This window comes from Stigmatopora argus, chromosome 9, assembly GCF_051989625.1.
Source record: "Stigmatopora argus isolate UIUO_Sarg chromosome 9, RoL_Sarg_1.0, whole genome shotgun sequence".
NCBI classification, from domain to species: Eukaryota; Metazoa; Chordata; class Actinopteri; order Syngnathiformes; family Syngnathidae; genus Stigmatopora; species Stigmatopora argus.
The window spans coordinates 12,682,261-13,258,976 of record NC_135395.1 but is presented as its reverse complement, the minus strand read 5'-3'; the positions used below and the strand labels follow the sequence as shown (position 1 = coordinate 13,258,976).

Here is a 576,716-nt window from a genome sequence, read left to right as displayed (position 1 = left end):
GCCTCAGAACAGTGGGATTTCAATGAAGAATTAGTTGCATGAAGCAAAGTGATCATGAGTATGTCACATCCCGTTGTATATTATTTTAAAAGAGAAATTCCATTGTGAACTGACCAGGCTATCTTATTATTGAAATATCTGAAAAAACAACTCATAAAAGGGTGAAAACATTTTTAGGTTTAAAGTGTTTCGTTAACATTGGGAAATTGAAATTCCGCTTCTGTTAAACACCCTAAAAGCAAACCACATGTATAATTTTCTGGAAATGCAATAATACAAAACCGAAAAAATCAAGTTTCAGGTAAAAACAAAACAAAACAATCTTCCTTTTTGAGGTCGTGACATTGTACTACTGAACATGGCTCCGTTTTTACATAAACCATATTCATTCTCACAAAGAAAAGTGAAACGTTCTTTAAACAAAACTAGATATAACAATAAAAACAATGCAAATTTCACTTCCAAATCCTTGCCTTTCCAGCCTACTATATAACAGAAGTCAACCTCTTTAGATTACAAACCATTACCCAAATATGAATTATTGTGTCATGTCCTGCTGACAATGATATAATGGCTGTTAGTAACAGCTAATAACTAAAGCTTGGGAGTGTGTACAGTCTGAAAAGCCAAGAGATATCTCATTCAGCACTTCGAGGGAAAAGGGCATTATGATATCATTAGTCATCATATGATTCTATGCAGATGTGGCTACGGATGATGAAAGCAGTTCTTGAAATCCTTAGACAGTCACCCCATGGCTCATACAATTGCATCATGAACTAAAACAACAGATTGCTGTAAATCAGACAGGTAAACCTGACCAGTTCCACCAAAACAGTGACATCATCCTCTCGCCACAGACGTTCTGTCAACCTTATGAGGTCTTGTTATGAATAGGGAGAAAAGAAATGATGGCGATAGAACTGCCCTGCCAGCCATTTCTACTAAATCTGCGGATACAAAGAGGGCAGGTGGCAAATCAGGTTTAACGTGACCCCTGTCAGCTTGGCTATGCGGCTTAATGAAACACAATCTATGTGTCAAAGGCTTAGATAAGTGATGTACAAAGTGGCATCAGATAAGAGAGCCTGCACCAGGATTTCAGTCAAAACCCCATTAGGATTACTCACTGGTGTCATGGATCCCTGCAAATGTTGGCTCGCCGGCAGCTCAGAGGACGCAGCGATTCAATCGATAGTTTTCTGCCATGTTCAGCTAAGCTATCAGGTTGGCTGCTTTGATTTTGCACATTAAACGTAAACACTTGTGCGAGCTAGGACGTAATGTTGTCTGTAAACGGATGACAGCTCCACGGTGCATCAAAAATCAAAGCGTGTTAATGCTAAAAATAAAAATAAATGCATTCCTCTGAGGGAAAGCTTCTTTGAAAGTCAAGTAAAATATTCATTTGAGTTGCCTTTGTTTGGCCTCCTCTGGAAGCAATGAGACGGACTAAAAATGAAAGCGCTCGTCTACTTGGAAGAGAACTTTTATGGGTATTCAATGGCAGAATATAATGATGACTTTGACACTGGAAAACATTCTAAAAGGAGACACGATCTGGTAAACCACTGAGGTTCCCTGCTGACAGACACTGGTTGGCCTCTCTTTTATAGCTACAGTACCCTGTAAAAGTAATTTTACCCAAATTAAATCATTAGCAACATCCTACAACATATCCTGCTAGGGACTGTTACAGATGCAAACCTGTTCTTGCCTAAACCAATAAAAACCCAACACACAAACCGCATTGCAATTTTCCATTAGATCCCATGCGCTCCTAAACATTAATTTGACTAAAAAGTGCTAGTAGCACCTGAACAACGTAATATAAGCAAATACGGGTGATTTTGCTAGTATAGTGTGGACCTATTTTTACTGGTTTGTTTTGATTGGCAATCAGAAAATTTGCCTGAATTTACATTTAACAAATGTATGAAGTGGACCCCTGAAATTCATTCAGTCCCCGTTCCCCTTATTCTCACAGGGGTTACAGGGGTGCTGGTGATCGGCCCCAAAGATTCTACTGGTGAAGCCACTTCATAAAATAAGTTGTTTTCATGCATGGTGGACTCGGTGATGGACACAGACACCTGTGCGACTGGCTCAGGTTCAGAATGCAGCTGTTCCCTCACTTGAGAAGTCAGTGTCTAAAGTTGCTTTGCTCAGGCCTTTGGTGGGTAGGAGGGGTCGACGGAAACACTATACCTCACCAGCAGTTTGTAAATATGGTGAAGGACAGTGGAAAACATATTCCTAAATGTAACTTGCACTTGTACAGTAGCTCCCAAAATGTAAGGAGCTGAAATAACGATGCAAACATGAGCCTCCATGTTCTAATTTAAGTCGGAACAGCCATATAACAAAGTATTGCCTTTATTTTTGAGTAGCTTTTTTGAAAGTAAAGACTTTCCAAGCAATTTACCTTTCAAAAGAGCACATCGTGTTTGCAAGGATATCGAATTCCAAAGCCTCAAAAGCCTTTTAATGAGTAAGGTCTTCAAAATACTTTTGAAGGCGATTCTGTGAATTAATCCTGCACGCAGAATTTGATTTGGAATGGGTAACTCAGCACCAGTCCACTTTTATTATTTCCAAAGCTATTTGGGGACTAAGAAACTGCTCGTCCTGACATCACTCACACGGCACAGCTAATATAATCCAGAAATAGTCCTCTAAGAAAAGAGAAACCAAACCTTTCGGTACGTGGTCACATCGTGCAATTTCGAAACACCTCGCATTAACTCACCTTCAAACTACAGTGGCCACAACACAAGAAATTTGCAGTCAAGTCAACGCAGGAAGCTTGCCCCCTGTGGGCAATCTATCAGTAGGTACTGAAATATTCATCCAGGCCTGTAACAAGGCTACCTTAACTCCAGTGTATAAGAGAGGCTTTAAGGGTAGTGATCCAAAAACAGATGGCTGACAAGTCAGACACTGATGCAAGCAGAAAGAATCTACACAACCAGCTGTGGTAGCAAGACATCGTAAATCTCCTCAGTTGCATATTGACATGACATCATCTGTAATTTCCTCCCTGCATTTGATTTCCGATGACGGGACATGTGTTCGCTGATAAAAAACAGATGGCCAGCAGGAGGAGATGCATCATTCTATCTAAATGTTTATATAGCTGCAATGGCTTAGGATCTGGGGCAGAAACGCCTGCGGAGTAGCCTCCCCCCCAACTGTGACTTAACTTTACCAGAAACTGCAATTTCATGTTATTCTTTCTTAATGCAATAAGTTAACGCAGCATTTGTTTTTTTACGGGAAGAGTTCCAGAAATCAATGAAATTATGGTCGTGACATGTTTTTGTACTGTACATTGACCAGACGTCAGATGGTTGATTTCAAAGAAGATCCATAGAAACTCAGTGGAAAATGATCACATCCAACCATGGCTAACAAAATTATTGAAGTTGAGCAAGATTGACTCACATGATTGTGTGCAGGAATTCCTGTGAATGCAGCTGCCTAGCAAAGTTAATTCCAAATACCTCAAGTCACCTGGAAATGCAGCACACACGGCTACCTTCCCAAATTTTGAAATGGTGCTTAACACAGCTTCAAAATAATTGTCAAATCTGCCTTTTTAATTAAAATTGCTACATTGAATTATCATCCGATTTACAGAATGGCCATCAAGTTTTTACTATATCAATTAAAACAATTTTATTTGTCTTTAAAAAATCTCTCACTATTTTTCTATTGGATTTAAAGTATACCAGTAGGAAAGAATTGAATTAGATTTAAACGTTTTAAAAACAAAATATTAAAAAAATATCAAGAATAATCCAATATTGGAATAATCAAATTGAAGGCTCAAGTAGTACACAATCAAGTTATCCGATTATTTTTTTAAATCAATAATCAAAGAAGCAGATTGTTATTGTAATAAATTACAGTAACTAATAATAATAAAAGACTCAATATGTGATTATTTGATTCCGAGATGATTTGAATCTTCCATTAATCAATTCTTCATTAGTTTGGACATATTTAACATGATATTTCTCTCACTAGGACTTCAATATTCATGGAAACTCATATAATAATAATGTACATTACTAATTTGTGAGGAACAGGGAAAATGTTTTTGAAAAGATTTTGCTGCATTGTTTATTAATCCAGAAGGAATCGGTCTAAATATTCCATTAAAACTACTCCTGGAACCTCATTTGAATTCAAACAAAATAATGCAGCTCAAAACAAAAGAAGTGCTAAGAAGAAATCAAACGAAGTTCACGCCTGTGACAAATCTACTGGGATATAACAGAAAGTTTTCAAAGAAGGGAGAAAAAAAACTGCTGGCTTTTCCTTTCTCCTTTGCTTGTTCTTTTCGCGGTACGGAGAAAAGCACAAGAACGCTGTGATGTTTTTTTTTCTTACTGTTTAAGGAATCAGTTCCCAAGTTGCAAAGTCCAGTGGAATGTCATTAATAAGAGCAAAATAAAAGGTCATGCGGCCGAGTATTTTTTTCTTTTTCCTGACACAGACTAATGTGTACCCTATTCCTTTCTATTTGGGTAATACCCCCTAAATATGTATGGTTTACTCATGTACCTAGTTTTTTTTAAACCTAATTTCAAAAGATATTAATAAGAATGTATTCTGAAGTAGCATTATTAATTTGACGCCTCCCTACAAATGATCTGAGTAAATATAACATTTACCACTTTTTAAAGGATTCTGAATCTTCTATACAAAAACACAAACAAAAGGTTTCAATTCCAGATTGTGGTTTAAATCCTAAACCACAATATAATCCATTCATCAATCATTAAGAAATAAAACGCTAGTTTAAATTTGAGTAATGAACTGCTGCTGTATGGAATGTTTCTTGCTATCTGGTTAAAAATGTCAGTCAGTATGGAAGATTTAATAGACGCAGAAAGGAGTTAGGGATTTTCTACTGGCATCCGCGTGGTGGATGCAAGAAAAATGTGAGGAATGCTGAGAAAGCATAGCTACCCCAACTCACAAGCAATAGGGGGAAGAAATGCAGAGGGTGCACACACTACTACAGCTCTCAAAAGCATAAAATAACAGCATACAATTCAAAACAATAGCCCTCATTTATATTATATATTACAGGGTAACAAAATAATATTCTTTCCTTGTCTTAGAAATTGCCTCCTCACCTTCACTGCAACAAAACAAAAACGTCAACCCATTGATCTGTGAGGAGCCGTCACGTGCAATTCTATTCAGCATTTTGCAGAACTTTCTGTTCAGTCATTCCATATGTTTTTCCATTGCATGATCTCTTTTAATTGCCACTCTGGCTATACAGATATTTGTCTCATCAGCAACCAGTCAGAGAAGACACCTACCGAAAACTCCAGGTCAGAAGAAGCCTTCCTAAGGCCACACTCACTCGCTGTGTGATTCACTGGCTTCGTTTTAATGACAGCGAAGAACAAACAGTGCCAGAGAGACAACGAGAAAAACCATGTCACAATTTTATGACTCCAGATCCAGAGGGCTCGGAAAACTACTGAAGCTAACAAAGAGATAATAACCATTGACTGCGGACATTCTTTTCTTTTTTTTATCTACAAGCCTGCAGGTAGATTGGTTTGGCCTTCAAGGACTGAAATTCCTTTAAGTTCACTGAATCTTTGTCTGGAGGAGGACACATGATCAAAATACTTTTTGGTTGTTCATTCATTTGGTGTGTTAGATAGAATCGTTCAATCTTGTCTTGAGTCTTTTGAGCGTGTTTATATCTTAATAATGATACACCATGATAGATATTTTCTTGAAGAATTAAACATTTATGACATTTTACATGGGAATTACCTTTCAACTGATCTGCCTCAAATGTCATGTAGTGCAACAACATAAAACTATCCAATGTAACCAGAAGCATATAGTATATTTCTGCTCAACATTTTTTATTTTTAAGAAACATGTATTTATTCATATTTTAACCATGTTGTACTATACTGAGGTTGGATGATGATTTATACTCCGAAATGAACGGTAATTATCTATTAATGCTTGTGAGTGGTTTTAACTTTTAGGACTATCTTAAGTTACCGCAACATATTAATAATTAATGAATTCATTCACTGCCATTTACAGTCATAGACACCAAATCAATTTCAACTGGGAAAGGTGATCAGGTTTAACTGAAGATCGCTGCCAGGCCCCCCCTCAAATTGGATTGGACGTCTTTCACTGTCAATGGCAGCCAATATATTGATTAAAATTATTACTAGAAGGAAGTCCAGTTGTCTGTTTTCTCTGTGGATTAAAAGCTGTATGAAAATAGTGACGATAAATGGGTATTACACCAATAGAAAGTTTGGGTTTGGCGATCTATATCGTCGAATCGCACAGCAATAGATTTTTTTTTTGGGTGGCAATGCAAATCAGATATGAGACTTGTACAGATGAGGTGAACGATGAGGTTACAGCTCAAAGGCATCCAAAACATTTTCAAAATAGTGTGACTCATGCAAAGTACATTGTGTGTGTGCGTGTTTGTCCCTTTACAAGCATATGGCTTTCTGACAACCACTAGGAAATTGGGAGTGCAAGCAAGCCGTTGTGCTCTTATAAGGCCTGGAAAGCAGCTGCCGTGCTCTACAATTGTAGGTTATAGGGTATTTGCAAGCCAGTCACTTAAAAGTTAGTGCCAGAGAAATGACAATATGTCCTTGAAGTAGAGCTGACTAAAAAAAGATTGCTTTTTGTCATCATAATGTCGATTCTTTTCACAATTTATTTTTACTTGTCTTTAGTCGTTGTAGTAGTTGAACATTTCATTCGCACACGTCGTCAATATTAATATAAGATAAGCAAACAATACTTTGTTGATATAACTTGCTTTTGGCAGTGTGTGTAGATTAGCTTGTTTTTGGCAATGTACAAAGCACCTATGTTAGCGTGTGTGAATATCTATTGCAAAGCAATGCCAATTTTTGGTTATGAAAGGAATGATGTCTTTCATTATGAACTTGGTTTAAGATAGCGGGGGTCCAAAAAATGAAATTTTAATGCACAGGCTGTGCAGTTTTCTTAGTGTAATAAATACTTGGAAAAACATTAAAATTGGACATTATTGATTAGCACAAAATATGATCAATAATAAATAAGCACAGTTATCAACAAGACCAACGTCATTTTTTTTCACTCGATCTCGCTCTTAAAATCACCTGCCCCACCTAGTGCCAACCGTAAATCATAAAATGGCAGGATTTTGCGATCAAAAACACAAAATAAAAAATGTTCATCATGTCTATACTTGCAATATTGCTTCCTCTACTGCTTTATTTAAAGAGGCAGAAAGAAAAGTGAAACATGATGAATGCTTCTTTTGTCAATATAAAAGCTGGCACACTGCCAAAATTCTAGTGTTAACAAGAACAGAGTAAACATTTAAAAAGATGAATTTAGTTTAGACCATACAGAATACACTTGAGGACATAATGTTGAATGTGTTTTAATTTATGACACTGTGTGGCCTGCTTCTGATTCAGTGGCAGGAAACTTTTTTTTTACTTTTTTCTTCCTCTCTTTTTTTCTTTGTCAAAAGGACACACTAACCAGCTCTTACTTAAATGTTAAATAACTAACTACAGCAGTAGTGCGGAAAATTGAGGCCATGTTACTTAAAAGAGTGCCAACTTCAACAACGATCAGAGTAGGCAGTATTATACGTTTTGTCTACTTGATACCCTACTTAGTTACTTGAAATTGTGAAAACAATTCCTGTATCAGCACAGTAATCCAGACGAAAACTCTTCCTTGAATGCCGCTTAACTAAGATTTTAGCACATTACAGTAGAAGTTGTTATCGTAATTCTAAAACCCCACATGAGACAGCAATAACAAAGCAAAATGTCAAATTGTGTTTTCATAGCTAGTAATAAATACTAAAAGTCTTACCCTGGACACAGTAAGGGGCATGCTGAAATCTTTGCCACCCTGCAGCCTGAAGCCCCATGGCGCTGGGCCGCTGAGGGTTACAGAGTACACGTTCATAGCCTTTAGGAAAGACAAGATGAAAATATTAATTCCTTGGAAAGAGCTACATTTTCACTTATGTCAGTGCATGCTCAAGATAAACTAACGTGAACTGTGAAGTCACAATTAATCCACAATAAATTTTACACAATTGACGACAGTCTTGCGAGTCAATTATTGCGGCTATTGCTATTTTCTATGTATATGCTATACAATATATATACATATAATAAAACATATGGGACGTGTTCTGGACAGAATTGTAATTCATGGATCATATAGTAGAATTCAATACAGTAAACTCAACTGTTAGCTTAAATATTACAATCTTAGAATCAGCATTTACTGGCTACCCCTTATGTCAGGATCTGATGTGGGCATTTATATTTCATATATCGAATGTAATATTACACATCGGTACCAGACACCCTGTCATCATAAATCTACTGCATAAGCAGAACAGCAGTGACATTTCACAATAAGCTCCAATTTCAACCGAACATGGGGAAGAGTAAAAACACTTCAGTGCAAGATAACCAATGTAATAATCCTTGTAATGATAAAACCACTGGCTTGCTTGCAAAATGAAAACTCCTCTTGACATTTTCAAATGGTTCACATAATCCGTCTGGGTCTTATTGGACATGGACAACTGTGTTCAAACTAGTTCCTGGCATAGACATATATGCTCCTAAATAACTAACACAATTTCCAACCCGCAACTCGAGAAGAGCGCCGTCACTTGCCGCGGAGTTACAGCTGTGCGACTGACTAATCTACGGCGTATCTGGACATGCTCTTGGTTACCGCGTTGAAACGGTATTACGAGACCTACCTGGTCCTGGAGGGCCGGCCTGTAGCCCGAAACTGGGAGAAAGTCACAAAAACTCGGCGAGCGAGCAAAGCGTAACTCTGGCTGGCAAAGCCTACCCCCTAAACTTTGTAGCTGCAACTCAGTCCTCAGAGTCTATATAAGGAATGTAAAACTACACCAAACTATTTCAGCCCAACACCCACATGAGTCACAGGGAGGCGGGAGGTGGGGTGTTGAGAGGACGACGTCAACTCCTAAGAGATGACTGCTAAGTTGAATTAAGTTCTTTTTTTTTTTTCTCTTTCCCTTTTTAACTGTCTTTGTGCTGTTGTAGCAGCCACGGGCCTCTAAGTAAAGAGAAGGCAAGGGAACATAACATTCCTTCTGGACGACATAAGGCAGAAGTGCGACCAAACCGGCAATTATGATATGAAATGAAATCAAGCCTTTAGAGCAACAGATGGACTCACTTGGAGAGGAATCATAATCTAAATCGCAGGGGGGGGAAATGAATATTTAACTGAAATCTTTTTGTCTATTTCTCCTAACACAAAAGTTAGCTGTCGGGAGAGGTATTATTTTGCTTTATTATAGTGATTGAAATTTGTACTGCAGCAGAAGTCATGATAGTGACAAAAAACCTAATAAATGCCACTTGAATTACTAAATGTCGTTTCTTACTTCAAGCCTTAAGAAAAACAAACAAATCCTGAATCATCAGGAGCTACATTAACACTTTATTTGCCCATATGCAACCATCCAATCCGTGGTTTGTGCCATCTGATTTTTTTTGTGTCACCGTTCCAACCTTAATTATAAACAAAGGCCCAAAAAGTGACAAGCATGCAAACAAAACCAATAAATACTTGACAACAATGCGCTGAGTAAAGTCACCCACATTCACAGATGTAGAAAAATGTCACAATGCAGCATACTATACAAAAGCATAATAAAGAACTCTTAATAAGATGTAGAACAGGTCTTTTATTGCTCACTTAATAATTCCCTGACACAGTCAAACAAATGTCTTAAAGTACCGACAGATTAACAAAAAAAACCACTGGTGAGTGAATCTATTGATTTAGATCTCATGTATACACTCATTCATGTTCAAAAGTGGAATCCTTTTGAATTTTAAAGCAGAAATTGCTGTAACCATTTAGCATAAATTGCAAATATAACATTATAGTTTAGTCTTACTGCCTCGAAAGTTTGACAATTTTCTCATCAACCCCCATTTTGTGTCAAGCAGTTGCCAGCTGACAGTCACTTGCCAACACTTGAAGGCTCAGGCTACAAACATAATCTCTTATTATGTAACGCCAAAAGTTGCAACAACGTTTATGGCAAGAACCACATCTTAATATTAATATTCTTGTCATCATAGTTACACAATGAATAAAGAAACATGCTTGCAACTAGCTTGTTTCATATCAAATTACGTAAGATACAAAAAAGTTTATGTTTTAGTCAGATCGCTTTTTTGGATTTTGCTGTTTATAATTTCAAGATATACATATTGAGCTTTGAATATAAATGATAAAGTAAATGTAAATACTGAAGATGATATTTAACCCAAATTAAGTTTTCTCACCTACTTTGTTCAATAATTAGCTGCTAATGTTGTCATTAGAAATCTAATCCATTTGAAATTGGAGGACTGGGAATAAATGATCATGTTTCAATGCCAATGACGGCGATAGACGTCCAATCCATTTTAACTGGGGGGGCTGGCAGGGAATGATTGTTGTCCAGCCCCACCCTGTTTGAATGTATGGGAAGTGTGTCATTGTCAATGGCAATTAAAAAAAAAAGTTGTCTCCGATTGCAAGACAAACTTATTTTGTGATACAATAGTACGTTTATACTTGATTAAGCACAAATACTGTAGCATCAACTTGAAGTAGTAGTTCTATTTGTATAATATCTCTAAAAGACTACTACTATTAGGGTCACTTTTACATTCCTCAATTACTTCATTTTTGCAGGATTAGGATTTAAGCCTATACATTTTTGGTCTTTTCTCCAAACTTTACAGGATTTTTCTGGTAAAGAAACAAATTGTAACTGGATATACAGATTTTTTTTAAAGTTTTTTTTTGTAGAATTAATACTTCATCTTCGAAAATTGCCAACCTTTTATTTAACCGTAATATTCGAATCGCTTCACCATTTCTAAGTCATTATTCACTCAAACGTAAAGAAAAATCATAAAACAATACTTTCCGAGTAGTTTTGTTTTAACTCATTTAAAGTTAGTCGCTTCACTAAAAGTCACCGATCTTTAATCCAAACCAAACCAAAACTAGAAGATTGAGACTCAAAGTCTTTTTCTAAAATTACACGACACAGGATAAAATAAATGAATAAATTGTACAAATTTACCTCGTGTTTTCAGCGTCTGTTTCCCAGCGGCAGGCGACCGGATATCGCCAGGAAAAGCTGCCCGAGTGTCGGACGAACTTCCTCTCGGCGGATGGGAAGGAGCCGCCGTGGAAGTCCCATTGGCAGCCAAGACGTATTTTAACTATCTAAAACAAAACGCCAAAGGTCACATGGCCGATTTCTGGTCGACTTTTTTTATGACCACTGATTAAATTCCAGCAGATAAGTAATCACTGTTTCAGAAGTGTTCAATGGCAGAGTTCTGAAAGAAACAGCGCCATCTTGTACCATCTGGTAGCATTCCAGTACTACATTCATCCTTTATTGTATTTATTTTCATTACAAAACTCGTGAGGGCAACAATAATAAGACTAATAATAATATAAATGGATGTTAAAAGTTGTCGCACTACATGCAATTGTACACAAGTTTAAGAGTCCTATATCAATGTTATAAAAGCATTTTAGAGAAAATAATGATTTGTGTATGAAATGGTTACGTTATGCTTTCATAGAATTGCACTCATGATTTGTATCGAAATAATTCAGCATAAAATCAATGTGTGCAATTATCGGTTATTGACATGTTGTCAACGTAATATAAAACGCAAAACCAAAAGGAGCTCTAAATTACGTGGAGAGCAAAACCTGCAATGACCACTAGATGACGCCAGACACAAAGCAAATGTACCCTGTGGTCACTGTGGGCCGGTTCCATCATCATCAATGACACGACCAAGTGGAGAAATCTTGAATTAACCAGGACTTGAACTCGGAACTGGTTTCATCCGATCAAAGCTTTTGTTACACGAGTCTGCTTTAACGTAATCTGCGCTGTTACGATTTCAACATCTTAAATCATTCCGGTGTTGAGCCTTTGGAAATTAATCAAGGCTTTGTGTGCATAAACTGCGCTTAGTTAAACTTGTCAACACTTTGCTGAAAGATGGCTGACAACGGAGCACACCCAACAGAAGAGGACCCGGCCGCCGCGTTCCTAGCCCAGCAGGAGAGTGAGATAGCGGGGATAGAGAACGACGACGAAGGCTTTGGGGCTTTGGATGACGCCGACAACCTAGAGCCCCGTGAGCTGCCAACTAATAACTACGGCAAGTTTCCAATAGCTGCGCCCATGGAAGCTAACTGTGCTAACATTAGCTGTGGGTGCCAACTCAGTAAAAGCTGTAGTTTGGATAATAATAATAATAAAAAACTTGATAAACTACTCGGTGAAGAAAAGTACTGATCACGTAAAGACTACCACGTGGATGAAAAGTGATTGATAATGCAGCGATTTATAATACTTTAGCTAGTTCCAACATATTAGCATAAATGCTATAAACCGATGATAACTTCACAGCTACACTTTGCAGGTTTTACACTCATGTATACATTGATATTTTACAATGCTACACTATTTTAAGAATATCAGATAAGCGAGAAATAGTGGTGAAGTACGTTAACTCTTCAACCCGGAAGTTGTTTTACAGCAGGCCAAACAGGTTCTGCAGCATTTTTGTTTGCCTTCTTCAAAACGTTTTAAGACAACCCATAGACTAACACTCACACTTAAAATTTGTATTTTAATATCTATGTTTTGTTTGTCTTATTACAATGATTTTAGACCCTTTTGGAGAGGAGCCTGTCACAATGAATGGGGATATGTTCCAGGTGAGCAGCATTTGAATGAATGAATACATGTCACCGTTAACTTTTTAAAAAAGAAAATAAAATACAGCAATATTATCTAGTTGTTATTCCGTTACCTGACAGATGTGTCTTTCTTTTGCCTTTATTGTTGTCAATTGTGGTTGTCACATTTGGGATGTCAGAAATCTTGGATCGGAATCTGGAAAAAAGACCGAGTTTTCAAAATTTATTTTATTTATAAGTCTAAACTCATTGGCTTCCATTGATAAACACCCAATCCTTTTTTTGGCCCACAGTCAGGTTAGGATTAGATGTATTGGGGTCCTTACATATGCATATATATTTAGTAGATATATTTACCTTATTGTAACTTTGCGGAGCATTGAGAAAATGTCGAGCAATAACCAAAGTCCAGAAAATCGCCAAAATAGTTCAAGTTATCACATCGCATGAGACACTATATACTTTTTTGCTGAGTTGAAATCACGACTGTGCTAATAAGCCCTTTATAGGGCTATAAAGTTGGGATATTTTGTTCACATTGGAAGAAGAAAAAAAAGATTTGGAAGTCCTTTTTATCCCTCCTTAATACAATACTTAACACTCAATCCAAAAACATGTGCTCTGCACATCCCTAATGTGCATATATACGCTCGGTGTCATGTTTTGACTACGTTTTTTAACATTACGCACATTTCCTGTCCTCGAAAAGGAGTCCAATGGCCCCACAGACAACTACGCTGCCATCGCACAGGTTGACGTTCAAAGGCAAGAGCCTGAAAGTCTTCGTAAGTGGAGAGAGGAACAGAAAGCTCGCCTCGAAGTTTTAGGTCTGTCGCTTCTGCTGCTTTGTCATATTCTTGGAATCTTTTGTGGCCTCTATTTAAATAGCATTGTTTTCAAACCCTTAACAAGACTCGGCATCCAAGGCGGCAGAGGCGGAGTGGCGAGAGAAGGCTAAAAAAGAGCTGGAAGACTGGCACGTGCACCAGAGCGAGCAGATGGAGAAGCACAAGGCCAACAATAGGTTAGTAGTTTGAAACATGTCCACCATTTGGCATGTAAACAGCCCATTTAGGCGCCAATGGTAAAAAAAATGACCATAACAAATCAAAGAAATATCTGTTCTGTTCTTTTCCCCCCCATTCAAATACATTATGTTGCATGGTTTCTATTGGCCCACTTGTCTTTTGAAAGTTAATCTGTCCTCCTTTTATACTTTTCTACAGACTCTGCCCAAGTCTGACACGGTATCACTTTGCACATGTGACCCCCCTCCCCACATTTTTCTTCTCACTAATCCATTCTGGGTTGTTTTGACCATCTTTTTGTGGTAGAAGTAGAAGAGTGTAATGTGTTTTGTTTGCCTGTTGTTGTTGACACTGATACTCTTTTCTTCCTGTCTCCTCTTTACTGCTCACTTGGCCTTGCCTGTCGACTAAGGATTGATGACAAGGCTTTCTACAAACAGCCCAACTCTGAACTAATAGGCTTTGTGTAGGTTTAGAAATCTTGTGCTTTTTAATATTAGTCACGCGCCTAACTTTTCCATCCCTACCCAACACTAAATTTCACCCGATGTAAAAATCCTGAAGTCTTATTCTGGTAGAATAATGCCCTTATGTAGACAAAATTCAATTTTTTCTTTCTGCTCGTGAATGTCAAGCTTTAAGGATGGCCTATTCTCAACCCCTTTCCGTTTACAGGGCGTCGGAGGAAGCCTTTCTGGCGGAGAGCGACGGTGACGGTCCCGCGTCGTCGTGGGAGCGCGTGGCTTATCTGTGCGACTTCAACCCCAAGACTAACAAGCAGGCCAAGGATGTGTCCCGAATGCGCTCCGTGCTCATCTCGCTCAAACAGACCCCTCTCGTCCGTTAGAGGAACTGGCTCGCACTAACTTTGCCTTTTCACTAAACGCACTCCACATCGGAAGAGTTTCTATCCAGTTTTCCAGAAAACTCCAATAACTTTTAGTTAGAACCCTCATGCACTTCCTGATCCCTATTTTAATAGAATCACAGTCTAGTGAGGATCCTGAAGGACTGTTCTGTTACAATTGTAGGTTTAAGTTTTATCATTTAAGAAAATATTGATAGTAAGGTAACCGTTTCTTACCCTTTTAAATTATTTGGCTCAATTATAATGCATGCCTTTGGCAAGATTTGAAATGCACTTTTTTTTTAATATACTTTTGTTATTCTGTAGTCACAGAATGTAACCACATATGCCTCTCAATAATAACCACACACTTTGGAATGTAGGCTGTATGCTAATTCCTTCCAACATTTAAAAAGATCCCTTAAACAATCTGAATTCACGGCTTGAATCACTCTTGTCCACATTTTCTAAGATGCAGTGTTTGGCATTCTTCACATGTTGCCTAATATTTGGATTTGATGAAAACTGAGGAAAATGTCAAAAGGGGAATTGCTCAATAAAAATAAGAGAACTCATTTGCACTTGTTTGTTTTTTAGTGCTGCTGCAAATGATGCAAGAAGCACTCTACATGCATCTGGAAAAGTATAAAATCCTAGATCAACTTGAAAAATGGAGCATTTCCACAGACGCATGTTGAATGATTTTACTAACATAGTACGCTAATTACATATAAACATGAGGCGGTTTATAGCACAGTACACACGAAAGCATATACTGTGTAAGCCACATTGGAAAGGAGAAAATCTGTTTCTCTAATGATAAATAAGGCTGTCCTCATGATTGAATCATTATATTATGTATACAAGTCTTTCTGTAAAGGCAATATTTGCCGTGTTTCTTTACTGTTTGGGTTTGAATGCGGCAGCAAAGACGCCGACAACAATGGCGACGACAGTGAAGCCTTGGGCGAAGATGCGGCCCCGCATCAACAACTGTGATTGCCGAGTTTTGCCCTGGTGAAACGCTCGGAGGCCATACATCAGCGCTCCTGCCGTACCCAAACAACCTGTACAAAAACATCAGTAAGTGACATTGGAATAACTCATTCCCATATGGGGGGTTTGTTACTTAATTAAATGGAATTTTGTTCAAAACATTAACAATCTGCAGATTGAAATAGAAGCATTAACTCTGTTAATAAATGGGAATCATTAACAATAAAGGCAGTGGCTCCTTAGCCGGTAACCGGTCAAATAGTCCCGGGGCTCCTTAGCCGGTAACCGGTCAAATAGTCCCGGGGCTATTTAGCCGGTAACCGGTCAAATAGCCTATATGGCCCCATATGGCTATTTAGCCGGTAAGAATTCTGTGTGGGGTAAATAGTAAGAAACTACTGCTACGGAGCCACTGCCTAAATAATAGATATATTATATATATAATAAATAAAATATAAATCCCTATTCACCTAATGTTAAAATCTATCAATTGGCAATAAGACATCAAATTTCAATAAGATTGGTTGAATGGTTTAGAAAAACCCCATATTCACTCAATGTTAAATAATAGGTTACCGGTTAAGGAGCCACTGCCAACAATAAAACATTAGCACACGTTAGAACAGGTTTCAAATGTTGCATTGACAGAACAGAACATTTTGTTCACTTTTACCAAGGATGACCACCAACCCCGTTATCCCCAATTTGTCAGATTTTGTATATGAATCTAAAGTAATAATATAGTGTATTTAAATTAAGATTAAATGGAACAACCTAAAGGGAAATCATTGGGATTGAACAGCGAGCGCATCTTCAGGCTTGTGTAACTCACCTATTGGGACGAACGGGTTGTCCTTGGTTTTCCGGATGAACTTTTCCTTAAAAGTTTCATCTTTGACCCTCGGTGAAGGGCTGAAACCTTCGATGACTGGAGGCTGGGAGAAGTCGAAAGGAATGCTTGTCCCTCCTGAGGTTGTTGGTGCCGGAGTTGGTTCGGCTACACTTGGCATTGCTGGCGCCGCCATGCCTTCTTATTTTCCGAGGGGAACCACAGACGTCACAAATATGGTAGATGGCTTGTGCGCGCTTAGAGCCAAACGGGACGAACGTCGTTACCCGTCGGCCATCTTAAGGACCACATTTCAGCCACATACATAACACCGTTTCATCGTAATTCTAACAATTACTTAAAAATGAGGAAACATTCAATATCCAGAATAAATACCAAGTTCATGACAACTATTTGATACAACCCATAGTATTTGGGGTCAGCCAGTAATGATTTCATGATGATAAATCACTAACCTTGAAGCACGCAGTTATCTGTTCAAAGATGGCCACACATGTTGACACCGCTCCTTTAACCAGACTTCCGTATCACGTTTCATAATAGAAGTCACCGATGCCGTATGCCGGGTTGCACGTAAAAATCGCTTTACTTTGAAAGTGAGAGGATTTGAGGATTTGTAGATTTGCATTCATTTTAGAAGTCCATTCATTTAGTGCTAGCAGCGAAAATGGACCACACCCCAAAATGGTTGCGGATCATACTCCATTCACACCCAATTTCTGGACAAAAAACACAATAGCATGTCCTCTCATGCAACCCCACAATCCGTGGTCGAAGTGTTTAAGAAATGATCTTGAAATGTTTAAATTGTACATGTGGAAAAAGTAACTCAATGCTGCATTTTGAACTCCCAAAAAGCTAAATGATACTTTTGCATGGCAGAAAAAGACCCAACATTTACATTTTTTAGCACACTTTAGTAGTGACGAAAAGTCAACCTCATGCAAATCAATAGTGAAATAGACAAGCATTAGGCTTTATTTTTTTCAAAGTCTATGATAACCTTTGATGGCAAGATCAACGTGGACCTCCCCAAAATGGTGGCCACAAGAACGTGGCAGAGCTATTCTTCCATTCCACACATGAAATAAAACAATACTAATGATAAACAACTGATTTCATTCCACTGTGGATCAGAATAGACTACACCAAAACCAGATATTTTTCAATCTTTTTATTGAATATTAAGGTAAATATTTCACATTAATACAGGCTACATAAAGTAGAGCCACTATACGACATGAAATTTACTCTCATTTTAACCCTTTTTTAGTATGTAAACAATTATACATGTATTTACCACTCTAAAAGGTTCTGATTTCTCTTTAGATAATCATCATCTAGTTCTGAGCCGATTTAAATAGCTACTTCTTGTTCAGCCCCTTGTAGCCAAAGAACGGTATGCGGGTTTAAGTCAAAATTGCTAACTATGCAGAGAACAGTCCCTGTTGAACAGGTGAACGAAACTTTTGTTTGAATCATCAGGACACTCCTCAATTTATCTCCTCTCTCATTTCAAATAGGCACGTCAAGAATGGGCTTGGGAGAACTTACAATTCTTCAACCTCTGCTCTGCACTCTCACTTCTTTATCAGTGTTGCGTCGATATCATGTCGTTTTTGTTTGTTCTTTGCCTTAATCGGTTGGGATCATCCATTGATTGGTACGCCTGTTTGTGTGTTGTTTCGGTTGCGGCGAGCGCCACCTAGTTGACGTGATTCAGGTGCACGTTGCTCACGTGTGGTGCCCAGGTACCTGGCCACATCTGGGGTTGGAAGGCAAAAGCTTAGTGGGTAAAACGCATGAAAGCACTCCACACACTTGCCAAATATGAGACAGTACCTGCTGTTGTGGGTCAGTATTATCTGCATTGTTTGGGACCACTTTTATGATGGGGCTCCACGCTGGGTCACCGGTATGCAAACCATTGTACATGGGTCCGCCGGGCCCCTCTGCCATTGTTGGATGAGGGGGCAGCATAGTTCCTCCATACATTGACATGGGCATTCCCTGGATACAGATAACAAAACAAAGTACTTTAACTATAGGAAAGGACGCCGTCGGTTGTCACGTCTGCTATAACACGACCATATCCGATCACTTGTTAATATGTCTGGAAAGTTACTTGTTCAGGATTCACTGGAGTTCATGTTTGCCATTCATTGTTACAACATGACAGTTGATATTTTAGAACAAGGTTATTGCTTTGTGTCGCCTACCTTTGGGAAGTCCAAGTATGTGCTGGGCATGTGCTGAGCCTGATGGAAATTATTAGCTGGGTTAGCAATACCCGTGTCATCTTGCTCCATGGGCTGGTGCTGAGAGAAGGCCGACTGCTCCGCCTGCAGCTGAGGATGCATCATGTGGTTGCTCATCAGTGGCTGGGACCAACCAGACATCCCCTCTGTAATAGGGCACAGTTTCAGCAAAAGCAGGCAAAAAAAATCTAAACTTTTGTACGGTTGAGTAAATAAAACAGCCTTTCTAACCTGAAGCGCTGCCAACGCCAAATGACCAAATCCCACCCTGTCCAACCGAGGCAGTGTAGCTGGTGGTGAGGAGTGGGGGGTTGACCGAGCCAGTCTGTCTGATCCTCGCCAGTCTTTCCGTGCCAATGGGTGGAGGAACCTTCCGATCTTGCTGTGAGGAAGCGCCTTGCTTGGGCTGGGGCGGAGGTGCCACCGCCGAAGTGGACAGGCTGGAGGTTGACACTGTCGACGGAGGTTGAACTTGAGACTCGCCTAATGGAGAATGAGGATTTATTGACGCATTTTGAGGGGTGTGGTGTCGTTAAGCCAAGTCTATACATTTCCCTGCTACACAAAGCTATTTCGTAACTCCTACCGGATGTAGATGCACTCCACGGGTGCGGGGAAAAGTGCTGCCTGCTGAATGAGGGAGTACCTACTCCCGTATGGCCGTGCAGATATACCGGACTCCCAGACATACTGGTGGCATAGCTGGTCAATGCTGTGGGGTGAAGATGGTAAACAATCTCTTAGAATGGATGGTATCATCATAAAATGCCAATTTGTTCATACCAATGGGGCTGTTGACCATCCTTTGAGAGGCAGAGCGGTAGCCTGGAGCTTTGGAGTTGTCTGGAGGAGGTGGTGGGATCATGCTCTCCATCTGCCCCACGTTGACAAAGGCCGGTGGGCCCGAGTACGATGGCTCTGGAGGCGAACGAGCGGGAAGATGGCAAGCACCCCAGACCTGATTGTTTCCCACCTGCGACGTGAGCAATGAGTGTCAATATAGAAGCACAACACAACGCCGTGTCCATATTTCACTACGGCAATCACACTTTGGCACAATGGTAAGAGCCACAGCTTTCGTAATAGCCTGCAGGGCCGCATAGGTTTCAAAAACATTATATAACATATTTGATGTACCTGGTTATTATTATCAAAGATGCTGCTGAAATTGAAGAGGCCTGCAGGACCAAAGTTGGGTGGCATTTGCTTGCCGGCGTTAGGTGCGTGCTGAATCTGTGAACCGTTCATCATGCCAAGATTGGCGGACACCTGAAGGGAGCTTTGGGCATGGCTTTGAGCCTGCGCGGTCAAACTTGTAGGCTGGGATGTCTGATTTTGGCTCTGTTTTACACTTTCTTGTTGGGGATTGAAGGGCACGAAGACTGACTGCGATTGTTGTTGCGTCTGCATCTGCTGTTGCTCAGGAAGGGAATAGTAAGGCCCCGGTGGCTGCATACGATGGGAAACTCTGGGCGCGGGCGCTGAGAAGTGTGGCAGCGTGTTGTTAGGGTGTGTGACGTTGTGCGAGAGGGAAGAAGGAGGAATTGAGGAGAGGTGGGAGTTGTTTTGGGAGTTCAGGAGCGCCGGGGGAGTCTCATTTGAAGAAACGGAGGAGGCTGGGGTAGGCAACTGCTGCCGTGGTTCCGGTTTGGGTGCCAAAGACAGAGCAGCTGCGGCAAAGCCTGCTGAAGCCATGCCGTCGCCGATAGACCCGGGCTGATTCTCGGCGTGATGCGGTTTCTCTTTTCCGGGCGTCATAGCGGCAACGAGCTCCGCTTTCACTTGCTGCAAGGAGGCCTGGGAGATGTTTCCCACCTGCTGCTGAGAAGTATTAACTGGAGCCGTAGAGGAACAGTGGTGCGCGGGAGACCCTGTGCCTCGTACCGTGTTGCTGCTGCTAGTCGCAGCGGCAGACGCCGAAGTGGCGGCGGCAGATTTGGACTCTGGGGCGAAGAGTTGCTTCCTGACCGAGGAAGGCGTGGGGATGCTGGCCTGGGGATTATACGGCGTAGCGTTGGGCGTGTGAGGCAAGGCCGGCGCAGCCGAAGAGGTGGGAGCACTCGTCGTGGTGGTGTTGGTAGTGGTGGTGATCGCAGAGCTGGCGGTGTTGCTGTGATCACTGGGAGTCGAGTTGGATCTGGCCGGGCCGGCCACACTGCCGCCGTTATGTTTGGGGGAACTGTTGGCGCTGCCGGGACTCACGGGTCGCACGGGGAAGGGACCCCAAGTGCTGGCGGCAGGAGAGAACGTACCACCGAATTGCGCCATGGGAAGCCGAGGGTGTCTGATCTGGTGCATGGTCTGAGCGGCCAGCAGGGCCAGCTGAGGGTGAGCGTAGGCGAGGGGCAATGACACCGGGAAAGGCTGTCTGACATTTGATGACGGCCCTTTCCCCATCTTTCCTACAGCCTGAGAGGAGGAGGATGATGCGGATGAAGAGGACTGGAACGACACGCCTGACGAAGTAACCAGTGAGCTGAGGGACTTTGATCCGGAATTCGAACCGCTGCCACCCCCTGAGCTGTTTCCATAGGAAGACGAGGATCCTTTGGAGCCCGGTACTCTGATGTGATTGCGAGGAATCAGATCCTCCAGCTCTTTGGCGGGGTCTTGGATTAGCGCATTGATCAACTGGACAGCGTAACGTGTGGACTCTGTCCCCCCCCTGCAACGACAAAGCGCACCTCAATTAGGCTACAAACTAACCTAATAAAACTGCATAAATAATTATCATTTAGTTAAAAAGGGACAGACAATGCCTAGTATAAATAAACTACCTACCTTATGGTGATCATTCTTTCACCGTTCTTGTCCTTCTGTTTGTCTACATCAATGTGGGCCCCGGTCACATCTTGAATGGCCGTGATGTTGCAACCCCCGCGACCCATGATACGTGACACAACAGAAGCTGGCACAGAAAGCTTTTTAGATCTGCAAAAGAAGTTAACAAAATACAGTAAACAAAATGAAGTAGGGGTAAACGGACAGAAAAATAAAAACAAACCTTCTGACAACTTCCTTCCAACCGTCTTCCCTCTTCTGGCCCCGCTTGGGGCTTGTAAGACTCAGCTTACTGATGGGTGAGGTAACAGGGAGAGATATGGTCTTGAACGGGGAAGGCATAGAGTTTGATGTGGAGTCATTCATGTCTGGAGCTCTGTGGAGGAATAAAGAATACAATCCATGTCAATTCAGACAACAACCATAATAACAAAAACACCTGATTTCCTACAGTGTTATATAAGCCTGCCAGGGCACCAGGCAAGAAATATGGAGAGGGAAAAAGCATACATATTCAACTCTATTTTAACCATGTCTGGTGATAAGGCTGAAATTGCGCAATACCTGTCCCACCTCTTTGCCACTGCAGTAAATTTACCTAGTTTAATTCTCCCAAAACATGGTGGATAACCGGTTGGCTTTTCACGTAGTTGCGAGAAAACCTTGCAAAAACTGTTGAATGATTTTCGACGTTCCAACAGATAGATGTAAACTTCAAATCAAGGTTCCTCAGGGCTCCTGTTGACTTACCTCTGTGTTGGTTTTGAGATGGAGACTGTGACCATCTTGCTCTCTGACGGAGGCTGTGGACAGTGTCTTTTTTCGGGGCCAACCACAACAGATTGGTTTTGGGGGGGCCCTGAGGGTGGGGCCGAGGAGGATGAAGAAGAAGAGGATGAGGAGGAAGTCGATGAAGTGAGGTCGGGAAGGTAGTTAAGCTCCTGACTCTTTCCGCCACTGCTGCTGCTTTCACTAGCACAGTCGGTGCTGTCCAGAGGGTCCGAGTCGCTGTTTCCCCCCGTCACTCCACCACCTCCACCTCGGGGCTCACCGTGGATTTTGTTCTTGTCAGCCTTGTGTTGTGCTAGTGCAACCTAGTAAGTGTCAGAAGGATTTGATGTGAAATTCAGGTCTGCCAAATGCAAAAAGGACTAACGACAAAACAGTTGCACACCTGGGGATCCTGTAATATTATAGGTTCATTGGGAGACTCCTTCGTCTTGTTCTTTTTGTTCTTGCGGTTGGTACTCATGGTCGTGGTTACACTTGCTCTCTTCTTACCAAATGCTGTGGTGAAAGTGGTTGAGGTGGCAGATATCCCAATGGTGGTCGTGGTAGTTGCACTGGGAGGCTCAATTGGAACCTCTGATTCTGAAAAAGGGGAAAAGTAGCACATATTAATTCAGGACTAACTTCCCTGTTATAAATTTTGTTTAATAGGATCTTATCTACAGCGAAATTCTTATAGTGCATGAACACTTGGGAAATATGAGTCATCATACACTTGCATTTGGCACTCGCCACACAAAACGAAAGTTGAAAGTGTTACTATTTGTAACATTAGACATTAAAAATCACCTTCAGCAGAATCCTCCTTCATTTCCTGCATATCCGATGAATCCTCCTTCACTTTTTGCCCTTCCTCCTCCTCCAGCTTCCTCTTCTGTTCCTCCTTCTTCTTCTTGCGCTTCTCCTTGCGCTTTTCTCGCTTGACAGCCAGAGCCTGCTTTTTGCTCTCCTCTCGGGACTGCAAAGAAGATCCATAAAATGGTGGTTGGCTAACACGGTAAAATTGCACGAGAACTACAACTGTGTGGGGCTACATGGCTGTCATTACCTTTTCCAGATCTAGTTCCTTAAGGAGAATGCTTGCGTTTTTGTTGGCTTCGGCTGCCTGTTGGTCTTTGGCTTTGACAATAGTCTCCATGCATTGGTGGCACTTCTTCAAAAGCTCCTGCAGAGAAATAAGTCTCTTTAAACTGAACTTTTCCTGCATTTTTTTCTGGCTAAGCCAAAGTAATGCTTTGATGTATCCTGTCAATTAAAATTAAGTAAATGCCTACCTTGTCTGCAATTGTGGCTATGTATCTCATGCACTCAATATCTGATGGGAACTGGTTGACTTCCTTGACAAGGTACTGGACAACTTTAACATGACCCTATAACATGTAGGTAAATAGATAAATTTCTTCTAAAGTTCAACGTCATTTAAAAAATGAAAAATCACTAATGGTGACACCACTGCACCTTGCGATAAGCAGCCATGAGGGGGGTAATCTTGCGGTTGTCAGCTGCATCCACATCAGCGCTTGCATGCACCAATAGCTGGACCACGTCAAAATGGCCGCCATTAGCTGCCAGCCAGAGAGGTGTATTTCCTTTCTTGTTACGTACATCAATATGGGCCCCTCTATATAATTGAGATGGAATTAAGAGTCACATAGATAGTTACAATTGCAGAATTGTATTAAAAGCTAAACTGACCAACTATGAAGAGAAGAAAAAGGTAACTAAAGGCCAATTATTCCATTAAGTTGCCAGAGACGTGGTCAGACATTTTATCAATGTGTGAATTTAATTGGTGTCTCAAAATAGCTGCATTTGGAATTAGTGCCATTTTTCAACCTTTTTCCTCCAGGATCAGAGGTCTAAAAATGTGATTTACAGCCATCAAATAGAAGAATTCCTACCTATTGATAAGCAGCTCACAAAACTTGTAATGCCCTTTGTCAGCAGCGATGGTGAGAGCAGTGTCTCTTGATGAGGGAACAGGTGGAGCGTTTACATCCGCACCTTTATCCAAGAGCACACGGCCCACCTCAGCATAGCCTCCTGAGGCTGCTTCCATCAGAGGAGTAAGCCCAGTCTGCATAAAGTGAGACATATGTTAACTTAGAAAAACTGGCATAAAAATAGTTGACAGTATTATTTAACCTACAGCAGACCGACACTGAAAGAAAAAACACACAAAAATAAAAACACCTTTGCACGATGTTCAACATTGGCCTTTCGGTCAAGCAGCAGGCTTACAACCTCAGCCCGCCCCTGGAAGCAGGCTAAGGTCAGAGCTGTGTTTCTGTTGGTCTCAATTTGGGCATTGATGTCTGAGCCCATATCTAGCAACAACTTGACTGCCGGAACATGACCATTCATTGCTGCCAGCATCAGAGGAGAGATTCCAAGTTTGCTGCCAGTCCTGGTTGACAGTTGAAACAAAAAATATATTCAAAAAAAGCCATCACCAAATTATGAGGTACAATATTATATACTATCATTGAGATTTCAGACCACAAAACGCAAATGAACAAGTGGGGGGGAAAACATCTTAAAATGGTCATCATGAACTCAGTGCAAAGTTGAGCGTATAATGAAACCATTAAAAGAAGTTGGGAACTTAAGGTAGATGCCCCTCACCGGGAGTTGATTTCAGCTCCAGCATTGAGAAGTATCTTGATGATGTTGACATAACCGCCAGACGCTGCAAGGCTTAAAGGTGTGTAATCGGAAACATTGCGGTGCTCTTTATTGGCTCCTCGTAGCAGTAGCAACTCAACAACCTGATTCAAAAAAATGAGAAAGACGAATTAGTATGATGAAAAGTGAAAGTTTGTTGAAGTAATTGTACCTCCTGTCGTCCCCCCGAGCAGGCTAAGGAGAGAGGTGTGTCTTTGGTTCTCTCAGATTGTGCCTCAATGTCACCCCCTTTGTCGAGAAGCACTTCCACAACACCGACATGACCAGCGGTGGCAGCCAGGATGAGAGGGGTAAAACCTAGACGGAAATAGAGACAATATAAAAATGTAAAGAAAATTCAACATGTTGAGAACAGCCTTCAAGCACAAAGACCCTTTCTTGTCATCCTAGTTTAATGAATCTCAATGCCTTCCATCTTTTAAGTGTCATCCTAAATCCTTTATATACTGAATGTAACTTAAACATTTGTTTTGATGTAATTTGCAGGGTCCACTGTACCTTTTTTATCACGGTGCTCAATGTTAGCTCCCCGTGCAATTAGGACAGACACCAACTCCTCGTGTCCTCCAGCACAGGCCAACGTCAGCGCGGTGTCATGGTTACTCTCCGTCTGCGGAGGGAAAACAATTTTCGTCATTTTTGAGCATTTTATGTGTGCATTGATAAAAAGTGTCTTACGTGTGCATCAATATCAACAGAGGGGTAGAGGGGTAGAACAGATGGTGGTGAGGAGACGTTGCCAGATGCTTGTGGAGGTGGTTGTGACAAGGGAGTAGGTGAGGTGGTTGTGTTCAGCATGGGCACGCGGCTGCTCACAGCTGAAATGCCAATAAAGACAAAGTTAGAAGCATTGAATTATGGGTATAACAGTGTTCCTCATTTTCACAGGTCATTTTGGTCAAGTCAGGCACCGACCTGCCATGATGTCATCCAGAGTATCCGTTAGCGTCTGTGCAGGTGTAGCAACCATGAGTCCGTCTGGGGATGCCTGAGGTAGCATTCCAGGCCCTAAGCCGGCCAACTGTTGACCTTGAACCTGCTGTTGTTGACCAAGCATCTGCTGTCCAACAAGCACCCTTTGAAGGTCGGGACTATTGCTCCCTGGGTAGTCTGCGGGGTTGTAGTCAGGCAAAGGCTGGACAGGGACGAAGGCAGCCTGGAGAGGCAGAGGTGGTGGCTGGGCCTGTGGTGTTAGGGGCAGTGGCGGCTGCTGTGGCCCATCTCTGCAGAGGATTGTTCCCACTTGAGGAAGCTTGGTGTAATCGTCCTCTTCTCCATCTCCCTCATCATCTGAACCTTCCTCTTCCTCCTCCTCTTCCTCATCTTCCTCGTCGTCATCATCATCGTCGTCGTCGTCATCTTCCTCGTCCTGACATAGGTATGGCAATTTATATATGGGAGAACAGGGTTTGTTGATGCAAGCAGTAGGCAGACCAACTATGGCTAGAACAAGTTGTTGACATTCGCTTCTGGATTAGATTTAAATTAAAAATTGATTGCCTTCTTTTCTGTTGAAACCATATTGTAAACATTATCATACATAATGTCAAAAAAACATTCAGTTATCTATCGTCCATTATTGTTAATGTTCCTCCCTTATTGGGAAAATAAAGAAAAAGTCCTGAAGTATGTCAAATGCAATTAAGCTTCCCTGTAATAAATGAATAATCTATGATTAGTTAATATTCTACGATATTCATTCAAGAGGAGAAAATTGTCACAACCAACGCCACTCCCAATGGTCTATCAGTTATAATTAAATATAGTGTTGAAAAAGTTGTATGATTTTTTTTTTTTTAAATTAACCTCTTCCTCATCTTCTCCGGGCAGTTCATCTTGCTCCCCGTCTTTGTTGGCCTCTTCATCTGTGTCAGAGCTGGAGCGTACAAGGGCAGCTGGCGAGAGAGGAAGAGATCCAGGAACAGAGGAGGTACCTCCAGGCCCTGGACCCGGGCCTTGACTCTGTCCGGCCTCCTGCTCTTCTTTTAAGCCCTTTGCCTCCATGTATTCTTTGGTGAACTGTTGCTGTGTTTTTAGCTGCAACTGGCGTTCTACCTTCTGCAGCTCCTTCAAGATTTTCTTTTTCTTCTGAACCTGAGAAGACAACAAACAGGTAAACCAAACATGCCAGGGTGCTGCTTTCACACAAAATTTAGATAAGAGAAGATCTAATAATTAGGACTGAAATACAGAGGGGATTGAGTCTAGACCTTGACTGTATGCATCTGGACAAAGGCATTACCTGCTCTTCTCGACTCTTCTTCAACTCCTCAATTTTGTCTTTGGTGAGTGGCTCCCCTTGGATAAGTTCTAGCGACTGAAGCTGTGCTTTTTCAATAGCGCTGATCCGCTGGCCTAGCTCATTCAGTTTTCCCTCAGTCTCCTCCACAATGCACTCCAGCGGCTGGCAAAGATGGAAGGGCGGCAGAGGCTCTGCTTCAGTCCCCCGGCCAACTGAGCTGGGGACACCAGGCTGTAGTGCTGCCTGTCTCTGCTTGGAGGCAGCTGAATGAGAACAGTACAGAGGAAAAAGTTATTTCAATTAGCACTAAACAGAATTACTTTTAAAAGTTAGATCTTGTATAGGCACACAATACCTTTGCTTGAGACAGGTGGGGGTGTTGTGAGGTTCGATGGGGCCCGGTCAGGCTCCTGAGGGGGAACCACCATAGCAAGAGCTTGGAATGGGACACGAGGAACCTGCAAGTACAGATTATAATTTTCCAAGAGAGAATTGGAAAAATGGAGAGCTATTACTTTGAGGGCGAATTAGAGTCGCCTACTCTGTTAGGATGTCCAATTACATTTGACCTCTTGAGAAAGTGAAGATTAGCGGTAATTCACATGGTGGAACCAATTTCCAATAACGAAATCAGATGGGGGCATCACTAATACCGAGGGTTTCCCCCAGTATGTTTATCTTTTTCCAGAGAAACCCTGTGTACTGTACATGCTTAATTAATACTGTTGCTCCATTTACCTGAGACGCATCTTGAGAGGGGGGAGTGAGTTGGGAGAGATCAGGGGCCGGAGCAGAAAGAATGTTGTTGGGATAGTCCAACAGGTAGGACACGACATTCGTGTGGCCACCCTTAGCAGCTTCAATCAACATGGTCGAACCATCCTATAGAGAGAAAAAATAAATAAAGACAATTTGTATTTGACGGAATAATCGTTAATACTCTTCTTTTGATGCATGAAAACACACATTCCTATAACACATACTTTGAGTCTGTGGGTAGGGTCCGCCCCATGAGCCAGCAACAACTCCACAACAGCCAAATGCCCTCCAGCACAGGCCAGAGACACCACTGTGTGATCATTATTGGCGGTAGTTCTATTCACATTAGCACCTGTAAATGGAAAGTTAAAACGGAAAAAAAATGTCGGTTGTATATTTCCTTGGTTTCTAAAAATCTAAGTTCATTCAAACCTAGTTTTGTCAACATTAAAAAATAAAACACCTTTGCTGATAAGGAACTGTACTGTGCAGAGATGCCCCGCTCTTGCTGCTTTCATCAAGGGTGTCCGTCCACCTTCAGACTCATGTTCCTGAAACGGAAATACAACAAATTACTATTATTTTTCTTTTCAAATTACCGTTAGAAATAATAAAGTTCCAACAGTTGTAACTATAAATACATGTTTTGGGGTAGAGTTAATTGAAACAAGCAGTTGTTTCAGGAAAAATGTAGTACCAGGTTAGCTCCAGCCTGCAGGAGAACGTCCGCAACATCCGTGTGACCATTTTCACACGCGTATGTCAGTGCTGTATCACCAGTTGCTGTGGTGGCATGAACGTTTGCCCCTGAATAGACGCAAATCACACACAATTTTTACGATCACAATAACAAAATGGTTCAAAGTGCTCCGATGGTCGTCTTGCTACTTTGCACGAACCTGCTGCCAGTAGATATTTGACCAACTCCAGATGGCCTTCCTGCGCTGCTTCCATGAGGGGAGTAGAGCAGCCCAACTCAATGTCAGCCCCCGCTTTGATGAGAAAGTCAGCCACTTCCAAGAAGCCCCCGCAGCATGCTAGAGTAAGCGCTGTCTCCTGAGTCTCTTCTGTCTGGGCGTTGATGTTAGCACCTGGAAAGAAAGAAAAAACATTAGCATGTATTTGTATTGCTAGATGAGGGTCTTTACGCCAAAGAAAATATTGGTACTATGGTATAACTTATGCTGAAATAATTTAGCACCTAAGGGCAAATCCTAGTACCTTGTGCAAGTAGAAGCGCTACCATCTCTTCATGGCCTTCTCTTGCAGCTTCCATTAATGGGGTGTAGCCCTCATCATTAACCTGGACATAAACAAGCCTCATCAGACATTAAGGTCCCACAAGTACATTGTAGTTTAACCAACTTATCGACATGTACTTAAGCATTGAATTGGTGGCTTTTAGCCTAAAATGATCTAAGTGCTGATTTACATATTGAAGCATAAACAATGAGATCCTTCTGTTCTCATTCAGGACACCAAAGTGCCACCAGGTCTTATTTTCTAAGGTGTGAAGAAACGAAAAATGATACATCTACAATTTATTACAAATGGAAAGACAATTGATATATTTTACGTGGGACATATTTTCAATTTTCAGAGATGTCTTTTACGCACCTCCTCCAAATTGGCTCCCCTCTCTATGAGCAAGGCTGCCAGTTCCACGTGTCCTCCGCAAGCTGCAAGGGTAAGTGGTGACTCAAAAGAATCTGCTGGCATGTTGACCTGCGCGCCGCTGTCCAACAGCAGCCGCGCCACCTCCACATGTCCATCCTGGGACAGCGAGACACACACAAAGAATGCAGAGATAAGCATCTGAATGAATATGTAACATCTGGAAGTGTAACTACCCCTGAAAGCAGAATACTGGCAGGGCAAGATGGCTCCTTTATTTCATTCCCATGCTATTTGTACATGAGAACAGCTCGGACACTTAAACGGCCCAAAGAAAGTAAAGATTGAGGTCAGATGCTCACCATGCAGGCCTCCATCAGTGCTGTGTGCATTTCATCAGTCTTATGCTCTTGGTCTGCGCCAGCCTCCAACAGAAAGCGCACCATATCCAAGTGACCTACATGGCGTTAAAGCGCTTGGTTAAACAGGTTTGAGTAACAGTTGTTAAAAATGCTAATGTAATCGATTTGGTTCCAACCTTTGTAGCAGGCAAGCGTGAGAGCACTCTCTTTAAACTCATTCGAATGGGTGTTAATGCCAGCGCCATACTCTAGGAGTACCCGGGCCACCTCGACATGGCCTGCACTGGCTGCCTCCATTAGAGGTGTGTGCCCGTTTTCATTGTGGTCCTCGATGTTAGCACCCTCTTTGAGTAGCACCTTCACCACATCCACAAAGCCGCCAGCACATGCGTACGTCAAAGCTGTGTTGCCTACGGGTACAAAAAGCAACAAAGCAGATTAAAACCAGGTAAGAACAAAGAAATCGCAAATGGTCACAATTATAAAGGCAGGTTTCACCTGTGGAGGATTGTGCGTTTACATCTGCTCCATGTACAAGGAGCAGCTTGACAATGTCCACATAACCCCCACTAGCTGCAGCCATAAGTGGCGATATATCCCCTTTTAAGCCTCGGTCCTCCACATTGGCGTGCATGGCCAACAAGACCTATATAGGAAAATACATGCGTTCCAACTGTCAATTCGCTGCTATTGAGACAGTCAAAACAAGCAAATAATCACTTTTTTTTTTTAACTATTTGAGGGCATGTGATATTATACATTTCAGATTCGAATTGACGTACCTGTGCAAGTTCATAATAGCCAGCCGAGCAAGCTAGACATAGGAGGCTCTCCCCTTCCTCCGTGTGTTCGTTGACACTTCGCCCCTCATCCAGCAGTTTGCGCACAGCGTTGACATCACCATCCGAGCACGCCTCCGCTAAACTACGGCTGAAAACAACCAGACTGCTGCAATTACCACAATGACAGGTGAACACACAATTACCTTAATTGTTATACAAGCCTAATTGAAATTGAATCAAAATGTCCTAACGCATAGGACGTTGATGACGAGACAATGCTGAGAAATGAGCTTGGATCAGGTTTCCACATACTTTCCATGACAATGACATTCGTAAACATGGGCGGTAATTTAAAAATACTTTAGTGTGTGGCGAAAGAACAAGTAAACAAGGATACGTGAGAAGCTAAAACTTTTATGGATCTGTCATCTGAGATGTTGAAAACAAAAAAAAATAATACTGATACATACTTGTCGGCTTGGCCAGCGTTAAGTGTGTTTTCGGCCCTCATACGCGTCAACGCAGCTGCAGCCTCATCCAGGGCACAACTCACAGATGACGTCAGTCGTCGCAGCACTTCGGGATCTGCAAAAGCTTTACCATCGGCAGTGGAAAGTTTACCGATACCTGGCAAAACACCATATGGCAGAGGGCAAGGCAAACCATAGGGGAGCACAACCAAACCAGATCCGATGAGGGTGCAAGTCCAGTCCAGCCAAACCAATCCAAGGTTAGTAGCAGCATACAGAAAGAGGGGGTGGGGGGGCACACAGAAACACACACAAGCATTTGTTAATTTGGCTCAACTTTTTTTTACTCCATTAATTTCAATAAACAGGGCTCTATATTCCCCTCAAATTTGGCACAGTTCAAGTATTTTTTCCAGCCAACTACAGCTGTGAGACTAGTAAATGTATACATATTTTTGCTATATTTGTTCAATCACAGACACCTTCACAGGACGACCTCTTCAGTCCCAGCCATTTTAATGGGTTTGGCTGACCTTTAAAAGCACACACAATCTTGTCTAATTATATCAACACATAATTAGCATTATAGACGACTCAGTCACGGGGCTCGTAAAATTAATTTCCCGCCTCAATGTTTATAGTTAAGGAGTGATTGTCATTTTTATTTGTCACGACACATACATTGCTACTGACGATAGAAAATACACTGCCATAACTAGAACTTTGTGTAAACTGCTTCAATACTATCTAAATTATTACATGGTGGGGCTGTCATTGGGTTCTTCTCACTTAAGTGAAAAATAGGAAGGATGGTGAGAAAACTAGAAACACACTAAAATAAATATTAATGCTTTCCTCCCATGCATTGGCAAATTCCGCTTGTTAACTTTGTATAAAATATATACTTATTTATTCACTCAAAAGGAGCAATTTTTATTTTAGAAAAAGTTCCACAATAAAACATTGAGGAAAAATAACGTTTCCGGGAGTAAATTGTTGGATTCTAAAAGAAAGTCATTTTGTGCAAATAAATGACTTCAGTGTTATTTTAATGTTGACTTAATATTTTACTTAGGAAAATAAAACCAGCATTTACTTTCATCAACGTCAATCAACAATTTGTAAATAGCTAACTAACAATAGATTTCAACACCAAAAGTCCATTCATTGGAAGTGTATTTGGGCTTGGCGTCTTTTTTAAATGTGCCGTTCATTTAGCCACAGCAACAATGACTGTTGCATTGCCAGGGCACTTCAAGCCAAGTTCTTGGCGTTAACGTAGATTTCAGTTCTCAAATGGTGATCAGTAATGTGGACTTGCATAATCCCCCGTGAAATATATGGGCACTATGGCAGCAGGTAGCGAAAATTTGAGAAAAACAAAACTGGATACAGTGGTCAGCATGAGGAAAAGAAAGCGCACAGCTTGAAGAAAAGTGAGTCATGTGCGCTGCATCTGTGAATTTGTCATGTCAAGAGAGCCAAAGAAGCGTGAATGGGGAAAGAGAAAGCATTTGGGAAAAGCCACTGTTGCTGATGACCTACATTTAGTCTGATAAAGGTTTGCAGACTTTTACACCTAGCAAAACCGGTTTTGTATCAAATTTACAGAAAATGTTGTAGTGCTCTCCATTCTGCAACTTGCCTAAACAGAAATGCCATTTCTGTTTTTTAGCTTGGTTTCCTCTTTCAGTTTCAGACAAAACATCAGTTGAAGAGTATTTTAGAATATCTACCACTATATTTATTTAAAAAAAATTCATTGATGTATACTGTACACCCCCCAAATAATCATCCTTCAATTTGAGTTATTGTTCTGTACCCATGGATTTAAAATCCCAGAAATTAAGTTCTATCCATGCTCAAAAAATACATCTGAACATCATGATTGGTAAAGATCTATATATTTTTGTATAATTTAATTAGATATTTCGCATTTCAGACTAAGTGTTGAAAAATATTTGAGAAGATGAACCCAAAACTAATGTTCATGCAAGCATACTACATGGTGCTGCAATAAAGAAAACATCTCGATCTTGCTCAATCAGTGTCGCCCCATATTCTCTTTCTTGCGACGTCAGTGTCGCATGATTCGCAACTCCTTGACCACCTGTAGTGATAACGATGCTTGTCAAAAATATAGGCGAGGCTTAGTTATTTGGAGAAAAAAGCTTGCATTAGAGTTGGAGCATTCACTGGAAATTCTATAGAAGCAGGCATCTATCAATGAGGCTATTTCTTCTTCCTAAACCAAATCTGGGCTGATTAGTGCGTGTGCCTTGCCAAAGTCATGCAGTAACATGCATCTGATTGTTGAGCATGGTAAAATAGTAGTGGAGGACATACAAGTGTTAAAAATGAGGAAATAGATTCAGAACTAGTTGGGAGTCAACCTTTAGTCATCGCAGGATTGATTGTATTGTCTGCAATTAAGATTTCGATCCAAAAACAACAAATCATCTCGCCCTAACACTGTCAATACTGATACATTCTCATATCTGTTCGGCAGGTTTCGCAATGAAGCGGTTTAACCGAAGGGCGCAGCAGAAAAGACCACTGAGTAAAACTGTCCTCAACAAATCCAACTGTAAGCACAAGTCCGAATACTTCCACAGAGATAGAGCAACGACATAATTGGAACAAGGAAGAAGCCATGTCCTAGCCAGTGAGAATTATCCAAACTGAGTGTGCTGAAAAACTGCCTGGGTTCCACATTCGGCCATGGTTAAAGAGTTTGCTGGTAAATATTTCACTGAGGGATTGTGGTGCAATGTTACCTGTAGATCCTCTTTACTTTCTTGCATTTTGGCATTTTGATTTTTTCACCATGCACCACAGGTCATGTTTGCATTCACCATGGATACCATTACCTCAAAATGGGGACAATATCCCACAATGCAACTCATTTTTAAACCATGTAATACAAAAAAACTGATGAGCAAACTCACTTTTTTTCTTTTCGTGTTTTCACTTATTTTTACTTTGTACAGAATTTAGTTTAAAATACAATGGCATAATACATTGGTACCACTAGTTATGAAATGATTCGGTAGTTTTGTAACTTAAATTTTTCATGAGCAGAGACGCATTTTACATATAGGCCAGTTTCCGCTCCAAGGCCCCCAATACTACCAACTAAGCCCCTCAAAAATTATCAGGGTATATCAATTCTATGTAAAATATGTTTTAGATTGTGCGTTTCATAGCTTGAATTTCATTCTTATCCAGAGACCAAATTTTGCCATTGAGGCGTTTCGTAACCTGGATATTTCATATGTAGAGAACTTTGTAAGTAGAGGTCGCACTGTGGTTTGGGATTTTGTACATTGACTAGTCTTCGGGTTGCAATATTTGGCACGAGCCCAATTCGATACACACTAGATCAGGGGTGGCCAAGTCCGGTCCTCGAGAGCCGTTATCCGCTCTGTTTTCCATATCTCCCTCCACCAACACACCTGAATCAAATCATCGGGATTGGTATTAAGCTTCTGGACAGCTTGCTGATGAGTTGATTATTTGATTCAGGTGTGTTGGTGGAGGGAGATATGGAAAACAGACCGGATTGTGGCTCTCGAGGACTGGAGTTGGCCACCCCTGCACTAGATCCAAGTGGGTATAACTCCTAATTACTTCACCATTCAATTACAATTTGATTCAGTTTGGAAGTTAAAAAATATATATATATGGTTCACTTTTGGCCTACTGCTTTCAACAGCACAAGTAGGCTTAAAAAGATAGTGTAACATATTTGCCATGGTATAAAACACTTATATATAACTACAATTATTTTAATTCTACTATAGGGGAAAATATTTTGCCCCGACTTGCACTGCACAAGGGGATCAGCTTAGCTACCAGGGCAGTTCCTATTATTTGAACCTGCATTGCATTTTTTTTTATTACGCTTAAGGTCAATAATAGCATGTGGTCTGTAACAATAGCAAACATTAAAAAGGATTTTAACACGCATTCAAAGTCCAGAAAGCCACAAATTTGACTTAACAGGAAAACACATTGAATAACAAAATTAAATTTGAAATTAAAAAAGGGGGAATTTCAAACTGTAGCTAATGGCTGTTAGAGTGTGAAAAACAACTTTGCCTCCAGTTCATTTCATGGTCAAGGATCAAATTAAAAACAGCTCTTTGTTTATCAAAATCAAATTAAAAACAGCTCTTTGTTTATCTAAATACCAGCTGTTATAATGTCACTAAGAATTTGCTCTCTTATGTTCTCAGTAAGATGCAAGTCTTATGTTAACCACTGCTTCTAAATTATATATAAAAGTAGGATACCATTACTACTTGAATAAAGTCCAAATATTTTAACAAACTCCTTATCCTCAACAAATTTAGATAAACTTTTTTTGTAACGAAGATTGACCTGTGTATAAAATCAAGAGTAACAATACAAATAAAATACCTTTGTAAGCCTTCCTTCCACTCATACTCTTTAAGACCCTTTTTTTAAAGTAACCTTTTTTTTTACTATTCGCACTCGGGCGCCATCAATAAAATAAATTTAAAAACCTCACAGTATGCAACCCACCATGTGCCGATGCCATTAACTTACAACAAATGCGTTGAAATTTATGCAGATGAAAGGACAACTTCATCGCTCTCCAATAATGGCTAATAAACCAAGAATAATCATTTTTTTCATTAAGTTCCAACAGATTAATCATGAGTGAAGTTCGGAAGCGCTAATCCAACACCAAGCACCACATTCAGTGATCAAACAATCATTGAAGGAAAAGCTGAGGAAGAACTGGACATAGCCCCGATGACGTCACCCATGACAGCTGCTGTTTTCCTTTTGTGAAGCCCATGTTTTGGATATTTGGGCGGTACGCATTTTCCAAGTCAGTCTATGGGCAGAAGCCCAAACTCACGGACTATAAACAAATTCCAGCAATTGCCAGAACACAGAATTTCAAATAGACTGCACCTTTTTAAAACAAACAGACCTACCGACTACTTTTGGACAAGCTGGACGTAACAATGTATAGGTAACAAACACGTGGCCTTTTGGAGCAAAATGTGACCTGTTGTGGACAGCCCCTTTCATGTAGCTACTACTCCAGCAATCAGAAACTCAAGAAAATCTAGTTTCCAAAGAAATACCCATTCTAAATATCAGGCCAATATCACAATCAAGTCTACTTCATTTACCTCAGGTATTGTTTCCGTGTCTGTTTAACCCTTAAAAGTCTGGACCTATTTTGTCAGATTGTACATGTGTTTGATGTTTCCTTTATCTTTCATAGAAGGACTCGTGTACAAAGGCCTAGTCTGGTCCCCCTTTTAAGGACAACCCACAAGACCAAACTACTACAACTTTATTCTGTTCTTGCGATACTTCCTTTTGAAAGCCAAACTACTACAACTTTATTCTGTTCTTGCTGTACTTCCTTTTGAAAGATGGGAGTTTGGACCTTGCCTACAATGTAGAAAACATTCATAACATAAAAAAACAGTTATATTTAAAAGAACTTAAGTTACAACATTCTCTGTAGTAATCAGTCTATGACAAATAGGCCTGAGAAAAGATTACCCAGTATTTGTTGCCACGGGTCCTCTGCATACGTTGTAGGCTCAAGTTCGTCGCGGGGTTAATCTGCCTCATAATGTTCATAGCCTAAATGAGGCCAGGGCACCCTGGTCCAATGGCTTACTCTATATACTACTGAACACCTCCAAATCACACTGAAATTTTGCCTTGAAATGACACTTGCAGAACCGGAAGAGGCTCTTTTTTTGCAGTTTTGCCCTGAGGTATTCTACAAACAAAGCCTGCTTGTTTAGATTCAAAATTAGATAGGAGGAAAAAAGGAAATCGTCCTTAAAATTAAGGGCAAAAGAGTTCGCTGTAGTACATTGGCAATCGGCCACTGGTGTTGCAGTTAATTTTCAAATGAACAAATATAAATGTAAGAATATAAGGTAAATATTATTATCGTACCTGCAGCTTCTAATAGTGCTTCAAGTCGGGCCTGTGTTTCTGGATCGACAGTCCTCAAATCGACTCCGTCTGTTGCACTAGACAAAAGTAACTCTGATGCTGTCTTCATAATGGGGTTATCCAGATCTTCCTGATCCAAAATGAATGACTCCACCTGAAAACCACAGAGAATAGGACAAAGGTCAATTATTGTCATACCGCAGAAAACCTTTGTAATAAAAATTACAGTGATGAGTGCGCATGAGGAAAACTATATGGTTACGTCACATTACATAACTTGACTATACAAAAATAAAGAGTGGGGTTGCTGCCCTTGTTTGTTTACAGCAATGGGAGGAAGGCGGGCACAAGGTTAGGAGAGTGGCAGCAGCAATGCACCCGAGAAATACAACACTTGGACACGTGGAGACTCATCTGAGAAGACTATTGCAGCTAACCATTAATACCACAGCTGTGTAGGCTTACGTGGTTTCTTTTTATTCAAACAATTAGTATTTGAACCTGAGAACATATCTAACAGAGGTCAGGTATCAAATTTCATTAGGTACAGAACAAAATACTTGTAATATCTGTTATATTATATTTATTAGACTTAACTATGCTGTATTTTGTGTTAACAAAATGGTGCAATCATTATTGCAATAAGCCCGTTGGATACCATTGCTGTCAATGACAGCCAATGAGCGAGGCTGCATTTACAACAATTCACCCTGCTGAATATAACAATAGGGGACAGTGTTTTTGGTTTCTTTCATAGGGGCATCCTATTGGCCTCGCAGCTTAGTGATTGATGTGAATCTATGAAAAATAGTTCCTTTTAGTTAGACTAAGCAACAATTAAAACTTTTTTTCCCATCAAATGGTCACATTCAACCCGTGCATGAGAAAAAGGTGGCATTACATTAAATGAATGCAAACGTAGCATTCGGCAACATGAAGGAAATCCACCACAGCCCAAAGAGCGCTACGCCTAGCAGGGGTTGTTGTTCTATGAGAGCTTTTATAACCAACAATGGACATCACTATTCATCACTATTGAACTACACTACCCAGAGTGTTGGTATCCAGAGAGCTGGAAAGGCCTGGAATGGCATCTGTTTAATCCCGGGGCTCAAATTTTAGCTACTGCCCACAGCAGTGAAGTCTCGACTGCTGTAAAACAACAAATTCTCCTCTTCAGGCTTACACACTAGTCTGGCTAACTGAAGGGACATCATTACCATCTATTCTTTTCTACACATTAAGTTTATTCTGCAATCTCTTTACCTATCAATATGGGACTCCATTTTTTTTTCATATTGGAATTTTAAGAGAAAATATGATGCCAGAAATTACTAATATTGAAATCAGATGACAAGTAGATGATAATAGTCCCCTGTGCACAATGTACTCACAACTTTGCGCAAATAAAGACCACTGAAGAGAACAGTGATTAAAAACTGCGAGTAGTCATTACAGACCTCCTGCTGACAGTATTTCGGAGGTAATAAAAAGGGATATTATATTAATGAATTGAATTCTAGTCATTGAAGATATCAGTCTTCACCAAGAAAATTTAGTGCGAAGGAAACCGATAGGCTTCAAATCAAATACTTACCACCTATCTTCTGACATATCAAATGACAATCTGAATAAGTATCAAACATAACCCACATAATACCTGGAATCATTTGGATAAAAGTCAAAGCCAAATTTCGACATTAGATGTTAAGACTTTGTGGTCCTGATTCAATGTAAGGTAAAATTGATAAGCCAGTGGGTTATTGGCAGGCGCTGAGAAAATGCAATCACACCTGTACTGCTGTGACTGCCAGCACATGGGAAGTTAGGTCGACTCTCTTACACATCAAGATTACGCTAGAGAAAACTTAGTTGACAAAATATTGACAACAATGTTACAACGGCGAGGGCGAAATATGGCATATGATGACATCAACAAGCGAAACCCGTTTCGCAGTTAAATCATTAAACGAATAATATAGTCCCTCGCAAAGTTAAACGCGGGACGAGCGGGCTTCTATTTAACAGAAATCCATGCTCATTCTAAAATACGTACTAATCAAATGACATTTTTTACAGACCTCGTGCATTTGTTGTAGTTGGAAAGCTATACGAGGAACTAATTTGTAAAGGGTATGTAGACGACAGCATCAAACGAGGCCGTCGTTGCGTCCACCCTGACTAGGCCGCAGTTAAAGCCTGCACCGTATAAATAAAACATTTGAGGCAACGAACACGACTAAATGTCAGCACATTGTCGAAGTTAACGGAATAAAACACTCACTTGGCACGTCAAGTGAAAAGACACGCGGTTTGGAAAAAGATCGGGTTTATTTTACGTCATTCTAGCGGCCTGCGACGATGTGGCTAGCAAGTGCAAGCTAACGTTAGCTCGCTAGTTCGCGCAGGAGGAATGTAGCCTTGCGTTCTGGCAAGGCTTAGCTAACTAGCTTAGCTCAGCTCAGCTACCTCGGAAACCTCGTCCTCGTCGCTGCCGGATCCCGGACCCGAAGAGATGACGGCCGCAGCCGCTAGTTTGAAATCCAGTCTTTCCGCGGAAGGCCCACCAGGCTCCCCGTATAAGCGTACTTTCTTTCCACCCACACCGATACCAATGCCCCCTAGCCCGACTCCTCCTGGTGTCGCTCCTACCCCCATCCCTGCCACTGGGGAGCGAGGAGTCACCGAGTCAATCTCGTCCTCGAAGCCGTCCGTCAGCATTGCCGTCCCGGCTACTGCATCCTGCATACTTATTTTCACGATACTTGGGTTAACGAGCTAGTTGTTGATTTAAGCGTCCGTCCAGGCTCTTCCTTTTAGGCTATTTGCGTTGTTTTACTACAGGGAATCCAGAAACTCTCCCGAAGCTATGGTTGAGGAGGTTCTCTTTCCCCCAGCCATTAACTTTCTAACAACCTAACACGATACGCACTGTTTCTGAGAAAGTCCGCCCATGGTCAGAATACTCGCAATTCCATTGGCTCGTTCTGAAAATTGGCGGCTTTTTATTCGCTCTGGCACACGCTTGTCAAACCAGCGACCCGAACGTCATGTTAGGTTTACCAATATCACGAGGCTGAATAACGAACGTCAAGAAATGACATGGAAGGCCAACTTAACTGGTAGCTAGCTGTACTAGTTCATATAAACTCTCAACGAGACGTTACATACATGTTAAAAACACTTGTGGGGCCACACTTATTACTCTCCTCATCAAGTTTATTCAGCTCGACGGAATGTCTAAATAAGCACACTGCAGAAATGGCTATACGTACAACTTCCATGTAAAATCGAAATTTACATTACTTAAGTAGTGACTCCCACTTAAAGAAACGGTACGATCACAATTCTATGTACAATCAACTTTTTAGCTATACAATACACACTAGGCCAGTTTCATATGTGCATTTGTCACAGAACAAATTCTTAAAAGTTGAAATATACATTTTAGTGTTGACTTATACCAAGCAAATTTCAATAGGAATTGTGCATTGTTTAGTAGGCAATAAAATCGCCTTTATTACCATAATCTAATATGTCATGTAAAAATAATAAGGAAAGATTTATCCACAAAATCTAAATCCTAATATGTATTTGAATGATCTTCTATCTCCTGGAATTGTTGTCCTCTCTCTCGTTGTGGGTGTGCCAGGACTTTGCCTAACTAACTTTTGCAAAGCGGCAAATTACACTAGTTTGGAACTTGTAGAATTTTAAAAAAATATATGACAATCACCTTGACACTTAAGTATAATTTAGATCTTCAACCACTCTACATGTAGAACATGCAAACTTTACATAGGAAATAGAGGTCTGGATTCAAAAGTCAAAGCCCAGAAATGTGAGGCAGAAGAACTATTTTTCACAATGTAGGAACTGGCTATTCAGGAAGAAAATCGACTTGCTGCAGATAATATTGCTTTTTTTTCCTTGCTCATTTAATGCATTTTTCTCTCCCAATAGTGGTTCCTTTTTCCTTTGATTATGGGTTTCCTAACTCCCCAAAAACTTTTTTTCAGTTTATTATCATCCAAGCCCCTTTTCATAGTCAGGACAAGGAGCAGTTTAATTATGACAAATTAACTTTTACATTGCATTTATATACAGTTGAGTCTCTGTAGTACCTGTCCACTCATCAAGTGTCAAATTAAGCAACCAAGTGCAACTTTTCTGACGATATTCTAACACGTGCCTGTGAATGTGCCTTTTTAAATTTCCAGCCTAGACTCAGCCTATTTCCCCCCAAACAAAGAAAAATGTGGGTGTGCAAGGTATTCAGTAATTATTTATCCTACTAAACTTTAATATCTACTCCAACTGGTAAATTATCAGCTATAATATTTTTTTCAAGTGAATGTAAGCTATATTCATTTTTCCAATTTCCTTAGATCTTCTAAAACAAGGAGTTAAAAAGTTAACAAATCAAAGAGAAACTTTGGATACAGTGACCAAAACACACCATTATGACAATGAAAACATAACATCTATTGTCATTGCAATTATCAAATAATCCTTCTTTTTGGTACATTTTGTAATTCTGCGATGTAATTGTGGTGATATGAAATGTAAACACTGGAATAAAAATGCAGCAATGGTCGGTAAAAGGTGTAATGTTTTACAAATGTCATTAATGTTCAAGTTTACCTTCAACATTTGTTCAGAAAACACACAAATGTATGGAACGTGCATCTAAGTAATGTGACATTGACTTTAATTACTTAAAGGTGTAATCTCCGTTGAAGAACGAGTAACTATCACACATCCTTCTCAGCTGAATAAAAATATTACTATTAAACTTAATGTAACTGCATTCAATTTATGTAGAAGCCATGAAAAACTAAATAATAAGAATGGCTGCGCATCATGACCCCATATACTGGTAAAAAGGACATCAGGAATAAATTATTCATTATATTTTAGGATAATTTTCGATTCAAAAAGTATTCTGATGAAAATTGATAGAGAAATGGGCAATTCATGATTTCTTTTAAGAGTGCTCGCATTGACTTCCATTGGAACATTGCCCCCACCAAGATGGCCGCTAATTTACGCACATTGCCCGTAGACGAACAGGCTGTAGGCCTACTCTTCAAAGAAGGCCTTCAGTCCGCCATTTTTAACTCGGGGAATTGCGTCATTTCTTTTGGGCGTGGACGCAGATTCAGGCGCCATGCAAGGTTGCCAGATTGCCTTTAAAGGCACTTTTAAGATTAAAAAAAATGTTTGAATTCTATTTGATCTCCTATGAGTTGAAAGCATACATACTATGTGTACATACCCGTTAATCAACGGATTGAAATGAGTTTAGCGCTCATTAACAGTGCTTTATCACGTATTTCGAGCCTCTTACTGAGGCGTGCGTTTTATGGTCCTGGAAAAGGGATAAGAGCTGCATCTGGCAACCATACTTTAGGTTTCTTTCAGCTACAGCGACCGGGCCTTGGTTTCTTGTCTCCTCGTCGCATTCTCTCTACGAATAAAAAAAGTAAGGAATACACTTGCGGTTTGATTACACTTTCCTCAATGTAAACTTGTCCCTTCTCCGTTTTGATGTTAGCTGCCAATAAGATCGGAAACCCATTTATTGATGTATTTAGCAAATGCTAACGAATTAGCCTAATGTGGCTCTTACATACGCAGGCCGCTTTTGTTCTAAAACAAGGCGGAGGCGATTACGCGCGTAAATCTGTAAAACCGGGCAAATTATCACTATCTATTCATGTTGTTGCCTCTTCTACGGTAAAAGTAAGCGTTTCAATTTATTAAGCAACATTATGTGAGACGAAGATATTCAATTTTGGCAATCTTTAGTTTTTTTAATCGTGTATTACGTGCTTTCTTACGTTCGATGGGTTTGCCTTTAGACTCTTAAATCGAATATTATCGTGCATTGCTATAAACTAGTCGTAGTCTTCATGGCGCAAACCACGTGCGTGCAATATTAAAAATTGAACTCCTCGTGCCTGTATGACGTTGCATTTTGGAATTGGTTTTAGGTATTAATATTTTTCATTTAACTCTTGTTACAGATATGTGTGATGAGGGTTTTGTTGTACGAATCAGGGGTCTCCCTTGGTCTTGCTCAGTGGATGAAGTACAAAGATTTTTCTCAGGTTGGTCTTTTTTTTCATTTTTTCTTCAAAGCCTGAATAAAAAGTTGAGTTCGACGTAGAGGGAGACTATTGATTTTTTGGTTATGTTTTAGATTGTAAAGTTCTAAGCGATGGAGATGGTGGCGGCATCCACTTCACCTCCACAAAAGAGGGGCGTCCCAGTGGAGAGGCCTTTGTTGAGCTGGAAGCAGAAGAAGACCTCAAACTAGCCTTGAAGAAGGACAGAGAAACTATGGGGCACAGATATGTTGAGGGTGAGCAGTAGGGACGAATACCATTTGGGATAATCGACTAATCATATTGATCATATTGCAATATGGTGGATGATACAACCATTGCAGTGTTTGGCCTAGGTACAAAAGTTGTCCTGGATTAAAGTAGGGAGACTTGACTCCATTTTGGTCCCTAAAATTAGGTCAAATATCTTAATTGGCTATAGTTTTTGAGGTAAGCGTATCAGGCCAAAAATGCTAAAGCTACACAAAGCACATTAGAATTTTTGCCAATGCCACTGAATTGTTTTATCGCAAAAGAATCACTGTTGTTTTGTGTTATAACAGTGTTTAAATCAAACAATGTGGAGATGGACTGGGTCATGAAGCACACAGGTCCAAACTGTCCCGAGACAGTAGGAGATGGGCTCGTGCGACTACGAGGCCTCCCCTTTGGCTGCAGCAAAGAGGAAATTGTCCAGTTTTTCTCAGGTAAGAAGTTATCTAAATTTATCACTCTAATTTGAACTATCTTCTAGTCTATACCTTTCCATTCTGAGTCTGATTAACAACTTTTCGACTTACATAGCCCCTGTTACACTTTAAGCAAACACATTAATCTTGCAATAGAATGCTTCCCTTTTTATTGTAAAAAATAGGCAACGATCAATGACGCCTGATGTCCTTTAAAAAATATTTTCCATTTTTGAAAGGAAATGTTGTGAGTTAAGACATTCGTAATAAAAATTATTTTCCATTTTGAAAGGACATTTTCTGAGGTAAGACATGACTTCTGTAACAAAAAATATTTTCCATTTTTGAAAGGAAATTTTCAGAGTTAAGACATGACTTTCATAATAATAGTCTCTATCACCTGTTTTTATGAACAAATTGTACACTATTAAAATGGAACAATTCCCAAATCGCCCTCTTAATTCAAATGGAAAAAAAAGAATACTAAATGTTTTACCTTCTGTTTGCTGTCTTAGCACCGTGATCTCGACCCCGTTTTCTTCTTTAAAATCCTACCAACACATTTGAAAATGTTTTAGTGGCACAGAAGGCGTCTTAAAGTAATTTAAATGTCACCCACCAGATTTTGCCATTGTCAACATGTACGTTTAACCTCAACACAATTGCCCTTCTGCATCTTTCTCCCCATTTTCTTTTAAACCTTAAAAAAAAAAAACACCCGTCATCTTGTGTTTAAAATTGCCACTGACTCAAACTTTGTGTGATGATGTTTAGTGTTCTTAAAGTTTTTTTTCTGTCTCTCTTAGAGGCATTTTTTTCCTGTGATCGGGCATGTGATTTAATATGTTCCCCGCTGGGGTTATCTGTCCTTGGGTTGAAGGGTTGGAAATCGTGCCAAATGGGATAACATTGCCGGTGGACATCCAGGGGAGGAGTACGGGGGAGGCCTTCGTGCAGTTTGCTTCACAGGATATAGCTGAAAAGGCTCTAAAGAAACACAAGGAAAGAATAGGGCACAGGTGGGGATGGTTGGTTGGCTGGCTGGCTGGAAACATTGCTTTTTTATATATATATGGTGTGCACTCTCAACATGAAATCACTTACTTGAATTTTATTTGATGATTTATTTCTTGTATCTGTACCACAAACACACTAATCTTTATTCCCCTAGGTCTGGGCGATATAATGAATTTTTTAATCACTCATATTTTTTTGAAGTTACAAATGATTTGTAAAAATAATTTGTCTCCCAGAATGAAATTGAGCTAACATCTAGTCGATAATTAAACGGGAATAGTTTTCTAGGGTAAGTTTTAACTTTGTGTTTGGGGGTTCACAGCACAAGTAGGGGAAAAAAAAAACGTTTTCCTTTTCACCCTTCATCATGCAAATGATAATTTTGTTCAAAAAAAAATAACACCATGAAAACCTTGCATCCGCACACGTAGACATAACATTTTGAGTCAAGCCGATAATCCTACCATTTGGTCGTCTCCCAAATTTTCCAAGGAAAAAAAAACAACAACAAAAAACCCACATTTTGATCCTTAGGCCATATCGCTCAGACCTAGATTCTATTATGCAACACAGTGACATTGTTCCACAGTAACAGTTGTCAATTGAAATTGAACACATGCACAAATTTAGCAGACATAAGTACCGGTTTACATTGGTAAGGATAATGCCTGGTGGTGCATCACAGGCCAACTGAGCTGAAGGACACGGAGCCCACCTTCACAGGTAACACTTACCGAACTTCAAAAAGCTCCACGACGGCTGTTGCGGCTTTTAATTTTAAAATCTAAATGTAGTCTCTTAACCATGAGAAAATTGAAATCAGGCACTATCCAATTTGGCAAGCTTTAATATAATTTTTTCTTTCAATTACATTTGGTGGATTAACACAAGTAGAAATAGTGCACTATTGTGACGGACTGATTTTACATAGACTCGGGTGTTTTTTATAATTTTTTTATCCCCCCGATCCGAATTGTAATCTCCCCATGCACGTAGGTACATTGAGATCTTCAAGAGTAGCCGGGCTGAAGTGCGAACGCATTACGAGCCCCAGCGGAAGCCCATGGGCATGCAGAGGCCCAGCCCTTACGACCGGCCCTCCGGGGGGCGCGGCGGCGGCGGTGGTGGCGGTGGAGGCGGCGGCTACAGCATGATGAACCGAGGGGGCTCGTACGAACGAATACGGCGCGGAGGCTACGGAGGAGGTGTGTCGAGCGGACGAAGAAGTGAAAACCGATTTGGTGATCGATTAATTGTTGCTGAATTCTCTCCATTCATGCCCACGAGGCGCTCAGGCGGCCGTGCGGCTCCAAACCATTCCTTCCTAAAAAACCCTGCTGGTTTTTCCATCGCGCAGGCGGTTCGGAGGGCCGGTACAACGACGGCGCCGGCTCGTCCTTCCAGAGCACGACGGGCCACTGCGTCCACATGAGGGGCCTCCCGTACAGAGCCACCGAATCGGACATTTACATTGTAAGGCGCAGTTGAAATGGAGAGGCTAATGTTTCGGTCTGTGTGGGCTTGTTTGTCACAGTTTTTAATCCTTTGTGAATGGTGGCCATTTGTTCACGACAAGGAAGCTAATTGTAGCGGTGACCGACTGTGATCTTCCCTACTGTGTTGAAAACCTAATTCCAAAGCGTCCTCTACTTTTGGCAGTTCTTCTCTCCGTTAAACCCAGTGCGGGTCCACATTGAGGTGGGTCCGGACGGCCGGGTAACCGGGGAAGCAGACGTGGAGTTCGCGACGCACGAGGATGCGGTGGCCGCCATGTCCAAGGACAAAGCTAACATGCGTGAGTTGGGAATCAGTTGTGGTCACGTGACGGGGAACTGTCTACTGTCTTCATGTTTTTTTCCCCTTTTGCTTCTTTTCAGAGCACCGCTACGTGGAGCTGTTTTTAAACTCAACAGCAGGTGGCAGTAATGGCGGCTACAGCAGCCAGATGATGGGGGGTGAGTACGGTTTACGGCAGACCACCAGAGGTGGGTAGTAGTGTGTTACTTTGTTACATATGCTTGAGTAACCTTTTGAGAAAAATTTACTTCTTAGAGTAGATCTACCAACTTTTACCTGATGAGATTTATGAAGAAATGCTACGCTTACTACTCTACACAAGTCGTTACATTTTGGCTCGTAATTTTTAATTTTTGCCAGACGCCCACAGTAAGTTTAGAAATTTTACCATTGTAAGATGTAAGGATAATCATGACTATTTTATCAATCAAGTGCAACAATGCAGTCACTTCTTTAAAGCGGCGTTTAAAAACAATCGGAGCACTTTGAGAGTTCAAATTTCAGCTTCTCCCCATTTTTATTTGGCACCGATAGACTACAGAAAACCGAAGATATGATGATTTAAATTTTAATGGTAGGACATTTTTGCTATTTTAAAGAGGACCCTTGTCTTTGGATGGGAGATGTTTCATTTCAGCATACTAAATTCTATATTTTTTTTGGCCTAATGGTCATGTGATAGGTTATACTAAAGTATGAAGACAACAGTTCACATTGATAATATTGGGGCAAAAATACGTTTAAGAAAACCTGAAATTGTAAGCAGTTGGTTGGGTGTGCTTTCCACCAAATACAACTTTTTTTACTTGCACTTGAGTAATATTTTTTTACCGCTAATCTTGACATTTTTGATTACACTATCATTTTGGCAGAACACACGCTTTGCTAATAAATACAGGGAATCTAATTTTGCATCCGCGTTTTATTTACTTTTGGTCTATCCCCAGGGAGTCAGTCGTCTTACAGCAGCAGCCAGATGAGTTCTGGCTATTCTAGCGGATACAGCAGCCAAGGAAACATGGGTGGCTACAGTGATTATAGTGAGTGCCATAGCGCCTGGCCTGAACGCCAATCTAAGTCTTGAAGAAGCGATTCACCCTGGAACTGCGAGGTCCTATAGTTTGTATTTTCTCTCTCTTGTTAGGTAACCAGGGTGGAATGGGAAGCAGTTACTATGGTGGAGGAGGTGGCAGCAGCAGAAGCTCCATGAATGGAATTGGAGGGGGTTGGGGAATGTAGATCTTTTTTCTCCCACCACTGCTTTTTTCCTTTTTGACTTGTTTTTTTTACTATTGTACCATTTTTGTTCAGTCAGGTTCAACTCAGTTTAGTAGTTTACTGCAAGAATCCATAACGTCCAGGTGTTGAACATGGTTCAGGTTAAGTGAAGTATTGATGATGGGTGAGGGTTGTTTTTTTTTCCGGGTGCATTTTCCTGAGATAGAAGAGGGATTTTTGTTGCTATCCAATTTCTCTGTCCTGTTGGTTTTTAGAACAAGGCAACTTAATTTTCCATTTTCCGGGATTGTCATTTTGTGTTCCCCGCACATTTCATAGATCAGAGTGCATGACCAGATATGTTTTAGACATTGTTTCTACTTAATAAAGCAGAAATGCTGCATTGTAATTTGCAGCATGTTTCAGATGTGACCGATTCAAAGACTTTCTCCATTGGAACCATCACTAGCGACTTAACTTGTCACCAACCGAGTTGCTATTTTATGTCTTCTGCCTCTAATGCTGTTTGTACTTTCTGTGAGTCAAGTTAATAAACTAGTTGGATTCTCATGGAAACTGCAATTTTTTTATTCATTCATTAAATACCAAGTTAAAAATGTCATACTCCGAGATAGAAAACATCTCTTGTGAGTGTACAATCCACTTGTTAATACATTCTAAAATAGTTTTTTTTTTATCACTACAATTTACAAAGGTGCAACACTGGACTGATAGAAACTTAAGCTCTTACTGTGATATTTCATTGAAGTGTGAATATAATCAAATTCTGTGGAGAGTGACCACCTCAAAATTAGAAATGCAAAGAACTATGGAACTGCCTCTGGACCAGACTAAACAGGCTATTTTGATTGAAAGTGGTGTGTATTTACATAGATTAGATCAAATGTAAACAACTGACCTTACATTTGAATGGAAAAATAACCCAAAACTAGTTCGCGTGTAAACATGGCAATCAATATTAATTCTTTAACAGCTATGCGCCAGGTTTGCGATGCATTAATGCGCCTCGGACGACACCAACTGACCTTCAAAAGCAGACGTGGCCAAACAGTACGGCGTGAGTTTGGGACGTCTGCTCGTCCGTGCTTTGTCAGGAAGTTTGGGGCGAACATCTTTGCGCCAACAAGGAGTGACACATATCACAAACCCTCACGGGACGAGGATACGAAGGTAAGGCGAGCTCGTTACTGGAGCAATTGCTGCAGTAAATATCCCCGCAGTTCCTGCAATGGTGCTGAAAATACGCAAATACTGCTTGTGAGTGCGAGATGTGGACCCGAAAGCAGAAATAAAAGGTACTTGCCTTTCTTCGGGAGATGGAGAACTCCTTTTCACATCGCTTGCACTGCGTGGCCTCGTCGTCTTTTAACCACGCGTGACCCTGCCAGGAAGAATGACTAGCCTTGGCACAATGCACGATCATGTAACACCACTTTGGGAGTTAGCGTTTTAGTTCATTTTTCCTACCTTCAGTGCTTTGTTCACCTCTTTAAAGTCCTCCATCTTGAGTTTGGACCTTGGGGAGATACGATGGTTTAAATTGTAGATGTCAGTGGCAACAAAAAGAGAATCAAGGGTCAAGTTGAAGAAGCACTGACTGGCTGAGATGGAGCCCCATCTCCTGCAAAGCCTGCTCCTGCTGTTCACACAACTCCTGCAGCTGCTGCTTCTCCTGCTTCAGGTCTCGGAGCTCCTGGAAATTACTTTTCTAGTTCATCCAAAAAGTTGCCATTTGAACTAACTGAACTATTTTTGGCTCATTTCACTTCTGAATTCCTGCCATAAAATGCTTTTCTAAACGTGACATTTTGACCGGTTTTATCTCGCTGTGAAATGTAATGATTACGCATTAACAATCCCAAGAAAAGCACCAATGGAGATAAAATTCCTGAATTACTGACGGCGTGCAGGCCTTGAAGTTGTTGCAGTTGCGTGCGAAGCTCAACGCTATTGTCCTGCTCTCTCTGGAGGGCTCTCTGAAGACTTTGTCGCTGCTCCCTCTCAAGCACGAGTTCCTTCTCAAAGCCGAGCCTCCCCACAGAGAAGACAATAAGTCAAAGGCCAACAATCGCAAACTACGCGAGGAAGTTGGAAGTACCTTTGTGCGTCCAGGTCGCTCAGTTGTTTTTCAAGCGAGTTTATTTTCCCCTCCAGCTCAGCCCTTAAATTTTTATCTGACTGGTTGCTCTTCTTACAATCCCGTTCTGAATCGTGAAGCCTGAAAAGCAAGTCAGTTAAGTAACATCAGTCAACATCGTCCATGTACAGTATTTCTGGACAATAAGTCGCTCCGGGTTGTCGCTATTTTGGCTAATACGCAGCCCACCGAAGATCCCGGTGGCTTAGTTTAGTTGTAGAGGTTTTCCATTGTCTATGTTGCTTTCGGTTGCTAGTTTTCAGTACACAAAAAAATACACTGTTAGCAACTACAATACCTTATTAAGCCTACCGGACTCGATACATGCAAAAATAAAAATAAACGTAGAATTTCTTTCATAAAACCGAACTGCTAAGGATCAATAATCCTTTGCAAAAATTATTAAACTGCTTAGGATATGTATAAATATAGTCCATACTGCAAGAGCTCTAAACTTTCTCAGCTGGTTGTGGCTAATGTTTATTCCATGGTTGGTGCATATATTTCAGAAGGTGTAGAATCCTGTATTTGAACATTATATAAATCACCCCCTGAGTATATAAGTCTTAGTCAAAGTAAGAAAAAAAGTGTGTAAAATACTGCAATCTCTGCACAAAAAGCGTACCTCAGCTCGAGATCAGCCATGGCTTTCACCATATCGTCTATTTTCTGCTCGAGCTGTTCCACCTCTGCCTGTTTTTTGGCCGTCTCTCGTTCAGAGTCCTGCGGAGTCCCAAAATCTGTCAAATTGTGTCACGCGTCTCAGCTGTAGTGGAAAGACGACCACTTACCTGTGCTTTGTGAAACATTTGAAGGTTCAGAGTTTTCACTTGGTCCAACTGGAGTCGCAAGGCTGCCAGCGAGTCCTGTTTCTCGTGAGAGTCCTTCTCCAGCAGGTTCATGGCCATCTCCATTTCCTGTTTCAGCACTGTCTGCAGCTCCAGCTCTCGCGCCAACTCCTGAAATGACCCAAAGTGAGATCTCAGACAAGCAGAAAAAAAAACACATTTTTGCTGAGTTGTCTCATATACTTCTTTTATAACATGCCAACATTTGAATAGCTGTAGAAACCGGGGACCCTGAAAGGATTAAATGTTTCTGCATCTGTAGTTCCGGGAGACTGACTATCGATACCTGACCTGGTGAATGCGTTTTTCCTCCTTGTATTGCTTCCACACAACATTATACATGTCATCCAGGCCTTGCCGGGTTTGCTTGTACGTCTCCAGCTCCGCCTGGCTGTCCTGAAGTGCAGCCTGGGTGTGCAAAATATCACTGTTTGGCACGCTTTTCATTCATTTCATTGTAGGAGCAGTCAATGAAAGCAATGCCATTCAGACCTCTTTCTTTTTCTGGCTGGAGAGCAAGATCTGCGCACTGTCCTCCCTCAGCTGTTCCTGTTCACCTCGCAGAGAGTTGATTCTGTCCGTAGCCGCCGCGAGCTAAAAAGAGAAATTGACGATCAGAAATGGTGGCCTGGGTTGTGATTTTCTGTCCTGGGGGTCCTTCCAGAATTGGAGGAGCTTTTACATCACCCTTTCAAGTTTTATTTTTACTAGAATAGCACTCTGAGACAGCAGACCTCCAACAAGTCAAAGCAAGAAGAATACCTGGAGTCTGGAGTACCTGCTAAAATTTCTTTTTTCTTCTTCTTCAGCAATCACAAAAATGTTTCAACATTGACAACACAATCAACTTCTGACCTCTTCGACGAGTTTGCTGTTGGTTTTCTCCAAACAGTCCATCTTCGCCTGAAGGTCCGTGACGGTTCCACTCAGGTGACGATTCAACTCCTCAATGTAATGCTTCTGATCCAAGATGGCGGTCATCTTAGCATCACTGACAAACATGAGAAGGTAATGAGAAAAAACGTGTGCTTTTGTCTTACATCAACGTCACTTCAGAGATTTTTTACTGACTCTTTGGGATTCTCAGTGCTGGTGGGGTCTTTGAGATAGAGGGAGAAGTCAATAACCCCTACCTAAAAGACACAGAAAAACAGCATGCATTGTCTGATTTAGTAATTAACCAGGGATGCGGTCTTGTTCTCCACCTGAGAATCCAGATCTTCGCCTTTAATGCACAGGTTTGCGTCGATTACATTGAGGCCAACCAGCAGCCCTCCCATTACTGCACCTTCCTCCTCCATCATGAGAGCTTCAGGCTCATAGAACTCACTAGAACACAATCGTGGATGTTTTTCAATATGACCGATTTATAACATAGACCTTTCAGACGTGGTAAACTGTAAAACTCACCTCAGGAGATCTTTACGGTCCAGCAAGACTTTCATGTAGTCCGCCATTGTCTTTTGCATGAGCGCTAAATGCAGCCATGCCCTTCCTCTCCCCAAACCAGTCCTACAAATAAATTAACGATGAATTTAATAATTTTCTATAACCCATTACAGGGCTCAGACAACCAATGGTGCGCACATTTTGCTCAGGCAAAAAATCATTTAGACTACATTCTTAAATGAAAGGGTCACCGTAATACACCAAACAATGGCACCGACTTTATAGTGGGTTTGCTTTTAAAGTTTAAAAAACAGATGTGCGTTTATTATGAAATAAGCCCTATTTACACTAGTTTTTTTTGCAAATAAAAGCAATATTTCAAATATTTCTGAGAAAGAAGCACGTTTCCATGGAAGGCCAATTTTTGAAAAATTCTCATCAATTCTTCCATCCCATGTGATTTTACTGAAGATAGGATCCTAAAACATTTTGCATGTGGAGTAACTCTCATGTGATTGGATTTCAAGTCCCGCGGTGTATAATTAAAAAAAATGTTTCCATCATATAAATATATAGTTTTTTTTACCGATATGGTATAGCCAATGACTTAAATGAGTGTTATATTAAGAATTAAAATGACAATTTAATTTAATTTTTGGGTATTGCTGCTTGACGTAAATGGCACTCTGAAAAACAGCATGTTTCTTAGTGATGAGAGATCATCATTAAGGTCGTACAAGAATTAGAATAAGGGGCCTATCTGAGATAGTCTGTAACAGAGATTCCTCCAGAAAAGTATACAAAAAGAAAAGTAAAAATCAGTAAGACCCTTTCATTTCCCCAAAGCATACTTGATTCCCGGCAGGTCTCTTGCGCTTGTCACAATGTTGGCAGATTCTGGACACAAGGTCTCAGTCAGCTCCAGAGGGCCCCAAATGGATTTATTCTGACCAATGAATGACTTCTTGGCTGAAAATAGTTTTGCAAAAGCCCACGCATAAACACACAGAATGCCTTTAGATTTGATGTTTTGCAGGTCGGTCACCTTTTAGCCCATGTTTGAGGCAGTGCTCCAGGACTAAGAAGAACTGCTGCAAAGGCGGGTAATCGGCATCCAAAGTCCTGCCCAAATTCAGCGAGGACTTGATTAAAACTTTGATGCTTAGCTTCAGCATGCTGAGAAGATTGGATCGTTCTATTTCCATGGGCTCTTTGGAGTGTGACACTGAATTTTCACAGAAAACACAAGCATGAAAATAAACCAGTAACACTTGCATTCAAAAACATAGACTAATGAATGACTAATGAATTTTTCAAGCATTTGTTCACTATCTTGGGTATACATATAATACGTCATTTGTTCTTATTACTGAGACAATTTAATGCACGTGTAAGAAAACTGTCTATGGCACAGATTTGCTTTATCAGCAACATCGTTATTAGTAGAATTATTATACATGACTTTATACAGGCAAACAAATGAATTTTATGCTTCTGGGATCATGTGGCTTTCCTCGAACTTGTATATGACTTTGGCTGACGTCTAACTAAAGTGTTCATCCGATATCCTTAAACTCCATTTAAAAATATATATTTTTTTTTTTACTCTTTTAAAAGCATGTGTGCTCTAGTAATGACGTTTTTACTATACTATGGATTTACTTGAAATAATACTATACTAGTATTATAGTATAATACTAGTAATATAATAGTATTAATAGTATAAAAGTAATATAATTATAGTATTATTACAAGTAAATCCATAGTATAGTAAAAACGTCATTACTAGAGCACACATGCTTTTAAAAGAGTTAAAAAAACAACAATATATATATTTAAATTGAGTTTAAGGATATCGGATGAACACTTTAGTTACACGTCAGCCAAAGTTATATATATACAAGTTCGAGGAAAGCCACATGATCCCAGAAGCATAAAATTCATTTGTTTGCCTGTATAAAGTCATGCGTTTGAAAGAAGACAGCCAAAAGTTAATTTGTCGAGGATGTCGGTAATCTATCACGCCTACCTGGAAGCTTCTTTCCCGTGCGGTTGATCTCGGTTTGGGGCTCCTTGTCATCCGTGAGGTTCTCAGCGGAGCTATGTGCGGAGTTCCTCCGGGTAGAAGCGTAGCTCACCCCGCTGCTGAGCGTCCCCGTGGCCTTCCGAGCCAGCGAAAGGAGAGATCCTGACCAGCTGCTCTCCGACGATGACCTCTCAGTCCGGCCGAGGGCATTGTTGTTGCAGGCGTTCTTGTCAGGCTCTTCGTTAGAAAGTTTGGAGACCTCTAACTCATGTTTTGTAGGGTCTTCAATTACAGCTGTGTTTACTTCCCCTAAGTCGTCGGCCATGTTTGCCCCCACTTTCGTGACAGCCACGTGACACGCGTCAGTCTCTTTATTTTGGTGGTTATTAAACCTCGTAAACTTTGAGTATCGCCACCTATAGACAGGAGATGGGAAATATATTCGCATTCAATAAAATAAAACTTCAACTGTAATATAATTTCAACCCATGCCCTAAATTTTAGTTAAACAAATTATAAAATACTAACACGAAAGGGAATAAAATTGTTCAATATATTTATTAGATTATATTTAAATCCGCGGTGTCAAACAAGGGCCCGCTTGCAAAGAATATATATTTTTTGTCACTGTAAACATGGTCAAACATAGTTACTGTGAAAACCAGTTTGGTAACTCCATGTGGCACTTCATAAATATCTAATAAAGTAAAGGACATAACTTTTTAACCCCCTGCCAAATTTCTCTTGGGCTGTGGAAAATTAGGAAAATATTATTGAATATTGCCCTTGAAAGAAGCTTAAACTCACCTTATATTCTGTTATACTTCTTAGTTATAACACTAGATGGATCTGTTTAATAAACTTCTATGATCCTGACAATAATTTAAAAGCAGGAAACTGTAGAATTTTAGTATTTTGTTTTATCTAACCCTTGTTAGAAAACTGCCCATATTTTTGTCAGGAGAAAAAAAGTAACTTTTGTCTTGTTTTGTTTTTAACTCAAGTTGAATGTTTTTATTGTTTGTTGTTATACCTACTTTGAGGCTTTGAAAAATACATCTTTATAATAGCTTTTGTGTAGAGGTATGGAGTTTGTATAATGCAGAGCTTGAGACGCTTTATAATGTTTTTACTCCCAGTTGTTTATGTTTCTGGAGGGTAAAACTGAAGACATAGTTGTGGTCTTATTTTGCTTGGGCTGTCTATTTCTGCCTGAGCCCCCCAAAACCCCCACCCTTACTTTTTCTGTGGTGAGAGATACAAATATCACTTTCAGAAAAGTCCCCACTATTAAAATCAAATCATGACTTTTTTTCCTATTCCAAATGATTAAAAAAAAAGAGTATAGGATCCATTGAAATTTTAAATTGTATTTTTGAATCTTCCCTTTGCTGTTTCCCTGTAGATGATCAAGAAGGATTTTTAAAACATTCCATGATTCAAAACTATGTCAGTGACATTCTTTGGATGTGTGGTGTCGTCCTGGAGGTCAGTAAATTGTGCAATTGTGGTATTTTTGTGTTTTAGCCATTCAGTTGTTAACCTACTTCCTCTGGGTTCTTGACCTGTCGCATAATCTTTTGGATGTCAATTGGCTGACTGAAAAACTTGATTTCACCAATAAAATGTCTTGCTAAATTTACAAATGATTTCCTTATCCAGGTCCTGAGCTAACGAAGCAGCCCCAAATGGTTATACTTCACCAACAGTATGATTTTTTTATATAGTCCAGCACCCACCGCCGACATTCATACACACGCAGCCTTCCTTCTAAACACTTTGTTTTCATTTACTAACAGAGTAAAAGTTTGTAAGTTTTTGTTTTAGTAAACCAAACCTGAAACATTCTTTTTTTGTTTGTTTGAGTAAAGTCTTCCAATGACTATCATCTAGTTTTGTTACTTATTTAAAGTTTGTCAACAATGATGTTAACATGCGCCAGAGATTTATGAATGTTATGAAAGCCCTGACACACGAAGGGAATGCAATGAACTATTTACACTGCGGTGTAAAAATATACTTCATCAGCTCAGTTACCGGAATACTTTATATACAATATGTTGTATATCATATCATGACCCAAAATTTCTTGGTTCATATCTACGAACTAAAAGTGTTTTTCCCCCAGCCGATGACAGCGATAGACATCAAATCCATTTTAACCAAGATGGCTGGCATAGGAAGATTATCTTTCAGTGCCTTTGACTGCCATAGATGTCCAATCCATTTTAAAGGCATAGCATCCCATAAAACTAAGCTTTCATTTCAAACTATTCCACAAAATCTAGGTTTTCATAAAGAGCAAAGCTTTCCACAATACTAGTGTCCTACAAGTGCAATCAGTGGATCGGCGTCAGGTGCTTCTTGCAGCCCAACCCCCGTTGCTTCAACTGAGTCCGACCGAGTCTGTGCTGGATGTTTCGGAACAAAATGCTGGCCCAACCCACAGCGGCCCTCGAGGACCCCTGTTGCAGACTCTCCAAGCCAGTCCAAGTCTTTTTCTGGACCTATTGTAAATGTTGGCCATCAAAATGCAGACTTTTGACCATTTTGACTCATTTAAGAGCAACTTTGTTGAATATTTCACCCATTTCATTATATGCAGCGGTGTATGATGACACTAAAGGCTTTTCATTTTATTTAAAGGCATAGCATCCCATAAAACTAAGCTTTCATTTCAAACTATTCCACAAAATCTAGGTTTTCATAAAGAGCAAAGCTTTCCACAATACTAGTGTCCTACAAGTGCAATCAGTGGATCGGCGTCAGGTGCTTCTTGCAGCCCAACCCCCGTTGCTGTGCTGGATGTTTCGGAACAAAATGCTGGCCCAACCCACAGCGGCCCTCGAGGACCCCTGTTGCAGACTCTCCAAGCCAGTCCAAGTCTTTTTCTGGACCTATTGTAAACGTTGGCCATCAAAATGCAGACTTTTGACCATTTTGACTCATTTAAGAGCACCTTTGTTGAATATTTCACCCATTTCATTATATGCAGCGGTGTATGATATGATGACACTAAAGGCTTTTCATTTGATTTAAAGGCATAGCATCCCATAAAACTAAGCTTTCATTTCAAACTATTCCACAAAATGTAGGTTTTCATAAAGAGCAAAGCTTTCCACAATACTAGTGTCCCACAAGTGCAATCAGTGGATTGGCGTCAGGTGCTTCTTGCAGCCCAACCCCCGTTGCTGTGCTGGATGTTTCGGAACAAAATGCTGGCCCAACCCACAGCGGCCCTCGAGGACCCCTGTTGCAGACTCTCCAAGCCAGTCCAAGTCTTTTTCTGGACCTATTGTAAACGTTGGCCATCAAAATGCAGACTTTTGACCATTTTGACTCATTTAAGAGCACCTTTGTTGAATATTTCACCCATTTCATTATATGCAGCGGTGTATGATATGATGACACTAAAGGCTTTTCATTTGATTTAAAGGCATAGCATCCCATAAAACTAAGCTTTCATTTCAAACTATTCCACAAAATGTAGGTTTTCATAAAGAGCAAAGCTTTCCACAATACTAGTGTCCCACAAGTGCAATCAGTGGATTGGCGTCAGGTGCTTCTTGCAGCCCAACCCCCGTTGCTGTGCTGGATGTTTCGGAACAAAATGCTGGCCCAACCCACAGCGGCCCTCGAGGACCCCTGTTGCAGACTCTCCAAGCCAGTCCAAGTCTTTTTCTGGACCTATTGTAAACGTTGGCCATCAAAATGCAGACTTTTGACCATTTTGACTCATTTAAGAGCACCTTTGTTGAATGATATTTCACCCATTTCATTATATGCAGCGGTGTATGATGACACTAAAGGCTTTTCATTTGATTTAAAGGCATAGCATCCCATAAAACTAAGCTTTCATTTCAAACTATTCCACAAAATGTAGGTTTTCATAAAGAGCAAAGCTTTCCACAATACTAGTGTCCTACAAGTGCAATCAGTGGATTGCCGTCAGGTGCTTCTTGCAGCCCAACCCCCGTTGCTTCAACTGAGTCCGAGTCTGTGCTGGATGTTTCGAAAAAAAAATGCTGGCCCAACCCACAGCGGCCCTCGAGGACCCCTGTTGCAGACTCTCCAAGCCAGTCCAAGTCTTTTTCTGGACCTATTGTAAACGTTGGCCATCAAAATGCAGACTTTTGACCATTTTGACTCATTTAAGAGCACCTTTGTTGAATATTTCACCCATTTCATTATATGCAGCGGTGTATGATATGATGACACTAAAGGCTTTTCATTTGATTTAAAGGCATAGCATCCCATAAAACTAAGCTTTCATTTCAAACTATTCCACAAAATGTAGGTTTTCATAAAGAGCAAGCTTTCCACAATACTAGTGTCCTACAAGTGCAATCAGTGGATTGCCGTCAGGTGCTTCTTGGAGCCCAACCCCCGTTGCTTCAACTGAGTCCGAGTCTGTGCTGGATGTTTCGAAAAAAAAATGCTGGCCCAACCCACAGCGGCCCTCGAGGACCCCTGTTGCAGACTCTCCAAGCCAGTCCAAGTCTTTTTCTGGACCTATTGTAAATGTTGGCCATCAAAATGCAGACTTTTGACCATTTTGACTCATTTAAGAGCACCTTTGTTGAATATTTCACCCATTTCATTATATGCAGCGGTGTATGATATGATGACACTAAAGGCTTTTCATTTGATTTAAAGGCATAGCATCCCATAAAACTAAGCTTTCATTTCAAACTATTCCACAAAATGTAGGTTTTCATAAAGAGCAAAGCTTTCCACAATACTAGTGTCCCACAAGTGCAATCAGTGGATTGGCGTCAGGTGCTTCTTGCAGCCCAACCCCCGTTGCTGTGCTGGATGTTTCGGAACAAAATGCTGGCCCAACCCACAGCGGCCCTCGAGGACCCCTGTTGCAGACTCTCCAAGCCAGTCCAAGTCTTTTTCTGGACCTATTGTAAATGTTGGCCATCAAAATGCAGACTTTTGACCATTTTGACTCATTTAAGAGCACCTTTGTTGAATGATATTTCACCCATTTCATTATATGCAGCGGTGTATGATGACACTAAAGGCTTTTCATTTGATTTAAAGGCATAGCATCCCATAAAACTAAGCTTTCATTTCAAACTATTCCACAAAATCTAGGTTTTCATAAAGAGCAAAGCTTTCCACAATACTAGTGTCCCACAAGTGCAATCAGTGGATTGGCGTCAGGTGCTTCTTGCAGCCCAACCCCCGTTGCTGTGCTGGATGTTTCGGAACAAAATGCTGGCCCAACCCACAGCGGCCCTCGAGGACCCCTGTTGCAGACTCTCCAAGCCAGTCCAAGTCTTTTTCTGGACCTATTGTAAATGTTGGCCATCAAAATGCAGACTTTTGACCATTTTGACTCATTTAAGAGCACCTTTGTTGAATGATATTTTACCCATTTCATTATATGCAGCGGTGTATGATGACACTAAAGGCTTTTCATTTGATTTAAAGGCATAGCATCCCATAAAACTAAGCTTTCATTTCAAACTATTCCACAAAATGTAGGTTTTCATAAAGAGCAAAGCTTTCCACAATACTAGTGTCCTACAAGTGCAATCAGTGGATCGGCGTCAGGTGCTTCTTGCAGCCCAACCCCCGTTGCTTCAACTGAGTCCGAGTCTGTGCTGGATGTTTCGAAAAAAAAATGCTGGCCCAACCCACAGCGGCCCTCGAGGACCCCTGTTGCAGACTCTCCAAGCCAGTCCAAGTCTTTTTCTGGACCTATTGTAAACGTTGGCCATCAAAATGCAGACTTTTGACCATTTTGACTCATTTAAGAGCACCTTTGTTGAATATTTCACCCATTTCATTATATGCAGCGGTGTATGATGACACTAAAGGCTTTTCATTTGATTTAAAGGCATAGCATCCCATAAAACTAAGCTTTCATTTCAAACTATTCCACAAAATGTAGGTTTTCATAAAGAGCAAAGCTTTCCACAATACTAGTGTCCCACAAGTGCAATCAGTGGCTTGGCGTCAGGTGCTTCTTGCAGCCCAACCCCCGTTGCTGTGCTGGATGTTTCGGAACAAAATGCTGGCCCAACCCACAGCGGCCCTCGAGGACCCCTGTTGCAGACTCTCCAAGCCAGTCCAAGTCTTTTTCTGGACCTATTGTAAATGTTGGCCATCAAAATGCAGACTTTTGACCATTTTGACTCATTTAAGAGCACCTTTGTTGAATGATATTTTACCCATTTCATTATATGCAGCGGTGTATGATGACACTAAAGGCTTTTGATTTGATGTAAAGGCATAGCATCCCATAAAACTAAGCTTTCATTTCAAACTATTCCACAAAATGTAGGTTTTCATAAAGAGCAAGCTTTCCACAATACTAGTGTCCTACAAGTGCAATCAGTGGATTGCCGTCAGGTGCTTCTCTTGCCCAACCCCCGTTGCTTCTACAAACCCTTTGCCCACCCCCCAGCTAATTGGTGACGGCGAGGAGGTGATCGTTACGATCCGTCCCAAAAAATGGCAAATGAAAAAGCACTATGTAAACGCTAAACGATTATCCCCCGACTTAAACCCAGCCGGGAAGAAAAATATCATGGAACATTTCAGGATGAATACTTTTAGAGTGACCTCTTCCAAAAAAAAAAAACAATTGCCTCCGCCAAGGACCTTTTTCAATTTAACTTTACGTGACAGATCTCCAATCCATACATATTGCGGACATACGGTTAAATAAATGGTCAGGGAAAAATGTATGATGACGCAGAAATTATTTTTTTTGCCTTGACGGAGACACTGGCGGCGATTGTTAAACAACTTTAAAAATGTTTCAAGGGAAAAAAAGCCTTACTATACAGTGTGCTTGTTTTCTGGGAGTTTCCACTGTTTGTAAATCCATCTGGCAGTTTTAGCCAGCGGCGATGACAGATTTTAGCTCCTGGATGCCACAAATTAGTCATAATGGTTGGACTCTAGTCATTTTCTCTTCCTAAAAATCCAAAAGTTAATATGTATTTGACTATTTGACTGCGGTTTCAAAGTAAACCATCACACACACACACATACACACACACACGCGCGCACAGACGCGCGCACAGACGCGCGCACAGACGCGCGCACAGACGCGCGCACAGACGCGCGCACAGACGCGCGCACAGACGCGCGCACAGACGCGCGCACAGACGCGCGCACAGACGCGCGCACAGACGCGCGCACAGACGCGCGCACAGACGCGCGCACAGACGCGCGCACAGACGCGCGCACAGACGCGCGCACAGACGCGCGCACAGACGCGCGCACAGACCCGCGCACACAGACGCGCGTGCGCACAGACACACGCGCGCACAGACACACGCGCGCACAGACACAGACACGCGCACAGACACAGATACGCGTGTAATGGTTTACTTTGAAACCACAGTCAAATAGTCAAGTACATATTGACTTTTGGCTTTTAAGGACGAGAATATATATATATATATATATATATATATATATATATATATATATATATATATATATATATATATATATATATATATATATATATATATATATATATATATATATATATATATATATATATAAATGGGTTCAATAAAACTGAATACAGCAGTTTCAAAATAAACCATTACACACACACACACATATATATATATATATATATATATATATATATATATATATATATATATATATATATATATATATATATATAGGGGTTCAATAAAACTGAATACAGCAGTTTCAAATTAAACCATTACACACACACACACACACACATATATATATATATATATATATATATATATATATATATATATATATATATATATATATATATATATATATATATATATATATATATATATATATATATATATATATATATATAATGGTTTATACTGTATTCAGTTTTATTGATTTGAGAATACACATCTCTTTGGTAGCTATACAAAATAGCTCTGGTCCATCTTATGGTGCCGATATAATTCCGTTTTTCAAAATAAATCATTCATTGATTCAATAGTTTTCCGCACCGCTTTACTTCGCAGGGGTTGCAGGGATGCTGGAGCCTATCACGGCCAACTATGGCTTGCCAGCCAATCACAGGGCACTGAGACGAAAACACGCTGATTAACTTCAAATGACTTCAGGTGGTGGGGCTAGGCACACTGTATCTCAGACCTATTGCACGCCAGTCAGGTATAACAATAATTATAACATTTATTTTAATGTCTTACGAGTTAGTTGCTTGTTATAATGAACAAGTGTGCGTTTATTTTGATGTCTTACGAGTTACTTACTTGTTATAGTGAACAAGTGTGCCTTTAGTTTGATCTGAAGATCGCCATGTTGAGCTCCGCTAAGCAAGCATGGGTTAAGGTTAAACCTCAAGCTTAAATTTTAATGTTATTTTGCTAAATTATGTATTGGGCAAGTATTCATAAGAACCGAGCGGTGTTCTTAACGCGGTGGTTATTGTTACGGGATTCCAACTGTCTTTTTTTGTGTGGAAATATCATGCTAATGAGCGATTAGCACGAGGCTAGCGCTAGCCGCGAATGGCTAATCGCTACGCTAGCAGGGAGTCCACGTAGTCGTAGTGCTTCTAACTGTACTTTATTGTGGATGCTAAATGAGCGTTAGTTAAGCTAATGTTCATACTCCTATGATTTTGTTTGTAAAAATACACTTGTTTGTCGGTGCGAATGGGCTCAAAGTTTTGGTTAATGATGTTAAATGCAATTGTGATTGATTGACACACATTGTATGGCATGCACTTGTTGTAGTGTATGTACACGATGGAATTAAGGCTATAAATGTTTGTTTAGAAAGCAGACTAAACTCTGTCCCTGTGTGGCTTTTTAAAGTTGACGGACATCTTCCTGGACAGCGGCTTGAGTTCTAAAAGGCCTGGGGCCACCTGGTCTGACTGCACCACGCCGGCCTGGCTCAGTACCTCCGGGACACTAAAGTGAAGTTCAACCTGGACGGCATGGATGGACGGACGGCATGGATGGACGGACGGCATGGACGGACGGACGGCATGGACGGACGGACGGCATGGACGGACGGACGGCATGGACGGACGGACGGCATGGACGGACGGCAGGGACGGACGGCATGGATGGACGGCACAGACGGACGGACGGCGGATTTATGGATACTTCTTCACAGTGGCGTTTTGGACACTTTTCTCCCCAGTGGAGTTTTGGACACTTTTTGGACACTTTTCTCCCCAGTGGAGTTTTGGACACTTTTTTTCTCCCCAGTGGAGTTTTGGACACTTTTTTTCTCCCCAGTGGAGTTTTGGACACTTTTTTCTCCCCAGTGGAGTTTTGGACACTTTTTTTCTCCCCAGTGGAGTTTTGGACACTTTTTTTCTCCCCAGTGGAGTTTTGGACACTTTTTTTCTCCCCAGTGGAGTTTCGGACACTTTTTTTCTCCCCAGTGGAGTTTCGGACACTTTTTTTCTCCCCAGTGGAGTTTCGGACACTTTTTTTCTCCCCAGTGGAGTTTCGGACACTTTTTTTCTCCCCAGTGGAGTTTCGGACACTTTTTTTCTCCCCAGTGGAGTTTTGGACACTTTTTTTCTCCCCAGTGGAGTTTTGGACACTTTTTTTCTCCCCAGTGGAGTTTTGGACACTTTTTTTCTCCCCAGTGGAGTTTTGGACACTTTTTTTCTCCCCAGTGGAGTTTTGGACACTTTTTTTCTCCCCAGTGGAGTTTTGGACACTTTTTGGACACTTTTCTCCCCGGTGGAGTTTTGGACACTTTTTGGACACTTTTCTCCCCGGTGGAGTTTTGGACACTTTTTTACCCGTGGACGTTTGGACACTTTTTTACCCGTGGATTTATGGACACTTTTTTACCCGTGGATTTATGGACACTTTTTTACCGGTGGACTTTTGGACACTTTTTTACCGGTGCAGGTAAGTATTTTGGTCTTTTGAGTTTTGATTTGTGGACACTTTTCTCCCTAGTGGAGTTTTGGACACTTTTTGGACACTTCTCCCCAGTGGAGTTTTGGACACTTTTTGGACACTTTTCTCCCCAGTGGAGTTTTGGACACTTTTTTTCTCCCCAGTGGAGTTTTGGACACTTTTTTTCTCCCCAGTGGAGTTTTGGACACTTTTTTTCTCCCCAGTGGAGTTTTGGACACTTTTTTTCTCCCCAGTGGAGTTTTGGACACTTTTTTTCTCCCCAGTGGAGTTTTGGACACTTTTCTCCCCGGTGGAGTTTTGGACACTTTTTTACCCGTGGACGTTTGGACACTTTTTTTACCCGTGGATTTATGGACACTTTTTTACCGGTGGACTTTTGGACACTTTTTTACCGGTGCAGGTAAGTATTTTGGTCTTTTGAGTTTTGATTTGTGGACACTTTTCTCCCTAGTGGAGTTTTGGACACTTTTTGGACACTTCTCCCCAGTGGAGTTTTGGACACTTTTTGGACACTTTTCTCCCCAGTGGAGTTTTGGACACTTTTTGGACACTTTTCTCCCCAGTGGAGTTTTGGACACTTTTTGGACACTTTTCTCCCCAGTGGAGTTTTGGACACTTTTTGGACACTTTTCTCCCCAGTGGAGTTTTGGACACTTTTTGGACACTTTTCTCCCCAGTGGAGTTTTGGACACTTTTTGGACACTTTTCTCCCCAGTGGAGTTTTGGACACTTTTTGGACACTTTTCTCCCCAGTGGAGTTTTGGACACTTTTTGGACACTTTTCTCCCCAGTGGAGTTTTGGACACTTTTTGGACACTTTTCTCCCCAGTGGAGTTTTGGACACTTTTTGGACACTTTTCTCCCCAGTGGAGTTTTGGACACTTTTCTCCCCAGTGGAGTTTTGGACACTTTTTTTTACCCATGGATTTATGGACACTTTTCTCCCCAGTGGAGGTTTGGACGCTTTTCTCCCTAGTGGAGTTTTGGACACTTTTCTCCCCTGCTGAGTTTTGGGGACGGACGGCAGGGACGGACGGCAGGGACGGACGGCAGGGACGGACGGCAGGGACGGGACGGACGGCAGGGACGGCACGGACGGCAGGGACGGCACGGACGGCAGGGACGGCACGGACGGCAGGGACGGCACGGACGGCAGGCACGGACGGACGGACGGCACGGACGGCAGGCACGGACGGACGGCACGGACGGACGGCACTGACGGACGGACGGCACGGACGGACAGAGGGATCAAGGTGAGTGCAAAATTCAGCACACCTTGCTAAAAAAATGTAATTAATTTATTGGAAAAATTTCAAAGACTTGAACCTTTTTTTCCCCCGTGGATTTTTGGGCATGAACGGACGGCAAAGATGGACGGCAAAGATGGACGGCAAGGACGGACGGCAGGGACGGACGGCAGGGACAGACGGAGGGATCAAGGTGAGTGCAAAATTCAGCACACCTTGCTAAAAAAATGTAATTAATTTATTGGAAAAATTTCAAAGACTTGAACCTTTTTTTCCCCCGTGGACTTTTGGGCATGAACGGACGGCAAAGATGGACGGCAAGGACGGACGGCAGGGACAGACGGAGGGATCAAGGTGAGTGCAAAATTCAGCACACCTTGCTAAAAAAATGTAATTAATTTATTGGAAAAATTTCAAAGACTTGAACCTTTTTTTCCCCCGTGGACTTTTGGGCATGAACGGACGCCAAAGATGGACGGCAAGGACGGACGGCAGGGACGGACGGACGGCAGGGACGGACGGCAGGGACGGACGGCAGGGACGGACGCCAGGGACGGACGGCAGGGACAGACGGAGGGATCAAGGTGAGTGCAAAATTCAACACACTTTGCCAAAAAAAAAATATTGGAAAATGTTCAAAGACTTGAACTTTTTTTCTCCTCTGCGGACTTTTGGGCATGGACGGACGGCAGGGACGGACGGCAGGGACAGACAGAGGGATCAAGGTGAGTGCAAAATTCAGCACACTTTGCAAAAAAAAAATCCTTAAATTATTGGAAATTTCCAAAAGCTATAACTTTTCCCCCCCCCTGCGGACTTTTGGGCGTGGACGGACGGCACGGACTGATGGACGACAGGGACAGAGACAACTGCGGTGAGTCGGCCACGCCCGCCGGCCCGTGCCGTCGTCCAATCGCAAGCCGAGCCCATTCCACCCGTGTTTGCTCTCTTTCAGCGTGCTTCACGGGTACGTGTAAACTAGGAGTCTTGAGGCCCTGTCGTTGGTGTTAGTGACTGGCGGCCATCTTACGACAGACACTCTGAATTGGCTCAATTCTTCAAACGTTTTGGTTGGAAGGAGGTAAGTGATCCAAGATGGCGGCGCGGGTGGATGCAGCTGGCTCTTGCTCTCCAGTTTGGTGTTTTGTTTCCTCAGTCTTGTCGTTGTTTGCTAACATCTGCCAAGCAAACCTTTTCTACAGTCGCCAGGATTTGGTTGCTCTCGGGAGGAGATGCCATAAATCCATCAGAGCAGATTGCCAACGAACCTGCCGCATGTCCCCGAGGACATCTCGAGACGACCAATTTCGTCATACGCTGCTGTGTATGATGACAATTAGGCTTTTGATGATTCGATGATGATGATCAAGCCCATGTCTGAACAGTTAGCAATCCCTCATTTTCTGTTGCTTTGGGAATATTTTTGCGCCACTTCCTCTTGATTTTGAGGGAATTGATCGCATCACTCGCATTACAAAAAAGATAGGGTTGTTGGAAAAAATATTATAGAAAATAATTCAAATTCACAAGATGGGGAAGACGTGCTGGCGGCTGTCATGGAGTTCCGTGCGCATCGGTCGCGCCATGCAGGCAAGCCCCGCCCCCCCAGGGATGGAATTTGGCCGTCCGTCCGCTTAATCGGGTCTTTGCTTTCAGCTGGACGAGAGCGGGAAGTCGGTCTTCACCGTTCTGTGGGGGGACGTGGCCGCTGAATTGAGGAAGGTGAAGAACTGCGTCATCTGTTACGGTGGGTAGCCACAAGAGATTTGGCCGGCTTTTGGTCGGGGGAAAAAAGGCTTTTATCTGTCCATCGTTAGGCTTTTTTTTCCCCTAAAAAATGACAATGTATACATAGTCATTTTTTGGGAAAAAAGGCTTACAATAGATGGTCGTTTTTTTTTTTTTTTTTAAAAGCCTTATACATTGTTTTTGTTTTAAAGCCTTACAAAAAAAGCCTTAAAAATGACCATGTATAGTAAAGCTTTATTCTTAAAAAAATATATAGTATATATAGTAAGGCTTTTTTTCCTAAAAAATAACATAATATAGTAAGGCTTTAAAAAAAAAAAAACGACATAGTATAGTAAGGCTTTTTTTTCTTAAAAAAACGACAAAGTATGGTAAGGCTTTTTTCCTTTAAAAACGACATAGTATAGTAAGGCTTTTTTTCCTAAAAAAGGACATAGCATAGTAAGGCGGTTTCCCCCTAAAAACGACATAGTATAGTAAGGCTTTTTTCTTTAAAAAAATGACATAGTATATAGTAAGGCTTTTTTTCTTAAGAAAAACGACAGTATAGTAAGGCTTTTTTTTTTAAATTAAAAAACGACATATTTTAGTAAGGCTTTAAAAAAAGACAGATAGTAAGGCTTTTTTTAAAATTAAAAAACGACAGATAGTAAGGCTTTTTTAAATTAAAAAACGACAGATACTAAGGCTTTTTAAATTAAAAAATGACAGATAGTAAGGCTTTTTTAAATTAAAAAACGACATAGTATAGTAAGGCTTTCTTTTAAAAACGACATAGTATAGTAAGGCTTTTTTTCTTAAAAAACAACATAGTATAGTAAGGCTTTTTTATTTAAAAAACGACAGTATAGTCAAGCTTTTTCTTAAAAAACGACATAGTATAGTAAGGCTTTTTTCTTAAAAAAAACAACATAGTATAGTAAGGCTATTTTTTCTTAAAAAACGACATAGTATAGTAAGGCTTTTTTTCTTAAAAAAACGACATAGTATAGTAAGGCTTTTTTTCTTAAAAAACGACATAGTATAGTAAGGCTTTTTTAATTAAAAAAACGACATAGTATAGTAAGGCTTTTTTTTCTTAAAAAACGACAGTATAGTAAGGCTTTTTTTCCTAAAAACGACATAGTATAGTAAGGCTTTTTTTCCTTAAAAAACGACAGTATAGTAAGGCTTTTTTTCCTAAAAACGACATAGTATAGTAAGGCTTTTTTTCCTTAAAAAACGACAGTATAGTAAGGCTTTTTTTCCTAAAAACGACATAGTATAGTAAGGCTTTTTTATTTTAAAAAAACGACATAGTATAGTAAGGCTTTTTTTCTTAAAAAACGACATAGTATAGTACGGCTTTTTTTCTTAAAAAACAACATTGTATAGTGAGTCTTATTTACTTAAAAAACGACAGTTTAGTAAGGCTTTTTTTCTTTAAAAAATGACAGAATAGTTAGGCTTTTTTAAAATTAAAAAACGACATATAGTAAGGCTTTTTTCTTGCAAAACGACATAGTATAGTAGGGCTTTTTTTCTTAAAAAACGACATAGTATAGTAAGGCTATTTTTCCCCCAAAAAACGACATAGGATAGTAGGCTTTTTTTCTTAAAAAAACAACAAAGTATAGTTAGGCTTTTTTCCCTAAAAAACGACATAGTATAGTAAGGCTTTTTTTTCTTAAAAAACGACATAGTATAGTAAGGCTTTTTTTTTCTTAAAAAACGACATAGTATAGTAAGGCTTTTTTTCTTAAAAAAACGACATAGCACAGTAAGGCTTTTTTCCCTAAAAAACGACATAATAATAATAATAATCGGACATAGGCCCTGTCGTCATTATCACAACACAAAAAGCCTACTTGTCATCATATAGTAAGCTTTTTTTTCTTAAAAAACGACATAATATAGTAAGGCTTTTCCCCCTAAAAAACGACATAGTATAGTAAGGCTTTTTTCCTAAAAAAGGACATAGCATAGTAAGGCGTTTTCCCCCTAAAAATGACATAGTATAGTAAGGCTTTTTTCTTTAAAAAAATGACATAGTATATAGTAAGGCTTTTTTTCTTAAGAAAAAAACGACAGTATAGTAAGGCTTTTTTTTTAAATTAAAAAACGACATATTTTAGTAAGGCTTTAAAAAAAGACAGATAGTAAGGCTTTTTTTAAATTAAAAAACGACAGATAGTAAGGCTTTTTTAAATTAAAAAACGACACAGTATAGTAAGGTTTTCCTAAAAAACGACATAGTATAGTAAGGTTTTTTTCCCTAAAAAACGACATAGTATAGTAAGGCTTTTTTTTTTTAAACTAAAAAATGACATAGTATATCGTAAGGCTTTTTTTTCTTAAAAAACAACATTGTATGGTAAGGCTTATTTACTTAAAAAACGACAGTTTAGTAAGGCTTTTTTTCTTTAAAAAATGACAGAATAGTTAGGCTTTTTAAAATTAAAAAACGACATAGTATAGTAAGGCTTTAAAAAAAAACGACAGCTAGTAAGGCTTTTTTAAAATTAAAAAACGACATAGTAAGACTTTTTTTTCCTTTAAAAACGACATAGTATAGTAAGGCTTTTTTCCCTAAAAAACAACATAGTATAGTAAGGCTTTTTTTCTTAAAAAACGACATAGTATAGTTAGGCTTTTTTCCCTGAAAAACGACATAGTATAGTAAGGCTTTTTTTTCCTTAAAAAACGACATAGTATAGTAAGGCGCTTTTTTCAAACCAAAAAACGACATAGTATAGTAAGGCTTTTTTCTTAAAAAATGACATAGTATAGTAAGGCTTTTTTTCTTAAAAAACGAAATAGTATAAATAGTAAGGCTCTTTTTCTCCTAAAAATGACATAGTATATTAAGGCTTTTTTTTCTCTCCTAAAAACGACATAGTATAGTAAGGCTATTTTTCATAAAAAATGACATAGTATAGTAAGGCTTTTTTTCTTAAAAAACGACATAATAATAATAATAATCGGACATAGGCCCTGTCGTCATTATCACAACACAAAAAGCCTACTTGTCATCATATAGTAAGCTTTTTTTTCTTAAAAAACGACATAATATAGTAAGGCTTTTCCCCCTAAAAAAACGACATAGTATAGTAAGGCTTTTTTCCCTAAAAAACGACATAGTATAGTAAGGCTTTTTCCCCTAAAAAACGACATAGTATAGTAAGGCTATTTTTCCTAAAAAATGACATAGTATAGTAAGGCTTTTTTTCTTAAAAAATGACATAGTATAGTAAGGCTTTTTCCCCTCAAAAACGACATAGTATAGTAAGGCTTTTTTTCTTAAAAAACGACAGGCATTTTTTCTTCAACGACATAGAAAAGTAAGCCTTTTTTTCTCCTAAAAAAACAACATAGTATAGTAAGGCTTTTTTTCTTAAAAAATGAAATAGTATAGTAAGGCTTTTTTTTTTTTTAAACGACATAGTATAGTAAGGCTTTTTTTCTTAAAAAACAACAGAATAGTAAGCCTTTTTTTTCCTAAAAAACAACATAGTATAGTAAGGCTTTTTTAAAAAATTAAAAAATGACATAGTATATCGTAAGGCTTTTTTTCTTACAAAACGACATAGTATAGTAAGGCTATTTTTCCCTAAAAAAACGACATAGTATAGTAAGGCTTTTTTTCTTAAAAAACGACATAGTATAGTAAGGCTTTTTTTTCTTAAAATACGACATAATATAGTAAGGTTTTTTTCTTCTTAAAAAACGACATAGTATAGTAAGGCTTTTTTTCTTAAAAAACGACATAATATAGTAAAGTTTTTTTTCTTCTTAAAAAACGACATAGTATAGTAAGGCTTTTTTTCCCTAAAAAAAACGACATAGTATAGTAAGGCTTTTAAAAAAAATGACATAGTATAGTAAGGCTTTTTTTCCTAAAAAACGACATAGTATAGTAAGGCTTTTTTTTTTTCTTAAAAAACGACATAGTATAGTAAGGCTTTTTTCCCTAAAAACGACATAGTATAGTAAGGCTTTTTTTCTTAAAAAACGACACAGTATAGTAAGGCTTTTTTCTTAAAAAAACGACATAGTATAGTAAGGCTTTTTTTCCTAAAAAACGACACAGTATAGTAAGGCTTTTTCCCTAAAAAACGACATAATATAGTAAGGTTTTTTTTTCTTAAAAAACGACATAGTATAGTAAGGCTTTTTTCCCCTAAAAAACGACATAGTATAGTAAGGCTTTTTTTCCTAAAAAAACGACATAGTATAGTAAGGCTTTGTTCCCCTAAAAACGACATAGTATAGTAAGGTTTTTTCCCTAAAAATGACATAATATAGTAAGGTTTTTTTTTTTCTTAAAAAATGACGTAGTATAGTAATGCTTTTTTCCCTAAAAAACAACATAGTATAGTAAGGCTTTTTCCCCCTAAAAAACGACAGTATAGGAAGGCTTTTTTTCCTAAAAAACGACATAGTATAGTAAGGGTTTTTTTCCCTAAAAAACGACATAGTATACAAAGGGTTTTTTCCCTAAAAAAACGACATAGTATAGTAAGGCTTTTTTTTTTCTTAAAAAACGACATAGTATAGTAAGGGTTTTTTTTCCTAAAAAACGACATAGTATACAAAGGGTTTTTTCCCTAAAAAAACGACATAGTATAGTAAGGCTTTTTTTTCCTTTAAAAACGACATAGTATACAAAGGGTTTTTTCCCTAAAAAACGACATAGTATAGTAAGGCTTTTTTTCCTAAAAAAACGACATGGTATAGTAAGCCTTTTTTTCCCTAAAAAAAAAAACAGCATAGTATAGTAAGGTTTTTTCCCTAAAAAACGACATAGTATAGTAAGGCTTTTTTTCTTTAAAAAAACAACATAGTATAGTAAGGCTTTTTTCCCTCAAAAACGACATAGGCTTTTTTTCCTAAAAAAACGACATAGTATAGTAAGGCTTTTTTCCCCCAAAAATGACATAGTATAGTAAGGCTATTTTCCCCAAAAAACGACATAGTATAGTAAGGCTTTTTTTTTCTAAAAAAACGACATAGTATAGAAAAGTTTTTTTCCCTAAAAAAACGACATAGTATAGTAAGGCTTTTTTCCCTAAAAAACGACATAATATAGTAAGGCTTTTTTTCCTAAAAAAACGACATAGTATAGTAAGGCTTTTTTTCCCTAAAAACGACATAGTATAGTAAGGTTTTTTCCCTAAAAATCACATAATATAGTAAGGGTTTTTTTTTCTTAAAAAATGACATAGTATAGTAATGCTTTTTTCCCTAAAAAACAACATAGTATAGCAAGGCTTTTTTTCCTAAAAAAACGACATAGTATAGTAAGGCTTTTTTTCTTAAAAAACGACATAGTATAGTAAGGCTTTTTTTTCTTAAAATACGATATAATATAGTAAGGTTTTTTTTCTTCTTAAAAAACGACATAGTATAGTAAGGCTTTTTTCCCTAAAAAAAACGACATAGTATAGTAAGGCTTTTTTCCTAAAAAACGACATAGTATAGTAAGGCTTTTTTCCTAAAAAACGACATAGTATAGTAAGCCTTTTTTTTCCTAAAAAACAACATAGTATAGTAAGGCTTTTTTTTTAAATTAAAAAACTACATAGTATATCTTAAGGCTTTTTTCCTTAAAAAACGAATGAGTATAGTAAGGCTTTTTTTCCTAAAAAAAAATGACATAGTATAGTAAGGCTTTTTTTCTTAAAAAACGACATAGTATAGTAAGGCTTTTTTTCCTAAAAAACGACATAGTATAGTAAGGCTTTTTTTTTCTTAAAAAACGACATAGTATAGTAAGGCTTTTTTCTTAAAAAAACGACATAGTATAGTAAGGCTTTTTTTCCTAAAAAACGACACAGTATAGTAAGGCTTTTTCCCTAAAAAACGACATAATATAGTAAGGTTTTTTTTTTCTTAAAAAACGACATAGTATAGTAAGGCTTTTTTCCCCTAAAAAACGACATAGTATAGTAAGGCTTTTTTCCCTAAAAACGACATAGTATAGTAAGGCTTTTTTTCTTAAAAAACGACACAGTATAGTAAGGCTTTTTTTCCTAAAAAACGACACAGTATAGTAAGGCTTTTTTTCTTAAAAAACGACATAGTATACTAAGGCTTTTTTTCCTAAAAAACGACATAGGCTTTTTTTTCTTAAAAAACAACATAGTATAGTAAGGCTTTTTTTCTTAAAAAACGACATAGTATAGTAAGGCTTTTTTTCTTAAAAAACGACATAGTATATTAAGGCTTTTTTTCCTAAAAAACGACATAGAATAGTAAGGCTTTTTTCCCTAAAAAAACGACATAGTATAGTAAGGCTTTTAAAAAAAATGACCATGTATCTAGTAAGCCTCATCTCATTTTCTGAACTGCTTTATCCTCATTAGGGTAGCGGGGGATGCTGGAGCCAATCCCATTTGTCTCCAGGCCAGAGGCGGGGGACATCCTGAATCGGTGGCCAGACGATCTTAGGGTACAAGGAGACGGACAACCACGCACTGTATAGTAAGTCTTTTTTCCTTAAAAACGACATGGTATAGTAAGGCTTTTTTTCCCTAAAAAACGACATAGTATAGTAAGGCTTTTTTTCCTAAAAAACGACATAGAATAGTAAGGGTTTTTTTCTCAAAAAACGACATAGTATACAAAGGGTTTTTTCCCTAAAAAACGACATAGTATAGTAAGGCTTTTTTTTCTTAAAAAACGACATAGTATACAAAGGGTCTTTTCCCTAAAAAACGACATAGTATAGTAAGCCTTTCCCCCCCCCCCAAAAAAACAGCATAGTATTGTAAGGTTTTTTCCCTAAAAAACGACATAGTATAGTAAGGCTTTTTTTCTTAAAAAAACGACATAGTATAGTAAGGCTTTTTTCCCCCAAAAACGACATAGTATAGTAAGGCTTTTTTTCCTAAAAAAACGACATAGTATAGTAAGGCTTTTTTTCCTAAAAAACGACATAGTATAGTAAGGCTATTTTCCCCCAAAAAACGACATAGTATAGTAAGGCTTTTTTTTCTCTAAAAAAACGACATAGTATAGTAAGGCTTTTTTCCCCCCCCCAAAAAAACAGCATAGTATAGTAAGGCTTTTTTCCCTAAAAAAACGACATAATATAGTAAGGCTTTTTTCCCTAAAAAACGACATAATATAGTAAGGCTTTTTTTCCTTAAAAAAACGACATAGTATAGTAAGGCTTTTTTTCCCTAAAAACGACATAGTATAGTAAGGCTTTTTCCCTAAAAATGACATAATATAGCAAGGCTTTTTTTTTTTCTTAAAAAATGACATAGTATAGTAATGCTTTTTTCCCTAAAAAACAACATAGTATAGTAAGGGTTTTTTTCCTAAAAAAATGACATAGTATAGTAAGGCTTTTTTTCTTAAACGACATAGTATAGTAAGGCTTTTTTTCCCTAAAAAACGACATAGTATAGTAAGGCTTTTTTCCCCAAAAAATGACATAGTATAGTAAGGCTATTTTCCCCCAAAAAACGACATAGTATAGTAAGGCTTTTTTTTCCTAAAAAAACGACATAGTATAGTAAGGCTTTTTTTCCCTAAAAACGACATAGTATAGTAAGGTTTTTTCCCTAAAAATGACATGGTATAGTAAGGCTTTTTTTCTTAAAAAAACGACATAGTATAGTAAGGCTTTTTTTCCTAAAAAAACGACATAGTATAGTAAGGCTTTTTTACCTAAAAAAGGACATAGTATAGTAAGGCTTTTTTCCCCAAAAAATGACATAGTATAGTAAGGCTATTTTCCCCAAAAACGACATAGTATAGTAAGGCTTTTTTCCCTAAAAAAATGACATAATATAGTAAGGCTTTTTTTCCTAAAAAAACGACATAGTATAGTAAGGCTTTTTTCCCTAAAAAAAAAACCAAAGTATAGTAAGGCTTTAAAAAAAAATGACCATGTATAGTAAGCCTCATCTCATTTTCTGAACTGCTTTATCCTCATTAGGGTAGCGGGGGATGCTGGAGCCAATCCCATTTGTCTCCAGGCCAGAGGCGGGGGACATCCTGACTCGGTGGCCAGACGATCTTAGGGTACAAGGAGACGGACAACCACGCACTGTATAGTAAGTCTTTTTTCCTTAAAAACGACATAGTATAGTAAGGCTTTTTTCCCCTAAAAAACGACATAGTATAGTAAGGCTTTTTTTCCTAAAAAACTACATAGTATAGTAAGGTTTTTTTTTTCTCAAAAAACGACATAGTATACAAAGGTTTTTTTCCCTAAAAACGACATAGTATAGTAAGGCTTTTTTTCCTAAAAAACGACATGGTATAGTAAGCCTTTTTTTCCAAAAAAAACCAGCATAGTATAGTAAGGTTTTTTCCCTAAAAAACGACATAGTATAGTAAGGCTTTTTTTCTTAAAAAAAACGACATAGTATAGTAAGGCTTTTTTCCCTCAAAAACGACATAGGCTTTTTTTCCTAAAAAAACGACATAGTATAGTAAGGCTTTTTTCCCCAAAAAATGACATAGTATAGTAAGGCTATTTTCCCCAAAAAACGACATAGTATAGTAAGGCTTTTTTTTCTAAAAAAACGACAGTATAGAAAGGGTTTTTTCCCTAAAAAACGACATAGTATAGTACGACTTTTTTCCCTAAAAAAAACGACATAATATAGTAAGGCTTTTTTTCCTAAAAAAACGACATAGTATAGTAAGGCTTTGTTCCCCTAAAAACGACATAGTATAGTAAGGTTTTTTCCCTAAAAATGACATAATATAGTAAGGTTTTTTTTTTTCTTAAACAATGACGTAGTATAGTAATGCTTTTTTCCCTAAAAAACAACATAGTATAGTAAGGCTTTTTTCCCCTAAAAAACGACATAGTATAGTAAGGCTTTTTTTCCTAAAAAACGACATAGTATAGTAAGGGTTTTTTTTCTCAAAAAACGACATAGTATACAAAGGGTTTTTTCCCTAAAAAACGACATAGTATAGTAAGGCTTTTTTTTTCTTAAAAAACGACATAGTATAGTAAGGCTTTTTTTTCCTTTAAAAACGACATAGTATACAAAGGGTTTTTTCCCTAAAAAACGACATAGTATAGTAAGGCTTTTTTTCCTAAAAAACGACATGGTATAGTAAGCCTTTTTTTCCTAAAAAAAAAAAACAGCATAGTATAGTAAGGTTTTTTCCCTAAAAAACGACATAGTATAGTAAGGCTTTTTTTCTTAAAAAAAACGACATAGTATAGTAAGGCTTTTTTCCCTCAAAAACGACAGGCTTTTTTTCCTAAAAAAACGACATAGTATAGTAAGGCTTTTTTCCCCCAAAAATGACATAGTATAGTAAGGCTATTTTCCCCAAAAAACGACATAGTATAGTAAGGCTTTTTTTTTCAAAAAAAACGACATAGTATAGAAAAGTTTTTTTCCCTAAAAAACGACATAGTATAGTAAGGCTTTTTTCCCTAAAAAACGACATAATATAGTAAGGCTTTTTTCCCCCCCCCCAAAAAACAGCATAGTATAGTAAGGCTTTTTTCCCTAAAAAAACGACATAATATAGTAAGGCTTTTTTCCCTAAAAAACGACATAATATAGTAAGGCTTTTTTTCCTAAAAAAACGACATAGTATAGTAAGGCTTTTTTTCCCTAAAAACGACATAGTATAGTAAGGCTTTTTCCCTAAAAATGACATAATATAGCAAGGCTTTTTTTTTTTCTTAAAAAATGACATAGTATAGTAATGCTTTTTTCCCTAAAAAACAACATAGTATAGTAAGGGTTTTTTTCCTAAAAAAATGACATAGTATAGTAAGGCTTTTTTTCTTAAACGACATAGTATAGTAAGGCTTTTTTTCCCTAAAAAACGACATAGTATAGTAAGGCTTTTTTCCCCAAAAAATGACATAGTATAGTAAGGCTATTTTCCCCCAAAAAACGACATAGTATAGTAAGGCTTTTTTTTCCTAAAAAAACGACATAGTATAGTAAGGCTTTTTTTCCCTAAAAACGACATAGTATAGTAAGGTTTTTTCCCTAAAAATGACATGGTATAGTAAGGCTTTTTTTCTTAAAAAAACGACATAGTATAGTAAGGCTTTTTTTCCTAAAAAAACGACATAGTATAGTAAGGCTTTTTTACCTAAAAAAGGACATAGTATAGTAAGGCTTTTTTCCCCAAAAAATGACATAGTATAGTAAGGCTATTTTCCCCAAAAACGACATAGTATAGTAAGGCTTTTTTCCCTAAAAAAATGACATAATATAGTAAGGCTTTTTTTCCTAAAAAAACGACATAGTATAGTAAGGCTTTTTTCCCTAAAAAAAAAACCAAAGTATAGTAAGGCTTTAAAAAAAAATGACCATGTATAGTAAGCCTCATCTCATTTTCTGAACTGCTTTATCCTCATTAGGGTAGCGGGGGATGCTGGAGCCAATCCCATTTGTCTCCAGGCCAGAGGCGGGGGACATCCTGACTCGGTGGCCAGACGATCTTAGGGTACAAGGAGACGGACAACCACGCACTGTATAGTAAGTCTTTTTTCCTTAAAAACGACATAGTATAGTAAGGCTTTTTTCCCCTAAAAAACGACATAGTATAGTAAGGCTTTTTTTCCTAAAAAACTACATAGTATAGTAAGGTTTTTTTTTTCTCAAAAAACGACATAGTATACAAAGGTTTTTTTCCCTAAAAACGACATAGTATAGTAAGGCTTTTTTTCCTAAAAAACGACATGGTATAGTAAGCCTTTTTTTCCAAAAAAAACCAGCATAGTATAGTAAGGTTTTTTCCCTAAAAAACGACATAGTATAGTAAGGCTTTTTTTCTTAAAAAAAACGACATAGTATAGTAAGGCTTTTTTCCCTCAAAAACGACATAGGCTTTTTTTCCTAAAAAAACGACATAGTATAGTAAGGCTTTTTTCCCCAAAAAATGACATAGTATAGTAAGGCTATTTTCCCCAAAAAACGACATAGTATAGTAAGGCTTTTTTTTCTAAAAAAACGACAGTATAGAAAGGGTTTTTTCCCTAAAAAACGACATAGTATAGTACGGCTTTTTTCCCTAAAAAAAACGACATAATATAGTAAGGCTTTTTTTCCTAAAAAAACGACATAGTATAGTAAGGCTTTGTTCCCCTAAAAACGACATAGTATAGTAAGGTTTTTTCCCTAAAAATGACATAATATAGTAAGGTTTTTTTTTTTCTTAAACAATGACGTAGTATAGTAATGCTTTTTTCCCTAAAAAACAACATAGTATAGTAAGGCTTTTTTCCCCTAAAAAACGACATAGTATAGTAAGGCTTTTTTTCCTAAAAAACGACATAGTATAGTAAGGGTTTTTTTTCTCAAAAAACGACATAGTATACAAAGGGTTTTTTCCCTAAAAAACGACATAGTATAGTAAGGCTTTTTTTTTCTTAAAAAACGACATAGTATAGTAAGGCTTTTTTTTCCTTTAAAAACGACATAGTATACAAAGGGTTTTTTCCCTAAAAAACGACATAGTATAGTAAGGCTTTTTTTCCTAAAAAACGACATGGTATAGTAAGCCTTTTTTTCCTAAAAAAAAAAAACAGCATAGTATAGTAAGGTTTTTTCCCTAAAAAACGACATAGTATAGTAAGGCTTTTTTTCTTAAAAAAAACGACATAGTATAGTAAGGCTTTTTTCCCTCAAAAACGACAGGCTTTTTTTCCTAAAAAAACGACATAGTATAGTAAGGCTTTTTTCCCCCAAAAATGACATAGTATAGTAAGGCTATTTTCCCCAAAAAACGACATAGTATAGTAAGGCTTTTTTTTTCAAAAAAAACGACATAGTATAGAAAAGTTTTTTTCCCTAAAAAACGACATAGTATAGTAAGGCTTTTTTCCCTAAAAAACGACATAATATAGTAAGGCTTTTTTCCCCCCCCCCAAAAAACAGCATAGTATAGTAAGGCTTTTTTCCCTAAAAAAACGACATAATATAGTAAGGCTTTTTTCCCTAAAAAACGACATAATATAGTAAGGCTTTTTTTCCTAAAAAAACGACATAGTATAGTAAGGCTTTTTTTCCCTAAAAACGACATAGTATAGTAAGGCTTTTTCCCTAAAAATGACATAATATAGCAAGGCTTTTTTTTTTCTTAAAAAATGACATAGTATAGTAATGCTTTTTTCCCTAAAAAACAACATAGTATAGTAAGGGTTTTTTTCCTAAAAAAATGACATAGTATAGTAAGGCTTTTTTTCTTAAACGACATAGTATAGTAAGGCTTTTTTTCCCTAAAAAACGACATAGTATAGTAAGGCTTTTTTCCCCAAAAAATGACATAGTATAGTAAGGCTATTTTCCCCCAAAAAACGACATAGTATAGTAAGGCTTTTTTTTCCTAAAAAAACGACATAGTATAGTAAGGCTTTTTTTCCCTAAAAACGACATAGTATAGTAAGGTTTTTTCCCTAAAAATGACATGGTATAGTAAGGCTTTTTTTCTTAAAAAAACGACATAGTATAGTAAGGCTTTTTTTCCTAAAAAAACGACATAGTATAGTAAGGCTTTTTTACCTAAAAAAGGACATAGTATAGTAAGGCTTTTTTCCCCAAAAAATGACATAGTATAGTAAGGCTATTTTCCCCAAAAACGACATAGTATAGTAAGGCTTTTTTCCCTAAAAAAATGACATAATATAGTAAGGCTTTTTTTCCTAAAAAAACGACATAGTATAGTAAGGCTTTTTTCCCTAAAAAAAAAACCAAAGTATAGTAAGGCTTTAAAAAAAAATGACCATGTATAGTAAGCCTCATCTCATTTTCTGAACTGCTTTATCCTCATTAGGGTAGCGGGGGATGCTGGAGCCAATCCCATTTGTCTCCAGGCCAGAGGCGGGGGACATCCTGACTCGGTGGCCAGACGATCTTAGGGTACAAGGAGACGGACAACCACGCACTGTATAGTAAGTCTTTTTTCCTTAAAAACGACATAGTATAGTAAGGCTTTTTTCCCCTAAAAAACGACATAGTATAGTAAGGCTTTTTTTCCTAAAAAACTACATAGTATAGTAAGGTTTTTTTTTTCTCAAAAAACGACATAGTATACAAAGGTTTTTTTCCCTAAAAACGACATAGTATAGTAAGGCTTTTTTTCCTAAAAAACGACATGGTATAGTAAGCCTTTTTTTCCTAAAAAAACCAGCATAGTATAGTAAGGTTTTTTCCCTAAAAAACGACATAGTATAGTAAGGCTTTTTTTCTTAAAAAAAACGACATAGTATAGTAAGGCTTTTTTCCCTCAAAAACGACATAGGCTTTTTTTCCTAAAAAAACGACATAGTATAGTAAGGCTTTTTTCCCCCAAAAATGACATAGTATAGTAAGGCTATTTTCCCCAAAAAACGACATAGTATAGTAAGGCTTTTTTTTCTAAAAAAACGACAGTATAGAAAGGGTTTTTTCCCTAAAAAACGACATAGTATAGTACGGCTTTTTTCCCTAAAAAAAACGACATAATATAGTAAGGCTTTTTTTCCTAAAAAAACGACATAGTATAGTAAGGCTTTGTTCCCCTAAAAACGACATAGTATAGTAAGGTTTTTTCCCTAAAAATGACATAATATAGTAAGGTTTTTTTTTTTCTTAAACAATGACGTAGTATAGTAATGCTTTTTTCCCTAAAAAACAACATAGTATAGTAAGGCTTTTTTCCCCTAAAAAACGACATAGTATAGTAAGGCTTTTTTTCCTAAAAAACGACATAGTATAGTAAGGGTTTTTTTTCTCAAAAAACGACATAGTATACAAAGGGTTTTTTCCCTAAAAAACGACATAGTATAGTAAGGCTTTTTTTTTCTTAAAAAACGACATAGTATAGTAAGGCTTTTTTTCCCTTTAAAAACGACATAGTATACAAAGGGTTTTTTCCCTAAAAAACGACATGGTATAGTAAGCCTTTTTTTCCTAAAAAAAAAAAACAGCATAGTATAGTAAGGTTTTTTCCCTAAAAAACGACATAGTATAGTAAGGCTTTTTTTCTTAAAAAAAACGACATAGTATAGTAAGGCTTTTTTCCCTCAAAAACGACAGGCTTTTTTTCCTAAAAAAACGACATAGTATAGTAAGGCTTTTTTCCCCCAAAAATGACATAGTATAGTAAGGCTATTTTCCCCAAAAAACGACATAGTATAGTAAGGCTTTTTTTTTCAAAAAAAACGACATAGTATAGAAAAGTTTTTTTCCCTAAAAAACGACATAGTATAGTAAGGCTTTTTTCCCTAAAAAACGACATAATATAGTAAGGCTTTTTTTCCTAAAAAAACGACATAGTATAGTAAGGCTTTTTTTCCCTAAAAACGACATAGTATAGTAAGGTTTTTTCCCTAAAAATGACATAGTATAATAAGGTTTTTTCCCTAAAAATGACATAATATAGTAAGGGTTTTTTTTTCTTAAAAAATGACATAGTATAGTAATGCTTTTTTCCCTAAAAAACAACATAGTATAGCAAGGCTTTTTTTCCTAAAAAAACGACATAGTATAGTAAGGCTTTTTTTTCTTAAAATACGACATAATATAGTAAGGTTTTTTTTCTTCTTAAAAAACGACATAGTATAGTAAGGCTTTTTTTCTTAAAAAACGACATAATATAGTAAGGTTTTTTTTCTTCTTAAAAAACGACATAGTATAGTAAGGCTTTTTTCCCTAAAAAAAACGACATAGTATAGTAAGGCTTTTAAAAAAAATGACCATGTATAGTAAGCCTCATCTCATTTTCTGAACTGCTTTATCCTCATTAGGGTAGCGGGGGATGCTGGAGCCAATCCCATTTGTCTCCACGCCAGAGGCGGGGGACATCCTGAATCGGTGGCCAGCCGATCTTAGGGTACAAGGAGATGGACAACCACACACACTGTATAGTAAGTCTTTTTTCCTTAAAAACAACATAGTATAGTAAGGCTTTTTTTCTTTAAAAAACAACATAGTATAGTAAGGCTTTTTTCTTCAAAAAACGACATAGTATAGTAAGGTTTTTTTTTCTCAATATACGACATAGTATCCAAAGGGTTTTTTCCCTAAAAAACGACATGGTATAGTAAGCCTTTTTTTCCTAAAAAAAAAAAAAAAAAACTGCATAGTATAGTAAGGTTTTTTTCCCTAAAAAACGACATAGTATAGTAAGGCTTTTTCCCCCTAAAAATGACATAGTATAGTAAGGTTTTTTTTTCTTAAAAAACGACATAGTATAGAAAGGATTTTTTCCCTAAAAAACGACATAGTATAGTAAGGCTTTTTTTCCTAAAAAAAAACGACATAGTATAGTAAGGCTTTTACTAAAAAACATCCTGAATCGGTGGCCAGACGATCTTAGGGTACAAGGAGACGGACAACCATGCACTGTATAGTAAGTCTTTTTTCCTTAAAAACGACATGGTATACTAAGGCTTTTTTCTTAAAAAACGACTTAGTATAGTAAGGCTTTTTTTTTTCTTAAAAAACGACATAGTATAGTAAGGCTTTTTTCGTAAAAAACGAGACACAATGTATAACAAAGCTTTATTCATTAAAAACGACATAGAATAATAAGCCTTTTTTCTCAAAAAAACGACCATGTATAGTAAAGCTTTATTTCTTAAAAAAAACGACATAGTATAGAAAGGCATATGTAAGCTACAGCATGGAGGAAATGTTTCCCGCAAGTTACCTAACGCCTTGCCTTGTTTGTTGACAGACTTGTACCGGCGCCCCACGGATTGCGCCTGCATCCAGGAGTCTCCGGCGCCCCAGTGAGCGGAGGCTGACACGGTCATGCAGTTGGGACAGATGCACATCGCCACCGCCTTCGTCATGCCAGGTAGAAAACCGTGTCGCGACCGTAAAGATATTAGCACCGTAGGACAAAAATGTTGTCTTAGGCAGTGTTGAGAAATAATTGTCTGTGTCATGACAGATGCATTGGACAACGTGGAAGAGGAGTGGGAGGAGAAGAACGGGTGCAGCCGACCGATCGACAAGTCAAGTCCTGCTTGCCTCACCCCGTGACAGCCGTGGGTTTGAGGTGTGTCCCCGTCATTCGGCATACGTGGAAGTGGACGAGGGCGACTGGCAGAACAACGCCACCATGCAGTTCTTCGACAGCCGGCGGTTGTGGTGGGAATGCCAACCAATAAAAGTTTGGGTGGCTTATTTGAAATTCTAGCTAATAGCCAGTGTCTTTTGTTTTTTTAGGCCAATTCTTTTAACTAATTTTTATGTAATGTTTAAATGGAAAATTTAATTTTTAAAGTTTTTCTTAGTAAAAGGAAATGAGTCTTTTGTCGCAGGCACCAAGAGTACGTCTGCGGGACGCGAACCGGCTTCCATTCGACGGTAGGCATATGCTCTACTGTGTGTGCTAAAGGGCCCTCCCACCTTCCCACTAAACTTCAACCGGCTGAGTATTTTCGGTAAGAGGGCGCTGGAGTGATTTTGGCTAAGTGTGTAAGCCGCCTCCCTACTCAGCATGGTCCTGTCCAATAAAAGTTTTCTTGTCTTTTGTTTTTGTAGGCCAATTCTTTTAACTAATTTTGATGCAATGTTTAAATGTAAAATTTAATTTTTGAAAGTTTATTTTAGTAAAAGGTAATTTGTCTTATGTCGCAGGTGTCTCTCCCCGCCGAAGGCGGGGAGAGGCACCAAGAGTACGTCTGCGGGACGCGAACCAGCTTCCACTCGGTGGTAGGCGCATACTCTACTGTGTGCGCCAAGGGGCCCACCCACACACCCACTAAACTTCGACCGGCTAAGTCTTTTCGGTGAGAGGGCGCTGGAGTGATTTTGGCTAAGTGTGTAAGCCGCCTCCCTACTCAGCATGGTCCTGTCCAATAAAAGTTTTCTTGTCTTTTGTTTTTGTAGGCCAATTCTTTTAACTAATTTTGATGCAATGTTTAAATGTAAAATGTAATTTTTGAAAGTTTATTTTAGTAAAAGGTAATTAGTCTTATGTCGCAGGTGTCTCTCCCCGCCGAAGGCGGGGAGAGGCACCAAGAATACGTCTGCGGGACGCGAACCAGCTTCCACTCGGTGGTAGGGGCATACTCTACTGTGCACATACTTACCCCGCGCGCTATTGGGCCCTCCCACCGTCCCACTAAACTTGGACCGGCTAAGTCTTTGCACTGAGGAGGCGCTCGACTCATTTAACTAAGTGTATAAGCCATCTCCTTAAAATGTACAGTCCTGCCCACTCGGTTTTTATTTGACTGGAAAAGTGACAAGTTGGAGGAGGTGGAGAATCCAACCCATTACCTGTTGTATGGTAAGTTGGTGCTCTGCTATTGATGCCAAGTATCCGTTTGAGCTGAAGCGTGAAAACATGAAGGATGTGGGATTCAATCCATGCAACTTTTTTTGTATGCCAAGTAGGCACTATACCTCATTTTTGGGTCAAAATGAAGAATGTGTGACTGTACTCAAGTCTCGTTTAATGGTCCAAAAGGTCTTACACTCTTGACAATTCTGGCATTTTAAAAGAAAGCTGAAATTCCTCCTGCGTCAGCCCCTTGGTGAAATCAACATCCGCAAGTGAGTCTAAGAAAAACAAAAGAAAAGAAATATTTTCTGCACAGCAACATGAATGTCTCTTTTAAACTTACTTTTTTTGTCTTCAGGTGTCCTCGCTCTCGCTTTCCTTTGGGAAACCTTTTCGTTGGAAGACTGTCCATCCCACAAGTCATCCATTTTTGCCGTTGTCACTCATCTGAAAAAATAAAAGTTGACAGCAAAGTATCTCTTGTTCTATTATGTGACCTTGACTTTGATTTATTAAAAAAAAATGTTTCATGCGAAAAACCATTTTGTAAGGGGATGTGGCTATGCACACGCACTAGGATCGCTGCAACAAGGCAAGACATCACCTACCGAGTCAATACAAAGGCGACCGGTCGAGGCGGCGCTTCATCCGCAAGCTGGTCCCAAAACTACTCCATCCTGTCAGAAAGATCATTTTTTAAAGAAAAAAGCCTTACTATATCGTCTTTTTTTTTAAAGAAAAAGCCTTACTATACTATGTCGTTTTTTAAGAAAAAAAGCCTTACTATGGTATATCGTTTTAAAAAAAAGCCTTACTATACTATGTCATTTTTTAAGAAAAAAAAAACCTTACTATATTATGTTGTTTTTTAGGGAAAAAGCCTTACTATACTATGTCGTTTTTTTTGGGAAAAAAGCCTTACTATACTATGTCGTTTTTTAGGAAAAAAAGCCTTACTATACTATGTCGTTTTTTAGGAAAAAAAGCCTTACTATACTATGTCGTTTTTTAGGGGAAAAAAGCCTTACTATACTATGTCGTTTTTTAGGAAAAAAAGCCTTACTAAACTATGTCGTTTTTTAAAAAAAAGCCTTACTATACTATGTCATTTTTTTAGGAAAAAAAAGCCTTACTATACTATGTTGTTGTTTTTTAATAGGAAAAATAGCCTTACTATACTATGTCGTTTTTTAAGAAAAAAAGCCTTACTATATTATGTCGTTTTTTTAGGGAAAAAGCCTTACTATACTATGTCGTTTTTTAGGAAAAAAAGCCTTACTATACTATGTCGTTTATTAGGGAAAAAGCCTTACTAAACTATGTCGTTTTTTAGGAAAAAAAGCCTTACTATACTATGTCGTTTTTAAAAAAATAAAGCCTTACTATACTATGTCATTTTTTTTAGGAAAAAAAAGCCTTACTATACTAAGTCGTTTTTTAGGAAAAAAGCCTTACTATACTAAGTCGTTTTTTAGGAAAAAAGACTTACTATACAGTGTCCATCTCCTTGTACCCTAAGATCGGCTGGCCACCGATTCAGGATGTCCGCCGCCTCTGGCCTGGAGACAGCTTGGATTGGCTCCAGCATCCCCCGCTAGCCTAATGAGGATAAAGCGGTTCAGAAAATGAGATGAGATGAGGCTTACTATACATGGTCATTTAAAAAAAAAAGCCTTACTATACATGGTCATTTTTTTTAAAGAAAAAGCCTTACTATACTATGTCGTTTTTTTTAGGAAAAATGCCTTACTATACTATGTCGTTTTTTAGGAAAAATAGCCTTACTATACTGTGTCGTTTTTTAAGAAAAAAAGCCTTACGATATACTATGTCGTTTTTTAATTTAAAAAAAAAAGCCTTACTATACTATGTCGTTTTTTAGGAAAAAAACCTTACTATACTATGTCGTTTTTTTAGAAAAAAAAAGCCTTACTATACTATGTCGTTATTTAGGGAAAAAAGACTTACTATACTATGTCGTTTTTTAGGAAAAAAAGCCTTAGTATACTATGACGTTTTTTAAGAAAAAAAGCCTTACTATACTATGTCGTTTTTAGGAAAAAAAGCCTTATATACTATGTCATTTTTTAAGAAAAAAGCCTTACTATACTGTGTCGTTTTTTAAGAAAAAAAGCCTTACTATACTATGTCGTTTTTAGGGAAAAAAGCCTTACTATACTATGTCGTTTTTTAGGGGAAAAAAGCCTTACTATACTATGTCGTTTTTTAAGAAAAAAAAACCTTACTATATTATGTCGTTTTTTAGGGGAAAAGCCTTACTATACTGTGTCGTTTTTTAAGAAAAAAAGCCTTACTATACCATGTCGTTTTTTAGGGGAAAAAAGCCTTACTATACTATGTCGTTTTTTAAGAAAAAAAAAAAGCCTTACTATACTATGTCGTTTTTTAGGAAAAAAAGCCTTACTATACTATGTCATTTTTTAAGAAAAAAAGCCTTACTATACTATGTCGTTTTTTAAGAAAAAAAGCCTTACTATACTATGTTATTTTTTTTAGGAAAAAAAGCCTTACTATACTGATTCGTTTTTTAAGGAAAAAAGCCTTACGATATACTATGTCGTTTTTTAATTAAAAAAAAAAAAGCCTTACTGTACTATGTTGTTTTTTAGGGAAAAAAAAGGCTTACTATACTATGTCGTTTTTTAGGAAAAAAGCCTTACTATACTATGTCGTTTTTTTAGGAAAAATAGCCTTACTATACTGTGTCGTTTTTTAAGAAAAAAAGCCTTACGATATACTATGTCGTTTAAAAAAAAAATAGCCTTACTATACTATTTCATTTTTTAAGAAAAAAAGCCTTACTATACTATGTTGTTTTTTTAGGAGAAAAAAAGGCTTACTTTTCTATGTCGTTTAAGAAAAAATGCCTGTCGTTTTTTAAGAAAAAAAGCCTTACTATACTATGTCGTTTTTGAGGGGAAAAAGCCTTACTATACTATGTCATTTTTTAGGAAAAATAGCCTTACTATACTATGTCGTTTTTTAGGGAAAAAAAGCCTTAATATACTATGTTGTCTTTTAAGAAAAAAAGCCTTACTATACTATGTCGTTTAAAAAAAAAAGCCTTACTATACTATGTTGTTTTTTAGGAGAAAAAAAGGCTTACTATACCATGTCGTTTAAGAAAAAAAGCCTTACTATACTATATCGTTTTTGAGGGGAAAAAGCCTTACTATACTATGTCGTTTTTTAGGGAAAAAAGCCTTACTATACTATGTCGTTTTTTAGGGGGAAAAGCCTTACTATATTATGTCGTTTTTTAAGAAAAAAAAGCTACTATATGATGACAAGTAGGCTTTTTGTGTTGTGATAATGACGACAGGGCCTATGTCCGATTATTATTATTATTATTATTATAATTATGTCGTTTTTTAAGAAAAAAAAGCCTTACTATACTGTCATTTTTTATAAAAAATAGCCTTACTATACTATGTCGTTTTTAGAAGAGAAAAAAAGCCTTACTATACTATGTCATTTTTAGGAGAAAAAGAGCCTTACTATTTATACTATTTCGTTTTTTAAGAAAAAAAGCCTTACTATACGATGTCGTTTTTTGGTTTGAAAAAAGCGCCTTACTATACTATGTTGTTTTTTAAGAAAAAAAAAGCCTTACTATACTATGTCGTTTTTTAGGGAAAAAAGCCTTACTATACTATGTCGTTTTTTAGGGAAAAAACCCTTTGTATACTATGTCGTTTTTAAAGAAAAAAAAGCCTTACTATACTATGTCGTTTTTTAGGGAAAAAACCCTTTGTATACTAGGTCGTTTTTTGAGAAAAAAAACCCTTACTATACTATGTCGTTTTTTTAGGAAAAAAAAAGCCTTACTATACTATGTCATTTTTTGGGGAAAAAAGCCTTACTATACTATGTCGTTTTTTAGGGAAAAAAAGCCTTACTATACTATGTCGTTTAAGAAAAAAAGCCTTACTATACTATGTCATTTTTTTAGGAAAAAAAGCCTTACTATACTATGTTGTTTTTTAGGGAAAAAAGCATTACTATACTATGTCATTTTTTAAGAAAAAAAAAAGCCTTACTATATTATGTCATTTTTAGGGAAAAAGCCTTACTATACTATGTCGTTTTTAGGGAAAAAAAGCCTTACTATACTATGTCGTTTTTTAGGAAAAAAAGCCTTACTATACTATGTCGTTTTTGGGGGAAAAAAGCCTTACTATACTATGTCGTTTTTTTAAGAAAAAAAGCCTTACTATACTATGTCGTTTTTTAGGGAAAAAAACCTTACAATACTATGCTGTTTTTGGGGGGGGGAGGCTTACTATACTATGTCGTTTTTTAGGGAAAATACCCTTTGTATACTATGTCGTTTTTTAAGAAAAAAAAGCCTTACTATACTATGTCGTTTTTTAGGGAAAAAACCCTTTGTATACTGTCGTTTTTTGAGAAAAAAACCCTTACTATTCTATGGCGTTTTTTAGGAAAAAAAGCCTTACTATACTATGTCGTTTTTTAGGGAAAAAAAGCCTTACTATCCCATGTCGTTTTTAAGGAAAAAAGACTTACTATACAGTGCGTGGTTGTCCGTCTCCTTGTACCCTAAGATCGTCTGGCCACCGATTCAGGATGTCCCCCGCCTCTGGCCTGGAGACAAATGGGATTGGCTCCAGCATCCCCCGCTACCCTAATGAGGATAAAGCAGTTCAGAAAATGAGATGAGGCTTACTATACATGGTCATTTTTTTTAAAAGCCTTACTATACTATGTCGTTTTTTAGGAAAAAAAGCCTTAGTATACCATGTCGTTTTTTAAGAAAAAAAGCCTTACTATACTATGTCGTTTTTTAAGAAAAAAAGCCTTACTATACTATGTCGTTTTTTAAAAAAAAAAAGCCTTACTATACTGTGTCGTTTTTTAAGAAAAAAAGCCTTACTATACTATGTCGTTTTTAGGGAAAAAGCCTTACTATACTATGTCGTTTTTTAGGGGAAAAAAGCATTACTATACTATGTCGTTTTTTAAGAAAAAGAAAACCTTACTATATTATGTCGTTTTTTAGGGAAAAAGCCTTACTATACTGTGTCGTTTTTTAGGAAAAAAAGCCTTACTATACTATGTCGTTTTTTAAGAAAAAAGCCTTACTATACTGTGTCGTTTTTAGTAAAAATAGCCTTACTATACTATGTTGTTTTTTAGGAAAAAAAAGGCTTACTATTCTGTTGTTTTTTAAGAAAAAAAGCCTTACTATACTATGTCGTTTAAAAAAAAATAGCCTTACTATACTATTTCATTTTTTAAGAAAAAAAGCCTTACTATACTATGTTGTTTTTTTAGGAGAAAAAAAGGCTTACTTTTCTATGTCGTTTAAGAAAAAATGCCTGTCGTTTTTTAAGAAAAAAAGCCTTACTATACTATGTCGTTTTTGAGGGGAAAAAGCCTTACTATACTATGTCATTTTTTTTTTAAAAAAAGCCTTACTATACTATGTCGTTTTTTAGGGAAAAAAGCCTTACTATACTATGTCGTTTTTTAGGGAAAAAACCCTTTGTATACTATGTCGTTTTTAAAGAAAAAAAAGCCTTACTATACTATGTCGTTTTTTAAGAAAAAAAAAAGCCTTACTATACTATGTCGTTTTTTAGGGAAAAAACCCTTTGTATACTATGCCGTTTTTTGAGGAAAAAAAACCCTTACTATACTATGTCGTTTTTTAGGAAAAAAAGCCTTACTATACTATGTCGTTTTTTAGGGGAAAAAAGCCTTACTATACTATGTCGTTTTTTTAGGAAAAAAAGCCTTACTATACTATGTTGTTTTTTAGGGAAAAAAGCATTACTATACTATGTCATTTTTTTAAGAAAAAAAAAACCCTTACTATATTATGTCATTTTTAGGGGAAAAACCTTACTATACTATGTCGTTTTTAGGAGAAAAAAAGCCTAACTATACTATGTCGTTTTTTTAGGAAAAAAAGCCTTACTATATTATGTCGTTTTTTTTTGGGGGAAAAAAGCCTTACTATACTATGTCGTTTTTTAGGGAAAAAACCCTTTCTATACTGTCTTATTTTTTTTTGAAAAAAAAGCCTTACTATACTATGTCGTTTTTTGGGGAAAATAGCCTTACTATACTATGTCATTTTTTGGGGAAAAAAGCCTTACTATACTATGTCGTTTTTTAGGGAAAAAACCCTTTCTATACTGTCTTTTTTTTTTTTTAAAAAAAAGCCTTACTATACTATGTCGTTTTTTGGGGAAAATAGCCTTACTATACTATGTCATTTTTTGGGGAAAAAAGCCTTACTATACTATGTCGTTTTTTTAGGAAAAAAAGCCTATGTCGTTTTTGAGGGAAAAAAGCCTTACTATACTATGTCGTTTTTTTTTAAGAAAAAAAGCCTTACTATACCATGTCGTTTTTTAGGAAAAAAAGCCTTACTATACTATGTCGTTTTTAGGGAAAAAAAACTTTGTATACTATGTCGTTTTTTGAGAAAAAAAACCTTACTATACTATGTCGGTTTTTAGGAAAAAAAGCCTTACTATACTATGTCGTTTTTTAGGGGGAAAAAGCCTTACTATACTATGTCGTTTTTTAGGAAAAGCCTTACTATACCATGTCGTTTTTAAGGAAAAAAGACTTACTATACAGTGCGTGGTTGTCCGTCTCCTTGTACCCTAAGATCGTCTGGCCACCGATTCAGGATGTCCCCCGCCGCTGGCCTGGAGACAAATGGGATTGGCTCCAGCATCCCCCGCTACCCTAATGAGGATAAAGCAGTTCAGAAAATGAGATGAGGCTTACTATACATGGTCATTTTTTTTAAAGCCTTACTATACTTTGTTTTTTTTTTTTAGGGAAAAAAGCCTTACTATACTATGTCGTTTTTTTAGGAAAAAAAGCCTTACTATATTATGTCATTTTTTTAGGGAAAAAAGCCTTACTATACTATGTCGTTTTTTAAGAAAAAAAAAAGCCTTACTATACTATGTCGTTTTTTAGGGAAAAAACCCTTTGTATACTATGCCGTTTTTTGAGGAAAAAAAACCCTTACTATACTATGTCGTTTTTTAGGAAAAAAAGCCTTACTATACTATGTCGTTTTTTAGGGGAAAAAAGCCTTACTATACTATGTCGTTTTTTTAGGAAAAAAAGCCTTACTATACTATGTTGTTTTTTAGGGAAAAAAGCATTACTATACTATGTCATTTTTTTAAGAAAAAAAAAACCCTTACTATATTATGTCATTTTTAGGGGAAAAACCTTACTATACTATGTCGTTTTTAGGAGAAAAAAAGCCTAACTATACTATGTCGTTTTTTTAGGAAAAAAAGCCTTACTATATTATGTCGTTTTTTTGGGGGGGAAAAAAGCCTTACTATACTATGTCGTTTTTTAGGGAAAAAACCCTTTCTATACTGTCTTTTTTTTTTTTGAAAAAAAAGCCTTACTATACTATGTCGTTTTTTGGGGAAAATAGCCTTACTATACTATGTCATTTTTTGGGGAAAAAAGCCTTACTATACTATGTCGTTTTTTAGGGAAAAAACCCTTTCTATACTGTCTTTTTTTTTTTTGAAAAAAAAGCCTTACTATACTATGTCGTTTTTTGGGGAAAATAGCCTTACTATACTATGTCATTTTTTGGGGAAAAAAGCCTTACTATACTATGTCGTTTTTTTAGGAAAAAAAGCCTATGTCGTTTTTGAGGGAAAAAAGCCTTACTATACTATGTCGTTTTTTTTAAAGAAAAAAAGCCTTACTATACCATGTCGTTTTTTAGGAAAAAAAGCCTTACTATACTATGTCGTTTTTAGGGAAAAAAAACTTTGTATACTATGTCGTTTTTTGAGAAAAAAAACCTTACTATACTATGTCGGTTTTTAGGAAAAAAAGCCTTACTATACTATGTCGTTTTTTAGGGGGAAAAAGCCTTACTATACTATGTCGTTTTTTAGGAAAAGCCTTACTATACCATGTCGTTTTTAAGGAAAAAAGACTTACTATACAGTGCGTGGTTGTCCGTCTCCTTGTACCCTAAGATCGTCTGGCCACCGATTCAGGATGTCCCCCGCCGCTGGCCTGGAGACAAATGGGATTGGCTCCAGCATCCCCCGCTACCCTAATGAGGATAAAGCAGTTCAGAAAATGAGATGAGGCTTACTATACATGGTCATTTTTTTTAAAGCCTTACTATACTTTGTTTTTTTTTTTTTAGGGAAAAAAGCCTTACTATACTATGTCGTTTTTTTAGGAAAAAAAGCCTTACTATATTATGTCATTTTTTTAGGGAAAAAAGCCTTACTATACTATGTCGTTTTTGGGGAAAATAGCCTTACTATACTATGTCCTTTTTTAGGTAAAAAAGCCTTACTATACTATGTCGTTTTTTTTTTAGGAAAAAAAGCCTTACTATACTATGTCGTTTTTTTAAGAAAAAAAGCCTTACTATACCATGTCATTTTTAGGGAAAAAACCTTACTATACTATGTCGTTTTTAGGGAAAAAAAGCCTTACTATACTATGTCGTTTTTTTAGGAAAAAAAAGCCTTACTATACTATGTCGTTTTTTTGGGGAAAATAGCCTTACTATACTATGTCATTTTTTGGGGAAAAAAGCCTTACTATACTATGTCGTTTTTTAGGGAAAAAAAGCCTTACTATACTATGTCGTTTAAGAAAAAAAGCCTTACTATACTATGTCGTTTAAGAAAAAAAGCCTTACTATAATATGTCATTTTTTTAGGAAAAAAAGCCTTACTATACTATGTTGTTTTTTAGGGAAAAAAGCATTACTATACTATGTCATTTTTTAAGAAAAAAAAAAGCCTTACTATATTATGTCATTTTTAGGGAAAAAGCCTTACTATACTATGTCGTTTTTAGGGAAAAAAAACCTTACTATACTATGTCGTTTTTTTAGGGAAAAAAAGCCTTACTATATTATGTCGTTTTTTTAGGGAAAAAAGCCTTACTATACTATGCTATTTTTTTGGGGGAAAAAAAGCCTTACTATACTATGTCGTTTTTTTAGAGAAAAAAAAAGCCTTACTATACTATGTCGTTTTTTGGGGGAAAATAGCCTTACTATACTATGTCGTTTTTTAGGAAAAAAAGCCTTACTATACTATGTCGTTTTTGGGGGAAAAAAGCCTTACTATACTATGTCGTTTTTTTAAGAAAAAAAGCCTTACTATACCATGTCATTTTTAGGGAAAAAACCTTACTATACTATGTCGTTTTTAGGGAAAAAAAGCCTTACTATACTATGTCGTTTTTTAGGGAAAAAAACCTTACAATACTATGCTGTTTTTTTTGGGGGGGAAAAAAAGCCTTACTATACTATGTCGTTTTTTAGGGAAAAAGACTTACTATACAGTGCGTGGTTGTCCGTCTCCTTGTACCCTAAGATCGTCTGGCCACCGATTCAGGATGTCCCCCGCCTCTGGCCTGGAGACAAATGGGATTGGCTCCAGCATCCCCCGCTACCCTAATGAGGATAAAGCAGTTCAGAAAATGAGATGAGGCTTACTATACATGGTCATTTTTTTTAAAAGCCTTACTATACTATGTCGTTTTTTTTTAGGGAAAAAAGCCTTACTATTCTATGTCGTTTTTTAGGAAAAAAAGCCTTACTATACTATGTCGTTTTTTAAGAAAAAAAGCCTTACTATACTATGTCGTTTAAGAAAAAAAGCCTTACTATACTATGTCGTTTTTTAAGAAAAAAAAGCCTTACTATACTATGTCGTTTTTTAGGAAAAAAAGCCTTACTATACTATGTCGTTTTTTAAGAAAAAAAGCCTTACTATACTATGTCGTTTTTTAGGAAAAAAAGCCTTACTATACTGTCGTTTTTTTAAAAAAAAGCCTTACTATACTGTGTCGTTTTTTAAGAAAAAAAAAACCTTACTATATTATGTCGTTTTTTAGGGAAAAAGCCTTACTATACTGTGTCGTTTTTTAGGAAAAAAAGCCTTACTATACTATGTCGTTTTTTTAAGAAAAAAGCCTTACTATACTGTGTCGTTTTTTAAGAAAAAAAGCCTTACTATACTATGTCGTTTTTAGGGAAAAAAGCCTTACTATACTATGTCGTTTTTTAGGGGAAAAACGCCTTACTATACTATGTCGTTTTTTAAGAAAAAAAAAAGCCTTACTATACTATGTCGTTTTTTAGGAAAAAAAGCCTTACTATACTATGTCGTTTTTTAGGAAAAAAGCCTTACTATACTATGTCGTTTTTTAGGAAAAAAGCCTTACTATACTATGTCGTTTTTTTAGTAAAAATAGCCTTACTATACTGTGTCGTTTTTTAAGAAAAAAAGCCTTACGATATACTATGTCGTTTTTTAATTTAAAAAAAAAAAGCCTTACTATACTATGTTGTTTTTTAGGAAAAAAAAGGCTTACTATTCTGTTGTTTTTTAAGAAAAAAAGCCTTACTATACTATGTCGTTTAAAAAAAATAGCCTTACTATACTATTTCATTTTTTAAGAAAAAAAGCCTTACTATACTATGTTGTTTTTTTAGGAGAAAAAAAGGCTTACTTTTCTATGTCGTTTAAGAAAAAATGCCTGTCGTTTTTTAAGAAAAAAAGCCTTACTATACTATGTCGTTTTTGAGGGGAAAAAGCCTTACTATACTATGTCATTTTTTAAGAAAAAAAGCCTTACTATACTATGTCATTTTTTAGGAAAAATAGCCTTACTATACTATGTCGTTTTTTAGGGGAAAAAAAGCCTTAATATACTATGTTGTCTTTTAAGAAAAAAAGCCTTACTATACTATGTCGTTTTAAAAAAAAAAGCCTTACTATACTATGTTGTTTTTTAGGAGAAAAAAAGGCTTACTATACCATGTCGTTTAAGAAAAAAAGCCTTACTATACTATGTCGTTTTTGAGGGGAAAAAGCCTTACTATACTATGTCGTTTTTTAGGGAAAAAAGCCTTACTATACTATGTCGTTTTTTTAGGGGGAAAAGCCTTACTATATTATGTCGTTTTTTAAGAAAAAAAAGCTTACTATATGATGACAAGTAGGCTTTTTGTGTTGTGATAATGATGACAGGGCCTATGTCCGATTATTATTATTATTATTATTATTATTATTATTATGTCGTTTTTTAAGAAAAAAAGCCTTACTATACTATGTCATTTTTTATGAAAAATAGCCTTACCATACTATGTCGTTTTTAGGAGAGAAAAAAAGCCTTACTATACTATGTCATTTTTAGGAGAAAAAGAGCCTTACTATTTATACTATTTCGTTTTTTAAGAAAAAAAGCCTTACTATACTATGTCGTTTTTTAGGAAAAAAAGCCTTACTATACTATGTCGTTTTTTAAAAAAAAAGCCTTACTATACTGTGTCGTTTTTTAAGAAAAAAAAAACCTTACTATATTATGTCGTTTTTTAGGGAAAAAAGCCTAACTATACTATGTCGTTTTTTTAAGAAAAAAAGCCTTACTATACTATGTTGTTTTTTAGGGAAAAAAAGCCTTACTATACTATGTCGTTTTGCAAGAAAAAAGCCTTACTATAATATGTCGTTTTTTAATTTTAAAAAAGCCTTACTAGCTGTCGTTTTTTTTTAAAACCTTACTATACTATGTCGTTTTTTAATTTTAAAAAGCCTAACTATTCTGTCATTTTTTAAAGAAAAAAAGCCTTACTAAACTGTCGTTTTTTAAGTAAATAAGACTCACTATACAATGTTGTTTTTTAAGAAAAAAAGCCGTACTATACTATGTCGTTTTTTAAGAAAAAAAGCCTTACTATACTATGTCGTTTTTTTAAAATAAAAAAGCCTTACTATACTATGTCGTTTTTAGGAAAAAAAGCCTTACTATACTGTCGTTTTTTAAGGAAAAAAAGCCTTACTATACTATGTCGTTTTTAGGAAAAAAAGCCTTACTATACTGTCGTTTTTTAAGGAAAAAAAGCCTTACTATACTATGTCGTTTTTAGGAAAAAAAGCCTTACTATACTGTCGTTTTTTAAGAAAAAAAAGCCTTACTATACTATGTCGTTTTTTTAATTAAAAAAGCCTTACTATACTATGTCGTTTTTTAAGAAAAAAAGCCTTACTATACTATGTCGTTTTTTTAAGAAAAAAAGCCTTACTATACTATGTCGTTTTTTAAGAAAAAATAGCCTTACTATACTATGTTGTTTTTTTTAAGAAAAAAGCCTTACTATACTATGTCGTTTTTTAAGAAAAAGCTTGACTATACTGTCGTTTTTTAAATAAAAAAGCCTTACTATACTATGTTGTTTTTTAAGAAAAAAAGCCTTACTATACTATGTCGTTTTTAAAAGAAAGCCTTACTATACTATGTCGTTTTTTAATTTAAAAAAGCCTTACTATCTGTCATTTTTTAATTTAAAAAGCCTTAGTATCTGTCGTTTTTTAATTTAAAAAAGCCTTACTATCTGTCGTTTTTTAATTTTAAAAAAAGCCTTACTATCTGTCTTTTTTTAAAGCCTTACTAAAATATGTCGTTTTTTAATTTAAAAAAAAAAGCCTTACTATACTGTCGTTTTTCTTAAGAAAAAAAGCCTTACTATATACTATGTCATTTTTTTAAAGAAAAAAGCCTTACTATACTATGTCGTTTTTAGGGGGAAACCGCCTTACTATGCTATGTCCTTTTTTAGGAAAAAAAGCCTTACTATACTATGTCGTTTTTAAAGGAAAAAAGCCTTACCATACTTTGTCGTTTTTTTAAGAAAAAAAAGCCTTACTATACTATGTCGTTTTTTTTTTTTTAAAGCCTTACTATATTATGTTATTTTTTAGGAAAAAAAGCCTTACTATATATACTATATATTTTTTTAAGAATAAAGCTTTACTATACATGGTCATTTTTAAGGCTTTTTTTGTAAGGCTTTAAAACAAAAACAATGTATAAGGCTTTTAAAAAAAAAAAAAAAAACGACCATCTATTGTAAGCCTTTTTTCCCAAAAAATGACTATGTATACATTGTCATTTTTTAGGGGAAAAAAAAGCCTAACGATGGACAGATAAAAGCCTTTTTTCCCCCGACCAAAAGCCGGCCAAATCTCTTGTGGCTACCCACCGTAACAGATGACGCAGTTCTTCACCTTCCTCAATTCAGCGGCCACGTCCCCCCACAGAACGGTGAAGACCGACTTCCCGCTCTCGTCCAGCTGAAAGCAAAGACCCGATTAAGCGGACGGACGGCCAAATTCCATCCCTGGGGGGGCGGGGCTTGCCTGCATGGCGCGACCGATGCGCACGGAACTCCATGACAGCCGCCAGCACGTCTTCCCCATCTTGTGAATTTGAATTATTTTCTATAATATTTTTTCCAACAACCCTATCTTTTTTGTAATGCGAGTGATGCGATCAATTCCCTCAAAATCAAGAGGAAGTGGCGCAAAAATATTCCCAAAGCAACAGAAAATGAGGGATTGCTAACTGTTCAGACATGGGCTTGATCATCATCATCGAATCATCAAAAGCCTAATTGTCATCATACACAGCAGCGTATGACGAAATTGGTCGTCTCGAGATGTCCTCGGGGACATGCGGCAGGTTCGTTGGCAATCTGCTCTGATGGATTTATGGCATCTCCTCCCGAGAGCAACCAAATCCTGGCGACTGTAGAAAAGGTTTGCTTGGCAGATGTTAGCAAACAACGACAAGACTGAGGAAACAAAACACCAAACTGGAGAGCAAGAGCCAGCTGCATCCACCCGCGCCGCCATCTTGGATCACTTACCTCCTTCCAACCAAAACGTTTGAAGAATTGAGCCAATTCAGAGTGTCTGTCGTAAGATGGCCGCCAGTCACTAACACCAACGACAGGGCCTCAAGACTCCTAGTTTACACGTACCCGTGAAGCACGCTGAAAGAGAGCAAACACGGGTGGAATGGGCTCGGCTTGCGATTGGACGACGGCACGGGCCGGCGGGCGTGGCCGACTCACCGCAGTTGTCTCTGTCCCTGTCGTCCATCAGTCCGTGCCGTCCGTCCACGCCCAAAAGTCCGCAGGGGGGGGAAAAGTTATAGCTTTTGGAAATTTCCAATAATTTAAGGATTTTTTTTTTGCAAAGTGTGCTGAATTTTGCACTCACCTTGATCCCTCTGTCTGTCCCTGCCGTCCGTCCCTGCCGTCCGTCCATGCCCAAAAGTCCGCAGAGGAGAAAAAAAGTTCAAGTCTTTGAACATTTTCCAATATTTTTTTTTTGGCAAAGTGTGTTGAATTTTGCACTCACCTTGATCCCTCCGTCTGTCCCTGCCGTCCGTCCCTGGCGTCCGTCCCTGCCGTCCGTCCCTGCCGTCCGTCCCTGCCGTCCGTCCGTCCCTGCCGTCCGTCCTTGCCGTCCATCTTTGGCGTCCGTTCATGCCCAAAAGTCCACGGGGGAAAAAAAGGTTCAAGTCTTTGAAATTTTTCCAATAAATTAATTACATTTTTTTAGCAAGGTGTGCTGAATTTTGCACTCACCTTGATCCCTCCGTCTGTCCCTGCCGTCCGTCCTTGCCGTCCATCTTTGCCGTCCGTTCATGCCCAAAAGTCCACGGGGGAAAAAAAGGTTCAAGTCTTTGAAATTTTTCCAATAAATTAATTACATTTTTTTAGCAAGGTGTGCTGAATTTTGCACTCACCTTGATCCCTCCGTCTGTCCCTGCCGTCCGTCCCTGCCGTCCGTCCTTGCCGTCCATCTTTGCCGTCCATCTTTGCCGTCCGTTCATGCCCAAAAATCCACGGGGGAAAAAAAGGTTCAAGTCTTTGAAATTTTTCCAATAAATTAATTACATTTTTTTAGCAAGGTGTGCTGAATTTTGCACTCACCTTGATCCCTCTGTCCGTCCGTGCCGTCCGTCCGTCAGTGCCGTCCGTCCGTGCCGTCCGTCCGTGCCTGCCGTCCGTGCCGTCCGTCCGTCCGTGCCTGCCGTCCGTGCCGTCCCTGCCGTCCGTGCCGTCCCTGCCGTCCGTGCCGTCCCTGCCGTCCGTGCCGTCCCTGCCGTCCGTCCCTGCCGTCCGTCCCTGCCGTCCGTCCCTGCCGTCCGTCCCTGCCGTCCGTCCCTGCCGTCCGTCCCTGCCGTCCGTCCCCAAAACTCAGCAGGGGAGAAAAGTGTCCAAAACTCCACTAGGGAGAAAAGCGTCCAAACCTCCACTGGGGAGAAAAGTGTCCATAAATCCATGGGTAAAAAAAAGTGTCCAAAACTCCACTGGGGAGAAAAGTGTCCAAAACTCCACTGGGGAGAAAAGTGTCCAAAAAGTGTCCAAAACTCCACTGGGGAGAAAAGTGTCCAAAAAGTGTCCAAAACTCCACTGGGGAGAAAAGTGTCCAAAAAGTGTCCAAAACTCCACTGGGGAGAAAAGTGTCCAAAAAGTGTCCAAAACTCCACTGGGGAGAAAAGTGTCCAAAAAGTGTCCAAAACTCCACTGGGGAGAAAAGTGTCCAAAAAGTGTCCAAAACTCCACTGGGGAGAAAAGTGTCCAAAAAGTGTCCAAAACTCCACTGGGGAGAAAAGTGTCCAAAAAGTGTCCAAAACTCCACTGGGGAGAAAAGTGTCCAAAAAGTGTCCAAAACTCCACTGGGGAGAAAAGTGTCCAAAAAGTGTCCAAAACTCCACTGGGGAGAAAAGTGTCCAAAAAGTGTCCAAAACTCCACTGGGGAGAAGTGTCCAAAAAGTGTCCAAAACTCCACTAGGGAGAAAAGTGTCCACAAATCAAAACTCAAAAGACCAAAATACTTACCTGCACCGGTAAAAAAGTGTCCAAAAGTCCACCGGTAAAAAAGTGTCCATAAATCCACGGGTAAAAAAAGTGTCCAAACGTCCACGGGTAAAAAAGTGTCCAAAACTCCACCGGGGAGAAAAGTGTCCAAAACTCCACTGGGGAGAAAAAAAGTGTCCAAAACTCCACTGGGGAGAAAAAAAGTGTCCAAAACTCCACTGGGGAGAAAAAAAGTGTCCAAAACTCCACTGGGGAGAAAAAAAGTGTCCAAAACTCCACTGGGGAGAAAAAAAGTGTCCAAAACTCCACTGGGGAGAAAAGTGTCCAAAAAGTGTCCAAAACTCCACTGGGGAGAAGTGTCCAAAAAGTGTCCAAAACTCCACTAGGGAGAAAAGTGTCCACAAATCAAAACTCAAAAGACCAAAATACTTACCTGCACCGGTAAAAAAGTGTCCAAAAGTCCACCGGTAAAAAAGTGTCCATAAATCCACGGGTAAAAAAGTGTCCATAAATCCACGGGTAAAAAAGTGTCCAAACGTCCACGGGTAAAAAAGTGTCCAAAACTCCACCGGGGAGAAAAGTGTCCAAAAAGTGTCCAAAACTCCACCGGGGAGAAAAGTGTCCAAAAAGTGTCCAAAACTCCACTGGGGAGAAAAAAAGTGTCCAAAACTCCACTGGGGAGAAAAAAAGTGTCCAAAACTCCACTGGGGAGAAAAAAAGTGTCCAAAACTCCACTGGGGAGAAAAAAAGTGTCCAAAACTCCACTGGGGAGAAAAAAAGTGTCCAAAACTCCACTGGGGAGAAAAAAAGGTGTCCAAAACTCCACTGGGGAGAAAAAAAGTGTCCAAAACTCCACTGGGGAGAAAAAAAGTGTCCAAAACTCCACTGGGGAGAAAAAAAGTGTCCAAAACTCCACTGGGGAGAAAAAAAGTGTCCAAAACTCCACTGGGGAGAAAAAAAGTGTCCAAAACTCCACTGGGGAGAAAAAAAAGTGTCCAAAACTCCACTGGGGAGAAAAGTGTCCAAAAAGTGTCCAAAACTCCACTGGGGAGAAAAGTGTCCAAAAAGTGTCCAAAACTCCACTGGGGAGAAAAGTGTCCAAAAAGTGTCCAAAACTCCACTGGGGAGAAAAGTGTCCAAAAAGTGTCCAAAACTCCACTGGGGAGAAGTGTCCAAAAAGTGTCCAAAACTCCACTAGGGAGAAAAGTGTCCACAAATCAAAACTCAAAAGACCAAAATACTTACCTGCACCGGTAAAAAAGTGTCCAAAAGTCCACCGGTAAAAAAGTGTCCATAAATCCACGGGTAAAAAAGTGTCCATAAATCCACGGGTAAAAAAGTGTCCAAACGTCCACGGGTAAAAAAGTGTCCAAAACTCCACCGGGGAGAAAAGTGTCCAAAAAGTGTCCAAAACTCCACTGGGGAGAAAAAAAGTGTCCAAAACTCCACTGGGGAGAAAAAAAGTGTCCAAAACTCCACTGGGGAGAAAAAAAGTGTCCAAAACTCCACTGGGGAGAAAAAAAGTGTCCAAAACTCCACTGGGGAGAAAAAAAAGTGTCCAAAACTCCACTGGGGAGAAAAAAAAGTGTCCAAAACTCCACTGGGGAGAAAAGTGTCCAAAAAGTGTCCAAAACTCCACTGGGGAGAAGTGTCCAAAAAGTGTCCAAAACTCCACTAGGGAGAAAAGTGTCCACAAATCAAAACTCAAAAGACCAAAATACTTACCTGCACCGGTAAAAAAGTGTCCAAAAGTCCACCGGTAAAAAAGTGTCCATAAATCCACGGGTAAAAAAGTGTCCAAACGTCCACGGGTAAAAAAGTGTCCAAAACTCCACCGGGGAGAAAAGTGTCCAAAAAGTGTCCAAAACTCCACTGGGGAGAAAAAAAGTGTCCAAAACTCCACTGGGGAGAAAAAAAGTGTCCAAAACTCCACTGGGGAGAAAAAAAGTGTCCAAAACTCCACTGGGGAGAAAAAAAGTGTCCAAAACTCCACTGGGGAGAAAAAAAGTGTCCAAAACTCCACTGGGGAGAAAAAAAGTGTCCGAAACTCCACTGGGGAGAAAAAAAGTGTCCGAAACTCCACTGGGGAGAAAAAAAGTGTCCGAAACTCCACTGGGGAGAAAAAAAGTGTCCGAAACTCCACTGGGGAGAAAAAAAGTGTCCGAAACTCCACTGGGGAGAAAAAAAGTGTCCAAAACTCCACTGGGGAGAAAAGAAGTGTCCAAAACTCCACTGGGGAGAAAAAAAGTGTCCAAAACTCCACTGGGGAGAAAAAAAGTGTCCAAAACTCCACTGGGGAGAAAAAAAAGTGTCCAAAACTCCACTGGGGAGAAAAAAAAGTGTCCAAAACTCCACTGGGGAGAAAAAAAGTGTCCAAAACTCCACTGGGGAGAAAAAAAGTGTCCAAAACTCCACTGGGGAGAAAAAAAGTGTCCAAAACTCCACTGGGGAGAAAAGTGTCCAAAAAGTGTCCAAAACTCCACTGGGGAGAAAAGTGTCCAAAACGCCACTGTGAAGAAGTATCCATAAATCCGCCGTCCGTCCGTCTGTGCCGTCCATCCATGCCGTCCGTCCCTGCCGTCCGTCCATGCCGTCCGTCCGTCCATGCCGTCCGTCCGTCCATGCCGTCCGTCCGTCCATGCCGTCCGTCCGTCCATGCCGTCCGTCCATCCATGCCGTCCGTCCATCCATGCCGTCCAGGTTGAACTTCACTTTAGTGTCCCGGAGGTACTGAGCCAGGCCGGCGTGGTGCAGTCAGACCAGGTGGCCCCAGGCCTTTTAGAACTCAAGCCGCTGTCCAGGAAGATGTCCGTCAACTTTAAAAAGCCACACAGGGACAGAGTTTAGTCTGCTTTCTAAACAAACATTTATAGCCTTAATTCCATCGTGTACATACACTACAACAAGTGCATGCCATACAATGTGTGTCAATCAATCACAATTGCATTTAACATCATTAACCAAAACTTTGAGCCCATTCGCACCGACAAACAAGTGTATTTTTACAAACAAAATCATAGGAGTATGAACATTAGCTTAACTAACGCTCATTTAGCATCCACAATAAAGTACAGTTAGAAGCACTACGACTACGTGGACTCCCTGCTAGCGTAGCGATTAGCCATTCGCGGCTAGCGCTAGCCTCGTGCTAATCGCTCATTAGCATGATATTTCCACACAAAAAAAGACAGTTGGAATCCCGTAACAATAACCACCGCGTTAAGAACACCGCTCGGTTCTTATGAATACTTGCCCAATACATAATTTAGCAAAATAACATTAAAATTTAAGCTTGAGGTTTAACCTTAACCCATGCTTGCTTAGCGGAGCTCAACATGGCGATCTTCAGATCAAACTAAAGGCACACTTGTTCACTATAACAAGTAAGTAACTCGTAAGACATCAAAATAAACGCACACTTGTTCATTATAACAAGCAACTAACTCGTAAGACATTAAAATAAATGTTATAATTATTGTTATACCTGACTGGCGTGCAATAGGTCTGAGATACAGTGTGCCTAGCCCCACCACCTGAAGTCATTTGAAGTTAATCAGCGTGTTTTCGTCTCAGTGCCCTGTGATTGGCTGGCAAGCCATAGTTGGCCGTGATAGGCTCCAGCATCCCTGCAACCCCTGCGAAGTAAAGCGGTGCGGAAAACTATTGAATCAATGAATGATTTATTTTGAAAAACGGAATTATATCGGCACCATAAGATGGACCAGAGCTATTTTGTATAGCTACCAAAGAGATGTGTATTCTCAAATCAATAAAACTGAATACAGTATAAACCATTATATATATATATATATATATATATATATATATATATATATATATATATATATATATATATATATGTGTGTGTGTGTGTGTGTGTGTAATGGTTTAATTTGAAACTGCTGTATTCAGTTTTATTGAACCCCTATATATATATATATATATATATATATATATATATATATATATATATATATATATATATATATATATGTGTGTGTGTGTGTAATGGTTTATTTTGAAACTGCTGTATTCAGTTTTATTGAACCCATTTATATATATATATATATATATATATATATATATATATATATATATATATATATATATATATATATATATATATATTCTCGTCCTTAAAAGCCAAAAGTCAATATGTACTTGACTATTTGACTGTGGTTTCAAAGTAAACCATTACACGCGTATCTGTGTCTGTGCGCGTGTCTGTGTCTGTGCGCGCGTGTGTCTGTGCGCGCGTGTGTCTGTGCGCACGCGCGTCTGTGTGCGCGGGTCTGTGCGCGCGTCTGTGCGCGCGTCTGTGCGCGCGTCTGTGCGCGCGTCTGTGCGCGCGTCTGTGCGCGCGTCTGTGCGCGCGTCTGTGCGCGCGTCTGTGCGCGCGTCTGTGCGCGCGTCTGTGCGCGCGTCTGTGCGCGCGTCTGTGCGCGCGTCTGTGCGCGCGTCTGTGCGCGCGTCTGTGCGCGCGTCTGTGCGCGCGTGTGTGTGTGTATGTGTGTGTGTGTGATGGTTTACTTTGAAACCGCAGTCAAATAGTCAAATACATATTAACTTTTGGATTTTTAGGAAGAGAAAATGACTAGAGTCCAACCATTATGACTAATTTGTGGCATCCAGGAGCTAAAATCTGTCATCGCCGCTGGCTAAAACTGCCAGATGGATTTACAAACAGTGGAAACTCCCAGAAAACAAGCACACTGTATAGTAAGGCTTTTTTTCCCTTGAAACATTTTTAAAGTTGTTTAACAATCGCCGCCAGTGTCTCCGTCAAGGCAAAAAAAATAATTTCTGCGTCATCATACATTTTTCCCTGACCATTTATTTAACCGTATGTCCGCAATATGTATGGATTGGAGATCTGTCACGTAAAGTTAAATTGAAAAAGGTCCTTGGCGGAGGCAATTGTTTTTTTTTTTTGGAAGAGGTCACTCTAAAAGTATTCATCCTGAAATGTTCCATGATATTTTTCTTCCCGGCTGGGTTTAAGTCGGGGGATAATCGTTTAGCGTTTACATAGTGCTTTTTCATTTGCCATTTTTTGGGACGGATCGTAACGATCACCTCCTCGCCGTCACCAATTAGCTGGGGGGTGGGCAAAGGGTTTGTAGAAGCAACGGGGGTTGGGCAAGAGAAGCACCTGACGGCAATCCACTGATTGCACTTGTAGGACACTAGTATTGTGGAAAGCTTGCTCTTTATGAAAACCTACATTTTGTGGAATAGTTTGAAATGAAAGCTTAGTTTTATGGGATGCTATGCCTTTACATCAAATCAAAAGCCTTTAGTGTCATCATACACCGCTGCATATAATGAAATGGGTAAAATATCATTCAACAAAGGTGCTCTTAAATGAGTCAAAATGGTCAAAAGTCTGCATTTTGATGGCCAACATTTACAATAGGTCCAGAAAAAGACTTGGACTGGCTTGGAGAGTCTGCAACAGGGGTCCTCGAGGGCCGCTGTGGGTTGGGCCAGCATTTTGTTCCGAAACATCCAGCACAGCAACGGGGGTTGGGCTGCAAGAAGCACCTGACGCCAAGCCACTGATTGCACTTGTGGGACACTAGTATTGTGGAAAGCTTTGCTCTTTATGAAAACCTACATTTTGTGGAATAGTTTGAAATGAAAGCTTAGTTTTATGGGATGCTATGCCTTTAAATCAAATGAAAAGCCTTTAGTGTCATCATACACCGCTGCATATAATGAAATGGGTGAAATATTCAACAAAGGTGCTCTTAAATGAGTCAAAATGGTCAAAAGTCTGCATTTTGATGGCCAACGTTTACAATAGGTCCAGAAAAAGACTTGGACTGGCTTGGAGAGTCTGCAACAGGGGTCCTCGAGGGCCGCTGTGGGTTGGGCCAGCATTTTTTTTTCGAAACATCCAGCACAGACTCGGACTCAGTTGAAGCAACGGGGGTTGGGCTGCAAGAAGCACCTGACGCCGATCCACTGATTGCACTTGTAGGACACTAGTATTGTGGAAAGCTTTGCTCTTTATGAAAACCTACATTTTGTGGAATAGTTTGAAATGAAAGCTTAGTTTTATGGGATGCTATGCCTTTAAATCAAATGAAAAGCCTTTAGTGTCATCATATCATACACCGCTGCATATAATGAAATGGGTGAAATATTCAACAAAGTTGCTCTTAAATGAGTCAAAATGGTCAAGTCTGCATTTTGATGGCCAACGTTTACAATAGGTCCAGAAAAAGACTTGGACTGGCTTGGAGAGTCTGCAACAGGGGTCCTCGAGGGCCGCTGTGGGTTGGGCCAGCATTTTTTTTTCGAAACATCCAGCACAGACTCGGACTCAGTTGAAGCAACGGGGGTTGGGCTGCAAGAAGCACCTGACGCCGATCCACTGATTGCACTTGTAGGACACTAGTATTGTGGAAAGCTTTGCTCTTTATGAAAACCTACATTTTGTGGAATAGTTTGAAATGAAAGCTTAGTTTTATGGGATGCTATGCCTTTAAATCAAATGAAAAGCCTTTAGTGTCATCATATCATACACCGCTGCATATAATGAAATGGGTGAAATATTCAACAAAGTTGCTCTTAAATGAGTCAAAATGGTCAAAAGTCTGCATTTTGATGGCCAACGTTTACAATAGGTCCAGAAAAAGACTTGGACTGGCTTGGAGAGTCTGCAACAGGGGTCCTCGAGGGCCGCTGTGGGTTGGGCCAGCATTTTTTTTTCGAAACATCCAGCACAGACTCGGTCGGACTCAGTTGAAGCAACGGGGGTTGGGCTGCAAGAAGCACCTGACGCCGATCCACTGATTGCACTTGTAGGACACTAGTATTGTGGAAAGCTTTGCTCTTTATGAAAACCTAGATTTTGTGGAATAGTTTGAAATGAAAGCTTAGTTTTATGGGATGCTATGCCTTTACATCAAATCAAAAGCCTTTAGTGTCATCATACACCGCTGCATATAATGAAATGGGTAAAATATCATTCAACAAAGGTGCTCTTAAATGAGTCAAAATGGTCAAAAGTCTGCATTTTGATGGCCAACATTTACAATAGGTCCAGAAAAAGACTTGGACTGGCTTGGAGAGTCTGCAACAGGGGTCCTCGAGGGCCGCTGTGGGTTGGGCCAGCATTTTGTTCCGAAACATCCAGCACAGCAACGGGGGTTGGGCTGCAAGAAGCACCTGACGGCAATCCACTGATTGCACTTGTAGGACACTAGTATTGTGGAAAGCTTGCTCTTTAGGAAAACCTACATTTTCTGGAATAGTTTGAAATGAAAGCCTAGTCTTATGGGATGCTACGCCTTTATATCAAATCAAATCAAATGTACGTATTTATCAAAAATACGACCAAGTAAGGCTTTTTTCTTTAAAAAAACAACAACAAATTATAGTAAGGCTTTTTTCTTAAAAAAACGACAGTACAGTAAGGCTTTTTTAAAATTAAAAAACGACATAGTATAGTCAGGCTTTTTTTCTAAAAATACGACCATGTATAGTAAGGCTTTTTCTCCTAAAAAACGACCATGTATAGTAAGGCTTTTTTCCTTAAAAAAACAACAACATAGTATAGTAAGGCTTTTTTTCAACAACAACAAAAAAACGAACGTGTATATATAGTAAGGCTTTTTTATTTAAAAAAATGACCATGTTTAGTAAGGCATTTTTACATGAAAAAATACCATGTACAGTCAGGGAATTTTTTACAGACAAAAACGACCATGATTACATCAAAATTAGTTAAAAGATTTGGCCTAAAAAAACAAAAGACAAGAAAACTTTTATTGGACAGGACCATGCTGCGTACGGAGGCGGCTTACATACTTAGCCAAAATCACTCCAGCGCCCTCTTACCGAAAAGACTTAGCCGGTCGAAGTTTAGTGGGTGTGTGGGTGGGCCCCTTGGCGCACACAGTAGAGTATGCGCCTACCACCTACGATCGTCACACTTTTTCTGTTACAAACTGACACCGGCCCCCCATCAGAGAAGGGAAAAGTTATGTGGCCCTCACAGGAAAAAGTTTGGGGACCCCTGATTTAGACAAATGGATTGGATGTCAATCACTGTCAATTTAGGCCAAATTTTCTTATTGGTATTGGGATATTCCATGAAAAAAATATCTAAATGAGAGTCTTATATAGTATATATTACAAAAAAATCACTAAAAACAATTACTAGTCATAAACCGAGGCCTATTTGCTCCATTGTTAGGTAGTACCATTATTCACCACAAGATAGGGCGCACGAGCAGTACACTCTTGCCTCACTATTGCTGCCTGTTCCCATTTTCCCCTGCATTTAGTGGGTATTACAAGTAGCGAATTGGCAAATAATTCCCATCTGTAAACTATTAGTCAGCGTTTACTACATTTATACTCTGTTGGCTTTATAATCTGTGAATCCCCAAAGCCACAGTGCTCTTGGAAACATTTGAACCGCATTCTAGACTGCTGTTTACTCAATATGTGATGGTAAAAACTTAACTGTTATTCCCAATAGATTTAATGGTTTTTTTCATGTATTTTGATGACTTTAGTTTCAATGTGGCATATTTTTGGAGGGATTTGCAGTGTGAATTGTGAAGAACCAACACGGTGTCTGCGCGTATATGTGTGGGCGGGGCCACAATGGCGAGTGGCCCTTAAATAAGCCGCAGCCTCACATTTGAAACGCTTTCCCTCCTCACTCCACACGCGCTCTTTGCGTCAAATCCCACCAACGCCTCCCAACCGGCGGAATAAATTGCCACAAGGATTATTTATTATTTGATTTTTTTTTAAACCATCATTTTTTTTTTACAAGTCTTGTCATCATGAGGATTTGGAGTGTTATGCTTTTGCTGCTTCACGCTCTTGGTAAGTTTAAATATTAAAGTTGTTTTTGTGATTTACGCGTCTATCTGGGTGACACCATATTAATAAAAAAAATCTATAAAATGACTTGTAAACCTGCTAACCTTTTTTTTCACGATGCCAGAACCTATGAGGCCGTCTCGCTATTTTAAAGCGTGCTTTTATGTAACTGGATCCATTTATTTTTAACTCATATTCTTGCTTGACATTACTGTCTGCTCACAAGTGCTCAATGTGAAGGACTGTGGGTAAACATTTCTTTGTAGACAATATACTGTTGCTTGTAAAATTGCTATTCTTTCACATGAGGGGATTATGTCAGAATAGGATAGGTGGCTTAGACATATGTCATAGGGAATGGAAATTCTGCTCCTTTGTGCCCTTTAGCAAGGCAGTGACTATGAGCCAACGCCCCCAGGATAGTAGTTGTACATCACTTTTTGGTGTCACGAACTAAAAAAAAAGATAGTTCTCTTAGCCCAACCCCCTTTTCAAGTCCTCTGGAGCATGTTTGAACTTGTCCGCTTTGGTCCGCCCACCTTGGCACACTTGTATCTTTGCCGTAACTCCAGTCAATACCCTTTCTAACGCTCTTGTTTCTTTTCTGATCAGTGGCGTCCAAACTGGCGTGCGGGGCGGCAGTGGATCGGTATGAAAGTGACAGGCAGCGGCACACGTCTGTCATCAACTTCCAGGACGTGAGCAAAGATGGAAGGCCGGAAGAGGAGAGCACCGTTACTCCATTGGAGGAGAACGAGGATGAGGAGTATGATGATGAATACAACGACGACGGAGATGAATATGAGGACAGCGCGTCAGGGGATTATGAAGTGGAAATGCCAAGAGGTGAGCTCTCCAGAGTCATCACAGACAATGATACTTTTATCAGATTGGTTAATTATTATTTATTTTTTTAGTTGCTCTGTCAACCAAACCCCGAGATCCAGCTGCCATCTTGGAGGGGGAAAACACTGAAGGACAGAGAAGGAAAGGAAAGGGACGGAAGAAGGCAAAAGGGAAAGGAAAAAAGAGGAATCCGTGCCTGAGAAAGTTTAAAGATTTTTGCATCCACGGCACCTGTCAATACCTGAGGAACATCCGACTTCCCTCTTGTGTGTGAGTACCACATCAACTGCTTGATCGTCTCTCAAAAACTTTTCCATAGGAATGATAGACATTTGGGGATAAACAATAATGGAAAGGAATTTATACAATCAAAGGATTGCATAAATTGGAGCAAAGGTTCCTATTAATTGATGGGAATGAAATCCAGAAGTCGTTGCAAGCATTTCCTGAATAGTTTGGGCACCCTTGTAAAAAATCTATTTGTTAAGAACCCTGACTCATGCCTTGACTTACAAGTTTTTCAAGGTATGAGCGTCATTTTTTTTACTTTTGAAGGAAATTGGGAGTTTTTGGAGTGAGGTTTGGATACGCAGCCAATTGAACGCAAGCTAACTTTAAATTAAACCCATATAATTTCCACATTATGACATTGAAGCCTCTCCCCGTCAAAATGAATGAAATGTCTGTTATCAGCCAATTAATTGATTCATGAAATAACAATAAGGCGCTTGCAACATGAGAAATTTTCATCCAATTCCTTAGTTTAAGTGTTCTACGTGGTAATTTGTTAACCTTACTGTGGTCAATGTAAAAGCAATCTCCTACAATCTCTTCTTGACATTTGCAGGTGCCACCCAAGTTACTCTGGGGAAAGGTGCGAATTCTTCACCCTGCCCGTGGAGAGGCCCCAAGAAGGCTACAACCGCACCACAGCTCTGGCCGTGGTCGCCGTGGTGCTCTCGTCCATCTGCCTCACCATCATCGGCCTTCTACTCATGCTCAGGTCAGTCCCACATACCAGACATGCACGCAGGTTCACATACTACATTCACACCTTAAAGTTTTGTAGGGAATCGTAAAGGTTGATATGGGTAATCGTTAGGCCTAAATAGCCTTAAAGCCCCGTTTTCTGATTGATTCCAGGTTTCACAAGCGGGGAGCGTATGATGTAGAGAATGAGGAGAAAGTCAAGTTAGGGTTAGCGTCCAACCACTGAAGAGATAAAGAAGGGTGAGTACAATTTAAGTTAAACTAGAAGGGGTGTAAATCACCAAATTCATTTTAAGTCCTTTGTTTGATATAATACAATATTACATACATACATAAATGTACAAATGAATCACAATTGCATTTGACCTCTAGTAATAAAAATGTAAAATAATTTCAAAGTAGTCAAAATGGCACATCTTAAAGATGATCAATATTCTGGGTTTTCATCGATTTGATTGGATTGTTGTTTAACCAATTGACGTATTGATCAAGACCAATATATGATTACACCCCCAACATTAGGTGTTTTTCTAGTTTCTGCAAAAAAAAATGTAGTTGCGATATGAAGAACCAGATACAATTATTCAGAGGGTAGTGGTAGTGTAGTGGTTGACATCAGTCATGTTCTTGTTGGTCTTTTGTAAATTTGGATAGCCTATATCTTGCAAGTGAACTGCGGCTTATATTTGGACTGTTTTTGGTGGGGTGTAATGGGTGCGGCTTATAGACGTGTGCTCTTTTGTCTGAACGGTAGTAAAAATTAGTTTTCCCGATAAATCGTACCTGTATAATGATGGATTTAGGTATGGTGGTGGGAAGTGTTATGCAAGTTACAAATTCTGAACGCAGATAGCGGCAATTTCGGACACAAACGGAAGTAGACTTACAAGTAAGAATGATAATAATCTCTATTGGATGATAACGTTAACAGTTTATGCCAGATTTTAGGTACGAGACAGTCACAAAAAGATTCAGAATGTAAACTTATTTTTGACAGTGTCGTAAAGATCAGGGCTAATATCGCACAACAACACAGGTTTCCTGCCATATTTTTGCACGAACTGAAATACTCATCTTATTGTTTGTTGTGCTTTCTCTCCTTTTAGGCAAAGGAGCGGCGATACTACCTCAAAATAGAAAGGGAAAAGAACCACGGAAGGAGGTCCTGAAGAAAATCAAAGAAACACAAGAGAATGAAGAAGGGAAAGTGGGGGTGTCTGCTTCGACCCTAGCTGGATGTTCATTTAAAAACAAAATGGACAGCTCGGCATATTCCTGCAGGCCTCAGGAGAAGGCAGCCACGTGTGAAAGTGGAATACTGGGCGGGCCGGATGATGGACTGAAATGGAAGTGTGGCAGGCACTTAAAAAATGACAAGAAGAAGAAGAAAAAGGAACATTTGCTGCTTCGTGGCAAGAAGTTTCAGACTGAACTGAATATGTTCGATAACACGAAAGAGAAATCTCAATCTGAAACTTTTGTCTAGAAAATAAAACGGGCAGCATTTTATATTTTCCCGCACAAGCGCATCATTTTGTTTTTTTCTGTACAGTAAACAGTTTATTTATACATTTTAATTTATTTATTTAAGCTAACTGTATTTATGTAGGTTTTAACCTTCTTCAACTGTTCAAAATGGATGTTACACTTGTTTTTGTATTCCTTATTGGACATTATTTATTAAGAAAAAAGTACAATGCCTGCAGATCCTGGAGACAAAAATTGTTTAAAAAAAGATTTGACACATTTTCATTGACTTTTGGCACTAATAACATTATCAGTAGCACTGTGATTTTTAAAAAAATGTCTTTTACTGATTAGTGTTATTTACAAACTGTTGTTTTCACTGAAAACAAACAATCTTAGCAGCAGTCGAAGGTGAAAAATGCATTATCTATGTCTGTGTTAACGGCCAAAATGGGAGTCCAATTGAACATTTAGGAAACTATTGAAAGAATTTTGGTCTAATTCTGTTGTTTTTGTTCTTGTCTTACCACCATTTAAAGAGAAACACTTACAGTTACTATCAAGCAATAAAATGTGAATTCAAGTGTTCCATGGTTTCAAAAACTACAGTTCTGAAGTGATTTTTTTTTAAAAATGTGATATGAATAAATAAAATATTTAAATTATTACCTCCTGTCTGTTGCATCTTCATTCACTTCTACATTTATTGAAACAATGGCGGTACTTTTGATTCAGGGTAAAGCTACAAAAATAGTAAACACAGAATCCATAGTTTTAAGTTTTCAAGTTGTGTGTTTACGTGCACGTGTTCTTTTGTTTTTTCAGTGGCATATCCCACAAAGTAAAATCACTTCACCGTATGGGATTCACTGAAATTGAACAACTGTGTTATTTTCAAGTTAAACTATTGGTTGCCGTTAATCGTAGTATACTAATTAAATATAATCTGAAAAATATGATTGCAGTAACTCATTTAGAAATGCCATATTGTTTATTCCACAAGATAAGCGATCAAAGACAAATTTAAACACCCAAAAGTAAGGAAAATATCTTCAAAAGATTGATTTTAGCGAATAAAGAAGTAAATGGCTAACTATTTTAATCAGCATCATTTTAATATCACTCACAACTCAAGAAGGATGATGTTTTTTTCTGTAAAAATGATGCATACTATGTATATTAAAACTATTTACAAGTTTACAAACATGTGAAATAAACCACCTTTAATGCCTGGTCTGTTTCCTTTAAATTTAGCTGATTTCAAAGCTAAAAAACATACTTGTAATCATTATTTTTCTTATCATTTATTAAACATTCCACACTGGGTTATACAACAGCTTTACCCAATTTACAAGTGTTACTGCTGTGTGAGAGTTTTTAATGCTGAGTCGACACAGAGGAACAAACTCCGGTGATGTTACACAATTAACATTGTGTAGCCTTAAAGTGAAATACTACAGACATCATCAGTATCATCGTGACGGACCAATGAGACACTTTACGACCTTGCGAGTGGAGGCGATAGACGTGCGGTATGATGTACAGCGGCACACTCATGACTCGACTCACACAGCCAAGCAAACAGATGTGTTCAAAGACGCACCAGCGACGAGAACATCTGAGACCTCGGCCACTCCTGAATGCCGCGGGGCTTCACGGGAACCACATGTGGTAAATGTAGCAGGATGCTACAACGCTGTCATACACACGGCTTTAATGAGGGTTAAGGACACCCGAAAACCCCTGCTGCGCTCAAAGGCAAGCCGAAATTGAGTCACCCCTTGAAGTCACTTCCTCTACGGAAGTTGTAACACGGCCTGTGTGTGTGTTGGCCTTCTGTGCATGTGAGAGTTAACCCCATTCCTACATGCAGAAACCCACAGCACTAACTCATAAAAATATAGAGAAATGTTTGAGGGTTTCATTTCCCTATTTATAATGTGTGTGTCATTCAAAAGAAATGTCCTATGTCCCAGAAGAGTTCAAATGCTTTGGGAGTGAGGAATTTGATTGCAAAAACTACCACGTGTCCAATTTTATGATATGATATCAATTGTTTGAGCATGGACATTACAACGGAATCAGTGAGGATTTGATTTCGATTGAATTTAAGAGCTTTCAATCCAATCCATTTCTCATCTCATTTTCTGAACTGCTTTATCCTCATTAGGGTTACAGGGGGTGTTGGTCCCTATCCCAGCTGACTGTGGGCCAGAAGCGGGGGACACCCTGAATCGGTGGCCAGCCAATCGCAGGGCACAAGGAGACGGACAACCATGCACACTCATGGCCATACCTAGGGGAAATTCAGTGTCCAATCAGCCTACCATGCATGTTTTTGGAATGTGGGAGGAAACCGGAGTGCCCGGAGGAAACCCACGCAGAGAACATGCAAACTCCACACAGGTGGACCGACCTGGATTTGAACCCAGGACCCAGAGCTGTGAGCCCGATGTGCTAGCCACTCGCTCCACCGGGCCGCCCAATCCATTATCTGCTCATTGAACACAATATGTTACATTTCACCAGATCAATATGAGTGTTTAGACATTTTTTTTCATTTCTGAGATTTAAACGAAAACCAACTCGCTAAGCCTTTGGTATTTTCAGGTACCATGAATGGCAATGTATTCACATTTGCCAGGGGATGGTCACTTACAGTAGTCAAGCCACATAATCCCGTCCCCTCAATGTCAAGTAGCAAAGACACAGAAATAGTAGCGTGTCGTCATGCTCACATAGCTGCTATTCCCAGGATGATGGACACCCAGAAGACAGAATGCTGAGGGAGTGGAACGTACCATTGAATTTAGGATGTTTAACTTAACAAGAGACACCATAAGATGCCCGTACCTGCCATACTACAGTCTAGCTAGCTAGCTTTCTCTATCAAAAGATTCAAAGTATTCTTGAGTTGTCACTGGTTGGACTGGATTCAATCCTAGTGAGGAGAGTGAGTTTGTTGTGGAAAGGTGCTTCCTGCCCTGTTGAGAAGCAACAATGGGTGCTTTCCCTGGAAGTGCGTACGCCGACACTTGGAAACACAATCATTTTCTTTACCGCACCTCTTCGAAGGGAACGGCAATGTTCTTTCATAATCGACACGTTTGAGTTTGCACTTCACAGCAAAGACGTGCTTTTGTATCCTTCCACAGCTGCTGCTGTCATAGAGAAGCAGCGATGTGAACCCAGGACTAACCCAGAGGTGGTGACAATCGTAGCACGACCAAAAAAGCTTGTGCATACAATAGATGAGCGTGTAGAGGCTGACAAAGTTGAAGAGGCGATAGGGTGAGACATATTCCTGAGGTGAAGAAATGCATATAAAAGCAGGGATAACTGTCAAGGAGGAAATTTGAGTTCCTCTTTAGTTCCTGCTTTGGGCTTTATTCCTGTCTTGCATACCCCATGCTCCATTTCCTCATCCTGTCTCCTTTTACTTCATCTTCCTGTATGGTTTGTCACGAACGGATGTATGCATTAAGTAATGAAAGCACGTGCTTAATGTGCTTTGAGGATATTTACAGACTAGGCAACATCCTCCACGTTTTACACGGTTTTCCGTGGCACCTGCGTCCGTACTATTACTGTATAATACAAGAGATGATGCAAAATTTAAAAACTTGTTTTTTTAAAAAAATCCTTTTGAGATTTAAAATTCCTCATTGTAACATTTGCATGAAAAAAAATCTACAGTCAAAACTGTTTAATAATATGACAAGCAAGGAATATAATCAAGACTGAATATTAGCAGAAGGCAATCTTACAGGAAATGTTTGCTGTAAAGATTTTTCTTAGTGAACTATAAGGAAATAAATGCATTCTTCCTCCGCCCAAGATGCACCCTCCCGACAATTTTTGATAATGACATGATTCATGGTCCCTGAATGAAGTCTCGTAGTATAATGATGATTGCGCGACAGTCATTCTGGACAAATTTACAACATCTCCATAAATGGGATCGTTTCTGAATCCATTGGACCTCATAAAACGCAACTAAACCTTACCATTGGCATTAGTATTTTTGGTACTCGGCCGTTTGGTCGCCGGACTTTTGGTCGCCGGACGTTTGGTCGCTCCGAAGGTATTGATAATTACCATTTAAAATTGTTGCTCAAATTCCCTAAATCCAAACTGCAAATTATTATTTAGTCATACTTAATGCCCTATTAATTATTAGGCTAAAGAAAGCTCAAAATTTCACTTTTATTGTGTTTTGTTGGAGAACTTGTTAAGACCCTGACTGACGTCCCTTCCTAAGGGGAAAACTCATGTACATACAAACTCTTATACACTCACACGTCCGCTCAGTAAAACTGCTCAGGGCCATTGTTGGCTTTTATTGATGCGTAGACCGTGTTGTTTTACCTTGTTTTGTCGCCGGACTTTTGGTCGCCGGACGTTTGGTCGCCGGTCTTTTGGTCGCCCATTGTTTGGGTCCGGGCGACCAAACGTCCGGCGACCAAAAGTCCGGCGACCAAAAGTCCACCGACCAAACGGCCAGTCACAAGTATTTTTGCATTGTGGGTGCAAGCCATTGTGCTTTATTCCACCCGTGATGTCAGCAGGGTTCTGACTGGGCAAAGAGATGCCAGCAGATTTCCCGCTGCTGATGTCACCCTGCCCGGCAGACACTTGTTATGTATGTATCACACTATTAAATTCTCACTGAGCTCTATTTAGGCCCACAGGAGGCTAACGATGGCATCGTATGACCTCCCGGGGAAGACGGCTTTGGTGCGAGAGCAACAAATACACACAAACATTATCGCACACACGCACACACACAAAGGCAGAGACAAACAGACAGGAAGGAAGGCTGACTGCACGCTTGACTCATCTGTTTTCTCTGCCTTTTACAGTAGGCCCTGCGGCTCAGTAAAGTCCGAAAACTCCTCCCACATCCGCCCTGTGTTTGTTTGTAGAAGCAGCGACCTATTGGCGGTTTTGATGGACCAAGTGGACGCGTGCTGGTCAGTTGAGATGGCTGCCACCGCAGCTTATTACAAAAGAGGATGTCAGAGCTGACAGTAGAAAGCTCTGGTTACCAAATGAGTGGGCCGCAAACATTCTTTTTCACTGTCTTTCCTCTGTGGTTGAATGCTGTGCATACCGAGAAGAAGAAAAAAAACAGCCCCACATTGCTGAATATCTTGAACTATGACTGTGACATAGGATACTGAAAGAGCTATTGGGAAAGAGTGGAGTAATTTCTCTCATGTAGAACGGTTGCGTCAGGAAGGGCATCCGGCGTAAAAAATGTGTGCCAAATGTAAAGGGCGACTCTACGGGGATAAGACGAAATTCCACCAGAACAACCCTTTTTTATGACCGTCTTTTTGTTTCAGTTCTACCATTTTTGGTTATGGGAAAAACAGCATTATGAAAACAGGAGATTCATTTTTGCATCATCCAAACGTGGATGGCCTCCATGCAAAAACTCAAATGAGCAGCAAATAGTTACTTTTTCATGATACATTAGTCCAGGTAACAAGCGCATTATTATAGATAGAAAAATATATCGCTTACATAAAAAAGGTAAAAATTCTAAATGTGAGATTTATAAATTACAATTGCGTGTAACTTTAAATTAAAGCGACAGACCATATCTAATGTTAATACACACTCACATACGCATTGATTTGAACCCAAGTGCATCTGATAATGCAAGTTAATAACGTCATGAGGAATTTGGTCTACTCATATTTGATGAAATATTTGCTCCTATATGAAAAAATGTTCAATATTAAATGTGTTCATATTTGCAAAATGCTGAAAACCTACTACATATAACACTCAGTAAATTACTGTTAACTCACTAACATTGACTGTGAATAATCACTGCCAAGCCTCCGAGTCATAAAAGATTGGACATTATTTGTTAGTGATGGCAAGGAATGAATGAAACACAAAAGTATGAGGCATGTTTGACCAAAAGCCAAAGAAAAGCCAACTTCCAAGAAGCTACTACAATACATTACTTATATTGGATATGAAAATAAAATGGCACACACTTTCCCTTTTATCCATAATATTTTCCACTCTTTTGGGAAAACTGTTCAAGAAGTTGGATGGAATTTTAGCCCAGTCATCAAAAACGGGATGTTCGAGGTTGCTGGATCTTACTTTATGCCTCGAGTAATTCTCGTGCTACAACAAAACTGTATTTTTTAAGATTATCACCGACACCAGTAGGTTAAAAACTACAGATTACTGATTTTATTTACTAGTTGTCAGTTTGGGTCATGAGGTTAAAGGTCAGAAGGTCAGAAGTCATGGTTGTGATCAAGATTGTTCAAAGGAATGGGTTTAATATAATCCAATTTTCAGGATATGTTTGTAATTTCAAACAGAGAATTTTGGCATAATGAAAGGTCACAGGGTTCTTAAAAGAAACTGACATGATTAGACAGATTATTCTATTTAAATCAAATTTGCAGGACTGGTGATAAGAAGAGAAAAGAAAAAGTCATGACATTTTGGAGAGAGTAGTGCCCATCTACCCTAAAAATTACTTAATTTGTATTTAGAATTTGACTTATTTTTCCTTTGAACGTTTTCAAAACACTGGTCTCATTTGATTAACTAAAGTGCATCAATACTTGATGCTGCCCATTACTGTTTTTTTTTCCTTTTTTTTTTTACACCATTCATTACTTCCACTTGAATGCAGTCAGCCCATTAAAAAGCCATTAGTTGTGGTAGTACCCTGTCAGAGGAAATCAAAGTGTATTTTTCCAAGGAAAGTTGGACATTTTTGCACACTGGGTGGTCTGAGGTAGAGGGTCTGGAGATCACCAGTCATTATGATTCATTACCTAAGAGTAAAATGTAGTCCTGACCAAAAAGTGGCTGACTTCTTAACCATAAGGCCGTTAATATTTATAGGCCGTGACCACTATGTCGACATCCCGCTGCTTAAAGCATAGCGTTAAGGAACCCCAAGACCGGGGCAACGTAGAGCACACCAAGAGATGAGCTTACTTCTTTTGAAGTCATCTCTCTTCATTTCTCTGACTGTCAACAAATTCACAGAAGATGACATCACACCAGTCTGCCCACAGCCTCTTGGTGGGGTCTCTGACCTCAGCGCTACTTTCCCCTTTTTTTGCTTCTCTAGCGAGAGTGGGAGCTGCCCAGAGAGTTGGAATGCCGAAGGGTAGCTCAGCAGCTGAACGAGAGCGCGGCAAGCTAAGCGAGGGGGATTTTCCCCCCTCCCCTCGGGATGAGATCATGGATGATGGCTTCTCAGAGCGAGAGGCAAAGCTCGTGGCAGCTAAGACGCGCCCCTGGCTTGCCTTCTGCTGCCTCATACACACAAATACACACTTGTCAGGAATGACATCTCGGTTACATCTCTGCCCATTACGCCAGCATGAGAATGGTTGGAGCATCTATTCAATGGATATCCAGCTCAATGGGACAGACAACACCTATGCCGTGTGCGTCCTGGTGGAAAGAATCTTGTTAAACTTTTGTGGGGCGCTTGTTTAAATTGTTGTCATTGAAACTCGTGCAATCACAGAGACTAAGACTTGTGGTGTCTTGTACCGCTTTCAATGTGGGTTTTTTTTCTGAACCGGTCATTCCTCTTCATTCAAAGGGGAGTGGAAAGTCGCGTTCTTCTCCTATTATCTTCATTTCACATTGTTTCTGGAGCACCTGCGATGGCCAACCGGCAGGCAGCCTGCCCCGTGTCACCCCCATGATGTAATAACTGGCCAGTTGGGCTGTACCTGGAAGGCATTTCGTTGTACTTGTAGAATGACAATAAATCTATCCATGTCCGTATTGACTAGCAAAAAAGGTAGCTAAGACTAGTTAATTACATATTTAGCCAGAGAATTAGATAGATCTGTCCTGGTGCATGTTTTTCTTTCATGTAAAAGCAGATCTTTTGCATAGGCTTTATGTTTCCTTGATAAAAATTCAAAATTTAAAATCATGGTCCCTTTTTAAAATGTGGTAATCTTGCGAGCATTTTATCAATGTTCAATCAGTGTTTTTTTTACTAGAGCTAGAATAGAATTTTACTGGTTATGATTAATAACCAGGTGGAGGAGCGGTTAGCACACTGGCCCCACAGTTCTGGGATCAAGGGTTCAATTCCAGATTGGTCCCCTTTGTGGCTTGTGTGGGTTTTCTCTGGGTACTCCAGTTTCCTCCCACATCGCAAAAACATGCAGGGTAGGCTGGTTGAAAACTCAAAATTTCCCCTAGGTATGAGTGAGTGTGAATGGTTGTCCACCTCCCCTGTGATTGGCTGCCCACCAATTCAGACATGAACAAGTTGTTTTGTATTTTTTTAAAGCCAGTTGCTGGTGATAACGCACAAATGAGCAACTAATCACTAATATTATAATAATGAGATCAAATGTGAGTGTTTACTTTCCTGTTTTTGCATACAATTAGTATTTGGGTGAATCAAGGATATTAAATAAATGCTCAAACTGCTTTCCATAGGCTACAGTAGATCTCTCCAATACACAGCGCTTTCGTCATCAACATACCATGCGGCAGCAGCAGGCAATTTAGCCGAAGGCAGTTCAGTCAAGCCCCACAGGGACGATTTAGCCCACTCAGCCAAGTGAAAAGCCCACTACCCCATTACCAGTTGAGAGATGGAAGCGATTAGTAGCGCTCTACAATTAGCATAGTCAGCACTCCCAGTTGATTCAATAGCAATATTGTCTCATCTCGAGGAGTGATATCAGATTCTTTGTTCCCGCACAGATTGGCTGTTGAGGCCCGCTGAGCGGCAACTGTCGAGACGGCAGGATGATGATGCTTATTATTGTGATTACTCAGCCTCTTTTCCTCCCGACGTGTGAGTCACGTAGACCGACGCTTTGTGGCTTGGTGCCCCGGTGTGAAAAATATCTCTCCTTCACTCTGTGCGTGGATTTCGGGAATGCCTCATAGCAGAGAGGCTTTGTCGGTGCACAATGGGGCCCTGCAGCTCAATGTTGCACATGCGTGTGGGTGCAGTTGTTGTTTTTAGGCTTTCTCTGATCTTCTCCCAGTGAGATGGATTGTAGGGGTTACTGTTTTACACTCCACCCATTTGCTGGACTCTCGGGGAATATGATAGTTGGTGTGAATATGAATGTTTAAGATAGACCGGCTGATTCTGCCCACTTTAAAGTGTGAAGAAAAGCAGACACATTTGTGGAAAAATTGTTGGTGTGTTTTTGATAAACCTTCTAAAACTGTGACGATTAGCACTTGCGAAGTAATCACATTTTTTTGTACTTCAACCTTTAGGAAGTTAAAGATCATAAAATGTGAAAAAAAAATGCCAAAAGAAGAGGAATTACTTAACATGTTTCTTTTCTTCAAATAATTATTACAACTCCAGAGCACCATCTTGATAATTTATGGGAAAGTTGCCCTGCCACTTGATTTATTGCACATAGCTGCTGAAATCTGAATTGGACAACTTTAAGACCTTAAGATGCAATAGTAAAATTTCTGAGTTGAGGGTTTATTTATAATTCATTTAGAATTTTTATTAAAGTTATCATTACTCTAATACGTATAGAGTGACTTTTTGGGGTGTCATGTATTCAACACCTTTTATTTTCCGACTGGTAATCAGATTAAAATTAACTCGTTTTCTGCCATTGACAACAACAGACGTGCAATTCATTGAAACTGAAAGGACTGGCTGAGAATGTCGGGTGTCGTCAATGGCTGCCTATAAATTCATATGTTAAGTCTATCTAAGTCACTGCGTGTCATGTTCTTTAGCGAAAATCTCTATAGTACTCGTTGACCATCCAATGGGAATGGCGTACTAGCGCCTCAAAATATTGTCTACTAACTCTTGCTCATGTATATTTTCTAACTGTAAATTCAAGTATCAAGGGGTTAATTTCTGGTCAGTCCACACACAAGCACACACACACACACAAAACCCAGCAGCTGTATAATCTTGCTTGGGTAACGGTAGCAAAGCAGTGAACGCCTCAAAGCTCAAGATGCTAGTGGTTAAAAAGAAGGGGGGAGCCAGGAAGTCACACAGAGGACCAGAAACAGGAAAAAGTAGAACTGGCCAATAAGCGCAAGCACCTGCTTGGCTACAGGCGCTTTTAAGCCAGATGCTTCTACTCCACCACCAGTGGACCATGTCTGAAAACCACCTGTTTTGGGCTGCTGAACGCACGGCTGTGGAACATCAGTGGAAGAAGCTAGTGATGGAAAGCAGACAGCGTCTCAACTAATTCATGAGTCATGTCAATGCTGAAAGAACCCTAAGTACCCAAATATAAATTTTTAATGGGTGATGGTTGAGCTATTACTTTTCTCCCAGCAGTTGGAGTACCTTGAGAACATCTCACTACCCTTCTGGCACAACAAATTCTTACTGAAGGACCAAAATTAATTGACGGCAGCCTGTGTAGTGTTCAACTGAAACGCCAATCGGTAAAACTGTTAACTAGGTGCAGCACTGTTGAGAGAATATTTTGTAGTGAATACTGCTTCTGGAATGCTGTCCTTTCTTCTCAACTAATTTGTTTTTTTTCTTCCTCAATCTTTGTGAATCTTTTTCAGGCACGCATGATCTGATGAGCTTCCCCCTCAAAAGGCTGTGTTTTCAAGACAATTGTGTGATTGTTTGAAGCTGCAGGTGCTTTGGCAATTGTGGGAGTTCCCTCGCGCTAATTACAGACTCCCAACTGACACGTTTATTGACAATTGTAAATTCCTAAGCTGCACTGTCATTCTGCTTCATACAATTTCTCATAAAAAAAGTTTGGGATATTCTACTCATTAACTTTTACATCCACATGGGTAATAATTCAAGTCAAAGGTTAGGACATTCCGAGATTTACAGAACGAGACACTGATTTCACCTGCAAGTTTGAATTCTAACTAAGATCCATCCAGGACCAGAAGCTACCCAGAGATGGAACTGAACTTCATAAAAACCGAAAAGGAAAGGAAATAAGCTATTCAACCAAGTGTAATTGACCACAACATCCTCCCATTGCGGTATCTTGCCGTTTCTGTGACAAATGGGCACACCTTCCCTCCACCTCCTCATCCAGCAACAAAGGCCTCATATCAAACAAATCCGCAGACCAGCAGGAAACGACGTCCCCACATTACAGCCTTTGTTCGGTAGGCTCGATTCATAGTGGATTTGAAACCCTGCTGAGTTTTGAACAATGTGTGGTGTCGAGAGAGAGAGAGAGAGAGAGAGTGGGCACTGGCAGCGATCCAGGGTTCAAATTCCTGCCACTCCTGTGTGTGAGTGAGTCTGCGAGACCTCATTATACTACCAATACCATAAAAGAAAAGCAGTGGTGCATCCGGTAAACTTCAGTAATAGAGGAGCATTCAATCAAAGGCAACTCTTTGGCATGCCAGTCTGTGCCAACCATTGCTATAGTGACCAAAAGTATTGCCATGTAGGGAAAACAACATCATAAAAGAAAATTGCTGTTGTGTTTCACAGTCATTATTGGACAGTATGGCTGTGTGGGTGGGAGTAATTGAAGGCAGATGTTTCACTCTTTGGATACTGAAAGAAATGTTTTGTGCGCCTTACAGTTGACAGTGAGGATGAGGTTACAAATTTCCTTGTCCGTGTTAGTCAGTCTTCCTTAAAGAGATCTCGCACATTATTTCCAATGGTGCCTTTCGCTGACATCTCGCTATAGGAGTCGTTTTCGGAGGTGGAAATTTCCTTTTGATGTAAATGTGCGAGTGGGTCATCGTGAACACTTATCTTTCTCAAGACAGCAAATATTTGTCAAAAATTAATGATTGATTTGGGAGTTCTGCAGTGAAGGCGTTGCCTCAGTGAGGACATTAAGCGCGGTTGAAACCAATTTGAGAGGGATTAAAATGACAGTTAAAGCTTTGATGCTGTTTTATAGTTCTGGATTTAAATAATACGACATGAATAAATATTATAATTACAGTGGATAGAAAAAGTCAACACCCATTTGTTCATGTAATTGTTTTTTTTACATTATTCATTAGTAATCCATAAAAAAATAAAATTGTGCAAAACATATAATAATGGCGTTTTTTTTTTTCATTTTTCTTTTCAAAGTTATGATCAACCAACAAAACAATGAAGAAATATGACAAAATTGTTTTTTGGGTAAATATGAAAGGTTTTTACATTTAAAAAAATATGTGAAACCGGGGTGGAATTTTTTTCTGCTATTAAATGAGGGATATTCTACAATTAATGGGCAGGTGACAATCCAAATTTTATCTTGCCCATTATCAACTGGGACACACTGTAATTCTGTGAGAACTGAATAAGTACAGTTGGTTTCAAACACTAATGGATGGAATTCTTTGTTAATTTGTTGGAGTGAATCATTTGTACTAATAATAGAACCAGGCACTTATTGCCAGTGCATAACTAACAATTCTGATTGCCATTTTTGTCTCGTCTATATTGCACCTTTCCGACACTCACTGTGCGACTTAATGTCCTCTTTCACATGCTTTTTCTTTCCTCTATTACTTTGTAAAAAAAAAGAAACTTGTGTCAAAACAATTGTTGCTATTTTTGTCATAGTCAAAAACCGCGTGGCTATTTCCATTCCCTTCTTCCTGGGTCAATCTGTAATCTAAACAAAACACACGGTTGTGTTTTGCTTGCTCACTTGTGCCAGTTGGTGATTGCGAGGGAAAGTGGGTGGAGCTTTAAAGGTTAGTGAAGGTACATCTTGTGTGTTTGGACGGGCGCTTCCTTCTAGCCGATTACTGCATAATCATAAGGAACACAAAAGAAAACTGCACCACACTGACGCATTGCTGACCTTAACAAGGATTGGCTCGAGTTGCATAAACACGATGATTGTTTTTGTCTTTTTCCTGGATTTTATCCTTTGCGAACGTAGGGTTTTCTTCCACGCGTCTGTCAATGGTTCTTCTTTTAGAACAGTGGGTGTTTGCCGCTTAAAGTAACAGCAAATGTTTGCTTAAAATATGACATTTTATAAGACCGCAAACTAAAAAAAAGGAAATGGTTGGCGACCAGCATGCAAAGACAAACTGCAGATTTCTGCAGATTCAACAGGTTTGTAAGACCTAAGTGACATAACCTGACATGAGATAGGCTTTAAGTCTTTAATATTACCAATTATTCCTTAAATTACACATTTTCTGCACCACATGCCACGGGGGGTGCTGGAGCCAATCCACCAGGAGAGAGACACCCTATGGCAAATTACTTGGCTTCAAAGTGAGTCATCCCATAGCTAAAAAAACTGCCTGCCACCATTTGCTAGATATGCTACCATTTGTGTAGCTTTTTGCTAATGCCTGCTCACACAATGTAAAATTTCAATATTTTACCACTTAAAAATAGGGCGATCTCTAAATGGGTGATGAATAAACTCTCACCTCAGAAACATTTCCTAAAGTGTTTTGCATCCTAAAATTGTTTGAGTGCACCTTATTAAAATCCATAATGATAAGGATTGGAAAAAAACACCAGTTGTCCAATTAAGCAGCTTTCTCATCAGGAGAAAAATTCAATGACTAACTCTACTCGGAATTTTTTACCTAGGTCTACAATGTCTTGTGTGTCTTGTGTACGTCTTGCTACTGCAACCAAGAAATTTCCCGAATACGGGATGGAATAAAGTTCTAACCTAACCTAATTCAAACACGGTTGCAGTTTTGGAAAGCTCATTAAAAGCACAATAAAGGCAGTAAAAAAATCATCTTTTAACCAGATTGTCTGATTTCTCACATTTTGTACCTGTGACATTATATCCCAATAACTTGTGCAGGAGTTGTTATTGTGTATCCTGACACAGTAATCTGACCACATGACACACTGGTTAAGTGCTTACCATAGTCAAATGACATAAGTATCTTTGCTGACAATGTGCTTTTAAGTCAACTCCGTCACGGGCTGACCAAGTTTATGATAAATCTTTCACCAAAAATCCTAGGCTTGCTTCATTGTGGTCGTGTTAACGTTTTTACCATCCTTTCTCACAAAAGACACCTGCTCAAAGTGCGGGCGCATTCATTTCAAAGTTTAACTTGATATTTTGAGCCGACCGCTCATTTATTGCCTTCTTTCCATTATCTGCAAGGACGGTGCGGGTGTTCCGTCTGCGGAGTGTCACCACTCCGCAACATTCCTTCCTTAGTTGGTTCCTCTGCCGTCTCCAAACAATACTGACAAGAGAAAAGGAAAGAGGGCCCAAAGTGGCACCAGTGACAAGAAGAGTGATGTCAAGTAAGGGTGGCCAAGTGAGATCACTGCTCGTGTGTTGCCACGGAAACTCTGGTGGCCTTGACACACAAGCGGCGAGATAATTTGAGGCTAAAAAACCCGTGTTTATATGCAGACTGAGCTAACGGCCAGAAGAATAGGCTTAACTCACGGGCCGCCCTCGATAAACACGGCAAAGCTGAAATAACAGCGTCTGAAGTAAGGAAGTGTGATTGTTGCGAGGATAAAAGTGGACCGAATGAGTGTGTATGTGGGTGTTTGGGCATATTTTAAAAGAAAAGTGAGCTTTACCCGTGACCTTCAAATGAATACAAGGAAAACTCAAGCAAGATCCGGCCACAATACACAGTCACACACAATAAGGGAGTTATTGGCATTGTGGTGGCACTATCCTATAATACCGCAGGGCACACTCAACCGATGCTTTGCTATTTCAGGTTTATTGCTTTATTGTTATTGTTCATAAAACACTTCTGGATTTTGGCAATCTTCTTTTTCCCCACTAAAATTTGTTGTTCTTACTGATAGCTTCCTAAAATTAAGTAGACTCTTGATATATTAGTTAGAGCGGTTAATGTTTTTGGTGACGCTATTAACAATTGCATACGTTTGAACACTTGATTCACAACCAAATTTTTGTCTTTAATGCAGACCGTTGAACTATTTCTCCGTGTTAATGATGACAGTGGCAATTTTTACACGTGTGGAAACATAAGGAGTGTCAAACAAAACTGTTTTATGGTTTCATTTTTCATTATGTATGCCAACTAGGACTGTGACAATGAATTGACTAAACAACAGCTAAACAATTCTGAAATAAAAAGACTCATATCATACAAAAATATTTAAATTAGTATTTAATTAGTTTTCCAAAATAATAAATATATATAAAGAAATAAAAACATTAATAATATACATATTAAAAGGGCAGGGAGAGGAAATATTTTTAAAGATGTTTTGCTTTTTTATTAAAAAAACAGTAACTATAAATACTATTGTTTTTTATTTCTGCTCTATTTGAAATATTCCAGTTACAAACTAAAAAGGGGAATACAGCAAATATTCTCATTTGAATTTAGCAAAACCAAAAAAAAAAGTAAATTGCTCCTAATATAACATACACCGAATTTTTCGGACATTATATGTATATAAAAAAAGTTATGCTTCTGACTGCTTGACCTTGATTTATACTTGTATTTCTAAACTCATTCGCTCCTTCGAGTGTAAAAACATTTTAAGGATCTAAGGAATTTCATGCTGTCATGGCACGATAAACCCATTTCACACACCTCCTGAAACCTACCTTGATAATGACATTGAAACTAATAAGTGACTTAAAAACGGAAGTTTATTTAAAAGCATTCTTTCGTTTAGTGCAAGTTTCACATTTTTATAAAAGGTGTGACAGCAAAACGGTGGAATGTGATGAATGGAGGTGTGGAGGGAGAAAAGAAAAGCAACACAAGCGGAAGTGTGTTAAGCGTAGCCCCAGGGCCACCTACGTCCACCTTTGTACAGATAAATCGAGATTTACCCAAGCCGACCTGACTCATAGTCACAGAACTCCTCCACGCCGTTGCAACGTGGCCTTGATTTATGCCTCGTGTCCATGGCCAAGCATGCAGCTGCTGTAACATGAGTCAATGTATGACCAAGCAGCACTCGGGTAACTTCAAAGCTCCCCTTTCAAACAAACATATCATATTTCTGCCCTTTTGAATGTTCAGATATTGTTGAATGGCTCGCGTTGAACATGAAACAAAGGGTGTCGATTTCATCTATCAATTGGTTTATATTTACTGCCATTGCCGTCTACCAAACTCAGACAGGAACATTTTAGTTTGAAGATGTGTCCACAAGCCTGGACTTGGATATTGAAGTGTTCTATTTTACGTAATTTAAGGGTGCTCACTTTTATTTTCTTCACTCTGGGCTCCACTTTGACAACAAGTCGCTTTCTCTTGAACTTCTTTTGTCCTCATGGTAACAGAATCTGTATCCCAATGACCTGTCACTCTGGGTGCGACAATATTGTACTCCACAGGACTTGAGTGGTCTCTTTTCCTGTGGTTGTTTTTTTTAAATGAAATGCCTCCTTTTACTGTGGTTAATTAATGTGGCTTGTGATCGTGCTTCCTTTCAACTGATGGATTCAATGTGTGTCTTTGCAGTTTCACACATTACTGTTTGAAGTGGAAAGTGCCCTACTAAACCTATTAGAGTTAAGTTTGTACTTGAGGGTGGAAAATCTCTCCCTCGCTCAAACACACATGCACGCACCCTCTCACACGTATTAGCCGACCATTCCTTGAAAAACGGAATCCCCCGTATTCAGAAACAAAAGAAATTCATTATCATGGATTTGATAAATAGTGTCCAATTTGTCGAACAATACTACTAATCTATCTCACATAGAGCGCCGCTGTCAACAAGAATCGAAAGTGAGATCGATTTATTTTAATGGTAAATGATGTCTTTATCTATGAATATGTTCTCATTAGACATTAGAGGGCACTCATGCTCTTATGACAGACCATTTCACTTTTAAAATACATATTTTTTGCCTACTGTAGTAATATAACAGGTCATAGTGTAATAATAACAATTCATATAGAATTAAGATTGAATTGAATGAATTCATTATTCCGAATTTTTGTGCCGAGAAGAATTATACAATTTTACCATTTACTAGGTCTATAATGTCCTTTCTTGTGTCTGTGTGAATTTCCCGAGTACTGGATGAATAAAAGTTCATCTAATCTAAGATACGTAGGGCATGTTAAACGTAAGTGTTATAAAGAGACAAAATAAAAATAATTTTGAAAAAAAAAGACAAAATTGCAATTTAAACATCTGCTAACCTACAGACTGCCATCCCAGATATGTTCAACTGCAAGGGGAGGCTAACCAGTTTTAAAATGGTGGATGACAGATTGATTACAGAAACGGTGCCCAATAGCAAAATGGCAACAATTCCTGTATTATACTAAGTTTACAAAAGCTGCATAGAAGTCTGGCTTCTTGCAGGGCTGCATATTGTGTCATCATTTATCATGAATAACGTTCACTTACAACCTCATAACAATGAGAGCAGAAGCTCACAAATGCGTCTTGAGGTAATACCATATTTTCAAGGCAGTACAGGATTCTTGTAAATACTTCCCAGTAGCGGCCAAGCATTATCGAAATATTTCCACGACACGTGCTTGTCTCGGGCCCCGCGCACGTATGTAAGTTATGTTTGGTATTTTAGCAACCTCATCGCAGAACCCGTTATAGGACACCAGATAAACTCGAACCAGACCTGTCAGTGGCTTGCAGACGAGTGATTCACAGCTGCGACATCGCACCTGAAAAGTGGCGTGATGAAATATGACGCTCAAGTCGTGTCTCATAATAATGAAGCAATGGGCATAAATGTTTTTTTTAAGGAAAGGCTAGCAGTGAGGAACGATTTCACATATTTTATTTTTGTTCAAAACACACTAAAATTCAAGTCTGATCACTTTATCTGACGGGTGAATCGAAAAAGCAGTTTATTTTAAAATGCATCTTAAAAAACAAAAGTGATTTATTTAGTATGATTATTAAGGTGAGGTCTTTCACTTATGTTAAACATGTGAAAAATCAGTTTGCATATAGTCTGTTTTACTCTACATTTGATTGATAATTATTTCCCTGCATATGTAGAATTTCTGATAGAAATAAAAGCTGTTTTTGGCTTTTGAAACGGATCAGGATGTCCTATGAACCAAATTGCTTCATTCAGACACACCTAGAGGAAGTGTATTATACATCTTTGTTAGCACCATTTGTACTCAATGGACACCTCATTAGGCACACTTGGAAATTACGCAACACAGTGTGAAAGTCTTATGACCTATTTTGGAATAACACAAAGGGTCCAGAAATATCAAAATGTTTTTTTTCTTGACAAATCTCATATGATATGTATATTGTTTATAGAAAAACATTGATGGTGATCTACCAGTGTATGATTTTATCTGTAGGAATTCTAGAAGTTGTGTTATATGATGGGTGTAAACTGAAAGATTGTATCTAGGTGAAATGTGAATCTGATAAAGCAAGATTATTCTAAGCTTCCTGCAAAAAACAGGAAGCTAGATTGCAAAAGTGAAAATGGTTAGTATTGTCTTAGGATGTTTCTTCATGACAATTTCACTGATTTCACATCGGTGTCATCATCTCCACTTAGCACATTCCTATAGCTAATTTTGTTCCCAAATTTGACACACTATTGAAAATGTAAGATAACTACAATTGCAACATACAGAATAGCATATGTTTTATTAAAGAAAAGTGATTTGACTAAATGATGTGAATAAATGTACTACTTACTCTACTTCAGTGAGAAAACCGAAACTGTTTCAAAAGTTACTTATGCAGTCATTTCTTGAGTATTTGTCAGTCTTTCATTTCAATTGTCTATTCAAACAGCCTACTGGGCGTGATGAAAAATGCAAATGTTATGATTGGCCTACGGAGCCGTTATGATTGAGCCCTACGAACTCTGCCCAACAACAAATGGCCGGGCAACCATGCTACGTGATCAACAAAAGAAAAAAAATGAGTCAAACAAATGTTAAAAAATAGCAGCTTGCTTGTTAGCATGTTTGGTAAGGTTTGATTTCTTTGTTCCTGTATGCTGCCACACACTTAAATGCACTACTGCGGCAATACTTAAGATGATGATTCATTTAAGACCATAAATTGCTCAGTGTAGTGAATGTCAGTGGATTGTGTTGTATGTGGTTTGTGATGTGTACTCTGCATCTTTCCCAAAAACAACAGTATAGGTTTACGTACTATAGAATAAATAGTTTTTTTTCCAAGCACAACCATTCATTTTCTCGATTTCTTATCCTGACAAGGGGTTGAGAGTCACTGAAGCCTATCCCACCCAACAATGGGCAATAGGTAGGAGACACCTTAAATTGGTTGCGAGCCAAAGAAGACACAACAAGACGAAAAACCAATTACGCTCATGCTCATGATGAACTCCTCAGCAATCTCTCCAGAAGCCTGATAACAATTCGGGTTATGTGTTTCAAGTGTGTTGTAGAAAAGAGATAGGGAAAACCGACAGGATAGGTACCCTCATGGACCAGATTTGGTCAGCCCTGATTTAGAGTGTTCACCCACTCCACCATGTATTTTTCTGGGATATGTTAGGGCACCGAAGAACCCAGAGAAAAGCCACGAGCACTGTGATTGTTACCATTATTGTTTTAAAGTTCCTCATCCAGCAGAGCATCTAATGCTTTTCCTATTATGCAGCCTACCTCAGTGGTTGGTGCTCCATGAATGTTCTTTTTCTATGAAAATTCCAGACAGAAATCAAACACACAGTGATGGACTCTTCATGGTTATAGTGTCATCCTGCAAGTCCAATTATGTTCTGGAAAAACACTACTATAAATCATGTTTGGCGCATATTCAATTGAGCCATTTACTGGGTGGGTCATTTAGGGCATCCTCTGAAGAGAGAATTCACTGATACACCCATGTGTCAGGGCCCTCTGATGTTTGACATGCAAAGCGTCGACCGGAGAACAGACTGTCCTCGTACTCTGTGGCGGCACCGCACATATTCCAGGCAGGGTGCAGTCCTTCCTTATTAGATGGGTCTTGTAACTAGAGCTTTCTTTCTTGCAGAATGGAAAAAGTCCCAACAATACGGCTCCGTTTGACTGCCTTTCCTGACCTGAACACAATGCTGCTTTTCAGCCACGGCGCAAGACACTCACTGTATGTCTATGTGAGTTTCTGCAGAATGGAAGGGGAATCCCTCAACAAACCCGGTTTGTTTTACAGACCAAGCAAATGAATGGCGCATTTTGAAATCCGAAACAAGCCTTTCATTTTCCATTCTTCTCAATGTGGTTTCACGCTCTTCTCAGCGACTTTCATATGGTGAACGCCTAACAAAGCAGTGTGTTTTGGAAGGCAGGGTTTTCAAATATGATGGGTTTAAATTCCCCATCTGTAAAGATTGAGTAGCATGAGGAAAAGCCCTACTTATTTCCCCGCCAAGGACCACACTTGCATGCAAGGGATTACGAAGACAGTTTCAGCTGCACAGCATGAATTATGTGAAAAATGCAGAGGACGCGTGGGAGACAGAATGCGCTGTTTGATGTGAAGGATGCTGGAAGCTAACCCGGGCAGAGCAGACAGACAGTCTGATGACTCTGCTGACACACACACACACACATATACACACATACACACACACGTACACTGATGGAGTAAGCAAGGAGAGAGTTATAGATTGCCTTAGCTCTTGTGCAAGATGGCCTAGACGTGATTTAGATTTTACGGTTTTGGCATTTCACATTATGGGACAGCGAGAGAAATGTCACTGGCTTTATGGGTGACATGACAACATTGAGCACTGTACAGCACCATTTGTGGAACACTGTCATGCAGACAGCATTTTACATACATTTGATAAAACATGATAACGACATACAGCCTTGTTTTGTTTGTCAATGTATGAGAATGAATTATGATGGGAAAATGTAAGACATAAGGGTGTGACCTGCTCTCGGACAATGTATGTGATGCATACTGTTGCAGAATGCTTGCATAATGTTAACAGTGGAATGTTTTACAAGCACTCTCATTAACACGAGTACTGGAAATAGGGATATTACGTGCATTTCTGAGAGACTACTAAGTGGATGTTTGCACATCATGTGGTTAAAAGTATTGGGATAACACTTTATCACACCTAAAATGTGTCATTGGCCTGAGCTGAACTGTTAATTGTGAATCTATCTTAAAGAAGTCAAAGCAGAAACTACTAACTAAGGATTTTTAGGACTAATTTAGGAATTGAGCTACTAGTAGTGTTTTTCTACCTACCGCTGGTCGGTGGAACCAGTGCTGGGCAACAGCATCTCTCTGTGGTTCTCTAACTGCAGTGTGGAGAAAGCCAGTCCAGAGGGTTATTAACACCACCTGTACAGTAAATGGCTGCTTTCCTCCAAGAAAAGTTTCTGCACCAGAGCTGTTCTTGTCCTGAATTCACAAAGAGAAATCATGTTATGTGTGGCACTAAAAATAAAGTTCAAATTTCTAAATTTGTTAGGATGTTAAAAAACATCGATTTCCCTTGAGATGAAGAATTAATTCTCATTTTAAACTGAAGAGCCAAGCACGTTACATGAGATTGAACGATAGATGGTGTTTTTCATGGGTATGAATAATCTTGCTCAATCATTCTTGTGAAACAATGTTCTTATCAAACCACAAAGAGAGGAGATGTGGAGAAGGTGTGGTAAGACCGCTGCATTGTCTGTACATGTTCAGGAACACATCCTATGAACTTGACATCAAACTGAGTGATTTTTTTCCCTCACGACTCAGGAATGCGTGCAAAGGAATCCCTCCCAGCTCCAAGTTTGTGGTACTTTTCCAAAGTGCAACCGCACTAGATGATAACAGATCTGACAACAGTACATCAGTTCGACTTGTTACAGTTCTAGGTGATAAAACACTGTTAGTTTCCATTCTGCGTGTCCTTCTCTCTATAGTTTGAACTCTTTAGCCTATGTCACCACACCAATGCGCATTGCAGATTACGGCTATCAACACAAGCACGATTTATAGCACATCGTGTATGGCGGCAACTGTATGTGTAGTCCTTGTGCTTAGCTCAGAGGTCACAACACGGCGCTGTGACTAGAGCAGCTGTGCTTCAACTTCATTTAAAAATGTTCTATTTAGTCAAGCACACCTAAAAATGTCCACACAGGTACGCGGTTTTCAGAATCTCAACGGATATTAAGTTGTTGTGTATAGGCACCGGGATCTAAAAGGTGAGATGGCTGGGAGGACGGGGGGTGTACGAGTTTACCGAGTGTGCGTATTCAGAGCATCCCCCCGACTCCCACTCGGGGTTCTATGTTTATAGCAGTCAGCTGCACCTCAGCAAACCCCCACCCCATGACAAGGATCTACAGACCATCATGACCTCACCATCCAAGAGGCTTGTGCATTTGCACAGTCGTGGTGGGTTGTGGGTAGCTGCTGGTGTTAATTTACAGGTTAACATGATGCCATTTAAGTGGTCTCATTACAGCACAGTCACACCCTGACATCAACATTGCACCCCCTACATTTCAGAGGGCACAGGCAGGTGAAAGGTATTATGGCATCTGAACACTGCACGCAATGACCTCTTCCCCGCACTGGCCCGATTTAATCAGTAGGTAGTCGGACTTGTGTGTGTGTGTATGGCAGCGTTATTAATACTCCAGAGGCAGTCAGGGGATTTGAAAGGCTTCTTGGGTTTCAGGGTTTCTAAGCTCACAGACAAATGTCCCTACATGGCAAGCTTCTTTGCCACTCCAAGGTGTTAACAACCTGTCCCCTGCAAAGAAGATATCCAACCATCAGAGTCCTTGGCCGGAACGGGGCGCTGTGAACGAACTATTTGTCGCCAGCCGGAGTGCTTGGAGAGCAAGTTGGACGCAAACTGAAGTTGTGCATGCCCAGCCAACTTTTGATCAAATCCCGAGAGAGAGCGGGAGAATCCGCTTCGGCGTGGATGGACGGCTACCTCAGCAATAAACATGGCAGTGAAGATCCAAACTTAAGGTCCACAGGGTAGAACAGTATGAGACTGTGGTTGAATTTAGTCCTTTGCTAAAAATGGGGATTAGCAAGAGACTGAATGTGCACCTAGACGCCTTTCCATAACGGACTCACAGTCTTCAATATGAATATGATGTCACTCATAAAGACACGCCAACAAAAGTGATGCACAAACACATACACAAAATAGTTTGCTTCAAAGTAGACTAATTAGTGTATGCTAATATGCTATCCAGTCAACATCGCATCGTATTTTTATGATAATTTGGACATGTATAAGAACACAAATAACATCAAAAGTCCGTTACTTAGTGTTTCGTAGATTTGGGATTAAACGATACATTGTGTTGAAAAAGTTTGTGTACAATTGTTTTCTTGCGTTGGATTTTTTTTCCTTATTCTTCACATTCTTCATCACTGAGTCTTACAAATACAATTGTGCTTTGAAATAGTACAAGTGGGCAAATTTAGGAGTTCCTTGCGATATGTGCCGTAACACAGTCAACGTTTTGTTTTGAGAACTAAGTTTAAATTGATACAGTAAATATATTTGGGGCGGTGAACTCTTGAAGATGGTCGATAGGTCTTCACAGTTGCTGCTGCAGAAATTACAAGTTATGCTATGCATTATAACAGAATTTTTTTGCCTTAAATCCCCTTATCTTAATGTTAACATGTATGACTGCATTTATACCCTACGATTGGCAGGCAACCAATTCAGGGTGTCCCTACAGGGCAGACTGCTTCTACTGGCTGGGTTAGGCTCCAGTTTTCCTTTTGATTGTATTGGAATTACCGATTGGCCCGCACAATAATTCTATCTGGTCATTATGCCAGTCTATAATGGCAACTTATACACTACTCTGTATTGCGTCGTCATCTTTATTGCCAGCCTTGCCTACCCGCAAACCCCAAAATGCAGGAAAGTTTCAACGCAGACAGTCTGACCTCTGTCTGTCTGCTTTAAATGCGTCCGTCATTGGCAGGCTGTGTGTCTACTTGTCTATTTGAAGTTGCAGGCAGTCCATCTAGTTTCTGTTTGACAGTTGATGTGTTATTTTGTATGCGTGCCTTGAGTGAGGTCATTCAGGTGCTGTGTGCCCGGGCAATGAGCCCAGGTGACACCATCTGATATTTTCTGTCACAGGACACCATGCAGTCAAGAATACAAACACATTTGCATGCAGGGTAAGTCCACTCTATGCATGTGCATTTTAGGTGCAAAACAGAAGGAATGCTAGTGACCCATGGCGTGTTTGCAAAGTGATTTAAATAGAGAAACCCTGCGATTGGACGTCAGTGAGTGATGGACCACACTTTCCTTTCCTCGCTTGACTGGTTGTCCAAGCGTTTGCACTGTGGTGATGGATGCCCAGCCCAGTGTAAATATAGCCTTGCTCCAGCTAGTTAACATCGCTGGCATGATACAGTCAGGCGGTCATAAGCTAAATATATAACCAAAATAGATACGTCCATATTGAATTTGCGTTTGTTGTTTCGGCAGGTTTTGGTGTAGATCCAATAGCGAATAAGAGACAGAGGGGCCTTCTGTGTGGTGGCAAATTCTTAATGTTTGCAAGATCACACACAATCTTTAGAAAGCCATGGAACAAAATCGTACACCTCTTGAACTGCCCAAACAGAGGCTGCCCAGAGCAGCGGTGGCTGTGGTGAAGAGTCATGGCCAAGGGTTTCCATACAAGTTTGATTTTGTGCACACATCCACCGTGGGAGATGTGGTTGCAGAAATAAAGCCCGGCAGTCTGCAGTGACGCAAGCAGACAGCTTGTGAGGTTCACGTGGAGGTTTTTATTCAGGTGCAATTATACTCCACGACCATGACTCCTCTTCAAATAGGGAAAAGAATGTCTGTGTATGTGAGCGGTATAGATGCTTTGGTTATATCTGGAAACATGCCATCCTTAACCACACGATTGCAACCGAGTCCTGAGCCGTACTACTAAATATTATACATAAAAACCTGATTGACTCATCAGCATGGTCTTTTATTTAGAAAAATGACATATAATATTTCAGGGAATTTTTGGCTATGCTATCTGCGGGAATATTCTAATGGACTACAACTGAGAAATAATGCGGAGTTGGAAAAAGACCAGTATTATTTAAAATGTTTGGTGGCTTATTATCAGTTTGCATGGGTGGACTGATGGGATGGAATTTGTTGCCTGAATTTTTCCATTCTTAACAACAATAGAGGCCTTCTTAAGGCACCCTCCCTCTACCCTTATGACTCAATCACATCTCAATCACAAAAACAAAAGTCCCGTTTCCCCCTTCTGTTGCTGTTTGGACTGATATCACACACAAGCACCTGAGGTGACAAATGAATAACAAAATAAAACACGCCAACGCCTAACATTTCACACAGTGATGATGAGAACATGGTTGGATCATCACAGATAACGCAGCTGCTAATCAACAATTAGATTTTTTGACCTAATGGAAAAGTGCGCCCACACAACCTGTTAGTCACATCAAAACAGGGGATATCCTCGAGAAGGTAGTTCCCTTTTAGATGAATACATTTAAAGACATAATTACCCTTATGCACAACAATGCTATGTACACGTGTATTTTTAAAGACATACAGACAACAGTTTCAATGATTGATTCAAATGTCAAATTTACCTATGCTTGTGATGCAAATGATCAAATTTCTCAGGATAATACCAGTTATTCAAGAAGCAAGTGCACTCCAATCACTTTATAATCAGCAAACAAAATATATAAACTCATGCAGGCAGCAGTGCATATACAACAATGCAAATGAATTGTGATGCATTGCTAATCCAGCAAAAACAAATATCACACTGATGTTGGAAGCAGTTTTTGCCTTAAAAAAAATCAATGTCAGGCACTAATCCTTTACGTGAGAGTTAATCGCAGCTTTAGGGTAAATACTGTTTTGCGATGAAAAAGTCACAACAGTTTAAGAAATGACTCACAACCAACTAACCACATATGATCAGACAACAGGGGACTGTGTGTTTCACGTAGTGTTGTCATGTTCTTCATGATATGAGTTCTTAATAACATACATATCACCAATGGCCTTGGGCTTGTTATGACGGTCTCAACCTTGTAATTTAGTTTAGCCTGTCCTTAAAGGTGCAATTACATACTATATGGTATACTTTTGAAATGATATTGGTTGGTGTTACCGGTTGCCAAGCAATTTAAAAATAAAGGCATTTATCCTATTGCTTCATTTTGTTTGCATAATAAACTGACTGGAAAAAAATGCAATAAAGTTAAATATTGAATTAACAGAAGATCATTTTCTCTTATTGACAACAAATAGTCATTCATTTTCTGTACCGCTTATCCTCACAAGGGTCACGGGGGTGCTGGAGCCTATCCCAGCTAACTATCCCTGAATTGGTGGCTAGCCAATTGCAGACTTTGATACCAATTAGATAAAATTTGGATTTGAATCAGACATATGGAGGACTGATGAAAAAAAAGTCAAAAGTATGTATATAATTGTTGGTATCGTTTAGCTTTCACTTGGATGTCATTGTTTGTTCATGACTAACCTTAAATAAACTTCTGTGCCACGCCTTCACAACGCCACTGTGAAATTACAGAGAAAATGAGAAGTGACAATAGAATTTGGGTTTGAATAGGGAAATGAAGCCATCTTTGCTTTCGAAACCTTCCTCTCTTTTCACTTTCCGTCATCTGACTTAGTATTTGGTAAGCCTACATGAGCCAAGTGATATTCACGTAAGATAATGGCAGGCTAGGTGGTTAACAAACTCTTTATAGTTGTATATTTGGAACAGAGTGATTCATCAGATTTGTTTTGGACTCAGCATATGTTACCCTTTTACATTTTAAACTTAGACTTTTCACAAGCTGGATGCAGGATGACAACCAGTCAACTTTACCCTACACAGAGGCTGGAATTTGGACAATTTTAAAAGAGCAACTAGAAGGATCCATATTTGTTCACCGGCTAAAAATAATTGATAAGATCAATTGGATACATTTCACTATAAAAAAATACCCCCCCCCAAAATCTAAATAGTATCATTCTGATTCATAACATTATACTAAGACATACTACACAATACAAATGTTCCCCCCCTTCTTTACGACCCAAGTGTTAACTTCAGGCCTTGACTCCTCACCATCCTGTATATTGTTACATTATATAGTCCCAAGTACCCAGTGACATGCCATGGATTGTTCAAGCTGTGTCGCTGCTTCCGCTCGGCTGCTTGATGATAGTGAAAAAGCATGTGGCCAAACAGGGCCTGCTAATATGATTACTTCCAAGAGAAAGTGCAGCTGGGTGATGTGATTGTGCGCTCATCATATTATTAAATGAGTGATGTCTGTGTGTGCAGGGCCACCCTTTTGTGCATGACTCATGACTTGTACCTCATGTCGGAAGAATTCAGTGACCGACAACGGACCTGGCCACTAAGTGAGACCAAAGGAGGTTGGTCACATGAATATGAGGCAGGTTGGACTTCATTATCTTGAAGCCCTGTCTGATTGAAAGTGTTGTTCCCATCAAGATGTAAGACAGGACTTATGATTTACTGTCTCCCTTGACGCCCATTCCTTCCATTCCTCATTGATCTGCCATTCACGTTGTGCCCCTGCGAGAAGCTCGGGTAAAGTGATCGGGCCATGACATCATCTTAAGCTAGCTCATTCTTCAGGGCTGGATAATGCATGCGGGTTAATGTCACGGGGCACGTGTGTAGAATATAAGTAACAATTTCCTTTCGAGACATTGCGGGGTTCCTTGAAGTCTAGACTTACGATTTCCAAGTCGACATTTGATTCCATTGTTCTTTTCCCAATTCCCAAATTATTCATACCCTGGCAGTATTTTGAGTTTAAGTGTATTTTTATTCAATTAATGAGTGTATTCTGGCTGAAAATGACATGCATGCTTTTTTTTGGTTTTCCTGGGTCAAAAGTTATCATTAATGATAATTTATATTAAAAAAATACAAATTCTAGTAAGTTATAGTAAAACATGTCAATACTTTTATGCTCAGAACATTTAAATCCAATTACCAAAGAAGTACAATTTTCTTTTTTTAATTTTCGAAGCACTGTTTTCATTGGGAAAATATGGAAGCCTATCCCAGCTGACTCCGGGCCAGAGGCAGGGGACACCCTGAATCGGTGGCGAGCCAATGGCAGGAAACGAGATTGCAAATGACAGCGATGGACATCCAGTGCTGGCATGTTCATTCGCCGCCAACCCGCCAAGGTGAAATTTACTGGACGTCGACTAGTTACAAACCAATTTACATTCACAGCAGCATGCAATGAGATTCAAACCCAGAATCTCCAAGTATGAGACAGGGATCCAAAGAACCAACAAGAGTTTTCTACAGATGAGTCATGTGATGCTGGGTTGCTTATGACCAAAGAGTAACTGTAAGAGGAGTTGAGGATGAGCTCATTTAGAAAGGAGATGACGTCCAATCAGCTGTGACACAAGGTAGTTACACCACCTGCCATATAGTCCTGCCCTAACGGTAAAGCCTACTTATTATTATGAGGCTATGCGGTTGCTAGGAAACTGAATGAATGAGCTTGCGGGTGTTCTCAAATTCACTGCAGCTCTTTCTCTTATCTTTTCTCTTCTTCAGTCACTTATTGTCTGTCTGCGGAAGCACATGCCTTATATGGGCATGCAGGTAAAACAAGCCTTCAGGTTGGTTGTCCTCAATCTGGCTCGTTTTGCGATCTTTTTGCTCAGAAAGCAGTCCGGAAGTCACAGAGAAGCGAACTTGACTTAAAAAATGAGATAATTTAAGTTTAAGTATTTTCTCGCATATAAGCCGCCTTTGTAACTCAATAAAATGATGAGCCTAATAATGTGCTTTTGATTCATACAGTATCTCAGAAATACCACATGCGATGATTTATCTTAAGATTTTCCCTTCAAAGTAACACATTTGTAGTACTTCCTATTAAAACATGAATATGGAGGTGAAAATTGTGAATAGGGGGCGGCTTATACGCAAGATTTTGTAAAATTCAACAATTTTAAGGGCGTCTTATATGCACAAAAAACACAGTAAGACTTGATAAGAACTAAGCGGATAAGCCAAAAGTCAACCTGGTGGACTATCCCAGCCAAAGACTAATCAAATAATAAAATACTCAACATGTACTTAAATAATTGATAAGGAATGCATTTGCTTGGATACTCCCTGTTATTGATGGATACAAAGCGTAACGTGCCAACTAAATGACAAGAAGCTGATGAACTTCACAGTCAACAATACAGTAATCAACAGTTGGGGTTTTACACATTTCTTTTGTCCTCCACTAAAAGCCGATCATTAAAAATGCAAGGAAACACATCTTACTACCGAAAGTATTTTCCATTTATCATCTTAAACCAGTTTATCTTACAGCCTGGCCCAAACCGCCTACCTGTTTCCACATTCCTGATAGCAGCGGAAAGGTTTTCCATTTGTCCTGTTGACTAAATTTCCAGAAGACTCCATTGAAACTAAAGAAAAACATAAGAAAAGAGGACGACAAACATTAGTCGGTCGGTCATACATGATATTAAAATGCTAATCAGTGTACCTAGTCGAGAACCACATTCGCAACTTTAATGTGTTGCTATACATGTGTATATGAATTTATATACTACTGATAAGCAATGATGAGGATGCTGAGGTGAACATCCAAGGCAAGGAAAAGGTGTGAGAGATGAGTTTGCCCTGGATGTGATTGATCGTGATGGCATGTCAGACATAGATAAGAGTAAGGTTTGATTAGGTGTGGTTCCTGTTATCAAAGGGGCACGATCAAAACGCTGCACTTCCATTGAACCTTAGCACCTTGAAGTGTGACACGTTGAATGAATATGTTTGTTGTAATGACATTCAACTCCAAGTCAATTAAACTCTTGTTTATAAAGAACACACCATGTTGCTATGTCATCAATGCATCATGGACGATAGTAAGGAACTGCTATAAAAATAATTATTTATGAAAATAAAAATGATCACTTTTGATTGACACATCAGAGAAACATTGAAGTTACATTTGTGTTGATAATGATTTGTTTGCTTTAATTTTTTTTTTTTAATTTTCATTCATTTGCCCTTATTTTACAAAATAATACTGTTTTTCTGGACCCTAATGAGGATAAAGCGGTTCAGAAAATGAAATTAAATGAATGAAATTTAACATAAAGGACAAAAATCTAAAAAAAATTTAAAAGCTCATTTGTATGATTCAATGCACTTATACACACACCATTACAATCTACAACCACAACAATAAACTCAACAGATTGGGCCCTCATATTTATTTGACTGTGGCGTCCTCTAGCAGTTACTCAGGCATAGTGACAATCAAGCAATGGCACTGCTAACTTTTAGTCACTTTTCATGGACATAGTTGACAAAACACAACTGGAACGTCAATAATTAACCTTAAATGTAGGAATTATATAGAATTAATAATGTAAGTACAGGGGGAATTTATTTCAATGGTTCACTTCAACACAATGATTTTAAAAATGATCTTAATGGTTATCACTTTACTAATGTACATAAAAGATTGAAAACATTTTTATGTAACAGAGACGTCAGGTATCTTCTTTCTGTTCTGAATGTGCAATTTTAATTTTTTGGTCGATTTTTAAATCTTGAAAAATGTCAAATAAATCTTTATCCCTAGGAGGTCTTGTTCAAAAACAAAGCTTGTAAGGTACAAGTACAAGTACATATATATATATATATATATATATATATATATATATATATATATATATATATATATATATATATATATATATATATATATATATATGTATTGGGCAGTATTACCATGGCATAGATAAATGAGAAAGAATGAGTAAAACAGTAGAGCATGTGACCTGTTTTATTGGCGTTGCCGTGAGAGAGATCATGCACACAATTCTTTTGTTAATTTTTGAAAAAATCCACTGACAAAGTAACTTGGGTTCTTTTACAACATTTTCAAGTTTCAAGAGAGAAGTTCTCTTGTGCACACACAACAGTTCCCTGTTTAGTTTGAGCTCTGAGAAAGATGAGTTTAGAGTGTCTTGTATAAAAAATGAGAAAGAAAATGTTGGAGGAGTGAAGTTATTTATTTCACCGAGAATCCCATTCACATTAGTTTTAAAAAAAGCATTATCTCACAAATGTTTTTGTTTTTTAGTCGCTGAAAGGAGAATAAGAGGCAGTGAATGAAAACTCAAATAACATTACAAGCTAACATTAGGCACCGACTCTATACAGTGTGTATTTAAAACTTGACGGGCTCCAGCAAGACGCCCATGTCTGCTATTTCAGGACCTTTTACCACCTGATGGGGGAAGGCCGGGTGGATGTTTATGGTAGTAGACTGGCGGAGTCTGATTGGAGCCGGTATTCATCCCTGTGGGAACGTAATACATACCATCCAGGTAGCTCTGGTCCATTGGTGGATGGTTTGGACCTTCTGGTTTGGGTCCCTGACCAGAGCAATTTCTGTAGCTGCCACTGGGGGCATTTGGGTGCATGGACGATGATGATAAAGCCTCAGGATATCGAGGTGGCTGATGTTGAGGCTGAGGATGAGCAGCGGGTGGGGGAGCGGTATAGGGCAAGTACTGAGGAGCTGGGCCATACATGTTGGGGTTGTGAAGGGACGTATATGGCGCTGCTGTTGGAGGATAAATGCCCGAGTGAGACATGCCTTGTTGGGGGATGAGAACTTCCACATACTGGCCAGTTTCTGGGTCAAACAACATCTTCCTCAAGGGTTGCATAGGGACTTCGATATAAAAATACTTCCCCGTTTCAGGATCAAGGAGGACTCGTCGAGGGGTTTGCCCATAACTGGTCTCGGAATACAGACTGGATGTGTCACCTCCGTACTCTGAGCCATACTGCCCACACAGGTATTGGGGATCCATGGGAGGGAGTCCAGGGGAATGCCTGTTGCCAGGATCACTGTAAGGAGCCCCTGGCATCCCAGACGACTGCTGTTGGGGGGATCTATGGTGAGGGAGCCGTCTGGGATCAATGGGCATGTGTGGAGGGCATGCCGGAGGCTGGTGGAGGGGCTGGAACATGGCGGTGGGCTGGTTTGGACCGACAGGACTTGACTTGGGTGATGAACTGGGCTGGAAGCTCAAAGGCTGAGGATCCGCTCTGCACTGGTGGGGACGCAGGAGAGGCTGGGGTGCTTGATATGGTATCATGTGACCTGGGGACTGTGGGGGTGCGGGCGGGGTAAGGTTGTGCGGGCTGCGGTGGTGATGGGGATGGTGAGGTGCAGGGAAAGCTGGCTGAGGTGGACAAGCAGCTGTACAAGAACAAGGAGGAGGAAATGAGTTCTGATAGCGATTTGGCCGTCTGTGGGTCAAATCTGGCATCAGGGGACTAAAACTCTCTCTTTCATCGTAGCTTGGAGGGTCATCGGAGGCGTAAGAATGGCCGTCGAAAGCCCTGTGAGCGCATTCACTGGACAATGGCCTGCAGTATTGCCGCTGTGTGTATTCGGGAGCTTGTGGTGTGGCGATAGCAGCAGGTGGTTTGGGATTGTTTGAAGATGTCACTACGGTTTCATGCGGGTTTGGCTCGGCAACAGAAGGTCGGACTTCTGTAGAAGATTCAGGCACCTGTATTGTTCCCGTGTCAGAATTAGGGTCTTCGGTGAAGGGAACACTTGGCACGGAGGCTGATGTTGCTGTTGTAGAATGTGCTAATCTCACAGGGGCTGTCCAAAAGTGCTGCTGCTGACCTTTGGAGGCCTCATTGCTGGATGATGACGATGCACCCGGATTTGCAACACTCTGCATTGTCGTAGATGTTATTTTGCTTGTGGGAGGTTTGAGGCTGGATACAGCTGAAACGGCTAGTTTTTTCGTTTGGTTAGATGTCGAGGAGGACTCGCTGGGGATCTTCCTGTAGATTGTGGGTGATGACACAACTATTGTTTGAGGTTTCTCCTCACTCTGAACTTTTCCATTTGTCATAGCAGGCACTTCATTTGTCTTTGCTCCTAAATCTGCAGGTTTGAATTTACAAGTTGGTTTTGGTGGTACGACTGGCTTTTCTAGGTTTTTAGCAATAGATTTGACTTTGATGGTTTGTGGACTTTTTGCGGCGCTATTTGGGGTTGTCCCTTGCTTTGGTGTCTCTTTCGAAAGGGACCTCACCTCAATTGGTTGAGGTCTGAATCGCCTTATTGCAGGTGATCTAGGGGGGAATGTTGAGTCCTGTCTTTTGATTGCTTCAAAGTCTTTGTGTTCGTTGTATTTGTTTAACGTTGAAAGTTGGTTTTCTTGATTTACCAGTGGGCTAGTTGTTCTTAGGTCAACGTGACCTCCTTGGTCCTCTCTGGCCTTTGAGGGCTTGTCGATATGGGAGGCAAGGCTAGGAACAGTAGATGAAGCAGATATTGTCTTTCCTTGATGAGGATCGCCTAAACTTTCTGAAGACGTTTGCAGCGGGATCTCCAAGCAGTTCACATGTTTTTGCGGGACCTCTTTTCCCCCAGTTGTATTCTGGCTGTTACCTACCACTGCCCCTATGTCAGCTTGGTAGCCTTTCTCCTTCAATAACATTGAAACTGAATGATTATTCTTGCTTGTGGTACTTCCAGTGGTTGTCATCTCATCAGGAGTTGATGTCTGATTATGGGTGGGAACTTCTTTTTGAGTAAGTGGTTCACAGGTCTTTGCCTGGCTAGAGCCATCTCTTATCAACACAACAGCAGTGGACACTTCTCTTTCCTTATGTGGCAGGCTGGAAATACTATCTGACATGGGAGGTTTTTTGTCAGATATCACCATGTCCTCACTGTCCAACATCAGCGATTCCGCCTCCATATTAAAACCAGGTTGGCCGTGTTTAGTAGGTACTCTACTAATTGGTGGGTCCTGGATCTCTGGCTGTAGGGGGCTCTTATCTTGCTCTCTGTTTATAGAGCTCGATGTTTTAGTGTCATGGTTCTCTGGGTCTTTAGGGTGTTGTAATTTATTTGTATTGTCTTTCCAGCAAACTGCCTTGCATTGTATTTGCATAGGATGCAGTTGAGAATGAGGCTTACCTTCACACTGCTGAAGTGAGGGTAACGTAGGCAATTTTTCATATTTCCCCTCCACTCCTCTTTCCTCTTCTCTCTTGGCCATATACTTAGTTGTTCTTTCCTCACATAACTCCACTGTCCTTCCTTCAGTCTTTCCTTTTACTTCCTCATCCATTCCATCCTTGTTTGTCTCATGTGGTTGTTCAATCCGTTCTTCAGTGATGTCTGAGGGTGATACACAGCTGGTTGCTTTGAAAGTCAGATTATATGTATTCTTCACAAGTCTTCTGACATCTCTAACTTTGTGGATAGGGCCTTTGACTTTACTATCTTCATTTTTAGCATCTTCAACCATTTTCAGATCTAAATTGCTCTCTTGGACGTTTTCTCTCTTCTGTCTGAAATGGATATCTGGTGAAGATATGTCTCGATTGTATTCGGCATCTGGTGTAAGGCAGACATTGAGAGATGCTTTCTTTTTCTTGATTACGTCAGGTATAGTTCCCTCTGTTTCCTGTATCATGCGGCAGCTCTTGTCACCCTGTTGCACTTGTTTATGGACCTCTGAGTTTTCACACTCTTGATGTTGGCCTGCCCTCCCGGGCTGCGCAGAAGGAGCTCCCGTGTTCCCGGGAAAAGCATTCGGTGAGTCGCCTCCTTCGCTTCTATGCAATATTTTACCATCATCTGTATATTGTATTCCGCCGCATGACTTTGAACTATCCACAGGCCCTCTATATTCAGATTTTATTTTAGATTGTAGTGAGGTTGTATCGCCTTCCTGAAAACCCCACTGTTGGCTGTCGGTGTGTGAAAAGTTAGAAATTCTGTTCTTGCTGTTTGAACTTGGTCGTTTGTTGGATTTCTCTTGATAGTTCTTTACTTGTCTGATGTCATCACCTATGTTGTCTTCTACTTGCGTAGCAAAACTTTTGCAGGGGTGATTATAGTCAGAATCTAGAGTGGAATTGAAGTTGTCACATTTTTGGAGCTCCTCAGTGGCTTCATCGCCCTCTGGCTCATCGTTTTTTTTCTCAGCATTTTGCATCTTCTTTGACAAAACACTCTTGATAAGGCAAGTGGCCATCTTTGTTTTAGAGCATGTTTCATCCAGAGAAATTGATTTTTGAAATTTGGATTTTCGTTCATTTTGTGCAGGATCAGGGCTGTGCTCAGAAGTGTAGCCTTCTTGGGTTCTTGCTGGTGTACTGTATTGTCTGAGCAATTTCTCTGTGGAAGGCCTTTCAAGTGAAGGGCTATTGTCCGTTGCAGGAAGGCCCGGGCTGTTATTTTCGCTGCTGTCATCCAAACTCTCCTTTCTTTTCAACTGGATCTGTCTCTTTGGCACTCCTCTTCTGATATTCCTTGTGTCTTCTCTTTCCACAGCCACATCGATGCACTCAAAGCGTTCAATCTCATAGGAGGGGACTGGATCAATTCCATCCGAATGGTGGAGAGATTGCTGCTGGAATGAAATGTCATCACTTTCCAGCCTTGTTGCAGAACCCCTGAAATCAGCGTAGGTTGGCCAAGCACCACTGATCCCAGCTGGGCTCTCCTGAGTGGATGTCTGAGATATGTTGGTCGATGATCGGTGGCTGGAGTTGTACATATCAAGGTAATCTACCTCAGGGCTGGACAGGCTACGAAAAGCCACATCTGTGAGCCACTTCACCTCATTGTCTGCCTCATCCAATTCACTTCCCATGCTAGAGCTTGAACTGCGGCCAGGCCCGTTTGTGACTGATCCAGAGTTGAACTTGTTCTGTGATGCAGGATTCCAAAGTCGCCTGGTTGGACCACGACTCTTTTCTTGATGAGAGGAAAGTTTATGTCGACTTTGCTGTTCGTGTAGCTGTCTGGTGGTAGGCAAACTCTCTGAATAGGTATGTAATGTTGGCAGTCTGTGACAGCTCTCTCTGTTTGTGGGGGCTGTACCGGGACTTGCAGGCCCTTTTCTATTCTTGGCATTGAATGACAGCTCAACCTGTTCCCCTCTGCAACTGACATCCCTTTGCCACTCCTCCCACATATTAATCTCTTGCCCCTCCCTGTGTTTTTCTCTATCCACCCCACATTGCCTTTCTCTCTTTCCCGCTTGCTGCATTTTCCGTTCCGTTTCTATTTCTTTTCCAAGTCCAACACTTTGAGGCAGATTATTGTTATCTAGTGGGGAAATATTGGGGGTTTCCCGATTCAACACAGTCTTTCGTGAATTGGTTTTCTGTGAAGAAGCTTCAAATTCAGGAGAGGTTCTGTTCTGCCAGTATCGGCGTGGTTTCTCAGGTGCTATAATATGTACAGGAGTAAATCTGGTTAATGGGGGAGAGGGAGTTTTCCTCCTGTTTACAGGGTTGGCCATGTGCTGCACAAACTTTGTTCTTTCGCCAACTCTTTGCCTTGAGTGATCAGAAGTAAAATGTGGCGTGATAGAATTGAGTGTGTGTTGATTTAGTCGTTTTTCTTCTCTCAGGAGAGATTTAGCCTTGTTAGAAATATGTTGAATCCGTCCCTTTTTATCAAACAGAAAACTGGGTGGAAATGACTTATTTTTAGTAACACCAGCAACGTCCTTCATTGGAACTCCGTCCTTTGAGTCTTGTTCATTGAATGCTTGGCCAAGCTTTTCCTCAGATAAGAAATGTGAATTCGATATTGGCGAATGAATCAGCGCATCGGGGGGAGGGCTTTTAGTGTCATTTGCTTTGTTTACCTTTTTTACATCAAATTCAGGTCTAACTGTTTGTGTTTCCAATTCTATATGTTGCCCAAGTACGGGGGTGGTAATTCCCTCGCATGTCTCCAAAGGAGGGGTAGGCTGTAAATAGTAGGTGTTGTACTCAGAACAGAGAGTTGATGGTGACCGTTGGTCATATCTGTTCACTGGAGAGGGTATAGTTGGTGAAGGATTGCTAATCCTGGGATCAGGTGATGAATCTAGACTTTGGTAGCCCAGGTTAGGTGAGGGAGTTGAATGCATTAGCAGAGGTGAAGATGTGCACAACCTTACTTCAGCCTGTTGCTCTGATTTTGAAAATCCCAATACAGGAGAACAGTCTGGGCTAGGGGAGGAGCTTTTTCTAGTAGGTGATGAAAGTGTTATGTCAGACTCAGGAGAGGAATGACAACGGAGCTCAGGAGAAAGGGAAGTATGGCCTCTCTCCGTTAGAACAGCAGAATAAGATATTCCGGAAATGTGAGGGGAGGAAGTTGCACTTCTGGACGGGGCAGACCCTAAAAGTGGAGTGTTTTCTGTTGTTTGCTTTTCAGAGATGTGGTCTCTCCTTTTCACCGGAGGCGAGGATTCTGTGATTCTGATCTCAGGTGAAGGACCTGTGTGCGTGCTCTCGATGGAAGAACAAGTGCTCCTAATTCCAGGAGATGGAGGTAAACTATAACTAATCACAGGGGAATAAGTATGGGGCTTGGCGATATATTCAGAAGATGCAGAATTGGGCCTGGAGATTGCAGGTGAGGAGGTTCTTGAACCACTCTTGCCGAGTGGAGATGGTGCACTCAATAAGTCAGTTGATGGAGGGTTGTGCTTTAATTCAGGCGCAGCACTGCTATCTACATAGGGGGTTAATGATTTAACAGGGGATGGAGTGTTATATCCTGGGGAAGCTTTTGAGATGACAGCCAACTCAGTACTTTTAAAGTCAACTTCTGTTGTGCTGAGATCTTCACTCAAATCAGAGCAATGGGAATACTGTTCTGTTTCGTAATCTGGCGTGGTGCCTCTACTCATAAGATCTGGCAAAGAGACTCTTCCTCTCAGCTCATAGAAAGGAGATGATAGTCGATTTTCAGGAAAATGGGGAGTATTATTTGGCTCAGAAGAGGGTAGTGCCTCAATTGATGGGGATTCTGTATATCCAGATGAAGGTGAATGAGGTGAAAGGTCAGCTCTGAAATCTAAATTTGAAGATTGAATAGATAAATCAGATGTTATGGAGCCAGGTGATATGCTGGTGTTTTTGTTCAGATGTGCGCTCCCTGGGTCAAGTTCTGTTTCTCTAAACTGACACTGGTTGTTGACTGATTCTGAGGACGAAGTGATGGAGTTCACAGGCTCACAGGAAGGACTTGGAGTTAGAGATTGATGTGACAAGCTTGATAAACTGTTATGCCTTCTGATTTTTAACCCATAAGTTTGTCTGACTTGTTCACTTTCTGGGTGAAGTAATGAGGGTGAACCACTCGTCTCAGAGGGATAACACAGTAATGAGGCTGTTTCCTGTGAACAGAGGCTAGAGGAGCTGTCACGTTCAGGAGAAGAGGTCCTCGGCCCAAAGTCAGTATTGTCAAATTCAGATGGACCACATGCTGTGTTTAGCTGAGGCACGTAGGGTTTACTTTTCAACTCAAAACTTGAGCGACTATCTTTAGAAATCTCTGAGCTCACTGTACTTTGCTCAGGCACACCGGACTCACCCTGCTGCACAGGGCTGTAAATCCTCTCTGTTTGGTCGGCAGTCTCCCCTTCTCCTTCAATGGAGCCTGGTGCTGTATGGTATGAGCCCGAAGAATCATTCAAATCATCCACCAAGGGTGATCCAACCGTTGTCCTCTCTACCTCGGTGTAGGAATGTACAAAGGATCCAACGGAAGGACTGCTTGGGGCCGACGATGACTCACAATCATCCCCAAATATGTCACACAAGCAGGTGGTCTCAGAGATGGCGCCACGTTGATTTGGAGAATTTGTGATATCAAATATTTCAACGTGGTTAGGGGTGCCGTCCCGATGGGGTAAGGAAAAGGATGTGTGGGGTGGACTGCGCAGCAAGGAATAGCGGTCCCCGTGAAGAGTCCACCTGTCCATCACTAGTCCATAAGCACCAAAATCTCAAAGTGCCATCCAGTCTGTCTTCTTTGTGCTTGTGGTTCACTTCCTAGACTGGAAAGGAGATAGGATTACCTATATGGTGCGCAAAGCTCACTCACTTTTTTATAAATATAGTTACTAAATATAAATATATCTATCGCAAAGAAGTAGAACGTTGATAATTTTGAATTTTTGGTTGAAAGTGGGCGTTGTCGGAAATTGTGGTTGCATTGCCGTAAGTATATTGTAGCTATAGTGTAATCATAACCAACTAGAATGTCTTTGAAATAGAAAGTATTATGGGAACAGTAACAAAAACATTTTACAAAGATACTATCTTATCTATTCTCATCTTTCACAAAAAAAAAGCTTAATCAATAGCATATTACCATGACAAAAAATGTGTACTGTACCTTGCCCCAAGATTAGTCTTTTCCAAAAAGTATCCAGTTCCTCTGTAGAACTGTAGAACAAAATCTGCCACTCAACCAGAGAAGTATTTCTTGGACGAGTACCACAAAATTCAGGGTGAAGTGAAGACGACCAGCTTTGTAAAACCCAAAAGCCTCACTGCTTCAAATCAACGTGGAGGCATAGATCAGGCTTAAATGAAAAAAATAAATAAATAAAAATAAATTTTATAAAAAGCAACAAGTTCCATCTCTTGCCAGTCTTCCCGTCTTCATTTCCGCCCCTCCCTTTGGAGTTGGCCTTGGTCAAAGTGCCTTCTGAGTCCACCCCGGCTCTTCACTTTTCTTCTTCGAGCTGTACTGTGTGGGTAGGCATTAGCTTTCTTGTGAATGCTGGGCCGGGTGGGTTATAGTTAGCAGCAGATGCTGATCCAGCCAGGACGGATGAGTGCGACTGGAATCTGACACTTAGGGTTAGCGCAGTCACAGGGCCCGTCCAAATATAGAACCATACTATCGGAGACTGATAGCCATTTCTTTAGCCATTGCTTTCCCAGACAAGACACGAAGGGGCATATTAATACAAAGCACATTGTACGAGCCATATCATTTAGCACAATGTTGAGTTTTCTCTTGAAGTTGACCTTGTATGTAAATTGGGAATGCATGTATATAGATATTCAAGATCTAGATGGGGGGGCAGGTTAAAGATGACTGCAGCCCATCTGACATTGACAGCTTTCTTTTGTACTCTATTGTTGCATTCGAGAAAAAAGTAATCATGCTCATCTCTTGATACCTTAATTTATAACTTTTGTACAGAAACTTTTGTACTTATTTTGGTACAAGGCTCACCATGAGAGACACAAAATGTTAGGCAGGATAAGTTTGACTCAACTCTATTTGAATGAAAAATACTTTGAAAAATAATTTGGTCATTCAACACATCCTAATGGAAAATATTTGACTGCAGCTAAATCCAAAGTTGCTCATAACAACAACAAACAAACATAATAAATGATCATGTGATTATGTGGGTCATTCTTTGCCCGGTCGCTCAGCCGTTGTGATAACCTAAAAACCTAAAACATTTAGATCATTGTTGTAGCTGCAAGACACAAATGACTTCTGAACTTGACATCAGATTTATTTTTAAAAGGCCAAAAATGTATACGAGCTTACAGTGGCTCATCATTTTTCCATGCCTTGCTTTTGGTGGTTCAACTCAGGTTACATTTACCACAGACATGAAAAACAGGACATGAACGTTGACTCTAGTTACATTTCAGAAACGTCAATGTTAAATAAAATAACAATTAAAACCTCTTGTGCAAAACAAAAAGCACACGTGGAGTCTCTGTGAACAAATACTAATACAACAAACACTTTTCTGAGAATTATGCATTTCATAGCCTACAACTAAGCATTTAATTTTTCCTCAAATCTATTATCTAGTTAATTTTCTATTGTCTCCCTGAAACAGTGTAGAATTTTGAGAATAGAATGGTTGAAGCAACCTTAATTGTATATATAATAGCAGGGTGTGTAACAATATACAGGTATAAACGGTCGCCATTTTCATCTCAGTAAATACTATGTATCAATCACGTGCACATATACACATTACACATACATGTACATGTACATACACATATATATACACACGGTTTTAAGTTTGATGTTTTTTAATGAGTAAACAAAAACAAATCATTTAGTACTCACCTCCGTTTTAAAACTTTTGATGTTTTTTAATGAGAAAACAAAAACAAATCATTTGGTACTCTCCCCCGTTTTAAAACGTTGTGGTTATCAAAGAATATTCAGTGGTTGCACATATACACATTACATATTTATACGATTGTTAGTTTGATATTTTTTATTGAGTAAACAAAAACAAATCATTTGGTACTCACCCCCGTTTTAAAACTTTGTGGGTATCAAAGAATGTTGATTCAAAGGGCTTCTAGCTTGGCACACACTTGTTTGGTTGTTCCAGGTTCAGCAAGATGTAAATTACATATAAAAGTCTACATGCAAACTACTTTTTTATTCATTTGTTTTTGTCTAAGAAAGCTACACGCTAGAACGTGACCCTGAGAAGTGGCAGGTGCCAAATCAATCGCAAATTGTTGTTTTATTTTGGAGTAATGATGCGACACCGGAACCGGAAATATCCGCATTCCAACTGCTATCAATCAACGTAGGCAGGCGACTGACGCTAATGTTTGCTAACTAATCGAGCTAGGGTAAGTGACTTTCATTGAAACTTGTAATAATCTAATGTCACGGCTACGGATTTTTGAAACGTTGTGTGAGGGAATAAAAAAACAGCACCCGATGCCTTGTAATTCTATCCAGAGACAATTTGGGCCTTGTCAAGTCTTAGCAGCCGGCTAACACAAATGAGGTGTTTTACGCTGTTTTGTGCACTTTTTTCCTGCGGAAATACCACCCATACTTTCGGGATGGCATCTGATGTCACGTGACGCTTGATCTATAACACAACATATTGTTAATATAGCTTGCGTTAACGGTTACCAGTACGCAAGCATTTAGAAAACAATAGGTCACACCGGGACGTGGTCCTTATAGCAACAGTGCAGAAGCATTTCAAGACAGACTGAATACACTTTTTTGACAATTTCATCGATTAGCTGATGATTAAATTAGGTTTCTCCTGTTGATAAACAAAAGGCCTCAACAAGTCTGTGGCTCAACACTGATAAGGCCTGACCGTAGACTTCTGTGTATGTACAGGGGAGAACGGGGATGGTTGTCACATGACTTGGTTCTCATTCTTACTATGATTCGACCCCCTCAAGGTTTTATTGAAGTGATCAGAATAGCATCACTTGAGAATTTTAGTGTCACATCTCTATGAAGAGACAGGTTTCTTTTTTAAAGGTGATTTGTAATTTTTTAAAAGGTATTCACTGTGCTTTTTATGGGCCTTTGCACAGTAGTCCTCCAGTCATGAAGTTGTCACCATTAAAAAGTATGAAGTCAAAGCTGCAGTTTTGATTCAGATTCTTTAAAATAGCCACTTGCTAGCTGCTAGCTTAGCTTTTTGCCATAAACAGCAGTTAAGGTTGGTTGTCACACGATCAACATTTCATTGGATTTTTATTGGCGCTGTAAATATCTCAGTAAACCACAACAGTATGTGTATGTATTTGTGGTTTTAATAATATAAATTAATAAAATGCAAATGAAAAGTAATGACACCCTGGCATCCTTAGCATATAAACAAACGTTCATTCACCCGTCCTAGTCAAAATGGCTTTGACGTCAAGCGCCGTCAATGGTAGCCAATTAATCCAATCAGCTCCATATTAGGGTTTAAATAAATGGGGCATGAAAGGTTTTCTTTACAAGATGGTCATCATTTTTGCAAACAAGTGACAACCAAACCCAGAATGGGGATTGTAAATAAACAACTCTAAGAAGGAAACAGATAAAACCAGTTTCCCCGATGGTTCTTCTTTTAGGTGGTGCAAACCATGGAACAGTGCGGGTGTGTCGAGCGAGAGCTGGAGAAAGTCCTCCATCGCTTCGTCATTTACGGCCACCAGTCCGAGGAGAGACTCAACGATCTTCTTGCCAGCGTCTGTGAGATGAGAGGACAAGTGCATCAGTTTGGTGAGCATAACCAAACTTACGCTGAATACACCATTGCATTTTTTCATCTAAATGTGAGCTATTTTTTCCCCTTTTGCTGGAGTCCAAGAGGGAGATATTGCCGTCATGTGTCAGACCATGTCGCAGTGTTGTAAGAACATCAAAGAGGAAGTGCAGATGCTGGCTTCACGACATAAGGACATTCACGGCAGTGTTTCCAAAGTGGGAAAAGCCATCGACAGGGTAAGCCACCGTGGTGAATTACCTTTGCTCCAGTACTTTACGTGCTATGTTTTTGCAGAACTTTGACGCAGAGATCAGTGCGGTGGTTGCAGAAACGGTGTGGGACACTCCAGAGAGGCAAAAACACTTGAGTGAAACCATAGTGGAGCACCTGTACAGACAAGGCATGCTGAGTGTAGCAGAAGATCTTTGTCAGGTCAAAAAAGTCACCCTCTACCGCTTTATTTTTATATTTATAACTTAAGTGCATTTTTTTGAATCCTCAGGAGTCGGGTGTAGTTATAGATATGAGCATGAAGCAGCCTTTCTTGGAGCTAAACAGGATCCTTGAAGCACTTAGGATGCAGAATCTGAGGCCAGCGCTTGAGTATGTTGAATGCTACAACAAAATCTAACCATTTTTTTTCATGGAAATAACGTAGTAGTGGGCTTTGCGCATTGTTGAACTTTTAATTGTGCACATCGGCAGGTGGGCAGTGACAAATCGCCAACGTCTCCTGGACCTCAACAGCAGTTTAGAGTTTAAATTGCACCGCTTGTACTTCATCAGCCTGCTAGGTGGCGGAATCGGCAACCAGATGGAGGCGCTTCAGTACGCTAGGCACTTCCAGCCGTTTGCCTCGCAGCACCAGAGAGGTAACAAGAAGCTTTTTTTTCCCCTGCCTAACTTTCACTTTCTGGCAGGAAACATTGTTGTTTGTAATGTTTAATAACCAACCTTAATGCAATTACAAATATTTTTTTCACAATGGAATCCTACTTGAGATGTTCTTAGTTTAAATGTTCAATATATATTATTTATTGTATGTTTGAATGATAGATGCCATTGTATAAAAATGTCCGGTTAAAAAAAAAATCATAGGACCAAGGAAAAAAATGTCAAAAGAATTTAGAATAAAAGATATGGTGTAAAAATAAAAAAATAATCATGATTCTTTTTTGGCTAGATTGCCCACCCCTGCTGTATAGTTTATTAAATATTATCAAAATGGCGTTATCCTACTTTCAATTCCCATATCATCAATGTTGTTTGTTTTTACATTGAAGTTCAGATTTTTATTTTATTTTTGACAAGACTGTTGTGGTTCAGACAAAAAAAGAAATGGGATGTATTTTCGCTGGTAAATTGTGATTTTGCATGCAGATATTCAAATCCTGATGGGCAGCCTGGTGTACCTGCGTCATGGGATTGAGAACTCTCCTTACCGTAGTTTGCTGGAAACCAATCAGTGGGCTGAGATTTGCAATATCTTCACCAGAGACGCCTGCGCTTTATTGGGTCTCTCTGTAGAGTCTCCTCTCAGTGTTAGGTGAGCGTTCTCTTCCCTTCAACCGTGCAGTATTTTTGTCAATTTTTATACTCTTTTACTCCCCCAGCTTTGCCTCGGGCTGCATGGCTCTGCCCGTGTTAATGAACATTAAGCAGGTGATCGAGCAAAGGCAATGTAACGGCGTCTGGACTCACAAGGACGAACTGCCGGTAAGTTTTAGTTCACTTCTGTTCTGAATTTAATGTTTTTATCACTTGTAGACGTCTGATACGTTTGAAGCGGGAGGTTGTTAGCGAACGAATATTCACAAATGTTCATCTACAGCAGAAATAAATAAATAAATATATATAGTTCAATTCATCACGTTGGATTATTTCTTTTAATATACGTTGTAAGCAGTTTTCAAAGGGATCGGTGGTCTATCACCAACGACGGCACTGACATACGATCGGTCATTCAAGGCCAGTCGCGCCATCAAAATAATTGTCAATCAACTTTGACAGTTTTTCTGTTCATTGCTCCTCTAACATAGATCGAAATCGACCTGGGCAAGAAGTGCTGGTACCATTCGGTGTTCGCCTGCCCCATCCTCCGACAGCAAACTTCGGAGAGCAACCCCCCCATGAAGCTCATCTGTGGCCATGTTATTTCCAGAGATGCTCTCAACAAGTTGACCAACGCTGGCAAGTAAGTGAAGATTTTGCAAACCCTAAGCCCCAACCCCCCCCTTTTGCAAACTGTACCCAAACTCCAAGTTTTGTTTCTTGACAGGTTAAAATGCCCGTATTGTCCCATGGAGCAGAATCCCTCACATGCCAAGCAGATCTACTTTTGATGGCTTTACCCTCGTCCGTTCCCCTTTTTTTCTCAGCCCGTGACTCGTTTTCGTAAGCGCGAAGATTCGATCAGGGTGCCCGCGGGACACTTTCCGAAACCCCCGATCGAATCCGAGGGCAACCTGCAGTGAAAGGAGTCGGCCGTACGTGAATGTCCTGACAAAAGAATCACCGCTAAGAATCCTTTAGTTTTATTCCCTTTTTTTCATTTTTGTTGTTGTTGTTATCAATGATTATTATTTATAGAGTGTCTTATTGGGGATTTTTGAGTTGACTTGTGAGAAATGACTGCTCATTATGTTTGTTTGTTTTTGCAATTTTGGGCCCAGCGCTTCAATGAAGCTTGTTTGAGTAACAAACGTCTGTCTCGAACAACATCTTTACGAACAAATGTACAGCAGAACTCAAAACGAGCTATTCGTTTCGGAGTCTTCAACTCAGACATCACTTTAGCCGGAGCGAGCGGCGCCCCCTTGTGTCACAGACTGCACCAGCAAGATTTTTTCCTCCCTTCCTCTCCTTCCATTTCAATATTTAAGGAATACACGCAACTGTGAAACGTGCGCTCTTTCCATTCATCGCAACAACCCGATGTTAAATAGACGTAGAAAAAGCCTCTGCTGCGTCTTGAGATGAAAAGGAAGTAGTCTGTTGTCATTTTTGAGAAATATATTTCATACCTGTCAACCTCTGCCGATAACTGCCCTTATAAATGATTATGATTCCCCTTACAAACCCCCCAAAAACCTTACAAACACCGTACGACTCGTCGTACGGTGTTTGTAAGGTTTTTGGGGGGTTTGTAAGGGGAATCATAATCATTTATAAGGGCAGTTATCGGCAGAGGTTGACAGGTATGATATTTCCTCAGGGCTCACGCTCACAATACTGCGCTCCAAAACGTATGGATGCATGTTCTTCTGGAAATGGTGACGTGAACCTCGCTTTTGGTGAGGCTCATGAGCTCTGCAAACGCTGCACCAGCAAGTCTCCCTCATGTTATTATATACATATATATATTCCGTGTTACATGATGTGTGTCTGGATTCTGGATTTTATTTAAAAGATGGATAAAAGAGATTTTGTTTGTGCGTGTGGGTGGGGTTTTAAGAGAATTTCTTTTCTGCTTTGTGGCTTGTCCCATCAGGGAAGTTCCTAGCACTCTCTCTGTCTATTTCCCGCTTTCCTGTATGTGATGCAATTTATTGTAAATATTTAACCTGACATGTTTCATATACTGGCAACAGAAATAAAAGTTTATACACCGGGCCACTTGGCGAGGGTTATTGTCATGTCAGTAGGAATTTCATGGTTATGTAATATTAGACATTTGAATCCATAAAATGTCAAGCAAATTATGAGGATACAAAATAAGTGGATTATTTTTTACTCCTTTTAAATCAACATTTCATCCAACGCCAAATAAATATTGTAATGTCTGAACGGGTGCCATTTAAGAGAATACAGTTCTTGTATTTTTTATATTCTGCCGCTAGGTTACACTGTTGCTCCCTTTATAATATTTTAGAAATACTACATTTTAGTCCCCAAAACTAAAAAGGTCACAACCTGTTATTGCTTGCTGTAATTTAAAATTTGAATGGTAATCACACAGATTTCAGAGAACTGTTATTTCTAGTCTTTGAAGTCCTCAATGTTTTTGACTGTCATTGAAAAGAATGAATAAACATTTTAATATAGTTCATCAATGTGACTGCATTCTCTCAACTTCAAATCTGGCTCAGCTATGATCACCGAAAACTGACGATGAATACAACATTTTTTTGAGTATATGATCACAGACTTAAGCAGTAATTGGTTAAAATCCAAAATGACCAGGATTTTGGAGAAATCCTGGAAATCTCTGTTACCATTTACTGGTAAATCCTCTCTTATACAGAAGTAACGGTATAATTTTACGCCACTGTGCTCAGAAGATCAACTCCAAATCTAAAAAGAAGCATTTTCCATATGAAATATTCGCCACGTTATGATGAGTGTTGCGGGCCTCCTACAGAGTAAAAATGGCTGCTTCTCTCATCCCACTCCAGCTCTCCTGAGCTCTGTAGTTATAATAAGCCCAGTTTATATAATGTGTTTAAATGTCGAGGTGGAGACCTGTTGAAACAGCTTCTGCTGTTCTCAGTACATTCTGCACTCGACATAATACCATGAAACAACCCCTACATTTTTTATGTCACCAAACATCTCAATGGGCATCCAAGACTAAACCACATTGGTTCCAAAAGCGTGTTGTATTCGCCCGTGTTTATCCTGACGTAAAGCGCTTGTTTCCAAGCTTTTATTGGCACGCTTAGGGCTACTTTTTAAACCCTTCAAGGGAGTGGCAGACGTCTGGACCCTCGGACGCAATCCAAGCATTTTTCTTCAATCCAGAAAAGCCTTTTAGTGGGATTAATACACCAAAATTCAGTGTTATTCAGATGGCGAAAAACTGGCCGTGGTTTTTCACTTTTAACTGCCAGATTATTATTATTGAAATGGTGGCAATTTTGTCAGTAAGAAGATACAAAAAGTGTGTCCGATTTTTTTTAGGCCCGAAAATATCCTTAAATATGGGCTGCATAAGAATCTTAAATCCAGCCTACATTCTCCTGCACTTCGCAGCTGTACCACTAGATGGAGCGAGCCAGTCAAACAGCTCAGGTTGCATATTCATATCAATGTAGGAATTTGTGGAGAGTTTCCGACAGTCAAATAGGATTGATCACCATCAATGGGATCCAAAGAGTTAATACTTACAAATAAATATGTTTTAATACCCCGATTGTCACTTTTCTGTGCTTTGTAAATTGTAAAAACAGCCCATATTGTTGCACTATGCTGTCTATCACCATTTAATGGCAGATAATAACAATACATCAAAATAAAAGCATTTAAAAACATGATTCATTTTTGTGCCACTCATTTTCACATATAATTTGTACTCTGAAAAATTAAAAGTATTAAAAAAATCAAAGAATGACAAAATGTCAAATCCAACCCAAGATATTAAGCTTTGTTGTTATAAATGAATGACTGTTTTAACGTGTTCATGGAAAGATATTCATGAAAAAGTGAAAATTATGACAAGCAACCCTGTTCTCCCCTTTGCAGATTTGGCTTGAAAGGGTAGATAAGACTCAGTTTGTGGAAAGGTCAACCAACAGCTGTCTTTTGAAAGTTTTTACGTGCCAAAAAAGAATATAATAATCTGTTTCATGCATTGGACTTTTGTTAAGGAGAGTACAATGAATCATATTATCAAGCTGGGTAGTATCAATTCATTAAAAAGATAAGGAAATAGTGTTTACAGCGAAGTGAAGGACCTTGCACTTATCTAAAAAAGATGTAGATATGGCAGAAAATCGAGGAATAAAAGATTTCTAACAAAGTCTGTGTACATACTGAGGCGGTTTGACACAAAAGAGCTCAATGTTGGCACCAACTATTAGTCCGTCCGTGTTGATACCAAAACTTTGCATGCAGCTTTTCTTCCAGAAACTGTGAAATGTTTTCAAGGCCTTATAAAATCCTTTCCTGATCCTTTGGTTTTTGACAAAATTTTTCACCACACTAAAACAACAACATCCGTCACAATTATCATTTATATACATATTCACATTAAGGATGACTTCTAATGATTAATGTGGAATGTGACAGTGTTTTTTTGTCCTTTCTACCAAATCTTAATAAAAAACAGAAAAAGGAGATTTTCATCTGACATTACTGTGCTTTCTAAAACTTCTAAAATTTCAAATCTAGCTGAAATTTTATGAGGCACACCCATAGAGCAATATTGAAGTGAACGTTTCTGAGGTGAGAGTTTATTGGTTGAACATTTATTACATATTGGAGCTCTGATTTTGTTTTGTAGTGGTGTTGATTCAACTGTGAATTAATGAGCCTCGATGGAGCTTTATACCTGATGCGTAGAACTTTGATTGTTGAGTACAATTTTAATCTTTCTACTTCATTCTCTTTTTTCTTCCCATCACCACATTCAAATTTCAGAAGAGTCGATCCTGTCTATCCACGGCAAAGACGGACCGTTCGCCTCTTCTTCTGCTTTGCTTTTCACCTCTCGTCCTTCTCTGTCCAAAGTGCCATCTCTGCTCTCTTCTCCTCGCCCTCGTCCAGCTCTCAACTGGTGCAGCTCCCTCTCCAGCTCCGTGTTGCGGTGGTACATCTCTAAATAGCTGGCCTGTAGCTCCTTCTGGTAGCGGATGACCTTGTCCTTCTCCGTCTGCCACGTCCGCCTCTCCTCCTCGAAAGCCGCGACCTGGGCTTCGCTCTGGCGTCGCTCCAGTAGTAGCTCGGCGCGCAGACGCTCCTCGTTCGGGCCCACACACCCTCCTAAGAGGATAAGATGGTCACACACGCTGATATAGTAGTGAGGTTATTCCAGAATTGGAGGACATTTTGGCTTTAGAACCCGTAAAAAATAAGACCGACTTGCTGGATTAAAGTGGAAAAAAATATTTCACTGAAAGTGAAGTTCCTTTCTTTTCTTAAAGAACATTTCCAACATGGTTTGTTTCTGCCATCTTTTAAAACCTTACAGAACTGGCTCATGGCCTCATCGTTAAAGGTGTTGGCAGCTCTAGGTGATACGGCTCAACAAAGACAGACTGTTCATTCCTTTTTAAGTATACATATTCTTAATAAGTGAAGTTGAGGCAAATAAAATTCTGTCAGCGAACCTCCACACAACCTAAAATGGTATTTTTTTTGACAGGATTGCCCCCTTTTATAGAAGGAGAATGTTTTGGGTTTGCAAACTTTCCCGTGCTTTGGCTCATTTATTCCACTTTCGACTTCTGGAACAAATCAATTCCAAATTTTCCCATCAAATATCGATTTGTTGGATGCCTAAATTGCTCGAAAACCAAAGTTTGCTTGATTCACAGCCCCCCAAAAATGAACTAATATATGCCTCAATTTAAGTGTGTTATTTTGATCCCAAAGCATTACCTGCTGCCCCAGTGGTCACGCCATCATCCCCTTTCCCGTGGTCGCTGGCGCTCTGAGAGGGTCTTCTGCGACGCTGAGGGCCGTGCTGGATGAGCTTCAACGCCTCCACCTGGCCTTCTCGGTTGCGTAGCTCCAAACGGGTCTCCCTGAGTTGAGTCTTCAACTGGAAGATCTCACTCAGCTTGAGGGTGACCTCAGCCTGAGAGTCTCGGAACTGCTGCTTAAGCAAGGAGATCTCGCCAGACTTTTGGCAAACCTTCCAGACAAAAAAAAGTATAAATCATGACAGACAACCCTGAAATACATCAAAGTGAGCGTAGAGCGAAGCCCACCTCCCACTGTGTCTCCTCCAGGGTTGGAGAATTTAGCTTCTCCCTACTTCTGCCCTCTTGGCTTGTTTTGAGAGCATCTAGCTCTTCTAATAGTCGCCCTTTCTCCTGTTGGGCCTTGAAGAGCTGCAGCTGAAAACTGCGCTGGGACCGCTGTGCATGCTGGGAAACCTGCCGCAACTTGGCAGCGTAGAGGTGCTTCAGCTCGTCCACTTCCTTCTCCCAAAGGCGTTGTTTGCCTTCAAAAACCTGCAGGCAAAAAATGTGCGCGGCTGAAGTTTCAAGGAAAACGGACGACCGGGATTCAAAAGAAGGAGGAGTTTCACCTGCGCGATGGCGCCCTCGCTCTCGTCCAGGTTTCTTCTCATCTGTTTCAGCTCGTGTTCTTTCTCCACCAGACGCTCCTCCAGATCGCGCACCTGGGGGGAGGTCACATCGACGTACTTTATGTGGAAGATATGTACAATAACAACAATCCATCAATTTTCTATAGAACCTGACTACATGAAGTCATTGGTGAACTATCTCAGCTTGTTTCTGAAACTATGACTAAACTCCCCCCTTAGAAACTTTCACTTCTAGCTTTATACATGCTAAATTGATGTTTTAGTGTGCTTCTATAAGCAGACTCATTATGATGTCTTTATTTGTAAGAATCTTTTATGCGGTCATTCACCATTTTCTCGTATTCCATGATCTTCGTTTGAATAATTTGAAGGGCAAAAATTTGATAACTTTACCAATTATGATCAGATTTCCCCAAAGGTAATCAATAATAAACATTCTGAATTTTGATTCTTTGCTATTCTTTAATTATTGCTCGTGCAAAAGCAGAATTTCAAATGTAATTACCACTTCTTCTACAGACATGGAGAGCGTCCAATCATAAGGAGGTGGCGCCTCCCCACCGTACGGTGCCAAACGGTTGAGGGTCGCCATGCTCCGACACGCCAATTCCCCTAAGGCTCTGCCTCCTGACCCACTAGCTTTGCCCTCCAAAGAGGGGCGGTCCAGTGAGCCTATAGTATTGATCTGACCCATGGATGCACTAGAAGAGTCCAGAAGTGAGTTCAAGCAGTGGTCAACAGAACATCTGACTTGCGGCGAGGAACTGACACCGACCTAATTTGAGCAAGGTTTGGGCGAAAAGGAGGGCAATATGGAGGCAGACTGCTCATGGAGTTATGACCCGAATCCGACAGGTTATCGTCCTCCTGGCTTGGCCTGCGCATGGAGGGATGACCCTACGAAGCAATCACAATGTGGTTTCAAAGCACTGCCAGAATGAGCTATTCGCAGAGGAGGACACCATACCTTGTTGTTACCGTTGGTTGACCCGCCATGTCGAGAGGGCGAAGATGAGGACGAGGAGCAGGAGACAGTTTTAGAGCTATGGGCAAAGGCTCGGTTCAAGCCATTGGATAGCCCATGGTCCAGGTCATCTGATTTAGAAGCTGGATACAAATTCTGCATGGAGCTGAAGCTTTTAGGGGTGGCAGGTTTGAAGGCGGATGATCGGAATGGGGTCTGTGGAAAAAGAATCATTCATAAATACATAAATTGTGTTCCTCATTTGTGTATTTTACAGTATCTCTGTCTATCATGCAGGTGCCCAGGGTTTGATTTCTCAGTGGGTAGGATCTATCTCCTTCTTGACAGCTGATCTGACCCATGGATGCACGAGAAGAGTCCAGAAGTGGGTTAAAGCAGCTGGTGTCGCCCAGACAGACGTCGGACCGCAGAGCAAGGTCCGATGTTGGGATGACTAAAAGCAGCAATTGACTTCACGATGTCGGAGCAAATTGTGCCTAACAAATCTAGTTCAGATGTCAAAAACGGAAATAAGCCTCCCCGTCGGGGAATCGAACCCCGGTCTTCCGCGTGACAGGCGGAGATACTGTCCACTATACTAACGAGGAAATGAGCTGATATCATCCAGACAGACGTGGGACCACAGAGCGAGGTCCGATGTTGGGTTGACTAAAAGCAGCAATTAACTTCACAATGTAGGAGCAAATTGTGCCTAATGAATCTAGTTCAGATGTCAAGAAGGGAAATGAGCCTCCCCGTCGGGGAATCGAACCCCGGTCTTCCGCGTGACAGGCGGAGATACTGTCCACTATACTAACGAGGAAATGAGCTGGTGTCATCCAGACAGACGTGGGACCACAGAGCGAGGTCCGATGTTGGGTTGACTAAAAGTAGCAATTGACGTCACAATGTAGGAGCAAATTGTGCCTAATGAATCTTGTTCAGATGTCAAGAAGGGAAATGAGCCTCCCCGTCGGGGAATCGAACCCCGGTCTTCCGCGTGACAGGCGGAGATACTGTCCACTATACTAACGAGGAAATGAGCTGGTGTCATCCAGACAGACGTGGGACCACAGAGCGAGGTCCGATGTTGGGTTGACTAAAAGTAGCAATTGACGTCACAATGTAGGAGCAAATTGTGCCTAATGAATCTAGTTCAGATGTCAAGAAGGGAAATGAGCCTCCCCGTCGGGGAATCGAACCCCGGTCTTCCGCGTGACAGGCGGAGATACTGTCCACTATACTAACGAGGAAATCAGCTGCTGGGTGATAGATCGACGCCCAGCATCACAGTGAGGTCCAATATCGGGTTGACTATAAGCCACAATTGACTGCACTATGTTGTTGCATATTGTGTCTGCCGAATCTACTACAGCAGGGGGATCAAATCCCGGTCTTCCACGGTTTGACTCCCTCATGGGCAGGTCCAATTCCCTTCTTGACAGCTGAACTAGATTTGGCAGGCACAAATTGCATCCCACCGTACACATTATCATGCCAAAAAAAGTTTGTCAACTTAGTGTTGCCCAAATGCATGTCATGTACCTTTTCATACTTTCCCCCGCTTGGAAGTGAGCTTTTCGTCAAATCAATTTCTGTGCCATCTTTGTGGAAGACCTTCGCATATAGGTTTTCTTCCTTCTGCCCACTTGCAGATGTGATGATGTCTTTCTTAGAGCCACTGCACTGGTTGGCTTTTGATTCTTTTCTGTTTGGCAATACAGTACACATGTCACATGAGAACAGCCTGAGAATGTGGCAAGGCGCCATCTTCTCCCTCGTGGCATCCGTCACTCACCTCGTAATGTTGAGGTAGTTGAGGAGCTCCCTCTGGGTGAAGCCTTTCTTCAAGAGACCATTGGACGGTTTGGGCCTTACCTGGGGAACAGCCTGGTTGACTTTAGGCAGAGACCCGTTGGGCCGCTCGACCAGACTGCCTACACTTCCCATTTTGCAGCGAGGTGAAAAAGATGGTGCCTGGAAAGCACTTTTGAAGTTTTTACTCGGGCGAGGAAGCGTCTGGACCGAGGCTGCCATTGGTTCCACAGCTCACAGTGGAGGAAAAGTACTCTGTAAAGAGAGTAAAACAAGGCACAAGGTCAATAAAACAAAAGATAGATTAGATAAAGGATGCTAAAAATTTTTTTACACCAACAATAGTAATCAGGCCTGGTAAAGGACAGACATTGACAGTATCTACAGGAATAAAATATTCCACTGTGTGGACAAAGTAATCAATCCAGAGGTTGCGCTGTGTTTTGGACCTTCAAAGCCCCATTTAATTACATAGCATGTTTATTTCCAAAAATGCATGGAGTATCTTCTCTATGGTTTCCTTTATAGAAATTTAGATTTCCTGACGTTAACCCACAGAATTGCCACATGCACAACAACCACAAGGACAACAAAAACTTCAGCTTTCAAGGAGGGTTTCTCGAGGGCAAACACCCTCCTAAAATAGCAGAAAGCGGTCTGACACTTGAGTGTGAAGAGAGGACATTTCAGATGCTCAGAGACACTCGTGTCAGTCAGATGCGCTGCGATAACGCACGGATGAAGGCAAATTCCAAAGATAGTTCCGAGAACACAAGTTTGGACTTGATGGATTTTGGATGAGCGGAAAGCTCACTCCCAGAAATGTTTCTCTTAAACTACAAGTCACTTAACACCTGTTAATCCTCTATCGATAGGCTTAATTGCATCGCGAGGTCCGTTTACTAAATCTAAACTCAACTATTAGTCATTTGTGATTCTCTATGTAAAATCTGTATAAGTATGACTGTAATATTTAACTACACTTTGAAAAACACTTACATTGAGTAATGGTGGGAAGATTTTGTCTCAGAAAGCGAAAGAAATTCAAGTTATGAAATGCAAAAGGTAAAAATAAATTATCACCGAAAATGGAAATACACGTCCCCTCTACTGTATTTTGAAATTTGAAATTTATTTTGAAAGAATAGCTCTCCCATTGGCTGGATTTATTACTCATATGTAATTAGTATGTGAGAGAAACATTGTTTTATTCTACAGAACAGTATAAAATACAATATTTTTTTCAGTTTTATAAGGAATCCTGCTGATCTTTTCTAGTCTAAAAGGTCTGTCTTTGCCTGGTTATAGCGTACTGATATGGCTTTATTTCCTCATGTACAAACACGACTGGTTGTCGCCAGGTCTTTAAAATATCCAGTGCCCCATTTTGTGTCTGGCGTCTCCACTCCGAGTACTCAATAGGCGCTTTTCTCTGCAGCGATGAACAAATACGACCCATTTGACCCCATTAGCGACTCAAGCTGACACCATCAATGAAGACAGTGTGAGCGAGAACACTTGCGCTTTAACGCCAGAACTCTTGACCACCACTGAGTCATGTTCCATGTCTCCCAAAAAGGCTGCCTGTCGCCTTTCTAGTTTTGCGATAGTGGAGCTCTTGTGCCAAGTTGCGACTTCTCTCTCCCTGGACGAGAACCACATCGGCTCTGTTTTGCCACAGGCCTCTCTCTACGCATTTCCACGTACGTGTGTAGCTTGTGTCATGTCGTATTTCACACATACGACATGACAGAGAAATTGCCCTTCCGTGGCCGAAAAGTATTTCACAGACCCTTTTCCTTCAAGTCTTTTAAAGAGTAGCCTAAGGGTTAACTAACAATTAGAGGTTGCCGCAATCTTCGTCAGTCCTGGCCCGCAGTTACATGTTTGCATGCAACATGGTTCTTAGCCCCACATACATGATCGCTCCCTTCCATGTAGGCCTGTGGTACACTTAAGTGCGCTGCTTGTTAAAATGTTGACAGTAAGACCGTTGTTTGATATTGTTGTTTTCATTTTTAACAACCTTGGTATTGAAATACTGGACTTCCTTATGTTGGAAAAAAATAATTGGGGTTTTTTGAATCTTCAGCAAGACAAGTTAATATCGTTTTTGACCCTTAAGATGAATTTTTTTTTTAATTTATCCTTATATTAGCCACACTTGATTATAAGGCAAATGGATATTCACCCCTGAAGACTACGGTTTTTGCATATTGATTTTTTTTACGCTCAAAACTTAAAGAAATACTCAGTGCTCGATGCCTTTTTTTGCTATTTCTTAAATAAAATTACAAAAACAAAAATCCAATGTTATTTTTTGTGAACTCTTTCAGGGCTACCAACTAAGGTAGATGTCCAATCATGTGGCTTGCTGAAATAAAACATTTTAAATGAGTTTATGTCAAGTAGATGCCCACTTAAAGAGGAAGGGTGGTTTTAACTCATCCACTTTAAATGGATTGGACGTGTGGCAACGTCAATGGCAGGCAATGAGGTGACAAGGAAGCAGTTTAAAAGCAAAATTAATGCATGACACAAAATTCCCATTGACCCATGGTCATTTAAAACCAAAAAAAAACTGAGTATCGATACTTTTGCAAACTAATACCATTTCTGGATGCAAGATTTAAGGATCGATCATTGATACTTTTGACAACGCTACTTAAGACTTACAGTTGCAATAAAGAAAATAAATCGTTCAAACCAGTGCAGAAAAGTAGTGACTTATAGTCTGAAAATTCCTTGAAATCAGCCTTTCCAGGTTAAATTATGAAACAATTGGCCAAATTGTGAAATCTCAATTCCTTCATTTCAAGTAAATCTCTAGTTGATATGATTCTTTAGAAAAGTGTACGGGGTGAAGAAAAAAACAACAGAAAGCGCAAAACAGACATAATCCTTTAAATATGGCTGTAATGTGAGATTTTGTCAGGCGCTCTTATCGAAGTGAGGTTAATCATGTATGTTTTTTTTAAAATACACGAAATTACATGTACATTTTGTATTAAAAACAATCCTTGGGACAGCACTGTTCGCACTGCACCTGTTTGAAAGCTGCGTCACCCAGTACTAGAAAGCAGGCTACTCACCAAAATGCAAGAAAATGTAGGAATTAAAAAGCTTAAAGGCCTAAGTATATTAGCCGAGTTATCCTCCTCTGATTATTCAGTAGTCTCCTTAGTCTGATTCTGACGTTAGCTGTCTAACCCCCAGCTAAAATGCCTTTCCCCTCCCAGTATCTGACGCCATAATGACCTGTGCTGACCGTGCAATATTAGTATTTACAATTCGGTCACCAGCTACCGTTACGTGGAGTTCTCCGGGGTACTGTTGGCTAAAATATTTATAGATATTGATCCGTGGCTGACTAAAGTTACGTAATACTTTTGCATGATGGTCCTGGGGGGAGAGTAGGCTGACATTAGAACTTTATTTAGATTAGTAGCGCTCTTATTTATGGAATATGCAATGGTGTCCACAACTTGTGGACTATGGAGCAATTTGAAGAAAATTCACTTTTGAGATGACCGTAGTGTGTTAGTTTGTGTGAGCGTATTGTACCCAGCACCCGTGTGGAGTAAAATGATCAGCCTAAGTGGGGAAAACAAAGCATTTCCTCATCCAACCACGTTGGGCGAGGGACAAGGTACAATCTGGACTGGTCAGGCCGGCATGCTAACAAATGAATCACTGTGATCACAAAATAAATGACTCTGTTTACTTTATATCAAAACAAATGTTGTATAATCCACAATTGCTACATCAATATTTTATTTGAATTAACTGGTACACTAACTATGGATGTTCTAAATCATATTATGGGTTTGTCTGCAGCCAATTTAGGGATAATGAAGTATTGAAAATATTAATGTCGATACTCAATATATGTTTCGGTAGCATTGAAATAATTACACACAAGTGAACCATTCAAATGACTGTCAACAACATACAGTTGATTCAAAAATATAAAATAAACACCCTTTAAAAAGATAACTAAATGGCATGGTCATGAATGAATGTGCAACAAAAAAAGTCAAATTTGTCGTTAGTTAGTTAGTTAGGTAGAAATCCTAGGTTTTGTTTCCAAGAGAACAGTGTGAACCGAGATTGCAGCAAAAGGAATGAAAGGCGCATTCTTACCATTTTTTCCTGGCTAATTATTAATACTCCTTTTCTACCACCCGAACTTTGCATTTCTAGTCAAAACAGAGAGTTTTGCCTTGTGCTGAATCAGTTAGGAACAGACAAAAAGGGTAAAACAAGAGAGTGGGAACCAATCTTGGGTAATAAGGTGCATGTGATTACTAGTCATTTTACCAGATAATCATAATGTTTGGGTGTTGACAACACACACACAAAAAAATGGGAGCGAGAGCTTCTTATTAAATTCATTACAATGTGGGAAGAGTTTTCCTTCTCTTTTGTGAAGCTTCTTTGTTTCTCCAAGCGGTTCATGTAGGAGTTAGTTACCCTTTGTAATTGCGGCATCATGAATCGTGTGCGCTTCCCAACCAGAACCAGGCCCACTCATTTTACAGTCACTGATGGTGAGTCAGTCACTACTTTAAAATGCGAAGCAATATTTTTGATATAATCAGCCTGCATACCACAAGCGCATGCTGATCATCACTTTTTTCAATAAAAAACAACAACAATATAGGAACAGGTTCCTCACTCTGTTTCTAATGACAACAGCAGTGATAATGTGAGTCATTATGGAAAAACACATTAACCCTTTATATGGCACTTGTTTAACTTAACGGCATTGAAAAATGAGCATTCACAGACAGTTCACCCAGTTTAAAATAATCACAAAGCTATTTGCAATGACTTCAATTGTAAAATAATTCATTCAAGGGCCACACAATGTATAACAAATTGTAATATTGTGGCAGGCATGACTCAAAATGTGACATCCACATGTGTTACACAAGAAATTGATAAGATTAAATTAGTTTTTAATTCACCCAAAAATTGTCATTTGCAAAAATAAATGGTTACAAAAAAAATAGGTCAATGAGCAAATATTATTTTGAAATGCACATAAAACAATTAAAATAGTGCATCTCCATTAACCCATGTCTTTATCCAAGCAAAATGTGGTTTTGCTTTGAGCATAATTAACATCACATGTTAATTAGATCAGTATGACATAATCGGCCTGCAAGAGACGACTTAAAAAGCCAAAGTTTACTCATTCTAATTTAATTGTACTACAAATACGCATTCTTTGTGGCAAATTAGGTACATCAGACTGTGACTTCTCACTGTGCTCATCTCACCGGCATGTCAAGTTTTTCCATTAGGTAAAGTAAAGGAAAATATTCAGACTTGTAGCTTTGAATCAAATAACAACAAGCAGAAAATGGACTATCACACAATACAAAAGATATGAAATGATTTTACCTGTATGTCCAATTGAATCTGGGGCTTAATCAATGTTCGGTTTGTCCTACTGATAACCAACTCTGGGAACTTCCTTCATGTTTGTCAGTCTGATGGGAAGGAAGGAAGGAAGGAGGGAACTGCATACAGTAGTCTAAACCACAGGTGTCAAATTCAAGTGCCATTTTGTATGGCCCTCAATAGTAATCCATGGTCTTTACATCCATTTTTCTTCCTAAAATAATATTTAAATATATTCAAATCGGAATCCAGGCATTTACTTGTATCTCCTTCATTTCCCTTAAATGCAAATTGGGAATGAACAACGAAAACAACAATGCGGAGAATATTTACTGTTCCCTTTTTTCCTGTCTTAAATCATTGGCTGCCTTTGACTTCGACAACAAACCAAAGTTGCTTTAAAAAAAACTAGCTGTTTTTAGATTTACCACACAGTAATTTGGTCACAGTACTCCTTAAAACACTGAAACTAATGAAGCAGTTCACCAAGATTTTTCGATTGCTGGCAGCCCCTCCCAGTCAAAATGGTTTGGGCGCCTGTAAAAGTGTCAAACACCATAGTCCACTATGGACTGTTATTCCCAAGCAAAATGCATTAGACCTCTATTTACCTGGCAATTGAAGTCATTGAGTTAATAAAAACAAAACATTTGGACAATTTTTACATCAGCAATGAGTCTAAACGATGAATCCACTATCAAAAAATGTTAATTTCACACAGATTCATGTGTTTTTGTTTTTTTACCTTAACACTAAATGAGCTCATAGCTTTTGTAAACTGGTACTTTCCAGTTCTCCAGCTGCCCATCTCTGTGTGCACTCACTTTAGGGGCTTGCGTGGTTGGACTTGTTCTGCCTGTTCTTCTGCAGACAAAAGGCATGCCTGCATGTGGATCCGCTTTGGAGGCGGACAGTCCAGAGCCAACATTGACAAACACACAGCCTCATTGGACTAACAAACCCAATGCAACATGTGTGTTTGCTCTCTAATGAAGGATCTGACTCAGACTGAAAGAGCGGCACAAGAGGTTTAGGGAGGAAAATACAAGTGCCGGACCCAACAATAGCCGATTGTCAGATGGGCTACCGGACGAGTTCTGCATCGTATCTGCTTACATGAATTATACCAGAGGGAAGAAAAGAGAGGACATTGTTCTCTAAATTAGCAATACCCTACTAATGCATTTCTTTGCTCTACATTGACTTCTTAAAGATGGCACCAATGGGTGGGCTTGCTGGAATCTTATTTAATAAAGCGCCACGCTACCACTGGCAGACGATAAAAGACATTCCTGGATTTGATAGTGTTGTTGTATAGTGCCTTGCAGGTTCAAAAAAAGCAAACGGAACATGAAAAGACCCCTGGAATGATAGGCTGAACCTCTATCATTAACGCTTAGCGCCACGGGCTCCCAAGATTTGCATCTATCGGACTGGCTTTCAAGAGAAACTAAAGAAGTTGGAGCCTGGTTACAGATTTTGTACTTGTGGACTTGTCAATTTGATGGTCGAACTGTCTGGACGAAACTCATTTCCTTTGCCCAAACCCCCCAGGACAATAACATTAAAGAAGGACGGGCTGTCTGGCATTTAGGAAATAACATTAGCCTCGGTCGGAAACAAACTGGAGTTAAGCTGTTGTGTCATTCCACAATCACAATAAGATAAAAATCGTATCTGGTCTTATTGACAAAAACAAGTAGTGTTATTTCAAATTGGATGTGGGTGAGATTGTGCAAATTGATTGCACAGTAGCACACTGGCAGCTGTTGTTGTTGTCAGGATGTTACAATTAAAATAACGTGACAATCCTAAAATAGACATAAAACAGCATATTCATATGCTATGCTGAAGTGCTTTTTGTGTAAAATGTTAGAAAAACTTTCATTTATGTCAATTTAAAAATGTGTGCTTGCACATGAAATCCGAATGCAATGTAAAAAATAAAAATAAAACTTAAATTTGTGGTAAAATTCTGATAGCTCGGCAATAAAACATGTACATTCAACATGTAATTAACATGACTAATCTTAAAGATAAATACCCTGACCTCAACCTGCAAGAACCTGCTGCAGGTTTGAGATAAAACCCCCCTGAAACCATTCCATGCAATTTGACGTCTTTGACCAAACATGTGCGCTAGTGTGTCACATTTATCCTTCTTCTATTTGTCTTCAAACAATACACTTGCTTACTATCGCCCCTAATGAGGCACGTGAATGCGGCCACACCTCTAACGAAGATAACGTGCATCAATAAGAACGTTGAAGACGATAAGCCTGAATTGAGCTAAACACACTGTGGTTTACTTTGCTTAATAACGCCATAGAAAATAAGACAATAGACCCTGCATAAGGCGCTGTCAGAGTTTGTTCAAGTTGCTGACATTTAGGGACAAAGGGCACAGTGAGGGGTCTGTCCGCCCTTCTGCACTTGCAGACCTGAAGGTCAGTGGGTCCTGCCTAGGCTCAAACACTTTTGTTCCAATTGTTTGCTTTGCTATGTCTTCATATCAGCCTCATGGTGCAACTAAATAGTTTTGGATGGATGGAAATGAACATTTAGGTCACCTCAGCATGCCAAACCCACAATAAGTGTCCAGCCAAGACACTCCCAAGTACTTTGCTGTCAAAAGCAACAAGTTAGTAGACTATAACATTGCAATTTATGCACACTTACCTGGTAAATCAAGGTGAAATCCCTGTAGTCGGAACTCTTCGCTCTGCACAAGAAGTTAGCTAAAGTGTCAACATCCTTCTTTAGCTATAAGGAACCTACTGCTATTTGAGGATAATGATTAACTTTGGTTCGTTCTACTAGTAAATGACACTGTCTGCAAATAAAAAAAAGAAGAAGTGACTGTCACAACTAAAACCGTCATTAACCAGACACTACGAAATTTGGTGAAGCACTCCCATTGTGTCTTTCTTTTGTTAAACCAGCAGGAAGTCCAAAAAGGACGAGTGTAGTCAAGGAGTGAAAAGCTTTACATTCAGAGACAGACCATGAGATGAGGATAAACTGAAGATTAAGGACTAATGTTGAGATTGAAGTGAAAGGAGCGGAAGAGCCAAGCAGAGAAAGGACCGGAAGGTGGGGATTGAATGACTGGACCAAAAGAAAGAAAAGGCTGATTAGTCTTTTTGATTTGCTGACTGGCTTAAGTGGGAAAATCTCTATGGCTCAACGCAGTCCCAGTAGACCATCTGCTGGACTGTAATTATGCATGAATGATCTGACGTGTGCACGCTTGCTACTTGGCAATTTCCAAAAATGAGTAAAACCTACATTAATTTAGCTACAATACGTCTGAGTATTCCGAAGCAAAATCAACAAGGTTTCATAGCCCCCCCCAAAGACACAAATGGTTAGTGGGCATGTAACAGTCGGCAGGATTGTGTTATATCAGCTGCTGGTGTTTAAAACAGCAACACGCGTGAGCCCCTGGGATGTTAAACAGTTGAATGAAAATGTCGCATCAGCTGTCTTGCAGAAAAAGGATGCACAAATACTCAGTTGTTGCACGGTGAGATAAGAATGCTGAAACTTTTAAGCATTTAAAGGGACAGGCAGCACCGAGTGGAAATGACCTTCATGTGAAAGACTAAGAATGTTCATCTTATTTCATTTCCCAGACGTCTTATAATGGAGAAAATAATGCTTTAACTCATTTCAAAACCGCCAATGAGTTGTAAACGAACGTATCTTGACGATACCATACAATGTCCCCCCCAAAAACATCTATTGTCAAGCTGATCGTCCATTTGCGTCAACCACCTCACTCAAAAGGCTCGTCCTGCTTCGCTTCAAGAGCCCTGCGGGTCAGAGGTCACCTGTGGCCTCTGGTTTCCACGACGACGGCCTGGCAGTCCCCAACATTCAGTTCCCCGCCCCAACTCCAACAGCAAGCAGTTATAAGTGACACAAAACTTCTGCGTCCCAAAATGGAAGAATCAAACATTCAAAGCTGTGGACAGCAAACTTTTTCACATAAATAAAATATTTTTTCATAAATAGGGGGCAATCAGAACAACAATTAAATATTCTTGCTTTTTCCTTTGGTGGTGCACTGAGATATTCTACATTTTAATATAAGAGCCATATAACCACAGCAGATGCTAATTAACCTTTGATAGAGCGAGTGACTAGTTTTGCTAATTAAAAAAATACACAATACTCAGGTTCATTTCTGCAGCTGTAAAGAAATAATCTAAAAATGAAAACAAAACAGAAAAAAACCCTCAAGAGTAGTTATTATTTTATACACATGTTAGTAATTGTAATTGTTCTGGAACTTAAAGGCTAGTGGCTGTTCAAAAATGAAATATATTTTATATTTCAATGGTATCAGTATGTGTCATTTTCTTTGTCATGTCTACAGTATGTTTAGTATTACAGTTTACTTCAAATAAATTGGAATAAACCCTCAACACTGGATTGCTTTTGAGGAATTTGCATCCCTACTATGTTTAGCCAATTAAATGTCTCCATTATTAACCGATTTTATTTCCATAAAATTGCCCACCCCTAATACACGTCCAATTCATTCCAAACGTGATGACTAACAACGAAGTCCATTGCAGCCAATGAGTTAAATAAGTAAGGCGACACACGATACATACACTTTTAACATCATTTTTTTTTTGTAAAATGTCTTACTCCATCACATAAACACACGTCCCACTGCGATATAACAAAGTCTAACGATGAACTTTATTGCTCACCTTATCCCGCATGCAGGACATGTTTTCTTCACCGTAGGTATCTTTTTGTTGATTAAAAAACACACTCAGAAAAGTAGGTTATTTCCCGAAGAAGAGTAATAATCTGTCTGCTCTGTGCTTGAATGAAGTCTGGAATGAAGAGTAGTGGCTTTCGTCTCAAACATTTGGACGAAGAAGAAACGTGAGAAAGTTGCAGTAACGTTGCTATTCAGAATCCTAGCGGAGGAAATGGCGCTACCTGGCGGCCAAACATAGCATTGTGTTCAAAGGTCCCATTGCACACAAACAGTTTACTAGTTTAAAGCTTTTGGGCGGAGAGAGCCATAAACATTTCACATTTCCAAATATTATTCCTTGAGACCCAATATTTGAAGATGTGTGAATATTTTTCAGTCATTTCACCACTTTTAAAGTAAAGAAATGTCTCTGAATTCTCTTGACAGCATTTTACACTGTTGCTAATTAATGTGTATTAATGAGAGTATGCATGCAGAAGAGTCTAATGAAAAACAGATTAAGATTTACCCATCAAAAGACCGAACTCAATAAAAATTGTTCTCTATTGTAATGTTTCTGCATATATAAAGTATGCCTTTCCTCTTATAGTAAACTAAATGCTTACAGATCTAGTAATAAAATAATAACAATAATTCAAAAATATAATAAAAATAATGTAAAAAGAGGATATTTATGTCTCAAAAGTAGTTTAATACATAAGGTTGAGACAATATTTTGCATGCATTTCTAAAAAAAACATGGATTCCCAATATTTTTGTTATGACTTTTTAGGACTAGAGTAACATATAAAAATGAAACTAAATGTCCTCTTTCTGATGAGAGGCAGTTCACGGTTTGGTGGGTTTTGCTTTGTGAAGTACTTTGACTGTGATGGACGCTGATTTGGATCCTTGGAGGTTCTCAGCAGTGCACGTGTAGACTCCTTGGTCCACGTCTCTCATCTCGTCCACCAGTAGAGTGGACTGAGTCTGTTGTCCTGTTGTGCTCCCGGTGACTGGATTGATGCTCTCCAGCGTGTACTGAGGCCTTCCTATCTGCTCCCAACACAGGCGAAATATTGTAAAATAGGATTCAATTTCATAGCAAAATTCTATTTTTCAATCCAATTTAATGACCTGCTGTCCAGGGTATTCCCATGTGATCTCTACAGCCACATTTCTTTCTCCCATCACTGTACAGATGACACGTAGATTTTCCCCAATAGCCAAAGAGCTCGAACTGGCCTGTATCACTGGAGTCGGGGGAGCCATGGGGTCTAAATCATAAATTCAGAAGGTATTTTAGAATGTGAATACACAGTTATTTTCTGCAAAAAAACAAAGTAATTTTAAAATTCAACAGTTGGTGGATAGCAACATGTTATCCTTCCCCTTAAATGTGAAATACTAACTATGTTGGGATTCTGGTGTACCCACAATTGACACATTGCCCAGGAAAAACGTCATTCTGTACGATTACATGCTGTAATTGTAGTATCATTCAGGGATATGGTGGCATTTTAAATGCATGTTATTTTTTTCCAGACACATTGGAGGACCTCTGGAAAGCTTACAAACCCTAATCCGCACGTCATCACTCCACGGAGAAATATAGAAGATGCTTATGCGTAACACTTTCAAAATATTTTCTGTAAATATGACTTTGCTGTTAAAGGGACGGAAAACACCTGGTTTAAAACAACTACTAAATGTGATAGATAGTTGCTCAAAGTATTTAAGTATGCAAACCGTGACTTCATTAGACATCTTAAGATGGAGAAAATAATGTTTAAACACAAAAACGATACTGTTTACATGCACGCAAATGAATGGACGATAGTAGATGGTGGGTGTATTGCTGGGAGACATAGTTGACATAAAAATGTATTTTTTAAATAGTTTTTACAGTTTGTGTTCTCATTTATTTACTTTTTTAGGTTTTAAAATGCACAAAATATGCTAAGTAGTACATAATTCATTATCTATTTATTTAGCATTTTTTTCCATTAAAAAGGGTACTGTAATTCTATTATTTTTAGAATTTCTATATTTATATCATTATTTGAATGTATTTAAAACAAGATGCATAAAAATTGTTTATCAAATTTTTGGTTCACACCAAATGATGTTGCGGGTCAATTTTTTTTAAGGAATTGACAATTGAAAGGAAATTAAATACTTACTGTGTGTGCAAAGAGACCAGAGTTTAGCTGTTGTTAAAATAGTGTTAGTAAAAATACTATTCTAATACCTGCTTCCTTCAAATATGAGATTTTTCCATCAGCATGACTCACAGTTGACATAAATGAGCATGTACTTGGTGGAACTCTGCCTCAGGCCCCCCAGGCTGGCCACACAGTACAAGGCACCGGCATGATAGGGCCGCGGCCGATGGATGGTGAAACCTTTCTTCACGTCAAATGAGATTTCCGTTCCATCCACTGCCAACTCCACGGGTGGGAACTCACGGTGCAGCGTCACGTTGGCTGCAGGTGACGTCACCTGGCATGGCAGGCGGGTCGGCCAGTTGGTTCGCAACTTGATTACCTCGTAGTAATCAGCCGATGGAACGAAAAGCTCTTGTGGGTCTATTTGAATCAGAAAATTAATCAGTATCACTGTGGCGGTGAAATGATCTCATGATATATTTTTTAGTGTTACCAGGGAAGAAAACAAAGACTTTAGCAGCTTTTTCATAGTTCTTTCTGCAGTCCGTGTCCTCGCAGAACACAGGGTAGCAGCTGTACTCCCCAGTGTCTGCACCTGTGGTATTGACTAATGTCAGAACTCCATATTTCTCATGCTGAACAAACCTGTGGAGGTCAAATAGAAAATGCATTGGCAAGCAGTACATGTCGTTCTAAAAACGCAGTGAACGTTGACTGACAAGTCAGATCACTCTACTTTAATCTACATCAGAGGACCCCATTACGTAGAACGCGATGTACCGGTAAATCGCCAAGGAACTATTGGTAGATCGCCAAGTACTATTGGTAGATCGCATGACAATAACATTTTGATTTTAGCTAGGCTCTTATGAATTTGGCACGACCGCAGTAAGTTGATAGAGTCTAATGCGGTACTCAGACGTTTGGTCGCCGGACTTTTGGTTGCCGGACTTTTGGTCGCCGGACGTTTGGTCACCCGGAAGGTTATTGATAATTACCATTTAAATCGTTGCTCAAATTCCCTAAATACAAACTGCGAATTATTGTTTAGTCATACTTAATGCCCTATTAATTATTAGGCTAAAGAAAAGCTCAAAATTTCCCAGACTTTTCTTGTTTTTTGTTGGATAACTTGTTAAGACCCTGACGGACGTAGCTTCTTAAAGGGACAACGCATGTACATACAAACTCTTATACACTCACACGTCGGCTCAGTGAAACTGCTCATGGCCATTGTTGGCTTTTATTAATGCGTAGACCGTGTTGTTTTACCTTGTTTTGTCGCCGGTCTTTTGGTCGTCGGTCTTTTGGTCGCCGGTCTTTTGGTCGCCCGTTGTAGCGGTCGGGGCGACCACAAGACCGCGACCAAAAGACCGGCGACCAAAAGACGGCGACCAAAAGACCGGTGACCAATCGACCGCACACATAATCCGAGGTATATCATAATTGCTGAGCTTTGTCAGTGGCCTGTAAAAAAATAGGTTAAATCCTTGAAAAGTAGATCTTGGAGCAAAAATGTTGGAACACCCCTGCAGTAAGTCACATTTGATACCTTTTCACAAATGTTAGAATATGTTAAAAGTGCAATCAGTGGATTGTAGTGAGGTGCTTTTCGTTTCAGCACAACCTCCATTGGTTAAAGTGTCTAACCAAAATAGATGATGAGAGGTTGGTTCATTGAAAAGTAGATTTTGGAGCAAAAAAAGTGTGAGGGCGCCTGACCTACATGATTGCAATTGCTCAAAGTGCATTGCAGAGGCTCACGTTCACACAGCAAACTGCTGCATTGATAGCGAATAGGCGGAGCTCAGATTCGACCCTCAGGTCACACGAGGAATGGCTCTATCGCACCACTCCACCCACGATTGATCAATTAAGCGTGGCGTCTACCTGAGTCGGCCATCGTCATCCTCCTCCAGGTACGACGGGACGCTCCACTGGACTGGTTTACCTCGGCACCTCAACTCTAGAGTGGCTCCAGCGTTCACACTTATTGACTCTCCCACTTTGATGAATTTACCTCTGTTTAGAACCTTAAGGGGTAGGATAGGTACCATAGTTACTCACTACAATAGAATAATTGGTGAAATCAAAATATGAAGTTCTACCTGTGTAAGCAAGATTTGACCCTGCGTTGGTGGGTTCACCATGGGTTTGGATTTTACAGTCATGACCCCTTTTTTTGCTACTTTGGCCAATGTGGTTTTTGCAGATTTGGATTTCTTCCTTGGACTCTTCCTCTGTTCTTGAGCTTCTTTATCGCAATGAGCTAGATAGCAATCAGAGCATATTATAAAGCGTAACAGTTTATAGGCACTCTGAGATAGCCAAGACTGTATTTAACATCATACGTGGAATCAGAAAATGGGAATGGGGTCATTGTTGTTCAAAATGACCTTTTCCCAGAATATGTTGACATAGTAAATCAGTATAGATTACACAAAATATATTGTACAACAGGTCACAGTGTCGGGGCATGACCGAGAAAACCCCCAATATTTTGTGGTGGCTTTGGATAAAATAAATGAACAGTCAACCTGACAAATTCATAATGGCACCATGCATTTGTTGACTGAACCTATCTGCCACAAGTTAAAAAAATCAACACTCAATAATACAGCACAATACATTAATATAAACGTTGCTAAGAAAATGTCCTTGGGGAAGCTTTCCCTTCCCCCGAGTGACATTCTATTCAAGCATTGTTGTTATGACAACAACAAAACAAATGGTTGCCTCAAGCTTTTTTTTTTACATTATGACTGACCAAATGAGTCACTTACCTAATTCGGAGATTACGATGCAAATAAGAAGAACACTCAGCACCAGCTTCCACTTTAGCCTATACAAGTTCATCCCGATCATGACGCTGAATTCAAAAATAAGAAGTTGTCGGGTTGTGAGTTCAAACGGCTTAGTGAAAAGAAGGCAGGAGTGAACACATTTTACAGGAGGAGGTGGGCAGAACTTTGAAAATCACACAAATTCCACCTCCTGAGATTGGCATTAGCACCCCAAATTCCTGCTGGCTGCCTCAATGGAGGCTTTCAAGCTTGTCTGGGCCAATGAGAGGGCAAAAGCAGAGGCATTTCCATGTCGAATCACTGTGCCTGTTTGCTTAGCTGCTCGAGTGGAAGTCTGTGAGGAACATGAAACAACAAGACAGTCCAAATGAGGTCTGGGGAAAGCCAATTAAAACCATTTGGAATTTGGTGCACTGAAAAAGTCATGCTTGCTGAGAACACTTAGTAAAGTTGGAACATTTAGCAACAATGCGGGTTTGTTTGAATATCTGACTTGCCCCCCAAAAATTGATATTCAGAGTTAAAGAAACAAATGCAGAACCGAAATACTGATAGTGATATATAGTTGAGATTTAAATCCTGAGAAAATGTACTGGCATCATAATTGTTGCAAAAGGCAATGTTTAACGCTGTTTGCATTATGGATTTGTCATGTGGTTTCAGAGTATACAACTATCATTTTTTTTTCTTGTTATAACATTCGTTAATCTTATTTCAAAAGTCTTATTGGTATGCAGGAAATCCGAGTGCGGGTGGACTACATTTCCCCCCCCCCTTTAATTCTTATTCCTAATGCTATATACTGCACAGAGGAGGGAAAAAACATTGTGAAAATCTCAATAACACTAGTTTCTCTTTAATCTCAAATATACATTTAAAATGTATCAATACAAAAATGTACACCTTTCATATTTACATTTAGATACAAGAAATGTAATGAAAAATGACGAGACCAAAATAAGGAATCACAACAAGCTCATGTCCACCGTATGATAAAAAGACGTGTGAAAAATGAGTATTCATGAATCAAAAATACAATTAATTACATTCAGTTTCCATAATATACAAATATTATGTAGTGATTTGCTTTGAACTACAGTTTATAAAGCACATGGAACAATTTTACAATCCGGAATAAATGGAAATATGGCAAGATTGAAATTGTGGAATGTAGACAGCAGAAAACCAAATTTGCATGGAACCTTTAAGTGCATGAATAGAGTCATCTTGAGATACTCAACACTGTAGGAAGGAATAAAAAAAATGTTTCACAGTAACATCTCTAATCATCTCTCCCCGTCCTGCTCCGGCTCAGAATTTGCACTCGTTAAAATGTTCCTTGTCGGTAATTTCGCAGATGCTTTCGATGCCTGACGGTTTGGTTTTGCGACGCTGGCTCTCAACGCTGTAATGCAGCCCGTAGCCAAAGTAGATGATCAGACCTGCAGAAATGAAATAATGCTTAATGTCTTGTCTGTGAATTGAGGAGAGAAAACACCTCTACGTTTTTCCATTGTACTACAATGGCTTCTTATGATGTTCTCACCTATTGCCATCCAGATGCCATAGCGTAACCACGTGGCGCCTTGCAACTGGAACATGAGGTAGACGTTTATAAGTGCGCTCACAATGGGCAGGAAGGGTATTAAGGGTACCTATTGAAGAAATGAATATCCATATAGTTATATGGCAATCTACTGCTTTGTTACTAAAATTCACTCACCATGAAGGATGCCCTGTCTGGGTTCTGTGGGTGCCTCCAGATGAGGCAAACCGCGAGAATCAGGATGATGGAGAAGATGCAGATGAGCATGATACTCCACGGCTCAGCGTTGGAAAGTGAATCCAGAGCCAGATTTAGGATGATGCACAGAGCAGTCACACATGCAACTGTTGCAAGATATGTAAAACACAATAAGGTAAACCGTAGCAGTGCAATGTTTGGGCGACGTTGAGAGTCAGTGAGCGTCTTCTTACCTGAGATTGTAATCAGAATAGTGACTCTTCTTGAGGTCTCGGAATTTGGAGATGCTGACGGCTTCATGAAGGAATGAAAGGAATTGGATTCCCTGATTTGTAACTCTCCGCCTTCTGACGGTGACACCTGATACCTAAAACGAGGGGCACGTGCACGATATGAAAGGATGTCGTTCAACAAGGTTGTTAATAAAAATACAATATTTCACCTCAGTATTAGGATGCATATGGCCACAAGTGTGTAGGCAAACAAAGTCCCGATAGACATCATCTCCACTAAGGCCTCTAGGTCAAACAGCACAGCCATGAAGGCTGAAAATGGGAGAAACACAGTGTATTTGTGACAGTGATATGTAATATGCAACTTAATGCTGTGTCTATCATCTTGTCAGTGTTATATTCATAAAATTGCAGTTTGAATAGAAAAGGAACAAGCATATCAGACAGTAAGGAAAAGTCACTTTTAAAATTGTTACCTGCCACACTTCCAGAAGTGATTGTTGCAATAGCGGGACTGCCCCTGGAGGAGACTTTGGTCAGGGGTTGGAAAAGAAGACCATCCCTTGCCATAGCGAACATTACCCTCGGCATGGGGAACATGGAGCCGAGCAGGCTGCGTGGGTCAATAATAATATTAAAAAATGGATAAGGCATGGACTGTAATGACAAGAAGAGTTTGGGCTCATACCTTGTGGACAAGGCACAAAGTGAACCCACAGCCACTACGTATTTGGCCGCATCCCAGCCAATGTATTGAAAGGCCACGGGTAGGGGGCTTTTTTTGTTAAGCAGGTAGTAGGGCATCATGAGGGTAAGTGCGGCAGAAACCGCAAAGTAGGCCAGGAAGCAGATTAGTAGAGAGGCCACAATTCCAATTGGAACAGACCTTTGAGGGTTCTTCACTTCCTCACCTAAGAGGAACACAAAAAATGTTTTCATTCACGCATTCTGCTTGATTCCATTGCTTAAAAGTTGCCTAAAAATGTTTAACTGGATACTTTTGAGCTTTTGGGAAATACTCTTTTCCCCTACATTTTTTTTGTCAATGGCTAAAAGATAAAGTGCGATGATAATCATCAAATAGGAAACGGAGGTTATCGTGTAAAGCTGCGGTCACCAAATCCGGTCCTCGAGGGCACCTATCCAGTCTGTTTTTCCATATCTCCCGTCTCCAATACAGCCTGAATCAAATATCCTGGATCGTTATCAGGCTTCTGGGCGGCTTGCTGATGTGTTTTCATTTGATTCAGGTGTGGTAGAAGAGCGAGATATGGAAAACAGACAGATAGGGTCCCTCGAGGACTGAAGTTAGTGACCCCTAGTGTAAAGTGTTTTGCGTTTCTGTCTTGGCCGTTCAGTACAATGCAGATAGATTGGCAAATCTTATAGAATTACAACTAAAAATCTATTGAGAAACTGTGTTTAATTTGTACTGCATGTGAAGAGCATACTGGTTTTATACAATTGCATTGTCTTCATTATTATTCAAGTTCTGTCGATACCCAATCAAAAATAAATAATCTTGAGACCTGAAAATTGTTCATATAAAGCAAGATGTAAACGATATACTTTGATTTGCTCTGTACTTTGTGCTTTTGCTTTGTTGTTCTGCGGCCTTTGCAACTGTACTGTCTAACTTATAACTATGCCTTTCCTGTATCTGCATCCTGTATCACCCTCTTGCTACCGTCACAATGAAATTTCCCGAATACGGGATGAATAAAGTTATCCAATCCAATCCAATCGAGCACAAGAACAAGCTACGTTGCATGTTTATCTGAAATGATTTCTAATCAAGCATGTACGATTAAAAAAATAATGAAAAAGAAACAATGACATTAGCAGGAGTAGCTTGAATGTTCCCTTCTTGATTGCTTTAGTGATATTATTTGTAATACAATGAATGAAAATGCATATATTAAGACATATTTGATGGATACCAGGGATTTTTAACAATCAGAGTATGGTCTTCTCACCTGTCGTTGCGATAGTGTCAAAACCCACAAAGGCGTAGAAGCATGTTGCCGCCCCCGCCAGGGTTCCGCTTATGCCGTAGGGGAAAAAGCCGCCGACCCCAAAGTTGCTTGTGATATTGGCATCGATGCTCAGGTTACTGAACAAAACAAAGGCGAGTTATCTCGCCGGCGGCTTTAACGTCCCGTAATCTTGAGTGCGATAACGCCTTATCTGTCACTAAGAGGATGCTGCATGCACCCAAACATAGACGCGGGTTGTAACTCATGGACTTTACTTGAGTTGTGCCGTGGCGTTGAGCAAATGGGCTTCACTGATTTGCCAGTTAGCGATATCGCCTTTGATGAAGCCGGAGATGGCGACAAAGACCAGAACCAGGATGTTGACCCCTGTGAAGACCTTGTTGATAGTGGTTGACTCTTTCACCCCAAATGAAAGCAAGCCTTCAAAGAAAAACACATGAGCTCAATTGAACTTGATATGCATTTTTGTATCGTCAAGGTGGTCTTACCAGAAAGGACCAAAATGAGAAAAGCAGCAAAGATATCTGGATAGGGTGCCAACCCAGGAAGGCCCATTGCTGCATTTTCCTCCAAGTATTTGGACATGACACCCCCGATGAGGTCATCAAACGTCCCACTCCATGCCAGGGCAACGCTGGACGTGCCTGAGTAGAAAGTGAATGAAAAATAATGTAATAAATCAAGTCACCATTTAACGCAGTCATAAAGTCAGGAAATAAACACGATGATATTTCCGATAAACTTTAGACTTTAGAGGTTTATGGTCTTATTTACATGGCAGTAAGACAAGATAATACCAATGTGAAATATCTTCTACAGCAGGTGGAAGGTCACATGATGTATCATGTGGATGGTTGATCATTTATGTTCATTGTCCTCTAAATATGTTACATAAGAACGTTTTTAAAAATTGGGGGGTGAATGAAAAACGTTCATTCATTTTCCGTGCCGCGGGGGTGCTGGAGCCCATCCCAGCCAACTATGAGCAGAAGGCTGGGGACAACAATTCACGCTCACACTCATACTTTGGAGCAATTTACAGTGTCCAACCAGCCGTGTGCGGTCGTTTGGTCAGCGGTCTTTTGGTCGCCGTCTTTTGGTCGCCGGTCTTTTGGTCGCCGGTCTTTTGGTCGCCTGGACCCAAACAACGGGCGGGCGACCAAAGGACCGGCGACAAAACAAGGTAAAACAACACGGTCTACGCATCAATAAAAGCCAACAATGGCCCTGAGCAGTTCCACTGAGCGGACGTGTGAGCGTATAAGAGTTTGTATGTACATGAGTTGTCCCTTTAAGAAGCTACGTCAGACAGGGTCTTAACAAGTTCTCCAACAAAACACAATAAAAGTACGGGAAATTTGGAGCTTTTCTTTAGCCTAATAATTAATAGGGCATTAAGTATGACTAAATAATAATTTGCAGTTTGTATTTAGGGAATTTTATCAACGATTTAAATGGTAATTATCAATAACCTTCCGGGCGACCAAACGACCGAGTACCCCAACCAGCATACCATGCATGTTTTTTTAGGATGTGGGAGGAAAACCGGAGTACCCAGGAGAAAACCCACGCAGGGAGAACACACGATCTCCACTCAGGGTGGTCGCAATCTGCCGAGGATTAAGAAGTAGCCTAAATAGTCGTTGATTAAAAGATGCACAAACTTGCCTATGACATAAGAAAGAAGGAGATTCCAGCCGGTAATAAAAGCCAACAGCTCCCCGACCGTCACGTAGCTGTAAAGGTACGCCGAGCCCGTTTTGGGAACTCTGGAACCAAACTCCGCATAACACAATCCGGCGAATATCGATGCCAGGGCAGCGATGAGGAAGGCGATGATGATGCTGGGCCCGGCAGACTCTCGGGCCACTTCTCCGGAGAGGACGTAGACGCCGGCCCCGAGGGTGCTGCCCACGCCGAGCGCCACCAGGTCCAGAGTGGTCAGGCATCGTTTAAAGGTCGACTCCTCCCCGTCGGGCTCCAGAGGTTTCCTCCGGGATAGGCTGGAGAAGAATAACTTGAGCCCGACGAAAGCCATGCTTTGGTCCGGAATTCAAAGATGAAGACACAGGTTAGAAATGTGGCTGGATGTCCTGGAAGAAGGGAACCGTATGGGAGTAACAAGAAGTAGTATAGTAAAGAGGACTTGAAAAGGGCGGGTCATTCAACGTCAATGAATAATTGCGAGGGCAGCCCTTAAGTAGGACTTACTCTCTTCATAATACGCCTTTTTAGCAACAGAAAACTAATTAAGAAATCCAGTAGGGAGGATTATTTAGTTATTCTCTATTCATGTAATAATATCCGAGAAAATATATAACAAAAGTAATGTACTACTAATGTAAAGCTATTTTATTGTGCACGTTCGGAGAATAGTTCACTTGTGATGATGGTGTTTGAATTAAGGTTGGGACTTGATTGACACATTTAATCTAATAAATTAAAGGCTTTGTTATTGGTGATGAATCTTTATTAATCACATTTAATTGTAAGGCATTATTTTTTTCCAAAAAGGACATTTTTGAATTTTAAAAGGAAGGTAATGATATACTCTGAGAAATTGCATTCCAATACAAAAGAGTAAAAAAATAAACAAATAAATAAAAACTTAACCCAGAGAAAAAAAACTGAGACATCTTAAGTTAACGTTCTGTTTTAGAAGATTTTTCATGTGCATCTATTTTTTCAGGTAGAATAACCACAACAAAAAATGCTCATTTAAGAGGCCTATAATACCAAGTAAAGTTTTTTTTAATTTTTATTTTTTTCAATATTAAGCGGCTCCTAACCACTTTTTCACCATAGTGAAAACATACTTTTCACTGAAACAGTATATTCCATCAACAATTATTTTACCACAAAGAATTCTCACCCCACTGCAGGATCATGAGGATCACAACGATAACACCAACCGGAGTCAGGACAATTTGTGTTTTAATTACAGCTATAAAAAAATCTAAACATATATACACAGTCATAAATAATGGGAGGTAGTCCTCTACACCTGCTAAAGTAAAACACTGCATTGCCTTTTTATTAACACATAACAATACTTTTTCATGTAAATTCAATCAAAAACAAAAAAAATACTCGTTTTAAAAACACTGAGTGAATATATAGTCATGAAAGTGGAACAAACTATACTTGTTGTTGTTAGTATTGCTGACGTCATCCAAAAATGGTCGTGACGTCACCCAATTGCTGAACCGGGTGCTTTTCACGTCCACTTTGACTCACGGGGGGATATTTAGCCCCCTTAATCCCTCCTGGCATCCACCTCGGCAGGTTAGAAGGAACTGCTGTGTACCTTTGACCAAACATAACACTTGGTCTCGCTATCTGCTGAGTTATCTTTTCCAACGTGGTGATAACAAGCTAATTAACAACAACTCACGTTTGTACATGTGACGTGTAACTTAGTCATCGCCATAATGAAATTAGTTTCATACTTACTGTAAGCCCTTTTTATCGTAAGTCAGTCCCTAATGACATTCACGTTGTAAAAAATCGCATGTTATTTTACTGTACCTTGTTAGATGTCCGTCCAACGACGAGAAAATATTTTTGACAGCGATTTGTAAGGGGGGCTACAGTAGCAAACGGGACCCTCCCACATGGAATTAGTTACAAAGTAGCCTTTCTTGCCCTCGTGTTTGGATCATAATGTGCTCATTATTGTAGACATAACTGTGAACCAAATTCCCAGACAGAATTTAACAAAAAAAATTCTACTGTATTGCATTTTTATTGTTTCATACTTTTTTCCCTAGTGGAAAATTCAGTCCTACGCAATGTTCTCATAGTGTACTGACTTTAATTATTTTTCAAAGAGCTCAACGTTGTGATTTGTTGTGAATTGTTGATCATAAAGTTTCTGTAACTAGTTGCTGTTGATTGTCTTGACGTCATTTCTATCTTGAAGGCGCAATCAGGACATGCAGTGCAAAGTTACCACACAAGAGGTCAATTAATTTCAGAGGGGTCACTATTCAAGACTTTGAATTATTGAATTCAATGACTAGTTTGGTAAAAAATATTGACAGTTAAGACCTTTAACATTTCATATATATATATATATATATATATATATATATATATATATATATATATATATATATATATATATATATATATGTATATATATATATGTATACATATATATTTCAGCAACAAGCTTATTTATTTATATATTTATTCATGTATTTATTTATTAACCCACTTATTACCTATCTATTTATGTCTAAAATGCCTTTCCTATTTCTGCATCCTCACCCCCTTGCTACTGTGACAACGAAATTTCCCGAATACGGGATGAATAAAGTTATCCAATCCAATATATATATATATATATATATATATATATATATATATACATATATATATATATATATATATATATATATATATATATATATATATACATATATATATATATATATATATATATATATATATATATATATATACATATATATATATATATATATATATATATATATATATAATATATACTATATATAGCATACGTACATGTGAATCGGTGGGCTTTAAAAAAAAAGAATCCTAACTGTATTTTATGATAGCAATTTTTCGCATTTATGAATACCTTTATAAGTAAATGTTTTAAAAAAATACTGAAAAAAACTCAACCAATACACATTGTTTCATAGCATCGAGATAATCTCTAAATTAGATAATTTTTTCCTAGTATTAAACCCACTGCCTGCCACTGACGTCGCTAGACGTCCAATCCATTTTGACAGGGTGGAGCGACTGAGCCAATGAATCCAATGAGTGCCTTGTAAGGGTTAATATTTTATATATTATTTAATATGTAATATTTTTTCAGATTAAACACAGAGGAATCATTAACTCGCTTCGACTAAAGATTTGCCATCCGTGAGTGAAAATGGGTGTAAAATTGGAGTAAAATGATGCGTGAAATTGTGCGTAATGCGCATGGGCGTCACATTCTGCAGTGTTCGTCACCGCACAGGGAGGACACGTAACGGTCCGCAAAGATCGAGCCATTCTGCACTCTTTTCGACCCAACCTCCGTCCTGAAAACGGTAGTAATCCCTTTTTTATTCAACTTTGCTTCTTTACGAGAACACATCAAGCGTGTTTTCAGACTTTTTGACGTCTTCTAAGGCAACACGACAGCTTGCGATTCAATCCAGTGTGAAAAGATTTGAAATAAGACTGTTTGGAGGTGATTTCAAAGTTTTCAAAGTACTTTATACTATGGAAGTGTCCAAAATTTGGGGTACAAGAAAGGGGCGTGGCCTCGCATGAACAGTAGAGGCCCAGACCCTGAGACTGCATTTTATTTCTATTTTTGGAAAGACAAAGTTGTGTCTTGAACAAGCAGTGGTGCTGCACATGAAAATGAATAGGGATCATTTATTTCAGATACAGTTTATTTTATTTGCATGTATTGATTCAAATCCAATAGTATTTACAGAGTAAATTGTCTTGTTTTACTCTGTTGAATATTTGGTTTCTTTTGTGAGTCAAATGAAGAGAAAATACATTTTTCAATGTTTCCTGTGTTTCATTAGAATTGGGAAGTAATCCTTAGAAGCAAAAGTGAGGCAATATGACTGAGTTTAGATTTCATCTTATAGGAAATGTTATTTAATGTCCTGATATAGAGACTTCACATTTTCAGTACAGTGGGAATGAATGACATTTTTCTAATGCACTTATACACTTCTCCAATGCTTTCCCAGTTGGATTCTGAACTTTGACCTCTTCACTGTGTAGTGCACATTAACGACCAGTTCAAAAATGGTAAGACAACTCTCATTTTTGTGAAAGTATGGCTTTCGTCTTGTATGAATGAAGGTAGAAATTAATAAAGGATCCAAAATTGTCTAGTGATGCAACAATATATTCATACGGCGATATGCCGCAATACTTTGTAACCCACTACAATATTGATATGCTTCTGCCAAGATATGTTTTAAAAAAATCTAGCACTGTTTAATAAAAAAACAAAAGGCTACTAGCAACAACAAAAAATCCACCGGAATATTGTCTATCGTATTTTAAACATTTTCTTGACATAAGACACACATTTCTTCACAAGGCTGTTGTAATAATATATAGTGTTTCTGTATTTATTGATAGGAATGTCACAGTGAAATATTTTCATAATCTGTGAGCCAGATTGTCTGCGACATTGCGAAAAAAATAAGATTGTTAATTTTCCCATTTAGAACGAGCTTGTTTTCTCTTTAACTGTTTATTGTCCAATATTATAGATTGATTTACTGGAGCATGTATTGAAAATTGTTGTATCACCATGTTAGGAGATAACCATTGTTGTGAGTCTTGTAGCACAACTCGTATTGTTTCAGGGGTTTCCCAGCCTTAATGCTTAGTGTGCTCTTCTTCAGACTCTCTTTATAAGAGGCCCACTTGGACACTTTTCTTAAAAGCTGGTTTGCTAAGGGGCTTGTTTGGTCGCTCTGTTGCTATGACAGTGAAAATGTCCATCTGTCGAGGGAGTGTACGCTGGAAAGTGCCGTTTGGCTTTCTGCCCTAAAACGGCATTGATCGGGATGGCAGCTGCTGCACTAAACGCTATTTCCCCACAGCTCACGATGACGTTGCATATTGCAGAATAGACATATAGTCACAAACGTAGTGGGTCAAAATCAAATCCACCGAGGACCGATTGGTCTCGACGGGGCGCGTTCCTAACTCATATGTTTATTCTTTACACGTAAGAAGGAGTCCTACAGTGGGGGCTGCTTTTTGTGTAACCTGACTCTTTGCTGCACACCAGTGGCCCATCCCCTTCGTCCTTGCCCTGTGTGAACGTGCAGATCCTTGCATGCAAATACATGGAAGTTTTTTGTGAACACGGGGGTCGGACAACTGCTTTTCGAGCTAATACAATTGAACACCAGTTTGACTTCAAGATTCTTCAAAAAATAAGCATTCGCTTTCTTTTTACTCCTATAAATATTCATCTCCGAATCCTCAAGTGTTAGTATTTTTGTTAAAGCTAGTACAGTACGGATTAATTTGCATTTAGTTATTTTCTATGGGAACATTTGATTTGAGATACGAGTAAATTGATGTACGAGCTCGGTCCAGGAACGCATTAAGCTCGTATCTCAAGGTACTGTATTGCCTCGTGATGGAAAAAGATGACTGTATCTGTTGTTTCATATTTTTATTTTATTAAAGATGAATAATAAAAGTGTCAAAGGAGGGTGTAAATTTATTCAAAGTAATTTGTTGTTCAGGTGTTCAGAGGCACAATAAAAGATGCTCCCAATTTTGACCCCAGCGCTGATGCTGAGTCGCTATTCAATGCAATGAAAGGAATGGGTGAGTATGGATGTGAAAAGTGAGCATGTTTTTAACACCTTTAAGGAATGAAGGACTCACATTTGTATGTGATGCCCCTCAGGCAGTGATAAAGAAGCCATCTTGGATCTGATCACTTCTCGTAGCAATGCTCAGAGGCAGGAAGTCATTGCGGCGTACAAGTGTACCTTTGGAAAGGTGTTTCATATAAATAGTAAATATAAATGCAAAAACAAATGTAACATGTCTAAATACAACCATTTTACCTTACAGGATCTCATTGATGATTTGAAATATGAGCTGACAGGTAAATTTGAGCGACTTATTGTGAGTCTAATGAGAACACCAGCCTACCATGATGCCAAAGAAGTAAAAGATGCACTCAAAGTAAGACACTTAGACAACCTTTACATGTGGAAAATTGAGTCGTATTTATATTAAACTGGTTGCTCTTATCATAAGGGAGCGGGAACCAATGAGAGGAGCTTGATTGAAATTCTGGTGTCAAGAAATAACCAACAAATTCATGACATGGTTCAAGCATACAAGGAAGGTGAGAATAGGGTTGTTGTTTTTTTGGGTCTATTTTGGGGGATCTTTTTCAACTTGACTCTGATGTGTTGACTGTTTCAAGCCTATGGCAGAAACATGGAGGATGATGTGATAAGTGACACCTCAGGTCACTTTAAGAAGATGCTCGTTGTTTTAATTCAGGTTAGGAAGCTGAAGTTTGGAGGTATCAGAGCAGTACGTTGTTGTGACTTCCTCAAGCCGTTGTTTTCCTGATTTCAGGGGACCAGAGATGAGTCGGGTGTTATAGATGGAGATCTGGTGGAACAAGATGCGCAAGTGAGAATCTCAACTACTAATTATTCCACTGTACTATTCGAAAAAGTACTATGAATTTAACTATCCTTTTATAAACATATGAATCAGTTAAAGGGGATGAGTGAATCTATTTTGATTGTATACAAATGCAATTGGCATATTACATACACCTCCAGCAGCAAATTTTCCATAAGAACGCTTTGGACACTCCTGCTTTACGCCTTTGAAACCTTTACAACTGTTTATGACTTTTGTAATCACATGTCCTTTTCGTCACCCTCTTGTTTCGACTTAAAGGATCTTTATGCCGCTGGAGAAGAGCAGTGGGGGACAGATGAGGCCAAATTCATCATGATATTGGGAAACCGCAGCGTGACCCACCTGCGAATGGGTAAGTGCACGCCAAGGGAATTATCGCAGACGTGTGGCATTTCAACGTTTTACCTCTGACCTGAGTGTGATTGGGATTTTAATGTCAAACTTATATTTCCCTGTATAAGATGTCAAGAAAACCTCTATTAGAATAACTTTTATATTTTTAATAATACTTCAAAATCTATATTTTCTGTCATTTTTCCTCATAATATATTTTTACTTTTCATTATTTTAATATTGTATATGAACATAAGTACTATGAACATACAGGAATATTACAATTCCACATGATAACGTTGATTATTTCTGTTGCATAATTAGACTACTACTATATTTATTACTTCCCAAAAACGATCATGTGACAATTTTCCAATGTTGTCTTTTTCATCTTATATTTAACTTTGAAAAATCAATTCTCAATATCTTTCTTGAATGTGTTTCTAATTTTTTGGCTATGTCTATACAATGAATCCAAATGTTTGTTTTAATATAATTACTTGGCAATTTTATTACTTTTGTGGGATAAATAAAATATCCATTTAATTATTTTGCAGTAAGCCTGGTGAAATGGGAATATGAAAGAATGCCAATTTAATGAAGAAATGATTGCCTATTTTTTCAAAGTTACACTATCTTCATTACCTTGTTTTTGTAGTTTTTGATGCATATGAGAAGATTGGAGAAAAATCCATAGAGCAAAGCATCAAGAACGAGCTATCTGGAGACTTTGAGAGATTAATGCTTGCTGTTGGTAAGTCTTTTACTTATGAACAATCATTAAATCTTGTTTTTTGGGGGGTCCTTGTTGTTGTGTTGAAAGTTGTTTAAAGGGAATGAGAGCACCAAGTACAAATGACGATTTCTACTCTAAGACACCTTGAATTTTCCCCCTGGCATGTATATTATTAGTACATGTCTTTGCCTTTAAGGTGCCAAAAATGTGACTAGAGGAAATATTCTTTGACTGTTAAAAATACCACAATAAAATAATCTGTTTTTTTTTAAATTAGATTCAATGTGATAATTCAAAATTCTGTGGTTCATTTGGTCAACGTAACTTGGACATAAGTTGTGTATTGGTAAATAATAGTATAATATGGTTCATATACAAAATGTTACTTACAAAATACATCAAATACTGTATTAATGTGTTTGATATTAAAAGACATTTTGGAAGTAACAACCTCTTTGTTTTTCTCGCAGTCCAGTGCATACGCAGTATTCCCATGTTTTTTGCCAAACGTCTTTACAAGTCCATGAAGGTGAATATCAAATTTCCAATGATTATGATTAAAACTAAGGTTTAATTCTACACAGTTTACCTAAAGGTTGCTCCTCGATAAATCTGTGCTTTATTTCCAGGGTCTCGGTACAGCTGACGACACACTGATAAGGATCATGATTTGTCGCTCCGAAATAGACATGTTGGACATTCGAGAGTGTTTCCGGCTCGGCTATGAGAAGTCGCTTTACAACATGATTAAGGTAGTGAAAAAGCTGGAAAAAACCATGTCTGGAAATGAGTATCGCCCTCATATGTGCTTGCTGACAACAGGATGACACATCAGGGGATTACAAGAGGACTCTGTTAAATCTATGTGGAGGTGATGATGAGTAAGTGAATGCACTACGTTGAATAAATTACACTAAGGGAAGACCGGACCAACCATCTTAAAGCTCCATTCTTTTGGATATAAGTGTTAAAATCTTTCCTAATGATTCGAGTAAGGTTCCGAAAGTGCAAATAATGAAATAATCATTGCAGTTTAGCTGGAGAGTTCTTCCCTGAAGCAGCTCAAATAGCCTACAAGATGTGGGAAATAAGTTCCATGACCAAAGTCAAGGTTTGGTTGGCCGTTTTATGTGCTGCAAGTGCAGTTATAATTGCATGGTTTTGGCTTGGCTGTGAAACGCAAGCCTTTGCAGTGATAACAAATTATTTTTTATTGCATGCCATGTGAAAAGATAGGCTGCGATGGTTAGCAAATTGCAGTATTTTGGCATTTGCTCCTGCTTTGCTCCCAAAAAAATTCACATTTGATTTTAACAAACCCTATTAAAGTTATTACTTATTTTCATTGTTTCATTTTAACCTCTAACTCAGATTTCACGCTTTCTTAAAAACATTAAACACCTGATACAGAATGGTAATTCAACTCAACCAATACCATAGAGTTGTTCATGTGATTGCCTTTTAAACACTTCGATCTTTGTCAAGACAAAATTCCACCTTATTGTGTTGCTAAAGCAAAATCTAATTTGTTCATTCCACTTTCAGCTGAGGCCAACAATTGTCCCCTCATCCAGTTTTGACCCTGCTGCTGATGCACAAGCACTAAGAAAGGCCATGAAAGGATTTGGTATGTCATCTTGTTTTTTTTTTACATTTGCATAATTACCAAATAATGACTGTAATGTCTTTACGTGCTACAGGAACAGACGAAGATGCAATTATTGAGATCATTGCACATCGAAGCAATGAACAGAGACAAGAGATCAGGCAGACCTTTAAATCACTTCTGGGGAGGGTAAGAAAAGATTCTTAATTGTTGGAAGTAGTTCCGTTTGAGTTAATTTTGCGCAAATTGGTTGCAGGATCTGATGAAGGATCTCAAGTCTGAATTGTCAAAGAACTTAGAGAGGCTGATTATTGGTCTCATGTTGACCCCAGCGGAGTTTGATGCCAAAATGATGAGAAAAGCCATTGAGGTAATGTTTACAGTTGATTCATTCACTATCATTGACAGCGACGTCAAATCTATTTGCACGGAATTTGTAAAACGGAATTTTGGAGTAATAAAGTCAACAAGATCAGAAACGGAATTTTGCGAGAAAGTCGTGGCATTTGTGGGCATGATGGAAAAGGTAAAAGAGAGCATAAATGTACACGGCAGTTGGGCAGCATTAGGATAAAAGTCAATCAAACTCTACTAAATGTGGTGATGCTTTTCTCATGTTTTGTTGGGGTTTTATGGCTGTCTGCGTGATTGTATGTGAGTTTCACCTGCTGTCCCTTGTGTGACCCAGGTGTTCATTATTGTCATCAACCCCTGCCTGCGTATTCAAATCCCGTGTTTGTGTGCGTCGGCATGGAAGTGTTTTCTGTTTCTTCGTTATGTTTGCCTCAGTTGCGGAGCAGAGTGGAACGCAGGAAGCGGGCAAACGAGAGGGAAGTGCTGGTGCACAACTTAAGGTTTTAATTGAAAATATAACTGTAAAATAACCATCCAAATAATAAAAATTGGGAAAAATTAACAAACCTAACTAGGGGGGTCGGAAACGGGGGAGACGCACAGTGAACATAACGAAGACAGTAATTTGGTGAAACTCTGTACTTCTGATTGGGACAGTCAGCAGAAAACTGCATACTATATATAGTATTAATCTTTCAAGTACTATCGAGTAACACACAGCCACACCAGGGGGCAGCACTTCCCAGAAAATCTGATTAGGATTGCTGTTTAACCATCAGTGCTGTCAAAAGTGGCATGCGTTTAACAATTAGGCATCAATACCATAATGCCTGAAGTTGGCTATTAAAAAATGAACGAGTGGCATTCCAACATTTTTTGGCTGCGGGTTACATGACCCCCAAAAATCCCACTTAGTTCACTTTACGTAAAACTCGATACTGTTATGATGCCTTCTTACTGGTACACTGTGGGGATTTCCGGTCTTTTCTGCAGGGCGCTGGCACAGACGAACATGCGCTGATTGAGATCCTGGTCACCAGGAGCAATGAAGAAATACAAGCCATGAACGCCGCCTACCAGGAAGGTGAGTTTATTTGCGGCAATGGCTTCACGGTGGGAATATTTCAATGTGACATATTTATAATTCTCACCTTAACTTCACAGCATATAAGAAATCACTAGAGTCAGCAATTGAATCTGACACATCAGGTCACTTTTGCTGCATCTTGGTTTCCCTTGTCCAGGTAGTATAACCCTTTTATGATACTAGATTATTAATTCGTACCCTGTCATTGACATGAGAGTTTGACACGTGCTCTAAACGCTCTGTTGTCCAGTGGCGGCCCAGGGGCCAAATGCTATAGTCCATGTACTATGATAAGTAGAGCTATACACATCATTTTCAGACAGGTAATGCAATCTGATTACTAGTTAGTTTGTGAATTAAAGGAATAGTACCATGACATCATGACCTACGTTTATCTCAGCAGGCCATCTCATAATACCAGAACATTCGTTTGAATTTCATCCATTAAACGTTGAGATAACAGGAAAAAATTGGTCACCCATCCTGATTGACAGGAAAATGTTCTCTTTGGAGAAGCAGAATGTGCCAAATGTGTGTTGCAAAACAAAATTCTGTGATTACATAATTTGTGCTTTCCTCCTGCTCAGGGTGCAAGAGAAGAAGGCCCTGCAGATTGTGAAAGAGCTAATACAGATGCTCAAGTGAGTAGATTTGTACATACATATTGGATCAAGACAAGGGATTTGTTCATTTACCATTTATTTGGCTTTGTTTCCTGTTAACAGGAGCTTGCTGATGCATGTAATGCTGATTCTGATGACAGGGTAATGAAGTTCATGAGTATTTTGTGCACCAGGAGCTTTCCTCATCTAAGGAAAGGTAAACCACACCCCCCTATTGACCGAATTTTAAAGACAATAAGTCACACTTTTTCTCCCAGTTTGGCAACCCTAAATTATCAAATGCGACTTGAATATCCGATAATCAGTGACGAATGAGTGCAAAGTGGCTCATATTTGGTCCTAAATTCCTGTTGCGCTATTCAGTTTTCCAGGAGTTTGTCAGATTCTCCAACAAGGACATCGAACAAATCATCAAAAAGGAAATGTCCGGAGATGTTAAAAATGCCTTTTATGCCCTAGGTAAATACAAGATTTGAAACAGAATCAAAAACTCAGGGTTTAGATCTTCATCCTAAATCTCGCTTTCTATTGTAGTCCGCAGTGTGAAGAACCAACCTTCTTATTTTGCAGACCGGTTGTACAAAGCCATGAAGGTACGTGAAATGGAAATTCCTTTTTTCATTCATTTTCTGAACCGCTTATCCTCACACGTATCGCGGGTGTGCTGGAGCCAAGCTGATCTTGAGGACCATGAGAGAGAGAGTTTAATATCTAAATATCTACTGTTGAAACCAGCTCTCAAAATTATATTCACCCGGGCGACCAAACGTCCGGCGACCAAACGTCCGGGCGACCAAACGTCCGGGCGACCAAACGTCTGGGCGACCAAACGTCCGGCGACCAAAAGTCCGGCGACCAAACGGCCGGTCACGGCGGTGGACACCCTGAATCGGTGGCCAGCCAATCACACTCATGCCTAGGGGTAATATAGAGTGTTCAACCAGCCTGCCCTGCATGTTTTGGGATGTGGGAGGAAGCTGGAGTGCCCGAAGAAAACCCACGCAAGCCTGGGGACATCATGTAAACTCCACACAGTGAGGACAGACCTCAGATCGAAACCTTGACACAAGAACTGTGAAGCCAACGCTAACCACTGGGTCCTGGGGCCGCCCTAGAACAACATTTTTTTGACATTATATTTAGTACTTGGTGTAGAAGGTTTGCAAATCTGTCCTCATGTCATCTTTTTTTCCACAGTAGGAGAAGCCAGTTATTTAGCCAGCCAATGAGTAGCGTGTGAAGAGTTCATGTCTGTTCTGTTGTGTTCTAACTGCTTGCATGCAGGGTCTCGGCACAGATGACAGAGCGTTGATCCGCATTATGGTGTCCCGGAGCGAAATCGATCTTTTCAACATTCGTAAAGAGTTCAAAGAAACTCAGGACTCGTCGCTGCATGAATTCATCAAGGTAGAGACGATGATCGTAAGTCTGCGTCGATGTGCACTAACGCTCCCATCTTGCTTTGTTTTGTCTCGGCCCGTTTGTTCCGTTGCATCGTGTAGGAGCATGTCGCACACGGTCGTCTTCAAGTGAGGCGAGGGGGCCGCGGTAATCTATAGCCTCTTTGTGGTGGGCTGTTGGTCTGTGGCTTTTGCACAGCTGTTTAGGAATTTCCCTTGTGTGCTCAACTTCCTTTCTATATCTGTTGCATGATTGGCTGACAGCTTGAGAGACAGGAAGTACCCAGGAACATTTCTATATTAACTTCCACATGAAATGACACTGACATATATTCAGATAAATACAGTAAGCACATTGCCTCATATTGGCTTTGCAAAAATATTTTCTATTTACGAAATGACTAGATGATGTGCAATGTATTCTGTAGTAGATAAAGTTCAAGTGTGAAGGACTACAACAATGGGTTTTTGAGAAAGTAGTACATTAATCTGTGTGGAAAAGGTAGTACATATTATTCAAATAAAATAGCAGCAATTCCCACTATTTGCAAAACTGAAATTGCAGTAATTAATTTAGATCAGGCCTCACTTTTACTATACACACCATAGCCGAAAATATTTTTGGGGCCTTTTTTAATCTGACAAGAGGAACAGGTAGTTTTTATACACACTGAATATTCCCTAATGTCTCATAGTAGCTGCTTTGTTTGGATAGGTAAATGAAGAATATTTTACTTTTTTATTTGAATTGTTTTAAATTATAAATCTACTGTATATATTAGTTTAACATGCACGTACAATCTTTTTCAATCTTTTTAACTCAATTTCTTGACTCTTTTCAGTGTGCATTGATTGTTGTCATTCATTTTTGCAAAAATTTAATGTTTTTTTTCGTCTGAAAATGGTCAGAATAACATGATACTAATATGAATATACTTTTATTGCTTTTAATGCTTGTTTTCTCTCCTCTCTTTTCATCAGGGTGACACTTCCGGAGATTATCGCAAAACCCTGCTGCTGCTATGTGGAGGGGAAGATTAAACATGGTACATTGCTGTGATAAATAGTAAAAAAAGGCCCACCACTGACTGTTTTTATCACAAAGTTATGCTGCAGTAATCCCTCAAATATCGCGGATAATGTAGACCAAACATGACCGCGATAATCGTAAAAAACGCAAAGTAGGATCGCCCCCTATTATTACTACCATACTATATTTGCAGGCTCACCTGTGCCCCCCAAAACACATTAAATCCATTGAATCAAACAACAGAATAAATCACTAAGTCACATCACATTACTGATGTTCCAGCGAGCTCGAATGTTTTTCAACTTTCCCTATCGTGTATTCCATTTTCATGACATCCTGTTATGAATAAAGAAGAAGTGTTCAAATTTGCATGTTATCAGATCGTTCATTTCATTCATTGTTTTGATTCTGGGACATTGCACAGAGCAGAATGTTATTTACCAGAAGGAAACGCCCTCTAAAATAATTGATCTTTTGGCTGCCAAATGTCTGAAGAGGACGCAGATCGCGAGTCAGAAAAAAACAACGCAACTTATCCATGACGGAAAATATTTTTAGAGGTAAACTATGCAAAGTATAATAATCTGCACCCAAGGTTTACTGAAACTACCTAGATTTTACTAATCGGCACCAAGAATATACAAATTTGTACCTAAAATTCAGTAGTAGTTCACGTGGGCCGGGCCATTTTAGACATAATATTTAGATTTTTTTTTTTTAATAAATGGATTAAAAGCCCTGAATATTCAGTTTTTTTATAGATCTAAAACAATGTTTATTTTAGCTTTTTTATATATTTTTAGATTTCGCACAAATGTTTTTTGAACTAAAAACACAGAAAAAAAAGATAAAAAAAATTACAATTATTGATTTAAAAGGGGGAAAATCAGGAAATTTAATATACATATATACTCTTCATTTTAATTTGATCCTAAAACAGAAAGTCACCACTGATTTACTTTCCCGGGCCACACAAAATGATGCGGCGGGCCAGATTTGGCCCCCGGGCCGCTACTTTGACACATGTGCTCTAATCTATCGTAATCTGTACCCAGAGATTACTAATTAAAAATAAGGGTCAATCTACTAAACTGTGTACATATTAATAAAATGTCCACTCCATTTAGTAAATAAACTGTATTGTGTTTAGTTATCCGGTACTCACTTATTACAAAAGTGGGGGTAGAGATTATTAAATGGATTCCCTGCATGTTGTTGGATTTTGACTCTTAAAGGCCCAAATAATGACATTGAAGCAAAACATTCTTATTTCAAGTTCACTGCACACAGTAAGCGAGTACAGCTGCTTTAGCCTGTCTTTGTCTTCAAAAGAGGAAAGAGAAAAAACAAGATGTGTGGAGAGGAAAACCCCTGCAGAAAGCCAAAATCCAAGACAACAAAAAAAAGACTGCGGCACTAAGGCTTAATGGCACGCCCCACCCTGTTAATACTCGGTTCAATCATCACTTATGTATGTGAGAAAATATAAAAGAGATGCATTGTGAGAAGAAATATTTCCAAAATTTGCCAATGAAAAAAAAAATCTCCCTTGCTTTTACAGCCGTGTTTACGGCCGCTTATTATTTTTTCAAATATTTGTTGAGTCATTCTGTGAAGGAAGAATATAAAGTTGAACTTACACCAGGTTGTATTCACGCTGAGCCTATAGTATCAGGCTGTTTGCCGTGGTTTTGGGAATTCCCCAAGTCTCACAGTGAAATTGCTTCCCCACTATTCACCAGTTTCCTTAAAAATTACGTGCCTTTCAGACACAGAAAAATGAGCGGGTGAGTTTTTATTTTTTTAATACTATGTGTTTAATATTTTTTAAATAAACTTTCTGCTTAATGATTAACATCTATGGTGCAATTATTGAGCAACACTGTGAATTTTTAACCTTTTGAATTTGATATAATAATAGCAAAATTCATAATACATATAATACAGTCAAATACATCATATAGATAAGTATTTTTTAGCAATTTATTTGAATATATTAATTCAAATGAATCTTTTGTAAATCATTCTGAAAATCATTCCAGATTACTCTAGCTGGATTTTAGTTGCTGTTGTTGTTATTTATTCATTAAGCTTCTCAGCTGCTTAACATGATGAGGGTTATTTTTAATCATTCATAATTTATTATAGTATATGTACTATAACTTTATACTATTCTCATTAGGCATTTGAGATTGTAGCATAATATTAAGTATTGATTCCAATCAAAAAATGAGGTCTACATCAAACACTGACAGACATAAATACATAAAAAAACAAATGCACAATTTAAATATATGTTGTGTCTGAATATGCCAGCTTTTTATAAGCCTATTAAAGTAGCTTTTGTTGAATTGATTTATAGTGAAACCTTTGTGCTTAATTAACTCAAAGCAATTATATTCACCTTCTGTTTACTTTTTGCTAGATTATTTAGTATTTATCTGAGATAACCCATTTATTGGGACCATAGAAGAATGCAAAAAAATCTGTAGAGAACATACAGTACTCAAAATGATGAAGCTGCCGGACTTCCTTGCCAAGTTAGAATGTCTGTGAGGTTACCTTAAAATAATCCTGCACATGTTAAACTATTTGTTCTGTTGTTGTAATGATGAAGAATTTGGGAATTAACCAAATATAAGAAGCCTAGGGGGTCTGATAATTCCCACAAGATGTCAGTGTTGTATTAAATTATCCATAATGTCATAGATGTAACATTACTAAAATTCCACATTATTTTAAAAAGCAAAGTGGAGTATAATAATTTGCATATGACACTGTTCAGAGGTTCAGATTGGGGGATTTGCATTAAACCTCATACAAGTGAATCTTGCCAATAGTTGTGGACATTACATTTATATATATAAAGTGTATGTAACATTTAACTGGATAATATAAAGTTTGATGACCCATTATATATATATATATATATATATATATATATATATATATATATATATATATATATATATATATATATGTATATATACATATATATATATATGTATATATACATATATATATGTATATATACATATATATATATGTATATATATATATATATATATATATATATATATATATATATATATAAATTGGTAGTCAACATAATAAGTATAGTAGTCACAAAATCATGCTAAAATTACATTATGGGTCATTTTTTCCATGTTATATATTAGATGTGCTCGTACTATGTTGTAAAACTTGTTGCAGTATCGAAGTAAAAAGTGAAGGGGACCGATATTCACACTCATTGGCTGCTCGGACTGTCACTCATTACTGCTCGCTGATTGGTCGCTTTGGTTGTCACTCATCGCTGTTTACATCAAGCGTCGGGTGGAATTTCCCGTGTTACGGCATAGCAGCAACCACTTCCGCAGTAGATGTCTGAGCACAGAGACAAGAGGCCGCTGCTAGCGGAAAGCCATTGTGTCAAAAAGGACGCCGCTTTTCTTGTTACTTTGTCAGGTATCTCCACGCTTTCTGCCTTACAGGACGCTTCGGTAAAAGTGTCTATGTTAGGCGCTTAAAAGGGAACGCGCTGCTTCCTGTCTCCCATTGTTATCTAGTTTTGGCTAGCCGACAGCTAACGAGGTGTTGCTAGTCATTTGCATGACAACAGCGAAAACTAATATTAGCCTGCTTTTACTAATCAAGGTAGCGATCATTTGGATAGTTTGTGTCCAGAATTTGAGAGATTTATATTGTATATTTTGGTGGGTTTTTTGGGGGGTTCAAAATCATTTGACATGATTGCTGTAGTTATGATCCCTCTTTGTGTTGGAAAAAAATGTTTTCATTGTGTGAATGCAAATGTATGTTTGTAATCCTCTAGTTGCAGAATTTTTTTCTTCTGTTTAAGCCCATAGCTTTATTTAGAACGCCCTATTTCATTGATGAAAATGTCTTTCTTTAACTCATTGGCTGCCCTTAAGGAAGGGCAGGAAAGACCAGGTTATGACTCGGAAATTTAGCTGAATGAAGCGAGTTAAATCCCCTATTTTTAGTTCAGTTGATGATAATAAATCACCAATCATGTGGTTTTATCACTCTGCTGTGAATTTGAATTAGTTTGTTATTAGATGTCCAATTCATTTTTACCTGGGAAGGCTGACAGGTATGAGCGTTCATTCATTTGGATGTCTTTCTCCATCAATAACATCCCGTCAGTAAATTAACAGACCTGACAACCATACTAGAATAAAATGAGTCTAATTCAGGCCAAATGAATAGAGATCTTTGTCCCACTTTACTATGTTTGCTCTCTAATCAGCATTGCTTTGCTCAAATCATTAATACTAAGTTCATTTTTTTTAGCTCTTCAGTTCTGAGGACCATGCTTAACGAGTGAGCAAAACAATGGAAGGAAAAGGCCCATATCGCATCTACGATCCGGGTGGGAGTGATGTCAAGACCAGGGATGAGGCGGTTGGAGGGAGCAGCTATCGACAGCTCCTGGAGGAAAACAGTATGCTGAGGGAGAGGATGAAAGGTCTTAAGAGCCTTGGTAAGCCCAAAATAGTACATCCAAACCTGATAGTTTATGTGGTTAGCAATCCGTTTAAATATGTTAGAATTATTGCTATAGCCAAATAAAACAAATAGGAGAGTGACAGACATGCACCGTCAAAGAAAAATGTAGTATATCCTGAACGTGGGTAAGATTTACTATCCATCCCGTGTCTATGACTCATTGAAGGAGTGTTACTTGTTCTTCAAAACATCATTTTGCATTCTTGGTGTGGCAACTAAGCCTGGGTAAAGTTGAACACCCTCGTCTTTGCAGGCAATTTGCTCGAGGAGTCTCAGTTAGAAGCGTCCAGGCTTCGTCAGCGAGTGGAGGAACTCGTGCGGGACAACGAGGCGCTCAAGTCCTCCAGCTTTGCGGCCAGTCTGTGCGCGGGCGGCGGTCACGGTCAGACCGAAACGCAGAGTAAGTTTCAATTTGTTAATGTTTTGGATGTTTGTGAAATGAGGGGAGGGGAGTGGAGTGGTGTCAACTGTGGCTTACTGTTTCACTTGAAGGTAAACCTTGTTTGCATTCCACGGCTGAGCCAAAAGAAGCGGATGCAAGCTGTTTAGCGAGGGCCATTCAGCCTAACAGACTTAATGTGAGTGTGAAGTTTGCCAAGATTACAACATTTCAAATAAGCGGAACTTTTATTGAGGGGCTCCTCCGTGTTTGCTGTTATTACCTAACTCGTAGGCTTTTTACAGGACGCCTTATTAGAGTTCGTCAATATGGACAGAAGGACGTCGGATGCCTTGACCGTACGTAGCCGTCTTATTTTGACGCAGACTTTTGCTTTCCGTTTTGGAAATAAAGCAGTAATAGTTGCCGAGGTTTTGCTGAGCTATCTAAATTGCATGCGTGTGTACACACCCATTTTCCCAAGAATTGAAATCTATCCTGGTGAACTAACAGCTGATTCAATACTGGTAGTTTTAGCCTGAGTCAACTAGGGGAAAGTCCAGGATTATTACTAACTGGAATCACATGATTGAGTCACATGCTGCATCCTATGGGACATAGTAATTTCATGCCTTGGTAGATATGACATAAATGGTATGATATTCAGAATTTTACACTAGCGCCTGTGACCTGTGTATTTCTGCTTGTTTTGGTACAGTAACCTTCTGTAATATCATTCCATTGACTTAAATTTGTTAGTCTTTTAAAATCATCAGAGGAGCTCAACTGGTTTGACTTGTAAAAAGTAGTAACTGTATGACTCCTTTTGTGTGGTTCCTTTTTGAAATGTACGTTATAGATACGGATTTACCTCGTGAGGAAATATTGACTAGTGAGCATGTGGGTGGGTGTATCTTCAGGCCCGGTCGGCTGTTGGAGTAATCCCCCTCCTGCCACAGGAGAATGTCGAGCTGGCAAGCCAGCTGAAGAAATTGGAGAGCTCCTTTAGTTTATTCGCGGAAGAGTCCAACCCTAACCAGCTGTTAGCTCACCTTGGTCGAATGGCTGTGGAGTTTCACCATCTTTCTTCTAAGGTGCAAAAGAATGAACAGAGGACGTCACTTCTGCAGGTAAATGAAAGGACAAAATGACTCATCTATTTTTATTTTTCAGGTTTTTTTCTGTTTGTATTTTTCATTTTTTACTTAGAGTTTTTTTATTGACAATTTTAATGCTTGATGGGGAACATCACACATGCTTTGGATGATTTTTATATTTTTTATTTTTATTTTGAAAAACTCATGTCCTGGTAACTTTTTAAAAAAAATTTATTTCATAGAATTTCAACAAATGCCATAAAAAGGGTTCAAGTTTAGGCAAAAATCCATATCTGAAAGTGTTATTTTTATTGTAAACTATTGACTGGTTCTAAAATAGATAACCTGGACGACAGCTGATGTTATAATGGCAAATTTCTTATTTCTTAAGTCGTATAGAAAAAAGAAAAATACGAGGTGTTGCCTGTTTTCAAAGGGTGTGGAGTAAAAACCAAACATCCAATTTAAAAAAAAAAAATGAGATGCAACGCCCGACAGAGGCTATTTTAAAGGTTTTTCTTTTTTTTTTTTAAATTGTGGTGAGCCTTTGTTATGCTGGAATGTTTTAACCAGGCTTACAGTTCTTAGTTTAATTTTGTCATTTGGTATTTAGCAATTTTGAACACGTATTGTAAATAATTTGTATTTGACACCACTTATTTTAACATGGCAACCAAGTCAATAAATCAAGCAGTGAATGGAAAAAAATATCTAAATTGTCATACTCGTATTAGTGGTTTTTTTCGTTTTGTTATTGCACAATGACATTTTCTATTGCTAGTTATGGTAAATGCGATTTAGAGGGGGAAAACTGAGTTTTGACATCAGATAAAAAAGCAAGTGCGTCTACATAATAGGCTCGCTCAGTGGTATTTCTTAATTTTGTTCATACAGACTTTCACTTCAAATGGAGCTAAGTGGAGTAGCATCTATTGACAATGTATTTAACCTACTTTTTCTTCGCAGAATCTGTGTGAGCAGCTCAGACAGGAGAACAATGAGCTTCGGAAAAAAATGGAAGAGGATCATCATATCAGGAATCGAGATTTAGAACAGCTGAGGTAATTAAAAAAAAAGTCAATCTGGCTGCACTTTTTGTTGATTTTACTGGTTGTAATTTTCTAACCAATATGTTTGAGCTATCTTTAATTTTAAATGGTAGTAGAAAGTACCAATTTGAAATTAAAAGGAAAACTTCAGCATGTCAAAAAACAACAAAGTACTCTTTATTTTTTCAGATCTTGTTTCAATTCATTTTGACTGGAAGTCTATATGAATTGGACGTCTAGCCAATATCTCAGTTTTTGCAACACTTCTGCTTTTCTTGTGCTTTGGGAAACTTTTGCACTTAACCTAACCCCAAACCTTGAACTATGATCAAACAAACGTGCTTTTTTGATTTAGAAAATTAAATGTACTGTTTTATCAGTGCTGAAATTCTAGTAGAAAACTATAGCATCACTGTGTTCTTGTTCATTGTAGGATTTTCCCAGACCTCTGGAATTGCTCTTTCTTGCCTGTTTTTCAGGTTTGTGTTTTACTTTGCTATTTTCAGGCAGGAAAATCAGAAACTCAAGGAGCTTGTGACGGGAGGAGGAGCAGCAGCAGTGGCATCAACAGCAGCAGCAGCAGCAGCATCTTCATCGTCGTCATCTACGGTGGCGTCGGACACTGAAGCTTCCGATACCAAAGAGGAGCCAATTAAAGAAGAATGTGACGTGGTGAGATCCAAGACGGAAGCCTCCACCCCTCAGAAGGTAAATCAAATGGAATGATGGCGGCGCTGTAATGCGTGAGGAAGAAAATCCACTATTGAATCAAAACCAAAAATAAAAAGGCTGTGGGATGTGCATCTGTTTAACATATTTTCCGCTCTATGAGTTACACTTATTTGTCTGAGCCCCCACTTATTCTCAGTTGCGATTTATATCATGGTAAAATATGAACCTTTAAAAAATGTCAAATGTTATTCACCACTGCTGGAGAATAACATTAGCACAATTTTCTAAACTCACAGATTCATTTGTTCCACTTGGTGTGAAACATGTCGGATTTTTCTGTGCGCCCCCAGAGTGGAAAAGCTGCTGAGAAAAGCCCAAGTAAACCTTGTGATGTTGAGGTTTATGAAAAGAAGATCAAGCTCCTAGAGAAACAAAGAAAAGATGTGGGTCTCTTCCTCTTTTGTCATTTTAGTTCTACTATTTAGTAGTGGGCTTTTTTTTTGCGGGGTATGCATTTTACTATTTACTCATTTGGTTTTGTGTCATGTGTCCCACAGGTACTGGAGGTGAATAAGCAGTGGGACGTTCAGTGGAATTCAATGAAGTCACAGTTTGAACAGAAGGTACAGTAATGACTAAGGCCATCACCCTCATTGTGAGTCACAGGAAAGATTTGCTCTCTAGTATATCACGTTTCAGTTCTACTACACACACACATACCTGTCAACCTCTGCCGATAAGTGCCCTTATAAATGATTATGATTCCCCTTACAAACCCCAAAAAGACCTTACAAACACCGTACGACTCGTACGGTGTTTGTAAGGTCTTTTTGGGGTTTGTAAGGGGAATCATAATCATTTATAAGGGCACTTATCGGCAGAGGTTGACAGGTATGCACACATCAATTGTAACATTCGCAAATTTTGCTGGGGTCAAAATGGTTTTGTAGCTTCACCCAGAGTAGAACACAACACATTGCATAACATGACTAAAATAGTGTGAATGCGTGAGAATAGTCCTGTTAACTAGAGTGATGCTTGTGTGTGACGTTTTAGTTTCCCCCTAATTGATGTAATCTAAATGGACCGGTTGTTATTGAAATACAATAAAAAGGATGTAGCTTTTAAATGACAGTATCGCAGCTGTCTGGTGTACGCTTGAGTGGAAAAGATATGCTCTTGCAATAGCCTAGCTATCTGTGCAGACTTACCACATATGCTGTCAGTGAGAATTCCCCCTAACCACTCTTGTATCTACTGACCTCCTGTTGTGGTGCAATCAAGGGGGGTGGGGGGGACATACATAGACCGATAGACGCATGTAGTCACATGCTGTATATCTCAAAACGAACTTGACGCTTCTTCGTGATGGGTACACCATGCTGCCTTCCATAAAACCACCAAAGTCGATCCATATCCATCTGCGTCATTAGGTTGGTTGACTGCTCCCCTCGACACGTTTGGTATTGTAATTTCATTTAAATAACAAATTTGCCCGACTACCATGTGTATATATATCTCTTGGATTTTAATTCTGATTACTTGGTAAAAGAAGATATTAAGAAAAAGAAAAGGAAATACGTGGATAAAAATAATGTAAATATTGTATTTTTTAGTTTTGATTTTTTTCAAACAAAACAAAAATGTAGAAGTAAATGATCAGATTTTCCTGGTCCACAGATCACTCTTCATAATCAAAATTAAATATTTCCAAACACCTGCTTTTGCTTTGGAAAATAATGAGTAATATGATAGTAACGTATACAATTCCTCTATCAGCCGTTTAGGTGACTGGCTCCAAAAACAATTGACTAGTCGCTCATCAAAATCATTTGTGGAAGCCCTACTTGACATTATATAGTTATCAATCCCCTCCCAGTAAATGTTTTTTAATTGGACTAAACAGATCACGGACCTCAGACAGAGGCTCGCCGATTCCCAGAAAACCGTGGCTGACCTGGAAGCCGAGCGAGAGCAGAGGCAGCGCGACTACGACAAGAAACTGCTGCTAGCAAAGTCCAAAATTGAAAATGTGCAGGTAAAACATAAAGTCAAAGAAAAATTCCGATGAAGGAAAAACATTATAATAATTTTTTTAATGGTCTGGCTGTGTTTTAGGGTGAAAAGGAGTGTCTCAACACGGAAGCAACCGAGTTGAAGCAGAAAGTCCACTACCTGCAGGACCAACTTTTACCCCTTAGCAAACAGCGAGAATACCAGGAAAAAGAAATCCAACGACTCAACAGGGTTTGTTATGGGGCATCTAAAGCTGTAAAACTTTTCATCCGACAACATTCTTTTTTTTAAAGAAGACTTTGTATGTTTGTAGGCTTTAGAAGAAGCCTTAAATTTGCACGCGCCTTCATCTTCCCAGCCGCCGCCTGGCCAAGATGTTGCCAATAACTTTAAAAAGCAGGAACTGCTCACCCAAATTGCTGTTCTAAAAGAACAGGTTGGACAAAACATGCTTTTAAACGTGGAATGTTCATGTTCATCTCCTCATTTGTTGTTGTTGGTCGTTTGTTTCTGGGAATCAGGTAAAAATCTTTGAAGAAGACTTCCGGAAAGAACGCAGTGACAGGGAGCGAATGAACGAGGAAAAAGAAGACCTGAGGCGGCAGGTGGAGCGACTGCAGATTCAAATTACTAACTTGACCAATCAGGTGATGGAGTTTTCTCGTGTTTTCTAGTGATTCTTAGCGTACATTCTTAAAATCTTTTTTTTTTTATTGAGAATTTCTCTCAATTATTTAGACCACATGTGTCAAAGTGGCGGCCCGGGGGCCAAATCTGGCCCGCCGCATCATTTTGTGTGGCCCGGGAAAGTAAATCATGAGTGCCGCCTTTCTGTTTTAGGATCAAATTAAAATGAAGAATATAGATGTATATTAAATGTCCTGATTTTTTTTTAAATCATTTTTTTCTGTTTTTAGTTCAAAAATCATTTTGTAAAATGTAAAAATAAATAAAAAAAGCTAAAATAAACATTGTTTTAGATATATAAAAAACTGAATATTCAGGGATTTTAATCCAGTTCTTTTAATCCATTTATTAAAAAAAATCTAAATAATATATCTAAAATGGTCCGGCCCACGTGAAATCAAGTTGACGTTAAAGCGGCCCGCGAACCAACCCGAGTCTGACACCCCTGATTTAGACCCAATAAAACGCTATTCACTAGCATAACACTGACACAACATATTGTGGCATTTAAATGCACTGCAATGATAAATTGACTTTTTTAATTATTATTTTTTTTAGAAAATTGTCATTTGATCGCCAAGTAGCTCTAATAATCACTCCTATTTTTTCAAAAGAACTTAATAGTCGCCTCATCTCTGAAGACAATTTTTTTTTCCATCTTCTGCCGACCCACAGCTGCATCAGGCACAGAACGAGTGTCAGCGTGAACACACCGAGAGATGCAAGCTAGAAAGACTGCAGATGCAGCACCACAAGCAGGTAACGTCTGGGATTGTGTGTGAGAAATTGTGCACGAGTCCTGAATGAAAGACCGGCTTTGATAGATGACAATTTAACCCCCACGCCCCCCCAAACATTTACCTGCATGATTTCATGGTAACCCTTACCAAATTGCGCCCTCTTGTGACCAGTGGACGTCACACTCAAATGTGCTGCCTGACTCCAATAGACGTTTGTCAGCGCATCCGGGGTTCCGATTTGGGCCACTCTCTAACCAGGCCGCCTCTATTTTGGCTCAGTTTAGCGTCCGTGCACCAATTGGGGATCACATGTGTACTTGTGATCCCTCATAGGGGCAGCAGCAGAAAAGACGTACCTCAGACCCCACGTCAGGCTCAGTGAACGGCCCGCTGAGCCCCCCCTACTGTGGTCCCTTTGTGCAGGTGGGACCGCCGGGCCTTGAGGGCTGGCCCGTAAACTTCCATCCCCGGATGCCCAATGCAGCAGGCGCAGCGGCTCCACCCCCCGTACGAGACTTCCAGCCTGTTAACCTGGTAAGGGTCCTCAAAGGCCCCTACGTCAGTCTCACTGACAGAATCAGGCTCTCTTTTCTACCGCTTTGCGCCTTTTCTGATGGGAGGAACACGTGAATGATGTCGTTAAGTTCCGTTTAATTAACACTTAGTGTTGAGACTCTTATGGACTTAGTTGAAATATGCAAACATTTCCAACTCCAGACTTGGTTTGAATTTTTTGTTGTTCTGTGTATGGTTTGAATGAGGACACTTTTTTTTTCTCTCTCCTCAGGGTTTTCAGTGGCAGTCTTCATCATTTCTACAACCCAGAACAGCCAGAGCGGTGGGCGAGAGTTCACGACCGGCTCCTGATAATGCAGGTAAGCTGTGGTGGCATTACAATGAAGTTTCCCTTGTCAACGTAACATTCTCTGGGCATTTAGTCAACCAGAAGAGTAGTGCTGTACAATTATGGGTGTTTTATGTAAATGGAAAGTTAACATTAACTTGATCAAATCAGTTCCTAAACTTGAGGAAAGACCTTTTACCTTTTAAGTTGCATGAACTTGATATGTTAAGTTGCGAGAACTTTATGTTCATGAATATGTATAGTTTCATTAATATGTACTGTCCCTTTATATAAAAAAAAAAACCCTCAAACATTGCATAGCTTCATATTTCCCTGACGTTGGCAAGTTAAGTTTTATTAAAAAAAATCAAATGATGAAAATGTTTCAATTTAACACAATTAAATAGCATTAGTATAGCTTTAGCACCAGTAGCGATGCTTTAATTTTTTTTTTTCCTACGGCGCCTCATGATGGTATATTTTTGGGTAAAAAAAGCAATGTGAGGCAAATTTATGTTTTTTTTTGTGTATATTTGTAGACCAGTCCACAGCAGCGGCAGCAGCGGGTGGAGGGGGTGCGACAGTAGCCGGAGGAGGAGCAACAGGGGGTGGTGGTGTTGGTGGTTTTGGAAAAAGGGAGCGACAGAATATAGATCCTGGAAAGCACTAAAGTTCCACCGCTTAATGGAAATTGGGTTGTAGCATGAAATCAGTTTTGTTTTGAAAAGGTGTGATCTATCATTTTCCTACTGAACTGTAGATATCCTATTGTAATGTTGTTTATACTTGCGTTTTATAAGGCTATTTGTGGAAGAATTGTCACTTCTGAATATAACTATTTCAATTTTTTTTTTTTCATGAAATAAAGTCTTTTGTTAATAGGTTGGACTACTTGACAACCCCCCCAAACCCCTAGAAAATCTGAACTTTTGCGTTCCAATCTGCAACAACTTGATTTAGCAACTTTGGTAGGGTTACAGTAAGCCATTCCCATTCCAACAATGGACGTAGGTAAATTCAGCCAGTGAATTTACAAAGTTAATGTTAATTGATTTCAGAAGACTTCAGAGTACGTTGATGTGATAGAAATGTCCCATGTGTAACTGGTCAAAACATTGTTGTTGCATACAAACATTTAGGGTGGGCGGGTGCAGGGGGATTTTTGACGTATCATACCAAAAACATATTTGTGATTGCTAATTTATTTATAACCTGCTGTTTTGATAGTTGCATTGCCTAAGTGTGGATCATTGTCTTTTAGTAATGCTGCTCAATGTTGTTAGTGTATTCTCAAGATATTGTAGCTATTGACATTCGTTTGTGTCGGACATCGTAAGCAACAACATAGGCAAGATTTTTCTTTTTCACCATGATAATGGACCTAATCTCATTAAACGCAGTACTTCAATGACTTTCTTTGATCACCAATGTCACTATGCCTTTTTATCATGCACATTTTAAGCCCGGAGCAGTACGGTAAACAGTTCCGCTATCTTTTTACAGCTGTTATTTTACTCCGGGCAACAGTCGTCAGGGCTGAGATGTCTTGTTTAATCTTTGACACCTGCCTCGTCGATCGACTAAGCCGTGACGCTTTGTGGTAGTCAGACGAAAGGGCTTCAAAATTTGCAGAATCAGATTATTTTTTAATGAAGCATCATATTACTGAGAACTGAATCTGATAGGTGGGATGAGAAGGGAAACGTACACTTTTGAAACGTTATTCTTTTGATTACTGGCGGTTGTATTTCTTGGTTTGCAGGCCTTTTTCTGTTTTGCTGTAGGCAAAAGCACATGTGAGATCTTTTGTATTGACTGGCTTAATAAATCTATTCTAAATGTTTATCTTGTGTGCTTTTATACAGAAGTTATTCTTCATTTTAATGTGTGATAGCAGTAGAAAGGAACTAAGGACTATGTGAGTGATTTGCATATTTGTGAGAGATTTTACAAACTGGTGTCACAATTCTCAAAGCAATTTAGGTTTTGTTAAACAAAAAAAAACACGTCATGCAAATACTATGGTAAGTAACAGCAACCGGACTGTGAACTGATGACCAATTTCAAGATAGTAACATGACATCATTGCCACATCCTTAACAAAAATCTGAATTCCAATAAAACGGCAAACAAGTGTGCATTTGTCATTGATTTATTTAAAGTAGTTGACTGAGGATGTAAATGCAAGCAGGTTTTGGTTTGCAAAGATAACATGATGCGAGATTACAGGACAGCTTGAATGCACTGAAAAGCTGTCTTGAATCTCAAGACTCCAAAGAGGCCTCACGGTATTCCCGTTTTCAAACCTCTTCTTCATTTAACATGCCACCTTTCTGAATTAAAACCTGCTTCATTTACAGCTCCAGAAAGTTGATTACCGGTGGAAACGATTACAACGATCTAGTTGAAAACGTCTTCCGTGTAACGTTGGAGCAAGTATTTTCGAAGATCAGCTCGCACCTTGGAAACATTGACAGACGGGTGCCATCTCATCACAGGTTTTCCATCTGAGCCCACTAGGAACTTCTCAAAGTTCCACTTGATGTCATTGACCTTCAGTGGTTCCCAGAATAGTCTGTTGTCGGGGTTGCCAAAGGTGTCTGAGACTGGGGGACAGGAACTCTAGAAAGAAAGCCGTATATATTTACAAAGGTGGTAGGAATCCCCAAACTTTCTGGGGTTGTCACACTTGCTATAACTGAACCAACAGAGGGCGATGTTGCTAATTACAACCGAGTTGCCCCAATAAGTAGAAAACAAACGTACATTACAATAGTGTCACAACACTTGATGAGGAAAAAAAAAAACAGTTGTTCAAACCAGATGACCTGCCATGAATTTTCATGTTTTGGTGCCATTGACGGCAAGAAACATCCAATTTCTTTCCATCTACTCAAAGGGAAGATATTCAGGAAATATTGAAAATTTGTGACAAACAACCCCGTTCTCGCCTAATAATTTGTATGGCGATCTGGCCGATGAGATTTTGCTGGTGAAATACTGGTCATTAACCAAGCTAGCAAAACCCACCTTGAGGAAGGTATAGACTTCTTGTTCATCTTTCCCGTTCACGTCACCCTTCTCAAACAGCATGAAGTTAGGAACAAAGTTATTGCCGGGTCTGACATGCCTGGAATGCAGATGGAGAAGCTTATCAGAGGCCAGTCTTTCCACACTTTAGAAGTTAGTCCTTGAAGGCTGGCCCGAATTGCATATTTGCTACTGTAGATTTTGTATCCTGTCTTTGATGATTAATGAGAAAGTGAGATGGGATTTTTCCAACCAAAGGCTATTAAAACAATGACTGATTTTTTCACTATCAGCCATTCATTGATTTAAAAAAAGGGGTAAAAACTGTGAATCTAGATTTTAAGGTTAATTTAACATAAAAAAGGAGTTACAAAAATCTGTAAATGTTCTGTTTTTTAATCATTTGTCTTTTTCAAACTATTCAGTTTTTATTTTTGTGAGAAACTTGAATGATTTACTTCCCCAAATGATGTGTTGGGCTTCACCTGGTCCACAGGCCTTGACTTTGACCTCTAAGGTTTAAAAGATGACCTATTTTAATATTTTAAACTCAGAAAAAATGACACCTTCAACATTAAAGAGTCTCTTATTAAGAGGTGGAAACTTAAGCAAAAAATGAAATTAATTTAAAATTCCCTACTTCAGAGCTGGCAGGATTTCATTTTTATTCCCGGGTTCTTGTTTCCCAAACTGATTGCACGGGAAGCCGAGAATAGTGAGACCGTAGATGTCCATCTCTTCTTGTAGTGCATTCAACTCTGTGTAAGACAAAGAAAAAAAAGCCAGCAACTCACTTGGATTCTTATTTGTTATTTTTGTGTAGTATATTGCGTTATTATGGATGATTATGTTGCGTTCACGTACCCTCGTACTGATAAGTGAAACGTCAGTACGTGGCCACGTTGATGAAGAGGACAGTTTTCCCCATAAATCGGCTAAAGTTAACGGCATGAGTGTCATTCAACGGGACCGCCTGGTATTTGTAGATGGTACCATCTGTGGGTGGCGTGCACCACTGTGGGTAACACATCAAATCATTGATTTTTACTTTACAGGGACTTTATTAAGGTAGGATGTACCTGAGTAAGCGGGACTCCGTCGGCGTTGGAAGGCAGCAGCGGGCCAAACAGCAGCAGAAGGAGCTGCAACGGAGACCAAATCTTCCACATCTTGTCCACTTGCTGCCGGATGAAATTTCCGCTGTTCCCTCAATGGAAATAAAGCCCTGGAGGAGGTGAGCCGAAAGCAGCTGTTGGCGAGGACGCCCTTTTATTGACGTCATTGACCACAAAGCGCTGTATAAATTTGATTAATTAATTTTGAAGATTTATCCAATTGTTTTATCTATTAATATTTGACTAGACTAAAGTGTATGGCGTTATATTGACGACTTATTTATTTATTACTTATGTATTGGTTATTTATTAATCATTATTATTTATGGATTATTTATCTGCTCGTTTGTTTGTTGTTGTCATTTGTGCACTTCCCTACTTATTTATGTTCTGACTACTTATTTATTGATTATTTATTTGTCTGTTTGTTTGTTGTTGTTGTTATTTGTGCACTTCGTGGTGAAGCTTTAAATGTCTTTATACTGTATATTGACGATAAAATTGTTCAATCAATGCAGTTCAATGTGAGAACACCATATGATACCAGGATATTCATCGGTGGTTTTAAAATTATTTTTTCATTGAATTTGTGCACAACTGCGTTAAAATTAACTTAACGAGGCTATTGATAACAAGTTTTTCTTTTTTAAATATTTCAAATAAAGCCAGGTTCGTGTTAATGTCAATGAAGAGTGTCACTTGTCGGCCATTTTGCGTCAGAAGCGTCCGATTAATATAACATTAATGGGTCTACTTTGAAATGAATATAAATTGCTCACTTTTAATTTTTCATTTTTAATACAAAACAAAACATTGTAAAGAAAAACATATTTTTTTTTTTCTCCATTCGCGAAGCAAAAGTGTTTTTTGTCGTGAGACGTCGATATGAACATGGATTCAGTTCCAATGGTCCCCACAAGAGGGCGACTTTAAATCCACTTCCAAATTAGTTGGCAGCCGGGCAGGCAAACCGCACAGCAGTCGTGGAAGTCTGACAGAGATGGCCTCCCTCCTCCAGCCAGACCGAGTCATCTATCTGGTTCGCGGGGAGAAAAAGATCCGGGCTCCTCTATCCCAGCTCTATTTCTGTCGGTACTGTAGCGAGCTGCGTTCATTGGAATGTGTGTCCCACGAGGTATGTTCTGTCCAGGTTTCTCCTAGTTTCAAGGCATTAGCTTTTCTTTCTCTAGCTTGCTAGCCTGTCAGAATTATAGGCGGGGTTAAGGGGAGTTGTCTCCTGCACAGAGTGGCTGTAGAACCTGTCACTCATTGAATCCTTTCGTTCGATTGGCTCTTTGTAAATACATTTATTTCCGGTTATGTTAGCATTTTCGTATATGGACGTTTAGGCTAACTACTCTTAGCATCTGCTAACTGTGATAATCGCCAATGGGGTTACCCGTAAATGTTTATAAAAGTTGCAAATCACGTGGGTTAATTCAGCGCACAACCTGATATTATTGACATTTAAGCAAAGTTTGATTTCATTTACAAGCATCGTACCCAGAAAGACTCAATTTAGCTTCTCTAAGTGACTTTTTCCTTGCCAGGGTTTATATTGTGATGATTTGGGAAGGGCTTCAATTAAAATATGTATTATTGCGAGCTGCCTGTCTTAACCAGACAATTGTAATCGTTCTTAAGCAATCTTGTTGATCAAAAAGTCTGACAATCTACCGAATAATTTAGTCTGTAAATGTTGTCAACAGACTGGACTAATAACCTGACTCTCATTTTAACCCATTTTGTTTCTTGATCAGGTGGACTCCCATTATTGTCCAAGCTGTCTAGAAAATATGCCTTCTGCCGAAGCCAAACTGAAAAAGAATAGGTGCGATAAAGAGAAGCTTTTCCATGTCTCGCACTGATCTTTAGTCAATAGTTATTCAATGACAACCCTCCCTTATTGTTATTGTAGGTGTGCCAACTGTTTCGACTGCCCATGCTGCATGCATACCTTGTCAACTCGGGCCACAAACATCCCGGCTCCTCTCCCCGATGATCCCACCAAGACTGCTATGAAAAAGGCGTACTATCTGGCCTGTGGCTTCTGCCGTTGGACCTCCAGGGATGTAGGAATGGCTGACAAATCAGTAGGTGGGTACCGATATGTAACACATCATAAATAAGACTGTGAATAACTTTAAAAATGATATAAAACATTTTTATCCCTTCCTTAACAGCTAGTGGTGGGTGGCAGGAACCTGAGAATTGTCATAATCAGCGGGTATGTTCCCCTTCCCTTCTTTGCATTGGCCTAGTTGGGCACATGATTTGATGTTCTGAATAGATGTGTGTGGTTGAGTCCTTGGAATAAACAGCAGTTCACATTGTATTTGTATTCATGGTTCAAGACAATCTGCTCTGGGGCACTGACTGAACTCAGATTAGTATTTTTTTATCCTCCCAGATTTAAATGTTCTTTATTTTTAAGTGTTTTCAACTTTTTAGTCTGGTCACAAGACCCAACATTTTTATTCAAAACAATACCTACATAGAGATACAGGCCCAAAAATAAAAGTGAGTGGAATAAGAGCTGACAGGCAAACAATTTTAATACCTGGCATTGTTGTGTCATCTGCAAATTTCAAGATGTTCTCAGAATCTCCTTTCCTTTCAGATCAACAAGCTGATGGAGTATTACCAACAACTGGCTCATAGAGAGAAGCAGGAGAGAGACCGAAAAAAACTGGCCAGGAGGCGACAGTGCATGCCTTTGGCTTTTTCGGTAAACATTTTCAAATCTATACTTCATGTAGTTGTATATGGAGTGACATCAAGTTTGGAACAATTTGCTAAATTCTTTGCATTACTCAAGTTAACTGTGGTGTAAATCAAAACTAAATATTAAAAAACCCCACTAGTGCTTAAAAAAATAGCCTGCTTTTGCACTTACAACAATTCTATTCGGTGTATTTCTGTTGCATGTCACCTAATGTTTGCTTAATCTCTTCATGCATCTTTATTCTCTCCTCTTTCTTTGCTAATGCACCCTGATATTTTGTTTTTGACCCCCAACCAGCAACATACTATTCACGTGGTGGTGAGTTGTATTTGCTTTTTTTGCAGTAATGTTGTTTTTGCCTCTCATGTGCTTACGTGTGACCTCACAGATCACATGAATGGCTAAGTGCTAAAATGCTATTCACACACTGAGCCTTTTTGTGCGAGTTAGCCGGAGAGAAGAGAGGCAGGCATCAGTGTGAGGTCAAAAATGCTGTATTAAAGTTTATAAAATCATTGTGAAACAGCAGAGTACGCGCTGTTCCCCCAAAAAGTCACAATTTGTCTTTATATTGAAAAATATATTACGTGCCACCCTCTGTTACTTACTTCTTTTTGTCGAACTTTACGTAAAATGCAGCGAAAAGGGATTGGACATTTTGTGCTCTCAATTTCATTGAAAGGTTAGCATTCACCGTCAGCTCTCCCGGATTTTTTTTCCTCCATAAATGAGTAATGAAAGGCATATCATAACTCAGGGTGCAGACATATTTGGTGGAGTTGGGACTGCCTTTATCAAAGAAAAATGCCACCCTTTGTGGCACTTTATTTATTTATTTTTTAATCAATTCTTTAAATATAAATTACTTAAGGAAATAATCCTATTACCTATTCTTCATATTTGAGTTAAATAGGTTAATCTGTTCTCAATATATCGCTAAATCTGTTTTATATTATAAGTTCATCCTGAAAGTTTAATCCTCCCTTTTATTTATTTATTCTTGAGATAACCTAAACACAGACCAACATAATAAAACTGAATACCTAGCCTTTCGTCTTTTGTAGATTTCACATACTGGCAGAGGATACTAAATTTAACTTAATCTTTTCTTTGCCTTATGTCATATTCATTGAAAACTAGGTTTTAGTTATTATTTTTAAATGAGCAAAAATAGTCTTAACTTTAAAGTTAAGCACGGGATCATGATTTGATTTTTTCGTTTATTTATCTTGTTAAAATCTAATCATTTTAGCGAGAATTTTTATTACTATATTAAAATAATCTTTTATGGGGGACAGCCTGTACAGTTAGAAGTATAAAGAAAGGTTTTTAATCAATGCTAACCTAATTGGGTACCAATTATGAAAATCTGACAAACGATAGTTGATTCTCTGCTGTATCCACAGAAAGGCTTTTCTTCCCTTCCCATGTAAATAAATGTTTTTTTTTGTCAGTTTTTTTTGTCCAAAGCAATTGGTACTGTCAACATCTTTCATTAAAATGAGCCAATAGGGGAAAAGTAGCTCTAGATTGAAAAGCACCTGCGTTGAATGCTTCAATTGTGTGATCCTGGTTTTACTTGGACGTGCAGGAAAAGTACGGCCTGGGAACACGACTGCAACGGCAGCGGTCTGGAGCGCCCATTTCCACTCTGGCTGGTCTTTCGTGAGTTGCATTTTCATTTGTGCATTTGAATGCTGCGACTCTTGATATATCCGTACTGACAGAATGACAGTTGTGATTGGTTGTCCTTTGGATTGCCTTCAAGCAACCCACAATGAGCGAACGGTCGTCAATAAGACAATATTTTGACAGAGTGCGATGATGGAAGGACGTTTATTCTTTGCAGCTTGAAAGAAGGGGAGGACCAGCGAGAGATCACCATCGAGCCCGCCCAGGCTGTTGATGAGGTGGAGCCCCTGCCCGAAGATTGCTACATCCGGCCCATCTGCTTGCCAGAGGGTAATATTTCTAGAGTTGTCCCAGATTCGATCATGTGATTGGAAATCGGCATGAGTTACAAGTTTACGTAACTCATTGGCTCAATCAGGCCTCTAGCATTTAAGGTTTAGGGGTGCTTCAGTTTTCGTTGCTCCCTCTACCCAGTGACCCGCCTGCGCCAGCGACTCCTGCAGCCCGACTTCCAGCCCGCGGGAGCCTCGCAGCTGCACCCGCGGCACAAACACCTCCTGATGAAGCGCTCGCTGCGCTGCAAGGTTGCTATGAAAAACTCATTAAATTATTTAGATGTCATTGGTTCTCAACGGTTGTCATTCTGGTTCATACAGGCTTTTAATAAGCACAGTTTGTGAGTGCATGTTTACATCCAAACTTTTTATTTTGGTGACAATTCTTATTTTGAGACCATTGAAAATGCAACAAAAAAAATGCAACCCGTATTCCTTTATATCCTTTTTATTTTGGTATGCAAAATGAGCTGTATGGCAGCAGATGTTCGTGGCTAATCAGGTTATGCAAAATGATTCAATGAAATATTTAAAAATTATAACACATAATACAACTGTTTGCCAAAAATAGAATTAAAATAGTTTAAAAAAAAGAATAATTTGCTATCTGTTGGGTGACGTGCCACTATAAATGATGAATCATCATGTCTATATATTTTCATTTTATGGATGAAGCATTTTCCCACTTTAGTTTAGAGTTTATAAGAAGGGTTGACTTTTATTTAATGCATATTTTCTTTCCTTCTCTTTATTTGGTGCCTTTAGAAATGCGAGCACAACCTGAGCAAGCCTGAATTCAACCCGACTTCCATCAAGTTTAAAATTCACCTGGTGGCTGTGTGAGTCTCATCCATACGATATGCAAAGATTAATAGAATTGACCCAGGCTGGTTTTGTTGTGTCTGTCCAAGAAATTGTATGCCTTCATTTCTATATATTTTTCATTTTCACATCAAATGAAACAGCTTTGCACTTAAAAAAGAATAAGTATTTTTTTTTTAACCATGAACAATAAAAAGTTTTTTTTCTCCTGCAGGAGTTACATCCCTGAAGTGCGAATTATGTCCATTCCAAATCTGCGCCACATGAAGGTCAGTTTTTTTCAAAGAGGGGGTTGGAAAGCAGAACAAGTGATTATTAAATGCATCGTTTTTACACACGTGCCTGCTCGCTGTTATTGCTATGCTTTTGTGGGTTTATCAGCAGTTTCTGATGGCATCAGTGAAGCTAATTGGCTTTTTGTTTTGTTTTGACTTGACAATTGACTTGGCTTTCTTGTCACTATATAGGAGAGCCAAGTGCTTCTGACCCTGACCAACCCAGTGGAGAATGTCACCCATGTGACACTGGTTTCTTGTGATGAAGAAGACCCCGATGACATTAACAGCACTGCAGAGGTATTACAGCCCAACCGTTCTTAGGACCTCTTTATCACACTTTTAGATGACATACACTGTATTTTCTGTCTCAACCGCAAAAACCAAAAACAAAAATAATTTTAAACCAGCAATCCGAGAAAGTTGATTCAATAATTGTCTTCTAAAAGCCAAATGGTCCAAACATGAAATGATCCAACAACAAATTAGTTGTTTGCTGTATCATTTTATTTTTTTCTCCTCATAATTTAGTGATTCTATCATTTTTCTCAGCCCTTCCGAATGCTACCATTGGGGGAAAAAATATTCCGCAGCTGAATTGAATGATTCACATCAGCAATTCTTTGGAAAACGATGCAGTAAAAGGCTATCAAGCCAATTAGCAAGGGTGGGGAAGAAGAATGGTTATTTGGCTTTTATCGTTACTTGGGGATCGCCTTTGTAGCTAATCCAAATATTATAGCTCATGGAAATGTTTCTCTTTGGGGATTTCTGATCTCAGCGGTGCGCTTTGTTTGCAATACGTGTGTGTAGTTGTCGTCTAACAGCTTTTAAAATTAGATGTTATTGCAGTTCACAGTCCCTTTGGTGTTCTTGCACAATATATAAGCTGTAACTTTCTTTAATAGCAGTGCAGAGGTGAGGAAAGTCAGTTATTCCCCCCGATGCAGTACAAGAGAGGTTGCCAAAATAAAAGATGGACACAAAGCGGTTACAAATTACATGGTTTATCTTCAATTTCAACTTCATTGGATTTAAAAAAAAAAAAAAAAGAAACTTTCGCTTGACATCTTTCCAATGGGTTATGTCCATCTGGACTTGGCGGTATTCATCTCACAGGGGAGTCAGTTCTAGGTTGAGCTCAATTTGTCAGCTGTCACAGAAACAGTGGATGCCATGGTGATCCCATCCGAGGACGCTCCACTGAGTCGCGCCTCCCCGGCGGCCATTAAGACGCACCCCCCGATAGCTTGTTTTTCTTGGCCTCTTTTGAAGATGATGTCACAGAACCTGACTAGGTAAATCAGAGCTCCTGGCCAAAACAAGAGTTTGACCCATTTCCAGTCGCATTGCGGCCAAAGTGAACGCGCGGTTGACTTGCTGCTTCGTTTGACATTCAAACACCTGCGGGGCCTCGTGTTCAAATGCTTACAGTGAGCGGCTCTTCCAAAAATATGCAGTCTGTTAGTTCGCTCATGACTCAGCGGGTGAAATGTTCATTTGACTCTCTTTTGCTGGGAGGCGATGCACCAACATCAGTCATGGTGTCAGGAACATGCAGACTGCAGGGTCTGCGATAGGAAGAGATGTTGTTTGACAGTTTTTAGAGATTCAGACTGGGCTGCATGAGTGATTAGCTTGTCTAATATTCATGAAGTAGTGTTCGAATCTCAGCTTTGGCAATTAAAAACAAATAAAAAAATATGCGTGTGTTTGTGTTGTAAACCTTGTTTGTGTATATATACCAAATTTTATATAATCACACCGAGTATAAGTTGCACAAGCTAAAGAATACACGATGAGCAAAAATACATATATGAGTTGCATTTTTTAGTAGGGCAATTTCTTATTTTATCATAAACCAGGATCAAATATGTTAAAATAGCATAACATAACAGTTTTCAGATAACTATAGCCTAAAAAAACCTGTTGCCTTTCCATGTGTTATTACATTGACTTTCAATGGGAAAGCAGCTAAACAATAAAAATAGTAGTAAGTTATGGGTCACTTTCTGCAAATTTGGAGAGCCTTTCTTCTAACTTGGGGCATTGCTGTATCACTTCCTGTTGATTTTGATCTTTGATGACATTTTGGCTGGTGAGAAAATGCCCTTTTTTAATTCGACTTGTACTCACTAAATGCGCTAATTAGTTTTCGAGTTGGGCGACACTATTGGACAACAAGGATAAAGATGAGTCTCAGTTGGCTTTGCCTAAAGAGACAAGGCTTGAGTGTTTGGATGGCATTTGTTTTAAAGGTCATCGTGCCCCGTAAGGAGCTGGTGCTTGCAGGGAAGGATGCCGCCGCCGAGTATGATGAATTGGCTGAACCCCAGGATTTCCAGGATGACCCCGAGTAAGTACCTCATTCACCATATTCCCACTGTGCTCCAACACTTCACCTCAGCTCATCTCTTCCCCCTGCCTCTAGTGTGGTCGCATTCAGGAAATCCAACAAGATTGGTTTCTTTATCAAAGTCATCCCCCGCAAAGAAGAAGACGCCGACGTCACCGTTACATTTAAGATGCGCCACGACTCCCGGGACCTCACCGCATCCATCAGACCGAGCGAGGAGGGGGGCGAGACCGCCGCCGAGCCCGTTTGGCTCACCCACCACGTGGAGCTTCGGCTGGGACCGCTCGTTCCCTGAACGCCCACGAACGGCGTTGGCTTCCAAACGTATCCTTTGAAACTATTTCTTCAACATTTTGCAGCCCCTCGGCTTGCAATTTGGCTTTTTTTTTGGCCTTTGTTGCTTCATCACCTGAAGTCTAGCTTACCTAACTCGGCAAGTACAAACAGATGAGAGCATTATTTCCTGCTTGACTTAAACCACGTCAGTATAATAAAAGACTAGCAGTCGACTGTACTTTCCTCGCCGACGCATTATTTTTCCCGCCTCGCTACCCTTCGAGCAATATATTTTGTATCTAGCAACCATTTGTCGCAAAGCCGTTTGCAGTTAGGATGAAAGGCATAAAACGGCAGCAGCGAGGACTTCACTTGAAACATAAAAGATAAGCCGATCATATCGAATCAGAACTGTCCATAAGCAACGGCGTTTCCAGCGCTTGTAGTTTCCCCTTGACGACGACATCGTTGCACTAACCCGCATGGATCATGTATAATAAATACTTACAACTGTCATTGCAAACATGCTGCCGTACTCGGCTTTGTTCTTTAGATGATGAAGAACTTAGCGTTGACACTACAAGATGCTCTGCATTTGACATAGAAATTGTCGTTTACTGTTCAATTTGCCGTCGTTGTGTTGTGAGCTGCTGTCACTTTTGATTCCACTTTGTAGCCTTGGTAAATAGGAGGCAAGACAAAAGGCAAGTCATCTGTAATGTCAAATAAAATATCACGGAACTAACTAATATTTTTGTGTGTTGAATAATAGACTGAATTTGAAAACATGTACATAAAAAGAACACTATTTTTGAGTGTTGAATTCGCCCCGATACATAGTATAGTAGTTGAGTGGAAAATAACAAGACGTGTGCAATTGGTGACCGAGGCTATTACTAAATGCTTTATATGGGTGTGTGGATCTAAAGTTACAAAGCCAGTGTCTTTCAAAGCTTTCCGTGTTTCTGGAGAAGAGATTGAACTAATTCTATTATTTTCTGAAATGCAGAAGACATCAAATTCCTAATTCCAGACATTTCGATATTTTTGCACAGTAATTGCTTCACAAGATAAATGTAAGACTATCAGGGATTTGGAAGTTCCATCCCAAGGATGAACCAGACCTAATCACTAACACTAATCACGCTTAACACTGTCAAGTTGATCAATTACGATAAAATAATTCAAATAGCATCAATAACAAATATTTTTAACCAATCCTTTATGTTTTGGAAATTTAAAAAGAGCATTTTATTAATGATAATTGCAGTTTTTTAAAAAACCTAATCCTGGAATTTAAAAAAAAATCCCTCCAATTAATTTAAACATGGCTATGAATGCATACCTGTCAACCTCTGCCGATAACTGCCCTTATAAATGATTATGATTCCCCTTACAAACCCCCCAAAAACCTTACAAACACCGTACGAGTCGTACGGTGTTTGTAAGGTTTTTGGGGGGTTTGTAAGGGGAATCATAATCATTTATAAGGGCAGTTATCGGCAGAGGTTGACAGGTATGTGAATGCTCATCTTTCAATGCCATTTCATTTTGGCTAATCACATTCACACGAGTAAGTGGAACTGCTCGATTGTCGTGACCCCCCACCCCCCCAAAAAAGTTTTGGGGGGGATTTACCACGAGGTGGCGCTAAAGGTCCATCGCTTACCCCTTTAAGAATCTGTCCTCCAGCAGATCTGCTTGAACGGTGCTCATGATGTTCCTCTGATGCACTGCTTCACTTAGAGGACAGCAGACTGCTACACTGTAATGTTTAACAAGAAGCCTAGCAAGACCAATGTTATCTGCAGATGAAATATGCTTGCCAACATTGGGGTTAGATGGAAAAAAGAATGCTATTTTACACATGGGACAGCTTATAGCCTATAAGGCGGTTCTGCTATTGGACCCTGGGTCCCCTCTGTAAACAGAACCCCTCCATCTGGGTAATAAAGCAATGACTTTCTTTTATCTTCAGCGGACATAGACAGCTTAGAAAGCACCCCTGAAAATGAGGTCATAAAATCGTCACTAAGTGAATCCTCCCCCTCACAGAAGCAACCCAGACCGCCATTAAAAGTCAAATTCTTGTGCTCTGCACTGATGGGTGCCTCATGGATGAAATGCCATATTTTTTGGACGGAAATTGGACGGCAGGGATTGCCAACTTTGCCCATTCAAATGAAGTTAAGCTTGTCTAAAAACCTGGATTTCACAATAGAGTTTGCAGAGAAAAATGTGTCAAACCAAAGCTATTTTGGGATGCAGTTTTCAGAACTTTATGTCAATATGCTACCTTTATTTTTAAGTTAAGTACTACAACATGAGCTAAAATGCGATATCGACACCACCATTTATTAGGAATTTCTCTCCCATTGTTACATTCTTTTGTACCTGTATTAGAAAAATACACATCTAGGAATGCCTTCGTGGTGATGTTATTATAGTTTTTTTTTGTCCTGCCTACTTAAAATCCAATGTGATTTGAATCCCCTGCCACTCACCAAACCAACACATAACTTTTCATTTCCTAATAGAAATAAAACCAACAAATGCGCTGAAGAAGCAGGTCTCATTAGAGGTTGACAATTTACATTGTTTTTGACCCATTAAAATCACAGAAAAGAGGAATTCTGTGGATGTTATTTTGAAACCAAATGAGCATTACTCCTTTTGTGCATATTTTTCTAAACACTGCAGCATATTTTAGTCCTTCTTAGAAGGTCCTGAAAGTGCCCCACTGCTTTTACATGAAAAAACATAAAAGACGTAATACATCTTAAGCACCGAATGAGTTAAAAAGCACTTTAGGGCAGCACTAAACTATACAATACCCTCATGTTAACAACTGTGTAAAAAACTTACTGCAAGCCTCTTGGGAAATTTCAAGTCAAGAGAATTTATGGTCAAATCGTAGTGGGCTGGGACATCAAAATGATACATCACTTTTACTGTAGTACATATTGTGTCAGATCACCTGTGTTTGTAACCAAGATGAGTAGTAGTATTTTAGAAAACAAACTGTAAAAAGTGCAGCTTAAAATGATCTGAAAATAATGAATAAAAGAATAATGTAATTCTCTAGTATTCAAAGTATTTCCCATCATTCACACAGGATGTATTTCACACTCATCCTGTTTACTTTGGGACTTACGGTAAACAACTCAGAATTATGATTTGGCGAGGATTAGTCATGAATATCCCAGCTGCATTATTACTCAGCTTATTTTATTTCACTTCTCGTTTTCACTTGTGCTTTTTCATCTTTGTGATTTTCTTTTTTTGCGTAATAGAGAATGAGCCAAACTCTGACAGATGTAAAATTCCTCACTGAATCACAAATGGGATTTCACCCAGGATCTTTCCATAATTACGTCACGGTCCAAACTGCCAGGAAGTCAACCACAGGAGAAGAGTGACACTGGCTGGAAAAAAAGGGGGGGGGGGGAAACCCACAGCCCAAAACAGGCCATTGAACACATTTGCTGCCATTGACGGCGCTACACGCCCAAATCCAGCGGAGGAACTAATGTGAAGATAATCTCGAGCCACCGAGTGGTGTAGTGTGGGAGGGCTAAAATAGCTCAACTTGCAGACTCCTTTATATAAGACACTATAAATGGTGTTCAAGATAACTCGAGGGGAGGTTTAGAATTTTGGCTGCTTAGTTGGAAGTCACTCTTTGAGTGCTATTCTGGTAATAATTGAGACCTAGCTTGCACATCTGTGGTGAAGATGGAAAAAGGCAAAGATTGGGAGTCGAGTTTCTCTTTTCTCTTACTGTTTTTGTTTCAATTATCTTAAATAAATAGAAGATGACGGTACACAATTCATAACAATTTGAAGTAAGAAGTAGGAATAAAACATGGAATGCAAAAAATAGTATTAAAGAGGAAAATTAGTTCTTCAAAAGTACTCCGGTGCTGAAAAGTAAACAATAAATTGCTACCTTATTAATCTAAAATGGGGATAACTACGGCGCATTAAGCTGGCGAGACGATAATAGGAGCGCCATTTAGGCCACGCTTTTTATTCCAAATGTAAATGACCTACATGACCCAAATGTAGAAATATATTTCCATTTATTTACGTACATTCACAATATATTATTTCATTGCTGTTACATTGTATCATTAGCTTTTAGTTATTACATTTTTTTAAAAAACAACTGTTCATACTGTGTTAGCATGTAATTGGATTAAAGTGTGCAGTCATTAAATGTGTCAGTAGAATGCAAAAAAAAAAAGAAAAATAAATCACAAAATGGAGCAAAAGAAGGAAATAACCCGAAGCTTTGCAGCACGGATTAATCACTGCCTCCATTTTGCTCCATAGACCATCATTTGCTTCATTAGTTAAATATACGCATATAAATATATTACTTGCTGTATGTGGCTCCATTTTTTTTTTACCTAGGTCTACAATGTCTTGTGTGTCTGTCTTGCTACTGCAACCAAGGAAATTTCCCGAATAGGGGATGAAATAAAATTCTAATCTAATCTAACCTAATTATTAACGAAGATACCCGTCCAGAGGGACGACATAGTCCCACTGCCAAGCTCATTTTCTCCATTTCCTTTTACTTTTACTCTCTCAAAGCATTCCCAAGGCTGGAGGTTGTCTGGAATGTTGACGTTGGACTCACAGTCATAAAAAGATCACAACCCGATGAGTCCTGGTCCGCCTCCGCTGACTACAAGACGCTGAGTGTACACCCGCTAGTGGTTTTTCATGTGCTATTTGCTCAATTGATCAGTGGGCGAATTACATGTGTCAGCAACTCTCGCCTTGAGGTCACTGCCTTGAGGAAATTGTGCATTCCTGCAATCATATCCTCAATCAAAAATAAAAAATACAAAGTGAAAATGAAATTAGGGATCGACGTGTTAGTCTGATTTCAAATTTCTGACCTCAGTATGTGATTCAGCGAGGTTGAGACTTTTAGTGAGTATGAGTCACATTTGCTAGCATTTATAGACTTGACATCAAATGAGTGGCACATAGAAAGCTCTTAAAAGCAACATGTTTACAGCGGTCACAGTTTAGTTCGACACAGAAAAAGACTTTTATGGTTATTGCCATAAAAAGGGTTCTGTTTAGAGTTTCTCAGGCTACGTTCACACGGATTACTTCTGTTTTTGTGAGGTTAAGTTATTTATTTATGTTGTTGTTGACTAGTATACTTGGTTATTTAGTACTTATGTATCATTATTTATTTATAGATTATTTATTGTCTCTGTTTGTTTGTTGTTGTTTGTGTAGCTCGTGGAGTAGCTTTAAATCTCATTATACTTGTATAAAATGACCATAAAAGCATTCAATTCAATGTTTTTTTTTAACCATATGTCACTAGTATTTGATTTGTTCAAGCATTTGAAACCTAAGCCTAACCCAATTAATCAACAGATCTCTCAGCCACTGCACCTGTCTTGTCCAGGTGTTCCTCATTAGCTTGTCAATTTGTTTGTATTCCATTTTCTGCTTCCTCAGGCACTACTTTATTGACTTCAATAGATTGGACTTCACTCAGCCGCAAACCGTCGTCCTTTTCTTTGCAAAATAACCCCAAAAATGTCCAAAAGACCGTTTTAATCCCATTTCTTTGTTGGCTAGAGTCAGTTTTCTGGGAGTGATTTAAGCGATTGCTGGCTTTTTCATTCATTGTGTTTCATTGCTGCGGCGACCTGCGTTTTTGTTGTTGTTTTTTTCCTATAAATTCAATCGTTCTATCTTAAAAATGGTTAGCGAGTGTTGTGTATAGAGGTTATTGCTCTGACAAGAAAAAAGCCGACCAAGCATCTGAGCTGAGTGGATTGAGCACAAAGAAGGAAGTGGACCAGCCGGTAAGTAGCCCATTCTGTTATTTTTAAACTTAACCTCATAGAGACCAGATTTTTTTGGGGCCATGCAAGCAACAATGTTGACATTTAGGATTCAAGTGTAGGCGACATGAACCGAACTATTTGATTTCCTGGTTTCAACTCTTCAAATGATTATTAATCCTTATATTTTTAAACTAATTAATGAAATCATAAATCAATAAACAGCTAATAAAAGTAAAAATAGCAACAACAAAAAAAATGAAAAAAATCCTAAATTTGGTAGCATTTAACCCATTGCCTGCCATTGACTACAATGACTGTGAATGCTAAAGTTTAACTACCCATGTTGTCATTAGACGTCAAATTCATTTGGACAAGGATGTACGACAGATTCTCCCAGTAAAAATGGATTGGATGTCCAGTACCTTCAATGGCAGCCATTGCATCCCCTATAACGGTTTAATTTGTTGTTTTTGATGATTCCTCATACCTTGTTTTGTCTTCTTGTATGTGTGTTTTGTTTGTTGTTGTTGTTGTTAACACGTTGTAAATCTTTCTGCCTCGCTTCTGTTACTTTCCTTCAATTGGTTCCACCTTGCCTCCACACAATCACAACACTGTAATAAAAGAAACGGTATTGTATTAGCACCAAATAAATGTCTTATTTATGCTCTGTCAGCGATTTTGGCCCCTGTAATTAAAGGTCATTTTCACTATGCGCTGCCTGTATTGAGTCACTCTTATCACACCTCGGCATGAAGTTCCCAGAAGGCTTTGGCTGTCCAAACGCTGACATAAAATTTGAGTCGGGAGACATTTGCTGTTGGAACGCCACCTATTTGCATCAGCATGCAGAGTGAAACCAGAGTTCCCTTGACATTAATAGGAAAGAGTCACGCATGTGCAGCTCAGACCAAAAGATTATTTATGCATGCCGAGCAAAGGACAGTCCTGCTAGATTAACAAACATCACCTACACGACAATTACAGGCTATGCACAATATTCTGCCACCGGGCAGCAATAAAGTAAGTTCCGTGAAAGAGGATTTCAATTAAGGCGTACATTGTTCTCGGTCCAAATGTTTCCCCGCGGGTGGCAGAGTTGGACGCCTCCTGGCCAGCGAGGTGCTGCTGGGTGCTGGCATCTCTAAAAGCGAAGACGTGGGCGCAAGCCAAGTCAGGGCCAACAGCCAAAGTAGCAGCGGAGGAGCCTCGTGGGACCTCCCGCCGCTGAGCAGAAATGCACTCCCACCCAAAGGGGTCAATGTTCATTTTACACACAGTATAACATTGTTAAACGTTGTACTGGAAATATTTTTTTTCAGGGCAGGCTAACGAGATTAGATGCAAATATAAGGCATGTTCAGTTTAAAAAAAGTTGATCTAGTTCATAACTATTAAGGTCATAACAGTCAAATGTTGTTATGTGGTTGACTGAGCTGTAAAGTTTTAGCGCTGTTGGATTCATGCCACTTTACTTGAATAAGGCTTTAAAAATATAGCTAATTTGTGTGTGCACGCCAAAAAAATTAAATTAGGGACTAAACAGTATAAATAATGTTGTTGGTTAATCTTCTATATTGTAAACCTGGGCTTTGGTAAATATATTAGGGATGAGTTCAATTTCATACATTGGGACTATATTCCCCCCCATTTTTAAATGATTTGGAGTGATTTTCCCTGATATAATCCTTGTTTTTGTCATCTAGAACAAACTCTACACTGTCAAAAAAGTTATTTTAGTCGGGCCAATCTAAAGATTTTAATTAGACATAACTGAAATTCTTGAGCACTCAATTAACATGAGTCATTTTATCAAGTTAATATACTTGATTAAATAAATTAAATTAACTTAACTTGTGTGATCAAGGTTGTGGGCAACAGCTTAACCCTGCCAGGGACATAAAATCAGGATCGTTCTCTTGTCATGTTTTGTAAAAAAAATACAGTTTTTGGCTCTGTTGTGTGTAGTGCAAACACTTGTCCATAATCAGAAATGGTGATGTCATCCTTATGCTGCGCTGTTATTGCCAGCTCACCTTTACATATGTAGATCATAAGGGCTGCTGTAACCTATTCCTTACATTAGGTATCAATCAAAACACTTTACGAAGTACATTCTTTTGGCCTTAGACACTCATGTTGGACTATATTGACTTTCATTTTGGGTGTGCCAGGCTTGGAGAGTCGATACGTGTCCCCGTCTCATCTGGAATTTGAACTTTCCATTGCTTTTACTTGCACAATGATTCATCTTGCACACGCGGCAGCCGCAGATGGAGCGATGCAAAGGTATAAAGATGTATCGACGGAATTAATGAGCGCAGCGGGTGTAAAATTGTGATGGAGCTCGCTCACTTATAAGTAGACGGTAGCAGTGGGAATTAGCGCTGGCATAGTTCAGAGGACCCTCAAGGAATGTAAAAAAATAAAAATAGAGACTGCAACATCGATGCAATGATCACTAACAACTTTACAAGTCACCTGAACAACTCTAAAACGGGATAAAAAAATCTCCCCTTTGCTAAATTTCACGACTACTCCGATATAAAACGACTTTTGCTTGCTCGGAATAAGGAATTATCCGGGCATCTGTTATTTATTGAGAGACTACCGCTGTTATTTCAGCACTTGTTGGCTGTTTACCCACACGGTGGAAACACTACGGGTGTGTTTACCTGTCAGGATGTCCTTAAACATCACACGTGTTTTGTCAGTGTCGGTGTTTGCTGTCGGGAAAAATCTGGATTGGCTGCACTTTCCTTCGAGTTAGTAAACACTGACGCTCCCTTTCATTTCCTGTTGATGTGGCTGGTAGATTTGGTTTCCTGCTTATGTTGGAAAGAAAGATGATCTCAGTGCCAATCCACTGAATGATTTGGGTTTTGCATTCAGTCTTTGTTATACATGTTTTTATTGGAGGCTTTGGAATACTTGAGCGTGTATTTTATAATACCGTAAACGCAGAAAACGCTGAACACTGTGCTAAATATCGCAAGAAATCAACTGATTTATTATTCGCAGTAAAGCGAAAACAATCCAACCTGCTGATGAGGAGTCAGACTGAATAACAAGTCTTCAAAGTGGCAATCTCAAAGCCTGGAAGCAATCTGAGGCATCTGGGACCCCTTCCCTCCGCAGCCCCCTCGATTAAGGCGAACAACCAATGGCAGTTAGTCATGAGGCAAATGTCTTCTCCTCGTGCCTGTAAACAATCATTTGTGTTGGTGTAAAATGTAGCGGTAATGATTGTGAGCAGGGCCAATTAGGTTCAAAAGGTTGTTAGCGCACACACTGGAGTGCACTCCTACGGGAATGGATGAGTTTGACCTCTGGGCACTTGACATTTTGTGACCTGCAGCGAGAGAAGCCCATTCCTAACAAAAAGTGTTAATGATGAAAGAGGGGCCATGGTGGTCTTCCTGCCCATAGTTCTATCATATTCGAACACCTCTGTTTTATAACCTCCACCAAGAAGGCTATTGTTGTCCTTCAACAAGGGAAATTGATTTGTTGTTGTTTTGGCGAACAAACCTGTAGAAATACACTTTATTCAAGGAACACCAGGGAAGGCAAATTTGTATTAGATTGGATATTTCTGACCAGGAAAAAGAATTGCAAAATCCAAAGAAGGAATATCGCTAGCAGAAGGGTATCAAAATAAGAGATGCAAGCTTCAAACACAAAGTTTCTTTTCAAATATTTAAGAAGAAATTCTAAAGATAGTAGTAATTTTAAACTGAATTCTTAAATAACATGGCCTACATGGCTTGGGCCTATCAAGCTTCTGAATAACAAATATTTTAACTTTTTTTTAAAACATTTTATAATTTTAATTTATAAGGCAAAAAAATAGTATTTATTACATTATTTAGTTTTTGAAAAAAATCTGCTTTAAATTTAAAAAATATGGTGATCTAATGAAATATCAAAGGCTAGAAAATTATATAGATTTGATCTCATCTCATTTTCTGAACCGCTTTATCCTCATTAGGGCCACGGGGGGTGCTGGAGCCTATCCCAGCTGACTCCAGGCAGGGGGCACCCTGAGTCGGTGGCCAGCCAATCACAGGGCACAAGGAGACGGACAACCATGCACACACACCCATACCTAGGGGCAATTTAGAGTGTCCAATTAGCCTACCATGCATGTTTTTGGATGGTGGGAGCAGACCGGAGTACCCGGACGGAACCCACTCAGGCCCGGGGAGAACATGCAAACTCCACACAGGTGGACGTGACCTGGGTTTGAACCCAGGACCCCAGAGCTATGAGGCCGACGTGCCAACCACTTGTCTATAGATTTTATTTTAGCAAAAAAAAACAGTGGATGGATGTGACTTCACAGGCCAACCAAATGATGTGGCGTGCCAAATCCGCCCCTTGGTCCTTAAGTTTTGACAACAGGGCTCAAGCTGTTTATTCTCACTGCTATCGAGCTTAGTGCATAAGGAGTCAACACGTGGGTGGGAGCCTTATACAACACAAACTGCTGTCCCTGGAGTAAAGCTTGCTCAACATTTTTAAAGGAATTCATCTGCTAAAAGGAACAACGTGAACTGTTATTATGGCTTTTCCCCCCACCCCTCCTCTCCTGAATTCATAAATATTTTCACGCAGAGGGTTATCATCACACGACCTCCCGCAAAGCCAAACAAAGAATTCCTACTCCTTCTGTGTCTCACAGCTTTCACTTGCACTTGCCGTCATAGCGTTCACCGACACGTTTCGTTCTGCTTTCTCCTTCCCTTTTTGTTGTAGTGGTTGTTATTTTGGTCTTCTCGATCCTGAGAGGAAAGGGAATTGCTTAACTGCACAGTTTGGTGTTTCAACCTCCAGCGTGAAAATTCACCTTCTACCGTCAGATGAGCCGTTGACTGCTGCGGGCATGTAGTACGCCACATAGCACTTTTAAGTGGGTCAGGTAACCGAAACCCCAGACAAGATGTTTTTAGCGCTTTAAGCATTTCTTGGGAGGCAGAAGGTCAAATGTTCCCTTTCATGGGGCCCCAGAAAAATCCTAGACACTTGAAGGGATGGTTTAACATTTGCTAGATTACCCTAGAAAAAACAAGAGAAGCCCTTTTGAAACTTTATCATATGCTTTATTTTTAACATGTAAGAAGAATAGAGTTGGCTGTAACAATTTTGACTTGAATATGTCCCACTATCATGAATTTTTACACACTAATTAAATCATAGAATCTCATCAGAGTATTCAAAAAGACAAAAATATCCATCCTATTAAAATTTTACACAAAAATAATTTATGCCAGGAATTGCTCTAAATGGTGCATTCCAGAATATTTCAGGATAATTAAAGGGTTCTTTCCTTCAAACCAGGTGCTTTCAAAGTGTTAGCTGGTAAAAGAATGTCAGGCACCTCCCCGACTTTAAATTATCACTAACTTATTTGCCATCCTTCCAAAGGTGGGCTAACTACACACACTTTAGAGTTTTAACATCAGTCATCTTTATTTTACAATATCCAAAGAGAAGCCTCATGATTTAAAAAGCTTTCAAACTCCATTAAAAAATGTCTCTCATTGTAAACGGACAACATCTTTCAGACTTTCAAACACAAATTCCAGGAAAACATCCGCTTGGAATATTTGAAAAATCTTTACCTCTTGTGACTTTCATTTCTCTAAAATTGTTTGAAAAGAATGACACATGGTTACTATTTTTTTTTCATAAGTGGAATAGAGATGGACTGCCCTTGATGGCACTTATGGAACAGAAGGAAGAGGAGGTGGAGGAAAGGGTGTTGTTAAGGTTAAACAAAGAAGCATCCTCCGGTAAATGCCAGCTTGCCCTTAAGTGTCCAGGACGTGACAACGGGAACGTGTCCAACACAATCCCGCATTGACACTGTCATTCATCTACAATATTCATATTTGCCCATTTGAACCCACGTGCCCTGTGGCTCGTCCACTCCGAATCAACACTGCATTTTTATCCGTCACCTCCCATAACAAATCGTATTAAATGTGTATCTTGGCTCCTGCAAATTGTATTAAGGACATACTAAATTAATTCTGTGGAGGATGTGGGTTTCACCTTCTGATGAATTTATGATGTGATGACCCGCTCTCATGATATGCCTTGATCAGTCGAAAAGATAATTGATATTCATAAATCATTGAGATGGCAGCAGAGAAAAATAAAGGAGTACAGAAACACATTAGGGAGGGAGATAAAAAGTCTTTCAAACTTTGGGAAAATTCCAGGTTTTGCAGTAAAAAAAACGGGCCTCATTTTATAATATGTTTGTCAAAATTAATTGAAAACACACTAAGAGCAGATCATAATAAGAACTGAAAAAACATTTTTTTCTTCCAGTCTGGAGTCGAATCCGGATAAAACTCTGCTGTTTCAGCGCAATAATAGTGAACAAAATTCTTTAAATTTGTAAAACGCCACAAAAATAATGATAGATAATTCTTTATTGATGTCCAGAGGGGAAATTCTGGTATTGCAACAGCACTAACATACAGTAATTCACGATCCAGGTGTAAAATAATTGCAACAGAAGGTCTTAACGTTGGTTGCCGATAGTTTATACTTTTCAAGGGGTTAATTTCAAAAGCGGGGCAATAATACATTAGACCACATGTGTCAAAGTGGCGGCCCGGGGGCCAAATCTGGCCCGCCGCATCATTTTGTGTGGCCCGGGAAAGTAAATCATCAGTGCCGACTTTCTGTTTTAGGATCAAATTAAAATGAAGAGTATAGATGTATATTACATTTCTTGATTTTCCCCCTTTTAAATCAATAATTGTAATTTTGTAATCAATTTTTTTCTGTGTTTTTAGTTCAAAAATCATTTTGTAAAATCTAAAAATATATATAAAACAGCTAAAATAAACATTGTTTTAGATCTATAAAAAACTGAATATGCAGGTCTCTTAATCCAGTTCTTTTAATCCATTTATTAAAACAAATCTAAATATTATATTGAAAACGGTCCGGCCCACGTGAAATCAAGTTGACGTTAAAGCGGCCCGCTTGGGTACCTGCTCTGTAAACAACAAGGAAGTAGTAGGCTCAGTTGTCCCCGAATTTGAAATGCACCATAGCAGTTATGAAAATACCCCAAAGCCACTTACAGGGTGTCTGAATGTTTTGTTTGTGTTACTTAGTTCGTGCTACACAGGAAGCAGACACATAGGATTCAGCAGGTTGTTGTGAAAAAGGCCATTGGACTAGAATCCATTGAAGTTGGTCTCCCTCTATGCCTACTTTCACATCACATCTGCAAAAGCTTAAAAATGTTGCATTGGGTCTGTCTGAAAGAAACAGAGCTGGCCTTGTTAGTCCTCAGATGGGACTTGACCTTAATGTTTTTTGAGACTCCGTCAGGGAGTGGCAGAGCAGAACAGAGTTGACTGCCCCCGACTGGATGCCCTCAGCAGAGCACTGGTCCGCAGAGACCGGAGACGGTTTTCCAACCCTCCGAGGGTTTTCTTTTCATTTGACGCCAATGGAAAGGAGATGATGATGTCTGTGAGGCGACAACACAACATTGAAAAGGAGATGCCGGTGGAATAACTAGTTTTGTTATTTCAGGTGGATTAATACTCCTCCCATTTGATAAGAGAAACGACAACGGGTGTACAGTATGTCACCAACGATATCGATACTGTGGGTAGAATACAATTTTTGTTAGGTTATTGATACATAGACTTAACAAATCCATTTCTGAAGCGTTAAATACAGTAATGCAATTTATGTTAATGACAAATCGTTACTGAAAGAATTTGTAAACTTAGACAAAACGCAATCGATGTTTTGCATTCCTATGGGTATATCGATTGGTTATGGAACTATCGACTCAATCAGACTTATGCATCGTTACAGCCATAAATTGCCCCCACCTCTATTTTGATCACTTTTTTACCTGAAAGATTTCAGAAATTTAAATAAAAATCCTTTTGACAAAATATGTTAATCGATGTTTGAATCCCAATCGATTTGAATAGTCACACGACCAATCGATTGATTGATAGATTGAACGAACAATTAGATTGCTGTAAGTTTACAGCCCTAAAAGAGCCCACCACCTCTATTTCAATCAGTCTTTTGCACCTATTTTTATTTGTCTTTGGTCTGTAAGCCTCCCACCCGACCACCATAGAGTATAATAATGGGCGCGTGTTTGGATTGGTGTAGCTGTGGGAAGCAGCGTATTGTCTGGACAGGATCTGGGCTGAGATCAGCAGATAGCTGGGATGGTGGGCTGAGGCAGTGGTCCGTGGTCCTCTTTGTTTTACTTGGACCTTTCAAACACTTAGCAAACCTCAGAAAAGTGTCAGACATTCAGGAAATAGGAACTTAGAAAAACAAGCAAGGAGGAAAGTTGGCCCTGTTCATGATAAAAATGTTACTATTGATTGTGTGTGTGCATGTTATCATTTCATTTCAAGCCTGCTGACATGAAATATTAGCACTTTTATATAACAATAAGCCATTTAATAATTTGATTTGTTTTAACAGCCTCATGGTTTGACACTGGCAATTTTTTATTTTCCACTATCTCCACATGCAAAGGCGATATTGTTTTTGTAACAGGATTAACAATCGGCATTGGATTTAATGGACCTTTGTGAATAGGTGGTGTAATAATAATAATAATGCAAAGCATGGACCTGTCACACGATGTGCATTGCAGAAAAAATGTGGATAGTAGAATTTTGTTATCTTTGTAACATTAGTGATGTATGTACTACATACTACACGTATTGGGAGATGGATTTTTCACAAAGAAATTGTGAGAAAATGCAGAGAAACTACTAAATCTTATTGAGGAAATGGCCACCCAAAAAAGAGAAGTGTAGGTCACACCGTGAGCTTTCCCACAGTCTTGTAATACTTATTAATACTTCAGCATGAGATGAGTACCATACCATCGTGTGCGGTCGATTGGTCGCCGGTCTTTTGGTCGCCGGTCTTTTGGTCGCGGTCTTTTGGTCGCCCGTTGTCGCGGTCCGGGCGACCAAAAGACCGCGACCAAAACAAAGTAAAACAACACGGTCTACGCATCAATAAAAGCCAACAATGGCCATGAGCAGTTTCACTGAGCCGACGTGTGAGTGTATAAGAGTTTGTATGTACATGAGTTGTCCCTTTAGGAAGGTACGTCAGTCAGGGTCTTAACAAGTTCTCCAACAAAAAACAATAAAAGTACGGGAAATTTGGAGCTTTTCTTTAGCCTAAGAATTACTAGGGCATTAAGTATGACTAAATAGTAATTCACAGTTTGTATTAAGGGAATTTCAGCAACGATTTAAATGGTAATTATCAATAACCGACCAAAAGACCGGGGACCAAACGACCTTGTACCAGTACCATAACATTTTTGATTGTGACATCATTACATTTCTAATGTATGTTGGTCAATCCAGTATTGTAGGACGTTTTGGCTTTAAAAGTCTTGAAAAGTAGCCCACCGGTGGAGTGGTCCTTTCCCCTGACTTTAGTGGGAGCAGCAAGGGATCGATTCCCGTTTCGGGGTGATTGTGAGTGCGAATGGTCATCTGTCTCGATGTGACATTTCGCAATTCTGGCAGCCAGTCTAGGTTGTAATCCACCTTTCGCTCAAAGTTAGCTTGGATAGTCTCCAGCACCCTAGCGGGGTTCATTTAACGAAGAGGATGCCGCAGACTAATTTAGCTTCATGAAAATGCAGAACCAATAGAACAGAAAACCCCGCCATAGTCTGATAAAAGTACTGCTATGTGATAATCTACGTATTGTTAAATTCTCTGAGGGGCACTGTCAATATGCAGAATTCAAATGAATGAATGTTTGCAAACAGAAATAAACAGGCACAGTACTTGAGGAAGTACTGCACAGCATTGTTTTCATGGATTGGTTATAGCCCAGATTGGAATTTCAGTTTGGGAATTGTTACATGGCCTGACATTCTGTTCAATGCAAATGTATACAAGGAAAAATGCCGTAAGGGGACAGAGAAGTGATTTATGCTTTCTGGCAAAAAAGATGACAATTAAGCTCCCGCGACAGTCTCAAATTACAACATGCCAATTTTGCTGTTGCAGGGGTGCCTGACCTGAAATAGCAGATGTGTCAGTGCCATGAATCTGTGATGATAAAATGTGGTCGCTCGCCAATTTGGAAGTGCCTGCGAAGACTGATACATTCCATGTGGTATTGCTCGCTTTTTCTAATCTCTTCTCAAAGCAACTTTTAAGACTCTTGATAGAAAGTCTGCAACTTGTGTGACTGCGCCAATATTTTTTTTTAAATGAATAAAATATGAATTTAATTGCCGGTTAGATTTATGAGACGTGCGTTTATTTATAAAGCAGAATTGCTAACCCAGGTGCTCTAATTCTGCACTGGCGATTATTAAATTATACTGGACGAGTGTTGTTCATTAAAAATTGTCAGATTCATTTTTTTTTAACCTCAACATCAAATATTAGTTAATTTTATTCTTTGTTCATTCATTTTCCTTAACGCTCATCTTCCCTATGGTCGCAGGGGGTGCTGGAGCCTATCCCAGACAACCTGAACTGGTGCTCAACCAATTGCAGGGCATTTTTACGTTGCATTTTATCTATTTACCTAATGGAAGAACTGTAAATGTTTTTAAATCATTTTGTTACGCTCTTAAAAAAACAACAACTGTACATAATTTCTTTTTTATACAGTTGTTTTTCCCTATGTATTTATTTTAAATATGAAAAAAGACCATTTCTGATTCAATGAAAGAACGAGAGGACATGAATTCTATCTTGCTGTAGTACATTATTAATTTACAGCCGAAACTGGCCCCCGAGCCTTGAGTTTGGCACTATTGTGCGAGAGAGACCTGCTTCGAGAGTGTTTCAAAGTGAATGTTTGAGATAGGTTTGCTTGCTCAGTGCGTGGCAACGGCATATTTTCCCCGCTGACCTCACCCGGACATTCCTGCTGAGGCCCATGCTTGACGGTAATAACACCCCACGCATCAGAGGGAACATGCCGAGTATTGATTTTTGGATCATCTTCCCCTTAAAGCAGAAAGAGAAACTGAGCAGCCAGCTAGGAGGATTATTATTTCCTCGGGGTTGAAGCCACGTGGTCCGACGGTCTGTGGGATTCAAGGCCTCTGAGGCTTTCCACACTGTGTCATTTCCTCTCTGGAATCCATAGATCAGGCAAATCACTTCCTATTGTCCTTGCCAAGCAGCCGCCCACTTGGCCTTTCTTTGTCCGTGTCTATTTCTGTGGCCTTATGCGGAGCCCTGCCCAATGCACTGTGAAAATGTTTGCTTTTCTTTTTCCTTTTAGTGTTTAAACCTGAAACACTTGGACTCATGATGACTGGCAATAAAATCTCTTGGTTCTCTGGTGAGGTTGACCATTTGTTAAGACCTGAGCCAAGTGGGATGGGGCGACGAGAAGTTTTCATTGCATAAATGAGGGCGATTTGTGAAAATGCTGCCTCGATTTGGCGCTATGATTGTGAGTGTGAATGGTCGTCTGTCTCTCTGTGTGCCCTGGAGCTAACTGGCGACCAGTCTAGGGTGTAGTTTGCCTTTTTCGCCCCGAGTCAGCTGCATACCTGTCAACCTCTGCCGATAACTGCCCTTATAAATGATTATGATTCCCCTTACAAACCCCCAAAAAACCTTGCAAACACCGTACGAGTCGTACGGTGTTTGTAAGGTTTTTTTGGGGTTTGTAAGGGGAATCATAATCATTTATAAGGGCAGTTATCGGCAGAGGTTGACAGGTATGCAGCTGGGATAGGCTCCGGCAACCCTTACGAGTTTGCGAGGTATGGAAGATAAATGAATGTTTGCCACTGGTACATTTATATGTCAAAATAGTCAAACATATTACCTATGTAGTGACTTTTTTTCCACCATTTTTTAAAAGTTTCTGATTATTTTATAATTATGTTGCTAATTCTCGTTTTTTTGTGAGACATTTAGAGATGTATTATTATACTACTATAATAATACGAGAAAAAAACAACACAATTATAAAATAATGAAACTTTAAAAGAATGGTAGAAAAAATCACTAGATAGGAAATATGTAGCATACATATTTGCTCGTAATATGTATGATAATTATTCATATTACGAGCAAATATGTATGCTCACTAGGATAAAGGAAGATAAATGAATATGGAAGATAAATGAATGTTTGCCACTGGCACATTTATATGTCAAAATAGTCAAACATATTTCCGATGTAGTGACTTTTTTTCTACCATTCTTTTAAAGTTTCAGATTATTTTATAATAATGTTGTTTTTTTGAGACATTTAGAGACTATTACGAGCAAATATGTATGCTCACACTAGGATAAAGAAAGATAAATGAATATGGAAGATGAATGAATATTTGCCACCGGTACATTTATGTCAAAATAGTCAAACATATTTCCTATGTAGCGACTTTTATTCTCCCATTCTTTTAAAGTTTCTGACTTTTTTTAGTATTATGTTGTTTTTTTATTCTTTTTTGTGAGACATTTGGAGACAATTACGAGCAAATATGCATGCTCACACTAGGATAAAGGATTTATAAAAATAAAGACGTTTTTAGTCTTAATTTGAGAGATTTTTTTTGTCTTCTTCTTCAAATTCCTCTCTTTCCTCAACAAATCTTGCACTGGCTACAAAACTGAACATTTCAACTATAAGAATCCAAGGTGGGATTTTCATTCTAACATCATCCGAAAACGCAGACGATGTCTGGGGAGGTCATCTTGCTTGCCAAAAAACAGACTGCTTGTTATGTTAATGAATAAAACACTTGAGTGTACTGGAAAATTCAACTGGGAGTGAATAAAAAGGAAATGAGTGATATCAACCGTGTTGTGATGATGAAAAAACATCATCTACATTTTCTCGGCAGGCGAGTTTTCCATGGGTCAGATATTCTTGAGGGCTTAATTCGGCCTTGGCAGCATAAAAAAAAGAAGAACAAAGAAAACTCCCAACCTACTCAAAGGCAGCCCCTGGACTTTCTTGTGGAAGTTTTAATGGGAGTCAGATGTGCATCTAATCAAAGAAAAATGGTGGGAATTGTTAAGGAGGCCAAGCAAAAAAGAAATGCAGGAAATGTGATAACCGTAACCAATGATGGTTTTTCAGAGTCAGTGAACCAACAAATACGTTGTTGGCTTCACGTTGTGAATTTCGATGCAGGTTGATTTTAAATTTATGACCATGTGTCCTGAGTAACAAGAAAATAGAGTGTTTGTCATACATCTTTTAGACGTCAAATGTTACAATATCTCCCATGTTTGCGGTACAAACAAAATAACAAAAAAATAACCCAAACTTTGGTCTATTTTTTTCTTATAAACTTCCCAAGCGGTGCTAGCAAATCAGTCCTGTTGGGTTAAGCCAGTTTCTTCTAAAATGCATACGTTTTCACAGTGCAAACATGCCTGCTAAGTTTAGTGAATATGACAAAGATCCTTAAATATTTATTCATTCATTTATTTATTAACCTGCGACATGCAGTAAAAATCTTAAAATAATTAAAGAGGTTGAGCACATGTTTTAATATACAAAATCACTATTTTAGCAATCTTTTGAGAAAAATTTAATTACAGTTCTTGAATTTTAAGAATGCAGTATAAAAGAGACACCAAAATACTGTTTTCTTGCATCCACTACTATTTACTGAAAATCATTTGAATCCCCACCTAACACTTAGTTTCTACTGCCATTGTTTGTAATACTGGCAGCATTTCATCAGCTAGTTGCTATTGTTTATTGTAAATGTCAGCGTGAAAGGTTGTTTGTCTGAATTTGCCCTTTAATAGGCTAGCGACCAGTCCAGATTGGCGTCAACGCTCAACTGTGATAAAGACACGCACTACATAAAATGGATGGATGGGCCCAAACTGTATGAATTATGTTTTGTCGACTCCACTGTTTGAGAAAGATCAATTTGACAGAGAAAAAAAATGGACACCTTTTTGGTATCTTAGTTATTCTAACTCTTCCCTGACTGTATGGTCGCCATTTCCAAAACACACCCAAAAAATGAGGACACTTTGTGGCATTTAAGGAGGAAGGAAAAATATCCAGCTAAATATAATATTCTACAAGATCATAATGGCATCATTGTATACAGTGATGTATTTTATTCATCAAAAGACACATTAAATATGATACACAATAACATGGTGGCGGCTTATGTGTATCAGAATTGGGAATTTTTTTGGGGAAGAATGCGTACAAAAGGGTTTTCACAGTGTTTTTATTTTGCCAATGCATCCCTCTTACAAAGTGAAGTAGCAAATAGCAGAACATTTATGGCTTTATAAGTGGAAACTAAATTTGCACAAAAATAAATAGCTGCAAAACCTTGAGGTAAACAAGAAAAAAATTGCTATGAAATGGGGAAATAAAACAAAATATTCAAAAGGCTCTGATGTAATGCAAAAGCTCTCTCTTTTGAAAATAGCAATTTATTGTATATTTACAAGAGTCTGAGCCAACAACTTCTGACGAATCTAAAGCGGTAAGCAGCCAACCGCTGGCATGCAAACACAAACCACAACAATTCAATTAAACTCATCAGTTCTCTGTATCTATGATCTGATTCCATCAACTGACGGCATATGATATCATGAAAAGTACGTAATGGTTTAACATTGCCTACTTTAAACTGTTTTTGATGCAGCTAGCACTCACGAACACACTGGAGTGTGTTGTGTTGAGGTGGAACTCAGAAAGGGTTGACTAACAAGTGGACAAGCCTGCACAGGACCCATGAGGCATTTAAATGGACCGTCTGGATGAGTGATCATCACATCTGACAGTGAGTATTGCTAATGCAAACATCTTGAACACTGCTAGCAAATTATATATTTGTCACATAATGTATTCAATGTGTTCATAGCAAAATAACCCACAAACAATTAAGCAATCTAATCAATTAGTGTTTTCCCATGACACTGTTTGCACACTAACACATAGGGTCCACTCGGGCATCTTGCCTATTTTGCATGTGAAAATAACCATAGTTGGTCAACAGAGCAAAAGTGGAAGTAATGATGCCATTTGTTTATAGTTGCCCACAAGGTGATCTCACGAAATCCTCAAGTCAACTTTCATCACTCTGTAGACTAAACAGACTGGTTTCGTGGCCAGCAAGCCTCTAATACAAAACCACATGCCACCACACGCAGTCACTGAAAACATACTAGAATGTTTATGGTATAGTATATCTCTATACAGCACTGTGTCTATACATTGAGGACACATACAGCCACACTTGAGAAATGCCTTTGCATACTGCGCTGTTCCTTTTTGGTTGACCTTCCAATCCCTATGCGGTGACGCTCACAGGCGCACAAACCGCACATCTCCGCCAGCTGTGATTTTACTTCCCCTTAAAAAAGTCACTGCGTCCATGTTGTGAAATGCTCTTGGAAAGAATGAAGGAAAACTATCCTCAACTTCCTTGCGATTCAGGGTTTCCCTCGCCCGGTTCCTGGAGTTAACTAGGATAGGCTCCTGCAACCCCGCGACCCTTGTGAGGATAATCGGTTCAAAAAATAAATGAAAGATATCCTCAACTTCAAGGATTAATGTACACTCTAAATCAACTATATTTTCTGAATGAACTGTTTTAGTGTATACATAAAGCAGATTTTTTTTAGGGTGGAATATTTGGGGGGATCTGATATTTAAAATATACTATGTACAGCAGAAAGAGCTACCCCATCGGAAAAAAAAGATACAAAATGGAAAAAGGGTTTGTCTTTCTAAAACCTTTGTCAATGTGAATTGCTGTGTGTTTCCCGACAGGGATGTTTTGATCAAAATGCGTAGTACTGACATGAACTCTAAAAAGTAGCGTGAACAGAACCATGTGCGCATCAGCGTCCGCATGCGTATGCTTAATGTGGTAAGAATAGAAGCGTGAAAAACTGCGTGACTTTCATGCACAAGATCTAAAACAGCGACTGTTGAAGAAAGCAACTGTATGAACTTTCACAGATGTCAGTGTTTGCTCACAGGCTGAGAAAATATTCAACCATTTTCATCACTTCACCCCTATGAACTTTAAAAGGCAACAGCAAATGATCCTCATGTACAAGATGGTTGCATAAAGTACTTAATTACACATAAATCACAAATAGAAAATGAGTCGAGCATAGGCGCATATGATAATTGGTAAGAATTATAACAATATACATTGCTAAAACTACAGTAATGTATGCATTGGATTTCATATGGACTTAGAAAATTTACTATTCTCTATCTACTACTAAGGAAATCATTTGGTAAACAAAAAATTCATATTTTTTTTCATGCCATATCTGTTAAAAAGACTGAAAATCCCAAATACGGGCAAAGTTGATGGGTATAGAATTATGGCATCAAGATCAAGATTTTTTTTCCATATCATTTAACAGCATTGCTAAAATGCCAGGCATTCACTTCTTGGAAAAACTTTTTTCTCCACTTACATATCAGAAAAATGAAATATATACTATGTTTTTTCAATTTGTTACACTCAATTCTTTCGGCTGGGATGCTTTCATTTTCACTCCCTGGAGGTGCAAACTCCAAGTGTTGCAAGTTTTTTGGCTCAAGATAATAATGACCAAGGACATCAAGAATAAGTAAGCATTGTGAACGCCCATTGAAGCCGGTTGCGTCTTTCTTTGGACAGTCACCGCTGTTTGGAATGCTTTTGTTTGACTGAAAGAGAAAGTACGGAAGACAGCTGCAGGCTACAGTTAAGCACAGTTCAGCATTTACATCAACTGTATTTTGCTCTCGTCTTTTCTGACATCCCAGCGCGCTGGTAAAAGATTGCGAGAAAGCTCGTAGGCGTCCTCAAAGGATCCTCTGTTGTCTGTTTTGGAAGCAAAGAAAGTTCCCCGCTGATGTCCATCGAGGTGGGTGGCTGCATGGTAATGGCAGCGGATTATAGGGTTTACTGAGAGCACGTAGGTTTTCCATAACAAATTATATCAGGTAGACAAGCATGTTTTCTTAATTGGCTCTTTTGCACAGCAGAAAGCCCTTTTGTACACACACGACTCCATATGCTAAGCAGATGCGATTCAACCCAACAGACAAAGATGGATAAACAACTCAGATGGCCTACGGTGTAACCTCTTAGTAATAACAAGCAAGTTTACTTTGAATTGGTGAGGACATTTCCCATGCATACTGTGTGAATATTCATTCCACATTGGCTCGTTACTAAGCGCCCGTCTGCTTTCATGCGCCGGCAGACGTGAGGAAAATGATGGCTATTTGTGGGCGAGGACGACCGTGTCCAAGCTGAAGCGTATCCTTCACACTCCCTGCTGAGGCTGTATGTCCGCTGTCAGTGACTGAATACACCTGAGGCTCATTGAACAACCACACACGTTGGGCTTATGTTATGGGCGTATAGTTACAACCTCCACTTTGGAGGGATAATGTCATGGAAAACATTGACATTTTTTAAGGTGAGTTTGAGATGAGGATGGATATTGAGTGGTGTAAAACTCACTCGGTGGTGAACATCAAGATTAAAACGTTGGGTAAAACTGTGTACTTTTTCGCCTTGTATTTTTCAGGTCCCCTGAAAGCGACGTAACCGTTAATAAGGCACTCATTTAACTCATCAGCTGTTATTGACAGCATTAGACGCCCAATTTGCTTAGACCAGAAGTGGATAGCAGTGAAAGTATGTATGATACAATAAGAAAATGGTCTTAATATCCATTTCTTTAATTGCATATATCCCTTGTTTCTGTGTATACTGGAGTTATTACTTTTTAGGTGAGATCTGACACCACTAATAGGAGAGAAAAAGATACATAAGGCAGAAGTTTTCTTACTATAACCATAACCAGGTGGAAAAAGAATTTTGCCCAGATTTATCACAACCTATCCTACATATTCTTTTTATATCCGCTGCAAATATGATTTGCCAATGCCTTGCACATTGACTGACCACAATGTGTGTTATGAGTAGATATGAACACAAGCAGTTTCCAGTCCACATAAAGGTCAGTGAACACAACACCAATTATGGGAGGCATACAATGATGTTCTGTGATTATTATTTTTATTTTTACATACTTAAAACACTTACGGTTCTTCTTAATGACGTTAACATTAAGCATTGTTGCGTAACGATGAAGCCCAATGTCACAACAGCTCACTTACACATTTTCAGGAACAGGCAGATAAAGTCTTTACTTGATTGTTAATTTCACACTTGATGGGTGACGCTTGATGGGAGCCACTCTGCAGAGTCAACTATTTGCATGCAAGCAATTAAAAAGTCCATTTTCCATTGTATGTCCCCTGTAAAAGTAAATGGAGCCTACTGAGAAGTGATAGCATATACAAAGCAGTTGGCAGTGGGAGTTGAGTCAGAACTTTGAATTTAGGATTCTTAACGGAAAGATATCTTCATTTTAGAGTCGAAATATATATAAAAATTAGTCACGAGGGACGACTGGATTGGGAAATTTATTTGTGTCATGCCTCTAGATAATTAAACTTTGTGGTTTTTGCTCCACCATAAAAACGCATCCAACCAAAACTTGCGTATTTTGATGGGAAAGCAACCAAAGGAACGTTGATTTTATGGTGTCCCTAAGAATGAAAAGAAGTAAAAAAAGAACATCTGTTTGCCATTTATCAACATGTCTGCAACAGTCGACACCTGGCCATTGTGTGTGTCTAGTCTAAAACGTCTATAGCTAGATACTGTCATGCCAGGGATTCTTACTTTCTTTACATCCTCAATGGAAGCACTCATTGGAAGGAGTCAGTTGCTTGAGGTTTGACCTGGAGGGAGATTGGGAATCTTGTCTACTGCCACAAAATTGCTGTTGTAAAGTCATAATTTAAAATCTACAAGTGATACAAGCAAATTTCACATTAGTTTTTATCCATGAAATGACGACATTAGGTTTTTGTGCAAGGATATTTGATGACAATTAGTATGCCAGTAAACTGACGTGGTCACTCGAAAATGTTGTGTACGCAGCTGGTGGATAGCTCAGAATGGTAATTTTAAAAACGGCCTTTCTTTCCTTATTTCCTAACCAGAGGCCATTGCTAACCATCCCCCCAAAAAACACTGTGACCCATCTTTTAGTCTCCGGTGACTCTCTTTAATGGCCACAAAGTGTCCTCTCTTGTATCTTGAGTCTTCTTCCACGTAATGTGATGCTCTGGAGGTCAGCGCAAGCTCATTACACCTGTCCCGTGATAGCGATAAGAGGTACACGCTGTGAAGACCCTTAATGCGAACAGCAGAAGTAACCTTTATCGCCACTTTGGCAAAACATCCATCTTTACCAAGGACAGTTTGGTTTTCTGGGAATCAACAGGAAAAAAACAACTTTAAATTACCGTAGCTGCATGCAAAGTCTACGTTATGTTAAATTTAACATTATGTTTATTTTAAAGTTGACAAAAATACAGTGCAAAATAATTCATACAGTGGTCGTATTTTGGCACAAATGTTTTAGATGAAACAGAGATTAAGGTGACATTAAAGTAGCAAACTAATGAGTAGAGACATTTACCAGCTTTTTTCCTTTTTGCAAAATTTCTATTGATTCATTTATGGCACTTTTTAACATATGCATCTCCAAAGTTCGGAATTATTATTCTTATTTTATGAGTTTATGATGAACTTTCTATTATGATTTATGCTGTTATCTCCGCCAGTAGGTAGAAGCTATCGAGCAAAAGTTATACACGATACTTGGTACGTCTGTCTGTTTGTGTTCAAGATAACTTTAAAAAAAGAATTAAAGGATAATTACCAGACTTTTAGGCTAAATTTGCAAGAGGAAACAAAAGAAGTGATGGAAATTTTGGGGTAACAAGGCCAAAGGTCACAGAGCCAAAATCTGAATTTGTCTCTGTTTATGTTCAAGATAACTCAAGAGCAAAAGAAGGGATTAGTATATTTAAATCTGCAGGATATGTGAAACAGAAGAAATTATTCAATTTTGGTGTCATGAGGTCTGAGGATACTGACGTCAGAAATGCAATGACTTGTTTCAAACTGAAATGGGGGTGCACACTCTACCAAATATGGTGATGCTTTGAATTTGGTCACTTAGGCGAAAGTCTGCTTTCGCAGGGTGCCCCTCGAGCCAAATACCAATGGGCTTTTTTTTCACCACGGCTCTTAAAAAACATTCTATTCAATGACCAAAAAAATGGATCTATGAGTCGAAACAACCAATTTATTTTGTTACTTATAGATCATTAGTGAAAACTTTTACACAAATTCCCTATGAAAGCTTGGCTTGTAGAAACAACTCTTTACTGTTACAACCTTGAACATCACTTTACAAGAATGTTTCTTTTCAGCTTGTACTTTTCTAAGCAAATCTTATTACTGTTATTCGTTCTCAGTTGAGACTGAACAGATCTCTCATGGCTTATTTTCTCTGAGAAATATAGAACGACAGGGCGTAACAAAGCTTATAGTGTCCTCTGGGAAAAAAAATGGAGCCTTCAGAATGGAAAATATCCAATGTAGATTCTTAATTCAGAGTAAAGCCTCAAAGGGGCCAGATGGCTGGGGGTATGAACGAATCAATTTAATTGCTTGCAGATGTAGTGCAAGTATATGGGTATTCGTACTTTTATGCATGCATATGTGTTGGGTAGATTTCAAGATGGGGGAGTGGATAGTATTTTGAGTGCAGTTACTGAATTATTGTGTCAAACGAAACTACAATCAAAGTGTTAACGGTTAAAAACCAGGTCAGCCTAGAGTACAACGCTGAAGTAAACATCCGAATAATGTCACTCACTCAGACACACGTACAATTAGAGCCTCTATTTTCCTGGCACGAGGGTGCTTCAGTCATTGACAAGTGGAGCAGACCATGCATTTATTTTACTTGCGGGATGAATGAAGTCCTTACATGGCTTGTTTTAAAGCTCTCTAACATGAGAACATTTTGATTTCATCTGCTGATAAAGTTTGGTTATGTCCCGCAGTTATAGACTTTCTTGACATTAGCCTCACTCGAGTTTGGACGATTTGTCCCCGCCTTGTTTCCACCCATCTGTTGGGAGGCCGAGCTACTCAGCAGAAAGGCATTTGCATTGGAATGGTCTGAACCAAACAGAAGCAGAAGGGACGTCACAAGCAATCATATGTGTGTTTGTTCATCAGACAACAGTTTTGATGGATAATAGTTCGATTACAGTTTGGGTCATTTTTATACGTGTATTGTATTACGTGTTGGCCTAATGAAGTATAAACGATTAGTGCTAAATGAACAGTGTTTCATAGTGTCACATGAAATAACAAGTGAATATCCCAGGGGAGACATAAAAGAAGCTGTGCTCATGTACTAGGTGTTGCTGCACTGTTCTAACATGGATACAATGAGTTGAAAAGCAACATCCGGCGATTGTTTGATTTGGCTGCCGGTGGAATGTGAACCCTGATGAGTGTGGTTTTCAACTGGATAACATCATGTCTTGAGTATTGCATTTTAATGTGAAGAGAAGCAAACTAGTTTGCAGTTGAGAAAACACTATTGACTGTCTCCTCACGACTCAATCCTGAAATCAATTTGGAGAGTAGAATGACTTCTGAAGTTAAACAGTCATACAATTTGTTCATGTTTGGCTCAATCTGTCTATGTTGACTTGTTTTGAGTTATCTTTTTATTTCATGCTGTCCTGTATTGGCTTGTCTCGTTTTTTTTTTTCTTCCTATAAGTGTGAGTTTCTGTTTTCACCTGTTCTTGTTAGTCCTGTCTTATCCGAGTGTTATCTCAGTTTGTCATCCTCCCTGATGGTTAGGTCAGAAACGATTGTTCAAACCTTGTGACTGTTAAAGCTGTATATTTACTAGAGTTTTCAATTTTACACCTTCATTTACTTTTGGATTTTTTAAATTTCTTCATATCAGAAGAGTATACATGAAAGAAGTATAAATTAAAAAGTACAACCTTGTATAAACCTTATTATTATGATTATTAGTTTTTCTTAATGACCTTAAAAGTCTTTTACCTAGAACAATCCTAGTGGATTGTGGTTTTGGGCCAGTAACACTGTGTTTGCATGTATGCTGGTCCAGCCAGAGTACACTTATGGGTGGGTCCATGGGTCCAATTCGGGCCTGCCATCTATTTCAAAACCATTCTTTGATACTGCCCAGTCTGTGGAAGCAATTTAGACCACAAAACTGTGCCGTCTGACTCTCCAGTATATTTTCCTCAGTCTATTAGATTCAGATGGGTAGTGGGACCAATAATGTACAAGGTGGCGCCTGGATGGCATCATTGTTTGTAAACGCCCTCAGTATGATTTAAAAAATCTGGCCAACATAAAAACCTGACATAAACATGAGCAAGTATGTTTTTTACCATTCTTCAAGTAAAAGCAACCCTGGCCAGAATGCTTCTGGGACAATTTTCTTGCGGCAAATTTGTAGTGACCGTCCTTCTTTACTACCGTCCAGATAGATTGTGGGCGTCATCGATGGCACAATAAAAGAGGGTCATAGTTCTATGTCAGCATTCTTAGTGCACTGCAAAATGTTTAACTCAATAAATAGAGCACTATAAAGGGAAGAGGTAGTGATTCAATATAACAGCATACTGTTAATTAAACACGTTGTGATGTTGAACACCGCTCGATGTACATTCATTCATTCATTATCTAAATCGCTTATCCTCACAAAGGTCGTGTAGGGTCCTGAATCCTATCCCAGTTAACTATAGACACCAAGCAGGGGACACCATGGTGACCAACCAATCCCAGGGCATAAAGAGACGGACTACCATTTACGCTCACACTCATACCTAGGGGCAATTTAGAATGTTCAACCAGCCTTCCAAGCATGTTTTTGGGATGTGGGAGGAAACCGGAGTACCCGGAAAAAAACCCACGCAAGCCTGGGGAGAACATGCAAACTCCACACAGTAAGACCCACCTGGGATTGAACCCTCGAGGCCAATGCTCTGACCACTCAACCACAATTCCATATTGTGACGCATCACTGGGTGTACCCTTTATGGATATAATCTGTTTTTACAACTTCATCAAAATAATCAGAGGCCGTTAACATCTGAAATTCAGATGTCTTTTCTGTTGAAAATAAACACAGGAAACAGTGAAACATGAGTGCGTCTTAACTGAATCAATTCCCAGAGGGCTGGTCATCAAGCCGATTGCAATCTGGTACCATCACTAATCATTGCCGAACATCACCCTACCAAATTGTCAAGCACGCAGAATTTTTTTGTGGTTTCCGTACGTTCAGACCAAAGCTCAGCCTTTGAACACTATATCCCATTACATCCACAGGGACATAACCGGGTTGACAGAGCAGGCCCCGCGTATGATTCCAATCAACGCAGGCCTGGGCCACGTAGGAAACTATCTAATAACTTCTGTCGGAGCGGTGTGGAAGGATCAGACTTGTGAGGCAATGCGAACCAGATCACTTCAGAAATTCCACGCTGTCCTTTTTTTTTTGCAAGAACTCCTCTCTCGAGTGCTATCATTTCCCCTTAACTCCCAGGTTTCACGCATACACACACACATGCACACACGAACACACACGTGTACTTCACCAGAAAAGTAAAGCGTTCTGCTTCTGTGAAGCAGAAGAAAGAAAAGAGAGAGAGAGAGGAAAAAAGCAGACGCCGCCACTAATGGCTGCTGCCAGACGCATAGAGTCTAACACATATAAACATGTCAGGAAAATCTGGGTCAAAATAGGCAGCTCACACAGGAAAGGTGATTGTCGGGGGAAAAAAATTACAAAAAAGTAGCTGTCCATATTCCAATATGCTGCTTTCTCTCATGAGGCACACTATATTCAGTGCAAAGCCTGAATCTGACTTGGAAAGGACCTTTGTTAAATAATAAATAAATTAGCCTCTCATCAACATCACCTTTTCGAAAATCGTACAAAATAATATATATAAAACAGAAGGTAGTAGGAGAACAATACTGTGCACTTAAACAGAAAATACATTTCATTTTTCTAACACCTGCTAGCTTTATGTTAATGTACAATGATAGACACCATAGCATGAAAAATAGCAATTATTCAAACAAAACCCTTGGATTTTTTTTTAATTTTCAGAATCCTTATACTATGATTTAAAAAAAAGGCACATTTTTTGGTCAGATTGCCTAGCACTAATTTAAATGTACAAGTATTTTTGTAAAAAACACAATTCATGCATCTTTTATATTATTATAGATTCAGCAGCAGTGCAATTGCAAGCTATAACTCGCTTGTTTGAATTGTATTTTTAGAGTTCATTAACGTTTGTGTATTGTGATAGATTCTGAACTGGTCACTAAACAATTTTAAGGCATTGCGCATAATTCATACTCAAAGTCTCTATTATGGAAACCAGGAGCCCTTAATTAATCTGGCATACATGGTTTTTGAATGTAGAAAGAAGTATGATTACACAGACAAACTACACCAAATTCAAAACTCACAACCGCAAGCCAAAATGTGGCTGTGCTTCTAGGTCAAAATGACAATAAGGTAAAGAGAAAATGAGGTGTGATGACTGTAATGTTAGCAAGGCTAGGAGATAAAAGAAATAGGCTTAGATGAAAACAGTGAGGATGAGTGAACACAGGAGGAAGCACCTTTTTACTGGAGCATAAGGAGAAGCAGCAGCAGATAATTTACTTGAAAGGCCTTGGGGTGATGGATTGTGTGAGCAGGTGAGCAATAGTGGAAGGGGGAAAATGTCCACATATAAAAAATTCACATAACACCTTTTCAAACAGAAATGATGAGACTATAAATTTTTGTTAAAAAATGCACATAATATCCCAATCATATCTCAAGGCTTCTGTTTTTCACCAGGCACTACGATGGTCCAATGGTTCACACAATTTTAACTATAAAACTTATATAGAAAAGGAAGAAAAACAACAGCATGAGCTGGATCTGCCAATGCCTTGATCGACGTGAACTCTAGAGTAAACATAAATCTCTTTTTTTCCACGTTTCCATTTGTACTTTTCAGGAAGTGATCCAATATTCTGTCAATTCTACATCTGAACTTTGCGCGACCTCTCATTTAATGGTTGATTGAACCAAAGCAAGATGAAATGCACTTTAAAATTCGCTAATCCGGCAGCTGGGAGGTGATTAAGATGTTTTTGTTAAAGCCTTAAATAAACATTTTCAACCCCCAGATTCGCCAGCCATTTGTCTGTCTGCTTCTATCATTAACTTAAATCCCGTATTTTATTTTCTTGTTTTTCTTAGGTGACTTTACATTAAATAGCACGGGGAATCACAACCTAAAACAATACACTTTAAAGTCAATTCAGCTGATAGCTCACTTGGAAGGTGATGCATATATTTTTATCCTTATTGTCAGCTAGATATCTATCACAACTGTTTTTTTTATTTGATGAGCTCAACCAAGGTTTATAACAAGGTCAATTGTGAGTGTGAGGACTGACCTGGGATCGAACCCTCGACCCCAGAACTGCGAGGCCGACGCACTAACCACTCGTCGGTGACTCCAAACATCTTTCGGTTATTGTTCAGATTTTTTGAGAATACAAACAAACAAGCTGCGTGCATGTATGTTGGCCATCAAGATGTCTGGATAGGATTATTCCTGTCACTGCCCTGTTTTTAGGTTAATGTTGACATATTAATCTAATCCGACTCCAAATTTCATGCACCATTTACCATCTACATTTTGATCATATGGCCCATGTACTGTGTTCTCCAGCCATATGTCCTTTTTTGGAAAAAATGAAGGTATTTATTAATGAATCTTTCTGCTGTTTTTGCCTATTTCTTTCATTGATAATTATGTATTGACAATTTGTGTTTTCATTTTTTCATTGCAATATTCTCAGTTTTTATTCGTAAAACACACGCTTCCTAATATTGCCTGTGCTGGTTGCCAAAATTTCTCTTGAAAGACGTGATTGCGACATTTTGCAAGAAACTAGTGATTCCATTGGATTCTGCGCTAACTCATTGACAAAAAAATCCTGCAGAAATAACACAATAAGTCAAGCGCCCACAAAACTTTGTCCCATGAGCCTCAAATGGCATCCAACCCGCAAGTTTGGAGACAGCCACTGTACAAAAATGTGAATCCAATCAATGAAGTCATTGGGTTAATATTCACATTAGCCATTTTGTTTTGCGGTTGTAATACCCCATCTGGATTTCTATTACTGTCCATGTATTGAAATAATGGATTAACCAAAAAGCCCCCTCCCTCCCACTTTGTTTACACTCATCATGCAATTTTACAAGTAGTAGTTCTGTTTCGGCCAACGACTACACTGTGCTTGGCGGGAAAGTAGGTGAAGAATTCCAACAGGGAAGGGGGGCCGGCAACTTTTCTCCGATTTGCCCGTGTTAAATATGAAAATATAATATAGCATAATGTCTTCAGTATGCAAGCTTGAAGGAAACCATATGAAAAAGAGCCCAGACAAAGAGCCCTCTGTGTTCCAGCTGACCCGCCACCCCACCCCATCCATCGTCTGTTTCATGAGGGGGAAGAAGGCGTGGAGGGGGGGTATGGGTGTGTGTGTGTGTGTGTGTGTGTGTGTGTGCAGAGCCCTATAGGAACTAAAAAGGGGGCAGTCCACTCTACTGCTGCCTCACACAGACCAACCTAGCAGAGCACAGGTGAGCTGTGGTGAGTAGAAGAGCACACGCCTCACAGCAAGGAATACCGCTGCTGTGGAGCTGGGGACTTGTCACTTTCAGCCTGTTCAATTTATCTTCACGGGGTAAGATGCTATCTTTGTTTAGAGAGAGCGGACAGGCGACTAATTGAAACAAAGGAGGGAAACTTTGGAGAGATGACAAACATCTGGGATAGTTGTTTTTCTCCTCATTGGGCTCCTGTAGGGCTCTTTGTCTCAGTACTGGGGCCCTGTGTTGTAGGGGGTCTTGTTATGTTTTAGTTGGGGGACATGCGGAAAATGCACTGACTCAAATCTTGCTATGTACACATTGATAAAACTGGTACATCACTGTTTTTTTTCTGTTTTCTCTAACTTCAAATTGATCTACATTCACGTCCTAAATAATGGTACAGTACTATGTAATATTCACAAGATAAATTCTCGTTATTGTAGTCAATAAAGACCGGCTAGGAGTAATGTATTTTAGTGTTTATAATTTCACAAATGTTGTCTGACACATGTTATGAAGAATTCCTGCAGTACTGTTAATACTTATTTTCAAAAATGCTTTGGTCCTTTAGTTCTAAGTTTTCAAGTCTTGGCACTGGAACACACACACACACACACTCACACACACACACACACACACACACACACACACACACACACACACACACACACACACACACACACACACACACACACACACACCTCCCTCAAGTGTTTATCTTTGCCTCTCGAACTTTCCCACCTGTGAATAGCAGAGAAGAATGTGTAGCACACCCGCTTCTCCTTGTTTGGTCCCCATTCTAAAACTTAAATCTTTAGAAAATTTGCATATGATCAATTGCCATGATTTTAATGGCATTCATGGGCATAAACCAGGAATGTCAGTTTTTAAGTGGAACCAAAATATAATTCGACTTGTTTCATCAGAACATTTCAAGAGAGGGTTTTTAATCAAAACTTCAAATGTTTAAGTGAAATAGGTTGACTTTTAGGTTCAAATTATGCTAACTTGTTATTCTTTCTTTTGTGTTCCTGCATGCAGTGTGCAGGGGAAAGATAGAGGACACACATGGCAGCACCTGAGGGTGTCAATTGTGTGCAGATGCCTCTTTATGGGCTTGTTAAGTGATACACCTTCAAGGCCTAGAGTAGTTCAGACTACACATATCAGATATCTAAATTGATGCACATCCCGCACAACATCAACTGCAGTGATAAAAGCATGTACCTGGTGAATCACCATTTTGCAATTCCATTCCCAGGCCACTGATGCATCCCGTATGATGTGTAGACGTTAGAAGACTGATTACCGTTTATATGGCTGCCTACAGGGGGATGCATCATTCACTGACAATGAACAGGGACCCTCAGATTACACACTAAAGTGGCCTCCCGGGGGCTCAGACTGTAAATGATATGCTTACCTCAAATCATGGAGGTCAATCTAGCTAGTGGTGGGCGAGCGGCACAGGTGGGCACAGTGGAGCACCTTTTGAAGTTCGAGATAATTGGTGGCGAGATGGAGGCAAAGGAAGGAAGATGACATCAGATGTCACATTTGAAACGGTCCAATCGGTGGGGTGTGCGTTTCTCAAGAAAGCTTTGAAGCAATGCCATACCTCGGCTATTAGGGATGTTAGATGGACATGAAAATGTTGGGTAATAACGGCAATCAAAGGAAAAAAAGAAGAAAAATAAAACAAACAAGAGTGACAATGTTAGACTTCAGATGATATTCAGATCTCTGACACATCTGTGAGTTTCAAAGAGCTGTTGTTAGACAGGCTAAACAGTACCAGCCTTCATCTGCTCTCACTCGCCTCATCACGCCACTCTGTGAAATTTTGGAGGGTTTTTTGTTGTTGCTGGGCACCATTTTGTTTTGACTGCCTTCAAGGTTATGACTCTGCTAACATATTCCTGAGAGACTCTCTTCAGTAATACACTGCTATCTTCAAGGTTTGTGGTGAATAGCTGCAAAAGTACAAAGCAATGCTGGAAAAGCACTTAGTCATAACAATTTTTTACCCAGATGTACTTTTGTCATCAAGGTGAGTCACAAGTAAAACAAAGATGTCTCAATATTTTCAATGAGGCTGATTAGGAAAATATTGGTTCGCATTTAAGACCCGACTAATATTGTAACATGATTTTTGGCGGTGGTCACTTCCTGTTGCTTTGGGTTCAATTTAGGTCACTTCCTGCTGATTGCAGTCACTTTTTGTTGATTTCTGGGTCACTGCCTGTTGATTTTGGTAAATTTTCATGAGAAACAAACTATCACTATGGCTCCCAAAAACACCCTCACATTGATATTGAAGAAATTTGTAGTGTTTTCTTAAAATATTTTCGAAATATCATTATAACCAATACTTTCGACTTATTATACTTTTAATTTTACAAGAAAATCTCATTTTCTTTTCAACACTTTTTCATTTCATCTTAACAAATCCATGAAAATTAATACTTTTTAAATACTCAGATTCAGAAACATACAGTAGCTTTAAAAATCATTCTTTGTCAAGCTTTAAAGAACATTTTTTAATCTTTTTAATGTTGTGCCATGGCCTTTTCTATATCTATAAAACATTTTTCTCTTGTTTTGCAGGTTACCCTGGACTGGTTTCCTGGAAGGATTAGATAAAAGTGCCCCAGACTCCTTTCAACAAGACTTTGTCTTAAGCCCAAAACAAGCTCCACCAAACTAAAACATTTGGAAACTGGCAGTAGAATACAAACAAACAAAGTGAGGACGGCTCCAAAGAGTTGCCAACCACAATGTAACTCAATTTAAGAGGATGGCTTCCATTATTGGTATTCAGTAATAGTAAAAAAACGACCAGTGATTACAATGTAATACACTGTGTTTGGTCGTGACATGCAAAGATTAACAAAGGACCCTTTTATATTAAAAAATGTTGAATGTAAAGCTTTTTTTTGGAATGACCTTGGCATAGAGGAATGCTATTCCTCACAAGCAGCAAACAACAGAGAGCTGCTATATTCCACAGCTCCTTTTTCATGTCACACTGGAGTTATGATCGGCAAGATAAAGAGCAGATATTTTCGCTGAAAGAAAAATAATCTGGGGGCTGGAGATTTGGATGGAGACAGGAATGTGTTGATGACCGAAAATAGCACCAGAGGAAGAGTAACGTCTGAGAAGACAAAAAGGAGTATAAGAAAAAAGGCTGGGCTCTTTCCCAAATTTTTATGACAAAATATCGCTTTTTTTCATGTGGCAGGAGGCCTTTGGGACTCATATTAGGGAACTTTGCCTAAGAACAAAAGGGAGGTCCATTTAGATAGGGATGTACTTGATGAAGACAAAAGCCAGAGAAAGCGAGTTTTTTTGGACATTTTTTTCAATTGGATTCCAAAAAATACTTGGAAGGATCGGTGTCGAAAGTGAAGACATGGTAGTTAGTCAAATGAGGAATTGAGCTACTCGCCTTGACAGTTTTTCCTCCCAAAAGGGAGCCTCGATCCAACTGGGACAATACAAAGTGCGGACCTTGCTTGGCTGCAGAAAAGGGATTTTAAGTTGGAGTTACAATGCAGATGGACAAGGGACAGGCGTCTTTGCGTAGAGGCGTGAGCTGGAGTCCAGGAGGATTGCTGAAACCTATCCAGGCAGCACAGGCCACCACTGTGGAGGAGTGCACAACACATGAAACCACTAGACTCAAGATGGAACAGATGACGGGCAAAACAAGTGAGTGTTTATCTGGCACATTGGTTTCCTAGATTGAGTAGCTCTTGCACGGGCAATGCGAGTCTCCTATGAAAACAGTGAGTACAAGAAGTGGTGCTAGAGCAGGGGTGTCAAACTCGTGTTTGACACGGGTCTCGTTGTAGTTTTGTTTTCACTTTGGAGGCCTGCCAACTAAAGATGCCATACTGAATCCACTAATCGACAATTTAATCATTTTACCAAATGAGTCGAATAAGTTGAAGTATTCTGATGGTTGATAAATCAGTTAGAGAATGTTGTTCATTCATTCATTAGCACTATCCTTGTCTTCAGCTAAAAATCGATCAAATTCTCTATTTTAAATTGGAAATATTGTCTTATTTTTATTATTAGATTTTTTAAAAAAATATAAAATTATAAAACTAGGAAATCAGCAAATATAGTAATCTATTTCTTGTTAAATTCCATTTCTAATTGCTTTTTTTTATTAAAAAGGGCAACAGTAAATATTTGTTTTATTTATTTATTCTGAAATGAAAAATTCTATTCCTTAACTTAGTTAAGACATTAGGTAAACATTCTGTGTTGTTTCTAGTCCTTGCTCTTTAATGAAAAACTTTTAGATATGTTGTTGAAATGTTTAATTTTACAAAAAAACATGAATGCACACCATGATTTATTTTCACAGGCCAAACAGAAAGGTGTGGTTGGGTGTAACTGTAAGTTTGACATCTGTATGCTGGAGTATGTGCCTTTAAATAGAAGTGATTACAGTGAGAGAGAGAGACAGAGCTGGGGTGGTGAAAAAGAGGGATAGATGGCAAACGTCAGAAAGAAAGAAAAACGTTCCGCCTTCTGTGTAACTGGAGATGGAAAAAATGGTTCAAAACATCTGTTTCCATGCAATCCAAATCCAGGCAGAGCCTGTCCGCAATGGAAATGTAATCAATAAAATCTACAAGCGAGTAACTGTCAGCCATGTCTGTTTAAACCACTTTAGCCCCATTTGAAAAATATGTAGCATTGTCCAAATAATCATAAAGGAAAACATTGGATCATAATTTGTCAAATACACTTAAAAGACACGTGATTAGCTACACTTGTGGCTAATCATTTCATCTCATTGAATCATGTTATTATTCACTCTCACTTCATCATCATACATTTGATCATTCTTGATCGTTTCCTTGTGGCATTGGATGGAAAAGTATTGAATGTATTTCCAATCCAGATGAAAATAGGAAATACTTCATTGTTTCTTCTCAAATACCCAGAAATACATATTTCCCAATTTTCTATTGGTGACATCTACTCTCTCACTAAGAGACATTCATTAATATCAGATGAATGATTCTACATGCATGCTAAACTATTTACTGGAATAAAAAATAAGCATAATTTTAATAATTGTTACCTTAAGTATTGCAATTCAATGATATCCAAATAGTGAATGGTTATCAAACAGCTTTGAAACTGGGAATTATGCTGCCTATTTTACGAAATACGTAATCTGCTGTGAATTTAGTTAATACCCTTCCTTCATACTCTCTAAAAGCTCAACATCATCTGTAAAATTGAAGAATTTCTCGTCTCCATTTGGAACAGTGACACAAACTATCTTATATTCTTTTACAAGTCAGCATTGCTTTTTGTTCCTTGTCTCCCATTATTAGGGAAAGTCATTACATCATGAAATATGGATGCGTCACACCTGCCAGAATCGACAACAAGGCTTGGTTGCAGTTAAAAATAATACCAAATATTTTCAAGGAAACCTCGAAAGTAGCATGCAAAAGTTTATTGCAGTAGCCCGAGTTGGCATGTTTAAATAAAATATATGATTAGCAGCCATTAAATTTCTCCATCCTATATTTTGTCCAGCAAGTGAATAACCCCTCACAAATCACAGAATGCAAGTCAGTGTAAAAACAGCTTTAAGTTGGCTATACCTCTGCACAAAACTTTGACACAGAAACATTATAATGTTAGTTTTAACCTAGGGCTGTTCCCTTATCCCCCGTGGGATCCACCTGGAGTTTAGGTCACATTCAGTCGGCTAAATCCCAGGACCTCTGTTAATCCTTGTTTTTCCATCCCGCTTCATACGCCAGCCACTGGGACCAGTGCTGTCATCCTGCTCAGCTCACAGCCAGTGCCTGATGAAAGATAACATCCGACAGAGTAATCTGACCTTTGATACACAAAATGGAGGGTTAGCCTCTGACTTAAAAAATCCCCCCCGCTGTGTGGGAGTTTTCTATTCCATTGCGGGAATGCTAAAAGGGACGGAACTGATAGCCGAGGGATGAGGTCGTAAAATTGGATGCAGTGAGAGAAAGTGGGTGTAGACAATGTGATATCATGGCTCGGGGCTCCAAGTTTTGTCTTTGCTTAAGGACAGGAAATTCCTATCCTTGCCCTTGCAGGTTGGAGTTTATGCCCAGAGGGTTCAAAGAGGCCAGGCACTCACGGAGAGTGCATAATAAACACATGCAGACAAGGAGGGTAGCAGGGGTCAGCCACTGGGGCTCTGTGGTCTCGGTGCACTAATCCATATGCACATAAACTGGAGTATATCCCTTTCCAATGACTCTAACAAGGGTCAGACATTTTTCGGCTGTCACTCGGCATTAGGTAAGCAGCTCAGTACTTGACACGTAATGGACGTATTCTACTAAACTGTCAAAACTAAAGTCAGAGTTCATAGCTTTTCTGCAGGAGCCACAAGCCACGCTGAGTTTTGTTCTTTTTGTTTTTTATTTGGAAAAGATATGAAATCATATTTGAAGTAGTGCAAAAGAGCTGCAGGCAGCCAGACAGGCGGCGCAAACTCCAGCTGCAAACACCCTCCCTCTCTGTGTGCTGCTGGACTTGCTAAGAAAAGGAAATTGAAGCTCGTGCCACAGTTCAGAGAGTGAAAGTTGCGTGTGAGGCCAGAAGAAAAAGTTCAGGGGAAAAACTTTGACGTACATATTTGGTGGAGCTCAGAAATTGACCGGAGAAGGAAAGGTAAGAAGAAAACTGCAGAAATTTAGAGAAAACTCATTTTCATTGATGTGTTCAGGTTCATGTGTTTTAATAATGGATAGTTTGTGAAATTTTCAGAAATTGCAATAATTGTGTACTGTAAAATTGTTTATTCTAAAATCTGTATGTTAACTACGAACAAAAAAAACGATCTTTTGGTTGCAAGGGAAGTTAGCATCTATTTTGAGAAGCTGTTAATTATGTGAATGTCATGAGCCTGAATTTCAACCTGTATGATACCAGATAACTAAACAGCCTCTCCAGAGAGGGAAAGTTAACGTTTCACTGTTCTGATTATTCCGCAGGCCTAGATATTTAAGGTTAATTGATAATTAAAGCCATTTTTTAGGGCACAGACTAAAAGAGAGGCTCAATAGAAGGAACTGGTTCTAAGTTCAAAACTTCAACTAAAATTTTACAAAAAAAAACATCTCTCCTCTAACTCTTAAGAATCAATTTCAGTTGCTAAAATTACATTCACATGGGGCCATTTACTATGACAGCTATTTTTGACAGGTTACAACAATAAGTAATTATTTTGAATGACACGTAATTATTTTAAATAATGTAGCTGTCTGGATAAATCAATGTCTTGAACAAAGAATGAGTCGTGGTTATTCCAGTTGTCATGGAAACCTCCTGAAGGGATGTAAAATTTTCTTCCCAGAAATACATGGAGATGAATAATGTATAACATGTGACCCGGATCAGTACTTAGTAAATCAATCTGAGATATTTTTGCCATTATACCATATAGGTTTTTTTAAATAATGTGCATCTTGCATGATAATTTCTTGAACCTTGTATCAATTTTCATGATTATATTTCAAAATGTGAATCTTTTCATTTATAGCACTTGACAGACAACAATTACCAGATGGCAAAACTGATGGAGGTTTTGACTTTTAGGTTTTCCAATAAGAAATCAAGCATCTTGGAAGTTTAAACCGGGGGTTTTTCTCCACAGTGGAAGAATGCTCAGGGAGGGACTTGACTAGATTGCAGAGGAAATAACTTTTGCTGCTTGGAATGGAACGCTCAAGCTCGGAAAACAAACCATCATTTTCAGCAGAGACTTTCTTAATACTACGATTTATAGGAATGTACTAGCCTTTTAAATTTTTGCCCTTAAAGGTAAAACAGAGGTTCAAAATCCATTGATCATACATTTGGTTCCCTTTTGTTTTTCAAAGCAATTCATTCAATGTCAGGGAGTGCCTTTGTTTACATTCTGACCTTTATTTTTTCTTTCATTTCATTTACCAGCATGCCCCTTCACATTTCCTTTCTTTTTGCAGATCTGACCAGGAGCGTCAGTTTATCTGAGAAGGAGCTAAAGGAGGCTCGTCTGAAAAGCCACATCATTGCTGCTCAGCTCACAGTGCCATCTAACTCCAGCTCCAGAGGGGTGCAACTTTTCAACCGTCGCAAGCAAAGAGTCAGCGCCTTTACACTGGAAAGCAGTGGAGTGGGGTCGAAGGAGGACATAACCGGGAATGTGAAACTCAATCTGTCCTGTAGCAAACTAACATGGGCAGAGAGAAGTCGTGAGGAAAAGGACAGTGACTTGAACTACAAGAATTGCACTACCAGCCCACTACTCGTGTCTACTGAGACTATACAAGCCAGAGGTGATAAGATGGAGGAACAAGGTGACCATTGTGGCAAAGATGTCCCTGAGCACAATGTTATGCAAGAAAGACATTTCCTCCCTGTAAAGGAAACAGATGAGCAGGAGGAGCCAGAAAGTGATGCAGTCCACGAACTTGAAGGTAAAGTCATGGATCCTCCACTTGAAAGAGACAACACTAATCCAATTCTAATGAGTCTTATGGAGAGTGAGGCATCAATGAATGAGGGATACACAGGTCACACAACCCCCCTTGAAAATCTTGCCAATGGCTGCCACAGACCTCCAATGATCGCGGTGTCTACATCGAAGCAGACCACCATCACAAACCGAACTGCCAGGCCTTTTTTCTCACCCCTGACAGTACAGTCTCAAGAAGCTTCCAGTTCCAAAATGGACAATGTCCCTACTAATTCTGCATTCAGTGCTCCCCAGCCAGTGGCAGTTTCGACTCCGCCTCCTCCAACATATCCCACACCTGCTCTACCAGCTTTTACAAACAAGCCACCAAAGACAGATGACTTCAGTCTACCTGCAACATCTCCCGTTTCCCTTCCGTCAGCGCCCACCGTCCCTAAATTTCAAAATGCTGCTCCACTCCAAGCCAATTATGGACCACCAGCAGCTCCAAAGCCTTGTACCTTTGTTACTCAGTCTGTTGTGGAAAGAAGGTTGACACCACCCATAAAGACAGAATTACTTGAGGATAGCGCTGCCAAGCGACCGGGTAAAAAGTCGATGTTCACTTTCAAAGAGAAGAAAGTTGTAGCTCCAAATCCCGAGCTGCTTTCTTTAGTGCAAGGGGTGGATGAAAGGAAGAAAATGAGGCAGAGATCGGTGCCTGAACCCACATCTGAAGAGGAGTTACTAGCTCTGGGTGCGGAGGCATCCAACTTCCTTTCCAATGAGGAAGACCGAGCTGAAGAAGCAAAAGCCCCAGAATGGACATCATGTCTTAAGAGCTCTAGAACCTCTACGAGGATAGAACATAGACCAGAACAGGCCCTCAACGATGCATCGGGAAAGGGCGCAGAGCTTTTCGCCAAGCGCAGATCCAGAATGGAGAAATACGTTGTAGAGAATCAGAATACAGGTCATCATATTCGAGCTCCTTCTCCAACAATGTCTTTGCCACCATCTTGGGTTTACCCATCAAACATGCCAGGCAGGGTCAAAGCTATGGCTAAAAACTCTGACATGTGTGCTCAACTTGCGCAAAACATGCAAGCCCAACAAACTGCCAAGCCGAAACCAAGACAAACGGCACCAGAGACTCCAGTTCAAGAGACACCAACTCTTGAGAATGGTTGCTCCAAGATAGAGATGGACCTGTCAAGACACCGACCTTACCAGCTTAACTCATCTCTCTTTATCCTGAAACCAGTCAAAGATCCATTGAGTACTCTACCCAAAGGAGCACCACATGCCAAGAACCACATGTCACCTCCGTCTTTTTTTCGACAGAACTCTTTACCTAAAAACACTGCCTTGCTCTTTCAAACCCAGCGTCAAATTCCTCAGATTCCGAACAGCTCCATCACAAAGGTAGAGTATCCACCAACTCCAGCATGTGGTGAACCGTCAACAGCTTTTTCTCCAGCCCGTGTGTCATCTCCCCGGCCCGGGGTTCAGGCACCGAGGCCAAGATTTTCTGCCAAGCAAGCAGGGATTGAAGCACAGGTGTGGAGGCCTTTCATCTTTTAAGAGGTTTTATGTAGTAACGCAATGATTGCCAAACTTCATATCTCAAAAATTTAAACCCTTCTGTTATCCCTGCACCTTTCTGTTTCATATTCCTGTCTTTTCTTTCTCTAAGACCTTCTTTGAAATGACTGAAGTACTCGCGTAATTTAGAATTCATCTGTCTATATTAAACTAGTTATTTACGAGAGAAGACAAAACTGTTAATTTAAATTTAAGTTGCCGATTTCTGTAGGTAATACAGGAGGTTTTAACCTGACACACGAGAAAAATGTGCGTTAGTGTCAGATGAATTTTCATGCCAGATGCTGCAAAGTACTTAAACGCAAAATGCCTCAGTGTTGAGTGTGTAAATAAAATGAATAACAACTTGGCTTCCCCTTCCACAGTCGTGTTTTAGTTATTTGGGGAAGAGAGTGATGCTGTTACAAAGTACTTTGACAGATGTGGCATCTGTTTTATGAGCCATACTTTGCAATTGAATGCTTCTCACTGACGTGAAAATGCAACCATAGAATTCTTTTTATGTCTTTACACGTATCTTAAGGGTAATTTGCCCTGCTCACCAGCATTTTTCTACTCGGAAATCTACTGCCTAATTGGATTCTTTGATGTTTGCCATCTGCAGACTTTCTAAATTTTCTTCCAAGATCTTCCTCTGTATTATTCTCAAAAAGCAATTCCAGAATTGTTTGTTTATAGGGAAAAAAAGTCATTGCTAATTCTGTCTAGAGTCGCATGTCTGTTTCACTTCAGATACCTTCATTCACGTTTTATTCTAATTGTGTTTTTGTGTTTTAGCTGAATCACTTCCTCTCTGATTAAAGCTTTCTGCATCCACTCATCTGTGACCTCCTTCTCCTTTTTCTAATTTCATATTATCACTCGTGCATTACTTTCACTTCTGATGTATAACTTTCTTTCCTTTCCTGCCACCACTGCAAATTCTTGATCTCACACAATACTAAATAACAAACAGCACCTCTAATAACCCTTAATTTCATAACATGAAGCATTACATTATATTTTGCTTTTAACTTGACTATCTGTTACACATTGTAAATATGAATCACTTATAGTCTTTACTGTTTATAAGGGGCTCAGAAATTCAAAGAAAAAACTGAACTTTTAATGATAATGAGTTAAACCACTCTTCATATTATGATAGCAATGAGATAGCATTTATTAACATGTTTTTTTGTGGGGCGGGGCTGGGGGTCCTTACATGTTGTCCAGCCAAGTAACCTTAAATCCCTGCAAAGGCCATTCATATTCAGAGTACTAACCTGAGAACAGCACATAAAACTAGGTCGACATGGGCTATTTGCCAGGGTAGTGCACAAACACATGCAGGGGATTAAAATTCATCGTCATAGTCTGACCTTAATGCCATTGCGATTCTAATGAATATTCTTCAGGCTGATTAGAATTCTTGAATTTGAAAAGACATTTTGATTTAAAGGTATCGCTTTCATAGGCAAGTAACAAAAAGTACAATCAATGAGAGTTAGGATGTGCTACTGCAATGTTAAACAGATGTTGTCTTGTATGAATTATTACACACTAAAAAGTATATTTGTCATGGTCCAACAGAAGCCTAAGGAGTCCTGTGCAGTTGAGCGCCCAAGTGAGGCTCGGCCTGGCCTTTTAAGGAAGTACAGCAGTCCGGACTGTCTTGCCAGTTCAACATGGACTTCCGGTCGTCATACAAATTACCCCTCGGCAACCGCCTCCAGCCGATCGGTCACATCACCCGTTTCTTTTTCAAGGGTTAGCAGATCGCAATCACCGATGGCTAACCAAAATATCCAGCTTTCCACAGTTCTATCAGATTCTATACCCAGGCCATCCCAGATCACTCCACCCAAATCTCCATGCTCCCCAAATTGGAGCTCAAGATGCCAATCACCAATGACAGCCCAAATTGCCCAATCATCGTCTAATTCCTCAGGTCATGACTTCAGACTCCAAACATTCAATTCCTCTCGTACGCTACCACGGAGCTCAAGATGCCAATCCCCAATGGTCAACCTGCCGTCTTCCAATTCTTCACAAATTTCATCCAAAACATTGACAAACACCTCCCCACTCTCTCCACCTCGGGGATCAAGAAGCCACTCTCCAATGGCGAGCACGAGTAACGAGAATTTTACCGTCTTCTCACGTTCGTCATCCAGACCCTCACAAACAACTACAACTGCACCTCATCGTTCTCCTCCTTGGAGTCCAAGGTGTCAATCCCCAATGGTAACTCAGACTGTTCACCCTTCCACTATCTTCTCTGCCAAACCTCCCAAAACACCAACAGCCGCTTCTCCTGTCTCGCCACCTTGGGGCTCACAATCCCAGTCTCCTGCACTTTGTCATTCTAGTTTGTCTTTCCCCTCTTCTCACCGTCGGTCTACATCCTCTGCCTCTTCTCCTGTCCCCCTGCCAAAGGACAGTCGCTGCATGTCCCCAATCAATAATAATTTTGACTCAAAGGCCAACCATCGGATGTTGGCAAAGAACATAATCAATGCAGCCAAACGCAAAAACAGTCCTTCTCCAGGTGCACTGAGCAGTCACAGTTTACCTATCTCACCGGTGGCATATTCCCACCATGGCTATGACTATAAACCATTCCAGTCGCCAACTGTCACCAGTCCTCCCCAAACCCCAACACAGCGGATTTGCTCTCCCGTGAGGATTTACAACGCACGTTCCCTGACTGACTCCGATGCATCCGTAGAGTCTGAAGACTCGGGCTTGCGTTCATCTGGAATGCACTCTTACAACAGCTATGCCCGTGGTTGGGGCGGCAGCCTGAGAGTGAAGAAAAGCACCATCTCTACTGACCTGTGAGGATGCAACATTTGGGCTGTCATTCGCCATGGAAACGGAGATCTTGAACTATCAAAAGTGTTGGTTGGCATTTCGTACCTTGTGTGATTTATGGTCTGACAAGAACAAGCTGCTTCCATTAAAACAATTGTGGTAGCTTGTGCGCTTCTGGCACTCTAAAAGGGCAAACTAACCAAAGATTTTCAACTTTTCTTTGAATGTTATCATTTACGATCTTTGGCTTTCAGAGCTGAATAGATATAACTAATAACTTTTGAATAAAGGTGCACCGATCGATCATCATTTTAATCATTTTTGGGGGAATGGCAATCAGTCGATCACTATAAACAGCTGATCGTGTTTGCCACAGTAGTCCGCTTGCATTTGATCACAGGCATTTGTGGTCATTAACGTGCACCGATAAGAACACTTGTTGGGTATTTTCATATTGTCGTTAAACCAACATATTTCTTACGATTTTAATGTCTGCCGCTTGTTGCTACGGTAATGTTGGAAGGAGTGAAGTTTGTATTGGCATTCCTTACAGACACTTGTGGTAGGTTATTGCTTTGTGGCCCCTAGATGGCATGGTTATTCTGTCCTTGGTCTATTACTGAATTCAGTCAGATACCTTTTTATTGAAAGATTATATTTGGCTTATTAGTATTAATATGCAAAAAAAAGAGGGAAGGAATAGATCGGATTAAGTTGAACGATTCTCTTTTCCAGAAAATAAATTGGTCAGTTTTCTTGAATAGTGTGGTTTTCTATTTGTAAAGCAAAACATTGCTGCAGTTTAATTTTTGGTTGTTTGAAAAGAGATTGTAACGTTTTTAACGGATCTTTTTTTATTTTTAAAGAGAATTACTGCAGTCTTGTTACCACACATAATCTTGACTGTTTTATGATAAAACACGATTGATTGGAATGTTTAAAGTGCATGGCATTGTTTATGAGAAGAAAAATCTACATTGGTAAAAAGTGAGATCGGCAGATCAGGCTTTGCAAAAATTGTAGCTCAGCGATCAGCCAGAAATTTCCGATCGGTGCACCCCTATTTTTGAATGTTATAATCATTGTTTAATGGTCTGAAGGCACACTTGTAACATTTTTTTTAAATTTTTTGATGATCACAGATTATTAATGCTTATAATTCTATGCAACACACAAATGGCTACAGTTTATCTGTGTCACAGATGACTATTTTAACTCATAGCAAATTACAATCAATAGTGCAATACTTCATGTAACATAGTGTATATAAGTTGCTTTATATATTGCATTTGCTGAAGTGAATGTAAACCTTTCATCCTGAGAGAGAAGGGAGAAGTGTGGCATGGCGCACATTTAATCAAATGTTTTAAATGATTCAGTTTAAAGTAACAATGAGCAGTTGACCAAATTTCCTGGATAAAGGACATAATTACGATTTTATTAATACATTTAATGGGATGAAAGAATTTCAGTGAATGTTCTGGACCTGTCTTTTTCTCCCATTGTCCTATATTGAGCAGAGTAATGCTCGCTGGACTATTTACCATATCAGAGAAATGCACGAATGTCACTGAACTTTCTATAAATGATGTAACATTTGGCACCAGCAAAAAGCAGCTGGTTGCACCAAAGAAGCGCACTCAACATAAATAAAATAGTTAAAGATTAGTTAATACAATTATATATTCATGTTCAGACCCCTTTGTTTGACTATTCATACTGTCAAAGAAAATTAGCAAGCAAATTTCTGACAAACCATATAGAATGCATTTTGTAACGTTGCCTTCTCAGTCATGAATTTGTGAAAAAGACTATTAAACTGTATTTTAAATGCAGAGTAAGTTCCAATTTGGCATTCTGAAAGTTGTTTTTCTAAGCCAACTCGATTTGCACTTTTTGAGTCATTCATTTAATTCAAAAAACAATAACAGCCAATTCAAGTCTTAAAATGTTGTTTTGTTCAAACCAGTTGAATTCCAAATGGACATATTTTTTGTAGCCTTCAAATGATCACTTTTGCTTTCAACCCTCAGCGTTTTTCCTATCTAAAAGCTATCTTTGCACCATTCATATGTCAGCAAACTTCTCAGATTCAACTCTTTAAAAAAGCTTGGGTCCTTGCTTGGTGTTGACCTTCAGCAGAATTAAATCTATCACCGTTAATAGATTGCTTTCAGCAGGACTTTGGATGGGCCAACATCTGCTGACACCTTCCATTTTGACTTATATAAACATTTTTAAGCACCCTGTGATTGTGCACATGCATTTTTATACAGCTAACATTCCATACTTGCATGATGTCTAGAAATCAATGAATAATAAAGTGGTGACACTTTGAAGCATTTTTTTCTCCCCTCAAGACTATATGGTTATACAATTTGCGAAAAATCCTAATGTCAATTATAATTTGAAGATTCTATTAATGACGCTAAAAAAGGTTCAAGAAATTGTTGCAGGTAAATTGATGCTGGCGGGTTTATCACTTTTACATTTATTCGAGTTTTGTGTCTTACTGCAGACTTCAGGTAGTTAATTAAATGTGACCCTGCCCATTACAAGGTATGCAGGATTTTAATAGCCCTTTAATTATTTTCTAATGAATCAGGTTGAAATAATTGGATACAGATGGAAACGTGCAATTCGCCACTAGCAGTTAGTCAAGTGGGAATATAACGTGCAAACGGGTACCCTACAAATTGACCTCACACAAACTGGCATCCATTTTGATTTTAAAGTTGTTTGTGTACAATGTGAAAGGTGCTGTACTAAAATGTCAGCCTCCAAGGCCCAAATTAATATTCATCTCAGGTTCTGAGACTGCCATCTGTAGGACTTTGAACAGAATTTCAAATGAATGGGAACGTTCTCAATCATCAACCCACCTCAAAACAAATGCATTTTTGCTCAATACAATTAGATCCAACATGGATAATTATATGAGTAACACTGTATTTTTAATAATTGGGTGTTGTTACATATATAATATTATAGTTGTTTTTGTAGTTGTAGTCTGAATTGGTGTTGAGCTGGACTGCATAACAGGCATATTGACATTACAGTAGCTGTTAAAATGTATTTTTTGACAGACACAGGAAAAATGTAGCTTGGTGCATTATTCACCCATCCATCAATTTTTGATTGCACTTAATTTTCTTCATTAAGGTAAAGATGGGGCCACTCCAGTGTGTTCTTTTGTCATTCATTTTCTGAACCGCTTTATCCTCATTAAGGTCGCTGGGGGTGCTGGAGCCTATCCCAGCTGACTCCGGGCCAGAGGGGGGGGGACACCCTGAATCGATGGACAGTGGATCACAGGGCACAACCATGCACACACACACAACTCTAGGGGTAATTTAGACTGTCCAACCAGCCTAGCATGCATGTTTTTGGAATGTGGAAGAAAACCGGAGTACCCGGAGGAAACCCACGCAGGCCCGGGCAGAACATGCAAACTCCACACAGGTGGACCGATCTGGATTTGAACACAGGACCCCAGAGCTGTCAGGGTGGCACACTGACCAGTCAATCCACCGGGCCGCCTTCAGTGCTTTTTGATTCCAAAAATGTCTCTATAGGACCCACAAATCTAGAAGTCGTCATGGTTGTTCCTCAGTCTTAGTAGAGTGAGAGCCTATTTGATACACCAGAGGCCACTCTTGAAGTTGTAAAGGTAAAACCCAAGTCTATGCTGTCATTTTAACTAACTAGGAATACCAAAGCATTAATTTGAATCAGATTACATAGTATTATATTTATAGTATAGTAATGACTGTATTATTTATATATCATTCACACTCAGGCCTATGACCAATTCAGAGTGTTCCACCAGCCTACTCTGCATGTTTTTGGAATGTGGGAAAAAATGGAGTCCCCGGAGAAAACCCACACAATCCTAAGGAGAACATGCAAACTCCACACAATGAGGAGCCACCTGAACAGTGAAGCCCACACGCTAACCACTCGCCCGCCGGGCCGCCATCCCTTTGTCCCCTAGTGCAAAAAAACTATTCTCACAAGAAATTACATAAATAAACAAAAATGAAAAGCTTGCCCTTATGCAATCTATAGACCTGTATGTTGTGTTTGTGTGCACGTCTGTACGTTGTTCGTCTCCCTTGCGATTGGCCAGCAAAATAGGGTGCAGGCATAAAATTGAAAACTGTAATTTTCTAGAATTAAATACCTAGAAATAGAGTGCTGACATTAAATCAAAAATTGTCAATTTATTTATTTTATTTTGTATTTTTATGTGTGAAATCCCGGGGCGACCCGGTGGATGAGTGGTTAGCGCGTCGGCCTCAAAGTGGTGGACCCGGGTTCAAATCCAGATTGGTCCACCTGTGTGGAGTTTGCATGTTCTCCCTGGGCCTGCGTGGGTTTCCTCCAGGTACTCCGGTTTCCTCCCACATTCCAAAAACATGCATGGTAGGCTGACTGGACACTCTAAATTGCCCCTAATTGGCTGGCCACCGATTCATGTCCCCCACCTCTGGCCTGAAGTCAGCTGGGGTAGGCTCCAGCACCCCCCGCGACCATAGTGAGGATAAAGGGGTTCAGAAAATGAGATGAGATGAAAGGGAAATTCCTTGAAGCCAATAAATGCTGCTGAAAATGGATAGTAGTATTACACGCATATTAAAAACGCAGCGAGTGCATTAACTTGTTATACTATATAGAACACATTAAAGTTGGGTTGCTTTCTTTTAATTACATTCCTGCCATGATAATTGCAATTTATGAAGGTGGCACGGGGGGCACTCGGTGTGAAACCATACGGCACAGTTCTGGATCTGTTTGGTTTACGTTTCTCTCTCCTTTTTTTAAACCTTATTCAAGCTTCGACGACATATGATGACGTATGGGTGTTGTCCCGTCCCATCGGGGCACGGTTTTTATTAAAACCCACGCCGTTGTGATCGTTGGAGGTTTTAAAGGTGATATACAAAAAACAAGTTTAGGGGTAAGAAAGAAAATTAGGTCGCTTCAATCGTATTTGTTTTTGTTGTTGTTTTTTTTTAATTAAGAACACGATGATCATGGAGAAAGTTGTGTGCTAACTAGCCCGGCAGGCTAAATGTTCTGTACCAAACGAGGAAGGCAAATGATGTTCGAAAGGGATGGTTTTGATCGGGACTAAACCTAGTTTACTTTTCTTATGGAGTTAGTTAACCGTCATCTTGAGCGTTTAACAACTGGGGCTTTGGTCGAGTTTATTTCAGGACGACCGAAGTAGTTATTTAGCTCGTTCGTTAGCCACGATCTCTGAAAGAATGAATCGAAAGCACCATCAATTTAAAGGAGCAGAAGTCAGCTGCTGTGTGAAATACTTTCTTTTCGGATTCAACGTAATATTCTGGGTAAGTCATCATTTTTATCCCAAAAACATCTATGTCATATTTGCCTTGTGTTGCTTATTGGCCACATTGAGTTGCTTCCTGTTTGAGATGAGCTTATGATTGTCTTTACTTTTGTGATGTTATTGTTTTGCAATGTGATTATAATCAAATTATAACCTCACGTGAGTAATCATGATTAAAATGTATTTTCGGTTCAAAATACATATTTCTATTTGTTTTTAAGGATAAAATTGTGCTAAATCCTCTTGAATATGTTATCTAATTTTCTCTGATTAAAATCGTTTTATTAATCATCATTTTTATATACATTATTATATGGCTAAATACAATTATGAATTGATAACATGTTCATAAAAAATAATTAAATTATTTAAAAAAGGAAAAAACTAACTTTAAGGATAAAATTGTGCTAGATCCTCTTGAATATATTATCTGATTTCTCTGATTAAAATCGTTTTATTAATCATCATTTTCATATACATTATTATATGACTAAATACAATTATGAATTGATAACATGTTCATAAAAAATAATTAAATTATTTTTAAAAGGAAAAAAACTAACTAAGGCAGAAAGAGATGATGCTCACCTATCAGTGCTATTAAGTTTTTTTTTTAAATTTAGGTAAGGCACAATTTTCAATCTGCCTTTTGGACTCATATGTTCATCTCTTCTTTAGGACCACCTTCTAGCAGAATAGTTTCCCTACTCATTCCTCTCTGCAGTCATCTGCGTGGGCTCCATCCAGTGTGACTAGTGTAGTAGTATGTCCATCTGACCCACAGGGTCTTCCCACACACATGCTTGGATACGTCCAGGCCCTCTTCCTTTAACATGCCCCTTTTACTCACTCCACCACTATAGAGGCTGGCCTGTGGGACAGCATTGTTTTCCCCTCTTCGACACCCATAAATGCACAAAGAGAGATGGTGAGAACAACAACTGTGGAGGATCGGTTGGCTGCCTTTCTCATGTGTTCTGTTAGTGTCTAGCTAATCAATCACATGCATTTGTCAACAAATGTGGGTATGGCAGTTCCAGTCAGATACTAGATCTGTTCTTCAAAAAAACCCCTCTTTATTTAACAAAACTTGAGTAATCAAGTGGGAAGCGATGAGTCAAATGTATAGTGACTCTTTAGCCAAACTAAAAGTCCTGATTCTCTACTTTTGTTTAAACAAGTCAAAGCTCACTTTTCCCCTCTGTTAGTAATCACCACAAGATGTTCTCTTGTGCAAAAGCTGTGAAACTGGACCTGTCGTACAAGCCAGTGCATTGTTGAATGGACAGAAACAGGGGTTACTATTCTCTTCAAATCAATCCATTTGTCTTTTCTGCTTTTCTCTTGTCAGTTTTGACAATGCCGTCTAAATTAAGACTAACATGCCCAAGAGTCTAAATATTGTGCTCAATAAACTCCTTTCTACTTGGATTCTTCTCGTTTCCATGCTTGGGCGGTGCTGACAGCCAGGCATTCTCTCGCCTCGAAACAAAAAAAAACACTGTCGTCTCTCAGAATAGACACCTTACTCATATCCGCATAATTAATCACATTTTCTGCTTGAGCTGATGAAATGTTTGGAAGTTCCGCGTTCTGTAATTAATAGTGTGTTAAGATCTAACCAGGTTGCTGAGTTGCTTGGATTGAGACTGTGTGTTATTAGCCAGCCTCAACTCTCAACACACATGCCTCTTTGGCAGTAAAACGCTTATTGAGTCAATTTGGATACTCTCATTGTTGGTGCTTCTCTCTTGATGATTATGCTAAGTAAAGAGGCCCACACTATACAAAAAGTTAGAGATAATCAGCTGATGAGTGGAATTTTTAGAGTTGAACTAAAACTGAACATGAAGAAATTGCTTTAAAATTTATGTAGTACATTTCCTGGTACACGGTCGATTGGTCGCCGGTCTTTTGGTTGCCGATCTTTTGGTTGCCGGTCTTTTGGTCGCCCGGAAGGTAAGTGATAATTACCATTTAAATCGTTGCTCAAATTCCCTAAATACAAACTGCGAATTACTATTTAGTCATACTTAATGCCCTAGTAATTATTAGGCTAAAGAAAAGCTCAAAATTTCCCGGTCTTTTATTGTTTTTTGTTGGAGAACTTGTTAAGACCCTGACTGACGTAGCTTCTTAAAGGGACAACGCATGTACATACAAACTCTTATACACTCACACGTCGGCTCAGTGAAACTGCTCAGGGCCATTGTTGGCTTTTATTGGTGCGTAGACCGTGTTGTTTTACCTTGTTTTGTCGCCGGTCTTTTGGTCGCCGGTCTTTTGGTCGCCGGTCTTTTGGTCGCCGGTCTTTTGGTCGTCGGTCTTTTGGTCGCCGGTCTTTTGGTCGCCGGTCTTTTGGTCGCCTGTTGTCGCAGTCGGGGCGACCAAAAGACCACGACCAAAAGACCGGCGACCAAAAGACGGCGACCAAAAGACGGCGACCAAAAGACCGGCGATCAATTGACCGCACACGCATTTCCTCATGCGATCACATTTAAACATCTTGAAGATATCTTCACATTTAGCGACTGGTGATTTTATGATCAAGATTGAAAATTGGAATTGGAAAAGATGGACATCAAGCCATTGCCTACGTGTTACAGACCCCCCCCCCCAACTCCCAAACATATTTTTCCTCTGCGTTTTTATGCATTTTTCTCTTTGGTTTTGTGTGATAACGCACGAGGCAGTGTGTGGGTGTATTTGCGGGGAGGTGGTCATTGAGCGGTGTCGGAAAGCCTGAGAGTCAACCGGTGCATTGCGCACTAGTGGGCGACACAGAATGTGCCACGCTTGGATACAATTCGTTTAATCTAATAAAGCTAAAGTCATGCTCCCAATATTGGAGATAGATGAGAGAGAAGACCAGAATGTCTAAATCTTCATTTATCATTATCTTCAGTTACAAAACAAAGTGCATCTCATGTCAAGTAGAGATTGCCCTCATCCAGTCAGCTTCACGGCATATTATTCATTCCCTCTCTTAATAACTATTCTAAATGCATTTTTTTTCTCGCTGATGTGTATATTATTTCTATTCGGCACATTTCTGGAGGTAAATTGCTTGAGCTCACAAGTTAGCCATCTTTGTTCTTTTCTGAAAATCCATTATAGAGAACCTTCAGGCTCAAAAAAGGCCTGTCCTGCAGTTTTTTTAATAGTTGCTAAAACATTGCAGAGATTTGAATGAAAACAATTCATTTTTTTAACAAAGGGGCATAGCTAAAAGATGAGAATGTTAAACAGTTCTTTGCATTTTGATAAATTCCCATTCAATTGTGATCAACCAATTAAAATATCGATTTAGATCGATGTTATCGTTTCTGGGTAGCTTGAACAACTCAGGTTGAAGCACACAAAAATGATTGAAACCTGGTAAAAGGTTATTTAACAGGTGATACATTTTTACATCAGATTTGATGGTAGGCTTATTTTTTTAACTATCTTTTACTTTGGGCTTTTGTGTGGAATAAAATAAGATATCTTAAAAAGAGCTTCCTTTCCTTCTCTTTTTTTCTAACTGGGAACCCCACATACATCCCTCACAGGAACAAGAAGCTAAAGCTGGAAAGATTTTTCCCTAATCCTCCGGATATCACAAACTCAGCCTCTTAAAAAGGCCTGGAGCCAATAATTCAATCAGCAAATGCAATGATTAAGTCTGTCCGCAGGACAGACTGTCAGAATGCAGTTCTCTTTGAAGTGTTGGAAAATCTGTTTTCTAGACACGGCTGGTATCTGGTTATAGATTGCAATTTTTTTTGGTGTAAGACGGTTATTTTAATTATTGATCTTGAAATTATGAAAAGTTGTTCTTGCTGGTCAACAGCATTTTTTATTGCACATATTTAGTAAACCATTCTTGTTTTCCACTGCATGTTGAAGATGACAACTCTAGTCTAATGGATAAATGACATTTCAAAATGGAAACAAAAGTCATCCAGGTAGTATTTTTCCCAAGAAGTGAAATGTTAAGTATAACTGTTTAAATTCTGAACTTTAGTTATGTGTTGGCATTTTTCTTCCATCAATCAATGAAATCAACTTGACCTTTGATTACATCTGATGGCCGCTGAAACCCAGTCACTTACTGTCCAATATGACATCTGCACGAGAAGCTCGTTATCTCTCTATCGATGGCAGGATGATAGATAGGGCTTTCCTTTGGAGAGTTTCATTGTACTCATTCTGTCTGACAAAGACCCTTTTTTCTTTGTGCTTTATTTAACAGCTACTGGGAGCTGCATTCCTTGCCATAGGCCTGTGGGCATGGGCGGAGAAGGTACATTTCAACACACACTTTGCTCTCTAACGTACTTTGCTTTTTCAAATATTTGAAGAGGAATATAACAAGTACAAGATAAGCCTCTGATCGCACTTGGACTACTTATTTATTGATTATTTATTTGTCTGTTGTCATATTTGTACACTACGTGGTGAAGCTTATACTTGTATAATGACAATAAAAAGCATTCAAGTACAACAGGGGGCTAGGGCCAAAGAAGGATTGCAAATATGAAACTTTTTAAAACTACCGTATTTTTCGGACTATAAGTTGCATGTGAGTAAAAGTTGCATTTTTGGAAGGGAGATTTTTTTAGAAACCAATAACACACATCACGTTTAAAGTAGCAACAGTAACATGCTGAACAACAGGCTAAATCAGATCACTATAGCCTGAAAAAAAAACATAACAGGCTGTTGGTGGTCATAGAAAGAGAAAAAAATCACAAGTTGTATTAGAGGCCCTGCCCAACTATGGAAAAAAAGTATGACTTATATTCTGGAGAATACGGTACCTTTCTGATTGACAGTTAACTGTTCCAATACCTGTTTAGTGCAGGGGGTTCTTAGCCACACTGCATTCAAAACACAATTTCATTTTAGCAGATAAACAGTAAATGAGCATGCCACCTACTGATTGGGCTTTATAGTCCTTTGGGGTATATGGGATCAGCATTCTTATGGAAAACTGCCATATGCTGTAGATAATAATGTATTTGTAACCATATTTGATCAGAGGGCATCTTCTATAATTAACCTGCAGTGGAGGTCAGTGGATCGGTTTTTGAAACATCTCCAAATCCCGTTAGCAACGAAAATGTTCATTAATTATCTTGAAATTAAACAACTCATTTCCCTAAATGCTGTCTTTGCGCAAGCACCTTCTAATTAGAATGGTGTGGTCATAAACTCTGCACTGCAAGTTGCGATAAACCGTAGTTCTTTTCTGCCGCAGCTAAATGTTTCAATACTAATTGTATATTAAGGAATAATTATAGCTGAACATTTTACCACATTTCAAACTCCATGTATAAACATTTTCTCTGTGATTTTGAGAGAATGTGTTGTGCTTTATCTGCTTTTGTTTTTCCAGAAAATGTTTCTCTGCTGATTCAATGTTATCTGTCCAGCTCATTCATTTTCAGTATAAAGATAATATTGTGGCTCTTTAGGCCTATCAACTTCCTGTATCCGGGATTTTACCACTGCAGGAATGTCAGTAGCAATTTAAATGCCTGGTTCGACATTACTCATTAGATTGACTGGCACATTGGTATGGGAGTTTCTGTAAGAGACTAACTAATGAAAAAAAAAATATAATATATATATTTTTTTCATAAAACAACCACCAGTGTATTTTTTTGTACAACGCTTCACAAGTCATCCGTTCAGTTTTAAATATTTCTCTTTGACATCTTACAGAAAAAATACAAGGACATTTGATGGAAATATGATTTTTACTGTTATCCTTTTGTCTCCTCCTCCCTCAGGGTGTGCTGTCCAATCTGTCATCCATCACAGATCTTGGAGGTTTTGACCCTGTTTGGCTCTTCATTGTTGTCGGTGGGGTCATGTTCGTCCTGGGTTTTGCTGGCTGCATTGGAGCGCTACGGGAGAACACGCTTCTGCTTAAATTTGTAAGCTGCCTCATGATTTTCAAATGCCACACACACACACACGCAGATGCACACAAATCCTACCACTTGAGACCTCTTTAAAAGAGCTGTACGTGTTAAGAGCATAGGCTGTCTTAGTCATAGGCTGTCTTAGTCATAGGCGTCGCTGTGACGCACTTGAAGTAAATAGAAGGAAAATGTGTAGTGTCGTCACCAAATATCAAAGAAACGTGGATCCAAGCTACTAAACACATCTATACCTCTTGGTGTGTGTGTGGCTACAAAAAGCTACATTTTTGGGATCTATTGCGGTTGAACCGAGAGGTGACAGTGACAAACCTGCTGCTTACAATTCTGAGTAGCTATTACGTCCAGCCAATTTCCATTAGCAGCAGTAAGTCAGGCGTCAGAGAGAAGAACTAATAGGCTTTTGCTACATTATTCATTACCCTGTCTTTTATCTGCATTTACTGAAAGGAAATGACTTTATGCTACCTTTGGGACTGCAGTTTTTGCGCAAAAAAATCGACATTAAGCCTTCAGTGACCCTTTCTCCATGGAGTTCCCGGAGAAATCCCACACAGGTTTAGGAAAAAACATGTAAACTCCACACAGTGAGAATCTGCTTGGGATCGAACCCTCAACCCCAGAACTGTGAGGCCCACCCATAATTGAACCCTCAATCAAAAATTGCGAATCAGTGAGCGGCTTGTACGCGAGAAATGGTAAAATTCAACAATTTTAAGGCAATTTTAGGGGTGCGTTTTATACAGCTTATATGCGAGTAAATACGATAGCTCAAAATTAGCATGTATGTAGACGCCATGTCTGATTTTTATTTTATTTTTTTAATTACCCACCCACAACAGTCACTTGCCTTACAGTGTTAATACGTAGTCATTTTTCATGAGTACTGAGTATTGCACGTGTGTGTGACCTTTTTTTTAGTTCTCTGTGTTCCTGGGATTGATCTTCTTCTTAGAGCTCGCTGCTGGAATCCTGGCCTTTGTTTTTAAGGATTGGATCAAAGACCAGCTCAACTTTTTCATTAACAACAATATCAAGGCTTACCGAGATGACATAGACTTGCAGAACCTCATTGACTTTGCCCAGGGATATGTAAGTGTGCCCATGATACCTTCAACTTGTATCCACACAAATGTCTTGTCTTTTTTGAATGGAGATATTCAGGGAATAGAGGGAACATACTGATATTAATGTCAACATTAAGATGGATTTGTTTATCCAATTATAATATTAGTTGGTAATTGCAAGCTAATTGTTTATTGTCCAAACATTGGCCTTCGATTCTACACAGAGCTGATTAGCCTCTTTGTTATCTGTTGCTGCTATATTGCCACTGTGAGCTGACATCTCACAGAGCTGAGCCAAGGCTGCCAAGAGCCTTTTCATGAAGAGATCAAAAAAAAAATCCATGCCAGTTGGTTGTTCACTAATTGCCAGTTATGTTTGTGCCTGCACTTCTTTTCATAGTGGTCTTGCTGCGGTGCTAACGATCCCAATGACTGGAACATGAACATGTACTTCAACTGTACTGACCAGAATCCCAGTAGGGAGCGCTGTGGAGTCCCCTTTTCTTGCTGTGTCAAGGACCCTGTGGTGGTGAGGCACTCAAACCGAATAGTACTATAAATGTAGTTCTCTGGACCCGCTGAAGTCAAACTCAAGTGGCCCTGCTGTTAACCTTCAATTTGGTCACATTTGGATTCAATTTTGATTAATAATAGAAATTCAATTAATCTGTTACATCATAAACATGATGAGTATAATCCAATTTGTAAAATGTAAATGGAAAGATCTTGTATGACACATTGCATGATCTCAAAAGTCAGGAGACATCTGGCCTTTAGAAGTCCACATTTTGTATGGTGCAACTTTTTTAGTATTTGACTTAAGAGAGCCTGCTGACTAATCCAATGAGTTTTGAAATCATGTAAAACTGAGCATTAGAATCTGACAATCATTACCTCTAGATTTCACTTCTTTTTTTTTCTTACTAGGGCGTCATCAACAGACAGTGTGGTTACGATGCTCGAAAAAATTTAACGGTAGGTACTGACTGACTGACATTTTTTTTTCTTTGTTGACTTCACACTGTGATCTGCAGTCTGATTGGATATAATCATTACAAAGTCTATTAGTAGTGCCCCCCCACCCCTAAATATGAATTGGAGGTTTAAATGTCAGTGTTAAATGTGTTCAAAGGGATACAAATGCCTACTGAATACAAATTCTTTACATTTACTGTTACACCACAAAGTAAAAACATTTGAAACCTCGTATTTTGGTGACATCATAAACCGAAAGACCCCCTGTAATTTATTTTTTGTCGACAACCAGACCATAGTGAGTGTGGGATTTGCTTCTGAATTCCACCCCATCAGTTAAGAATCACTGGTCTGAACAACATGCCATCAACTATTACAATTTTGTTCATATTAAGACTTTGGAGAAGTTAAGAAGAATTAATCTAATTCCATTAAGAATACTAAAGATTTATTGATCTGACAGTTGGCTGCTCAATCAGGAGAGATTTCATGAATTTGGGGATCAATATTTGGCCAGTCTCATTACACAGTTTTTCCCGCTGATCGTCTCTAAAGTCACGCAGCCACATTAAATGCCCACTAGCATTTGTTACCTGACATTCATGATCATTAATATGAGCATATGAGCCGCATGTTACATATATTCATTTAGTTAAGTTAGAGTTCATGTTTGGCTCACTTTCAAACTGCTCTAGCATTAATTGTATTTAGATGCAAAAGATAGAGACTTGGAGACCTGATATAATTTTGTACTTTTTTCCAGAAAATTATCAATATCCTTAATCCTGGATTATCTCTTTGTAAACCAAAAGACTGCTATCTTTTAATTTGGCGTAAAATAAATTAGAGTTTTGTAGACTGAAAAGATTAGAAGTTTATAACTTCTCAATTATTTTTAGAGAACTACCACATGTACAGTGAAGAAAAAAAATGTCTTGTTTCATAGGTCAATCAATTGCAATGTTAGAAGTGTATGCTTTTGTTCACGACAGAAATGGGGATCAACAAAAAATGAGATCCACAGGTCAGGCTTTCCAAAATCGGCCAGATAATTGTAATGCACCCCTAAAGAATAATATAGTTTGTTACAGATTCCTGAAAATAGGAACAATGTTTAATTCCCTTACTTCCCAGTGTCTAGAATGGATGTGTCAGATATGCACATCATTTAAATTGCACAGTTCTACTGGAGAGCACGTAGCTAGCTGCCTGTTTCTTCGGAGTGAATTTGCCTACAAGGTTGAACTGATTAAAATGACCTTAGCAGATGAGGGCAAAGAGGTAATCGGTTTAAGTTTGATTGGGATTTAAATGTGTAATTTCCTTTCAAAAATAAGATTTAACTGAGAAATTCCCCAAAACATTAGTAGGTTATTGTAACAGAGCTCTAGAATCTACTGAGTCAATTACCCAGGATCCTGTGCATGCTTCTTGCCTTAATAACAGATTGTTCCGTTAGCAGGTATAATTAGCCTCCTGTTATAGACTGGAATTGCGGCCTTACGCCAGTCTGTAATTGGCATTCGGTTGGGTTCTACCACCCGCTTCTCGTGTGTGTGTGTGTGTGCGTGGGGGTTGGGGGGGAGGGTTTGTGTCAGTTTCGACTGCATTTCGTCCGATTGCTTGTTGCTAGGCGCACGCACTACAGCACGGTGAATCGCTGGCTGCTGAGTAGTATGAACTGATTCTTCTAATGTTTGTTTACGCCCTGGCAAATAATATTCAGCCTTAGCTATCTGTTATGTGCAGCTTGTTTATGAAGTGATACAAAGAAGGCAGCCGCCCAACCAAGGTGGAAAATGAAATAGCCTCTGAGAAAATATAGCACCTGAACTACTTGCTACTTTTTTTTAATTGCGTGTGGCAGATTTCTCTTTATCCTCTGTTTAGTTGAAATCTCTATGCTCTTATTATAATTTGACTTTCATCGCAAGCATTAGAAGTCTAATGTGATGTTGGTCTATTTTTCTAATTGAGTGTACACAGCAATGAGTAAAGCACACAGTGGAGTAGTATCTGTCCGGGACAGGAAGCAGACTTTTCTGGTTTGCTGAGCTCTGACATTGCTGTCTGTGAAACTCCCCTGTTTTCTAGTGGAGCGATTGACTCAACCACACTTTCCTTGAATGGAGAAGTCAAAATGTTCTTTACCATGTTTGTTTTCTCTTCTTTTAGTCATAGGTCAAAGTTCAGGAGGTTGTTGTTCTCTTACACTAAAAGTCACTTCTCCTCTGCTTCCTAACTGGTATTTTGTTGTTTTGCCTTACTTTGGATAGATGCTGGATCAACATAAATCAATTTATACCAAAGGCTGTGTCGGACAGTTTGAAAAGTGGGTGCAGGACAACCTCAATATTGTTGCCGGCAGCTTTGTTGGAATTGCACTTTTGCAGGTAAATGTACATTTTTTTGTGGATTCTTCTATTTAAAACACCATAAGTAAACCAGGTACATTTGAGGGCTGTGATTTTCTGTCATCACTGCCACCTTGTGGATGGATGCGAACCGTCTCTCTAAGGACCGGACAGGAAAAGACAGAAGATAACCAATTTTTTACCCCGCCCGATTTGACCAAATTTTGTTCTCATTTCTTCTCCAGATTTTTGGTATCTGCCTTGCTCAAAACCTGGTCAATGACATCAAAGCTGTCAAAGCCAATTGGTGATTGGGGAGATGCCTTGAGAAGTCTTGTCCCTTTGAGCCATTGCAGGTCTCAAGGAATCCATCCTGTCTCACATGTGACGGCTCAGAGCTAAGTGGCACTTCATACACAAAATTGTTGCTCCTTTTTAAGTAGGTCATAAACTCCGAGATGGGAACATTTCCCAAAAAAATCTTGTTTTTTTCCTCCTCACCTGGGATTTTATGAAGATCCCGGATGAAGATCTTTTACATCTTTTTCCTTTTGTCTCCTTTTGTTAAAAAACATTTATTTAAAACACACTTTCTTGTTTGTCTTTGAAAAGTGGCTATAAGTTGCACAAAAATGCTTGTCACTTGGGAGATTAAAAGCCATGGAAAGTAATGTTACAGATGGAAGTAGGTACATTGAATTCTCAACCATCACCAAACGCAAGAATCACTGACTTTTTAAATGACCTTTTTTAGCTCTGGCTGGTCATGCCTGACACTTTTGATTTTTCAGGACATTTTAAGTCGGGGTGGAAATGTAAAAAAAAGCCATTAATTTCCAGTGATTGTCCTCACGTCTGCAACAAGCCCACAATACCTCAGGGCCTGTCTTAAAATTGTGTAGGCCTTGTTTGAAATATATTTCTCTTTCCGTCCATGACTGATGATGGATGTATTTTATGAAAAGAGACATCAATTTATGAACTGACCTTATGATGGGGGTGACCACGATAACCACCATCAACCTTGTTTTTCTCCCAGCATCCTTCAGGCACAGGGGATTGCTGCTTTGGGGCCTTTTACCACAGTTGTCTTATGCTTAAATTCTGTCTTCACTCATGTGTTTTAGCATTTATTTTCTTCTTGTACATAGAAATTTTATATCTTGGGTTTGTTTGACCAAACTCGTGGGAACTGGCTTTATTTTTATTCTGACTAACTATTGCCCATAAGTGAAGGTTTTAAGATCTTTAATATTTTCATAAGATAATTTAGCATTTGTAGAGAAGCAGAATGTGACTTTACCATCCCTTTCAATTTAGGAAATCATTTGTTTACAGGAAGAGGAAAAACATAGATGTAACAAGATACACCAGATTGCATCGATGATAAAGCAATGCAGTCATTTTTAGGATTTGTTTTCAAAATAGATCAATTATGATATAGTTCAACATTGTCATTGTAATATGAATGATGCATGAACATGAACTACATTTTTTTTTCCTAGTGAGATGTAGTTCTCTTTGGTCATTTAATCATGTTATTAGCCAGTGGCTAATGATTTATAAATATAAAATAAATATATAATGTTATAAGCATCCCAGAAAAAGAAAAGAAATATGAAAGCTGAGTTGCCTTAAAACAGCACAACATCTTTTTCTTTTTTTTTTTTTTCCCTCCTTTGTTTTTTTTCGGATATGAAATTTCACTCTGACGCCATGTGATCTTAAGCAATGTGTACACGTCAAAGGAGGCGCTTGCCTACAAGCCCTCGCTGCAAAGCCTGTCATCCAGATGTATTTTCTCACGTACTGTTTGAAAAACAACGCTCACAGCAAGTGGTTTTCAATCTAAATTCTTTAACTCACCATACTTTTTTTTCCAGCAGTAAAAACAACTATACGATTCTTATATGATATCAGTGGGTGAGCCTGAAAAAAACACCAATTTGCCTTCATACCTATCGTAGAATCATTTACAGCGTCAAACGTAGTTTATAGCTCAAATTATGTAGCATTTGCTTGATGAAAGTGTATTTGCTTTCAATATCGACAAAAAAACCACAACCCCAGTGCCAGCCTCTTGCATTTTACCTCTAAGTTGCCGTTTACACACAATGAAATACATACGAGAGTCGCTTTTTAAAGATTGCCTTTGAATGTGAGCGTTTACTCAGTGCTGGAAACACACTGTGCCCATGCCATGTTTCATTGTGGAAGAAATTGTTTGTGTCTGTACAAATGGAGAAACACTTGGGGAATGCTTACTTTTGATCATTATGGCAAATTTGGTTGGTGTAGCAGTAGGCCAATGAGCGACAGTGGTCTCTGCATGGACAATGGGTTTGTGAACCCTTTTCAGTTTTTTCTATTAATTTCAGGAAAATAAAAACAAGATCCTTGCATTTTTATTTTGTGTGTTTCAACAAAAATCAATGTTCATTCTATGTTTTATTATGACAGAAAGTCACAATTTGACCATGACCTATGTTTGCTTTCCTCAAGTCCTCTTTGCTGTTACTTAAGAGACGTTCTTCTGCTGCTGGCTTTTATTTGCTGCTATAGTTGGATCTTTTTTTACCCTTGTTGTATAGATAGGGCTATAATTTCCCAAACTTATATTGATTATGGTTATAAACGAGGATGTCGGTGGCAATTGCACATTGCATCATGTTACCATTGTTCGAAGGCTGAAAAATCGGCACACTAGTTACTGTAGTATTAGCAACATGGGGTGCAAATTTTGCAAATTCCAACTGCAGCAACAGAATAAAAAGCAGAAGAAAATTTTCTGTTCAGCAATTAAGAATTTGGCACGGTTTTTTGCTGACACACACAAACAAAAACGTAAAAGGGCCCGTTTTATGTTCCAGAAATTCCAGAAAACGGAAAAAAATAACTGCCCGAATGGTACAACAACTATAATGCCATACTGTATTGGATCACCAATGTTTGAATGCACAAAAATTGTTGGTGACTTCTTTTATATGCATTTTAACCTTTTAAAGCCCTAACCACTAATAGTTGTCAGCAAATCAAATTATTTAAACTTTGGGCCTTTAAGGGTCCCTTGGAACAAAGATTACAACATTTTCAATATAATTTTCAATGAATTTGTATCATATATATGATACATCACTTTTCATCAGGGAAAAATGTAAACTTCAAACTATGTTTTGCCATATGGGGCTAAAGTAGCAGGGGGAAGCATAGCTCTTTCTACTTTATTTTATTTGAATGGCCTTGCATGAACTTGCTTATCTATTTCCCAGCTTTCTCATGGGGCATGTAAAACATTTTTACCGAGAAGTACAGCCCTTTAATGTCATGTCTAAGTGGGAAACTGCATGGACCTAGTGCACGCTCCTTTCAACACAAGTTACTTTTATGCAGTACAAAGCACAAATGAGGAATGTGATTAGAAAGGAACCATCAGTGATTTTTTTTTTGGTTGGCATTAATTTATGTGTGTAAAATAACTTGAACATTCCATTTCTGCCGTTTCCTGGCATTGACATTCAAAGAAGTCATTGTCCTCCCACATGAGTCTCTCCAGGCAACGGGTTGTTCGAAACCAGATTGTCATCATCAGGAGTGATTTACCTCAGTAGGGATTGTCAAGGCTACATTCAATTGTTGTTAACAAAAAAAATCAGCATCAGTAATCAAGGGGATTATTTGAAATTCAGTCCACCTCACGATGTTATTTTTAAACAAGACAAGATGTATTTGACCAGAAATGTTGTTGCCTTTAAGAAACCACTGAATACGCTAAACAGCTTAGGTGATGGTTAGATAAAGAAATCCTGTCAATAAAATATGAAAAACGTGGGACGTGGTCTGTTACACTGTAAAATGTCTTGAAATGTGCTTCTTTCATATAATAAAGGATTTATATAATAAAATCTACCTTTTGTCGCTTTTAAATACACACATCCAGACATAAATTTGTGTGCTTTACTATTTCACTGGATTTGCACTGACTTTTTTTTCTCATTATCATTTCATTGCAGCTACATTTCGTACATTTGGAAAATCATGAGGCTCATCAGAAGGTTCAAGATGTGTTTTATGGCCTTGGTGACTTCGAGGGCAGTAAATTAGTATTGGCTGGCTAAGATGAAACCATCTTTGGGGGTCAGTAAGGCAAAAGTTCCGTGAGGACTTGGGGAGTGATTTCCAGATGGCTTTGAATAAATTCTGGTCCACCATTACCAAAAACACAGAACAAAACTACGTGGATGCTTCTGACCTCTATTTCGTCAGTTGGCAGAAAACGCTTGAAGGCCTCCCAAATTTTCCCATGAGGAAGCAGTGGATCAAGAAGGCGCAGCGGTGTCTTTACCTTCTAAGGAACATGCAGTGTGCCAGACTAGGGAGCTCTGCCTCTTGGAGCTTCTACAAATATGTGGTGAGGAAAGCCCTAAGCACCAATCTTCACAGAGTAGCACAGCAGGTGGTACACTGCAGAGAGAAATCGTTGCAGAGTGTTGTGAAGGGAGAAGAGGATTGTGGGGATGCATTGAGTTGCAGAAAGAGGTCTCTAGACATCGTTAAAACCCCCACCCTTTATTTGAACCTCTCCCCTAAGACAAAAGGCAATGCTGGATCCTATGTAGCAGCATAATGCTGAGTGCGTAACAGCCTATTTGCGGAAGCTGTTAAGACTATGTCAGTGCTCTGGTTCTGAGATCTCATTGATATGTCACTCATCCCTGCAAAATTATGATTAGATTTGCCTTGTGGGCAGAAGTTTTTCCTTTTCATAACCGGACTTTTTTTAATTTCTTTGATTAGATTTGTATACTTGTAATATAGTTTCACAATTCTAGATTATTTTTCCTCTCCTGTTTATGTGCATAATGTAGCAACATTTCTGAATGCTTTAAACCAGGGGTCTCAAACCGATTCCGCAATAGGCCGTTCCTGGTCTTTGTTTCAACCGATCCAGAGTCGACAGTTTAACCAATGATGGGTCTTCTAAAATAAGTAGCACCTGGATGCAATCAACTGATTACACTTGCAAAATGTGTGCTTGTTCGGTTTGAATTAAAACCTGCACCCCCTGCGGCCCTTTGAAGATCGGTTTGGGACCGCTGCTCTAAACGTTTCGATTTTTTAGGTATATACTGAAATGATTTATGACAATCAGGCCTATCATGATAGCCACTAATTTTTACATAAGATTGAATATTGAGAATGGTGTTAGTCTAAGGTGAGGTTCTTGTTTTTGCATTGATATATGATGTTAGTCTATAAATTGGTTTATAAATCATTGAAGCCCTGAGCAGATTGTCGTGAGTATATTTATTGAAATCATCTTATGACATTTTAACTCATCCAGTACAGGGTGACAAATGATGAACTAAATGCTTCCCAGTTTTGGATTTTTTTGTGTGAAAATGAAAGAAATCAAATTAGCAATGAAAAGTCAGCTATGGCAGCGAGCAGCAGAGTGCAATGCATGCCTGCCTTGGGTGACCTACAATTGAATGCTTTTGAAAAGTTGTGATCAAAGAAAACAGTCTAACGAATGCTTGAAAATGCTACTTGAAAATTCTCCTCAACGAAAAGTCTGTCCAGTTGAATTTAAATGGTTGTTGGTAAAAAAAAAAAAAACCAAAAGACAAGGCATCACTATAGTATGCGGTTTATGGTTTTACAGTAGCTCCAATGTTGTAGTTGTTTCCCCCTCATAATCATCTGTCATCCGCGATGCACTTGATAGTTTATAGAATTGGTGGAATGCTTGTAAGCATAAACCAGACTTTTATGGTTCCAAGGACAGTAGATTTCTTTCAGATTACACTACCACGTAGAATTTGATTTGTGTTTATTATCTCTTTGGATGTTATCTGTTTAATGAATTTGGCTTTGTTTGATGCATGCTCAAACAAACATTCAGGGCTCCTCAAAACCATCTAATTTAATCGTATTTACTGGCTATAGTATGATATCACTGCTGTTAGATTTCCCAATCCAATCAGGAGTCTAATCTTTTATCTGCCATATATATTTTGTTTTATTTCGGCCTAATGATCCTTTGCTGGTTTTCCTTACTGATTTACTCCAACAAACTAATCTTAAACATATTCAGAGTCTTAGTCTTTCATTTATTCATTCATTCATCTTCCATATCACAGGTCCTCGTAAGGGCTGCGGGGGTTGCTGGAGCCTTTGCCAGGAACCTTCGGGCGAAAGGTAGACTAGACTTTAGACTGGTCGCCATTCAGCCGTAGGGCCGTAGAGGCAGATGACCATTTGCATTCGCAATTATACCGCCAGCAGTGGGAATCAAGCCTGCACCTGCCTGCACCAAAGTCAGGTGAGTGAACCTTTACACCAGCAGGTTGATTCTTTGTTTTTAAATATAATTGTTGGGCTTTTCCTAATTAAAAGTCTTAGCCTTCTTTATATTTAGATTCTAGTGGAATCCAATTTGGATCTCTTGCCCTTTTTGGGTAAATAATGTTTGCATGATTTAATATCTTAACCTCCAATGTAAATAAATCACGCCCTCAGTCCTCATTATTGAAGATCATTTGAATTCGATTCATTTGTTAAGGTGATGATAAGAATTATGTCAGATCTGAAGAGCCACTTGGCAATGCTGCGCTAAGCGCTTGTGTAGCCGCTGCTTGTTTTCTCCAGCGTTACAGCCATTGAGTTCACTGTGACAACAATGTTGTAAATATGAGAGTTGGTGCAGCTGACAATTTTCATGAGAAGCGCTGCCAGCATAACACAGCAGGTCATGCGGCTATGTGCAAATCCCAATGGCGAAATCCAGTGCGCGACCTCTAGCTGACTAGCCAGTTCCAGTTGACTTTCGCCAACAATATAAGCTAAGGGCCTGGATATCTTCTCAGCTTTAGTTGTCAAACAAACGTGAACCCTAAGATCACATTACGATAAGCAATTTAACTGCTGCTTCAGATAGAAGAAGCAGAAGCAATCCTGCCCAACGGAGAGCGTTTAAGGTAAAGTGCAAATATTTATCTACCAAAAGCATTTAAGTGCTGTGTTCATGCCCACTGTTTATGTTCCACTGGGAGGCGACATAACTGCACTCTAAGTGAATACTGTAATACCGTACAACCGCATGCTGCATTGTCCTTCAGAAGATAAACAGATTGTTTTAAACATGTTTTCATGCTGGGAACAGTTTTCATTTACCTACGAATCGGTTAGCCCTAAAAAATGTAACTGAATATAGTTACAATTGTCGAGTACTAAACACAGAATACATGCTAGCATCATTTCTTCTTCTGTTGTACAACTGTAGTACTATTAACTGTGCATTTCTTTATCTTGTCATTTCTTTAGCTTTCTTTTTTAAGTTCTTTTTAGGTTCTCCATGGTGTTGTAAAGTAGACTTGATGCGACTTGTAGCCTTGTAGGAATGCTCGCACCCACAACTAATGAGGAAAGTCCCTGTGGGCTTCCACGAGGTAAAAGGCCCACTCTAGCCTCCAGATAAGGTCATTAGCAAAATGATTTCAATGATGCACACAAACTCGGCCAAGTGGTCACAGGCTCCCATTCACCAGCTGCTGATGTCACATTTGCTCATCTAACTTGGAGAAACAGGCATCACATGACTACAGTCATCTTGTCTGTCTCTTTATGTTCCTTCAAAGCATGCGCTCAGAGAAAAAAAATCCTTTCCATCCCTTTGGTTTTATGCTACTGTGAGAATCTTATTTTGTCTGTTAGAGGTCAAGTAATTGAGCTTTGAACCTTTCTAACAGTTAATCATATGTAAATACAGCAGGCCGCTAATGTCTAACTGCCCTGAAACAATTGTGATTCTAAGGGTGGGGGCCACTGGCCCCACTTCTAATTCGAGAGGCCCCTGAAATGCCCCTGTTCCCCCAACTTCTGGGGGCAGAGTGGCTCCATTGTGGTCATACTACTGAATGGGAGAAGTAGACATGCTGAGAATTTGGTTTAGTTACTTGAACATTTCCACAGCATTTTTCCCGTTCGGTTTCCATGCGTGTCAGTGGTGATTAGATAGGATGATCATATGCAAGAGTGGTTAGCACGTCGGCCTCACAGTTCTGGGGTTGAGTGTTGAGGGTTCGGTCCCTGGCGGGTCCTCACTGTGTGGAGTTTGCATGTTTTATTCATTTTCCATAATTTCCTGGTAGTAAAAAAGTCACATTACTCTGTCTTTCCTAGTTCAACCATAATCGTTGGATAATTGATACCGACAAAGACCAAGTGATGCCTGACTTGATTTAGTAGCTTAACTCCTAAGAGTTCTCATTGGTTGATGGCTTAATTTAATGAGTGGGCACAATAATATGGCAAAACTGTGATTGAATCAGAGCTCATTTTAATACATGGCAGCAAAAATTATGGCCCAAAGGGAACACACAGCACTGCTTTCAGTTTTCCAGAAACTCAAGTGGGGCGCCTTGGGGTTAAGATGAAGCAAGAAGCGGATTAGTATAGGTCGTAATTTACCAGACTGCCTCTCCTTTCTAGACACAATCAGAGCACAGCTAATTGTGTGTCAGCCATTTTAGCCCAATGTTTATCTTATTGCCCAGTGGGTCGTAGGAGGTGATGTATAAGCTTGTTGTGAACTTTGCAACCTTACAAATGATTTCTCCTACTTTAGGAGGAGACTTCTACAGTTGCACCAGGAATACTAAATGCTTCTCAGTATTTGATTAGGGAATAAAGTTATGGAAGAACATTATACTGTAACTGATCACACAATGTAAATCCCTCGAAGAAGCATATTATGGATGCGTGGTGCAGCATCTCAATGTTTTGATCCCCCCATCTTTAGTGTTTAATAACAGTTCATTTAGACAATCTTTCTTAGAATTTGAGACGATGAATTACATCGTCTGAACAAATGAATTCTCACCTAAAACTCCTCTCTGAGCTAGTATATCCCTTCAGTCAAAATAAGGCATTAACCTTAATGAAATGTATCGTAAACCTTGAGACTACATCCTTTAAATGCCTTTATAAAATTAGACAATTTTGCTCTCTAATCCAAGGTACAGGCTAAATGTGTGTTTAACTCCAACTATTTACCTTTCAATTGCTTGGAATGGGGGAAATGTAGACAGCGTATTTCACGCTGTGTCCACATTTCTAGGTGATTTTAAGACAGACAAAGATGTATTACATTGTTTTCCACAGAAACAGCAGCTCCCAGCTTTTTACTGTGCGTGCCATGCTGCCTCCTAAAGCACACAAATTTAGATGTCCTCTGCGGCTGCTTAAATCAGCCTTCATGTCCTCCAGTGCCAATAAATTAAACTGTAAAAGCTTTTTAAAGGCCCAGAAATGGTCTTAATGAACAGGTAATGATCACGTTACCAAGATATGTATCATGTCTACCGTGAAGGAATCAAGCACTGGCACCATGAAAACATCTGAATTTGAGCCTGTAAAATTCCTGACACGTTGCTTGCCAATGCATTTTATTGCATCAAATGGGGCCCCAAAAAAGTCATTCTTCATTTAAAAAGACGTGCTTAGTAATTAGGTAGAAACAAACAGAAAAACATGCGCATAAATATCAGCAGACACTCATTTACTCCCTGCAAGACACAATGCACCTCACTGATGGCCCAAAACATTTTAACATGTTTAGTTTCTTTCATTATTTTCTTTGGCTTAGTTATCCAGGGTGGACATATGTACAACCCTTTGAGCGAAGACAAGCAAGGTCACAAGTCAAGGCACGTAAGTAAAGCATTAAAGAGCATCGTGCTGTGGTTACAAAGAAAAGCTTCACATTAGGAGGCCTGACATCAATAAGAATCTGAATGTCCAATGATCATGTTTCTTATCTAATCTAAAAAACCTGAGCCATTTTAGGACATTTTCCAGAAGAGCTCTTTATTTAAACCAGGTGTGTCGAAACTGCCAGTTTTTATTGGCCCGCAGCAAATTATGAAAGTATCATTGTACAGAAAAAGCTCGAGTTCAGACTGTATTCTGTTGCACTTCTCAGCGTCAACACTACATAGAACTATTTACCTAAACAGTGGCTCTACATTAGCTAAAAGGTGAAATTCTTATATTTTGAAATCAATGTTGGAATTTGATGAATAAGCCCAGGAATAGCAGAGTGGCCTTCATATGTATGTATGTGTATATGTATGTATATACGTATATATATAATATATATATATATATACATGTGTGTATATATATATATATATATATATGTATATATGTATATATATACATATATGTGTATTTCAATTTATTTGGATCTGACAAATAGAGTTAAATCTTAAAAGTAATCATCTGCTCTAAAATGTGATTATGTAGAAGAATGCCGAACTATACATGTTTTATGCATTTTCTTTATATTCTCGTTACATAACTTCTAATGACATTTGTTTCACTCTTCCATGAGTACGTTTTCAGAAAGAACAAGTAAATACAATTAGAAATTTTACTACGTTATCTTAACCCGCATTACTATGCTCAGTCATAGTGGCTGTGATGTTTCTTTATTCATTTGCAAATAGCCTATACTATATTTTCTTTTTTTTTCTTTTAATAGTTAATGTATGTACAAACAATTTTACTCTACAGGAAGTGGAGTTTAAAAGTATGTAGCTTGACAAATCAATTGACAGATGTCTTCAATTCAGAGGACTAGTACAGAGGATTGCAAAGAAGCCGCAAGAACCAAGGCAAACTGAGTAAAACTAATCATGTTGTTTGGAACATAAACAGACAAATTTATGGAGCAATCGAATATAACAATTTAAATCAGTCACTCTGTATGAGATCAACTTTTATATTCCACAGATGTTTCCTCACAACAGGTTATTAAGATATTTAAATTCATTTGATGGTGTTTAAATACCATAGTATGTCGGTGTCCCTCTTTAGGTTATAACATTATATGTGTGAACTGAGATATTAGCACTTAAGACCTTTTTAGCCACAATGTCTGAATGAATCTAAAATAAATATAAATTTGCATATAGATGTAAATGCACTCAGTCCCGTGTAGGCCACATAGCACATGATGTCACAACATTAATCAGCTTCGGTTGTTTTACCAGAGTTAATACTCTCTTCCATTTTCTGGATCATAGGTTATCGCTCATTATACAGTACAGCGCTTTCCGCTCACCTAAGTGTTAAAAACCATTTTAATGTGCTTCCATACCATAGATTTAAATAGGGAATAAGAAAATGATGAGCAAGTCAAGGGATAATTTATTTCCAATTCAAGCAATCGCCTCACAAATATTTTCAGGACAGCGGGTCCACTGAGAATTTGACTACATTTACATTTAAAACAATGACCTGAGGCAAAAAGTTAGGACGTATATGAAAGTCTTTGTTGTTTTTCTCACGTACATGACACTTTCGTAACAAAGTGCACAGAAAATACTCAGCGCGTGCATTTTTGTCTATTAGGACCTGTTATGTGCCGCTCAACCTCATCGCTCACAGTCCATCCCCCAGAATATCTGAGCTGCCTCCCATCTTCCATAACTGAGAGATTCGTAGATCAAAAAGTGAAAAGATACAGTATTTGATCGCGACTCCATCTAACAGAGCTCTCTTATTCTTGGCTCTGTCCCCTTCTACCCAGATACTGATGACTTAAAAAGCCTTGTTTTCAATGGGTCGAAAGGGTTTTGAGGCAGTTTGTCCATGACAATGGAGTCAATTATGGTGCCTCAAAAACAAGTCCTTCTATTTTATTTTAATACTCACTTTCCAGCAAGCTATGGCATAGAAGATAACGCTGATAACAATAGACTGGTAAAACAGCTGTAGCAATTTTATTCAGAAAGAACGAATGAGTAGATGACAGTTCTCAAGTCAAATACTATTCTGAATACTTAGTAGTGCCAATATATTTGTTCCCAAAGTATTTAACTCGATTAAGATGGTCTAAAAACAGGCATGAAGCTCAATGGACTTCTACAGGGAAAAGCACCCTTGTTCTGTTTCTGACTAAACTAACGGTCCACATTCCACAGAAAAAAATCTGTAGGTTCCAAAACCTGTTATACCCGATATGGTTATAAGACAGCAAACTTTAGAAATTGTGAATAGTGATGTTTGCTTAAAATTAAGCTCGTAGGCTAAAATTATATATATTTTTTCAAGACAGGAGTTTTGTTTGGAAATCACCAGCATTGTAGTTAGGTTTCAACATAAATGGCCTTTTGAAGGTTTTAATTTCGCAATATATTGAACATTCCCATAGTCGCACCATTTCAGTATTCAGACAATTCATAATGAGCCGTTGACATTGCATATGTGTACACGTTTATCAGCTTGGCACCCAATTAAAGGACATGGTTAGTCATTATTAAAGTTAATGTTTCATCATATTTTAAAAATGCAAACATGTACTCCCATTAAATGCCTAACGCAGCTGAACTCACACACAAACCTTCACCAGCTGTTTATGAAATGGTGATAGAGTGAAGCAAAAGTTAAGGTTCCCACGCACTTGCTGTTTGCCATATTTAGTATTCAATCCCCATTGCTAAATTTATGTGCTTAGTTTCTGTGCACCTTCCAAACAGATCTGCCAAACGTTTGATCTACTCAGGCCTCTTTTGGCAACTTACATCTACGACTTCACATCAATGTTCCTTTGCAAATTCTAATCATAAACCATTACCTCTACTTACAGAAGTGGTAATTGATTAGCTAAATTTGAACGTGATGTTATTTCAGTACATTCACAAGACATACCTAAAACCATTTGATTTTTCATGCTTTTAAAGCTTAAGTTCATATATTTGGTACATTCTTTCGTTTTTGCCAAAATTGCTAATAACATGCACACTTCTGTGTAGAGTATTACATTAGCAAATCTGTTTCTTTTTTTATTGCTTACAAGGTTTTTAAGGAAGTAGTCTGCAGTCTATTAGTCGGATCAGTCAGTCGACAAGCAGTGCAAAATGTCTAGCATCCTTTTGTTGCTGAATTGGATTTTTCATTGCCCGGTGTTTTATAATTGAAAGAAAGTGGATAAAATTACCACAAAAACAATAAGGGAATTTGGAAAAACACATTTTAGCACTCATGACCTCAGCAAGACTACCACCCCAGTGTGACTGTGCTCGTGAAAACTAAAATATGTTTTGCCCCAGAAATGAATTGTCAAAGTCAATGGGCAGATTGTGTTTTTGTATTGCTGAAAAATGTTGTATTTCATTAAAATGAAAAGGCCACAGAAGATGGTTCCGGATGTAAAGAATCAACATGCTTCTCACATGGAGAACAGTTTATTTTTCAAACATTATGCTGAGAAAATCCCTGTTAAACTTTAAATTGAAAAAAAAAAACCCAATTTGCTCTCACTGACAAATACTTTAAACAGTCTTGCCTGAACTCACACCGACTTTATATTTTAGTAACTTCACTTGGGCAAGGTTCAGTATATCCAGAAAGGTTTAAAAACCACCCTGCTCTAAACTTCAAGCCTACCCACTTGAATAGGAGTGGTGTACAAAGGCTACCCCAAAAATATGTTCAGCTAAGTTGGACTTAAATGAATATGCAATTCTAAGTATGTTGAGTCTTGAATGTCAAACACTTCAGAGGAGCTTGCATCCGCTGTCATCACTCAATATGTCTTATTCGGTAGGAGAGTAAATGTGGGAGGATGTGCTGATTTTTGTGTCTAGGAGCCACGAAGAGGATATTATTGATCAATATTAAATGCCAATTGTTCCTCTCCCATCTCATACAAAGCCACTGAGATGAAGGGACAGGAATAACATTCATGATTGAGACACTGCATTTCTTAGTAATAGACATTTTTGTCTTCTTGGTAATGTTGCTTGCCGTATTCTCTGTGGTCATGGCATTGTTCTATTCTGTTGTAGATTTGATATTTTGGCAATATTTTATAACCTTCCTAAAGGTTCTTGGTTTAAAAATTTAACTTGTTGACCGTCATTGATGGCAATTGATGTCCAGTCCATTTGGACTAGGAGGATCAACAGTGATCACTGACAAAATAAATAATTAACACCCACTCTAGGCCTGATGGGAAATAAACTTGACTTTATTTAAATACTATTTAGTATTGTACTGTTATCAATGAATGCACAGTTCGAGATAAACAAGATAGAATTGTTTTTATAGCATTGGTTCAAGATGAATATGATCCTTTTTGTGGATGGGGGTGTGTATGTGTGTCATGTTTATCTGTAGAGCTAAATTGTCTTAGACTTTTTGCCCCATAGCTGTGTCACCTATGTCAGAATCAACCTTGTGGGTGAGATCAAGGGAGTTAAATAACCTTGGTTCACTTCTTTTTGAGTGCCCCTCTTATCTTACCACATCACAATCAAGCGTGCCATTATGTTTTAGTAGCATTTTTACAATTTCGACACGGTTTTGATCTTTCCGTGGTGTTCTTATAAAAGTCATACAGTTGTTTAGCTTTTGGAGTCTTAATTGAGTGCTTGTTTTGTGTGCACCCTTTGAGAAGTAAAACAAAATAGAAAATATCTCCCTTGAAAGTAATAAAGGTGAAGGAAAGGCACTTTATTAATACTTTGTTGTTATGCCTTTGGTTAGGATGACTGCCTCCAAACTTCTTACAGGAATGTACCGGATAAGATTCTTGTTCGTTTACTGTCTGTTTACATTTTAGAATGCTAGCATGATTTTTTTCACCCTTGGCAGATTTCCACTTCTTTTGGGAGACTTTCTCTGGGATTGAGATTCAAAACATTTAAATGGAGTATACCCTTCTCTGCTTCCTTAAAAATTAAATGTTGGAGCGTGTGTACTTGTATTTGCAAGTTATCATTGTCATTGACGAGATTTTCCTGACATTTTTCAGAATGTTTAATTTGATTTGAAGGAACAATCTTTAATGCTATTTGTCAATAATTGCTTCAAAACTGTTGGTCAATACACTATTTGTTTGTTCTTCTACAGCACGGGAGCTCAAAATATGCCCCACAGGACACAACCGCTCTGCCAACCTGCAATTCGTGGCCTCAAATTGTTGCAGAGCTTCCCAAGATTGGATGAGATCACTTCAACTTAATTCAGCCAACACTTTCATTGTGGACATAAACCTGTGGATGAATAGGTGAGTGTAAACAACGTTGTTGCTACTATTTGTATGTATACTGACTAATTCCCCCCCTAATATTTTAAGTAAATCCTCCAATTTGTCTATTTAGTATGTGCAGTGCAACATGTAGAAAAGCTCGAGTATTTGTTGAAGCATGTTCCATTTTGTGAAATAGTTCAGCCTGCTACCATATTCACTTTGGTTTGGTTCCAAGCAGTTTCCATGGCTTCTTTTGTCAATAAGATATATGCTTCTTGGAAGAAATGTTTGCCAGCCTTGTGATGCTTTCCATAGCCTTGGAAGAAATTGACAACTGTTTTCTTCAAATATTCGTAGAAAAGAATTAGATCCATACTTAAGCTCTTTGGACAAAAACTATTGCTCAACTACTCTTATCTCCTGATGTATGTTGCTGTCGTTAGTTCTCTGAAAAGCGGCTTTGAGGGGGCGCCAAGATGTACAAATGAGGAGACGTATATGATGGTGATGGCAATGTTGAGGAAAAACGATTTTTTTTTCCTTTTATACTTGGACAACAGATAATGTAACAATAAGCCACTCATCTCTAACTTCAACATGGAAGGGTTTAAAAAGTGGTTCTTCTAAAATATTCTAAACCCTTTATTTGTTTCCGCAGTTAAAAATATAGTTGTCTCCACCATAAAATAATGCTTTGGTAGAATTGTATGATGATAGCAAAACTTTTCATCTTGGTAATCACTATTTTTCCTGTTCTTGACCATAACATTTCCATGAAATGTTTCAAACTTGACACTTCCATGATCACCCAGAAGTTTTTCTGGATACCTGGAGTTTTTTGTATAACCCATTTAGAATACTGTTGGATCCCAGGATTGATTTAGTTCTTAAGATCTTTATGGACTGTACAGAATTTGCTAGGTAATTTTGTTCATCTTGGCTGCCTTGTCAGCCATCTGGTGAACAGGTGCTCCAATTGATGGGCATGTCTTGAGAAAGTGGTCGGCATAGTATATTATATGCCTCTGTTTGTCGAAATCGGTTCTTGGTCATTGCCTTGCTTGTTCATTTGTAATTACTTTAAAATGTGTTTTATTTTGGTTCTGCCAGTATTTCATGTGTCTGCTTGATGTCCTTTTGCAGTGCCTCAAGCCATTTTATTTCCATTTCTCTGGATTTCTGTTGCTGCAAAATATTATTTTATGCTCTCTTTGTGATCATATTCATTGAACTTAGTACTTTGAATTCTGCACTATAGAATGCACCCGACTAAAAGATGCTCAACTCGTATATTTCTTAAAATAAAAATTAAAACAAATTCAGACCTGATTAGAAGCCACATGTATAAAGGTTTTAAGGTGAGATATCTTCATAGAAATATATTTTACAGAGTAAGATTTAATTGACCACTAAGCCCTTTATTAAACTAAAATATACATATCCAAATGTTTGTTAAGCCAGCCAAATAGGATCACAAGCCCCTTTCAGACATATGAAGAATTCTAATAATGTACCGGTATTTACCCGGCACTCATGAGGTGTAAATGTAATTTGCCAGCTCAGCTGACACGGACATTAGCCGGAACTTTACTGACTCGCGACCGGTTTACAAGTCCAGTGCATTACCAGCTCACACTATGTCTGAATACAGCTGGCAATGCTTCGCTTCGCAGCGCAGCTGTTAATGACGTAGCTCTCACTTCACTTTAAACCCCAGTCAAAGTACAAAGAAGAGAAAAAAAATCCATTTTGCATTGACTTCTTAATTCTGAGCGGGCACAGTCCTCTTGAAAATTCCTATAATGCTTAATGAACTCTGGGCTAATGGCTCCACAGGGCTCTCCAAAAATAATATGTTCATTGTAGCAGCCTTTGAAAGTTCTGTTCTTTTTACATCTGTTAAACCACTAAAGGCTAGCCTTTATTTGTTATTCTCTAATGCAGGGGACAGAAGCCTACCACCTTTGCGTGGGATGGGCACCCTGTGGCCTGTGCATTGTGACACATCTAAAGACATTCTAAATTTATTTGCTATTCTGAACAATTACAAGTATGATCATATCAGACTTGTGGGTTAAATGTGCATTTGCACGATACAAACTTTTTTTCTCCATATTAATTGTATAAATGAATAGATCAACAGTAACTGCTTTCTGCATATTCTTGCTAATAATGACAGAATTTGAACGGATTATGCAAACTTGTTAAAGATTGCTGACAAAAGCAAATGGTGTAATTTCTTATGCAACACATGTGATCGACCTTTTGGCCAAACCACAGGTTGATTTTGTTCTCACCGCAATCTAACTCCAAGAACACTAACTTTGATAGTCTGAAGAAAAGCACTAAAAACATACTAAAATGCTGACAATTTACTCCAAATCGAGAAGTCAAAAAACATAACAAGGCTACAAACAAAAAAACGACAGACAACAGAAGTCAAAACTGGCTCCAGGCTCCGTCATTGCCACATCCAATAGGCATCAAGAGTAGCGGTGAAGTTTGAATCGTTCAGTCTTTTTGAGGGGGGCTGAGAAGGTCGGTGGCAGATCTGAATGGCTGGCGGGGCATCGTTTGGGGCTGGTATCAGTCTTGGATTGGGAAGACGTTGGATGAGATGGCAACGGCGATGTTTCCTGAAGTAGTTTCTTTGACAATAGTGTTACTGTTTGGAAATAATGACACAATAAACTCTTGTGTTGCCTTCCAGTAAATAACTGCAAAGGTCTTTAAATGCATCAGATTGCACGTCATTGTAGGATTGCTACAGCAAACTCGTGTGTATTAAAGAAACAAAACAATTCCCTTACCTAGAATTAAATTCTGAGCCTCATCTTTGACAAAATAACGGTTCAAACTGTTGTTTTGAGAGACAGTAACAGACAGGCAGGCAAGAAAGGGAAAGACATTTTATTTAATTGAATTGAATGCTTTTATTGTCATTATACACGTATAATGACATTTAAAGCTTCATTCGATATTCAGTGCACAAATAACAACAAACAAATAAATGATCAATAAATAATAATAAATAATAGATAAGTAGTCAACAACATAAATAATTGGGGAAGTGCACAAGTAACAGCAACATACAAATAAATAATAATAATAAATAATCAACAAATAAGTAGTTAGCAGTTTTTCATGCGACTGCTTGTTGCAGTGTGTCCTCAGGTTATGCTTTCAGCCAATGCAGCAATTAAAGAGAAGGATATTTTGTTGAGAAAGTGGAATTACATGTAACGGAAAAGTACAATTACAGGCAGACTGACCAAGTTCACTTCACAATTCTTGAGTTTTCTGTTTGAATCAGAGCATCAGGCCCTCTTCTGTCGGTTAGGGTCAAATAAAGAATTGTATCTGGCTTTAGTTGTAAAATGTGAATGAGGTTGTTGTGCTCCACATGCCCTTGGCCCTCAACGTGGTGTATTTTACATCAGTTCAAGTTTTGTTGTGATTGGCACTCACGTACAAAAACTCACATACTCCCAACATTATTATGGGTGGAAATATCTTGTCGACATTTTCACTTTACTAGAATTGTTGTATTTCAGCAACAGTGTAGGGCTTTCAAGCATAGATGGATTCAAGACTAAGCTAACTAGAATTTTTTGAAGGCTTCAGAAGCTGACTGGTGCAAAACCCAAGTGTGCTTCAGTATTTTCAAATCAGCAATTGACCGTAAATCACCAACACCAAGACTACCTATTTGTACGATGTTCTTGTTCTTAACTGCTGTGGTCCATAATGTTCCAATTCAATGTTATTTTAATCTCCCCAAAAAGCAATAGAATTGTTGTTTTACTCCATTCATTTCTCTACCGCTTATCCTCGCATGGCTTTCAGGGTGCTGGGGCCTATCCGAGCCAACTATGGGCAGTAGGCGGGGGACAACTATGAATTGGTTATGAATTAGTAGAGTTAGTCATGAGAGTCAGACTTGTCTTTGATAAAACACATGTTTAATCAGTTTTTATATCGTGCACAACAATGACCACTACATACTGTAACAGCAACATCATATTCTTAGAGAGTCATATATTTTTTCTAAGTGCAGAAAATGTTTCACCATGTGACTGTAACAACACACAATTGCTTCAGCTCAACAAGTCATTGGACATATCCACAATACAGTAACGTAATCCAACTTGAAAGCCAGATTGCATTGTAGAAAAGACAATTTCCACATAAAATGTGCATTTAACATGTAATATTTACCGTATTTACTCGCATATAAGCCGCAAAAAATGATGACTGAATCGAGTGTATAGCCAGTACAGGTGATGTGCACTTTGAAATTTTGATTTGAAAAAGCTTACATTGTCTCTCCTAATGAAAAAATGCAATGTCACTGTGATTACTAGATTTTACACAAAGTTGTTTACAAAGTTTTTCTCCCAAAACAAACCGACAAGTCCAAAAGCAGCAGCTCCAAACAAAATAAAAGTTTTATCTGCTGCCACCTCTTGAGACTTCAGTTAGTTCAAACTTTTATATTTTTAAAAGTGAATCTTGCAAATGCCTCATGGCTAGGTGAGAACATTTAAGGTGAGGTCAACGTAACATTTAAGTTTTCATTCTTTTTGTTTTCTTTTTTTCTTTACATTTCTTTTTCTCAAAATACATTGTGCAGATTACCCCAAGCATCCTCCATGTTCTTAAACAATTCTCATATTCAGGACCATTTCCTATTTAGCTTGGAGTCAAGACATGTGAGCACGAGCATAACTTGGTAGACCCTCAGGACCACAACCACAGAAAACACCAGACAAACATTGTGACCACACAGCAGCAATAACAAACACAAAAGAAATATTCTGCATGTTGTTGTGATGGGAATCGGCTTTGAACCTGCAATTAGTCCCCTGGGTGAACTATTAAATAATCATAATCTTGTGATTTATAATGAACCGTGACATTAAGTAATATGAAATTTAGTCTTGAATTGAAACTTTTAATAAATGTTCGCATAGACGTAAAAAAAAGTTACAATAATATAGTTGAATTAGAAAACCTTTTTAAAAAAAAAGTCATTTCTATATTTGATGAGGAATAACCCATGGATGGAAATTGGGTGCATACAAGAAAAATCAGAGCATGTAATGAGTTATAGAAATGAAAATAAATGCAGCACCCATCTCTCTCCTTTTGCACAAATTCCTGCATAATATCACATATGACAAAGTTTTACAAAATTAAAGTGACAAGTTCCTTTTTTGCTGTATTAAAAATTTACTGGTTAATTCCGTCGACTTTTAAATTATGCAATGATAAATTGTCTTATGTTTGAGTAGTTTCTATGCACATCACTTCATTGCAGCGATAGTTCATCTGAAATAGTTATAAGAATAAGCCTTATCAATAGTGAAACCAAGGTTTCATGCAGTGTTTGGCAATGATTTATAGTCTATGCACTGAGTAGTTGTTCTGCTGTTTTCTCAGTAGTACCACCAATATTCTTGTGAAAATCACTTTTTTTTCTCCAGTTGAGGACAAGTAGAATATTGTAATAATAAAGTCATGGGAACTCAAAAAAAATGCTTTTCAAAAATTTCCCGTTTTTGCATTAATCAACTAACATGCACATTTTAATTACTTTTTCTCATTCCACTTCTTAATTTATCTGCTATTCTGTGTGTTACTTGGAGGCAAATGTACCATCAGGTGTGCTGGCTGTGCTGGTTATGCTAGTGGCTGCGACAAGGTCACATTTTACAGTATTGCATATTATATTGAAAGATAACACTGTTACCATCCAATTAGCACTGCTTAGTGTTTAGGTTTGACCTTCTAGCGTAATTCTTGGAAAGCCAAGCTATGGTTACAATGGCTCTTTAAAAAAAAACACATTCTAAGGTGCTCACAAACACTACTCTGTTAAATCAATTTCACTGACCTTACCCTGATCTCAGTAATTATTAGCTCCAGCATTAAGCTTGTAGGGTATTTCATTCATATCTGCACTCCGATCTCTAGTATGCACAGGCATAGACAAAACAGTACTTTATTTTTCATATTGGTAAAGTTAACGTACATACTCCAAATGTACCAAGAGTTGCTGAGTAGGGACATAGATTTAGACAAGTGTTCCAATGTAAATTTTCTTTTCAAAGGCCTGAAATTCTAGACTTCCGATTTCTCTTGAATGTATGTATCTGCATTGACTTCCCATGGTACTTCCCATGTCCAGTAAGACATGTGGTTGGTGCACATGCAAAAAACCTCATCTTATATAATTTCTCTTAAAGTTTCATGATGTCACAATTACCGGAGTAACTATCTTGACAACTATAACTAAATAGATTCTGACAGCGGGTAGCTGCATTTATTTCGATTGTGACATCTCTGAACAGTCACACTACAGTGGTGCCTAAGCATCCCTTCTTCTATTGTTAGACTGCCTTGAAACCAGTGCTGACGTACAGGTGGCCGGGAAGCATCATGCATATTCACAAATGTCAAACACTTTATAAAAGAAAAAAAGAAAAACACATAATTCCTAACTGACACAATACAGATAACCACAACAGAAGCATACGACTATGGTAGGTAACCTTTGTAGATATCGCTTTGTGACCATCTTTGGCTCTAGGCCAGTAGAGATTGTCGTATGATGTTTGCCGCTAACATGAGCCAGCACAGAAAACATCTTGTCCATTTGAACAAAAATATACAAGTCCAAGTCCCTGTGCTGAAAATATTTTCACCTTTAAATAGTAGTACAACGATAATTAGGGTCATTAGCCACACTAGAACCCTCTGTTCTAACCACAGTCACCTTAGATGAGTGTTGGGTACTGTTTAGTATGCTCCTGCGACAAAGGCGTTCGCGGTAATTTTGGGCGAAGATGAGCAACATGAGAGGATTGATGCAGCTGTGTGAGTAGCTGAGACAGATACTGATGTTGTAGGCATAGATGAAAGCGATAGTTGGGGAGTTGTTGCTAAGGTTGATTACTTGAATGACATGGTAGGGCGACCAGCAGATGAGAAACAGAGCGATCACCATTAACACCATTTTGGTGGCCCTCTTGGCCCAAAGAGTCTGCTTACGTTTAACCCGACGGATGGAGCGGAACACATGGTAGAGCGTGAGCGAATACAATGTGCTAATGATAATGAGAGGGATGATGAAGCCCAAGATGGACTGGTAGAGGGTGTACCAGTACATGTCTTCGGGTCCATCCAGATACATCATGCAAACCTCCAAATGCTGTCTGCGTATAACTTTGGCATACATCATGACTGGCACGGTGAGGAGGAAGCTGCCAATCCACACCAGCATGTTGATGATGATAGTCCACTGGATGGTCCGCTTCTCTGAGGTTGGATGAACGATAGCAATGTACCTGAGGTGTAGAGATAATATTTTTAGAGTCAGACTGCAGTGCAGGTGATAAGAACATTGCTGGACGGACTTCCAATGAGCAACATTGCTTTGATCCCTGATAGATTGTGATAGAATTCCGACACTTAACTTGGCCACCGCAGGAATCCGTGTTGTTAAATCGGTGGCCACTGAATCCCAGGGCACAAGGAGACGGACAACCATTCACGCTCACATATACGTAGGGGTAATTTGTAGTGTTCAACCAGTCTACTCTGCAAATTTTTGGGATGTGGATCGAAAACAGAGTTCCTAGAGAAAATCCACGAAAGCCCAGGGAAAACATGCAAACTCCACACGGGGTTCGAACCTACAACCCTAGAACTGTAGGGCCGACGTGCTAACCACTCGTTCCCCGGGCCGCCTATGTTCATTCTTTTCCCCCCTTAATTTCAGAAAAAAATGGGAATAATTTCATTTTTCTTTCATGTGTTCTGTTACAAGAACGGGACATGAATCCTTTCATCATATCATATATCACATTTTGGGTCTTATAGGCCATAGAGGTTGTGGTCCTCAATAACTCTCTAAAGTTGATAACAAATAACATGCACAAAACTATGCTTATTCTTTCAAATAAAATATTTTTAACGAATAAAGCCATACTATATATTTAATTTTTACCTTTTGAAAAACTGTTTTTCAAAAATTTACGTGAATAAGACAATATTTACTGTTGCTGTTAAGAAAATGATAAAAATAAAATATACTAAGTTTGACAGTTTAAAAAATAAATGAATAATTTACTATGTCTTTGCCTGCTATTGACAAGAATAGGCATCAACTTTTTTAAACTACTTAAATTATTTAAGACTACGATCATTAAAATACTGGCTTTGGATGCTTATCTTTCAGTGCTGATCAATTTTCAGTAGGAGAGATTGGTGATAGCCCACTCAGTCAAAATGGATTGGACATCGAGCGCCGTCAATGGCAGCTAATGAGTTAAGTGAGTGCCGTATTAAAGGTTATGTAACTACATGTGAGTATGAACAGTGCACTTTGAAGACAATCATATTATTGCATTTGTCTAGAGGGCATTCCGATGAATTAATTCGTTACCAGGAAGCAGTATGTTCACTAGAAAATCTTTGTGGTTCCTGCATTACATTCTTAGTGTGATGGATGGAAATTGAGGGCAGACTTCTTATCACTAAATCAGCAGTTAATTTCTGATGTTGTTTGAATTACCAGTTGACATTATCTCAGAAACATGTCTGAGTTACACTGAAATGTTCAGTGTTTTTTTCCCAATAATTGAATTTCCTAAACTTTTTTTTAAAACCAAGATGCGGTTTGTAATCCGGATGAATCCTAGCTTTCAAACAGTGGCCAATAACAGAAAAAGAACATAATCAAGGATTGTTTACCTCACGTTCAGTCAGGGAGATTTAGTCAAAAGACCATCCCTAATCTAAATGGAAAAATGTCAAATCCTTCCTGGTGTGACTCTGACACTTCAGTTTAAGAAGTGAAAATGAACTTCAATCCAAATAATAGAAACAATCCAGTGCAACAAGTTAATTAAAGAACTAGCACAGAGCCAATTACTTGAGTAGCTCATGCTTCATGACGGCCAGGTTTTCTCCAGAAAAAAAAGTCTGCATTGCTTTTTTAAAATGCTGTGCAATACATGGGAATACAATACAATTATACATTCAATTGTTTAGAGATTATTGCATTGGATGCACTTTCGTTTTAAGAACCCAATAATCTTGATTATTATTTCTCAAAACCTGAAATTCTTCTTTTGGAGGGGCGCGACAGAAAATCATCGAGAAGCACTGGTGTAGAGGGACCCCATTTTCTCATTGTATGTGGCCCTCGTTAAAAAAAAAACGTGAATTAGGCTCCTGCAACCCTTTCAAGGATGCAGGGTTATAGAAAATGAATGAATTATTGTAAATTTTAATTTAACTTAAACTCTTGCCTGAATTTTTACCTCATGGCTTTTTGTTAAAGAGATGTTGAATCCATGTGAACTAGGGGAGGCTGACAGTGAATAAAAGTTTTTTTTTATTTGTTTATTTCCAGCTTAAAGAAAATGAACTTACCGATCAATACAGAGGACGGTGACAATGCCTACGGTGGTGAATTGGTTACTGACATCCACCACCACCACCGCCTTGCACATAAAGTTCCCGAAGACCCACTGCCTGTCTCTGACCAGCTGATGGATGTTGAAGGGCATGACCAAGAGGAAAAGCATATCTGCCAAAGCCAGGTTAAGCACATAGATGTCCGACACCATTTTCTTCTTGCACACGGCCACTGCGTAAATGACCAGCCCGTTGGCCAGAACTCCCACAGAGCACAGAATGCCATAAATTGATGGGAAAATGTGCATGAAAGTGGTGATGTCAATGTAGCTCAGGGCCGAAGTGGACCTGTTTCCACATGACGGGTCCGTAGAGTTGTTTGGGCAGGATATGTCCGTGTCGTTCATCTTTTTTCTGTGGAGGGATTCTCTGCTCCTGCGCTCCTGCGCTCTCCGCGAGCTGGTTCGGGTGCGCGCCGCGCGTCTTGCAGCCTCCAAACTCTTCCCGGCGACTTCTCCCTCGCTCAGGGCGGCGGACGCTGATGGAAAACAGGGACACGTTAATTCAACTAAACAATAGTGCCAGTCTCGGGGGTTACGTACGTCTTATCTCTGGGGCCCAACAGTGGAGTGATAAAAGAGCAAGAGGTGCGCGTGTTGGACTCAAAATGTGTGCGCCACGAGATCCCTCCCTTCCAGCATGACTGGCTGCTCTGCTGCGAATCAAACAAATCAAGAGTCACGCTGGACCTTTTATTCTACTCAAGTGCAACCCACTCTACAGTGCATCCTCTTTTTTAATTAAATTCTTGATAGGCGTTTCGAAGCGTCGTAAAGCCATGTATCATTATGGTATTGAGATCACGCGCACACACATCATGATATATATATATATATATATTAATATGTATATGAACATGTATATGCAAATATATATACTATTTATATGTATGTATATATACATAAATATATATATATATACACATATACATATACACATATATACATACATACATATATACATGTGTATATGTATGTATGTATTCGTATTATATGTTTATACTATATATATGTATATATGTATTATGTATATATTTATATATGTGTATATATATATATGTATATATGTGTGTGTATATATATATTATATATATATATATATATATATATATATATATATATATATATATATATATATATATATATATATATATATATATATATATATATATATATATTGCATTTACTCATGCTCTGTTGAGAGGTCATTTTGGTGTCCATCGACCAACTCGTCAAACATAAGAGAATCTTGAAACATGAGGCATTGTTGTCCACTGCGAGGCCGTCTAAGCTTTAGAATCTAAGGCACTCGGCCACATCTTCTTACAAGTACCGTATTTTCACGACTATAAGGCGCGCATAAAAGTCAAAAAATTTCTCCAAAATAGACAGGGCGCCGTATAATCCAGTGCGCTTTATATATGGACCAATACTAAAATTGTTATCACGATAAAATAAAATCAGTCGATAGGACAACTACGGAAACCAGCCCCCGACTCTACTATTTTCCCGTAGATAAAGTACTGCGCAGTGACTGCTGGGATATAGAGTTCTTAATACACCCAGTTCTTCAATACAGTTAGTATGATGGCGACCACACTAATTTGGTGCTGGCCGTCATTTCGGCTGTATTTACAAAATAAATCCTGCCGCTAAATGTTGGCGTCAACAGAGCATTCAAAGCTAGACTGTGAACTATGTATATATATTACATATAATAACTCGGAGCTTGCCGTCATTCCCGGAGGCTTAAGAACTACAACCGCGGGTGTTTTGGAAGACTCATTTGGGCAATTGTTTAATTCGGACACAGAAAATGAGGACTTTGATGGATTTGTGGGTGATGATGACGTGAGTAAATTGTAAAATGTCTAAATAAAGTACAACCGAACTCAGTTTTGCTTCCGTTGCCTTTTTAAAACATGTTTTTAGCGTGTGGGTGTAGAGCGTGCAAGAACTATATTTCCCAGCAGTCACTGCGCACCGGAACCCGGAAATAGGCTGCTTCCGGTACCCAGCGCTATTGCGTTTCGATGTTCATCCATATATAATCTATAATATATATGCGTCTAATGAAATGGTGCGTGCTTTGTGTGTCTAAAATACAGAAATAGCACTCGTTACTGACACTGCGGCGTAAAATACGATGCGCCAAATAGTCGTGAAAATACGGTATAAGTTTAAGCAAACATCGGGTCAAAGAAAAATGGAGGGTTGTTGTGAGACAGCCAATGAGAAACCAGTAGAGTGTAGCGATATTCTACACTGTGAATTTCTTAAATCGATGTGTTTACTTGCTCAAGATCGCTGTCTTGCAATACTCTCATTTTCCTATGTCTGCCAATACGCACTTAAAAAATTCCTGTTTTTCGGGGTCAGCCTATACTTATAATCATAACAAATAAAATGTTCTAGCACTCCAGCAACGCTTGTGAGGAAAGGTACTTTAGAAGATGAGTGAATGAATATTACAAATACATTAACAATAATTTTAAATGCAATTGCTAATATTTTCTTTTTTTTAATAACAAAAGTCTCTTTCCTTATGAAAGGTTAAAAGTCAAATTTTGATTAGGCTGAAGGTGCTTTAATGTCCAAAAACACTGATCAGTTCACACCAAAAATCTGCAACAGGTGTCTAATCATACATTCCATAAAATAAGAACCTCACTCCCAATATTTAAGCTGTTTTGACTTTCTCACACTGGCAGTTTGAACAAAGCGTTTAAAAAAATGCTGTTTTGGAATTTTTTTAAAAGTGTGATTAATCTAATTAAAATAAGATCATTTAATCATAATACGTTCATTGGCTGAGTGTCTGTGAAGACCTTCGGGATGATTTAGGGCTTTATAAATAAACTTGAATTAAATTTTGATTTCCTTTGACTTGACGTCATTTTCAAGTTGTATAAAGAGGTGTGCGGGACTCTGCCTGACATTGCCTATTCACAGTAAAGTCCTTTGTGCACGCAGGCTGTAAAACTAATTTTGTGTCTGGTCCTATTGTTCCAAGATGTGGGGTCGTATTGATTTGGTGATGAAAAAGGGTGTTTCAGAGGCAATTATTTACAGAATTGCTCCAAAACAGGCCAATATTGAAAATTATGTCTGTCTTTATTTATTTCAGTAAAAAAATACACAGAGTGAGTTTTTTCTTTGGAAAAAAGATGGACCATCTTCTGCATTATGTACATTAAGTCAGGCTTGGACAAGCCTTTTCTTCAGAGCGGTTTGCATTGCAGGCACTGTGATAATGCAATTCCTTCCAGTGCAGTTTGCGACTATTCTTATTGATTATTCCTACTTTTCTTGAGATCCTTAGAAAGCCCCTGCTAGATAATTTAAGGCTTATTTCTTACCTTACAGGGTCACACTACAAGAACTTGACTGAATTTCCAGACTGAGGACACATGATTTTGGGCCACTTGATGGTGTAGAGGTTCTTCTATATCGCGCCTCCTTGAAAGGGTTGCTGGAGCCTAACCCAGCTGACTTTGGGCGAAAGACAGACCACCTAAGACTGGTTGGCAGTCAGCCGTAGGGCACACAGAGAGACAAACGACCATCTGCACTCCCAATCATACCGTCACCAGCGGGAATCGAGCCCGTGCCTGCCTGCACTGAAGCCAAGCGAGTGAACCTCTCCAACAGGAGGTGACCAGGTATTCTGTCTCATTTGTTTATACTTTTCCATTGCAGGAGGAAAGTAGACTCTAAGTGATTGTACTATATGACAAACTGCGTTAAGTAGTTTTGGTTCTTTAATTCCTTTTTTTGTTTCGTGCAAGGCAAATTGGCATGGAATGCAAAGACAATATGTCTCAGTTGTAATGGATCAAATGATAAGTTAACTCAGTAAAATGCCCAAAATGTGTTACATTTAAATTACCTACATTTATTTTTTGTATATTAGCATAGTCAATGAACACAAAAAAATAACTGCATTTTTTTTTTTAACTAGGAAAACTTGAAACTTCAGAAGTGTATACAACAGATTCAGGGATGAGTGTAATAAAAAGCAGAGGGACTTTGCAGTAGTTACACCTACAGTAAACAGTAGAATTATGGACATGCAGTACATATGTTACTGTATAAATAACCAGGATTTTAGATCATCAGTAGGAAAATCACAATGGTCTAAAGTTAAACACAATGAATTGAATATTCAATTTCATCATCTATAATTCCAGTGCCATGTTGTTAAGTGAATTTCCACCCTGCATTCAAGCTGGTGACACATGTTCTCCTTTTTTATGTGTTTCTCTGGAGGTTACACTTACAGCCCTGGTAAATTTTTTTCAACACCTCAGCCAACAATGCATTGCTTAGTGATTTCGATGTAGGATATTCTAAAGGAAATTGCATAACATTTTGTTTTTTAAGAAATACTAGTGAAAAGGACGTTAAGAATCAAGGCCAAAGCCAACTGCTAATGTTGTGAGTCAATCACCCCAGGTCTCCCTTAATGTACAGAACAAAATCAATCTTGCATTGCACCTAAGTCACTATTATTTCAAGCCTGTCTACAGTTTTTGCTATCTGATATGTTCGCCTTTTTCTACATGCTATGTTTTCTTTTTTCTTCAAAGAGCACTAGCATATTTTTCTACCCATATTGTGATTTCTATGGGGTATATTACTTATGACAAAGACACATGAGAACAGTCAGTTTTTCCAGTGTTTAAAACAGTGTAATCGAGGGTAAGCGAGGCCCCTCGTTAAAAGATAAACACAGGCCTGGCAAGAATAATGAAGCAGGAGTCGTGGCAACAATCAACAATTTATTTTTATCCATGCAGATTTTTATTTTAACAATCGATTTCAAAAGGCAAACAGGTCATTAGAATTTCTTCAAAGGCCTAATGGTGGAATAGAACACAAATCAGAACATTTTGTGCTGTAATAAAAAGTGCAAACAAATTCTGAAAACACCTGCATGGAGAAACTCTATTAAAAATAATTTTGATGCTGCATTATTTATCGGTCATCCACGGCGGCTACGGTGGCATCCATTATCTTCATGAGAAATGACGGTACCTCGACCAATTACAGTCGTACTTGTATTCTCATTGCCCGCAAAGCAGAAGAGGCAGAGGAATACTTTAGCCTGCATATTCTGAAAAAAACATCCTACCAGTATTCATTGTACAAATCAGACAGTATTTTCGAGTTTCATGATAATAGGGACAAAGCACATCCCTTATAAGCTGCCTACTTTTGTTTCTGAATACGGGACGATTTTGTTTTTCAAGGAACAGTTAGCAACCCTACAGCTAAAACACATGCCCTATACTGCTGTTGACATACCAACTTAAGTTCATAGGTCCAAACGATTTTCAAACTTGGCATCATCACTGGAACCAACTGGTCCGCATTAACTTTACAAAACCACTTTATATTTTTGGATGAGTGATGCTGACAAATGGCCATAAAATAATCAAATTTGTTAAAAATATGATGGGCTCCGTATCGATTCCTAAAAGTCTTGTTTTTTGTTGTTCTGGCCTTGAAGTCATTGGACTAGACTCAAAGATTTTTTTCATAGACCACTTAAAATGAGCACTGATGTGCTATTCTTTAATATCAAGATAAGGTTAAACTGTTTGTTACATGGTCTTTAAGAAAAGTAATGTTGGAACAATGATCCATGGTCTGATGCAATGATATTGCATAATAAACTTGGCGACTAAGAGCACCTACGACTCTCCAGAGGAGGGTATCGTCATCCTCCATCAGACATTGTGGAGTTGAATTAATAGTTTCATGTCGAGTCATCAAACCTTTCCACCATTCTTGGGGAATATGCTATGAAAAATAAATTCCCAATTTAACATTGCTATGAGTGCCCTATGTATAATTATAACATGGTAGCAACCCCTGGGAAACATTTGTCCTTGCAAGACCTCCTAAAAAGATGTCAGAAAATGGCAAAGGGTTGTTTATTTAATTAATTTATTTATTTTATTTCTTCCCATGGGTACTATTGAATGAAACACACAGCGTAATCCCCTACCCAATGTAAATGTGGTTAAGCAAGCAAGCATTCAAAGTCCATTTTTTTGACCTAAGAAAAGTAATTACCAAGCAAAGAAAAACAGCTAACTCATGCACAGAACAATACAGCAGCCACAAGTGCAAGGCTAAATTTCCTTAAAAAGCTGCTGCTACCTATCTATTCAATTATTAAATGTTAAAACATTTTGTATATCTACTCTTGTGTAAATATAAGGATAATAACTGGGGTATTTATTTTCTCAAAATCATAATTAGCTGGAATTTGAAGTGATTCTGCCTATCATCAATATTTATTCTAATTCTTTAAGGGTGAATAGCTGTAGAATAACCTCATCACAAATATGTGATTTCATTTTCAACTTGTCTCTGACTAAACTTGAATCTAGGCATACTGGGCTGGGCTGATTATGCAACCACACAATCAGAAATCTGCTCTTTTCACAAGAGGAGGGAACATCAGTCTGCATTCTCCATGCTGCCCTGATATTTGTACATGCCCTGTGATATTTTACTTTTGAATATGAAATAAGGAATCTTCAGCATCATCATATGGAGAGTTCATGAAGCTTATTAATTGTGACGATTGCAGAGGGTCTCGATAGATTCCTTGATTAAAACTTGCAGAATTATACCCTTGGCTAGCTCGAATAGGCTCCAGTATCAGGATAAGCGGCATGGAAGAGGAATGAATGAATGTCCATGAATTATTCTTGGAAAGAAAAAAAACTGCAGCAGGTCGAATAGCTGTGTAATACTGTACACTAGAGGCCTCAAACTCATTTTGTTTAGCTGGCCACAATATGACAATTAGATCTTACATGCGCCGGACCAGTTCATTTTTTAGCCAAATAGGTTAACACACTGGCTTCCATCAGTTGTGGTAAACTTCCAATCCATCTGGACTGGGAGGGGTGAATAATCAAAAGGTCTAACGCTGTTGGTGAGGTGGTTGAGAAGAAGAAACACTATTAATTCTAAAAGTTTCAATTCAGCTTGCTAGATAACTTAAATTCTTCAGTTTTTGATCCTATTATTCATAGTATTCGTGGCTCATTTTATCGTGTTGTTGTTGTGAACTTGATTAACTGAGTTAAATTAAGTTGCATTTTAAGGTGTGTAGCCCATATACCTCGATGTCTGAATAAGAGCATAATGTTGGAGCATAATGTAGTATATTAACTTATAAATGGAAGCAATATAATTAAAATGTTGTATTTAAAATATTTTAACTGAAGTCCTATTTACTTAGCAAGTTGATATCAAAGTGTCGACTTGTTTTTATGAGTTTTCCATCCTATTTGTTTAATTGGAAAATTCAAGACAAGTTTCAAGTTGTTTATTTTATTAATTTCTTTATTTCTTTTTTTTAGTTCTGTGACACGACTTCAGTTAAGAAGATGGAAAGAATGAGGGTCTATAAAAAGGAGCCTGTATTAACCCTCTCAGGGACAGTGGTCACTAATAGTGGACAACAATTCAAAAGCTGATGCTTAAGGCATTTAATCCTTTTTCGGGTAAGTAACTATTTTGTATCATAAAAATAATATTACCAATTATCATTGTATTTATTTCTTAAATTGTCAATGATTATTGATAATATCTTTTTCATATAATTATAAACACTGATGGTGTAATGGTTCATTCGCCTGACTTCAGTGCGGGCAGAGTGGGATCGATTCCCACTCAGTGCCAGTATGACGATGAGTCCATATGGTTGTGTGTCTCTGAGTAAATCTGACTGGTGACCAGTTGAGGGTGTATTCTGCCTTTCGCCCAAAGTGAGCTGGGATAGCTTACAGTGCCTTGCGACCCTGCCAATTTTTTTTTAAATACATGTTTATATGAATACAATGTTAATAAAAGCTAAATTAATGATGTTTAGTGAATACAACAGAAATAGACTTTGGTTAAGTTCCCAAGAAACAACAGTAGAATTTTTTTCATCGTATATAACTCATTGCATGTCAGAGACATTCAATAAATTCAAACTAAAAGGAACGGGCTGGGCTGTAAATGCTCAAAAATGCTAAAACAAAACAAAACAAAACAAACCAGTCATAATTCTCGCATGAAAGAGTTCATCAGTCATTAATCTTCATGTTCTGATTGGCGTCTTGCTGAAAACAAAACACAAGAAGGAAAAGCATGGCGAATCTTTTTTGCTTCTCACGGGGAAGCTATAATTGCGAGCAATAGCCAACACATGACGGCAGTTCAAACTAAAACGGAATAGAAATGCACAAGCTCAGTGATCTTTCATATCAGAGGTTCCGTTCCACAGCACTGAAGTCAGTCAAGTGAATGAGCAGGATGAATTGATGGATAGATGGTTGGGTAGAGCGTTTGTCATGCAAAAGGCACACACACCGCTTTCCAAGTATGCAAAAATACAATGTACTTGTACCTCCGCCCTTTATAATAACGAGGCGACACACAAATGCGTACCCCTCAGCTCACTCAAGGCAGCATAAATATTTTCACATGCACTAGCTTCACATGACAAAACGATAAAAGTCTATTGCAACTAGTCAAGCGAATTCTGAATGAAGATTCAAGGCTATCTCAGCCTACAGATGTGTGGAATTTATATAGTACTGCATGCAATCTGTCAGCTGCTCATTAGGAATTCTGACTGCTTGCCCGCCGTGCAACACTTAAAATGATTTCTACAACAATGAACCGTGCCCATAAAATAGGAATATAATACAATTCATTTCTAGCAGGATGTAATTACTGATGACTCATATGATGATAGAAACTAATATGAAGGCAAAGTGAAACTAAGAGGATTCAAGTGCCTTTTTCCTTATATAAAAATAAGCAATTCATTCACCATTAATCTTATTTCTGGCTAATTTCCAGTATACTTACCTTGTATGCATATTTTCCAATTAGCGGTATATAGATGCAGTTGACGTTATATATTTTATTCATATCTTATTGAAACTCAGTTCCGTTACATATTAGTGTTAGTTTCAAATTATATTCGTGTTTTCTAATTTGCATTTGAAATAATGATTTGAGCTTCAAACCAGAGTTTGGGTTTCAAACTAGTTTTAGGGTATCAAAATATGGTTTTCAAATTGAACAACAAAGGCACAAATAAACACATAGAATTGTTTCACCTAATCGTAATTTACTTAATGACTAATAAACTAAATATTGTCCAAATAGTTATGCAATGTGATACATTTATGCTGCTTTCTATTTAACCAATTAAATAGAAGTTTATAATTTACATCACTCAAATATTTTATATAATTCTTTGTCTTACCTCTACATTTGATAATGATAGTCCCTGTCATGGAGTGGGTTCAGTTCTCACTTTTACATTGTTTGTGTGAATGGTAGCTCTATATTATGAACCATTGCAGTCAACTTGTCCAATTGCTGTATTGTGCTAATATTTGCCATAACTCTAATCTGTCAGCTGTGATTTGAGCACAGTGAAGTTATTGTAGATGTGAACTTCATTACCCAAGGACTGTAATTAACACAATATGGGAATTTGTTATGCTGGATTGCCGCGGGAAGAACAGAAGGTCATATGATTGTTTAAAAGTTCTGTGCAGAAGGCCAGCGAAATCTCAGTCTCATATAAATTGCCTTGAGAACCATAGAAGAATTCAAAGACATTTCTCCTTAATGTTCATATGATGACACCATTTACGGTATAATGTGAGGATCATCAACATAATCTGCCAATCAACACTGTGGTACATTCATTTGTAACTTTGAGTGAGCACGTGATGCATGCACTGTCACATGTTATGACTTGATGTCATTCCTCACAGATAAAGCCAGCATTGGGAATTTACACAGGTGCTCCCACACATCTATGACTAAGGTGCAGTGTCCTCAGCTGTCCACTATGTAGCAGATGGGAGGTGCAGCATGACTCGGCCTGTCTTGAGACCCGAGAGTCATTTATTTTTGGGCTGAATGTTATTTTTTGGTATTTAGAAATATCAAACAACTACTTCCATGACTTCTAGCATGCTAACACAAACAGCAACTTAGGGCGTATTCACACCAGGAAGGTCCATAGTTATTTCTGTGGTGCAGTTCCTTTTTGCATTGCAAGCTCACACATGTGCAAACATTGTTCAGTCATTGGACAAAACGGTCTGGCCGGGCTAACATGATAAAAGGATAACACGAAAGTCAACAACCACAGAGCTCCAGCTTGCAGCACTCGTGCTCATATTGGTATGGTTCATCCAAATATAAGCGTTGGCGGCAAATTAGGCACATAAGAAGGCTAATGTTAATTTTATGTGTAACGACCTAGAAGACATTCTGTTTCAAACCCCAACTAATTTTAGCTGACGTATTGTTAACCAACCAACATTTCCCATAATGCATGTCGGTACGGAAGCCAATGCAATCTACCAACTTTGCTTAGGTGTTTTTGCTCTTTTTTAACCTTTCTTGTGAGAGATTTGAGAATCAGACCTTTGCAGACAACTAAATGGTTTTAGCTTTAAGGTTCCATTCTGATTCTGGCCTTAATGAGCATTAAGATACATGATCTCATCAGTAGTCTTTAATATTTAAGTCTGTAATACTCTTCCACTTCAGAGTTGAGTTTGAGGGGGGAAACTAAATGATTGCTGTTATTGATTTGTTCCCAATTGATTTCTTGTACCCATATATTCACGGAGAAAAATACTCTAATCCAAGATTCTCTGTCAGAAGAGGTACTCACAATACTGCTACTACTACGTTTGAATATGGAATCCACAATAAGTGCAGGCATCTTTAAGTAAATATCGGTTCAAAGTCTAGTTGCTTATTTTCCCATGCAGATAGCAAAAAAGAACCCCAGTACATATTGATCTTGCCGCATCCAGGGGGTTATGAATTACGGCGCACAATTTCCACAGCTAGAGCTCTCACCTCACTGTTGTATCTCCTATGGTTTCTCTATCAGTATGCAGCACACGTGCCTTGAGGTTTGCAAATATCTCTGTGGCATGCCTAACATGCATGCATACCTCACACTTTTGTTGATGCACCCTTCATCTTATTTATGATTCATCCACAATCTTTGCAATCATCTGAAATATATATTTTTAACCACTAAAAGCACACTTAGAGTTGCAAGAGATGCCGATGCAGTTGGGCAAAGGAGATTATCCGATTAGTCTTTCAATGTACTGTGGTAAAACTACATGGCAGCTAACATCCCACGGGTGTGGAGAACGTATTCCACCTCCAGGCTTCCAAAACAAGCGTGCCTGTGTCGAACAAAATGCTTCTTTCTGCCTTTCTTCAAAGACCACATAAGTGCAAATTATCTTGAGTGTATTGACCTGTAGCAATAACTTTAAATATATTTTTTTATATAGTAAAATCTGGAGATCATGCTAATTAATAATAGATTTCCTACAGCACATGTCATGTTATGACAATATATAAATAAAATGCATTATTGTATGCGGAATTCAGATTTGGGTCACAAAGGCCAAAACGTGATGTCTGCATTTGTGGATCCCAAGTCTAAATTGTATTTATATTATTCTTTAGATTTATAATACTATTAAAACGTAAATAAAATGCTCCCTTTTAAGAGTTAAAATGCAAAACCAGCATTTTTTAACAGCAGTATTATTTAAGTATGAATAATGTATTGGAAAAATGTATACATTCATAGGAACAGTCTCTCTTTGTAAAAAAAGATGAAAACAAGGGTTAACATGAAAAATAGCATAAAATGTAATCCAAGCTAATGGAGAGTTATTCAGAAAGAAAAAAAACACAATCAAGGAGTGACATTTATCCAAATTTTGGGCCTGCATTTTTTTGGATCACCCTATTTAACTACATAACTTCTACACAACATCCATATGGATCTGAATGATGTCCCTATGAAATACTGTGAATCGATCTTAATGTAATTTCAAAGTCAATGTCTGCTCGGAGGTGAAGATGTAACACTATTTGCTTTCAAGCTCAAAAGGTTTCTTTTTCTTGCCTCTGGCACTGCAGTGGAACTTGTTTGGCTCTGACTCATCCACTTGTTATGCATGTATTTCCACCTGCTGGTCTAAACCTGATACTGCACGTTGCTCTTGCCCCTTGATTATCATATCTCGTGTACTGTCTGAATTACTGATAGAGAACGTGTGTAAAAATGCAACACGGTGGGCATATCTGTGTATGCCTGTGGTGTTTTTCGCTGTTGTGGGTGGTAAAAAAAACAAGCTGGATCAGGCCTCCACTGATTTGTGCCACTGATCTCAGATGCTGTTGCATGTAATTTGTCTGCTGTATCCTTTCTGCTGCAAATTTCCTCTCATGCTGGCTATTCTTGCTGAGCACTTTATATCATACACGTCATTGAAGCTTGCTTTGATGCTCACTTGTTGAGATTAAACGGATGCCTCCTTCCCTTGTTTATCAGAGCAGTGTTACTTTAGATGCGGTGGTAGCTGATGAATAATGGGCTCACCGGTTTTCATAACAATATGCTAAATGTGTGTTTTCAGATGCGCATTAAAATTGGCAGCAGATGTTTCCCCTCGATAAGATACACATTTCCACTGTCAACATGAACCGGGAATATTGTTTGTGTGATGCAAATGTCTTTGCTCATGAAGACAATGTCTGTAAAGGAAGCAATAGAAATCAATGTGGGGATTGAAGTTGTTGCCTTATTTTCTTTGGAGAGGAATGTATTGCTGATTGAATTCTCACAGGCATTCAGGAACAAGATTGCCTCTTCTCTTTATAGGCAGCCTCAGTTTGGATTGACTCGCCATCTCGTGATGTTGGTAAAAATAGCTGCATTTGCAACAGGCTGGATTTCATTCGGGAGGCCTGTGTTCCCATGTTCAGGCAAGTTTTGAGTAGTACCTACAATAGCAAAACAGCACACAGTGGGTGTTGCGATTTGCATTCACAAACAGTTGTCACCTGCCCATTCTGTTTTCATTTGACACGAAATGCCATGCATGGTGGCAATTCTCTTCTGTAATTTCCAGCAAGGAAACTCCTGAGCTGGCTGCAAAGCAATTGAAACTTTAAATAAGTGAAACACAAGATGAATTAATGAATATTCCAATGTGAATTTTTAGGTTGCGATAGCACTATGTTGATTCTATGTGTATTTTACGGCTTTCCTGCTTTTTAGCAGTAAAGTTGTTCAAACCCTTTTATGAATGTAACTTTTTAAACATATGAAAAAGAGAAAACACTAAAAACATCATTGACAAGGTATTGGATTCGGACCCAGGAGTGGCAGTTCCTCAGAATCAGGTAACTCAGAATTGAGTACAAAACTATGTGCTCGGGAAATGCAGACACAGAAACTGTCTGGCTAATAGTGAATTTGTAACATATCTCTGTAATGAGTTAAGAAAATCACAGGAATTGACTGGATCTGTTGCAATGTAGGGCAGACAACATTGGTGTCTTGAGGCAGAACAAGGGAGCTGGGATTAATTTCTCTTTCCTGAAGGCCTCTTTTTTTTCTTCCCTTGTTTCTTTCACTCTGCATGTTTACGTTCTGAGTTATGCGGAAAGACATATATCTCAGTCAGTGGAGCATTGTGATGAAAGCTTGGTGAAAGAGTCTCAACCATGACTACGGCCAGCATCCAATTGCAAAGTCATTAGTTTTCTCTTGCTTATAAATGAGAATTCTCTCCAGCTATTTTGCTTCATGGGTCTCAGTACAGCCTCAACCTTCCCTGTTAGCGTTGTCAGCTGAATTGGCCGGTGCTATTCATTTAGCGCAGTATTGGGAATTAGTGCTGTCCAAAAGCCTGCCGAGAAACAGAGCAGGCCTCCATCTCTCTGCACTGCCCCTCGAGATAAATTCTGCATTCAAATCCTATTTGTTCCATCCATTTTCAATTTGTGTCCCCATGCGACAATAATCAGTTAATCATTCATCTTGAAGCTACCTAGAGGTGGAGAATGAAGGAAAATAAAAAATCATCAATTTGTAAGGACACAACACTTGATCTACTAGAAATGTCTTGCGGCTTTTCCCGGGCATGATTTGTTTGGTGCATTTTCTTGATTGTGCCCTGCCGTTGGCTGCCAACCAAATCAGGGTGTCCCCGCCTAGTGCCCTTAGTTGGCTGGGATAGGCTTCAGCTACCATGTGGTCTTTGTGAGCATAAGCGGTACGGGAAATGAATGAATGAATGAATACATAAATACATTTTCTTAATTGTGGAAAGCCAGGAGATAACAGTCAACAATTCACGCTCCACTTGTAAAATTAACAGTAATGACTATGTAATCTGTCTTTAAATGGATTGGCCAAAAGGAAAGATTTTTTTTAAAGCATGCAAAAGTCGTATTACAGGACAGGCCTCGCTTAAAATACGAACCAAGGGGATGGAGAGTGGTTCAGAATGTTTATCCATCATCCTCATGGTTACACTGTGTTGATGGAGTTCAGGCAGCAGTCCAGGACGCACTTCTCCCTCTGCACCTGTTTGTCCAACCTCTTTTTGTCCCTGGCAGAAGGGCACTGCGACCACAGAGTCATAAAATATTCTTCAGGAGTGTCCCTACATCACCAAAAGTCCTCAGTCCTCTTAAAATAGAAATAGTTTGCTCTGACCTTTACCAAAGAGCATAGCTCTGCTGTCACTCCAGCCCATTTTTTTTTGTTCAGGCAGGCACATTGGTCAATTCAAACTGTCTCAGTATCTCCGGATGTTCAGCAGTTCATGTGGTGAGTGAATGCATCTGACAAAACTCACCCTAAAGCTATGTGAGAATTATTATCGAAAAGGGCCCATCTTAAGGTGAGCTGCAGCAGGGTCTAATGAACGATATCTACATAGGTGTAGGATATAAAATGTATAGTCGGGGGCTGAGTATGTTCGAATACACTTTTTTTTTTCTTCGAAAGAACCTCATTTACTCCTTCCTAAATGATGATGGACCTCCCATGAGAACATTATAATAGATTCCGATTGGTATTGTGCATTTAATGCTCAGAAATAATATATGAAGTGAATGAAAAAAATGGGTCAACTGTTTTTTTTTAACTTCTGGCAACTTTAAAGTGAAAAACATTTTTAGTCAAATATCACCACTGGCAATTTTTACCTTTCCTTAGTCAAGTTTGATATACTGCCATGTTTCAAAAAATAAAAAAAAACATCCCACACAGTCTGTGGTAATGGATTCACATTTATCATTCATGTATTGTAAGTAATGCATAATATGTCTACATGACATATTTTCCACCAATGAATAACAATCTGAGTATACAGAGAATTCCTTCAGTGAAACCTTTAACATAATACACTGTGAGGTGCTGATTAAACTCTGATCCAATGAAATTGAGAATAGAATATTCATTCATTTTCTGAAATGGTTATCCTCACAAGAGTCACGAGGGGTGCTGGAGCCTATCCCAGCTAACTATAAGCACCAGACGGTGCCCCCCAAAGCCGTGAGGCTGACGAGGTCAAAATGTCTAGTCAGCAAAGAAGCATGGCACTATACATAAATAATACAGAAAATGCATGTTTTTCACTGTTCTTCTCAGAATTGAGAATTGGGAGTATTATAACATGCCTGCGACATACGTAAGTCTTTTCACATTGTTTTTCTTTTATTTCTAATGTCACCTTATTGTCAAGAATCTAAGGTACTCAACATGATAGAGATGATTATACCACTTCCATCACTATCATGCAGAGACACAGTTGTATTTAGATTTTATGTGTCTATTTGTTTAACACAAATTGACCCTTCACTTTCTGGTTTGATGATATAGAAATTCTGATGTTGTATTTTTACATGTTTGAGTACGACGTGAAGTGTATTCAACTTTGGAGATTCTATTGTGCACATGTTGTTTTAACAATGATGTTCAACAATGGTCTTCCTTCCATTATCTGCATCGTTCCAACTCTTGTCCTCTGCTTCTTAGCATTTCTGACCATTCTGGCATTATTAATTTTGCATTTCATTGCGGCGTATAAGGTCAAGAAGAATGTACAGAATGCCTATCAATTATAAGGACTCTGTACTATCTGCATGTTTTCAAAGGTCCAAATGCATGTTTTGCATGTCTATCTCCCAATGGGACTCATTTTGTACATGCTGTATATTTGCCACAACCACAGTATTGCTTGTGTTTACATTTGATTCACAACTAATTAAGTTCGTAGGTTCACCTTAAAATAAGTGCTTAACAGTGTACATATCTATTCATCATTTCAACATTTATTTTGCATTATGCCTTGTTTCCACCTACGTTTTATTCTCCAAGTTAATAGCTTTACAAAACAATTAATAGATAATGACTTGAGTGGCAACACTCGAAAACCTTCACTCTCACTAACAGCTGTTAATCAACGGAACCACAAAGATTAGGAAAACAGACATTGCTAAATCAATTTCGATCGACAATAACCTATCCTAGTGCTCAACAGGAGGCACTGAGGCTCAAGCAAGTAATTCTGACTGAGAGAAAATTAGTAGGCCAACAGTATATACACCGCACACTATCCAATGTTTAAATGACTATAGATAAGCCTGTAGAAAAATAGAGCCATAAAGCTATTTAGGGTTTTTATGTGGATATACTGTTAAGCTAGTTACAACATTTAAATATCATGCATAATTAAACAAGCCATTAGATGCGTGGGAAGCTGTAAATCCAAATAATTCAATATGTCTTTAGAAAATATTACGCCGTGTGTGGTGGCCAAGAGCGCGTTTACAGATGTCTTCTAAGTTTGAACATCGCTCGTTAGTTCATCAAATCAAGCACCTTGGAAAAATGCCAGCATTACCATAATCCATAAAAATTTCCACCTACACAACGGACAGGCAAATGGCGGAATGATTAAGAGCGGGAACTGTCAAGACTTGACTGTCCGTCTATTTTTTGCATTAAGAGATTAGAACATGTCTCATCTTTTTACATGGAATGGCATCTACTGACACGTGAAGGGCTCTTATCGCGACAAATGATTTGACTCAGTCTGCAACCACATAAAACAACAAAACACTCGTGTATTTATTCATGTCATTTGTAGCAAAGCTGGTAATCTTTTTGAAATATGTCCGTTTCTTCAAACGTGCATACTGTTATGACGCTAATGTTCATCCCAAAATATTATGATTTTACTACATATATGTAAGATGTATTGGTGCTTGTGCATTTACAAGTGCTTTTAAGGGCTTTTGGACTTGTAATGTTCCAAAAGTGTCAACTTGTGACAGCCCACATTCCCCTTTATATAAAATGAGTGATTAGTGACCAATGAAGAATCCCCATAAAGCAATCGTGACAACAGCAGCGGTTAGTTAAACGTTGATTCATGATCTTGGCTGAAGTTTTCGTAGCTACGCCGAGCGTAGCAAGGTCAGAAGAATTTGGTTTATAGCCAATCACATAAAAACAATAATTATAATATTGTATAATCAGAATATTGTATAATTTTAATTATTATAAGCATCTGTCGAACTTTCCTGTTTGCCCTTTGTTTGAGTTTCTTAAGGTACATTACCTATTGAATATTAGGTTCATTGGCAAACATCGGATTTTAACAAATCACATAAATATGGGGGAAAAGGGCATTTTAAGGGATATTTATTGATTTGTTTTAAGATTTGGTCTCAGAAGTAGAGCAGTTACTCAAACGTGTCATGTTTCAGTATGTGAATTCTTTAAAATTTGTATAATTAGATCTAAAATTCTCAATTTTAGAATGATCCAATATACAAAGACATGCAAATGCTAAATATTTTAACCGCAAAGCAAGCAGTTATCTTGGGAATGGGAATACGTATTTTTATCAGCATAAGAACTGAATGATTTTAATACATGCTGGTGGTTTATTTAATTTACATATAAAGATATATTGGTTGGATAAGGTAAAGTGGGTTCAATTCATAGGACACATCTCATGTTCCAAACTCAATTTGCTCAATATGGAGGACATTAATGACTTCAATTTGCCTGCAATTATTTTTTGCAAAAGTCTGTGTCAAATTCTTCAAATGCAAGGAAGTATTAGATGATACTGTCCTATCTTCAAAGTCGGCATAGATAGCTTACTAATCAATTCTCTGTCAGCCCAGATGAGCGTGAACGTGGCAGGGGAGGCCGGCCCAGGCATCTGTCGGCATGAATTTTTCATAAAGAAGTCATCCTTGTGGGAACACCCTATTTCAAAAAATGTATGGAAACATTTACCATAATCAGTGAAATGAAGCATAGCCGCAAGAATAGAGTTGGAGGGGTGCATTTGTGGTCCGTTTATGAGAAAAGGGCAAATTAGAACCCTTTGACACGAAAAAACCATTGTCAAGTCAGAGGGTAATTGACTGCACTTTTCTGAGCCTAAATCTGCAGTATATATATATATATATATATATATATATATATATATATATATATATATATATATATATATATATATATATATATATATATATACACATCTTCTGTTCATATTTATTTTCCTCACAGATGAAAAAATATATCCCTCATTCTTAGTTATTTTCCTGATTATGTAAAAGATAGGCATAGAAATATTCTTTTAACTCTTTTATACTCATTGGAATGATGGCAACTCTTGGCAAAAAACCCATAAAAAACTGCAGTGCAATACTGCCTTTTTATTGTCACACTCATTTTACAGCCATTCCTGTCATTGACAAATTGTTGCGGCAGTAACCTGGAGATTAACCCCAGGATTATATTTTTCTGCCATCTACGTGAACTGGTTGTTTGAGGGTATGTCGGTTCTGTCCCTGGGAATTTATAGTGACATAGTGGAATGACTGTTTTCTTAAAATGAGGACAGTGTGCCTCCAAGTGGTGCAAAAATATGTTTTTAATGTCAAAAAGAAAATCTACATCAAATATATTCGAATCTCTAATATAATCGAACAATTTACTTGTGAAAAATCTCAGTCCAAAGACAAACTAATATGGTTTTGCACTTACAGTTGAGTATACTGGTAAAAGATGTCTGAGCAGTCACAAATTCTCACAAACAAAATGCTTATATAAGAAACTGGTGAATGGATTTTAGTCTAATACTGAATATATTTCCACGAGTAAAATGTTAGGACATTTTCATAATGGACGCAAGGGATTCTTTCAAAATATTGAAATAAAAATCCAGAAAAATGAAAAATGTAATACTTGTAGCAAGGTGCAAAAACCACGACTTCATTAGTCTAGTGAAAACTTCAATCTGTGGATATTATTGATGATAGAAAGTAACTACATAGCAACATTTACAAAAAGTCCAGTGACGTGTTATGAGTGTGATTCATGTGACTCTTATCATCTGTCTGCTGTGAATTTGAAGTAGTTTTCCATCATGAGACCTGGAAAAGCTGGCAGGGAATGAGCATTCATTCATGCCAACCCTCCAATTCAATGGAATGAACGTCTATGTAGCAGCAGTCTCAGTGGCAGCCAATGAGTTAAAGGTTCTAGTTTATTCATTTCACAAACTGCGGGAGTTGCAGTTATTAAAACCAGTAAGCAAACCAATCATTGGGGTTATCAGGTTTGCTCTTGTCATTAGCAAGGGGTGTGATTAAGAGGATGTTCACTTGGAATTACTGCTGCATGATATTAGTCAATAATGAGCGAGCGAGCTTCAGCATTTTTCATGAAAGTAAATGTGTTGTACACGGGCTGATAATTAAACTGACATCCTCGTACTATTCATCACTTTCGGATCACATAGGCTCAATAAAATCCTTGTGCAGTTTTCCTAAATGCGGATGAGAGCTAGTAATTTCCCCCCATTTGGAAGTCATATCTCTTGAGAAACCAAAATCCTAATCCATGCGCAATTTTTTTTTACTGTTTGTTATCCTGTGATGTAAATATTTTTCTCTGGGACTACTGATTAAATGTGGCAGTAGCATAGTACCTGTCAACTTGTACGTTTTTCCCATATTTTATACGTCTTTTGATTATTTCAAATGGTGTATGCCGTATAACAACTTTTGTACAAGATTTTTTAAGTACATTTTTGTAAAATCGATCTCGTTTTACTCATTTCGGCTCTAATCCGGATCGTCTCGGTCGCATCCCCATTTCACCCGCCCGCCTTTTCACTATATAAGCATAGCAACGTCAGAAACCCGTCCACTTTTGAAGAAAAGTTTCGACTTTAAAGTGGGCCCTATGTGAGTAAATATGTGCCGACTTGTATTTGTACGTTTTTTTTATCGCTTAACAAAGGGAATTGCAATCATTTATAAGGGGAGCAATTGGCCGAGGTTGACAGGTATGCAGTAAGTAGTAAACTCACATATAATGTGGCAAAGTACATTTTATACAATGACTACAACGATAAACAGTGTGAAATTAATATCTCTCAGCATAAATTGGGATTATACGAGTTAAAATGGTCTAAAGTGAGCATTCAAATTGTACAAAAGTCAAATAACTGGCATTTTTATATATCTCTTTTTCCAAACTGCACCAACCTATGTCCTGTCGAATACAACTATTCATATTAAATAGAATTCTATTTTTGAAGCACCCAGGCATACGCACATTTGGCATACTTGGTTCGTGCACATTAGAGTGACTAAAACTGTGACTCATTTATAGCCTCACGTTTAATTTGTGGCTTCCTCCACATAGTTCACATTCCTTTTAGCCCGAATCCCACTTGGAAAGCAAGAAATTAGGACATTAGCTCCTAGGAGAGTTTTGTAATAAAACAAGGTCAGTTGAAGATTTGCTGGTGATTGCAATTTAGTGAATAAGTACTGAGATTTTGTACCAGTTTCAGTTTGCATGCTAGTAAAATATATTTAGAAACATAATGATGCACAACCTTCTCAGGTTACTGTTAAATTTGTTATTTTCACAGTGCAAAAATGACCACAGTGAAACATGAATGGCACTCTTGAGTTTGGGTTTGAAACCTTTTCAGTGTGAGGCAGACATTCTCACCACAAAACTGCTTCAGATTTTCTCAAATTGAATTCTTCTGTAAATAGTACTTATATAAAAGTGTAGGCCAGATTTCAAAAAATACAAAAGGGATGCAGCACTCCGAGACTGGAATTGAAGCCAACAGGTAGAGATAACGGACCGTCAATCATGCTAGCTATTAAAACCGTGGCCTTCATCATTGCGCAGTGAAACATTAATACTGTGCTGTCAACGTATCTGATCTGCTTCCTAGGACAATTTTTTGACTGTTTCGTGTCACTTTACCACCGTAAGAAAGCCTCTGAAAATGAAGAACAATTATTGTTCCTCTAAGTTTATTGATTTCCCTTTCAACCTTTCAGGTATTGCTTTTGACTGACATCTAAATTGCACCATGCACAACACTCATAGATGTCTGAGATGTGATCCGGAAAGAGACTGATGACATCATCAAGCCACTTAATAAACAGCTGTGAATGTGGACATAACGAAAATCATCATGAAGAAAACCTTCCCGCGGTGAGTCATTTCTATTTGTTGACGGGTCTGTAATTTTGTTGGCAGCTGTAATGTTGTGTATTGTCTTTGTCTGCATAACACAAAGTGATGACTCTACGCTGCAAATGTTAATTATAAACTCATCACGTGCCCAAGATGACATCTGATTAGACATTATGTTGCAACGATGAAATATGAATGCAAATAATCGCTGTGGGTCACTAATGGCGTACTGGATTTATTAGCATGATTTTTGTACAGGCAGCTTGATTTGTGGTCTGTATCCAAAATACAGAATACTTTATTTATATTCCCAAATATCGGAAAAAAATTTGTTCTCTCCTCAGGCAATATTCTTATTGATAACATTTTTTGTCACTGTTTTACACATACTTATTCACAATTCACACCCCAACTAAATTATCTTTCTATGTAAAAAAATAAATAATACTATTCAGTGATACCAAAAGAGCGAGTCATTGTCAAACTGCCATAAACTGAAGAACTATGCTTCTTATTTTATGGAATGATTTGCTGTGAATTTTGTTTCTATCTTTAAGGACAACTAATTTAATATAGGCTGGCATTTAGTCGACATCAATGGGGTCTATTTATAAGTCCAGAAAATGAATGTAACTGCTCTACTGGAGCAGATAAAGGAATGAATCTCACAAATAATTTATGAGAGGATATGAATCCATAAAATTAAGTCCTTCCTTGGATCTGGAAAGTAATGAAATGATTTAAACTTAACCTCTCTACAAAAATTAAGATGTCTTCCATAGTTGGAACAGTGACACAAACATTCTCACAGTCTGTAATTTAGCAGGATTGCTTTTTTGAATCTTTTTCCCCCTAATTTCTTCCTTGTCATTTGTGAGGGAAGTACTTGCATTTTGAAATATGGATGTGTCACATGGGCCAAGACTCCTTCATTGACCTTTGGTTTCATTTGAAGAAAAGGACCAAATCTTTGTGGAGACTCCATTGTGGCATGCACAAGTTTAATGCTGTAACCATAACTAGTTGTATGCAATGCCTGAAGTTTTGCCCCAAAAGCAAATATGGCATTATAGTATAGTAGTTTAAAACAAAATATAATGACTGTCAAAATACAAATGACAGAACACAAATTGTAATTGGAATGTGTATTGTATGTGTTTTGGAACTTTCCTTAGTGCTGCATTTTTTTTAGTAAATTGTCTGTCAGTGGTCCAAACTTGTTGCTCATTGGTCAATGAAGGGTCAGGTTTGCAAATTGTACATTCAAATAATAGATTTTTGCTGTGTAAAAGCTCCAAGTGGACACTGCATTCTCATACTCCATCGTCTCTATTCTGCTTCCCTTTGGGATGCAGGCCCACGGCTTTAATCTCTTTGTCCCCTAAAACACACACACACACACACACACACACATACACACTGGGAAGTAAATACAGTTTTGCAACCAGTGTCGCAGTAAAAACAACATTTCCAACCCAAGTCCCAAGACGACACCGTTTAAGCATTGACTATTTAAAGAGGCTACTTTAACATACAGTAGACTCTATGGTTTGGGTACCAATGTGTATGGGCATACGGTACAGTACTTTTTAAATTTGTACCACATTCAATTTTGTTTTTCTAGGCATGCTTATGTGTTGTTGTTTTTTTTTTAAATTAATTGGGATTCAAAGTTGCGGCATGGCGGCTTGAGTGGTTGGCACGTCAGCCTCACAATTCTGATTTCAAATCCAGGTCGGTCCACCTGTGTGGAGTTTGCATGTTCTCCCCGGGCCTGCGTGGGTTTTCTCCAGGTACTCCGGTTTCCTCCCACATATCAAAGACATGCATGGTAAGCTGATTGGATGCTCTAAATTGCCCCTAGGTATGGGTCTGAGTCTGAATGGTTGTCTGTCTGCTTGTGCCCTGCCTCTGGCCCGAAGTCAGCTGGGATAGGCTCCAGCCACCCCCCGTGATCCTTGTGAGGATAATGAATGAATGAATGATTCAAAGTTCAAAGTAGTAGGTGTTATGTTCAGCTTTGCTGTCTGTTGCAGTGCGAGACCTGCTTGTGTTTGATTTTGGGACCCGACTGTCATCCTGTGCAACCTCAACTTTTTGAGCAAGCACTGCAAGATATAATGATGCATAAAAAAGACAACACTGTTTACCCTTGTTTCTGCTGTTTTCACGTCTTTGTGAGACACGTGTTCTCAGCTTCTGAAAGAGGATTTTCCTGAAGCTACTATGAAAATTTGCTTTTCAAAACTGCTACTCAGTTCAAATGAAATCAAATAAAAATGTACATAAATATGTACTTTATTAACCTCAAGATTGAGACAATCACCACCTGATGTTATCAATAATAAAAAAACACACACACACAACTATTCAGCATTTTGGAATTGTTTTGATCTCCCACATCTCGCGCTCATTTGCATGTGCTCAATTATACATGCAGTGTGTGACAAACATGTGCACGTCCTCCTAATTAGAAGGAATTATTTATATCATGCTGTGCTCTCCAACATTTGTTGAATCCAGCAGGTACAAAAAAGGAAGTTCAAGGACACCTCAACTTGTCTGGCAGCTAGCCGTTACTTGGGGCAACATTCATCATTTAAGCATACAATTACACCTGGTCTAATCTCTTGTCATTATAGTCCAATCACTGGATCTTAATGTCACCATGTATTTGGCCCGTTATCAATTTTGCACACATGGTGAGTCATTGTTATGTCCCAGTTTGCAAATAATTACATATTTTAATGAATGATGAACACTGGGGAAAATAATGAATAATTTCATGAATCCATAAACACAAATATTTATACTGTATATTGATTTTATGGACGGGCCAGTGGGGAGTGCTTAGTGTATCGGCCTCATGGTTATGGGCTCGAGGGTTCGATCCCAGGTGGGTCCTCACTGCGTGGAGTTTCTGTTCTCCCCGGGCTGGCGTGGGTTTTCTCAGGTTACTACGATCTTCTCCCACGTCCCAAAATCGTGCATGCTAGGCTAGCTGCTTGAACACTATAAATTGCCCTTAGGTACGAATGTGTGCTTTAATGGTTGTGCCCTGCGATTGGTTGGCCATTAATCCAGGGTGTCCCCTGCCTGGTGCCTATAGTTGGGATAAGCTCCAGCACCCCTCATGACCCTTCTGAAGATAAGTGGTTAGTTTCAACAACAATTGAATGAATTGTTTTCATTCAATCTGACATAATGATTCAAATTAAAATGCAAAACTTTCTTATAGAAGCCACTGGACTACTTGATGAAAATGAAAATAAGGACATTCTGGCTCAAACAATATTCAGGGAATACATTTTAAATGACAGAATCAAACCTCGGAGATTCAATACTCCACTGCTGGAGTTTCTTAAGTGAGAATTACAGGAGATGAAAACAAAAAGGCTGTTCAGCTTGTATTGCTTTGCACAACACATTTGCGTTTTGGCCCCTACTTTGATTGCAAATTGCTGTGCCCGCTCCTTGTTAAGCAATTTTCTGTCTGTCCATATATATGTGATTGAATTGGCGGAATATGCACTACGATAAAAAAGGTGCCAAAACAAAACAGTTTGTGTTTGTGTGTTTGTGTGAGGGGGAGTCATACAGCCTATTTGAGATAGTCTATTTAAAAGTTTCACACTTCATCCATCCACTACAATGCATTCTAGAACACGTTTTTATCTCATGTCCCAGCACTCGCGGTCACATTTGAAACCAAGTGTCTGCATGTGAACTTTTAACTTAATTGAATTTATAAAACTGAAAAAGAAATAATTGTTTTTAATATTTTGAGACTATCAAGACAGTAAACCGAGATGCTGCACAAACCCTATGTTAAATTAAAAATATGAGTAGGGCTAATTCAGTGTGCCCCCCCGCCTCATGCCCATCGGTGGCTCGGATGGGCTCCAGCACCACCCGTGAACCTTGTGAGAAAAATGAATCCATGAGTGAGTAGATTTTTTTAAAGTGATAATTGCACTTTTCAACAGTTTTTATTATTGTCTAATTTTTCTTGGGGGAGAATTTGTATGAAAAAAACAATGAATGAATGAGTGGGCCCATTTTGTTGAGTGAAAGTAGATTTAAAAAAAAAAGTTTTAATTGTACTTGTCAACATTTTTTCTATTATTGTCTCATTTCTTTTTTCAGTTGTTTCAACGTTTTGAACTTGTGTCTGTTTCAGCGTCAACAAATGAACGGAATTGTTGGTTAGTCTGCCGAGAATTGTGGAATCAGTCCTGAATCCATTTATGGACAACGACGCTCCAGCCACGCCCGAAACAAGTCGTCATTTGCGGGCGTGTTTCAGGCTCCCTGCCCGTTTGCCAGGAAGTTCAGGAACTCGGTCACCGCCCAATAACCCCCCCTCCTTCTCGACTATTGTTGAGAAATAACTCTGACACAGCGAAACCGTCGTTATCGAAACTTTCAAGGTAACATTCTGCCTGATCTCTTTGAACTCTTTTAAGTGACCAAAGAAATTTCGAATCGAGATACTTGAAAGAGTGAAAAAGTCTCGCGATCGCCGTGAAAAGGGAGGAAAACTTTAGAAGCGAAGCGTTGTCATTCCTCCATCTTGAAACTTTCCGAGCGAATTGTTATTAGGGAGTTAAATTGCCTCTGAAGTTCCTTTGGTGGTCATCGCGTTTGAGGATCAAACACTGGAATGTGAGTTTTTTTAATTCGATTTAAATGATCCCTAACTTTGCCATTGTTTAACAAACAGTGTACGGAGTAGTTGTGTGGCGTTTGTTTGTCTACTAGCATTAGCTTTAGCAAAGTGACGCCTTGGACGGCTAAATACATTTGCAGGTAAGCTGAATGAGCATATATATATGGCAGATTTAAACTTTTTGACATCTCAAACTACGATCTCGATCGTTTTTGTGTCAAGCCTAGCGATTGCATTTGTTTGTTAACTTTGATTTTTCAAAGGCCACAGTTTCAGTTTAAGCCTAGTGTTTGTTAGCTGACTAGTTTGACCCACCTTGCTATGTTCACTAAATGTAAAAACTTCTTTTTTGTCGATCTTTAGTTTGGCGGTAACATTGCTGGTTGCCGCATTTGGATGTGTTGGATTGTTTATTTGTAAGGTGTTTGATCCACCTGAACGTCTAATTACCATTAGTCGGAAGTAGAAATATGTCAAGTATTTCTCTGCTATATGACAGTGATGGGCAAATAGGGTGGACGTCTAACTCAGTCAATGAAAGCCAATGACTTAAATGCTGTAACACTGTAGGTAGCAAACTAATTTAATAGCTCCTGCAGGAGTTTTGTTTGCAAAATGTGATTTTATTTGCCTGAAAAAGCTCTAAGATCACTTTGACATGTAAAAATATGTATCTATTTGGAATTATACTTGATGGGGGCGAGCAATGTCACTTATTTTCCAATAAATAAAAACAGATGACCCAAGATATGGTTGGTACCCCATAAATCAGAAAAAATGTCCTAATTATTCGGATATTCACATAAAATATTCAATGTTTATTGCAACCTCATTAAACATTTTCCAATAATCACCCCTATGAAACAGCAGTCATTAATCAAACTTTTATTACCCAATGATATCAACTGAGACCTTGCATTAATGTTAAAAGTCCCCTTGAATCATCAGGTTACAGGAACCCTAAAAGTGCAGGTGTGATTGCACATCAATTCAGTCGCAGTCATTAGAATAGGAAAAAGGACATTTTCATAGATGAGTATGTAAGACCTTTGCAATCTTAAATTTTGTTAACCTTCATCCCCTTCCAAAATAATAACCCGCATGACTCTCTCACCCCCTCATGTTTAATTATTTGTTCTTTGATTAAATGTATTTTGGTTTCCATCGTAGACTTGCAGACATGACGAGCATCAACACACCCAACATTAGTTTCAAATGGGACCCAAAGAGTCTGGAGATCAGGACTCTTGCAGTGGAGAGGCTGCTGGAGCCCTTGGTCACGCAGGTAATAACAGCATATGTTTGCTTCTTGTTGTTTATCATTCAAAGGAAAAAGTCAAGTGGTTAAATATTCTGAATGAATTTCTAAATTCGTATACCGGACTGCAATATTCTCATAGGAGACATGCATTCCTCTGCCCTTCAGAATAAAAAGTTTTCGTTTTTCAAAACGTGTCTACCTCTAACATAGTGATCATTATAGCCCAGAGAGTTGTCAATTAGTCCTTAAAGGTGCTGAAGTGGGTGCAGTTTTTTGCCCACCTTTTCACCAATCCACTATCCTACAAAATTAATCTGTGGATTGCAGCCAGATGCTGGTTTTTCAGAAAAAAAACCTAATTGGTGAATCTGTCTGTGCTGTATCAGTTATAACACAAACCAGGGTCCACCGTGACCTTTTCTGGAATAATTGCACGGTTCACAAAAATTGCACTTGGATACTAACCAACCATTCTTTTTGGCACACAGTTGTTCGAACAATTACAAACTAATCTGGCCTGAAAAAATCCAAGGTGTTGCTTTGCCTTCTACCTTACTACCTTTGTGGTCCTGCTGCCGCCGTATACAAATAGAGTGGTCAATGCTAATGACTTGAGATTAACCCCTAGTTCACATATTTTTGTGTCATCATATATTATGAGTTTTCATGCATGACTTATTGTTTTCTCACCATAGGTCACAACTCTGGTCAACTCAAGTAACAAAGGCCCTTCTAACAAGAAGAAGGGACGTTCAAAGAAGGCACATGTCCTGGCAGCTTCAGTGGAGACTGCCACTCAGAACTTTCTGGATAAAGGAGAGAAGATTGCAAAGGAGAGTCAGTTTCTTAAGGATGAACTGACTGCTGCAGTAGAGGATGTACGCAAACAAGGTATGTTGGAAATATTTTTGGACAGTTTATTCTCTTGTCAAGTTTACTTTCAGCTGTATATTCAATCAATCATAAACCGTACCTTCATAAAGACTAATAAACTGCCAGGGGCTTTTGCTAATAGGGTTGTTGAGAATTTACGCACTTAACATTCAGGAACTTTTGTGAAAAAGAGGATATGAATCAATTTTGCAGGAATCCGGCGGTTACTACGTCAATAGTGTTTTAGTTGGGCAGGGATATTTTTTTCTGTGGCAACTGTGGTTTATGTGCAGATGTTTCGCAATCCTGTAGTATGAACTTTGAGATTGAAATCACATCACCCAAGTTTTCTTTACTGTTTGTTAGTCAGAGTGAAGAAAGGCGGACACTACCTCATTTGACACTTTTTTTTTTGTTTTGCACAATTTGATAGGAGTTTGATGTTGCTCTTGAATTTATTTGATTTGAATGGCTCCATTTTATGAATGAGAGCTGTATGGTGAAACGTGACTTAAATAACTTCATTACAAGTAGCAGTTTGGCTGATAAATAATTCTCAAGGATACATAATCTTTTACCCTCTGCAAGAAGGGCAAATCATTGTCACTCATTGTCAGTTAGGAAGTGTGTAGGCATCAACGTCTAGCTCTTACTGTCTTATTTTTTTGTCACATTAAACAAAAAAAACAATGCTACCTATTAGTCAGATGCCCACTGGACCTATCTGCTAAGCGAAATAAAATTGGACACCCATTTGCTGAAAAGAGAGCTCGCAGTGCACATAATTTTTAGTGAGTTTTCTGCCTCACGAGGCTTTGAGAAGAATATCTAACGTTATTTTTCAACTCATGCAAAGCTTATCATACGCGCACCACTTTCTCTTCTGTGCCTCGAGGAGAAATTCAGGGAGCCACTAATAAGCTAAAACATGCAACAGCATGTTATCTTTTCTGTTTAGAATGCAACGGATAATGAAAATGAGCAAATCTTATTGGTGATGTTTTTTTTGGGGTGATTTAAATTTTGCCTTTTTATGCCGGATTTCTTTTTCAGTTGTGTACTTACTACAAATTTTGAATTATCTTAAGTGAACGAGACAGTCTTGTTATAAAACGTTCCAGTTAGTTCCAATTTATGTGAGCATGTGCTCTGGTAATGGGTTAGCTATTTTTGCATATTGTGACTTGAATACAACAGTTAATCTCCATTGGAGGTGACAGTTGTGTTATTGTCTTTGTTCCCTCCAGATGCCCAGCAAGTTAAATGTGCCCCTGTTTTAGCAATGCTCTCAATACTTTGGAAGTCGCTGACATGTGGTTAGTTAGCCTGTGTGACACCCACTTTGCAGTGTTGTTACTGTAGTTGGAGTTAGCTGTCACGGGGCTGGAATGTGAACGCTGCGCTTGTGCCTTGTGCAGGTTGTCAGCTAGGCTATGCTGCTCAGTGGAGCGTGACTGGACTGATAATGTAACCATTGAAAAGCCAACATCCCCTCCATCCCCTGGATTCATGTAACCTTTTCCACCCAGCTGTGACCTGCCAGCTGTTAGAATGAGCTGAAACTTTGATGACTTCATCAAGAAATGCTGCACACATGTTAGATGCGTGTCTCTCAAGGTCTATTTGTTGTATTCCTGGTATTTCAAGTTTAAATGGGAATTTATTTCATCTACTAGATTTACCCTAATTTCTGGACCATGAGATCTGCTCTGTAGTTGAATTGTCAGCCGAATTATGTTTTTATTTCATCCAAAACCTTATTGTTTATAGTGTTAAAAAAATAAAAGCTCCTATTCCCCCATAGTGTTTTGTACCAAATAATAACCACACCTAATACTTAAAGAACTAAACTAAAGCATAATTTTAGTGTCTTGTTATATCCTAATTCACACACAAAAGCCTTAGCCACATTTGTAGACAAAAAGAAAAAAAAACAGTCATATGTAGCAAAATATTTAGCATCATGTTAGAAATTATGGTGACTTGTATTGAGTTTTTTCCCCCTATCTCATTTCTTGTCTAGTGTGGTCAAGACTTTATTAAAATTGCTTTAATTTTTTTAGTTTCACCTCCAAAAGGCACTCCAATCAAAATATTTCTGTATATGAAAAATACTTTTGAATTTGCATCTTTCTCTATGAATGTAATCTATTGACAGATGAACTGGTGTTCATAATGTGAGCAGACAAAGTCAATATGTGCTCAGTCAACCGTATAGGCCAAAGTAGGACAAGTTGTGGTGCTGGGCAAACAAGATTGAAAGCCTTTTGTTGGGCTTTTTAAACATTACCAAAAATATTCCAAGACATAACCTCTCTCCATGTTGTCCATTTTATTCAAACACATGATAATAAGATGCAAAATGGGATGATACATACAATGTCAAAAGGATAAGAGAAACGTGTCTCTCTAACCTTGCATGTAAAATGTTGATGCACAGATTTTTTTTAAAAACAAATTTACTTGACGATGTAGGCTTTCTGGTGGTGTAGAGGTTCACTCACCTGATTTTGGTGCGGGCAGGCGCGGGCTCAATTCCTGCTGGTGGCGGTATAATTGGGAGTGCGGATGGTCGTTTGTCTCTCTGTGTCCCCTGCGACTGACTGGCGACCAGTCTGTGGTGTAGTGTGCCTTTCGCCCGACGACAGCTGGTTAGGCTCCAGCAACCCCCGCGGCCCTTTTGAGGATGGGTGGTATGGAAGATAAATGAATCAAGGAATTCTATTACCGCCTCAATAATGTGTGGTGATCTATAAATGTCATGCATACGGTTTCCAATTTCCAAGGCAACTTTAGTTGAAATATTACAAAAGTAGACTCACATTTCTATTTCATTTTCAGGTGATTCAATGAGGCAAGCTTCTGGAGAATTTGCTGAAGATCCCTGCTCTTCTGTAAAGAGGGGAAATATGGTTCGAGCTGCGAGAGCTCTCCTGTCGGCAGTCACTCATCTCTTGGTTCTGGCTGACATGTCGGATGTCTACAAGCTTTTGGTCCAGCTTAAACTGGTGAGAGAGACTCTTTTGTTTTCTGTTTTGCGTTTGACAAGTAATGAACCATTGAAGGTGTAAGGGCAGGTGCATCGGCCACCCAAATATATGCGAACAAGCTCCCTATTAATTCTAAAAACAGCTTATTGACATAGTAAAAATACAGTAAGAAAAGTTTCTCTTTTTAAAACGTCATTATTGTTAATCTCAGGTGGAGGACAGCCTTGTGAAAGTGCGTAATGCAGGGACAGAACAGGAGTTGGGGATCCAGTACAAGGCCTTGAAGCCAGAGGTGGACAAGCTGAATATCATGGCAGCCAAAAGACAACAGGTACAGTACAGTTGGAAATGTATAGTTTATCTCTCTTTTTTTTTTTCTTGAAATTGGGTCTCATAAATTCACTTAGGAGTTAAAGGATTCCCAGCACAAGGACCAAATGGCTGCTGCTCGCGGTGTTCTTCAGAAGAACATTCCCATGCTGTACACGGCATCTCGTGCATGCCTGCAGCACCCCGACGTGGCTGCCTACAAGGCCAATCGTGACCTCATCTACAAGCAGCTGCAGCATGCAGTTTCGGGCATCTCCAATGCCGCTCAGGCCACTGCCACCGAAGACTCTGCTCTCAATCAGCCGGCTGGTGGTGGAGAGCTAGCATATGCCCTCAACAATTTTGATGTAAGTACAAGTGATTATAGAATGATTGTCTATTACTTTATGATGTTTACGGAGAGGAAAATGCTTAAAATATAAAATCCCATGGGTTGCTTGTTAAAATATTCAGAACAGCCGACGGTCTTTTACCTAAAGCAATCTATTGGCTAATCTTCAGGAATGCAATTTAACTTGTCATTTACATGCACTTTTAAGCTCCTTTCTGCAATTAAAGACTGTCTTTTATCAAGTAAATAAATATACAACTGGACATGAGTGTGGAGCTGAAGTTTGTCAATACCATAAACATTGACAGCAGACATAATATAAAAAAACTGGGTGAAAAAATTTATTGCTCGCTGTCAAATTATAGGGACCAAATGCCAGCTTTTAGGGCAGTTTGTAGCTCTGAATATTTTTAATTGATAGTGTGTTTGTAAACTTGTGTGTGTGTGTATACATACAGAGTAAGACAAGTTAGTCTGGGCCCCATGTTTTAGTGGCCAGGATTAGAATTCAGTTTCATATCTTGTTTCTCGCTCTGTGATTTGTTAAATGATTGTTATGGATGTGCAGGGTAAAATTAATAGATGAGTCATCACAACCTTTGCAAGCATTGCAACCCCATTTTTTTCCTCTGTTGTCCTGGCAATATTGAAGCTAAGACAGAGGAGGTCGCATTGGATGGAATGCATGGGGTTTGATGTGACTGTTATTGTGGGTGACTAATGAAGTACAATTGTGACAGCTTAATAAGGCGCAATGGCATTTTTTTCATGCTTTTTGTTTCCCCTCAGAAACAAATCATTGTGGACCCCCTGGCATTTAGTGAGGAACGCTTTCGGCCATCCTTGGAAGAACGTCTTGAAAGCATCATTAGTGGTGCTGCCCTCATGGCTGACTCCTCCTGCACAAGGGATGACCGCAGAGAGCGAATTGTGGCTGAATGCAATTCAGTGCGCCAAGCTCTTCAGGATCTGCTATCTGAGTACATGGGCAATGTAAGTGCACTTTTTTCACCTATTTATTAAAAAAAAATTGGGTTCTAAAATTATCAATACACTGCCAGCATTATTAACTTTGTCATTTGGTGTAATGACGATGTTTTTTTTTTTTGTTCAAATTTAAAATCTGCAGGGTTTGATCATTGGTTTCAATAATTCTTGAAAGGTATAGCTCTTGTAAAACTGGCAGATCTGAAGTAATCGTTTTCCTGTTGAAAAGCAATTGGCCATTCATCTACCTACCTACGTACTTTGCGATTCGTACCAAACCACTCAACTTAACTCAGAAGCAACGATCATGCAATACATTTGGGTTTTAAGTGCACTAGAATCGGCAGCTGGGCCCCTCCTAGTCCCCACTTGGTGCCCTAACCCTTTAACTGGTATGAGAAACTTTACAAGCAGGCACTTTGCCATCCATAATCGAATGAAGTGAATAGAAGTATCTCTATTTGAACGCCTGGTTTCCGCTGCAATAATGTGCAGTTCAATTTAGCATGCCACATATCACTTTTTCCCCATGACTGGTGGCTGGAGGTACTCTTTAACATGAGGCCCCGCTAGATCCATCAGGAATCATTTCACAGCTGAAAGAAGTCTCTTTGCTTTATGGATCCATGAAGCAAATACTGTTTGGTGTGAAATGGTGCCTTTAAATGGTGTCACCCCTGGTTTTTTTATTTAATAAATGTTCGTGTCAGCACACATTGGAACATAGATGACATGTGGGCAAGAGTGTGAAAAATGTCCAGTTGTGATGTATTGGACAACTTACACACAGTATTTTTTCCCCATGCTTATTTTTCTTCATTTTCCTAACCGAGAAATTGTGGTTTATAACTTGCATTTGGCTACTAATAGGTTCTGATCCGTCCTAGTTGGCCTTCTTTAGGTGGCAGAATCTCATGGTCATGGCACCTGATTTTAGGGTACACTCCTCAGGATGTGTCTAGCTATTCTGTCCCAAATTTCTTCATTTGTGTTGGTTTCAGAGAAGAACGTTTCTTTATGGTATGTGATGTATCCAACATGGCCACAAATGGAGAGAGGTGATGTTGTCTCTTGAAGTGCCACTTAACTATGACCTCAATTGTGACAATGTCATACCAATTTGGAAGGGAATATGTGGAGTGTACACACTTCTGCCACTTTATTTTAAGTAAAATATGCATCTCTAGCTCTGTATGTTGGGATTTTGCGAGAGTGAGGGCTGGTTAAAAACCTATCAGTTACAGAAAGGGTACAGTATGTTAAAATGGATCAGAGAATACATCAGATAAACTTGCCATTGCTTGTGGTGTCATTCAAGTGTCTATATTGGGGCCCACATTTTCTATATGCTTAATGCATTTATTAATTCCTTTCCACTCCTAAAATTTATACTCTGCAAATGACATATATAAAAATCTAACTTTCAACAGGAGTATTAGTTATAGTGAGCTTTTATGCTTGTTGAGTATGTTCTTAATACTTGCATGCAACTACCCGTGTCTTTTGTTGAAACATAGTGTAAAATAGAATTGCAGTATTTGAAATTTATTACAAACCCATTACATTCATAATTACAGTAATTTTAATATTTTAGGAAATGACGCACCAATAGTTAAAAAAAATGTCCTCTTTCCTTAAACAGCTAATGGGGTCATATATCTTAATCAGATGATAAATATATGAACACTAAATTGCCCCTAGGTATGAGTGTGAGCATTAATGATTGTCTGCCTCATGGTGCCCTGCGATTGGCTGGCCACCAATTCAGGGTGTCCCCCGCATGGTGCCCGAAGTCAGCTATGATAGGCTCCAACACTCCGCGCAACCCTCGTGAGGATAAGCGGTTCAGAAAATGAATGACTGAATTTCCTGTAAAAACCTGTCCATTATATCTCCCTTCAGTCCACTGTATATATTTTTCAGTTTTTAAAATGACTGTCTTTCTTTGGATAATAGCTAAATGAACTTAAAATTTGAGCATTCATCAAGTACACTGTTAGTTTATTCATTTAAAAAAATCCTGTATTCTTGAAGGATACCTTTTTTAATGATTGGCACATCCTATGCACTATACAGATATGAAATTTTACATTTACAATAAAAAAAAGAGATGCAAAGCATTCATTTTGCACAAAGATACTGGGAATGAGAGGATGGGATGTCTTTGCTCGTTTTTTTTTCCGTTTATTTTTTTCTGGCAGAATAGGGAGCTAGAGGATGACAACGAAACAAAAACAATTTACAAAGAGCCAAAGTGCAGAGGATGCATATTTCTACAAATGTTGTGGCTTTTGGTACAACCATAGCTTTTAACAGTGAGTTGATCAAACCTTATTGGAATGCCTAAATATCCTCGCTTTTTGTTGTACCTTAAATGAATTTCTGTCTCCTGGATGGCACTTTCAAACATGCAAGACGGGTAAAAGATTTTTTGTAATACCAGTGCGTAGCTGAAAGAAAAGCAGAAACAACAGGACCTGCTTAATTTTGGAACTCATTTCTCCATTGCACTTGAATAAAACAATTTTTGGTGTATAAAAACACTCAAAATTTATCGTCAACATCTCATGACAATATGCTTTCACACTGACACAAACATGTATTTGGATATGAAACCAAAATTTAGTTGGCACAGAGCCGAAAATGCTACCACTGGGTTTCTCTGGTCTAACTTGGGTAAAGTGAACCATTGATCTGTCAGTGGTGTTGAAACATTTTCCCAAGTTTAAACAGGAAAGCCAATTGTAAAATTTTCAATGAAAAACCAAGTATGTTGACATTTAGTATTCAATGTTTATTTAAAGATCAGAAATGTTCACATTAGTTAAATTAAACAAATACTCAAGAGTTTTTACCTTTCATGCTCAGCATGATACCTTCTGTGACGCCCGCCATCACCCTGCCCCCCACAACCAAAGTGAGCACAAAGTGCAGAGCTGCGGCAGCAGCCTTAGTCTGATGCTAATGCACATCCTCTCCCTCCTGCATACAAATGTCTCCTGACCCAAGCTTTCTGTTTGCTTATCACTTGATCTCCGTTTGTTTTCAGGGTATTGACCACAGATTTAGACTGAAAACACAGTAACTGTCATTGTGTAGATGTGTGTACATTGGTTATCTCTGAATAGAAAGTTTTTTTTTGTTTTTTTTTTAATCAAAAGAATCTCATTCGTTTGTGTCATAGGCATGGAGTCTAATACGAACTTATTTGTGTCTGAACAAGCCAAATGTTGCTGGATCACTGGGGTGGATAACAGAATATTTGATTCTTTTGCCTTGCCCTAATTGGTTTAATCTTGGGGCTGTCAGTCCTGATTAGTGTGTTAGCAGTTAGGCGCCTCGGGAACTGAGAAAGGTTTGATATTCACAATAAAATAGTCCCTCATCTGCTATGTGCGCTATTTAGTAAGTAGCCTATCCTTGACTCCATCGACCAATGCAACAACAAGATAGCATTTTCAAGATTGCATCAGCAACCATTGTCAGAATCAAATGAAATAATTTAATTGTATTCTTACATTGACAGCATTAACTTTTTGTGTTGATATATAGCTCTACTTAGAGGTGTACTTCAGCGTTTCTACAAACATGAAACGCTTAGAAATGGGCTAATCTTTTGAATAGATTCCCCTCTGGATTTTTTTTACATGTCTTTTATCCCCGAATATACATTTATCCAATTTATTGTTTTAAATGAGTGTTGACTGCCTTGTTCATAGTGCCTGTGGGATGGTTAAGAACTCATTTGGAATTCCCTTAAATGAAGGACACAATGTTTCCACTTGATGTAGTTTGCAAAGGGTCATTTGACTGTTTGCTTTGTGCTGAGAAAAATTGACAAGGTGGAGACAGATCTCACATTTGACGTGTTTGGTTAAAATGATTGCCCCTGCCTTGTACAACTTCCATTCATAGAAAAATAAATGTATGCCTATGTTCTACGTCACCCTAATACTCTCATATGTCATTGGATCAATAAGCAGTTGTCATATATATATATTTTAAATCCCAGAAAGTAGAAATTCCTTTTTAATTATTATTTTTTTAAACATGATCTGGAAAACGAATTCAAAAAGCAAACCCTGTTTCATCAAATGGTCAGATGGCAAAATGTACGCCATAGAAATAAATTAGTTTACACTTCACACTCTTTGTAAGGCAGTTGCTGACACTTGCACTGCCCATATCCGTTAATGATCACAAGTGCGCCTTCTTCATGGCTGGGCTCGTACTCATTATAGGGCACCTGTGTAGCTAAATCTGCCATAGGCTGCCGCTGCTGGGTCCTCATCTGTCTGCGGTTCTGAATAGCGGAACAGTGGCGTATTCGGCGCAGGGTCGGAGGGCAGCACTTCCGTGAGATATATACAACAAAAATGATGAAAAAGAATGAAAACAGAAGAGCCATAGTCCCCATAATAACCCTATGAGTCATTACAGTGTTGTCCATGATAGAGAAGTCATCTGTCACTGCTGCCTCTTCCATTGCAGTGGTGGGTGGTTGAAATATGATAGGTGTTTGTGTTGTGGTTATTGTGGTTGTTAGTGTGGTAAAGCTCCCAAAATCCTCTGCGTAGTCCTGTGTCGGGGTTGGCTGCATAATTCCAAAAAAAAAGCTTGTCATCTCTGCAGCTGTGGTAGCGTCTGTGGTTGTGTAAGTGGTCTGTACAACTGGTGCTGAGAAATTCTGGCAAAGTTGGAAGCCATATACGGCATCAAGAATTTCTTCACCTTGGGCATATTCAGGGCTATGGCAGAGAATCGAATGTTCCCACCTTCCCTTGAAGCTGCTTAGCCAAGTGGCTAGAGAGCAAATCCTTTTGGTACATTCCCAGAGGTTACTAGACAATCCAATAGTACTTAGAGATTGCCACATATCCATGACTTGGACATCCAGGCTACTTAACTTGTTGTTATCCAACAATAATATTTTCAGGTTTGGCAGCGTTTGAAAGACGTCCGGTGTCAAGACACGTATTTCATTTCCAGTAAGGTCCAGCTTCTCTAAAGTAGTCCAGGTCCACTCCATGCCACAAGTTATGTTGTTGATCTTATTCCACTGCAGATAGAGAAATTGAAGACCAACAAGGCGTGGGAAATGGGCCAGGTTGATCTTTGTTAACTGATTGTGCTCCAAATGGAGCTCTTTGAGTTTAATGAGCCCGGCAAAACCATTTCGTGCTAGACTCCGGAGACGGTTACTGCTCAGGCCAAGGTATTCCAGGCTCCGACAGTCCCAGAATGCACGGACAGGTGTTGTACGAAGTAAATTGGACCGTAGGTGGAGTATTTGGAGCTTTCTTAATCCATGGAACAGTTCTGGTTCCAGTGCTGTCATCTGATTGAAAGACAGGTCCAAAATTTGCAGATTGATGAGGTGAATGAAGGTTGTATTTGGCAACTTGGTGATACGATTGGAGCTCAGATTGAGGTCCTTCAACTTGTAGAGCCCTTGGAAGGCATCTTCTTGAACTGTTGTGATCTGGTTGTGGTCTAGATGTAACCAGGTGAGCTGACTAAAGCCGTAGAATTGATCAGGGCTCAGTTCAGTGATGCTGTTGTGCCGTAAAGAAAGCCCCAGGGCACCTTTGTCCACACCATCTGGAGGTGCCTGTAGTCCTTGGGTGTCGCAGTAGAACTGCAGGTCCTCACAGCGGCATTTTTGAGGGCAGGTTGTACATGATGCAGAGGGCAGCAGGCACACAAGGAGCATGCTGATCATATACAGACACAGAGCCGTCGGTGCAGGACCCACCAATGGCCACCTTGAATGAAAACCTGAATAGATAGATTTGAAGATAAGAAAATGAGCATCGTGCATAGGGGGGGGGGGGGGGGGGGGGGTGGGGGGGTTGGGGTAATTTGACTTAATGCAGAGAATTCAGCAGTTTGTTTCCATTACCGTTCTGAAAACCCATTTCAACTTTTTTTGGGTCACAATTTTTTTGCTAAACTTTTTGCAGCATTCTTTGATTTTACCATAGGGATTTGACCATTATGATTTTATGATGATTGAAAAACTAAGAATCATTTATATATTTAGATTTTTAGGTACATCATAGGTAACATAGCTGTATAAATATGCTACCACCCTAGTTATCCCTTAATGCAGATATTATGTTTGAGAGGCTGTTGTTACCCTGTTTTTCATCAATCAATAAATCGATGCATTTAGAATCATCTGGTACAATCAAGTAAAATACAATACCTCTGTAACATCTAATAAATGAATCACTCCCCAATATTTATTTGCATGACAAATTTTGTCAAAAGACCAACCTTTCTTCATGAAAGCAGCACATCCCTTGGTGCAGTTCTATTAGAAGGTTGTTCCAACCAATACGTTGATGACTGTGTGCGCGTTTGTCGGTGGATACGGAAAGAGTGCAAGGATTGTGCTGAAGATATGTCAGTTTTTGGATAGTTTACCTTTGTCTTCCCTGTTCTTATGAAGAGCTTTTATATAAAAAGAGGCAAACTTACCCATTCTTTTGCGCACATCGGAATCCGCATTCAACTGTCCTTCTCTGCCGCAGACTTTGTGAGCATTCTCATGGAAGAAAAATCCAAAGGGAATGAACCTTTTTGGAAAAGCACAAAATGAACCAGTCTCTTTTGAAATGAAGCAATACTGATCCCACGAAAAGGAGAGAAAATATAAATTTCCATGTCCCAAGATGTTTATTCCAGTTTTTCTTTGCTGTCCCATAAAATCCAATATAGCTTCTAATTGACTTCTTTCCAACAATTCCTTTCTATAGCTCATATACATATGTATATATTTACATATGTATATATTTTTTCAAGTTGAGCAGTCCCTGTGATTCCAGAAAAGGTTTTCCCTTTTAGTCCTTTACCCTTTCTTCAGCCTTTTAATCAAAGATCAAGCCTTTTCCCATTCATGACTTAAGTCTGCAACCCTTAACTTGTTGATGGCATCCAAAGATTTTGCTCCTGACGCCGCCAAAGTCCCAACATTGCATCCGCAGAGCTGTGAGCAGAGCTCTCATCTGCTTGCTGAGACGCAAGGAGAGAGGGGAAAAAATCGCCGAGCAGGGATCCGGGGATATTATTCTGTGCTTTCTGTTGCAGCCACTCACTGCTACAGAGTGGTGGCAGCCTGGCGTCGACCATCACTACTCGTTCTCTCTCTCTTTTTCTCTCCCACTCGCACAGCTACTCTCTCTTTTGATTGCGCTTGCGTTCGCTCTCTCACTGGCTCAGTCACTTGCTCCCTGCCTCATACCACTGCTTGAGTGCCTTCAGTTCTCCCTTCCACTCCTTCAGCCTCCCACTGACTTGTCATGAACAGAATATTGATCTTTTGAATGTGTGATGACCTGCTATTCAAACGACTCACACCTGAAAAATTCTCATGTTTGTTACTTATGAACACCGTTTGGACACTCGTGATAAATCTCAATATTTTCTCTTATAAATCATTGGTTGTATGTATCCTTCATGTCAGTTGAATATGTCTAATAGTAGCTAAACAGCAAAATTTGATATGTGAAAAAAGTTGACTGGAGTTACGGCACGTGTGCAATATTTTGACAAAACCAGCAGGTTTTTTGCTTTTAATACCTAGTCATTTAAAAAAAAAAATGCTAGGCTAGTTAAACCCAGGCCCTTATCTATACGTAAGTGAAGCCAATCATGAGAGAGGGTGTTTAGGATGGCCATTTGCAGAACTCTGTTCTATTTAAGGCAGAAATGAAGGATGGTGAAAACAGTCATAGATCAGATCCAGTCATGGTGTTGCTTCAGTTGGTATCATCATGCATCGTTTAATTGTTCAGTGCACTTTGGGCAAGGAGATGCTATATGGGAGAATGGTGTGGAAGAGGCCTTTTCTGCAAGCATACCACAAACAGTTGCTTGAGGTATGCTAAAGCACATTAGGACAAGCTAGCTTCATTTTGGAATCCGTCACGGTGTTCTTATGAAACTAAAGTGGAGTTATTTGGACATAGGTGGTATACGTTAAGGATGAAGAATACAGCAATCCCAGAGACAAACAACTTTCTTTCCACAGTAAAATGTTGTGGTTACATCATTTGGGGCTGTGTTGCCAAAACTCGTGCTGACAATCTTGTTAAAGTTAAAGGTTGTTTTGATTCCTGTCGGTATCATTAGATTTTTGAACAATGTTCAACAATCAGTGATAAAGTTAAGGTTGCACCAGACAAGACAACAACCCTAAACACTGTTTCAAACAGCTGATCCATGCAATCATTAATTTCTAAAGGAAAATATTAAATTATCAAGCTTTTCATACCACTCATTTTTCTTTTAAACACGCACAGCTAGAAAAATAATGTATTAGGTTTGAATGTAACTAGAGGAGGGCATCATTCGATATATTGACAGAATAATCTTCATTATGCATAAAATCATTCCAATACACAAACGCAGTGTAGTGAAGCATGTGTTGTTAGGTTCTAATTCAACAACATGCCCAGTCTTAAACAACCCAAACATTAGTACTTAATTTAAGACATTGAATATAGCACTGTTTAGAACTTAATTTTCCAACATTTTTTTAAAGAACTGTACTACTCTATCATTATGATTTAGATTTAACAAATATAGAAAATATTCTTAAAATGTACCTTCATTTTTGTCATTTAAATCTCATTCCAAATGCCACATTCTCTTGAGTGTCTGATTGGAGGCCTAGGCAAAGAACAATATTGCCTGGAATAAGTACTGGGTTTCTCTAAAGGTTTAATTTAATCCTTCCCTACAAAATACAATAACAATAAACACATTGCATCATATAAACAAACTCCTTTTCAACGTGATGAGCGAGTTTACTAACCCTGGCATGTGTAGAGCGTGAAATTAGCAAATTAATAGACTTGCTTTCTTTACTACAGTGTACAAAACAAAGCTATTGAATGGTAAGCAGAATACTTTTGATCCTATTGGTAATATACAGCAACTCCTGTCCAATATTGTTCTTCAGCTACTTAAAAAAATCGTCTGGAAATAAAACGAATCAAGCTATAAATAATTTTCTCCCAGTTGGCAGCTATGCTTAGATTAGCAGGCTGCAGTTTTTGCCTATTCAGTTAAATGTCTAATTTACAACTCACTGACTATGGGGGTGTTTGTCTTCGACCAGCATGTAACACACATACCTTCTGAATTATTGTCAAAGCCCTAATCACCAACTGTGATGCCTTTTGAAATGGCAGTATTTGGGTTACTCAATATTAGTAGGGTATATTCCCTGTATAATACTTTTCATGTAATCTAATAGTTTCCCATCTACTGTGCCACGGCCGAATGGTGTGCCGTGAGCAATGGTCGGTCGGATGTGCCGTGGGAAATTGCAAGTCATACAATGTAATATTCAGATATTCAGAGATAAAAATTAATATGAATATATTGAGATTAAAACAGAAATATGGTTAAAATCAAAATATGATGAACGTTAAACTATAGATTATACTATAACAAGATTCAAACTGAGTCATTTTGTTGCTTATTTTTTTCTAACATGAACCGGAAGTTGTTTGGTTTCTAGGGCATCGAGTTTTGGTGACGTAAAGTCCGTGTGAGCACTACATTTTTTGCGTAATATTTGGAGAAGAGTCATAAAATTATGCGATTTAAAAACATGACTTGACTTATTTTTGCATCGCTTGAACTGGGAGTTGTTCAGGGTCTGCAGACATCATGTTTTGGTGACATTAGGTCATTATGAAAAATTTCATTTTGGAATAATTTTGGAGGTTTATGTGATTCCTGCTGATAAAACTTTGATGAGAATGACTATTGTTAATATAGGCGACATTGTTTTAAACTAAAAGATTTTCAGATGGTGGTGTTCCTTGACATTTTTTCTTATGCAAAAAGTGTCACAGCTCAAAAAAGGTTGGGAAATGCGGATCTAATCAATGAAAATAGGGATGTTTTTAAATCCCTCCTAAAATATTTGAAAACACAAACGGTGTCACAAAGAAACTGCCTCCATAATGAGCACCTGAAGTGTTTTCAAGCTCTCTGGTGTGGAAATGAAATATAGGCTAAGCTTGAATAGAATTGCAGGAATAGGGTCAGTGAAGACTAAAGCCCCTACCACTGAACTGCATCCAACTGGGTTTTTAAGGAGGGGGGTCTCTTGATTAATGGTACAGGAGATTGTTAGTCTCCTCGTGCTCCCCGCTGGGGTGTCCAGATGGTGTCAGATGCCACTCCTACCATTTGCCTTCCCACTTTAGTTGCCACCCCTACTGTCATCAATGCATATATCAATAATGCATCACCAATTCAAAGTTTCAAAACTATGTATGCCATTGTCTTTGTAGTTGAAAAGAATAATAATCAGTACCAGAAAAGAAGCAATATTTTTTCCTGTTGCCCTTTGTGTCCATCTAATTTCCCTGTAACGTTACTACTGCTCCTCTGCCTAGCGTTTGCAATTTTGGGAGCCAACCAGTGTGCGGCTGTGTAAGAAAGTTTTAGTTCTGGTACCTTCCACTTGAACAGTTTGGCGAATGAGGCGGAACATCTCCGTACTCTCTGGGGAACAGTGGTTAGGGTTTGAGGACTGCTTGCCACTTAGCTTGGACCTCTGCCAAAAAACAGATGAAATGTTTCGGTACATAATTTAAATGCTTCTATTAAGTTGTAGGTTGAAAAATATAGTCCGGAAAAAATTGGGACTATGATGATAAGTTGACTTACCAATTTTTTTCTGACTCATTTAAGCATTTACCAACACAATTCTAGGGTCATTTTCCCTCTTGAAATAAGTTATTTATTGGCTTCAAAATGTCACACCACAAATAGGTCTGTAATAAAATGTTAATAGTTGACAAATAACTGATTACTTTTGTGAATCGTCGACTTATGGGAACCAAGACACTGGATCTTGCATGAGATTTGTTTGGAGTGTATTAAATAGCACTGTGTAAAAATTAATTTAGCATCAGGGGACTCGTCATGGCAACAATTGGCTAAAATTCAGTACGTGGTTTACACTACCTCGTACTAGTAGTCAGCTGGGATAAGCTTCAATGCCCCTTTGACTCTCGCAGGGATAATGGTGGATGAATGAAACTTAAATTGGGTAGTTATTTGCAGATTGGCAATTATCTCACAAAACCTTTTGTTTGCATTTTTTTAAACAGGCTGGGAGAAAAGACAGGAGTGATGCTCTGAACACAGCCATTGACAGGATGACAAAGAAAACCAGGGACCTCCGCAGACAGGTATTTCCCCCCTTGTTTTTAAACTGCATTATATAAGAACCTGCAGTTTTTTTTTTACATCAATGAATATGTGACATGCTTTGAAAACAAAACTTTTTTAATCTTCTGTTTCTTACCCTTTAGCTACGCAAAGCTGTTATGGACCATGTGTCTGACTCATTTTTGGAAACCAATGTACCCCTCCTGGTTTTGATTGAGGCGGCAAAAAATGGCAACGAGAAAGAAGTAAAGGAATATGCACAGGTCTTCCGTGAGCATGCCAACAAGCTTATTGAGGTGAAGTACAATGTTGACTCTTCTTTATAAAACACCCTTAACAGCTTTGGTGTTCATCCTCTGCTTTCCAGTTTGTTACTCGGACACTGTTAATTTAAAGTTTAGTGTGTTTATTTTTTTTCTACTGGCGTTAACCAGCATTTGACAATGTTCCTAAATAGTTTGAGGTTCCACGTGGATAATGACAGAGTTAGGGTTATCACATACAGCAGGCCAATCCTTGGCAAGCAAATATTTGACATTTTTCATTCAATATCTTTGGAGGAGCAACAAGCCAGTGTCAGCACTAGCTCATCATTAGTGTACTTGACTCGATTCCTCAAGGCACATGTCCTAGCATCAAATGCTGACATTTGAAACAGGACAGATCTCCGTGGGCAGTCAACCACAAGTTTACTGCATTGACTCGTCCACTGAGAACAGAGCAGCATAAGCTTTGCCAAAAAATTGCTGGTGAGTTGAACTAAATGGTTCACCACATCAGAGACGGAACCTTTTAAATTCTAGTTGCTTGAAACACCTTTGACTGAAAGTGTCTTGTATTAATTTTCTGGGAAGAGCTGCTCAAGATTTATATACTATGAACAGTGATTTCATTGTTAAAACATGACAGATGTTATTTAGCGAATGCATTACAAGCAATTTCCAATGTTTTGTAGAAATATTAATTTCTCTTTAGATGGTCAGAATATGATTTAATAGGTTTCTGGCCAAATTCTGAAATCAGTGAGATGGAAATGTAATGTCAAAGGAAATGACTGTTCTTGGTTGGTCATTTCAGTTACGGTAATTTTGTTTTCATGCCATTGATTGGTAATTTTATCCACAAGTGTATGAAATAAGTATATTTGAAAGTGCTTCACAACAAAAGTTGTTTAATCTGTGCTCTTAAAACCGTCCTCTAACAAAACAGAATCAGTGTTCCACTATTTTGGTCACATGATATGAGCTAAAGAGTTGGTAGCCTACAGGCAAACGGTCCATTAGTTCATACACATTGTTTAAAACCTGACATTAGGACTGACCCACATTTATCTTTAGATACCATCTAAACTAATCCCACTACCTTCTTTCATGTCTCTTTTAGTAGGTGGGCAGAGTGAATATTTAAAACTATACACAGAGGATCCAGATTTTGCACTTTTCCCCATCATCCGCTAATAAATGTATGAGTTGTATTAGATTACATTTAAGCACATTGTTGCCTGTATAATCCAATTTTTGCGCAGTTCCTCTCATCACAGACATTCTCTTTATGCATTGTTGTCCTCATATCCAACAGTTGCTGACCTACATTTTTTGGAGAAGCGCAATTTCTCGGGAAGCTGTGAATATTATCTGAAAAATTGGGATGTTTCCATTTTTAGATGTCTTTTCTCATTTCTTTCTTGTGTTTTTTTAGGTGGCCAACTTGGCGTGTTCGATCTCCAACAATGAGGAGGGAGTCAAGTTAGTGCGGATGGCAGCATCGCAATTGGAAACCCTTTGTCCTCAGGTACTACTGCTTTTAACACTAGCTTCTATTAAGATCACCTAATTGTAAAGCACAACCAGACATAAAAATGAAAACACTTACTATGGTGGGATTAATAAAATGGAAAAAAATATATAATTTCTTGTCCTGATACAAAATACTTCTCCAGCTAGGTTTGATTTCAATGTAGAAAACAATCACTAGACTTTTTTGCAGGCTTTTTTCATCAGTTCATTCAGAAATTGTTTCCTGAAAAGGTTTATCTTCAGAGTGCAGTTTCAACACTGGAGTTGTAGATTAGGGTATTATTAATTGCCCAATTAGGCCAAACAATCTAATGACGTAAACATGTCTGTTGTGATTTGACGATTATAGGTGATTAATGCAGCCTTGGCCCTAGCTGCAAAGCCCAACAGTAAGGTGGCACAAGACAATATGGATTTATTCAAGGACCAATGGGAGAAGCAGGTTAGAGTCCTTACGGATGCGGTTGATGACATCACATCCATTGATGACTTCCTTTGTGTCTCAGGTAAGTCGTACTTGGGAGATCCCCATACCAAAATGAATATTCAAATCATAGTTTCATTTAGGAAAATCTTACTGGAAATACTGTTGTCTTGTTCCCCAGAGAATCACATCTTGGAGGATGTGAATAAGTGTGTTATCGCTCTGCAAGAAAAAGATGTGGATGGTTTAGATCGCACTGCTGGGGCTATTCGAGGCCGTGCTGCTCGAGTAGTCCATGTGGTCACTTCTGAAATGGATAATTATGAACCTGGAATCTACACAGAGAAGGTGTTAGAGGCCACCAAGCTTCTGACTGACACAGGTGCGACTCAGATACAACAACAACATTTAGTGCTGTGTTTAATTGTTTAGATGTACGAAGGAATATTATTCATGATAGATTGATGTTAAATTACCCCTGGTTCGCTGTTGAATTAGTTGTAGCATTAATATAAACACGCATTATATTTCAAACATCATGAAAAAATTCGATTTTTTAAAATACTCTGCAGTGGCAACCTCTGATGGGATTATGCTAAAGCTAAAAGTTGAATAAAAGTAACAAGTAAATTGCTAACGAAAAATTTAAACGGTTTCTTTCAAATGAACTCTTTTTATATTGACCATGCAGTAACAAAGGCATATTACCACTTACAACATTGAAGGAGAAATGAAACAGACCAAAAAGCTAATTAACAACTTTTGTATTTGTGACCTTGTTTTTGTTCTTGGTGTATTTTTTATTTGTCAATGCATACACTGTGGTTGCATTGGCTTAAGCGCTCTGTGGATTCTTCAAAGAAATCTTCGTTAATATTGTATTTTCCACCTTTCATCTCTCCCACCTTCAGTGATGCCACGGTTCACAGAGCAAATTGAGTCTGCAGTTGAGGCCTTGAGCGCAAACCCCACGCAGCCAGTTGATGAGAATGAGTTCATAGATGCTTCTCGTCTTGTATATGATGGCATACGAGACATTCGCAAGGCTGTCCTCATGATTAGGGTAAGGTTGTACACATCTTTTCCTTCTCTCAGGGAATTTATAATATATGTTTTGCAAATGATGAAATGTTATTTCAGAATGACAATGTTATATTCCAATACAGTAATACCTTGAGATACGAGCTTAATGTGTGATCGACATTGTATGTCAATTTTTCCCCTAAAAATTAATCTGTTCCCACCCTCTGAAAAACACACACAAATAGGATATTACAATGGAAAAACATTTTTGTTTGTTCTAATTCACCACATACTCACAAACTAACAAATAGCCAGACGTTATGATCAATTCTAAAATGTGGCATTCAGTACAGACAGATGGTAGTTTTAATTATCGAACCAGCCATGACTCGCTTTGAAGGGTTTCGCTGGTGTCTTTTTCAGATGCTTGCTTTGCTTTCACGTCCATGTAGATTCCGTAGATTTTCGGTCACGCTATCTACAGTAAAAAATGCAACCGGTACGGCTCGGTGCCTGTAGATATCTTTACGCGAGGGAGGTGCGGCGAGAAGAACAAAGCAGTACTGTTCTCATAAGCTGCCTATCGCATACTTGGCCACCAGGTCGACCTCATCGGGAACCATCTGGTATGCTCGTATCTTAAATTTGTCTCGTATCTCAAGGCAAAAATTTGCTCTGAATTTTCCTTGTATCTCAAATTGCTCATATGTTGAGACACGTATATCAAGGTATTACTGTAGTCATTTCTATAAATCAATTGAATGAAAAGCAACTTTTTTCAGTGGTTTCATTTTCTAACCGAATGTGCAAGAAGAATTCAAGACGGTCAACCTTTTTCAATCTTTAAGATGAGCTCCCTCCATCTTGTAATGTTACTGCTAGCCTTTAAGAGCTTTTAATGGTCAATTGTCTCAGGGACGTGTTTTTCTTTTGTCGTATTTTTTTTCTTTGAAGACATCCACGTTATACAAATAGAAGTGCAGTGAATTTACAGGCAACGTAAACGCCACCGTATTATAGCACTACTATAGAAAAGGGTGTATAACAGCTATTTTGTGCTGTTTGAAAGGAACCTGGCCAGGCAAAGCAATAATACATGGTAAAGAAAACATTGTTTTGTTATACAGATAGATGTACTAGAATTGTGACTGTCTCGTGTGGACTGAAGCAGTCTGAAGCAATAACAGAAAAGTGGCGTTCTTTTGTTACTCTTTAGGGAAGCCAATTTCCCTACTCTGTAGGGAAATTGCATAGATATGGAGACATTCTATGCATGCCCAGAATGTAGGTGGCACCACCACTAAAACTTAATTTCTGACTAGAATGCTTAGGCCTCAGATTTTATCGTTTTCATCCTTCGAAATGCTGTGTCAATCTAAACTATACAGGTATCTGGAAAATACGTTTTGCTTTTGCTAAGTTAGATTTCTCAAAAAGCCACTTTTTGGACTGAGTACTTCAAACACCTCAAAATTATCCATAAAAAAATACAATCTGGAAAAAAACACTTAAGTACCTGACATTTGTTTTCCACCTGAGAAATTGCTCAGACTATACCAACAAATGTCCTTCTACTTTCCAAAATTGGTGGTCAGACTGTATTTGTCAAGCTGGACTGAACACCCCAACAGCGACATCAGAAAATATGCCCCCCCAAACATGAGCGTATCATGAGAGCGGCTGATAGTTAGAAACAGGTTTTTCCACTTTTCTCAAAAGTCTCAAGAAGAGCCAGCGAAAAACTGCTCTGTCCAACATGATAGTTTAGCAGGAAAGTTAAGAAAATGGCACATCATAGATTTTATCCCTTGTTGAAAAAAAGAGAAAAATAGAAAACCCTTTTTTAAGTGCACTATGGTACTGAGATTGCTTAAAAAGGGGGCCCTTTTGCTGCCAAACATGAGCTACCATTTGTGAGCCTCCCACATTCATCTGTTGCTCAGGCCATGGCAGGTGATATCTACGCCCCACTGAACAGCATAGTCTAGCTTGAAAGAGATGCTTGTGAGTCAGTACAGCTTTGTACCTGAAAACATATTCATATTCTTTGCACAGGAATATCACTACATTCAATAAAACAAGGGACTCACTTATTTTTAGATGGAACTACTCAAAAGCAGTTAACTATGAAGTTAAATCCCCCTAGGTAAACCCAGCCTTGCAATCAGCTTTTTTGGACCAACTTTTAATAATATAGCTTCCCAAAAGTGCATGAGTAATGAAGTTATACTGCGTTTGAATGTTTGCTTATAAACAAAAGCATATGGTTGGGTTTATATTAAAAGATTGAAGTGGATTAAATTTGAAGTGGCAACACAACCCACACCTCTTTCTCTTTTCCAATAATTCCAGATGGGACTTTGAACTATTTTTCCTCTATTGTTCTTCCTATTTCTTCCATTTTCTCTGTTAGCATGTCTTTTTAGCAGTACATGGACTTTTCTTAATATACAAACTTATCAGAAGATGACCTCATGTCAGTGTTTCTCGTAGATGGGTGGAATTCATGTTTTGGGTAACTTCTCACATCTACATTCCCATTTTTTTATCTAGACTCCAGAAGAATTGGATGACTCTGACTTTGAAACCGAAGACTTCGATGTTCGCAGCAGGACCAGCGTGCAGACAGAAGATGACCAGTTGATTGCTGGACAGAGTGCAAGGGTAAGTGTCAGGATTCTGCTTGTAGGAGCCAATGCAGACAAACCAAACAACATTACAAAATTATACAGTGTCATATCTTTATGTAGAATGGTGTCAAGATGCAGAAAATCAGCATTGTTGATACAGCAGTGGCTTATGCAACTTTTCTTCACTAAGCCTATACTTTGACATACTTTTAACTCAGTGGCGGGCTGTGCATTTCACACCTAGGCCTTCAGTAGTGCTACATCTAAATCAGTGGTTCTTAGCCTGGGTTCGATCGAACCTTAGGGGTTCGGTGGGTTGGTATCAGAGAGGGTGGAGCCTCTGACGCGGAGGTCAAGACACATCGAATCATCATGTCTATACACAATAACATGCCCCGCTTGAACATCACTGGCTGCGGATGATCACGTGACATTGCTTGGCCAATTAGCGCTGCAAGGAATTTATAAGAATCAATAAGTTGTTTCCTATTGGCATCGAAGCTAATGCTTAAAGTGAAGTCTGTTCTGTCGTATTTCTGGCACAAGTTTTTATTCGATTTAGGGCTTAAAATGTCTGCTTTGTATAACTTTCAGCACCCCAGGTTGTTTAATTAAATAATACCATTCAAGGATAAAGATTATATTCAATGGAACAATAAATAAGATGAATCTTAAAATATTTTATTTAATGTACTTTAACATAATTTTAGGGTATCAAGTATCTTCCCTTTCTGACCTCTAAATTTCATTTATGGTAGCTCTAATTTTCTGTTTGGTAGCTGTCCTTCAATTATACACACTATTGGTCGATTGGAAACATTTGTGCATGGTATCAAATAGTGTTAAATAAATCTCCATGTATTGATCTTGTGTTGCTTGAGGCAGAGTTAAAATGTTTACCCGCAAATGCTGAATATTATTGATGTGGATTAATGGCTTCTTTTTTTTAAACTTGTTCTTGTATATTTTACACTATCTAAAATGTGATAGGTAATAAAGTAAGAGAAAACAATCATAGTGAACTGTCTCGATACACCGATTTTAGCCTCTTATCTCCTGTAGCACCATGCTGGTGATTTCTATAAACTGTAAGAAGGCAGCCACAGTCTGCAATTTTGACCTGTTATCCTTCAATTATTCCTTGCTTTAGGCTATTATGGCTCAGTTGCCACAGGAACAGAAGGCAAAGATAGCAGAGCAAGTTGCCAGTTTCCAGGAAGAGAAGAGCAAGCTAGATGCCGAGGTATCCAAATGGGATGACAGCGGCAACGACATCATTGTTCTGGCCAAGCAAATGTGCATGATCATGATGGAAATGACAGACTTCACCAGGTGAGTTGGACTGTGATTTCTCCAAAACAAATTTAAAAGTGCTATTTTGTGAGATGGACTCATTTGCTGACCTGTAAATGTGGTCAATAAGTGCTTGACTTAGCTGAAATGTTGGTCTTTAAAAACTCTGTGCTGGCGTAACATCACAAGCAATAGATATTCACTTCATTATATGAACTTCAAATCTGTGGAAAACATTGATTTTATTGGACAGAGCCAATCCATGCGTATGAACATGGATGGAAAAAATGACGTCTAGTTGTGCTTGGAAAAACAAAGTATCAAAGGAGAACAAAGATGAAATGAACTCTCATTGCACAAAGACTTACATGAAAGATTGTGTGATTGAATATATATGTTCATATTAATCTTTCACGCTTTCATGGTATAGCAGCAGACAGAAGGTCAGTAGCTAGCTAATTTCACTTTGGCCAAATTATTGCCCCTATAACCTTGAGCTGGCACAATGCCTTGCCAAGGTTAATGCTCTGTGAGATAATTGATCTCGACCTCTCATGACAAATCTGTAGAGTGAGAGTGATTCTTGTTGACTTCCTCCATTGCTTATGGCTCTCTGTTGGCCCTTATGAATAAGGCATTTTGTGGCTTGGAGACATGCAATATATTTGGGGGCCACCTGATATAGAGTTTCAGCTGTCTTGATCAGCTTTCCTCTATTGTCTTCCTGTCACAAAGGCTTCTTACTTATCCCCGTAATCCTCAACTTTAGTGAAGTTCCCTTTTAAAAAAATAGGGTTTAGCTGTTTACGCTTAAGTTCCTGCTCAAATCAGACTTTTTTTTATTAGTATTTTGACTTATTTTAGAGCAGCCCATTGAAGAGTACGCAATATAAACTTGACACAAAAATCTGTCTTGGATTTTGTTTTGTTTTTAAACTCCAGTGAGTTGTTTTGACTTGAATTTATGCCTCTTCAACTTTTTCTCTGAATCCCATGTTGGAACAGTGTGGGAAAATAACATTGTTCAGTGCTAGACTAGATCAAGGTGCCCAGTTGATGGAATGTAGGGTCAATAAGTGTTACAAATCTATTATACTGTTGTGCATTGAGGTAGATAAGGTTATTTAATTGTTTTTCATTACACCAGTGAATATTAATTAGTTATTTTTTAATTTTTTTGTTGTTGCTGGCCCTGATAACACTTGGATTAGTTTAAATCTGTGGTGTTGAACATGCTTTAAAAATCACCTTTATTAAATAAATTAATACTATAACAATACAACATATCAGAAACTGATCTTTAACTTGTTGTCTCCAGGGGCAAAGGGCCATTGAAGAATACATCTGATGTCATCAGTGCTGCCAAGAAAATTGCAGAGGCCGGATCCAGAATGGACAAGCTGGGTCGCACCATCGCTGACAATGTGAGTTTCTATTTACCAAAAATCCACAGGCCTTCGTGCATCACTTTAACGGTCCCACTCTTTTAAATTACTTTAGGAAAATGATTATTGCAATGAATGTTTGAACTTTTCTCTTTTTTTCCTCATCTGTTATTCATGGTATGATATCATACATACTCTTACTAGTACTGACCTCTAATTCCTTTTTCTTGGGCCTTTCGCCTTCCTACTCCCCAACTCAATTCCATCATCTCTCATCATTTATTCCTGACCTGTGAGATGATGGCTTTCAACATAGGGAAACATGCATTCAATTATCTATGGCTTCATATTTCACTTAAACACTCGCGTTGTACTACTCCTGAGGGAGACACTATACATGATTTATCCCACAACATATGCATGTTCCCGGTCCTGTCTTCAGCAAAATCTCCATTTTTTTTTTCTGCAATAGATTCATTTACTTTAGCAACGAGACTAGTCACTGCCATTTCTGTGAAATTTTGTTTAAAAATAAAATAATAATACAGATGAAGCAAAGAATTGATGACTACATTTCGTAGTGGACTGTACTCATCTCGATGTGGCCATTCCAACCAGTCTCAATTCATTTTTGGGAAGTCTTGTCATAGTGCTATTCATTGTATAATCACAGTATTGATGTGGCTACTTGTCAGATTGAGTTCCACTGAGACTGCCTGAGTGGTTAAGATGGACCCACTGGGTTTCCAGTGTCTTTTTTTTCAGGAGCATGTGGCCACTTAGAATGGACGAGAGTAGCGAGAAAGGCCACCATGGAATTTCAGTTTAGTCAGTCTTGAAAGTGTTGACTTGTTTGCACTACTGAAATCAGAATGGTGGAAAAGTTCAATTTTAAAATTTAACTTCTTCATCAGGGAATTCTAGACCATTAGGGGTTCTTATGCATCTGTTGCCCTATATAAAATGTTACTATTTTAAAATATTGGTTTTGAGGAACATTTTCTTTAGTTGTCAATTTATTTGCCTTTGAGAGGCACAACACAAAATGTTTGCTAAAATACAACCTTATGTATAACATCATTTTATATTAAAAAGACTTATCTAAAACTAAGCCAGGTACATTATTTCTTAGTACCTTTTAAAACATTGTCAAATAAACATTCCCTCATAGTGCCTTAAATCTGTATTTGAGGTCTACATCGATCGTAATTTCACCCTTCCTAGTATGTGACTTAGTTTTATTTGAACAGTTTCAATTTGAAAGAGCTTCATCTGCTGTGTGTTCTTTTTATGCATCACTGCCACAGTTAGGAGACGCATATTCACTTATATAAAAACCTTATAGTCCCCAAAGAAAACAGATGGGCAAGTGTGCAGGTGTGCCCTTATCTGTGTGTCTCACGTGTTTGACTAAGGTGGCTTGTTTAGTCTCTGTGACCCGCAATTTATGTTACTTTTCATTTGTGATTAGAATATTTAGTGTGATGGCAATCTATTTTTTTCTGCTCAGTTTGATTAAATGCATCCAATCATTGTAAGTGTGACGTAGACCTATATAGCACAACCCTATCATATTTAGGCAAAGATTGTAAGAAAGAGATGCAAAATATGAAAGTAAAGAGAATGGACAGTGCAGTGGATTCCTTTGTAGGAATGAACATTTCTCCTGAGGGACGAGTCTATTAAGTGTGTGTTGCCCTTTTAATTAGCAGTATAATTGCCAGGTGGCACTTCCTAAAGTGAATGCATTTACTCACGCAGTATATGTATATTTAGGATATTTCCCCAATAATGAATGGGGATGCTTCAGGTCTTCTTAATAGCAAAAAGGGTGCCATGTACAATGTCTGAATTGTCCAGCAGCAATAGTTAAGCAAGCGAGTAACCACTAAGACACATACAAAGTGACAGCAGAGCTAAGGCAATGCTGGGCCTGCTCATTAACCTAGGCATATTAATCGCATGCACTCTGTGCTTCTGGCATTGAGAGCCTTGAGATTTTATTCATATAAAACATCAGCAGATGGTCCCAGATTGATAGCACAGTATCACACCACTCATTCTCCATCATGAGACTTTGTTGTGCTACATTTCTCCAATCATGCAATTATGGTCAAGTTTTTGTGTTTGGGAGAAACAAAAGCCTTAAATGGAGCCCAATTAAAGTGAATAGAAGTGAGACATACTGATGATTGGATTCAGGTCAGTGCCGTCTGTAGGGTCAGCACTGCAGTTTATTAAGAATTTATGACCCTCCTATGCAGGGCATCTTAGAATTCCATCAGTCTATTGGTAAACAATAATGCTGTCTAATTGAGATGTACTTATAACTAGTTTTCTGCCACTATATGTATGCTGTAAATGTCTGTTTACCACTTAAACATGTATATACATTTGTGGTAAGTGAATGCAAACAAGCCTTATCCTCATGATGTATGCTGACAGACATAGTGTACTTTTCCAATTTGCATTCGATCAGTGGAGATTTATAGTCATCCACAGCCTATGTTTCTGGACACAGTCTAATCCTGGCTCTGGCTTGCGATGCTTAACAGCAGACAGGGTTATAAATTACCTACTGCATTGGAGAAGTAAAATCACCCAATGAGCCCATAAATTCTCAGCTCAGCAGTTCAAGGGTCATCTTTCAGTCAGTTGGCATTTAGTTCTACTAAAAGCTCACCGTATTTGTTGTTTGAGACGTTCATCAATGTACAATTGATTGTTTTGAAAGGTGTTGGCCCATACTAATACAGTCTTGGAAGTTTTATGCTAGGGGGATAAAGTCCTAACAGGCACCAAAGCTCCTGATATGGTGGGTAATTCATTGATCTCCCTGCAAAGCAACTTCATCTGGAGTTGTATGTACCATGTACTAATTATGTTAGGAATAGACTATTTAAATGAGAAAATTATTGTATATCTAATCGGTGGATATTTTTATTTAATTTTAGTTTTTGGGTTTCAAAGGCATCAACATTATTGTGCATGTGAGCATAATATTGCTTTTCACTTAATCTTAGGAGATAATAAATAATTTCTCCCACTATGGCCACCAGCAGACATATAACTATAGACGGCACTTGTCCATCATTGTTGGTGTCTCTTTCACACAAATCAGACCCAATTGACAAATAATTGAAAAACACCTGCTCTGAACCAATGTTTTTGAGCTGAATCAAACGGAGGCAAAATGTCATAAGTTCCACTTTTTAAAAAAATGATAGGTCTAATAGAATAAACGATAATAATGTTATGTTAATGCCATAGCTTTAACGCATATCTGACCGAAAACACCTTTGCTTTACTTCCCTGTAACGCTCAACAACAGGTTTTTGGCTGTGGGTCATTAGAATGCTGCTGTGTCAGTAAATATTGGAAATTGGCATTTCCTCTGGGTGAAGCGTTCTTAAAGGTCAGCAGCGCTGCCTCTCTGTGTCGTATAATTCAGCAAAACTGCGTGGCATTACCAATGATTGGACCTGACCTTCCTGATCATCACTTATATTATTGGCATTATCCCAGTATGTGGCTCAGTTTTACTTCAGTTTTTTTTTGTTTATTTAGTTGATTTTTTTTAGTCATTTAGATTTTCTGTGTTAACATAACCGTGTGAAATAATTTTGACAATAGTGTTGCGCTTATTGATACACAGTTATATTGTTTTGTTAGGCTGAATTGAATTTAGTCTACTTAAATTGTATAGGGAATGTTGTCAGAATGCAAAACCGGCACAGGTAAGCACACCAACCTTTTATTTAAATTATCCAAACAATCTTAGGGGATCTTGTCGCTTCTGCGCAACTTCTCAATGTGCTTGTCACAGCGAGGGAAGTCTCGCAGAGTGAAGCCAGCAGCTGAGCCGAGCCGAGCCTGAGCACAAGTGATGCTTTCACAGCGCTCTGCTCTGAGCCGCCTGGATTCTTCCCCAAGCCCTTATTAGCATGGCTGCTGCATTCAGCCTCATTGCAGGTCTTGTCGAGTGAATGTGGGTATGTTTGCACGCACGCACACATGCGAGCATACTATACGCAGTATTCGTGCAAGCTGGACTTGAATCCTTCCCGTTTCCTTTCTCTCCAGTTGGATATTGCTCTTATTTACTCCTCCGTACAATTTCCCCTCTGGCTCACTCTTTATTCTCGTGCGTTCTTTGCTTGTTTTCAGTTATTTTTGTTTTTTGGTTCCACCCTGCTTTTTAACCATTTTGTTCATTCTACCATCTATGTATTAGTCCTCATCTGTAAAATGATCGTTCCCTGCAGCTCTTGTTTGCTTCATCTTCTTTTATGGTCTTCTTTAATGGAACTGTAACTCTTACATATTCCTCCCCTCAGCCCATATTTCTACTAATCAGAAAGAGGGGTTGATGATGAAAGATATTTAGCCGATTTCATTCATACTGTCACAGGGCATCAGGAGAGTGCTCTAAGGGCCTTCAAAGGAATATACTGTTGGCTTCAGATGTTTAAATATGATCCTTGAAGAAATATTCATAATTCCAATGACAGGTGCTTGATAATATCATCTTTTGTCGTTTTTACCAATGGTTTTTTTTCAACAAACTGTTTGTAAAATGCAGACTTGGTGTACTTGCTGACTTAAAACCTTTAATACAAGGCATCGTATGTAGTTTGGAGTTATAATGGAGGTGATGCACTACTTGAAAAGATGTACACAGTCTTATATTTTGATGGTGTGATATATGTATTAGCTCCAGAATTGCTACAAACATCCGGGTAAGAGCAGCACCATTACCAGAATCATTGATTTTAATTAACAATTTGTAATTACACTGTGTGTACTTAGATTTGCCTCGCTTAATCTTCAAAATTACAGAGACTTTAATACGATCAACCAGGTGTTCTCCTGGGTCTCTGGGGACATGCTTGGCCGTTTTGCGTAATTATATCTTCGTTTGTCTTATATATGGTATTCTAAAATTTTCATTATTATTCTCAAGTCAGAGAACTCTCTTTAATTTGTCATCATAAAACAGTCAGCCGCGAACAGAAAAGTAACCACAGAAGCTCCAAATTAAGCAAGCGAAGCTTTTTAACTGACTACCTTGTAGGTTAATTTAACTTTGATTCATTGTATATTATTTACATAACACATTCAGGTGTTATTTATAATAGCCGCCACACCACTAATGCCAATGAGTGTTAATGTACGTCAAGATGTACTTTAAATACATGCATTAGTTAAGTTTGACAGCACACTGCCGTGTTAACTGAGTTATCACCTAGACTTAAAACGACACAAATATAATTGCCTTGATAAATGTATTCAAAAGAATGAATGTTCCTTTTGTTGTCTCTTAACAGAGATAAATCTTAAATTGTAAGAGCGTAAAAATTCACTTGAGACGATGTTTGTTTATACCACCTACATTGAAATGATAAAATGTGCACTCTATTATTCAAGCCACCTATGAAAAAATGAATCATTCGTGTGGGTGTTTTGAATTTATCATTTTGGCTTTAAGCGTGTTACCAAAGCCGATGTCAACCCTACCTGTCCCACAGCTGCCAAGTCATCGTGATAGTGCAGGATTCGTGTGTCTGTAGAAAATCATGTTAAGCTTAAAGTGCAAGTAAATGGCCTAAGTGACAAATTTGATTGATTGCAACCACCCACAAGCTGTTAAAATACTAGCAAATATGGTCCATTTTGATACAAATGTATATACCAGATTTGTGAACATGTTATCTTTATTTTTCGCAGTGCCCGGACTCGACCTGCAAGCAGGACCTCCTTGCCTATCTGCAGCGTATCGCCTTGTATTGCCACCAGCTCAACATTTGCAGCAAAGTCAAGGCTGAGGTTCAAAATCTGGGAGGCGAGCTGGTTGTCTCAGGGGTAAGTTCACCATCATTTTAATCACGGACACCAGGGAGCCATTTATAATTTATTTTCTTCAATGTGCTCAGCCACCGAAATAACGAAAGACCGACCCATGGAGCTGTTAAAAAGGTTGTTAACAAATATTAGAAATAAGTTTAACTGTTAGTTGAAATGTTTTGACGACTGCTGAGAGGAGGGAGATGTTGAGTGTCGAAATTTCAAATGTAGCCGAATGAGCCGAAAAATCCAACTCATTCAGCAAAAGAGATTCTCAAATACCAAGAGTCTCATATGCTAGTATGGCAAACAGCAGGTTGATAGAGCATTGTCTGGCAGGATTCACTTTCAAAAAGGGACACTTCATTCCAGCTGTGTGGACTTTTCTTTCCACATGAATTGGGCTTGCATAATATTAGGAATCCACTTGAGAAATGCCATTAGATCGTTGGTCATAATCGGTCACAGCATCCCTTGTGGACTGCTGTACAGCAACACATTTAGGTGACGGGTGAATAGTTGGGGATATTTTCGCAAGCTGCTCCATTAAAGGAAATTGACGCAAATTCCCAAGACGTACTGCTTTGCTAGAAATATATAGAGTACTAGAAGAAGCCTTAATATACTGTCGTTTTTAATTTAAAAAGCCTTACTATACTATGTCATTTTTAAAGAAAAAAGCCTTACTATTCTATGCCTTTTTTAAAGAAAAAAGCCTTACTATACTATGTAGTTTTTAAAGAAAAAAAGCCTTACTATACTTTCGTTTTTTTCAGAAAAAAAGCCTTACTACACTGTCATTTTTTAAGAAAAAAAAACCTAACTATACTATGTCATTTTTTAAGAAAAAAGCCTTACTATACTAAGTTGTTTTTTAAGAAAAAAAAGCCTTACTATACTATGTCGTTTAAGAAAAAAAGAATTACTATACTTTGTCGTTTTTTAAGAAAAAAAAGCCTTACTATACTATGTCGTTTTTTAAGAAAAAAAGCCTTACTATACTATGTCGTTTTTTAAGAAAAAAAGCCTTACTATACTATGTCGTTTTTTAAGAAAAAAAGCCTTACTATACTATGTCGTTTTTTAAAGAAAAAAAGCCTTACTATACTATGTCGTTTTTTATAAGAAAAAAAGCCTTAATATACTATGTCGTTTTTTAATTTAAAAAGCCTTACTATACCAAGTCATTTTTTAAGAAAAAAGCCTTACTATACTATGTCGCTTTTTAAGAAAAAAAAGCCTTACTATACTATGTCGTTTAAGAAAAAAAGAATTACTATACTTTGTCGTTTTTTAAGAAAAAAAAGCCTTACTATACTATGTCGTTTTTTAAGAAAAAAAGCCTTACTATACTATGTCGTTTAAGAAAAAAAGCCTTACTATACTATGTCGTTTTTTATAAGAAAAAAAGCCTTAATATACTATGTCGTTTTTTAATTTAAAAAGCCTTACTATACTATGTCATTTTTAAGAAAAAAGCCTTACTATACTATGTCGTTTTTTAAGAAAAAAAGCCTTACTATACTATGTCGTTTTTTAAGAAAAAAAGCCTTACTATACTATGTCGTTTAAGAAAAAAAGCCTTACTATACTATGTCGTTTTTTAAAGAAAAAAAGCCTTACTATACTGTCGTTTTTTTAAGAAAAAAAGCCTTACTATACTATGTCGTTTTTTATAAGAAAAAAAGCCTTAATATACTATGTCTTTTTTAATTTAAAAAGCCTTACTATACTATGTAATTTTTTAAGAAAAAAGCCTTACTATACTATGTCGCTTTTTAAGAAAAAAAAGCCTTACTATACTGTCGTTTAAGAAAAAAAGAATTACTATACTTTGTCGTTTTTTAAGAAAAAAAAGCCTTACTATACTATGTCGTTTTTTAAGAAAAAAAGCCTTACTATACTATGTCGTTTTTTAAGAAAAAAAGCCTTACTATACTATGTCATTTTTTAAAGAAAAAAAGCCTTACTATACTATGTCGTTTTTTATAAGAAAAAAAGCCTTAATATACTATGTCGTTTTTTAATTTAAAAAGCCTTTCTATACTATGTCATTTTTTAAGAAAAAAGCCTTACTATACTATGTCGCTTTTTAAGAAAAAAAAGCCTTACTATACTATGTCGTTTAAGAAAAAAATAATTACTATACTTTGTCGTTTTTTAAGAAAAAAAGCCTTACTATAGTATGTCGTTTTTTAAGAAAAAAAAGCCTTACTATACTATGTTGTTTTTTATGAAAAAAAGCCTTACTATACTATGTCGTTTAAGAAAAAAAAGCCTTACTATACTATGTCGTTTTTTAAGAAAAAAAAGCCTTACTATACTATGTCGTTTTTTAAGAAAAAAAAGCCTTACTATACTATGTCTTTTTTTTAAGAAAAAAAGCCTTACTATACTATGTCGTTTTTTTAAGAAAAAAAAGCCTTACTATACTATGTCGTTTTTTATAAGAAAAAAAGCCTTAATATACTATGTCGTTTTTTAATTTAAAAAGCCTTACTATACTATGTCATTTTTAAGAAAAAAGCCTTACTATACTATGTCGTTTAAGAAAAAAAGCCTTACTATACTATGTCGTTTAAGAAAAAAAGCCTTACTATACTATGTCGTTTTTTAAGATAAAAAAGCCTTACTATACTGTCGTTTTTTAAGAAAAAAAAGCCTTACTATACTATGTCGTTTTTTAAGAAAAAAAGCCTTACTATACTATGTCGTTTAAGAAAAAAAGCCTTACTATACTATGTCGTTTTTTAAGAAAAAAAAGCCTTACTATACTATGTCGTTTTTTAAGAAAAAAAAAGCCTTACTATACTATGTCGTTTTTTAAGAAAAAAAAACCTTACTATACTATGTCGTTTTTTAAGAAAAAAAGCCTTACTATACTATGTCGTTTTTTAAGAAAAAAAGCCTTACTATACGATGTTGTTTTTTAAGAAAAAAAGCCTTACTATACTATGTCGTTTAAGAAAAAAAGCCTTACTATACTATGTCGTTTTTTAAGAAAAAAAGGCCTTACTATACTATGTCACTTTTTTAAGAAAAAAGCCTTACTATACTATGTCGTTTTTTAAGAAAAAAAGCCTTACTATACTATGTCGTTTTTTATAAGAAAAAAAGCCTTACTATACTATGTCGTTTAAGAAAAAAAGCCTTACTATACTATGTCGTTTTTTAAGAAAAAAAAGCCTTACTATACTATGTCGTTTTTTTTAAGAAAAAAAGCCTTACTATACTATGTCGTTTTTTTAAGAAAAAAAGCCTTACTATACTATGTCGTTTTTTATAAGAAAAAAAGCCTTAATATATTATGTCGTTTTTTAATTTAAAAAGCCTTACTATACTATGTCATTTTTTAAGAAAAAAGCCTTACTATACTATGTCGTTTTTTAATTTAAAAAGCCTTACTATACTATGTCATTTTTTAAGAAAAAAGCCTTACTATACTATGTCGCTTTTTAAGAAAAAAAAGCCTTACTATACTATGTCGTTTTTTAAGAAAAAAAGCCTTACTATATTATGTCGTTTAAGAAAAAAAGCCTTACTATACTATGTCGTTTTTTAAGAAAAAAAAGCCTTACTATACTATGTCGTTTTTTAAGAAAAAAAGCCTTACTATACTATGTCGTTTTTTAAGAAAAAAAGCCTTACTATACTATGTTGTTTTTTAAGAAAAAAAAAGCCTTACTATACTATGTCGTTTTTTAAGCAAAAAGCTTTAATATACTATGTCGTTTTTTAATTAAAAAAGCCTTACTATACTATGTCGTTTTTTAAGAAAAAAGCCTTACTATACTATGTCGTTTTTGAAGAAAAAAAGCCTTACTATACTATGTCGTTTTTTAAGAAAAAAAGCCTTAATATACCATGTCGTTTTTTAAGAGAAAAGCCTTAATATACTATGTCATTTTTTAAGAAAAAAGCCTTACTATACTATGTCGCTTTTTAAGAAAAAAAGCCTTACTATACTATGTCATTTTTAAGAAAAAAAGCCTAACTATACTATGTCGTTTAAGAAAAAAAGCCTTACTATACTATGTCGTTTAAGAAAAAAAGCCTTACTATACTATGTCGTTTTTTAAGAAAAAAAGCCTTACTATACTATGTCGTTTTTTTAAGAAAAAAAGCCTTACTATACTATGTCGTTTTTTAAGAAAAAAAGCCTTACTCTACTATGTCGTTTAAGAAAAAAAGCCTTACTATACTATGTCGTTTTTTAAGAAAAAAAGCCTTACTATACTATGTCGTTTTTTTAAGAAAAAAAGCCTTACTATACTATGTCGTTTTTTATAAGAAAAAAAGCCTTACTATACTATGTCGTTTTTTAAGAAAAAAAAGCCTTACTATACTATGTCGTTTTTTAAGAAAAAAAGCCTTACTATACTATGTCGTTTTTTAAGAAAAAAAGGCCTTACTATACTATGTCACTTTTTTAAGAAAAAAGCCTTACTATACTATGTCGTTTTTTAAGAAAAAAAGCCTTACTATACTATGTCGTTTTTTTTGAAAAAAAAGCCTTACTATACTATGTCGTTTTTTTATAAGAAAAAAAGCCTTACTATACTATGTCGTTTAAGAAAAAAAGCCTTACTATACTATGTCGTTTAAGAAAAAAAGCCTTACTATACTATGTCGTTTTTTAAGAAAAAAAAGCCTTACTATACTATGTCGTTTTTTAAGAAAAAAAGCCTTACTATACTATGTCGTTTTTTTAAGAAAAAAAGCCTTACTATACTATGTCGTTTTTTATAAGAAAAAAAGCCTTAATATACTATGTCGTTTTTTAATTTAAAAAGCCTTACTATACTATGTCATTTTTTAAGAAAAAAGCCTTACTATACTATGTCGTTTTTTAATTTAAAAAGCCTTACTATACTATGTCATTTTTTAAGAAAAAAGCCTTACTATACTATGTCGCTTTTTAAGAAAAAAAAGCCTTACTATACTATGTCGTTTTTTCAGAAAAAAAGCCTTACTATACTATGTCGTTTTTTAAGAAAATAAGACTTACTATACTATGTTGTTTTTTAAGAAAAAAAGGCCTTACTATACTATGTCGTTTTTTAAGCAAAAAGCTTTAAAATACTATGTCGTTTTTTAATTAAAAAAGCCTTACTATACTATGTCGTTTTTTAAGAAAAAAGCCTTACTATACTATGTCGTTTTTGAAGAAAAAAAGCCTTACTATACTATGTCGTCTTTTAAGAAAAAAAGCCTTAATATACCATGTCGTTTTTTAAGAAAAAAGCCTTAATATACTATGTCATTTTTTAAGAAAAAAGCCTTACTATACTATGTCGTTTTTTATAAGAAAAAAAGCCTTAATATACTATGTCGTTTTTTAAGAAAAAAAGCCTTACTATACTATGTCGTTTTTTAAGAAAAAAAGCCTTACTATACTATGTCGTTTTTTAAGAAAAAAAAGCCTTACTATACTATGTCGTTTAAGAAAAAAAGCCTTACTATACTATGTCATTTTTTAAGAAAAAGCCTTACTATACTATGTATTTTTTTTAAGAAAAAAGCCTTACTATACTATGTCGTTTAAGAAAAAAAGCCTTACTATACTGTCGTTTTTTAAGAAAAAAAGCCTTACTATACTATGTCGCTTTTTAAGAAAAAAAAGCCTTACTATACTATGTCGTTTAAGAAAAAAAGAATTACTATACTTTGTCGTTTTTTAAGAAAAAAAAGCCTTACTATACTATGTCGTTTTTAAGAAAAAAAAGCCTTACTATACTATGTCGTTTTTTATGAAAAAAAGCCTTACTATACTATGTCGTTTAAGAAAAAAAGCCTTACTATACTATGTCGTTTTTTATAAGAAAAAAAGCCTTAATATACTATGTCGTTTTTTAATTTAAAAAGCCTTACTATACTATGTCATTTTTTAAGAAAAAAGCCTTACTATACTATGTCGTTTTTTAAGAAAAAAAGCCTTACTATACTATGTCGTTTTTTAAGAAAAAAAAGCCTTACTATACTATGTCGTTTTTTGAGAAAAAAAGCCTTACTATACTATGTCGTTTTTTTAAGAAAAAAAGCCTTACTATACTATGTCGTTTTTTTAAGAAAAAAAGCCTTACTATACTATGTCGTTTTTTATAAGAAAAAAAGCCTTAATATACTATGTCGTTTTTTAATTTAAAAAGCCTTACTATACTATGTCATTTTTTAAGAAAAAAGCCTTACTATACTATGTCGCTTTTTAAGAAAAAAAAGCCTTACTATACTATGTCGTTTTTTAATTTAAAAAGCCTTACTATACTATGTCATTTTTTAAGAAAAAAGCCTTACTATACTATGTCGTTTAAGAAAAAAAGCCTTACTATACTATGTCGTTTAAGAAAAAAAGCCTTACTATACTATGTCGTTTAAGAAAAAAAGCCTTACTTTACTAAGTCGTTTAAGAAAAAAAGCCTTACTATACTATGTCGTTTTTTAAGAAAAAAAAAGCCTTACTATACTATGTCGTTTAAGAAAAAAAAGCCTTACTATACTATGTCGTTTTTTAAGAAAAAAAGCCTTACTATACTATGTCGTTTAAGAAAAAAAGCCTTACTATACTATGTCGTTTTTTAAGAAAAAAAAGCCTTACTATACTATGTCGTTTTTTAAGAAAAAAAGCCTTACTATACTATGTCGTTTAAGAAAAAAAGCCTTACTATACTATGTCGTTTTTTAAGGAAAAAAAAGCCTTACTATACTATGTCGTTTTTTAAGAAAAAAAGCCTTACTATACTATGTCGTTTAAGAAAAAAAGCCTTACTATATTATGTCGTTTTTTAAGAAAAAAAAGCCTTACTATACTATGTCGTTTTTTAAGAAAAAAAAGCCTTACTATACTATGTCGCTTTTTTAAGAAAAAAAGCCTTACTAAACTATGTCGTTTTTTAAGAAAAAAAGCCTTACTATACTATGTCGTTTTTTAAGAAAAAAAAGCCTTACTATACTATGTCGCTTTTTTAAGAAAAAAAGCCTTACTATACTATGTCGTTTAAGAAAAAAAGCCTTAATATACTATGTCGTTTTTTAATTTAAAAAGCCTTACTATACTATGTCGTTTTTTAATTTAAAAAGCCTTACTATACTATGTCATTTTTTAAGAAAAAAGCCTTACTATACTATGTCGCTTTTTAAGAAAAAAAAGCCTTACTATACTATGTCGTTTTTTAAGAAAAAAAGCCTTACTATACTATGTCGTTTAAGAAAAAAAGCCTTACTATACTATGTCGTTTTTTAAGAAAAAAAGCCTTACTATACTATGTCGTTTTTTTAAGAAAAAAAGCCTTACTATACTATGTCGTTTTTTATAAGAAAAAAAGCCTTACTATACTATGTCGTTTTTTAAGAAAAAAAAGCCTTACTATACTATGTCGTTTTTTAAGAAAAAAAGCCTTACTATACTATGTCGTTTTTTAAGAAAAAAAGGCCTTACTATACTATGTCACTTTTTTAAGAAAAAAGCCTTACTATACTATGTCGTTTTTTAAGAAAAAAAGCCTTACTATACTATGTCGTTTTTTTTGAAAAAAAAGCCTTACTATACTATGTCGTTTTTTTATAAGAAAAAAAGCCTTACTATACTATGTCGTTTAAGAAAAAAAGCCTTACTATACTATGTCGTTTAAGAAAAAAAGCCTTACTATACTATGTCGTTTTTTAAGAAAAAAAAGCCTTACTATACTATGTCGTTTTTTAAGAAAAAAAGCCTTACTATACTATGTCGTTTTTTTAAGAAAAAAAGCCTTACTATACTATGTCGTTTTTTATAAGAAAAAAAGCCTTAATATACTATGTCGTTTTTTAATTTAAAAAGCCTTACTATACTATGTCATTTTTTAAGAAAAAAGCCTTACTATACTATGTCGTTTTTTAATTTAAAAAGCCTTACTATACTATGTCATTTTTTAAGAAAAAAGCCTTACTATACTATGTCGCTTTTTAAGAAAAAAAAGCCTTACTATACTATGTCGTTTTTTCAGAAAAAAAGCCTTACTATACTATGTCGTTTTTTAAGAAAATAAGACTTACTATACTATGTTGTTTTTTAAGAAAAAAAGGCCTTACTATACTATGTCGTTTTTTAAGCAAAAAGCTTTAAAATACTATGTCGTTTTTTAATTAAAAAAGCCTTACTATACTATGTCGTTTTTTAAGAAAAAAGCCTTACTATACTATGTCGTTTTTGAAGAAAAAAAGCCTTACTATACTATGTCGTCTTTTAAGAAAAAAAGCCTTAATATACCATGTCGTTTTTTAAGAAAAAAGCCTTAATATACTATGTCATTTTTTAAGAAAAAAGCCTTACTATACTATGTCGTTTTTTATAAGAAAAAAAGCCTTAATATACTATGTCGTTTTTTAAGAAAAAAAGCCTTACTATACTATGTCGTTTTTTAAGAAAAAAAGCCTTACTATACTATGTCGTTTTTTAAGAAAAAAAAGCCTTACTATACTATGTCGTTTAAGAAAAAAAGCCTTACTATACTATGTCATTTTTTAAGAAAAAGCCTTACTATACTATGTATTTTTTTTAAGAAAAAAGCCTTACTATACTATGTCGTTTAAGAAAAAAAGCCTTACTATACTGTCGTTTTTTAAGAAAAAAAGCCTTACTATACTATGTCGCTTTTTAAGAAAAAAAAGCCTTACTATACTATGTCGTTTAAGAAAAAAAGAATTACTATACTTTGTCGTTTTTTAAGAAAAAAAAGCCTTACTATACTATGTCGTTTTTAAGAAAAAAAAGCCTTACTATACTATGTCGTTTTTTATGAAAAAAAGCCTTACTATACTATGTCGTTTAAGAAAAAAAGCCTTACTATACTATGTCGTTTTTTATAAGAAAAAAAGCCTTAATATACTATGTCGTTTTTTAATTTAAAAAGCCTTACTATACTATGTCATTTTTTAAGAAAAAAGCCTTACTATACTATGTCGTTTTTTAAGAAAAAAAGCCTTACTATACTATGTCGTTTTTTAAGAAAAAAAAAGCCTTACTATACTATGTCGTTTTTTGAGAAAAAAAGCCTTACTATACTATGTCGTTTTTTTAAGAAAAAAAGCCTTACTATACTATGTCGTTTTTTTAAGAAAAAAAGCCTTACTATACTATGTCGTTTTTTATAAGAAAAAAAGCCTTAATATACTATGTCGTTTTTTAATTTAAAAAGCCTTACTATACTATGTCATTTTTTAAGAAAAAAGCCTTACTATACTATGTCGCTTTTTAAGAAAAAAAAGCCTTACTATACTATGTCGTTTTTTAATTTAAAAAGCCTTACTATACTATGTCATTTTTTAAGAAAAAAGCCTTACTATACTATGTCGTTTAAGAAAAAAAGCCTTACTATACTATGTCGTTTAAGAAAAAAAGCCTTACTATACTATGTCGTTTAAGAAAAAAAGCCTTACTTTACTAAGTCGTTTAAGAAAAAAAGCCTTACTATACTATGTCGTTTTTTAAGAAAAAAAAGCCTTACTATACTATGTCGTTTAAGAAAAAAAAGCCTTACTATACTATGTCGTTTTTTAAGAAAAAAAGCCTTACTATACTATGTCGTTTAAGAAAAAAAGCCTTACTATACTATGTCGTTTTTTAAGAAAAAAAAGCCTTACTATACTATGTCGTTTTTTAAGAAAAAAAGCCTTACTATACTATGTCGTTTAAGAAAAAAAGCCTTACTATACTATGTCGTTTTTTAAGGAAAAAAAAGCCTTACTATACTATGTCGTTTTTTAAGAAAAAAAGCCTTACTATACTATGTCGTTTAAGAAAAAAAGCCTTACTATATTATGTCGTTTTTTAAGAAAAAAAAGCCTTACTATACTATGTCGTTTTTTAAGAAAAAAAAGCCTTACTATACTATGTCGCTTTTTTAAGAAAAAAAGCCTTACTAAACTATGTCGTTTTTTAAGAAAAAAAGCCTTACTATACTATGTCGTTTTTTAAGAAAAAAAAGCCTTACTATACTATGTCGCTTTTTTAAGAAAAAAAGCCTTACTATACTATGTCGTTTAAGAAAAAAAGCCTTAATATACTATGTCGTTTTTTAATTTAAAAAGCCTTACTATACTATGTCGTTTTTTAATTTAAAAAGCCTTACTATACTATGTCATTTTTTAAGAAAAAAGCCTTACTATACTATGTCGCTTTTTAAGAAAAAAAAGCCTTACTATACTATGTCGTTTTTTAAGAAAAAAAGCCTTACTATACTATGTCGTTTAAGAAAAAAAGCCTTACCATACTATGTCGTTTTTTAAGGAAAAAAAGCCTTACTATACTATGTCGTTTTTTTAAGAAAAAAAGCCTTACTATACTATGTCGTTTTTTATAAGAAAAAAAGCCTTAATATACTATGTCGTTTTTTAATTTAAAAAGCCTTACTATACTATGTCGTTTTTTAATTTAAAAAGCCTTACTATACTATGTCATTTTTTAAGAAAAAAGCCTTACTATACTATGTCGCTTTTTAAGAAAAAAAAGCCTTACTATACTGTCGTTTAAGAAAAAAAGAATTACTATACTTTGTCGTTTTTTAAGAAAAAAAAGCCTTACTATACTATGTCGTTTTTTAAGAAAAAAAAGCCTTACTATACTATGTCGTTTTTTAAGAAAAAAAGCCTTACTATACTATGTCGTTTTTTAAGAAAAAAAGCCTTACTATACTATGTCGTTTTTTAAGAAAAAAAAGCCTTACTATACTATGTCGTTTTTTAAGAAAAAAAAGCCTTACTATACTATGTCGTTTTTTAAGAAAAAAAGCCTTACTTTACTATGTCGTTTTTTAAGAAAAAAAGCCTTACTATACTATGTCGTTTAAGAAAAAAAGCCTTACTATACTATGTCGTTTTTTAAGAAAAAAAGCCTTACTATACTATGTCGTTTTTTAAGAAAAAAAGCCTTACTATACTATGTCGTTTAAGAAAAAAAGCCTTACTATATTATGTCGTTTAAGAAAAAAAGCCTTACTATACTATGTCGTTTAAGAAAAAAAGCCTTACTATACTATGTCGTTTTTTACGAAAAAAAAGCCTTACTATACTATGTCGTTTTTTAAGAAAAAAAAGCCTTACTATACTATGTCGTTTTTTAAGAAAAAAAAGCCTTACTATACTATGTCGTTTTTTATGAAAAAAAGCCTTACTATACTATGTCGTTTAAGAAAAAAAGCCTTACTATACTATGTCGTTTTTTATAAGAAAAAAAGCCTTAATATACTATGTCGTTTTTTAATTTAAAAAGCCTTACTATACTATGTCATTTTTTAAGAAAAAAGCCTTACTATACTATGTCGTTTTTTAAGAAAAAAAGCCTTACTATACTATGTCGTTTAAGAAAAAAAGCCTTACTATACTATGTCGTTTTTTAAGAAAAAAAGCCTTACTATACTATGTCGTTTTTTTAAAGAAAAAAAGCCTTACTATACTATGTCGTTTTTTTAAGAAAAAAAGCCTTACTATACTATGTCGTTTAAGAAAAAAAGCCTTACTATACTATGTCGTTTTTTAAGAAAAAAAGCCTTACTATACTATGTCGTTTAAGAAAAAAAGCCTTACTATACTATGTCGTTTTTTAAGAAAAAAAGCCTTGCTATACTATGTCGTTTAAGAAAAAAAGCCTTACTATACTATGTCGTTTTTTAAGAAAAAAAAAGCCTTACTATACTATGTCGTTTTTTAAGAAAAAAAGCCTTACTATACTATGTCGTTTTTTAAGAAAAAAAGCCTTACTATACTATGTCGTTTTTTTAAGAAAAAAAGCCTTACTATACTATGTCGTTTTTTATAAGAAAAAAAGCCTTACTATACTATGTCGTTTAAGAAAAAAAGCCTTACTATACTATGTCGTTTTTTAAGAAAAAAAGCCTTACTATACTATGTCGTTTTTTAAAGAAAAAAAGCCTAACTATACTATGTCGTTTTTTATAAGAAAAAAAGCCTTACTAAACTATATCGTTTTTTAAGAAAAAAAGCCTTACTATACTATGTCGTTTTTATAAGAAAAAAAGCCTTACTATATTATGTCGTTTTTTTAAGAAAAAAAGCCTTACTATACTATGTTGTTTTTTATAAGAAAAAAAGCCTTACTATACTATGTCGTTTTTTATAAGAAAAAAAGCCTTAAGATACTATGTCGTTTTTTAATTTAAAAAGCCTTACTATACTGTCGTTTAAGAAAAAAAGAATTACTATACTTTGTCGTTTTTTAAGAAAAAAAAGCCTTACTATACTATGTCGTTTTTTAATTTAAAAAGCCTTACTATACTATGTCATTTTTTAAGAAAAAAGCCTTACTATACTATGTCGCTTTTTAAGAAAAAAAAGCCTTACTATACTATGTCGTTTTTTAAGAAAAAAAGCCTTACTATACTATGTCGTTTTTTAAGAAAATAAGACTTACTATACTATGTTGTTTTTTAAGAAAAAAAGGCCTTACTATACTATGTCGTTTTTTAAGCAAAAAGCTTTAAAATACTATGTCGTTTTTTAATTAAAAAAGCCTTACTATACTATGTCGTTTTTTAAGAAAAAAGCCTTACTATACTATGTCGTTTTTGAAGAAAAAAAGCCTTACTATACTATGTCGTTTTTTAAGAAAAAAAGCCTTAATATACCATGTCGTTTTTTAAGAAAAAAGCCTTAATATACTATGTCATTTTTTAAGAAAAAAGCCTTACTATACTATGTCGCTTTTTAAGAAAAAAAGCCTTACTATACTATGTCGTTTTTTATAAGAAAAAAAGCCTTAATATACTATGTCGTTTTTTAATTTAAAAAGCCTTACTATACTATGTCGTTTTTTAAGAAAAAAAGCCTTACTATACTATGTCGTTTTTTAAGAAAAAAAAGCCTTACTATACTATGTCGTTTAAGAAAAAAAGCCTTACTATACTATGTCATTTTTTAAGAAAAAAGCCTTACTATACTATGTATTTTTTTAAGAAAAAAGCCTTACTATACTATGTCGTTTAAAAAAAAAAGCCTTACTATACTGTCGTTTTTTAAGAAAAAAAGCCTTACTATACTATGTCGCTTTTTAAGAAAAAAAAGCCTTACTATACTATGTCGTTTAAGAAAAAAAGAATTACTATACTTTGTCGTTTTTTAAGAAAAAAAAGCCTTACTATACTATGTCGTTTTTAAGAAAAAAAGCCTTACTATACTATGTCGTTTTTTATGAAAAAAAGCCTTACTATACTATGTCGTTTAAGAAAAAAAAGCCTTACTATACTATGTCGTTTTTTATAAGAAAAAAAGCCTTAATATACTATGTCGTTTTTTAATTTAAAAAGCCTTACTATACTATGTCATTTTTTAAGAAAAAAGCCTTACTATACTATGTCGTTTTTTAAGAAAAAAAAGCCTTACTATACTATGTCGTTTTTTGAGAAAAAAAGCCTTACTATACTATGTCGTTTTTTTAAGAAAAAAAGCCTTACTATACTATGTCGTTTTTTTAAGAAAAAAAGCCTTACTATACTATGTCGTTTTTTATAAGAAAAAAAGCCTTAATATACTATGTCGTTTTTTAATTTAAAAAGCCTTACTATACTGTCATTTTTTAAGAAAAAAGCCTTACTATACTATGTCGCTTTTTAAGAAAAAAAAGTCTTACTATACTATGTCGTTTTTTAATTTAAAAAGCCTTACTATACTATGTCATTTTTTAAGAAAAAAGCCTTACTATACTATGTCGTTTAAGAAAAAAAGCCTTACTATACTATGTCGTTTAAGAAAAAAAGCCTTACTATACTATGTCGTTTAAGAAAAAAAGCCTTACTTTACTAAGTCGTTTCAGAAAAAAAGCCTTACTATACTATGTCGTTTTTAAAAAAAAAAAAGCCTTACTATACTATGTCGTTTAAGAAAAAAAAGCCTTACTATACTATGTCGTTTTTTAAGAAAAAAAGCCTTACTATACTATGTTGTTTAAGAAAAAAAGCCTTACTATACTATGTCGTTTTTTAAGAAAAAAAAGCCTTACTATACTATGTCGTTTTTTAAGAAAAAAAGCCTTACTATACTATGTCGTTTAAGAAAAAAAGCCTTACTATACTATGTCGTTTTTTAAGAAAAAAAAAAGCCTTACTATACTATGTCGTTTTTTAAGAAAAAAAGCCTTACTATACTATGTCGTTTTTTTAAGAAAAAAAGCCTTACTATACTATGTCGTTTTTTAAGAAAAAAAAAGCCTTACTATACTATGTCGCTTTTTTAAGAAAAAAAGCCTTACTATACTATGTCGTTTAAGAAAAAAAGCCTTAATATACTATGTCGTTTTTTAATTTAAAAAGCCTTACTATACTATGTCGTTTTTTAATTTAAAAAGCCTTACTATACTATGTCATTTTTTAAGAAAAAAGCCTTACTATACTATGTCGCTTTTTAAGAAAAAAAAGCCTTACTATACTATGTCGTTTTTTAAGAAAAAAAGCCTTACTATACTATGTCGTTTAAGAAAAAAAGCCTTACCATACTATGTCGTTTTTTAAGGAAAAAAAGCCTTACTATACTATGTCGTTTTTTTAAGAAAAAAAGCCTTACTATACTATGTCGTTTTTTATAAGAAAAAAAGCCTTAATATACTATGTCGTTTTTTAATTTAAAAAGCCTTACTATACTATGTCGTTTAAGAAAAAAAGCCTTACTATACTATGTCATTTTTTAAGAAAAAAGCCTTACTATACTATGTATTTTTTTAAGAAAAAAGCCTTACTATACTATGTCGTTTTTTAAGAAAAAAAAAGCCTTACTATACTATGTCGTTTTTTGAGAAAAAAAGCCTTACTATACTATGTCGTTTTTTTAAGAAAAAAAGCCTTACTATACTATGTCGTTTTTTTAAGAAAAAAAGCCTTACTATACTATGTCGTTTTTTATAAGAAAAAAGGCCTTAATATACTATGTCGTTTTTTAATTTAAAAAGCCTTACTATACTATGTCATTTTTTAAGAAAAAAGCCTTACTATACTATGTCGCTTTTTAAGAAAAAAAAAGCCTTACTATACTGTCGTTTAAGAAAAAAAGCCTTACTATACTATGTCGTTTTTTAAGAAAAAAAGCCTTACTATACTATGTCGTTTTTTTAAGAAAAAAAGCCTTACTATACTATGTCGTTTTTTTAAGAAAAAAAGCCTTACTATACTATGTCGTTTTTTATAAGAAAAAAGGCCTTAATATACTATGTCGTTTTTTAATTTAAAAAGCCTTACTATACTATGTCATTTTTTAAGAAAAAAGCCTTACTATACTATGTCGCTTTTTAAGAAAAAAAAAGCCTTACTATACTGTCGTTTAAGAAAAAAAGCCTTACTATACTATGTCGTTTTTTAAGAAAAAAAGCCTTACTATACTATGTCGTTTTTTAAGAAAAAAAGCCTTACTATACTATGTCGTTTAAGAAAAAAAGCCTTACTATACTATGTCGTTTAAGAAAAAAAGCCTTACTATACTATGTCGTTTTTTACGAAAAAAAAGCCTTACTATACTATGTCATTTTTTAAGAAAAAAGCCTTACTATACTATGTCGTTTTTTAAGAAAAAAAGCCTTACTATACTATGTCGTTTAAGGAAAAAAAGCCTTACTATACTATGTCGTTTTTTAAGAAAAAAAGCCTTGCTATACTGTCGTTTTTTTAAAGAAAAAAAGCCTTACTATACTATGTCGTTTTTTATAGGAAAAAAAGCCTTACTATACTATGTCGTTTAAGAAAAAAAGCCTTACTATACTATGTCGTTTTTTAAGAAAAAAAGCCTTACTATACTATGTCGTTTAAGAAAAAAAGCCTTACTATACTATGTCGTTTTTTAAGAAAAAAAGCCTTGCTATACTATGTCGTTTAAGAAAAAAAGCCTTACTATACTATGTCGTTTTTTAAGAAAAAAAAAAGCCTTACTATACTATGTCGTTTTTTAAGAAAAAAAGCCTTACTATACTATGTCGTTTTTTAAGAAAAAAAGCCTTACTATACTATGTCGTTTTTTTAAGAAAAAAAGCCTTACTATACTATGTCGTTTTTTATAAGAAAAAAAGCCTTACTATACTATGTCGTTTAAGAAAAAAAGCCTTACTATACTATGTCGTTTTTTAAGAAAAAAAGCCTTACTATACTGTCGTTTTTTAAAGAAAAAAAGCCTAACTATACTATGTCGTTTTTTATAAGAAAAAAAGCCTCACTAAACTATGTCGTTTTTTAAGAAAAAAAGCCTTACTATACTGTCGTTTTTTAAGAAAAAAAGCCTTACTATACTATGTCGTTTTTATAAGAAAAAAAGCCTTACTATATTATGTCGTTTTTTTAAGAAAAAAAGCCTTACTATACTATGTTGTTTTTTATAAGAAAAAAAGCCTTACTATACTATGTCGTTTTTTATAAGAAAAAAAGCCTTAAGATACTATGTCGTTTTTTAATTTAAAAAGCCTTACTATACTGTCGTTTAAGAAAAAAAGAATTAATATACTTTGTCGTTTTTTAAGAAAAAAAAGCCTTACTATACTATGTCGTTTTTTAAGAAAAAAAGCCTTACTATACTATGTCGTTTTTTTAAGAAAAAAAGCCTTACTATACTATGTCGTTTTTTATAAGAAAAAAAGCCTTACTATACTATGTCGTTTAAGAAAAAAAGCCTTACTATACTATGTCGTTTTTTAAGAAAAAAAGCCTTACTATACTATGTCGTTTAAGAAAAAAAGCCTTACTATACTATGTCGTTTTTTAAGAAAAAAAAGCCTTACTATACTATGTCGTTTTTTAAGAAAAAAAGCCTTACTATACTATGTCGTTTAAGAAAAAAAGCCTTACTATACTATGTCGTTTTTTAAGAAAAAAAAGCCTTACTATACTATGTCGTTTTTTAAGAAAAAAAGCCTTACTATACTATGTCGTTTTTTTAAGAAAAAAAGCCTTACTATACTATGTCGTTTTTTAAGAAAAAAAAGCCTTACTATACTATGTCGTTTTTTTAAGAAAAAAAGCCTTACTATACTATGTCGTTTAAGAAAAAAAGCCTTACTATACTATGTCGTTTAAGAAAAAAAGCCTTACTATACTATGTCATTTTTTAAGAAAAAAGCCTTACTATACTATGTCGTTTTTTAAGAAAAAAAGCCTTACTATACTATGTCGTTTTTTTAAGAAAAAAAGCCTTACTATACTATGCCGTTTTTTTAAGAAAAAAAGCCTTACTATACTATGTCATTTTTTAAGAAAAAAGCCTTACTATACTATGTCGCTTTTTAAGAAAAAAAAGCCTTACTATACTATGTCGTTTAAGAAAAAAAGAATTACTATATTTTGTCGTTTATTAAGAAAAAAAAGCATTACTATACTATGTCGTTTTTTAAGAAAAAAAAGCCTTACTATACTATGTCGTTTTTTATAAGAAAAAAAGCCTTAATATACTGTCGTTTTTTAATTTAAAAAGCCTTACTATACTATGTCATTTTTTAAGAAAAAAGCCTTACTATACTATGTCGTTTTTTAAGAAAAAAAGCCTTACTATACTATGTCGTTTAAGAAAAAAAGCCTTACTATACTATGTCGTTTTTTAAGAAAAAAAGCCTTACTATACTATGTCGTTTTTTAAGAAAAAAAAGCCTTACTATACTATGTCGTTTTTTAAGAAAAAAAGCCTTACTATACTATGTCGTTTTTTTAAGAAAAAAAGCCTTACTATACTATGTCGTTTTTTATAAGAAAAAAAGCCTTACTATACTATGTCGTTTAAGAAAAAAAGCCTTACTATACTATGTCGTTTTTTAAGAAAAAAAGCCTTACTATACTATGTCGTTTTTTAAGAAAAAAAAGCCTTACTATACTATGTCGTTTTTTAAGAAAAAAAGCCTTACTATACTATGTCGTTTTTTTAAGAAAAAAAGCCTTACTATACTATGTCGTTTTTTAAGAAAAAAAAGCCTTACTATACTATGTCGTTTTTTTAAGAAAAAAAGCCTTACTATACTATGTCGTTTAAGAAAAAAAGTCTTAATATACTATGTCGTTTTTTAATTTAAAAAGCCTTACTATACTATGTCATTTTTTAAGAAAAAAGCCTTACTATACTATGTCGTTTTTTAAGAAAAAAAGCCTTACTATACTATGTCGTTTTTTTAAGAAAAAAAGCCTTACTATACTATGCCGTTTTTTAAGAAAAAAAGCCTTACTATACTATGTCGTTTAAGAAAAAAAGAATTACTATATTTTGTCGTTTATTAAGAAAAAAAAGCATTACTATACTATGTCGTTTTTTAAGAAAAAAAAGCCTTACTATACTATGTCGTTTTTTAAGAAAAAAAGCCTTACTATACTATGTCCTGTAAGAAAAAAAGCCTTACTATACTATGTTGTTTTTTAAGAAAAAAAGCCTTACTATACTATGTTGTTTTTTAAGAAAAAAAAGCCTTACTATACTATGTCGTTTTTTAAGAAAAAAAGCCTTACTATACTATGTCGTTTTTTTAAGAAAAAAAGCCTTACTATACTATGTCGTTTTTTATAAGAAAAAAAGCCTTAATATACTATGTCTTTTTTTAATTTAAAAAGCCTTACTATACTATGTCATTTTTTAAGAAAAAAGCCTTACTATACTATGTCGCTTTTTAAGAAAAAAAAGCCTTACTATACTGTCACATTAAATCACTAAGTTTGCAATAAATTCAATACAGTTATACTTTGCAATACGAGCTTATTGGGTTCTTTGACTGATCTCGTATGTCGATTAACTCTCATCTCAAATCAACATTTCCCAGAGAAATGTACTAAATACAAGTTAATCTGTTCCCACCCTCCGAAAAAACACCAAAAACAGGATATTTCAATGGAAAAACATTTTATTGGTTGTAATTCACCATCTAACGGAGGAACAAATAACTGTTGGTTATGATGTTTAATAAATAAATGAGGCATTTTATACAACGTGGAATTTGCAGATGGCTGGAGGATTGATGGACGGACAGACAGACAAACTCAGAGACAGGGACACAGACAGACGGACAGACGGACAGAGACAGACGGACAGAGACAGACGGACAGAGACAGGCAGACAGAGACTGACGGCTATAGAGACACTGACTGACTGACTGACCGACTGACACACTGACCGACTGACACACTGACCGACCGACTGACACACTGACCGACCGACTGACACACTGACCGACCGACTGACACACTGACCGACCGACTGACACACTGACCGACCGACTGACACACTGACCGACTGACTTACACACTGACTGACACACTGACTGACTGACTGACACACTGACCGACTGACTGACACACTGACCGACTGACTGACACACTGACCGACCGACTGACACACTGACCGACCGACTGACACACTGACCGACCGACCGACTGACACACTGACCGACCGACCGACTGACACACTGACCGACCGACCGACTGACACACTGACCGACCGACCGACCGACACACTGACCGACCGACCGACCGACACACTGAACGACTGACTGACTGACACACTGACTGACTGACACACTGACTGACTGACACACTGACTGACTGACACACTGACTGACTGACACACTGACTGACTGACTGACACACTGACTGACTGACTGACACACTGACTGACACACTGACTGACTGACTGACACACTGACTGACACACTGACTGACTGACTGACACACTGACTGACTGACTGACACACTGACTGACTGACTGACTGACACACTGACTGACTGACTGACACACTGACTGACTGACTGACACACTGACTGACTGACTGACACACTGACTGACTGACTGACACACTGACTGACACACTGACTGACTGACTGACACACTGACTGACTGACTGACACACTGACTGACTGACTGACACACTGACTGACTGACTGACTGACACACTGACTGACTGACTGACTGACACACTGACTGACTGACTGACTGACTGACTGACACACTGACACACTGACTGACTGACTGACTGACTGACACACTGACTGACTGACTGACTGACACACTGACTGACTGACTGACTGACACACTGACTGACCGACACACTGACTGACTGACTGACACACTGACTGACTGACACACTGACTGACCGACACACTGACTGACCGACACACTGACTGACTGACTGACACACACACTGACACACTGACTGACTGACTGACACACTGACACACTGACACACTGACTGACTGACTGACACACACACTGACTGACTGACACACTGACACACTGACTGACTGACACACTGACTGACACACACACTGACTGACACACACACACTGACTGACACACTGACTGACTGACAGACTGACAGTCTGACAGACTGACAGTCTGTCAGTCAGTCAGTCAGTGTGTCAGTCAGTCAGTGTGTCAGTCAGTGTGTCAGTCAGTCAGTGTGTCAGTCAGTCAGTGTGTCAGTCAGTCAGTGTGTCAGTCAGTCAGTGTGTCAGTCAGTCAGTGTGTCAGTCAGTCAGTGTGTCAGTCAGTCAGTCAGTGTGTCAGTCAGTCAGTCAGTGTGTCAGTCAGTCAGTCAGTGTGTCAGTCAGTCAGTCAGTGTGTCAGTCAGTCAGTCAGTGTGTCAGTCAGTCAGTCAGTGTGTCAGTCAGTCAGTCAGTGTGTCAGTCAGTCAGTCAGTGTGTCAGTCAGTCAGTCAGTGTGTCAGTCAGTCAGTCAGTGTGTCAGTCAGTCAGTCAGTGTGTCAGTCAGTCAGTCAGTGTGTCAGTCAGTCAGTCAGTGTGTCAGTCAGTCAGTCAGTGTGTCAGTCAGTCAGTCAGTGTGTCAGTCAGTCAGTCAGTGTGTCAGTCAGTCAGTCAGTGTGTCAGTCAGTCAGTCAGTGTGTCAGTCAGTCAGTCAGTGTGTCAGTCAGTCAGTCAGTGTGTCAGTCAGTCAGTCAGTGTGTCAGTCAGTCAGTCAGTGTGTCAGTGTGTCAGTCAGTCAGTCAGTCAGTGTGTCAGTGTGTCAGTCAGTCAGTGTGTCAGTGTGTCAGTCAGTCAGTGTGTCAGTGTGTCAGTCAGTCAGTGTGTCAGTCAGTCAGTCAGTGTGTCAGTCAGTCAGTCAGTGTGTCAGTCAGTCAGTCAGTGTGTCAGTCAGTCAGTCAGTGTGTCAGTCAGTCAGTCAGTGTGTCAGTCAGTCAGTCAGTGTGTCAGTCAGTCAGTCAGTGTGTCAGTCAGTCAGTCAGTGTGTCAGTCAGTCAGTCAGTGTGTCAGTCAGTCAGTCAGTGTGTCAGTCAGTCAGTCAGTGTGTCAGTCAGTCAGTGTGTCAGTCAGTCAGTCAGTGTGTCAGTCAGTCAGTCAGTGTGTCAGTCAGTCAGTGTGTCAGTCAGTCAGTGTGTGTGTCAGTCAGTCAGTCAGTCAGTGTGTCAGTGTGTCAGTGTGTCAGTGTGTCAGTCAGTCAGTCAGTGTGTCAGTGTGTGTGTCAGTCAGTCAGTCAGTGTGTCGGTCAGTCAGTGTGTCGGTCAGTCAGTGTGTCAGTCAGTCAGTCAGTGTGTCGGTCAGTCAGTGTGTCAGTCAGTCAGTCAGTGTGTCAGTCAGTCAGTCAGTCAGTGTGTCAGTCAGTCAGTCAGTCAGTCAGTGTGTCAGTCAGTCAGTCAGTGTGTCAGTCAGTCAGTCAGTCAGTGTGTCAGTCAGTCAGTCAGTGTGTCAGTCTGTCAGTCTGTCAGTCAGTCAGTGTGTCAGTCTGTCAGTGTGTCAGTCTGTCAGTCAGTCTGTCAGTCAGTCAGTGTGTCAGTCAGTGTGTCAGTCAGTGTGTCAGTCAGTCAGTCAGTGTGTCGGTCAGTCAGTGTGTCGGTCAGTCAGTGTGTCAGTCAGTCAGTCAGTGTGTCGGTCAGTCAGTGTGTCAGTCAGTCAGTCAGTGTGTCAGTCAGTCAGTCAGTCAGTGTGTCAGTCAGTCAGTCAGTCAGTCAGTGTGTCAGTCAGTCAGTCAGTCAGTGTGTCAGTCAGTCAGTCAGTGTGTCAGTCTGTCAGTCTGTCAGTCTGTCAGTGTGTCAGTCTGTCAGTCAGTCTGTCAGTCAGTCAGTGTGTCAGTCAGTGTGTCAGTCAGTGTGTCAGTCAGTCTGACTGACTGACTGACTGACTGACTGACTGACTGACTCACTGACTGACTCACTGACTGACTCACTGACTGACTCACTGACTGACTCACTGACTGACACACTGACTGACACACTCACTGACACACTCACTGACTCACTGACTGACACACTGACTGACACACACACTCACACACTCACACACTCACACACTCTCACACACTCTCACACACACTCTCACACACACTCTCACACACACTCTCACACACACTCTCACACACACTCTCACACACACTCTCACACACACTCTCACACACACTCTCACACACACTCTCACACACACTCTCACACACACTCTCACACACACTCTCACACACACTCTCACACACACTCTCACACACTCTCACACACTCTCACACACTCTCACACACTCTCACACACTCTCACACACTCTCACACACTCTCACACACTCTCACACACTCTCACACACTCTCACACACACTCACACACACTCACACACACTCACACACTCTCACACACTCTCACACACTCTCACACACTCTCACACACTCTCACACACTCTCACACACACTCACACACACTCACACACTCTCACACACTCTCACACACACTCACACACACTCACACACACTCACACACACTCACACACACTCACACACACTCACACACACTCACACACACTCACACACACTCACACACACTCACACACACTCACACACACTCACACACACTCACACACACTCACACACACTCACACTCACACACTCACACACTCAGATGCAGAGACAGAGATGGACACAGGGACGGACGGAATGAAGGACACAGAGACGGACAGACAGACATAGAGACAGACAGATACAGGTGAACAGAGACAGATGGACAGACAGACAGAGACAGACACAATGTTACTGCTATCTCAAATTCTTCGTATGTCAAGGTATTACTGTACATGGGTCCTGGGTTCAAATCCAGGTCACGTTCCCGTGTGGAGTTTGCACGTTCGCCACGGACCAGCGTGGGTCTCCTCCCGGTACTCCAGTTTCCACCCACATTCCAAAAACATGCATGGTAGGTTGATTGGACACTCTAAATTGCTCCTAGGTATGGGTGCGTGTAGGGTTGTCCGTCTCTTTGTGCCCTGCGATCGACTGTCCACCGTCTCTGGCCTGGAGATAGTTGGATTGCTCCCAGCACTCCCTGTGACCCTAATGAGGATAAAGCGGTTCAGAAAATGACATGAGATATTTCTGAGAATAGTGCTTTTAAACAACAATCCAGTGAAGAGGTGGTGCTTTTAAATCATTGTGGAGAAAAACTCTAGCGGCACCGCATTTGCTTGTCTGGATTTAAACCAAATTTATCTTTGTTAAATTGTCTTTGCTCTGTCTTAACTAATAAACTAGCAAACGGCTTTGTATGACAGAAAAAACGAGATACTGCCCACATGCTTCCCCAATTTTCAAGATGAGCAATGTTTACAGGGTTATTAAAGCATTAATTAGCCACTTGCCAGTCAACCTGACTCTAATAGCAAGCCTTTATGCAAGAAATAATGAATCCTTTTCTCCTTTCAGCCAATGTGAAAGAAGACAGTGCTTTCACACTTAGCATAAGTGTCACCAAGGTCTCTGAGGCTTTTAAATTGTTGGGATTAAATTAGTCTGACCTTTTTCCTCTATCCTCCAATTCCCTGCATATGTTTATATGTTAAAATGTGAAAAGGTTGTTGATTGGAGGCTCTAAACATTGAAGCCTTTGCTTTTCTCCTTTGACCAGCCTCACCTTTTTTTTTTAAAACTCACCTCGCTTTGTCTTTCTTGTGTGATTTAGTTGGACAGCGCCATGTCCCTCATTCAAGCGGCGAAGAATCTGATGAACACCGTGGTGTCCACCGTGAAGGCGTCATACGTGGCTTCCACCAAGTACCAGAAGAACAAAGGTATGGAGGCCCTCAACATGCCTGCTATCTCCTGGAGGATGAAGGCACCTGAGAAGAAGCCTCTGGTGAAGAGAGAGAAACAGGATGACGGCCAAACAAATCGGGTCAAAAGATCCTCTCACAAGAAGCACATCAACCCAGTGCAGGCCCTCAGCGAGTTTAAAGCAATGGATAGTATCTAGATTGGCCCTAATTTGATTTTTTTTTTGTAGAGATCAAGCTTGCCATTTTATCGAAAAGATCTTTTTTTTTTTAAATGAGTGTATGTGTCTGCACATCTCAATTCCATACCACTGCTGTATTCTTGTGTGGAAAATAGTAAAGGGATCAAATTAGACAGACATTTTTCTTTTCATTTCCTTCCTTTTTTTAATGTATGTTATCTAATTCCACAATACTATTACTATTGAGGTTATATTACCATATTGCTTTTTGGGGTAGGGTATTTTTCCATTATTGGAGGCTAATGGTTTTATCACAAATGTTCAACTATGCAATCTGATGACTGCCTTATTTCAATTTAAGCAATAATTATCTAACACGAAGGGCTAATGTGACGTTTGAAATTATCACGGCCCAAACTGTAACGAACCAAAGTTTGTGCAATTTTCGTTGTAACCGTTTAAACATATTCTCGATTTTGAGACTAATTGATGAAGTCTTATAAAACCTGCAGTAGACTAAACAATCAGTTGCTTGTTCTTCCTTTTCTGTCAATAAGACCAACCCTCCACTGACCAAGAATGGGCCCAAATTGCTGTATCAATACCCATCTTCTCATTTTGAGAGGAAGGCATTGAATGAAAGAGTGAGATTTCCTTTATATGGTTTGTTTGTCCAGACTTGAGGCTTCTGATTTATCTGAAGAAACTCAACATGTCAAAGCTTTAAATTTGTCCCTTGATCAAAGTGCTTTTTTTTGACAATGTCAATTGTGATGCTTTGTCAAAAATTTCTACTTTAGTTTCCCACTCAAATTCTATTTTATTTGTTTGGCATCAGCGAACTAATCCCAGGTGGCCGTGTGTGCTTACTTTAAACATTTTGTTACGCACAGTCAATCATCTCAGTTTTTTCCCCTCTAAACCTTGGTTTTTTTGTCTTGCTGTATTTCAGTTTTGAATAGATACACGTAAACAACTTTGCTGTGGATTTGTTTTTTATAGCTCAAATATAATCGTATATGGTATTGAATCTGTGACTGCTCTATTTTGAACAACTGAATAAAGTTATTTCTCCTGTATTAATTCTCAGCGTTTAAGTGATTACTTGGTTCTACTGTTGTAGAAATTTGAGTTCAATTCACTTTAGCAACGCCCGATGAGGCAAACAACCATTCACGTTCATACCTAGGGCCAATTTAGAGTGTCTAACTAGCCTGTTTTTGGAACGTGGGAGGGAACCAGTGTACCTGGACATGCAAACTCCACACACGATGACTGACCTGGATTTGAACTGAAGACTCCAGAACTGCGAGGCCGACACGCTAACCACTGAGTCGCCGGGCCACTTCATTCCACCATGACTCCTGAAAACAAAAGCAGGATTCACTTTCAAGTCAAAGGGACACTTCATTCCAGCTGTGTGGACTTTTCTTTCCACATGAATTGGGGTTGCATAATATTAGGAATCCAATTGAGAAATGCCATTAGATCGTTGGTCATAATCGGTCACAGCATCCCTTGTGGACTGCTGTACAGCAACACATTTAGGTGACGGGTGAATAGTTGGGGATATTTTCGCAAGCTGCTCCATTAAAGGAAATTGACGCAAATTCCCAAGACGTACTGCTTTGCTAGAAATATATAGAGTACTAGAAGAAGCCTTAATATACTGTCGTTTTTAATTTAAAAAGCCTTACTATACTATGCCGTTTTTTAAGAAAAAAAAGCCTTACTATACTATGTCGTTTTTTTAAGAAAAAAAGCCTTACTATACTATGTCGTTTTTTAAGAAAAAAAGCCTTACTATACTATGTCGTTTTTTAAGAAAAAAAGCCTTACTATACTATGTCGTTTTTTAAGAAAAAAAAGCCTTACTATACTATGTCGATTTTTAAGAAAAAAAAGCCTTACTATACCATGTCGTTTTTTATGAAAAAAAGCCTTACTATACTATGTCGTTTAAGAAAAAAAGCCTTACTATACTATGTCGTTTTTTATAAGAAAAAAAGCCTTAATATACAATGTCGTTTTTTAATTGAAAAAGCCTTACTATACTATGTCATTTTTTAAGAAAAAAGCCTTACTATACTATGTCGTTTTTTAAGAAAAAAAGCCTTACTATACTATGTCGTTTAAGAAAAAAAGCCTAACTATACTATGTCGTTTTTTAAGAAAAAAAAAGCCGTACTATACTATGTCGTTTTTTAATTTAAAAAGCCTTACTATACTATGTCGTTTTTTAAAGAAAAAAAGCCTTACTATACTATGTCGTTTTTTATAAGAAAAAAAGCCTTAATATACTATGTCGTTTTTTAATTTAAAAAGCCTTACTATACTATGTCGTTTAAGAAAAAAAGCCTTACTATACTATGTCGTTTTTTTAAGAAAAAAAGCCTTACTATACTATGTCGTTTTTTATAAGAAAAAAAGCCTTAATATACTGTCGTTTTTTAATTTAAAAAGCCTTACTATACTATGTCGTTTTTTAAAGAAAAAAAGCCTTACTATACTATGTCGTTTTTTATAAGAAAAAAAGCCTTAATATACTATGTCGTTTTTTAATTTAAAAAGCCTTACTATACTATGTCGTTTTTTAAGAAAAAAAAGCCTTACTATACTATGTCGTTTTTTATGAAAAAAAGCCTTACTATACTATGTTGTTTAAGAAAAAAAGCCTTACTATACTATGTCGTTTTTTATAAGAAAAAAAGCCTTAATATACTATGTCGTTTTTTAATTTAAAAAGCCTTACTATACTATGTCGTTTTTTAAGAAAAAAAGCCTTACTATACTATGTCGTTTTTTAAGGAAAAAAAAGCCTTACTATACTATGTCGTTTTTTAAGAAAAAAAGCCTTACTATACTATACTATGTCGTTTTTTTAAGAAAAAAAGCCTTACTATACTATGTCGTTTTTTATAAGAAAAAAAGCCTTAATATACTATGTCGTTTTTTATAAGAAAAAAAGCCTTACTATACTATGTCGTTTTTTAAGAAAAAAAAGCCTTACTATACTATGTCGTTTTTTAAGAAAAAAAGCCTTACTATACTATGTCGTTTTTTAAGGAAAAAAAAGCCTTACTATACTATGTCGTTTTTTAAGAAAAAAAGCCTTACTATACTATACTATGTCGTTTTTTTAAGAAAAAAAGCCTTACTATACTATGTCGTTTTTTATAAGAAAAAAAGCCTTAATATACTATGTCGTTTTTTAATTTAAAAAGCCTTACTATACTATGTCGTTTTTTAAAGAAAAAAAGCCTTACTATACTATGTCGTTTTTTATAAGAAAAAAAGCCTTAATATACTATGTCGTTTTTTAATTTAAAAAGCCTTACTATACTATGTCGTTTTTTAAGAAAAAAAGCCTTACTATACTATGTCGTTTAAGAAAAAAAGCCTTACTATACTATGTCGTTTTTTAAGAAAAAAAAGCCTTACTATACTATGTCGTTTTTTAAGAAAAAAAAGCCTTACTATACTATGTCGTTTTTTAAAGAAAAAAAGCCTTACTATACTATGTCGTTTTTTATAAGAAAAAAAGCCTTAATATACTATGTCGTTTTTTAATTTAAAAAGCCTTACTATACTATGTCATTTTTTAAGAAAAAAGCCTTACTATACTATGTCGTTTTTTAAGAAAAAAAAGCCTTACTATACTATGTCGTTTTTTAAGAAAAAAAAGCCTTACTATACTATGTCGTTTTTTAAGAAAAAAAGCCTTACTATACTATGTCGTTTTTTAAGAAAAAAAAGCCTTACTATACTATGTCGTTTTTTAAGAAAAAAAAGCCTTACTATACTATGTCGTTTTTTTAAGAAAAAAAGCCTTAATATACTATGTCGTTTTTTTAATTTAAAAAGCCTGACTATACTATGTCATTTTTTAAGAAAAAAGCCTTACTATACTATGTCGCTTTTTAAGAAAAAAAAGCCTTACTATACTATGTCGTTTTTTAAGAAAAAAAGCCTTCTTACTATACTATGTCATTTTTTAAGAAAAAAAGCCTTACTATACTATGTCGTTTTTTAAAGAAAAAAAGCCTTAATATACTATGTCGTTTTTTAATTTAAAAAGCCTTACTATACTATGTCATTTTTTAAGAAAAAAGCCTTACTATACTATGTCGTTTTTTAAGAAAAAAAAAGCCTTACTATACTATGTCGTTTTTTAAGAAAAAAAAAGCCTTACTATACTATGTCAATTTTTAAGAAAAAAAGCCTTACTATACTATGTCGTTTTTTAAGAAAAAAAAGCCTTACTATACTATGTCGTTTTTTAAGAAAAAAAAGCCTTACTATACTATGTCGTTTTTTTAAGAAAAAAAGCCTTAATATACTATGTCGTTTTTTTAATTTAAAAAGCCTGACTATACTATGTCATTTTTTAAGAAAAAAGCCTTACTATACTATGTCGCTTTTTAAGAAAAAAAAGCCTTACTATACTATGTCGTTTAAGAAAAAAAGCCTTACTATACTATGTCGTTTTTTAAGAAAAAAAGCCTTACTATACTATGTCGTTTTTTAAAGAAAAAAAGCCTTAATATACTATGTCGTTTTTTAATTTAAAAAGCCTTACTATACTATGTCGTTTTTTAAGAAAAAAAAGCCATACTATACTATGTCGTTTAAGAAAAAAAGCCTTACTATACTATGTCGTTTTTTATAAGAAAAAAAGCCTTAATATACTATGTCGTTTTTTAATTTAAAAAGCCTTACTATACTATGTCATTTTTTAAGAAAAAAGCCTTACTATACTATGTCGTTTAAGAAAAAAAGCCTTACTATACTATGTCGTTTTTTAAGAAAAAAAAAGCCTTACTATACTATGTCGTTTTTTAAGAAAAAAAGCCTTACTATACTATGTCGTTTTTTTAAGAAAAAAAGCCTTACTATACTATGTCGTTTTTTATAAGAAAAAAAGCCTTAATATACTATGTCGTTTTTTAATTTAAAAAGCCTTACTATACTATGTCGTTTTTTAAGAAAAAAAAGCCTTACTATACTATGTCGTTTTTTAAGAAAAAAAAGCCTTACTATACTATGTCGTTTTTTTTAAGAAAAAAAGCCTTAATATACTATGTCGTTTTTTAATTTAAAAAGCCTTACTATACTATGTCGTTTTTTAAGAAAAAAAAGCCTTACTATACTATGTCGTTTTTTATGAAAAAAAGCCTTACTATACTATGTCGTTTAAGAAAAAAAGCCTTACTATACTATGTCGTTTTTTATAAGAAAAAAAGCCTTAATATACTATGTCGTTTTTTAATTTAAAAAGCCTTACTATACTATGTCATTTTTTAAGAAAAAAGCCTTACTATACTATGTCGTTTTTTAAGAAAAAAAGCCTTACTATACTATGTCGTTTTTTAAGGAAAAAAAAGCCTTACTATACTATGTCGTTTTTTAAGAAAAAAAGCCTTACTATACTATACTATGTCGTTTTTTTAAGAAAAAAAGCCTTACTATACTATGTCGTTTTTTATAAGAAAAAAAGCCTTAATATACTATGTCGTTTTTTAATTTAAAAAGCCTTACTATACTATGTCGTTTTTTAAAGAAAAAAAGCCTTACTATACTATGTCGTTTTTTATAAGAAAAAAAGCCTTAATATACTATGTCGTTTTTTAATTTAAAAAGCCTTACTATACTATGTCGTTTTTTAAGAAAAAAAGCCTTACTATACTATGTCGTTTAAGAAAAAAAGCCTTACTATACTATGTCGTTTTTTAAGAAAAAAAAGCCTTACTATACTATGTCGTTTTTTAAGAAAAAAAAGCCTTACTATACTATGTCGTTTTTTAAAGAAAAAAAGCCTTACTATACTATGTCGTTTTTTATAAGAAAAAAAGCCTTAATATACTATGTCGTTTTTTAATTTAAAAAGCCTTACTATACTATGTCATTTTTTAAGAAAAAAGCCTTACTATACTATGTCGTTTTTTAAGAAAAAAAAAGCCTTACTATACTATGTCGTTTTTTAAGAAAAAAAAAGCCTTACTATACTATGTCGTTTTTTAAGAAAAAAAGCCTTACTATACTATGTCGTTTTTTAAGAAAAAAAAGCCTTACTATACTATGTCGTTTTTTAAGAAAAAAAAGCCTTACTATACTATGTCGTTTTTTTAAGAAAAAAAGCCTTAATATACTATGTCGTTTTTTTAATTTAAAAAGCCTGACTATACTATGTCATTTTTTAAGAAAAAAGCCTTACTATACTATGTCGCTTTTTAAGAAAAAAAAGCCTTACTATACTATGTCGTTTTTTAAGAAAAAAAGCCTTCTTACTATACTATGTCATTTTTTAAGAAAAAAGCCTTACTATACTATGTCGTTTAAGAAAAAAAGCCTTACTATACTATGTCGTTTTTTAAGAAAAAAAGCCTTACTATACTATGTCGTTTTTTAAAGAAAAAAAGCCTTAATATACTATGTCGTTTTTTAATTTAAAAAGCCTTACTATACTATGTCGTTTTTTAAGAAAAAAAAGCCATACTATACTATGTCGTTTAAGAAAAAAAGCCTTACTATACTATGTCGTTTTTTATAAGAAAAAAAGCCTTAATATACTATGTCGTTTTTTAATTTAAAAAGCCTTACTATACTATGTCATTTTTTAAGAAAAAAGCCTTACTATACTATGTCGTTTAAGAAAAAAAGCCTTACTATACTATGTCGTTTTTTAAGAAAAAAAAAGCCTTACTATACTATGTCGTTTTTTAAGAAAAAAAGCCTTACTATACTATGTCGTTTTTTTAAGAAAAAAAGCCTTACTATACTATGTCGTTTTTTATAAGAAAAAAAGCCTTAATATACTATGTCGTTTTTTAATTTAAAAAGCCTTACTATACTATGTCGTTTTTTAAGAAAAAAAAGCCTTACTATACTATGTCGTTTTTTAAGAAAAAAAAGCCTTACTATACTATGTCGTTTTTTTTAAGAAAAAAAGCCTTAATATACTATGTCGTTTTTTAATTTAAAAAGCCTTACTATACTATGTCGTTTTTTAAGAAAAAAAAGCCTTACTATACTCTGTCGTTTTTTATGAAAAAAAGCCTTACTATACTATGTCGTTTAAGAAAAAAAGCCTTACTATACTATGTCGTTTTTTAAGAAAAAAAGCCTTACTATACTATACTATGTCGTTTTTTTAAGAAAAAAAGCCTTACTATACTATGTCGTTTTTTATAAGAAAAAAAGCCTTAATATACTATGTCGTTTTTTAATTTAAAAAGCCTTACTATACTATGTCGTTTTTTAAAGAAAAAAAGCCTTACTATACTATGTCGTTTTTTATAAGAAAAAAAGCCTTAATATACTATGTCGTTTTTTAATTTAAAAAGCCTTACTATACTATGTCGTTTTTTAAGAAAAAAAGCCTTACTATACTATGTCGTTTAAGAAAAAAAGCCTTACTATACTATGTCGTTTTTTAAGAAAAAAAAGCCTTACTATACTATGTCGTTTTTTAAGAAAAAAAAGCCTTACTATACTATGTCGTTTTTTAAGAAAAAAAGCCTTACTATACTATGTCGTTTTTTAAAGAAAAAAAGCCTTACTATGCTATGTCGTTTTTTATAAGAAAAAAAGCCTTAATATACTATGTCGTTTTTTAATTTAAAAAGCCTTACTATACTATGTCATTTTTTAAGAAAAAAGCCTTACTATACTATGTCGTTTTTTAAGAAAAAAAGCCTTACTATACTATGTCGTTTTTTAAGAAAAAAAAAGCCTTACTATACTATGTCGTTTTTTAAGAAAAAAAGCCTTACTATACTATGTCGTTTTTTAAGAAAAAAAAGCCTTACTATACTATGTCGTTTTTTTAAGAAAAAAAGCCTTAATATACTATGTCGTTTTTTAATTTAAAAAGCCTGACTATACTATGTCATTTTTTAAGAAAAAAGCCTTACTATACTATGTCGCTTTTTAAGAAAAAAAAGCCTTACTATACTATGTCGTTTTTTAAGAAAAAAAGCCTTACTATACTATGTCGTTTTTTAAGAAAAAAAGCCTTACTATACTATGTCGTTTTTTAAGAAAAAAAAGCCTTACTATACTATGTCGTTTTTTAAGAAAAAAAGCCTTCTTACTATACTATGTCATTTTTTAAGAAAAAAGCCTTACTATACTATGTCGTTTTTTAAGAAAAAAAGCCTTACTATACTATGTCGTTTTTTAAGAAAAAAAGCCTTACTATACTATGTCGTTTTTTAAGAAAAAAAGCCTTACTATACTATGTCGTTTTTTAAAGAAAAAAAGCCTTAATATACTATGTCGTTTTTTAATTTAAAAAGCCTTACTATACTATGTCGTTTTTTAAGAAAAAAAAGCCTTACTATACTATGTCGTTTAAGAAAAAAAGCCTTACTATACTATGTCGTTTTTTAAGAAAAAAAAAGCCTTACTATACTATGTCGTTTTTTAAGAAAAAAAGCCTTACTATACTATGTCGTTTTTTAAAGAAAAAAAGCCTTACTATACTATGTCGTTTTTTATAAGAAAAAAAGCCTTACTATACTATGTCGTTTTTTATAAGAAAAAAAGCCTTAATATACTATGTCGTTTTTTAATTTAAAAAGCCTTACTATACTATGTCGTTTTTTAAGAAAAAAAAGCCTTACTATACTATGTCGTTTTTTTTAAGAAAAAAAGCCTTACTATACTATGTCGTTTTTTTAAGAAAAAAAGCCTTACTATACTATGCCGTTTTTTAAAGAAAAAAAGCCTTACTATACTATGTCGTTTAAGAAAAAAAGCCTTACTATACTATGTCATTTTTTAAGAAAAAAGCCTTACTATACTATAATTTTTTAAGAAAAAAGCCTTACTATACTATGTCGTTTAAGAAAAAAAGCCTTACTATACTATGTCGTTTTTTAAGAAAAAAAGCCTTACTATACTATGTCGTTTTTTTAAGAAAAAAAGCCTTACTATACTATGTCGTTTTTTATAAGAAAAAAAGCCTTACTATACTATGTCGTTTAAGAAAAAAAGCCTTACTATACTATGTCGTTTTTTAAGAAAAAAAAGCCTTACTATACTATGTCGTTTTTTTAAGAAAAAAAGCCTTACTATACTGTCGTTTTTTTAAGAAAAAAAGCCTTACTATACTATGTCGTTTTTTATAAGGAAAAAAAGCCTTAATATACTATGTCGTTTTTTAATTTAAAAAGCCTTACTATACTATGTCATTTTTAAGAAAAAAGCCTTAATATACTATTTTGTTTTTTAAGAAAAAAAGCCTTACTATACTATGTCGTTTTTTAAGAAAAAAAAGCCTTACTATACTATTTTGTTTTTTAAGAAAAAAAGCCTTACTATACTATGTCGTTTTTTTAAGAAAAAAAGCCTTACTATACTATGCCGTTTTTTTAAGAAAAAAAGCCTTACTATACTATGTCGTTTAAGAAAAAAAGCCTTACTATACTATGTCATTTTTTAAGAAAAAAGCCTTACTATACTATGTAATTTTTTAAGAAAAAAGCCTTACTATACTATGTCGTTTAAGAAAAAATGCCTTACTATACTATGTCGTTTTTTAAGAAAAAAAGCCTTACTATACTATGTCGTTTTTTAAAGAAAAAAAGCCTTAATATACTATGTCGTTTTTTAATTTAAAAAGCCTTACTATACTATGTCGTTTTTTAAGAAAAAAAAAGCCTTACTATACTATGTCGTTTTTTAAGAAAAAAAAGCCTTACTATACTATGTCGTTTTTTATGAAAAAAAGCCTTACTATACTATGTCGTTTAAGAAAAAAAGCCTTACTATACTATGTCGTTTTTTATAAGAAAAAAAGCCTTACTATACTATGTCGTTTTTTAAGAAAAAAAGCCTTACTATACTATGTCGTTTTTTAAGAAAAAAAAAGCCTTACTATACTATGTCGTTTTTTAAGAAAAAAAGCCTTACTATACTATACTATGTCGTTTTTTTAAGAAAAAAAGCCTTACTATACTATGTCGTTTTTTATAAGAAAAAAAGCCTTAATATACTATGTCGTTTTTTAATTTAAAAAGCCTTACTATACTATGTCGTTTTTTAAAGAAAAAAAGCCTTACTATACTATGTCGTTTTTTATAAGAAAAAAAGCCTTACTATACTATGTCGTTTTTTAAGAAAAAAAGCCTTACTATACTATGTCGTTTTTTAAGAAAAAAAGCCTTACTATACTATGTCGTTTTTTAAGAAAAAAAAGCCTTACTATACTATGTCGTTTTTTAAGAAAAAAAAGCCTTACTATACTATGTCGTTTTTTAATTTAAAAAGCCTTACTATACTATGTCGTTTTTTAAGAAAAAAAGCCTTACTATACTATGTCGTTTAAGAAAAAAAAGCCTTACTATACTTTGTCGTTTTTTAAGAAAAAAAAGCCTTACTATACTATGTTGTTTTTTTAAGAAAAAAAGCCTTACTATACTATGTCGTTTTTTATAAGAAAAAAAGCCTTAATATACTATGTCGTTTTTTAATTTAAAAAGCCTGACTATACTATGTCATTTTTTAAGAAAAAAGCCTTACTATACTATGTCGCTTTTTAAGAAAAAAAAGCCTTACTATACTATGTCGTTTTTTAAGAAAAAAAGCCTTCTTACTATACTATGTCATTTTTTAAGAAAAAAGCCTTACTATACTATGTAATTTTTTAAGAAAAAAGCCTTACTATACTATGTCGTTTAAGAAAAAAAGCCTTACTATACTATGTCGTTTTTTAAGAAAAAAAGCCTTACTATACTATGTCGTTTTTTAAAGAAAAAAAGCCTTAATATACTATGTCGTTTTTTAATTTAAAAAGCCTTACTATACTATGTCGTTTTTTAAGAAAAAAAAGCCTTACTATACTATGTCGTTTTTTATGAAAAAAAGCCTTACTATACTATGTCGTTTAAGAAAAAAAGCCTTACTATACTATGTCGTTTAAGAAAAAAAGCCTTACTATACTATGTCGTTTTTTATAAGAAAAAAAGCCTTAATATACTATGTCGTTTTTTAATTTAAAAAGCCTTACTATACTTTGTCATTTTTTAAGAAAAAAGCCTTACTATACTATGTCGTTTAAGAAAAAAAGCCTTACTATACTATGTCGTTTTTTAAGAAAAAAAAAGCCTTACTATACTATGTCGTTTTTTAAGAAAAAAAGCCTTACTATACTATGTCGTTTTTTTAAGAAAAAAAGCCTTACTATACTATGTCGTTTTTTAAGAAAAAAAAGCCTTACTATACTATGTCGTTTTTTTAAGAAAAAAAGCCTTACTATACTGTCGTTTTTTTAAGAAAAAAAGCCTTACTATACTATGTCGTTTTTTATAAGGAAAAAAAGCCTTAATATACTATGTCGTTTTTTAATTTAAAAAGCCTTACTATACTATGTCATTTTTAAGAAAAAAGCCTTAATATACTATTTTGTTTTTTAAGAAAAAAAGCCTTACTATACTATGTCGTTTTTTAAGAAAAAAAAGCCTTACTATACTATTTTGTTTTTTAAGAAAAAAAGCCTTACTATACTATGTCGTTTTTTTAAGAAAAAAAGCCTTACTATACTATGCCGTTTTTTTAAGAAAAAAAGCCTTACTATACTATGTCGTTTAAGAAAAAAAGCCTTACTATACTATGTCATTTTTTAAGAAAAAAGCCTTACTATACTATGTAATTTTTTAAGAAAAAAGCCTTACTATACTATGTCGTTTAAGAAAAAATGCCTTACTATACTATGTCGTTTTTTAAGAAAAAAAGCCTTACTATACTATGTCGTTTTTTAAAGAAAAAAAGCCTTAATATACTATGTCGTTTTTTAATTTAAAAAGCCTTACTATACTATGTCGTTTTTTAAGAAAAAAAAAGCCTTACTATACTATGTCGTTTTTTAAGAAAAAAAAGCCTTACTATACTATGTCGTTTTTTATGAAAAAAAGCCTTACTATACTATGTCGTTTAAGAAAAAAAGCCTTACTATACTATGTCGTTTTTTATAAGAAAAAAAGCCTTACTATACTATGTCGTTTTTTAAGAAAAAAAGCCTTACTATACTATGTCGTTTTTTAAGAAAAAAAAAGCCTTACTATACTATGTCGTTTTTTAAGAAAAAAAGCCTTACTATACTATACTATGTCGTTTTTTTAAGAAAAAAAGCCTTACTATACTATGTCGTTTTTTATAAGAAAAAAAGCCTTAATATACTATGTCGTTTTTTAATTTAAAAAGCCTTACTATACTATGTCGTTTTTTAAAGAAAAAAAGCCTTACTATACTATGTCGTTTTTTATAAGAAAAAAAGCCTTACTATACTATGTCGTTTTTTAAGAAAAAAAGCCTTACTATACTATGTCGTTTTTTAAGAAAAAAAGCCTTACTATACTATGTCGTTTTTTAAGAAAAAAAAGCCTTACTATACTATGTCGTTTTTTAAGAAAAAAAAGCCTTACTATACTATGTCGTTTTTTAATTTAAAAAGCCTTACTATACTATGTCGTTTTTTAAGAAAAAAAGCCTTACTATACTATGTCGTTTAAGAAAAAAAGCCTTACTATACTTTGTCGTTTTTTAAGAAAAAAAAGCCTTACTATACTATGTTGTTTTTTTAAGAAAAAAAGCCTTACTATACTATGTCGTTTTTTATAAGAAAAAAAGCCTTAATATACTATGTCGTTTTTTAATTTAAAAAGCCTGACTATACTATGTCATTTTTTAAGAAAAAAGCCTTACTATACTATGTCGCTTTTTAAGAAAAAAAAGCCTTACTATACTATGTCGTTTTTTAAGAAAAAAAGCCTTCTTACTATACTATGTCATTTTTTAAGAAAAAAGCCTTACTATACTATGTAATTTTTTAAGAAAAAAGCCTTACTATACTATGTCGTTTAAGAAAAAAAGCCTTACTATACTATGTCGTTTTTTAAGAAAAAAAAGCCTTACTATACTATGTCGTTTTTTAATTTAAAAAGCCTTACTATACTATGTCGTTTTTTAAGAAAAAAAGCCTTACTATACTATGTCGTTTAAGAAAAAAAGCCTTACTATACTTTGTCGTTTTTTAAGAAAAAAAAGCCTTACTATACTATGTTGTTTTTTTAAGAAAAAAAGCCTTACTATACTATGTCGTTTTTTATAAGAAAAAAAGCCTTAATATACTATGTCGTTTTTTAATTTAAAAAGCCTGACTATACTATGTCATTTTTTAAGAAAAAAGCCTTACTATACTATGTCGCTTTTTAAGAAAAAAAAGCCTTACTATACTATGTCGTTTTTTAAGAAAAAAAGCCTTCTTACTATACTATGTCATTTTTTAAGAAAAAAGCCTTACTATACTATGTAATTTTTTAAGAAAAAAGCCTTACTATACTATGTCGTTTAAGAAAAAAAGCCTTACTATACTATGTCGTTTTTTAAGAAAAAAAGCCTTACTATACTATGTCGTTTTTTAAAAAAAAAGCCTTAATATACTATGTCGTTTTTTAATTTAAAAAGCCTTACTATACTATGTCGTTTTTTAAGAAAAAAAAGCCTTACTATACTATGTCGTTTTTTATGAAAAAAAGCCTTACTATACTATGTCGTTTAAGAAAAAAAGCCTTACTATACTATGTCGTTTAAGAAAAAAAGCCTTACTATACTATGTCGTTTTTTATAAGAAAAAAAGCCTTAATATACTATGTCGTTTTTTAATTTAAAAAGCCTTACTATACTTTGTCATTTTTTAAGAAAAAAGCCTTACTATACTATGTCGTTTAAGAAAAAAAGCCTTACTATACTATGTCGTTTTTTAAGAAAAAAAAAGCCTTACTATACTATGTCGTTTTTTAAGAAAAAAAGCCTTACTATACTATGTCGTTTTTTTAAGAAAAAAAGCCTTACTATACTATGTCGTTTTTTAAGAAAAAAAAGCCTTACTATACTATGTCGTTTTTTTAAGAAAAAAAGCCTTACTATACTGTCGTTTTTTTAAGAAAAAAAGCCTTACTATACTATGTCGTTTTTTATAAGGAAAAAAAGCCTTAATATACTATGTCGTTTTTTAATTTAAAAAGCCTTACTATACTATGTCATTTTTAAGAAAAAAGCCTTAATATACTATTTTGTTTTTTAAGAAAAAAAGCCTTACTATACTATGTCGTTTTTTAAGAAAAAAAAGCCTTACTATACTATTTTGTTTTTTAAGAAAAAAAGCCTTACTATACTATGTCGTTTTTTTAAGAAAAAAAGCCTTACTATACTATGCCGTTTTTTTAAGAAAAAAAGCCTTACTATACTATGTCGTTTAAGAAAAAAAGCCTTACTATACTATGTCATTTTTTAAGAAAAAAGCCTTACTATACTATGTAATTTTTTAAGAAAAAAGCCTTACTATACTATGTCGTTTAAGAAAAAATGCCTTACTATACTATGTCGTTTTTTAAGAAAAAAAGCCTTACTATACTATGTCGTTTTTTAAAGAAAAAAAGCCTTAATATACTATGTCGTTTTTTAATTTAAAAAGCCTTACTATACTATGTCGTTTTTTAAGAAAAAAAAAGCCTTACTATACTATGTCGTTTTTTAAGAAAAAAAAGCCTTACTATACTATGTCGTTTTTTATGAAAAAAAGCCTTACTATACTATGTCGTTTAAGAAAAAAAGCCTTACTATACTATGTCGTTTTTTATAAGAAAAAAAGCCTTACTATACTATGTCGTTTTTTAAGAAAAAAAGCCTTACTATACTATGTCGTTTTTTAAGAAAAAAAAAGCCTTACTATACTATGTCGTTTTTTAAGAAAAAAAGCCTTACTATACTATACTATGTCGTTTTTTTAAGAAAAAAAGCCTTACTATACTATGTCGTTTTTTATAAGAAAAAAAGCCTTAATATACTATGTCGTTTTTTAATTTAAAAAGCCTTACTATACTATGTCGTTTTTTAAAGAAAAAAAGCCTTACTATACTATGTCGTTTTTTATAAGAAAAAAAGCCTTACTATACTATGTCGTTTTTTAAGAAAAAAAGCCTTACTATACTATGTCGTTTTTTAAGAAAAAAAGCCTTACTATACTATGTCGTTTTTTAAGAAAAAAAAGCCTTACTATACTATGTCGTTTTTTAAGAAAAAAAAGCCTTACTATACTATGTCGTTTTTTAATTTAAAAAGCCTTACTATACTATGTCGTTTTTTAAGAAAAAAAGCCTTACTATACTATGTCGTTTAAGAAAAAAAGCCTTACTATACTTTGTCGTTTTTTAAGAAAAAAAAGCCTTACTATACTATGTTGTTTTTTTAAGAAAAAAAGCCTTACTATACTATGTCGTTTTTTATAAGAAAAAAAGCCTTAATATACTATGTCGTTTTTTAATTTAAAAAGCCTGACTATACTATGTCATTTTTTAAGAAAAAAGCCTTACTATACTATGTCGCTTTTTAAGAAAAAAAAGCCTTACTATACTATGTCGTTTTTTAAGAAAAAAAGCCTTCTTACTATACTATGTCATTTTTTAAGAAAAAAGCCTTACTATACTATGTAATTTTTTAAGAAAAAAGCCTTACTATACTATGTCGTTTAAGAAAAAAAGCCTTACTATACTATGTCGTTTTTTAAGAAAAAAAGCCTTACTATACTATGTCGTTTTTTAAAGAAAAAAAGCCTTAATATACTATGTCGTTTTTTAATTTAAAAAGCCTTACTATACTATGTCGTTTTTTAAGAAAAAAAAGCCTTACTATACTATGTCGTTTTTTATGAAAAAAAGCCTTACTATACTATGTCGTTTAAGAAAAAAAGCCTTACTATACTATGTCGTTTAAGAAAAAAAGCCTTACTATACTATGTCGTTTTTTATAAGAAAAAAAGCCTTAATATACTATGTCGTTTTTTAATTTAAAAAGCCTTACTATACTTTGTCATTTTTTAAGAAAAAAGCCTTACTATACTATGTCGTTTAAGAAAAAAAGCCTTACTATACTATGTCGTTTTTTAAGAAAAAAAAAGCCTTACTATACTATGTCGTTTTTTAAGAAAAAAAGCCTTACTATACTATGTCGTTTTTTTAAGAAAAAAAGCCTTACTATACTATGTCGTTTTTTATAAGAAAAAAAGCCTTAATATACTATGTCGTTTTTTAATTTAAAAAGCCTTACTATACTATGTCGTTTTTTAAGAAAAAAAAGCCTTACTATACTATGTCGTTTTTTTTAAGAAAAAAAGCCTTACTATACTATGTCGTTTAAGAAAAAAAGCCTTACTATACTATGTCATTTTTTAAGAAAAAAGCCTTACTATACTATAATTTTTTAAGAAAAAAGCCTTACTATACTATGTCGTTTAAGAAAAAAAGCCTTACTATACTATGTTGTTTTTTAAGAAAAAAAGCCTTACTATACTATGTCGTTTTTTTAAGAAAAAAAGCCTTACTATACTATGTCGTTTTTTATAAGAAAAAAAGCCTTACTATACTATGTCGTTTTTTAATTTAAAAAGCCTTACTATACTATGTCATTTTTTAAGAAAAAAGCCTTACTATACTATGTCGTTTTTTAAGAAAAAAAAGCCTTACTATACTATGTCGTTTTTTAAGAAAAAAAAGCCTTACTATACTATGTCGTTTTTAAAAAAAAAAGCCTTACTATACTATGTCGTTTTTTAAGAAAAAAAGCCTTACTATACTATGTCGTTTTTTAAGAAAAAAAGCCTTACTATACTATGTCGTTTAAGAAAAAAAGCCTTACTATACTATGTCGTTTTTTAAGAAAAAAAAGCCTTACTATACTATGTCGTTTTTTAAGAAAAAAAGCCTTACTATACTATGTCGTTTAAGAAAAAAAGCCTTACTATACTATGTCGTTTAAGAAAAAAAGCCTTACTATACTATGTCGTTTAAGAAAAAAGCCTTACTATACTATGTCGTTTTTTTAAGAAAAAAAGCCTTACTATACTATGTCGTTTAAGAAAAAAAAGCCTTAATATACTATGTCGTTTTTTAATTTAAAAAGCCTTACTATACTATGTCATTTTTTAAGAAAAAAGCCTTACTATACTATGTCGCTTTTTAAGAAAAAAAAGCCTTACTATACTATGTCGTTTAAGAAAAAAAGAATTACTATACTTTGTCGTTTTTTAAGAAAAAAAAGCCTTACTATACTATGTCGTTTTTTAAGAAAAAAAGCCTTACTATACTATGTCGTTTTTTAAGAAAAAAAAGCCTTACTATACTATGTCGTTTTTTAAGAAAAAAAGCCTTACTATACTATGTCGTTTTTTAAGAAAAAAAAGCCTTACTATACTATGTCGTTTTTTAAGAAAAAAAAAAGCCTTACTATTCTATGTCGTTTTTTAAGAAAAAAAGCCTTACTATACCATGTCGTTTTTTTAAGAAAAAAAGCCTTACTATACTATGTCATTTTTTATAAGAAAAAAAGCCTTACTATACTATGTCGTTTTTTTAAGAAAAAAAGCCTTACTATACTATGTCGTTTTTATAAGAAAAAAAGCCTTAATATACTATGTCGTTTTTAATTTAAAAAGCCTTACTATACTATGTCGTTTTTTATAAGAAAAAAAGCCTTAATATACTATGTCGTTTTTTAATTTAAAAAGCCTTACTATACTATGTCGTTTTTTAAGAAAAAAAAAGCCTTACTATTCTATGTCGTTTTTTAAGAAAAAATGCCTTACTATACCATGTCGTTTTTTTAAGAAAAAAAGCCTTACTATACTATGTCATTTTTTATAAGAAAAAAAGCCTTACTATACTATGTCGTTTAAGAAAAAAAGCCTTACTATACTATGTCGTTTTTTAAGAAAAAAAAGCCTTACTATACAATGTCGTTTTTTAAGAAAAAAAGCCTTACTATACTATGTGTTTTTTAAGAAAAAAAGCCTTACTATACTATGTGTTTTTTTAAGAAAAAAAGCCTTACTCTACATGGTTGTTTTTCAAGAAAAAAGCCTTAAAATACATGGTCTTTTTTTTATTAAAAAAGCCTTACTATACATGGTCATTTTTGGGGAAAAAGCCTTACATACAAGGTCATTTTTGGGGAAAAAGCCTTACTATACATGGTCATTTTTGGGGAAAAAGCCTTACTATACATGGTCTTTTTGGGAAAAAAAGCCTTACTATACTATGTCATTTTTCAAGAAAATAAGCCTTACTATACATGGTTATTTTTGGGAAAAAAAGCCTTATTATAAATGGTCCTTTTTTGGAAAAAAAGCCTTACTATACTATGTCGTTTTTTAAGAAAAAAAAGCCTTACTATACTATGTCGTTTTTTAAGAAAAAAAAGCCTTACTATACTATGTCGTTTTTTAAGAAAAAAAGCCTTACTATACTATGTCGTTTAAGAAAAAAAGCCTTACTATACTATGTCGTTTTTTAAGAAAAAAAAGCCTTACTATACTATGTCGTTTTTTAAGAAAAAAAGCCTTACTATACTATGTCGTTTTTTAAAGAAAAAAAGCCTTACTATACTATGTCGTTTAAGAAAAAAAGCCTTACTATACTATGTCGTTTTTTAAGAAAAAAAAGCCTTACTATACTATGTTGTTTTTTTAAAAAAAAAGCCTTACTATACTATGTCGTTTTTTATAAGAAAAAAAGCCTTAATATACTATGTCGTTTTTTAATTTAAAAAGCCTGACTATACTATGTCATTTTTTAAGAAAAAAGCCTTACTATACTATGTCGTTTTTTAAGAAAAAAAAGCCTTACTATACTATGTCGTTTTTTATAAAAAAAGCCTTACTATACTGTCGTTTTTTTAAGAAAAAAAGCCTTACTATACTATGTCGTTTTTTATAAGGAAAAAAAGCCTTAATATACTATGTCGTTTTTTAATTTAAAAAGCCTTACTATACTATGTCATTTTTAAGAAAAAAGCCTTAATATACTATTTTGTTTTTTAAGAAAAAAAGCCTTACTATACTATGTCGTTTTTTAAGAAAAAAAAGCCTTACTATACTATTTTGTTTTTTAAGAAAAAAAGCCTTACTATACTATGTCGTTTTTTTAAGAAAAAAAGCCTTACTATACTATGCCGTTTTTTTAAGAAAAAAAGCCTTACTATACTATGTCGTTTAAGAAAAAAAGCCTTACTATACTATGTCATTTTTTAAGAAAAAAGCCTTACTATACTATGTAATTTTTTAAGAAAAAAGCCTTACTATACTATGTCGTTTAAGAAAAAATGCCTTACTATACTATGTCGTTTTTTAAGAAAAAAAGCCTTACTATACTATGTCGTTTTTTAAAGAAAAAAAGCCTTACTATACCATGTCGTTTTTTTAAGAAAAAAAGCCTTACTATACTATGTCATTTTTTATAAGAAAAAAAGCCTTACTATACTATGTCGTTTAAGAAAAAAAGCCTTACTATACTATGTCGTTTTTTAAGAAAAAAAAGCCTTACTATACAATGTCGTTTTTTAAGAAAAAAAGCCTTACTATACTATGTGTTTTTTAAGAAAAAAAGCCTTACTATACTATGTGTTTTTTTAAGAAAAAAAGCCTTACTCTACATGGTTGTTTTTCAAGAAAAAAGCCTTAAAATACATGGTCTTTTTTTTATTAAAAAAGCCTTACTATACATGGTCATTTTTGGGGAAAAAGCCTTACATACAAGGTCATTTTTGGGGAAAAAGCCTTACTATACATGGTCATTTTTGGGGAAAAAGCCTTACTATACATGGTCTTTTTGGGAAAAAAAGCCTTACTATACTATGTCATTTTTCAAGAAAATAAGCCTTACTATACATGGTTATTTTTGGGAAAAAAAGCCTTATTATAAATGGTCCTTTTTTGGAAAAAAAGCCTTACTATACTATGTCGTTTTTTAAGAAAAAAAAGCCTTACTATACTATGTCGTTTTTTAAGAAAAAAAAGCCTTACTATACTATGTCGTTTTTTAAGAAAAAAAGCCTTACTATACTATGTCGTTTAAGAAAAAAAGCCTTACTATACTATGTCGTTTTTTAAGAAAAAAAAGCCTTACTATACTATGTCGTTTTTTAAGAAAAAAAGCCTTACTATACTATGTCGTTTTTTAAAGAAAAAAAGCCTTACTATACTATGTCGTTTAAGAAAAAAAGCCTTACTATACTATGTCGTTTTTTAAGAAAAAAAAGCCTTACTATACTATGTTGTTTTTTTAAAAAAAAAGCCTTACTATACTATGTCGTTTTTTATAAGAAAAAAAGCCTTAATATACTATGTCGTTTTTTAATTTAAAAAGCCTGACTATACTATGTCATTTTTTAAGAAAAAAGCCTTACTATACTATGTCGTTTTTTAAGAAAAAAAAGCCTTACTATACTATGTCGTTTTTTATAAAAAAAGCCTTACTATACTGTCGTTTTTTTAAGAAAAAAAGCCTTACTATACTATGTCGTTTTTTATAAGGAAAAAAAGCCTTAATATACTATGTCGTTTTTTAATTTAAAAAGCCTTACTATACTATGTCATTTTTAAGAAAAAAGCCTTAATATACTATTTTGTTTTTTAAGAAAAAAAGCCTTACTATACTATGTCGTTTTTTAAGAAAAAAAAGCCTTACTATACTATTTTGTTTTTTAAGAAAAAAAGCCTTACTATACTATGTCGTTTTTTTAAGAAAAAAAGCCTTACTATACTATGCCGTTTTTTTAAGAAAAAAAGCCTTACTATACTATGTCGTTTAAGAAAAAAAGCCTTACTATACTATGTCATTTTTTAAGAAAAAAGCCTTACTATACTATGTAATTTTTTAAGAAAAAAGCCTTACTATACTATGTCGTTTAAGAAAAAATGCCTTACTATACTATGTCGTTTTTTAAGAAAAAAAGCCTTACTATACTATGTCGTTTTTTAAAGAAAAAAAGCCTTAATATACTATGTCGTTTTTTAATTTAAAAAGCCTTACTATACTATGTCGTTTTTTAAGAAAAAAAAAGCCTTACTATACTATGTCGTTTTTTAAGAAAAAAAAGCCTTACTATACTATGTCGTTTTTTATGAAAAAAAGCCTTACTATACTATGTCGTTTAAGAAAAAAAGCCTTACTATACTATGTCGTTTTTTATAAGAAAAAAAGCCTTACTATACTATGTCGTTTTTTAAGAAAAAAAGCCTTACTATACTATGTCGTTTTTTAAGAAAAAAAAAGCCTTACTATACTATGTCGTTTTTTAAGAAAAAAAGCCTTACTATACTATACTATGTCGTTTTTTTAAGAAAAAAAGCCTTACTATACTATGTCGTTTTTTATAAGAAAAAAAGCCTTAATATACTATGTCGTTTTTTAATTTAAAAAGCCTTACTATACTATGTCGTTTTTTAAAGAAAAAAAGCCTTACTATACTATGTCGTTTTTTATAAGAAAAAAAGCCTTACTATACTATGTCGTTTTTTAAGAAAAAAAGCCTTACTATACTATGTCGTTTTTTAAGAAAAAAAGCCTTACTATACTATGTCGTTTTTTAAGAAAAAAAAGCCTTACTATACTATGTCGTTTTTTAAGAAAAAAAAGCCTTACTATACTATGTCGTTTTTTAATTTAAAAAGCCTTACTATACTATGTCGTTTTTTAAGAAAAAAAGCCTTACTATACTATGTCGTTTAAGAAAAAAAGCCTTACTATACTTTGTCGTTTTTTAAGAAAAAAAAGCCTTACTATACTATGTTGTTTTTTTAAGAAAAAAAGCCTTACTATACTATGTCGTTTTTTATAAGAAAAAAAGCCTTAATATACTATGTCGTTTTTTAATTTAAAAAGCCTGACTATACTATGTCATTTTTTAAGAAAAAAGCCTTACTATACTATGTCGCTTTTTAAGAAAAAAAAGCCTTACTATACTATGTCGTTTTTTAAGAAAAAAAGCCTTCTTACTATACTATGTCATTTTTTAAGAAAAAAGCCTTACTATACTATGTAATTTTTTAAGAAAAAAGCCTTACTATACTATGTCGTTTAAGAAAAAAAGCCTTACTATACTATGTCGTTTTTTAAGAAAAAAAGCCTTACTATACTATGTCGTTTTTTAAAGAAAAAAAGCCTTAATATACTATGTCGTTTTTTAATTTAAAAAGCCTTACTATACTATGTCGTTTTTTAAGAAAAAAAAGCCTTACTATACTATGTCGTTTTTTATGAAAAAAAGCCTTACTATACTATGTCGTTTAAGAAAAAAAGCCTTACTATACTATGTCGTTTAAGAAAAAAAGCCTTACTATACTATGTCGTTTTTTATAAGAAAAAAAGCCTTAATATACTATGTCGTTTTTTAATTTAAAAAGCCTTACTATACTTTGTCATTTTTTAAGAAAAAAGCCTTACTATACTATGTCGTTTAAGAAAAAAAGCCTTACTATACTATGTCGTTTTTTAAGAAAAAAAAGCCTTACTATACTATGTCGTTTTTTAAGAAAAAAAGCCTTACTATACTATGTCGTTTTTTTAAGAAAAAAAGCCTTACTATACTATGTCGTTTTTTATAAGAAAAAAAGCCTTAATATACTATGTCGTTTTTTAATTTAAAAAGCCTTACTATACTATGTCGTTTTTTAAGAAAAAAAAGCCTTACTATACTATGTCGTTTTTTTTAAGAAAAAAAGCCTTACTATACTATGTCGTTTAAGAAAAAAAGCCTTACTATACTATGTCATTTTTTAAGAAAAAAGCCTTACTATACTATAATTTTTTAAGAAAAAAGCCTTACTATACTATGTCGTTTAAGAAAAAAAGCCTTACTATACTATGTTGTTTTTTAAGAAAAAAAGCCTTACTATACTATGTCGTTTTTTTAAGAAAAAAAGCCTTACTATACTATGTCGTTTTTTATAAGAAAAAAAGCCTTACTATACTATGTCGTTTTTTAATTTAAAAAGCCTTACTATACTATGTCATTTTTTAAGAAAAAAGCCTTACTATACTATGTCGTTTTTTAAGAAAAAAAAGCCTTACTATACTATGTCGTTTTTTAAGAAAAAAAAGCCTTACTATACTATGTCGTTTTTAAAAAAAAAAGCCTTACTATACTATGTCGTTTTTTAAGAAAAAAAGCCTTACTATACTATGTCGTTTTTTAAGAAAAAAAGCCTTACTATACTATGTCGTTTAAGAAAAAAAGCCTTACTATACTATGTCGTTTTTTAAGAAAAAAAAGCCTTACTATACTATGTCGTTTTTTAAGAAAAAAAGCCTTACTATACTATGTCGTTTAAGAAAAAAAGCCTTACTATACTATGTCGTTTAAGAAAAAAAGCCTTACTATACTATGTCGTTTAAGAAAAAAGCCTTACTATACTATGTCGTTTTTTTAAGAAAAAAAGCCTTACTATACTATGTCGTTTAAGAAAAAAAAGCCTTAATATACTATGTCGTTTTTTAATTTAAAAAGCCTTACTATACTATGTCATTTTTTAAGAAAAAAGCCTTACTATACTATGTCGCTTTTTAAGAAAAAAAAGCCTTACTATACTATGTCGTTTAAGAAAAAAAGAATTACTATACTTTGTCGTTTTTTAAGAAAAAAAAGCCTTACTATACTATGTCGTTTTTTAAGAAAAAAAGCCTTACTATACTATGTCGTTTTTTAAGAAAAAAAAGCCTTACTATACTATGTCGTTTTTTAAGAAAAAAAGCCTTACTATACTATGTCGTTTTTTAAGAAAAAAAAGCCTTACTATACTATGTCGTTTTTTAAGAAAAAAAAAGCCTTACTATTCTATGTCGTTTTTTAAGAAAAAAAGCCTTACTATACCATGTCGTTTTTTTAAGAAAAAAAGCCTTACTATACTATGTCATTTTTTATAAGAAAAAAAGCCTTACTATACTATGTCGTTTTTTTAAGAAAAAAAGCCTTACTATACTATGTCGTTTTTATAAGAAAAAAAGCCTTAATATACTATGTCGTTTTTAATTTAAAAAGCCTTACTATACTATGTCGTTTTTTATAAGAAAAAAAGCCTTAATATACTATGTCGTTTTTTAATTTAAAAAGCCTTACTATACTATGTCGTTTTTTAAGAAAAAAAAAGCCTTACTATTCTATGTCGTTTTTTAAGAAAAAATGCCTTACTATACCATGTCGTTTTTTTAAGAAAAAAAGCCTTACTATACTATGTCATTTTTTATAAGAAAAAAAGCCTTACTATACTATGTCGTTTAAGAAAAAAAGCCTTACTATACTATGTCGTTTTTTAAGAAAAAAAAGCCTTACTATACAATGTCGTTTTTTAAGAAAAAAAGCCTTACTATACTATGTGTTTTTTAAGAAAAAAAGCCTTACTATACTATGTGTTTTTTTAAGAAAAAAAGCCTTACTCTACATGGTTGTTTTTCAAGAAAAAAGCCTTAAAATACATGGTCTTTTTTTTATTAAAAAAGCCTTACTATACATGGTCATTTTTGGGGAAAAAGCCTTACATACAAGGTCATTTTTGGGGAAAAAGCCTTACTATACATGGTCATTTTTGGGGAAAAAGCCTTACTATACATGGTCTTTTTGGGAAAAAAAGCCTTACTATACTATGTCATTTTTCAAGAAAATAAGCCTTACTATACATGGTTATTTTTGGGAAAAAAAGCCTTATTATAAATGGTCCTTTTTTGGAAAAAAAGCCTTACTATACTATGTCGTTTTTTAAGAAAAAAAAGCCTTACTATACTATGTCGTTTTTTAAGAAAAAAAAGCCTTACTATACTATGTCGTTTTTTAAGAAAAAAAGCCTTACTATACTATGTCGTTTAAGAAAAAAAGCCTTACTATACTATGTCGTTTTTTAAGAAAAAAAAGCCTTACTATACAATGTCGTTTTTTAAGAAAAAAAGCCTTACTATACTATGTGTTTTTTAAGAAAAAAAGCCTTACTATACTATGTGTTTTTTTAAGAAAAAAAGCCTTACTATACATGGTTGTTTTTCAAGAAAAAAGCCTTAAAATACATGGTCATTTTTTTATTAAAAAAGCCTTACTATACATGGTCATTTTTGGGTAAAAAGCCTTACTATACATGGTCATTTTGGGGGAAAAAGCCTTACTATACATGGTCTTTTTGGGAAAAAAAGCCTTACTATACTATGTCATTTTTCAAGAAAATAAGCCTTACTATACATGGTTATTTTTGGGAAAAAAAGCCTTATTATAAATGGTCCTTTTTTGGAAAAAAAGCCTTACTATACAAGGTCATTTTTGAAAAAAAAGCCTTACTTTACATGGCCATTTTTTGGGGGAAAAAGCCTTACTATACATGGTCATTTTTTTAAGAAAAGCCTTATTATACATGGTCATTTTTTTCGGGAAAAAGCCTTACTATAGATGGTCATTTTTTGGGGGGGAAAGCCTTACTATACATGGTCATTTTTTGGAAGAAAAAAAGCCTTACTCTACATGGTCATTTTTGGGGGAAAAGCCTTGCTATACATGGTCATTTTTGGGGAAAAAAGCCTTTCTATACATGGTCATTTTTGGGAAAAAAAAAGCCTTACTATACATGGTCATTTTTGGGGAAAAAAGCCTTCCTATACATGGTCATTTTTTGGGGAAAAAGCCTTACTATACATGGTCATTTTTTTAAGAAAAGCCTTACTATACTATGTCGTTTTTATAAGAAAAAAAGCCTTAATATACTATGTCGTTTTTTAATTTAAAAAGCCTTACTATACTATGTCGTTTTTTATAAGAAAAAAAGCCTTAATATACTATGTCGTTTTTTAATTTAAAAAGCCTTACTATACTATGTCATTTTTTAAGAAAAAAGCCTTACTATACTATGTCGTTTTTTAAGAAAAAAAGCCTTACTAAACTATGTCGTTTTTTAAGAAAAAAAAAGCCTTACTATACTATGTCGTTTTTTTAAGAAAAAAAGCCTTACTATACTATGTCATTTTTTATAAGAAAAAAAGCCTTACTATACTATGTCGTTTAAGAAAAAAAGCCTTACTATACTATGTCGTTTTTTAAGAAAAAAAAGCCTTACTATACAATGTCGTTTTTTAAGAAAAAAAGCCTTACTATACTATGTGTTTTTTAAGAAAAAAAGCCTTACTATACTATGTGTTTTTTTAAGAAAAAAAGCCTTACTATACATGGTTGTTTTTCAAGAAAAAAGCCTTAAAATACATGGTCATTTTTTTATTAAAAAAGCCTTACTATACATGGTCATTTTTGGGGAAAAAGCCTTACTATACAAGGTCATTTTTGGGGAAAAAGCCTTACTATACATGGTCATTTTGGGGGAAAAAGCCTTACTATACATGGTCTTTTTGGGAAAAAAAGCCTTACTATACTATGTCATTTTTCAAGAAAATAAGCCTTACTATACATGGTTATTTTTGGGAAAAAAAGCCTTATTATAAATGGTCCTTTTTTGGAAAAAAAGCCTTACTATACAAGGTCATTTTTGAAAAAAAGCCTTACTTTACATGGCCATTTTTTGGGGGAAAAAGCCTTACTATACATGGTCATTTTTTTAAGAAAAGCCTTATTATACATGGTCATTTTTTTCGGGAAAAAGCCTTACTATAGATGGTCATTTTTTGGGGGGGAAAGCCTTACTATACATGGTCATTTTTTGGAAGAAAAAAAAGCCTTACTCTACATGGTCATTTTTGGGGGAAAAGCCTTGCTATACATGGTCATTTTTGGGGAAAAAAGCCTTTCTATACATGGTCATTTTTGGGAGAAAAAGCCTTACTATACATGGTCATTTTTGGGGAAAAAAGCCTTCCTATACATGGTCATTTTTTGGGGAAAAAGCCTTACTATACATGGTCATTTTTTTAAGAAAAGCCTTACTATACATGGTCATTTTTGGGGAAAAAGCCTTATTATACATGGTCTTTTTTGGGAAAAAAAGCCTTACTATACATGGTTATTTTGGGGGGAAAAGCCTTACTATACATGGTCCTTTTTTGAAAAAAAAGCCTTACTATACAAGGTCATTTTTGGGAAAAAAAGGCTTACTATACATGGTCATTTTTTGGGGGGAAAAAAGCCTTACTATTCATGGTCATTTTTGGGGGGGAAAAAGCCTTACTATACATGGTCATTATTTGGCAAAAAAAAGCCTTACTATACATGGTCATTTTTTGGGAAAAAAGCCTTGCTATACATGGTCATTTTTGGGGGGGAAAGCCTTACTATACATGGCCATTTAAAAAAAAAGCCTCACCTCAAATTCTAGCTCCATTATACAACACTTTTCAGGGATATTTTGTAATAAAAAAAAAAAAAAAATCACTCAACCAAAATTTGAAACAAAAACAAAAAAATTAACAAATCATTTAAAAGAACCATTTAGGAGGCGCCACTGGTCCAAGTCTAGATACGTCTGTTAAATCATAATTATGACCAATAGCGTCAGCAAAGTAATATTATTGTCGTCATAACAACAATGCCTGTAGGTCTGAAGGCTTGTTGTCGACATCTGCCTGTTGATTGGCTAACAAGCTGCTCTTTCTCATCTATTCTGTCATTGGCAAAATATATATTCTTAGTTCTCGGTGCTCAATTGCAAAGCATCCTCGGTACAATTCTATTCCACAATTTGTACATTTTGTCATAGCGTGCTATTCATGTAAAATGGTTTTAAGACTAATCCAGATCCTGATGACATTTTTAGGGGCCGTGTACTGTGAAAAGAATCAGTATGTGTTGGCGTAAAGCTGACTTAATGTGTTGGGGCAGACCTAATTTGCATGCGCTGTACATCTCTGCCTGCTTTTTCAGCTTGTACCTCACATTAATATGGAGGAGTAGATTCCCAAAATGTCCTATTGAATATGATTTGTATTCATTTCTTTGGACATAATTTTAAAACTCTAATCCTGTGCCACATCTACGCTATGTGTTAAGTCGTTCTTATGAGTGTGCACGTAGCGGATAATCTCTTTGCAGAATAATAATGTCCAGTGTGGTTTGAAATAGGATATGCACCTCAAAGGCGCTGATTCAAGGCATCTTAACTCTTTCAGTGGCGTTGACATTGATAGATGTCTGCAAGCTGTGGTTCCAGGGCCGCATGTGGCATTTTTTTCCCTCCTTCTGCTGTGATTTTAATTGAGTTTAATTTCCAAAATGGATTGGACGTCTATAATGGAGATGAGAGCCAACGAGTTAAAATGTGTTCTGTTAAGCACACTACTTTTGCGCATGGTCAGGTCGACCGATTGGGCCTATTTATTGCTAGCGGTCGTCCATTCCCCTCAAATTACAAAGCTCAAGAATAAAAACATTTTCTTTCCTCCAGAAAAGAAGTTTGGAAGAAAAAGACATTGTCGTTTTTTAAGAAAAATGCCTAACTATACTATGTTGTTTTTTTAAAGAAAAAAAGCCTTACTAGACTATGTTGTTTTTTTAAGAAAAAAAGCCTTATACTATGTTGGTTTTTAAGAAAAAAAAGCCTTACTATACATGGCCATTTTAAAAAAGCCTTACTATACTATGTCGTTTTTTTAAGAAAAAAAGCCTTACTATACTATGTCGTTTTTTAAGAAAAAAAGCCTTACTAGACTATGTTGTTTTTTAAGAAAAAAAGCCTTATTATACTATGTTGGTTTTTAAGAAAAAAAGCCTTACTATACATGGCCATTTTAAAAAAGCCTTACTATACTATGTCGTTTTTTAAGAAAAAAAGCCTTACTATACTATGTCGTTTTTTTAAGAAAAAAAGCCTTACTATACTATGTAGTTTTTTAAGAAAAAAAAGCCTTACTACACATGGTCATTTTAAAAAAGCCTTCCTATACTATGTCGTTTTTTAAGAAAAATGCCTAACTATACTATGTCGTTTTTTAAAGAAAAAAAGCCTTACTAGACTATGTTGTTTTTTAAGAAAAAAAGCCTTATTATACTATGTTGGTTTTTAAGAAAAAAAGCCTTACTATACATGGCCATTTTAAAAAAGCCTTACTATACTAAGTCGTTTTTTAAGAAAAAAAGCCTTACTATACTATGTCGTTTTTTAAGAAAAAAAGCCTTACTATACATGATCATTTTAAAAAAGCCTTACTATACTATGTCGTTTTTTAAGAAAAAAAAGCCTTACTATACTATGTTGTTTTTAAGAAAAAAAGCCTTACTATACATGGTCATTTTAAAAAAGCCTTACTATACTATGTCGTTTTTTAAGAAAAAAAGCCTTACTATACATGGTCATTTAAAAAAAGCCTTACTATACTATGTTGTTTTTATAAGAAAAAAAGCCTTACTATACTATGTCGTTTTTTAAGAAAAAAAGCCTTACTATACATGGTCATTTAAAAAAAGCCTTACTATACTAAGTCGTTTTTTAAGAAAAAAAGCCTTACTATACTATGTCGTTTTTTAAGAAAAAAAGCCTTACTATACATGATCATTTTAAAAAAGCCTTACTATACTATGTCGTTTTTTAAGAAAAAAAAGCCTTACTATACTATGTTGTTTTTAAGAAAAAAAGCCTTACTATACATGATCATTTTAAAAAAGCCTTACTATACTATGTCGTTTTTTAAGAAAAAAAAGCCTTACTATACTATGTTGTTTTTAAGAAAAAAAGCCTTACTATACATGGTCATTTTAAAAAAGCCTTACTATACTATGTTGTTTTTATAAGAAAAAAAGCCTTACTATACTATGTCGTTTTTTAAGAAAAAAAGCCTTACTATACATGGTCATTTAAAAAAAGCCTTACTATACTAAGTCGTTTTTTAAGAAAAAAAGCCTTACTATACTATGTCGTTTTTTAAGAAAAAAAGCCTTACTATACATGATCATTTTAAAAAAGCCTTACTATACTATGTTGTTTTTATAAGAAAAAAAGCCTTACTATACTATGTCGTTTTTTAAGAAAAAAAGCCTTACTATACATGGTCATTTAAAAAAAGCCTTACTATACTAAGTCGTTTTTTAAGAAAAAAAGCCTTACTATACTATGTCGTTTTTTAAGAAAAAAAGCCTTACTATACATGATCATTTTAAAAAAGCCTTACTATACTATGTCGTTTTTTAAGAAAAAAAAGCCTTACTATACTATGTTGTTTTTAAGAAAAAAAGCCTTACTATACATGATCATTTTAAAAAAGCCTTACTATACTATGTCGTTTTTTAAGAAAAAAAAGCCTTACTATACTATGTTGTTTTTAAGAAAAAAAGCCTTACTATACATGGTCATTTTAAAAAAGCCTTACTATACTATGTCGTTTTTTAAGAAAAAAAGCCTTACTATACATGGTCATTTAAAAAAAGCCTTACTATACTATGTTGTTTTTATAAGAAAAAAAGCCTTACTATACTATGTCGTTTTTGAGATGAGAGCCAACGAGTTAAAATGTGTTCCGTTAAGCACAGTACTTTTGCGCATTGTCAGGTCGACCGATTGGGCCTATTTATTGCTAGCGGTCGTCCATTCCCTTCAAATTACAAAGCTCAAGAATAAAAACATTTTCTTTCCTCCAGAAAAGAAGCTTGTAAGAAAAAGACAGTCGTTTTTTAAGAAAAAAAGCCTTACTAGACTATGTTGTTTTTTAAGAAAAAAAGCCTTACTAGACTATGTTGTTTTTTAAGAAAAAAAGCCTTACTATACTATGTTGTTTTTTAAGAAAAAAAGCCTTACTATAAATGGCCATTTAAAAAAAGCCTTACTATACTATGTTGTTTTTTAAGAAAAAAAGTCTTACCATACTATGTTGTTTTTTAAGAAAAAAAGCCCTACTATACTATGTCGTTTTTTAAAAGAAAAAAAGTCTTACTATGTCGTTTTTTAAGAAAAAAAGCCTTACTATACTATGTCGTTTTTTAAGAAAAAAAGCCTTACTATACTATGTCGTTTTTTAAGAAAAAAAGCCTTACTATACTATGTCGTTTTTTAAGAAAAAAGCCTTACTATACTATGTCGTTTTTTAAGAAAAAAAGCCTTACTATACATGGTCATTTAAAAAAAGCCTTACTATACTATGTCGTTTTTGAGATGAGAGCCAACGAGTTAAAATGTGTTCTGTTAAGCACACTACTTTTGCGCATGGTCAGGTCGACCGATTGGGCCTATTTATTGTTAGCGGTCGTCCATTCCCCTCAAATTACAAAGCTCAAGAATAAAAACATTTTCTTTCCTCCAGAAAAGAAGCTTGGAAGAAAAAAACATGGTGAATTCCAGACAGTACAGTCTGCTGAGTTCTTGCATGCATCAACACTAAATGTCAAATAAATCTACATTTATATCCTTGTACATTTTCTACGTTTTACATTGCATTCATGGTTAACTTTAGACCGACAGTACATTTGTATGGTACTTAATGTTAAAAGCAAGTCTGCCTGAGGAGATTTAAGTGAACATTATTGTCAAAGCGGCCTTGGTGTTTGTGTTTGTGCGTTCAACTCCTATTTAAACTGCATATACTTTTCAGTTGTCGTGATAGTGACAGTTTGTCCCTGGGAGAGATGAATTCCAATTACTCACTCTGTGGGAAATAATTCCATACATTTAGTCGCATCTCTTTTCAATTATGTTTGTAAACATTGCCTTGATCCTATCAGGGTTAAGACCTGCATTATTTGTTCACTAGCACTCTCTTTTTTTGTCATATCTTTTCATCGACAAGATCACAATAAACAGTATATATATGTGGAACAAATAGAGATGAACTTGTCGCGGGAGATCTTGTCACCCCGGTGATTGTTCCCGGTGAATTTATGATGGCTTTGTGGCGAGTGTGGCAAAAAAAGTGGAGTTCCTGTTTGACAGGACTACCTTTGTGCATTACAGGTGTTCAGTTCACTATACTTACACAATGGCTTATTCGTTCTCTAGATTAAGTGTTGATTTTACTGTCAAATGAAGGCAGTTGTCATTTATGTTGTTATCGTTAAACAAAAATGACATACTGCATGGGAGGTTTTGATCAATTTAGTTCTCTCACAGCCTTTCCTATAGGCTGAACTTTATTATGTTGTGTATTCACAATCCTACAAGCTGAATGAGAATATTTGACACTTGTAAAGTTTATTTGCGTACTCAGGAACAAAACCAACAGGCTTTGAAAGTATGGGACGGAAAGCCAAATATAGTCAGATATTAAAGAAACACGAACGCCTGAACTGGAACAATACTGTTAAATATGCAGATGCCTTAGTCTACAAAATCTTCCAACACAAAGCCCCTCCACTGCAAGATTTTGTACCAAAAATTCCAACGAATCAACAAGGGCTGGCTCTAGAGGTGACTGTGTAGTTCCCTTCAAAAAGAGTGCTTTCAGCCAAAGCGCCTTCTTTGTCCGTGCCGCACATACCTAGAACTTAATACCAATGAACATACGTGAATTCCCGTCTCTGAACCTCTTGGCCAATCATCTTAAAGCCTGGCTGTTAGACGAACAAAATTGCGATCACGACGCTGTCTAAAATTGTGCTACGAGTTTGTGTCTAGTGTCTATTATTGTTTAACTTGTACCTAGACAATGCACTATAGATGAAAATTAGCCGGCAGCTTCAATCTTACGTATTTACAGATAGATGTTCATTAACTTGAATATAAATATGTTCATTATTATATGTTGTCCCTCATCAAATCAATCAATCAGGAAATAACATAAGAATGTAATGAAAATAAGGAAAAAAATATCTTTAAGCATCCAAGTTGCCCAGCATGTTGACTTGATTGCATATTATATTAATACAATTTAAAGATGAGCAGAAATTAAATTGAAAGCTGGAAAAGCTGCAAGTCACTGTTTCACCAATGTTCATTTAAATCCTTCCCTTCAAAACATTTTTGTTATATTTTCTTAAAAACATTCAATCAGAATTCCACCACCACAGCAAAAATCTAATTAAAATAGTGCAAACTGAAAAACTACACAGGTCAATGAATAATAAATACACATTACAAATGTGTAAATATAAAAATTGCTGGGTGAAAATGGGAAATAATACAGGCTTTCCAATTGGGTCTTAATAACTTTTAAATGTATTAGTCTTGACAATATGTCCTAAAAAGGCAATGAATTTTAGCGTTCGGTCTGAAATGTCTTTTTAATCCTGCGTTATTGAAATTTTTCAGATATTTAGGATGTGGCTCTTAAATATTCGCTTGAATTGATATGAAATGTTGTTTTAATCAGCAAGAAACGTTTTATGGTAATTAAAACAGAGCAAACTTTACCCTTTTGAAGATAAGCGGTACGGCAAATGAATGAAATCATTTAAAACGAGAAGGCGTAAATCGTAATCGGGTGTGAAGAAGGTTTGTGTGATTAAGGAAGTTGTTAGATAGATGGAAAGATAATTTTAAGAGTTGATGAAGGAGGAAAATTAGAGGAAGGAAGTGTTCAAGAGGCAGTTGTAGTGGACCTGGAAGTAGCATTGATTAATAAAGGACAAGGTAGAAAGGCAGGATGAAAGATGAAAAATGAAAAGTCAAATTTTCCAGATGAACACCGTGAAGAATTTTAGTAAAGAAAATATTGAGATGGAAAATAGAAAATACCTTGGATGGACCGGGATTAGATTTACACAGAGGAAATATAGCAATTAGTTGAAATGGCAAGTGAATGGGGAAAAAAAACTCCGTTGCGGGAATAGCTTGACTGTAGAGATGCGTATGTCTAGGATAAAGTGTTTAGAACTACGTGGAAATCTCATCCTCCTTCAACCCAGCAGCTCTGTAAATATGGCTGCTCCCCAGAGACCACTTGAGACTTGACAGATAATAAGTAGATGGGCTCCTGTGATGTGAAGCAGGAGAGTTAAACCTGCCAAGGCCTTGAAGAGCTAACTGAGGCAATGGAATGCAGATGGGATGCATAAGAAAGCACAGGAGCTACTTAGTCTCTCATGTCTGCCCTGCCGTGTCACCCAAATGAAGATTTATCAATCACGGTCCTCCAGTGTGACATTATAATCCATAGGTTAGGTTTTCTCAGGCCTTCTTGTTATATTGCAGTTAATGGGCCGAAGTTTGTGTTTTTAAGAAGAAAGTGTTTGTGTGTGTGTGTGGAAGGCGAGCAAACTCAAGATTGATAAACTCAACCCTGAATCAAGGGTTTATTGCACAGAAAAGAAAAAAAAAACATTTTACAGTATTTAGAATATATGTGGCAGGATCGTGGCTTAATGTGGTTATGACGTCCGCCGAAAAGTTCGGAGATCAAGAGTTCAATCCCTGGTTCAGGCCTTCCTGTGTGGTGATGAAGCGCTTGCGTGCATTTTAGTTCCATCTCACATCTCTAAATTTGCATGGTAGGCTGATTAAACAATCCGAATTGTTCCTCAGTAGGAGTGTTCAACTGACTGCTTGTTTCTCGCCTTGTGCCCATCATTAGCTGGGATGGTCTCCAACACCCCCGCAACCCTCGTGAGGATAAGCGACGTGGAAAATGAATCAATGCATGCAATATTTGCGAAGACAAAAGAGCCCAGGACCAACAACTGCTGCCAAGTCTAACGTGGTAGGCGGCCAACCGCTAGCCAATTACCGAAAAATAACAATTCAATTTAAACACACCAATCAGTCGTCGTTGACAATGTGCGATAGTGTTGCTTACTAATTGACTGCATGTTTCGTGTTGAGGTAAAATAGAACTGGTTGACGGGTTTACCATAGCCCACTTTTTACCCTGAGGAGAGCCGCTACTCCTCCGCATTGGGAGGAAGTGGCTCGGGCATCTGAAATCAATCACACTTAAATAACAACAACCAAACCACAAACAGATGGGTGCAAAATGCAAAGCATGCAAATTTTCCCCATCTATAATTCCATCGAGTGTTGTTTATTTTCAACATGATGGTGAGTCGTCATGGTGGGGTAGTTGTGCAGATGCCAGGGAACAAATGAACTCGTAGTCATCTGAGAAATCATTAGCGCTTTAAAAGATGCATGAGTCCAACAGAACACTTTGAGAGATATGAATTTATATCAGAGTTTGGAGCGTGCCCACAAACATACCAAACTGATGTTATATTTGCACTTAAGGAGCCAAGTGAATTTTTCCAGATACAGCTAACGGTAATGAAATACAGCACACATCTGCTAATCCGGAGCATTACATTTCCAGCCAGTGAATTATGTAGCCTACAGTTATTTTTTCAGATATTTCCGTTATTATGAATGTTACACAGTAATCACATACTATGGGTCAGTGGGCCATATTTGAATGACGTGATGATGGTTATTTTATAAGGATTCCCTGATCTGATCCAATTATTTTAATTTTTTGCCGATACCGAGCCGATGCCAGAATTTTCGGTCCGGTACAAATAATGCAAACATAATGTTATCATTAAATGACGAGTAATATTTTAGTGTTAATGTGAAGCCCAGTGGTAACTCCTCAAAAACGAATGTCTTTACACAATGCTTTGTTATCATTATTAGTTTCTAAAGAGAAATTGTCCCACTCAGTAGTTTGTAGTTTGCTTATTGGTTGGATTTATTGCAGTCGAAAAGCTTGATGGTACTGATAGCCCATCCTACTAATTGATTGGATCTGATCTATTGATAAAATCTGATACCGTCTGGTAGTCCCAAATTAGCCGTATCGTGCTTCGATACCGATATTGAGTATCAGATTGGGACATCACTAGTAATATTTGACCTGCAAGATCAGGTCAAAAGTATATCAGACTAACAGCACATTTATTATTAATACTTCAATTCCCAGAAAACTTTGTTGAGTACGTTGGCGCATCAGTTGAGGCATGGCAAGTCTTCTTCTTTTCTTACATTATAAAACACACTAACGCTCTTCTCTGTCAAATGCACATGACTCTTCATTAAAAATGTACTCTTAAAGCATGGACTGTTAATGCAGTTTTAAAATGGCATTTTCAATCAAGGGCATTCTCACTTGCTTTTGTTGGATTTCTGTTTTGGGCTTGTGAAAAAAGATTTCATTAAAAATAAATCATAAAGCTAAGGATGGGATAAAATGAATTTGATTTAAGTTAATGAAAAAAAAACATCACTGATGCCCTTTTCCCCCCCAAGTTTGGTGCCTCATCAGTTTATTTTGATAGTTTCCTCATTAAAGGTTTCATGTCAAAGCTTAAATTTAATGTAAAAAGGTTCATTGATATGGAGAGTTAAGAGAAAATGTGCAGACCTTCACATTAATTAATTTAGAGTTCATTATGGTCCTTGCTTCAAGTAACGGAATTCTTATTCATCATAAATATCGAGCCAATGTTGCGCAAATATTTTATTTTTATATGCTTTTTACCTCTAAGATCATGCTACTTGTTAAGTGGGAACACTTGCCTGCCACGCTACTACTCATCGAAGACACAACATGCTGCTTTCCTAAAAATGGCTGTCATTTTGATATCTTAAATAATTTTCAGCTTTGGTCCCTTTGGATTCGTGGTCGTCTGTGTGGATCTGGCTTCGTGCTATTTGCTCGGTGACAGAGGTAATTACTGCGAGCAGTGTGTAACATTGATTTAGTTTGCACAAATCAATGCTCTGTATACATCGAACCACTTGCCCCAATGTTCCATACATAGTGTTCTAGACGACATTACACGGTCACGTGAACAGTCCCTATACACTGAGATGTAAAAAGAATAAATAAATAATTCTCGTGATTTGCATTCTGAGGTACTGTCAAATTCTGAAGACGAAGAGAATTCTAACGAGAAAAAAATCTCTTAAAGCGGATTGCAGGCCTGATTGGAATATTTCATCTAATTTTTCAATTGGGAACTTTTTTTTTTTTTACTCGCGCTTTCGTAAGAAAATAAGGGGATCTACATGTTCCCTAGAGCCAGCGCCACATCTTGAGTGGCGGGATTTTGGGTGAACATTAATTATCCTGGCATCAGAAGAAGAAGAAAGGGTTAGGATTGCAAGGTGCAGAATTATACCGTGGCCTCATCGTGACATATTTACAAACGCACAATCGCACTGTGGCCCACTTTTCTTTTTATAATACAAGTTTTCTCTTCGGGGGATTCCATTTTTGCAGTGTAGTGCAAAAAGTGTAATTAGTGGTGTGGAAGGGGACTTTCAAATAGCTCCACATTCACCTGCTAAAGCCAGCGGGAATAATGACGCGTTCAAGTGCAATCGTTCTTCTCGTCTCACTGTTGAATAGGCTCCCTGTAGACGTTTATACTTACACCTGCTCAAATGTTCCTAATGATATTTGAAGTCTATAAATCTATCCTACAGACCCTACAACATTGTTGGTCTTTATTTTGTGACATCAACTATAAATTGCATATTTTGAAATCCCCTCTCTGGGAATTTGCATGCAGGATCACGGCGCCTATTTCCGAGGCAGGCTTTGAAAACATTTCATATATGGATGAAGCATCGTTCTGAATAAATGATGCAGATAGATGGAAATAATTTGAGGTAGTGTTACTACTCACTGCCTTCCTGTATCTGTGCTGCGGCACATTTACCCGTTGTTATGAATATGTGAACACAAATGTTCAAGGAGTTTTAATGTAATATTATAATCTGTTGCATGTGTTCTTAGGTGTCTTACTCCTTCACGCCGTGTTGAAATCCAAATTGAAAAAAAAGGTATATCAGACATACTGGTATACATAACTGTTGGTTCTAGGATTAGAGATATTCGAATTGGATGTCAACTCACCAATTCTTACGGCTAATTTGTTTTTAAGTCCCTCTGTCATATTTTTTTTTGCCATGCTGATTAAACAATTACGTCTTTTTAAAATGAGAGAAAAGTACTCGAACATTAGGTTTTACTCTATTTCTAGCAGAACTTAGACACCAATAGAACAAACAGCAAATGGGTCCTTAATACATTTTGAATTAAACTCCACAGGAAAGAATAGCAATGAAAAATCATTTATCATCTAAAAATATTCAAATCTGTTCTGTTTGCTTCATAATAGCTCCTGAGTGTCTCTGTTGGAACAGTTTCCTTGACTATCATTTATAAATAACCTTTTCTGTACAAAACGTGTAAAATGCTTGAATTAACAATAAACATCAACATTTAACTGCTCCACAGTTTAAGCCACACGAAAATTGCAATGGGATCAAATTAAAACATGGCAGCATGCCCTCCAGTATGTCTGCATTTGATGGCCAATAGTGGGCTATTAAAATTTGGAAACTTTGAACTATGGAAAATTTGAATTTTGAACTATTTTTATAAACAATAGGAGTGCGGATTATAAGGTCAAATCTACTTAAGTGCTATCTAACATGACAGTGGGATTTAGACAGTGGCGGGCCGTCAAGGCCTTCTCTACTGGCCTAAGAAATATCTGAATCATATGTTATATTTTGTCCATCAATACTTATTAAATAATTCCAAATTGTCTGTTAGCTTCCTTTCATTGCTTTTCCCCCTGGTTGCACTGCTTCCAGATGTGTGTTTTCATATTGAAGCATTTAACCAATCACATTTCAGCCATTATTTGTTGCCAGGGTCAGAAATCTGCCTCAAGGCCTTCACAATCAGTTCTGCGGGCTCTGCTGCATTAAACAAGCGTCGATAAGACTGTTGCTTTAACCAATCAGATTTTGAGTTAGCAACACCACAATGCTTTGTCGCAAGCGTAGGGATACGCCATTGCCTTCTCGCTGGCATAGGTATACGTCATCGCTTTCACCAACTTTGATTGGCTGGTGATAGAGTAGGCGGGCCAAAGCTACCAAACTGTATCTGGAGCAAGCTGCACAAGCAAATATATTGTTGTGTTGATTTAAAGCCATTTTCAAGACGGACTTTTCAAGAGAAAAAAGCCGGACATCATTAAGAAAAGGTCGGACAACTCCAAAGCAAGCAATCCTGTCACTACCGGGAACGAACATTTTCAGCACTAAATCGAATAAAAACGTATGCCAGAAATACAAGAGGACAGGCTCGACTTTCAGCATTAGCTTCGATGGTGATAGAATAGAAGGAAGAAAGGAGGATGGATATTGTGTACAGTTAAAAAGGATTTTTGGTGAGTAAAATATGGCTATTTTCCTAAAGAATATTTTAATTGTATGAGGTTATTATTGGTTATGTTTTATGTGTCGCAGCTGTAGATGCAGTAGAGGTTTTATAGCCATAAAATAGTTTTTGAGGGTTGGATTGAAGGCGTCGCTAGAAAATGCACGGACCGCCGCTGGATTTAGTACATTAATACTGGGTTCCCCACTATACATCACTTAGCCTGCTCTGTCACACCCCAACTGACCTATCTCCTCCATTCTTATCATATTGGTTATTAGGTGTAGCCCCTCAACACTTTGCATTCTAGTTGAAGGTCGTCGTCTAGAGTTTGAAATGCTAGTTACGACTAGGTAGCTTTTTTGGTCCCCTAAACACACGAAAAAAAGTGTATTGTCCAAAAGTATTTCGAGGATGTGATTGCTTTTAAACAGGCTTCAATTAACTTTACATTAAAGTGATTTGTAGTTTTCATGGATTGGTGCATTGTCTAAAACCACATTTCTCGTATTATTTCTTGTGTGAGAAAGTGGCCTGTAAAATCCAGGTGAAAAATGGCCTTTTATGCATATTCATTATTATTGATGGATGGATGGGTGACTTCTCCACTGCCTCACTTTTGTGCATGCACCATGGCAACTGCATAAATGGGCCAGGATACACCTTTTTGCCCGAGGTTATTCAATCATCTTTTATGTATTTTAACTACCCTCTTTAGTGGGACTTTGTGTTTTAATGGTTGACATCACATTGCCGCAATATAAGTGATTTATATCTTTAAGTCATCAGCTCCAATCACATAGAAGCATCTGTCTTGAGGGAGGAAAAGAGCTGTCTCAAATGTTCAGAATGTAGCGAAAATGAGAATCCTGAATGCCTGCATGACGGGCCTCTCCGTTGACACGAGTCAGTGTCTCATCCCTAAACCAATTTCCTTCAACAATACTTCAGGGAACACTCTGATTTGCATCGTTTCCTTTCTCCGTGAAGGTGTTTATCCTGTTTTCACAATTAGATCTTCCTCCCCATCCCAGCATTAATCAAATAGCCTGACGTGCGCCCGGCTTGCCGAGATGGAGAGATTGGGGGGGTATGCGTGCCGCGAGTATTTCTTAGTGGTAACAGGCTCTAACGACAGCATTTCAGGATGTCCTGAGAACACGCCCTAGTCAAGGTTATTTTGATACATGGGCAAAAATGATGAGCGTGTGCCCTACAGTGTGTAGTCGAAGGATAAAATGTGACGCATATCTATCTTGAGACATTTTGCTTAGTGTTGTATTTTGTGATTAAATACCATCAAAATGTGTCCTGACATATTTCTGCAAATGTATTATGAGAAAACCCCGTCCATAGGAAGGATATTGAATATTTCACCGTGGGCTATTGTATTAAAATGTCTAGCAACTGCCATTATCTGGCACAATAAAAATCTCAGACTATAACATCTTATACAAACATGAGAAGAATAGTGTAGTTAATTAACAACAATGAGAGATGTGATATAGTTTCTTTAAAAAAGGTGTTTAAATCATGCTTTTTAAAAAAGGATTAAAAACTAATGTTGAGTTTTCAAATGCGCTTTTGATGTATGAGTAATTAGGGCAAGAGACTGTTGGCCCATAAACATGCATAATTGCTGAGCACAAGTGTTGTACTGAAAAGAAGGCGAAGATACACTTAAGGGGCCACAAAACATTCATTTCAGACACCGAGGGAAGGCCAACTGTAAAACAGACTGTAGGTAGAGAAAGGATAAGGAAATGGAAATTGCACCCTAGGATGCCTCAAATGTGCACAGCTTGACAATTCTGGTATCTTAGCTGATGCTGTCTACAAAAAACACGTAGCAATCAATCCAATTATATTGTTATTGTTGTTGAAATTTAAGATGCTATCAAAAGGCAAAGCTTGGCGTTAGTTCTTAGATAAGTTAAATAAGCAACTCAGCAAGAGAAAATGTATCTGACATAAATCTGGATATTGTGATAAATCAGGTCTCATTTGCTGGTTGTCATAAAATGACAAGACAGTACAAAAAGGTATAGGCCCTTCTGAAAATTCAGAATTTGATAAACTGCCGATCGGAAATTCATATATATTTATAATTTCATACTAAATGTGTGTTTTTTTCTAGTAGCGCTTAAATGGAATCCGTTGTAATATTTACGAATGTGTTCAGCGTGCGACTGGTGGGGAAAACTATTGTTGTAATTTGCCAAAAACGATAGAAAAGCTCCTGAAGTAATGCACACTGTATATTTATTATTCATTTACCACTTCTCAGATAAAGTCCCAAATCTATCCACTGCGAAAATGTCTTTGTCTCAACGCTGGAATTCTGTGTATTTTGCAAGTGTTGAGTTTTTTGGTGGAAAATGTTAATGGAAACCATTGTTTTTAATAAAATGTCAACAATATTATTTGCTGTATGGTATGTTAACCTGTTTAAGTTAAGCTAGTTATGAAGCAATTAATTTTTTTTCCAAAGACAAATAAAGTGACAGATTATGTTAAATGTTTTCGGCTTATTTTGATGTCAAAAAATGGTTATGCATGTACTCAGATTCTAAAATAAATGTAAAAAAGATCCACCCAACTAAAATTTAGTATTTCAGTGTAAAAAAGTATGCCCGTCAGCCCGTCGTTGCACATTTGTTCCATCACTGGTACGTACCTCGATTTTGACTGCCAAAATGCAAACTCAAATCTTCAATCACGTAGTTGTCTCAACTCAGGTCTTGTGATGTCCATCGTAGTGAGGTCGGGTCACAGTTCCATCACACACAGAGAGTCTCCTTCACAAGGCTAGTGGACCCTGCAAATGGGGTCAAGTTAGAGATAAGGGCTTTGTCTTGCACTCAGCTCAAAGAGAAGAACAAGGACAGTCACAAGGTTTATTGCTTGTTTCTTTGTAAATGGCCAATACACTTGCACCCATCCGTGTCCTCGTGGGCAACTTGCTCTTCAAATGAGGTGTGCTACATTAGTGTGAGCCATGCACTCCATAACCGCATGCAGCGGATTGCTAAAAGAGAGACCAAAATTTGCTAATAAAAATGTGGGGAATTCATTCATTCCTGCATTTCCAAGGGTCACAGGGGTGCTGGAGCCTATCCCAGCTGACTACGGGAACTAGGGGTGGGGATGCCCTGAAGCGGTGGCCAGCCAATCGCAGGGCACAAAGAGACAGACGACAATCACGCTTAAATTCACAACTAAGGGAAATTAAGAGGGTTCAACTAGCCTACCATGCATGTTTTGGGGACGTGGGAGGAAACCAGAGTACCTGGAGAAAACCCATGCAAGCCCGAGGAAACCTGCAACTTCACATAGCGAGGACCAACGTCGGATCGAACAGACGAGTCAAGAACTGTGAGGCCGACGCATTAACCTCATAATTGAAATAATGCAGCTACGTAGTCTGGGCATACTAGGAAAACTTGTACTAAATAAACCGGGAATTGCAGGATATGTGTCATCTTTAGGAGAGGTTGTCATGACTCCTGTTAAACAGCGCACCTGAACAAGTTGCAGAAAGGGCAAGAGAAAGAGGAAGGACATTCATAGATAGCCGTGAATTCGAGTTTCTGCTTTAATGGTATGTTAGAATACCAGGCAAATTCTCATTGACATTTTTACCTCCTCTGAGTGCATATTGTATAGATATAAACTTTTACTTCTTCACTCGTAATAGGAACTTCCTCTGACATTAAATTCATAAAAGCACAAGACTGAACATTTTATTCCTTGAAACAAAAAAACCAGTGTATCTATCAGAAGTCTGACAAATGTTTGTCACTTGAATACCGCATCCCTGTGGTGTTTGATGAAAGACATTCAGGGACATTTTAAGAATGACTCAGCTTGGTAAAGGGCAGGCTTAAATTTCAGCTCAGCGCCTTTGTCAAATGTCTTTGCTTCATCAGTCTGACGTTGTCGCATTGGTAGGATGTAGTTTTGTTTTTTTACTTCTGTTATTTAAAAAATAAATCGCTTTTGTTATATGTGTCACAGTTGAAAGGATACCGCTGACGCAAAGGTGCCCACGTGGTGGGTGGACACAGGTTTGTGCTTGAAATGCTTTGAATAGAACGCTTTATTTCTAATTAACTCCTGCATAGACTGCACACAAAAAAATGGAATGACTTCTGGGATGACCGTCTATTGTGAACTCAAGTCAGTGGAACAGACTTTTCTTCATGGGTGATTTCAGTCACTCAAAGAAAAGCCATTTGGACCAGCGTGCGCCCCTGTTGAATTTTCATTGTTTCATTTCTTATCCGATCCAAGGTGACATCTTGCGCTACAATGTACTGATACACACTTAGAATTCCTTCTGTATTTAGAGAACTTAATCTGACTATGTAGCTCATTCCTTAAATGAGAAATGTTTAAAACAAAGGTGAGGGTGGGAAGTCTTCAGGTGCTATTTTTTTATGCTTCATTGAGAACACACTCGTTCAGCTACAGTTCATTTCCTCTGGACGACTTCTAATCTGGCACAGACCTCCATGTGCCTATACGCACTCCCTAAAGCGCCTGCTCTTGATGGGATGATGCATGCACTCCAGGGGATTCTGCAGTTCCCCAGACTGGAATGAGGGCAACAGTCATAACCTACAGTCTGCATTTAAGACACATGCAAATCCTATATCACACCAATACAATGTTTCCTTGAGTTATGAGTTCAGTTATGGGTTCAAAACTCCAAAATGACCGGAATTTCCAAAGCTGGCTCTCTTTCATTTGACACCCCAGAATAAAAAATAAAGGAACATTTTCAAACGTGGTTCCACATGTCTTATACAATATCAAAAGGTTAACAAAGTAAAATTGGGTCAGGGTGGTATTTTGTTTAAAAAAAAACATAAGATAAACCAAAATTTGACAAAACGTTTCTATTCATTTCCATTACCCATATTTATTTCCAATGGAATAATTAAACACCCACTATTTTTCCTCCATTTCACACCTATTTATTTTCAACTCGAACATGCAAAGTCTCTCTTGGCAGAAATCCATTGGTGTTATTATTATTTTTAAATGAAAAAACTTCCCCATTCATTTCCTATGGCACAATCAAAATATATGATTTTCATACACAAGGAATAATTATATTGACATATGTATATATCATATTTTGTGGCTAGCACAGCCAAGCCTCAACACACACGCACACACAATTTCTCAGTAAATTACATTTTCTAGTACGGTGTTTTTCATGTGTTTGCCAAGAAAAAAATGGAACTTGTAGCTAAAAAACTTGACCTAAAACCAGCTTAGGATTCCAAACCTATAACTTGGTTCAAAACACCTGTCAGCCATAAACCAACTAAAATTTTGTTCTCCAGCGTAATAATAATAGAAGTAACAAAAAGCCTACAAATGAACATTTGGCTAAAATGCAGCCATTTAAGGGCCTTTTGTGCCCAATTATAGGCCTTCACGTTCTTTCAAGCGTGGCTAAAACACAGATGGGCAAAATGTGAATTTTCAACATCGCATGTCCTGCTCCGCCTACTTGCAAAGTGTGAATATTAAGTTTATTCAGATGCGACACGCAACATAAAGTCCTTCTTGTAGCACACAGCTCGACTTTCCTGTGATCCTGACAGGTGTGGGTGTACGAGGACCTGTTCCTTCAATATTTAATTTGGATCTACTGTATATTCATCAACTCATCCAAAGTAGCATTTTGTGACTCGAGTGACCGGACTGACCGAGTGTGTGCGTGGATGCATGTGTGAATGTGTACCTGTATGACGGATAAAATACTGGTGCAGGAAGACGCAAAAATGAGCTTTGAATCCCAAGGGCGTCTGCTTTTTTGCCTTGATTGCTCAATGTTCCCCGAAGGGCTCTGAAAAAGAGGGATTTGCTATTACATTCATCTAATGGCTGAGCGAATGTCAGGGCTATACACAGATGTGTCATCTTATCCTGTTTTATTTTTTTCCATTTATTTTTGTATTCCTAGGAGTTGGATTCAGTCTCATACATATAGGCTTAGGACAAAATTGTACATTAGAACATGATTCAGCCTCATTAAATCCACTTCTCACTGACTCAAGTGTTGCGAAAATGGCTCAAAAACATGAACATGAAAACATTCGGGCTATAAGATGCACGAACGTCTGTCACATTGGCAAATAAAAAAGAAGGCTGCGCGATGAATGTAGATATCACTTGAAATACAGGGTTATTAGTTCTATGAAATAGAGATCAGATTTTCCAAAGCCATCCATTTAAAATGAACACATTTATTTTTCAATATATCTTTTATGAAGATGTATGATAACAGATGTCTGTTTTGTTTGAATAGTGTAATAGTGTAATGTAACCATTTTTTATGGTGGTATTTTCTAAGCCGCTGCCATCCACAGCTTCAGAACAGTGGTCTGCTGACAATGCAACGCCGTCATATGGCTTTTAAAATAGCATGCATCAAGCTTGAAACCCTCAAACATTGGTGTAGGGAGTCACTATTATTTTTTTTTGCATGATTCTACAGAAAGAGACAAAAGTGCAGAGATGGTGTTGAGGAAAGATAAACATGTTTATATCAGTAGTGATGACTGCCGGATTGTGGTAACCAGTGAATTTGTGGCATCTGCTGAGGTCATTTCCCTCCTCTTTTGTAGGGAGAAAGAATGTTTTCCTCTTATAGCAAAACATGTCTAAACTATAGTTGCTTTTTAAAATTGTGCATACAACTGGGTTTTTTTAATCTTGGTAAAAGCAAGAGAAGAGATTCAGACAATATGCTAGATTTGACATTAGTAATGAATTTATATCTAGCTGGGTTTTTTAATTGTCATATCATAAAACAGTGTTAGCGTTGATTGAATGTGATATTGTTCCTCACACATTCCTGCTGTGAATAGAATAAAAATAAGAAAATGACTAATTTAGTATTCAATACCTTTTTTAAACTTCAATAAATAGTTTATACTCCTGAGAAAAAAACATTACGACTTTGCAACCCTGTTACTAAAATTATGCCTAATCCACACAAAAATAATCATGGGTTATAAATTGTAATTTCAATTCTAATGGTTTAAAATATATACAGGTCTACATTTTTACAGCAATAATGTCCTTTGCTGCACAATCTGACAATGTTGAAAAAAAAGTATAATACATTACAGTGTACAGCGTATACAGTCTATACGAAACTCTTTTTTATGTCTATTCTTTTCTGGTTATTCACATGAACTTAATTGAGTATGACAGTGATGTGTCCATGAAAAGTCTTGGCTCACAGGGCACTTTGTATGTTCTGCAGGAGAAAAAGACCAAAGTCTTGGGATTTTGTTTGAAAGGAGCTTTTCGGATGTCGTGGTGTCAGGGGATGTAGACATGAATGCCCCAAATTATTTAAAAGCAACAACTAAGAACACAGTAGATTTCAAAAACAGACTGCCGGTCAATTAAAATGCTCTTCTTGAGTGTAATCCGAGTTTAGCACCATTCCGCCTATGGCAATTTCATTATCTGGGCTCTAGAGCCTCAGCTCTCGTGACCTAGAACTGCCTGAGTCCTACTCATTTACAGTCTTACTCTCGGAGAATGACAGCAACTCATTCGTCTGCAGTCAGCTGCCAATAGTGTTTCACGAAAGCTCTTGAGTCTTTCGTTGAAACGCTACATGGAATTGCACTGTATTTAGCTTTGGACCAGCTGTTTCATAGAGCTGCTTGGGCTGAAAACAACGGCAACATTTAGCAGTCATGTTTCACTTCAATCAATGTTTAAAAAAAATGTGGACTTTTCAGTCACCTTTCATGGCTACATTTTTAAAAAGTGATAGTTTGATTTATCCTGGAAATTGTAAAATATTGTATTTTCCAAACTCTACTTTGCAGCAGCAAATAGAAACAACACACACTAACTTCACATGACTGCCAAATTCATGAATAGTTTCCTATATGGTATTACTTCTAATCAACTTTGCTCTCTGTGGAAATAGAGGGCAAAAATATACACCGCATTTTCCAGGGAAGGCACACTTTTTTTCATAGTTTGGCTGGGCCTGCGACTTATACTCAAGAGTGACTACACAAGTAGCTGCATAAATCTGGAGAGCCGAGACAAGGAAGATATGCGAAGTGATGACAATGGATGACAATTTGGTCGCGGGAAAACTTGTAAATGAAAACACCATCTAATATAGAGAATGCAAAGCTACGACAGTTAATCTAACAATTAACCAATATATCCTTGAGCAAGACTCTGACCCAGAAAATATGGAAAGTCCAACCTGAGGATAAGTCCCAGCTAAAATTTGGTAATTTAGTTATCCGATCCCTGTATACACACTCTAAAAGTGCATCACCAACCCCGATGTACTTTTTAATTATTCCGTAGCACCGCGACTGTTGCCTAGCAATTGCTTATTTCCTCCCACTTGAAAGTGAATGCCATGGTATTCTTTTCATTTCATCCTTTTAAAGCCAAAAGGATATCAATAAAGGTTGTATTGAATGGCAGAAACTCCCTCTGTGCAAATGTATTCTCTGAATGTAAATAGATTTTTGTAATCAATCAATACATTACTGTGAATATGAATTATTCATGTAAACAGTTGGACAAGGAAAGTAGCTTTCTGCCATGGCGTGACACAGAACATGTTCCATAAAGTTTATTTGGCCGTTTGAATGACTGCTATGAAAGGTTGTCTTCCTCAAAACCGCAAAAATCAGTGAATTTACCTCAGTTGGAAGAGTCTGTCAAACCTATTTTCCATCAACCTGTTCCACCTTGGAATTGTCAAAAGAGCTGAGGATCCTTGGGGGTAGTTACACACTAATGCTACAGAAAAGCCCCTCCTGTGTGTTTGCATATTTTGTTTATCGTAAAAAAATGTATTTTGAGCATTGAAAATAATTTTCTTAAATTTTACTAACTAATAACATACTTCCTATTAAGAGCTAAGCTAGTCTATTATCAACTACCCTCACTCTAGTTAACATATAATTTATGAAAGATAGAAATTTCAATAATCCTACCATCGAATTTAGATGCCAACTTTGTGTCTAATGTGAGTGACTGTGCGTGTGCGTATGTGTAGTTTGAACGATTGTAACAAAATGCATCACTCAAAGTGATTAATTCTGCACCCACCACTCTGTTGCTGGCAGTTGTTCATGGATTCCAGAATATGGTTGCTAACAAATCTGTAATGTATACTTCACATTGTTAATTTCTCAATCTATAACTATTACGCTGTTGATTTTATTTGGCAACCCATTTTATTGGAGTGTGTGTGTGTGTGTGATTTCTTTCTGTATTAATCACAAGAATTAGAAGTATTTTTTTTACTGCATAGGGTTCTCATTTTTTAATCTTATTTTTTGTTGTTGTGATTTTGAGGCCCAAAAAATGCTTCAAAATATATATTCGATTAATAGTCTTGGAGTTAACCTGAGCAGACAAATTCTGGATAATCATAGTATGATAATGTAAATGATGTAAGATTTGAGGAAAAATTACTTTAAAATATTTTTTACCAATCAATCACTGTGAGGATGTATTATTTATTAACTTATTGACCAACTGTTAAGTTTTGAAATTGATTTGCTAGCTTTACAATAAAATGTCAACAAACATGATGTTTGTACGTGCGTGTGTGTGTGTGTGTGTGTGTGTGTGTGTGTGTGTAAGGGGGGATGTTTCTGCGATATGAGGAGTGCACCCAACACCCATGATGCATTGTTTCTTCCATCTGTTTATACCTCTGATATGAATCACATTTCATTTCATACATTTCTGAGATATGCCCAGCTAATGGAATGTTATTCTCCTGTTGATATTGTACCCAGTAGTTTTAACACCTTATGATAGGATTGGAAACACTGGGCATTTCAACAAAAATAATTGTACATTTGAATCACTAGTATATGACACAGGAAGCAACAGAAAAGATAATTAAGGAAAGTTGATGTCAGACAGTGAGCAATTATTTAAAAAAAAACAGGTAAAGAGGTCTTTAAATCTGCTGTTTTGACGAAATTCTCAAGACGGTCTCATCTTTGGAAATACTGCATTCACTACGTTGTTACATGTTATTGCCTCTATATTATTGTGTCAACTGAAGTCGAATAAATGCCAGATTCAATTTTTTGGAGTGAAATTGAAACAAAAGTGATCTCAAGAGAAATGGTGCTCAGTAAAAAGCTTAGTCACAGTTTAGCAGATTTCCACATGTTTTTCCTTTCTTCTCTTATTTGATTCTGCCTGGTCACATCACAAGTGCAACACACACCTATTAAGAAACTTCCCACTTCCTGCTGAGCCAAAGGGTTTGGTGTCTCCTTTGGAAATGTGATAGCTTGTGTAATGTTCATCATAACGTGAACTCCTACAGTTCATTACAAAAGTCAGAGTTGGAGGCAAAATGCTAACGAGGCACATCTAATAAAGAAGGCAACCATGCTCAAAAGTTACATTCACATCACTGTGATGGATTACTACATGTAATTGTGATACTGATAAGCCACATATGCTCAGATAAGCACTATCTAGTGGAACAAATAAGGGGTGTTAAAACATACATGATAACAGGGGCTTGTTCAGATGATACTGCAGCCTTGGAAAGAAGTCAGTATATGCCCATTTGAGTTGGTAAGACTTACAATTTCAACTAATCATTTTTATCTTGTATCATGTGAGGGACAATCAGCAGAATGTTTGAATGGCGACACTGCTGACAAAGTTGATTTTATTCCAATCAGAATTTTCTAACAGAAAGTTTCCCCCAAAAATTGTGACATAATTTTCATGTATTGGCCCTAAGTAGTCAGAGAATTAGAATTGTGATCTCAGGAGGAGTGTGACAGAAGGGTGGAATAATACGGAGTTCGCCATGAGTTAAACTGAAAATGATTTAATTAGACCAGCCTTAACTGTGAAATTACACCATAATGTTTATGAAATAAAGTTATTGGTGGAAATAATTGGATAATTATTTTGAAGTAAGTGCAGCCTTTCCCAGCTGTTGCAACCCCCTTCTTGATTGATGGAGAGCATATGCGTCATGCATACTGAGTTTTTCAAGAGTAATTTTCCATTAGCACATCATAAAGATTCAACGCTACAGATTTAATACAACATTTGAAGACACTGAGCTCACCCATGGGTGGGGTGAAACATATGATCAACGACATTATCCTTTTTGCTTCTATTACAATAACAATTTTATATTCTTCAAAAAAGGTCTTTTTGCAAAAACAAAAAAAAACCTTTTTGTTCAGTCATTAAAATGAATAAGACATTAAATTTGTTTCCATTGACTTGGAACGACGAGTCTAGCCACGTAAAGTTAATTGTGGGTGAGGGATGGAGGAGACAAACGTTTGGCAGCTAAGAAAATATACATAAACATGCACGTAAACAAAAACTTAAATTTGTGTTACGTTTGGTGAAACATCGATCAGACGACGAATGCCTTTGATGACTTTTCATCATTTTCCTGAAATACGCAAGGCACACTTTGTAAAACTGGTGGATAGCAGTTAAGATAGTAAGTAACGTGAACAGGGTTCGCTTCTTCTTTTCAGTCCCACTGGGAATAACTTTCCTGGGGTCCATGATGAAAAAACAAACAATAAAGTTGCATTCATAACACTTGGGGAAACCCCACAAAACAGCAAACTGTAATAAACAAGGATCCAAGGCAGCAGCTACCACCTAGCCAATGGAAGCTCAATGGGGCAGCGAGGTGTTGGGAGAACAACTCTATCAAGTAAATTTCAAAATAAAATACAGAATGCTAGAATATAGTATGCGCATTTCGCGGCATGTTTGAATTTGTGAGACTTCACCTTTGGTACCTTGAGTTGATTTTGTATCACGAGACAACATTTTCCTAATGTTCCTAATATTTGTTGAGTTGAGTTTACTTGTTCCCAATCTATATCACCAACCTGTAGAGACTGAAGTGATTGTATGAGAACAGTTATTCTCCTTCCCATACTTGAAAAATCGCCTTCGATTCTATGAATTAGTTTTTCAAGAGTCCGCAATTTAAAGCCACTCTTCAGGTCTCAGGCTGTTTTGCACTCAGTTGTATTTGCTGGTAACGGGTCTCATCTGTGCATTGATTGCTGTGTTTCGGAGGCTCTTTTATCTATAAATACTGCAGTCATTTTGCACACTGTAGCCCTCTGTAATCCCTCGCTTTCTAGCATCGGAGAGTCAGTCAGCCATGCATTGGATGCCACGTCGGTCTCCAATATTTGTTCTGCCGAAAATGATCGCATGTTTATCAATGACCTAGAGTTCAAGCTCCTTGTACTAGTTTTCTTGCACCTGAAATGTTTTCACATCTGTTTCATGACCACTTCATAAGCTGCCTTACTTTCCATTAAACGGACCAGAATGAAAAATTTATCACTCTTTATAGGAAGATAGGAGTTCGCGCTTCTGCCTTTCTCTCCCGCCTTCATTATCTATGCATGGTTGCATGTGTTACACAGTGTAGTGCAAACGCTTTCAAAAGCAATATGGGAGGGCTGCAACAGTTGAGAATGTCATTCGATTGCACATTTTCTCTGCTGGTCTCAAGAGACATTTGGGGCATTGCTGGGGCTCCCTTGAGCTTGGACAAGAAGACCACCGGCAGTTGGAACTGATTAAGTTGAAAATGGAAACTCACTTTTTTTTTGGGAAACTCCAGAATGCATAAGACGATTTTTGACAGAATGCCATGGGGTGGAATGGGTGTCTGGTTTGTCTTATTATAAATGCTTTTTTTTCCAATTCAGTATGGTTTGCATATAATGAACATTTCCAAAGTAAAAAAATATTTTAGATTGGGATGAAAAGATGAGGCAATCACACAGCAGTCTAATTTGCAAGATGTCTTTGTGTCTGTGAGGCTTTATTCAGAGACTATATCTCTCATGGTTGTCAGACAGGTGTTCAGGTTGAATGAATTCATATTTTTCAAGGAATTGGTCAATGTCTGGCCTCGTAAACCATAAAAATACGATAGAATGAGCTGTCAGTCCACTAGTATAAACATGAACATTAATTTTGTACAGAACAGATATTATATTGCACTTTAAGATGCCTAAATTAGGTTTCATGGATAAAATATCCCCGCAGATGCCAAATATAAACAGTGAATTTATTTCTACTTTTCAATATTGTACTTATGTATCTTGTTTGTTCTTTTAGTGAGTCTTTTTTGATAGATTCTTGATCTTTTAAGGTTAGATACAGATGCAGAGACTCTTAATTTGGGGTGGGGGGCATTAATAGTATGACTATTATATTGCATTGCTTTTGTTATGGGTTGCCCAGAACGTTGGATGTGGATAATTTAAAATGTGATGTATAAAATATATTTCCTGTGACTGTGTAACGTGTATTCACATATTAAATCATTTGATCTTATTGATATTATGCTCACGTATAGAAATACTAATAAAAAATCCTTTCCAGAGTTTTTGACAAAGTTCATTCATTGATTCATCTTCAACACCACTTTTCTTTGCGTTATTCACGGGTTGCTGCAGCTTATCCCAGCTTAAATTCGGGGGAAACGGGCACTATATACCCCAAACTGGTCTCCAGTTAGTCGTTGGGCAGACAATAGGCCGCACAACCATTCACACCGCCACTGAGTGGGAATCGACCCAACACTGCCCGCACAGAATGAGGTGAACAAACCACTACACCATCAATGGCCAAGGTTAATGTATTGATTTTCATTTATATCCATTTCAACTGGGAGGACTGGCAGCGATGGCAAGGCCGTTGAATTGAGCAAAATGAAGGACCAGTAGAAATGAAAAACAATGTTTGAATGTGATTTCTTGTATGTCATGAAGGATTTTTAAGGAAGGACGGTCAGCACGGTCACACTTTCACTGGCATTGAAATAAATAAATAAAACTTGACTTTTATACAGAGTATGAAACCTATTAACCTTGGTTAGAACCAAATTGGGTGACCCGGCGAATAAGTGGTTACAGCGTCAGGTTCACAGTTCTGGGGTCCTGAGTTCGAATCCAGGTCTTTCCTCCTGTGTGGAGTTTGCTTACTCTCCCCAGGCCTCCGTGGGTTTTCTCCAGGTTCTCTGGTTTCCTCCCACTTTCCAAAATAATTTATGGTTGGCTGGTTGGACACTCTAAATTGCCACTAGGTATGAGTGTGAATAGTGCCCTGCGATTGGTTGGCTACCACTACAGGGGGTCCCCCGCCTCGTGCCTCAAGTCAATTGGGATAGGCTACAGCACTCCCCACGACCCTTGTGAGGATAAGCGGTTCAGAAAATGAATAAATCAAATTGTGGTTGTTGTTTCTTTCATTGTTATGTATATGATTATGGGGAATATACAAATATGGCCTTAAGCTTGAAAAAAGCATAACAAAAATAAATATAAATGAAAGAAAATAATTTACTAGCACTCGATAAAATGGAACTCTTGCTGCAAATTGAATTTGCTGACAAGCAGTGTGGGTCATTTAGAATACCAATTTAAAAGAGGAAATAACAGAAAAGTTGTGCAAGCAAAACACTTGGACAACAAATTTGAGAAGGATGCATAACGTCCGAGTGTGTTTGAACGTGTGGTAACGATGATGATGCCTTTTATTTCTTGTGTGAGGTCTAGAGGTCAACAGCCGTCCAGGCGCTCATTTTACGCTGATCATGTTTCACACCAGCACCGTAACAGCATTTCAATCAACCATTAACTGGTTGTGGGTTTGCATAAAGAACTGACAATTGGAATAATCTGACCACAACCCCGTTTATCACTACTAGCCCCGCAGCTCCTGGCCCTTTTTTACATCCAAAGCTTTCTAATCTATGCCGAGACATGCCGGACATAAATGAGCAGTAGCCTTGATTTCACCCTCTAATTTGTATTTCTTTTTTCTTTTTGCTTAAGGCTTTTGCATCCTTTTTCTGTTTGCCGGTCAGGGTGTGTGGGCAAACCCAGAACTTCTGTATGATCCGGCATTGTTAGCTGACCCAGAATTCAGCTCGGACTTCATGGTTCACCGAATCTTTCTGCAATCTACTCCACTGTAACTCTCAAAGAATTGGAAAAGAGGGGCCGTTGTATCTTTTTGTAGTGAAGGGGCAAAAGCCAGAAAAACACATCCGAACCCTGGTTGTGAAAATGTATTGGTTCATCTCTTGAAACCAACAGTTATCAAACATTTGCTTCTTTTTTTTTTCTTACTATTTATACATAAATAGAAAGTGCATGTGAGTTCAGTTTTAACCCTTTTATCATGCACTTGTTTATCCCATTTGCTGCCATGGACGATGCTATATGTCCAATCCAATTAAAATCGAACAGGTGGTGATCGCTGCTAGCCCTCCCAGTCCATTTGGAATAGACGTCAAGCGGTGTCAATAGCACAGAAATATGAGCGACTAGAGCCGGTCCTCACAGTTTAAATGACCTGTTAATCCCATTTACTTCAATGTGAAAGTGACACTGTCAGTGCTGATTCTCAAATTAACAAATCAAAGGACTCACAGTATATTTTAGTAGCAGGGCAACAAGCAAACATTTGTTTTGGAATGGAAATGGTTGGATGGACAGCTCAATGCAAGTTATGTTGACCACTTAAGGGCTATCTCTCCAGTCATGCAGCAACCAAACTATCTGATATGAAAAGAGGCTTGAACTAAAAGGATCCAATTTCATGTGGTTTTCCTTTTATGCCACCATGGCCCATTATGCAACTTGGAGAAAAATAATCCAAAATCGTGCCATTTGAACCATGCAGCGTAACTTCAGTCAGTAGTAAAGTGCTCACCAAGGAATGAGGCGCGAATTAGTTATACAGTACAGCGTGACCACAGCAAAAGTGAAGGTTCTGTCTCTGGTTCATCTTCCATCAATATGTCACTATGAGTCGATAACATGGACGCAGCCCAAGATATATGATATTGGTTAAAATTGAGCAATGATCTAATATTTGAAGTGCTAAGGGACAAGTGAAGATGAGAAAACACGATTCCTACAAAATGCAATTTTATGACCCCCTCCTGTCACATCGAGTTGCTTTGTCAATTTAGCGCTAACACTTTTGCCTCGGGGCATGGTGTTGGGGGAGTGGTGGGGGGTTGGCTTACAGACGCACCAGCCTCGGCTCAACCACCAGAGCATGAAGGAATCCTCTTCAAATCACTTACAATACATGGTTAATTTTACGAGAATGACATAAATTCAGGGGCTTTCAGCCCTCCGTGGAGAATTGTTCTCTCTCACTCTTTTTGCATAATCATTTTCATACATACAGTATATCATAAAAAAAGAGAATTCCTAGCCCTAGGACGTGTTTTGACCAGCATTGTGATTTAAAGTTTGGTCTCAAGAGAAGTCAATTTGGAACTGTCAGTGCTGGATTTGTAAAATGGTGGAAAATAAGAAAAAAGGTAAACTATCTTTAAGTTCATCTGATTCTCTTGCATCCTTAACACATTACGCATTTGCTTACATGGATGATTAAGTCCGAAAGTCTTCACATTTGAGGGGATGGAATTCAACGATTTTGAAGTTTTAAAAGGATTTTAAGGAATGTTTCTGTCCACTGTTGCAGTTTGCACAGTGGTAGTCCATGCGTGACGAGTAGGCAGCAGGGCAATCTGAGATAAAAATAGTTTTACATTTTAAATTGTCTGATAACAGGTTTTCGGCTTGCTTTAGGAAAATCATGGCTTTTCTCCTCTGGAAAAATGATATTTCATGTTTTTTGACTTGAAGAATATACTTTCTGCAGGGATGCACTGGAAAATGGAGTCTAGCTGGTAGCCCAATTGAATTAAAATCAATTCAAATGCAAAAAAAAATTTGACCAAAATGGCCATTTTGAGATATGCAGTTTGCTAAAATGAAGGGTTCTTAGGGGGTCTGAAATGTTTCAGTCTAAAAAAACATCCAAATAATTATACTACTGACTTATTGATTTTAATGATTAAGTAACTGATTCAATATTCACATTTTACACATTTGAATCCAAGGTAGATCCTCTCTGTGTGGAATTTGCATGTTCTCACCGAGCTTGCGTGGGTTTTCTCTGAGCACTACGGTTTACCTCCACATCCCAAAAACATGTTGGGTGGGCTGGTTGAACACTCTAAATTGCCCCTAGGCATGAGCGTGAGTGTAAATGGTTGTCTGTCTCCTCGTGCCCTGCGATTGGCTGCCCACCGATTCAGAATGGCCCCCGCCTGGTGCTCGATGTCAGCTGGGAAAGGCTCCAGCACCCCTGAGACCTTTGTGAGGATAAGCGGTTCAGGAAATGAATGAGAACGAGATTTGTCTCTATTCTCAGTGCAAGTGTTTGTGACAGTAACAGCAACTTTACACATGATAATGGCATCGCACACCTCACATTCAACACCACAGTTTTTATCTGTTTTGCAAATCAGCAGACTCCACACACATGCATGCACACAAACTTTTAACAAGCTTTATAGCCCACGTGCCACATGAAAAAAGATGAGCCACCTATGGGAAAAAGCAGTTCTGTGCTGACACTGGTATTACATTGTGGTGTAAAAGTTTCAGTATTAAATCTCTACTCTTGTGGCTCAAGCCGTAAATTGGATTCAGTTTGAAAAGGCAGAAGCAGCTTCTCCTGTCCCTGGGGTTTGGTAGAACCTCACCATGCTGATAGACTTGAGCCCGATGGAATGCTTGAAAGCCCTCGGGGGAGTAAGACCCCCATATTAAGCTTTGTTTCTTTTTCATCCTCCAAAACCATTCGCACAGAGAGTCTCCCTTGGTCGTTCTGTCCTTAACTGAGTGGGGTTGAGGCATGATGTCTGAATGCTAAAGTGGTGGCTGCTTGGTGATGGTGACATTTTGGCTGCTAATTATTATGTTCTCTCATGCACTGTTCTTCCAGTGGCTCTCAACCTCTCTTTGAGCATCTCGGGTCAGGAGAGGGCTTTTTGTCGCCAAGATGAAATTGAAGTCTATTATAACGGCAGAATGCAGCGCAGTAAATCTCAGCACGCTATTAACTGCCCATTGTACCAGCAGACATGTAATTTGGAAAGTGGAATCTCTAATTTTCACTTTGGAAATTGTATCTAACAGTGTTACCTGTTAATTTATATATGACAATCTTGCACTATAAATTAGCTTTTTATCTTTTTCCTTGACAGGGTAAGACCTTGAACATCATTAGGAAATTCAAACTGCACTATTGGTCCTGTATCTTTATAGAAAATCTTTTGGGTCTGTCTTAACCTACCATCTTGCCTGTCTGACTGCGGGAGTGTGACAAAAAAAGTAAAAATATACAAGAAAAGGTTAAAATTATATGGGAAAAGTTTTCAGGCAGGCTGTCAGACGAAACTCTTTTTGAACCAATGTTTTCAATCACCTACAGCAAATATCTCTACCCTTTTTCAAAGTTCTCTCTTTACCTTTTCCTATTTGATAAAATGTTGACCACAAGAAAACACATTTCTCAACGGGCTCCCGCTGAGACGGAAGATCTTTCAAATATGCAATGACTCCAAATGATGCTATTTGGAATTTCAAATTTTACGAACATGAAATGTCATTCAGAACACTAAAGAAATGAAGTTTAGTAAGGTCCAGACTTCTATCCATGCTGACAGAAATTAGTGACGTATTTGAAGACTTCCTTTGAAAAAAACAGATAAACTATTTACCCTTAGTGTGACCCTGTTATAAATGCCCACATCTATTTTTGTGCTTCACTCACTGTTTCATAAAATCTATTTTTGTACTTCATATATCCTGTTTTAAATACATACATTTTACTGTTTGTAAAATACGCCATCGGATGCCGTAGTAGGCGTTTCTAAGCAAAAGCTGTCAACTCCTATCAGCAATCGATAAAACCACTAACTACAACTACATGTCTATATTGGGACCCTGGGACTTATTTAATACTCTAATTTACTTAGAACATTATAATAATATCTTTTTCCAAGTGAGCTTTTCAACTGTCAATGTGTAAATTGAAATTTACTTTTTTTCTTCTTCTTTCCATCCACTTATGCACACAAGGCATGCATCTTTCTGAGAGGCATAACAAGTCAAGTACAGTTTACTTAAGCCTTAATAACAAAATAGTCTAAAATAATTTACAAGCCTCCAGCTCATAGGGATCAACATTACTTGGGATTCCCCATCCAAGATGAGCAGGCTGCAATTGATGCAAAGTGAGCAACATTAAAAACACAGTATAATAAATTAAATACTATTCATAGTTCATCTAAATAAGACGAAAGTCCAACGTTTGGGGGATGTAAACCACCTCAGGTCATTTACTAGTAGAATCTTCCATATAAACAATGTCATCCTTACGGTTCTTCCACATCAATTCCCAATAAGCGTGGGAGACAGCAGTAAAACAGCAAAATCCAGATCTGATGCAGATCCAAAGTGAGAGAAAAATCGTGTAAGTGTAGTTAGTTTAATGAATTTAAAAAGTGTAGAGAACTGTCTTGATATTAATATCTCAACAAAAAGCAGCCATAGTCTAAATAGAGAATGCTGTGCAAGATATCAACAAATCAGCAAAAGAGTGGCTAAATTGCCTCTTTTATTGTATAATGTATTTATGAGTGATGATCCTATCGATTATTACATTTAATAATTAACGAATTGATTGCTTTACATTTTGTTCTGATTGGAACGCTGTTGTACTTAGTTTCCTTCATTTTTTTTCTGTCCTGCTTATCCTCACAAAGGTCAGAGGGGTGCTGGAGCCTATTCCAGCCAACTGTGGGCAGTACATAGGCAGGGACACCCTGAATCAATTGCAGGGGACACAGATGAACCAGCCTTCCTCTTCATACTTCGGGACAACTTAAGATTGTTCAACCAGCCTACCATGCTTGTTTTGAGGAAGGGGGGGGGGGAACTGGCGTACCTGGAGAAAACCCACGCAAGCACGAGGAGAATATACCATCTTAAGAGAGCAAGGTCGAAACCCACCGGGGATAGAACCCTTGATCTCAGAACTGTGAGATGGATGTGCTAACCACTGTTCTGCCCGTCCTAAATTTAAATACAGTAAACAACTTTTAAAAGGGCTTCATCTACAGTATAATTTTATGACTTGGTGTTCTGATGTAGCAGAAAAATACTGCAGAATTATTATACTGGATATCACATTTCCTTTTACCAAATTAAAGTATAACAATTTTAATACATGACTATAAAAGTAGCAATTATGTCTGAAACACCTTAATAAGAATTTTAGATGGGAAATGTTGTGAATTTTAAAGTAAGCCATAATTTGTAATGTATTATCTGTGTGGGCTAGCAGGGCAGAAAATATATTTGGATATTATAGAGATAGATTAAGGTAAATACTAGCTTCTATGTAAATCAATATTGGTGGTAGGGATTGAATTTAAAAACCCTTTTTATTTTTTAACCTAGAATGGACCATATTGGGTAATTTAGTAACAAAACAATTTCCTAGTTCCTGAATTTCAGTTTGCTGAAAGTAGAGCAGGACAATAAAATAAAGAAAAATAAATCAATTTGCTTAATCTGTAAGCCAAAAGAAAGAAAACTAACAAAGAAAACAAAATAAAAATATTGTGACAATGTGGTGCACATCATTCTTGAATTCCCCTATTTAGAAACAAAACCAAAGATGGTCAATACCCAGCAAGAATAAGCGCCACATTGTTTAGATCCAAATTTCAAGCCAACTATTGATGGATGCACAACTCTGCTCACGTGGAATAGCCTGTGTATTTGATTCCACACTGCACACAATCGGAAAATGGCACAAAAACATGCACACTAGTCTCTTGTGGACCTTACTGATACAAATCTTCCCCTTACATATTGATGCAGTCCTAACAGACCAGGAACACAGAACAAAGGAGGAAACCGACAATATTAGGGTTCAGAATGACCTGTTAGGTTGAGTTTGGAATGGATGAAAATGGCAAAAAGCCCAAATTTCCAATGGTAACAACCTCATAAGACCCTGTTATTGGGAACTAAATTCACACAGCAGCTCCATGGTCTTAAGACAGATGTCCTTTGCTTAAGTTCATTCAACACACTCGATACCATTCAACCAACAGATCATTTATCTTAAGGGCCTCTCACCATCTTAGCCTAAGACCCCAGCCGGCATCAGAATAGAACAGTTCTCCACACGATTCGTGAAATTTTAAGTTTTTTTCTTTTCTTTCCGGCTCCATTAAACAGACTGTGATAGTAGGGGGGGGGGGGGGGCATTTATTCAACTGGGACCTTTAAAAAAATGCAGCATATGGCAACAGCAGTTCATCGACAAAATTGTCCTGCTTTCAAGGAACACTAAACTTCCATGTGGTCTTGCTCAAATATGGGTTTGACATTGCATCCCTTAACTTAACTAATACTATATAGTAAGTGCATTGCCGTACTTTAATACTATAGGGCAAATGATTTAACATCAACCATACAAAAACATATTGATATACAACACAGTCATTTTCTTTATCCTCTGCGAAGAATGACAGCCATTAGTCTCACACTAATGAGTGTAGGTAAATTGATAAATTGAGACATATCTCTTATAATAGAGCAGCTTAAAGGCCACAGTGTGGCCAAAACGGTTTAAATTTTTGCAATTCCGTATGTAGTATTTGTTAATGTACGTATATACAGTATGTTTTCATACCAACAATCTTTTCCAGCCTTTTTAAATTATTGGTTAAATTATGTGGATGTTTTGATATACTAACATGGTCTCAGACCAAATGAAAACTGAATGTGCTATGACCTTACATTTTTTTTGCCTCTATCACCCATGTGTTTAATTTAACATTTTAGTATCACTGGCACAGATAAACTAATAGCAATAGGGTTATTTCCCCAAAAGTATCTTTAGAAGAAAAGATAATTACCTATCTGTATTCCATTGAAATGCATCGATGATATTTCTCATATTCTCCTCATCATGTTCATTTACCATAAAATTAAAAATGTTCTCAATTACAAGCTGAACTCCCCGGGAAGTATTCTGAAGTATTTTGAATCGAGGTGTGACTCGATATCCGCTCTAACGCTACCTCCATGAGCCAGAATCCATATGCCTTTCTCTGTGTAAGGATACTACAGCATATGTGCTGGTGTTAAACAGTGGATCGACCCAGGTATTTTCTCCCTTTGTTGGCATTATTGAACAGTTCAACACTTGTAGGCAGGGCAATGGACACGGGTGTGAAATGTAACGTTTGCCACTTTTCTCACCTTGTGTTGTAAGCAATTCTTCTGCAGTCCAACAAGTATTTTATGAGTCACGACAGATGCTGCCATTGACATTGTCACGGTTCTTACTTTCTAATTGCTGGCTGTCGCAGCAAGATCATCCACGACAGCTTGATTGGCAGGTAACAATGCATTGGTGCACGGAATCCTGCCTCCCTGTCCTGAATGCTCTAAAATGGCAATGGGATGGTTGAACCAAAAGATTGGTTTGGCTTAGTGATTTGTACAGCAGAACAGACTTGGATTTCATCCAACATTCTTTCTTTGCTGAGTCAGCTGCTGACAAAGCAAAGACCTGCTGAGATAAAGTTAGATTAGCTCTTTGGTTAAAAATGACATGACTCTACTTTATACGAGCAACATTTGCATTTCAAACTGAAACATTCTTTTCTTTTAAGGCCCAGGTAGTATTAGTCAAATGTTCTCCCATTTAGTAGACAAGTAGGATTTTCCACTCAATTTTTTTTCTAATTTGTAGTCCTGCCATCTGAACCACGTCCAATTTACATTAGAGCATTTTAATATTTTTGATTTATCTTTTTGAATTTTAGTATAACTTTGTGTAAGAGAGACATCAGTCATGATCATCATTGCCATGTGAAAAAGAATACTATTTTCCCCTGAAGACATATCATGGTTAGTAACGTCTCTTTTGAATTTCAAGCCTATTGTTGCTATCGCTTGTAAAATACTAGTTGACAAAATATTAAGATAAACGGTTGGTATAACTCCCTGATTCTAGTGGCCCTAAAACAAATGTCGAAGTCCTTGAATGCCATCTAGTAAAATGATGACAGAAGATTTCGTTTAGCTGGAGATGATCTTCAAAAGGACAGCATACAATAAATATTTGTTCTTGTTCAGTGTTCTCCACAGTTGTTCTATTTTTTATTATTTTTTTCTCCGAAATTAAAACAATAAACAAATACATATTGTAATTGTTTCCATGTACAATATCTGTTGCATCATTACTACTATAGCTTTCCCCTGCAAAACATAGCCCTAGAATTACATTGTTTTTAATGACTGCTCATTAGGCTACCCTAAAGACTATTTTTCCATGTATTATTTATTGTATTTAGTGATCTTAAATAAAATATCACAATAATTAACCACAAGCTACAGTTAATTCATAAATGGTGGTGTGTGCAGGTAAATCACTTCTAATCTATTTGCAAGGCTCTAATAATCATTATCAAGCACTGGGTAACGAGTGTGGTATGAACACTACGACTTTATCTGTCTGTTGAGATGTTAAAAAAAGGAAATAATTCCTAACCCTAATGGATGAGAAAGTATTCCATTTAAAATAAATTGCCATAGCTTCTAGAGTAGAAAATAATGGATGGCAAATGAACTTTAGTACTGTATGAAAGATTCTGTAGTTTCAGAGAAGTAAATAGTGAAATACATCAATGAGGGCATCAGAAAAAGTGAGGTGTGCTGTATTTGTGAGAGGAAATAAAAGGTAGAAGTGGAACTGCAGCCAGGATCAAATGACATTGGGATCTGCAGTGAAAGCATGGAAAAGCTTGTGGTGCAAATTTTAGAATAGTTGAGTCATGCACCGGCAAGGAGAATATATACTATACTATATGTCCAAGTGCCATGCCACAATGGCGTTTTCTTTCATTAAAAGAGGTGTAGCAACATGTGTGTGTCTAAGATGAAGGGGGAGAGTTAAGATAAAGTTCATCTTGGCCAAGATGGATTAGAGACGGTCGCACTGAAGAGACAACAGGAAGCGAAGCTGGAGGTGACGGGAAATGAGATATTGAGGTTTTCTTTTCTAGTGACAAGGTTGGATAGGATTAAAAATGAGCTCATCAGATGGGAAGTCAAAGTTAGATGTTTGGAAGACAAAGTTAGTGTGTCAAATTGGTTTCAACAAAGCCAAAGGAGAGATAGTGACTTAATCAAAGACTGCTTCCATCTTTCACTCATCAAATGCGTTACTGTTTAAAATTCACATTATCGTTTTATCCTTCCAAAATCTCACGTCTCAAAAAATATGAAGGAATTTCCATTTTAGCAGCTTTACAGGTGCAAAGTATAATATTTCAGTCAGGTTTGCCATTGTAATTTCAGGAATCGGTCCATTGCAACCTTTCTGCATTTCTAGTAATATATGATCTTGGGCTAGGAAGGATTTATATGTATAGTTCATGCAGTAAATTTAAAGCAGGCATCTATTTCAATAAATCGTTTTTACATGGAGAGAAATGGATCTTAGATTCAATTTAGGACTTATGATGCTGAGATTATGAAAGATAATCACTGTCTGAGTTAAGTGCATGAGAACTGGAATCAAAAAGTATTTTATGAGCCCTCTTAGGCAGACTTTTAATTGTTTTTTATAAGTGTATTGCGGCTATTGCAGCCATTAAGAGAGATGAACAATTTCGGAAGCGTTTGCTCGCTAGACTTAGACCAATTGAGGTCAGCATTTGGGATGTGTATTTTTATGAGTTACCCAAATGCAGAATGGTTGCAGCTGCTCTGTGCTGATTAGCACGACACATCATGTGGCATGTACAAACTGCTGCTAGGCTAACAGCTGAGTCAAAGGGAAGAAATATTTAGCATAGTGGTCTTTTATCCAACACCCTTCACAGTTTGTGTTAAAAAGTTAGGAACGGTGCCTTAAAAGTCTGAGCAGAAATTGATTTGCATTGTATTATTGGCATTCCAGTTAAGAGCATAATTCTCTCTCTTATTACATGGCACAAGATTTGAGTGCTATGAATTCATTTTCATTCATTTCATTTAGGACGCTGACTGACAAAATGAATCACACAGTATGAATAATTGATAGGCAAACACATGCAAGATTGTCCATGTACTATTACGGTTTAGAAAAATAATGGATAGGGTGATTGCCTAGTTAAAAATGTAATATTAAATGTGCACAAAGTGCATATTGTTTCACAGTCACAGTGGAGCATTTAGCAGGAACTGTCAGCTTGCAACTATTGTAAGCGCCATGAGGAAGCTACACGAAACCTATCGTGATGAGTCTTCGTGGCATTGAAGAAATTCATTTAAATTTAGTATTACCTTTCAGTGACCTTAGAATTTGAATTGATGTGATAATCCTCCCCAATGAGATGTGCTAAGTAGATAACAAAAATATCTACATTTAGTCTGCGTGCGCACAGTCTGTGTGGAGTAAGGTCACTATTTATTTATGTGAGGCAAACACGCACACTGACAGAAAAGTAGAGGTGATAATTATCTTAAACAGTGCTTTTGCTTTTACCAACCGCTAAATTGAGCTTTAGACTAAATGTGATAAACAAAGGTTACACTTTTAGGTATGAGGCAGACAAATTGCATCCGGCCCACACTTAAGAGGGGGAAAAAGTTTTGAGTAACTTTTTTATTTTTATTTAGAAAAATACCTACAGAAGAGGCAGCAACTAGACAAATAGTTTTTGGGCAAGGGGTGGTTTGATTGTGGACTGGTCAATTAGAGAAACCTATGTGGATTTTAAATTCTGCCTTGAAGTAGACTGGCAACAGAAAGGCTACTCCATTGCATTCTTACCACCACCAACATATCACTTTCGCACTACTTTCACATGGGCCAGTTTTTTCTTGCCCAAGGAGACAATGGCAATTATAGAAACAGGACTTAAACCCTTAATCCGAAAGTGCGACACGCTCAACCACCTGCATCACTGTCACCCATTTATTTTTAAATCTTGCGGAACCTACAGCTCATGAGCCATGCTCTATATGACCTATAATAAATACATTAACCTTAAAGAAGTGTGAAAAGCACCAAAATAAACCCACAATTGCTCACATCAAGCACATTACTGGAATTTGTTCAACCAGTGCAAAGTAAATACAGCTGCTGGCGGCTAGTCCAGGTTCAAAGTGGCACATATTGCAGCAGAAACCAAGCAGGGACAACATGAATTGGTGGCCAGCCAACCATTCACGCTCACAATCATAATTAGGGATAATTTAGAGGGTTCAACCAGCCTATCCTGCAAGTTTTTGGAATGTGGGAGGAAACCTGGGGAGAGCCCACGCAAGCCTGGGAAGAACAGGCAAACTCAGCACAGTGAGTACCCCCTCTGGGATCAAACCCTCAATCCCAGAACTGTGAGGCCAGCCCACTAACCACTCACCCCCCAGGTTGAATATGGTACATACAAAAAATATTGTAGTTTAAATTTTAAAGGTGAAAAAACTAGAGTTTTGGCCGTTACACACAAACATAAAAAAACAGCGTATAGCTATTTACTTTGGTTCATTTTTCAATGCTATTACTGATGCATAATATTTAGAAAAGTCAAATGTCAGCAGTGTTGCCCCGAGGAATGGACATTTTTTTTGCTAAAGGTTTTTTTTTGTTTTTAACTCTGCCAAGCAGGTGTGGGTGTTGTGTTATGGCAGCTGTCGTCGCGAAACAAGTAGATAGTGGATGTTAAACTGTGTGTGTGTGAACTATATTTGTAATGGTTAACCAGCTTGCACTTTGAGCTGAGGTTATACCTTCACGCTCTAGGGATGCTCCGATACATTCACTCAATATACTTATTCCAAGGTTGCTTATACTGAGCTTGTATCTCATTCAAGACCCACATGGGAATGGCTTGGGGTATGAAAAGTAATTCTAAAATGGTGGATTTTATTTATGGACTATAATTTACACTGCTTAATTGCAATTTCTCAGAACTAGTCCCACTTTTGGAATGTGTGCGCACAGTCAATTCCCCAGGACCTAATTCTTCAATTTAATAAACATATTTTGGCGATGGCAAATTGTTCCAAAATGTATATCATATATGATCAATTAATTTAAACTGGGAGGGCGGTCCGGTATTAATCCCTGCAATTATGTCGCAATCAAAATTGATTGGATTTAAGGGTTAAACATATTTGGGATGAATTAAACAGCAATTGTCAGCAAGCCGCTCCAAAATTATATTGGAACTCTACCAAGAGTCAAGAGTGACATGCTACTTTTGTATTTTTTAATGCATCACATTTATAATTTGGTTTCAATAAATATTTACGTGCAAAGCTAATTCAGCAAAAGCATTAAGCCATGTTGAGCTTTGACCAAACATAATTCATGTCATCAAAAATTAATGTGTATCACTGGAACGGCTGTCTTCCTGGTGAATACAAATGGATTCTAATGCTTTTGTGCTGCTCTCTCAAATATAAGTCGTAGAAGTAATGACTTCCAGAAATTCACTTTTACACAAGCTTAACTTTAAAAGGCACGGACATGTTTAACTGCTATCTTTACAGTTTACCAGGAATGACTACCTCCGGTATATATGAGAGTACAGTCACCCTAACATGAAGAAAACATATGCATTTTCATGGCTATTTAGTGTCATTGAAAACCTATCCAGTTTGCTCACTTTTAATTATCACTGGTTGCTACAATCATCAATTTCTAAGCACACTCATGGCATTGCTAATGATATTTTTAAAACGGGATCTTTATCTACTGTAGGAAGATATTCTAATATGGAAATCTGTTAAATAATTGATTGTGGTTCCGCAGACCGACTCTTGCATTTACCACACAACTGCAATGTGAATCAGTAAATAAATAAAAGCGCACATATTCAGACTGTGCTGTTGTACTCTCTCATAGCAACAGGGAAGAACTGGTTTCATTTTGTACTCCTTAGAACAAACATACTCATTGAAATGAACTTACATTCTCCAGAACAGAATATAATGTGTTCCTTTAAGGTGAGGATATTTTTTTTCAGGGGACAAGATTCAATTAAAAAAAATACATTTATTATTATTCAAGTTTGTAATGAACTAATTTGGATGAATCAAAAACCTCGCTTACCTTGCTCGGAGTTGAGCCGCTGCTTCTCGGCCTAAAGTGGTGCTAGATGAGGTGGCTTAGGCATTTGATTTCCTCCTGGACGCCTCCCTAGTGAGATGTTCTGGGCACCTCCTACAGTCTCCCCAAGACACACTAGGGAGATTACATCCCTATGCCTTGGGGGATCCTCCCAGAAGAGCTGGATGAAGTGGCTGGGGAGAAGTCTGGGCTTCCATGCTGAAGCTCCTGCTGATAAACCAAAGGAGAAAAGATTAGATATTTGTCCCAAAAACCTGCATTCTTGTTTTTTTTTTATTTGAAAAGGTACAGTATAGTAAAAATCATGACCAGCGCAAAAACCTAAATGATCTCAAGTTGAAGTGTTGTTTATAGGTTTTGTTAGTGGTACGCAACCCATTGATAAAATGTGAACTATTTTGGAATTATTTAAATTGTAATCACCGTGTCCACCGTCGATTTTGTGTCTTTCCTAAATAGTCACTTTTTATGCAGTCATACATTTGGTCTAATTTAGAGACAGAAAGTCTAGGTACTAGCATTCAGGCTGATAGACTATAAAAAAGGCAGCATCAACAAATGGAGAGCACAAAGAGATGGTATCTGCTGGCATAAAGCAAAGCATGACATAATGACAAGGTTCTGGGCTTTAAAACAAATGCTCTCGATTTGACGCAATCCAAGCATTACTTTAAGAAAGACAATGCTCTGGGTAAAGCAGGGCTGCAGTATTTCAAAGGGAGAAATAGACAATGCGATGGAGGAATCAGCGGTTGAATCAGCAATGTTGCTCATCAGCTCCTCTGTAATGGAAAATGTATTTAGAATGGGGTCTATTGGATCTCATTTTACGAATCATTAATAATAAATTGGCGCCATCAATCCTAATGATGACGGGTCCTCTATTATCAGACAAGCAACGGGGAAACTTCTGTTCACTTGGATTAATTAATTTTGTCTAAACATAAAAAATAACATGTTTAGTATCGTAAAATCAGTGTTGCACAAAACAAGGGGCCTTGGGGTCTGTGGCTTGACAGGTTCGATCGCTAGACTACTTAACCTCGTTCTTTTGTTGGTTTTCTGCTGATACCAAGCACCATAAGCACGGAAAATAAGGGCACGTCCGTAAACAGAATTTGATATGGGAGGAAAAGGGAGGTAAAACTCACAATGACAAAGTAAAAGACCCATGACTGTACTGTCTAAAGCCACATAGCTGAATGAAAAGAAGGGATTATTTGGAGAACAAAAAGGACATTCGGGTGAAATGATCATGTAAAATGTCCTTCAATCGCATTTATCACACCTGCCCTTCTCTCACTGCCAGGTTTTTGTGTACGCCATGATACACATTCTTTAAGAGGATTTGCATTCCCACTGACACATCATGAATGTAGGTCACTGAGCATATGGTGTAAACAAAGGTTACCACATAGATGTATAATAAAGAAAAAGGGCCATTTGTGAACTGTGAACTACAGATTTTTTATGCCTGAACAAAGCTAAACTAATAGAGTTTATACTTGTCAGGATGGCCTGATGCTGGACTCTGATTTTGGATAAAAGGCAGACCTCACCCTAAACTGGTTCCCAGTCAGTCATATTGCTCCACAGAGAAAGACAACCATTCTCAATCACACCAATAGTCAGTAGTAACTGATTGCACGCTGCCAGACGTCAGATGAATGTACCACTGCACCAAAGAAACCATGGATGAATAAAGTTTATTCTAATCTAAAATGTCATACAAGTTTTTAAAATTTTTGTTCATCTTTTTGGACCACTTAAAGAGAGGTCTCAAGTTCTAAAAACACTCATTCAATATTAAAAGTGGGATTAGTGAGAAATTGGAATATCACAGCTTTTTATAATTGACAATCTGTAATTTTGGTATTTTAGCCAGAAATGAGAGTCCTACACAAAGTATTAGCAAACCACATCTAAACCCCAGTCAGGGCTTTTAGTTTGACAGGAGTATTATAAATGCTTGCATTCTTTACAAATGTGTATGATCGATTGAGGCTTTTGTGACATATCCGTCGGAACAGAGTTTTGAGCTGGCTTGTTTCCTGCTGCGTTCTAACCACTTCCATGACTCAAGAAAGTGGCAATTGTGGAGAAAAATGGATAGATTGAATTAAATATGGTGCATTTAATTTTGACTGCTGAATATTGACACATTCTTTGCTAGTATATTCAGCGGTGGTGCCAATCATTAGCATGGAGTGATTTCAGCATCTCCTTGTGCTACACAGTCATGTCGCAGCCAAACTTATTTTGGCGGATATGAAGCCTGAAGACAAAAATGACTCACATATGCACGCATTCAACTGGTCTCAGTGAAGTGATTGCAGCCTTTTAGCCTGCAGGCTACCTTATGAGCATTTGTGGGAAAATTCATTTATCAATACTGACAGAGGCCACAGCATATACATTAAGATTAGTGTTGCGAAAAGTGTTTTCATCGCCCCAAGTTGGTGTGAGCTTTGATGCCGGTACTGTCTTTCCCTCTTTTATGTTGCACAACTTCACGCAGGGTGATGTCATGCAGGAGAACTGAAACCTGGAACTTTGATTACAGTTACCAGTTAGGGCAAAAATGACAAGGATGTTTGAATTCTTTCTTTCTGTAACTTTCAAAACCACATGCGTGTTCTATAAATGCCACCATCAAGAAATCCATTGCTTGATCAAATCTTTCCGAGAAGTTTGATCATAGTCATGGTCAAATGTGTTATGATCAATATGGTGAAAGGGCAAAATAGCTTTTGCCATCTTGTCTTTACTTCCAAAGTGAAGTGGCTTGATGTACTGCAGCATTCAAGTATTGTCTGTCAAGATGGACATCATCTGAAGAAGGAAGCAGTGATGTTAGCCTTAAGGCTTTAATCTTTTCATTTGCTCCATATTTCAAATAAGCCAAGAACAAGCCAAAGAGGCAGCACAAAACATATTTGTACTATGTGGATACTGTCATTGGTTCTTTTCATCTTGATCCTTGAATAATAAATCATATCAAAGTAGAGACCACTGCAAAGATGCACTTTGTGCGGTGGTACAAGCCTGATTTCTTCCAAACTACAAGCTCAGTTACAAATTGTGGACGCATTTAGAAGATTCTAAGTGACAGCGACCATGTTTTTGTCTTTACTTAGCAGTACGCTTAGGTTCTTCACTGTGTTAATTTATTCTCATCTTTGTTGGACATACTATTGTACCTCTCTCCAAGGCTTTTAGTGGGATCTCAATTGTTATGCTGTCCTCTCATCTAGTAAGGTTTTGCTTAACACAAATTCTGATGGCCAGAAATCTTTTCAAGTCACAAAGCTTTCAGTGCACTTTGATGTCAGTCCCTGATCAGTCCTACACATTTTTTAATGTGGTTCGAATGTCAACTCTTAAATAAGATCACTCATCCTTAATTGTTCCTTTTACAAAGAGATCTAAAATAATGCTTCATACTGATGACTATACTCTTTGGGGAAAATATGAATATCTGAATAGCCGATCATATTATGTGGATGTGATTCATAACGTCAGTGCAAAGAATACTGCCATGACAACAGCTTTTTGCACAATACACTTCCACATTTAGACATTTGATGTAAAGACAGGATATTATTATGTTCCAACCTGTTCTGGGGTATAAATTGGTATAAATTACAGACCACCAGCATTACTGCCAGGACACGCTGCCAGGACACGCATTTCATTTTTTTCCTTGCTGAGGACTAACAGAAGCCCGTTGATTGGGGAAAAAATTGGAACAAAAGGACTAATTTGCAAGTTAATAGTGCTTAATCAGTTTGTCATGTTGGTGTACATATATGGTATAACAAAGAGATATGGGCAATGAGATTTTGGCAAAGGACTGAAGAGAGAGGTTTTGGTTGTTTAAACTTCACTTTCAATTTGCAGGCTGAGTGAGAACGGAGGACTGGCTCAGCAACAGTCTCTGAATTGAGCAGACAAACATACCAATTGTGCAATATTGCAAATAAAGAATCAAAACAAAAATATGAACACATGCAAATACTGTTGTGAGCGAGAGTCATGCACAAAGCACATTGGTGCTCTTCAGGTGAAAAGTAAAGGTGACATTACATATAAATAATGAAAGTGGATCTTCAAATTAGCTTAAGTTGTGAAAGTGAGATGGCAAACTTTTGCACCTTTCATGCAAGTGCAAAGGTTTCAGTAATACTTAATAAGAATATAAAATAAATAAATAATGAAGACATGGGTGAAGGTGGTTAAAGACAGTAGCTCTGTGGAAAACACAGGAGGCGGAGCTAGAAGTACCAGAGATGGAGATGCTGAAGTTCTGCTTAAGAGTGACAAGGTTGTGTAACATTTAAAATTAAGATAATAAGAGGGACAGTTAAGGGTTTCCGTTTTGGATACAAGATCAGAGTGACCAGTTGTTTGTCTATATGTGACCTATCTAGTACGTACCTCGTCTCAAGTCCAAAGTCACCCAGGATGAGGCCAAATGATATCGATATTGGATGGCTGTCTCCTAGGGACAAAAGTCATATAGCAGGTCAACAACATTAGATATGTTCTACAATTTCAAGAAAAACTGAGGAGGAACTTAACACTAGCACGTGGTAATTAATATTTCAGTCTGTTTTCAACTTAAGTGCATCTCATTGGATATTGTATAGACTTTTGAGTACTACTGAGAATGCATCTCAATTGATGCTGATGGATTATCAAATTCCACTCGCAGAAAGTTTACTAATAATTGTCATGGCAAAAAAGTCATATATTTAACAAAAACAGTCATTAGAAAGAAAAAAACAGCAGTTAATCACATCTTTTGAAAACCTGCACAATCCAAAATGATAAGAAAGCTTAAATATATGTTTTACTACTTTGAGCTGGACATTACTAGATATTTCTGTAATTTCATGTGAGACCTATTGCTGAAGGCAACTACCAAATATTCTGCACATGGGCAGGAAATGAAAGATAAAAGAAAAAGAGATATGAAGAGAACAAGTGCAATTCGTATATTATGATCTGAAACGTTTACTGTGCACCAGCTACAAAGCCAAATGCGTGTAGTTTGCCCTAATTATGAAAGTGTCTGCTTAAAAATGTGCATTTATTCATGAAAGTCTGGTCTCTATATCTTTGTCTCCTACAAAATGATGGCAAAGGCACTTGGGCTTCCTCTTGCACAAGATATCATAACATTCTAAACATCTCTGCATTTATGATAAGGTGATGAAGATGAATATGTTGAAATACTATTTTCTAACATTATTTTCCTCTTATGCTCATTAACCAAACAAAAAAATCCTAGATGCAAGAACTGCAGACACCTTTCAACAGGAATGACAATATCAATCATTTTAAAGCAGTTAACCAAACAGCCAAACATCAAAATGACATGCATGGTATTGGAATGATTGAAGAAGTGATGCAAAATGTAAACATTGATCAAACAGTAGAATGAAATGACAGAGCATGTGTCCCCAGAAATGTCAGCTGTCCACATTTTAGCTTGGCATGGTTTATTATTGATACAGCTGTTTGTTATTAAGGACCATTATAGCAGGACCTAATCTAAACAATCCCAATTCTTTTTTGACTGAGTAACCTCAACCATACATATTTGCTTCTGTAGCCACATGCATTATGGGAAATATTGTTTGGTTAGCATCACAACTCAGCAGATTTTTACTCCCTTAATTTATCATGGCAGCCAGCCTCAGCCATTTTGTCCAATAATTAAACTATGTTTGCACATGCATGGTTTTATTGTCAATTCATGGCTCTCTTGCAAAAACTGCAATGTTAAAATGAACTTCTGCAAACAAAAAAAGGTCCAATATATTTTGATCTTAACCAAAGAATGCCCACTGGACTTTCTTGGTGCAAAAAGTCCAGAAAACAGTATTTTTTAAACAAACAGATCCTAGGACCAATCCTTACCTATTTCCTTTAATTCTTCTGTCCAGCCTTGTGTCCATCATAAATGCCATTAATATCCCAATTCCTTTTTGATCAGATTTATTGTTGAACTAGTTTATTTATATAAATGTGTGAGCATGAGAGGCACAGCTAGTGTTATTGTTGATTTGAACCACCAATCTGCACAGGTGGGGATAGTTACTAATGAGGTGGGTGCGGCTTCCTGGGATGCAATGGAGTGAATGGAGAAAAAAAAAAAAAAAGAGTTAAATCATTGTGGCTGACTTGTGACAAACAATCACCTTACCTAATGGTTGAGACACTCTGTCTCTCCTCTTGAAATCAAAATCACAGCCCAAAAATAATTAGTGTAACCATGCATTTTTAAAAAATATCTTTCCACTAAATGAGGTGGCATGAAAAGATGGTAATCTGAGTGAGAAATGTTTAATTCATTATCAAACGAAATTCCCTACTTAGTAAGAAGTTGTGCATTTAGAAAAGAGTGAGAGAGTACTTAATATTTAAAGAGCATAAAGTAATTATATCTTTCCTTGATGCATTCAGGGCTTCATTTGAATAAACACAGAGGGCTCAGCAGCAAGATGCTGCTATGATCTTTAACTCACCCGTTCAGTGGATTCGTAATGTTGGCTCTTCCTGCCTAAAATTATGCATCACAGTTACTAACCAGCTTCCAATTTTTTTTACCGACACCTCATGTGCTGTTTAGAGTATGCCAAATTATGTATATTTGATCAGTACATTAACAAATATATTACAGATTCCAGGATGAGAAAGGATTTGAATTAAACGCCTTGATTTGATTATGCATGTCATCAGCATCTAAAACATGGGCTTTTTTGTCAGTAATAATTAAGAAAGGTTTTTTTTTAATTAAAATTATATGATGATTGTTATAATTTACCCTGTGACATATTTCCTGCAAGGAGAGTGTGTTCATTTTTATTTTCTTTAAATACCAATGGCTTACAATATTGAGTTATTACAGTTTAATATTAAAACTGAGTTTACAGTTTCACTGTGCTCCGAATGATGAACATTACAATAGTGTAAGAATATGTCCTGGTACAAAATGGCATGCTGAGTTTGCACTTAAATACATTTTATTTGATCATTTTATATTCATGGCCCACAGATGCTTTTTAAAGTCACTTTCATCCTGACTTTAACACTATTATCAGTTGAATACAAATTTGGCCAACACTTCTATTAAGTTTTTGGGAGTTATAGTCTTTTCCTATAAAAAGCGCAAGAATTCTTTGACGGTTTTTAACCCAATTGCGGAACATAAGACTATATAAGGCATGTAACAGAAGACACCTGCCGTACACATTAAATCAAAAAGGTTATAAAACAGGATGAAGTGCCATCGGAGTTCATTACCAACTTTCCCTGCTGTTCTCGACCATTTTCCTGTTTAGGCAAAGATTAAGGCAAACCTCTAAATAGCAGTTGGGTGTTTTGAAAAACTAAATGATGGCTAAAAAAAATTCTAAATACTCTGTAATCTTCAAGCATTTATATTTTTCTAGTTAATCAAGAAAGAACACTTTTAAATGGTGACACTCAAATATACTAGATGGACATGTGCCTTTAATATTTGATGTATTTTGCTCATTTTTAACAGTTGCCCTTAACAACAGAAAGATAGCAGACATTTTTTAGGGAATATGCCATGTTAGGCAATTGAAAGGGGATGTCTTGCTAACCTTTTATGCAGGTGACTGTCTGAATCACAGAAAAGTATTGATTGTGCAACAAAGCAATAACTGAACATTTGTTTGTCCTGTAGACCAGTAGCCTCATTCATCCCTAGTGGCAAAGGTTTTTAACAACATTGTAAGCATAAAATCAGTGATAAAACAACCTTTACCTGAATGCTGCTACCTTTTCTCTACAATGCTAAAACGTTAAGTATTCAAATACAGTTTATCCTGTTGAGACGTAAACAAACATCTCTCTAATCAAAGCAATGGAACACACACATTTTTGCAAACTATTGCATTCTGATGTAAGGCATGGTGTTCATAACTAAAACCCCCCAAAGGTCCATCAAAGGCAAACATAAAATACCAATTAAATCCCTTTCAACTCATATAATTTTATGTTCTTCTGCTGAACATTCTGCATTCTAAGTTTTATGAGGTCATTGATGGCATTATCCAAGAAATAATGACGAAAATATATTTAAATTGTGTTCTGTTGGTGGTGGAAATATTAAAAAAATTCCCTGATAGGGAAAGGTTTTTGAGAAAGTACCATGGGTTTATTAAAAAACAATTCAGTTGTCATTTTAATTTTCCTTGCAGGCGATCTGATTGAAATATACCAACTGTTTTAACTTTAGAGGTCTGATCTTTTGCCAAAGGCAAGCTTCCAAAGAAATGTGTTGTCTCAGGTTAACTTTATTCGATATACCTGGAAAGCTGAAACGCATTTCGCCAGGCCCTTGAGCATTGATTGCTGTTGATGACTCACATTGCACTGGCCTGAAACTCTCATTAGCAAGCATCCTTGGAATTTTTAAATTTGGTGTACCTACAACCCTTGTGAGGATAAGCAGTTCAGAAAATGAATCAACTCATAGAAAGTTTTTTTTTTGCCTTCTTCATGAAAAAAAGGGCGCAAACAAAACTTTTGACTTCATATTAATATTTTTCAGCGCAGTTTGAAACACTTCCTAATTGTTTGCAATGTTACTGATAAAATCACCCAGTTTCTTTATATTGCATCACAATCCTTCATTTGTTTCTGGTTAGGGCTTCAAACACAAGCTCAAAATATTGTTTGAATGTGTTTAGAATATTACTCTTGCTGAAAGTCACTTCTTGCCAAATGACACTAAAACAAACATGCACGGAAATAAGGATGAACTTCCTTACTGTAATAATTTTAAAAACTGAATAATTTTGTAACTCTATTTGAAGTTGGTTAAGGTCTTAATTCAATACACTTGTACTGGGTTTACTACAAATATACCCTCTCCACAGTAAATATACGCAGTGACTTGCCAGCTAGTTACGCAATCTTTGTGTTCATCCACAGATCTGCTATCAAATTATATTATTTACTCGGAAATAAAATAAACATTGACTTAAATATATTATTTTTAAAAAGATTTCATCCAACATAGATATCACAGGACACAGCCATGTATTTTAATGTACATGCAGCAGGTCAGTATTGGACAAGATTGGCAATAGGACAGGAGGATGCCATATTGTTCAAGGACAAGGAGAAACATTTTTGTAACAGTAAGGATGAAAATAAATGAGGCAGTTATGGGCTGGCTGAATCCTTTATTGATTCACTGAGGTGGTATGAGGTAGACACAGGAAGAGCTGCATATTTTTCGATCACCAATAAGCGCTCTCCGTTTGTCACTTACTCATAATTCTGCCTTTTTTTATGAATTCAAAAGATTCACCTGAAAAAATGAATGAGGCAGGTCCATTGGGACTCATGATATCTACATAAACAGGAAACTCAGTATGCATCCAGGGAGTATATTCCATTTAATTGATTGATTGCCCTTCAAGAAGAGTGGGGTTATTATTTAGTGTGTTTTTTAAAATGGAAATTTAGAGAGCAAAAATGGATTGACGATAAATATTGAGGACAGAAGTCAAAAGAATCCAAACGTGCTTACGATTAGTTTTAAAATGAAGTTTGCTGATTCACATGAGTGTGGAAGCATTTCTGACAAGTTGTACTAACAAGCTATCACACAGAATTCTCCTCCATATCTAATATTCCAATGAATGATCCCCCGCCCCCGCTGCACATAAATAAATAGCTGGATTTCTGACTTTTGGCTTTGTGCCACTGAAAGGCATGTAGGCTATGCAAAAAGAGGATATTTCAAAGCAGACAAATCCATTCAAGCCGAGACTGATAACATCTAATTAAATGTGTCAGCGGGAAGCCTTTTTTTAAAATATATGACTAAACCTATTATATAATGAATTGCCTTTTCCTTAATATGATGGTATGAGTTTTATGGAAAATATTAATTCCACTCTATTTTTGCCCGTCATAATGGTTTGCTTACTTTTTGTCATCTTTGTTGTAGCATGCCTGTCATAAAAAGACAGCAAGCTGGAGGTCATGTCAAGAACAATTTCAAATGTATAGCAGCCCCTCAGCTATGAATCGGGGAATTATAAAAATAAAAGCTTTCAGAAGCAAGGAGATCTCAAGAGTTATTAGGTACATGTAAAACATGTACATGTACATGTTCCAACCAGAACATTTCAATCAAGCTTTGTTAGTACTGGTAAATTGTCGGAAGACCAAAACACCACCTCATCTTTCTCCACCCACTTTAGATATGAACGTACAAAGTGTAAGAAAGAGGAGAGATGAAATAGAATTTTACATTAAACCCTGTCTCATATAGTAATATCAACATGGGGCTAAGCGTGTGTTCAATATTCGTAGCAAGTCTTGCGAGGGTTGTGATGCAAGAATTACAAGTGCTGTGAATTATTTGAAGAATTGCAGAGGTTAGCAGAGATGTGGGATGAAGGGAAAAGCGATTGTTTAATTTAAACAAAAACAATGTAAGGAACGCATGACAAAACTCTGTTTATACGATCTATTAATGTATTTTCCTTTTCCTGTGTGAACAACAATTCACCAATTATTTGTCTCTTATAGTTTAGTCATTTCATCTTACTGGCATTGAGTGTCGCATAGTTGAATCCATCACTTCAAATGACTTCATAATGTAGTCATGCTTATCAAATATGCTCTTCTCACTACTATTGCATTGGGTGTCAGATTACTATTCACAGTCAATGACTTCTTCCTGCAATCTCAGGGGAAAACGCCCACATACAAATTATTGTATTCACTTTCATAGCAAGTTGGAGGAGATTGCTGTTGCTATAGAGAGAGAGGCTGGAAGGGCTATATGATAAAATGTTCCTGTTGTGTAGGAGGACACATGAAGCATCTTGTGGTAACCAACTTGGAGCCTAATGAAGTCACAAATGACAGAAATAAAGTTACGGCCGAGTTGGTGTCCTTTTTAAATGAGTCCCTTTGCCAAAGTGAGGCGATCATTCGCCTTTCTGCTCCCTATGTTTTGATTTCTTAAAAAAAGTATCTGAAGCCTATTTCAAAGAGGGAAAATAGGACCGAATATTTTTTTCTGCAGTGTCACAACAGGTAAAAAGAATACGGCTTAGAATATACTTTTTTGAGTAAACAACAAGAAAGCAATGCATGATTTCAGATGTACATCTAAGATGACAACATAGTATTTGTGTTGTGAGGTACGTGTATCATTATTGTTTTCTCATGATTTTTCTTCTTTTTTTTGTAATTTGGTGTTCATTGTCCCATACGTGGATGTTTTCCTCTTAACAACACTGTTATGCATCACTTGTATGTGTCACTCAATGTCAACTAACATGTAGTTGCCACTTTGTGCCTTATACTATATACATTATATTACTTTTATAGGGATCATTAGAACCATCCATGATGGCTCTTTGTTGTTGTTGGCATACTTGGTATTAAGGCCAGTCCAATCGTGCTGCCCTAAAATAAATGATGGATGAAAATAGGCAGTAATACTGTGGGTGCATATGCTTGAAGCAATGAAAATCTACAATGACTTTCTGAAACTAATGTGTTTTGATACAATGAAATCCATCAGGCATTTTTGTGACAATTTCCTTCATATTCTTTCAGTTCCATATGGTGACTTTTTGACTTCTTTTATTCCCTTCTGCCAGCGAATGAATAAGGAAATGAGTTTGTAAACTACATCCTCCAATCTCATTTTTTTTCTATTGGATTATAAGAATTCCCTGCGAGAACTGATTGTGCTTTTGTGAATATAATTTAAACATCACAGTTAAACTAATGCAAGTTACTTTCTGTCTTGCAGAATACCGTGATGTTGTTACAAATCACCAAAGAAATAAAACAAATCATCCCAAATATCCTCCTTAATCCTGCTAAGGCCCTGATCTCATGTTTAAATGGACTCACGATAGATGCTCTCTCTCTTGCTCTGAGGAAAACAAAAAGGCCCACCAGGCTTTCCAACCTAAATAAACATCCGTGGGCAGAAGAAACAGAGCAGAATCCTGTGAAAGGTCAAGCGCTTCATTCTAAAAGGGAAACATTATCAGACTGTAATCCAGTATTTCAAACTTTGCCAAGCAACAACAGCTACGTTGGATACCAATGAAAATGTCACGGCTGGCCACAAAGCCAGCTGGAGGGCCATTTTCGTCGCTGCTACGATTTGTTTACATAACAGCCAAGTGGAATGGAAATAAAGGCAACAGGTAGAGTAGATGATCAAGCAGTGACCTTATTAACATATATGGCCGAGATGTTTCAGGCATTTTGCAAATTCCAAATGCTACGGAAAAAAACTAAACAAAAAAAACACCAATGCATATGGCCCCCACAAAAAAATTGCAATGTGCCCACAGTAGTAGTATTGATTTACAAAAAAGGTCGATTTGCAACTGAAACAGTTTTGCAACAGCAGATATACTTTGGTAGATCTCGCTTTGTGACGTTACCCCCTACAATATCAGCAAATAGAGATCGTCGTAGTTGTGAAGTTAGACGCTAACATTATCCAATTAGATGTAAATGCCTACTTAAAACTGAAGTGCACGCCTATGCACATTTCCGTTGCAAGGCAGCACACACGTCTGACTGGCAATAGCACACAATAATCAGAACCACAACAATCTCTACTAGATGATAATGAAGACAAAACAATCTTGACTGGATAACTATTTCTGAGCAGAAATGGACACAAAGCGAGATCTACCAATGTGTATCTACCATTGCAAGTCTGCTTCTGTAGTCTACTTCCTTTAAAATTCTACTACTTCATTTCTGGTAAATCTTGTGGCATTTACGTGTTTTTCTTTTGCAAACAGTTTGATATTTGCAAAATGACAGCTACTTTCCGGCATCGTTCCAGCGTGATACAATTGAGGGGGAGTGTAAAATCCTGTGACTCTCAGGTTGGCTGCTGAATTTTTATATTAACAATGTAAAAACGCAGGAGGCAGTGGATGGAAAAGTGAATCCTTCCCTTATTAGTTGAAGTCTTTCACTATACTAGCAGGACATGCAAACTGGCTAAACAGTGGCTTCTCCAATTCCCTGCATAGATTAGTTGGCATTTCAGTGATTGCACAACTAATTCTGTTCTTTTGGACATGCAAGGGGTCATATACAGTGCAGCAAATGGACTTGGTCTAAGTTCCAAGTAAAGTTTTGGCCCATTTATGCCCACTTAAATACAAACTACTGCCTCTCAGTAAAAATGTATTCACTGAGCATATTTTTTTCATCATGTTCCTCTCACTGTCCATAAGGACAGATGCCCACAGCCACGGAATGCCTCCTGGTTCACTGAGTCTTTCACTTCATCATAATCTTTGTCTCATCAAATCACATCATATTTATTTCCCTTGTGATGTTGCAATTTGTCATTGAGTTTCAGTTGACTGCGTCCTAAATGCCCGAAATCCACCTTATGCTTACTTTCTTTTTAAAACATGATCAATCTCCAGTGCAAAAAGGCAGTTATTTTTCATAACATGCTCATACAAACGACTTTATTAAAAGATTTATCAGCGGGAACACAACTGCATTTATTTAATTTACTTTACTTTAAATATGCTCAGTTTAAACAATTTCGCTTCATCTGTTCATGCTGCTGCCTCTGAACCTGACTAAGCAGTGAAATGAAGGAAACGACTGTACTTTAAACTATGAGCTTGCAGCGGTTGGTAAGCGTCTTATAAATAAAGAAGCGTGTTGTTTGAGCTAACTTTGATCTTCGGCACTCTCTCAGACTCCGACATGTACACACTGACTAACTGCTAAATACTCTAAGGAATCTGCAGAGTTGGAGGTGGTATATCTAAACAAAGTTCAATATCAAAGTTTCTCTCTTGACTCAAATTAAGTCATGTTTTTGTCAAGACTGGGCAAATTAATTCACAAATTAATCAACAAATTTAAATATTTTAATCTCACGACTTTCCTGGTGTGAATACACCTTTAGTCTAGAATTGCGACTGCAGGTTGTCGTGGTGTCAGATTGCTTTGCTACATACTGGGGAGCATATATTCACTATTAAATAGTGTAAAACTTCAGTAAGTGTAGGCCCAACCAAGTGATTATTTAGGTCCAAACAATTCACATGGTTGAAAACAATCATTTAAAACATTCTTTTCTCATGAACCATCGTTAATACAAGAGCTGGTGACTTTTGCGCTCTATAGTACCCTTTTAAAATGTCTGATATTAGCTCACGGTAGTGCACTTTAATAGCTAGTTATTTGTCAATGTTTTTTTGTACTGTAATGCACACGTCACAAGTAAATACATTTTTTGAAAGCAAATGTGATGAAAATGCATAGAATATAATGCATTTGAATGTATGGCAAGGACCAGATAGAGACACTTGAACTATGTGTCGCTTATGGTGAGATCAGCCTTATTATGTCTCATTCAATGAAAAGCTTGCCTGCATCAGGCAAAGCGACATGCAGGCTTTGACCCCCAGAAACCGACATGGTCATGCTGGTGTCACGCACACCCACACACTGCCAGTTCTGAATTCCCGCTGAACGTATCGCTCTCTCCTCATCAAATGGATGAAATCAGCATTGCTACGCTCAACCCACATTGGCTTTTGATAATTTAATGTATTGGCACGGCTGGAGTTCAATCTTCTGAGGGCCAAAATAATCCACCATAGAATAGTTAAACATGGTCATTTTGTACAGATCTTTCAAACGTATGTTTTAACGGGGGAATTTTTAAAATCATGGTATAGATTATTAATGAATGCTATATCTCCCCTACTGTTACATTGAAACAAGCATACATTGGCAGTACAAAGTCCCACTGCAATTGTTCGAATATGCTAGGTTTGAAGGAAAGAGAGATAAAACAATACTGTGATATTTGGATGAAGATACTTAAGAATAAAATCAAAACTTTCTAAAAATAGGTTTGCTGTGTAAGATATCAGGCAAAAATCTAAACATTGGCTCAGGTGAGCTCAAGATACGGTATGACGTTAACAGGATTATTTCCTTGGTGCTCATGGCACTGCTTGCTTTGTATTTATATGTTCATTTCTTGTTTTCCTAAGCAACTAAATGTAAAATAAAATGTGAAAATAAATCTGATTTAATACATCCCAAACTGTTTAGTATTGCACATCTTAACTTTTAAATCTTTATTAAACTTACTAATATGGCAGATATTTAGTTGAAAAATAATTTTCACTGCAAGGACACAAATGCTTTTTGGCTATTTTAAAACCATTTTTGTCTCAGGTATTTTTTAAGGATGTCACCATAAATTTTTCAAGCATGATACATTTGCTTTGGGCCTTGAATAGGAGTCATTTTTCATGAATCTCTGTTATTCTTTCTCTATTCTGTCCTTTTGATTTATTTGGGAATCTGCGTGTTTATTACCTAGAGCTATAATAGTACAGAGAAGATAAAAGCTGTGCTTGGGTCAGTTCATCTGAGTTCACCCCCTCTCATTTTCCTTATCTGACACAAGCCCTCACTACACGATAGTACACAAAGCCATACACATTTTTGTTTAATGTAATGATCAGTCCTATGAATTACAATTCATTCCTTGTTTGATTTAGTAGTCACTCTAAGCCCAGGCTATGCCATAAATGTGGCAAATCTAAAATAAGGTCGTTATGAAGGTTAAAAAAAGAATTTTCTATCTATTTACTGTCTAGTTCTACATTTAAACATGCTTGAATTGTTTGTGATTTTTCCTGGTCTAAGACTGACTGATTGTTCAATTTTAAAGTTGTTTTGAGTATCTCATCATTAGAGTTCCTCTCTTTTCTGTCTTTTCCCTTGCCACTGTGCCCCCACAAAAGCTAATAGTGTGCAATTATGCTGTCTGCCCTGTAGCTCATTGAAGTCATATATATTTTACAATGACAATGACTTCCTACACTTTGTGAGAAATGTATTGTTGTGCAAATTACATCATGCATCTGTCTTTTTTATTGCAACCATTAAGCAGGCGTAACATGTCCTAATCCTAGGTATTTTTCACCAGTTTATCGTTCAGTTGTGCTGCTGATTTTTTGTTGGAACTGTCTCATCTTAAAAAGTAGAGATAACTAAATCACACAAAGATATATCTTTTCCTTATATTAAAAATGTTTGCTTAAATACCTTAACTACATTAATGGCGAGGACACACTAAAGTCGTTTATTGGACCTAAAGCACCTGATTATAAGCCACAGCGGCCATATTTCAAAATATTTGGAAAAAACAAATATACACACCATACCTGAATTGAAGCCGCATGTGTCCACATTTCATATGGGTTATTTAAGCAGGGAGGCGAGGTGATGGATGGTTAACACATTTGCTTCACAGTTCTGAGATCGGGGGTTCAATCAGCAGTGGGCTCTGAGATTCCTGTGTGGAGTTAATTTCATTTAGTAAATACTGGAAAATGATCTGCATTATTTTAAACAGCATTGCATCATGATAAATCAAATATTTATGCCCCCACATTTTTCACCACAGCAGGCTGAAACGGTCATATGACTCAGCGACTAACATCCAGTTGGGAAGGCAGCTGTGTGAACTCTACTCTGAGGAGTGATTTGCCCTGTGGAGAGTTTCATGGCAGTCAGTGTATTGGCATGCCCAGTCTTCGAGAGAGCATGAAACCACTTGGCCCGCCGCCTTCAATTTTGAACATTCAGACCCTCGTTTGGATTATCTCCTCTGTTAGAGAGCTTACCCCCCTTAGTGAAACCATTAACTTGAGTTTCTTTGTGCTCTGACTTGATGAATGTTCTAGTTCACAAACAGTGTTTCCTCTCTTTCCCCAGAGAGGCAATTTTAGAATCCATCTCATGCTGAACATTAACTATCATTTTAATTAATCCATCTTTACAACTTCCAAAATCGGATTTTTTGTTTGAAAAAGGCAATTGCTGCCAGTCTGACAAAGAACAGAGCCTTTTAAACATTTTTGATTTCCTATATTAAAAATATTCTTCCCGTACAACTGACTTCATTTCTTCAGATAACTGCAATAATGCATTTACAAAGCGTACAGTGAGTGGGCGAATATATTGCGTATAAAGGAGTTATCTTCCGTACTTTTTCAGACTAATGCCTTTTGGTAAGAGTACAATATGCTCTGCCTAATAAAAAAATAGAGCAGCCAATCTGATTTATCCTTGTAAAAAAGGTCCTAAATTAATAGACAATACCCAGCCTGTTTGCGTGAGTGAGGTTTTCTGCTTCGAGATGACTAAATATTGTTTTTTTTTTATACCCAAGAGATTTTATCTAAATGAACGAGGCCTGCATGACATTTATTTGTCAACAATCAGATGATTTTTATTTTACTTCCTCAATTGTGTGAAGTAAAAGCTAATAATATTGCATAAACCACAATAATCCTTTTTCTTTCTTTCCAACAAGCAACCAATTGGTGCGGGAAATCATTATAAAACTTCCATATGGGAGGCAACTGCTTTTCATCTGAGTGAAATCAAACGACAGGCATGGAGTATTTTAGAAATGATTCAGGTCTAATAAAACTGCCAATGCGCATGCATGCTGCGTTCTCCAGAGGTTGTCATTGTTTACAGGCTTACAAATCAAAGCTTCACTTTGATTTTCTCAAGGACGTTGATTGGTCGTGTTCTTTTTGAGAGATCAGCTTGATGCATGGGGAGATTCCTGCTTCCTTTTCCCTAATTGTTGTCACACTTTAGATATCTTAAATGCCGATCAGGCAACAAAGCTTTGTTCTGGAGCATTGCCCTCAAAACTCAAATGAGCATGAATCTGAAAATAGAAAAGAAGCATCTATTTATCCACCAAGAAGACTCAAAAGTTGCCTCCACAAGAGAAGTATGAAGTAACTATTTAGTGAATAAAATGGAAGGAATGTGGTACGGTGGAAGTGTGATTACCTGCCTCGTAGTTCTGAGATTGAGGGTTAATTTCCCATATGGGGAAACGCAAAAGTGTGTCCAATCAGTCTACCATGCATGTTTTTGGAATGTGGGAGGAAACCGGAGTACCCAGAGGAAACCCACGTAGGACTGGGGAGAACATGCAAACTCCACACTGGTGGACCGCCCTAGATTTGAACCCAGGACCCCAGAGCTGTGAGGCCGACGCGCTAACCACTCCCTCCACCGGGCCACCCAATTCCTTACAATAGATATAAAACATGCTTACGTTTGACAGAGTGCTGCTACTGTTTTCGGTGCAAAAGCATTATGGGCAGTAAAATAAAATCTTGTTCCGTGAGATTATACTTTGCACATGCGTGTATTTATTATTATTGTGTTTTTTTGCTGAAAGCACGTGCAGGGAGTGGATTTTATGATCTAAAAGCCACCTTAAAACAGCAGTAAATATAGACAATGTGTCAAGAAGTGTATATCCTACAAACCCACAGATCAACACTTTTCTGCTCCACACTCAGCATCGTCGTCTGGCAGCAAAGTGACAAAAGCAGAAGTTGCTTTCTGCCACTTTATGTTTTAGCACAACATCCCTCTCTCCGCTGCACACTTCACAGACTCAACAAGTGCAACAGTATTATTTTTTTGTTTGTATTTTAGTAGTAAATACAAAACAGAACATTTTGCAGATACCTATGAAATCCAATTCAATTTTTTTACAATACGAATGAACATTTCATTTTGAAAAATTATGAAAGGTAAAACAAACGCGCACGCACGCACGCACGCACGCACGCACGCACGCACGCACGCACGCACGCACGCACGCACGCACGCGCGCACGCACGCACGCACGCACGCACGCGCGCGCGCACGCACGCACGCACGCACGCACGCGCGCGCGCACGCGCGCACGCACGCGCGCACGCGCGCACGCGCGCGCACGCGCGCGCACGCACGCGCACACACACACACACACACACACACACACACACACACACACACTTCAATTTTACATACGTAAGGGTTTTGTTTAAGTATTAAGGTAATTAGAATTGTTTCCTAAGGGAACCCATGGCCCAAGGTTGAGAAGTATGCAACTGCATAGTTAAAAAGTGTGAATACTCTATGTCGTAATGTGTGTTTTTAGAGTTGCTGGATGTTCCAAAAAGCACTTTGTGTGAATCATGCAGCAGCACCTTCAGTGATCTTAAATGTTGAGTGCGGCAGTTAAGTTGAATTTGGCCCATCGTCTTGTAGCTCCCAAATTCGTGAAGCTAAAAGATTAATCTTGAACACAGAAGTACTGTAGTGCACCATAGTAGGTTCACTTAGAACACAGAAATGTTCTTGGTTCATTTAACCATTCCTGAGTAGTCTTTCAGAAGGGGCCCATGCCAAACATTTCTTGCATGTCTTTCCATCAAGTTTAGGAGATAATTTGGGTGGGAAAGATGCCCCTTTTCAGCCTATTCTAGTAGGCCTGGCAGAGAAAAAGACCATATTACTAACCAATATTTGATATGTAAACAAGCTGTTATCAGATTGGATTGCTGTTCTCCTTAATGTCAATATAGGAAATGACTTTGTTCTGAATGGAAATTGGCAATGTATAATGGCAGCTATATTGGCTCTCAGCAACATGAGGCTAAATTTAAATCATTGAGTTGTTTGCTCACTTATACAGAACAAGAACTCCAATTTTGCAGTGTCTCGTGCGACTGTTAGTCTTTTTCGTCCTGCGTACCACGACTGAACTGCAAGATTACAAAGCATAACAGTTGGCGACTCACACGCACGTTCTGCAATTTGACCTTAGATGCCCTAAACAGTGAGCCTGTATAATCTCTTGAAGCTGCACATACAGTAAGTCTATAATCACTTTTATAAACCATAAACAGAATTGATTTCCCCAAATTCCCAGACATTTCTCTCAAAATACACTAAAAACATTTCTTTGTAAACCTATCGCATTATTAATGCATCCGCACTGTGATTCTTGCATTTTTTTCAGAATTCGGTGGCTGTGTACTAACCACAAAGTGAGTAGAATTTATAAGTAGTGTATTTTTTCACAACAACACATAATCCTGATCTGCTTGCTGGCGACTTTTTCCTTTTGATCAGCTTTTGCATTCAATTATTAAACTGCATTGATATAAAACTCAAAACAGTTCCGATACTCCTTTTGACCTTTTGTTCTTCTCCCTTAAATGTCAGAAAATAAGCATGCTATTGTGATTCTTGTTTTGTATTTTTCTGTCATTGGTTTTAAGTAAAATCTTTTTTTATTTGGATTAAACAAAGATATTCAGTTTAGATTTCATTTCATGAAGCCAGAGAAATGATCTGTTCCAACGATTTATGAAATATTTTGTGCATGGCATGCTCATATCTGCAAACATAACAGTTGTTGTATATTTGCACATTTTAAAAAGGTACACATGTCATCTGAATGAATAACAGTTGATTTGCATTTGGTGAGTCCAGAATGAAAACGCAAAAGTATCCTTAAATAAGGATTTGTCTTTAAAAACTATAATTAAAACCCAAATTTCACATGTAATTTAAGAGTTAAGGTTCTGCAATAGAGTACATTCAATTGAACTCAGCCTTACCGAACTGAACTCAGCTATATGATTTGATGAGGCTAAACCATATGAAAGAATATGATTCGGCTTTGGAAGAGAGCACTTTTTCTTCCACGTTTCCTTGAACTCGCAGGATACGGCGGCTGTGAAATACAGTTTGCAAGCAAATAGAACAGGTTTGCTATCAGTGCTGCTAAGCACCACTGTAACACAAATCCATCCATCCTTGCAGGGCCTCCCTGCAGTTTACCGTTAATAGTCCTCTCCTCCTCCTCCTCTCTCCTTCACTCACTTGCTCTCTTCTAAACACCCCCCCCCCACACACCTCTCTCACACACACACGTACACACTCCATGGCTTCATGCTCCAATATGATGTATGAGCTGATTTTGTCACTAGAAACCCACTTTCACATTCACTTTTTGTCGTGATTCTCAGTGCTTCCCTGCTCTCTACACCAAGTTTTTAATACTGCGATGTGGGAACTTATTTTAACAGCAAGTTCAGATTACTGACTAGCATATGAATGAAGTACAAACTTGAAGCATCTCCCACCATCCATTGACTTTTCTTTTGAACCTTTTTATCATTAGTTTACTGAGTTGTATTGATGGAGTACTTTGTTACTGTCTAATCCTTTTGTCTGCGTGTCCATGTATATGTGATAAATAGGTTGGCCAGGGATTGACAATTTGCAAATGTAATTGCCAATAGCCACAACACAAATGCAAAATGACCACGCCAGATGCATAGACATATTAGGGAATTAGACGTATATAACAAATGTAGAGATTTTTCCTATGACATTAGCTGCCTATGTTAAGCAATGGCATGTGGGCCAACATACTTTTGTTGTAAGAAATAAACATGTATTTACATCTGGCTGGCTAATGTTAGTGGATACCATCAGAGATACAATGATCTCTACTGAATGATAACATTAGTGGTGAATGTCATACAGTTATCTCTACTAGAATAATTACCTCTGAGCAGAGATTAGCACAAAGTAATATCTAACAAGGTGTACCTAGAGTTGCAGGTCACCTATTTCCATGCTGGTCCGTTTTCGATCATGTTGTGTCTGTTGGCAGTTGTGTTTTTTCTTTTGCAAAGCCTTTGATGTTTACAAATTGCGTGACTCTTCCCGGGCACTAGAGATGAAGACTTTTCAAAATTTTCTTTTGATGAATCTGTTTTCAATCATGTCACTGATAAAAAGAAATATTGGTGTTTTTGAGTTGTATGATAAGATTCTTGTGACCTAAGGAGACAAATTGGATTTATTTATTTTATTGTCATTATACAAGTATAATGAGATTTAAAGCTTCACCATGGAGTGCACACATAACAACAACAGCAAAAAAACAAATAATCAATAACTAATAACTAAATAAGTAGCCAACATAATAAGTAGTCAACATAGAAAAGTATGCAATTTAAAGGAAATGTTTTCGAAATATAGATAATTTAAATTATGTCCATTCTAATATCTATTTTCTATGACATAATCTTGGCAATAAATTGTCATTCTAAAATTCAATATAAGCACCAATTTCCTTTAAGTTCACTTATATTTGTTGATTTGCAACATTTGGGCACGGACGCTGCAATGTGAATTTTGTCCAAAGAAGTAGAGAGTTAAGTCATCACATTTGCATGTTAAGGAAAGATTGGGTAAAAATCGACCCTCAGAAGCTGATTCTGCAATTAGCTTTCCAAAGTAAACTCTCAAAAGTGAAAGTTATTCAAGCATGAAGTGGATAGGAGCTCTACTGTCTTAAAGTACATTTTTTCTTCTGCAGCAAAAGTTATTTCCTTATTTTTAATGCACACATTTTTGTAAACAGTAATAAAATGGGAATCACTACTTTGGGAAACATTCACTGACCCATAAACTGCAATTATTATAAAGCAAGAATGAAAGTTATTATTTGACCAAATCAAGTTTGAGCAAGTTTTTGGGTGCTTGCACATGCCATCTTTAAACTTTGCCTCATTATTGTGTATGTGTGTTTGCATGTGTTTTTGACTCTTTGTTGAGATAATTTACTCTGAGTTCATGATGGATGCTCTCTAGATTTGGCTTTTATTTTTATAACGTTTTTCATAATGTAGACTTAATTGACTTACCCTGTATATGAAATCTGCTTTGGAGATGAAGCTGCATTGCCTTGCCTACAATTTTGAAGAAAAAAAAGTACAGCACCATTAGTCATCTTGTACTGGCGTTGTCAGCCTTTGAGTTGTCCTCATTTGGCCTTTAATTACTTTGCACTTGGAGTTATTTGCACGTTGACATGTATTCATGGTTAAAATGAAGTGAGGTGCTTTTGTCAAGCTTCACACTTTGTATTGAAGTAAAATGCAATTCAGCAATGTCAACCTACTTTGTGTTGTGTGTTAATAAGCTTGAGCTGGTCTGTATATCAAATAACAGAGATCAAAGCTTGTTATCACCAACGATGAGTGGAAATTATTGAAGACCACAGCTCAACTGATTTGGAATTTTGTATGGAAATTTTGTCCACCAAATGAATTGAAAACATCGCCTGGTCAACATTCACATGTCACTCAAATTTGTGCCTTTGGCTCACACAATGACCTGTCCACTAATGAGCCAGCATGCCAGCATGCTAGATTGTGAGCCTGCAGGTTAGCGATATAACAAACTGTAAATTTTTCCTGATAAACTTACATTTACGTAAAAAAGGTTTATGTTAGTGTATTATTTTATAGTATGGGAATTTGTTTGTGGTTGAACTAGAACATTATATTTTGCACAACATTTAATCGAAAACATTATTCTTGGCTGTGAAATGTTTCCTAACCTCACACATACTGTTTGTTAAAGCAAAATGGAAATGTTTACTGTGAGACAGTCAGCTTGACTGTTTGAAAAGAGCACAAAATGGCCTTTTGATTATGCCCTTTATTCAGTTTTAGTCATTATATGTGAGGCACGCAGTGGCACATGCTGTGGAATATGCAAAATAAGGCTGTTTCACAGGAGTTGTGCAAAAACATTTAGTATGACCCTTCAAAAGAATACAATGAAGCATTTTTGTTCAGAATTTGATTGGATGCAAGGACTGACATTGTGCTCCACTGCTGGCAAACGAAAATGCGGTCTCACTGACTCATTCACATTGAACAAAACAGATTACAATTCAAATACCTAATGGTAGTAGTAGGAGTTGACTAATTTGCCTCAGTGATACTATACTGGTGATAATGAAAACAGAGTTACTGACACTTACCTGAGTAAGCTAAAAATGGGCGCCAGGGATTTTTGCAAAGACAGTTTGATCCACTTATTCAGACTTCAAAGACATCCAAAGGTTGTAATTCCAATTAAAACCAATAACCCTCCTGAATATGTCATCAGTTGCACTTCAAACTGTGTGGGTTGGCACACTTCTTTAAGTTCTGATAATGTGGTCCTGTTAAGTGCAGTATTGCCCTTCTGCTTGTATTCCAGCTGTTACCTTCTTTCACATGCAAAACACCTGTTGCCTATCACAATTACCGTGTTTAAAATTAGGTCATTTTGAAAAGCGAGCTCAAGTTTTCTCTCTATTTCAAACCAGATACCTTTTTTTCTAATATTAATCAAATTATTTATAAGTCCCTGCAGTGAAAACATGTTACTTCTGAAAAGATGCAATGTGTTCTCGGCATTATAGTTTTGTCAGTGTTGACAGAATCTCCTCAGAGGAGTGCCATTGGTTGTGCTGGCTCAGGCCGGTGGCCCAAATGTTTCAATTTACTAGGTAATCACCTGCACAGTTTGAGACGTGCAGTGACATGTAGAAATGTTCATCAGCCCTGACACCCTGATCTTGGAGAAGAACTTTTCATTGTTGTTGTGTTGCCCTCTCAACACTCACCCCTCATGAGTTTGCCCTAAATAGGACACAAACACCATGTGATTGCATGTCTGCTGTAATGTCATCAGCAGGAGAACATCTTTGGCCCCAGATAACTTGCTGTGGAAGGACATTGAACACCCACATAATGCTATAGGATTTAGCCATTAGTTCCTTCCTTTCCCCCAACCAAAAATAAAATAAATCAAAGTAAAGAGGTGATGAATAAAGCTGTCGCTGTATCGTTCTCTATGACATTTAGGAGGATTCTCACATTCTCATCAATAATCAGTTTGTGCTACTGCTTTTTTTAAAATTATTATTTTGTCTGCTCGGAGTAAACATTGAAATTTGAATTTCATTTTAAATACAGTCTGCGGAAGCAAAAAAAAAAGGGAATCTATTGTAGTCCTTTATCCGACGTGTTTGAGTCTGGTTACTAAACAAAGTGTAATTGAAATTAAATTAGCCAACAAATTAACCAAGGAACATTTGATTGTTGGTTTTCAACACTACATGTGAACAAGTTAATTGCTCCTCGTCTCTTTTTTGTTCTCTTCTCAGGGAAACACAGCTAGCTTTTGCTACGGTGTAGTGCTCTCTTTTTGTTTTCGCAGAGTTCACCATGAGGAGAATGGTTTAACATCCTACTCGTGGCTGTCAGGGCCTGATTCAATTTCCGCCACTTCAGCCTCTGAGCTACAAAGATTCTGAGAGGATGTTGAACCCCAGTCAAAGGCTATTTCAGTTGCAGAGTCCAGGAAAATTGGGGAGTATTGTGATCCCTAGTCTTCAACCAGTGGTGTAATTATTTAGATTGTAAATTGTCCCACTTTGCTATCTGGATTGGTGTGACAGCCTCTGAATGATAAACGATTTTAGACTTATGTACTATAGCAGTTTGTATCACCGTCACTTTGCCTGTCTTTGCAAGTGTGTGTGGTCTGGCAATTTGTGTTTTGTGCAATGCAAATAGTACATAGAATACAATCACTCTTATACAATGTTAAAAAATATGGCATAATCAGATTATTTATGATAAATTAAGCATTTTATATTCCCCAAAAGCTGAAGAAAATGGTTAACATCTGCTGCCTGCAGCGTTTAGTTCAAAGCCTGAGGAAAAAGGCTTTCAGACCAAACAAACTATTATTTGTTTGCAGTTATTCAGCAGAGCATTCATAAGAATAATAATAATAAAGCAGCTGTGTCACGCTAGTGGTAATAAGACCTCGTACTTCAGCTTGCGTTTTGACTGTGCTCTTATGCCTTTGTCATTTGGCTTCTTCTGCTCGGACAAACTACAATTTTCATTGTGAGAGCCATAAGATGTGTCAGGATATTTTATAAAGGTTAAACATAGAATCACACCAGATGCTGGTTCTAGTGTAATCTTGAACTGTTTAGTAACGGGAGGGAGGTCATGTTGGGTTATTTACAAAAATTCAACGATTGATTTGTTTGCAGTTATGTATATATTAGGACTGACTGTTGTGCCTACTTTGAAGAAGAATTCTGCAGAACCTAAAGAGGTCCCACAAGTGTTTAATTTTTTAAAGGTGCTCTAAAGTCATTTAGATGATTTTCTTTTAAATACATGAAATGTATTTGAAAATAAATACTAAAAGTATGGGCACTAGCTAAGAAAAAGAGTGGTTTTCAGTTTTTGCTTGGAGTGCATTTAAAACACAGATTGTTGTCGTCACAATGCCCTAGCCGAGTGTCTTAACTGTTTTTTGGCCCGCCCTTACCCCTGTACAAGTCAGTCAGTTTTCCATATTGGCAAGGACCATTACAACAATGCCTTTAATATGCATCATGGATATCAAAATAAAATAACGTAATTTAAACTACTGAAAAATTGGGAGATCAAAAGAATTAGTTAAATATTACTTTTTTTTAATGATATGCATGTCACAACATTAAAACGTGTTTAAAATAGTGACAAGCTGTGGGTGGGGATTTTAATGACAGGGAATCTTCAGAGTCAAATCTTATACCTAATCTTGCATTTTAAGATGGAACTTCTGCTTGACTTTTGTTCTTTAATTTTTCTGTGTGACAGCCAGGCATCTTCTTGACCCAAGGCAATGTGTGTCCATCTGAGCGAATCAAATTTTCCATTTACTTTTGAGTGAGCTTGCTTACTTGTTTTGATTTAAACGGGCAGGGGTGAAGAAATCTCGTCAGTGTGTGCGGGGTTGTGCCGTGTATGTGAGCATTTTGATGCGTGCTGGCCATGGCCTTCTTTGTAGCAGAAAGGAAGTTGTTAATCTCGGAGTGACAAGACTATAGTACAGCTGCTGCTCATTTAGTAACCATGCACGGAAAAGCTTTTTTCTGCAATAAAACTGGGGAGGTAATGTTACTACTTTGGCACTTTTGAACCACTTAAATGCTCATTAGAAAGCTAGTACAATTAAAGTGCAGATTGAAATATAAAATATTTTATGACCTTAAGTTTTAAAATTTCTCCTTCTGTGAATCAATCCATCATACTCTTTTATTCATTTTTTCTTTTAATCAGTACTAATTACCTATTATTATAAGACAATTTCAAAATGTGATTTTCTGAATTTCAGAGTATGCTTGTGTCTCTCGGCAGATGAAAACTGATGAACACAAATGTTTTTCTTCAAATTAGTGACATTTGATAATTTATCACAGCACAATGGTTAGGAATGAATGCTTTAGGCACCTGTATCATAGATCTCAAAATATTTAATAGGGTTTCTTTTCATTTCAGTGTAGTATTTTTATTGCATTATGAAGTTTTACCATTTTTTTCCCATTAGTCTTTTTTTGTGCAATGATGATTGCCTTTTTATCATTGTATTATATTGTAAGTGAGATTCCATTTATATTAGATGATGCCCAAATGGTTTGCTTTTACAAATTGAAACTCAGTGTTGTCATGAATCATTTATGGCCTGGACAACGGTCTGTAGGATAGGACTGACTTTTGTTCCTTTGTTCAACCCATTTATATAATTCTTTTTACATGTACATTACATAAATGATAGATTGAACATCAGACCCCTGTGAATGACACTGCTTTTGTATATTAAATTACAAAACTAATCTAATCTAATCCAATAATGACTAAAAGACAATAACTTCCCAGACTATTTTTTTACTACTGAAGGCATTTCTTGACAAAACTGGTAAATTATGTAACCTCATAAGCTGCATCTATCTTGACTATCGTTATTTTAGTAATATACCGTTTTAAAAAAGCACCATATTCAACTCTACAGTGTTGATATTTCTTAAATTAACAATGAGGAAAAGCCGAATGATGTCCCTACACCAGTAAACCACGTGTGTGATAAGTCACCACAAATACGGTGCACAAATCAAAACAATGTATGGGGAAAAAAAGAAATATAAACTGATAATAATAAATGAGGTGGGGAACACACAAGGTATATATTACTACTAAACTCACAAAAAATAGGTGTTAAATAGATTTAGTCTTAAATCTTTAAATCTATTAATGAAATTAGCCAATATCATGACAGCACAATATGTGATTTTATGAGGAGATGGACGCTCACACTCACACCTAGGGGCAATTTAGAGGGTTCAACCAGCCTACCCTGCATGAAACTGTAGTACCCGGAGAGAACCCATGTAAGCCAGAGAGAACGTGCAAACTCCACACAGTGAGGCTCGACCTGGGGTCGACCCCTCCACCCCAGAACTGAGAGGTCAACGTGCTACCCACTCTGTAGCTGGTATATAGTCATTAACATATATATTATGCCATAATGCAGATGAAAGGTGGGAACGACATATTTTCACCTCTTATTATGACATATTGCGTGGTCGCTCCCAGCCTTATTGACAGCAGACAGCTGCATGAATTATACACATAATACATACAATTCTTGCTGAGTGCAATGCCACTTCAACGGCACGAAGATAGCCTCTAGTCATGACCCTATTTAGATTCCAGTAGGTGCAGCACAACAGAAGTTGCTTTACGGGATTGGCTTGACTGCCTTCTGCCAGTTTAGAAAAAATGCTCTTTGGAAAGTCTCCAACTAAAAAGGAAAAAAAGAATGAAAGCGATAAGCAGGCCAATAAAGGAAGAATAGCCTTTGGTGCAGCCTGCACTCCTCGGCAAGCTTCAAAGAGCAGTATGTCAACAGAACAGATGCAGTAGCAGACATGACTTGCATAATAAGTTACTGATGCAGAAATCATTGTTTTCATCGGTCATTATGAGCAATTCGACCACATGCTGTCATTTTGTGAGTGTAGTAATGGCAATTTTTTTGAAACGCCAGATTTACGAAGCCACTGTGTCTTTCTAAACTGATTCTCTAACATGGAATATTTCAGTTCTTAATCTCGGAAGAACACACAGTCAGAATTAATATATTTAACTCACCATATGTCAATATATAATAAATATATGAAATACATTTTCATATAGGAGACAGAAGTTCACTCCAAACAATATTTGATCCATCAAGGTCCAGTTAAACAAACTTTGTTCCTTTGCACATTTTGAAAAACATAGTATCAACTCTCAAGCTATTTTTTTCATTTATATTCCACGCTAACACCTCATAAAACAAACAATAAATTATTCATTCAATATCCGTACCGCTTATCCTCTCAAGAGCTGGGCAGCAGGCGGGGGACACCCTGAATTGTTGGGCAGAATATAAAATATGACATGTTCAAATATTTTGCCTTCAGTCACGCTGAATTCAGCTACTTTTTGTTTTTATGTAGAGAGGTATACATCATTATACGTGCCTCAAATAAGCATTCCACGTTTGGGTAGATCTGTCTGAACTAGCCATTCCTTCATATTCATTTTAGATGAAGTGCCTGGAGAGATTCTGCCTCAATATTTATGCACTGCTAATTGCATGGAAAAGCCAAATATATCGCAGTACTGTTAAAGTGAAAAGCAATGTCAAATGTAAACATGTACAATATGATCTCCTAACCATTAAACCTGCTCCTGCAACACCATTAAATACTTGAACATTTACCTTTAAATACATTGAGCAATACTCAAGGACATTAATTTACAACAAGCCAAGTGCTTGGTGATGAATTTATAAAGACTCTATGAGCTCATGTTGTTCTTCGTTACACTCTGAAGTATTTAAAAGTGGCACACGTTATAATATTCTTCTTGTTTCAAAATCACTTCAATAAAGAGTGAACTACATGCCCCCTGATCAAGCTTTCCTCTTAAAAAAAATCAGTTTTTGTCCATCTTAATTAGTTCATGATTAAGACATTGATCTTACAACTCTATATCTAAATTCTGCGATTACCTGGCATGACCAATATAATGACATCAAATTATCAAGAGAGCAGCCTCAATATGTTTCTTACTGGGGAATCAGATGCTTTACTATTTAGGTGCTATTGTCACTGGCTGTTGAAGTCTGATAGAGACAAGCAAGCCTGATGAATAGCCTTTGTTTGTCACATCATTAGAGCAATGCCAACCTGGCAGTCTCATTACAGGAAGCCACCTTCACAAACAATGACAATGAGTTAATTCATTTTCATATGCCTTAGAAAAAAGAATAGATAATACAAAGTTGTATTCCATTTTTGTATTTTTTTTGTCAACAGAAAATCTCTTAATCTTCACTGAAGTGACCAAACAAGCTCTTTGCTCAATTTTATCATTAGTTTTGAAACAAATGTATCACTATTTGCCCCTTTTTTCATGGCCCAAATTGATATAGTTCCATGTCTTGTTCTCATGAAGGACAAGAAATTTTCAAGACAGCTGTATGTAGTATACTATAAATCCGCAGTCTCAGTTAAAATTGATTTTTTTAAAAAGAAAAAAAAAACAGATTGCATAAAAGCTCTATGATGCCTTTCAAATTTAGTTTAATTGATCATTCCAAAATTTGACAATCCCAACAAGAAAAGCCAAAAATCTACAATGGGCCACTGGAAGGAGGAGTTCCAACTTCATCGGGGAGACCTTTGGCTGAATTCAATCTGCACCTTCTAGGCCAGTGCAGTAGAGATGAACAAATACAGTTTTCTTGTAATTTTTAGTGGGTGCATCTTATAATCATCCTTGTATTATAGCTTAAAAACTGTGATACTGTTTAGAATTTTCATTTTTATTTTTTATTTTGAAGCAAATCTCTTTTAACCCTCTAATTTCATAACCTTAGCATGTGTTTTTTTCCCCCTCTCCCTCAAAGAAAATCCATATTTCCCAAACACCCTGTAGTACATTAAAAAATTCCCTGCACAATAAAACTGAGAATGAACGTAATCCTAAAGACAGTGGACATTTGTACAAGATGCTGCACATGCTTTAAAAAGCAAACTCACACAGTATGTGCTTTCTTGAGTGTAACTCCATGTAAGACAATCGTAAACATAAAGAATGCAACGTCTTAAATATTGATGGCTGTACTTGGCGAGAAAATGCGCCATTGCATTTTGGAAACAGGGTGAAAAGAATACAGCTTCAGTGCAGGTGAATCAGACTTGCAGACATTACACAGACCAGTGAAAGCTGTTTTCCTGCTGCTACTCATGATTGCCTTGTCTGCGCTCACTGTTAAAGGCTCCACTATGATTATTTATACGAGTCCTGCCTCACAAACTGATTTGACTTCCTGACCAAGTTAAGACTTCCATCCAGTGCTGAAACATTTGGACAAAAGTAAATGAAAAGTGGTGTCCGAGTGCTCTATTCACAGCACAGATCTACGATCTCCCCAAGCTAACTTTAAATCATCTTCCCATGAGGTCTGCTTATATTTGCTCAGACCAAGAGTACAACTCCGAGTAAGAATCTTTCTCCGTCATGTCCGGGAATAAGCTTGTTTATCGGTGTGAATGCCGTCAGCCTCCAGGGGTGTAAAAAGGCTTTCAATTTTTTCTTTCTTTGTGTTTCCAAACCTAGTCGGAGACTTTTACAAATTGTGCCTTTTTCGACCAAAGGAAATCTCAAAATCGTCTTTGTCACTAGCCACATTGTAGTTATGGTATGGAGTGCAGATATGTCTGACATTAAGGTTTGAATGATGACTTGATTACTTGACAACTAATTGATTATCAAATGAATACTTTCATTTCTATTTTGATTTCATGTGTTTAATAAAAGAATTGCAAAAAAACCCAAAAGCCGTAATTATTCTTCTGATAAAGAACCTTTTGTGTAGTTATCAAAGGACCAAAACCACAGATTGCTTTTATATTTTCCCAAACTGTAAGTCGATGCACATGATTTCTTTTTAAGAGCCACACAAAATGATGTGGCAGGCCAGATCTGGCCCCTGGGGATGGAGTTTGACATCATGATCCACAGCTTCAACTTAAGCGAACAAAGTTGTAAATGTTTTGTGTGTTTACATCTTTTAACTACTTGTTGCCACTTAGACACATCAGTTTAAATTGGCTGTTGTGTTTCTTACCATGCTTGATTGAACTGTGTTATTTGTTTTTTGGTAACTGGGCCCTATTACCCCAGTCATGAAATCACTACACTGTCTCCCTGAGAGTCAAAGAATAGACTATAAAAGTTTACTTCTGGTCTACAAAACACCGAATGCCTTTGGAACAAAATACATGTTGCATTTTCTTGACCCCAACAAAGCATCCAGATGCCCTGGTTCATCTGGTACTGTATTGTTGTGTGCTTCAAGATAAAAAACCAAGAGAGATGGCATTCAGTTATGCTCTTAGTCTGTGCAAAAAAAAAAAGAACATCTGAAGTGTGCTCAAACAGTCTGCTCCCCTAAATTACGTCTAAAACTGTTTTTGTTTACCACAGCGTACTCAATTTCCACCACAGGAAGGTCTAAGAATGACAAATGTGCAACCTGATCGAAAATGCGAAAATGTAGTGTGACTAACTGTTGATATTTACACATTACTATGGTATTTGCTAACAGGCTAAGTGACATTGGGATGTACAGTGAGGATCGCTCAATTCGTGCTTGCAGTTGAGATGGGCAGATAATCATTGTTGTTCCCTTGAGGCCGACGATTCGTTTACCTCTGTTTGTTTACACGGTGTCGTCTTTCATCACTTTAACTTAATGCATGTTGGCGACTGCATGTTAAATGTCCTTCTCTAGCAGTTCGGCAAATCTCACAAACTGAGAAACAACATCATAATGTGCAGTTGTGGTTCTAGGAAGGATTCCATCTATTAATTTGTTTCTCATACAGGTCTTCACAGTTTAGTTTTGCACCCCATTTTACACATCCATCAACAGTTAGAACATTCCAGCGCCTTACCGTCAGACGAACATAGACATCACAGTAACCCTTCTTCCCTCCCTATTAGGCACCGCTTAATGTAGCAAAACTTCAAATGGCTGGACCTCAGCCCAAATCTACCCAAGCATGCAGGTCCAAGGGTATTAATGCAGGTTAATTGCTAACAGATGTTGATCCCATTTAGTTCGTTAATCAAGTGAAATTATCATTCTGGCGTGGTGGATGTCCAAAATATTGCACGATTTTATTCACAGCACGTGTATTGCGCTGATCAAGCAATTGCATTTGGGGAATTCTTATGTGAATTGACTTGTAGATTTCTACAAAAGAGAATTAGGGTCACTGATGGAAAAAAAAGGTGGCCAAGATATTGCCACCTTTTTTTTCTTCAGTGGCCCTAATCCTCTTACCCTAACTTTTACTTATACAAATCATTCATGGTTCTAAAGACACATTTTGCTATTACTCTCCATGACAGATAAACATCTGATTTCCCTTTATTGATAAAACAATACGCACGTGTTGTCTAATTCCCTGAGATAACCATGATCAGTTTCTTATTGTCTCAATGTCACTATTATTTTCTTTTAAACAATCCTTTTGTCATTGCCAACTAGCATGTGATGTTGTTGGAGTTGAAAATGCCTTGAAAATAGAATATCTATTAAAAATGCAACACGCATTGTAGTTTTAGTTAGAGAGAGATGGGACGACAAAGGTCAGGATTCACCAAAGAATTTACCTGAGGCTCTGGAAACCAATAGAATTGCTTTTTAGAGAAAATAAATTAATCAGTGCTCTAGAAAGGGTAAATGCCTTCATTTTTATAATCAGTCACACCAGATGGTTTGATTCAGAAGAACATATAAACATTATAAACATATAAATATTAAAAAACAGCTTCACTGTTGTTCTTTAAATTGTGATACAAGAGTCCTTGAGTGTGAGGCAAATGGGAAAAACTGATAGTCGAATACCCACTTGCTGGTACAATAGATATTCTCTCCAATTTGTTCTATAAATAGACGAACAAATACTGAGCCCTTGCCTTCTGACAATGTTAAAACACTGCATCAAGATGGAAAAAAAGTGTCTGAGCACACTGCATCAAGATGGTAAAAAAGTGTCTGACCACACTGCATATGTCATGTTTGATACAACCACTGGGGTGCAAGTACATCTGCTACTTGAGCGTGGGCAATGGGTGAGAAAATGACAACTGCCGCAGGGAGAAAGCAGTGTAGACACTTCTCCAAGTGTGCTGTTTAAGAAAGGACTCCTTGTGTTGTGTTTGGTGGTATGGAAGAGTTGAATGGGGTTATTACTTATTCAACAAAGGCATATTCACACCTGCACTGTTTGGTCTGGACCAAACCTGAAAAGTCCGTGGTGCATACCTTTTGGGCTGGTGTGAATACAAAGCAGAGAACTTTGGCGTGCACCAAATTGAATTCATACATTGTGTTTTTATCTTTCTTACTTGTGTTTTCCCAAAGTGGCCTGCACGTGGAATAATTGTAGCTGTATTAGGTATATAAACACAATAGCTGTGGCAAATTATAAACATCAGCACTTTCACCAGAATAGAGAGTCCTGATGTTCATATGTTTTAGATCCTAGAAATAGAAAAATTACCAAGTAGGGTTTTTTAAATTGGACACCAATATATTCATGCAGTCATCTGCGTTACCACTTATCCTCATTAGTGTCGCCAATGAGCTGGAGCCTCTGGAAAGAAATGAAATATGAACCTTTACGACAATAGGACACTCAAAGCTGCAGTTTAATGATTGACTTTACGGTCATGTCATCTGATTTGCAGCTGTACGTGTTGGACATTCGGTGGAAGAGAGCGGTCAAGCGATTAGCTGGTCCACCTGGGGGTGCATTGGCCCAGATGATGGGTACTTTTCCATCAACAGTCAGGCTTGACAGACCAAAACGTCTTGTGAGGGTCTGCTGGGAACACCTACCAGAGTTCTGTGTCAGAATGACTTTAAATCCCCACCTTTGATAGAACATAGCATTTAGAGCCGCATTGAACATTTTAACCTTTGCTGAATTTTGTCAATCCCTGACACATCTTCGTGTAATTTTATGTTTTACACTGAATCAGGTATTAGGAGCCTAAAGTCTCCGAATATTCAAAACTTTGAGTCTCCAGACTGACTGCTTTCTCAATATACTCATGGTTGGCAAATTGATCTGAATACCGAATTGGTATCAGAATAATTACATTTTAATTTGAGTTTCAGTTTGTCTTTTATGTGCACTGCCGCTGTTTAATTAAAGAGGTACCTTCAAAGACAGTGTCCTTTTGGACTCATCACTCCCAGTTTAACTGGCACTCTTTGATCCTGCTGCTCCTTTTTACCTTGTGCTGTCACATGGGATAGAAATGACAGGTAAACAAGCAAGGAGACTCAGCCAGCATGAATTAGATAGCAGCATACTGTACATGCCTCAAGCAGCTCACATATAATGACCTGATAGCAGAGAGGTATAGAATCATACTTTGGGTTTATTTCTTAGACCAATATGATATAATGGCAAAATGTAAAAAGTGAGATGTATTTAACTATGTAAGAACAATGGGTTGAGGAGGGGATAAACCTCCCACTCCGTGGACTCAACAAACCCTGATCCCCTACTTGGAAGATAAAAAGTCTACGTCAACAACTGGGATCTAAGTATTATCTAGTCATCCTCAAGATTCAGTATGTTGTACATTTGCTTAATGGAACGTTAAAAAGATAAATTGTGTTTAAACCCTGATCCAGTTTTATCCCATAGACATGTTTTGATTAACATTCATTTCACTATAATTCTCGTATTTGCACAAGTTACTGTTCTGTAGAAGACATTTTTTCTAGATCTCATGGTAACAAAGACACCACAGAGAATGTATATGGAACTTAATTTAAGGTGCAGGCCTTGCATTCATTTTGACTGCAAATACAAATTATATTTCAAGGGAAATGTTATTCTAAAGTAGTATTACATGTACAGAATGATTACTCTTTATAGCTAAAGGTATGCTTGTCCTTCAAGAGACTTGACAGATAATCAGGATGCAATGGTTTGTTCAGTTTATGCAAATAAAGAAAATTATTTGACTTGTTGGCCTTTCAAACTCATTTGAATAAGCAGGACAACTTTTTCAACTCTGACATAATTGTGATGATGAAGGATTGCATCATTATCACAATAGAACTCCCATAAATTTTATGACATATTTAAGGGACTCACAATTAATTTGGGAAAATAATTTTAAACATCATTCCTAACCTTGCAAAACTTGCCAATGGCACTTAATTGAAACAGAAATGACTTTGTGTTGTAAACATGGATTTAGGGATTCACTCGTATTTATGTGAGAAATGAAAGACACCCTGGAAAAGAAGATAAATGAGAAATATTGTGGATGTGGCAAAAAAATAAACAATAAATGTTAAAAGAGAGAATCCGAAGACAGACTCCACCATCAAGTCAAGTTGATGACCAAAACCTGAATGCGTTTGGTGGCATCAGTACAAAAATATTATAAAGGTTACTTGTTACATAATCAACTATTTTATTTGTTCAAATTAGTCAGCTATGACTCTGCTATTTTGTTCAATTCCGGGTTAAATACACCTTTTTTTCTGAACAAAAATATACCTTAGAGGGATATGTTCTCAGCAGTTGAAACTCTTAGCTGCAAGTCATAACGTCTGTGCTTATGCATCAAATTACAGCTGATCCAGCATTTAATGATACAGTCTCCTCATGAACTGATCTTTAAAGGGGTGAGGTGCTTATGTTTTGATGATACAGTATTTTAATTGTATCCGTTGCCAACGTGAGATTGAGAAATGTGGCTTCTTAAAGACCATCTGATGCAACAGAGTCGAGATATCGCTCTCTATAACTATACCGAAAAGAGGTCCAAGTTGGCCAAGAACCTTGTGGTTTAGATGAGTTTAGCTGAGTAAGGGCAATCGCAGACAGAGGTCTCTAATACACCTGAAAATGTGGCTAGTAAAACACTGTGGGAGCCCCTAGCCTATATAATGTATCAAATAAAAACAGTTGGACTGGAACAGAAATGTCAATGTGTCTTTGCAGAGTTATAAACCTTTAGTAGAGTGGTGCAGCAGGTGTGCATTAATAGACCCTTGCCCCATTCTATCTTTTCAAAGTGTGTAAAGAAGGGTTCCACAATTGTGTATGCTCAAACAACTATCTAAGAAAATTCGGAGTAGGGTTGAGGTCCCATTTCAAAAGGACAATTCCAGAACACCTCAACGGGGAGATAGGACGTAACCATATGCGCAACCTATCAATAAAGAGAGCAGCAGCTGATCCCCATAGTGATCCCCTTCTATAGGTGACTGAGCTTCTTTCTGGTGCTAAAAGGTAGCCCTTAGGACATCTTTTTGACTGCCTTCATCCGTATTCTTGGTTTTGTAGTTGCAAACAAGATGTTATGACTCTAAAGCAGGGGTGGGCAAACTATACCACAAAGGGCCACAGTGGGGACACCTTTTCACCATTCTGGTGTCCTACAAATTCAATCAGTGGATTTCATTCAGGTGTTTTCTGCAGAAATCCCAATGGTTAAAGTGTCTGTGCTGGATCGGTTGGAACAAAAACCTGCACCCACAGCGGCCCTCGAGGAACGGTTTGCCCACCCCTGCTCTAGATCGACTGGGAAATTAAGAGCTATATATTTTTTTCTCTCGGCTCCTTCAACACAACTGACTAATGAAGTGTTTGTAACATTGCAGTTGCTTATCGATCCCCTGCTCTCAAGCATCACAATCAAACCCTTCCGTGTTAATATTGAAGTCTCCCAGGAGATGTATAACCAGGTGTCACCTTGTCATTTCTTAAGACAAAGTAACGGCCAAGAATGAGAGTGCATGTCAGAAGCACTGCTTATACATTTTATCTTTTAGCTCCCTTATGTGGACATACTATGGATAGTTTTCCGTGTTTTAACCATGACATTCAGTGAAGGAGAATACGAGTGCTTGATTGCTGCGTCTTACCTTGGCAGCACACATTTGTGTCGTCTCTGTTAAGGGGAATGCCACTTTTATTCGACAGTCAACGTTGAAGCCTGATGGCTACTTGTTGTTTTTACAACTTAATGAGCAGTATTTTTAAACAACCCTTTTTACTTGGTATCCGATGGTGTACGGTCTCTTTGCGATTGGAGAGCTGGCTGAAGAAGCTGACAATAAAGAGCAATGTGAGATGTGGAGACAAAAGTGAATCAGCTCATAAAATGTACTCGATGAGTATCTTTCTGGTACTGGAGAGTTTCACCATTTTTTGCTAATGTGTGTAATTTCTATGACTTGTATGAGAATTGTTTTTTTAGAATTGCTCTGCACTATAAGATCAGCTATCATTAAGAAAATTAAGATGCCATATTTTGTTGTGTTGTCTACTTATTTTAATGAAATTTGGTTGGTATACAAGATTTCAGTCACTTTCACTCAACATATTCTTACCAAGGTGAGAACTTGGCAGAATAATTCTACGAGCACAAAGCTGATGAGTGATAATATGTTAAAATAGAAACAAATATTGTGGGTCTTGATAGGTTCTAAAATAAACATTTGACCAATGCCACTCTTCACATTGAAGGCAATTATTATTTCTATCTGTTCTGCATGTTCCTCCTGTTACATGTAGCTTAAGGGTACTCATGTCCTTTAAAAATGGGAAAGCAACCCATGCATGTCATCTACAGCATGTCATTGTCCTCATGTTATTTGCGTGTGTCATACCATTGCTGCCATAACTCTCGCTGCTACAGTCTAGCATCAAAATTTTCTAAATATCATCACAGCAAAGGGACAATAAATGGTGCACAATTTCATGTAACCTTGCTCAAGCAGGCGGAGATGCAGAAAAATGGGTCCTGTTTTTGTTAGAAATTTAAAAAAAATACAAATAAAATAGTAAAAAGTCTTTTTTTTAAATATCCACCATCAATTAATACGGAAGAAAAAGCGGTGTTTTTTTGTCAGGTGCCTCTTCATTTTTTTTCTTTTTGGTGTTCATTTGCTTTTGAAGTGTTGTTGTTTGCCTTAGGCTATTAATTTCACAATAAACATTTGTGCCAGGTAAAATGAGCAGTTTACATATGTGCCCAAAAGACTTGTTTCTGAGAGGATTTAAAGGATGGACAAGTATAAAGTATATTTGTCTCTTCAAAGTAAACACAGTCTTGATCCGAGTAATGCCTGGAGTTTGGGGTATGAAGGAACTCTGAACAAAGAGTTATCGAACAATGAATCAACATCACCGCTGTGAGAATTTCAGAAAGGGACTAAAACAAACCTTTTTATTTCCATGTCAACTCTTATCACAATTGATATTCAATTCAAGTAGGTGCTCTTTTCCAATTAATCACCCAGCCGGGAGAGTGGTCTCCTTGGACTATTAAATGCTAAACAATAGACATCAAACAAATTGTCCTATTGATTGATGTACTATTTTGTGGCACCTTGTAGGCTTCTGGTATTAAGTGTGTGTGTTTGTGTTTGTGGAGGGGGGTAAATATTAAAAATAACATTGAAAATAATCATTTTGTTTTGCTGATATCTTTGCCTGTGTACATTATCAGCTACAGGAGAAGAGAGAGGCTGCAGGGGGATTATTTTTAAGCCTTCATTACTAAGCACCTCTTAACATAAACACACTAAGGTCTCTGCATTTCTAATGGATTTGGAAAAAGTCAAAGTTTAAGAACTATTTATATTTGAATTTAGACATACTTGCTGGCGGGCGCCTACTTCATACAGCATAGTAAGGTGCTTTACCTTTACTAAGGCCAAAGGATATGTTTTGCACTATATGCAATACAAGTAGGGTCCTTACTATAACTCTACTCTCATAATTCATGCCACGATGCAATGTGATACGAATGACTCCAATTACAATAGATGGCACAAATATTTTTGTCGTTATCCCCGATCATAAAACTTTGAATCACTTGAAACCTGAAAAATGGTAACGGAAAAATTGAGTTCTTTAGTTCTCAGCAATTTTGCAGCAAATTAGAATTGCATATTATTTGTTATTTTACAAAATTAATGTTTTCCATCCTAAGAAACATGTAACAGAGATGGTAGAAACACAAATAGCCTCTACAAGTCTTTAGTGGTAATTGGTAAATACTTTCTGATATCTACATTCGGGTTCTTTAGTTTCCAACCACATTCATGTCTGTATACAATTCGGATGCTCATTACAATATCTCAGCCTGATTGAACTTCATTATAATACTACAGCAACTGAAGTGAATTCCGATATTATTATGTTATGTGGGTCATCGTGGGAATCACAAATGCGAGTGTAGAGGGAAAGTGGAGGATCAACAGAAAAGCAAAGACGCAAGCAAGCTTAATATTCAATTCTCCAATGAAAGATAATCTTCCCTACAAGGGATTTTTTTTGTCCCAGCAGGGCTCCAAAGTAACAGCTATGATACGTCTTGGGCTATCATGTGAACATTACTGCAATAAAGGCAGGAGGAATATGGTGTGCTGCGGTAAACTGCAATTAGAGGCTTTCCTTCCTGTTTTATTCATCGTATCCATTGATGTTCTACCCATCAGCCATGTATCCATTTCCATCATCTTTGTAAATCGCATATAAAATTGCTTCTTATCATTGTCACACAATCATGAGAAAATCAGGATACTTACAAACTTTCCTTTTTAAATTTAACTGCCAAAGTTCTCCCATTATATATATATATATTACTCAAAAAACTTGGCACATCATTAGATTTCATTTGACCACTGGTATCTCTGTGATGAATAGAAGACATTTAGAGCCTAATTTACCAACATACCGGTTTAGACAAGTCACTCTGCAGAATTTTCCTTTTTTTTATCTACTGTCTGCCCCTTCCTCATTAGTCTAACAACATGTGGCTGAGTGACTCATCCTTTCATAATTACACTTCAGGACTGTGTTACAATTGTGCCAATTTAATGTGCATTTGCTTTGTTTTTTTGCCCATCTCTTTTTATTTAATCTAATTTAATTCATGTGAAAACACTTATTTTATTTGTTACTGGTCCTTAAATGAGATTTTAATAATTGTGCCCATGTGCATCACAATGTAAGCCACCTTTAATTTGTCTGACTATGTATCGCCTGGTAATCAAGTTTGGTGGAAGGGTGCATCTTTGTTCATTTTTAAGCAATTATAAAAAAAGGCCTATGTGGGGGGGACTAATTATACAGCTGGTGTCTGGTAAAATAGCTTTACAAAAACGAAAACATGAGCAATAGGTGATTTGCTCTATGTGATTTTCATCCCTTTGCAAGATTTACCTATTGAAAAAAGCAAACAATTTGAAAAGCATTATAAAATTAGAAAATACAAAGTGTTATTTTTTTGTACGCGTCGCTGGTATATGCCAACGGGAAAAAAGGTCACAATATCTTTACCCACTACGAAATATGATTTTTGACATTTGGCAGTTCTGATATAGTGCAAAATGACCATTGTTTTAGAAGTAATTCACATGGATATAAATGACAGTAAAGATATGTACCTTCTGCTGACAATCCCTGTCTAAGAAAGATAGATTTATTATCATCAGTATTTGTTCTGGTGATATTTGCATTCATTCTTTTTCCCTCCTTGAGTGGTTTATCGTCAAGGACGACAGACACTTTCCCCGCGGCCAACAAATTAACCTCTCATCTCTCATCCTTAAACCGTCACAACAAGCAAATGTAGATGGATTATGCTTGCATGCTCCTAATGCTCTACATCAAAAACACACAAAGTGAATGTCAAACTCTGAAACGTTGAATGTCAAACTCAAGTGAACTAATGGTGACTTAACCGGACGGAGGACAGTAGTTGTGTTAGCGTGTACAGCACTATACAGTTTTCTGGACATGACATGCGGCCTTGGATGTTTGAGCCTTCCTGATCGGCAGTAACAGTATAGTATAACAGTACAAGAAAACAACAACTGCTACTACATGACTCTACTTCCTTTTATTCAAAAGGTACACTGACCACTAGGTACTGCAAATCACAATAAAAAATATGATCCACCCAAACTTTAACACCAAGTGACACCCTGAATTGGTGGCCAGCCAATCGCAAGGCACAAAAAGATCTTGCCCACACTCATAAGTAGGGGCAATTTAGATTGTTCAACTAGCCCACCCTGCATTTTTTATGGGAGGAAATTGGAGTACTCTGAGAAAACCCAAACAAACTCCACACCACTCGTCCACTGGGTCGCCCCTCCGATCAATATTTCCCTATAAATTACCTCACAATGGTAACAATTTGGAGTCCGAAATAGTTTAAGTGACTAATACCATTTCGAAAAGGTTTGCATGTGCTACGGACCAGAACCTTCAAAGACCAAAAGGTCTTCTCAGACATAATAGACACCGACAGACGTTTACTACCTCCTTCCAGCCTGCCATGACGTTGCTTGCTGCTTCCTGCTCACTATCAAGCAGTTTCCAATAGCAACCATCTGAACTAAAGCACATTTCTCATTTGACAGATCATTACGGAAGATACTCTTTCTCCCATTCTTCTGCAGATAGATAGATAGGTTGGGGAAGATGATGCACAAATTTGCTCTCTTTCCCGTCTTTTCCTAAGAAAAGGACTCTCGAGGTGGATAGGACAGAAGAAGGGAGGGCACACTGTTGCACGTTACTGTTGCTATGGAGATAGTGGCACAATACACCATCAAGCAATGCTTTAGCAACAGGAATCAAGTGTGCATGAGCTGTAGCCTCAGTGACCAATTATATGAAGGAGGGATTTATTTTAGAAAAGAAAGTAAGCCCAGTTTCACTTGGTCTGAAAGAGCGACACTGCCTCTGAGACTTTAAATATCCTATGCCAGAATCCAGATTAAATTAAGGATCTGCCACCTCACAAATGCTTGGGAAAGAAAAATCCATTTCAATAAGGGGAAGACAATAAAGAGCTAATGGAGGCTTCATAATTGCATGTACCCAAGATAAAGGTGTTAATCAAATCCTACCCCTGCAAAGAAAAACAGCCATTTACTTTCCACAAAGAGGCACATTTTGCAAATATATCAAAGTTAAATTAGTTTACTGCCATTGGCTGGCTACTGCCTGGTGCTCGTAGTTGGCTGAGAGAGGCTCCAGCACCCTCCACGAATGAATTAATAATTCAGCTCAATTAAAATTGATGTATTTCATCCTTTCATTACTTGAAAGTCATTATTTTTCATTCACCATTGGAAGTGTATAGTATGCAGTACTTTATTACACTTGAAACTATATTAAAAGAGTTTGATGACACTTGACCGGTCAACATCAAACACAATTTGTTTATTAAAAATGACAAAGTGTATTTGAAGTGCATTTTACTATATCCTCAATTAGCAGAAAATCCTACTGCCCTAACATACACTGCCAATATCGACATGACAGGGCACGAGAACCAGAGTTTACAAGAGGATAAACTGATTATCTTTTGTTTATACGGAACTGTAAGCAGACTTACGCGGCCGACTCATGTTAAATTGGCTTGAGAGAACAACACAAAGAACTGATGCGGTGGAGGAAGCTCTTCAAAGATGTTAAGTCGACGCACGAAGGATCAAACCAACTTTGGTCTACTGAAACTATAAATTGTTGACATTTCTGACATAAAATGTCACTATAATTCTTTAGCAGATTTGACAAATCCTAGTCAGTTTTACAAGTTGTATACATAACATAACAAATAACAATAAGGGGGGAAATTTTACTTTTTGCGTGTAAGTAGTCGAACGGGCATGGCAGAATTGGTCAGCCTTGTATTTAATCTAATAAAGTGTGCAGTTCTACTGTAATGCATATCCACTTGCATACTCACTTTTTGCTAGGTTCAAGTCTTCTAGAGCGGGTAAGGAAGTGCCCCATTATTCTTTTCGCTGTTCTTTTCTTGGCTCTTTTTTATCAGTACCAAATCAGACTATGATGGATGAGTCCAGAACTGATTCAGTGACTTCTCTGCAGAGCTGGAAAAGAAGAAAAAAAAGTTTAACTGTCTGGGATTTGAAGCTTCATGTTGAAGCAGGTCTTCCCTTGTGCAAGTAATAAGAGTTGGGTTGCTAATAACACATGCGTTGTAGGGAAGTGGCTGTGATGGGGAATTGGTCAACCATTCGCAAATACAGTATGAAAGAGAGGGAGCACAGCACAAAGGCAACTTTCTTTGCTGCTATTCAAGCTCCTGTACCATTTTGTGGCAGAAGTGATGCGGAATCAAGTCAAAGTCAACTTTAATGACAAACTTGTACTACATATAGAAAAAAAATGAAATTATCTTTCTCTCAAACACTCAAAATGAAGTAGGATAAATAATATTATGACAAAGGCATTTAAAGGCCGGGCATATTGCAATCGTGTAAAGCCAGTTTATAGGCTGGTTCAGGGTTAAGCAGATTAAAGTGGGATAAATACACACGCAACATGGAAAAATAAATAGAAACGTTTTTCACCACCAATTATCCTTTTAAATATGACACATTTTCATAACATCTGTGGGCACAATACTACAATAGGAGAGCCAACTATGTCAACAATGGAGGTAATTAAAATGTTTAGAGATCAAAGTGATAAGGCTGTTTTGATATAAAGCTGGCACTTAAACAAGTATGAACTTGAGCAAGAAAATATTTCTTTGTGTGTTTTTGATCTAAAGAGAACACACACTCATTTTGCCGCCAACTGAGCATCAAAAATAAACATATGCTATCCCTATGGAGGACATCCTATGGGAGGCCCAAGCTTATTGCTTTTACACTGTTACATTTCTGGGACAGATGCAATGGACTGGGGACTGATGTTTTTTTTCTGACACAAAAAGATCTCCCTGTAAAGGCTGGATTGTGTAACTGGTTTTAGAAATGTGCCAGTTTGCAGTTGGGAATGTCTGGACACGTTATTATTATTTCTTAGCTGAAGGCAATTTACTGCATCAATTTGCAGCTCCCAGTGAATAAATACATCAATAAATCAACTTAATCATTCACAAGTCTCCTTTAAGCACAATCTATAGACCAGAACATTTTGAACCCAGCATTCTCATGTATGTTAGTATGTAAAATATAAATAAAAGCAGGTAAGACTGAGTTAATTAAAAGCAGATGAACATAATCTAGATATTATTTAAGAGATTTCATATTTTCACTGAAATACAAGTATTCAAATTAAGTTCTTGCACACGATGTGTGACCGAGCATTTATTAGTGAGTCCCTCAGCTGGCAATCCAGAAGAAGAACCTACTTGAAACTGGCAAGGACACCACACTATTTGGGCAAAGGGCCACTCTCGAAAACTGTTGATGAACACATTTAATTAATTCGTGTGCAAATATAATTCAGAGATATTAATTTTATGCGAATTGTGTGAGGAATTAATCAAGTTTTATAAAAGGATCATTCGCTGCATAAAAAGCTCACATTCTATAATGTCAGTTTTTTAATGGAATTGCAGAAAGTGTTAAACGCAAAACCCAATTACAAACTCCAAATATTAGGAATGTATACACAATATTAATCACAGGTGTCAAACTCAGGGCTCTTGGGCAAGATCTGGCCCTCTGCATTATTTTTTTTCTGCCAGCAAAAGTAAATAATGTGCATTGATTTGATGTTTCTTGCTAAAATAAAATGTATATTTATTTTTCTGTAGCCTTTGATGAAAGAAATTAGACATTTTTTAGGTTTTTCCCTTTAAAAAAATTTATTCGGTGACTGAGTGGTAGGGTGTTGGCCTCACATTTCTATGTGATGTAAATTAAATAAAAATCATGTTCATGTACTTTTTAAACAACATATTTCTAACTTGTTTTTATTTTTTCAATCAATAAATCAGCATTCCATCTACTGAATTAATCAAATTAGGAGAGGATCACGTAGGCGGCAGTCATATGCATTTTCCAATAATCAATTTTTGATATTTTTTTGATATATTTCATTCCAAATGACCTTACTGTAGGCACAAGTTGAAATGACAGGATACATAAACAGGTGGTGAAAAGCTGCAATCTCAACGAGATCCTTAGGGTTTGCTGTGAGCAGGCTGCACTGTGCATCTGTTTACTGAAGCACTGGACATGTCATACATTTATCCAGTTCACTGTTAAATGTCTATGTGAAAATAAATTCTAAGCCCAAGGCTTTTCAAAATAAATTCATTGGAAATATAGCACACTGCTTTTGGCATTGTACTGTGTGTCTTTAGCTTCTCGATAATACAATACTGGGCCTCTTGGGAGAATACTGGCTCAGTTCCTAGCCAAATCATTTTATAAAAATATGAATATTGAAAGAAAATGATGTCAAAGAAGCCCAAATTGCATGGCAAATAAGGTTAGCCGAGAGACAGAGTCAGAGTCATTAAAAACACGCGTCTCAAGAAAAAATAAAGGAAAAAGAAATGATGCATTGTATTTTCTTATGTTTGTTTTTTTCCCTCCTGTGAAAGCACCTTCAAGTTACTGAAGCACCTTCAAGTTACTGGACATAAAAATACATTTTGGTTATTTCTTTTAAAAAATAAGTTCACATACCTCCCCTGAATCTGATTGGTATACATTTGTGCCTCATTATTTTTAATTAGGTCATCTTTTGATTCTCTTATAACCGGATTAGCTCTATTTCTGCATATGCTTTTGCTGGCAACTACATTCTCCAACTGGAAGTCATTATTAGTGCCACAACAACTGTTTTTTTTCAAGGCAACTAGTACTTTAGATTTCCTCGGTACTGGTGGTGGGGTTGAAGTTTAGTTTAAAGCTCAAAGACGCACAGTTGAGAAATATTAGATACGCACCTTTGAATATTAAATATTGTGCATGGCGTCAAATGTAAAATCCTTCAAGTAATGAAATCAATGATTTTTCTTTTATACGTTGGGCTGTGGACGAAATTATCAAAATGAGTCGGTAAAAAAAGAAGAAAAATGCATTCATTTTTAACATTCAACTTTTTGCATCACATTTTGTTTACTTATTTTGAATTCATTGCCTTTCTATTTCTTTTATGATTTGATCAATATTCTTAATTATCTGCTTTTTCATTTTAACCCCCGCAACCATAATGAGGATAAAGCGGTTCAGAAAATGAGATGAAATGTGATTTTTTAAATTCAATTTTCTATATTTCTTTTTATCATAACTGTTTTTATTTATTGCCTAACGCTTTATAATGTATACGTTTTAAATCTAAATTAAGGTATCACAGAGTTAAAGTATACATTTCTCAAAGATTTTCAAATTCACATTACTGAATCTGATACTACCCTCACAGAGCCAAATGTGACTGATAAACACACTTGGGGACCGCCCCTCTTATTCCCGATAGCAATATAAATATTATTGGGTTTGTGAGTCAGCTGAGGTTTTGCTCAGCAGATTCACAAACAAAACAACAACAAGCCCAAAAATCAAAGTACATGAGTTTTGGATTCTTAAAGTACCAAGGGGTACATTACCACCCAAAGTTTCTGCAAAAAAAAAAGAAAGAAAAAAGGAAAATCACTTCATTACTCTATTTGTGATATACAGTAAATGCATTTAATTTAAAAAATAAGATTTATTTTCTTTCATTTCAGTTTTACACAGCTACTAATTTTATCAAAGGACTCTGAAAGCAGTATAGGCTCATTTATTATTTACAATTTATGTTAAACTCACTCCGCCTGTAATATCTTCACTTGCGCAAACAGAAATGCTGGGTGGTAAACGGAGGCAAGTTAGCTTCCAAAGAATAATGAATTCAGGAGAAGTGGTGAACTCAAGGCTGCCAGTCCATCAGAAGCTCTCCCATGCTCCAGATGGCCAGTCCGTCACTGGCCCACTTTTTGGATTTTCCCCTCATAGTGACTCTGGCTATTGCGATGTAACAATTAGCCACACCAAATAGACCCAGTTGCTACAATTCTATTCAGTGGCTGGATGAAAATCAAAGAAAATAAACTGGATGAAGACTTCAAATCAGATGCATCGTTCAGAAGCCAAATCCATTAGAGATTAAGCAGTTTCCCGCACAAGCAATAAATCCCCCAAATAAGGATGCGCCACACCCAGCACTGAATTATATGATTAGAATACGTTTTCAATCGTGGTTTGAAATAATAATCTGATGTGAAAACAAAAGCTCTACATTTTTTTCTAATTCATCTGCGGTCACTTGTTTAACACATCCTTATGAGGTGGACACCTTGTAACTAACTTGGGAATTATGTCACGTGAACGCAAATATACGTGTTTTCTTGTAACTTCAAACACTTTTTGTCACTTTCATTTAGGCTTTAGTGGCACACAGGCAGGTGCATGAGGCAAACAATTTTCACAGGATCCTGAAGACTCTTTTTTTCTTTTTCTTTTTATGTCTGACTGATCAAAGTATGAAAGCGAAGTACACGAGCAGGTTTCAAGGCACTGTAACACAATGCAGTGAGCTAGCATGAAATGAGCAGGGAAACAAAGTGCTAACTGAACAGCATGACAATATGTCAGACTGAAGTAAATTAAGTAAAGGGTCTTTCAAGGACAAAAATAAAATATTAGATAATGTTGTTTCTATGCCTTGGCTTAATTCCATTGTGTTTTATTTATACTTTTTTCAAATTTAGTAGATCTAGACATTTACAGAGGCTATTGTCCGTCAAAGGCCATGTTTCTGTTTTTTATTCTATTTGTTCCCATCAAACTGCCAGTGATGCTGCAGCTTGTCCTGACATACAGTGAGGTGAAAGCCTGCAAGGAACAAGTTGAAAATGCATCTGGCTGTCACACAGCAGGGCTTACCAAAGATTTCTCATTCAGGCCTCAAAACATAGAGGGACTTATTTTTTTCCCCATTACTTGGCTCGTCCACCTGGGCTTGAATTTTCAACTCCAAACATCTGTGACTATTAATTCACAAATCACAAATATGTATATTGAATTTGTCATGAATTTCTTGACAGGGGTTATTAGCAAAGCATATAGTCGCACCACAAGTGTAAGGTTCTTATCGCTCATATTGTTGCAGACTTGCTGCGCCACATCAGGTATAAAGTTATTGTTGTGACATACTGCTGTTATGCCGTGTTGTTTTGGTCTTCTTTTTTTTGGCAATTTTCTTTTTTCTCGCTATCTCAATCTCTTCTCCCCTCGAATGGTGTTCTGTCCAAATGTATTTTCAATAAATCAAATTCCCAAATATAAACTGCTACACAGGTCCAATATCTAACTCTCCAGTGGCATTATGGCAAAAAGAACCACTGTACTGCATGAAAAACATCCAAAGGTAAAAACAATCAAATAAAAATGAATAGCACCAGATGGATACAGAAACAACCGGCTCCATTTCTCATCCTGTGAGGCCAGTGATTTTTTTACATCAATACTATTTACATATGCAAATGTATTAACCTAGAGTGTAAGAGAAAAATATGATTTTCTGTTCCCTTTTGATCCCTGTCCAAGCTGACTTTGGTTCATTTGCAGATTTACGAGGCTCTTCTGTACTCAAAATGTTGATTTAGTAGGACCTTTCCATCCCACCTTCAACTCTTCCCAACAACATCAAGGTGTGTTCTCCATGTGTTTGGAAATATTAAGTATTTTCTACCTGCTAACAAAAAGGTAAAGTGTCAATGCATTACCTTTGCACGTGATGAACGACTTACAATGCCACCAAAGCAAATTGCTCTCTTAAAGACAAAATACTACATCAAATATATGCCACAGTGATGAAGTAATAATCATCATTTTGAGAGGCATTTTATTCCAGTAGAAGGTTTTCTCACACCCACCAGGAAGCTGTAATTCGTCGTTCACGTGTGAAATTGCATAGACTCATTCCAACCGTGGTTCATTAAATGCACAACCTTCCCTACTCACCATTGCTTTTCAGCACCAGCCATTTACTTAAGTTGAGAGACTGTAATTTTACATAAATAAGTGTGTCTACTGATGTAGATTTGTCCAGTATCAAAAGTGCATTCTGGCATGTTCATTACACACAAACTCCCAGAGACTATCAGCTTGCAGGTAAACTCTTCCACCACCTCCAGTTCAGGAAAAGGCTCGGTGATGCAAGGTGGTAAGAGCATAGTTTCCTGTATTACAGCCTTCAAGGGCAGGCAAGACTCTTTTGTGTGCCAGACAGGCAATAGAGACTCACACCACTGCTCTCTAGAGAATCTGCTGTTTTTGCGGCACTGCTCATGTGCTGTTCCAACCATGACATTGCCGGTTGTGTACTTGAGTGATATGTTGAACTGGACACACCCTTATGTGTTGTAGCAACACTTTGACACCTTGCTACATCAATTTGGCAGTGGTTAAACTTGGCTTCTTTTCACTGCAATACTGTCTGTTCGTTCTATTTCCCAAGGTGCCAAGTCTCACTCCAGTTACACTCTCACCCAAGTAATACTTCAATAAGTGGCATAAGGATTTTAGTATATCAACCTTGCTGTATAGTTTACATGACAAAAATGAATGAAAACAAATAAAAAAAAACAATAACACTCAAATGCCTCTTTTTTTATAGTTAACTCATTACTTGTGTCTGAAAAAATAGACATCCGATTCATATAAACTGGGAAGAATTGCAGTGCAAACTCATATGTAAGCAGCATTGACGATGCCAGACTTCCATTCGATTTTGACTGGAGGGGTAGCAGGAATCATTGATGCCAGCCATTCTTTGTAAAAAAAATGGATTGGATTACTGGCTCTGTCAGTGGCAGCCAGTAAGTTAAATGACTGCCCTATAAAAGGGTTAACAACTTCCAAAAAGTGAATGTTGTAAGAGTACTTCTTTTTTCGATTGTTTTGTTTTGAACCCAACTGATGATATAAAAAGGAAATGTGCAGTGTCAGATTGAATTTGGATTAATGCCACCTTGTTTGTTTATGTTTTTTGCTCTCTCTCGCCGTTTGATTTCTTCAGTTCTTTACCACAGCATCATTTGGTGTCCTCAATATTTTTCTGCTTGAAAGCAGTCTGACTTGTAATAACTTTGCCCATTTGTATTTATCGGCATTCTCTCATCATTTTCTTTAATGATAGAACTGAATGAACGAAAGACATATCTAAATATGTGTTGCATAGACCATATTGCTGAGCTCATACATTTAGATTCAGCACCACATCATGAAACGTGCATGTAATTCATTATGTGTCACTTTCGACTGGTGGAGTCCGGCGCTTTAGCCTTTTTGACAACTAGTTAATCCACAAAGATAAGTGTTTCACTTGGCGATTGGCTGGCCACCAAGTCTGGGTGTCTGAAGTCAGCTGGGATAGGCTCAAACAACCCCTGCAGCCCTTGTGAGGATAAGCAGTTCAGAAAACGAATGAATGAATGACCTCACGACCACCTTAACACTGTCAGCAGAAACAGTAGGCTTCAGTTGAGTGCAGAATAAAACATTGATGTCTTCTTCTAAGGCACCCTTTAGTTCTGTGGCTATATAAAGCCAATATGCAGATATACAGATCTGGGATTTTAACTAGCTGTCAATTATGAAAAAAATCAATATGACATGACTACATTCGCTCCACTATTTTTGATGAGACGTCCGAAAACGGTGTGTTTTGAAGGTAAAAATTACACTTGATTTTAGATGGAGGGGAACCCTAGATATTTTCTGACTGTACTTTAATGATGACCCTTTAGCAGTATATTAAAAATGACCTAATGACCAAGGGGTAGGTCAGCTTCTACAATTTGAAAAACATGACTCCCTCTTTCACTCATGTCATTATGAAAACAAACAAAAGGTCATTTTCCCACAGGCAACAGCAACGTCATCAGAACTGTGTCACTGCCCTCTCCATATTAAAGAGCTTTAATCAGGATTTAACCACAATCACTTGATCTTTGGGGAAATTGATGCTTATCCCCACAGTTTCTACTACTGCTGCCTGTTGACAAATATGTAGGCGTCATTAAAATAACTAATTGCAGTCAATGCCAAATCATTGTTTTACACCCTACAATAAAATAATTCATATTTTCAGATGAGATTGTTTCAACATTAATGGAAGTCATCTTATCGTTATTTACCAAATTCTTAAGAAGATTGTGTTTTTGGTTAAGCAGTTAGTTTCATTTAAAAAAAATTATAACACGAGAAAGAGCAAACATAATATATTCTTTTTTAGGCTGTTATCCAGGTGGACTGAAAAGTCCTCACTAAAAGTTTGGATTAGGACAGTTTAGCTCTGTGTCAATAATGCTAAGCATTTGGGCACTGTGACACTGGGTTAGCTGAACCACTGACTGACCTCCAGGTGTCTGAGGCAAGCCGAGTCACAAGAATCAATTGGTTTCTCAAGGATGAGAGGATTAATTTGAAAAGATCTGCCGCAAACTAGAGACATCACCGTGCGAACTCATTCACAACATTTACACTCTTGCATTAAAATAAGTAACTTTTTGTATGAATTGTATTTTGTACTCCTTTTACTCAAACAATTTTGCTGCATTCTGCTAAATTCATCCCCACGTTCAGGATCCAATTGAAAATGAATGGTAACGTTACTCATAACTTTTGGATTTGGATTCATCTCACTCAGGATTAAGCATTATTTGGACTTGTATTTGAATAATAGTATCCTGAAGTAACAGTCTTCTTACTTGAGCCAAATTCTTACAAACATGACTTTCTTTGCATTGTCTGATTTCCACACCACATATTATCATTTGGATATCAATGTTTGCACGGTGCCTGTGATTTTATTCCTTCCCCTGCAGCTTTTCAATATGTCAGATTTGCAGAGAGTTCCAAACTACTCCTTGAGCTGTAGGTTAAGCCTCACAGCTTAGTGAGCCACATTCATCTCTTTTTTGCAGTAAAAGGAACAGTCTCCTGCTTCAGATTCCTGGTCACTTGAGGAAGGATGATTGTGGCTTAGAGTGGGTGATCAGTGAAGCACAGATTGACATCAGTGTGTTTATCTCAAAACGGAGCTGAGAGCTCGGGACAAAGACATTTGAGCCCGAGCACAATCACAGCACATTCACGACTCATGAGAAAGGATAGGAATTTGCACATAGTCCTTCTCAATTAATTGGTATCTGACATTTAGCCACAATTTGTGAAAGGTTATCATGTCATTTTTATTTCCTCAGGCTAAAGTTTATTCATTATTATTTTCAAACATAGGTAACTGTTATTAAAGTGAAAAACAAGTGAAATACTTTGCAATGTAAATTTAATATTTCAGATTATCTTTAGTATCTTAAATGTGACTAACACCCTATTCTTCTCATGTGCCTGAATTTACAGTATTCGCTACATTTTCATTTAAGGTTGTGTTGACTCCTTGTGGCTCAATCCCTTGTCATGTTCTGTCCCTGAAATCTTTTCATTAAGATAACTCACGATGAGTTGACTCCCCTTCAGCAGGTAAGTTGCAGGCATCAGCTTGAGGATTGCAAACTGATGTCAACGTCACACCGAAGATTAAGTTGACTAAATAAACCTGTCCATCTTCAACAGTGGAATCAGCTGTCGATCTCTAACGTTTTCCCTCAGACCCACTTCACACACAGACACAAAATCTGTCCTTTAGCTTTTTTTTTTTTTGATATCCTTGCTCGCATACATACTAGGTATAAACTAGTAATGAAAGCCTCAAGGGCAAACAACCATTTACAGTTGCATTCACATAGAATATTTCTTAACTAAAAAAGGACATATTTGATTAAACAGTCAAACAAAAGACTTTTTCCTGGAAGAAGCTCAAATATTAAAGGTCCCATTTCCCAGAGGTTGGTCATAGATTCATCCAAATATTTAAATGAAAAATGTATTTTATTATCCTTAGTTGTTGATTCCACCCTTTTCCTAGTCGCTTTTTACCAGTGTTTTTTTTTCCAAACCCTGCACAGGAAATTCGTTTTAAAAATTATTATTTAAAAAAATATATTTTACCAATTGTTGTTGGGTCACACACAGACAGAACAACTTGGGTATAAAGGCAAATTTCAAGTACCCATTTCACAGTACAAATTGGTGATCTCCAATCCTCATGGATGTCTCATTTACCTCTGACTCAAGCAAACCAGTTTTTTCCTTCTTCAGGTCTTGAGTGAGAGGTGCACCACAAGGATGCCACTTTCAAAGGGTATGGAAGGAAACACGTTGATTGGTGTGAAAGGTCCTGGCAGTGTTCACACAAATCATTCTATTTCAAATTTACCCTCATGCGCTCATCCATGAAATTACTAAAACCTGGTCTAGCACACCTACGCAATAAGTTGAAAGTCTTTCCTGGGACAATAGAGCCCTAAAAGTTGAATGAAAAGCTTTCTGAAAGTTCACCCCGAAAGTGACCCTTATCCTCTAAAAGTCAAACTTATTTTAGAATAATATGCTAACCCCATGGGGCAAACATATATTTGATAAATTAATTTTGAGAACCATGATATTTTTCCCGCTGATAAAAACAGATTCATTCTATAAATATGAAACACATTTATGACAATTTATATTTCAAATTTTGCAGTCATTTTGTTCCGAGTGACAATAATGTTAAGACCTCTTCTGTCCAGTTGCAAGTTCTTAATTGAAAAAAAAAAACTGGTTTACTTCCTCTTTACATATAAAACCGTTCCAGCAGTCCAAGAGCATCCATCATGCAAAGGAAAGAATCCAAATTTAGTTAAATCAAATTCCATATCAAAAGCAAACTGCCAAGTATCCTTTACTGTAAAAAGACCCATTGCGGAATTTTGACCCAGAACAACACACTGATAGAGCCTCCTGGGAGAGTTCATAAGCTTCAAACTGCATCCATATGTCAATTCCCTTAGGAAACATTGTGGCATGATAAAAGAGTTTTCTCAAAGTAGAGGTATGTTTAAGTAGACAGATGCCCGCCCTCAACACCCTCACCTCTGGGAAATGCCAGCATAGAGTAACATACAGTAACTGTACGTATAGCATGTGGATCAAACACCTGGGAAAGGGTGCTCTTTCATACACCACATTTACTCTGAAACGACCACAGATTAGTGTGAATGAAAATATCTACTGGATGATATTCTTCATAAATGCGCTTAGGCAAAAAAAAACACACAAAAAAAAACAAAGAAACCAGAAGATTATTCCTAAAGTGCAAATTATTTTACAGAAAATTACACTTCTCTAAACTGAGCCTTTAAGGCAACAGGTCAAGACATTGAACAAGGGTAATAGGAGAAAAAAGACATGATCAAAGACCTGGTGATACCTAATGTTACTGACTTTTCACATCTCACTAACCGTGAGACTGCCCAGTGAGAAAGAAACAAATATATTACCCTAAATGACATGAAGAGGGAGAGCAGGAAAGGTAAGGAAATGACTGGGATGCTGAGTTAGCCAAAAGTCCATATGGATAACACTTTATTGGACAAGTGACTTTTTGGTAATTAAAAAAAATAGATAAATAATCTTCTAAGGACCTGCTGTCCACTTAGGTTGACTTAATATTTTGGATCAAGAATTACACCAGGTCTCAATCATTATTGCATTTTAAAATAAATATGAATTTTTCATTTCCTTCAACTCTCATTTGAAATGTATTGTATGTTCAAAAGCAAAATAGGAGGGATCATATGACACATTTTGGCCGTACAGTCAGTCTTCAAAAGCCTCAATTTGTCCATCTTGAGCCAGTATAAAATCTGTCAGTGTTTACAAGCTAAGTGGCAGGTTTTATTTTTTGTGCCAGTGTATATGTCGCATGTATTGTGATAAGAATGAAACAAATCAAAGGGACTATGTTGAATGGTTGTACAAATGCTTTGCAAATATTGACATTACTGTGCGTGCTGTTAAATAACAACAACCGCAATCATTATAATAAACACCAGCTTTTTAAGGCACCATTCTTAAAATAATTATTTTCCAAAGCTTTATGCCTGCTGCTACGTTAATCTCTACCAATGTAAAGAGAAGGATTACCATTTTGTGGAGCTCTGTACTCACTTTGGGATGTTTACAACATGAAGGGATCCCTGGGAGACGAAAGCAGCTATAGGAATCAAACATTCCGCAGCTCCGGTGTGCCTAACATAGGGTTGTTTACTACCACCATGATGTGATCTGACAACTCAGCACCCAAGTCAATGCACAGGAGGCAAATTGTCTGCGATCATGCGGCTTGGTGGAACCTGACAACATTTTGACTATGTATATGCAAAAGTAAAAATATGGAAGATAAAGAGCAACAACTAGTAGCTGTTGTCTCAAGAAAACATATTTCCCTCCAGGGAATATGTTCTATTCATAAGAGCAGTCGATGTAGTGGAGAGTGAAAATAATTTGCTTTGAAAGTGGTGCTTCACGGTAAATTGGTTGCTGGATTATTTTTCTTCGCTGAAAGGCATTTAAACCATTCATCAAAAAGGATGGACTGGTTCTGTGTTATGGAAGGTTATGACGGCAGAACACTAACACTAACACTAACACGCTCCTTGTTTGGTTTGTTGCCCAAAATTTTGGATATCAAACAATTCAAACTTCTAATTTCATGCATCCATTTTCTGAACCACTTATCCTTACAAAGGTCGCAGGGGGTGCCAGAGCCTATCCCAGCAAACTGTGGGCACCAGGCAGGGACACCCTGAATTGGTGGCCAGCCAATCCCAGGGCACAAGGAGACAGACAACCATACATCACACTCATACCTAGGGGCAATTTAGAGTGTTCTACCGGAATACCCGAAGAAATCCCACACAAGCCCGGGGAGAACAAGCAAACTCCACACAGTGAGAAATGACCTGGGATCGAACCCTCGACCCCAGAACTCTGAGGCCGACGCCCCCACCTCTATCCACCGGGCTGCCCCGTTATGCAATTCGCCTTTTCAAATTACACTAAGAAGGAAGCAAAAGAATAAACAACTAACTGACAACTTTCTTGACTTGGAGTGCCTTGCAGCATTCACTAAGTGGATAATGTAATTTTGAGCTCAGTAGTGGCATGTTTAGAACTGAAAGTAAGCGTGCTTCTTTTGAGCAAAATTCAGTCATATCTTGGCTTGGGACCAACACTAGAGCTCTGGCGGCGAAGTGATGGGTCATTGGCTTGGAACCAAACCCGCAGTGACTGGATGAAAACCCTTGTGTACGGTACCACTTATCTTCTTATGCATTAACTGGAGGCAACTTTTTGGTGGAATGGGTGACTTTTCTTATTTCTTTGATGGGGGTTGTGCATACGAGTTCTATTTGTTCATGCCATTGACACAAATCAATATGTCAACTTCTCATTTGCTGCTGAGTGGTTGGATGGAAGGTAAAAAATAAGATGTTCTACATTTTTAACTTACCAGAGAAAGCCGAACGCAGGGCACAAGGAGACGGACAACCATGCACACTCACACCCATACCTTGGGGCAATTTAGAGTGTCCAATCAACCTACCATGCATGTTTTAGAATGTGGGAGGAAACTAGAGTGCCCGGAGGAAACCCACGCAGGCCCAGGGAGAACATACAAACTCCACCCAGAACCCCAAAGCTGTGAGGCCGACGCGCTAACCACTCGCGTCACCAGGCTGCCCAACTTTGAAATTATTTCTGGAAAAAAAACATGCACTGATTTCCTCAGTTGTATGTGGGATGGCGTAGGACACTGCCATTAAGAGTGTGTTAGAAAAAGTGCCATATATCTGTCAGCTTGTGTTAAATGGAGTGAGCCACTGATAAAGTATGCAATCTGCTGTCGCCTTTTGTTAGGGGCAAAACAGGCACTTACCAGTCATGACATTTAATATAGATTATATATCCAGTACGTATATGGTATACATTGTTTCAATAATGGAAGTAAGGGGACCCAATATTTAATGACATCATGTTGAAAAGCCCATGCGTATGACGTTCACAATGAAAATACAGTGCAACATAAAAGACCCAGATTTAAAATCTGTAAATTTGGCAAAAACAAGCAAACACGTAAATCACTTTAATCCCAAGTACAATATTTACATACTGGAACGGAGGTCAAGCTTGTATAAAAGCGGATCTCTAATATGAAAATTTTGCCTTTTAAAGCATGTAGAAGCTTAAGCATTTAGAGATATGCTTGTGTGCCAAAATCAGCGTTTGCAGCATAGCCGTTGGCAGTAGCTGGCTTCCGTGGCATGCAGAGGTATTATTAATGAATATGTTGTCATTGCGATCACCATCAGTAGTTGAGAAAATCCCACACTGCTATTCGAGCCACAGGTGTTAAGCTTTTGCAAGAAATCCATTACAACCCCCTGCTATGCAACCATGTAAGAGCCCTGTTTCTTCGCTACGGATGCTTTGTTTTGTCACTATGAATAAGAATATGTTCTTAGTGAACTCAGCCAGTAAATTAAGGATTTGGGAAACTATCCATCATATTCATTTGGTGAGAGCAGGTTGTTCTACAGAGCAGATACATATATCTGCTTCACAAATCTGTTCTACTTCGCACTGTCGCTATTTTTTTTCCTTACAGAGAATCTGAGGTGGAACAAGACTAAAAGACCAAGTGGCATATTGTTTGGGCTAACAGACTCTAAGAGATAGTACTTGCAGGTTTGTATGTGCACTCACTCTCCCCACCTGTGCCTTGTCAGGATGGAGACAGATGGATCGAGGCAGCCAATGCATACTAATCTGGTCTTTAACACCTTTAATGTTGCAGTCTAGGCAGACCTGGCGAACGGCTTCCCTGTGTTACACTGTGGCACCAATGATCACAAGAGCTCCCCCGTGTCTGCAAAAAAACTGTCATTTCAATGCCTGACTTGAATCATGCAATATATAAGTAAGTTAAAGTTAAATGAATGTCACTGCCAACACATGCTGTTTTGTAAGTATTGTGAGAAATAACGGTGTACATTTCACAATAAACTATACGTAGTGCTAAAAATCTGCCATTGCATTACTGTGATTGTGAAACAAATCTAACCTCAGATTTTATTGGAACTTTTTTAAGCCTGCAGAAGACGGTTTGAATCACGCTACTATAAATATGGGTGGGACATGCCCCTTCTACTTTCTGCACCCACGAGTTCACAATGATGCCGTACCCTCTGACTATTTTCTTTTTGAAATAAGCGTTCTATATATTTCTGATCTAAAGAATAAAACATTCGTCTACCTTGAAATGACATAAATCAGAAATTCATCAGTGGTGAGTACTTTGGGACTTGTGTGGCTATGTGTTGAAAGGGCACTGCTGTTTTATGTAGCATCCCAAAGCGCCCACTGGCATAAAAGCATGTGTCATTACGACGTTCCCCTGGGGGAAAAAAAGTTTGCATCCATCAGCATGAAATGTTTTCAGTGATGGCAGCTATTCTATGTCCCTTAACACTTTGCTGATAAATATTTACCCTCTGTAAATATTTGAGGGCAGAACATTGTGCACTCCAATTATATTGCAACTTTCATCATTTTTCAAAGGCTTACCAGCTCAATCCATGCACACTGGCTCGAAATGCGTTTAACTTTCCACTGTTATTAATCTCCAGCCCAACGAGATGATTAATTGCACCGTAATAAAGGGTTGTCATTGTTGGAGCTCAGGGTCTCTATGCAGAATATCCCACAGCCACATTTACATTTAAATGCATTTATTGCTGAAATTTTCTTATCTGCTTCCCATACTGTGGGTTAGAGGGCCCAGGATGGGCTCCCGGCAGTGCCAGAAAATGTGGTAGTCCAAGTAATGTCCGTCTGTGAATGGCCTTTTGTGCGTTTACAAACATCTACAGTGCAAATCTCACGCATGCAGAGGTTGCCAGAGCGTAACATTTGTCCCTTGATAGTTTGGACAAAAGCATTAATGCAGAGTAGAGCTTTTGTAGCAAATGTGCAGTGCCATTACTATCAGGGATTGCGGGTGTAACAATTCTCCGTTAATCGAGTTGAATACCTGCCTCATTTAGTGTTTGAAATACCTATTTACTGACCGAAAAGTAATGTCAAAACTTTTTTCCGCTAACTTATTCGTTCCAATTGATGCTATTCATCCATCTGCACTCTCTACAATTGAGATGTCGTTTTAAATAAGCAACTCTATGTTTGAATAATGACTCAGAGGCAAGGGAGTACTTAGAAAGAGTAATTTTAGATTTTGTTTTTATTTCTTTCATTCATTTGACCTTCAAATGGTTTTAAACAAAATCACATTGAGCTATGTAAAGAGAAATGGCTTGTGTTAATGTAGAGCTATGATGCATGAATACAAAACAGAGGCCGAATATGTTTGGCTTATGCCTTAGGTACTAATAATGAAGACCTGGGCCACTAGTGCTCTAAAAAAAAGATAGATTGATGCGGTCTGCTTGTCCAACACTTTAATCCTACATTCTTTTACGCTTCCTTACCTCCCTTTTGTTCCCTCCTCTCATTCAATCTTACCTAAGATTTTTTTTCCTGTTACACCAACCTGCCACAAATTCATGAAATAATATATTTTTTTAAATCACATGATTTTGACAAAATAAAATGCATGAGTATTAATAAGGAGGAGAGGTAATATGAAAAGTCTTATAATGTGTTTGGGAATTTATCAATAACAAGCAGCTGGGATTTCATGCATGAGAGAATTTGGTGTAATTGCCTGCACATCCCTGATAGAGCTTCCTCTTCAACAACAAAAAAAAATGCTCTTAATGTAAAAAAGGCTGACGCTACTTACCAACTCCATCCTTTTAGTCCTCTTGAAAGAGTTCAAAAAAGGGAAGCTGTCTCTTGTTTTTACCTCTTAAAAGTTCCTTTTTGATTGATTTACATTGTCATTTAAATTTGGTGTTTGGTGTATTGCCCTTATTATCATACACCACCACATCTGTTTATTTACACAGCTGCAGAACAGTGTTTTTTTTAGAGGATGGTGTTTGTAAGGTAGTGGCTTTTATTTGTATGTAAGCAATTTTTATAATGAATGGATGTATTCTTGTACAAAATAAACCATTACATGACATCTATAAATATTGCACATGCCCTATAATGTATGCTCACTATGTAGTCATATAACTTCTACATAAAAACAGGGGCATATAACACCCAGAACAAAGCACTAACTGGAATGCTAATTCCCAGAAAATCCACATAACATCTATTAAGTGAGGTAATTAAAATTACCTTACGTCTTTGAGAGGCATCATTATGGCCAATTTAACATCCAGCACAGAAGCTGCATTAAACATGATGTCTTTAAAATATATATTACTTTACGTCTGACATTGTCAGGGAGGTATTAACAGTACAATACAATGTGGACTATACTGCATAATAATAGTCCCCCCAATATCAAATATGTACGATAATTGAGTATTTATAAAAATATTACCACATCCATTTTTTCCAGCAGCGGGATCAAAAAAGAATTCTAAATGATTCTTTAATTAAATTAATGAATAGTTATATAAAAATTCCATTGATTAAATTTTTATTAATTTCTAATGTCAAGTATAAATAAAATAAATCTAAATAATACACATTTAAATGATATATATTAATTTTGAATAATACTATATCATTAGTTTATTAACAATAGTAGGAGTACCAAGTTAACTCAAACTGACGAATAGTAATGTGAACATCTTTTTAATTTTAACAGCCTGGAAATGACACATGCCGAGTCCAACCAGCACGCGTTTTGCAACATTTATACACTGTGTGGCTCTCTACGACTGTAGGGGGTCGCAGTAAAAAGTGTCTAAGTCATATAAACAATCCTACACTAACAGAAGAGAACATCTGCGTGAACTTCCGCATGGTTTAAAAATGTCAGCAGATGTGTGCTTAAGAATTTATCTAAAACATAAAACAAACAAACAAACAAAGAATACTTGATGAAGTGGCGGACTTTGCCACACAGCATAATACACACAACAAACTGGACTCATTGGTCAACTCCCCTGTCTAGTCAAAAATTCTATTCTAATTCTTTACTCATAAATCATCATCTGTTGGCACCATTTCAAGAAGACATCAATCAAGTTTCTTTTGTTGTATGTTCATAGTATGTGAGTAAAACTAAATAATGACCACCAGATGTTGTACCGATTTGTCTTGTCCTTGTTGACACTCAATAAAAGCTCGGGCTGAGATTGTGTTGCCATAAAACGGTGCATGAATTCTCTCGCACAAATTACATATGAATGCTAAGGTCATGGTGAATAGTGGCGTAATCATCCAAACCAGAGATTGGATGTCTTTCTGCGTGATTGTCAAGCAGAGGTAGGCCGAAGTCTCTCCACTGCAAAAGGAACACGCTTAGACTCTCATAGTGAATTAATGAAAGAATAACCCACACTGCCACCCAGGCTATCAAAATAACTTGGGAGGAGATTGCTGGGGGAGGTTGTGTCTGTCTGTGTGTCCCAGTTCTATATTTTGTTCCCTGCCCAAGGTGCTTCACAAATTTTGGGCCAAGAGTTGTGCGAGAAATTATGCCAACTCATCGAGGATGATTTTTAGAGGAGGAGAAATACATTCAATTCATTTCATCTGAGAGCAGGAGAATAGAAGACACTATGTGGCTGTATTTAAAAAAATAAATAGATAAAAAGGGTTTTGAGAACCAAACTTGAAGCCGCCTACTGCTAGTCTTCATCTACATTTCCCTAGATAAGTCCCTCATACATATCTCCTGGAGGAAATTACTGCGAGAACTTCTCTGTTAGCTATGCTTCTGCATGACTGGCCTTTGGACCCCAGAACACTTTTGTTGCCACCCCCCCTTCCAGGAAGAAATTTCTCTACCAAGCCTTAAAATATGTTGTGGGGAGAAGTTCAACTCGCTTGAAAATGCAGAAGCTTAAAGGTCATATAGTCAGCAATTATGCATCCATCAGTAAACAAGCGTGCCATCAAAGTGTGCTCACGTGCCTGAATGGTTAGCCGCCTGCTCAGCGAAAGCCACTTTACATTGGTTGTCAGCTGCTGAATTGTAAATAATAGATGTTTACAGTGCTTAACAAATTTATTAGACTAGCACCCCATCTATAGTTTATGCCAAAGCTACTGTAAATTAACAGCATTTGCTAAATACAAAAGTTTCAAAAGAGAGAATTATTTTTGAACAGCGCATAAAAATGCTGGGTTGTTTTAAAATCATTTTTTTCTATTATATTATTTCAGGGGATTATTTTGGTGGAGACCTACTGTAATTTTAAAAATAATGGTGCAGCTGTATAAAAAAAGATGCATGCAATCTGTTTTGGCTGCAAATAGACCTTTTGCCTTATTTTATTTTATTCTATTGATAAAACCTTCACTTTTTTTTCTTTTTTTCACAGTGACCATCCGAAAAAGGACCAATATGTTCTTCAGGTCAAACACTGAACCATGAACAAATAACATGTATTCAGAAAGAGCCCAACTTTTAATTGAGTCATTCAACTCTACAGCGCTTTTTTCAAGCGCTAGTGCACTTCAAATCATAAATACGCAGGGCATCACAAACATATTGGAGGCCAATGTTATCTCAGGCACTGATGTGAAGCTTTTTTCTCATGGTGTGGCCAATTGGAAAGTACGATTTTGTCTCGAATCAGGGAAGATTGAAAAGCATTTACCGCCATGCAATGTGCTGCTCAAAAAGGTTACCTTTGCAATATGTCTTTATAAAGAAGCTGGCAACAATCCACAGGACGTAAATGTTTTGCTTCTGTACAACAACTGCCTTTTTGCTGTTGGTTGTTGTTTCAATAGCGGACTCAAACAACACCAACTCTGGATTATGGGTCAATTTGAAAATAATAATAATAACAGTGAGACACTGTTGTATATGTAGAATGCTATTTTGGAGGATGTTTGTCTAAACATAAGAGTAAGCAAAAGACAGATTTATCGCAAGATTAGAAAGTTCTAGACACACACATTAAAGGTAAAAGCTATAGAAAACCTTCCAAGCAACTTGATGCTCCTTACACAAAGGTTTCAGATATTTTTAATAAATTTATTTTTCATTTTATTGTTGCCAACATGGCTGAAGGAGGAATAATAACAGGATAATACAAAGAAATAGCCCAGAATTGAGTTGTCTCTCAAGGGTCAACTTTTACTTAATGTGATATATTGTATATAGAGTACTGTATTTTACAAACTGTAAGTGGCACTTTTTTACAGTATGGTTCTTTTTTCTCTGTCTGACCAGTGACATTCTGTTATGTTGTTGCCTTTTAGGCTACAATTATCTGAAACTGCTATGTTAACAGATGCCTATTAAGCCCGTTGTTCTATTATTACTTTAAGACATTTTGTATTGGTTTCTGATTAAATAAAATTGCCCTACCAAAAAAAAATTGACTAATCTGAAAAATACAGTACACAATTTTATGATTTGTGCATTTTCATTTATTGTAAATATACTTTTATAACAAAAAATTATCTCGAAGGAACCTTCAGAAAAACATTTTCTAGTTGTTTTTCTTCCTCTTTTGAGTTTTTTTTTATAAATCCTTGACAAACAAGAAGTTGAATGGTGCTAGGTTTGTTATTGATTGAGCAAAGTTGAAAGCTAAAGCTTCTATCAAGGCCTCTTTGTAGCTGAAGCACATCATTTTTTGTAAGCCTTTGTTTTGAAGGGCATGTGGTCAACCTTGTGTAATCAAGTTTTAATTTCAAAATGTTTTGAATGAAGAAATGCAGCAATGTTATGCAAGCAACCCAACTCCAAATGGAGCGATTGACTCACTTAATCTTAAGAATTCATTCAGAAAACGTATTTTTAAAACAATGTTGTGGTTCCTCAAAGGGCATCCAAAAAACTAGGGTCATACAAATTAGTGAAGAGTTACATATGCATACAGCATTTTTCAGTAATGGTATAAATTCTCATCTCATACGATTCTGGCAAAATGTCTAAGGATATTGCTTGAGAACAGTCATAAGTTTTTAATGATGAACAACATCTGAGATTTACGTCACTGTGTGAACTCAAATATCCGTGTTACGCAGCATGTGAATATTTTTATTAGTCCTAGTGATTTAAGAATCAATGCTTTGAATTGATCACAACTGCTCTGAAAACACACAGATACACACCAATGCCCACTTTTTTTAACTCAAACCACCAAAATGTAGCATTATCAGATTAAACATGAAACAGCAAGTATTCCTTTCAGTCTACCATCCAAAGAGAAATACATGCAGCAACCAAAGGATTTCTTTAACATTATTGGTCATTTGTAGGATTTTCATCTACTAGTTTTATAAGGGACCACAATTGAAGGAAGAAAAGTATGCGGAAAAAAACAAAAAACAATATAAAATACAGCAATACAAAAAGACTTTTGACCACTTCAACAATCCAGTGCTTTTCAAACCAGATCTAAAACATAAGTCTATGCTGTCAAGTACAGTGAGTGAGAATTGCCATGATGTATCTGTTGGGAAAACCAAGCAGTGAGCAAGCGCATGTCACCACATAGATGGGTTGACTCTTTAGGTCAAGTCTCAGCTGTCTACAACTAACTGCACCTCAAGGAAAAACAGCAATGTTTTGAGAATAAAATGTGTGTATTCTGGACAGAGACAGATGGTTGGATAGAGGAATGAATGATTCCATTTATGTTAAGGTTGGAAAAACAGTCTCTAAACAGAGTAGGAATATGACACCACCAAGTTCTGTCTGTGAAAATTTTATACTTTCTAAGAAAACTCAATAGTTTACCCTGCATAAAATATAAGGAACACATGCCAGTCCTTTTAGCTTTCAATGATACTAACACTTTTTGCACTTGAATTTGATGGTCAAATAGGGGATTGCACATAAAATACTTTTATGGGGGGTAGGATCCTCTCTTCAATGTAACTCAATAACAGTCATTTTCCATCTCTAAAGAATCATTTGTGGTGTGAGAAGTAAAAACAACTATAGTAATCATTGATGAGTGAGTCATTGCACATAAGTATATGTCCACAGTTGCAATTTTGTATGTTGACTGCAATCACCTTTAAGAGGTGATCAACAATGCTATAAGCATCAATAGCATAACTCTCATCTTATTTTGCATTTAAATTTCCCCACTTACCATTTATTGCCACATTGAAGTACTTCCTTCCGTTATTTTAATCAGCCCTGACGACAGAAAAGAACACTTGAAGAGGAAGCTTCACCTATGATGAAACAACAATCAATGACATTTTACAGATATTAATGTTAAAATTAAATATTAAATCATGACCAACGATGCATAATCAAATAAATAATTTTTGAAATACAATATACATAAATTAAAATATAAATTAACCTTTTTTCTCTCATATGTAAGATATCCATACTCCAATGACAAAAATCCAGTACAAAGAGAGCAATAACTAAAGAACTAAAAATTTTGACTTGAAAACAATCAGAAGAGGACAAAGAAAATGTGACACTACCATACATTTAAACATCTTACAACAAATGAGGCCAGAAAGAAAGCATTGAACCAAACATTTGCAAGATAATGAGGAACACCTGCAGAGACAGCCAACAGCTGGAACACTTAAGACAATCCAATGACATGAACAAGAAACCAGGAAACAAAACCAGGAAGAAACCAAGTAAAAATAAACCAAAACATTGACATTTAAAGTCCCATTATCCAGATTTTTACACACCACTTAAAGTCTGTCAAAGAGTATTTATTTTAGAATGGGTTAAACCTCCTGCCTTGCACAAACCCCACAAATGTTTGACTATTTGAGTAAAGTATGTCTATTTTATGATTGTCAAATAGTCCTGATTTTAAGAAAATAACCTTTGCATGAAACCTCTTAAAGGTGAATGTGTCTGAACATTCTTCTCAGTGATTGATTCAAATAGGGAAGCAAATCATACAAAATAATTAATTTGACATTTATTCAACGGGTCATGTTAACATATTGAACTTACCCGCATATGTATTGAATTAAAATATGTTTTTCCTCTTAATCTGATACATCACACACATGTTATCTTTTAATATGGTTTTGTACTGTCACTAGTGAATTTTTTTTCCCATTTAAATCCTGATTGAAATAAATAAAAAATGTAGCCAGGAATCGAACCTAAGATAAAACCCTCATTCTTTACTTGGGAGGTAATGACATGCTTGCTTTATTCCCATGTGGCAAAAAGAAGCACTTTAGCGGGGCTGCCAAAGGACCACTTTCCCTTTTTCCCCCCGAAACAGGAGTTAGACACATTTGAATTCCAGGAAGCAGGACAGAGTAATACATCAGGCCTTGATCAAAGCGTTCTCCTGAAGTCAGCACAATCGCACAGTATTTCTCAGTCATGACAGAGAAGCAAAGTGAAACGTTTTGAAAACAAATTTGTCACAGGGGATTCTTTTAGTCTTCACAATGACCTTGCAGTCCATAAACAAGCCGCATAGCATATTAGCAATCTTTCCATACAGCTTTCCAGAACTTGCATTGGTGCCACACCCCAGATGACACATGAATTGGACACTCCTTTTCCTAAGTGTCATTTAGTTTTTATTTCCCTCAATAATATAGCAAAAAAAAGATAAATAAATATAATTAAATTTGTTCCTGCAAATGAATTTAACTCGAACTTCATTTGCCTGCTATTGACAACATTACATTTAAGGTGCTCATATTTAATTCCTAGATGTCCAATCCATTTGATGGTGAGCGGCTGGCAGCTATCATTTGTTGCCGGCAATTAAAATAGATTTGACCTTTAGCACTGTCAATGGCAGCTTGTGGGTCAAATGAGGGTCCTAAAAATGTATTTGATTTGATTTTTTAACTTCTACTATTCTTCTCTAAATAGACAGTTTATAAGACAAACCATGAAGCAATCTAGGATTTATTCACACTTCTCTTGCTGGCTGCCTACTGTTGCACTGAAACCTGATAGATTCGACTTTGGCCCACAGTCTGAGTGTGATTTATGATCAAACAATACCTGAACCAGGGATTTATTATCCATTACTGCTGTCCGTCAGGCAACATTACATTACACTCGGCCGTTCATCTCGCTTTACTGAGCAGCAGCACATTGGCCGAGAAAAATATATTTTATTTAAAGCATGCAAACTATTGGGTATTATTGCAATGAAAAGAGAGGGTTTCTTGTAAAGCTGACAGCGATTTAGTGTGTTCTTTGAATGTCTCTCAGGTTTTATTTTGCTGTACTACACTTGCCGCAAGTGCTTTTGTGAGGTTGGCATTTAAAAATGGCTGGATAATAACTACATTTAGCCCATTGTCCCCTTTTTATAGTGCATTTAAGTGTGGGATAACACCAATGTTCTTGTCAGTGGGCTGCAAAATGTTGATGTGAATGTGAATCAGCACATTAAAAGCTATTTAATTCCAGATTCTATAACAAGGAGAAATTTCTAAATTTAGGATGTTGCTCCCTAGAAACAGAAAAAGAGGAATGATCCGTTCCTCCATTTGCCTCTGCCAAAAACACTGCAACTATTTACATGTCTGAATGGTTCAGCGACTGAGCACAAACAACAGATTCAGGATGCAGCACAGCTTCTGAGAAATGCTCAGACGAGCTATTTTAGGCCTGCTGCACTGCATTGACATTCAGCAATTTTTAAATCCTATAATTTTCTTTCCTTTAACAATTCAGAAGAAAATATTGGTGGTCTACTTAAAATTTAGTTCACTATCAGTTAAAAAATGAGCAAAATCAAAGTTTAATGTTTGTATTTTCAGCATAAGTTAATCTTGCTCCACTTTTGCGGTTTAAACATAATGCATGTGATTAACCTGTTTGGTAATGCACTTAGATGAAGTTCTGACAGAATTATTATAATCACAATCACAATTAGTACATACCATTATAGTCATTATTTAATTAGTGCTCACATTTCAATTTATGTTGCCTAATACATTAAACATAAAAATAGGTAATGGTGAGAAAACTGTTAAGTCTGTCTGCCTAACATAGCTGCACAGTGGTGAGCATATACTAATGAGAATTCTAGAAAATAAATGGAAAGATTCTCAACTTGTGTGTAGCATATAATATATGCTATATGATTGAATGCTTCATGTGAATAATTCTTATTTGAAGGCTAATTGGGTCTAAGAAATTATGTCTATGTAAACGTAATCATTGTCACTAATGACACTAATGATGCATTAGTCTTTTATACAGTCCTTCTGCACTCTTTAAAAGTTAGTGGTCTTTTCGTAACTTTTTTTTCTCTGACCATAACCCCTTAATTGTATGATGTTATAAAAAAATCCTTCCACAATTTTTGCCCCTGTGACATTTTATTTTTCAAGCGTGGGTGCTTCAAATAGAATGTGGTATTCAAGAATAGCTCCTCTAGTTACCAGGACAACCTGCTTCTTCAGTTTTGCCTTAATTCCACAGCTGATGGGAGGAAACTCCGCAGAATCTTTGGAATGTTTCCAAGCATAGTTGAAGCTCTCCTCCTTCTTCTCTCAGGAAGTATGTTGGATCATTATTAAATATTTCATGCAAGTAGGTGAATGGCATAAGCATTGCATTTCCAAAAGGCAGAAAGTAATAGGCTGATCGAGAAAATGTGTGTGTTGTTGCCAAGACGATGGGATTTCTGCGTGTCTGTTTTAGTCTGTGATCAAACATGCATGACAGCCCACCTTCAAAGCCAAGACAATATGTGAGCCCACCATGCTAGTGCAGACAGACCATTAACGTGTCCAGAGGAAACACTCCCTCGCAATTTATGGTTGACAGTCTCGTTCTTTCATTCCCTTACAGAAAAGATGTCTAACTCTGCATAGTTTATAAGGGTGAGGTTAACACCCATGTTGTTTAGACTACTATTTATCAATAATGCAATGCAAAGACAGTCCAGTAAGAACATCTTCATGTCGGAGAACATCAGCCAATGTTTGTATAATACCAGTGAACTATGAAGAATAGCTTGGCTTTAGATTCTTTGTGGAAAACTAACAGCCAAATTCATACGTTCAATGTGGATTTTTTTGCAGAAATAAGCTGACTTTCTTAGACAAAAACAGCATTTTTTTTTAACAAAATGTAGCAGCTAAGCCATCATTGATGTATTTTATTCGTTTCTGTTTCATCGGACTATTATAATGGAAATATGGAATAATCAACATCCCTGTCAAAATAATTCCAAAATAATGAGGGAACTCCTTTGATTATTATAAACTTGACAACCACTTATTAATTAGAGCAGAACAAAGCAATGACAGGATTGTATTAGACATCAATTTTTGTAACCACCTCACAAGAATTGTACACAGGTTGCAACAAATCAGCAGCTGTGCCTTGGAAGTGCTTCCAGCTTGAAATGTGACATAAAGCAGACAGGAATAATTATGTGTGCACATCCCCACTGAGGCCACCTTCCCTCAGGCAACTTTGCCTGAGGTGTGAAGATTTGTCACAGTACACTTATATCTGGACATAGTGACCGATGCAGTCCATTTTCTTGTTAGACAAAGCATTGTCTACTCTGTGATAAAGTTCAGATCACTGTATAAAAGCACAAGGAGCAAACATCTTCTTAGATTAAAATAAATAAATAAACATAGCATCCTAGGAGTTGTAATTGACTAATCAATAATGAGGCACTTTCTGCATTACAAACAGGACAAACAGCTTCGTCACTTGCAAATGATCCAAGTTCATCCTCAAATACATAAAAACTAAAACAAAAATAGAAACAATGACAGCCGTGTAATGGTTAAAAAAGAACACTGCTGCACTGTACTGAAAGAATATTTCTTAATATCTATCAAGAGTGGACTGCTTTTTTCATTTACTATGTTGCCACATTTCAATGAAGTATTACTTTTTATTGAGAAATGTGACAATCAAGGTAGTACATTGTGGAAATGTGGTGTCTCTTTACATAGCTTTATAGGCATTCAGTAATTTGTGTTTCTCTTTCTATCTCTCTGGCCATTTATTTTTCTCCCTCTATCTCTCTAAACATCCAGTTTAATTAGAGTGATGAAAAGTGTGTTAATCAGTAGTATTTTTTGATACTTAAGTGTATCTGAAGTCCAACTAATATTTTTCTTTACCAGTTGTATTTTGAGTGTCCCTGGAGCAGAGAAGGTTCCGGTTGCCATGGTGAGAGGAATCGATAAAACAGCGCACACTGGTGTTTTCAAATTGAGGCACATTAGAAAAAAAAACATTGCATCCTCGAGGTTAACAATCTTAATACGAGAAAAGCAGTAATTGATTCCGTAATTGGAAAGTAAACAATGCAATGCCATGTAAAATGAAATATATGCAGTATATACTGCTAGACATTAATTAAAATACAGTGGTAACAGTTTCTACCAACAGTTATATATCATCTATGGGTGGGACTTGCGAGCCCACCAATGAAGGGTGATAGTATTGCTTCTCCCTCAAATTAAATCTGGTCAAGGTAAAGCAACCAAATTATTATTTTTCAGATTACCATCTCTTGTTAAAAGGTTGTAGTCAGAACATATGCCAAATTTATTGATTTATAATTATTCCTATTATTATTGTTAGCTGCTTTGTTGGCCTGAAGTGAGTGTGTAATTAGACAGTTGCCAATTTTTTGAGTTTCCCCTTCAGGATTAATAAATTACATTTGACCTTTACTTGTTTACATGTTGTATCATATTTATATCCATATTTTGCATTACTGCAAAAATGTAAGACGGTTGCCAAGTGTATTTGACATTAAAAAGTAAATCTAAAATTACTTACCTTTACTCTGAACCTTTTTGAGCTAAGGAAGCAACTTTTATTAATTATTAGAATTAAAGTAAACAAACAATGATGTACCATTAGTGATAAATAAATACGCATTTTGCCTGTGTTAACATCTCTAAACTTGCATTAAACAAATCTTTTGAAGCACTTTTAGCTGTAATATGCCACGTGTCACATAAAGGCAATACAAGAATTGAGTGTTGGGGCCTCAAGGCTAGAATGTTTGGCCTCACCTTGTCACTCAATTTGATGGCTAGTTCAGACAACACTTAGCCTGTTGTTGGCAGGACTGGAGACACACTGTCCTGCAACTGAAACCTAACACACAGAAGGAGAATGTTGGTGCAAATGTTGTTGTGTATATACGTATGCTGCTTTTAGATAACTATTTTTCCTGGGCTTTGCAGCAACATTTTTTACCTTAGTAAAATCAAGCATTTCCATGGGAATTTAAGCCAAATAAAAATAACAACAAAACTTCACCTAAAATTCTATATTGATTTTCATTGGATGCTGGTAATGTGTTCGAAAATCCACGAGGCTATGAAAAATGCATTTTTTTCAAAACTTCTAATTGAAAAATAGGGAGTCTACAGCAATTCATTCTCACTTTAGAACTGCAAAAACACTAGACAGTTGTTTCTGGCCAGTTTGGGTCAATACAGTCAATTAACAAGTAGCTGAAGCTCTCACTTCAGAATGTCTTTTTGGCTTACTCTGCAACTTTTCTACTTGTCAGTACGTCTAATCAATGTCTGACTGTGTGTTTTACTGATTATCTTTAGCATGTATCAGTTTGAAAACAAATCGAGGAAAAAAGACGGATGCTGTGTTAAAAGAAAAAACCTGGGTGTTTAGTTGCATTTCATTGTGACGTTTAGTACCTAAAAATGGTCCCTCTTGACTCAACAATTCCAAATGATAGGAAAGTGTTTTCTTACTCTAGCACCTATAGAAGAAAACAATGACGAAGATTACTAAAATTGCGTCAGTTGTTAAGTGTGTCACTTACAATTTTTCTTTGGTGCTTGTACTTACTCTGGACTGGTTCCCAGCCAATTTTGCTCTTATATAAACAAATAACAAACCATGCCACATCCACGATTTTAGAATGCACAATAAAGCTAATATGCATGTTTTTGTTATGTAGGAGGGAAAAACAGTGCCTGTGGAAAATCAATATAAACACTGGAAAAAACATGCAACCTCCATATAAGAAGAGTTGAGATTTAAGCTCAGAACCTCACAACTTTAGGGCACATATGCAAAATCTAATCTTTCTATGCCGTCAATTATTAATATAGCACCAACTATTATTTAAAAATATATATGTGATTGTTCCTTAGTTTCAGTGATTTGTGCTTTAATGATTGAGCAACAGAATAGAATAAAAATAAAATAACAAAATATATTTAGGATCTTGTCAGCAGTGTTACAAATGCAGAGACATCATTTTGTACGTGGATGGGCTTCTCTAGTTCAGACACTAAATCCCAATAGGGGGTGTTTGGCACTGCAGAAGTCATCAATACAAGGTTCTGGAAAAAAATCAATACAACCATGAATGGAAGAAAATAATAAAACATGCTATTATGTGTCAAAAATAAAGCAGTATTTTTTTCTCGAGTCAAAGATAAAGGCAGTGTTGTTTTACATGTACATGGTGCAATTAATTTATACTTTGATTTTAAAAAAGCTACGTATTATCAATCAATTTTTAACTTTTGCAACAACAACAAAAAGAAACCCTATTAAATCGACATCAACTGACTGCAATCCAGGGCAGAATTTATACACTTCCTGTCATCCTGCTACAAAGGTAGTTGCGAAACTTCCACAATGATACTGATCTTCCTTCTCCAATTACACACTGAAAAATGTCTACAAGGCTATTGGTGAGGTGGAAATGTTGAGGCAGCAGGATTCGATGAGTGAAGGGCAATCTCGTCTCATTCAGGCAGTTTAATTTCTTCCCAAGTAGAAGTCTTTATAGTCACTAATACCTTTATACCTTGGAAGGTCATCCATTGACATCCATGTGGACATGTTAAGGTCCCAGGTGTGAGTGACCTGGCCACTATGGTCCAAACTCAGATGGTTAATATTTCTTTTGGGATAAAAACATGTATGAATATATGACCACTTGTCATATATGGCAACACATTTTCATATGAAAATTTAAATCAGTTATGGGTCACATTTTCTGGAATGTGCCATGAACTACAAACTGCCCCCAAATCAGAATTCAGGCAAACATTGATTAAATCAAATGGGGCATTGGTGGCGCAGGTGGTTGAGCATGTCATACATTTGTTGAAGGATCAGGGTTTGCATTCATCTCCCTCTTGTGCCCAATGTTGTTGTATCCTTTGCACCCTTGAAATTGAAATAAGACACATCAGTTTTGAGGGCTTTAAAATTTAATTGCATTTATTTTAAAAAAAGAAAGAAAACTAAGTGGAAAAAAATTCAATAAGTGAATGCCAGATGGCAATGTCGTATGGATGTCAGATTGCTAGGTTAGAGGTAACGACACTGCTTTCTCGTGATAAGGCCGGAACCATTGCACATATGCTTAAATACTCCACATAGCAAAATCAAAAGCAGTGTGTTTAAAGTTAAAAAAATAGGATTGCTAATCAAAGGGGAGTTATTTTTTTCGGATCCTTTGACTCTGATGCCACTGTTATTTATCATTACCGTAAATAATGCTCTTCAGGACATATATTTTCCTAATTGAAGCTAATTCAGTCTCACTTTAACTATTAAACGGGGAAAAAAAGTTGTGATACTTTGCTTATTGGTTTTCATGCCACAGTAGTCACTGGAACTTGCCGAATCCAAATTGCTGGACAAACCTGTTTATGCTCTAATGTTTTCAGGTGACTACTCATCAGTGGACTTCAGATAGCTCTGCCAAGACACGTTGTTTAGACATCTGATTAAGTACTTACTACCATTGAGCTAAATCAAAATGCAACACATAAAAGTCAAAATGCAAATAATGGACACACATTTTTGGCAGATTCATCAATAATAAACCAAAATACCTTTCTTATCAACTTCATTGAAAGAAAATCTGTTCTACCTAATTTAATTACAAGCATGTTCATATTAAAGGGCAATTAAGGATACAGGGTTATGGAATATTATGACATGTGTTTTGAGCTAACTGTAGATTAAAGTTGACAGGGTGATTTTATTGCAATAAGATTTTTTATATGGGCCAGAGACTTTTTATCTCATTATGTAGACACCAAAATTAGGTTTCCTTTGGCTTTTGATATGTCAACCTAGATTCAGTATAATGCCGGCTGCTTTTGATGCATCTTTCACGGGTTGTTCTGAAAAGGATTACTTATATTGTATATAACATAACACACCTTCCCTCATATCTAAAATTAATACTATTGAAAACTGTTGAAACCATGACTGACTAATTCCTATCTTATTAGCTAATACAAAACACTATATGTCATTGTCAAGTAAAGTGGAAGGCAATACCAGATAATTGCAGATTATTGCAATGTTTCAATGTAGCCAACCCATTTTGTTGTTGTAGGTTTCAATCATGCAGCCTATTGTATAGGAAATAAATGCATCAACTATACTATCCCTTAGAAACCCGCTGTCTACAACTGAGGACCAGCAACTCGGATTTTGTGCGGTTCAGCAAACAGTAAACAGAAGCGTCAGCCACCCAGATGCAGATTGATGTGTGGGGAAGGTCTCTCGGAGATGGAGGGCATGCTGTTAGATGTGTGAGAGTGCGATTTTGAAGCACAGAGCCCATGTGCGACCTTTGAACTCCTCTTGATGGATTTCTTCCATCAAAAAGCTGCCGGCTGTTGCAGTGCCAGATCCAAGACATGAAGGTCTCCTACAGTCTTACATGCAGGTGAAATGAAGGTCTTGGCTTTAGAAAAAGGAAGATGATTGAATTATGATTGATTCAATAGAGAGAGTTTATGAGCGCCATAAAAAAGGTAAATGGGGGGAAAAAAGAGGAAATGATAATAAGTGAATGGCTACATCCCATCTTTTGACTCTCTGTTATGGAGTGTAAAGTGACACATATCTGGATATGACATATGAAGTGTGCAAATATGCTAAAACTGTACGTTAATAAATTCCACAAGGGTGAACTCCTCACTGGCACAGGTGCCAAAAAACATTCACAATGTCTTATATCTTATACGTATCAAATTTGTATATCTACATGTAATAGAAAGCTTGTTCTTATTATAATATATTCCAAATGTGGGTGTTTTCTATTTACGATGAAATGACGCACATCTATTGCCCTTTGTATTACTTTAAAAAATCTGAATCGTGTCTCTTGAAGCATGCAGCGTGAATCTAGCCACACAGCCCTTTGAAATCATTTCCATACCTCTGGGCGGTTAACATGCATATTCTGAGGATGTGAGAGGAAATAGGCATACCTGCAGAAAACAAACACTAGCAGAAGAAAAACTTGAAAACTCCACACTGAAATATTCAAGCCGTTATTATGATTATCACATTGCTGATTGAAGAAAAGCAAATTTCCATTGAATTTGCTACTCAAACCTTGCAGAAGAAATCCCCCAGCGCAGTGCACATTGGGCCCAAATGAACTGAAGTAGACTTTGTTTTCTAACCCTTTCATTTGACTCTTGCGGTCATAAGCACAACAATCTTTGCTTGCCTTTGCTCCATGTCCCGCTTCAGTGCACTCTAATGACATTTATATCGTTTTGCGACCTGCCTACTTGTGCTACTTGTAATTCCACACACTCAGAAATGCCTAATAGTTTATGCTGTATACTGGAGTAACATTGTGATGATTATAGACTAAATTGTAAAATGGGGAGAATCTCATAAATTGCCCATCACCGCTGGCTGCTAACTATGTTCTGCTCCTCGGTCGGTTATCATTAATTTTCTTGTAGCGTATGCCTTTAAATAGGAATTCGCTCACAAAGTGTTTAATCAGCACTGCTTGTGCCTGGAGTGCACCTATAGGCGCACAAGGTGTTAAATGAATCATGGACAGCAGCCGCTCCTCTGGTTTAAGAACCCAGAAGGTCATATCAGACTCAAAGAGTTGAGGGCCAACATAGTGCTGGTCCAAATTACTTTCTCTGCGAGAGAGAGGGCCACATATTATCTTAGGATGTCTTTTTTATAGCCACTGGACCTGGAATTTCATTCCTGCTTTAATTAAGCTTTCCACGGCTTTCAGTATAACTGGAGAAATATGCACTTTACCAGCTGTCTTCCAGTTTGGATACTGGAAAGAGCTTGTGATTTAGTGTCAGAATGGAGATAGTTTCAGAATTTGGAAATTTTCCATGGATATGATGAAAATGTAGATGAATTAAGGCCTGTAAACTTGAAGTCTGCTCAATTTTACAAGGGCATTTTGGTAATATCACAACAAAATTAACCACTGGGGGGCCATTTTTTTCATTTTTCATTTGAAATGTGATTAACTAAGCTCACAAATCTCCATGTGTTTCTAATGATAAAATGTGCTTGTTTCAAATTCAGGGCATAGCCAAACTGCTGCAGCAAAAATCCAAATAACTTCACAGTGAGTATTTAATAAGCCCACGAAAGTGTTTGTTGTACTTCCTTACTTCTCAAAAACTTCTATTTCTGCATGAATATCATTACATTTTTCCTAAACCTTAAAAAAGCCAGACCAAGTAGGCATACTTGTAAAGTCTGACATCACATTTTTGAGACATTTCCTATTGTAGGCATTTAACTTTGCAGGTTATACTGTATTAAATGTTTTAGACAAGAAACCTGATGAGGTTTTAATTGAAATTGACCCTAATAAATCAAGACCTCTATAAAATAAAAGTGGAAAAAGAATATACTTATCACTAAGCCAGATGTTTATGTCTACTTTAAAGTGTTAGCAGAATAATGAGACACACGCATGCCATTCAACTCAGAGTCAAACGAAGAGCAAGAAGGTCATGGATTTATGGAGTAATCATCGAGACATGCTATACGCTTTAATAAGGTATTAGTCAGGTTTAGCATGCAGTAAAATATTTAAACTTCAAGCTTTTGCAGTGTCCTTCCCAATTGTAGGCTGTAGACGGATATATTAAAATGCATTTACCACTTTTTCTTGTATGTCCCAAAAATATCAGGGATTTAAACACTGTGAGACTGTCTTTCTGCGTGACATTTATGTCCGTCTCACAATATATCTGGTGGCAGTGAGTTTATGAGGTGACATGATGAGAACACTGAGGAAAATCTTTACTGTGCACTCTCGTCCCCTTCAAATGGGCCATTGAACCATGGAAGTCAGCTCTCAGCCTTGCGCAACACGCTCACATATTCCCTCGGGCAAATACAGTTTGCAGAGAGTATCTTCTGTACATGTACAGTAGGGTCAGATGTTGGAGTCAAAAGTACACTCATTCCATTTTTTTATTTGTATTTTTTTTACTTGTGCTACTCAATGTATATATATAGCCAGTGTAGAATATGGAGCATACATTTTTTTTTCTCAGGTGAAAATAGAATAAATAAATAAAGATGTACGTTTTAAATGGACAGTATTTATATTACTTATATTAGGTTAGATTAGGTTAGGTTAGAACTTTATTTCATCCTGTATTCAGGAAATTTCTTGGTCAGTTTCTCCATTAATATAGTACTAAATTGTTGAAATCTCATTAACCTTTGGCTTAATTTGGAAATTCATTCATTCGTATTTTATTCTGCTCATCCTCACTAGGGTCGCGAGGGTGCTGGAGCCTATCAAAGGGCAGTAGGCAGATTATAACCTGGTTGGCTGCCAGCCAATCACAAGGTACTAATGTAGAAATTCTTGAAATTCACCCAAAAAATAATGGGGTGACATGACGGTCGAACATCCACTTGAAATTCAGGTTCAAATCCTGGATTCTGGCCTTTTTGTGTGGTTTCCATGTTCTCCCTGTACCAATGTGCATTTTGTCCTGGTACTCCATGCCAAAAACATGCATGATAGGCTAAAACTTATGCTTTGAATCATTATCAGTCATAGCTGTGTATAAATAAATTAAGGCAATCATTTGTAATTAAACTGATGACCCATTGTCGAAGTTGTGATCAGTTTTAAACTTTTCAGGCAGATTTGAAAATATATACTACATTGTTGCCATGACTATGCTGCAGTTGTTCGTAACTTTCCGTATCTCGGTAGTGTGCGTGCGTGTTTGTACAAGAACATGATTAGCCAGAATTTCAAAATTGCTACGACAGCAAACTCTCTAAACTTAAGGCGGTGTGCTGTAGCATCCATGACTTGCCTCCTTTTCGCTGAGCTCCACTGGGAGAGGAAGCGCGACAGCTTTGTGTTTTGCTGTTTCTACCCACCTTACTGCTAACAACAGCTCCTTATGTGACTCCTGGGAGCTTCTCTTGGCTGTTTTAACTTTAGCAGACTTTATTTTGCTTTAATTGTCTTGTCCCTGAGCACAGGGATATCAGCTTTCTTCTCACAGTTGCACTCTCTGTTGGTTTTACATTTGCTGCATCTCAACAACTAGAGCAGACTCCCTCCGCAGCAGATGATTAAAGAAAACAACGTCTCTGAATAAACTGTCAACCGTGTCAACCCCTTCTCGACAGTTTTGCGGAATTGCAGTAAATTAACTTCTTTTAAATCATGAACTGTATGCTTTAAACAAATAGAAGCCTGTTATGCATCCGATGAGAGCTCACTTTGAACATCAATTTACAAGTAAGATATGCTGCCATGTTCTGCAAAAGTGTCTCAGAGGATTTTGTAATCACTCTAAATATGTATGTAAGTATGTGAAAAGTGGAAGGCGTTATTGAAAAAAAAAACGCAATTTCTGGAGAAATCAAGTGAGAATGCTTTTCATGGTGGTTAATACGTTTCCATGGATTTTAGGTCATTTCCTATTGATTTTGTATCACTTACTGTTGATTTTGGGGCAACAAAAATGGCTATCAGTAGCACAAATGCATATTTGTTAGGAAACATCCATTTTATCATCGTACTAATTGAAATTCAGCATACAACATTCAAGCTATACAACAGTTTGAACTATCCTTGTATCTTTAGATAACTGGTAAAATGTATAAATAAAGCAGAATCATCCAGATGTTTACTGTGTCTCCCAAATATCCTGAAGCATGCATGTCATCATCCACTTGTGACTTTCATACTTAGAACAAGCCATCTGTTTCTAAAACTGACCTTTCTTTCTAATCACACCTAAATTAAGGGGAGTGAAAAGGCTGGCTTACACACCCACCCTTTTCAATTTTCATATTGAAGAAACAATTGTTATTTACAGTGACAAACAGTGCATGGGCGCTGCCTCTGTGTCATCTGCCTTGCACCTGGCTATGTTGAACACTTGCCCAGTATCACTTTGCCTAAGCACAGATGGCTATAGTGACTTTACAGTCCATTCTAAACTTTTTTGAAAAGGGCACTAAGAGGCTTGTTCTATCTAGGTATGACAATATTTCAATTTGACCGCTCCAATTATCTATCACTCATCACAATACTGCATTCATTCATTAATTTTTTTCATTTATTTTTTTCGGAGCTGCTTTGTCCTCAGTAGGGTCGTGGGGGGTGCTGGAGCCTATTCCGGCTGACTTCGTGCCAAAGGCGGGAGACACCCTGAATCAGTGGCGAGCCGATCGCAGGACACAAGGAGACGGACAACCATTTATAATCACACTCATAACTAGTGGCAATTCAGTGTCTAATCAGCCTACCATGCATGTTTTTGGAATGTGAGAGGAAACCGGAGTACCCGGAGAAAACACACGCAGACACATGCAAACTCCACACAGGTGGACCGACCTGGATTTGAACCCAGGACCCCAGAGCAGTGAGGCCGACGCGCTAACCACTCGCCTACCTTATTTTCATGAAAACTATTTCAATATATGTTTTTATTTTTTATTGTTTTTGGTGGCTATCTATTTCAATGTGTCTCCAGTGTTCATCGCAGCATCTCTTAATTAGAAGAAAAAATAATTATCCTTTTAAGAAACACTCATCCTCCTGTTAATTACAGGTCAACAATTCTTAATGACCAAGTCTGAGAATGCAGAAAAAAATAAATTATTAATGTCTTACACTTTGAAGGCCATCTAGACATTTTTGGTTCAATCTATGATCTATTTCCATGCCGTTTGAAAACAAAGGTGTCAAGGGGGAAGCCATGACTTGTCTGACAAGCACTAAGATGCACAAAGCAGAACATTTCCTGCGTGATGTTGTCGTGTTCCCTTTTTAGTGGAAACAAGAAGAGTGCGACTTGTTACAGCCTTGCACGATGTAATATAAACTATTAAAGCTTGTCAAATAAGCCAGGTACTCTTTTATTCGTCTTTTAAATGACACTAAAGACGTGTTGTTTTGCGGCCAAAAAAATGTCACTTGGCCAGAGTGGAGGTCAAAGCCATTGTTGGGACTTTAGTTGAGGACTTTGCTCGCAGACATATGAGCATCCAGTGGCCAGAGGTTTTGGGGTCATGCACTGACAGGCCTCAAGGAAGGGGTGTAATGAAGCATCAGACACAGCTGGTGCTTGCCAGGGCTTGCCTATAGTGTTGCTTGCAAAAGGAAGGTCATTTGGAATTCAGGATTGTTTTAGATGTGACTCTCTAGACTGTGGATAAAAGTATCATGTGATCCTTAGCAGGTGGCACATCACTAGACATGATTTTTGCTCGTCAAAAGGTGACGCTTAATAACTTCAAACCCTTTATAGAGCAAGTAACTTGTCATTGAGACTATCATTCATTTTCCTCACAAGCGTCGCGGGGGTGTGCTGGAGGCTATCCTAGCTGACTATGGGTACCAGCCGGGGTGACACCTAGGGGCAATTTAGAATGGGCAGTCAGCCAAACATGTTTTTAGGATGTGGGAGGAAACCAGAGTACGCGGAGAAAATGCATGCATGGGGAGAACTTGGAAACTCCACACAGGAATGTGGGAACCCACTGGGGATTGAACCCTTAATCCTAAAACTGTGAGATATATATGCTAACCACTCAGCTGCTGTTCAATTATTATTTATATTTGAAATACATTTAATACAATGTCAATCAAAATGAAATTGTTAATATTAAAATAAAACACAAATACACACTGGTCACTGTGACACTCTAATGTCATTTTTATAGTGTTTAACTACTAGTGTGCAAGTCACTGATGGTAATAGACCATTTCATTTATACAGCACTTCATGGTGATAGACGTCCAATTCCATTTGACAGCCAGAAAAGATTGGACGTCTAGCCGCGTTAATGGCAGGTGAGGATTTAAATGAGTGCCCTGTAATGGTTAAAAATGAGAATTTATTTTGTGCCTGAAAGAGTTAATGAACGATTTTCACTTAGACAAATCTAAAAAAAATGCACAGAAGGCACTTCCCATGAAGAAATGTATAGCAGCAATACAATGATGAAAGGAAGCCCTGGGCTTATCGATAATTTGAACCACCAATCTGTTCTAGGTGCTTTATGATGGGACTGAGGTAATTATCCTTCGATCAATGAAAGAGTTTGTTGAGTAAAAGGGGGGCTTTGAGGGGGGGGGGCATTGGGGGGTTGAATTGGTTTCCACTGCAGTAATGATTTTATGTATGAATATTTTACAACCTGGGGTTAAATATTATTCTCTCTAAAGAATGAAGAACATTTTTGTTCATTCATTCCTTCCTGGTTTCAGTGCCAATGATCAAAGAGGTCCAAAGCTCTTCTTTTTTCATTGTTTTCCTTTTTCACTTTGCATACATCATTAAATGCTCACAAAGTAAGAAGCTTCCGTGACTCCTGAACGCAAGAGGAAATGTCAAAAAGAGATGAATGATCAAATGAGAAAAGCCACCTGTGGTGTTCATTGGAGCAAAAAATAATGAATACATTATTCATTTGAATATAAATAATGGTTTATTTGCATCTTGTGCCAGGAAATAAAATCAACCAGCCTTTGAAAAAAGTTTGTAAAAAAATGTGGTTATGAAAATAAATAATGGTTGATGCCTTTAATTCTATTGCAGACAGAAATAAAGGTGGAGTGCTTCTCATTATTGTGACGTTATGTTTGAACGGTTAATCTAACCAGATTTTGGCAGCGACCTATCACTTGTGGTGTATTCATTTTCAACACCGATAATTCTTGTCAGGGTTGCGTCGGGGATTTTCTTCCACCCAAGAATATTGATGTGGAAATAGTAAATATTAGAGGCAAAAGTGAAAAAGTAAAATTGTTCTCGAAACTATTTACACCAACTGGCCTGCTTAGAATAATGTTTATACTACACTACAAGGTGGTAGTAATCTCATTTTGTCTCACATAATCATTTTTGGTCCAAGCAATTGTGGAACATCTCAGCCCCATTGATTTTAGTTATTGTGAGTTTGATGAAATTATAGTTTAAGAACATTGACCTCTCATCATTACGCACACTTAATAAAATTTACAATATAATTGGCTTGTTGTCTTGAAGATAGACCAGTGTCATAAACATTCGCAGCAGCCCTCTAATTTGTAATAAATTTGATTGATACTGGCAAAAACGCTTTACGACGGAATTACAACTACGCTGGATTTATTGTTGTTGGAATTCACCATGCAGCAATTGTAGTAAGACAAAGTTCATCTGCAAATTCATTCAGGGGGCATGAGCAGTCTTTGTTATCATAGATATCCCGCCAAACTTCCATGCTAAAATCAAGAGTGGGCGTTAGGCTCAATCTACTTCATAGACTATTAAAATAACAATCAGTTAACTGGCAAATTGTTATTGTTATTTAATTTGCATGCAAGTTGCTTGTTAGGTGTGAAAGTAACTTGTATTTTCTGTCTTAATTCAGAGAAAAGCGAGGTCTTCAGCTCAATTTTATATTCATTGCACGATATTATGAACTGTGACGCTGCTGAAAATGATACAATGGGACTTTATATATATTTTTTAATTCCAGCAAACTAAGTAAATTCTCTGCCTGATGTTATCAGAATAAGGTATGTACAATTTTGTGCAAAATGGGTTAAGATTATTATTCCAATGTGTTTCTTTGGTGATTTAACGTGAAATTTCTAAAACGGATGTCTTAGCTCAGTAATTAGTTAATCCAGTCAGTGTTACAAATTACAGAAGTAAAAAAATCCCTTCCCTACTTTCAAGTTGCTTGTCAGATATTACATAACTTTATTTGCGCTTTCTTTTCAAGAAATGACTGAGGAAGGCATACTTTCCTTCTATGTTTAATCCAAAGTCAAACAGCTTTCCCATTTTTTTCTTGTTCGTTGATTTGGGAATCAGGAAAAGTAAATCATCAACACACTAACACATCACTTGCCAGTCGCCTGGAACAAATACAAAAAGCAAATAGAGCTTCTCTGGCGCATATCAAGTTGCTGGCATAAGGTGTGCGCTGAATGAAGCACCCAGCGGCACCGCGGTTTGGCTGCAATGATCATAGAGGCATGATCACTGCGCCGTGCTCTAATCCCTCAGCCATGATGACCACTGTAGATGTTATTTTAACCAGTGATTTAGTGTCATCACAAATACCCTCGGTGCTACTGGTGCCACTAGCTTCACTAATTACTAATGGTGATTTAATGTAACAACATGACCATTTCCTCTCCCGTGCTGGCCCGTTCCTTCGCTGTTGTCCCCGTAAATTAGGTGTGCACCGCTGATTAATGGTTAACGGTCGCAATTCCAAGCAAGGCATCATCAGCAAAGCATTTAATTAAATGGTTGTCTCAATTACTTAGCGGACTAATGTACCTTGAACACAGCTCAACTGTATTAAACCATATGAAATGTCAATCTAAGATGAGGACCTGCACAAACAATGAAATGACCTATAATTAGAAATGCGGGCAACCGTATTCATTCAAAATAGGAGGAACAAAGCGAAAGGAGTAAGGTACAAATGTTACAAGTGCGTCACAAAATATATCTTTTAAAAAAAGGAAAAAAAATCTTGAAATTAATTGCTTCAATCAACTGGTTCAATTCCTGGGCGGCACTGCGAAAGACAAAGTGCCGAGCCAAACGCAGTGCCCTGTGCCATCAATCACCGCTTTGCATTAACTAGCCTACCTTTCATCGCAAAGAAAACAATTAAAGTTAAACTTGTTGATTTGTTATGGTCAACCATAAATCATGCTGATGTGTGTCTCCTGAGTTATTCGATCTATGAGCCGAGACTTGGAAGCAACAGTTTGAACCACTCCAGTTGCATTTGTATACATATTTGACTGTGCAGTTCCGTTAAAACAAGCAGAAATTAAGCTTCCTCTGTGTTGTATGTCATAAAATTGCATTTTTATTTGGTGAATTTCATCCTTAACACAGATGAAATGAATAAAAACAGAAATACACTGTGGTTATGGCCTCCAAGATCACAAGTTTTGGTTGATGTCTTTTTTTTCCATGATGTTTTGACAGCAATGAACGTATCTATTTAAACGAGCTCGGGTTGAATGCTTAACTTTGGATGAATCATTCATTGCCAACCTCTCTGAAATCTACTAACTAATTAGCACTGTTAATGGCAGCCTGTAAGTCAAATGGAGGTCCTGTACAGGGTTAAGAACTTTTCAAAATTATTATCAACAGCAATCGAAGATAGAAAACAGATGCGGAAAGCTAACGTGTGTTCCCAAGGATCAAGTTGTACGCTCCATAGTAAAGAAGAACTATGAGAAAACCAATATATTATCAAGACGAATCAATTTGTTTCAAGGGCCTACAAGGGTTGCAATGAACTTGTTGTTGCTGTCCCTTTGAAGACCTATTTGTATGTCTTGTTGAGATGATTACACTCCTTTGCTATGAGTCACATTTTCATATATATATATATATATATATATATATATATATATATATATATAATATATATATATATATATATATATATATATATATATATGTATATATATATATATATATATATATATATATATATATATATATATATCTTCAAAGGGACAGCAGTGTGGGTTGATCAGTTAGTAGTTAGACCTAATCTGATCCCCTTATGAGTGTTGCCAGGATATAAAAGGTAGCTCCTAGGATACCGTCTGGACTCTGCGCATCTTATTTTGTGTGAGTCATAGTTTCTTGGTTGGGAACAAAAACACTCTCAGTAAATTGTGTCAGTATTAGTCAAGCATGCATGTGGCCAAAGAGGAGGATAAGATCGATGCAGCATCACCCACAGGATCATTTCTCATTTTCAATGACATTTGGGATCATACAGAGAACACAGAATGTCTCTGCATGCTTGCTCAGGGGAGAGATGAGGAAGAAGGAGCCAATTTGATAATGAGACCCAGAATAAAGGCTACCCATCGCTCTTCAACTTGGGCAGCACAAAAGGCCCTTGTTATTGTCCAGAGAAAGCTATAGGTCACACACTTCCTATCTGGCAATGTTGTTTTAAAAAAAATCATGCGTTTATTAGCTTAAATTCAAAAACATTTTCTGCTTTAACATTGTTCCATTAATAATATACTCATTGGGTTTCATGTCAATCTCCCCAAAAATTATTAGCAGTCACGAATTGACTGGAATACATTTTCGCTAAAAGCATCAGAACATTGGATGTGTCAAGATTTGTTGCTCGTTTAATTGGAATACCTCTCATTTCAAATAAATTAGATTCTCCAAAAGAAATATGTCCTTACCGAGGGTGCCTGAGCTGCTTCCTTTCAACCACCACATTCAATCACTGCCGCTGCATACGACTTTTGTACGTACTTGTATGTTGTGTCTATTGTCTCGTTGGCCCTGGAATCTGTATGGTGCTGTCTGATGAAAAGCTTTGGAATCCATTCACCATTATATACTGTATTGCATAGAACACCAAAAACAAAACAGCTCCTTTAAGTGGTAAATAACATTAAAATACAGCACATGCAAAAAACGCAATATAAAAAAACCTTAATGGTGAACATGGATCACTGTATCGTTTATCATTTTCTGTACCACTCATCCTCAAAAGGGTCGTGGGTAGTGCTGGATCCTATCCCAGCCAACTATGGGCACCACCCTGAATTGGTGACCAGCCAATCGCAAGGCACAAGGAGATGGACAGCCACACTCATACCCAAACCCTAGGAGCAATTTAGAGTGTTTAACCTCCCTACAATGCATATTTTTGGGATGTGGAAGGAAACCGGAATACCCTGAGAAAACCCACGCAAGCACAGGGAGAACTTGCAAACTTCACATTGGAAGGTCTGGAGCTGGGATCGAACCCTGCAACTCAGAACTGTGAGGCCGACACGCTAACCATTCGCTCACCAGGCCGCCTTGTGTGGTTTAATAAAAATATCTGATGCCAGTGAATAGGGATTTTTTTAGGTTGATTTTTGGAGAAAGGTAAGTGTTGGAAAACAAAACAGTATGATGCCCGATGTGTTTACCTTTGTCTTTTGTGTGAAGATAAACAGGAAATGTCATCATGTGGATTCCTGGCTCAGTCTGATGTTCCAGAAGCCTGGATTATTCCTAGTATTAAATAGATAGATGTATGCATAGTTTATTGGATCTGGGTCGCTAGCTATAAATAGCTGAGTTATAGGCACTAATTCAAAGGTATGTATTAAGATTGGAAGTACAGTCACTCTCGTTTGTGCCTTCCTCGACATTTCAACAACCTGAGTTCATCTACATAAAGCTACTGGTAGACGGAAATGTTACATTTCCAAAACCGACACGTTTCAAGACATCCAACATCCTCAAACTCTTTCGTAACTCTTGGTTTAACTCCTTAGCATTCATAAGCAAACCCCATTCCTGAAGCGGAGGTTAAAAAAGATCAATGAGTCTAAATGATTAAAATTTAACTCCTATACTATGGTGTATGCTTGATCTGAGCAAGTTTTATTAAAAAATCCCCTGGTATATTATTGTAAAGATACCACACCCCGATATATAACAATTGTTTGCTCTGCTGTTAAACTATTCAGCCAGACTGTGAATATGGAATTTTTTTCAAGCACACTGTTGGAGAAAAGTTGCTTTTCTTTTTTATTTTGCATGAGCAAATTTTTCACTAGATTTTCCAGTCCAGCCTGAGGCAAAAAGCCTACATGCATACGCTGTCCAACAATCACAGTGTGAACACACATACTGCATCCATTTTTTTAAGCTAAGTCACTTTGGCTGCTCCTGATGTTGATTCTTGGCATGTTCTCTTATCTCAAGCTTTGTCTGGCACTGAAAGCTTAGTTAACAAGCTAAACCAGAGAAGTGTAAAAGCACACATGCTGATTTTACAACACACACGGAAACAAGTGTGTGAATTTCTTTCAAAGAGATTGTCAATGGGAGTCCAGAAAGAGAGACTGAATTTTGGAGTGTTGATCGCATAGTTGTGTTGGTTTTCACAGTCTTGTTTTGAGCTCGGCCCATTCAAACAATGTTAGCCAGAAGGCTTTTTCTGTCAGTGCAAGCTACAAATGACACAACAGTGTAGCTGCTGTAATCTTACTGAAGGCAAGGGCTGTCAAACATTTTATAATCGGGTCGTGTAGGGGACCCTTTGTGACAGATGGGGTGAACTCAAAGAGGGTCATTTCACAGAAATGAACGTGAAACTTTTTCTTTTTATGTTCATTTCTTGAATCAAAATTCCGCAAATATCCGATTATAGAACAACAATGGAACCATATCCTCTCTCAAATAGCAAACAGAAAAGACTAAATCACCCCCTGAATTAAAAAGCAGCAGCTTGTGGATTGTCTAAATAACAGTGAAAATGTTTTGTTTTTACACAGCATACGTGTAAAGATAGGACAGGGAAGGAATGTGTTCTTTTGCAACATGATTCAAATTTGTCACAACAGAGGCCGCTAATTGTTAATGGGTTTCTTGTTCCTATTATGAGCACAAAGAAGGATTAAGAAGAGCTTGTGAAGGCAAAATGCAAACACAGAAACGTGACTGGAATTCACAGAAAATACAATGAGCTCTCATTGACTTTAGGATTTAAAAAAAATACAGATTTTGCTGCATGATGTTTTTAAAGAAAAATGCAGGAAAAGCCTCAAGTGGCTAATTTACCATTCAGAATGTCAGAATGAGAGGTTTCACATGTTTTTCTGTCAATCAGGCTATATGAATTTGACATTAGAGTTTAAAAATGGTAGTTCCTTAGTTTTTATGACACCACCAAACTGTTTTGTTCCTGCAGGAAGAGCCCCAATGAAAAATCAACACATGGAATACTGCGCATGTTTTTTTTTTGTTATGTTTATTTTTAAAGTACTGCACTAGGGGTGTTGGTTACCTCTTTTGACCCCAATTAGCCACCCTCTACACCCGGTTGCAAGGCTACCTCACAAAAAGCAAACATATGGGAATATACTGGAAACCCGAAAATGGGCAATTTCCAAACACCTAACGGGAAAATGTATAACAATTAACAAGCAGTCTTCAAAACGAATGTGTCAAGGGAATGGAGAACATCTGTTAAGCAAGATACCAAGTGTGTGCATCACTTTATAACATTTTAGAATTTACAGGGAATATGGTAGAGCAGAGGTAACCCTGTATGTAAGAGTGAGAGGAAGTGGTGGAGATAGTTATGTGCCCATCGGGTATGACTATTATGTGATCTTTGCAGTAGTTCAGTAAAAATTGTGGCTCTTAGTCTCTGACTGGCTGGCCATCCAAGTTCTAAATGATTGTTATTTTTGTATGAGAGCCTCCTTTTGGCAAGGCTGCCAAAGCACATACTTCATGGCTGCAGTGTCTAAAGCACCCCTTAACCATCTGTTCTAAACATGTGTGACATTTTCATTGAAACCAGTCGAGTGTATGCTTCATAAACACAAGCATGCGATAGATGGTTGTTGCTTGTTGTCAACATTCACCAACAATCGGGTTATCATATGAATTGACTGACAAATAAAAAAACTTTGGAACTTGTGTTTAGTGGACCCGTTTTTTCCCCCAACTGTTATTGAGCCAAGCACATAATTTCCATTCGAATCTTATAGTGCACCACCAAACAAAAATGTCAATTACTGGAGAAGCTCTCTCTCTGTGATGGAGCCACATACATCAATCAATAAAAATGTATTTAACCATAAAATAAAAGCTATTGAGGCTCAGGTCTTTTTTCCAGTTTATCTGCCTGAGAAGGAGGAGCAATACAAAAAACATTAAATCCAAAGTAAATGTGTATTGTCAGAATTAGTTATACAGTGATAACCTTTAAGTTCATATATATAATCACACGTTTCTGACCGATACCTGAATTATATTCTTTCATTTTTTCATAAACAGCATCTTGACTACCCGATGGCACAGTAGAGAGTGTTTACCACGTCCGCTCTACAGTTCGGATATCAAGGGTTCAATCCCTGGTGGGTTCTGACCTTCCTGTGTTGAGTTTGCATGTTCAGCCTGGCCTTGCGTGGGTTATCTCCGGGTACTCGGTTTTCCTCCCACAACCCCAAAAAATGCAGGTAGGCTGGCTGAACACTCTAAATTGTCCCTAGGGATGAGTGTGAAAGCGAATGGTTGTTTGTATCATTGTGCCCTGTGATTGGCTAGCTGACAACCAATTAAGGGTGTTCCATGCCTACTGCCCACAGTTTTGGAACATCCTTATAATAAAAGTGTGTATTTTTTTAATAGAACTCAATTTCCTGAATCTCTTCCACCCAACATCAGTATAACAAGCGCTGTCTCAAAGGGCATTTGTGATGCAAAATATGAGCCGACACTCTTGTCTGACATTACATGCAGAAAGAACTCAAATGATAACCCGCAAATAATGCCCTGATGCTTTTGTCTGAATGCTGCATGATAATAGTGTAGGCAGGCAATCCATGCCCTGACAAAATAATCTGCCTCTGCACACCAGCTCTTCTTGGCCTCCTCGCTATTCACCAGTTGATCCGCATTTTGAGTTTCACTATGTTATGGCAATTTTCATGTGGTAAATGATCAGATGGAAACACAGATATTTTATCAGGGAAATGGTCTAGCCTACATGTCTAAATATGAATTGGTATTTCTAAATGGGAATATCATCAAAATAACGGCATTTACTTTATGTAACTCTGATTAAGACGTCATTGTAAGCTAGCGGTAACTAAGCAATGTGACCCTCTTACACTGATTTGATGCCATGAGGAGTGACTAATTCTAGTAATTAAAAAAATGAATCATAACCCCACAAAAATCTGGCATCCATATATGTGGACGTCACATTGGATGCTAGGTCTCAATTGTAATTATAATACATTTCATTTATTTATTCATTTTCCTTTCTGTTTATGCTCACAAGGCTCACGAGGGTGATAGAGCCTACCCAAGACAACTATGCGCAGTAGGTGAGGGACACCCTGAATTGGCTGCCAGCCTATCGCAGGATAGTTTTTAATGAATACAATTTTAATAGAAACAAAATTAATACAAGTGAAATGGATCAAAACAGAAATACACTCTTATTATGGCCCCAAAATAACACCTTAAAGGTTTTTTGTTTGTTTGTTTTTAGCAAATGAGCTAAACGAGCGTCTAAAAAAGTGTTCAAATGCATCCCTCAGTTTTCTACCCAGCGTATGAGTTTACATAATTGTGAAAAAACGATAAGAAAAGGAAAATTGAGATTACGACCATGTAATCACAACTGGGATTTATAGCAACGCCGCATTAGAGAAACAGAAGTACACAACTCTTTGTCCTCACTACAATTTGGGTAAGTGTAGAAGAACAAATGCAGCATAAAAGCCTGAGTGTGAATGAAACAGCCTTCACACAATTAGATTAAGACAATTACGTTGTAAAATCCCATTCTAAATGGCTTAATTGGTTCTCAATTACATGAACTATTTTACACATTAAAAATGATCCTTGTAAGTGGAGCCGAGATTGCAGAGAGCTAAACTATTCCCCTTTTTGGATGTAACGCTGGAAAAAGAAATGTAGACATTAGCAATGTAGCTGGGTGCTGTTGAACTTGGAGAAGTGGTTTAAAATTAATTATCTGTGTGTTATAGGGGCATGAAGCCATCAGCTATGAAAGTGATATGATATAATTTAGTCATTAAGAAATGGCTGCTTCATGCAACCTATCTCCTTGGTGTGCCCCCTCAGCGGTAATTTTCCAAGTCAAGGTCATGGCCGTGAGCCATCAAGCAGCCATCACTCATTTCCAGTCTAAGTAATATATATGGAGGGGCAATCGTGAATTACCACCACTTGACATGGCTTCCTTTTTATAATAATGTGTGACAAAGGACGAATCGATAATGTTTTAAATGGAATAAACAAGAGTTGTGTAGGTGTACTAATCATTTCTAATTGCAGAATGGCCATATTTTTCCACAGGCCGAGTGATTGAAATACAAGTTTCCCAATCCATGTTAGCGGCTCTTCTTTCATGTAATCCCTGAAGTGCAAATGTTGTCACTTTGATTACGAGTTCTAGCATGAAGGCCTACACTTGGCACACTGACATTTTTTAGATAAAATATCATTGCACTGGAGATGACATTTTTAAGCCTAGAGTTGAAACAAGATTAAATAGCCATGCAATTGTTCAAGAGCCTGCAAATAATTTAAAACAAGAAAGATTACATATGCAGATCTGCAGATCCTCTTCATTTTTAAGCAAACAGAAGGAAGCTCACGCTTTTGCTTTATCTGACAGGTTGAATCTCCACTCCCTGTTCACAACCCACACTGCACTATCTAATGAAATCTAATACAATTCTGCCTCCCAAAGATAATAATGCTCAGTATTGCCTAGTGCAATCATACCTGCATCTAGGCATTCCGTATTAAAGTTTTTTTGTTTGTTTGTTGCTGTTGTTGTTTTTTTATTATTATTATTTTCTGAAAGGAACCTGAAAGGAAATTTCGTTCCACTTGTGTCATGAGCAATAAAGAAACTCTTGACTCTCTTCTCATGTTGCCTTTACTAAGTTTTTCAAGGCCTTAATCTCAATTGTCAACAACTTTGACAGCACGTGGGAGCAACGCTGCAACATCACAGCTGGGACACTGTGAATTTCATCCGGAATTGACCATGCTTAGTATGGCACCGCGTTTACTTGCTCAAGGTCGCTGTCTTGCAGTGCTGTCACTTGGTCATATCTGCCAAAATGCATTTCAAAAGTTTCAATTTATTTTGGTTACCTTCTATATTGCACAATCATAGCAGACATGAACATGCACACACAATAATTCCACATCATTTTTCTACTTTGCATGAACTCTATAATTTCCCAAAAAGTTCTTGCAAAGTAGCGAAATGGCCTTAAGTCAGTTCTTCTCAATTATTTTCTGTTGCGCCCCCCCCCCCAAAGGAATAATTAACCGAATGCTGCTTGAACACTCAAAATTGCCCCTAAATATGAGTATGAGCTTGAATGCTGGTCCTTTGTCTCCTTATGGCCTGCAACTGGCTGGCCACCAATTCACCACTGCTGGTGCTTGAAAACTTGAAAACAAATTGAATTAATTCATTCATTTTTTTCTACACATCTACTCCAACACGTCATTTTACCACTTTTGGACTGTTGTTTATTGACTTCAATGTATGATGTCCTATTAGGTGTAACACGAGGGTATGTAAAAAAAGAGAGTGGTGCTTGGCAAGCACATAGAGGGATGAGATTTGATGCCCAGTCAACATGCTCTTCATTCATGAGGAAGGTTTATCAGAAAAAGAAACCGTTTCAATTCTTACTGAGAAGCACTGAATTTCACAAAAGGCTTTTCCTCCTTGACAAATGCTCCGTCTTTTCACCCTGATTTAAAAATTGGTTCTAGCAAGTGGTGAAAGGAGACTTTTTCCCTCCCATCTGAATTAATGCAGGCAACCGCTGCACAGTAATTACTCATTATTTGATGTTGGCTTTCAATCAAATTTCTCTTTTCAAAAAGTGATAAAGCACCAGAACATAACTGATCAACCTCTGACAAGGCAGCTATGGATGGGTCCAGAATTGCCATGCCTCACAGCAAAAAAAAAAGATCTGTACTCGGATCAAATGCAAAATAAAACACTTGAAGGAAATGCATACTATATATTAGCCGTGCGGCCCATTGAACAAATTCTGGGGTCGAGGGTTCGATCCCTGGCTTTCCCTAACTCTGTGGAGTTTGCATATTTTCCCCGGGCTTCCGTAGGTTTCCTCCAGGTACTCTCCTTGTAAGGGTCAGAAAATGAATGAATATTAGCCATGTTTGCTTACAGTTTTGGCTCAGGTGGGCAACAATTACAACAACAAAAGATTACTATGTTAGCATACATGACCCAAAATGGGATATTCATTTGGACGCCACATTTTTATAGGTTACGTTTTTTTATTACCAGAAATATATTTACTTACTTGCCCTTAAAATATTTAACTCATCAAAAGCCAGGCGGCCCTGCGGATTGAGTGGTTAGCACGTCGGCCTCACAGCTTTGGGGTCCTGGGTTCAAATCCAGGTCGGTCCACTTGTGTGGAGTTTGGACACTCTAAATTGCCCCTAGGTACGAGTGTGAGAGTAAATGGTTGTCCGTCTCCTCATGCCCTGCGATTGGCTGGCCACCGGTTAGGGTGTCCCCCACCTCTGCCCCGAAGTCAGCTGGGATTGGCTTCAGCACCCCCTGCGACCCTATTGAGGATAAAGCGGTTCAGAATAGAGATGAGAGGTCTCACCAGTCACCACTCTTATAGCTTGTGTGTATAATTATGCTAATCATGCCCTGCTGCTATATGGAAACAAAAAGAGAATGTGTGTCTAGGCTTGTTGCAAATACAGTTTGTGTACATTGACACCGTGGCTGCGAGTAGGGGTGTGGAAAGATTGGTATCGAATGGCAATCCAGAAGAAAAAGTGCCAGTCAGATAACAAAGGCTGAGCATGAGGGATGGGGAAGCGAGGAGGGAGACAAAATTGGTGCCTACCACAAGTCAAATAGTGGAAAGAAAGGGGGATGAACTTGAAGTGTGCGTGTAGGTGCGTGCAAGTTTGTGTGTGTGTGTGTGTGTGTGTGTGTGTGAGAGAGAGAGAGAGAGAGAGAGAGAGAGAGAGAGAGAGAGAGAGAGAGAGAGAGGAGAGGGAGAGATAGGGAGAGAGAGAGAGAGACTCAGAGAGAGAGAGAGAGAGAGAGAGAGAGAGAGAGAGAGAGAGAGAGAGAGAGAGAGAGAGAGAGAGAGAGAGAGAGAGAGAGAGAGAGAGGGAGAGGGAGAGATAGGGAGAGAGAGAGAGACTCAGAGAGAGAGAGAGAGAGCGAGAGAGACTCAGAGAGAGAGAGACTCAGAGAGAGAGAGAGAGACTCAGAGAGAGAGAGAGAGAGAATCAGAGAGAGAGAGAGAGATGGCAGTGATGAGAGAGTATTAGTGTGAGAACGAAAGGGAGGAAGAAGGAGGTGCAGTGGAGTCACAGAACAAAAGGAAAACTGGAAATGGGAAGGGTGGGTTGAGAGGAAAAGTGGAGCTCCAGGGAGGAGTGCGCATGGTGACGGCCAAAGTGCTAGGGCGCCCCCCACAGGCTAACACAGGTAGAAACACAGCGGCACTGTTATCCCCTTGCAGCAGTGTTGCGCATTGCCTGCGAAAATGAAAACATTGCAACAGCATCACCCGAATGCCCCTAATAGACCAAATGCAGTGAATGGAATGGGTGCCATTCATTTTCAGATGGACTTGTTTTCTCACCGCATGCACTAATCACACTGCAGGTCCAAGTAGGAATGAAACAATCGGAAATGATAAGGCAACTTGGAGAGGAGCATCTGATGGTGTCCTCATAGGAAGTGATCCGTCTTGAATGTTCCTTAATCCAAAATCATGTGAATGTGCAAGTTCCTCAGCCCCAAGGTCAATAAGCGCATCACTTCCTGCTTGTGTTACCATGAGAACAAGAGTGCAAGCGGCCTCATTTATATTCAGAGTCACACAGATGTACATGTGCAATATCAATTAAATGCAATTTCCCCGTTTCAGCTGAAGGAAAAACAGTGATAAGGTGATTACAGAGCCTCTGCATGAGATTTTAATTTCATTACATGTCGACTTGTTATAGATTTTTTTTCATCCTAAACTTTTGAAAACGTGTTTGACTTGTTGTCACAGTTTGTACATTTCATTTTCACAGAAACATGGTAGATGGGAAGTCTAAAGGCCACTAAAAGATATTAAACCATCCAACGAGTGAGCACGAAATAGCAATCGCAAAGGCTAACAGCACCACCTGTCTCGTTTCATTAACACGTTTCAACTAAAAGGTTTCAGACCTCAACTTGCAACTAATGTATGGCTCTTTTGAGGTTTACTCGCATGACTTTCCTTCAGGCATTGTGTTTTTCATTCCCTTTCCATTAGCAGGAATGGAGGGTGAGATGCCGTCTGTCTTTATTTGTACACTGTGATTGACTCGACAAGCAATCAAGGTTTTTCCTCTTGCGTAAAATCAGATGGGGCATACTGCCATTGTATGATTTTGGCTCCTCTAGTGTATCATCTTGGATGTTGGCTCCTGTACCAGGCTTTTCTATTGTCTGTTTTTTTTTAGTTCATGTTCTATCACATGAGATTTCAGTCTCTGGAGACTGTATTCTAGACTGCAGTTCCTGTAAAATTTATTTTTGTCTCCCATTTTGAGATTTTAGCAGTTTGCGGTACATACACAACTCTTCAGCCAATCCTGTTGTATGTCAACTGTCTGTAAGAGAGAACTAAATTTTAGCCCTTTATAGGCTAGTGACTATTTGTTGCAGTTTAAAAAAAAAGCTTATGACCTAGTGCTCACATAACGTGGACATCACCCAAAATGTGATGTCCGTTATGACAATTGCAGAACATTCATTTATTCATTTTAAACACCGCTTATCTTGTCAGGGTGGCAGGGTGCTGGAGCCTATCCCAGCTAACATCGGGCAAAATGTAGACTAATCCTCAAACTGGTAGCGAGACAGTTACATGATAACAATGCATTCAGACAGCAAGCCCTTCTGATTTCATGTTTACATTGTTTTAGCAAGCGTCACTGAAGCCATTGAGAACATCAATAATGTATATTTTGATAATGAGTACGCATAACAGTTTTAGATAAGCAATTTTTTAAAGTTTTTTGTTAATTCATTTAATTTTCTACATTCAACAGTCCAGGGTGTCATCCACTTTTCACTCAGTCAGCTGGATAGGCTGCAGCTTTTCCCGACAAGGAGCAGGGTAAGCAGTATAGCAAAGGGATGGATGAGTGGATTTGCTAACAACGTCTTACACATATTTGCAATCCTCTTGTGTGATTTTGAGCCATAACTGGATTACCACTGCAGCTGAAATTCGAATTTAATGCCTAGGATCTATAAAACTATTTCCTTGTGTATTTCATGTAACACATATCTAATAGTGACAGGTTGACCATTAGAAACACAGGCAAAATATCCACGTGTAAATGACCAATTTACTCCTAAATAACAGCATATGACATAATATAACAATGACAGTGAAGTTTACACTGTCAAAATCAATCACACACTTTGACATCCTGCTATCTACTGACATATATTGTTGTGTAAATACAGTCCTTTGGACTGTTTCTAATTTGAACACTGTTTAAATTGCCCTGGAAATGGCAAAGATATTTTTGGCATGTATTGTTTGAAAATCATTACCGGTGTTTTTGCTCATTAGCACACTTGTTAAGTTTCATAAACACTGATAGTCTCAGTGTACCCAGGCTATTAATCACCTCTACCAAATGAAACAATGAACATTTCCATTTTAATCTATAGTATCTAAGTTTAGAAAAAAGTCATCTAAATAAACTCAGATAAAATTGACATTTAGCCAAATTTTATGTTGAAAAAAACTAGTTGGATTTGAGCCGATGCAACTTTTTACTAATCCAATTATCCAAAATTGGCAATTTTAAATATATTTTTAACTGTTTGATGAAAAACCAAGAGACCATGCTTTCACTGAGGAATAAATAAATTACGATAACACTAAATATGATATAGGAGTTTGATGTGATCTTGCATTGAAAGTCTTATTTTTACATAATAAAATAAAGTATATCAAACCACATTCATTTCCACTGGGAATCATGTAGTTATTTCAAATATACAAACCACTACATTACAATCCCGAGGTAAACTATTAGTTTCCGTCATTAGGAAATGTCCTAAAGTTCGCAAAAATCATGATCCGGATGCAGACACGGGTGTAATGATGACATTGTAAAATTGAGTGGTTCCCGATAAATAATTACTACAGAGCAAACAGACAATCACTAGAAAAGGTCTGTGGGTTGAACCTGTCCTGTTGGGCTGAACTTGTCCCCGAGCCACATATTGATCTGCAATCGCCTTTTCAAGGCATTGCTCAGCAAATACAGAACAGAACCTAAATGGTCATGCATTTATTCATGTCTGTTGACCCCAGTCAGCCATACACGTAATAAGAGAGACTATTTTGCCAGGTAAACTGTGATGAGAAGTATTCTATTCACATTTTGTTGCATTATGAATGTGGATGTTGATTAATACTTTAGTATTTTTATCATTTAACAAGTCTACCATGCTCTAGAGATTCAACTTTCTCCGGCTTTTTTTCTGCAAACTGTAAGCAGCAATGTAGAAATGCAATTGATTTTGTTGTTTTCAGTCAAAATGGATTGGACAGTCAAAGGCAGCCAATGAGTTAAATGGGTGTTCTATACAGGGCTTGAGTTTCATGTAGGAAAAAAACATTAAAATGCTTTGTAACTATATGAGGGATCATAAATTGAGTTTTTCAGAGTAGCCACTTCTTCACAAACCAAGGATTAATACTGTAGAGATGGCACTCAAACAGCAAGTACTTGACAACAATAGCCCACCTGGACTGAGCCTCTGCAGCTCAGTGTAATCAAACAGCGTGCACTGAAAAAATGCAGAGATGTTAAAATATGAAAGGATGACATTAAGGATGAGAGATGAGCAGAATGTCAGAGGACTGTAGGAGACAATAAAATCAAGGCCATCCAAGATGCAAGATGAATTGATGAGTCCATTGAGCGGAGATGGCAGTTAGCCAGCAAGCACAGAGGTCAGTGAGGAAGGATATCTCTTGGAAGGAAGGAAGGAAGGAAGGAACGAACGAAGGAAGGAAGGATGCCTTTAAGAGCACCAAGGCTGCCAGGGTGCCCTCTCGGAGGGAGGCTCGTATGGTCTGGAGGCGGAAAATGAAGCTGCTGTGTCGCTGATGCGGACACAAGAGAAATCTGGAAAGAGAAAAAAAAATAGAGAATAGGGGAGTGACGCAGCTCAGTTAATAAAACAGCAGAGAGAAGAGTGATGAGTTGGGAGCCAGGAGATAAAAGGCAACAGGTTGAAGAAACATGATGTGATGGGTCAGGGTAATTTGAATTAAAGTGCTGAGGAATTATGACAAATTTGTCCCATTATTCTTAAGACATGGATACATAGCAGCCTTCTACGTGCATACCAGAAGACTGCCAGGATCTGTTTGCCTGCTGTTATTACTCAAACAGATCATTCAGTGAGTCACACAAGCACAGGAAATGAAAGGGAAATGTGCAAGCCCACAAAAAAAATGCAAAAGACCACCCATCTGCCCATTGTAATTTACTAAGATGGATCTGGCTAAATGTCTTCTGACACCCTGCCTAGCTTATTGCGTTAGCTTTTTTGAGTTCCACAAAGAAATGTATGCAGCACATCTACATAACAAAACTGGTTACCAGCGATTAAATGAGTGTGTCCAAAGAGAAGTTTTCTACAGGCCTAAACAGTTGTTCCTCCGCATTTTATTTTTTAAATCCTCCCTTGACTTTCTCACTGAGCTTTCACACTGTGAAGATTTCATTAAGTCCAGACACATAATTAAATGAGCCCCATACAGAGCTGCAGTGAACATACTCCCTTCACAATGATAACTGCAATTGAAAAGTCAGCGTGATGTCACAAAACCCAACTATCATATGCGCATGCTATATACTATATGAATAACGTCTTTTAGCAGTTTGCCAGTGCATAGGCTCCACAGTTCAAAAAAACAAAGTAAAGAATGCTGTGGACATCTGAATCCAGCACACTTAGTGCATCATAGGTTTGCACATTCATTTGACACATTCAGATAAGTGATAAGTGTCTGGAACAGCAACAATTGCTTTCAACACAATATTGCAGTGACACTTGTGTGGTGTCTTAGTGCTTTCCACTTTCTCCCTTTGCTAGACTTCTGATGATTTTGGCTCCTCTAGTCATGGCTCCTGAATGGAGCAGAACGATAAAACTGGAGTACAACTTGTACAACCAATTTTGTCCTGGTGGCCTTTGAAGAGTTAAAAGTACTATCTGGAGTTAAGGAAGGAGATTGATCGCATCATCACGTGATCTTTCAAGACCATTTTGATGTATACGAACAACCATTTTGTCAAGTTTTATTTCATTTTCATTTATTTATTTGAGCAGGTTGTTCGTCTTCACTTTTAAAGCATATTTCTGAAAACACACGCGCACACACACACACACACACACACACACACACACACACACACACACACACACACACACACCAATTAATTTTCATTCTCTATATCCATGTGTCAAAATTGAGTCACCTAAAGGCATTATTTTTCATTCATTTCCCCAGAAAAAAATATGCAAGTACATAATGCCATTTAATGGAATAAAATTGTGGTGAAAGAGTAATTTCAGTGGTGTGTTATATTGCACAGTCCGATGGGTCACAAAGTGGCATAAATTACCTCTCTAAAACTTTCATCAACGCGTCAGGTCAGAGAGGTGCACATAGAGAGCTCAATTTCGCTTTCTATAATTCTCTTTGATCTGTCAGCTCATCTTATTTACTATACTTTAGAAAAATGCAGTCAAAGAATGAGATAATGAATACCCTCAAAATGTCCTCAAGGGAAGTTCCTCCCATTTTTTCTTCCTTCCTCCATCTTTTAATATCTTATTCTCACTTCAATACACAGGCTACAGAGTTTATTAAAGAAAGCTGCTAAATGTACGTTAAGCCTTTTGGAAGCACGATGACAACTACCAAAGGTTATATCTCTCACTTGTGGCACAACCTGTTCTTCAAGCAAAACACATCATCCTTATAATCCAGGTCATTTGAGAGGCATTTCTCCGAGCCACAAGACGTCATACATACATGCATGTGCGCAAAGGATATAAAAAGCATATTCCTCCAAGGCAAATCACAGGGAAGACTCCACTAACACGGAAAAACAAATGTATTTTTCTGACATTACGGGATTCCTATATTGCCAGGGCCACTTAACATAGTGCTTCAGAAGTGATTTAATTCAATTTAATTGCACATTACAGATCTTCAGCTACCTTTCCGGTCTGCGTTGAAGGAAAGTCCCAGCCTTTTTCTGACCTGTGCTGCTGCAGGTGCTCTGCTGTGGTGGAGAATCTTAGCCGCAAGCCAGCCATGTCATTTTGTATGAGTCGCCAGGCCAGCAGCACTTGAAATTTTAGGGTTCTCGTACTGATGTTGTTACTTCAACCACCACATCGGGCAAACACTCCCTCTGTTGGCTCCTTGTCAGTTTGGCAAATGTCCAACAAGCTGAGGGCAACTGTAAGCCCTCCTTTCACTCCCTGCCTAAAAAGAGCAGTGCTTTGATACATTTCTAAAGCGACTAGCTTTCTGTGGATCAGACGGGTGAGAGAGGGATGCACAGCTAATTCCACCTGGGGGGAAATGTTGGACAAGTCTCACCTTTTTGACCAACACAGCTTCTTTGCAGGAAAGGTTCCACTCGAACAGCTCTGTCTCATCTTAAATCAGATGACAAAATGGCCCCCCTGAACCAGTGTTTTAACCTTTTTTTTAACTTGAAAATTTCACTAAGAAGTAAATTTTCATGTGATTTAGTGCGGTGTGCAATGTTTGGTCATTTTCAGTCAGTATTCTGCACTATTCCAGTTGTGAGAATCAGCATTGGTACATCCTGTGTGGTTAACTCTTTTGTCCATTAAATGGTTATGAGAGAACCACGGGCTCAATGCAACTCATAGAAATGGATGGGAATAACACAAAAGGAAGATGCTTATTGCAGGCATTGAGTCATTTATTCTGGGTACGCAGATGCAAGTCTTTTCTGTGTGAGTTAATTATTGCCTTGCTTGTGGTTTGTCTGTCGCCTTTGCTTTTGTGTACCTCATTTTTTCGGAGATGGATTTCATCTTTGCGCCTCAAGAAGCCCCCAAGGTTTGCTTAGACTGCCCATAAGACTCGCTTTGTTTTTCTCCTTGATGAGGAAGCTACTCTAACTAAAATGGCTTTTCCTCCATTGCTCATAGATTAGAATGATTTTTTTAGGGTATATTTGAGGAAATAGATACATACTAATCTTTGAGCCTGATTTATTTATTTTGGGTGATTTCAGGCATGTTTTGGTGATTGTTTGATGTTGGCCACATTCTTTGTTGAGAGGATCTTAAGGAAAGCATCAACAAATAAGGATACGTAATTGACTTTGTGCAATCAACGTGATGTCCTCTGCATCCGAAGTCCAGCTAATTTTTAGTTCAAAATATTGTCTTTTATAGTGCAGTTACCTGGTCATTTTTATAACATGAGCCTTCCAATTGGAAACATGAAAAGGTATTTTCTCTCCGTTGTAAATTTGGCTACAGAATGTCTTTCCCTACAAGAAAGCAGTATTTGTATTGCAGCTTAAAGTGTGGCACTGTTGTGCCACATGCAGAGGTGTTAGTTCCCCCAGCCAGAATAGCTAAGTCTGCTGTCGTGTCTTGCGCACCAGTAAGCATAGAATTTGCTCACTTCCACCTCTTGCATCATCACTCCCCACCAAATCACTCATAAACTTCCACATCAGTGATAAGTTGTTCTAGTTAGTTATAAAAAAAATGCCCCCTCCCTCCAACATAACACCAAAATATCCACAAGTTCAACGTGCACATTCAAGGACTCTAGTATCCATAATAATATAAAATATTGGAGATAATCTGCAGAAAGACTTTAACAGTTTAAACATGAAATATTTCATCTTTGTACTGTGTTCAGTAGTGTTGTGTTCAGTAGGTTGAAATACCTTTCCAAATATGTGTGCAGTTTTCAATTATGCTGAATTCTTCCAAAATATGTTCTGACTTTTTCTATTATTTACTTTCTTTCAACCACGGTGCAAAATCTACCAAAGGTCAATCTGCATCAGACTTTGTGAATGTGCTGTGATGTACTTTGTTATGAGGTGCACCATTCACCTGAAGCTAGGCCAGTGTTATCCTAACCTGCCCTGATCTTGTCTCTTTGCTTTTCCATAATGATATTTGACTTTCATGCGCCGTTACACTAGCTGCACTGCCTTCCAAAGTCCATGTTACGCACTGTCGCCCTTGACGCAGACATCTTCCTCCCCCTTTTGCATCTTCACTGCAGCAATATACCTCTCTCATATTCACGGTGTACATCTCGTTTACCATTCTGCATTCTGCTCGCTTGACCACATTATCAATTCTGAGGCATGTTACATGTTTCGAGAGTCACCTTAGGGATCAGTCTCGTACAGTACTGTTCAGCAGGGATGCTAAATGGTGATTTAAGTTCCATATTTATTAAAACAATTTAACTTAATGCAAAATTATTTTTATATTTTTTACTTTACCATGTGTTCCATTTCATGTGTTGTTGTTTTTTTAAGTTGTCTCAGACCCATTTTTTTGTTTTAATTTTGAAACCTCAATTTTCTTGCTGATGATATCTTACAATACAGCTATATTGAGACATTTGAATGTTTTAATGTTCTCCACAAACTGTTTGGCTTCCGAATGAAGTACAGAAGGCCCCATAAATGTTTATTGTTTTCGGTCTGGAAGATAAACTGTGGCGATATAACTTGAACTGATGGAGAAAAATTTAGATACATTTTGATTCTGCACCCCAAATTGATTGAAACAGCTGTCTTTCCAGTTTAAATGATTTGGATGTCCATCGCCATCAGTGGCATATAATGAGTTTCTATATACTAAATATAGTAGTAGTGATCACCATCCCTGAAAGGGTTAAGCAATTCATAACAAGTCTATCCCCTGAACTGCATTGCATTTAGCAGCCCTCCTGACATTTAAATAAAACTATACTGACAAGTGCAAAATAAGCTAATGCCTTATATTGAGGTACCAGAGAGAGAGAAAAAATCCCTCCGCGGGTTAACATTTCATGCCAAATTATTTCTGTGAAATCAAGTCCATGAAGGAAAATAAAGCAGAACCTGATGCGGTTTTGTGGCAGATTCCTGAGACTTTATGGAGCGTCAAATAGCAGTGGGCAGGTTGTCCTAGGCTTCAAGGATTATTAGGTGAATTTGTGTTGTCAGGGACATTCTGCACTCTGCCTGTTACAAATGGTGTGTTTCGCTCTTGGCCCAATCCTATCAATCTAACACTTTGGGAATCATCACTACGTTAGTCCTTGGCGTTCTGAGCTGCGCAAATGAATTAAATGGCTTTCCCACCGGAGTCAGGATAATTGCAGCATTTTTCCCCTTCCTTTCACATACACTATGTTAATGGTATCTGTTGCTTTTGTATGTTTTCTAATGGAGATTCTATTGAAAGAACACATGTAATATTCCAGCGTAACATCATGCATTGCTTACTGTCTTAATATATACAGGATTCCTATAAGGTTTATCTGAGCCTCCCTGTGTTTACCGCTGCTGACACTGTTTACCGTTCCATCGCTAAATAAATATTTCCTTTGAAATGCAAATGATGACATGTGCAAAGAATACTGGAAATTGTTTTTCAGGCCTGCTTCCATCTTCTTGCTGAAGATTTTGTTGTATGCCCTTTTACTGAATGAGGCTTAGTGGGGAGACAGTCGTCATTTGCAGGGATGTTAGGTTATTTTAGCTTTGCAAAATTTAAAAAAATGCTCTCTTGAAATGAAAAGTTGTGGTTTTCCAATTTCTTTAACACTACTTATACAGGTATTTGCATCATGACTCCACTTGTGAAATATAGATAAATTATGCTCAGTAGTGCACAGTACTTGAAGGGAAGACAGCTTTTTAAAATATGCATTTTAATGACTCCAGTCTCCATAAGGAGGATGTCTCTATAGTTTTCAGGCTGTTAAAATGTTAAGCTTTAATGAAAGAATGCTTGTTGTTTCCAATGTATGAAAGTATGAAAGATAATTTTCCCTGAATCGCAATCAAATGAGTCTCTGTAACCACTAGAAATGTGGTTTATTACAATATGCCGCATGAATTTGACTACAACACTTCAGTTGGTCTGAAATTTTCATTTTTCTCATGTACCTGAGCCGACTCAACTAAATATGTAATGCTCAGACTATCTGCACAAGTCCAGGAAATTGCAAATGGATAGTTAATGAACTTCGTGCTCTTCAATTTATCACTTCATGTGCACGTGTGAGTGGAAAAATAGATGTTGAATTAAAATCACATTGAAATTAAATTGATCCCAGTAGGGTTTGAAAATATATTTCTGCATGTCATTGCAATTTAATACAAGTAATCCTCTTAGACCCCTTTGACGAGAAAATACAATTTAAGCAGAGATGATAATATCAATTCACATTTTTTACACTGAAAAATGTAGATGGTTTTGCCATTTTTAAAGAGGAGAACATTTTGAAAAAAAGCATACATTGGAAAGTTAAACAAAACTCAGTTTCACTGAACCATTTTTGCTTTACCTGAGATCTTTTACTCTCCCATTAAAAAAGCTTCTTATAATTCAGTATAGATGTAATATATTGACTGACAAAGAGACAAATTGTGGATGTTTGTGTACAAGATATCAAGAGCCATCATGCAAGGATGCAAAATGAACTAAAGGTGTCAATAACGGATGCTTCATTTGCATACAAATGGTGCAACTGCTGCAGTTCATCTTTCCACAAGACTGACTTGGCTTTTGAATTAAATTACACGCGTTCACAAACATTGATTACTTGTCGATGATCTAAATTATAATAGAACAATCTGTATTGCAACAAACTGTAAGAAGGGGCAATGCAAGACTGCAGCATTTCAAGAAATAGTTTAGAACAAAAAGCAGATGCCAAGAAAGAATAATGCTTCTGTCCACGTAATGTACGTTTCCTTATTACAGTGCAAGAAACAAAGTACTGCTTCAAGTAGCACTAAGCCTGATTGATGAGCCCCACAACTCAGTCGCAACAAGGAGCTGTAATTGTTTTGTTTAAATTAACGCCCAACTGTCAGGCCACAGTGTTGGCTTCTCAGGCAACATGTGACGGAAAGTTTTCGAGAGGCAACAAGACATTTTCCTCTCAATTTAATGACTATTACACAGAAACACCCCTATGGTGAAAATTTCCTTCCCTTCCTACAGAATGATACAGCATGTGAGGAAGCATTAATCAGTATCAAGGCCACATGAGAACCTAATTATAACATTGCAAGAAAAAAGACATACAGGTACATAGCCATTCAATAGTGAGAAAGTTCTAATCTCACAATAAAAAGAAAAATGTGTCGTATACTATTACAAGAAAACTGTCAGAATTGTATAAGACCCTCAATTTATTATATTGTCGGATATGAGTTGAAGCCTAACTAGGCTTAAATTGTGAGCTGACACACATTTGGCTTCACCACAACAAATTTTTTCTTAGTGCTATCTTTTTTTCCTTCCCCACCAACGGATGAACTTTAAGAATTACACCCAGTTGCAGTTTGCAGCATGAGCAAAATGTATGTCCGCCAGAGGCATCACTTGGTTTTATGGACAGGACAAGAAATTGCTTTTCCGCATTTTGTGACAGATTTACAGATATGCACACTTTTCTATTGGGTTGCTTGTCCATTCTATATGTTGGTGTTGTGTTTTGATATCAATAGACGGTAGATAACGAGGTTACGTAGCTGGCGACTGTTGTTAACTATAGGAATTACTAAAGACTTAATGTGTGACCATAAATTTGCTCTGGATATACAAAAATAATACAATTATATTGTAAGGGATCTAAAATGATGAGTACATGATAGATTAAGGCTAAAAACACATCACAAGATGTTGTTCATTACATGGATTGTGTTTGTGTATGTGTTCATATTGCTAAATTATGGGACTCGCAGTGGAAAGCAAATGCATTCGTCAGGTCACACACATGGTTACTGTAACAGCTCACGTATCATCCTGTTTACAAAAGCACGGCGAGATTTCGGCTGTCATGCTTCTGTGGCAATTTAGAGCCTGCTGGGTTTGTTTATTACTATTATTCTATTTTTTAAATTGAAGACATATTTCACTTCATGACATACAAGCCACATTCATGCTGATCTGTGTTCAGACTGATGTATCAGCTACATCTTTGATTTATTTCTACGTACGAATGGGCCTAGCTCATATTTGGAAAAATCCCACAAACCTTAAAAAAAAGGAAAACATGTTTTAGCGATAGCGATTTTGACTTTATTTTCCCTCTTATGTTTCACTTGCTGCCAAATTTGCCTTTATGCCACGGAAGGAGTAAAATAATTTTGCCAAATACTTTTTTTATCAAGTGTACTTAACGTCCCAGATAGTTTTAGTCACAGCAGTTGTCACCTGATTAAATTTGTCATTCATGAGTCCCACCAGCTCCTCAAATAACACACAAATGAAAAAATATGAAATTTAGTCGTTTGTCTAGCTTATTAAAGTCCACGTGAGAGCTCATGATAAAGTCTCACAGTTGTCTTGGACATGTTTGTTATTGCTCCTACTGTGAAAAGAAAACTATGAGGAATAAGACACAACGCTGTAAAATGCAATTAAAAGTTGCTCAGGCGTCTGAACACCCACGTTGTGCATAACAACCGGCCAAATCTTCTTTCTCCACAGTGAGAGGTAGCTCATACATATTGTACTAAAGAGAGATTATGTCGATTCATTTCCGTTAGGCTTTGATGTCATTTCACAGTGAGTGTAACATTCCAAAATGAATGCACATGGATGTTGGCCAGATACCAGATGAAAAATCAGCGGATTGGTTCACTTGGAATGAATTCTTTTGAGTTCAGGGGACCATTAAAGTGCTGATATATAGCGTCTTACATGAGAACATGTTTTCACCAAGTGTAACAGACCTACTTGGTGTGTTTCATGTCATTGATGCTAAGCAACAGGTGTGGAAACAGTGGCTCCAGGGGTTTGAATCTTGTGGGAGACTGAATAGACAACCAATTATTGTCTACTAGATAATGGGGGCTAGAACTATAGCTTATCTATATTAGCCAACCCATGTTGCCTTCAGAAATGGTCCCCAAACTAGATATGAATTGCTTAAAATTCTTGTCTGATTACCATCCATTAAAACACTGACCAACAGGGCCCAATTTTAGCCGACCCCAAATTTAGCTCTCTGACATAACGTTAACTCATCCTTTTTTAGAACCGCTGATCCAAAAGATTCCACTTTTTTCTGTACAATTTCAATAACTATGAACTTGTGTGAGCTCTTGATAGTTCATTTTGTAATACTCTTTTTCTTAAATTTGTGAAAGTGGGATTTTAAGCCTGTATATTTTCCCAGAGAGCGTAATAATTCGACATAATGTTATTATTCACCCACAGAAATTATGATGTTTCTGTACTCTGATTACTTTCTTCAGCTCTTCATTACTAACACCCTAATCACCCATCATAGCAGCGGCTGCACCTGGGAGTGAAACTGCCTTAATATGGATGCTGGCAGAGAAGAGCACTCCAGCTGTTTGCTGCCCTCCAAAACTGTCAGCCTTCATTTTAGCCAATTGCCCCATGGAACTCCATAATCAAACCTGTAATAACTGCACATCCACCTGTACACTGTGTGTGTCAGGGCGGAGATGTGTCAGGTGTGAGTGGAGGTGGGTTGTGTGGGTGAGCGATTATGCTCTCTTTGGTCAACCTCAGGGTCATCCAGACTGTTGCATCAAATGGAAAAGCAGCCACCATTTATTTCACACTGGCATGCCAACTTAAAATGTGTCAGCCTTTGAAATGTATTTCCAAGGTTAGAACAAATGCCTGGACAGTGTATAGCTTTAACTTTTATTTGTAAAGTACCCTTTTCCACTTAACTTCAATTTATTTTAGGATTGTCTGAAAATGAACATAATAGTTTGTTTTATTTTCATACATTCATTTATTTTCTCTATCAATAAGGATTCAGGATAATGGAATGCACTTCTGTAATGTTACAATTTAAAATGTAAATAATTAACACATTGTTAAATAACCAGCCTTAAAGAGTCACGGAAGAAATGGGCATAATTGTATTTATAATTATGCTCTATACACATTTCATACATGATTAAATTGTGAAGGTAAACAAGGTGCAGCATGGTGTTATACAGTGAAAAGGAAAATGTTCTCAAAAACATTTTATGGTAAATAAATATAATTACATAAAACTCCACATAAACTGTGTCATAAAAATGGAGGATGTGCTTACTGACTTTGGATGAAAAGGGAGGTACACCCAGATCGGCATTTTAGATAACCAGCTGTGCTCAAGCTCACCAAGTTAAACAAACAATATATATAATAAATAAACCCGCAATTGGCTCGCAACCAATTTCAGGGTGTCCCCTGCCTGATGCCTGTAGTTGGCAGGGATAGGCTAAAGCAACCTTGTGAGGATAAGCGGAAAATGAATGAATGAACTAAACTTGCTGCGATTAACCTCTGTGGTATATGGAGACTAACTCACATGGGCATCTGGGGGCAATTTAGGGTCTTAAGTAAACCATACTACATAAACATGGAAAAAACAGGCACAAATAAAAAATTCTAACTCGTAAACTCTTGGCTGTTCACTTGACATTCTATCAACGACTGCCTAAATGACAAAGCACTTCTATTTCTTCATGCATTTTGTGTAAGAATCAGCTTTAAAGCTTTTAAGTTACACTTTTGTGACAACAACAGTACACAGTGCTTCTACCATTCTCGGTAGATAACAAGAAACCAATTTTTCAACATATGACTCCAACTTCCGTGTTATACAAGATTTATCAAATGCTAACTTTCTTATAGTTTCCCTTTCTACTAGGCTTAGAAAGGCGAGTACTATATTCCATCTGACTTGGGAGCTTTTTAGATGCTCTTTCTTCTCCATAGTAGGATCTATGTTCAAATACACTAGGAGAAAGAACACTGTGCTAAGGATCAAAGCTATTTGGTAAGAAGAACACACATCAAATGCTGCTGTGCCTCGTGTTACCTAGCAACCTCCAGACCAGGTGTTGTTAGGAGTTGGGAAATATTAAAGCCCACAGTCTTCCTTCTTGTTTTTTTCCAGTTCAATTTAAGAGGAAATCGATAAGGCTCTGAATGTGTCCTGAATAGGATACCAGAAAAGCTCTCCGTGTATCTAAAGCACAGCCGACTTACTAGTCCAGAAAATCTCCTGCTGAAGTGACTCATATGCTCTCATCATCCTAATAATGTCACACGTAAACACCTCCTTAAAATGTGAAGTGATTCGAGGCCACGAGAGGCCATGGCACAACACAGCTTGACAATAAAGCATGTTGTGCAGCTGAGAGCGGAGCCCAGCTTTGAGGACCAAGGTAAAGCCGCAGGCAGCTCTTCATCATGATAACAACACAGCTGTCATATTAGAAGGAAATTAAGCAGCACCATCCTTCGTTTTAAGAAGGCTGAGCAGCAGGCTGCAACAACTCCATCAAACTGAATCGCAAAGTGGGAGGTCACTTCTCCCTCAGTGAACCCAAGCATACTGTTCACTGGCCACAAGGGCTCAAAACGCTGTGGTGTTGTTTGCCACGCACCGCTGCCTCTGGGATGCAGGTAAATTGCTGATTTAAGACCGCTGCCGTATTTAACAACGGCGTCCTCATTTGCACGCTGTTTGCCTGCCTGCGGCCTGGTTCGCTTTATCTATCTCCAAATTGGGATGGTCATCGCGGGGAGCTAATGCGGCCATGGTTGCACGCCGGCCCCTGGGGTACACTTGGGGGAGAGAGCTATGATTGTGTGGCTCCGAGGCCATGCCGTGTTGACTGTCTTAGCTAGCGGTGGCAGGTGTAAGCTGGGAAAGTGCTTGATGAATGTTCTATTTAGTGCCGCTGACTGACTACCCTTATTCAAGCGGCAGACAGCTCCTCTGGCTAAGTACTGTGGGAGCAGACACTGTTCGTAGCTCCCACTGTCTTAGTGCAAACACACATACTGTACGTGGGTGTACAGTAGGAAGTATAACGCAATCTTACCTGGTTGAGTTTTGAGTTGTTCCAACATCCTACGTAGTGCAGAGTGTATTGAGGCTATGTATCACCACGTGAAAAAAAAAAACAGTTAATTATGTATCCTCATTATTTTGGGGAAAGTTAATGCCGAAGCAATTTAAAATGGTGCTTTGCGCCATAGAAAACATTTCTTTAACATGGCAGTACATTTAAAATAAAGATGTTCTGTTGTTGAATTCATTATTGTATTGTGTGTTTCACGGTTAATCTCACCTGATTAATTGTAATTAAACTGTATTTTAAGTTAAAAAGCTTTTATGATAAAACACATGTTACTAAACTAATAGAGATGTGAATCAATACTTTTCCTTGCCTTATGATTTCAAATACACATTTTAGATGGAACTGAAATGTGTTATACAAGAGTACTGTTAGGATTTGAGCCTAATCCTAAAACAATAAAAGACAGCGGAGGCAATCATTTAAACGTCCACCGAGTCTTGAGAGAACTGCCGCTCACAAAATGCCACATATGACCTTCAAATTTCTGTTTGCAAAACAAAATGGATGAGCAAATGATAGCACTTGACTTTGAAGTTCCCTTCCAGTATATAAACATATATTTTTATCACACTGAGCTGAGATTGCTTCATTTTGATAAGAGCACTCTCAAAGTGAATGTGACCGTTGATTGATTTTATTTTTTACAAGGTTGATAAGAAATGTGAGCACCTGTCGCCGCCCTAGGTGTAGTTTGTTTATGTTTGTATGCATACTGGATGCATTTCCTGTATATTTTGAAATTGCTATGGTATAAGTAGCAGAGTTTCAATTGTTTCAACTCAATCAAGTCGTGCAAGAAAAAAAAGGATTAAAGTGGGCGTAGGAAACGTGACATGCAGGCCTCTTTTCATGATCTCACTATAGAGCCTGAAACAAAAGGAGAAGCGTGGATGGAAAGCCTGCGTGATGAACGCAGACTGTTCCCCTCTGGGATTTAGAGATGACTGACAGACTAACAAAGTCACAATCTGGCTCCCTCACCCTGAAAAAGGAAATTATGAGAAGCATTTAAACACAGACATTGTCGCCCTTCTATAGTATATCTTTCATCGTTGTTAGTCCATCTATGAAAGTCGATGCAACTAAAAAACAGCCTTATGCACTTGCATATAGATCCAAGGCACAAGCCAACAAATAAGCATGCAAGCGCTTTTAAGATGTGTATCCTTTATTACATTCAGGTTATTGCTTTTTTTCCTCGACTGGCCTCTGCCTCCAGTTCTTGCAGCTGTTTTCTTTTGATCCCTTTAATGCTGAGCTCAATGATATGAAATAGAAATCGTCAAAGAGAAAGCACTCTGTTGTTTTCCCATGTGCATGAACCGCAGCGACTCGTTTCTCAGAGGATATTGATGAATAGATCAATGTGATGTCCTTAACAGTTGTCATTGGTGTCGTGGTCTAAAGCGAGCCATGCCCGTTGGCCCAATGTAACCTTTCTGTTGCCACCCTGCCAGATATCCCAAAGAAACCAATTACTCCCATGTCTGAAGCTTTCCCCGTGATCCATTCGCCAACTTTTATCCTTCTGGTCCAAGCCAACAGTTTTTCACTTTTTAACGACTGTAGCAGACCCACCCACACCCATGCACATACAATGTGGCAATGCCAGGTTTGGCCAAACTGTGGAAGAAGGGGCTTGGAATTAAGAGTTTTCCCTGGTGCTTAGTTTACAGAATAAGAAAAACTGCAGCCAAAAGTAACTCTTCTCTTTAAAGCACTCGAAAACTATTGTTTTTAAGCTTCAAGTTTTCGAGAATCAAAGTTGATGGTTAAAAACAAGGAGCTTAAGACTGCTTGAGAATGCTTCCTTCCCTTCTTTGCCAGAATATCGTTTTTTTTCCCGGGGCAGGCTTTTGCAATAACTCTTTAATAATTCAAACATATGATAACATATTCAAAAAAGATGTTGAGCTACTCTATACTATCCCAATATGACTTTAAATGGTTATGGCTTCTAGAAGCACTGTTCCCAATTAATGAAAATGAACTACATGTTTCATGAAAACTTAAACTGCAAGCTCTACCATCACGAGTGGGCTAGAATGTACCATTAAAATTTTTAAATTCATCTCATCAAACACTGGACATGATAGCTTTTTACCTTTAGGCACTTTAATACAGTGTCATTGTTCAATAAGAGCAATGTTTTGGCATTTGCTACACTAAGTTTTGTCCTGCCACACATTTTTTTCATTAAATAACCATCAACAAATTTCAAAATTATACTAATTGTTAACATTGAATATTTTGCCCTTTTTACTCATCTTTCTGCATATCAATTGATGTCACAGTTGAGAATGTTGCCATTTCTTTTCAATAATATAATGGTCTTATTGCATTATCTTTAAATAATAAGTCTCATTTGTAGATAAAGTTTCTCTTAAATAAGTCAAATTATCTGCATATCAATAAAGGGCTGTCACATCACCCCTGTGACCAAAGTTTAGAGGGTTAAATAGTGTTCATGGGACTCTTTTGGTAACTGTTTCATATTGTAAGGATTTTAAGCATTTAGAGATGGATGAAAATTGCTTTTAATCCTCATTTAACAAAACATTAGAACCCATCTGAAACGTTTTTGGTGCTGGTCGCTGAGAGAAATGCATATTGTTCTCCTCCATACTGCAGGAATAAGAAATTACAAGCAACACATTTATCATGCCTGGACCATAGTGATGTTATTTAGGTATATCCTTGCTCCCCTTCTACATTAAAACCACCTGATGCCGTTTATCATTCTGCTATTGAATTTATCACGAGTGATGGGTTTATGAGCCATCACTGTCAACTCTCCCAGAATGTCAGCATGACCTCCCTGGCACTGAAAGCAACATTGTTTACTGTTTATTTATGAGGCCTGTCCTCATAATCTACCTGCCTATTAACCAAATTTGTTCATCTTTATGGACTTTGTAATCCCCGAGCACTTGATATTTTAAATACTACAACAGAGGTTATAATACAATAATCACTTTTCATTGCACCAAGTGAATACAACCACTTATTTTATCATGGAGCCCATTCACCAGAGGAGCCCTTTATTTTTCCAATTATGTTAATTTTAAACATGTTTCTTGTGTTGCTGTTTAATTTAGTTACCAAATTGAGGCTACAGACGGTCCAAAACACTAACCTGTGGGCACAGATTAAAAATGTAATATACAGATGGGTAAAATTAAAGCTGCAAACTAGTAAATTGAGTGTGCAGATTACTTCATTTATGGATATATTAATATTTGGTTTCACACTTTTCCACCCAGGCAACATGCTAGTACTAGTAGTTAGTGCCACTTTATTGGTTTGAAGTTTGAATTAGAATTTTTTTTTTAGCCTGTTTTACACACAAAAAAAGCACATTTGGTGACTCATTCATAATGTTTTTTTTTCTTCCTGTCTTGCTTGTAACCCTTAGCCTTAGCTTTATCCTGATTTTTTTTCTATTTGTAGACATTTGGAGTTAAAAGGGCAATTACAAAACACTCATATGGTTTGTCAGGTGCAGTAATGTGAAAGTAATGTGACTTTGTTTGGGGCAGTAATACAAAGAGTGACAGCTAGGATGGAAAACATAATGTGTTTATTTGGTCCACCATGACAGCATCACAGTCTAAAAAGACAGCCGACAGAACAGAATCCTGGGTAATACATTCAGCAGTCTTGCTTTGGGCATACCAGCAGCATGGTAAATGGTAAAACATGAATTACAAGTGTATCAAATGCATCCGTCACAAAAAATATGTTGTCCTTGCTTTGTGTAAAAAATATAAAAATACCAAGCGGTGAAAGCAAACCAACTTCTGTTGCCGTGGAACGATTTTTTTCTCAACAGCTTTCAACCCTGTGAGACAAAGGTTCTTCTTCATCCGCCTCACCGCCACTGAGCTTTACACCGGGGATAAACTCTCTCTATGTGTGTACAGTTATTTGCCAACTTGGTGGCTTACTCTGTGGAAGAACACGATTGTGAGCCACTCTAAGCAAATGTGGTTAAACAAGATTTATCTGTTAGAATTTAGAGCAGGAATTTTATATTGCCCATAGACTTTTATCTTTTGACAACTATACTTCATTTAATCTAGGCGGACTGTTTGCGAATACTTATCTTTCACTGCCAATGCTCCCAGTCAAAATGGATTGTAGATCTAGTGCCATCAATGGCTTCCAGTGAGTCTAACAGTGCCTTATGAAGAGATAACTGCGTCACCTATTCCTATCTGCACATGTGGGACAATGTATTGGCCATATCATGCACAACACATCTCATTCCAACTCATTTAAATGTTAATAATTTATTAATCAATATACAGTGACAGACAGTGCTCATCTTATTACTTATTGAGTACTCTGCTGTCTCACTAGCTTTCACTCGCCCCGTCGTTCACCGAAGGGTTCTTCATGAGTCCTCATTTGAAGTACAGCGTTGAAGTGAAGTCATTAAGAACTGTCTCGAATGTAATAAATCAACTTCTGATACACTTGTTTGTGGGCTCTGTCACAGGGAGGTTACTGGGTGTAACTGAATCAAATTCCAATTAAAAAGTAGTGGCAGGGAAAAAGGAAAAGAAAATGCCCTCGAATAACAACTTGAGTACAATCCTGTTTTTGTCAGAAACCATGGTTCTGCTATTTCATTTACACATGGGGGTATCAAACGATGTGTGAATCTCACAACATTTAAGCATGCCAAACCAGTTTAATAGGTTTTAAGGTTTTAAAGCGGAGGTGGCGAAAGTAAACTGAAACTCATGTATTGACAGCGCAGTTTGACAACAGCTTGACAGTGGCGTTAGTCACATCCTGAGAGATGAATATGTAATTTCTATACTATATTTTTCCTACTGGGGTTCCATTTCAACACAGTGATGGCAAGAATTCAAGTGTATGTGAGTATGTGTTTTGTGATTGACTGGTGAGTTGTCAGGGGTGCCGTCTGCCTTTTGCCCGAAGTTGCCCCCCAGCAATCCTGTGCAAGAGAGCCGGTTTTAGAAAATGGGCCTATCTCATCTGACTTAAGGTGAGAGATTGGATACACCCTGATATAGTCGTCACTCGTCAGCCAATCATAAGTCCTATATTAACAATACCAAAAAAACAACAACAACACAAAAAAATGACCTAATAACAGGGAGGGGTAGGCCTGGCTACCATGACACCATGCTGCTCTACCTCTCATATTTTTCTCTGGTCCGTGCAATAACAATCAGGTTTTGTATAATTCTTGTGAAGGACCTTTTGTTGATTTTTCTATAACATTGTTATTGATTCAAAAATGTATTCCAAGATGCTTTCCAAAGCAAAAACGAAACAGGATATGAAACTGAGCAAGAGATGAATAGGCCAATAGTCGAAGGGCTCGCCATGGGAATCATTCAGATAATTACCTGAATAAGAACATAATTTTTCCAATTTGTTCTTGGCAAATTGTTATTAGGTAATATTTGTATTCAACTTGCATTCTAGTTCCTCATGGGGAAAAGTGTCATTCAGTACCACAGTGAACACACATGATGACGCAGCAGTTAGATTATGCAAGCATGAGAAATCAATGTGGTAATTATGTGCGTGTCATAGATTCGACACACCTAACATAGCGCAGTGTCAACAATCAATAAGTTTCTTTGCAAACTTTTGGCGGCTTTGCTCTGTGTGATTTATGTGTTCTCTTCATGAATATGCTGAATCCGCCTACACACAACATGCTCAAGTAAAATGGAGAGACAGGTAACCAAATATCAGTGGAATAGAATGGTAACTGTGGCAGCTGCACAATATTTCTAACTGGCTACTTTTTACATTCCTTCTGAAACAGTGATGTCCTCCCACACAAAACAAATGTCGAGGATAGCCTATTTTCACCTGCACAATGGAGATTTAAAAGCCAGCATTCCCTTTTATAGCTAATTCAGACAAACTAATCCATGATCTTTTAACTAGGAGCCATTTTTTTCTCCACACGTTCACGGGGGTGCTGGAGCCTATCCCACCAAACCATGAGGAGTAGAAAAGGGACACCCTGAATTGGTTGCTGGCCAAGTCTGAATTAATACTT

At 37.5% G+C, this 576,716-nt stretch overlaps 23 protein-coding genes, 3 long non-coding RNA genes and 4 other non-coding genes across 154 annotated transcripts in view; 12 read left to right on the top strand and 18 right to left on the bottom strand.

Annotated features, from left to right (window-relative positions):
* pdlim7 (PDZ and LIM domain 7) overlaps positions 1-11,417 on the bottom strand; it is a 38,191-nt gene extending 26,774 nt beyond the window's left edge. For 3 of the 4 annotated variants that reach the window (XM_077609411.1, XM_077609414.1, XM_077609415.1), the window contains exons 1-2: positions 11,180-11,417; positions 7,903-8,001 (exon numbers count right to left, since the gene is read on the bottom strand). In XM_077609411.1, coding sequence (XP_077465537.1) covers positions 7,903-7,998 — 96 coding nt within the window. In that variant the 5' untranslated portion in view covers positions 7,999-8,001; positions 11,180-11,417. Of the gene's footprint in view, positions 1-7,902; positions 8,002-8,815; positions 8,853-11,179 lie in introns of those variants that run through there. The other variant, XM_077609412.1, reaches the window with a different exon arrangement.
* A 470-nt stretch (positions 11,418-11,887) lies between these two features.
* On the top strand, positions 11,888-15,281 carry cltb (clathrin, light chain B). 4 transcript variants are annotated; one of them, XM_077609416.1, is made up of 7 exons: positions 11,888-12,287; positions 12,803-12,849; positions 13,541-13,658; positions 13,744-13,855; positions 14,058-14,078; positions 14,272-14,325; positions 14,535-15,281. In XM_077609416.1, the coding sequence occupies exons 1-7, from the start codon at positions 12,125-12,127 to the stop codon at positions 14,704-14,706; spliced, it is 687 nt and encodes a 228-aa protein (XP_077465542.1). In that variant the 5' UTR covers positions 11,888-12,124; the 3' UTR covers positions 14,707-15,281. The 4 variants fall into 4 exon arrangements, with proteins under 4 accessions (XP_077465542.1, XP_077465543.1, XP_077465544.1 ...); XM_077609417.1 differs by lacking the exon at positions 14,058-14,078 and having other exon boundaries at positions 11,889-12,287; XM_077609418.1 differs by lacking the exon at positions 14,272-14,325 and having other exon boundaries at positions 11,889-12,287.
* Positions 15,282-15,396: 115 nt separating this feature from the next.
* Positions 15,397-16,752, bottom strand: higd2a (HIG1 hypoxia inducible domain family, member 2A). The gene is made up of 2 exons (XM_077609420.1): positions 16,535-16,752; positions 15,397-15,773 (listed from the first exon to the last, which is right to left on the bottom strand). Exons 1-2 carry the CDS (start codon positions 16,725-16,727, stop codon positions 15,607-15,609), a joined length of 360 nt encoding a protein of 119 aa, XP_077465546.1. The 5' UTR covers positions 16,728-16,752; the 3' UTR covers positions 15,397-15,606.
* Positions 16,753-17,711: 959 nt separating this feature from the next.
* On the bottom strand, positions 17,712-40,197 carry ankhd1 (ankyrin repeat and KH domain containing 1). 3 transcript variants are annotated; one of them, XM_077609408.1, is made up of 39 exons: positions 39,725-40,197; positions 37,256-37,409; positions 31,295-31,451; positions 30,825-30,972; positions 30,541-30,688; positions 30,219-30,452; positions 30,043-30,137; positions 29,684-29,839; positions 29,288-29,369; positions 28,966-29,157; positions 28,764-28,873; positions 28,530-28,617; positions 28,291-28,418; positions 28,046-28,189; positions 27,663-27,765; positions 27,308-27,570; positions 26,872-27,159; positions 25,981-26,434; positions 25,744-25,883; positions 25,564-25,675; positions 25,217-25,362; positions 25,006-25,148; positions 24,574-24,787; positions 24,282-24,457; positions 23,839-24,001; positions 23,655-23,750; positions 23,429-23,545; positions 23,170-23,338; positions 22,766-22,962; positions 22,342-22,685; positions 21,815-21,967; positions 21,592-21,741; positions 19,948-21,475; positions 19,594-19,783; positions 19,397-19,522; positions 19,042-19,293; positions 18,772-18,956; positions 18,395-18,562; positions 17,712-18,317 (listed from the first exon to the last, which is right to left on the bottom strand). In XM_077609408.1, the coding sequence occupies exons 1-39, from the start codon at positions 40,001-40,003 to the stop codon at positions 18,258-18,260; spliced, it is 8,052 nt and encodes a 2,683-aa protein (XP_077465534.1). In that variant the 5' UTR covers positions 40,004-40,197; the 3' UTR covers positions 17,712-18,257. The 3 variants fall into 3 exon arrangements, with proteins under 3 accessions (XP_077465534.1, XP_077465535.1, XP_077465536.1); XM_077609409.1 differs by having other exon boundaries at positions 19,042-19,263; XM_077609410.1 differs by having other exon boundaries at positions 39,908-40,196.
* Positions 40,198-42,592: 2,395 nt separating this feature from the next.
* hnrnph1 (heterogeneous nuclear ribonucleoprotein H1) lies at positions 42,593-48,662 on the top strand. 6 transcript variants are annotated; one of them, XM_077608831.1, is made up of 11 exons: positions 42,593-42,740; positions 43,285-43,368; positions 43,461-43,622; positions 43,929-44,072; positions 44,935-45,073; positions 46,068-46,312; positions 46,429-46,544; positions 46,731-46,866; positions 46,949-47,056; positions 47,816-47,908; positions 48,013-48,662. In XM_077608831.1, the coding sequence occupies exons 2-11, from the start codon at positions 43,287-43,289 to the stop codon at positions 48,105-48,107; spliced, it is 1,320 nt and encodes a 439-aa protein (XP_077464957.1). In that variant the 5' UTR covers positions 42,593-42,740; positions 43,285-43,286; the 3' UTR covers positions 48,108-48,662. The 6 variants fall into 6 exon arrangements, with proteins under 6 accessions (XP_077464957.1, XP_077464959.1, XP_077464958.1 ...); XM_077608833.1 differs by having other exon boundaries at positions 42,662-42,740; positions 43,279-43,368; positions 46,068-46,276; XM_077608832.1 differs by having other exon boundaries at positions 42,662-42,740; positions 43,279-43,368; positions 46,949-47,026.
* On the bottom strand, positions 48,651-54,865 carry rufy1 (RUN and FYVE domain containing 1). Its single transcript, XM_077608829.1, has 17 exons — positions 54,511-54,865; positions 53,527-53,706; positions 53,333-53,450; positions 52,503-52,604; positions 52,298-52,421; positions 52,164-52,225; positions 51,948-52,083; positions 51,585-51,686; positions 51,384-51,500; positions 51,036-51,203; positions 50,870-50,967; positions 50,206-50,325; positions 50,009-50,138; positions 49,706-49,800; positions 49,575-49,623; positions 49,411-49,488; positions 48,651-49,341 (listed from the first exon to the last, which is right to left on the bottom strand). Exons 1-17 carry the CDS (start codon positions 54,830-54,832, stop codon positions 49,198-49,200), a joined length of 2,145 nt encoding a protein of 714 aa, XP_077464955.1. The 5' UTR covers positions 54,833-54,865; the 3' UTR covers positions 48,651-49,197.
* Positions 54,866-64,015: 9,150 nt separating this feature from the next.
* LOC144082027 (uncharacterized) lies at positions 64,016-85,050 on the top strand. Of its 50 annotated transcripts, none has more exons than XM_077608730.1 (17): positions 64,455-65,656; positions 65,722-65,843; positions 65,909-66,004; positions 66,070-66,234; positions 66,343-66,375; positions 66,441-66,524; positions 66,606-67,240; positions 67,307-67,397; positions 73,744-73,861; positions 75,327-75,444; positions 77,742-77,859; positions 80,156-80,273; positions 82,110-82,229; positions 83,042-83,164; positions 83,261-83,368; positions 83,634-83,756; positions 83,953-84,197. In XM_077608730.1, the coding sequence occupies exons 1-7, from the start codon at positions 65,325-65,327 to the stop codon at positions 66,659-66,661; spliced, it is 888 nt and encodes a 295-aa protein (XP_077464856.1). In that variant the 5' UTR covers positions 64,455-65,324; the 3' UTR covers positions 66,662-67,240; positions 67,307-67,397; positions 73,744-73,861; positions 75,327-75,444; positions 77,742-77,859; positions 80,156-80,273; positions 82,110-82,229; positions 83,042-83,164; positions 83,261-83,368; positions 83,634-83,756; positions 83,953-84,197. The 50 variants fall into 50 exon arrangements, with proteins under 50 accessions (XP_077464901.1, XP_077464856.1, XP_077464855.1 ...); XM_077608729.1 differs by having other exon boundaries at positions 83,261-83,460; XM_077608770.1 differs by lacking the exon at positions 83,953-84,197 and having other exon boundaries at positions 65,774-65,843; positions 65,934-66,004; positions 66,356-66,375; ... (3 more) ...; positions 83,261-83,460; positions 83,634-83,847.
* Positions 85,051-98,025: 12,975 nt separating this feature from the next.
* Positions 98,026-99,761, bottom strand: LOC144082030 (uncharacterized). Of its 50 annotated transcripts, none has more exons than XM_077608817.1 (9): positions 99,408-99,761; positions 99,221-99,342; positions 99,060-99,155; positions 98,830-98,942; positions 98,690-98,721; positions 98,541-98,593; positions 98,448-98,459; positions 98,334-98,379; positions 98,026-98,258 (listed from the first exon to the last, which is right to left on the bottom strand). In XM_077608817.1, the coding sequence occupies exons 1-9, from the start codon at positions 99,758-99,760 to the stop codon at positions 98,240-98,242; spliced, it is 846 nt and encodes a 281-aa protein (XP_077464943.1). In that variant the 5' UTR covers position 99,761; the 3' UTR covers positions 98,026-98,239. The 50 variants fall into 50 exon arrangements, 43 of the variants coding, with proteins under 43 accessions (XP_077464943.1, XP_077464916.1, XP_077464941.1 ...); XM_077608790.1 differs by having other exon boundaries at positions 98,026-98,212; XM_077608815.1 differs by having other exon boundaries at positions 98,541-98,623; positions 98,689-98,708.
* Positions 99,762-108,979: 9,218 nt separating this feature from the next.
* hbegfa (heparin-binding EGF-like growth factor a) lies at positions 108,980-113,116 on the top strand. 2 transcript variants are annotated; one of them, XM_077610509.1, is made up of 6 exons: positions 108,980-109,148; positions 109,758-109,991; positions 110,063-110,261; positions 110,839-110,994; positions 111,135-111,221; positions 112,088-113,116. In XM_077610509.1, the coding sequence occupies exons 1-5, from the start codon at positions 109,106-109,108 to the stop codon at positions 111,205-111,207; spliced, it is 705 nt and encodes a 234-aa protein (XP_077466635.1). In that variant the 5' UTR covers positions 108,980-109,105; the 3' UTR covers positions 111,208-111,221; positions 112,088-113,116. The 2 variants fall into 2 exon arrangements, with proteins under 2 accessions (XP_077466635.1, XP_077466636.1); XM_077610510.1 differs by lacking the exon at positions 111,135-111,221.
* Positions 113,117-133,571: 20,455 nt separating this feature from the next.
* LOC144082900 (uncharacterized) lies at positions 133,572-153,794 on the bottom strand. The gene is made up of 3 exons (XR_013303393.1): positions 153,504-153,794; positions 141,727-141,805; positions 133,572-133,713 (listed from the first exon to the last, which is right to left on the bottom strand). It is a non-coding gene; the product is annotated as an uncharacterized LOC144082900 (long non-coding RNA).
* LOC144082600 (uncharacterized) lies at positions 143,502-151,177 on the bottom strand. Its single transcript, XM_077609856.1, has one exon. It carries the CDS (start codon positions 151,175-151,177, stop codon positions 143,624-143,626), a length of 7,554 nt encoding a protein of 2,517 aa, XP_077465982.1. The 3' UTR covers positions 143,502-143,623.
* rmnd5b (required for meiotic nuclear division 5 homolog B) lies at positions 153,692-157,921 on the top strand. 2 transcript variants are annotated; one of them, XM_077610378.1, is made up of 10 exons: positions 153,692-153,836; positions 155,079-155,229; positions 155,318-155,451; positions 155,510-155,647; positions 155,718-155,818; positions 155,921-156,087; positions 156,596-156,761; positions 156,829-156,931; positions 157,255-157,409; positions 157,494-157,921. In XM_077610378.1, the coding sequence occupies exons 2-10, from the start codon at positions 155,091-155,093 to the stop codon at positions 157,555-157,557; spliced, it is 1,167 nt and encodes a 388-aa protein (XP_077466504.1). In that variant the 5' UTR covers positions 153,692-153,836; positions 155,079-155,090; the 3' UTR covers positions 157,558-157,921. The 2 variants fall into 2 exon arrangements, with proteins under 2 accessions (XP_077466504.1, XP_077466503.1); XM_077610377.1 differs by having other exon boundaries at positions 155,312-155,451.
* Positions 157,922-160,400: 2,479 nt separating this feature from the next.
* Positions 160,401-176,293, bottom strand: n4bp3 (NEDD4 binding protein 3). The gene is made up of 10 exons (XM_077610469.1): positions 176,121-176,293; positions 165,971-166,242; positions 165,718-165,880; positions 164,176-164,388; positions 163,984-164,105; positions 163,714-163,909; positions 163,188-163,280; positions 162,865-163,110; positions 162,533-162,788; positions 160,401-161,914 (listed from the first exon to the last, which is right to left on the bottom strand). The coding sequence occupies exons 2-10, from the start codon at positions 166,207-166,209 to the stop codon at positions 161,562-161,564; spliced, it is 1,881 nt and encodes a 626-aa protein (XP_077466595.1). The 5' UTR covers positions 166,210-166,242; positions 176,121-176,293; the 3' UTR covers positions 160,401-161,561.
* Positions 164,709-164,780, bottom strand: trnad-guc (transfer RNA aspartic acid (anticodon GUC)). Its single transcript has one exon. It is a non-coding gene; the product is annotated as a tRNA-Asp (tRNA).
* On the bottom strand, positions 164,924-164,995 carry trnad-guc (transfer RNA aspartic acid (anticodon GUC)). The gene has a single exon. It is a non-coding gene; the product is annotated as a tRNA-Asp (tRNA).
* trnad-guc (transfer RNA aspartic acid (anticodon GUC)) lies at positions 165,139-165,210 on the bottom strand. The gene has a single exon. It is a non-coding gene; the product is annotated as a tRNA-Asp (tRNA).
* On the bottom strand, positions 165,354-165,425 carry trnad-guc (transfer RNA aspartic acid (anticodon GUC)). Its single transcript has one exon. It is a non-coding gene; the product is annotated as a tRNA-Asp (tRNA).
* Positions 176,294-176,620: 327 nt separating the features above from the next.
* LOC144082587 (platelet-derived growth factor receptor-like protein) lies at positions 176,621-181,307 on the bottom strand. Its single transcript, XM_077609846.1, has 7 exons — positions 181,068-181,307; positions 180,393-180,553; positions 180,175-180,317; positions 178,778-178,929; positions 178,411-178,704; positions 177,254-177,393; positions 176,621-177,172 (listed from the first exon to the last, which is right to left on the bottom strand). The coding sequence occupies exons 1-7, from the start codon at positions 181,147-181,149 to the stop codon at positions 176,966-176,968; spliced, it is 1,179 nt and encodes a 392-aa protein (XP_077465972.1). The 5' UTR covers positions 181,150-181,307; the 3' UTR covers positions 176,621-176,965.
* A 732-nt stretch (positions 181,308-182,039) lies between these two features.
* Positions 182,040-188,622, bottom strand: LOC144082329 (cationic amino acid transporter 2). Its single transcript, XM_077609400.1, has 12 exons — positions 188,591-188,622; positions 186,731-187,155; positions 185,551-185,706; positions 185,317-185,482; positions 185,042-185,178; positions 183,754-183,976; positions 183,542-183,678; positions 183,275-183,377; positions 183,066-183,199; positions 182,812-182,978; positions 182,635-182,743; positions 182,040-182,530 (listed from the first exon to the last, which is right to left on the bottom strand). Exons 2-12 carry the CDS (start codon positions 187,098-187,100, stop codon positions 182,400-182,402), a joined length of 1,833 nt encoding a protein of 610 aa, XP_077465526.1. The 5' UTR covers positions 187,101-187,155; positions 188,591-188,622; the 3' UTR covers positions 182,040-182,399.
* A 1,413-nt stretch (positions 188,623-190,035) lies between these two features.
* On the top strand, positions 190,036-200,797 carry anxa6 (annexin A6). Of its 2 annotated transcripts, XM_077609368.1 has the most exons (25): positions 190,036-190,131; positions 190,795-190,855; positions 192,322-192,406; positions 192,489-192,583; positions 192,659-192,772; positions 192,848-192,938; positions 193,020-193,099; positions 193,178-193,234; positions 193,511-193,604; positions 194,244-194,339; positions 194,792-194,850; positions 194,951-195,073; positions 195,144-195,202; positions 195,354-195,432; positions 195,867-195,948; positions 196,022-196,116; positions 196,184-196,297; positions 197,275-197,365; positions 197,446-197,525; positions 197,956-198,009; positions 198,094-198,187; positions 198,355-198,450; positions 198,526-198,584; positions 199,276-199,398; positions 200,373-200,797. In XM_077609368.1, exons 2-25 carry the CDS (start codon positions 190,853-190,855, stop codon positions 200,430-200,432), a joined length of 1,983 nt encoding a protein of 660 aa, XP_077465494.1. In that variant the 5' UTR covers positions 190,036-190,131; positions 190,795-190,852; the 3' UTR covers positions 200,433-200,797. The 2 variants fall into 2 exon arrangements, 1 of the variants encoding a protein (XP_077465494.1); XR_013303221.1 differs by lacking the exons at positions 195,354-195,432; positions 196,184-196,297; positions 197,275-197,365; ... (5 more) ...; positions 199,276-199,398; positions 200,373-200,797 and having other exon boundaries at positions 196,022-196,082.
* A 2,960-nt stretch (positions 200,798-203,757) lies between these two features.
* Positions 203,758-214,281, top strand: tnip1 (TNFAIP3 interacting protein 1). Of its 6 annotated transcripts, none has more exons than XM_077608944.1 (18): positions 203,758-203,889; positions 204,739-204,913; positions 205,208-205,354; positions 205,447-205,532; positions 205,639-205,692; positions 206,254-206,463; positions 207,397-207,491; positions 207,986-208,187; positions 208,502-208,594; positions 208,709-208,774; positions 210,058-210,189; positions 210,270-210,398; positions 210,481-210,603; positions 210,689-210,814; positions 211,530-211,613; positions 211,928-212,128; positions 212,382-212,469; positions 212,978-214,281. In XM_077608944.1, the coding sequence occupies exons 2-18, from the start codon at positions 204,781-204,783 to the stop codon at positions 213,106-213,108; spliced, it is 2,100 nt and encodes a 699-aa protein (XP_077465070.1). In that variant the 5' UTR covers positions 203,758-203,889; positions 204,739-204,780; the 3' UTR covers positions 213,109-214,281. The 6 variants fall into 6 exon arrangements, with proteins under 6 accessions (XP_077465070.1, XP_077465071.1, XP_077465072.1 ...); XM_077608945.1 differs by having other exon boundaries at positions 204,739-204,928; positions 206,293-206,463; XM_077608946.1 differs by having other exon boundaries at positions 204,739-204,928; positions 212,018-212,128.
* A 293-nt stretch (positions 214,282-214,574) lies between these two features.
* Positions 214,575-216,716, bottom strand: gpx3 (glutathione peroxidase 3). The gene is made up of 5 exons (XM_077608951.1): positions 216,548-216,716; positions 216,333-216,483; positions 216,109-216,226; positions 215,469-215,568; positions 214,575-215,060 (listed from the first exon to the last, which is right to left on the bottom strand). The coding sequence occupies exons 1-5, from the start codon at positions 216,635-216,637 to the stop codon at positions 214,839-214,841; spliced, it is 681 nt and encodes a 226-aa protein (XP_077465077.1). The 5' UTR covers positions 216,638-216,716; the 3' UTR covers positions 214,575-214,838.
* Positions 216,717-217,520: 804 nt separating this feature from the next.
* On the top strand, positions 217,521-225,753 carry dctn4 (dynactin 4). 3 transcript variants are annotated; one of them, XM_077608949.1, is made up of 15 exons: positions 217,521-217,718; positions 218,344-218,414; positions 218,502-218,680; positions 218,767-218,810; positions 219,204-219,311; positions 219,606-219,626; positions 220,900-220,973; positions 221,158-221,270; positions 221,415-221,524; positions 222,041-222,114; positions 222,312-222,366; positions 222,565-222,672; positions 224,631-224,728; positions 224,804-225,052; positions 225,215-225,753. In XM_077608949.1, exons 1-14 carry the CDS (start codon positions 217,584-217,586, stop codon positions 225,021-225,023), a joined length of 1,410 nt encoding a protein of 469 aa, XP_077465075.1. In that variant the 5' UTR covers positions 217,521-217,583; the 3' UTR covers positions 225,024-225,052; positions 225,215-225,753. The 3 variants fall into 3 exon arrangements, with proteins under 3 accessions (XP_077465075.1, XP_077465074.1, XP_077465076.1); XM_077608948.1 differs by having other exon boundaries at positions 224,804-225,753; XM_077608950.1 differs by lacking the exon at positions 219,606-219,626 and having other exon boundaries at positions 224,804-225,753.
* A 19,740-nt stretch (positions 225,754-245,493) lies between these two features.
* Positions 245,494-272,685, top strand: synpo (synaptopodin). 2 transcript variants are annotated; one of them, XM_077609971.1, is made up of 4 exons: positions 245,494-245,625; positions 260,083-261,189; positions 265,494-267,505; positions 269,120-272,685. In XM_077609971.1, exons 2-4 carry the CDS (start codon positions 261,030-261,032, stop codon positions 270,368-270,370), a joined length of 3,423 nt encoding a protein of 1,140 aa, XP_077466097.1. In that variant the 5' UTR covers positions 245,494-245,625; positions 260,083-261,029; the 3' UTR covers positions 270,371-272,685. The 2 variants fall into 2 exon arrangements, with proteins under 2 accessions (XP_077466097.1, XP_077466096.1); XM_077609970.1 differs by lacking the exon at positions 245,494-245,625 and adding an exon at positions 257,443-257,567.
* Positions 272,686-275,176: 2,491 nt separating this feature from the next.
* tspan17 (tetraspanin 17) lies at positions 275,177-286,699 on the top strand. Its single transcript, XM_077609933.1, has 8 exons — positions 275,177-275,700; positions 279,937-279,987; positions 281,480-281,626; positions 282,554-282,724; positions 283,100-283,228; positions 283,627-283,674; positions 285,951-286,067; positions 286,274-286,699. Exons 1-8 carry the CDS (start codon positions 275,614-275,616, stop codon positions 286,337-286,339), a joined length of 816 nt encoding a protein of 271 aa, XP_077466059.1. The 5' UTR covers positions 275,177-275,613; the 3' UTR covers positions 286,340-286,699.
* Positions 286,700-291,100: 4,401 nt separating this feature from the next.
* Positions 291,101-336,191, top strand: LOC144082276 (uncharacterized). The gene is made up of 10 exons (XR_013303217.1): positions 291,101-292,226; positions 293,376-293,476; positions 300,948-301,104; positions 309,311-309,399; positions 310,490-310,679; positions 313,920-314,215; positions 317,939-318,082; positions 331,836-331,992; positions 333,709-333,805; positions 336,155-336,191. It is a non-coding gene; the product is annotated as an uncharacterized LOC144082276 (long non-coding RNA).
* On the bottom strand, positions 305,048-311,196 carry mchr2b (melanin concentrating hormone receptor 2b). The gene is made up of 3 exons (XM_077609311.1): positions 311,097-311,196; positions 310,510-311,032; positions 305,048-308,417 (listed from the first exon to the last, which is right to left on the bottom strand). Exons 2-3 carry the CDS (start codon positions 310,899-310,901, stop codon positions 307,778-307,780), a joined length of 1,032 nt encoding a protein of 343 aa, XP_077465437.1. The 5' UTR covers positions 310,902-311,032; positions 311,097-311,196; the 3' UTR covers positions 305,048-307,777.
* A 62-nt stretch (positions 336,192-336,253) lies between the features above and the next one.
* Positions 336,254-394,235, top strand: ctnna1 (catenin (cadherin-associated protein), alpha 1). Of its 2 annotated transcripts, none has more exons than XM_077609309.1 (18): positions 336,254-336,404; positions 337,814-337,928; positions 338,600-338,795; positions 341,619-341,785; positions 341,979-342,098; positions 342,175-342,444; positions 343,218-343,421; positions 354,557-354,637; positions 354,761-354,913; positions 356,316-356,408; positions 356,763-356,919; positions 357,019-357,219; positions 357,749-357,900; positions 360,414-360,524; positions 361,641-361,822; positions 363,102-363,207; positions 368,896-369,030; positions 392,880-394,235. In XM_077609309.1, exons 2-18 carry the CDS (start codon positions 337,824-337,826, stop codon positions 393,168-393,170), a joined length of 2,724 nt encoding a protein of 907 aa, XP_077465435.1. In that variant the 5' UTR covers positions 336,254-336,404; positions 337,814-337,823; the 3' UTR covers positions 393,171-394,235. The 2 variants fall into 2 exon arrangements, with proteins under 2 accessions (XP_077465435.1, XP_077465436.1); XM_077609310.1 differs by lacking the exon at positions 336,254-336,404 and adding an exon at positions 336,411-336,639.
* lrrtm2 (leucine rich repeat transmembrane neuronal 2) lies at positions 345,400-350,506 on the bottom strand. Its single transcript, XM_077610343.1, has 2 exons — positions 349,899-350,506; positions 345,400-349,193 (listed from the first exon to the last, which is right to left on the bottom strand). The coding sequence occupies exons 1-2, from the start codon at positions 350,185-350,187 to the stop codon at positions 347,551-347,553; spliced, it is 1,932 nt and encodes a 643-aa protein (XP_077466469.1). The 5' UTR covers positions 350,188-350,506; the 3' UTR covers positions 345,400-347,550.
* An 83,490-nt stretch (positions 394,236-477,725) lies between the features above and the next one.
* On the bottom strand, positions 477,726-525,822 carry LOC144082798 (uncharacterized). 2 transcript variants are annotated; one of them, XR_013303351.1, is made up of 4 exons: positions 525,736-525,822; positions 503,581-503,725; positions 482,722-482,766; positions 477,726-477,872 (listed from the first exon to the last, which is right to left on the bottom strand). It is a non-coding gene; the product is annotated as an uncharacterized LOC144082798 (long non-coding RNA). The 2 variants fall into 2 exon arrangements; XR_013303352.1 differs by lacking the exon at positions 477,726-477,872 and adding an exon at positions 479,364-479,483.
* Between the last annotated feature and the right edge of the window lie 50,894 nt (positions 525,823-576,716).

Excerpts from the sequence above, each read along its gene's own strand:
- ctnna1 (XM_077609309.1), top strand. The coding sequence starts at position 337,824 with ATGACGAGCATCAACACACCCAACATTAGTTTCAAATGGGACCCAAAG. Across the intron at positions 357,220-357,748 it reads CAAGCTTCTGACTGACACAG|TGATGCCACGGTTCACAGAG; the intron begins GTGCGACTCAGA and ends TCCCACCTTCAG. Across the intron at positions 357,901-360,413 it reads AGGCTGTCCTCATGATTAGG|ACTCCAGAAGAATTGGATGA; the intron begins GTAAGGTTGTAC and ends TTTTTTATCTAG.
- tspan17 (XM_077609933.1), top strand. The coding sequence starts at position 275,614 with ATGAATCGAAAGCACCATCAATTTAAAGGAGCAGAAGTCAGCTGCTGT. Across the intron at positions 282,725-283,099 it reads TTGACTTTGCCCAGGGATAT|TGGTCTTGCTGCGGTGCTAA; the intron begins GTAAGTGTGCCC and ends TTCTTTTCATAG. Across the intron at positions 283,229-283,626 it reads GTGTCAAGGACCCTGTGGTG|GGCGTCATCAACAGACAGTG; the intron begins GTGAGGCACTCA and ends TTTTCTTACTAG.
- rmnd5b (XM_077610377.1), top strand. The coding sequence starts at position 155,091 with ATGGAACAGTGCGGGTGTGTCGAGCGAGAGCTGGAGAAAGTCCTCCAT. Across the intron at positions 155,819-155,920 it reads AATCTGAGGCCAGCGCTTGA|GTGGGCAGTGACAAATCGCC; the intron begins GTATGTTGAATG and ends GCACATCGGCAG. Across the intron at positions 156,932-157,254 it reads CTCACAAGGACGAACTGCCG|ATCGAAATCGACCTGGGCAA; the intron begins GTAAGTTTTAGT and ends CCTCTAACATAG.
- LOC144082030 (XM_077608782.1), bottom strand. The coding sequence starts at position 99,760 with ATGGATTTATGGACACTTTTCTCCCCAGTGGAGGTTTGGACGCTTTTC. Across the intron at positions 98,943-99,059 it reads GGACAGACGGAGGGATCAAG|ATGGACGGCAAGGACGGACG; the intron begins GTGAGTGCAAAA and ends CGGACGCCAAAG. Across the intron at positions 98,601-98,689 it reads GGGACAGACAGAGGGATCAA|GACTTTTGGGCGTGGACGGA; the intron begins GGTGAGTGCAAA and ends CCCCCCCCTGCG.
- higd2a (XM_077609420.1), bottom strand. The coding sequence starts at position 16,727 with ATGGCGGCGCCAGCAATGCCAAGTGTAGCCGAACCAACTCCGGCACCA. Across the intron at positions 15,774-16,534 it reads CAACCCGTTCGTCCCAATAG|GTTGTTTGGGTACGGCAGGA; the intron begins GTGAGTTACACA and ends GTTTTTGTACAG.
- dctn4 (XM_077608949.1), top strand. The coding sequence starts at position 217,584 with ATGGCCTCCCTCCTCCAGCCAGACCGAGTCATCTATCTGGTTCGCGGG. Across the intron at positions 221,525-222,040 it reads AGCGCTCGCTGCGCTGCAAG|AAATGCGAGCACAACCTGAG; the intron begins GTTGCTATGAAA and ends TGGTGCCTTTAG. Across the intron at positions 224,729-224,803 it reads GATTTCCAGGATGACCCCGA|TGTGGTCGCATTCAGGAAAT; the intron begins GTAAGTACCTCA and ends CCCTGCCTCTAG.
- hbegfa (XM_077610509.1), top strand. The coding sequence starts at position 109,106 with ATGAGGATTTGGAGTGTTATGCTTTTGCTGCTTCACGCTCTTG. Across the intron at positions 110,262-110,838 it reads ATCCGACTTCCCTCTTGTGT|GTGCCACCCAAGTTACTCTG; the intron begins GTGAGTACCACA and ends TGACATTTGCAG. Across the intron at positions 110,995-111,134 it reads GGCCTTCTACTCATGCTCAG|GTTTCACAAGCGGGGAGCGT; the intron begins GTCAGTCCCACA and ends GATTGATTCCAG.
- hnrnph1 (XM_077608831.1), top strand. The coding sequence starts at position 43,287 with ATGTGTGATGAGGGTTTTGTTGTACGAATCAGGGGTCTCCCTTGGTCT. Across the intron at positions 46,545-46,730 it reads CCGAATCGGACATTTACATT|TTCTTCTCTCCGTTAAACCC; the intron begins GTAAGGCGCAGT and ends TACTTTTGGCAG. Across the intron at positions 47,057-47,815 it reads TTTACGGCAGACCACCAGAG|GGAGTCAGTCGTCTTACAGC; the intron begins GTGGGTAGTAGT and ends GTCTATCCCCAG.
- n4bp3 (XM_077610469.1), bottom strand. The coding sequence starts at position 166,209 with ATGGCAGCCTCGGTCCAGACGCTTCCTCGCCCGAGTAAAAACTTCAAA. Across the intron at positions 164,106-164,175 it reads CAACCAACGGTAACAACAAG|GGTCATCCCTCCATGCGCAG; the intron begins GTATGGTGTCCT and ends ATTGCTTCGTAG. Across the intron at positions 161,915-162,532 it reads CGTGACCACTGGGGCAGCAG|GAGGGTGTGTGGGCCCGAAC; the intron begins GTAATGCTTTGG and ends TTATCCTCTTAG.
- cltb (XM_077609416.1), top strand. The coding sequence starts at position 12,125 with ATGGCTGACAACGGAGCACACCCAACAGAAGAGGACCCGGCCGCCGCG. Across the intron at positions 12,850-13,540 it reads TGAATGGGGATATGTTCCAG|GAGTCCAATGGCCCCACAGA; the intron begins GTGAGCAGCATT and ends GTCCTCGAAAAG. Across the intron at positions 13,659-13,743 it reads AGCTCGCCTCGAAGTTTTAG|ACTCGGCATCCAAGGCGGCA; the intron begins GTCTGTCGCTTC and ends ACCCTTAACAAG.
- tnip1 (XM_077608941.1), top strand. The coding sequence starts at position 204,781 with ATGGAAGGAAAAGGCCCATATCGCATCTACGATCCGGGTGGGAGTGAT. Across the intron at positions 205,693-206,253 it reads GGACGTCGGATGCCTTGACC|GCCCGGTCGGCTGTTGGAGT; the intron begins GTACGTAGCCGT and ends GTGTATCTTCAG. Across the intron at positions 207,492-207,985 it reads CGAGATTTAGAACAGCTGAG|GCAGGAAAATCAGAAACTCA; the intron begins GTAATTAAAAAA and ends TGCTATTTTCAG.
- lrrtm2 (XM_077610343.1), bottom strand. The coding sequence starts at position 350,187 with ATGTATATGAGCTATAGAAAGGAATTGTTGGAAAGAAGTCAATTAGAA. Across the intron at positions 349,194-349,898 it reads CGATGTGCGCAAAAGAATGG|GTTTTCATTCAAGGTGGCCA; the intron begins GTAAGTTTGCCT and ends CTATCTATTCAG.
- LOC144082329 (XM_077609400.1), bottom strand. The coding sequence starts at position 187,100 with ATGGCTTTCGTCGGGCTCAAGTTATTCTTCTCCAGCCTATCCCGGAGG. Across the intron at positions 183,679-183,753 it reads CTTTGTGCCTTGTCCACAAG|CCTGCTCGGCTCCATGTTCC; the intron begins GTATGAGCCCAA and ends TGACCCACGCAG. Across the intron at positions 182,744-182,811 it reads CAGACAGGGCATCCTTCATG|GTACCCTTAATACCCTTCCT; the intron begins GTGAGTGAATTT and ends TTTCTTCAATAG.
- mchr2b (XM_077609311.1), bottom strand. The coding sequence starts at position 310,901 with ATGAACGACACGGACATATCCTGCCCAAACAACTCTACGGACCCGTCA. Across the intron at positions 308,418-310,509 it reads ACCGTCCTCTGTATTGATCG|GTACATTGCTATCGTTCATC; the intron begins GTAAGTTCATTT and ends TCTACACCTCAG.
- LOC144082027 (XM_077608730.1), top strand. The coding sequence starts at position 65,325 with ATGGATTTATGGACACTTTTCTCCCCAGTGGAGGTTTGGACGCTTTTC. Across the intron at positions 66,005-66,069 it reads GGACAGACGGAGGGATCAAG|ACTTGAACCTTTTTTTCCCC; the intron begins GTGAGTGCAAAA and ends AAAATTTCAAAG. Across the intron at positions 66,235-66,342 it reads GGACAGACGGAGGGATCAAG|GGACGGACGGCAGGGACAGA; the intron begins GTGAGTGCAAAA and ends GACGGACGGCAG.
- anxa6 (XM_077609368.1), top strand. Across the intron at positions 193,235-193,510 it reads TGGTGGAACAAGATGCGCAA|GATCTTTATGCCGCTGGAGA; the intron begins GTGAGAATCTCA and ends TTCGACTTAAAG. Across the intron at positions 198,585-199,275 it reads GGTTGTACAAAGCCATGAAG|GGTCTCGGCACAGATGACAG; the intron begins GTACGTGAAATG and ends GCTTGCATGCAG.
- LOC144082600 (XM_077609856.1), bottom strand. The coding sequence starts at position 151,177 with ATGGACAGGTGGACTCTTCACGGGGACCGCTATTCCTTGCTGCGCAGT.
- LOC144082587 (XM_077609846.1), bottom strand. The coding sequence starts at position 181,149 with ATGATCGGGATGAACTTGTATAGGCTAAAGTGGAAGCTGGTGCTGAGT. Across the intron at positions 180,318-180,392 it reads GTCAAATCTTGCTTACACAG|GTTCTAAACAGAGGTAAATT; the intron begins GTAGAACTTCAT and ends CTACCCCTTAAG. Across the intron at positions 177,394-178,410 it reads CATGCTCATTTATGTCAACT|ACCCCATGGCTCCCCCGACT; the intron begins GTGAGTCATGCT and ends TTTATGATTTAG.
- rufy1 (XM_077608829.1), bottom strand. The coding sequence starts at position 54,832 with ATGGCCGACGACTTAGGGGAAGTAAACACAGCTGTAATTGAAGACCCT. Across the intron at positions 53,707-54,510 it reads CACGGGAAAGAAGCTTCCAG|TGTCACACTCCAAAGAGCCC; the intron begins GTAGGCGTGATA and ends GTGAAAATTCAG. Across the intron at positions 49,624-49,705 it reads ATGGGGCTCCATCTCAGCCA|GTCCAAACTCAAGATGGAGG; the intron begins GTCAGTGCTTCT and ends TATCTCCCCAAG.
- ankhd1 (XM_077609408.1), bottom strand. The coding sequence starts at position 40,003 with ATGCAGGATGCAGTAGCCGGGACGGCAATGCTGACGGACGGCTTCGAG. Across the intron at positions 27,766-28,045 it reads CCTCTCAAGATGCGTCTCAG|GTTCCTCGTGTCCCATTCCA; the intron begins GTAAATGGAGCA and ends CTGTACTTGCAG. Across the intron at positions 22,963-23,169 it reads GAAGGAGGATTCTGCTGAAG|AATCAGAGGTTCCAATTGAG; the intron begins GTGATTTTTAAT and ends CCCCTTTTTCAG.
- synpo (XM_077609971.1), top strand. The coding sequence starts at position 261,030 with ATGCAGATGGACAAGGGACAGGCGTCTTTGCGTAGAGGCGTGAGCTGG. Across the intron at positions 261,190-265,493 it reads ACAGATGACGGGCAAAACAA|ATCTGACCAGGAGCGTCAGT; the intron begins GTGAGTGTTTAT and ends TTCTTTTTGCAG. Across the intron at positions 267,506-269,119 it reads AAGCAGGGATTGAAGCACAG|AAGCCTAAGGAGTCCTGTGC; the intron begins GTGTGGAGGCCT and ends ATGGTCCAACAG.